The 576,716-nt window shown below is 41.6% G+C and overlaps 12 protein-coding genes and 2 non-coding genes across 19 annotated transcripts; 9 read left to right on the forward strand and 5 right to left on the reverse strand.

Annotated features, from left to right (window-relative positions):
- The first annotated feature begins 20,917 nt into the window (after window positions 1-20,917).
- Window positions 20,918-38,280, forward strand: CCT6A (chaperonin containing TCP1 subunit 6A). Its single transcript, XM_070735128.1, has 14 exons — window positions 20,918-21,245; window positions 25,026-25,089; window positions 25,867-26,001; window positions 26,745-26,918; window positions 27,051-27,154; window positions 28,751-28,861; window positions 29,526-29,685; window positions 29,994-30,076; window positions 30,568-30,664; window positions 31,012-31,159; window positions 32,303-32,436; window positions 32,754-32,856; window positions 37,575-37,647; window positions 37,965-38,280. Exons 1-14 carry the CDS (start codon window positions 21,112-21,114, stop codon window positions 38,035-38,037), a joined length of 1,593 nt encoding a protein of 530 aa, XP_070591229.1. The 5' UTR covers window positions 20,918-21,111; the 3' UTR covers window positions 38,038-38,280.
- Window positions 26,293-26,424, forward strand: LOC139158213 (small nucleolar RNA SNORA22). Its single transcript, XR_011557615.1, has one exon. It is a non-coding gene; the product is annotated as a small nucleolar RNA SNORA22 (small nucleolar RNA).
- On the forward strand, window positions 28,509-28,643 carry LOC139158210 (small nucleolar RNA SNORA15). Its single transcript, XR_011557612.1, has one exon. It is a non-coding gene; the product is annotated as a small nucleolar RNA SNORA15 (small nucleolar RNA).
- A 2,374-nt stretch (window positions 38,281-40,654) lies between the features above and the next one.
- SUMF2 (sulfatase modifying factor 2) lies at window positions 40,655-364,390 on the forward strand. 2 transcript variants are annotated; one of them, XR_011557583.1, is made up of 10 exons: window positions 40,655-40,814; window positions 44,382-44,535; window positions 48,452-48,566; window positions 49,257-49,301; window positions 50,475-50,625; window positions 52,373-52,428; window positions 53,376-53,460; window positions 55,712-55,877; window positions 58,051-59,296; window positions 364,365-364,390. XR_011557583.1 is itself a non-coding variant. In XM_070735137.1 (9 exons), the coding sequence occupies exons 1-9, from the start codon at window positions 40,727-40,729 to the stop codon at window positions 58,157-58,159; spliced, it is 969 nt and encodes a 322-aa protein (XP_070591238.1). In that variant the 5' UTR covers window positions 40,655-40,726; the 3' UTR covers window positions 58,160-60,135. The 2 variants fall into 2 exon arrangements, 1 of the variants encoding a protein (XP_070591238.1); XM_070735137.1 differs by lacking the exon at window positions 364,365-364,390 and having other exon boundaries at window positions 58,051-60,135.
- PHKG1 (phosphorylase kinase catalytic subunit gamma 1) lies at window positions 62,740-99,333 on the reverse strand. Its single transcript, XM_070735133.1, has 10 exons — window positions 99,177-99,333; window positions 91,275-91,411; window positions 89,965-90,140; window positions 87,871-87,925; window positions 77,471-77,536; window positions 73,924-74,087; window positions 72,038-72,128; window positions 68,364-68,517; window positions 65,681-65,806; window positions 62,740-63,102 (listed from the first exon to the last, which is right to left on the reverse strand). Exons 2-10 carry the CDS (start codon window positions 91,355-91,357, stop codon window positions 62,851-62,853), a joined length of 1,167 nt encoding a protein of 388 aa, XP_070591234.1. The 5' UTR covers window positions 91,358-91,411; window positions 99,177-99,333; the 3' UTR covers window positions 62,740-62,850.
- CHCHD2 (coiled-coil-helix-coiled-coil-helix domain containing 2) lies at window positions 103,857-111,500 on the reverse strand. The gene is made up of 4 exons (XM_070735061.1): window positions 110,355-111,500; window positions 105,539-105,776; window positions 104,913-105,066; window positions 103,857-104,137 (listed from the first exon to the last, which is right to left on the reverse strand). The coding sequence occupies exons 1-4, from the start codon at window positions 110,402-110,404 to the stop codon at window positions 104,127-104,129; spliced, it is 453 nt and encodes a 150-aa protein (XP_070591162.1). The 5' UTR covers window positions 110,405-111,500; the 3' UTR covers window positions 103,857-104,126.
- On the reverse strand, window positions 112,787-116,340 carry NUPR2 (nuclear protein 2, transcriptional regulator). The gene is made up of 2 exons (XM_070735062.1): window positions 115,812-116,340; window positions 112,787-112,961 (listed from the first exon to the last, which is right to left on the reverse strand). The coding sequence occupies exons 1-2, from the start codon at window positions 116,187-116,189 to the stop codon at window positions 112,938-112,940; spliced, it is 402 nt and encodes a 133-aa protein (XP_070591163.1). The 5' UTR covers window positions 116,190-116,340; the 3' UTR covers window positions 112,787-112,937.
- On the forward strand, window positions 126,991-148,659 carry VKORC1L1 (vitamin K epoxide reductase complex subunit 1 like 1). Its single transcript, XM_070735064.1, has 3 exons — window positions 126,991-127,268; window positions 144,651-144,760; window positions 148,353-148,659. Exons 1-3 carry the CDS (start codon window positions 127,075-127,077, stop codon window positions 148,577-148,579), a joined length of 531 nt encoding a protein of 176 aa, XP_070591165.1. The 5' UTR covers window positions 126,991-127,074; the 3' UTR covers window positions 148,580-148,659.
- On the reverse strand, window positions 162,791-195,566 carry GUSB (glucuronidase beta). The gene is made up of 12 exons (XM_070735065.1): window positions 195,256-195,566; window positions 192,265-192,453; window positions 189,926-190,107; window positions 189,048-189,190; window positions 188,312-188,499; window positions 186,022-186,174; window positions 180,749-180,927; window positions 177,027-177,173; window positions 174,222-174,306; window positions 171,899-172,075; window positions 169,362-169,497; window positions 162,791-163,278 (listed from the first exon to the last, which is right to left on the reverse strand). Exons 1-12 carry the CDS (start codon window positions 195,454-195,456, stop codon window positions 163,124-163,126), a joined length of 1,935 nt encoding a protein of 644 aa, XP_070591166.1. The 5' UTR covers window positions 195,457-195,566; the 3' UTR covers window positions 162,791-163,123.
- On the reverse strand, window positions 199,288-229,177 carry ASL (argininosuccinate lyase). Its single transcript, XM_070735066.1, has 17 exons — window positions 229,082-229,177; window positions 228,800-228,870; window positions 222,851-223,045; window positions 219,955-220,038; window positions 217,402-217,458; window positions 214,937-215,034; window positions 213,244-213,321; window positions 212,642-212,719; window positions 208,934-208,986; window positions 208,189-208,251; window positions 207,038-207,152; window positions 206,032-206,116; window positions 204,523-204,582; window positions 202,960-203,043; window positions 202,610-202,690; window positions 201,482-201,588; window positions 199,288-199,534 (listed from the first exon to the last, which is right to left on the reverse strand). Exons 2-17 carry the CDS (start codon window positions 228,809-228,811, stop codon window positions 199,390-199,392), a joined length of 1,395 nt encoding a protein of 464 aa, XP_070591167.1. The 5' UTR covers window positions 228,812-228,870; window positions 229,082-229,177; the 3' UTR covers window positions 199,288-199,389.
- CRCP (CGRP receptor component) lies at window positions 237,948-280,964 on the forward strand. Its single transcript, XM_070735139.1, has 6 exons — window positions 237,948-238,115; window positions 242,856-242,892; window positions 247,598-247,696; window positions 251,198-251,292; window positions 261,799-261,856; window positions 276,885-280,964. Exons 1-6 carry the CDS (start codon window positions 238,108-238,110, stop codon window positions 277,029-277,031), a joined length of 444 nt encoding a protein of 147 aa, XP_070591240.1. The 5' UTR covers window positions 237,948-238,107; the 3' UTR covers window positions 277,032-280,964.
- TPST1 (tyrosylprotein sulfotransferase 1) lies at window positions 297,090-336,367 on the forward strand. Of its 2 annotated transcripts, none has more exons than XM_070735134.1 (6): window positions 297,090-297,548; window positions 314,677-315,626; window positions 325,984-326,182; window positions 328,716-328,766; window positions 332,954-332,991; window positions 335,406-336,367. In XM_070735134.1, exons 2-5 carry the CDS (start codon window positions 314,782-314,784, stop codon window positions 332,969-332,971), a joined length of 1,113 nt encoding a protein of 370 aa, XP_070591235.1. In that variant the 5' UTR covers window positions 297,090-297,548; window positions 314,677-314,781; the 3' UTR covers window positions 332,972-332,991; window positions 335,406-336,367. The 2 variants fall into 2 exon arrangements, with proteins under 2 accessions (XP_070591235.1, XP_070591236.1); XM_070735135.1 differs by having other exon boundaries at window positions 297,311-298,446.
- Window positions 339,394-354,507, forward strand: KCTD7 (potassium channel tetramerization domain containing 7). The gene is made up of 5 exons (XM_070735138.1): window positions 339,394-339,715; window positions 344,973-345,165; window positions 348,325-348,494; window positions 349,634-349,812; window positions 353,521-354,507. The coding sequence occupies exons 2-5, from the start codon at window positions 345,022-345,024 to the stop codon at window positions 353,895-353,897; spliced, it is 870 nt and encodes a 289-aa protein (XP_070591239.1). The 5' UTR covers window positions 339,394-339,715; window positions 344,973-345,021; the 3' UTR covers window positions 353,898-354,507.
- A 2,414-nt stretch (window positions 364,391-366,804) lies between the features above and the next one.
- On the forward strand, window positions 366,805-417,220 carry RABGEF1 (RAB guanine nucleotide exchange factor 1). Of its 4 annotated transcripts, none has more exons than XM_070735132.1 (10): window positions 366,824-366,943; window positions 376,963-377,151; window positions 379,134-379,300; window positions 382,862-382,981; window positions 392,053-392,219; window positions 394,464-394,545; window positions 405,154-405,286; window positions 408,415-408,506; window positions 411,531-411,787; window positions 414,503-417,220. In XM_070735132.1, exons 2-10 carry the CDS (start codon window positions 376,973-376,975, stop codon window positions 414,899-414,901), a joined length of 1,596 nt encoding a protein of 531 aa, XP_070591233.1. In that variant the 5' UTR covers window positions 366,824-366,943; window positions 376,963-376,972; the 3' UTR covers window positions 414,902-417,220. The 4 variants fall into 4 exon arrangements, with proteins under 4 accessions (XP_070591231.1, XP_070591233.1, XP_070591230.1 ...); XM_070735129.1 differs by lacking the exon at window positions 382,862-382,981 and adding an exon at window positions 388,532-388,552 and having other exon boundaries at window positions 366,860-366,943; XM_070735130.1 differs by lacking the exon at window positions 382,862-382,981 and having other exon boundaries at window positions 366,805-366,943.
- Window positions 417,221-576,716: the final 159,496 nt, after the last annotated feature.

Here is a 576,716-nt window from a genome sequence, read left to right on the forward strand (position 1 = left end):
TAAGGAAGGATGTCACAAACTGTGCACATAGCAAAGCTTACATGAAGAAAAGATGGGGGATACCATTTATAAATCAGATCAGATAGAAACTAGATCACTTCATGGATGGGTTGGGGTAAAAGGCTGCATCATCAGAAGGGATCCTCAAAGAACAATTAAGTGAAGCATCTTCCATGCAGGTAGGAGATCAGGGGGAAGAGTTGAAAGTTAGCTTGTATCTAAAAATACTTTTATTTTATTTTTTTATTTATATATATTTGTCATACAAGTATAGAATTATAGTTTGTATTAACATAACAAACTATAAAGAGGTGATAAAAAGGATAATAGGACAGAAGGACAGGGATGGTAGGCACAATAGTGCACACATGCACGCCCCTTACAGACCTCTTAGAAAAGGGGAGAGGTCAACAGTAGATAATTTAAAGTTGAAGATCTTGGGGTTAGGAGAAAAAACAACAGAGTCAGGTAGTGAGTTCCAGGCATTGATCACTCTGTTGCTGAAGTCATATTTTCTGCAGTCAAGTTTGGAGCGATTTATTATTATTATTATTATTATTATTATTATTATTATTATTATTATTATTATTATTATTTATTGGATTTGTATGCCGCCCCTCTCCGTAGACTCGGGGTGGCTTTACATTTAGTTTGTATCTATTATGTGCTCTTGTGTTGTTGTTGAAGGTGAAGTAGTCACTAACAGGAAGAACATTATGGTATATGATCTTATGAACAACAGTTAAATCAGTTCGGAGGCGATGTAGTTGTAGATTGTCTAACCGTAGTATTTGAAGTCTGGCGGAATATGGTAGTTTGTTTCGAGAGGAGGAGTGAAGGACTCTTCTTGTGAAGTATTTCTGGACTCTCAATTATGTCAATGTCAGTTATGCAATGTGGGTTCCATACAGGCGAGCTGTATTCAAGTATTGGTCTGACGAATGTTTTGTAAGCTCTGGTTAGGAGATCAGTGTTTCTGGAGAAGAAGCTATGTAAGATTATAAACAGATGGTTCTAAGTTGCTTTTTGTTTTACCGCGGCCTAATTATATTTTACAATATAAGAACAGTTTTTATACTAGAAAAGATGATGGCTAAACATAAAGAAGCTTTACAAACTTCACTCTGACATTAGGAAGACACATATTGGTCCCAGTATATCCTGGCAGGATGTGACAATTGAGGCTGTTTGCTTTAAGCTTATGGTTTGGATGTGGTCAGAATCTGAGAAGAGGCCATTATGCTGAAAGCGAAGGGTCTGGGAAAGTGTTGAGAAAGTGGAACTTCACATTGGCTCACTGGCAGCCTTGACTTGCGCGGGTGGCTTCCAAATGTTCTGTTTGTTTTAAGCCAGAGAAGGCAGAAGAGAGAGCTTTGACTCCGGGGTGGGGTTGGAACACGGTGCAAGATGACGCATTGTTACACAATGCCATGCAAAAGGCACGTGCTCACAGCTTTGGAGGACATCCAGCTGTTTTTTTCTAGGCAATATGAAAGGATACACATCCAACCAGAACTCAGATCTCATGTCACCTGGCCAACTTTGACAGGGACATCATGCCAAGATGCGACAGGATACCTGCGTCACTCTTTCTCCAAATCATGCTGTAATATCTGCTGATCAAAGCTGGGTTTCAATAGGGACTTTTGGTGATAAAGAATAACATGCGCCCGCCATGCAATGATGTTTAATGGCCCACACTGCTATTTGGGGAGAAGTTGTATAAACATACACCTGACCATTCATGGAAATAGTGAGACACTTGGAGAACTAGGTCACTTTTTAAGACCTCAAGTGGATTTTTAAAACTGCTGAAATTTTGAGAAATTACTAGATTTGACATCATCACAAAATTCATGTAAGTACACGAAATCGCCCAGAATCTGGCAATTGTTTAAAATGGTACAGGCAACTGTCTTTAATTTTTAATATTACAAATTTTCTTTAGAGTTGGAGTTCTGCAGAAGCTGTGAGGGAGCTGTGAGTATCTTGGCACACACAAAGGTGTGCAAAAAACTGGCATAAACAGGTAAGGCTTCCCCACTGGCTTTTTGCTCCTTTTTTCTTTTTCAGAGTTTTTGTAAGGTACTGAATGCTGACCTAAAATATGAACATAGTTATTTCTCGGGCCCATTTTTTTCTAACCACAATTATGCAGAAATTTCAAAACAGCTTACTGCTGAAATACAGCCGTAGGTGGTTTTGCTGTGGAAAACCAGTATTACTACCAGTTTTAAGCAACCAAACAAGTTGGCACTTTACGGGCCGCACCAAAGCCTCATGGGTTTACCGTATGTCCTCTGGACTACCTAGTGATACCATAAACCAAAGATGAGAAACATGCTGATGTCTGATAGCTGGATTGCCCCCCTCCCTGCTCCAAAGAGCTATAAACAGCTTTGTACCAATCCATTCCATTTTAATTTAGCACAGTTCTGAAATGGTATGCCTTTGCTCCAATAATGCTTTCCAGACATGATAAATATCCTTCTTGGATGTTAGCAGATGTCCAAGCCAAAGCTTATCCACCAGATGGGTTCACTTTGCATATTAGAGGCTTTTCAGACCCTCTAGGAATGGGAACACTTTGGTTGCCTCCAAAAAAAGAAGATATGGCAGACAAATATGTCAGAACATTTAGTCTAACCGCACCTGAAGGTGGGGAGATTTAGTTTTCCAAGGGTACCCAAGAATGTGGGAATTTGAAACATGCCAGTCCTGGCTTGTTGTTCCTGTATAGGCAGTCCATGTGGGAAACTGGGAGCGCTTAATGCTATCTATAGAGGGATAGGATTTGGAATTAGTTTCCCCATAATTTATTCGGCTGGGAGGTTGTTAACCTTTTTATAGGTATGAACCTAGCAGATACATAACTCATCTATTTCCCTGCAGGAATCAGGGATTTATTTGGTGATTTGAGACTGATGTTCAGCAGCATAATCCTGATTGGCCTCTACAGTGTCCCAAAAAAGGATTTTCAATCATGCCTACCCCTGACACAAGCCATAGTTCATATACTGTAAATTGTCAGGGACATAATACAATTACACTGAGCGAGCAACTGTAGGAAAAATTGGACTACTTTCCTTTTGAATAGAATAGACTTTTTTATTAGCCAAGTGTGATTGGACACACAAGGAATTTCTATTTGGTGCATATGCTCTCAGTGTACATAAAAGAAAAGATACATTTGTCAAGAATCATGAGATACAACACTTAATGATAGTCTAGGTACAAATAAGCAATCAAATCATATTAGGAACTAGTCAATTTAAATCAGAAGGATACAAGCAACAAAATTAGTCATACAGTCATTCGTGGGAGGAGATGGATGATGGGAACGATGAGAGATTAACAGTGCAGATTTACTAAATAGTTTGACAGTGTTGAATTAATTATTAGTTTAGCAGAATGATGACATTTGGGAAACAATGTTCTTGTGTCTAGTTGCTCTGGTATGCAGTGCTCTAAAGCGTCATTTTGAGAGAAGGAGTTGAAACAGTTTATGTCAAGGATGTGAAGGGTCTTTAAATATTTTCCCCGCCCTCTTTTTGACTCGAGCAGTATGCAGGTCCTCAATAGAAGGCAGATTGGTAGCAATTGTTTTTTCTGCAGTTGTAATTATCCTCTGAAGTCTGTGTCTGTCCTTTTGGGTTGCAGAACCAAACCAGTTAGTTATAGAGGTGCAGATGACAGACCCAATAATTCCTCTGTAGAACTGTATCAGCAGCTTTTTGGGCAGTTTGAGTTCCCTGAGTTGACGCAGAAAGAACATTATTTGTTATGTTTTTTTATGACATTTTTGATGTTAGGTGTCCACTTTAGATCTTGTGATATGGTAAAACCTAGAAATTTGAAGGTCTCTACTGTTGATACTGTGCTGTCTAGTATTGTAAGACCTGGAAGTATGGGCAGATTTCTACTAAAGTCTACCACCATTTCTACAGTTTTGAGTGTCTTCAATTCCAGATTGTTCCGGTCGCACCTCAAAGTTAGTTGTTCAACCTCCCAGTCTGTATGCGGATTCATCATTGTCTTGAATGAGACTGGTCACTGTTGTATCATCTGCAAACTTCAGTAACTTAACAGTATGTCAATTCTTTCAAGATTGAGCTCATGGCAGCACATAGGGTGGCTTCTAAGCAGGTTTCCCTCCAGAGTTGGGTTAGGCCTCTTTGGATAGTCTCGCAGTCAGGGATAAGATCTTGCACCAGAGGCTGGGACTTTAAAAAACTCTAAAAGCGAAGTCCTCCTTATTTTAGAAAGGTACACTCCAGAGGTGGGTTTCAGTAGGTTCTAACCAGTTCTGGAGAACCGATAGCATACATTTTGAGTAGTTCAGAGAACCAGTAAATACCACCTCTGACTAGCCTCGCCCCCATCTATTCTCTGCCACCCGAGTCCCAGCTGATCAGGAGGAAATGAGATTTTGCACTATCCTTCCCTTGCCCCTCTCACCAAGCCATGCCCACCAAGCCACACCATGTCTACCAAGCCATGTCCACAGAACCGGCAGTAAAAGTTTTTGAATGTGGTATTGAATCCCACCAATAGTACACACCATTGCAAATCAATGCAGATGATGTTGTTTTCATATGAACTGATTTAGGAAAATGTATGCAAATACAGCCCTTTGTTCTAGGGTTTACTTGCCTACTGGAGATATGCAAATAGCTCTTTACATGTCTTATTTCTGATCTCTGGAAAAACTCCAGCTTCCCTCCTGAGATTTTGCCGTAATTTAAATCAATTGAATCAGATAAGATTGAACAGGAGAAAAAAGAGGTACTCCAAATGTAAATTCATATGGTTTATTATGCTTAAAAATATTTTCAAAATAAGTAAAATGAGCCAAATTCAGCTAAATCCCTGAGGAGCCTCAGACTGAATCACAACACTGTCTAATAGCAGAATTGTAATCTAATATACATAATTTACCTGAAGTTAGTAGCAGTGCACCCAATGAGGCCCATCTCTGTATTGGTGCTTATGGGATTGCAATGTAAGACCCATAAACAAGTTCACACTCCTTAAAAAAGAGAAAGGAACATTTCCAACAATTTGGCATATAGAATTCTACTGTCTCACCAAGTTTAGTGAGGGACTGAGATAGGGTCTCCTACTTGAACAGGGGCTTGGCCTATGCCAGGCGTCAGCAACCTTAAATACTCAAAGAGCTAAATGGATTTGTTCCCCACACCGGGACTAGGAAGCCACAACACCTGGATGAGCATGGCCAACTTGATTTCACAGCCTTCCCCACCCCATCTCCGAAGGCCCTCAACTTCCCAATTTCCCAACAGGCCATTTCTGGCCTCCAGAGGACCTTGGGGGGAGGGAGACCATTTTAGCCCTCCTTAGGCTCCTAGAAAGGCTTTGGAGCTTGAGGTGAGCAAAAAATGGGCCTTCCCCAACCCCTCCCGAAGCTGGAAACAGCCTGTTTCCCAACTCCCAGTGGGCCTGGAAAGCCTGAAAATTAGCTCGCCAGAGTGCACATGTGTGCTGAACCTGAGCTCACATGTCTGATATGGCTCCATGTGCCACTTGTGGCACACATGCCATAGGTTCGCCATCACTGCACTAACCCTAACTAAATGCTACTTCAGCCAACTCTCAAATGTTTATTTATTAGATTTTCATCCTTCCTTTATTATGTTATAAATAACTTAAGAAGCAAACATATCTAAATGTTCATTCCTCCACCTGTTTTTGCATAACAACCCTGTCAAGTCATCCAAAGTCATCCAGTCAGCTTTCATGCCTAAAGGAAGACTAGATCTCACAGCCTCTTCCTTTCCAACCTTGTGCCTTTAACACTTTTCAGGAATTTAGCAAATTTTAAATTTTGCTGCTCAATGGAACTGAAAAAGCAAACAACGTAGAACAACATTCTTAAACGGTAGGCATCATTTAGGGTTACCCAAGTGATGCTCAATTTCTTCTTTTTTCAGTTATGGCATTTTACATATACGTATTTGCAGGCAGTGAAGCGCTACCAAAAATTTTACTAACACACTGTGGGCATGGCTTATGCAGGATGCCCTGCATTTTCGTTCAACTTTCAGTGCAAATTGGGTGCTCTGGAGTGGAACTCCATTTTCGCTACCCCACTGCATCTCCCTTGTCTGGACAGCAGCCCACCCGTGTTTGCAGGCATTAAATCATTAAAGCAAAGCCACCATGGAGGAGGGTGAGCAGTTCTCTATTTTCTGGTATCTTCTGTTCTTTAATTTTTTGAACATTGAAGACATGGGCTATCAAATTATTAATAAATTTGTGTAAGTGGCACTTGACCTCTTTTTGGCTGTAGATAAATGAATAAATTATAGCATGGAGGGGATTATTGCCAAAGTAATAAAAACAGGCATGTGATTTAATAAGCATTTTTATCCATTTCTATTGTAAGTCAGCTCTAGGACTAGAAGAACCAACTTTGTGATTGTTGAAGAACCTATCCAGCAGGCTGGAGCTTTGAGGGTGTGACAAATAGCTGTTTTAGCATTGGGCAACAGAGAAAAGGTGGGGTGATTTGAATACTGATTAATCTCAACAGTAGGAAATGGAAAAGTACTTTTAGGTTTTTTTGCCAAGGTGCTATTTGTGAAGTTCAAGGGCAACCAAATGAAAAATTGGCATCATCGCAAGTGAAATGAATTTAAAGAATTAGTGATAATTTGATTCTGGTGCTTTAAGCATAAAGACGGCTTCACAGTATTCAGTTCATAAGCAGTGAAAATGCCATTCTTCTCTGAAAAATGGGCTTTGTTGACATCTCCCTCCCTCCCTCCCTCTCCTCATGAAAGGGAAGCCCCTCCCCTCTTTTCAGTTTTGGAACAGCAGTCAGTGAAGTGACTTCGCTGTATTACAGCTATTGCTGGGAATGAAAGAAAAGAACGCAATGAAAATTCAACAGACACGGAAACAAGATCAAGAATACAACACATCCATAAAAGAAAAATTGGAGAATGGAGGCAGCAACACCATCAGATTTCTGGCTTACTAAACCCTACTCACAACAAAGTAAGTCCCATTATGATCAATGGGGCTTAACATTTCAAAGGACAATTCAATAATAATACTCAAATGATGGGATTGTCTTGAAACATCAGTATTTTATTTATTAAAATATTATTATTATAATATTTAATATTATTATGTCTTTTAACTGCCTTTTGTTGCCACTTTTTTAATTTGGAGGACTTAATATTTTTATTTGAATATGTTTAATCTTGTTTGTGCCACGTTGATATAATGCAATAGAACAGGATATGAATCAATATGAATAAATTAGGATATATTATAGTATTTCATGTGTCCCTTTGCTCTAATCTCAATCTCCTTCCTGTGTTTTCTTCCAGCAATCAAAATGTTAATGGTGAGGTTATGTGAGGAAAGGCTAGTTTTTTTATATTAAGTTGTCTATATTAGCAACGTGAACTAATGAATGAATAAAGAATGTAATGGATGCCTTACAGGATCTGACAAAGATCCATTCAGTCCATATTATGCTTCCACTGTGACCAGATGTTTCTAAGAAACTTAGAAGAAAAGAAAGAAAGAAAATCCCTATCCTATTTTCCATCCCAACATAATATATCTGGAAATAAACAGCTTCCAAAGATGGACATTATGAGTTGCTATAACTGTAAGATATTGAACGATGATCTGTACTCCCACAATTGCATTTTCCATTTGACCTGGAACACACATGATTGGATTGCTTCTATTCATGCTTTCTTAATTTAAAAAGCTTTTTTCCTCTTGCTCAGTTTCTCAAGGGGAAGAGGAATTAATAGAGCTGCGGTGGTGCAGTGGGTTAGAATGCAGTACTACAGGCTAACTCATTGCTTGCTCCAGGGGTTCAATTCTGAGCCGCTCAAGGTTGACTCAACCTTCCATCCTTCCCAGGTTGGTAAAATGAGGGCCCAGATTAACATTGAAACATAGAAGAATGACAGCAGTAAAAGACCTCATAGTCCATCTAGTCTGCCCTTATACTAGATTGTTGGGGACAATATGCTGAAATTTGTCAATCGCTTAGAGAGGGCTATGCAGTATATAAATCTAAGTGCTATTGCTATTTGCTTTCCATCTTTGGAACTGGAAAAGATAAAAATAAAAAGCCTGCGGGCAGCAGGCAAGCAACAGAAGGCAATAGAGACTGCTGCATGATCCACCGATGCCTAATGTTAGAATTTGAAGTGGCTTCCTTGTCAAAGTATCTTATGATTCAACAATCAGAGTCACAGAATTTGGTATAAAGCTGGCTCTGGCTTGGTGAACAAACCATAGTAAAGCTAATAATCCTTTAGTGTGATATGTGAACAGTGGTGAAATCCATTTATATTTACTACCAATTCTGTGGATGTGGCTTGGTGGGCATGGCAGAGGAAGGGTACTGCAAAATCTCCATTCCCACTTCACTCTGGGGCCAGCCAGAGGTGGCATTGGTCAGTTCTCCGAACTACTCAAAATTTCAACTACCGGTTCTCCAGAACCTGTCAGAATCTGCTGGATTTCACCCTTGTATGTGAAGCTGCCAATATTTTCTATGGATCCTGTTGGTGCGCCATTTTCCTTGCTCGGTTCTTACTTTGAGCTTTGTCTCATTCATGTTTTGCCTACTTCAGCACACTGTGGGTTGACTCTTACTAACAGTTACTTTCTGGAGATGCAATTGGCAACATCCCATATCTGAACAGAAGGTAACTGGGCCATGCCAAGGGGAGACAAAGGCCTTGTTGCTGCATCACTGCTCAGGGATGTCAAGCCCCATAGCCTGAGAAAATGTGCAACCTACCACTTATATCCTTGCTCTTTGGCCACCTTGGCTGATAGAAGTCAAGTAACAGGTGACTTCAGAATATCTTTTCAAAAAAGAGAGAGTGCTAGCTTTGAGGGAAAATAACTGGGAAGCCTCTCTTAAACAGGTCAGTCCTAGGTTTCAAAGATTTAAAAAAATATTGACAATGATGAATCATCCTTTTTAAAGCAAAGAACTTGGACTGGCAGTTTCAAAAACTGTTTTGTTTTTGTTTTGTGCAAAGCAATTCACTCTGATCACCAAGGAGAAAAAGAAAGTTGTGTTTATATATTTAAAAACATTTTAAATCAGCAATTTTAAGCAGCATTTTTTGTCAAAATTATTGTTATTTATATCTGTGCCCATTTCTTGTCAGCTCTCTTGACAATTTTTAGAATTTTCTGCCCATAGGCAAAGCAGGAATAATGATTTAAAAAAAAAAAAAAAGATCAGCTATACTAATCTCATTAAACGTATTAATGATGATAGACTTCCCTCTGCACTGGAATTTGATTCTTCCTTTCTTCAACCTTTACAAAATAGAGACAATATGATTCCATCAGGGATTAGGAGCATTGTCTATAGAATCTGCTACCTGGAACAATAAACAGTTCAATATTTGTTTTAAAAACGAGTCCCAGTTTCTTGGCCTGGTGGAAGAAAGTCCCAACAACAGCAAGCAGACTCGCTAATAAAGATAGTGAATTACATGATCTTTTGGAAGATCACAGTAATCAGTATGAGTGAATTCTGTGCCGTTTGTGACTCCTAGACTCTGCTGAACCGTTCATTGGTTTAGAACATTGGCATCTATACCTGAAATGCTGTAGACAATTAATAATTGTGAGAAATTTGCTTGATACATATGCTGCAAGCAGTTTTCCACAAAATCCAAGTGATTTCCATGTATAAAACTGGCAGCAGAACTGTAACCCAAAGAAAACTGAAAGCTGTTTACAAAAAGGATTTGAAAAGTTCTGCTTTTTTTTGTTTTTTTAAAAGATTTCCTTTCATTAGCACATTGTTTCAATTTCTTCAGATAACTACACTGAATACTGTGTTTAATAAAAATGAAGATATGTTTTCTAACTCCACAGAATCCTGCATTATTTTCCTCTGGCAAAATAAAATATTTCTTCAACATCATGAGCTGAAATTGCTTTTAAAAATAAAGATTACTACTTTAAAAATAAAATGCCTTCAAAACAAGTGGTCAAATTTATTATAAATCTATCTACTAAGGTTAACTACTGATGAGGTAAAAAGGGAATCTCCATATTCAACAGCAAATCTGTCTAAGCATGTAAACAAGATTTCAGTTTCATAACTTGTGCCTTGAGTTCCTTGAAGGATTTGACCAATTATTGTAAAAAGCAAACTGCTGAATTAGATGATCTGTTTTACTTTTGAGTGTTATACAGCAGAGCTCTTCATAAGATTTCCCCTGAAATGATTGATTGTTGATTATTTGGATATATAGTTTGTCTTACATTTTTTTAAAAAAACTTTTTACCAGAGGGAAAGGAGCTTCAGAATGACACATATTATGCAATATACAAAAAGAACAACTTTCTGCTCCAGATTGAGATGCTGATGTTTTCCCTATTTGGGATTGCATCATTCATTCATTGCATATTACAAAAGGTCCCAGCACCTCTTCCCAGCACCACTGCAAAAACAGCATCAACCAGCAGAGGGTTTGGAAGCCAATTCTTTGTTTAGCTGTCACTTTGAAGAAGCCTCAAAATCCGAGCGGGAGAAAAAGAAGAAAAGAAAGGAAATGGAAATACGTTCCCTGAATTTAAACTCCCAGCAACTTACAGTATGGTGGTGTCCTTTGCAATTTTGGACGTCAGTGCCAGCTACCTCCTGACTGTGGAGCCGAGAGAAGGATCAGTTCACATAGATGCAAAAGCACCAAATGACCTGGAAGCCAGCCACATTTACTGAGCAGCCCTCTTAATTCTGCTGAGCAAGCAGTGGCTCTCCTTTTTGGAAAAAAAAAAGATTGCTGCTTACATGAAAGCAAAGGGCTCAGGTTGTTTACAGAAAGGCTTAGGAAAGAAACGTGTAATTTTGCACTTTTGGGGGGGAGGAGCCCCTCAAACCCAGCCCTGCAAGATTCCCGATTGGTCGAAGAGAAGCCGGCAGAGAGAAAGTGGGTGGAGAAGGAGGCGGAAAATTGCCTTGATTTGAACAAGTCACCTTGAACTTGCTAAGTCTGTAGGAGTCAGATTAAGCGATGGGGAGCTGAGCCAGAAGGCCTGGCATGGAAGGCAACCTGAAGAAGGAAAGTGAAGGGGAGGTGTATGGGGGGGAGCTACTGGCCGCAGGAGACAAGGGGGGCAAGCCTGACATCTGACAGAGCAACTAATGTGGTGCAGTTTTGAATCAGGCAAGCAAGTGTAACTGTTTCTCCCAAAAAATCCACCGATATAAAACCATGGCACAAATTTTGTTTGCAGCAATTCAGCTCTTTCAGTCTTTGTCTTTTTTCCCCAATTATCTCTGAATAATTTTGCCTGCTATGAAACTTCAGTGCCTTATTTATACATTTTGGATTATACTGTGAAGGTAAGTTGCTTAGTATTGAGCCCTGTTGGGCTCTCCAAGTCTGCTTTCATGAATATGAAAGTGAATATACACTTTCAAACTCCCCCACAGTCCTCTGCAAATCAAGAGTTGGTAAACAAACTGCCTTCTTGCAGAAGCTTGTCTTTCCTGTCCATGAAAATAATAATGGGTAAACTTTCAAGGTGTTCTCAAATCAATCAAAAATTATAGCCCCCCTCCCCCCCCCCGATTTCAATTTGAGGTAGAAACAGAAATTATATTAAGATATATACTGTCTCATATTATATTGTCATATAATATGAAGGGAAAGCTTAAAGCCAGGAGCTGAAAAAGACCAAAAATGCTCAGTTCAGCCCCTTGCTTAAAGACAGGGTATTACCCAACATCCACACCCATATTCACTATCTATCCATCTCTTGAGCCTTTTTTCATTTTTTAAATATAATATCTTTATTAAGTTTCAACGTCATGCATTAAAATACAAACTAACAAAAAAGGGAAAGGAAAAATAATAACGTGTCAAAAAAACTATGGTACAACAAATATATAAACAAAAGAGACTTCTGATTTATAAATAACCTTATACAGTACTACAATATTTCTCTAGTGAAGTCTCATCTCCAATACATTTTCCAAAGAAAATTTTACTACAGCAAAAGTCACACCTCCCAAGTCATTCTTGTACCTGACATTTTAGCAGGGGAGATTGGTTTTGTTTTATGTTAGCATGTGGTGTGAACCTTGCCAATTTAATATTTATGATTTAGTATTTTGTGCAATACCATAAAATGAGTTAATTTAATAACTAAATTGTGTCTTATAAATTACACAGTCCATATAGGTATTGGTCTACCTGCATTAATTTTTCAAATATATGGGAACATTTAAAAAACAACTTCTTTGTGTGAACATCAGTCTCTCAAAAAAAGTTCAAAAGTTGTTATGTAGCACCATTCAAAATCAGCAAGGTATGCTGTCAATTACCTATCCATTCATTTTGATTATAATAGGTTTTATAGTGGCATTCTTGAAGGGCTACATGAAAATAGCATTACACAAGCCTCTCACTTTTATAATGTATTGCGATGTTGTTTGTACGGTAATGAGCTTTTATCCAGCCATGGTCTGACCACTGCTCAGGCAGTGAAATTATGCTGTCATCATTTTGAAGAAAACATTAAGAACCTACTTCATGATAAAACATATATCTGAAATTACACTGCATACACACACACACACAATCTCACTAGAATTTTCCAGGCAAAGGAATAAACCCAGTAGTAAGATTAAACCAATCCTCTGTTGATTATATGATATTAAGGGGTGATTGCAATTATAAGCAATTTTAGTATATTCTTGTGCTGAAATGCTATTTCAAGCAATAAAATAATACTTAAGTTACAGGTAGTCTTTGACTTATATTTCATTTACTGTCCATTCAAAGTTACAACGGCACTGAAAAAAGTGACATGACCATTTTTGAGAATTACAAACTTTGAAGCATCGTGTGATCAAAATTCAGATGCTTGGCAACAGATTCATACCGTACTTAGGACCGCTGCTGTGTCCCAAAGTCACGTGATCACCTTTTGCAACCTTCTGAGAAACAAAGTCAATAGGGAATCCAGATTCGCTTAACAAGTAGGTCAATAATTTATCAACTGCAATGATTGACTTAACAACTGTGGTAAAAAAAAATCATAAAAGGCTGCTCACTTAACAAATGTCTCATTTAAAAACAGAAATTTTGGCCTCAATTATGGTCATAAGTTAAAAACTAGCTGTAGTTGCCTGTCAGGACTGTTAAACATCCATTACACACTTGTACATATATTTTAACAAATCCCATGTAGACAAACGCATATTAAGGTGACAACTATGGCATAGTAAAGAGATGGCTATTGTCCTTCCAGACCTTTTTCCAATACATGCCGTACGCATTTGTTTGGATTATTTGGAGCTTTGGTAATAAGATGAAGCTGACTGGCTACCAAATCATAATTCTTCCTGAATTAAAAATTCTGTTGAGTGTTGTGACATTGACCTAATGTCTTCATTGGACATTATGATGCTTTACATACAAGTATTTTTCTCAACATTGTTCAGAACTGGAATAGTGACTGAAATTGAGAAGATATAATAAGTTCTGAACAAAATATTTACTTTCTGGTTGGTGGCACTAAAATTAATTGGACAGACACTTGTCGGTTATAAAAATTCATAACAACAGAATATTCTATATAAAATCAGACTGCTGAAACTCAGGTGGTAGAAGAGGGAGAAGATGAGAGAGATCTAGTGTCCTATAGATCACCACTCAGGTATGAGCCAGCACTGTTCAGCAGCTACCAAAAAAGCTAATGCAATCTTTTTGTTGTTGCGAAGTCGCATCTGACCCATCATGACCCCATGGACAACGTTTGCCCTGCCTATTTAATTTATATGCAGAGTACTTCATGAGAAAGGTGGGGCTAGATGAATCGAAAGTTGGAATTAAGATTGCTGAGACAAATATTAACAACCTCAAATATGCAGATGATATCATTCTACTGACAGGAAGTGAAGAGGAACTAAAGAGTCTTTTGATGCGGGTGAAGGAGGAGAGTGCAAACGTTGGCTTGAAACGCAACATTAAGAAAACTAAGATCATGGCATCCGGCCCTCTTAATTCCTGGCAAATCGATGGGGGTGGGAGCAGAAATGGAGATAGTGACAGATTTTATTTTCCTGAGCTCCAAGATCACTGCAGATGAGGACAGCAGGCAAGAAATTAAAAGACACTGCTCTTGGGGAGGAAAGCTATGGCAAAACTAGACAGCATACTAAAAATGCAATCTTAGGTTGCATCAAAAAGAGGGATAATTTCAAGATCATATGAAGTAATAGTACTGCTTTATATTGCACTGATGAAACTACACTTGGGACACTGCATCCAGTTGGAGGTGCGAAGATACAAAAAAGAGGTTGAGATTCTAGAAAGAACAAAAGCAACAAACATAAGGGGTCTAGAGATTAAACCATATGATGAACAATTGAAACAACTAAGTTTATCTCGTCTAATGAAGAGAAGGACTGGAGCGATAAGATAGCATCTTCCAGTGCTTGAAGGGTTGCCACAGAGAAGACAGTTGAGGGCAGGACAAGTAGTAATGTATAAAAGATAATCAAAAGAAATCCAATTTAGAACCTAGGAGAAATTTATTGACAGTGAGAATAATTAATCAATGGAATAGCTTGCCTTTGGCAGTTATGGGTGCTCTCCATCACTAGAGAACTTCAAGAAGAAACTGGACAGCTATTTGTCCAGAATTGTGTAGTGCCTCTTGTTTGAGCAGGTGGTTGGACTAAACCTCCAAGTTCTCTTCCAACCCTACTATTCTATATTCTTTGTTCTTCTAATGGAAAACAACCTGCCCCCAAGCTCTGTAGAATTTGACATTATAAAAGGCAATTTTTTAACAAAAAACTGTCTCAATTGTCAGTTATTCTCACTATTAACCAGATCTGCTTTTGAACTTGTAGAAAAATATTTCAGTGGAAAGGTCTGAGGAGGAAGTTGCATAGGAATGTTGTGTGTATGCGTATGGCTTTGAGTCTTGAATCCTGGCAACAAGTCTCTGCAGTTTTCTTGGCAAAATTTCAGACGTAGTTTGCCCTTGCTGCTTTCTTCCTAGGGTTGACACAAGATCCAAGTTCAAAAAGTTAACTTTTTTCCAAGATTTAGCTATTCCCTGAATTTGGACATATGGAAAATAGATCTCCCAAAGCAGAACTCTTTTTTTTCTTTTGTAGCATTAAACAAAGAGATAGTTTTAAGTAGCACTGCAGGTTTAAACCAAGTTATGTCTAAAATGTATTCCCAACCAATACCATTCTCCCCACCTCATCTCTGAAATTGCTCTCAGCCATCTGGTAGAGGACAGACAATTGGTTTCAGAATCCAACAGCTGAGGACTGATTTATGAAAATTCACTTGAGATTAGTCTACATTTTCTACAAGCCAGAAAATGAAGCCAGGTTTTTGGATTTAGTATGAATGTACTGCCCTCTTCTGATTGATTCTATCTAGTTCATTGGAGATAAAAGGCTCCATGTATAAATAAATATGGTAACCAAGATACAGACAGAATTCACACTAGGAATTCAAAACCAGAAAAGAATGTATTATCTTCTTTTCCAGGGGTTTACAAGCATATTATTGTCCCTGCATCTTTTGGAAAAGGGCCATATTTCCTCTGAATGAGAGAAAAAGCAACTTCCCAGATTCTGCATTTTCTATCTGAATTTGATAGAATAGGGAAAAAGTATGTCCTGGAAAAGGTTCCTTTTGGTGCAGTTTAAATAATCCATTTATTATATTTACTCACAGTTAAATTCTGTTGTTGTCTAGTCATATTCATAGAAGAAACTGCATCACAAATTAACCAAAACTAGCCTGAAGTACAGTACATTCAAATTCGGCTGCTGGGGAACATGGTGAAATGCTCTAGATTTCAAGGTAAAAGGGTACTTTGGCGGATTTAGAGATGCAAACATAGCACCTGTTTACAATCATTAAATCCAGTGTCTGATTTAAGGAACTACAGGTCAGGCTCTTACTTTGTATCCCAATATATTCCAAAGCACCTTTTTGGAATCAAATAAATAGTGCTATTTTGCACTACTGTGATTAGGTATATTGTGTTACCCTGGAAAATTTGATTAGCGTATTTTTCAGAATATAAGACTCAACGGAGTATAAGATGTACCTTAGCTTTTGGGGAAGAAAATAGGGGAAAGAATCTGCTTATCAGGCTACTGTCCTTAGTCTGGTCAGCTGCAGCACATTATTTTATCCCCTGGTTAAGGGCTTAAAAAAAACTTTATTCTGAGTTACTAACAATGAAAGAGCTTGCAAGCCAGTAAGAGCTGGGAACATCATTAGCATCTGGAAAGCTGGCAATGGAAAAAAACCTACAAAGACTTAGGCTTGGAAAACATTATTGTTCACAGAGAGTAACAATGAAAGAGCTTGCAAGCAGGTAAGAGCTGGGAACATTGTTAGTACCTGGTTAGGACTGGAAAAAATATTCTGAGCAAGTAAAGCAATGAAAAAACCCTACAAAGACAAGGTTTGGAAAACATTCCTCGCAGAGGGTAACAATGAAAGATCTTGCAAGTGGCTAAGAGCTGGGAACATCATTAGCACCTGGTTAGGGCTGGAAAGAAACATTTGGAGCAAGTTAGACCAATAGGGGAAAAAAACCTTGCAAAGAGTTAGGGCTTGGAAAATATTCTTTGTAGAGAGTAACAATGAAAGAGTGGGAACATTAATAGCACCTGGTTAGGGCTGGAAAAACATTTGGAACAAGTAAAGCAATGAAAAAAAAACCCTACAAAGACAGGGTTTGGAAAACATTCTTCGCAGAGAGTAACAATGAAAGATCTTGCAAGCCGGCAAGAGCTGAGAACATTATTAGCACCTGGTTAGGGCTAGAAAGAAACTTATTTGGAGCAAGTTAGAGCAATGAAAAAAACCCTGCAAAGACTTAAGGCTTGGAAAACATTTTTTGCAGAGAGAAACAATGAAAGAGCCTGCAAGGTAAGAACTGGGAAGATCGTTAGCAGCTAATTAGGGCTGGAAAAAAGCCTACATTCAGAGTATAAGACGCACACAATTATCAGCCTCTTTTAGGGAGAAAAAAGGTGCATCTTATACACCAAAAATACAGTAATTTTGATGGATAAGAGATAGATGTTAATCCTATGTAAAATTGCATTCTAACACATCCATCATAGAAACATAGAAACATAGAAGTCTGATAGCAGAAAAAGACCTCCTGGTCCATCCAGTCTGCCCTTATACTATTTCCTGTATTTTATCTTAGGATGGATATGTGTTTATCCCAGGCATGTTTAAATTCAGTTACTGTGGATTTATCTACCACGTCTGCTGGAAGTTTGTTCCAAGGATCTACTACATTAGCACCTGGTTAGGGCTGGAAAGAAACATTTGGAGCAAGTTAGACCAATAGGGGAAAAAAACCTTGCAAAGAGTTAGGGCTTGGAAGGATCTACTACTCTTTCAGTAAAATAATATTTTCTCATGTTGCTTTTGATCTTTCCCCCAACTAACTTCAGATTGTGTCCCCTTGTTCTTGTGTTCACTTTCCTATTAAAAACACTTCCCTCCTGGACCTTATTTAACCCTTTAATATATTTAAATGTTTCGATCATGTCCCCCCTTTTCCTTCTGTCCTCCAGACTATACAGATTGAGTTCATTAAGTCTTTCTTCATACGTTTTATGCTTAAGACCTTCCACCATTCTTGTAGCCCGTCTTTGGACCCGTTCAATTTTGTCAATATCTTTTTGTAGGTGAGGTCTCCAGAACTGAATATAGTAAGACCCTTCCTTTCCCTTGACCCCCTGCCTGCCTCAACCAACATAGAGGCAGCACTTGGACATCTGTTTCAATAACCATCTATATGCTTGGCATCCATGAATCTGTCTAATCCTGCCTTGAAGCTATCAAGGCTGACAGCTGTCATGACCTCTTCTGGAAGTGAATTCCATAAACCAACGACCCTCTGGGTGAAGAAATATTTCCCTTGATTTGTCCTCACTTTCTTACCTATGAGCTTTAGGGAGTGCCCCCTTGTCCTAGTATTTTGTGATAGAGAAAAGAATTTTTCTCTATCCACCTTTTCTATCCCATGCATGATTTTATACGCTTCGATCAAGTCACCCATTAAACGCCGTCTTTCAAGGCTGAAGAGACCAAGGCGTTGTAACCTGGTATCATAAGGGAGGTGCTCCATTTCCTTTATCATTCTTGTTGCCCTTTTTTGCACCTTTTCTATTTCCAAAACATCCATATGGATGTTCCAGTTCCAAAACATCCATATGGATGTTCCAGTTTAGAGTGAAACTAACAATAGCTTATTCAGCAAATCATTACTGTATGAAAATTCCAGTTCAGCATGTGTGAACCCAGTTTAGACATACTACCCGTATGTTATACCATGTTTCCCTCAAAATAAGACTGGGTCTTATATTTTAGGGGGACTAAAAGATCTATCAGAACTTATTTTGGGGGGATGTCTTATTTTGTGACTACCCACCCGCTCCCTTCCATCATCTGCTTGGCCATGGCCGCCACAGATTAAAGGACTTCCCCGGGCAGATACACTTTTTACCTGGAGAAATGACAGAGACTGTAAGCTTTGTCTGCTTGCAAATGGGGTGCTTTGAAATGGAGCAATTAGCTCCATTTCAAAGCATCCAATTTGCAAACAGGTAAAGCTTACAGTCTCCCTGTGGGAAAAAAGTGTGCCGTGGACCCAAGTGGCGGCAGACAAATGATCCCCAACATTCTGCATATTCTGTCCCATAGTTTCTCAACTTGCCTATGGCTGCATGGGGCATTGGGATTGCTTACCTCTACCCTCCCTCCCCATGACTCTGCCTCTACCGGCTGTTAGTGCAACTGCACAAGCCTCCTACACCCACCACGAACCAGGCCGCTGCACAGCATGTCCAGCCTATTTCCCACCCATCCCCAAGGCCTTAATGCTCAGATTTATCTACACTGCTTCAAGGGGGCAGCTGGCTGTGGCTGAGTAAGACATCGTCAGCCTCTGGATGCTCACCATCTCTTGCGCTGGCCATGTCCATTCCCCTGGGCTTATTTTGAGGGTAGGGCTTATATTAGTCCCCCCAAAAATCAGGCTAGGGCTTATTTTGGGTGTGGATCTTGTTTCTGGGGAAACATGGCATGTGGACAAAAGAATAGTGGACAACCCTCAGGCTGTTTTTGCCTTTATCTGGTAAACCTAACTGAATGCTGGATTTTAAAAAAAATAATCAAAAATATTTATTCTAAGAGTCTGTTTAAAAAAAATCATTGTATGCAAAAACCAAACGATACAAAGTAGTAAATTTGGAAACTAAGCCAGAATGCAGGCTTCATTTACCTGTTTCCTTTTTTCTTAAAGCACATCACACTATGAAGTTCCAAACATCTGGAAAATGGAAAATATGGGTGATTCTCTCAAAATAGATTACAATATATGTTACTCACAATATGTAAGAAATTCTAAGAGTTTCATAAATCAGTAGCCCCCAACCTTTTGTCCACCTGTGGACCAGAGGTTACCTGGTTTGGCACGCTGCCTGTATCCTGTGGATGGAGAGTTGCTTATTTGTGCAGACCAGTTTCTGGCATGGCACAGACCAGTGCTGACCCAAGGATCCCACAGTAGTTTAATTAAGAGATGACAAGGGCATGAGTGACAGTCTTTGGTGCATCCTCTTCTAGCAACTTGCACACACGTCACATCTATGCAAAAATCTAACCAAAATCTCCCCCAGTTCTTCAGATTGGAAACCTAAGGCCAAAAGGACTGCCAGACTGCAGGACTGTCCTTTCCACAGGAGTTCAAGTCTATCAAGACTCAAAGACTGAGCAAGTCCAGAATCAATATGTTTCTGAATCAGGAATGTATGTATTTATTTATTTGATTTTTATGCCGCCTTTCTCCTTAGACTCAGGGCGGCTTACATGTCCGCAATAGCACTTTTTAACAGAGACAGCATATGGCCCTCACAATCCGGGTCCTCATTTTACCTACCTCGGAAGGATGGAAGTTTGAGTCAACCTTGCCTTGTTGAGAATTCCTCCATCTTGTTTGGGTTGAGTCTAATTTTTTACATCCAAATTGTGATAGCCTCCAGATATTAGGTCATGTCTTCTACTCAATCTCCCAATAGGCTCAGGTTAGAGTTGTGTAACAAATATACATATTGTACATAAGTGCAGAATATTGATGATGCAGTACAGTACTTCATCCCAAACTGATGGATAACTTTTTTCCAGTTTCCTAAAGTTACCCAATCCAAGACATGATACAGAACTTAACCACGAGACATTCCGTAAAGAACATATTCTATAATGAAAAATAGTCATAAATCACTTTTTTCAGTGTCCTTGTAACTTTGTGGAGGACTACCTGTAGTAACAGCCTAGGTTAGTGATGGCGAACCTATGGAATAGGTGCCACAAGTGGTACACAGAGCCATATCTGCTGGCACACGAGCTATTGCCCTAGCTCAACTCCAAAGTGCATGTGTCTGCTGGCCAGCTGATTTTTAGCTCACTAAGAGGCTTTCAGAAGGTATTTTTGACTTCCACAGAGCCTCCAGGGGGGTGGGGGAGAGCGTTTTTACCCTCCCTTAGCTAAATCTAAATTAGATATAGCTTTTCTTCTTTAGATAGAATGGATAATTGAGAGTTAGGATTTTTTATTATGTTAAATGAAAAGTTTCTATATTATTTATTGAAGATACATGTGTTGTTACATATGTATGGATTTATGGTGGAGAAAAAATAAAAAATATTTTTTTAAATTACTTGAATAAGATTATATAGTAATACAGTATTTTAAAGTTTTATGAATATCCCACACTTAGGCCCACCACCATTTTACATAGCAACCGTCTCCAACCGCCACCCCGGCCGTTATATGAGGCAGCCCTGAGCGACGCGGCTATTTGACCAATGGGAATGGAAGGCGGGCTTTCCTAGGCCCAATAGCACCCCAAGCGCTCAGACCTCCATATGGACTATTCTAGAATGAAAGCGGCTGTGACGTCCCTGGCCCCGCCCCTCGATTCGTCAGACCTGGGTCGACTCAGGCGGGAGCGTGCGTACGCTGGCTCCTTTTTTCTCTTCCTCCAGAATTTAGCCGGGAGCGATGGCGGTGAAGGCGCTCAACCCCAAAGCTGAGGTAGCGCGGGCTCAAGCAGCCCTGGCAGTCAATATCAGCGCGGCGCGGGGCCTGCAGGACGTGCTCAGGACCAATCTCGGGCCCAAAGGAACCATGAAAATGTAAGGCGTTGGGGGTGGGGGTGGGGAGAACGGAGGAAAAAAGAGGGAGGGGCTAATAGGAGCTGAGGGTTGGGGGTGGGGCCACATTCAGCTCCGCCCACCCACATGGCGCTGGAGGCCGGAAGCGGCGAGGGGAGCGCGTGCGCAAAATAGCCTCGAAAACCCCCGAACCCCACCTACCTTTGAACGTAGCCTTTCTACAGCATTGTCGATGGAGATTTCTTTTATAAAATTTGAAAGGATCAGGCAGTACCAGTCAGGAGTGGTAGCTATTTTAAAAACCCAAATGCACGCAGAGGGACAGCAAATATGTCTTTACAGAGCGGGTAATTAGTTAAAGTGCATTGGGCGGTATGATAAACTTCTAGATCGGTATAAAATACTTATGCATTGCTCAAAAAAATATAAAGGGAACACTTAAACAACACAATGTAGCTCCAAGGATAACACAATGTAACTTTTATCCTATATTCTCTCCTATTTTTTCTCTAAATTTATTTTCTCGAAGGTGACCTCTATTACCTTCATTGTGTATTTATTGTGTATTGGAATAAATAAATAAAAAGTAAATCAAACTTCTGAGAACTCAAACTGTCCATTTAGAAAGCAACACTGATTGACAATCAATTACACATGCTGTTGTGCACATCCAAATTTGTACAGAACAAAGTCTCCAGTGAGAATATTTCATCCGTTCAGATCTAGGATGTTTTCTTTGAGTGTTCCCTTTATTTTTTTGAGCAGTATATTTTCCACCTCGGTCAATTTAATTACCAATAAGCCTTGCTTCATTTTATCTCTACGCAATTGGTTAAGAATCTTTATTCAATGTACATCCTGCCTTTTGTACTTGAGTTTGAGATGCCAAGCATAGGCCTCTCTCCTCCAGTTTGTCCCCACAGTAGCCAACCCACGAGATAGAAAAGACCACAAGTGGCTCAAAATCACCCATGAGCTTCAGTGTCTGGAAGTGAACTGTATTTTATTAATCTCAACTCCTTAATCCCACTGGCTCTCTAAATTAGGCTTTGAGCGTAAAACTGTACCATCAGTAGGGTGGATTTGATTTAAATCAAGTTGATTTAAATAATTTTTTTTTAAAGAGCAGCTATCATCTCTGTCCCACCGAGAGTCTCAGTGTTGCAGAATATACAGCCCTTATGCTACATAACTAAGCTCCATTTAATAATTATTTTATTCAGCATGAAACGGAGCTTAGTTATGTAGCATGAGGCTGTATATTCTGCAATATTGGGACTGTCCGTGAGACAGAGATGACAATTGCTCTTTAAAATTATGATTTAATTCTACTTGATTTAAATCAAATCCACCCTGCTGATGGTACAATTTTATGCTCGAAGCCTAATTTAGAGATCCAGTGGGATTAAGGAGTTGGACTAATAAAATACCTAGCCACAGAAGCTCATGGGTGATTTTGAGCCACTTAATGATGTATCTTAAATAAAAAACTATATTTAGATAGATTTTTTACTCTAAAAGTATTTTATTAAAATAAATTTGATTCTTTAAAAAAAACCAGTTTAAATTAAAAAATCAATTTAAATTTAAAATATCCATTGTTTTTTTAAAAACATTGATTTTTATCCACCCTGCCCATCAGCCAATTCCTTTTGTACAAGTCAGAATTTGAAACATGCTAATTGAACGCAATTGTCTTGGTGGGGGCAGGGGTTTGCCGCTTCCTCCTGTCCACAATCACAAGGGGAGCACTGTTAGCATGTACAATGATAACTCTACCTAAGAACACCTCTACTGAAGAACATTTCTAGATAAGAACCGGATGTTCAAGATTTTTTTGCCTCTACTTAAGAACCCAAGCCCAGAAAAATTTTCCAGGAAATTTGAGAGCGGCACGAAGGCCCGGCCAGTTTCCTGCCATTCCCCCTTTAGTCCCAGCCATTTTGGGCTTTTCTGGACTGCCAGAGGAGCCTTTTGGTGGCCCTTAAGGAGGCTTTGGCAGTCCAGAGCGAACAAAGCATTTTCCTTTCTCTGGGCACTTGGAGAGGGAATAAACCTCTGTCAGCGCCCAAAGGAAAAAAACACTCCCTTTGCTCTGGGCAGCCCAGAGCGAACAGAGCATTTTCCTTTCTCTGGGCGCTTGGAGAGGGAATAAACCACTTCACTGTGGTGACTCCCTCACGCTGCCTCCCATACACTCAGTGCAAGGTTGCCTCCCGGAGCATCTGGGCACGGAAAGGCAAAAGGGCGCTTCACCCCGGCCAGATCAACTCAGCTTCAGCCAAACCGAGGAGTCACTACAGTGAAGGAAAGGTGCCGGCTACAAAGCGAGCAAGAGGAGAGGGGAGCCCTTCAACATGGGAAGGAAGAGGCAGCAGGTAGCAGCAGCAGCCTTTGGGTCAAAGGAGTGGGAGGTTCCCCCCTCTTGCCCACCTGGGTTTCTCTCTCTGGTGCAGTTTATGGGAGGCACATCCTCCTTGCTGCCTCAGAGTCCCTCTTTTTTTTTTAAGCCTTAAAGTTTTGGATTTTTTTTATTCACCTCACCTTCTTCCTTCAGCAGTGACTGTCCTCCTCTTCTTCCTTCTCCTCCTCCCACCTAAATTCCAAGCTTTTATTTCTTTCCTAATGGGTTTGCACGCATTATTTGCTTTTACATTGATTCCTATGGGAAAAATTGCTTCTACTTACAAACTTTTCTACTTAAGAACCTGGTCATGGAACGAATTAAGTTCTTAAGTAGAGGTACCACTGTACTTGGCTTAATTATCAATGCATGGTGTCAGCTGAATGAAAGCATGGTAGGTTTCATTGGCCAGATCTTAGTCTGAGGCAATGTCATAGTTTTATAATTGTACCTCTTCCAAAATTAGCTCTCTTGCACAATTCCAAAGTATTGAAGTTGTTTTGCCATTAATAGGATATTCAGTTCCAGAATTGAAAATAGAAAAGAGAGCTTTGGTGATGGTGGTATACACTTAAGATTTTTGTTACACAAGTTTTTCTTTCACACTGATTGTTTTATTTTATTGGCCTCAAATACTTTTGCTAAGTCCCCATCTCTTTTTCTCTAAAGAGAAAGTCAGGATTCTCCACATTGGGGTGGCAATATGGGTCCTTTATACAAGCAGTCCTCGGCTTATTGCCACAATTAACTGCAAAAATTATGTTGCTAAGTGAGACATTTTTGTGACTTTTCCTGCCACAATTTTTAAATGAATCACTGCAGTTGTTGAATTAGAAACCCATTTGTTAAATGAATCTGGCTTCCCCACTGACTTTGCTTGTCTGAAGGTCACATAACCTTGAAACACTGCAAACATAAATATGAGTCATTTGCCAAGCATTTGAATTTTGATCAATAATCGTTGGGATGCTACAACGGTCATGTGAACAACAGTCATAAATCACTTTTTAAGTACTGTTGTAACTTTGAATAGTCACAAAATGAACTTGCAAGTTTAGGATTACGTGTAATGATATTTATTTATTTATTTGATTTTTTAATGCCGCCCTTCTCCTTAGACTCAGGATGGCTTACAACATATCCTTCATTTCAAATTATAATGGTTGGATTAAGATACATATACATATTTATTAATAGGCTTTTCCTTAATGATATTTATGAGGAGCCCAGAAAGGAAACATAATTTGCTTTGAAATGTCACCTCTCTTTTTGCAAAATTATTACTATGACACAATAAGGATAGTAATATTGGTAAATTAAATTTGTCAGGTCCTTTTGCCCAAAAACTTGGAAAAAGAACTGGGATTGAGGGCTGATGGCTTTTCTGTTTTCCGTAGGCTTGTATCTGGTGCTGGTGATATCAAGCTTACCAAAGATGGCAATGTCCTGCTTCATGAGATGGTAAGTTTTTCCTTCTCTTCCAAGAACATAATTTTAAAATATCAAGTAATACAATATCTTCTAGAATTTTTTATTTACATGCAGAAAAGAAGCATGTTGTTAGATCTTACTAGGAGCAGACTATTGGTGATATAGGCCAAAAGTTTTACTAAAGTTATGTCAAAGTTAGTGATGATTTTATTTTAGCACAAAATGCTGTGTTTTGTTTGAATTGTATAACAATTGTCTCAAAGAATTTGTTGGTAACAGCATAAGCTTTTCTCTGCTTTTATGGTTCAGATTAGAATATATACATTGCTGGTATTACTGTGGATTATTTCTTCAATGATAAAATTGATAACAAAGCACAATAATAAAGGAGGAGGAATGTATTCATTTTTAATTTGATTTCTGTGGCCGCCCATCTCAACAATGACTCTGGATGGTATACATCATAACACATAAAAAGAAATACAGTCCCTTAGCCAGCTTGCTTTGAAGCCATGAAGGTTTTAAATATGATAATCAGAACCTTGAATTGCGCCCAGAAACACACTGGCAACAGTGCAACTCACATAGCAGTACTGTGGTATTTTCTATGGCCACTCATCTCAACAAGTCACCCTGTGTGGCATACATCATAAAGCATAAAAACAAATAAAAGCTTGGAGTTTTTGAATGCTCTTCCTAGGGAACCCCATGTAGATCATATTGCAGTAATCCAGACAAGGTCATGGGTGACTAAGCAAAGGAATGACATTTTGATAATATTATTTTTGTTCTCTTTGCATCTATCAGCAAATCCAACATCCAACAGCTTCCTTGATAGCCAAAGTAGCAACAGCACAAGATGACATCACTGGTGATGGGACTACTTCTAATGTCCTTATAATTGGTGAGCTGCTCAAGCAGGCAGATCTCTACATTTCAGAGGTATGTGACAGTGTTATGTATTTGTAATCTGCATGAGGACATCTTCAATTTGCTTTCAGATTTAAATAAAGCTGAAAGAAATTATTGGTTTTGCTATTAAAACAAGACTCTTAGTTGCACCATCCTTATTTAATTAAAGTGAATATACATAAACAATTAAAAATTTAATCTTTGTAACATGTTTAACAGATTAATTTTGTTTTGCCTGTGGCTCTGAACTTTTATTTACTCAGATTAGGGGCAGTATATAATTGAGTTTTGACCACAGTATGTGAGAAATTTCTGATTCTGTTGCACAGTGAACAACCAAATGAGCTCCATAGTTCCTTTGGCATAATTCTGTGCAAGAATAAACTGTACTTTACCCTCTGCATTGAAAGGACTGTTTTTCCTTTTATATGTATTCAAAAGGACAGTACAAAATATCTATGTGCAGCCTCCGATCATCTAGAAAAGTTAAAAAGTAAAATAGTTTTTGCTGAAATCACTTGATTGAATCTATTCTTGTGTAAAAAGATTTGCCATTGTTTTCTCTTAATCTTTACAATTAATAATAATATAATAATGTGTTAAATGTATATGCGATTAAACTCGCAGCAACTGGGGAGTTTGTTGGTTGTTTTTCAAAAGAATAATAAAAATAAATTACTTATGGAAACTGATCACTTGAATTTTGCCTATAACCAGAGTATGGAATTCCATATGTGTGCATGGTTTTTTAAAAATTCTTTGTTTGGCATTAGGGGTTACATCCTCGATTAATTACAGAAGGATTTGAAGCTGCAAAAGAAAAAGCTCTTCAGGTCCTGGAGCAGGTCAAAGTAGAAAAGGAAATGGACAGAGAAACACTCCTAGATGTTGCTAGAACTTCTCTCCGCACAAAGGTCCATGCTGAGCTTGCTGATGTCTTAACTGAGGTGAGTTTCATGGATTTGAGTGTTCTCCAAAAATAGATTCTCTGTAATTCCCATATTTAAAGTGAAGTGAATCTCTGAAGGAGGAATAGCTGAGTTGCTAAATTCTGGAGTCTTGTTCTCTTTTCTTTGAAGGCTGTCGTCGATTCAATTCTGACAATCAGAAAACCAAACGAGCCAATAGATCTTTATATGGTTGAAATAATGGAGATGAAGCACAAATCTGAAACAGACACAACGTAGGTATCAGATAAATGGGCTCGGTTCCCAAAGCCTTGAAATGTATCAGTCTTACATTCCCCTTTTGGTGGAACCATCACTGTTCCACATCATGCTCTCTTAGCCTTTATTAAATTGGTATTTTCCAGATATTGGATCTTGTGGAATTCTGTGCCAGCATGACAGAGAATTGTGGGAGTTACTGTTCAACACTGTGGGCCTTAGAGTGGAAGATATACTACAGTGATCCCTCGATTAGCACGGTCTCGATTAGTGCGAAACGCTGCAACGCGGTTTTTCACAAAATATTAATTAAAAAATACTCCACGGTTTTTTTGCTATACCACGGTTTTTCCCACCCGATGACGTCATACGTCATCACCAAGAGTCACTTCTCTGTCTCTTTCTCTTTCTTTCCTGTCACTATGCTTCAATCATTTTCTCATTTCTCTTTTTTCTCCCCTTTTTTCTATCATTTCTCTCTCTCTTTCTTCCTCTCTCACACTCTCTTCCTCCCTTCTCTCCCCCCCCCCTCCACTTGCCCACGAGAAGAAAAAAAGCAACCTCTGCCGGGCAGCTCCCCTTGTGCCCCCGCTTTGTGCCTGCCTCTTTTGGGGATTTTTTTTTCTTTTCTTTTTTGCGCTGGCGGCGGGAGCTGTTGGGGAGGGCTCTGCCGGGAAGGCCTCTCAGCTGCAGAGCCGAATGGGGGCGGAGGCAACAGCGGAGCCCAGCGCTGGGGCCATGCGAGGCTGTTCATCCAGGGGGGCGTGGACTGGCAAGTCGCCCTCCTTTCTCTCTCTTTCTCAAGATCGCTTGCCGCTTGCCTATTGCAGCGAAGGGAAGCAAGGCTCCAAGCTGCAAAGCGGCAAGCGGCAAGCGATCTTGGGGTTTCCCCTTTGCCTGGGCGGCGGGAAGACCAAGGGAAGGTTCCTTCAGCCGCCCAACACCTGATCCGCTCCGCAGCGCGGCAGCAGCGAGGAGCCGAAGATGGGGTTTCCCCTTTGCCTTTACCCCATCTTCGGCTCCTCGCTGCTTCCGCGCTGCGGAGCAGATCAGATGTTGGGCGGCTGAAGGAACCTTCCCTTGGTCTTCCCCGCCGCCCACACGCAAACTCCACCATCTGCGCATGTGCGGCCATGAAAAAAATGGCGCGCATGCGTAGATGGTGTTTTTACTTCCGCATCCAGTATAACGCGGAAATCGGTTAGCGCGGGAGGTCTTGGAACGTAACCCCCGCGCTAACCGAGGGATCACTGTACACTGTTTCAGATTTATAATATCTAATAAATAAAAATACATAGTTCTATTTTATTCTGAACTGTTAAAACGGATTAAAGCCCAAGTTTCATAAGTGTGATGTACTTGGAACCGAGAGCATGGATGAATTCTGCATTGGCTTTTGCAGTGGCTAATGGAGTCAGACACCATGCAAGAATAAGATTTGCCTCGGATTTATCTAGTGGCATGCTGTACTTAAGCAGTATGCTTGGATCTGAAAGGGATACACAACTAGGTTGTTCCTAGGAGTGCTATTTTTAGCATGAAATGCATGAGACTAGTAGGGATAAATAATTGAAACTAACTTCTTAAAAAGCTATTTAAAATATCTTTTACAGCCTAATAAAGGGACTTGTCCTGGACCATGGCGCTCGTCATCCTGACATGAAGAAGAGGATTGAAGATGCTTACATCCTTACTTGCAATGTGTCATTAGAATATGAAAAAACGTATGTATACATTAGAATTTACAGCTGTAATTGGAACTTGCAAACTGAGCTTCTTTAATCTTACATTTGTGGAATTCGGTATTTGGTTTATAGGATCTTCTTTGTTGAAATCCACTATTTCTAGTGTCAGTTGCTTCTGACTTTTATATATATATGCTTCCTGGGATTGAAAGCAAATCAGGCCAGTTCTTGTTAATACTTGAATGGGAGACACCACATAATATAATAGACTTGAGAGATGAAAAATCCTGGAAGGTGCCAATGGGAAACTATATAGTTGCCAAGAAAACTGCCTGGATTTTTTTCCACGTAATTAATGACAGTTAAATTTGACCTCCAAGGCTTAGGTTACTTTTTATGGTTTCCTGTTGAATAGAATTAGAATAGAATTTTTTATTAGCCAAGTGTGATTGGACACACAAGGAATTTGGTGCATATGCTCTCAATGTACATAAAAGAAAATATACATATATCAAGAATCGTGAGGTACAACACTTAATGATTGTCATAGGGTTCAAATAAGCAATATTAATATAAATTGTAAGGATACAAGCAACAAGTTAGTCATACAGTCATAAGTGGGAGGAGATGGGTGATATGAACAATGAGAAAAACAAATAGTAATAGTAATGCAGCCATACTGACAGCATATTTTTTTCCCCAGAGAGGTGACTTCTGGATTCTTTTATAAGAGTGCAGAAGAAAGAGAAAAGCTTGTTAAAGCAGAAAGAAAGTTCATCGAAGAAAGAGTGAATAAAATCATAGAGTTGAAAAATTCAGTTGTTGGGGATTCAAATAAAGGTTTTATTGTCATCAACCAAAAGGTAAGAGAAGGGTATTGAGATGGTTGCCTAAGAAATGGGTCTTTAACATAAAATGGGCCAGAGAGAATGAAACATTGTTTTACTTGCATCTTGTGTTAATAATCCGAGTCTCTGAGAGTCAGATGACATTTTATAATGCAAATAACATAAGCTAATAATAAATTCATTAATAGCCATGTGGCTATAATAGGAACCCCAGTGGTCCATTAAATTATGGTATAGTAGTTGCATCTTTATTTAATTTTTCAATATAAGCTTTATTTAAATTTGAGTAGATCTGCTTATTGCACAGTGTTCTGTTTTTTCAGGGGATTGATCCTTTCTCCCTGGATGCACTTGCAAAAGAAGGGATAGTGGCACTGCGCAGAGCAAAGCGAAGAAATATGGAGAGGTCAGTTTCTGCAAGAACCTGGGAACTGCCTTGGGCTGACACTGCTGGTTTTTTTCCTTTGAAAATGTTTAGCCGCATCTTACTGTAAACCAGAAAAGTGACATCCAAAACTTTTGAGAGGAGTGTTCTTACGTTATAATTCTAATCGTAGATGTTTGAAAAACATTTGGAAATTTATAAACAATATTATCTTTAAAATTTCTTCAAAATAAATTTAGAATACTGGTATAAATTAATCACTTTGAATTGTTAGTATTACATAAAGATATTCACACATTGATTCCTTTTTAGGATAAAAGGACTGCTTAACATTCTTGGTTCTATTTAAAAAGAGGAACAGCTATTGCCACCAGCCTAAGTCCTGGTTTACTGAATTAGTCACAGCTGTGGGTTCACAACTTGCTAAGCATGTTAGCAAATGAAGTATACCGCAATATGTGAATCCAGACTATAACAGAAATATCTAAGCATATTTATTATCTTATGTTCAGGTTATCTCTTGCCTGTGGAGGTGTTGCTATGAATTCTGTAGATGACCTCTCCACTGATTGCCTGGGACATGCAGGTCTTGTCTATGAATATACCTTGGTGAGTTTGATTTTTAAAGTCTTTAATTCTTTTCAGTTTGATTTCTGTGGCAAACATTATAATTAATATCTAATTTAATTGTGTTGTGTTATTCATGAGCCAAGTGGGTAGATGGATGGGTGGAAGAATGTTTCATAGAATTAAAGCTCCTCTTTGAGGGAGGTAAGTGGTTTAGAAGTATGATAAATTAATCTTGGAATTCTTAGATATTAATAGAACAAACTCAGAGCTTTTAAAAAAGCAGATAAGAATATAATAAATGTACTGTTCAAAATAGAAAATCAAATGTATATCACATACTTAGCGTTTATGATCCTTAAATAATGTCTGAATTGTTCCCTGCACAGGGTGAAGAGAAATACACTTTTATTGAGAAGTGTGAAAACCCTCGTTCTGTGACTTTGTTGATCAAGGGACCGAATAAGCACACACTGACACAGATCAAGGATGCTGTAAGAGATGGACTGCGTGCTGTCAAAAATGCCATTGAAGATGGTGAGTAGGTTAAAAGCACTTCATTATTTTCGTGGCCTCAGATTAGCCAATTGATTAAATGAAGCTTTCTTTTAATATTACTTCAATTAATACATTTGATTCAAAAATTCATTTTTATTGAAAAGAGGTCCAGGAGTTCAAAGTGGCATTCATACTCCCATCTCCGATTTTTCCAACAAAAGCAGTTTTTAGGGACAGATTGAACTGAATAGAGAGCTTCTTTGTCTGTGGAGTGAAATCTGCATCTCTCTGGTCTTTAATTTTAGCATCTTACAGTTGCCTACTTTGGTTCACTAATTTTACTTTGGAGTAAAAGTAAAATTACTCCAAAGTAAAGTTTGGGGTAATTTGAATAGTGGAGTGGACTCTAATACTTCATGAATGGGGCTGCTTAGGAAGGGTCTCAAAAAAGGAAAATTGTGTTTGTAAGAAAATGTGTTTTAAAATGCTATGTTCAGCATCCTTCATATTTCAAGGTTTTGTTGTGGAAGGAAGAACAATATATTGCTTCAGGATACTTTTGTGTTGCTAAATTTAGATAGGCCCAGAGCTACCTCTTGTTTGCTATTGGTATGTTTTGGCTATGTGAGTACCAATGTAATTGAGATTGTGGTGATGGCTAACAAAACAATATAACTGTCTCATAAAATAGAACTATCACACCAGCTCGGGCTGCTAATAGTGCCTGTGCTAGTGTAACTAAGCATAGGTGTTGCAACTTACAATACACCGCTACGGCAATTACAACCACCACCATGCCACTTCATTCCTAAACTGAAGCATAATAATGCACTAAAACCTCAGGTAAATGAGATTCAATATTTTAAAATAATTATAGTTTCTACTGTCCTTCCTTTCAACTTAAAAATATTTTAAATGTACATAGATGTATAGTGGGAGGAGGCAATAAAGGTAGAATAAGACTACCATGTAGATTATTGTACAAACATCAGAGGCATACAACATGTGTTGTGTTTGAAAAGATTTTCAGACTTAAAACTCTTTATTTAAGAAGACTTGAGAACACCAAAAAGTTTTATATTTAAGAAACATGGTTTTCCTTCTTTAAATACTATTTCCTTGGACATCTGTCCTGCATTTCGTTGCAGGACTGATGTTAACAAATTATTTTTGATTTTCCAGGCTGTGTAGTTCCCGGTGCTGGAGCCTTGGAGGTGACAATAGCTGATGCCCTTATGAAACATAAGCCCAATGTAAAAGGAAGAAGCCAACTGGGGGTTCAGGCATTTGCTGATGCATTGCTAATCATCCCTAAGGTAGGAAGCTTCTAGACAAAAACATCTAAAATATTCTTGTGCTCTATAGTTACTATCAGCAAGACTTTCCAGTTGTCAGCAGAGATACAGCTGAAATGAAAATGAAGGGGGGGGTCAGTCAGTTCTAAGTATATATTGGGCATTTATCTCCACTAAATACCAAATAACTCCTTTTTGACAGAGTGAACAATAGAAATTATTATTATTATTATTATTGTTATTGTTATTGTTATTATTGTTATTAATTGCATTTGTATGCCGCCCCTCTCCTCAGACCCCTTTATTTATTCTTATTCCCCCTTTATTTATTCTTACAGGTACTTGCTCAGAATGCTGGCTACGACCCTCAGGAAACACTAGTTAAAGTTCAAGCAGAATATGCTGATTCTGGACAACTAGTGGGGGTGGACCTAAATTCTGGTGAGTACAGAACAGTGGCTGGGAATGGCATGATTGGCGGGCTTACTTCACAATTCCAAACTGCTGGGTATGTTATGGTCATCAAAGTTTTTTCTTTTACAAACTAAGGTAGCAGATGGGTGATGATTTTTGAAAATGACCGTTATTATAAACTAGTTCAGTTGCAAGCTTTTATCCAGAAAATAGTAGCACTAAACCAACACAAAGTTCTCAGGTGGTCTATGGTGCTGTCTGAATTTGTTTTTCTTGCAGATGTTTCATTATGCAAACTAAATAACACCAGCACTGATGATGTTGCCTAGTTTGGGTAATGAATTATCTGCAAAACAACCAACCAACCTCAGACAGCACCAAGCACTCCACAGTTCAGCCCTGAGCTGCAAGCATTCTCCTTTATCGATGATGTTCTCATTTAGAATTTATTGAGGTGAACTTGTGATAACGGTTGTACTTTTATTTCTGACAATTTAGCAGTTAAATAAACTTGTAACTAAAAAGATTACAAATCTGAATATTATAAAGAAGGCTTGATCATGTTCCTAATAACTCCAGCGTGGACAGACTACAAACATTTGTTGTACATGCAATCCTCAACTGGAATCACAATTGGGACTGGAATTAAGGTTGCTAGGAGGTATAGTCATTAAGCCCCGAGTCTTCGGAGAGGGGCGGCATACAAATCTAAATAATAAATAATAAATAAATAATAAGCAAGTTGACTGGACTCAATTTTATGGTTCATTTTTACCACAGTCATTAAGCGAATCATGGGGATGTTAAGTGAATCACACTATTGGGAAGTAAATCAGATATCCCCCCGTCGATTTATTGGAAACTGGCTTCGAAAGTTGCAGATTGCTCCCAAAAGAAAAAGAAAATTCCTTTCCAGTTTGTAAACCATTTTAACTTCATAGAATATTTATGCAGGTCTTTAGTTTTCCAAACCACTTTGCACAGAGGGTCCTTTATAAAACAAAACAACTCTGGCAATCTAACAAAAGTCTATGGAATAGGAGTAGACCGGAAATGTGGTGAGACAGGCTAGAAATCTTTGAAGGAGAGGCGTCTAAGACGACCCAGAGGAGCAAGCAAGCACCTCAAGCACTTCAGATTGGTGGTGGCCCTTATTACGCCATTCAAATCTGACGCAACAAGGCCATGTTTAGGCGCAGCAGCAGTAAATGGACAAAGTGCTGCAACTAGGCGAGAAAAGAGCCCAACTCACAGGTAAAAGCAGTTTTTCAGTTTTGATTTCTAAAGACTTCTTAAGTTGAAATAGCAACTAATTGGCACCTGGGAACTATCTTTTTTTTTAAAATAAATTTTATTGATTTTTTAAAGTTTTAACAACAAAAAGAAAAATATACATAAATTCAAACATAAATGTGTGTGCCATCACCAGACAAACAAAATCATATATCCCTCCACCAGGGAAGATTCAATTCTATATCTTTCATTTACCTCAGCTCCGGGTTACATTGCTCATTCTTTATAGAGTGATTGAATTTTATTTTTTACATTTGCATCGCTTACTAATATTAATATATGGTTTTTAACCTTTTCCCACCGCCTCATTATTGCTACTAATTTCTCTTCATTATAATTATGTAATTAATTTCCATAATTTCATAGTGAATGTGATCCACCATGTACCTGCACCAATTTTTTTTTATCGTCCATTTATTAGCATCTTTCCACCCAAGCACTATAGTTGCTTGGGCACTTTCTATTGCTGCAGTTTTAATTTCTTCATATTCTTTTACCTCACTATTTTTTATCAATAATGCTGCTTCCTTGGTTAATTTCCAGTCACTATTCGTAATTTTATTCACTTCCGTTTGTATTTGCTTCCAAAATTTTGGACTTTACTGCATTCCCAAAACATATGCATAAATACTCCTTTTTCCTTACATCCATGCCAACAATTTTTCATCCTCGTTTGAAAGCGTGCTAATTGTACTGGTGTATAATACCATTTGTGTAAAATTTTTCTTCTCATCTCTCTTATCCTTGTATTTTTGATTCTTTTAATATTTTCAATATCTCTCTGAATCTTTTCCTTATTTTTTTCGCTTACTGAAACAATTGTATTATATCTCCAAATTCTTTGTCTACTAATGGAGTTTATTTTTATGACTGCTGTTATGGGTGCATGATCAGATATCCAATTACTCTTAATTTCTGCTTTTTTAATTTGGATATTTCCTGTTTTATTCATAAATATATAATCAATACAACTAAACTTATGTCTTACAGAATAATATGTTCCTCAATTTGAGTTATCAGCATGTAGATCTATCATATTTAATCTATTTAAATTTAATTGTTTCTTTTCTTTGTTATTAGCCATTATTTCTACATTGAAATCCCCATCAAATATCACCATCCCTTCTGAAAATAAATCCAATTTACGTTTTGCATTCATAATAAATTGTTTAGCATTTACATTTGGAGCATATATTACCGCTAGTATTATTATCATTTGATTTATTTTTCCTTTTACAAATAATAATCTTCCTTCTTTGTCCCCTTTTGTTTGTATCACCTGAAATGGATTCCTTTGATTTATTAATATGGCTACTCCCCTACTATTTGTTTTCCCTCTAGATTCAAAAATACCTTCCCATTCATTGCTGTCTATCAGTTTATCTGTTCTTTTCCGTCCCTTATGGGTTTCAATAAGAAATAAAAAATCCACATGATTTTCTTTCGCTAATTTCAATAGTCTGTGCCTTCTTGGAGGCGATGCAAGACCGTTTATATTTAATGCCATAATTGTTCGAACACTCATAATATTTCCATTTAACGTTTCTCCCTCCTGTAACCCAGAGTTCTGTTAAGTTCTTCATTTTTATAAAAGAATCTTCCCACCCAGGTGCCTCCCCCCGAATTTCACACTGAGAGAAAAGCGGGGGGGGGGGGATCCGCTGTTTTGGTCAGGCACCATTGAGGGCACGGTTCCACCGAAATTGTTGCTCCCCCCCAACACCCTTTCTTTTAAAAAAAAAGGAAATAAAACCCCACACTCCCCTCCCCAAATCTCCCTTAATTTGATTAAAGTTAAAACAGATATTAAATTGAATCAGGACCAAACCTTAGCCTTTTTCTTACTATATAAAACAAACAGAACAAAAACATTTTACAGACGTTTCATTTCTTTTTTTGCATCGTGACTCTCGTCTCCATTTTGGAAGAATCTGGTGGTTCTTTCTCCTTCTCCAAGAGGGCTTGCCATTTCAATTCAAATTCCTTGATGGGGAATGTTGATTGCAGGAGTTCAAAAAGATTTTTAACCCCCTCTCCTCCTGTTGCACCCCCCTCTTCAATCGCCTCTGTTGCTTTTTCTGCCTGTTGCTTTAAATCTGGATTCAAACCCAAGTTTTACCAGCATCTCCTTCCCTTCTTCCAACGTCTTTGCTCGGTACATTTTCCCCTCTTGAAAAACCATTATAATGGCCGGATATTGCCAGCTGAAACGAATATTTCCCTTGAACAAAGCTGCTGCAATCGGACGCATCTGGCTCCTTGCTTGTAAAGTTTGCACCGACAAATCTTTCAAAACCCGAATCGAGGCTCCTTTAAAACTGACGTTAGTAATTTTCCTTAGCTCTTTATAGACTGTTTCGGCTGTTCTCTCTGAGAGGAATTTGATTACGATGTCTCGTTGATTCTCGTCTCTTCGCGCTCCAAAAACCCAGTGTGCACGTTCTATTTGATGATCCTGAATTTCAATCTTATTCTCCTTAAACCATTGCTGAATATTTTGGATCATATTTTTGCCATCGGCAAAATCTGCTTTAAACCCTCTCAGACGCAAATTTGTTCTTCTTAATCTATCTTCCAGCATATTTCTGCGTTGGCGGTCCTGTTCTCTTCCATCTTTGAAACCCTAATATCCTGGGCTTGTTCTTTTTTCACTTCTTGCTCTTCTATTTTTACTTTTTGCAACTCGGTCTCAGTCTTAACCACCAACTCTTGCATTTCTTTCAATTGCTGACCGACCATGACAAAAGTTTTCATCAAAGCGTCCATTCTCTCTGTGAGCTCTACTCCGACTGCTTCCGCCATTTCCCTCCTCCTCTTAACTTATTGTTTACTCACAGTTCCGAATGTAGGCTGTTTTCACGTTGTTTCTGCTCTCCTTCGATAAGCCCAAGGTATTTTCAGGTTCCAAAGTTTTAACTTTTTTCCTTAGTCCAATTTATTTGAGACTCCAAGAGGTTCAATGGGGTTTAAAATCCAATGTTTATTTTCTCATTTGAGGAGCGTTCAAGCGGAGCGTCTACTCTCCTCGACGCATACGTAAAACCCCGCACCTGGGAACTATCAAAGGAAAAGAAAAAACAAAACAGACTAAAACTTTAAATCCTAAGAAGATCCCTTTCACTTTGGATACCATTTTAAATTAGAGAAATAAAAATAATAGAAAGCAATTAGTGAAAAAGAAAGCCCTTTGTTTTTGTGGATTTAAAATAATTATTGAATATTTTTTACAATCAGCTGGAAACCTTGTGTATTGGAGAGTGCCATCTACTGGTGAGAGGAAAATATTGCAACAACTTGTGGATTATAAAAGAGAAAGTACAGCTGTAAGACCTTGGACTATAAAAAGATAAGAGGAAAGCCTGAGAAATTTTAAGGAGTGTTCTGCTTTTCCCAGACTGTCTGACTTTGTTATTATTGTTGCCTTTTAATGAACTTTCTCCTATGTCTTTCAGGAGAGCCAATGGTGGCAGGAGCAGCTGGAATCTGGGATAATTACAATGTTAAAAAACAGTTGCTTCATTCCAGGTAACATTTTATAGCTATTTTAAAAAATGACCTCGACTGCATTGGGAATTGTATATAGAATGTACTTGACAATTAAGATGTGGTTGTGTATATTTTTGTATAAATAAATTGGTATGTTTTTCCAGACTATTAATGCTAGTAAATAGGTATAGGGTCTGATATTTCAGGATTTTTGCTTTTAATGCGGGAAGAAAAAGCAGAAATGAAATTGGCCGTATGAACCTTCTTAAAGAACACACAAAAAAAGGGCTGACTGTACTATTACTAAATGAATGATAAATTGAGGCCAATGAAATGTCTCTTCTTGTTTTCTCCAGCACTGTTATTGCTAGCAACATTCTCTTGGTTGATGAAATTATGCGAGCTGGAATGTCATCTCTCAAAGGCTGAATGGGAAGACCTCTTGAGTGGGAAATCTCTACCAACAGTTTCCTGAATCCATGTTAACAACATCCCTTTTCCAACATGTAATTCAAAAAATATAGGAGGAAGAAAAGTACCTTCAGGAGTTTGGCACTCACAAATTGAGATCTTTTACTTCTGTAGAAACGATTACTATTTATTTTTTACATGCACTGAACAAATGCATAAGAAGTTACTGTCTTTCTATCCATTAAATTTTTGCCCTCTTCAGGCCATGAGTGTTGTCTTTTTTCATAATATTCATGGTTTATATCATTCTCTATAGTTTCCACTGCATTAAAAAAACCTGCTCTTTTTATGACTCTAGTCCCTTTCTGGTAGACTTAGGGCAATTAGATTCAAGGTGGTGCATTACAAATGTAAAACAAATTGTTAGAACTGAAATCAAGGTGTTGAAATTAGTTTGAAATTAAAAGCCTGGTGAACGAGATGCATTTTTGCCATTTTTCTTGAAAGGCTCTAGTTTCATAGACAAATTGCTGCACTGGCAAATCACTGCCAAGATGCTGAAAAGACTAGCGCTTGGGAGGCAGGCAGGGGCTATACTGTGTGGGGGTAGTTGAACAGACAAAGGCAGGAGTGAAATGCTCCCGGTTTGCTCGTGCCTGTCGGTCGTTGGAAAGCTAGTTGCGAAGCACGAGGCTCTGCTTTAACACCACCATTTGGGTTCTTCTACCCTCTGCACATGCACAAAGTGTTCTGTGCATGCGCAGAGGGTAAAAGAACCCAAGTGGTTTCTGGGCAGGTGGGTGGAGCCTCATGCTACCTTCGCAACAGGCTGTCCGATGACTGACAGGCATGAGCAAACTGGGAGCATTTCACCCCTGGGTATTTACACTCCCCAATTTTCATAGCCCTTTAGTTTTGCTGATATTCTTCTGCTCAATTGTAGCAGGCATTGTTTTTCAGTGGCAAAGATTTAAGTGAGAATTTTGGAAGATTGCAAAGAAAAATCCGGTCTTCCATTTTGGGCATGTAAAAAGGACTGACTAGGCTTTGTTGACTGCACTGTAATGATTGATATAAGCCAGCGACTTCTCTAAAGGATTAATCTACCATCTTCAGTAGCTTTATAAAACGGGTATTTTCTGTTTATGGATTTACTACACTATGTAAATAAAAATGAGTTGCTCTAGTCACTAGATTTAAAAACAAGTTTCTAAAGTGGGATGGCAGAAAACATGAGTTCTATATTTGTTACTTCAAGCATTGGAAGGAAGCCGAGTACTATAGCTACAAAATAAAATACTGTAGCTTTGTTGCTAATCACTTAGTCATCCCAAGCTAAGCCTACTGTATAGTGCCACATTTCCTACACCCCCCAGAATACAAATGGTTAGAATGCAGCACTGCAGGCTAATTCAGCTAACTGCTAGCTGTAGTTCAGCACTTCAAATCTCACCACCGGCTCAAGATTGACTCAGCCTTCCATCCTTTGGAGGTGGGTAAAATGAGGACTCAGACTATTGGGCAATGTGCTGATTCTGTAAACTGCTTAGGACTAAAAGCACTATGAAGCAGAATAGTATAGAATTCTTTATTGGCCAAGTGTGATTGGACACCCAAGGAATTTGTCTTTGATGCCTACGCTCTCAGTGTACATAAAATAAAATATAGATTTGTTAAGAATCATGAGGTTCAACAATTAATGATTGTCGTAGGGGTCAAATAAGCAATGAGGAAACAATATTAAAAATCTTACGGAAACAAGCAACAATAAAACATAATAAAAAAAATAAATGCTATTGCTATCAGAATGGAGGCAACCACACAAGACTGAATCCTTCCTAACAAGATTACCAACAGTTCAATGCTGAAAAATTATATTAATGTAATTAAAGTTGCAAAAAACTGACTAAGGATTAAACCAGCTTTAACTGGAGGCTTTATTTCAGGCAAATGCAAGTACAGTATGTATGTATGTATGTATGTATGTATGTATGTATTTGGTTTCTATGCCGCCCCTCTGAAGACTGGGCGGCTTACAACATATAATAAAAACAATAAATGACAATGGCAAATGCAATTAATTAACTAAATAACTGACCTAAAATCCCTAATATTTAAAATAATCAAGGGGGCAGTGTGAATCTCTGGTCCCCAGATTATACTCTGCATTGCTCCATTTACACCTGAGTCAAGTGTGAGTTCTTAAAAACCGGTTAATAAAACGAGAATTTTTACAGGGGTCTCCAAACTCGGTTGCTTTCAGGCTTGTGGACTTCAACTCCCAGAATCCCCCAGCCAGTAAAGCTTCCAAGCAAACCTGGCTGGGGAATTCTGGGAGTTGAAGTCCACAAGTCTTAAAGCAGCCGAGCTCTATTTAAAATATAATAATGTTTATATCGTCAAATAAATGCCATTTCTGAGACAAAAGATCCCGATAGCCAAGATAAAAAGAGTTTGTCTCTTCCTCCGGGTTTTAAGACCAGCACTAATTCGAATAAAAAGAGGGAGAGGAGTCCTCCCCCCCTCCCACTCCAAAGAAAAAATCCGAGGAAAAACCAACCGTTTGCGAAATGAAGGAAGTTCGCAGCTGCCCATCAACGTGGGTGTCTCTTGTCGACCCCGGAAGCAATCGCCCTGCCCTGCTGCTTCGCTGCAAATTGCTGCCAAAGGGGTGGGGCGAAAGGATCGCCTCTCTTCTCCCGTGTCAATGTTCTTCTCTCTTGCTTTGCTCGCGAGTTGGTTGCCCGCCCTCTTGTCTCCCTGGGTGGTGACCGGGAGCCATTCGGAGCGCCCCGGTGAGTCCCCGCGGCGTCGGCGGCTTCTCCTTTTCCCTCCTGGGGTGGAAGCTTTGGATTAGATTCAGAGGTCTTCAAACTTGGGAACTTTAAGACCTGTGGACTTTAACTCCCAGAATTCTCCAGCCAGCTGGCTGGAGAATTCTGGGAGTTGAAGTCCACAGGTCTTAAAGTTCCCAAGTTTGGGTTAGAATCTCTCCTTGTGTGCAAGCAGGGTGCTAAACATGGAGAAGACCTTTCTTCTGGTTTTGCCAGAAAGAATTGAGGCGGGGGGGGGGGGGGGATCCGTAGATTTTTTTTCTTGGAGCACTCATATACAATGAGCCCACTGTAGTAACAACACCAAAAAAGCACTAAGAGTTGTTAATGTAGTCTTACCTGGCAATATTACACTGCTAATCGAAGCTTACAAACCATTTGTTAGACCAATTCTGGAATACAGCTCACCTGTCTGGAACCCGCATTGCATATTACAGTGTTTCCCAACCTTGGCAACTTGAAGATATCTGGACTTCAACTCCCAGAATTCCCCAGCCAGCGAATGCTGGCTGGGGGATTCTGGGAGTTGAGGTCCAGATATATTCAAGTTGTCAAGGTTGGGAAACACTGGCATATCAGACAATACAATTGAGAGTTTCCAAAAATATTTCACAAGAAGAGTCCTTCACTCCTCCACTCGCAACAAAATACCTTATTCCAAAAGACTTGATTAGACAATTTACAACTACGTCATCTCCGATCTGATCTAAATGTAGTTCATAAAATTATAAAATGTCCTTCTGGTTAATGACCACCTTCAACTGCAGCAATACATGAGCAGGTCATAGATTCTAACTAAATGTAAAGCGCTCCAAACTCGACTACAGAAAATACAACTTCAGCAATAGGTGATCAATACCTGGAATGCACTACCTGACTCTGGTTTCTACCCCAAAAACTTTAACCTTAAAATTGTTTATAGTCAACCTCTCTTTCTAAGATGTCTGTAAGGGGCGTGCATAAGCGCACCACTGTGCCTCCCGTCCCTGTCCTAGTGTCCTATTGTCCTCTTTTATTGTCACTTTTTACTTATTAGGTTTATACAAACTACTACTATTCTATACATGTTTGACAAACAAACAAACAAACAAACAAATAATGGAACTTGCTTCAGAGGTAAGCGTGCTTAAGGGCTGTGCCTGTTGAATTCTGATTAAAATTAAAATGAAACCCATCAGCAAAAAGTTTCAAATGCACAACATACCATTATCATTTCCAGATTTTATTTATTTTATTTTATTTATTTATTTTATTTATTTATTTATTGGATTTGTATGCCGCCCCTCTCTGGAGACTCGGGGCGGCTAACAGCGGTCCTTGGAAGAAGCCGATTATCTAGGTCCCCAGCAGTCGGGCTTCAGGCCCGGTTACAGCACGGAAACCGCTTTGGTCGCGTTGATGGATGATCTCTGGCGGGCCTGGGACAGGGGTTTATCCTCTGTCCTGGTGCTCCTCGATCTCTCAGCGGCTTTCGATACCATCGACCATGGTATCCTTCTGCACCGGTTGGAGGGGTTGGGGGTGGGAGGCACTGTGCTTCAGTGGTTCTCCTCCTACCTCTCTGGCCGGTCGCAGTCGGTGTTAGTGGGGGGTCAGAGGTCGACTCCGAGGTCTCTCCCTTGTGGGGTACCTCAGGGGTCGGTCCTCTCCCCCTTGCTATTTAACATCTACATGAAACCGCTGGGTGAGATCATCCAAGGACATGGGGTGAGGTATCATCAATATGCCGATGATACCCAGCTTTACATCTCCACCCCATGCCCAGTCAACGAAGCGGTGGAAGTGACGTGCCGGTGCCTGGAGGCTGTTGGGGCCTGGATGGGTGTCAACAGACTCAAGCTCAACCCGGATAAGACGGAGTGGCTGTGGGTTTTGCCTCCCAAGGACAATCCCATCTGTCCGTCCATTACCCTGGGGGGGGAATTACTGACCCCCTCAGAGAGGGTCCGCAACTTGGGCGTCCTCCTCGATCCACAGCTCACATTAGAGAACCATCTTTCAGCTGTGGCGAGGGGGGCGTTTGCCCAGGTTCGCCTGGTGCACCAGTTGCGGCCCTACCTGGACCGGGACTCATTGCTCACAGTCACTCATGCCCTCATCACCTCGAGGTTCGACTACTGTAATGCTCTCTACATGGGGCTACCTTTGAAAAGTGTTCGGAAACTTCAGATCGTGCAGAATGCAGCTGCGAGAGCAGTCATGGGCTTACCCAGGTATGCCCATGTTTCACCATCACTCCGCAGTCTGCATTGGCTGCCGATCAGTTTCCGGTCACAATTCAAAGTGTTGGTTATGACCTTTAAAGCCCTTCATGGCACTGGACCAGAATATCTCCGAGACCGCCTTCTGCCGCACGAATCCCAGCGACCGATTAGGTCCCACAGAGTGGGCCTCCTCCGGGTCCCGTCAACTAAACAATGTTGGTTGGCGGGCCCCAGGGGGAGAGCCTTCTCTGTGGCGGCACCGGCTCTCTGGAACCAACTCCCCCCGGAGATCAGAACTGCCCCTACTCTTCCTGCCTTCCGTAAACTCCTCAAAACCCACCTTTGCCGTCAGGCATGGGGAAACTAAACATCTTCCCCTGGGCACGTTGAATTTATATATGGTATGCTTGTGTGTGTGTATGTTAGTATAGGGGTTTTTCTTAAATTTATAATATTTTAATTAATTGGATTATGTATTGGATTGTCTTTTCACTTGTTGTGAGCCGCCCCGAGTTTTCGGAGAGGGGCGGCATACAAATCCAAATAATAAATAAATAAAATAAACAATAAAGCAGTGTACAATAGTAGTCTGATATTAGAAACAATTAAAAACCCATTAATATAAAAAAAACCAAACATACATACATACATACCATGCATAGAATTGTAAAGGCCTAGGGGGAAGAGGATCTCAATTCCCCCATGCCTGACGGCAGAGGTGGGTTTTAAGCAGCTTACGAAAGGCAAGGAGGGTGGGGGCAATTCTAATCTCTGGGGGGAGTTGGTTCCAGAGGGCCGGGGCCACCACAGAGAAGGCTCTTCCCCTGGGTCCCGCCAAGCGACATTCTTTAGTTGACAGGACCCAGAGAAGATCCACTCTGTGGGACCTAACTGGTCGCTGGGATTCGTGCAGCAGAAGGCGGTCCCTGAGATAATCTGGTCCGGTGCCATGAAGGGCTTTATAGGTCATAACCAACACTTTGAATTGTGATCGGAAACTGATCAGCAACCAATGCAGACTGCGGAGTGTTGGTGTAACATGGGCATATTTTGGACAGTAAAAATGCAGTTTGACTGCTGAATGAATGATATTGATAGCTTTTAATTAAAAATTTAAGATTGTTTTTTAAGGTATTGGATTGTTATAATTGTTTCCTGTTTTTTTCTGTACATGCTGTGAGCTGCCCTGAGTCCTCGGAGAGGGGTGGCATATAAATCCAATTAAATAAATAAATAAAAATAAATTATCCTGGGATGGGTATATTTGCCTTCATTTTTTGTTATTCCCTAACATTCTTGGTGCTAATTTTAATTCTTCTCTCAGCTTTCTCAGGGAAAGATGAAGGTACAGTACAGCTGCCTGGTGGGAAACTGGAAATTAGAGCCAACACTTTGGATGGTAAAAATGAAGACAGATCCCTCAGGACAATCAAACCATTCATTATGGACAAGTATCCAGTCACCAACAAAGACTTCAGGTAACGTTCACATCCCACCTTTGCTGTACACAGTTTTTGACTGGCAGTAATTTATTTATTATTTATTTATTTATTTATTAGATTTGTATGCCGCCCCTCTCCACAGACTCGGGGCGGCTAACAACAGTGAAAAAGACAATATAAACAAATCTAATATTAAAAGTAATTTAAAAAAACCCAATTTAAGAAAAACCAATCATACATACAGATATACCATGCATAAATTTTATAAGCCTAGGGGAAGGGAATATTTCAATTCCCCCATGCCTGACGACAGAGGTTGGTTTTTAGGAGCTTACGAAAGGCAAGGAGGGTGGGGGCAACTCTGATATATGGGGGGAGTTGGTCCCAGAGGGTCGGGGGCGTCTCAGAGAAGGCTCTTCCCCTGGGCCCCGCCAAACGACATTGTTTAGTTGACGGGACCTGGAGAAGGCCAACTCTGTGGGACCTAACTGGTCGCTGGAATTCGTGCGGCAGAAGAGGGTCCTGGAGATATTCTGGTCCGGTGCCATGAAGGGCTTTATAGGTCATAAGCAACACTTTGAATTGTGACTGGAAACCGATCGGCAACCAATGCAGACTGCGGAGTGTTGGTGTGACATGGGCATATTCTGCATGATCTGAAGTTTGCGAACACTTTTCAAAGGTAGCCCCATGTAGAGAGCGTTACAGTAGTCGAGCCTCGAGGTGATGAGGGCATGAGTGACTGTGAGCAGTGACTCCCGGTCCAAATAGGGCCGCAACTGGTGCACCAGGCAGACCTGGGCAAACGCCCCCCTCGCCACAGCTGAAAGATGTTTCTCTAATGTTAGCTGTGGATCGAGGAGGACGCCCAAGTTGTGGACCCTCTCTGAGGGGGTTAATGATTCTCCCCCCTCAGGGTGATGGATGGACAGATGGAATTGTCCTTGTGAGGCAGAACCCACAGCCATTCCGTCTTATCAGGGTTGAGTTTGAGTCTGTTGACACCCATCCAGACCCCAACAGCCTCTCATACTTAATAATTCAAACATTTTCACTACCATTTTGGATTACATTCACAACTTGCAGCTTTCTAACAATTCTAGGTCAGCCCTTCAACGTAGACCAGAGGAGGAAACAAATTTTACAGGAACTATACACTACTTCGTTAGGAAACCTCTCAAAATTTCAACAGCACAGTTCATGCTGCAGCAAACGATTGTGGCCGGATACTTTTGTGGACTAGAATAATCCACTTCTTCAAATGCGTGAAGGGTTGTCTTAGCAGGGTGGTGTAAATAGAGTGCAGATTTGGCGATGGAGTGTTAGGGAAGGTGAATTTCTGATACGGCTATTGTGTTTCGAACTCCAATTCGGGAGCAATGTATTTAGTAGCAAGAAAGAACAATAATATACTCAGTGTCAATCTTCTGTCTGTGCAAATTCCTTCACACCCTGGATTTCCTGATTGCTTTATTTTCAGAATATCATTAGGAAAAACAAGACATAAATAGTGTGAAACCAGTGTTGAATGAGAAAGGGCTTAGTGCATTGTGGATAGTTGTAGATCATCTGTTCCTGCAGTCTTCTTTGGGTCCCTCAAAATTATGTCCTGACCTAAGATATTTGCAAACACCCAAATGACAACAATGCACTTTCCCACGGATGTTTTATGGGAGTAGAAAGAACTAGACATATCATACACCAGGGGTCCCCAAACTTTTTACACAGGGGGCCAGTTCACTGTCCCTCGGACTGTTGGAGGGCCGGACTATAAAAAAAAACGATGAACAAATCCATATGCACACTGCACATACCTTATTTTAACGTAAAAAATCAAAATGGGAACGTACTATTTAGAAGGAGGGAAGAAGTCTGAAATTCATATATGTTTATGTTTTGTTTTTAATTTTCTTTTGTTAACATCTGATTGGTTATACAAGGTTTTCTTGGTTTATAGAAAAATATATAAAAATATTTATAGAAAAATATATAAAGAAAGAAGAAAGCACTTTGGCATAATGGTTAAGTTAGAAATATAATTGGTGTTGTACTTTTTGAAGGAACATTAAGGAGGGAATTTAATTAAAAGAAAAGTATGTACCTGGATCACAACATTAGAAAAAAAACTTTTGCAACTTTTTTGATGATTGATATTAGTTACTGACAAAATACTGCATTTTATTCAGGGAAAATTAGATGGTACATTGTATTGTTTGAATTTATGTTGAGAGAATTTTTTTTTTAAATTTACACCGCCCCGCCCCCCAAAAAAGTCCTTCCTTCCTCCACCCCTCAATTCATTTCATTCTTCCTTCCTTCCTTGTTCCCTCCATTTCTTCTTCTTTCCGTCCCTCCCTCCTTCCCTCCTTTCCACTTCTCTCTTCCCTCTCCCTTTTTTCCCTTCTTTCTCATTTGTTTTGTTTCCCTCTCCCTCGTTCTTTCCCTCCATCATTTTCTCATTTTTCTCTTTTTCTCTCTCACATTCCCTCCCCCTCTCACTTGTTTTCTCTCCCTCTCTCTCATGCTTTCCTTCTCTCTCTCTCCTTTTCTTCTCTCTTCCTTCCTCTCTTCTTTTTTTTTCTGCCCTGCAACGCGCCGCGAGCCAGTCGGCTGCAAGCAGAAGCTCCAAGACAGTGGCACCGACGTCGGGTTGCAGTACATTGCTGGCGCTGCGCTTGGGTACAGGGCTGGCACTGGCCCGCTGGCTGGGCCGGGACGGAGGTGCCAGCCCCATGCCCAGCGCAGCGCCAGCAATGTACGGCGTCCTGCAACACATCAAGCCGCCGCCACCGGTGCCTTGCAGCCAACCGCCCCACCGCCGCCTTACGGCTACTGCTCAGTGCCCTCCCGCTCGACCCACATTTGGCGGCGCCACCTTCGCGGCTTGCCCTGCTGCCCCGCGCCCGCCAGAGCTGCCCAGTGCAGCCGAAGCCCGGGGCGGAGTAGGCAGTGGTGGCTGCTTCAGGCCCGCCCCCAAGCTAAGCTTCCTTTGGCTTCCTTCGATGCAAAGCTGCAAAGCTCACCTGCCGCCTCGAAGGAAGCCAAAGGAAGCTCAGCTCAATGAGGACCGGGTGTTGGTCCCTTGAAGCTGCTGCCGCCGCCGCCCACCAAGGAGATCCCTTCGCCCGAACGGAGGAGGCGGCGGCGGGCTCAAGGGACCAAGAGCCGGTCTTGTTTACTGCCCCCTCCAGATGTTCTTGCAGGGCTTCCAGGCTCCCCACGGGCAGCGAAGAAGCAAAAAAGCAGCACTCTCCCGCTCTCTCTCTCCCTCTCTTTCTTGCGTTATTTCTCTCTCACACTACCTTTCTATGTCTTCCTCTTTCTCTCTCTCTCTCTCTCTCCCTCTCCGCAGCAGACCCCCCACACGCCAAAAGTGCCCAAGCGCGCGCAAACCTCACCGGTGCAAAAAAAAAAAAAAAGCGGCACTGGAGGGACAAAGACGATCTGCAGCTGAGTGTCTGGAGGAGGAGGAGGCGGAAAGCCAGGGGGCGGGGAGGAAAGCAATTGGCCAATTTCTTTCTCAGAGGAACTGTTGCTGCTCTGCCATAGGGTGCTTTCCTCCCCGCCCCCCCTGGCTTTCCTCTTCCTTGCCACCGCCAGACGCTCGGCAGCAGAGTGGAGATGAGATTCGGGAACTTAGTATATTATAGATGGTAAAATCTCGTATGCTGCCGCGGGCCGGGTAAATGACCTCAGCGGGCCGCATCCGGCCCGCGGGCCGTAGTTTGGGGACCGCTGTCATACACTATGTAAATGTATAAAAGTGACAAATGAAAAAACAGGGCACTGTCAAATCCAGTCCCCACTCCAGGTGATTTCAGCACATGGTTATCAAATCCCTTGCACCCTTCTCATGCCAGAATTTTAAAAGCGGAAGACCTCAGCAACAAAATTTTTGAGAGATTTCCAAAAATGGGTGGTTTGCAAATCAATTCTATCTTTTTGGGCACAGGGAATTTGTGAAGGACCAAAAATACAAAACGGAAGCCGAGAAATATGGCTGGAGTTTCGTCTTTGAGAATTTTGTCCCGGAAGAACTTAAAAAGAAAGTGACTCAAAAACTGGAGGTAAAGGGCCACTTTTCAGCATTTGGGAGAAAGGGATGGTGTTGATCAACCTGTCTTGCATTCCAAACTTCAGAACGTCTTACATTTCATATATTACTCAGCACCAATTTACATTAGTAAATGGGTCAGTCAAGTATTGGGAAATAGTTTGAGTGTCAAGAGGGAGAGAAATGACAAGTAATAAATTCTAGGAAACTATAATTGGAACCTGAACTGTCATGAAGTGAGTTGATCTATATCACTCAATGTAGCTTCTGCAGCTTGATAGAAAATGAGAACCTTTCAGTCATCCTGCCTAAAATTTTGTGATCTGAAATCTTCAGACTGCAAAGTATAACTTTGATTTCTTATTGTACATATCTTCTATTGCTTCTTAGTTTGGGAAGCCATGTCTGTATCTTTATTGAGCAACAATTTCAGCTTTAGTGATCTCAGCAGCCAATATTACCACACTTTCCAATGCATTTGAAATCATAAGGGCTAGCACCATCATTTTCTTTTAAAATGGACTTTTTCAGGAACTGAGATCTGTGGCGAAGTTTACACCATCCTTCCTTTGAAAAGGATTGTCTATCCAATGTTATTCTAAAAATGGGGAACAAATGTGTGTTATTTTGGTGAAGAAGGGAACAGATCGTAATTGGGATTTTTTAATTGTTGATTACATTCTACTTTTATTCTTCCCTTTAGTCTGCACCATGGTGGCTTCCAATTGAGAAAGCATTTTGGAGACAGGTGAGTCTTTACTAGAGGACAAAGCAATATAGTTGTTATCAGAGACATGATTTGTGTACCACAGTATTGATTTAGTGAACTGTACTGGATAGAGGATAGACTGAGCTGATATCCAAGATGCATAATAACATTAGTTGGGGACCTCTCTGTAACATGCCAGTAAAAAATGCACCAAATGTTTTTTCTAGCACTAGATAATCTACAGTGCCCTTAGATCGTATCTACGGGCTCCCCAGATGACATCTGAAATTTAGTCTTTTTAAAAAGGGGGAGAGGGGAATATCAGGAGTCTACCACATTTTGTGAAAAATTGGAAATTTTTTTAGATTTTAATGAGATTTCTAGTAAGAAATTATATGGTATTTGTGTTTCTAGCTGAGTGTGCCCAAGATCTTACTTAGAGCAGTGTTTCCCAACCTTGGCAACTTGAAGATATTTGAACTTCAACTCCCAGAATTCCCCAGCCAGCAAATGCTGGCTGGGGAATTTTGGGAGTTGAAGTCCAAATATCTTCAAGTTGCCAAGGTTGGGAAACACTGACTTAGAGGATGAGACTAATGATGTCTTAACGTAGTTTGAACCACTGAATTAATTAATTTGTCTTTGAATGTTTGGCACCTGAAAATGTTAGCAGACTCTGCCTTACAGTAGCTTTTTAGACATGGAAATTTAATGTCCGGATTTGAGAGAACCAGAAAATCCCCAAGGGAATGGATGACTCCAAGAAACTAGTTTGGTCTATGATGGAGAGGCGAGATCACAGTTGGGTTTCGATTCAGTTTGTGCAAAAAGCAGTTATAAACTCCTTGGCATATGCAGATGTTAGATTGGCTGAGCATATGAGGAAGATATGTGAGCCTTGGTGGCACAGTGGTTAGAGTGCAATACTGCAAGCTGCTTCTGCTGACTGCTGGCTGTAGTTCACCAGTTCAAATCTCACCCCCTGCTCAAGGTTGACTCAGTCTTCCATCCTTCTGAGGTGGGTAAAATGAGGACCCAGATTGTTGGGGTCAATAGGTTGATTCTGTAAACCGCTTAGAGAGGGCTGTAAAAGCATTATGAAGCAGTATATAAGTGCTATAATGCTATAAGATCAGAGATTTGCAAGACAATCGGAGAGCCTTTTCAAAGATAACAGTGCCTTAAATAACTAGAATCCTTTCCCATCTTCAGCCTTCAGGTCCTGGATCCAGCATCAAAGACAGGCTGGACTACCCAGTGTTGCACGTGAGCTGGAATGATGCTCAGGCTTTTTGCAAATGGAAAGGAAAGAGGCTGCCAACCGAAGAGGAGTGGGAGTTTGCTGCTAGGGGAGGCCTGGAGAGTACGTAAGCAAGGAACAAAAATGTTTTTTTAGATCCATCACAATATCATTTTGAGCAGTAGTTCTCAACCTTTCTAATGCCGCGACCCCAGTTCCTCATGTTGTGGTTCGCCTGGTGCACCAGTTAGGGCCCTATCTGGACCGGGACTCACTGCTCACAGTCACTCATGCCCTCATCACCTCGAGGTTCGACTACTGTAACGCTCTCTACATGGGGCTACCTTTGAAAAGTGTTCGGAAACTTCAGATCGTGCAGAATGCAGCTGCGAGAGCAATCATGGGCTTCCCAAGGTATGCCCATGTTACACCAACACTCCACAGTCTGCATTGGTTGCCGATCAATTTCCGGTCACAATTCAAAGTGTTGGTTATGACCTATAAAGCCCTTCATGTTATCGGACCAGAATATCTCCGGGACCGCCTTCTGCCGCACGAATCCCAGCGACCGGTTAGGTCCCACAGAGTTGGCCTTCTCCGGGTCCCGTCGACTAAACAATGTCGTTTGGCGGGACCCAGGAGACCCAGAGGGAAGAGCCTTCCCTGACCCTCTGGAACCAGCTCCCCCGGAAATCAGAACTGCCCCCACCCTCCTTGCCTTTCGTAAAGTTCTTAAGATCCACCTCTGCCGTCAGGCATGGGGGAACTGAGACATCTCCCCCGGGCCTATACAGTTTATACATGGTATGTTTGTGTGTATGCTTGCTTTTAATAATGGGTTTTTTTGTGTTTTTTAAATTATTAGATTTGTTCTTACATTGTCTTTGTTATTGTTGTGAGCCGCCCCGAGTCTACGGAGAGGAACGGCATACAAATCTAATAAATAATAATAATAATAATAATAATAATAATAATAATAATAATCATCATCATCATCATCATCATCATCATAAGTCTAGCACCAATTTTCCCAAGAGAGCTTTAAGCTGATTGGCAGGAAGGTCAAAGGGACACCCTGCTGTAAACACCTGATTGGTTGAATTGGTTGAATTGTAAAAATATGTTCCAAGGCGCCAGAATAGAAGCTTCGGTTCCTAACACCATGAGAAATTTGTCTTTTCCCATGGTCTTAGGCGACCCCTGTGAAACGGTCATTTGACCCCCAAAGGGGTCCCGGCCCCAGGTTGAGAACCACTGATCCAGAGCACTGTTTCCCAAACTTTTTCCTGCATTACCCAAAATCCATTATCAGAAAGTCCTTTTTATCTGGTGTGGGTAAAACAGTTTAAGTCACTTTAAATATCTCTGTCAAAATTCGGTAATGGATTTGTATGTTAGCCAAAGAAAGCCACTTTTATCCAATTTGGTGTAATTTACCAGATTTGGGAAGCACTGATGTAGATCAAGACTCTTGCCCTATTAATCCAGGCAGGCAGTCTACAGTAGTGTTTTTCTATGAACAGCTTTAGATGTGTGACTTCAACTCTCAGAATATCCCTGTCAGAATTGGGCTTTTCCTTCCCTTTGCAGAGTGGAGAGATTGGAGAGAAAAATATTACAAGAGAGTAAGCAAGCACACAATGGGCATATACATAGAATACAGTTGCACCAATAGCCCCTAAGCGTGCTATCCAAATAGTGTATTTAGGGATTTAGATTTTAATAATCCACATATTTTTTTAATGTTTGATATTAAAGATAAATAGTTCCAGGGTCAATGGTTGAAGGGAGGAAATTGGTATGTTTAGAATTGATGGTGTGGATTGACATTACTATTCTAATTTATTTTTTTTCTTTATTTTTTTGATAGACAGATTGTATCCTTGGGGAAACAAATTCTTAGCCAACCGCACAAACCTCTGGCAGGTAAGAGAATAAAACTGGAAACTTTTTAAATTTTTATTTTAGGAAATAAAAAGTTAGAGTATGATGAAAAGGACAAAAATGGTTAAAGAGAAAATCAAAGCAAGAAAAAAACCCATTTTTTTAAAAAAAAGGCAGCAATAACCAGGAGATAGATTGTATGTATATGTGAATGAATTCATTTGTAGTTTTGACAATCAATAGGGATTTGAAATACCCCTATTTAGTGTTGTATATACTCCTGGTCAGTTGGAGGATGGCAAAGAGTTTGATGACTCTGATACAGATAGTGTTTATGAATTAGTGGCAGGTCCTGGGTTACAGGTGTCAGAACAGGTGTGAAGCCAGTCACAGGACGTGGCTATGAGTCCAGACTCCAGTGAAGAAGAGACAGATAATCGATGGTTAAATCCACATTTCAGAAGGGTCCAAAGGCGCAGGGAACAAGTGTTAGGGAAGATATATTAAGGGAAGGAAGGGGTTAATTACTGAAGTGATTTATTCGTCCCGTCCGGGTGCCAGCGGGGAACAACGGCGGAGTTTTCAATGTTGTAAATCCATCATGGACATGTGCCGGTATGGCTACGAAGTAAGTTAGTTATTCTCTGCTATTTAACAGCTGTTCTTAGTGCTTTGAACTATGCTGCATAGACATAAATCTTAAGATAAGGGAGGAGGCCTGGAGGAATGCTTTGGTGTGCTATAATCGTTAAGAGAGGAAGGAATTTAGCTGCCTGTAATGCATTTTGAATACAAAGGAGAGGAGAAATAAAGATGGGAGTTTTTGTTTATGAAATCCTGCATTCAGTAAGCATTATTTCCAATTTAACTAAAGTTCTAACCAGAATGAACTATGAGACACACACACAAACACACACAAACATAGTTTGGAGTTGTTGTCTTTTATTTACCTTGGTTGTTCGCATATGTACCCCCTTTTCTCTGCACAGGGCAACTTCCCTAAAGTCGACACAGGTGAAGATGGCTTCCGAGGAGCATCCCCAGTGGCAGCATTCCCTCCTCAGAATAACTATGGTAAGATTACAGGTCCTAGTCGTTGGAACTGGTCAGTCCGTGGATGCCAGTGTGGAATAGGAAGCATTTTAAATAAAGGTTCTTGAAAGTTCAAGGTTTTAGTCCTCTCTCTAACAAGCTAAATTGTCTTCCTAATTCATACTGTAGTTGCATTTTTCAAAGTTCTGTGGATAATATAGGTGGATCTTGCTTAACGACTGTCCTGTTAAATGTCTGTTCAAAATTACAATGGCTCAAGAAAAAGTAGCTTTATGATTAGTCCTCACCGTTATGGTTGTTGCGGTATCTAGTGATGGTCTGCTACTGGAACGGTAAGATCAGGGGTGGGCTGCTACGCGGATGGGTGGGAACGCAGTGGGGTAGCAAAAATGAACCTCCACCCCAGAATATACAATTTGCATTAAAAGATGTTGAAAGAAAATGCAGGGCATCCTGCATAACATAAGCCACACCCACAATGGTAGTAAAAAATCTGGTAGCCCTTCACTGGGTAAGGTGCTATGTTCCGCTAACGATTTTGGACATACATGCACAGCTGCGCGCCCCAACATGCGCATGCACACCACTGTGAGAGATTTGGCTGCTGCGCATGTGCAGCAAGTGAACTCCTGTGTAAAGAGGTCTTAAGCATAAAACGTATTAGGAAAGACTTAATGAACTCCATCTGTATAGTCTGCAGGACAGAAGGAAAAGGGGGGGACATGATCGAAACATTTAAATATGTCAAAGGGTTAAATAAGGTTCAGGAGGGAAGTGTTTTTAATAGGAAAGTGAACACAAGAACAAGGGGACACAATCTGAAGTTAGTTGGGGGAAAGATCAGAAGCAACATGAGAAAATATTATTTTACTGAAAGAGTAGTAGATCCTTGGAACAAACTTCCAGGAGACATGGTTGGTAAATCCACAATAACTGAATTTAAACACGCCTGGGATAAACGTATATCCATCCTAGTATAAGGGCAGACTAGATGGACCATGAGGTCTTTTTCTGCCGTCTATGTTTCTAAGACACACACGTGAATGAGATTTTGCCAATTTTTGCCTATTTTTTGCTTCTGTGCATGTGCGGAAGCAAAAATAACCGTGAAAATCACCAAAATCTTGCGCACACGTCCTCACATGAATTTTTCCTTGCTGCGCATGCCAAATCCCATGCCAACAGGCGTGCATGTGCCTGCCGGACATGTGCTTTCCCACGATGGCCTTGGAGGGCGCACCGGTAGCGCCGAAGACAGCTGGCCTTCCCTGGCAGTATCCCGTAATCACACAACATGAGCGAGATTTTGGCAATTTTTTTCAATTTTATGCTTCTGCGCATGCGCGGAAGCAAAAATATCTGCAAAAATCAGTATCCCATGATCACGTGATCATTATTTTTATGCTTCAAAATTGATTTTTGACAAGCAGAATCAATGGAGAACTTGGCAGTAAAATTACAAATTGTGGTTTGCATGATGTCAAATAATTAACTTAATGGACGCGACATAAATCCAACATAGTTACATGGGTATTTTGCTTGTTGACAGAGCTGCTGGTCCATATTGTAGCTGCTATGCAAAGACTACCTGGATTGGGACCTTTGTTCCAGGCCAACAATTCATTCATTCATTCATTCATTCATTTATTAAATTTGTATGCCGCCCCTCTCTGCAGACTCGGGGCGGCTCACAACAGCAACAGAAAAACAGTGTAAAATGCAAATTCAATAATTAGAAAGCTAAAAACCCATAATTTAAAAAACATTCACACAGCATACCATACATAAACAGTATAGGGCTGGGGAAGATATTTCAGTTCTCCCATGGCTGACAACAGAGGTGGGTCTTAAGGAGTTTGTGAAAGGCAAGGAGGGTGGGGGCTGTTCTAATCTCAGGGGGGAGCTGGTTCCAGAGGGTCGGGGCCGCCACAGAGAAGGCTCTTCCCCTGGGACCCGCCAAATGACATTGTTTGGTCGACGGGACCTGGAGAAGACCAACTCTGTGGGACCTAATCGGTCGCTGGGATTCATGCGGCAGAAGGCGGTCCCGGAGATATTCTGGTCCGATGCCATGAAGGGCTTTGAGTTTGTGATAGGTATACAGGTTTAGTTCTAGAAAATATGCCAGCATCGGTTTTTCAGAAATGTTGTAGATACGTTTGTCAACCTCTTGACTCATTTCCTTTCTATTCTTCCAAGGCTCATATATTTCTCTACAGGCAGATTGGAGGCTTCCCCAAGTGAATGACTGTCTTTGCTTTGTCTGTCACAGGCTTATACGATTTGCTAGGAAATACTTGGGAATGGACGTCCTCAGAGTATCGTCCAGATGGCCCCGCATCCCGCCAGCCGGCTCAAAAGATGCGGGCCCTGCGAGGAGCATCCTGGATTGATACAGTGGATGGCTCTGCCAATCACAAAGCTCAGGTGACAACCAGGTATGCTGGCAGGGGACCATCTTATCAGCATCTTCTCCTTTGGAATTTAAAACTTATAGCAGCCATCCGTCAGACAAAACCAACAGTGCGCCATTGTGTAGCAAGTCCCGCCCCTTTTGCACATACGCAGAAGCAAAGACACGCTGGGTTGCGAGCGCATTCAAGCTAACCGAAGTTGCACATGCAGTGCAGCAATTGCTGCCAGTGCGCCATCCTCTAGCGCAGTGTTTCCCAACCTTGGCAACTTGAAGATATTTGGACTTCAACTCCCAGAATTCACCAGCCAGCAAATGCTGGCTGGGGAATTCTGGGAGTTGAAGTCCAGATGTCTTCAAGTTGACAAGGTTGGGAAACACTGCTCTAGAGAACCAGTAGCAACCCGCTATTGATCCCTGTTAAATAAACATTTAAATGTACATTGATGTTTACCGTGGCTTAATAATAACAATTTAATAATAATAATTTATTAGATTTGTATGCCGCCCTTCTCCGAAGACTCGGGGTGGCTCAAAACAACATAAACAGTGTACAAATCCAATTTTTAAAAATACAATTTAAAACCCTTATAATAAAATGATCACACAATTCAATCAAACCATACAGCAACCTTGACAATTGGGGGGGGGGGTCAATTTCCCCATGCCTGGCAGCAAAGATGAGTTTTTAATGACTTACGAAAGGTGAGAAGGGTGGGGGCAGTCCTAATCTCTGGGGAGAGTTGGTTCCAGAGGGCCGGGGCCGCCACAGAGAAGGCTCTTCCCCTGGGTCCCGCCAGACAACATTGTTTAGTCGACGGGACCCAGAGAAGGCCAACTCTGTGGGACTTAATCGGCCTCTGGGATTCATGCGCCAGTTGGCGGTCCCGGAGGTATTCTGGTCCAATGCTATGTCAGGCTTTATAGGTCCTAACCAACACTTTGAATTGTGACCGGAAATTGATCGGCAGCCAGTGCAGGCCGCAGAGTGTTGATGAGACATGGGCATATCTGGGGAGGCCCATGATTGCTCTCGCGGCCTCAATCTGCATGCTCTGAAGTTTCCGAACACTCTTCAAAGTAGCCCCATATAGAGAGCGTTGCAGTATTCAAGCTTCGAGGTGATGAGGGCATGAGTGACTGTAAGCAGTGACTCCCGGTCCAAATAGGGCCGCAACTGGTGCACCAGGCGAACCTGGGCAAACGCCCCCCTCGCCACAGCTGAAAGAGGGTGCTCTATTGTTAGCTGTGGATCGAGGAGGACGCCCAAGTTGCGGACCCTCTCTAAGGGGGTCAATAATTCCCCCCCCCCCCAAGTAATGGACAGACAGATGGAATTGTCCTTGGAAGGCAAAATCCACAGCCACTCCATCTTGTCAGGGTTGAGTTTGAGTCTGTTGACACCCATCCAGACCCCAACAGCCTCCAAGCACCGGCACATCACTTCCACTGCTTCACCGACTGGACATGGGGTGGAGATGTATTAGTTAATTGTATTATTTATTTATTAGATTTGTATACCGTCCCTCTCCGAAGACTCAGGGCGGCTAACAACAATTAAAAAAACAATGTAACAAATCTAATATTAAAAATAATCTAAAAACCTCAATTTAAGAGACCAATCATACAAACAAGCATACCATGTATCAATTCTATAAGCCTAGGGGGAAGGGGAAAAAAATTCCGTTCCCCCATGCCTGACAACAGAGGTAGGTTTTAAGGAGCTTGCGAAAGGCAAGGAGGGTGGTGGCAACTCTGATATCTGGGGGCAGCTGGTTCCAGAGGGTTGGGGCCGCCACAGAGAAGGCTCTTCTCCTGGGTCCCGCCAGACAACATTGTTTAGTCGATGGTACCCGGAGAAGGCCAACTCTGTGGGACCTAACCGGTCGCTGGGATTCGTGCGGCAGAAGGCGGTCCCGGAGATATTCTGGTCCGATGCCATGTTAATTGGGAATTCTTTTTTAAACTCACCAAGTGTAAAGCGACTAAATGAACTAAAGCCCATTTTCCCTACTTCGGCATTTTTCAGGTGTATTTAGATTGCAACCCCTGGAATTTCCCAGGCAGAATTCTGATTATAATCCTAAAACATGGGAAGAGAAAATATTTAGGAGGATTGAAGCAGCTTTAGATTTGGGCCAAAGGAGGCCCAAAGGAGACTTTCTGCTAAGACAAACTTTGTTCCTCTTAACCCATAGGATGGGGAACACTCCGGATTCTTCTTCAGACAACTTGAGCTTCCGATGTGCCACCAGCCTCGTCAGGCAGCCAGTGCAGAAAGATGTCAGCAAAAAGGCTGAACTCTGAAGCCAACATTAAACTCTTCTAAAAAGACCCAGATCTTTTCTCCTATGGAGATGGGTCAGCCTGCGTCTTCGCTGGCCAGACTTTGGGTATTTTTTCCAAGGGCAATATTAATGCTTGAAAGCTAAAAAATGAACAAAGCCTTTCTACTGGTTGTAACTGTAATACAGATAATGCATTGTTTGATATTTGCAGATTACTGGTTTCGTTCTGGAACAATGCTATGCAGGAAACCATTGTGCTACCTAAAGTGAGATTGGCTGGGCTCATTTATTTCTCTAAGCCAGGGATGTCAAACTTGATTTCATTGAGGACCAAATCACGGTTGGGTTTGACCTCTGGGCTGGAGTGGGTGTGACCAGGGTGGGCCTCCTGCAACCCTCTGCTAGTGAAAATGGAGCTCCTGGTACTCCGAAGGTCCGTTTTCACTTGCAGAAGCAAGCCACTCCGTTATTTCCAGGGAAGCCCTGGTGGCCAAATCTAAGCACCCTGCAGACAGATGGGGGTTCCACTTACCGACTGCTACCAATACGTCCTCTTGGATGCGCGTGCGCCCGTCAGCGCAAGATTTGGTTTTTGTACTTGTGCGGCAAGCAAACTCTTGCAGGATGCTTTTGCGCGTGAGATTTTGCCAATTTTGGCAGTTTCTTTATTTCTGCGCATGCAGAAAAATCACTGAAAATCAGTGAAATCTCACACGCGAGAACGCATGCGCACAAACCAAATCTTGTGCGTGCACACATGAGCACCCATCGGGGGCACGGAGATGCATGTGCATCTCAATTTCTGCCCCCGGAGCCCCGATCCCAGCCGTATCGGCTTCAGCCCATTACTGCCTGCGGACCTTGAGTTTGACACCCCTGCTCTAAGCCATGTACGGTGTTTACTTTTGGTATGGCATTTTGAATAAACCTATCTGATAAGATTTTCCAAGCTATAACTTCAGGCCAGCATGTTGTGTTCGTTGATTAATTTAAGAAACCATAGTTAACAGAGTCATGGTTTGGCAGAATGAGCAACCTTTTTGGCCCTCACTTTGGCTAGGGGCCGCAAGGGGCATGGTGAGGGTGCTGTGACCTCACTGGCACACCCCACACCCTTTTGGGGGGAAATATTGCTTAAACCAGTGTTTTTCAACCAGTGTGCCGTGGCACACTAGTGTGCTGTGAGACATGGTCCGGTGTGCCGTGGGGAAATTAAACATGGGTCCCCAAACTACGGCGTGCATGCCAGATACGGCCTGCGAAGGCCATTTATCCGGCCTGCCGCCAGCCACCTCCATCCGAACATAAACATTCCCCTCACAATCCCTCCAGCTATCAGCGACAGGAAGAGTGGAGGCACAGGGAACGCTCACTGACCAATCACCTTCTAGGATTCATCCCGACCACTAGCGATGAACCAATAGTAGGCCGCCTCTCATCCACACCCAGGAACGCCCCCGCTCGGGCTGCTGCGCACTTGTCATTGTGTGGCCGCGGCAAGTAATTGAAGCTGCTACTCCTCCCCGTGGTCCCGATTTCTAATCCTGGTCAGGACTGGAGGTAAATGTTATTTTGGTTGGTGTGCCCCAGGATTTTGTAAATGTAAAAAATGTGCCATGGCTCAAAAAAAGGTTGAAAATCACTGCCTTAAACCACTGTTGGCATTCTCCACACAACAGTGTAAACCAAAACCAAATCATATTATAGTTTAGTACTATGTCATAGTCCAGCCACTAAATTCTTTGGATTTTGAAATCCCTTCCAGGAAATGCGTATGACTCTCCCATCTCCTCCCCTCCCCTCCAGCACAAATATTCAGTAGTTTTTAAGGATCATGGACAATTTGGGATGAGGTTCTACCAACTTTGGAGGAAATTTGAGAGTCCACATATCTCAATTCAATTGATTTGAATAAATAAATTTATTGTTTGTTAAATATTTTTTTAAAATCACGTTTTTATGTGCAGGTGCAATAAATAATAATTCCGTAACACATCTATGTGGAATCTGAGTCATGACAACTGGATTTTTTTTTCTTTTTGTTGGTTTGAAACAATTTTGTTGCTTATCCAAGTAGAGGTCTTCTAGTCCACCTCCTGCTCAAGCAGGAAACCTATACCATTTCAGACAAATGGTTGTCCAATCTATTCTTTAAAACTTCCAGTGTCGGAGCACCTGCAACTTCTGGAGGCAAGTCGTTCCACTGATTAATTGTTCTAACTTTCAGGAAATTTCTCCTTAGTTCTAGGTTAAAGTTAAAGTTGTTTAGGGGGACTCCATACATGTCCTCCAGGACGGGTTGGAGGACGTATACCATATTTCTCGGAGTATAAGATGCACCTTTTTACTTCCTAAAAGATGGTGGACATGTTGGTGTGTCTTATACACCAAATAGAGCAATTGTTGGCCTCCCAAAGCCCTACCCCCATCCCCTTTTTGTGGAAAATGGGCCCGTTTTTGGTATAAAATGGGGCGGAGAGAGTGTCTGGGAAGCCTGCAGAAAGCTCCTGGGGATGAGGAAGGCAAAAATGCCCCCATTTTTGTAAAGGAGCGGGTGAAAAATGGCCCATCCTAAGATAAAATACAAAAAATAGTATAAGGGCAGACTAGATGAACCATGAGGTGTTTTCTGCCATCAGTCTTCTATGTTTCTATACTAGTGTAGCAGAAAACCTTTTACAACCGTGTACACTTCTGCAAACAAAATGTCTCCTACGTCTTACTTTCGGGGGATGCCTTACATTAGGCAATTCTACGACCTCTCCTATGTCTTACTTTTGGGGTGTTGTGGTTAGCTCTGGCCCAGCTCCTGCTCCAAGGACTGTGGATGTGGGGGAGACATCCACATGCCGCAGGCCTGTTTTGCTCCCGGTGGAATCTGCTGATGAAGGCTCCTCTGAAAATGAGGCCACCTGTGGTTGGGTGGGGCTGTGCTAATTAGTGAGGCTGCTATAAAGAGCAGCCTGTGGGTTTGGCCATTGTGGAGGATTATCTGCCTGCTTTGCTGACTTCGACCTTGGTGTGTTGCTTTTTCCCCCGCCTTGAAACTAAAGCAGAGCAAAGTGTGATTCACTTTGTGAAAGAAGGACTGTGAATTGCCTCACAGCTGCAAGCCAAATATCTCAGAACTGATAAGGGACTTTTGTACCAATTACCAGTTTGTTTGGAGACGAGTGCTCTTTGCTATACAAAAAGAGGGCTTAGTTTAAGTGAATTTTCGTTATAAAGAACATTGTTTTGAATTTTCAAACGTGTGTGTGTCTGAAATTTGTATCTGACTTTTTCGGGAGGATTCTGCCAGAGAGCTCGACAGAAATTGGGGTGACTTATTTTTGGGGAAACAGGGTAAGTGAATTGTGCCTGATTTTACTTTTTTTGCCATGGTTGTTAAGCAAATCACTACAGTTGTTAAAAGAACTGGGCTTCCTCCATTGACTTTGCTTTTCAAAAACTGTCTGGAATTGGTTATCACATTACCCGGCTATGCTGCAACCATCATAAATGTATTTATTACATTTTATTTATTCAATTTATATGGTGCTCACTTCACTATCCAAAATGGTTGACTGGAATTTTGGTTACCTGACGGTAGGCATATTGTGGTGGCTGTAAGTGCCAGGACCAAGTCACTTTTTTCAGTTCTGCTATAACTTCAAACAATTGCTTAAATGAATGGTTGTAAATCGAAGGTTACCTATAGCAAGTAAACAAAAATACCAGATCCAGTCTAGACCTCTGGCTGACTGCAACCAACAACAACAATAATAACAACAATGCACTTAATAAAAAGGCATCCTGGTTAATATTTTTTTGCCTCTTCTTACAAACTATTTTCACCTTACAAACCCACCGCCGCCACTGGGATGCCCCGCCTCCGGACTTCCATTGCCAGCGAAGCACGCGTTTTTGCACTGCTGGGATTCCCATGAGGCTCCCCTCCATGTGAAATCCCACCTCTGGACTTCCGTGTTTTTGTGATGCTGCAGGGGAATCCCAGCAGGGGAACCTCAGTGAAATCACAGCATCGCAAAAACACAGAGGTCCGGAGGTGGGGTTTCGAGGACTTCGGTGTTTTTGGGATGCTGCAATTCCACTGATGCTCCCTTCGCTGGGAAACCCCACCTCCGAACTGCCAGCGAAGCGCTGGTGATGCTGGGATTCCCCTGCTGGGATTCCCCTGCAGCGTTGCAAAAACAGAAGTCTGGAGGTGGGGTTTCCCATGGAGGGGAGCCTCAGGGAATCCCAGCAGTGCAAAAACGGGCGCTTCGGCTTGCAAAAGGGGTGAATTTTGGGCTTGCACGCATTAATCACTTTTCCATTGATTCCTATGGGAAACATTGTTTTGTCTTACAAACTTTTCACCTTAAGAACCTCGTCCTGGAATCAATTAAGTTTGTAATACAAGGTATCACTGTATTTGGCTTTACACTTTGTGATTTCATTTCCATCTTCATTGGCTAGGCACGAGGATAGGCAAAGTTGGCTCTTTATGACTTGTGGACTTCAACTCCCAGAATTCCTGAGCCAATCATGCTAGCTCAGGAATTGTGGGAGTTGAAGTCCACATGTCATAGAAGAGCCAGCTTTGCCTACCCCTGGGCTAGGGAATTGTGGGAGTTGAAGTCTGCACACGGGTTGGGGCCACGCTCAGCCCAATTTGGAAGATGCCAAAGGCTGTCTGTTCTGTTTTCTTCCTGGAGGTTTCGGGAATCAGAGAAGTTCCTCTTCGGCAGCCAAGCTGAACAGGATGGCTTTGGGAGTGTTTTCAAAGAGGGCAGCTCTGTTTTGAGCTTCTCCTTTCTTCACCCAATGGCCATAGATGCGGAAGGCACAAGCATCAATCAATTTCCGGACCGGCTTCAGCCCATAAGGGTCTCGCTGCAGGACATCCTGGGTGATCGGCTTGATGTTGCGGTAGGTGAGGTAGATCCGAACTGAGGCCAGGACCGTCAGGCAGATGACCTGGGAAGAGATGCTTGTTAGTCTGGCTTCTTCTTAAAAGTATACCTGATTAGTTTGTGATTCTTTGTCTTTTCTTGTCAAAGGATGCATTAATTCACCGGAATGGACCACTGCCAATAAACATACATACATACATACATACATACATACATACATACATACATACATACATACATAACATATTTTTGCTGATAACGAACAGGAAGGGAGTCTACTACAGATCTATTTTGGGCTTATTTGCCTTCATCAGGTAGCCACACCCTTACTGGGATTTGAACCTGGGCCCACTGCCTTGTAAGGCAGAGGCCTTAGCCTTTAGGCTATAGGCTCATTTCCTGTATCAGCTTGTATCAGAGAAGGGTTTTCTATCTATATATAAGAAATAAAGGGAGGGAGACTGGTATAGATATATTTCGAGATTTTTAGCTTTCATCAGCCAAGCCATTCCCTTCTAGGATTCGAGCCTGGGCTGCTTATGCCTTGCTTTGCAAGTTTGGAAAATATGGTTTGGTGTCTGGGTGGCCCTTGGAGTGGGGCTGAAAAGGCAAAAAGGAGCAGTGAGCTCCCTCCCATTTTTGGGTATGCCGAGTGACTCGACAGAAAAACAGAAAAAATATACATACACATACCTACCCACCTACATACATGCATACATACGTACATACATACTATACATACATATGTACATACATACATACATACATACATACATACATACATACATACATACATAGACAAAATGTTTTTGGTTCAATTCTTACACCTCAGTTTATGGGTCGGGTTCACATAGCACAGGGGTAGGCAAAGTTGGCTCTTCGATGACATGTGGACTTCAACTCCCAGAATTCCTGAGCCAATCATGCTAGCTCAGGAATTCTGGAAGTTGAAGTCCACATGTCATAGAAGAGCCAACTTTGCCTATCCCTGACATAGCACATTAAATTTCAGTTAACTATCAGTGTTGCTATATTCACGCAATATGCTATGCTCAAATAAATAAATGCCACTACTTTTGAATGCGATAAATGTAATCCTAAAACATGTAAGCAATGGTTTGAGTTTCATAAAACCCATGCCACCAATTACTCATCCCTAATTTGATCCTAGTTGTTCATGTGGCATCAAGAAGGGCTTTAAACCAAAATTGGAGGGAGAGGGGGACCAATCTTTAGAATCTCTCTAGAACACAAAACTAATCCTAAATCCCAAGAAAAATCAAACCATGAGATTGGGAGTGATGAAAAGAAAGAAAAACTCAAGCAGCAATTAGGAGATGGATTTTCATGGACAGGCATAAAGGGCTTAAATGCTTATATACAAGTGCTAAAAGTTTGGGGAGCAAGCAGGGTGAAGTAGAAGCAATAGTGCAGGAAGGCAGGTATGACATAATTGCCATTACAGTAACCTGGTGGGATGAAAGCCACGACTGGAATGATGGAGGGATACAACTTGTTCAAGTTGACAACCTGACAACCTGCCCCTACCCTGGTCTTTCAGGTTTTCCAGGACAAACTTTGTTTCGTAGATACCAACACAGTTTATATATGTTTATATTAATATATTACTATTTAGCAATTTGGGGCAAGATACTCAAGCCTAATTCATGTGCTGAATAAATCACAAACTTCCATAATGTCCTGAACCAAAACTAAGGAAAGTGCAATGGTTTAGCTTGCATGTTGTGTGAAGGAATCTTGTTTGGTGAGGATCCACAGCTCAGCAGCATGATGCACTCAGGTACCAAAACAATCCCTGACTTAGCCTCCCCCTTTTCCCACTTGAAAAGAGCCCTTGATCAGAGTCAGCGTCTGGCACATCCATGGGGCAGTTCAAAAAAGTTAAGATGTCGAGCAAGAATCTCACAATCTAGGCCCGTATCTACAGGGGGTGGACAAACAAATGGAAACACCTTGAAAATCCAGATTTGGAATCCAGATTTATGAAGCTCCCTTCAAACAGTTTTTGTGGAAACTGGGTTCTGTACGTGTCTATTGAGCTCTGCAGTGATTTTAGGTCTTGCGATCCGCTCTAACAATTCGCTTTAGAGTCCGACGGTCTCTCTCAGACAACTTCGACTTTCGACCAGACCTGTGCTTGGCTGAGGACGTTTTCCCTTCTCTTTCAAAAGCAGTCATTACTTTTGAGACATTATCTCTTGAAACGCCAAACAGTTGGGCACTTTCTGTTACACTAGCGCCTGCCATTCGAGCACCAACAATTTGGCCTCTTTGAAAGTCTGAGAGGTCTGCCATTTCTAGAAGGTTATAACCAATTTCCTTAAATTTCTGTTTAAAAAAAGGTAGTTTAACAAAACATATCAAATAACAGAATTTTTTAAAAAAACATTAAAATATGTCAAGTTTTGATTGATTTGAACATGTTCTAACATTATGATGCCAAAAAGTCAAGTGTTTCCATTTCTTTGTCCACCCCCTGTATTTTGTATGGATGGCACATAGAAAAAGGGCACAGCTTCAATTGTAATCATCTTGACTGCATGGTACACTTCCCCCCATCCTTGGCTATGGCTGAGGAAAACGGCCATCCCTTTCCCAGAATTCTCTGCAAATAAGGATACCCGGAATTTCCGGAAGGGGCTGAAGTGCCGGACTTCCTCCACCATGTACTGCTGGAAGAAGGGGTGGGTGAGGGCATCTTGCACAGTGTAACGATTCTTCGGCTTCACCACTAAACAGTGGACAATCTGCAGGCATAAGAAGAGAGTTTGTGTCTCAGAAACCGAGGCCCTGCTTTTCTGAATGCATGAATGGAAAAACACAATGGATCTACCGGTAGCACTGGTTAGTACTTACTTACTTACTTACTTACTTACTTACTTACTTACTTACTTACTTACTTACTTACTTATTTTTTGTTTGTTTGTTTGTTTGATTGATTGATTGATTTTTATGCCACCCTTCTCCTTAGACTCAGGGTGGCTTAAAACAGGTTAGCAATAGCACTTTATTTTTTTTAACAGAGCCAGCCTATTGCCCCCACAATCTGGGTCCTCATTTTACCCACCTCGGAAGGATGGAAGGCTGAGTCGACCTTGAGCCGGTGATGAGATTTGAACCTCTGACCTACAGATCTACACTCAGCTTCAGTGGCCTGTAGTACAGCACTCTACCTGCTGCGCCACCCTGGCTCATAATTATTCAGAAGCCCCCCCCCCCATGCAATCCCATTACACAAGAAAATGAACACCAAGAAACAAAGGGGAACGAACTACGCTGCTCAAAAAAAATAAAGGGAACACTTATACAACACAATATAACTCCAAGTAAATCAAACTTCTGTGAAATCAAATTCTCCACTTAGGAAGCAACACTGATTGGCAATCAATTTCACATGTTGCAAGCACATTCAATTTTGTCCACAACGAAGTATTCAGTGAGAATATTTCATTCATTCAGATCTAGGATGTGTTATTTTGCAGGACCCAGGGGAAGAGCCTTCTCTGTGGGAGCCCCAGCCCTCTGGAATCAATTGCCCCCAGAGATTCATGTTGCCCCCACCCTCCTCGCCTTCCATAAGAGTCTAAAAACTAGCGGTGGGCTATGAGCCGGAATGCTAAATTGTTCTCGCCACGATGGCTCATAGCTTCTTGCAGGACCAGCACGATTTTGCTGCTGCACCTGTGAAGGTAGCAAAATTGCACACCAAGCAGAAACACAGTAAACACTTCCACAGGTGCAGCAGCAAAATCACGCTGATACTGCAAGAACTTACGAGCCGCCGTGGTGAGCTCAATTTAGCGTTCTGGCTCATAGCCCATCGCTGCTAAAGACTCATTTATGCCGCCAAGCTTGGGGTCATTAGATTCTATCTCCTGGCCAATGAATGTATGGTGGGCTTGTTTGAATGGACATGTGTATACGCTAATAGGCTTTTTAGGTTTTTTAAATGTAATTCTTAATTTTAATTTTAATTAAGTGTATCTTGATGTACAGTATACTGTTTTTGTATGTTGTAAGCCGCCCCAAGTCTTCAGAGAGGAGCAGCATATAAATTAAAATTAAAATTAAAATTAAAATTAAAATTAAAATTAAAATTAAAATTAAAATTAAAATTAAAATTAAAATTAAAATTAAAATTAAAATTAAAATTAAAATTAAAATTAAAATTAAAATTAAAATTAAAATTAAAATTAAAATTAAAATTAAAATTAAAATTAAAATTAAAATTAAAATTAAAATTAAAATTAAAATTAAAATTAAAATTAAAATTAAAATTAAAATTAAAATTAAAATTAAAATTAAAATTAAAATTATTAAAATTAAAATTATTAAAATTAAAATTAAAATTAAAATTATTAAAATTAAAATTATTAAAATTAAAATTAAAATTAAAATTAAAATTAAAATTAAAATTAAAATTAAAATTAAAATTAAATTAAAATTAAAATTAAAATTAAAATTAAAATTAAAATTAAAATTAATTAAAATTAAAATTAAAATTAAAATTAAAATTAAAATTAAAATTAAAATTAAAATTAAAATTAAAATTAAAATTAAAATTAAAATTAAAATTAAAATTAAAATTAAAATTAAAATTAAAATTAAAATTAAAATTAAAATTAAAATTTAATAATAGTAATAATAATAGTAATAATAATAATAATAATAGTAATAATAATAATAGTAGTAGTAATAATAATAATAATAATAATAATAATAATAATAATAATTTGAGTGTTCCCTTTATTTTTTTGAGCAGTATATTTTCCAATTGGGCCCAAGTACTGTATTTTTGGTGGTTAGGGTCAATTTCTCAAACAAAGAGTGTCCCAATTACTTTTTATCTTTCCCTACTCTGCATTTTTCTCCTTTATTTTTCTCCAAGAAACTCTGGATCCATCTTTGCAGTGGCGGATTCCTATTACATCTGCTACTTGTGCGCTGCGCATGCAGCTTTACTAAGCTTGCGGGTGTGTGCGCATGCATGTCCCACCATATTTTAACTTCTGCGCATGCACAGGAAGCAAAATCTCATGAGGGACGTACAGGAGAGAAAGATTTTGGTGGGGGTTTTTTGCTTGCGCATGAACAGAAGCAAAAAATCGCCAAAATCTCTTGTACGCGTCCCCTTGCAAGATTTTCTTTCCTGTGCATTCATAGAATCAAAAACACAATGGGGACACATGTACGCGCATGCAAGCTAACCGAAGCTGTCTGCACAGCGCAGAGATTGCTACCGGTGCGCCGTCCTTTACCCTACTGGTAGCAACCCGCTACTGCATCCAGGTGAAAGTTACCCACCAAGTCTTTGACTGTATCTGATTGGTCGTCCCACTCTGGAGACCCGAATTTGTAGTCTCCATTCATGATCATTCTTAACATCAGCATCTGCTTCCGGTGCCAGAAAGGAGGAGATCCAGCTAGCAAGGTGTACATGATGACTCCTGCACTCCACCTGAAACAAGGAAACCGTCAGGAGGACAGAGATGGACATTTTTGAAGGAAAAAGGCTCGCTCACTCTTTCATCCACAGAATATTTTAAACACAGGGAAACCAAACATTCACTGACCGAATCAGAATGTGTTTCCTAAGCTACACCATACAATACCAGCCTTCTCCGCATCAGCTCAAAAGATTCCCTGCAGATGAACACGCAGTTTGATGGAGAACATCTTCGTTAGAACATAAGAATGTAAGAACATCAGAAGAGCCATGCTGAATCGGGCCAAAGCCCATCGAGTCCAGCATTCTGTGTCACACACAGTGGTCCACCAATTGTCCATGGGGAACTTGAGCAGAAAGAGAAGGCAAGACCCTCCCTTTCCCCTGACCCCCCAACAAATGGTACTCAAGGGAATCCTGCCTGCCTCAACCAACATAGAGGCAGCACATGGATATCCGTTTCAATAACCACTGATACACTTGGCATCCATGAATCTGTCTAATCCTGCCATGAACCTATCCAGGCTGACAGCTGTCACGACTTCTTCTGGAACTGAATTCCATAAATCAACGACCCTCTGGGTGACGAAATATTTTCCTTGATTTGTCCTCCTTGCAGCAGGACAGAGATTACTTTTCCATTGTTATTTACAAAGAATTTTATATGATGGTACTTAAAACAAATCATTATTCTTTGTACAAATTATGCTGCAAATACACCAATTGCTGGATGGATTGCTGCAAGGTGTAAGCCAACAAATCAAGGGGGCATAATTTTTGATAAGGCTGCTTTATGGGAAACTGGCATTTTAAAAAGGGAAAAATGAACAAAGATGAAAAATCATTTCCATAGAACATTGTTTCTCCACTTTGGCAAGTTTAAGAATAACAGAATAACAGAGATGGAAGGGACTTTGGAGGTCTTTTAATCCAGTGTTTTTCAACCAGTGTGCTGTGGCACACTAGTGTGCTGCGAGACATGGTCAGGTGTGCCGCGAAGAAGGAAGCTCAGGTTCCGGTCTCGCAACTTTTTGCTGAGAGAGTGAGAGTGAGAAAGAGAGAGAGAAAGAAAGCAAGAGAGAGAGAGAAAGAGAGAAAGAGTGTGAGAGAGAAAGAAAGCAAGAGAAAGAAAAGAGAGAAAGAGAGAGAACGCAAGAGTGAGAGAGAAAGAAGGCAAGAGGAGAGAGAGAGAAAGAAAGCAAGAGAGAGAGAAAAGGAGAGGAAGGGAGAGAGAGAAATGAGCAAAAAGGGGAGGAAAAAAGAGAAATGAGAAAATGATTGAGACAGAGAATGAGAGGAAAGAGAGGGAAACAAAAGAGAGAGAGAGAAGTGACTCTTGATTTAAAGCATATGATAAAAAGCACCCAAAGAATAAGAGAGAAAAAAACCATTTCCTGTTTTTGGAAATGGTTCAAGAGTGTGTATACACACACACACACACACACACACACACAAGGGTGGGGAGGAGACAGGGATGGAAAAAGAGAGGAGAGTGTCTTAGGGTGTCATTTTGTGTCATTTTGGTTGGTGGTGTGCCCCAGGATTTTGTAAATGTAAAAAATGTGCCGCGGCTCAAAAAAGGTTGAAAATCAGTGTTCTAATCCTTGCGCAAGCAGCAAACCCTATACCTAGGAGTGGGTTCCAACTTGCTTTGCTGCCAGTTCACTTCCTCCCATGCCATGTGGCTGAGCCTACTGGACACATGCATGCGCTGTACAAACTCCACAAATTAAAAAAAAAATGCTGAAAACAAAATGGCGACACATGCACAGTGCCAGAAACTTGGCTTCTGCACATTCGCAGAAGAAAAAATCTTTTTTAAAAATTGATTTTTTTTTTTAAGATGGTGCCCACAGACCAGCACCGACCAATCTGGTTTGGGGAGGTCATTGTGACATCACCAGCGGGTCACTATCGGTTTGGGCGAACTGGTCTGAACCAGGTGGAACCCACACATGCCTATACATTTCATAGAAACATAGAAGACTGACGGCAGAAAAAGACCTCATCATCCATCTTGTCTGCCCTTATACTATTTCCTGCATTTTATCTTAGGATGGATCTATGTTTATCCCAGGCATGTTTAAATTCAGTTACTGTGGATTTATCTACCATGTCTGCTGGAAGTTTGTTCCAAGGATCTACTACTCTTTCAGTAAAATAATATTTTCTCATGTTGCTTTTGATCTTTCCCCCAACTAACTTCAGATTGTGTCCCCTTGTTCTTGTGTTCACTTTCCTATTAAAAACACTTCCCTCCTGGACCTTATTTAACACTTTAACATATTTAAATGTTTCGATCATGCCCCCCTTTTCCTTCTGTCCTCCAGACTATACAGATTGAGTTCATTAAGTCTTTGCTGATACGTTTTATGCTTAAGACCTTCCATCATTCTTGTAGCCGTTCTTTGGACCCGTTCAATTTTGTCAATATCTTTTTGTGGGTGAGGTCTCCAGAACTGAACACAGTACAGTATTCCAAATGTGGTCTCACCAGCGCTCTATATAGCGGGATCATAATCTCCCTCTTCCTGCTTGTTATACCTCTAGCTATGCAGCCAAGCATCCTACTTGCTTTCCCTACTGCCTGACTGCACTGTTCACCCATTTTGAGACTGTCAGAAATCACTACCCCTTTCAGACAAATAGTTGTCCAAATTTCAGTCCAAATTCAGTCCAATCTCTTCTTAAAAACTTCCTATATTGGCGCACCCACAACGTCTAGAGAAAAATCATTCCACTGATGAATTATTCTATCAGAAAATTTCTCTTCTAGGTTGCTTCTCTCCTTGATTAGTTTCCATCCATTGCTTCTTGTCCTACCCTCAGGTGCTTTATAGAATTGTTTGACACCCCCCTCCCTCTCCCTTATGGCAGCCCGTCAAATATTGGAGCACTGCTATCATGTCTCCCCTGGTCTTTCTCTTCACTAGATTATCCATATCTAGTTCGTGCATCTGTTCTTCAAGTTTTAGCCTCCAGTCCTCTAATCATCTTTGTTGCTCTTCTCTGAACTCTTTCTAGAGTCAACGTCTTTTTTATATTATGGCGACCAAAATTGGATGCAATATTCCAAGCATGGTCTTACCAAGGCATTACAAACTATTATTAACATTTCATGTGATCTTGATTTTATCTCTCTGTTAATGCAGCCTAAGACTGTGATTTTGGCAACTTCAAATTCCAGAGTTCCTCAGCCAGCAAGATGCCTGGGGAATTCTGGGAGCTGAAATTCAGGCATCTTAAAGTGGCCAAAAAGTGCTATACAAGATTGGATGGGAAGTGAAGTTAATTCCTTTAAAAGCTATTTTTTAATTAGAGTAAATATAGCAGGATTCACATTTTAAGATGCATTGTCCCCAGCCATGATTTATAGATTTACTGATATAAAACTGATATATTAATGATGTTCACATCATTCATTGTGCTACATCCTCTGAATATTCAAAAATCACATACCATTTGCTTAAACCCAGATAACCCAAACAATGGCTTAGAATAAAGAGTGAATTTGCCACACAATCTTGCTTACATGTCAATTTCCTTCCCATAACCTGGATGATCTGAATCCATGGAACATTCTAGTATTTCTGGAGCCAAGTAGCCAGGAGTACCACAGATCTCTTCAAGAAAAGCAATAAAAAATTTTGAGTTAAACTTTGGTGACCTTGTTTCTGGAAAGGCAGGTCTTGCTGGATTCCTGGAATTAAAGAAAATAGGGGTAGTCTCAGTCAGATCAGATAAAAGACTCACAGCTGCATTCACACAATGTATAAAGCTTAGTTTTCCATGGTGGTTTGTCATGTCAGATGCTTGTAATCCAGTTGACTACCTTATAGTTAAGGAGAGTACTAGCAATAGCACTTATACACTGCTCCATAGTGCTTTACAGCCCCCTCTAAGCAGTTTGTGGAGTCAGCATATTGCCCCCAAGAATCTGGGTCCTTATTTTAATTACCTTGAAAAGATGGAAGGCTGAGTCAACCTTCAGCCCAAACCAATTAAACTTAGAATTTGGCATTATAGATATCCTATAATTTATGACCATTGCTTTCTGATTGTTCAGAGCTTCAAGGGACCCAAAAAGTGAAATTTACGATCCGGATCTGACTACAGCAAAATTCTGCTCTTTCTCAACTTGTTGTTCAGCACAGGGTTACTATTTTCTCAAGAGAAAATTCATTATGTTTTTAACACAGAGATCACACCTTCTCTGTGGTGGCTCCGACCCTCTGGAACCAGCTCCCCCCTGAGATTAGGATTGCCCCCACCCTCCTTGCCTTTGGTAAACTCCTTAAAACCCACCTCTGTCGTCAGGCATGGGGGAACTGAAACATCTCCCCCTTGCCCATGCTGTTTTGGTGTTTGATTGATTGTGTGCTTGTTTTTTATATATATTGGGGTTGTTTTATGAATTTCTTAACTTAAAATTGTAATTGGATTGGTGGGTATTGGATGTGTCACTATGTACTGTTTTTACCATTGTTGTGAGCCGCCCCGAGTCTGCGGAGAGGGGCGGCATATAAATCCAATAAATCTAATCTAATCTAATCTAATCTAATCTAGGGCTATAAGAGTGATAATTCCAGGAATATAAGAAGACTATTACATGTTTGCTTGCAGGAAAAAGCAATGGCTTGGCATTATGCAGGCAGATATTTCTGTGGCTAACCATGCCCAGGAGCAGCAGACAGGATGTGATTGCAGCAAGCTAAAATGACCACCAGAGCTAAAATCTTAGCCTCCAAACATATCATCACCATCAATGAAGCATGTAAGATCATACGCACAACAAAATCTGTGTAGGAAGAAAAAACATGACTAACATTGGAGCAGCTAAAGAGGACTTAAAGATGGTTCAGCAATCGAGCAAATTATATATAAAAGATCCCTAATTCAAGTTTTGGCTAAGACATAACCTTGTGCAGAATCCTAAAGAAGTGCCCTTAGTCCATGTAGAAAATTATTTCCACATTACATTAGCAATAGCACTTAGACTTATATACCATTTCATAGTGCTTTTACAGCCCTCTCTAAGCGGTTTACAGAGTCAGCATATGGCCCCCAACAATCTAGGTCCTCATTTTACCCACCTCGGAAGGATGGAAAGCTGAATCAACCTTGGGCCTGGTGAGATTTGAACTGGTGATCTACAGCCAGCAGTCAGCAGAAGCAGCTGCAGTACTGCACTCTAACCACTGTGCCACCAAGGCATTAAGCCCTAGATTTCCATAGCTTACTTAATGATTTGCAGTTACAAAGTTTTAATATCCAGGCTAGCAAATTTTAATAGCTGGATTCATATAACATGGTACAGGTGATTTGAGCAAGCTGATTTAATGTAGATCTCTCCTTGGGTAGCTATGTTCCTAAGTGCAGGCAGGCCACTAATTCACAGCCCTCTCCCATAAAATCTACCTTTGAGTTTTTCGTTTTCCTGCATCTGACATGAGAAGCCAAAGTCAGTGAGTTTGATGTTCATGTCGTCATCTAACAAGATGTTCTCTGGCTTGAGATCTCTGTGGACAATGTTCAAGGCATGGAGGAACTGAATCACTTCAAAAAGAGCACGCATGATTTTCCTACAGGGAGCAAATAATCTGGTTAGTTAAATAGAAATAGCATTTAGATTTATATACCACTTCACAGTGCTTTTAAAAGCCCTCTCTAAATGGTTTACAGAGTCAGCATATTGCCCCCAACAATCTGTGTCCTCATTTTACAGACCTTGGAAGGATGGTAGACTGAGTCAACCTTGAGCCTGGTGAGATTCGATCTGCCAAATCGCAGGCAGCCGGAAGTCAGCAGAAGTAGCCTGCAGTACTGCAATCTAACCACTGCGCCACCACGGCTCTTTTAAATGAGCAAATATACGGAAGAAAAGGCAGACATTTTTTTATACCTGTGCTTGGTTCCTGGCATTGCCCATTGATCATGTTTAACTAGTCTTCCCTAATTTTCAGATATCCTGGAAGATCTCCAATATATGAACGTCTCAATTTGAGTTGTTTTGATCTCACAATCATCAGATGTGAATGAAGGATACCATATTTGCATTTGGGGATTATGTCATCAGGGCTATCAAAATTGGGCTGCCTGCTCAATTCTAGACAACTACTAGAAGTCAGTAACGAGATGCAACAAATATATTATTGATAAAGTTGAACGGGTCCAAAGACGGGCTACAAAAATGGTGGAAGGTCTTAAGCCTAAAACCTATCAGGAAAGATTTAATGAACTCAATCTGTATAGTCTGGAGCAGTGTTTCCCAACCTTTTTTGAGCCGCGGCACATTATTCATATTTTCAAAATCCTGGGGAACATTGAACGGGGGGCGGGGGTGGGGGCGGCTAAAGAAAAGTTTGGACAAAAAAAATCTCTCTCTTCCCTTTCGCTCTATTTCTCCCTCCCTCTTTCTCTTCCTTCCCTTCTTTCTCTCTCTCCATCCCTCTTTCTTTCTTCCTCTCTTTTTTGCTCTCTTTCTCCCTCCCTCCTTCCCTCTCTCTATGTCTTTCTCTCTCCCTTGCTCTCTCTCTCTTTCTGTCTCTCTTGCTATCTCTCTCTTGCTTTTTTCTCTCTCTCACACTCTCTTCCTTCCTCACTCATCTTTCTTTCTCTCTCTCTTTCTATCTTGCTTTCTTCCTCTCTCTCACTCTCTTCCTTCCTCTCTCATCTCTTTCTTTTCTTTCTCTCTTTCTCTATCTCTCCCCCTCTTTCTCTATCTCTCCCCCTCTTGCTTGCTCTCTCTTTTTCTCACTTTCCCTCTCTTGTTTTCTTTCTCTCTCTCTTGCTTTCTCTCTCTCACTCTTTCTCTCTTGTTTTCTCTCTCTCTCTCTTGCTTTCTCTCTCTCTCACTCTTTCTCTCTTGTTTTCTTTCTCTCTCTTGTTCTCTCTCTCTTGCTATCTCTTTCTCTCCCCCCTTTATCTCTCTCACTCTTTCTCTTGTTTTCTCTCTCACACTCTTTCTCTCTCTCATTCTCTCTCTCTTGCTATCTCTTTCTCTCCCCCCTTTCTCTCTCGCACTCTTTCTCTTGTTTTCTCTCTCACACTCTCTCTCTCTCTCATTCTCTCTCTCTTGCTATCTCTTTCTCTACCCCCTCTTTGTCTCTCTCTCTCTCTCTTTCTCACTTTCTATCTTGCTCTGTTGCTCTCACTCTCTCGTTCTCCGGAGGCTGGCGAAAGTGATTGTCAATGTCAGGCGTGCGGGCCGGCACGCTCTCTCTCCCCATCCCCCTGCCAGCCCGCCCGGAACATTCAAAGTAAGAAAAACCTTCGCCTGCTTACTTTGAATGTGACAGGGGGAGGAGGAGAGCACGCGCAGGCCTGCGCGCCTGACATTGAAAATCACTTTCTCCAGCCTCCGGAGAACGAGAGAGATCGCCTTCACAGGCCCCCATGAGAACGCCTGCCCCACCTCTCCTGCAGCCCCCTCGCTGAGAGCCCAGGATAAAAGCGCTTTCGGCGAAGGCAGCAGCGAGTAGGCAGGGGCGTGAGGGGGCTAGAGGAGCGGGGGCGGCCGCGGCTTCAGGCGCGCCCTTGGAAAAGTGCGTGGGGGGCGTTTTGGGGTGCGCTGGCGCAGGCATGTGCGGCCCAGTACCCTCCCGCTCCCGCTTCCACCACCAGTGCCCTCCCTCCAGGCCCCAAAGGACATTGGTTGCCGCCAATGCCAGGGAAGCTCCAGCTGGGTGGGGCGCTGCCGGTGCCTCAGACCTGGAGCTCCCACTCAAAGCTGCCCCCCGGCTACTGCCCGATGCTGCTGTTGCCGGTGCTCTCCTGCTGGGCCCCAAAGAAGGAAGGCGGGAAAAAGGCACGAAGAATGAAGCTGTCCTTTTTTCTCGCCTTCCTTCTTTGGGGCCCAGCAGGAGAGCGCCGGCAACAGCGACATCGGGCAGTAGCTGGGGGGCAGCTGCGAGTGGGAGCTCCAGGTCGGAGGCCCTGGCACCAGCAGTGCCCCGCCCAGCTGGAGTTTCCCTAGGAGTTTCGCGGCACACCTGACCATATCTCGCGGCGGCACACTGGTTGGGAAACGCTGGTCTGGAGGACAGAAGGGAAAAAGGGGACATGATCAAAACATTTAAAGCGTTAAATAAGGTTCAGGAGGGAAGTGTTTTTAATAGGAAAGTGAACACAAGAACAAGGGGACACAATCTGAGGTTAGTTGGGGGGAAGATCAGAAGCAACATGAGAAAGTATTATTTTACTGAAAGAGTAGTAGATGCTTGGAACAAGCTTCCAGCAGACGTGGTTGGTAAATCCACAGTAACTGAATTTAAACATGCCTGGGATAAACATATATCCATCCTAAGATAAAATACAGGAAATAGTATAAGGGCAGACTACATGGACCATGAGGTCTTTTTCTATGTTTCTATCCTATGATGTGTTTTCATAGAATTATAGTATTAAATAGATTGTAAGTGCTAGAAGGAGAACATTTAGTTTAACCCCTGCCTAATGCAGAAATCCATTAGTATAGCATCTCAAACTGAATTTCACCCTGAGCACCTGTTGTAAACTTTTAAAATCCCTGTATTAAATGGAAAGGCAAATGAGTTCTTTATGGCTAACAATTAGGTCAGTGTTTCTCAATCTTGCTAACCGTAATATATGTGGACTTCCACTCCAAAAATATCTTATGTTGGCTGAGAAATTCTGGAGAATTTAAGTCCACATTTCTTAAAATTAGCAAGGTTGAGAAACCGTGAAGTTGAGAGAAAGAAATATTTTGTATATGTCTCAAAATACTTACAGTACTTCATATACACTAAGCTAGGGCTGAGCTGAATTGCAACACTGTACAATATTAAGGTTGCTAAACTTGGTTTGTTATTTAAACTAATGAGATTTTAGTCATAACTAAACACTACATATTTCATTAGCTTGCAGGAGACCCTTATATGAAAGTGGAGGGAAGTTCCATGTTTTGACATATGATGAGATTGACAGGTTGGTTGAGACAGCTTACCTAGTTTCCTTCTCACTTAAGGTCACTTTTTCTGTAAGATAATCAAATAGTTCCCCTTTCTTCATTCTGTTTAGGAAGAAAATTTAGACATGAAGAATATATTAAAAATTAAGAAACGATTTTTTGTGAAAACAAATCTTTATGTAACTAAATTAATTAATAAAAAAGGGTACGGAAGGCGGTTTAAAAATAATAATAATAATAATAATAATAATAATAATAATAATAATAATAATAATAGAGAAGACATTGATAACCAAAAAGAACAACAGTGAATGCCGATGAATTCTATTCACCAGAAAATAATTTGATATGCAACAAGACTGTAACTCTCCTTCTCTCAAGAGGAAATTGATGATATTTCTATGTTATTTGTAATTTTGTAATTGTCCAGGTGTTTTTTGTTGGTTTAGAAGTGTATGTATGTCTTTCTATTTTCTTTTTTGTGTATTGCAAATACTGTATTGCAAATATGTCAATGTATATATTTTCTTGATTATGCTTTTTAAAAAACAAATTAATAAAAATTACTTTAAAAAATAAAAATAAAAATTAAGAAAGATATAAAAATAAAACATGAACCCACAGTACAGCACTTCTGTTTCTCTCTTGTATGTGGCTGTCTATCCCAGTGTTTCTTGACCTTGGCAACTTTAAAATATGTGGACTTCAATTCCTCCAGTGGACTTCAACTTCACGATGCTGTCTGGGGAATTCTGGAAGTTGAAATCCACACAGGGCCCTTCCAACTCTGTTATTCTGTTAAAAGCCGCTCCGAGTCCTCGGTGAGGGGCGGCATACAAATCTAATTAATAATAATAATAATAATAATAATAATAATAATAATAGGGTTTTAGTTGAAATGGTGCCACCAAATGTCTTCTGTTCATCTGGAGGGCACTGAATCAGGAAGGCTGATTTAAATATTTCATTTATGCTGTGATAATAAAATAAACAAAATAAAGTGTGGTGCATGGGGGACAAAGGAAGCAGTACAAAGACATTATTATTATTATTATTATTATTATTATTATTATTATTATTATTATTATTATTATTTATTAAATTTGTATGCCACCCCTCTCCTTAGACTCGGGCCGGCTCAAAACAATAGTGGCAAAACAATATGTAATACAAATCTAATAATTTAAACTAAAAACCCATAATTTAAAAACATGCACACAACACACCATACATAAACAATATAGGCCTGGGGAAGTTATTTCAGTTTCCCCATGCCTGATGGCAGAGGTGGGTTTTAAGGAGTTTACGAAAGGCAAAGAGGGTGGGGGCAATTCTAATCTCGGGGGGAGCTGGTGACATGTGAGCCATTCTGAGTCTCAGGAGAAGGGAGGCATAGAAATAAAGGAAGGAAGGAAGGAATTAAGGAAGGAAGGAAGGAAGGAAGGAAGGAAGGAAGCCTCCTTCAAGTCCCTTGGTATCGACACCACATCCTTGGACACTGTGCCATAAGATCGACCAACATGGCGCATGATGATCCATCAAGGCTGCCAGACATCTGAGGCGAGAAGAACATTCATAACAGAAGAGAAGCGACCACTCCACAAAGCCAGAGCTGCACATGGTGTGACGATGGCGGCCACACGTATCTGCCCAACATGTGGCAGAACATTTTGTGCCCATATAGGCCTGGTCAGCCACCTGTGGACACATCACGTACAGCCCACAACCCATTAGATGTCCAGGTCTCTTTGAACACGATGGTTGTCTACCTTACAATTTGCTCCGAGTCTACAGAGAGGGGCGGCATACAAATGTAATAAATAAATAAGTAAGTAAGTAAGTAAGTAAGTAAGTAAGTAAGTAAGTAAGTAAGTAAGTAAATAAATAAATAAAATAATAAATAAAATAATAAACAAACAAACAAACAAACAAATAACTAGTTCACAAGCTTCTCTATACAATACATTATTTCATTTATGCTGTTATTGTCACCACTATAAGTTGCTTTAAAAAAAAATCAAAGTTATTATTATTATTATTTATTAGATTTGTATGCCGCCCCTCTCTAATATTATGGGTAGTTGTTACATCCCTTTCTAGCCCGTCAAGTTTTTCATTGGCAAGAGTCCTCAAACAATCTGTTTTAAACAACTTTTTCAGTTTGGGACTTTCTCTCCCCGTGGAAGCTGTAGTGCTGGCAGAGCGGTTTCAAGCAGACATCGGTGAAAGTATTACACAAGTCCAGGATGCCTAAAAATAGTGTGGAGCTGTGACTGCCATGACCTTAGCAAAGGTTATGTGGAAATCCGAGCAGGCTAATGATATGGGACCAGGAAGATGAGACAGCTGCAGGCAGCTTCGGTCCCTTATGAGTGGGCTGGTGGATGGTACAAGATGGCCCTGAGATCAGCAGAGACTTTCACAAACGGTTAAACAAGCTGGTACAGATATCAAATTATGATATATGGAGGGAGGGAAGAACACCAGAAGTCTTTTGCTGGAGTCACCATGCGCCATCCTGCTCCTTAACACTGTGGTCTTTATCAAGCAGTCCAAGAAACGTTGAGAAACTGACAAGCTTAACCAATTCTTCTTACTTTTCCAAGAGATAGACTGCTCTTTGACATTTGTTTAAACTCCTATCCTCAAAACGTCAGCTACAGAGCACTGCACACCAAGACAACTAGACACAAGGATGGTTTTTTCCCCAACGCCATCACTCTGCTAAACCAATAATTCCCTCAACACTGTCAAACTTTTTACTAAGTCTACACTTCTATTTCTACTAGTTTTTTCTCATCATTCCTATCATCCTTTTCCTCCCACTTCAAAGTGTATGACTGTAACTTGTTGCTTGTATCCTAAGATTTTTATTCATATTGATGTTTCTTCATTGCTTATTTGACCCCTATGACAATCATTAAGTGTTGTACCACATGATTCTTGACAAATGTATCTTTTTCTTTTATGTACACTTAGAGCATATGCACCCAAGACAAATTCCTTGTGTGTCCAATCACACTTGGCCAATAAAGAATTATATCCTATCTTATCTTATCTTATCTTATCTTATCTTATCTTATCCTATCCTATCCTATCCTATCCTATCCTATCTTATCTTATCTTATCTTATCTTATCTTATCCTATCCTATCCTATTCTATTCTTTATTTATTTGTCAAACAAGTATAGCATTATAGCATTATAGTTCTATCACTACTTTCTACATAAGTAGAAAGTAGTGATAGAAAGGATAAAAAGACATTAAGATGGGGACAGTAGGCACAGTAGTGTGCTTATGCACCCCCCCTTACAGATCTCTTAGAAAAGGGGAGAGGTCAACTGTAGATAATTTAAGGTTGAAGATTTTGGAGTTAGGGGAAGAAACGACAGAGTCACGTAGTGTTTTCTGCAGTCTGATTTGGAGCGATTTAAATTTAGTTTGTATCTATTACATGCTCTTGTGTTGTTGCTATCACTAACAGGGAGGACATTATGGTGTATGATTTTATGAACAACAGATAATCAGTTCGGAGGCGACGTAGTTGTAAATTGTCTAATCGTAGTATTTAAAGTCTGAAGGAGTAAGGTAATTTGTCTCGAGAAGAGGCGTGAAGGACTCTTCTTGTGAAGTATTCCTGGACTCTCTCAATTGTGTCAATGTCAGTTATGCAATGTGGGTACCAAACAAGTGAGCTGTATTCAAGAATTGGTCTGACAAATGTTTTGTATGCTCTGGTTAGCAGTTCAGTGATTCTAGAGAAGAAGCTACATAAGATTAGATTTACAACTCTTAATGCTTTTTAGGCACTGGCCCAATTTCTTCGAGTCTTTGGAGAGGGGCGGCATACAAATCTAATTATTATTATTATTATTATTATTATTAATAATAATAATAATAATAATAATAATATTATTGGCTGGATGCATTTATATGGATAGGTTCAATATATTGAATCAAATCCAAATAAGATGGGTTCTTAGCAAATTAAACCACAAACCAAACTAAACTAAGCTTCCCATTAATGAAGCTTTGAACATGTTCTGAATGCAGTTACTACGTCATGAACTGGCTGTGTGAAGGGAGCCAATGAATCAAACAGAATAATCGTGCTGCTGAACATTCATCTAGCATGCTAAGGAACAGCAGCAGCAGCAGCCACAACAACAACAAAAATAACTGAAGTCAAAATGAACCACCATTAGCATATTGTGCTCTGAACATTTAGCATGTTGTGCAAACAAATTTTACCCACTGAAAAATATGAGAGGGTAAGAAAGCGAACTACTGAACACTGCTAGGCATTTCACTTAGCTATGAGGCAGGGGTGGACTTCAGAAATTTTAGCAAGGGGTTCTCTGCCCAGTTGCTGGGCAGAGGGCCTGGCCTAGTCGACCTCCTGTACCATGGCGGGTGGTGATGCATTTGCTTGAGCTTGAGCCTCCAGGAGACTGAAAACAACCGAGGCCCTCTGGAGACTGGAAACGTGCCTGTTTCTGGCCTTTCCAAACTTGTGGTCACCCTGTTTTTTGCCCTCATGAACCCTGCACTTACTTGAATTCCAAAACAGGCTGTGTGGGGACTCCTGGGAGGGACAGGGTGGGGTGGGCAGCAGTCAGGGGTTCCACTTACCGGCCACTACCAGTACGCCCTTTGTGACCATTGTGGGGGAGGCGCGTGCCTGGTGGGCGCATGCACTCCCATCGGCATGAGATTCGGCTTCTGCGCATGGGTAGCAAGCAAAATCTCACACGGATATGCTCTCGTACATGAGATTTCACCTATTTTCAGCTATTTCTTAGCTTCTGCGCATGCACAGAAGAAAAAAATGCTGAACATCGGTGAAATCTTGCGCACGAAATCACTCATGTCTGAGATTTCACTTGCTGCACATGCACATATGCCAAATCTCACACGGCCATGCGCGTGCACACATTGGTGGTGTGGAGATGTGTGCGCATCTCCATTTCCGCTACTGGAGTTCCGATCCCAGGGTGAGCTACTACCCAGATTATGGGGAACACAATGGGGTAGCGAAAATGGAGCTCCACCCCAGAGCACCCATTTTGCACTGAAAGAGGTTGAAATAAAATGCAGGGCGTCCTGCATAAGTGTGGTAGTAAAAAATTTGGTAGCCCTTCACTGGCTGCAACCCATTACTGGTGGGCAGGGCCAGCCATGAATTGGATTTGGGGGTTTACCAAACTGCACAGAATCTTAACTAGAGGTTCTCGAGAACCCCTGCGGACCTCCTGCAGCCCACTCCTGCTCTGAAGCCTACTTGCTGTTTTTATATCTTCACATTTCCTATATTATTTATCTATCTATCTATCTATCTATCTATCTATCTATCTATCTATCTATCTATCTATCTATCTATCTATCTATCTACCTACCTACCTACCTACCTACCTACTTACTTACTTACGTACTTATTTATTTGTCAAACAATTATAGGGTGATAATTTGTACATATAAAACAGTAGATAAGTAATGATAAAAAGTAGACAATACGACAGGGACGGTAGGCACAATGATGCGCTTATGCACGCCCCTTACAGACCTCTTAGAAAGGAAGAGAGATCAATTGTAGATAGTCTAAGGTTAAAGATTTTGGGGTTAGGAGTAGAAACCACAGAATCAGGTAGTGCATTCCAGGCGTTGATTACTCTGTTGCTGAAGTCGTATTTTTTGCAGTCATGTTTGGAGCGGTTGAAGGTGAAGTAGTCATTTATCCATGAAATATGGATAAACTACATATCTGTGACGTACATGATTGTCCCCCATCTTAACCTGTGAAATACCCTAGGCCAGTTTCTCAACCAAGGAGAGATAAAAAAAACTCTTCTCCTCATCCTAGTCCTACACTGTTACCATTTTTTGTTTTTTATATGGGTGGTCCTCGACTTATAACAGTTCATTTAGTGACTTAACAAATGTGTCAAGACAAGTATTAAAATGGAGTAAAATGCCTTAACAAATGTCTCACTTAACAACACAAATATCAGTCTCCGTTGTGGTAATAAATGAAGGACTACTTGTATCTTAATATCATGTGTGAACCTTGTCAGTTATGACTTATTCACTAAGCAATGGTTAAAACAAACCACAATTAAGCATGGTGTATAAACACAGCGAGTAAGATTTACTCCTAAGTAGACACTGCACTGCACGGTAAATTGGCATTGTCTTATTTTGACTGGTGATAAAAAGGACAGCCATGATACTTTTAAATAAAAATAATAAAAGGGAATATCCACAAGAAGTACCATTCGCCTGAAAGCCAGAACTAGTGATGCCACAAAATAGATAAATTAATAGACTGGGGAAGCTAAAGGGCTGTTGGTCCTTACAGTTCAAACAGACAGGCACTTGCCACATAACACCCCAATAGGAAAGACAGAGAGTGGATAAGGAAGTACCCAGAGGCAGCAGAAGAGAAGAGAAAGAATGGAAAAAAATCACAAAATGCAAAGATCTCCAAAAGGAAGTAGAATGACTGTAGTAAAAGAAAGCAAAGATAGTATCAATGGTAATAGGTGCCTTGGGTACAAATCCCACTGACAATGTAATCTCTTACAGTAAGGTCGAGAAAAAGATTTTTTATTCAGAGGTTTAAGAAAACGTATCAGGAAAAACTTAATTAACTCAATCTGTATAGTCTGGAGGACAGAAGGAAAAGGAGGGACATGATCAAAACATTTAAATATGTTAAAGGGTTAAATAAGGTCCAGGAGGGAAGTGTTTTTAATAGGAAAGTGAACACAAGAACAAGGGGACACAATCTGAAATTAGTTGGGGGAAAGATCAAAGGCAACATGAGAAAATATTATTTTACTGAAAGAGTAGTAGATCCTTGGAACAAACTTCCAGCAGATGTGGTTGGTAAATTCACAGTAACTGAATTTAAACATGCCTGGGATAAACATATATCCATTGTAAGATAAAATACAGGAAATAGTATAAGGGCAGACTAGATGGACCATGAGCATAGTTCCCTCTAAGCTGAGCAGTGAGCAATCGCTCACTTAAAAATCATCATCAACTTTCCAAGTTTTCCAAACCTGCCCAGAAGCCGAGAGGGAAATTTTATTATTATTTCTGTGCCGCCCAGTCCCGAAGGGACTGTCGCTCAGACACTATACTTTTCCGCTCACCCCAAAAAAAATTTAGAGAGAACACTGACCATGAGGTCTTTTTCTGCCGTCAGTCTTCTATGTTTCTATGTACTGTAATCTCTTATAGTAAGGTCGAGAAAAATATTTTTTATTCAGAGGTTTAAGAATTGATAATGTTGTATAAATTTTGTAGAATTTTTTAAGATGAAGAAAGAGAGATAAAAGCCTCCATTCAACAAGAAAAGTAACAAGAAATGAGTAACAAGAAAAGTTTTATATATGTTTGATTATAAGTAGTATTGTTGTTGTAGTGTTTGTAAGTATGTATTGTTTTATTTTATGGTAGAGGGAAAAATATACTGGCAAAAAAACAATCTATTGCAAAAGGCATCTTTTATCTGGAACAGGTTTTGTCTTGCAATGATACCTTTAATACCATGAAACCCCAACCTCTGTCTATCCCAGATCCTTGGGAAGGACCTGATAGATGGATAAAAATGCCAAATCCAGTCTAAACTGCTGGCTGACTGTGCAACCGACCATAATAATAAAAATAAATGATTATGTTTAACCTCTTTCAAGGCACTCAAGTTAGCAGTCTGCATTTGATGATAGAAAAGTCCATTTATTTATTTATTTATTTATTTATTCATTCATTCATTCATTCAATTTTTATGCCGCCCTTCTCCTTAGACTCAGGGCAGCTTACAACACGTTAGCAATAACACTTTTTTAACAGAGCTAGGCTATTGCCCCCACAATCCGGGTCCTCATTTTACCCACCTCTGAAGGATGGAAGGTTGAGTCAACCTTGAGCCGGTGATGAGATTTGAACCCCTGACCTTCAGATCTACAGTCAGCTTCAGTGCCCTGCAGTACAGCACTCTACCTGCTGCGCCACCCCGGCTCATACTTGTAAATACGTGCTCTATTAAGGTGTCTCTTATCTCAGGGACCGCCTTCTGCTGCACGAATCCCAGCAACCGGTTAGGTCCCACAGAGTCGGCCTTCTCCGGGTCCTGTCAACTAAACAATGTCGTTTGGCGGGACCCAGGGGAAGAGCCTTCTCTGTGGCGGCCCTGGCTCTTTGGAACCAACTCCCCCCAGAGATTAGAATTGCCCCCACCCTCCTTGCCTTTCGTAAGCTTCTTAAAACCCACCTCTGCCGTCAGGCATAGGGGAACTGAGATATTCTTTCCTCCTAGGCCTTTACAATTTACGCATGGTATGTTTGTATGTATGTTTGGTTTTATAATAAGGGTTTTTTTAGTTGTTTAGTATTGGATTGTTATATGCTGTTTTTTATCACTGTTGTTAGCCGCCCCGAGTCTGCGGAGAGGGGCGGCATACAAATCCAATAAATAAATAAATAAGTAAGTAAGTAAGTAAGTAAGTAAGTAAGTAAGTAAGTAAGTAAGTAAGTAAGTAAGTAAGTAAATAAATAAATAAATAAATAAATAAATAAATAAATAAATAAATAAAATAAGCACTACATCAGAGATGTTCAAACTTGACAACTTTAAGCTGTGCTGGCTGGAGAATTCTGGGAGTTGAAGTCCACAAGTCTTAAAAGTTGCCAAGTTTGGGGACTCCTGGCAGTACACTGATCTTCCTCAAGGACAGTGAGGGGCTCCTACAAGTAGGGTCAGCAATGCAGAACCGGTAGAAAAACTTTTTCTTTTTTTCCTTTCTGGGCTCTGGATATGTTTTTCCTATCACAGTAAATAAAGTCGACTGTGTATAATTTTAAAAGAGCTGTGCATGTGTGTGTGTATATATACATACATACAGGGCCGCCGATAGGCCGGTACTACTGGGAGTGGCGTCAGGGGCCCGGCCAAATTGAAAAATGGGGGGGGGCCAGGCGCCCTCCAAAAACTCTCCAACCCCGATTGCAATGGGGAAAAGCACGCCAAGGCCCGCACCTTCTTCCCACCCCCGCGAGGAAAGAAGGCAGGGAGGCCGGCAGACAGGCAGGGAGCCCCGATGGCAGCCGCGGAAGAAAGAGTGGGGGTGGCTCTGCCTTCCGGAAGCCAAGCCGCGCTGCTGGGGAAGCCGGGAGAGGGCTGAGCCTGGCCAGCTTCTCCGCCGGCCTTGTGTCCCCCCGAGGATTGCGAGGGCAAGAGAGCTGCGCTTTTCGGTCTCCGGAGGTGCTGCACCGGGGATTCGGGGGTGTGTGGAGCCAATGGCTTCTTTTGGGCGGGCGCTGGCTTACTCGCTCGCCTTCCTGCTGCTGGCACTGGGAGCAAGTAAGTGTGCGCGGGCGGCCGGGTGGGAAGGGCGAGGCGCGAGGGGGAGGCACATGACCTTTAAGCCACCCTGTCACATGATCATCAAGTCTTTCCTATCTGGTCATATGGCTGGCAAGCCCCGCCCACAAAATAAGCCATACCCACTGTTCTGCCGGCGTGTTTCAACCGCCCGTAATTACAGGGTGATTATTCCAGGAAGACACATACCACACGATAAAAGGAAAACCCAAAAGTTTTTATAAACAGAAAAACAGAAACAGCTCCCTTTTTAAATGTCAAAGGGATTTTCTGGTACACACAACGCACAGGTTAAATGCAATCCAATTGCTCACCCAATAACTGGGAAATAGAGTCCAATTCTAAAGTCCAGAGAGTGCACACACAATCTTGAACAGCACAAAAACCACGATCTTGACGAAACAATGAATCAGATAAACTGCCACAAGGCTAAACCAGCACGCTGTTCTTTTTATCTGTAGCACTAATTATAGCAGCCCCACCCAACCACAGGTGGCCTCATTTTCTCTTGTAATAATCCTTCAATTGTTGTCTCCTATGCATCACTCTACGCATGCGTGGATGTGTCATTAATTCTTGTTCAGAATCCAAGGATGATACAGATGATTGATCACCTCCTGGGCTGTCTGCCAAACTCCTCTCTTCCCTGTCACTCATGCTTCTTTGGTCAGAGGAGGCTTTGTCGGCAGATTCCATCGGGAGCAAAACAGGCCTGCGGCATGTGGATGTTTCCCCCATATCCACCTGCACATTCCTTGGGGCAGGAGCTGGGCCAGAGCTAACCATAATTTTCACAGCGTGGTAGTAAAAACTTTTGCAGCCCTTCACTGCTTGAGGAGTATATTTCCAGACAGATGACCCATTCAAGTTGGCCAACATACGATGGTTGACATCACTTGCCTAGCTACAGTTCTGAAACTGCTTCCCAGGAAAGTAGAAAGCACAAGGCAATCTTCCAGCCTAAAAAAGTCACTTTTTTAAGGAGAACATATTTGACACTTCCACCTCCTCCCCACCCACACACACATAAAAGAACTTTGGTACTTACAGATCAAACACCAGGAAGAAAAAGGTGTGAGATTCAAAGCTGTCCTTCAGCTGGACTGGAAATGAAATGGGATATTTTAGGAATGTGAAATAACATTTTAAAAAAATTCTTAAAAATTAAGCAAGAATGGGGAGGTTCTGGAAGCAGAGCCCTCTGGCTTCACTGCACAATCCCACAGACTCAGGGGTGGAATAAAGTAGGGTCTGACAGAGTCTGGAGACCCAGTAGCAGAAATTTTGAGTAATTCGGAGAACCGGTAGCATCCATTTTGAGTAGTTTGACTAGTTCGGATTTACTGGTTCTCCAAACTACTCAAAATTTACACTATCGGTTCTCTAGAACCTGATGAATTTCATCCTTGCATCTATGTCTCTGTAGGAATGTTTGGGATTCATTCCAGTCCAGAACATGCTAATGATTTCTTACAAACCATAGCTTTGCATACTAGAAAGTAGAAATACAGTGTTCCCTCGATTTTCGCAGGTTCGAACTTCGCAGAAAGTCTATACCACGGTTTTTCAAAAATATTAATTAAAAAACACTTCACGGTTTTCCCCCTATACCACGGTTTTTCCCACCCGATGATGTCATATGTCATCGCCAAACTTTCGTCCGCCTTTAATAAATATTTTTTTAATAAACTTTAATAAATAAACATGGTGAGTAATAATCTAAATGGTTGCTAACGGAATGGGAAATTGTAATTTAGGGGTTTAAAGTGTTAAGGGAAGGCCTGTGATACTGTTCATAGCCAAAAATAGTGTATTTACTTCCGCATTGCTACTTCGCGGAAATTCGACTTTCGCAGGCAGTCTCGGAACGCCTCCCCCGTGAAAATTGAGGGAACACTGTACTGTATTTTTTTTTTCCAAAAGGCAATGGGACTTTTTTGGTTTTATTTCCTTAAAAACATTTGACTTCTCATCCAAGAAGTTTCTTCAGAACTGAAGCAGCTTCTTGGATGAGAAGTGAAACGTTTTCAAGGAAAAACCCAAAATAGTCCAGTTGCCTTTTGGAAAAGCATCTTTGGGACAACCATGCCCCGAATAACTGAGAATCTCCATTGACATTTAGCAATATTGTAGCTAGCCTTAACTGGACGCTCTTTTTCTAAACATACCCTTCCTCCTAAAATTGGGTGCATGTTCAGAAGGATTTTGGATTATCTTTTTAAAAAAATTTACAACAATAAAAAAAACCAATACAATAATACAATAAGAAAAAGAAGAGATGGGGTAGCCATTTGTCCACAAAGGTAAGGTCTCCTGCTCGAGCAGGGGGTTGGACTAGGTCTCTAGATCTCCAAGGTTCCTTCCAGCCAATGGAGCATATGCTCTATGTTCTAAATAGCATATAACCACCCTGTTTTCAAGATATATTAAGACGGGGATGCTTAGGTATGTCGTGCAAACCCAACCAACAGTAGTATTTATTATTTATTTATTTATTTTATTTATTTATATGCCACCCAATTGTCTGAGGACTCTAGGCAGCTCATAGCAGAGAGAACAACATCTAAACAACATAATTTAAAAAGATGATTTAAAACCCCTTGAAATCATGCATATCTCTTGTGGCTGGGTCTAGATGATACCTCATTTGATCAACAGCCCTAGGCCTGCCAGAAAAAAACAGGTCTTTGCAGCTTTTTGGGAGGCCAGAAGGGTGGGGGCATTACGGATCCCTTGGGTAGCTGGTTGCAGAGAGCTGGAGCCACCACAGAGAAGGTCCTCCTCTGTGACCCCACAGGGCAACACTGTTTAGCTTACGGGACCCAGAGAACGCCCTTATTGGTTGCTGGGAGCTGTTTGGTAGAAGGCGATCCTAAAGATAGCCTGGCTCTAATCTAAGCCATATAGGTGATAACCAATACCTTGAATTGAATACCTTATAGGTGATAACCAATACCTTGAATTGAATACCTTATAGGTGATAACCAATACCTTGAATTGTGTCTGGAGACTGATCGGGAGCCAGTGTAGTTCACAGAGAATTGGTGTGATGTGGGTGTACCTAGGTGTTTCAATTTGTTTGCCTTTCCTGTTTTATTCCTATGGTACCACTAAGATGATTTGGAAGCAAAATCTAACTTACTAATGTTAGGATGTCCAGACACTTTCTGGAGGATGTTGATTTCCTTCAGCGTGGCTTCTCTCAGCTCCTGAACTTCTTGTGGGGAGAGGTTTCCAGCTGTGATGTCTATAATTTTAACAGCGTATTCTCGTCGAGTGATTTTATGAATGCATCGACGGACAACACTGCTGACGCCTCTGAAAAGATAATCCACACAAAAGAGATCTTAGAGAGAGGCAGGGAGAACAAGAGAGAGGGAGAGAATCAAACTCGGCAAAAAGACACAATCTCTAAAAGGCTGCGTTACTTTGTTGTTCATTCTTGTTCCAAAGTAACAAGAGGAGAAACAAGGATAAATGGGTTTATTAAAATTGGTACTTATTGGAAATGCTACTGAATCACAAATATTTGTATAAGTATTGTCTTCATAAAATAGCAAAAGAACTTAACCGAAATATGAAAGCTATAGGATGAAATGCAGTTATTCCACCCCATGTATCCAGTATCAGGAATAGCCAGGAAGAAATTTATGTATAGTTACAGGCTGCTCAAAAGCTAATTATCGTATTATTTGGAGTATAAGACCCACCGGAGTATAAGATGCACCTTATTTTGGGGGGAAGTAAATAGGGGGGGAAATGATTTTATCTCCTACTTAGGGCTGGGAAAAATATTATTCAGAGCAAATAGCAATGAAAAAAAACCCTGCAAAGATTTAGGGCTGGGGAAAAACATTACTCGGAGAGAGTAACAATGAAAAAGACTTCAAGCAGGTAAGAGCTGGGAAGATCACTAGCACTTCCTTAGGGCTGGGGGAAAAAAGCAGCTTAAAAACAACTGCATTAAGAGTGCAAGATGCACCCAAATTTTCAGCCTCTTTTAGGGAAGTGCGTCTTATACTCCAAAAAAATATGGTACATCTAGATTGTAGGAATTAATCCACACTATTGTAGGTAGACAATTTTCAGACTTTCAATGGTAGCCCCGATTCTCTCAAAGTCTCTTCTGATGAAAAATATATCCAGCTCCATTTGTTACCATATTTATGAAAGATTTTAAATGCAGTACTTTTCTTCAATATTTACTTAAATGCTTTGACATAACTAGCCTCCTTTTTCAGGGAATCGCCATTCGTTATTTTCAGTTACGGTATCTGTTTTTGTAATTAAATTATTTGAAATATATTCAAATTAATTTGCTATGTTCTGAATTGATTGGGTTGAAATTGGAAATGTTGGTTAAAGGAACAAATGCATTTTTGTTGTTGTTGTTGTTTTGAGGGTCACATAGCAAATTACCTATTACGATAGCACCACCTTTCAGATATTTACCTTCCCAAGATTTCCTTAGGTTCGTATTTTTCATAAAACTCTTCAGAAGTGTGGCTATCTGGCAGTTCTTCAGTTTTCGTCATTTTGGCCTTCTTTTTTAGGAGCCTTCCAAAAGATTATTCTAAGATGACAAAATACTGCAGCAACAGAAACAGAAAAGAAAACTCCAAGTAATCTTTTAGCGTTTTTATAGTTACAGCAAGGTATTTCATATTGTGATGCTTATGATAAATATTCTGTAAGGGTTAGATTCCTTTGTGCAATTCTAGAGCAAAGTCCTTCACCTTGGTAAAAAAAAACCTAGACACATATGCAGCCTGGGAAAAACCCCACTTAGCAGTAGTGACTACGAAAGTGATCTTGGAGTCTTGGTGGATAATCAACTAAACATGAGCCAGCAATGTGCAGTAGTGGCCAAAAAAGCCAACACTATCCTAAACTGCATCAACAGGGGGATACACTCCAAGACCAGAGAGGTATTAATATCACTCTACTACGCCCTGGTCAGACCACATCTGGAGTATTGCATCCAGTTCTGGTCACCACACTTCAAAAGAGACATTGAAACTCTGGAGAAGGTGCAGAAAAGAGCAACCAAAATGATTAGGGGACTTGAAATCAAGACTTATGAAGAGAGATTGTTTGTTTGTTTGTTTGTTTGTTTGTTTGTTTATTGGATTTATATGCCGCCCCTCTCCGAAAACTCGGGGCGGCTAACAACAATCATGAAAATATACAATAAAATCCAATACTAAAAGCAAATTAAAACCCCTTAATATATAAAAACCAAACATAAATACAAACATACCAGTTGTAACGGCCTAGGGGGAGAAAAAAGTCTTAATTCCCCCATGCCTGGCGGCAGAGGTGGGTTTTAAGTAGCTTACGAAAGGCAAGATTTCGGGAACTGGGCACGGATAGCCTAGAGAAAAGGAGGGGCAGAGGAGACATGATAGCTGTATACAGGTATATGAGGGGTTGCCACAGAGAGGAGGGGGCCACTCTATTCTCCAGAGCACCAGAGGGCCGGACGAGGAACAATGGCTGGAAGCTGACCAAGGAGAGATTCAACCTAGAAGTAAGGAAGAACTTCCTGACGGTCAGAGCGATCAACCAGTGGAACAATCTGCCTGCGGAGGTTGTGAACTCCTCAACTCTGGACTCTTTCAAGAGGAGATTGGACTGCCATTTGGCTGGGGTGCTTTAGGATTCCTGCTCAGGCAGGGGGTTGGACTTGATGACCTGCACGGTCCCTTTCAACTCTAACAATAAATTAAAAAATAAAAAATAAATAAAGTGTGTCTCAACCTCAGGACCTTCAAATTGTATGGACTTCAACTCCAAGAATTCTCCAGCCATCATCCAATTCTAGGAATTGAACTCCACACATCTTAAAGCTGCTGAGGTTAAGAAATACTGTTATAGACTGATATGCAAAATTATAGAAATGTATGTCAGAATATTTTAGACCTAAAACCTATTTGGAATATATGATCCCATATATGAGGCATGAAGGTAATTCTTTAATTCCAAAATTCAGTCCCACATGAACTTGTTACGGGCAGAGTATGAGTAGATAAAGTGATTTATTGCAGACTAAAAAGAATCCTATTTATGCAGATCTGCTTATTGCAAGACACAGAAATCAAGTCAGCTTCTTTTCTCTTTTCTGGCTCCAGATTTTAAGTGGTTTCTCTTCTCCTTTTCAAATTTTTGAACACTGACTAATTCCTGCACTGCCAACTTCTTCATGCCATGTCAATCCATAAAATTGGGTTAACTAAATAAATCATGATTCACTTGATTTGGTCAAAATAATTACAGTCAAAAATATTTGATGAAATCAGCAATGGATGGATTCACACATTTCATTTAGCTAAAATGTAGTTTACCTTTTTTTTAGTAAATGTAATGGCAGAATCTAGGCATTGAGGCTTACCAGGATCTATATACTGTTGTGATTTGATTAATAAAATGTGACCCATACATTTCAGGGGTAGGTATCTGTATGTACACTGGTACTAAAATGACTAATTCAGGATTGATTAAAAATTGTTCATATTCAGTTATCCTGACCTTTTTGAGCCTACACACTCAAGCATCTAATTACACACTCTAGTACCTACCAACTTATCTTTATTTCTACTCCATCCTCATAATGTTGCCTTCCTCTAATCTCCAGAAAATACTTCTATGTTTGTCAGCCATTGTTCAATCTGCTTTTAACACAAGTTTAGCACCATTCTTTTTTTTTAATGCACTTGCTCAAAAACATTTCTGCAAAATTAAAATGCCCGTTTAAGCAGATTTTTAAGCAGATAATCAGATTATGTTGGATAATCATAAGAAGATTATGTTTTAAGCAGATAATCAGATTATGTTGGATAATCATCTGTTTGAAGTAGTGTAGGGTTTTCTGCCTAAGCAGGGGATTGGAGAAGAAGACCTCCAAGGTCCCTTCCAACTTTGTTGTTGTTGTTATTGTTGCTGTTGTTATTGTTATCATCTTGGCCATGGGAAAGAACCCTTTCTATTTTCCTGACTGGCTTTCATCATCCTCTCAACATTTATACTGCAAAACTACCCAAGAAATTTACCCTTCTTCTGTCATTAAAACACTGTAGGTCAGATGGTCATGTGTTTGCTCTTCAGAATTATTTATTTATTTATTCATTTGTCCAATACACAAATACATAGGAAGAAAAATAGACATGTAGTAATATATATAAGGGTAAAAGTGAACTTAGAGGAGAGGATATATGAAAGAAAGAGAATATATATTATAAGTGAGAGAAAGGAAAGACAATTGGACAGGGGACGAAAGGCACACCAGTGCACTTATGTACGCACCTTACTGGCCTCTTAGGAACCTGGAGAGGTCAATTGTGGAGAGTCTAAGGGAGAAGTGTTGGGGGTTAGGGGTTGACACAATTGAGTCCGGTAATGAGTTCCATGCTTCGATAACTCGATTGTTGAAATCATATTTTTTACAGTCAAGTTTGGAGCGGTTCGTATTAAGTTGGAATCTGTTGCGTGCTCTTGTGTTGTTGCGGTTGAAGCTGAAGTAGTCATTGACCGGTAGGATGTTGCAGCATATGATCTTGTGGGCAATACTCAAATCATGTTTTAGGCGCCGTAGTTCTAGGCTTTCTAGGCCCAGGATTGTTAGTCTATTTTCGTAGGATATTCTGTTTCGAGTGGAGGAGTGAAGGGCTCTTCTGGTGAAATATCTTTGGACATTTTCATGGGTGTTGATGTCTGAGATGTGGTATGGGTTCCAGACAGATGAGCAGTAGTCTAGGATGGGCCTGGCAAAAGTTTTGTAGGCTCTTGTGAGTAGTGTGAGATTGCCTGAGCAGAAGCTGGGTAGGATCAGGTTAACAACTCTAGAAGCATCTTGACTTGGCTTGAATCCATTCTACTGATTGATTATGAATATGGATATGATAATAATTTTTTTTCTCTTATGAAATTTTGTTATTTCTGTCCAATTGTGTTTCACACATGTATACAGATTGGAGTCATAAACTTACAATTTCCTTAAATAAATGTATTTACGTTGCTGCATAAATAAGCACTTTTTTAAAAAATGTGGCAAATCAACATTTATCTCAATTTGTTAGACACTGTCTAACATTATGGAGGAAGAGTAGGTCTGAATCTGATCGAACACTTGTAAGAGCTTTTATTAAGACCTACCAAGTGGCGCTCAAGGCGGCAAGATGCGCGTACCATGCCGCCTTGATTGCATCAGCGGAATCCCGCCTGGCCGCTCTGTTTAGGGTGACCCGCTCCCTTCTTAACCAGGGGGGAGTTGGGGAGCCCTTGCAGAGTAGTGCCGAGGACTTTAACACGTTTTTCGCTGATAAAGTCGCTTAGATCCGGGCCGACCTCGACTCCAATTGTAAAACAGAGTCGGCTGACAACGAGTCACTCGAGGTGACTCTGGCATGTACTTGTCCACCTGTCTGGGAAGAGTTTGATCTGGTGACACCTGATGAAGTGGACAAGGCCATTGGAGCTGTGAGTTCCGCCACCTGTTTACTGGATCCGTGTCCCTCCTGGTTGGTTTTGGCCAGCAGGGAGGTGACACGGAGCTGGGCCCAGGAGATTACCAACGCTTCCTTGGGGAGGGGAGTTTTTCCAACACTCTATAAAGAAGCGCTCGTGCGCCCCCTCCTCAAGAAGCCTTCCCTGGACCCAGCCGTACTTAATAACTATCGTCCAGTCTCCAACCTTCCCTTTATGGGGAAGGTTGTTGAGAAGGTGGTGGCACTCCAGCTCCAGCGGTCCTTGGAAGAAGCCGATTATCTAGGTCCCCAGCAGTTGGGTTTCAGGCCCGGTTACAGCACGGAAAGCAGTGGAAGTGATGTGCCGGTGCCTGGAGGCTGTTGGGGCCTGGATGGGTGTCAACAAACTCAGACTCAACCCAGACAAGACGGAGTGGCTGTGGGTTTTGCCTCCCAAGGACAATTCTATCTGTCCGTCCATTACCCTGGGGGGGGAATTATTGACCCCCTCAGAGAGGGTCCGCAACTTGGGCGTCCTCCTCGATCCACAGCTCTCATTAGAGAAACATCTTTCAGCTGTGGCGAGGGGGGCGTTTGCCCAGGTTCGCCTGGTGCGACAGTTGCGGCCCTATTTGGACCGGGAGTCACTGCTCACGGTCACTCATGCCCTCATCACCTCGAGGCTCGACTACTGTAACGCTCTCTACATGGGGCTACCTTTGAAAAGTGTTCGGAAACTTCAGATCGTGCAGAATGCAGCTGCGAGAGCAATTATGGGCGTCTCTAAGTATGCCCATATCACTCCAACACTCCGCAGTCTGCATTGGTTGCCGATCAGTTTCCGGTCACAATTCAAAGTGTTGGTTATGACCTATAAAGCCCTTCATGGCACCGGACCAGAATATCTTCGGGACCGCCTCCTGCCGCACGAATCCCAGCGACCGGTTAGGTCCCACAGAGTCGGCCTTCTCCGGGTCCCGTCGACCAAACAATGCTGTCTGGCAGGACCCAGGGGAAGAGCCTTCTCTGTGGGGGCCCCGACCCTCTGGAACCAGCTCCCCCCTGAGATTAGGATTGCCCCCACCCTCCCTGCCTTTCGTAAACTCCTTAAGACCCACCTCTGCCGTCAGGCATGGGGGAACTAAACATCTCCCCCTTGCCCATGTTGTTTTGCCATTGATTGATTGACTGTGTGTCTGTTTTTATATACATTGGGATTGTTTTATAAATTTATTAATTTTAAACTGTTATTAGATTGGTGGGCATTGGATTTGTTATTATGTACTGTTTTATTGTTGTTGTGAGCTGCCCCGAGTTTGCGGAGAGGGGCGGCATATAAATCCAATAAATCTAATCTAATCTAATCTTTGGTCATGTTGATGGATGATCTCTGGCGGGCCCGGGACAGGGGTTTATCCTCTGTCCTGGTGCTCCTCGACCTCTCAGCAGCTTTCGATACCATCGACCATGGTATCCTTCTGCACCGGCTGGGGGGGTTGGGAGTGGGAGGCACTGTTCTCCAGTGGTTCTCCTCCTACCTCTCTGGCCGGTCGCAGTCGGTGTTAGTGGGGGGTCAGAGGTCGGCTCCGAGGTCTCTCCCTTGTGGGGTGCCTCAGGGATCGGTCCTCTCCCCCCTGCTATTTAACATCTACATGAAACCGCTGGGTGAGATCATCCAAGGACATGGGGGGAGATATCATCAATATGCTGATGATACCCAGCTTTACATCTCCACCCCATGCCCAGTCAACGAAGCGGTGGAAGTGATGTGCCGGTGCCTGGAGGCTGTTGGGGCCTGGATGGGTGTCAACAGACTCAAACTAAACCCGGATAAGATGGAGTGGCTGTGGGTTTTGCCTCCAAAGGACAATCCCATCTGTCCGTCCATTACCCTGGGGGGGAATTATTGACCCCCTCAGAGAGGGTTCGCAACTTGGGCGTCCTCCTCGATCCACAGCTCACATTAGAAAACCATCTCTCAGCTGTGGCGAGGGGGGCATTTGCCCAGGTTCGCCTGGTGCACCAGTTGCGGCCCTATCTGGACCGGGACTCATTGCTCACAGTCACTCGAGTCTGCATTGGCTGCCGATCAATTTCCGGTCACAATTCAAAGTGTTGGTTATGACCTTTAAAGCCCTTCATGGCATTGGGCCAGAATATCTCCGAGACCGCCTCCTGCCACACGAATCCCAGCGACCGATTAGGTCCCACAGAGTGGGTCTCCTCTGGGTCCCGTCAACTAAACAATGTCGGTTGGCGGGCCCCAGGGGAAGAGCCTTCTCTGTGGCGGCACCGGCTCTCTGGAACCAACTCCCCCCGGAGATTAGAACTGCCCCTACTCTTCCTGCCTTCCATAAGCTCCTCAAAACCCACCTTTGCCGTCAGGCATGGGGGAATTGAATCATCTCCCCCTAGGCATGTTTAATTTATACATGGTATGCTTGTGTGTGTGTCTGTTAGTATATGGGTTTTTTTTAAAGCTTTAAATATTTTAACTGATTGGATTATTTATGATTTGTACTACTTGCTGTGAGCCGCCCCGAGTCTTCGGAGAGGGGCGGCATACAAATCCAAATAATAAATAAATAAATAAATAAATTGTCTAACAAATGTCTAAATTAAACATACCACAAATAATGTGGATTCAGCGTGGGAAATGTTGACCTGCCATAATCTAATTTCTCCATGGTCATAGAAGGAAAGCCAAGACAGAAGGGTTAAGTATAAGGCTGAATCTGGATGTTCTATTGAACTAAAAGCCATTTCCTCATATACTGTATGTAGTATATATATTTATAAATTCAGCCTGTGGGGAACTGCTTTTACACATGGATCCCCTTGAAATCATGACATACATCAGTTATTACTTAAGACAGGTTGTTTTAAATAAAGGACCAATGTAGTCTGAATTTGAAAAATCCTGTGATTCTGTTCAGATGTGGTATAGTATGTATTAATTAGTTTGCGACATACCCCAATTATTTTCCTCTCTCTGATTGCTAACTGTAAGGAAGTAATTCACTTTTAAAAGTAATGCAAATACTTATTTCACTCATTAAAGTGCAAATCAACTTATAATGTTTTTGAAATGCGTTTTTCTGGATGTTTTTGTTTTTATTTCTGTCTCTCACTGTTAAAATAAATCTACCATTAAAATCACAGGCTGATCGTTTATTTGTCAGTGGCAAAGGTACAAAATCAGCAGGGGATCAAATACTTTTTCCTCTCAGTGTAATTAGGGATTTTAAGAAATTTCAAAATGAAGTTTCCCTGGAAAGCAGATGGTAAAATAAAAATCTTTGTCTTGCATTCTAAAAGCCTTGAAGATACACTGCAATAGCCCAGAAATGGAAAATGCTACCTTTTTCTACAGTTTCTACTCTTTATCTTTTAATATAGTGCTAAACCCAAATTCAAAATCAGCCTTAGCCTTATTTCCCTGTACGTATCTCCAAATCAACAAATACCCTTACAGAGTTGCATAATTTAATTTGCTAAAGAAGACAATATCTAGACTAGATTGCAGAAAATACGATTTCAGCAATAGAGTGGTCAACGCCTGGAATTCACTACTGGACTCTGTTGTTTCTTCCCCCAATCCCAAAATCTTCAACCTTACATTATCTACAATAGATCTCTCCACTTTTCTAAGAGGTCTGTAAGGGCGTGCATAAGTGCACTTATGTGCCTAATGTCCATGTCCTACTGTCTTGTTATCCTTACGTTCTACTTATGTTATGTTAATATGTACTATAACACTATACTTGTTTGACAAATAAATAAATATTATGTTAAACATACTACAAAACAATACTGTACTATATTTGTATGACAAATAAAATAAATAAATAAAAATGAATAAATATCTTCATGAAAGACATGATTTACTTACCCTAAAGGACATTTGCACAATTGGTGTCTTCTAACGCAGAGTAACCCTGCAGATCCAAACCCCAAAGTCCACCTTGAGAAAGAATTTGTGTTATTCGATGGCCAGCAATTAAACCACATAGCAGCGTTCTCTTTTTAATTTGTTGTGGATCACTCACACTGTGGCGGCTGCATTGCCAAAAATAAAAATCGCAGTGCAACTCGAGAATTGTTCCAAGTCGTCGAGTTTGCATGCTCAGCTCCCTCCCTGCTTAGCTTGGAGAGTGACCCTCTTTGAGGTGAAGGAATTCTTTAACAACCAACAGCGCTCCCATGAATGAAAGGACAAACAGGTTCTGTTTCCCCCAAGGAAACAGAACCAGGAATGCATGCATAATGTAATTCCACCAGGCAGGACATGTGCAGTGCAACAGGATTTTTGGTTTTTTAAGGGGGAACTTTTGGGGTTGGCTGACAATGCAGTTAGTTTGTCCTAAATAGCATGTTTAAATTCTTAAAATTGTGACCAGAAGAGTCCTAATTAGTTTGCCTTTTGTTAAAGAGTATGAACAATGATAACCCACCCTGGATAAATTCTGTTCTGTTTCAGTTTGTCTCCCGATTCAAAACAATACCTTTGACGCAAGAGGTCACATGTTCCACCTATTTTTATGTAACGAAGCAACCACCTCTGTTGATTCACTTCTATAATGCCTTATATCTTAAGGGGCACATTTGGGGGCAGCTGAGAATGCAGTTGGCCCTAAATGGCATCTTTAAATTCTTAATCAAAAGCTATCATGAATATCTTTAAATTGTATCCAATTTGGTGGGCTCAAAAGGCACAAAAAATCCAACCTCACAGATCCCCAAACAACACAAATGGATTGGGACGTTTGGTGTATGAATGTAGTTATTATATTGTAGGGTTTTTATTATTATGAAATGTTTCTTAGTATTATGAAATTTAACTATTTATTATGAAACGTTTTTATTATTATGAAATGCTTTCATCCAATTATATTGTATAATAATAATAATAATAATAATAATAATAATAATAATAATAATAATAATTCAAGAATAGAATAGAATTTTATTGGCCAAGTGTGATTGTACACACAAGGAATTTGTCTTGGTGCAGATGCTCTCAGGGTACATAAAAGGAAAAGATACATTTGTCAAGAATCATGTGGTACAACACTTAACGATTGTCATAGGGGTCAAATAAGCAATGAAGAAACAATCAATATTAATAAAAATCTTAGGATACAAGCAACAAGTTACAGTCTTACAGTTCTAAGTGGGAGGAAAAGGATGATAGGAATGATGAGAAAAACTAGTAGAATAGAAGTGCAGATTTAGTAGAAAGTCTGACAGTGTTGAGGGAATTATTTGTTTAGTAGAGTGATGGCACTCGGGGGGAAAATGTTCTTGTGTCTAGTTGTCTTGGTGTACAGTGCGCTGTGGTGACATTTTGAGGGTAGGAGTTGAAACAGTTTATGTCCAGAATGTGAGGGGTCAGTAAATATTTTCCCCGCCCTCTTTTTGACAATTGTTTTTTCTGCAGCTCAATTAAACAAACAAACAAACATGTACAAGAACTAAAATATTCCCATACCATTACCCACTGTTCACTCTTCTCCACTGCTAACTCCTACTATTCCTACTCCCTGGGAGAGAGAGAAACCCCATACCTTTCTAGCTGCTTTCTGCTGCTTTATTTCCACATACCCAAGCATCTCCTTCCCTCATTTACATACCAAACTCTTTCATAGCAAAGGTCTTATAGGCAACTTTGTTGTCCTGACGCCTGAGAAGGTACAAACACCACAACTTTTTTTAATTTCAGTTTTTAATGCAAATTTAAGTGTGTGAAAATAACCCAACATTCTATCTCCAATATACCGTATATATTCTGTTTGATCCCTGCTTCATAAAAGTACATCCAAGTGTTGCAATGCAATAATTATGTACAAAAATTTAAATTTCTGAGCACTAAGGTTAGTAAACCTTACAGGGTCCACAGATGATTTGAGTATTTTAACTACATAGATGAAGCTGACTATTTATGAATCATAAGTCTCTAACAGATGTTATTTCTGTATGCTCTGCCTTACAAATTAGATCTATGTATTTATATAGAAAATTATGTAATATTTGGGGGAAAAGTGTTTCTCATTTTTCAAACTTGGCAACTTTAAAATACATGGATTTCAGCTCTCACAATTCTCCTAGCCATGTGGGAATTAGTCTACACATCTTAAAATTGCCAAGTTTGAAAAACACTGGTTTATCCAGTTCTAAAATTAAAACATAAGAATTATTAGTTGAGAAGGCATTATAGAAGTGAATTAATGAAGAGTTTGAAGAATTCATTACATAAGAATAGGTGGAATGTGTGGGCTTGTGTCAAAGGAGTTTTGAAGCACTGGCATTTAATGAGATACTGAAAGGCAACAGAATTTACCCACGATAGGTTATCCCTGTTCATTCTTTTAACAAGAGGCAAAGTAAAGAGGACTATTCTGGCCATCATTTTAGTCCCCAGAATGCTTCTTATTCCTAATTTATTCCCCCCCCCCCCCCGGATTAACCAGGCAGTTTATCAATAATGTATTGAGCTTCAGCAACCTAATTTTGTTCCCCCTAGGACAGGGTAGGCAGTTGGCTCTTCTATGACATGTGGGCTTCAACTTGCATGATTGGCTCAGGAATTCTGGGAATTGAAGTCCACAAATCATAGAAGAGCCAACATTGCCTTCCCCTGCCCTAGGATATCACTGGGATGTATGTGTAACCCAACTTGATGAACAGAAATACTCTAGATGTGTTTGTATTTTATTTAAGACTTCTGAGGTTCCATTACAGCTCTTCATTTTGGAATATTTCAGGATTGTGGCTACAGTTAACCTTTTTCTGACAATCAAGCATATTCAGTTTAAAAGGACTTTCTAGTTCAGTGATGGTGAACCTTTTTTGGGGGGTTTGGTTGCCAAAAGTGAGCACACGTGAACGACAGCACACACATGAAAGTATACCCACATGCCCACAGCCATAATGAAATGCTCTCGTCCCCACCGCATATGTGCATACAATCCCTGGCCTGGCGGGACCCAGGGGAAGAGCCTTCTCTGTGGCGGCCCCGGCCCTCTGGAACCAACTCCCCCCAGAGATTAGAACTTCCCCCACCCTCCTTGCCTTTCGTAAACAACTTAAAACCCACCTCTGCCGCCAGGCATGGGGGAATTGAGATCCTCTTTCCCCCTAGGCCTTTACAATTCTATGCATGGTATGTATGTATGTATGTTTGGTTTTTATATTAATCGATTTTTAATCATCAATACCAAATTACTATTGTACACTGTTTTATTGTCGCTGTTAGCCGCCCCGAGTCTCTGGAGAGGGGCGGCATACAAATCCAATAAATAAATAAATAAATAAATAAATAAATAAATAAATCCCATTCCAGAGGGTGGTGGAAGGCTGTTTTCGCCCTCTCCAGGCTTCAGGAAAATCTCTGGAGCCTGTGGAGAAAAATGGGCCCAATGGGCATACCGGAAGTTCAGAAATGAGCTTCTGGTTGGGCTGTTGAGCCATTTCCCACCCTCTCGAGGCTTTAGGAGACTCTTGAAGCCTGGGAAGGGTGAAAATAGAGTCTGTCTGCCCTCCGGAATGCCGAAAATCAGCTGGCTGGCATTTACATGTGCGCTGGAGCTGACATAGGGCAACGCCTAGCGTGCCCTCACATATGGCTCCGGGTGCCACCTGTGGCACATGTCATAGGTTCACCATCAAGGTCCTAGTTCAACTTGTTGCTGTTGTCTATTATTTTACATAAGATCAATTTTTGTATTAATCCCAAAGTCAATTTGTTGCCATTTTCCTTAAAACTTTTCAAGATATAGCCTAGAATACCCAGAATTTCCCAGCAATGAGTTTGGGAGGTTGAAAGGGTTAATGTGTCCCATGCAAGTGTAACTTTTATACAAATTCAGGTACGGTTATCAACTGCCACGACCGGGTCTCTGTATTCAATTCACGGACCGGGTCTCTGTATTCAATTCACGGAGAGATACTTGAAAAGTCACTTGAAACGCCCTTGTTGCTTTTTCCGAATAGCAACTATGTATGTATAGCTTCAACCATGGAACGTTCATGAAAAATTTTGCTTGCTTAAGGTAAGAAACATGGGAATCAGTGCTGAATTTTACGACACCTTGTTGCTATTTGTGGAAATGTCATAGAAATATTAAGAAATATTTTGTAGTGGAGTCCATTGGCATACGACGTGGAGGGAGATCATCTTGACATTTGACATTAAAGTTGGAATGATGCCTGGTTTGACTCCCCACCCCACACAAAAAATTTACTTTTTCCACTTTTGGATCCGGATAGCAGCACTTCCTCAGACAGACCTGATATTTTTTTTTGTCTTTGAAATTGCTTTAACCCTTGTTAGCTGTCCATTTGTAAACAGCCTCAGAAATGGACTAAATAAATAATCCTCTCTATTCGAGTTGCACAATGAGGATTGAGCCCAATTGTTCAGGAAAAATGTCAGTAGATATAGAATTTTATAATATTTTGCATTTTTAACAGTAAATTAAGAAAAATTCTTAACTGTTACAGATAAAGTAATGCATTCCATGCTTGCCATGTTTCATTATTTATCAAAGACTGACAGACAATTGAAAACCTCTTTTCCAGAACAATATATTTTATTCAGCGGATCATATACAATTACAATCTGGAATAACACAAGTGAAATAATTCTAAAATTGGATGATCATTCTACTTTCCCAATCACAAGAAGTTATTGCCACAATTCTTTTTGCTGCAAGCTTCATGCTTTCTTGATAGATGGAAAACTGATTACAAAGAAACGCCGGGGAGCTTTTAGACGCTAAAAGAAAATTTTACTGGCGATCTATCTCAGTGATGGAGCTAGGTTTGATCCTCCAGAATTTAATTAAGCTAAACCTGTGGATTTGAAGGGGAAAACATGTAAGTATCAATACATAAAAAGAATCACTGCGGGATCCAGAAAATTACATTTAAGTTCCCTGACCTTTCCCTACCATATTTAAATACTATCATAGACATTTTCCATTTTCTCTCTACTTTTTACACCAGCACAGTATTATTTTTAATTCTTTCATCAGAATTCTAAGAATGAGCAATTAGAAATGGGCTCCTGGATACTTAAATCTACGTGAAGATTTTTGGTGCAGACTTTCCCAAGTTGTATATTGATATGACTTATACTACCTTGATCAAACACAGATATGATTTTACTTTAATGCATTATACACTTGCATTTCATCAGGATACAATGAGGTCAACAGATAACCAATACTAGACCACTACCAAAAACTGGGTATCTCCAAAATGCCTCTTGTCATAAAGTTTAGATTATGCACTGTCGGGAATGTCTGACAAAGCCAGAATGAACAGCTTGCCAGAAGGCACACAAACAATGAAAATCTTAAGTTTTCAATATAAACTGGCATGCAAATATAGAAATCAGTTTTAAATTGTCATCCTGTACAGAATACTGGAGTTCAATTATCACTGTAAGTAAGCAGTGTTTAATGTTCTTTATGAATTAAATTAAATTTTCCTAACATTGTACCTATCACTCTCAAAAGCCCTCCAGCAATGACTCGAAACAGTGCCTAAACGAGTTGTCCTCTTTCTCATGCTTTGAAAAGAAGCCTGCTTCCAATTTCCAGAGGAAGCCACAGAAGCTACGTACCATTTGCAAATCGGCATTGTTTCAGCACTTCACTGAAGCCTTCACATAACTTCAGATCAGCCTGGTTCTGAGCACACTCCAAGAACTGCTTCATCTCATACTGGCAAGCCGTGTACTGGGACTGCTGCATAGCAGGCTGGGCAGCCTGAGGCTCCTAAAAGAGGGAATGCAAGCAATGAGGAAAAAAAAACTGGAAGAGGGGAAAGGAGAGAACAACAGATTCTGATAAGGAAGTCCAAACAGGACCTCTTCTTCTTACAAATGGCAAAAATGAGGGAAATTCATACACATAAATTGTGGAATTCCCTAATTTGTGGAATTCTTAACCTTGCTGACAATTTCATATAACTCCTTTCCTAATCAGCAGGCTTTATCCTCCAATTTCTTCAACTCAAGCTTTCCATGATATTTAATACAATTATGCTAATAACAGCAGCAGACTGAAAAAGGTAACAGACGGTTTGTCTTGTGGAATACTATGAAGAAATGTACTCTTCAAACAGGAGTAGCACTTCATGTTAAAATATCACTTTTTAAAAGCACCGCATGTCTTCTCCCTATTTATTAGCCAGTTCACAATCTTTCTTGACAAGTATACATTTCAGAAAAGAAATCATTTATTTTACCTGGTAAGTGATGTCAGGTCTTGCAGCTTCAGAGCTTCCACCCCCAAAGCCGCCAGTCATGGCATGTCCTAGAGTATGGCCCACAGCAGAACCTACAGCGACACCTGCAGCTGTGGTGGCCATCTGGGCCATCAGGCCAGGCTGCTTGGGGGCAGGAGCACCCACTGCTGAAGCAGGGGCAGGAGCTGGGACAGGAGCACGGGCAGCCATGGGTGGAGCTGATCGCATTGGCATACGGCTATGAAAATAAAGGGAGAAAACAATGTACTATATACTGTAATTTTCAGACCATAAGACACACTGGTGTATAAGATGCATCAAGATTTCAAAAGGGTAACTTAAAAAATGTTTTTGTCCTCCCCAGCCCCCAGAAACACTCTGCAGGCCTCCCAAACTCTCTGCCCACCCCATTTTTTTTGCAAAATCGGACTGGTCTTTCACCTGTTTTTGCAAAAAATGAGACACAAAGAAGGTTTGGGAAGCCCGCAGAGTGCTTGTAAGGGCTGGGAAAAGGCAAAAACATCCTGTTTTTCTGCAAAAAAAGGGGGTGTTTTTTTCTTCCTCCATCCCCCAGAAGCATTCTGCAGGCCTCCCAAACCACCTACGCACCCAATTTTTTGGACAAAATAGGATGTGGAGACGAGCGTTCAGGAGGCCAAAAATGGCTGTATTCGGTATATAAGACACACTGACATTTCCACTTCCTCTTTTGGGGAGGGGGAGAAGGTTCGTCTTATATTCAAAAAATAAGGTACTGTAATTCCAAATGCCAGTTTCTTTCACATTTGAAAATTACTGAAGATACCCCTTTGCATCATCTCTTGTATGTTTTCATGAACTGCTGCCACTTTTCAACCTATTTATTTTTTTGGCTTATATCCCACTTTTCATTCAGGAGCTCAAGAAGCATACAGGTAGTCCTTGTCTTACAACTATTCATTTAGTGACCGAAGTTACAATGGCACTGACCTATGACTGTTTTTAACCCTTACAACCATTACATCCATGTGGTCACGTGATCAAAATCCAGGCACTTGATAACTGACTGCATAATTCACTTAACAACTACAGTGATTCGTTTAACAACTGTAGCAAAAAAGGTCATGCTTTGTTTATCAAAAGAAATTTTGTGCTCAATTGTGGTTGTAATTTGAGGACTACCTCTTCACTATTTTTCCCTACAGCAACCACCCTGTGAGGTAAACTAAACTAAGGTCATGTTTCAGATCATAGTCTGAAAGGACAAGATGAAGCACATATGTGGTTTTCCAGAGAACATAGAGCCAGTATAGTAAATTTGGGGAAAGTGCAATGAAAGTCTGGTTGAAATTGGAAATTATTTTCTGAGTGCCAATCACATTCTCACAGACTTTAACAATAGTTAATAACTGAGGAAGCAGACAATACCTGCTGTGTCTTCTTGAGACGAGAAGCCAAAGCATGAACAAAACAGACATAAATATTGCAGGTGAGCAGATTAAAATTACATCTCAATATAACTTGTTACCATCACTCTTATATTCAGATGAATCCACTTATATCAGTCATACAATGTGCCTGTCACCTGGAGCACATGTTTTCAGACATGCTGCCTGAACCATTCTAAGGCACACTAATATACTAAAGGGGACAATTTTTTCATAGGTAAAATGAGGACCTCTTGTTCACAGAATAAAGTTAGAGTTGAGTTGTTGGAAAAATCTGGTTTTCTTCTTCTCAAAGAAAAGGAACATTGATTTTCCCTACTGTAAAGTTTAACAGAACTGTCAACATAACAAATGACAAAGCTGTGACTCTGCTAGATAAGTTAAATATTCACATACAGCTTATCTAATCTGCACTGTCCAGAAGAGTGGCTGATCTTTAGCAAAACTAGTTGACAATCACTTTGTCTGTCTTTTAAAGCTTGTTTAATGGGGGAAAAACATGATAGAAAATTAAGCTCACATTTAACAGGTACACACACAAATCACTCTGAATCATATAAAGTAAGAAGCAATTTAAAGCACGGTGTATATTACAATTAACAACTGCATTTTTATAATTTGCAATTATAATTGTGACTTTTAAAAACATGGAAGCCTACAACTGCTGCTTTTGAAGATGTAACTAAATTATGGCATTTGACACATCTAAACTGTGCTTCTCCAGGATAAACCTACAGTCAGTAAGATTTTAGATAACTAGAATGTTTAAGCATAAATTCTATCTGTACAGTTTTGGATATTGCATGTCCAAAAGGACATCAATGGATTAGAAGAGGTTTAGAGGAAAGTAGCAAAAATTAAATGGGGATTTGAGATCATGTTCTCTAAGGTCAGGCATATGTTCAATCTGGAGCAAAGATGACTGACAGGACATATCAATAAAAAGGCAGCTATAGTGAGGAAATCTTTTCTATTATGGCAGAGGACAAAAATATTGAATTTATATTGTAACTATCTTGATGCTGTTTAATCAGAAAAAAGCATTTTGATGGTAAGTTCTGTACAATGCTGGAACAGTCTACTCATTCAATTTATGGGCTGTCCACCTAGAAGTTTTTTTTAAAAGACAGGTTAGCCACCACTCAAAGGTAACTGGTTTTTCTGTGCACTGCAGCAGGCTGAATTAGGTTATCTTTCCGGTATCTTCCAATTCCATTTCCATGTTGCCATGATGTCACCTTTTTAAATACTTTTGGGCTGTATGATTTGAGCCTTCATTTGCATGTTGCTTTTCATTTTGGGGAGAAACACCCTCCTCCCCCCAGTCTGCAGAGCAAGATTTGATTCATTCCAACCATTCTCTGCATCCCCACATTTTCATTTTGACTGAAGACGTTACTTGGATGAGTAACAAAACATTATTTACTTTTAATAAACTTTGGTCCAGTTGTCATGATTTTAACCTTTTTAGATAATTTGGCCCGGATGACTAAGTCTTTATTTACATATTGCAAATCCATTCTATACACATCCATGGTATTATCTTGCAGCCCACCCCTTTTAAGTGTGCCTGGGGTTTCTGTTTTTCCATTCCTTTCACTCCTGTTGACCAATTATTCCCATTGCATCCCATGGTACCCAAGCAAATAAATTGAGCCCACTTTCAGTCCTCAAACCTCAAAATAAAGTAGGTGTGGATCATCACACACACACACACACATCAGATTCGTGGTATGGAAAGCACTGAAGTGAAGAGAGGCCGGTTTGTTGCCTTGAACTAAGCCAGTTTGGTGGTGACAAATATGCTTTCCTGAAAACCAGGAGGCTGCAAGTTCTAGGTCTTCCTTAGACCTAAAAGCCACCTGGGTAACTTTGGGCCAGTCAGCCCAGTCCCCCTCTCAGGTCCGTTGCGGGAAAAGATGAGGTGCCAATTCTCTGGAATCAGCTACCTCCTGAGATAGCAATAGCACTTTAGACTTATATACCACTTCATAATGTTTTACAATCCTCTCTAAGCAGTTTACAGAATCAGTATATTGCCCCCAACAACCTGGATACTCATTTTACTGACCTGAGAAGGATGGAAGGCTGAGCCAGTGGTTAGACAGCCACACTACCCCCACCTTATTGGCCTCCCAGAAAGCTGTAAAGACTTAGCTTTTCCAACAGGCTGGGACTATTGACCTGGGGTGGGGGGATGATTAGTGAGGTTGGTCCATGAATGTATGGATGACTGTAACTATTTTAAATTGAAACATTTTTTTAATTGATCTAAACCTGTTTTTTGTTGTGAGCTGCTCTGAGTCCTGAGAGAGTTGGGCAGCATAGAAATTTAATTAAACAAATAAATAAAATCAGCATTAAATATGAGCCGCGATTTGTATGCCACCCCTCTCCGCAGACTCGTTTTATACATGTTTTATAAATGAATATAATAAACGACGTTTGCTGCTTAAGTTATATATGCGGTATTTAGGAGCGTTGGTGGCACAGTGGTTAAGTGCAGTACAGTACCGCAAGCTGCTTCTGCTGTCTGATGGCTGTAGTTCAGCACTTCAAATCTCACCAGGCTCAAGGCTGACTTAGCCTTCCATCCTTCCAAGGTGGGTAAAATGAGGACCCAGATTGTTGGGGGCAGTATGCTGACTTTGTAAACCACATAGAGAGCTGTAAAAGCACTGTGAAGTGGTATGTAAGTCTAAGCGCTATTGCTAAGTGCTATATAAAAAGGTGGTCGGGTGTCCAGGGAGAAAGCATTTTGAAATTTCCTGATATTTCCCTGTAACTTGCGATCTAGTTAAGGCGCGGTCATAGATAACCTCATACCAAACGGCTAAGCGGTGGAGAAATATCGGTAGCTGAGGAAGCACGATGTGGCTAGTTATGCTAATTTTTGCTTGACTCTGCCAGGCAGCGCGATCCATTTTTTTGTTTTACATGATTTTCCCTGACTTTTAAACATTTTAATAGTTTGTTTTCCCCCCCTGATTTACTGTGTTTTTTTCATGATTTCCCTGATAATTCCCTGATTTCCGTTTTCCAGGTTTGTTGGACACCCTGGGTGGGATAACAATGTAAAACAGGGGTCTCCAACCTTGGCCCGCTTTAAGCCTGGTGGACTTCAACTCCCAGAATCCCCCAGCCAGCTCTACCTGACGAGTCGCCGCTCCGGGTCACGTGGCCCCCTCAGCCAATGAACAGCCTGCGCCCCAACTGCCCCCCCTCTCAAAGCTTCCCTCAACGGCCTTTCAATGCGCTCCCCCTCCCCTCACAAGGCTCGTTTTAAGATCCGCCAGATTCCCTCAGCTGCCCTCCCGGTCACGTCTGGATTTGGCAGCCCGGCTTCGGCCTCTCTGTCTGGACTCGGCTGCGTGCTAGACCTCCTTTACCTGGCGGGCGGCGCCATCCGGGACGTTCGGCTTCGGCTCCCCCTCGGCATGATTGATTCGCGGGTCGAACGTTCAAACCTTCCTTCCCCTGAAAGCGGCTTCTCCTCTCTGGGACGACGGCAGCTCCCTTTGTTTTCCCCTCACCGAGGCGTCCTCCGCGTTCTGCGATGTTCTTTTTCTCCCCACTTCCGTCCCAATGACTACTTCCTCCGGGCCCAAGGTCACCAAAACCGCTTCGACTCAAAGCGCATGCGCGATGATGCCGCCCGGCTCCCGTGTTTGTGGGACAGCGAGGAGGGAATCGGCGCTTGGATGACGTGACTCGAGCGACCCGCCCCCCCTGAGAATGACGTCCAGAAAATCTGAATACGAGGCCCAGGGCGCCTCTCTGTTTCTCTAAAAAGACTTGGCAACCTTAAGACTTATGGATTTCAACAGCATAGCTGGCTGGAGAATTCTGGGATTTGAAGTCCACAAGTTTTAAAATTGCCGAATTATTCTATTATACTGTCAAAAGAGCTTTAGAGCAGTCTAAGTCTAAAACAGATCTCTGGGAGTTGAAGTCCAAATATCTTCAGGTGGTCAAGCTTGGGAAACACTGCTCTAGACTTCTTGACTAGATTTCTTGCTGCAGTCTTTCTTTTCCACCTGCTTGCTTGCCCGGCATCATAGATAACACCATACTATATGTACAGGTAGTCCTTGATTTACAACTATTTGTTTAGTGGCTGTTTAAAGTTACAATGATAGTGAAAAATGTGACTTGGAGCCATTTTTCACTATTAACGACTTTAGCAGCATTCCCATGATCATGTGATCAAAATGTATGTCTAGTTTAATGAAAAGAAGGACATGGGGGGACATGATAGCAGTGTTCCAATATCTCAGGGATTGCTACAAAGAAGAGTCAGGTTATTCTCCAAAGCACCTGAGGGTAGAACAAGAAGCAATGGGTGGAAACTAATAAAGGAGAGAAGCAACTTAGGTCTAAGGAAAATTTCCTGACACAAGAATTAACCAGTGGGACAGCTTGTCTCCAGAAGTTGTGAAAACTACAACACTGGAAGTTTTAAGATGATGATGGATAACCATTTGTCTGAAGTATTGTAGGGTTTATTGCCTAAGCCGGAGGTTGGATTAGAAAACCTCCAAGATCCCTTCCAACTCTGTTGTAATTAAATTTAGATGCTTGACAACTGGTTCATAAATAGAAGAGAATAACACAGTTGAAAGGGACCTTGGAGGTCTTCTAGTCCAGCCCCCTGCTTAGACAAGAAATCCTACACCATTTCAGATAAATGGTTATCCAACCTCTTCCTTTATATTTATGACCATTGCTAATGGTTAATGTTAATGTGATCACTTTTGCAACCTGACAAGCAAAGTTAATGGAGAAGCCAGATTTCTCTTAACAACTGGGTTACTAACTAACTGAAGTGATTCAGTGGCAAGAAAGGTCATAAAATGGAGCAAAACTCACTTAACAATTGTGTTAGCAACAGAAATTTTGGGCTCAACTGTGGTCATAAGTAGAGGACTACTTGTAGTTTTGGGAGCACCAGACCTCTCCTTTCCTCTCTGCCTACCTGTGCTATCTGGAATTTTAGGCTTTATTATTAGCTTTTTACTAAATCTAAAGAAGACGTGCTGAAATACTGTAGAACCACCTTTTAAATAAAGATAATATTTATATTTTAGCATGGCATCCATTTATAAAGTGTCCTTTAGAAACTCAGGAATCCATGTTTTGCTTTTAGCCAAGACCATTTAAGGTACAAAAACTGCCCTTTTCAGCAAGGTTGAAAACAATAGGGAGTGTATTCTGGAGATTCTTGAATATACTTGCAAGTTTTAAGCAAATATGGTTGGGAAAGGGAGCGGTGTAATCTAACTCATAAATTTGCTATTTTCAGAATGTTATCAAAAATCAATGTTATCTATTGTTCAATTCTCACATGTACTCAATGTCTGATCTCTTTCTGTTCTATCACATATACTGAATATATTATTTCTGTATTCTACATAAAGACTTGATCCTTTTTAAGGGTGTCTGATTTTTGCCCCATATAATCAATATTTTTTATTAATTTGCTGCTTTCTGGTGTATCATTTGACACCACTGCCTTAATAAACTGTTCATTTTGCCTGAAGTACTTGGGGTTCATATTGGGAGGAAGGGGAAGTAAGTTTACCAAAATAAGAGAGAGAGAGTTTAGCATCTCTCTCCTAAATTCAGGGACCAGGTTCTTTTCAGTTCCAAAACAACTGGATACCTGAATTTTAAAAGCATCAAGGTCCTTTTTATTCAGTTCTTCACTCAGGTGTGTCCATGACAGCTATTATTTTTATAGACCAGTGATTTTCAAAGTGTGATCTAGACACACCTGAGCAATCTGGGGAAACATGTAATAATGCAAAGAGTGGAGCAGAAGTGCCCAGATTTGGTGTTATTGAGAAGAAATGGTAATAAGTAACACAACAGGGAACTGAAGCGAATGGAGACTCTGAATCACAGCAGCATAGCCTGAAGAGAGGTTTTTCAGCTACACAGCAGCTACAATCAGAGTTTGTGGGAAAAGATGCTCAGCAGGTGGCCATTTCTGGAGTCTGAAAAAGAACAGAAACAAAAGATGCCTTGAATCTGCAGCCCAACCTTGCCCAGTTTTGGCAGCAATAGACCTGTGGAAGCAAGGTCCACTCCCTAGGTCAGTGGTTCTCAACCTTTCTAATCCCGTGATCCCTTAATACAGTTCCTCATGTTGTGTTGACCCCCAACCATAAGTCTAGCGCCAATTCCACCAACAGCTTTAAGCTGATTGGCAGGAAGTTCAGAGGGACACTCCCACTGTAAACACCTGATTGGTCAGATTGTAAAAATATGCTCCAAGGAGTCAGAATAGAAGCTTTACTAGACTGCATCTATAGGACCAAAAGTATCAGGGATGAGAAAACCTACAACAGGGAAAGGCAACTTTTCATTTTGGCATACAGTCAAAGGGCATATCTGCAGAGGGCATTTTACTTCTATCCTTGAAAACATGAAAATTAGATGTACAGTATTCCTTATTCAGCAGGATCCCTATTTACTTGGGAAAACATTCTAGTCCTGAACAACCAAGAAAAGGAGCTGGTTTTGTGATTAGAAAAGATTTTACTGTATGAAACATTTCTGAAGGTCAATTGTACCCACAGTGTAATTCACAAGGGATGTTTTGGACTCCACCTTCTTTTAACTGGATGGTATCCCAAGGAGATGAGAAAGGAAATGGAAACATCTCCAAAACAGCATTACTAGTAGGAACAGCTATAAAGTACGAATGTATTTTGTAAAATACAGAAGAGCACATGCATTCATTAAGGAACAGCTTCCTAACTTCACTAGGAAACCATCCACTAGAGCAGTGGTACTCAACAGGTAGATAGACGGGTTGGGACCCCTTTGGGGGTCAAATGACCATTTCACAGGGGTCGCCTAAGATCATGGGAAAAGACAAATTTCCCATGGTGTTAGGAACTAAAGCTTCTATTCTGGTGCCTTGGAACCTATTTTTACAATCCGACCAATCAGGCATTTACAGTATGGATGGCCCTCTGACCTTCCTGCCAATCAGCTTAAAGCTCTGTTGGGAGAATTGGTGCTAGACTTGTGGTTGGGGGTCACCACAACATGAGGAACTGTATTAAGGAGACACGGCATTAGCAAAGTTGAGAAACACTCCACTAGAGAGTTAGGTCTAGTTGGAGTTTATAAGGAGAAGGAAAAAATGTGTTTCTCAACTTAGCGTCTTTGAGGTGTTCGGACTTTGGCACCCAGAATTCCCCAACCTGCTATGGGAAAGGCTGTGAAATGCTGCTCTAATGATAGGTCCCTTTTAGACCGAAGTAGAATGCATTGTCACTCAAAGGAAAGCGAAGGCTTAATTAGATACCCAAAGTATATTTTGGAGAGAGAGATCAGAAGTACTTGGGCAAGATGATAATCACAGGACTTTGGATAGCATATCTATTATTAAAAATATAGTTTAAGTTCCCTTATAGTCACGGCCAAACTGTGTATGAGTGGTATATATGTATGTTGAGTGGACTGTTGTCTTGTAGGTTTAATATTTATTTATTTATTTGATTTGTATGCCGCCCCTCTCCGTAGACTCCATTTTATTGTCTTAATTTAATATTTGCCTTCTTTTATATTGTATTGTATAGAGTGACAAAGATGATTAGGGGACTGGAGGCTAAAACATATGAAGAACAGTTGCAAGAACTGGGCATGGCTAGTTTAATGAAAAGGAGGACCAGGGGAGACATTATAGCAGTGTTCCAATACCTCAGGGGTTGCCACAAAGAAGGAGTCAGGCTATTCTCCAAAGCACCTGAGGGTAGAACCAACAAGCAATGGGTGGAAACTGAACAAGGAGAGAAGCAACTTAGAACTAAGGAGAAATTTCCTGACAGTTATAACAATTAATCAGTGGAACAGCTTGCCTCCAGAAGTTGTTGATGTTCCAACACTGGGAAGTTTTTAAGATGCTGAATAACCATGTCTGAAGTAGTGTAGGGTTTCCTGTCTAAGCAGGGGGTTGGACTAGAAGACTTCCAAGGTCCCTTCCAACTGTTGTGTTTTTTTTATATTGTTGAAAGACGCTCTGAGTCCCTTTGGGAGTGGGTGGCATAGTAGATAGATAGATGGGTACGTAGGTAGATAGACGGGTAGGTAGATAGACGGGAAGGTAGCTAGATCGGTAGGTAGATGGGTAGGTAGGTAGATGGGTGGGTTGATAGGTAGATGGGTGGGTGGGTGGGTTGATAGGTAGATGGGTAGGTAGATAGGCAGGTAGATAGCTAGATGGGTAGGTAGATAGGTAGGTAGATGGTAGGCAGGTAGATGGGTTGGTAGATAGATAGATAGATAGATAGATAGATAGATAGATAGATAGATAGATAGATAGACAGACAGACAGATAGACAGACAGACAGACAGACAGATCCATCCATCCATCCATATCATTGGTCCATTCCTGGAGGTTATTTTCAAAAATAGACCTGACAACTAGTTGTCTGGGATAATAGGAAGACCCAGATTGTTGGGGGCAATACTCTCTGTAAACCGCTTAGAGAGGGCTGTAGAGCACTAAGCGGTATATAAATTTAAATGCCATTGCTCCCGAGTCTGCGGAGAGGGGCGGCATACAAATCCAATAAATAATAATAATAATAATAATAATAATAATAATAATAAGCCTTGAGTGATTCTACAATTGCCTTCCAAATGGGAGGGGAGCGCAAATAATACAAAGCCGGCAGGTATGGGAGGACCGCAGCCTTATCCCCGTGACTACCAGCCGTGTAAGCCTGAGGAGGGCAGGCCCTGTTAGCTTATCCCATCTGAAAGGCCCCCAGATCGGGGAAAACTCTCGAGAACGGACCGATGCTTGTTGGATCCGCAACAAAGCCCCGCACCTTAGCGTCGGCTTGCGCGCGTTTTCTGGGTTGCAGCGGGGCAGATCGCGGTCCCCTCCCCGGGCGCTGCTGGAGGCGACGTTTCGCTAAGGTCGCGCGAATCTTAGCGGTGATCTTCCGTTCGTGGCCGGCCGGGACACGCCAATTGGTGCGCTGTTCCCTGGAGCGGCGGCTGCGGCCTTTCCCGCCGGAGCCGGGACCCCGCGGGCCATCGCGCCACGCCCGCTCCCGCAGCCGCGCCACGCGCTCCTCCTCCCACTCGGACTCCTCGGACCCAGAAGAGGGCGCCCTTGAGACGTTCCGCCCGCTCCGCATGGCGGCGCGCCGGCCTTCGCCTCCCGTCCCGCAATGTCGTCTCTCCCGCTTCTGGCTTGTCATTAGACGCGGCGGCCCAGGCGGGTCATTTCCCAACTGCGTCACAGAGCCGGGTCTTTAATGCTTGCGCCTTTCTCTCGCTCTCGGAGTTGCCGGGGTGACGCGGTTGTAAGGTTAGAAACCGGACAGCGTTTCTCCATTTGGCAACCTTGAAGATGTCTGGACTTCAACTCCCAGAATTTGCTGCTGGGGAATTCTGGGAGTTGAAGTCCAGATATTTTCAAGGTTGCCAAGATTGGGAAACACTGAGTAATTCTCGATTTAGGACCGCAAGGGCCCCCTCAAATTTCTGTTGCTAAGTGAGACGGTTGCTAAGTGATTTTTTTAGCCTCCTTGCGATCTTTCTGGCATAGTTATTAAGCGAATCATTGCAGTTGATATCTGACATGGCTGTTAAGCGAATCTGACATCTATGTTGACTTGTCAGAAGATAACACCTGACTTGTCAGAAGATAACACGTGATTACATTAGCCCCCGGGCAATGCAGCTGTAATAAATATGAGTCGGTTGTCAAATGACTCATATTTATTTGTCAATCAAGTATAGGATAGTATAAACTACTATCCTATACTTGATTGGCAAATAAATATAATAATAATAATAATAATAATAATAATAATAATAATAATAATAATAATAATAGTAATAATAATAATAAATTTATTGCATTTATGTGCTGCTCACTCCGAAACAGACTCTGAGCAGCTAACAACAGTTATAAATATAATACAAGTAAAAAACAGTAAAAACATCACTAAAATCACATATATAATAAAAAACCATACATACTAACAATCTTAATTCCAGGCCTGCCGGAAAAGCCAGGTTTTAATAGCTTTCCGAAAAACCCGTAAGAAAGATAATGCGAATCTCTGGGGGCAGTTCATCATCATCATCATCATCATAAGTTTGAATTTTCATCATGGGGACCATGGGGATACTGCAGTGATTGTAAATACAAAAATTAATAAATCACCTTTTTCAGTACTGTTGTAATTTTGAACAGTCACTGCTGTAAATTTTTAACAATCAAGTGCTGTAATTTGAGGACCACCTGTAATGTTTCTCAGCTTTGGCAACTTTTAAGAAGCGTTGATTTCAATTCCTGGAATTCTGGGAGTTGAAGTACACACATTTCAAACTTGCCAAAGTTCTGAAACACTCTATTCTACAGTACAGTATAAAGATGATGAAAATATTGAATATTTGCACTGTTAATTTCAGTCTATGTTTAAAGTATTAAAGTTCAAAAACTCATTCCTATATGGGAGTCATTAATTACAAGTGAGAAAAGTGCATTTTTAATTTTTTTTAAAAATGAAAACTTTTAGGTAAATACAGTATTGAAAAAAGTGTTGTTCTACAAACAAGACAAAAATAGCCCTTGGTGTTTCTTAAAAACTTTTTTAGAATTGTGAACATAAATGTACAGTACAAAGACAAGGGAAAACAATACAAGAAAGCACTTGGTGGATATTTTTTACAAGGTGCCCTGGAAATTATCAGAAGAACCATCTTTGTTTGGCACAAATAAGGCTCGGTTCAAGTTCTAGTCACATATTTTATCCCTATGTTTCCTCATTATTACTTGACAAGCTACCTCCTGCTTAAATCACATAGAACAATGGGACAGTTACAAATGAAGAATACTCAAACTGCAGTGCAACCCACTGGAACAGGGGTGTGAAGCTCACAATGTCATGGCAATATCACATGACGTATTGGGACTTCCCTCCTTCACTAAATGCATAAGTGTGGCCAACGCATGATGCATCTGGTGTGCGGGCCGGGAATTTGACAGCCCTTCACTAGAATCTCTTTGTTTCTTTGAGCAGAAGTGAAGTGAGACTTCATTTGAAAGAAAATCATAAGAGCAACCTTACTGGAAGCCATCAAAGCTTTTTTTAGAGACTTAGCACTTGGTTTCTCAAAGTACATTAAGCACATTTGAGACTACCACTGCTAGCTTGTATTCAAAGGTAGGCTAACTTTGACCCAGAGATAACAGAGTCTTAAGCCATTGAGAGACGTGTCCTCCATGGATTTACCTTTGAAACTGGTCATCACCCTGCATCATAAATAACTATGAATTCCACAGCATAGTTATGCGTTCTGTTAAATACTTTCATTTGTTCTCCATTTAGTTAGCTGCATTTTGTAATTCTTGGCTCTAGTGTTTGGAGAGAGGGAGCAAAACTCCCTGTCTACTTTCCTCATGGCATTCATGATTTTATATTTGCAGAACACAGGAGATAGGACCAGACTATCTCCGAGACCACCTTCTGCCACATGAATCCTAGCGACTGGTGAGGTCCCACAGAGTTGGTCTCCTTAGGGTCCCATCGACCAAACAATGTCAGCTGGTGGGACCTAGGGGAAGAGCCTTCTCTGTGGGGGCCCCGGCCCTCTGGAATCAGCTCCCCCCGGAGATTTGCACTGCCCCCACCTTACTTGCCTTCCAAAAGAGCTTAAAATCTCATCTTTGCCGCCAGGCCTGGGTTTCTAGATCTTCCCCTGGACCCATTATTATTATTATTATTTTAGTATGATTGTCAAATGAATGGTTAATGGAAGTTTTTTTAAATTAGAACTTTTAGGATTTTTTAATGTATTATTAATTGGATTGCTTATTATTGTTTCTTGTATATGCTGTGAGCCGCCCCGAATCCCTGGAGAGGGGCGGCATACGAATCCAATTAAATGAATGAATGAATGAATGAATGAATGAATAAATAAATAAACAGAGGGCAATCAACTGGCTTATATAGCTTCAGCAGTGAAGGGCTACCAAAAGTTTTACTACCACTCTGTGGGCGTGGCTTATGCAAGACGCTCTGCATTTTCTTTCAACATCTTTCAGTGCAAATTGGGTGTTCTGCGTAGAGCTTCACTTTTGCTACCCCACTGCGTTCCCTCCCGTCCGTGACGCAGCCCACCCCTGAGCTTCAGGCTAGAATGTGGTAAAGGTTCTTAATCTAGTTGTGCTGTCATGTATTTAAAAGTCTTTAGGTGAGTTCAAACCTTGATACTATCATATTCCGTGTCTGGGAATTTCTCTGGAGGTTTTTGTTACAATGCCTGACAGGTTCCACATTCAAAATGTGTCAAAAATGACTTGTGTAGCTCTATTACTGTTAGCAGAAAATGTGCCTGTGCCATGGATTCAACCACATCCCTTTCTTAATTATAGAATGTAAGGATTAGACTTTCAAAGAATCAAGGAACCTATGTTGCTCTCACTGCACGAATCTTCTACTACAGTACCCCTAACAGATGACCATCCAGCCTTTGTTTCAACACTTCCAGCACCCCCAAGGCATTCCGTAGCATTATTTTTTGGCTGACGACTCACCAAAATCTATTTTTTTGAACCCTTGTTTTTGGTCCTAACAGAACAAGTTGGTTCCGTCTTCTACATGGTACCTTCGCCTTTCATAGTTATCATGCTACTCAATAATTTATTTCTCAAGGCTAAATATATTCAACAACTCTGTTTCTCTTTTTTCTCTTTCTTTTTTTTTTAATCTTGGTTACCTCTCCTTTGGGAATGATATAATTAATCAATTACTTCCTAAAACTCAATGCCCTGAATTGAAATCAATATTGTAGGTTCAATCTAACCCATGCCGAATCGAAAGGCATAATGACTTCTCTTGAATATTTGTGGGTGCAGCCTAGGACTGTATTCACATCTTGGTAGTTGCATTGATGGCTCATATTTAATTTAAGAACCACAGGACATCCAGATCTTTTTTTTTGTGTAATATTATCGAACATAGTCCTCTCCTGCACCCATATCGTTCTCAAATAGTCTGGTATTATCCCCAAACTTGGTCAGCTGTCTGCTTACCCTTTGTAGTAAACAGAAAGGCAAACTTTTACCCCATATTCATTGATGTCTAGACATGTCTGAGTTTCAATTCATATTGACTCATCTCAGACATGGAACTGTACCCAGGTTACAAACAAGTTACAGTATTCAAATCTCTCCCTTCTGCAAGACAAGATAGATTATTTTTGAAAACAGCATAAGAGAATTTTGAGAGAAAATGAGCCAGCCACCTGTTATTTTTGTTCCTTCGGAGTGAATGGTATTTTATTTATATCCCATCTTTTATGTTTTATAAATAACTTTTATTTAATAACATCCTTGGTCCTTATATCCTACAACCACCCTGTGTGGCTTGGGCTGAGAGAAATAGTAACTCAGTGTCCCAACACTCTTTTCATACCAAAGGCAGGTTGAACAACTAGCCTCATGGTTCAACTGGAATAATCTAGAACTGAACATACTCAAAACTATAGAAATGGTGGTAGACTTCAGGAGAAACCCTCACATCATACCACCTTTTACAATTCTAGACAATACAGTATCAACAGTAGAAACCTTCAAATTTCTAGGTTCTATCATATCTCAAGACCTAAAATGGTCATCTAACATCAAAAACGTAATCAAAAAAGTATAACAAAGAATGTTCTTTCTGCGCCAACTGAGGAAACTCAAACTTCCCAAGGGGTCACTGATACAGTTCTACGGAGGAATCATTGAGTCTGTCATCTGCACCTCTATAACTGTCTGGTTTGGTTCTGTAACCCAAGAAGACCAACACAGACTTCAGAGGATAATCAGAACTGCAAAAAAACAACAATTGCTGCCAGCCTTCCATTGATGACCTGCACGAGTCAAAAAGAGGGCAGTGAAAATATTTACTTACCCCTTGCATCCTGGACATAAATGGTTTCAACTCCTACCCTCAAAACATTGCTATAGTGCAGTTTCCCAACCTTGGCAACTTGAAGATATTTTATTCATTCATTCATTTATTTTTTCCAATACACAATGAGGGTTTTAGTGTGTATATATCTATATACTCATAGTGAAGTAGACCCAGAGACAGGGTTTTGAGCAATCGGTACTTTTATTCAGCTCAGAGAACAAGTGACAGCTCAGCAAGGTAAAGTGACAATTCAGCGAGTACCGACTGACTCTGCCTGGAGAAAACCGCTCCTTTTATATATTTGCGGTTCCCGCCAAAGCTAGAGCCGGCCGCGTCTGAGCCAATCAGGAGCGACTTCCTGCTTGGGCTCAGACAGCGCTGAAAGAGGAACAAACTATTTACAGAGTTACAAGGTAGCCATTACAGGATACAACACCCCTCCCCTCATAGTTGGACACATCCATCAAGAAAGCCATGTGACAAAGTCGTCCAATCGGTGGGGTCTCTGAGTAGCTCGCGCTGACCTGCGCAGTTCAATTTCTCCTTCGCCACCGACTGTGGAGGATGGCTCGCCGCTGTTCTCCCGGTGTGGCGGACTTGGCCTGGCGGGCCCAACGAAGGCTTCGGAGGACGAGGATGGTTCGGCGTCGCTGGATGGTTCCCCCTGGCCCGATAAGTCTCTTTGCGTGTCTCTTATTTCGGGCACTGTACTAAAGTCTGTTGAAGGGGGAGAGTCCATGTCAGCGGTTTGTGGCAATTGATTTTCTGTTCGCTTCCGAATGTGGTCTATGTGTCGTTTCCACAAACGACCATCCTCTAGTTTAACAACATAGGTCTTAGGTGCATTTTGCTTAACAATGATTCCCTTCATCCAGTTTACATTTCCATCAAAACTTTTTACATATACATTTTGTCCCAAAAACATTTCTCTTTCAGGTTTGGTACACATTTGGTTATTATTAACACAGAACCTTGGGTTTAACCTGTCTAGTGGTGACCTCAACTTCCTTCCCATCAATAACTCTGCAGGGCTTACATGTGTGTGCGAGTTAGGGGTGATGTGTTGGGTGAGTAAGAATTGGTCCAAGTTCTGTTGCACATCCCCAGGGCCTGACCTGCGCAATGCCTCCTTTGCCACCCGTACGTAACGTTCTGCCAATCCGTTAGCCCAGGGCGAATAAGGCGAGATGAGGGCATGCCTGACCCCTAGGCCATCTAGGAACAATTCGAATTGCCTGGCTGTTAGCTGTGGCCCATTGTCAGACACTAAGAGATCTGGGCAACCATGGGATGCAAACAGTCTGCTCAATACCTTGATAGTGGCACTTGTGGTTATGTTGTTCATTGCTATTATTTCCAACCATTTGGAGAAGGCATCAACCACTATTAAAAAATACTGAGACCCCACTGGGCCAGCAAAATCAATGTGGATTCTAGACCAAGGACCAGCAGGCTGTTCCCACTCAGCCGGAGTTGTTTTGGGGGGACTGGGCCGTGACTCTTGGCACGGATCACACTTTGAAACCCAGCTTTCAATATCAGCATCCAGCCCTGGCCACCATAAATGCCCCCTTGCTAGGCTCTTCATCCTGACAATCCCAGGATGACCCACATGTAGCATTTTGAGTACCTTTCCCCTTAGGCTTTTGGGGATGATCACTCTATCCCCCCACAGCAAACAACCTTTTACATACGATAACTCAAGTCTCTTGTTTTTAAAATCACACAATTCAGGTTTCACAACATCATTTTGCCATCCCTTTAGAACACAGTTCACCACTTGTTTAAGGATTTGATCTTGCTGCGTGTGTGCAGCTACCTCTTTTGCTGTGGTTAGTGGGTTTTCCTCGAGTTCTATCATTAGCACATCTGTGGAAGGAACAGGGTCTTCCACTAAGTCTGTTATGGGGCATCTGCTGAGACCGTCTGCATGATTGATTTCCTTCCCCCCCTTGTGGGTGAGCTCATACTGATACCCTGAGAGGAAAAGAGCCCATCTGATTAGTCTTGGAGACATAAAAGGTGGAGTGGGCTTGTTGGGGGCTAGCAGGCCTAGTAGAGGTTTGTGGTCAGTGACTAGCTCAAAGCTTCTTCCAAAAATGTAATTGTGAAACTTCTTTACCCCTGCCACTAATGCTAGAGCCTCCTTGTCTAACTGGCTATAATTCCTTTCTGTGCTGGTCATGGTTCTTGAAAAAAATGCTATTGGGGCCTCTGTCTTATTAGGTAGAACGTGAGCTAGGACTCCTCCTATGCCGTACGGCGAAGCGTCGCACGTGAGCCTAATGGGTAGTGAAGCACTATATTGGACTACTACACTTTTAGAAGTTAATAAAGTTTTTATTTGAGAAAAAGCTTCACGTTCAGTTTTCCCCCATGTCCAGCGGGCTTCCTTCTGGAGTAAACGATGGAGAGGCTCTGCTACTGTTGCCTTCTGCTTTAAAAAAACGGAGTAAAAATTAAGGAGGCCCAAAAATGCCTGCAACTCATTCTTATCTCGTGGCTCTGGGGCTTCTCTAATTGCTCTCAACTTCTCTGTTGTGGGGTGGATTCCTTCCTTATCTATTTTATATCCTAGGAATTCTATGCTGTTGGTTCCCCAGACACATTTATCAGGCTTGATTCTTAAACCTTTGTCCTGTAACCTCTTAAGTACTTCCCTTATCCTTTTGTTTACTTGTTCCTGGTTCTCCCCTGCAATTAAGATGTCATCAAAGTATGGAATGGCCCCATTTACCCCTGACAATAGGCGTTCCATAATGCTCTGGAATATTCCTGGGGCTATGCTTACCCCAAACTGTAACCTCGTGCATTTGAAAGCCCCCCTGTGCGTTACAATTGTTTGAGCGTTTGCTGTTTGTTCATCGACCGGAAATTGCTGGTAAGCTTGCGCCAGGTCGATCTTTGCGAACCTTTTCCCCTCCCCCAGGGAATGTAACAGTTGTTGCACGACCGGGATGGGGTAGGGGTGGTGTTGGAGCGCCTTGTTTAGGGTCGATTTGTAATCAGCGCAAACTCTTAGGGAGCCATCTGGCTTCAGAGGGGTAACTATGGGAGTTTCCCATGGCCCTTGCTCCACAGGGACCAAAATACCTTGGCTAATGAGTTTGTCCAGCTGTATATCTAGTTTGGGGAGGAGTGGCAGGGGGACCCTGCGAGGTTTTAGTCTGATCGGTGGGACCTTGGGGTCAATAGAGAAAGATATAGGGGGCCCCTTATACAATCCCAGTGTGGGGCTGAACACCTCAGGGAACTCTTTCACAAAGTTAGGCATATCATAACAGTTTACATTACACACACCCGAAATCTCGATCCCCAGTGGTTCCATCCATGCTAAACCCAGAAGAGAGTGTTTGGCCCCTGTTACAATAAGCATGGGAAGGGTACATTTAACATTCTTGAATGCGATAGGTACATTTGCTGTTCCCAGGACCGAGATTACTCCCCCCTGAAAGTCTCTAATCACCAAAGAGGTTTGATTTAGGTCAGCCTTAGATACATTAGGCATATACAGTTTAAATTTTTCCCAGGGCATGATGGTATATCTAGAGCCCGTGTCCAGCTCCATTGAGCAAGGTTGGTTATTGAGTAACAGTGATATAACAATTTTAGCCCCTTTTTTGGTTGCCGTGTTATTCACGGAAAATTGAGAGTTACCTCTATAGTAGTCGCGGTTAGCGGTTGAGTAGTTCCTTTGACCCGCGTTGCGGAATGGTCTCCTTTCTCGCGCTTGGGGGGTCTGGTTTTGAGGTCGCTGGTATTGCGGTGTGGCAAATGTTTCCTCTGGCGCTGTTGCTCTGCATGCGATGGCGATGTGGCCTCTCCGGTTGCAACGGCGGCATGTAGCGTCTCGGAAGGGGCATCGATGGCGCTGGTGATTTCCCCGGCAGCCCGCGCAGGGGGCTGGGTGAGTAGCTCTCAGGTGTCTCGGCTGGTCTTGCACCAGGAGGCAGTTGTCTCCGCTGGGAATTTGTTGGCTGTTGTCTGTTTCCACGGCGCTGGGAGACGCGGAGTCGATTTTTGCAATGAGTTCTCGCCTTCCGTGCTCTTTCAATTCTCTCGCCGCTGCGTCGGCTGCTTCTGCGGTTTGCGCCAGTTTAATCACGGTTTGTAGGCTCGGCTCTTCTTCGGTGAGGAGTTTATTTCTCACCGTGCTGTTTTTCATGCCGAAAACCAAGGCGTCGGTGAGGCGAGCTTCCGGGTCTTTAAACTTGCATTGGGCAAGTACCGTTCGAAGCCGCGTTGTAAACTGGCTGATCGACTCGGTTTCCCTCTGAGCCATCATGTGGAATTGATGCCGAAAAACCATGGCTGGTTTGGTCGGCTTGAAATGGCTCGCCAGTTTTTGTTGTAGGACGTCCCACGCTGTGGCTCTTGCTTGTTCCGGTTCGGTGAGAGTTTGGGCAAGTCTACGGATTTCTGCGCCGCAGTAGTTAAGGAAAATAGCCCGTTTGCGATCGGCTTCGGCGTCCTGCATTCCCGCCGCCTCGAGGAAGATCTCGAAGGTGGCCATGTACTCGTCCCATGTCGATTTCTCGGGATCGAAGAGTTCCGGAGCCTGGCCGATCTGGATTTTGTCCATGTTGCACGCGAAGTTTCTTCCGTCCGTTCGTCGCCAGTGAAGTAGACCCAGAGACAGGGTTTTGAGCAATCGGTACTTTTATTCAGCTCAGAGAACAAGTGACAGCTCAGCAAGGTAAAGTGACAATTCAGCGAGTACCGACTGACTCTGCCTGGAGAAAACCGCTCCTTTTATATATTTGCGGTTCCCGCCAAAGCTAGAGCCGGCCGCGTCTGAGCCAATCAGGAGCGACTTCCTGCTTGGGCTCAGACAGCGCTGAAAGAGGAACAAACTATTTACAGAGTTACAAAGTAGCCATTACAGGATACAACACATAGTAAAATACATGATGAAGGTTATAGAGGAGATACTCATAGTAAAATACTGTATATCTAAGAAATAATAGAAAAGAAGATATAGTAATAGAACATATCAATGAAAGAATAGAAGAAGAGATATAGGAATAGAAGAAAGGTATAGGAGATATAGGAGAGCAATAGGACAGCTGGCTGGCTGGGGAATTCTGGGAGTTGAAGTCCAAATACTGTATCTTCATGTTGACAAGGTTGGGAAACACTGCTATAGACTAGAGCACCGCCCACCAAGACAACTAGACACAAGAACAGATTTTTCCTAAACGCCATCACTCTGCTAAAGAAATAATTCCCTCAACGCTGTCAAACTATTCACTAAGGCTACTTTACTACTAGTTTTTTCACATCATTCCTATTACTCATCTTCTCCCACTTATGACTATATGACTGTAACTTGTTGCTTGTACCCTTAAGATTTTTGTTTCCCGATTGCTTATTTGACCCCTATGACAATCATTAAGTGTTGTACCTCATGATTCTTAACAAATGTATATTTTTTATGTACACTGAGAGCATATGCACCAAAGAAAAATTCCTTGTGTGTCCAATCAGACTTGGCCAATAAAGAATTCTAGAACTCATAAATCTCGTAGTCTCTAGCCTGGTGTTTTAACCACAGGCTCTACACACTATAATATCGCACCCAAGTGCATCTCTGGGAAAGGGTGCTTGAAATCTTCAGTTTTCACCCACTGGAATGCATTGGATGGATGAATTCAGCTAGTCAGTTTATTCAATAAGTCATAGTTGAGCAGCCAAGCTATTGTGTCTTGCAAGCTATTCTAGTCACACGGTCACAAAATAATTGGAAAAAATGTTCACGCAATTAATCGCAGCTTCCGAGAGCCAAGAAACAAAACCAACTCAACACGGATACAAACACTTGCACTCCTCGTTTCAAATCTGCAAATCTCGCGATGCCGATCATTCTTAGGAGGCAGGTGGGCGGGGTTGCCTCCCGCGCTCGTCAGTGATTGGTCGTGTAGCTTCGCTTCTTGTTACGACGGAAAGCGCCACGTTCTTCTCAGAGCAGAGAGAAAAAAAGGAGGAGAAACACCCATGGCCCGGCAAGCGGTCGACGGCAGGAGAAAGTGGGCGTGGTTTTCCTTACGGCGGCAAGCCAATAAACGCGCGGTGCGCGCGCTCCGCGTTTCGGCGTGGTGTGGCGTGCCCTGCGTGCGCACAGGGGCGAGGAGTCTTCTGCCGGGTCCGCCTGAGCGAGGGCTGGGCTAAGATGGCGGCGCCCGTCCTGCTGCGAGTCTCGGTGCCGCGCTGGGAGCGGGTGGCCCGCTACATCGTGTGCCTGGCCGGGATTATTCTTTCCCTCTACGCCTGCCACCTGGAGCGTGAGAAGGGTCACGACCTCCAATACCAGGCGCTCTGTGACCTCAGCGAGCGTGTCCGGTGCTCCTCTGCCATCTCCTCCAGGTCAAGCAAGCGGGGGAATACGGGTGGGGGTGGAGGCGGAAGCCGCCAGGAACTGTTTGGGATTTGCTCCGTTGGCTAGCCGTGATTGTGCGAAAGTTAGGATACCTGCTGAGTGTTTGTAGAGTTGCTCATCCTTTCTCCAAAATGATTCTGATTCAAATTCACCAGTCCCTGTTAGGAGGGGAGTGAGAAAGATAACCATGAATATAGACTGATAATTTTATCAATATGATAAAGATGTTAAATAGAATAGAGATTGGCCAGAAAGAGATAATATACGTTATGGAAACGTTTGTATGGTATATGCAGTAAAATATGTGTGGATATGAAGTTAATAAAAATAAAAACACTTGGGAAATTCACATCCCTCACCTTTTTTGATGGAGTATTTCCTCAGCCCTGAGGCTTTGCTTAAAATCCCTCCATGACTGAAAACTTATTTACTAATACAAGAATCGCAGAACTAAGTCATTTTCAGTATTAATTTCTGTGTCTAACGTCTCCCTTGTTAATAATGTTGGCCTGTGTTACAGAGATGTTAATCACAGCTAAAGAGATGCAAGAGAGTATTGATTGCTTTTCTGGATCAGTTTTCTTCAGATCAGAATGATGAATGCTGTTTTTAATTAACAAAAGAAAGACGAGGGAGAAGGGAAACGTTTTAAAAGTAATGAGATGAAAAAGCCTATCATTGCAAATTGCAGGAAAACTAACATACCAACTAGGTTAGTTAAGCAGTGTTAATATTTACTAGCATTGCTACTTGTTCAAAAAGAGATTGGACTGCCATCTGATGGGGTGGTTTAGGGTCCTGCTTGAGCAGGGCGTTGAACTAGGTGACCTGCAAGGTCCCTTTCAACTCTAATAAATAAATAAATAGTTACTAATTTACCAAGACAAAAATTGTTTTAATGAAAAGTCATTATTTATTATACTCATTTGATAATGGCAAATCTGTGAAACCTATTGTAATTGCCAATCACTTCCTGTTTATATCTTGTGAGTGAATTTTAAAGGAGCGTCAAGACTTTACAACTGAATTAAATGGAAAAGCTCCAAGAAAACTTAGAACATTGAATTAAAACCTTTCCATTATTCTACCCTGTTAAATGCTGGCTCCAGGGTAGGTTGTTAATCTGTGTTGATAAATTGATTTTGTAAGTATGCTTAGTGCCTGGATGTGCTTGAAGGAGCATTGTGAGTGGACTGAAGCAGAGAATTGAAAGAATGGGGTGAGGCTGCATTCACTGATGTGGGTGTGAACCTGAACTATTTTTACTTTGGCTGTATACTGTGTAGGCTTCAAGAATCAAGAGCTTGTGGTAAATTTTTATCTGACGTCTGCCCACCCTTGCTGAATCAATTGAGTGGATGGTTTGTAGAAATTAGGGAAAGGAAACATTTAGAAGTCAGATGTATGTGGAGGAAGACTAAATTCAACAATGCCTGTAAGTGTCTCTAAAGTATGAGTATGCTATTGCTTACTAGCAGAATTTCAGTAGAGTTTTGGTATGGAAACATTTGGGGCCAAATGCTGAATAGAGGTTTCTTATGGAACTAAGCCTGTTGCAAATAGTAAAAAAAAAGTTCCTTCCATATGAAGTGCATATGTGCAGAACATATCAAAGCATGTATTTTATTATGGCTAGATAGATGTTCCTGCTTCAAAAATGTTTATCACTTAACAATAAGTACTTTTTATCTTGAACTTAAGTGCTGAAAAAGCTCAATTCTGTATTTGCTGACAATCCCTGACATTGCTCGATATTGCTTGGTAAAGCTTTTATATTTATTCTCAGCAATAAAAGAGGTTCTCAGTTTTGTCATGCAGGTATTTTCCAAAGTTCTGTATTAAAAATAGGGGTCAAAATATTCTTGCATGCTGCTGCATTAACTTGTTAGTGTCTATCATTGGTAATATATTTTTCCCAGAAGATTGACTAGCTGCTGTTCAGGTAGGATAATATTTTGCAAGTAGAGAGATTAGTTCTATTGTTTTGTGTGTACCATACTTCTGTGTACTTGCAATCATGTAATTTTTGCAGTAATTATGAATCCAGTAATGTTCACTTTTCAGTCTACTTTAGCTTAGTGGAGAACAGTTTTTGTAGATGGCAGATTTATAAAATTTGCAATATCTCAACATTATATAAAAGTTGATATTTTTAGTTTTTTTCAATTCAAAGTAAATGCCTCAACTTTACATCGTTTACATTTGTTCAGTTAAAATTGGAAAAAAATATTTTTGCCATTGCTTTAAATGCTGGATATTGGATTGGTGTTTTGGTTTTTTTAAAGTTCAGAACCAAATTGTATTCTTTTCAGGCTGAGTTGGTAATTATTGAAATCTGCCAGTGATTTTTTTTCTGTGTATATATACTTTGCAAAAGGTAGATTAAATCCAGTTTGGTAATATAATCCTTGCTGTTTGACACATCACACTATCCTCCCCCCCAACACTCATCTGACAATATGATATCTTTTCAGTTCGTATTATCTTTTCTGTTACGTTCAGAGCTACGGTAAATTGCCTAATAAGATACAGTGAGAGTCTTTGACCCCTATTCCCGGTTGGCCAATAAAGATTTCCCAATGAGACTGATCTATCTTTGCTTTTCTCTTAGAGAATTTGTGCCTTGTTCTGGTTTGAGGGATAAATATTGTTTGGATTTCATCTAATACAGGTCAGTTTTAATTAACAGACAGTGCTATTATAGTTAGCTTGGTTGTAGAGTAGGATGTTAAATCTAAAGGATCAATTCAAAATCAGAATAACCTCAGGCCAGGGACTAAGTCAGGAAAACAAAGGAATGTCAATCACATAAGGCAAGTACAAAAATTATGAGAATAGCACCAGTGAACCAATTTCCATTTTTCTACAGACCATGGATTAGTAATACATTTGGGGAATGTTTAAAGTGAGTAGAATCAAGAAGAGCTTTTTGCTGTGTTTCATCTTATTTTCTGCCACTTTTTTTGCTTTCTTTGCATTGAGAAAAGGGAGCAGGGAAAGAATTTGCTCAATCTCAGAGATCACTCGTCTGCATTGCAGGCCTGATCTGTTGATTTTTTTCTTTACTGAAAAGGAAGTTCCTTCTCAGGAAACAAATTAGCATGGGAGAGCATGTTTCACCCCCTGCATTGTTAGGCTTGTGGGAGATTAGATCTTAGACAAAGTTGGAAAGCAAGTCCTGATTTCTTTCTTTCTAGAAATTGAATAGCATTGATTATTTTCTGGTCCTGCATTCCTGCATCAGGCCAGAAATCTTGTAACGAATCTGTGGACAAATTTCAAGAGTTTCTAAGTGATGTGTATCATTATGTTTCAAAGGAGTAAAAATACTTGGTTCTGACATCGCTTGAACTCTGCAAAGATGCTGTACATTTTTAACAGAACTACAGACATCTCATAGGCATGTAGGACATTAGTCTTCAACTTATAACCACAATTGAGCCCAACATTTCTGTGGTTAAGTGAGAAATTTGTTAAGTGAGTTTTGCTCCATTTTATGACCTTTCTTGCCAAAGTTTTTAAGTGAATCACTGCAGCTGATAAGTTAGTACCTTGGTTGTTAAGTGAATCTGACTTCTCCATTGACTTTGCTTATTAGTAGGTTACAAAAGGGGGACCACCTGACCCAGACGCACTGCAACGGTCATAAAGCTCATGATAAGAAAAGAGTGGCCAAGCATCTGCATTTTGAGCACATGCTCATGGGGATGTTGCAAAGGTCACAACGCTGAAAAACGTTTTCAGTACTGTTGTAGCTTCAACAGACACTAAATGAACTGTTATAAGTCAATGACTACCTCTAAATTACTTTTCATATTTGCTATGTCTTGAAAGAAAATAATAATACTGTACCAGTCTTGTGAATCCAGAATAGTTAGAAGCACTGGCTTCATGTGTGTTTCAAGTTAACCATTTATAGCTAAAAATGTTTAAGTATTGTATACACCATCTTTTTGATTGCCTAGCTTCTTATAGGTGACAAAGGAACCGGACATTTTCAGCTCTACTAAATTTGAGGTTGACGGACTTCTGGCAACAGAGTATCTGTTCGGGGTTGAATCTCCTGCATGTTGTAGTTCTTGCTAGAGAGGACATCTTGTACAAGTTCAATATTTTCAAAAGTTGAGTAACATCTGAGCATTTTACAGTTATAGGACACTTGGATATTTGTGTGCGGGGGTGGGTGGGTTTCCAGTAGTTTTTCAGTTTAGAATTAGGAAATGTCTGTAAAATTGTAAAGTGATTGAAATAATGAGGCAGTAAAGGTGAGTCACTTGGAAAGTCACAAAGGAGACCTTGCTGAAATTGTGTCAATGGATTTGTTTTGTTTGATTTTCTTGCTATGGATATATAGCAAACAGATCAAACTGGATTTGGATTTTGAAAAGGTTTGAACTGAAACTAGTAGAGCCAGTATCAAATAACTTTAGCTAATTCGACTTAGGCAAGAAAATAAATTGTATCTTTTTGTATACAATAATCTAGAATAATGTAACAGAACCTTATGCACTGTTATTTATATCTATATTTCATTAGCTTGCACGTTCAATTAATGTTAGTTTCTAGTCTAATTATCTCTGAAAAGTAATTGGACATAGGGCTTTGGCTAGATTTGGGCGAAAAAGGGTTTGTCTATCTCTGTTTCAATAAACATGTAATATATATTTGAAAGAAAATCTTGTGGGCTACTGCGGTATACAGTGTTCCCTCGATTTCCGCGGGGGATGCGTTCCAAGACCGCCCGCGAAAGTCAAATTTCCGTGAAGTAGAGATGCGGAAGTAAATACACCATTTTTGGCTATGGACAGTATCACAAGCCATCCCGTAACACTTTAAACCCCTAAATTACCTTTTCCCATTCCCTTAACAACCATTTACTCACCATTATTACTGGTACTCACCATTGAATAAGACACTTAGTGATCCTGATATTTATAAACATAATTATTTATTAACAATAATTATTTTTTTTGTTATTTATTTGCAAAAATTATTAGTTTGGCGATGACATATGACGTCATCGGGTGGGAAAAACGTGGTATAGGGGGGAAAAACGTGAAGTATTTTTTAATTAATATTTTTTTAAAAACCGTGGTATAGGCTATTAGCGAAGTTCGAACCCGCGAAAATCGAGGGAACACTGTATAGGTGAATAAGGGTCGGAGAAAGGAAAGAACAACTCTTTCATTTGTCCTTGCATTATTGCCAGCCTTGTTGATTTTTAGTCCACTTGCATGTGGATCTGTGTTATTCTGATTTTTAGTCCACTTGCATGTGAATCTGTGTTGTTCTGGTGAGATATTACCAGTGGTCCCACAGTTCAATCAAAAAAAGCTTCCCAATATTTTGTACCATGATCAGAAATCCAAATGTTGTTGCCTGCAGCTTATGATAAGAAAGGAACAGTAAAGGAAAAAAGTAAGGGAATCTCTTGGTTACTAGTTCCATATGTAGTAATGAAATCATCGGGTCTAATTAAGTGGAAAGGCTGCTGCTGCTTCCTTTCATGATTTCATGGCTGCTGATGACAATTGGTAGGGATCTCTCAATTAAATGTGTGTTTGGGCATGATGAAGAATGCCCGAGTCTAATGACTTCGCCCTCTGACAGTATGAATAATGGTAATTTTGTTGGTGGTTATGCCATCGCTCCAGGAACCAGAAGTTTGTGGGTTCTAGTCCTGCCTTGGGCACAAAACCAGTTGGATAACCCTGGGCCAGTTACTTTCTCTTAACCACAGGAAGAAAACAATGGCAAGCCATTCCCAGCATTTTGACCAGGAAAATTGCAGGAATTTTCCAGACAGCCATCAGGAGTCAATGCTGATTCAAAGACAAGAATAAAAATTGGAAGAATCAGTGGATGAGCTAATTAGCTTCTGCAGAAAGATTGTACAGACTGACTATGAACAACAGTGTGACAAAGTAGCAACAATGCTTGTTGTTGCCAAAAAAAAAACAGCAGAAAGTAATAGAAAATGATGAAGCTAAACCTCTCTGGGAGTTTAGAATTCAAACGAACACCTGCCACATAACACTCGAGACTTAGCAATTATTGGTAAGAAAACCCAAAAAGTCTGGATTGTAGATATTGCAAAAGAAAACAAAGATAGTGCCAATAGTAAATGGATTCCTTGGGTGCAATCCCAAAATATCTGGAACACCATCGGTATTGATAAAATAACCATCAATCAATTGCAAAAGGGAGGTTTACTTGGAGCAGCTTACATCTTATGACAGTGCCTTTAATATTGTTAAACAACAATAGCTGCCTAGCTAGGTCATTGGAAATGATTCAGAAGGTGGTGGTGGATAAAAATGCCAAATTTAGTCTAAACATCTGGCTGACTGTGTGACCAAGCATACTAGTAATAACAACAGGTGCATATTCATGTGGTCCTCATCATATCTGTTTGCTATGTTATGATCAGGCTGATGCTTTTGTTATCTTCATAGCATTGACAAAACACCTCTACTTATGGACTTAATTCATTCTGTGACCAGGTTCTTAAGTAGAAAAGTTTGTAAGAAGAGGCATTTTTTCCCCATAGGAATCAATGTAAAAGCAAATAATGCGTGTGATTGGAGAAATCACAGGGGAGGGTGGAGGCCCTGTTTCCTCCCAGAAGATTCGTAGAGAGGCCCCACAGAGGCTTCTCCCTGCCTTTTCTGGTTACAGTTTTGGAGGCTCGGGTTTGTAAGTGGAAAATGGTTCTTGAGAAGAGGCAAAAAAATCTTGAACACCCGGTTCTTATATATAAAAGTTTGCAAGTAGAGGCGTTTGTAGGCAGAGGTACACTGTATTTGCATACCTATTACCAAGTTTCAAATATATGTTTTTCTAATGAATTGGGCCACAGTTTTGTTCAGCTACTTTGTGAATGTTCTAGTGGCACAGTTAGGAAATGTGAACACTGCAGTCCAAACACATCTGGTGGTTATAATGTTGAGGTAGGCTGTTCATGCAAATACAAAAAAACCAGAAAGCTCATTTGCTTGTTGCATCAAATAGTATTTTTCTAATTCTGTACTCTCCTTGTTCCACTGAATCTCTGCTCCCTTTCTCCCAATTTTGGAAATGTTTTTGCTCTCCATAAACCTATTGAGGAATCTAGAAATTCTCTTGTAATTCAACTTAGTTAAAAATAATATAAACATTTATTACAATACATTCAAATGGAGAAAAATAATATTTTAACAGTGGTTGTTATACCCACAATACGTTCATTATGTAATTCACATTCCTGAATTTAAGTGAAGTTATCTGGGCAGAAGTCTGGAAAGACATTATTAATTAGCAGTTGCCTGGAGTGTTGCATAAAAGAATTGGACTCAAATGATGACCAGAAGTTGATATTTCACTACAAGTCCTCACTTCAACTCCAATTTTTTTTACCACTGAAAACTGTTGAGACCATTGCTCGCTATTAATGCATATAACCTCTTTCACAATTCACAGAGGCCTACTCAGAAATCAAACCAGAAGACCTTAATTTTAATCTGCCTAAACGTTGGGAAAATTTCACTTGGATGTTAAATCAATCCATTATCTGTACCATAAAGTGTTTGTGTTAATATGCTTTAATCTGAAAACAGAAGCTTTTGTAAAAAATTTTTTTAAAAACCCTTACATGTCCTAAAAGCAAATTAGTTTGCTCTCTTGAATAGTATCCATGAATTTTCTTTGAGTAGGCCTGATGAACAATTTGGAGATAGTTGCATTACAGTGATCCCTCGAGTTTCGCGATCTCGATCTTCGCGAAACGCTATATCGCGATTTTAAAAAAAAAGTAATTAAAAGAAAAAACACTTCCGCGTTTGGCTTCGGGAGTCAGCTGGGAAGCAGCACAGCTGTTTTAAAAGGTCGCAGCCGGCCTGGGGGGCTTCCCAGCGCCCCCCCGAACCCCCAACCCGGGTCTTCCCGGCCGCGCCGCTTCCCAGCTGAGTCCTGAAGCCAAACGCCAAAGGCGAACTTCCGCATTTGGCTTCAGGACTCAGCTGGGAAGCGGCGCGGCTGTTTTAAAAGGTCGCAGCCGGCCTGGGGGGCTTCCCAGCACCCCCCCCGAACCCCCAACCTGGGTCTTCCTGGCCGCCCACGCAAAGGGGAAACCCCGGCTCCTCACTGATGCCCGCCGCTCGCCTGCCCGCCAGCAAGAGGGGGAAGACCCAGGGAAAGTTCCTTCGGCCGCCCAGCAGCTGATCTGCTCAGTAGCGCAGCAGCAGCGAGGAGCCGAATCGGGGTTTCCCCTTTGCGTGGGCGGTGGGGAACGCAAACTCCACCATCTACGCATGCGCGGCCATAGAAAAAAAGGGCGCGCAAGTGCAGATGGTGTTTTTACTTCCGCAACCCTACATCGCGAAAAATCGATTATCGCGAGGGGTCTTGGAACGGAACCCTCGCGATAATAGAGGGATCACTGTATATAAATTTGGCCACATGTAATTCCTTCTCTTTGGAGTGAAGTTCCCCCAAACATATAGGTGGCCTTAAACTGCTTATGTTTAAGGGGAAGCCCTTTTAAGGAATAGATTTTATTTATTTATTTTGTCCAATACACAATGAGGGTTTTAGTGGGTATATATCTATATACACATAGTAAAATCCATTATGAAGGTTATAGAGGAGATACTCATAGTAAAATATATCTAAGAAATAATAGAAAAGAAGGTATAGTAATAGAACATTTCAATGAAAGAATAGAAGAAGAGATATAGGAATAGAAGAAAAATATAGGAGATATAGGAGAGCAATAGGACAGGGGACGGAAGGCACACGTGCACTTGTACTCGCCCCTTACTGACATCTTAGGAATCTGGATAGGTCAACCGTAGATAGTCTAAGGGTAAAGTATTGAGGGTTTGGGGATGACACTAGGGAGTCCGGTAATGAGTTCCACGCTTCGACAACTCAGTTACTGAAGTCATATTTTTTACAGTCAAGTTTGAAGCGGTTAATATTAAGTTTAAATCTGTTGTGTGCTCTTGTATTGTTGTGGTTGAAGCTGAAGTAGTCGCCGACAGGCAGGACGTTGCAGCATATAATCTTGTGGCCAATACTTAGATCTTGTTTAAGGCGTCTTAGTTCTAAACTTTCTAGGCCCAGGATTGAAAGTCTAGTCTCATAGGGTATTCTATTTTGAGTGGAGGAGTGAAGGGCTCTTCTGGTGAAGTATCTTTGGACATTTTCAAGGGTGTTAATGTCTGAGATGCGATATGGGTTCCAAACAGATGAGCTGTATTGCTTTGATGTGCTTTGTTGCTTCATTTTTTGTTATCATTTTCCTTATTTTCCTTATTTTTTTTCTTTTTTTCTTTGTGAACTATGTAGTGTTTAATACCACAGAAAAATATGTAATACTGTATACGTCAAATAAATACACTATATAATTATAGAACTTGCCTTCATATATTTGGCAAATGGATCTCTCCACCCAGTATTCTCTGCCCAGTCTTTTGTAAATCTGCTGCCCTTCTGAAGTTTGAGTTGTGTGTTATTTAATCATGATTTATTGAATCAGCCCCAGATACCTAAGTTACGCCAATATGCGAAGCCATTACTAATGAATTTGTTACTGCAACCCATTCTGCACAGCTAAACAGTGTCCCTATTCAATGTACCATCTATTGCTCTCATCTGCAATTGTTCTTGGAGATGCCAGGATCAAAGCGTGCCTCTTATACATAAAACATGTGTTACTCCACCAGCATCTTTTTAATTCCTAAAACGGTATGGAAGAGAACAGAGAATAGATGGATGGCAGTTATTTTGCAGTTCACGTTTTTAGTCAGTTGAAAGCTGTTTACCAACGAGAAATCTGACTTATATTTTATGGTTGGCAGTTGCTTACTAATGGTGGTCCCTAATTGTTCTAAAAAGTTGCACTAATTTAAAAATATTAATATTCTGTTCTCAAGCAGAAGATAGTGTGGGCTCAGCAAGATATAGCATTTTGCATTGTTGTCTTGAGCAGTCAAACTCTTATGCCAACAGTCAAGGATAAGACAAAGGGTGACAAAGTTCAGAACTCTATTGTGCATGGATATATATATATTATATTGCATACCCGATTCAGGATTAATGCCAATTTGCCAGCATTTGTGCATTTCTTAAAAGGTTCATTGAATTGGATCGCAAGCCCCATGTTTCAGGGCTCAAGTGGCTTAGGCTCATTCACACAGTGTAGGCTATGAATTAACCAGTAACACAAACTTCTTGGCATAATATTTTAAAGTTGGCATGTGTAAACCAATTTACCTTTTCTTGTTCTCTCTTTTCATTCATTAAAAACACATGCAGAGTAAGGGTTAGTTTAAAAATTACCAGTCTAACTGGTTTTCCCCAAAACATCAGATGTCTACTACTTCTTAATCCAGAAGCGTGATGGCACATAGTTTTGGGAATATTTAACAGGTTTTTCAAGTCTCTGAACAGATAGCAGTTTTTGTATGCCGATTTTGAATGTATAGTATTCAATTTAGCCCCTAAATATCATTTCCACTGAGAATAGAATTGTCTCTCCAGGCTTTCTAGGGGAAATGTCTCCTTGCCTTGAAGCCTGGGCCTTTCATATGTGAAAGCAAGACTCTAAGGCTAGAATGACACCTTGCACTAAACCATAAATATGGTCTCTAGAGCCCTTTTCTATGCAGTTCCACAAATTATTGACAAACTTTATAAACAAAATCTCCAACTGTCTTAAAAGTGGGCAAATCTCTTCACAGAAGGATCCTCAGGCTCCTAAAATGCAGCATTTCTTAAGCCCCATTTCAATTGAAATGCTAAGACTCAGAGCCAATTCTTTCTTATAAAAGTATCTTAGAAGAAGGGATGCAATTCTTTGCATAATTTGATGTAATGTTATTGTATGATTAAATATATAATATTTAAGTTATTTATATCTTATATATTAATGCTTAGGATTCTTTATCTGTTAGTTAATCATTGGATTCTACACTTTTCTTTTAATTTGTCTATTTTTGTGTATTTCTGTTTTTAAAAAAATAATAATAATTGTGATAACATTTTTAAAACACCTGATGCCTTCTGCATGAATAAACAGGCACATCTACATTCAACCCATATCTTCCCCACCCAAATTTGCCTTTCAATTTCAGAGATGTAGAAATATGCTTAGCCTATCTGGAAGTTAGTCATACCTTCAACAGGGTTCAGGCTGATATAAGCAGATGATTCATTTATTTCTGTATTCAGTTCTGCAGATTATTGCTTTTCACCTGTATTCTGATTTAAGCTTCCTGGGCTTGTGGGTGGGGGAGGAGAATGCCTGCTGAGTCACATATAGAGTCCCATTATGAGTGTTTACTGCACATGGATATAAGAAATGCTGTAAACCATTATATAAATGCTTATATGCTGTAAGCCACCACAAGTCCTTGGAGAGGGGCAGCATACAAATCCAATGAATGAATGAATGAATGAATGAATGTTATGATGGAAAGAGAAAAGTACTCTACAGCCTGGCATTTTACATTTTATTTTAAGATTGTCGTTAGTGTAATGGTTAAGGCACTCCAGCTAGAAACTGGGAGAGTGTGAGTTCTAGTTCCACCTTAAAAACAAAGCTAATTGGGTCAATCACTCATGTCAGAAATAAGTTTATTTCTGGAGGTAATATTACAATGCAAGTAAATGCTTTGTATCCATGGGAAAGGCTAATGAAAGCCATAATCAGCATGTGATCATGGGTTTGCTAATTGTGCTGCAACCTGATTGGCTGTAACCTATATAAGGACTAACACCCTTGCATGGGTGTGATTTGTTACAGAGTGGTTTGTTATAGTGAGTGGTTTGTTACAGTGGTTTGTTACAGAGTGGTTTATTATAGTGAGTGGTTTGTAGTTAGTGGTTAGTGCTTAGTGGTTGCAGTGGTGGATGTAATAAGAGTTATATAATAGTATTGTGGATAGTTTATTGCAGTGGTTAAATGTAAAAGTGATAGTTTATTTAGAGAAACAGTTTGATAAGAAGAAAGTCTGCGGAGAGGGGTGGCATACAAATCCAATAAATAAATAAAGTAAAAAAAATATTTTTTACAAGAAAGCCTGCTGCAGTGGTTTTCATTGAAGACTTCAATTAGGCATAATGGTTAACTGGCTCTGTTAAAAAGTGCTATTGCTGATATGTTGTAAGCCGCCCTGAGTCAAAGGAGAAGGGCGGCATAAAAATTGAATGAATGAATGAATGAATGAATAAATAATTAAATAAATAAATTATGGCTACTTGGTGGGTTACTTTCTGCATGCACAGAAACTCTCTCAACAACTCACTCTGTCTCTCGGCCATAGGAAGAAGGCAACTACAGTAATACCCCGGTTATTGCGTCCCCGACCATTGCGAACAGGGTAATTTGCGATTTTTCAACCCGGAAGTCAAAACACCATCTGCGCATGTGTGCCCTTTTTTTCTATGGGCACGCATGCGTAGATGGCGCCCGGCAGATCAGTTGCTGGGCGGCTTCCCTGGGTCTTCCCCCTCTTGCTGGCGGGAGGGCGAGCAGCGGGCATCAGCAAGGAGTTTCCCCACCGCCCACGCAAACTCCTCGCTGCCGCCCGCCCTTCGCCCGCCCACGCCGTTCACTCTCGCCGCTTTCGAGCTGAGTCCTGAAGCGAATTCGCTCCAGGACTCAGCTGGAAAGCGGCGAGAGCCAGCGCGGAAAAGCCGTTCGCTGGCGCTGGCTGTCGGCGCTTTTGAGCTGAGTCCTGAAGCGAATTCGCTCCAGGACTCAGCTCGAAAGCGGCGAGAGCCAGCGCGGAGAAGCCGTTCGCTGGCGCTGGCTCTCGGCGCTTTTGAGCTGAGTCCTGAAGCGAATTCGCTCCAGGACTCAGCTCGAAAGCGGCGAGAGCCAGCGCGGAGAAGCCGTTCGCTGGCGCTGGCTGTCGGCGCTTTTGAGCTGAGTCCTGAAGCGAATTCGCTCCAGGACTCAGCTCGAAAGCGGCGACAGCCAGCACGGAGAAGCCGTTCGCTGGCGCTGGCTGTCGGCGCTTTTGAGCTGAGTCCTGAAGCGAATTCGCTCCAGGACTCAGCTCGAAAGCGGCGACAGCCAGCGCGGAGAAGCCGTTCGCTGGCGCTGGCTCTCGGCGCTTTTGAGCTGAGTCCTGAAGCGAATTCGCTCCAGGACTCAGCTCGAAAGCGGCGACAGCCAGCGCAGAGAAGCCGTTCGCTGGCGCTGGCTGTCGGCGCTTTTGAGCTGAGTCCTGAAGCGAATTCGCTCCAGGACTCAGCTCGAAAGCGGCGACAGCCAGCGCGGAGAAGCCGTTCGCTGGCGCTGGCTGTCGGCGCTTTTGAGCTGAGTCCTGAAGCGAATTCGCTCCAGGACTCAGCTCGAAAGCGGCGACAGCCAGCGCGGAGAAGCCGTTCGCTGGCGCTGGCTCTCGGCGCTTTTGAGCTGAGTCCTGAAGCGAATTCGCTCCAGGACTCAGCTCGAAAGCGGCGACAGCCAGCGCGGAGAAGCCGGCGCCCGGCAGATCAGTTGCTGGGCGGCTTCCCTGGGTCTTCCCCCTCTTGCTGGCGGGAGGGCGAGCAGCGGGCATCAGCAAGGAGTTTCCCCACCGCCCACGCAAACTCCTCGCTGCCGCCCGCCCTTCGCCCGCCCACGCCGTTCACTCTCGCCGCTTTCGAGCTGAGTCCTGAAGCGAATTCGCTCCAGGACTCAGCTGGAAAGCGGCGAGAGCCAGCGCGGAAAAGCCGTTCGCTGGCGCTGGCTGTCGGCGCTTTTGAGCTGAGTCCTGAAGCGAATTCGCTCCAGGACTCAGCTCGAAAGCGGCGAGAGCCAGCGCGGAGAAGCCGTTCGCTGGCGCTGGCTGTCGGCGCTTTTGAGCTGAGTCCTGAAGCGAATTCGCTCCAGGACTCAGCTCGAAAGCGGCGAGAGCCAGCGCGGAGAAGCCGTTCGCTGGCGCTGGCTGTCGGCGCTTTTGAGCTGAGTCCTGAAGCGAATTCGCTCCAGGACTCAGCTCGAAAGCGGCGACAGCCAGCGCGGAGAAGCCGTTCGCTGGCGCTGGCTGTCGGCGCTTTTGAGCTGAGTCCTGAAGCGAATTCGCTCCAGGACTCAGCTCGAAAGCGGCGACAGCCAGCGCGGAGAAGCCGTTCGCTGGCGCTGGCTCTCGGCGCTTTTGAGCTGAGTCCTGAAGCGAATTCGCTCCAGGACTCAGCTCGAAAGCGGCGACAGCCAGCGCGGAGAAGCCGTTCGCTGGCGCTGGCTCTCGGCGCTTTTGAGCTGAGTCCTGAAGCGAATTCGCTCCAGGACTCAGCTCGAAAGCGGCGACAGCCAGCGCGGAGAAGCCGTTCGCTGGTGCTGGCTCTCGGCGCTTTTGAGCTGAGTCCTGAAGCGAATTCGCTCCAGGACTCAGCTCGAAAGCGGCGACAGCCAGCGCGGAGAAGCCGTTCGCTGGCGCTGGCTCTCGGCGCTTTTGAGCTGAGTCCTGAAGCGAATTCGCTCCAGGACTCAGCTCGAAAGCGGCGACAGCCAGCGCGGAGAAGCCGTTCGCTGGAGCTGGCTGTCGGCGCTTTTGAGCTGAGTCCTGAAGCGAATTCGCTCCAGGACTCAGCTCGAAAGCGGCGACAGCCAGCGCCAGCGAACGGCTTGTCCGCCGCCTGCCTGCCCACTAGCGAGGAGCCGAAGATTGGGGGCGGCGCGGCTGTTTTAAAATGTCGCCGCCGGCATGGGGGGCTTGCCAGCACCCCCCGGACCCCCAACCCGGGTTTGGGGGGCTGCTAGGAAGCCCCCCATGCCGGCGGCGACGTTTTAAAACAGCCGCGCCGCCCCCAATCTTCGGCTCCTCGCTAGCGCTGCGGGAGTAAAAACACCATCTGCACATGCGCAGATGGTGTTTTTACTTCCGCAGCGCTACTTCGCGAAAACCCGCTCGTTGCGGGGGGTCCTGGAACGGAACCCTCGCAACGAGCGGGGGATCACTGTACTTCTGAGATCTTGCAAACAATAACAACAACAACCCATGCAGAGACTAGACCAGTGATGGCAAACCTATGGCACGGGTACCACAGGTGGCACAAGGAGCCATATCTGCTGGCATGCAAACTGTTGCCCTAGCTCAGCTCCAATGGGCCTATGTGTGCTGTCCAGCTGATTTTTGGCTCACGTAGAGGCTCTAGAAGGTGTTTTTTGTGCTTCCAGAGAGCCTCTGGGGGTGGGTGCGGGAGAGTGATTTAACCCTCTCCTGGTTCTAAGGAAGCCTTTGGAGCCCGGGGAGAGCGAAACACGAGCCTACTGGGCCCAACAGAAATTGGGAACAGGCTGTTTTCAGCCTCCAGAGGGCCTCTGGGAGGTGGGAAAAACTGTTTTCACCCTCCCCAGGCAATGCCTTATGGGTACTCGCACATGTGCAATAGCATGCACCCATGCTCTTTCGGCACCCGAGGGGAAAAAGGTTTGCCATCACTGGACTAGACCCTAAGTCAACTCTGACTTGAAGGCAAAATAATTAAATCAAAACAAAGCTGAACAAATCTAATGAATTGAATTGAATTAACAACAACACAAACCCCTTATCCTGAGTAACAGTGATAGTTACTATTTGAAATGAAATCTGCATAGATTTTTTTTTTTTTTTGCTTTGCATTGGTGGTGATGGATTCGTATTATTCAGAATGGTCATAGGCAGGATCTGCACTGCTAAAGATAGTGCTTAGTTGGGTAATGGGTAGCATCTTTTTTGTGATGGATTAGAGCTCACACATTGCACTAGCATATCTGTTTTAGATTAGCGAGTTTTAGTACCTTTAATAACCATTTATTAGAGGAGCTTTAATAAATGTAGTTTATTATTAAGTGGTATTATATATTGTGAATTGTTTGGTAAACCACAGCTTGTAATCAAGATTTAGCATACAGTGAACCCTCGATCATCGCGAGGGTTCCGTTCCAGGACCCCACGCGATGATCGATTTTTAGCGAAGTAGCGGTGCGGAAGTAAAAACACCATCTGCGCGTGCGCAGATGGTGTTTTTGCTTCCACTGCCGCCTGCCCTTCGCCCGCCCACCCCGTTGCTCGCGCCTGGGGTGCGCGCGCATTTGGGGACTCCCTAGATCCGCTCCCCAGCTGGGGAGCGGATCTAGGGAGTCCCCAAACGCGCGCGCTTTCCCCAGCAACGCGCGCGCTTTCCCCAGCAACGCGCGCGCGGTGGAGACTCCCTAGATCCGCTCCCCAGCTGGGGAGCGGATCTAGGGAGTCCCCACCGCGCGCGCGTTGCTGGGGAAAGCGCGCGCGTTTGGGGACTCCCTAGATCCGCTCCCCAGCTGGGGAACGGATCTAGGGAGTCCCCACCGCGCGCGCGTTGCTGGGGAAAGCGCGCGCGTTTGGGGACTCCCTAGATCCGCTCCCCAGCTGGGGAGCGGATCTAGGGAGTCCCCACCGCGCGCGCGTTGCTGGGGAAAGCGCGCGCGTTTGGGGACTCCCTAGATCCGCTCCCCAGCTGGGGAGCGGATCTAGGGAGTCCCCACCGCGCGCGCGTTGCTGGGGAAAGCGCGTGCGTTGCTGGGGAAAGCGCGCGCGTTTGGGGACTCCCTAGATCCGCTCCCCAGCTGGGGAGCGGATCTAGGGAGTCCCCACCGCGCGCGCGTTGCTGGGGAAAGCGCGCGCGTTGCTGGGGAAAGCGCGCGCGTTTGGGGACTCCCTAGATCCGCTCCCCAGCTGGGGAGCGGATCTAGGGAGTCCCCACCGCGCGCGCGTTGCTGGGGAAAGCGCGTGCGTTGCTGGGGAAAGCGCGCGCGTTTGGGGACTCCCTAGATCCGCTCCCCAGCTGGGGAGCGGATCTAGGGAGTCCCCACCGCGCGCGCGTTGCTGGGGAAAGCGCGCGCGTTGCTGGGGAAAGCGCGCGCGTTTGGGGACTCCCTATATCCGCTCCCCAGCTGGGGAGCGGATCTAGGGAGTCCCCAAACGCGCGCGCTTTCCCCAGCTGGGGAGCGGAGCTGGGATGTCCCCAAGCGCGTGCCGCCCGCCCGCCCACGCCGTTGCTCGCGCCGCCGCTGGGGTCTTACGGGGGCAAGAGGGGGAAGACCCAGGGAAGCCTCTGCCCGGCGGGGAAACTCCACCATCTATGCATGCGTGGAAGGGCACGCATGCGCAGATGGTGGAGTTTACTTCCTGGTTGAAAACTCGCGAAATAGCCCTTTCGCGATACTTGAACACGCGAAACTCGAGGGTTCACTGTAATCTGAATGGTGTTCAATAAATTAGCAGGGAGCACCATCCATCCATTTTATAATGCTACATATTTATTACCTGACTTGTTCATAGCGAATGGAGGAACATAAGTGCATTGTGTGTTCAGATTTGCATTTTTATTAAAGCAGGTGCTTACCACTTAAGACTTAATTGGCTGTTTTCTTTCAGATGGGGTCGAGGATTTGGCCTATTAGGCTCCATTTTTGGAAAAGACAGTGCAATAAATCAACCAAACAGCGTTTTCGGTCTTGTATTCTATATACTGCAAATGTTGCTTGGTAAGTAGCATACTACCATCCCTCACTTCCACCTACAATCTTCCTTATTTTTTGCTCCTCTAGGCAAAAAGGCAGGATATAATTTTTTTGTGGGTGATTATTTCAGTCTAGTAATCAAAATCTTGTACAATATTTATTGAGTCCTAACAATTGTAGCATGTGTTTCACTAATCTCCCATTTAATTCATGCCTGCCTGACAAATGTGACGTCTAAGTCACGTTTGCCGGCCTCTTAGCAGTGCTCACAGATCCTAAAGCAAAGCTGGAACAAGTTGTTAATTCCCAGGGATTTCAAAGCAAGGGGGGGGGGTTGTGTGTGGAATCAACATGGGCTGATAATCAGATTGCTCTTTACCTCCTTCCATTATCTGTGATAGCTAGAATTCCCTTCCCAATCTTCTCCATGGTGTGTCTATTCCTTCCCTTAGATCCAGGACAGATTTTTGCCATTCCTTTAGTTGCTCCTAGATGACGACAAAGTAAAATTCCTTCCAAACAACCAGATTGGAAAATTCTAATAAAAATAAACCCATCTCTCCCCACCCCCGAAACCTTAATAATTAGATTTTAAATGATTATGTACAGGTAATCACGATGCATTATACACAATGCTGTTTTTGTGAGTGTATTTGCTGGTGTGTGTAACAGTGTTTGCTCCTGTTCACCCCTATCTGCCCTTGCCTCTTTCATCCTCCCACTCCCTCTCTTCTACTCTCCCTGCTATCAAGACTTCAGGTTGTGGGGCCAGGATCCATTCTCTGTTTGCATGCCATAGAAAAATGCCATGCATGACATTGTTGCTGTGTAAAACAATATAGGGATGAGTTGTGCATCTACTACTTCACCTGAGACACGGGAGCTGTACCCGCAGTGAGTGTGCATGGATTTCCTGCAGGAGTCCCGGTATCCTGTGCACCAGTTTTCTACATCCGTTATGAAGTAACTTTTGGATCTTCAAAGAGGGGCAGATGTGTTTCGTAACTGGGCAGACGCTATGAAAATGCATATTGAATATAATGAAGAGAGTATTTCATAACTTGTGTGAAGACTAGATTTCATAGTTTATGCTAAGCCATTGTCTGTTGACCAGTTATCACAGATTGCTCACATATCATCTCACTGTAGTGTGTGTATGTATGTACGTACGTATGCATGTAGATACATACATACATGTATACATACATACGGTACATACATGTATACATACATATGTACATGCGTACATACATACATAAGGGTGTCTGGAAAACAGGGAAATCGGAATTATCAGGGAAATCAGCAGTTCGGGAAATATCAGGGAATTATCAGGGAATTAGTGAAAAAACAATAAATCAAGGGGGGGAAAAACAAACAGTATTAAAATGTTTAAAACTCAGGAAAAGCCATGTAAAAATGGATTGTGTTGCCTGGCAGAGTCAAGCAAAAATGAGCATAACTCTGGCAACAACTGGCTTCCTCAGCTACCGATATTTCTCCACGGCTTAGCCATTTGATACGATGTCATCTACGACCGCGCTTTAACTAGATCTCAAGTTACAGGGAAATGTCAGGGAAATATCAGAGAATTTCAAAATGCTTTTCCCCTGGACACCCCGATACATATACATACAGTGTTTCCCTGAAAATAAGAACCTGTCTTATATTTTATTGAACCCCGAAATAAGCGCTTGGCCTTATTGCCATGCACACACAAAAGCCAGATTGGGGTTATTATCAGGAGATGTCTTATTTTGGGGGAAACACATACACACACCACAGTGGTTACGTCCCCTTGCTATATTATAGTAAAACAACAATTTATTATATAATTTTATTCATTCAAATAAATTGTTATGCTGCCCACCTGCCCTATATGGTGACTCTGGCTTGCATATTTTATTTTACTTATTTTATTTTAATTTAATTTAATTTATGGCTTAATCACATTTTCCAAGCCTTGTCATAATGTTGCTTCCTTTCCTGGAGGCAGTTACGAGAGTGTGGAGGTCTTCGGGGTCTCATGCAGTCTTCTTCCACTCTTGTCTCCAGTTTTGTGCTGCTTCTCCACCCTGCAAATTCATCCCTTCTCTTTTTATCCCCCCCAAATAAACTTGGGAAATTTTAATGCTTCACAAAATTAACTGCAAAGTAAGGTTTTTCAAACTGAGATTTGAATTGCAGTTAATTGTGGATCGTGCTTAATGCCCACACAACATTGTATTAATGTTAGTTCCAGAAGAGCTAAGCAAGCTGCTGTATGTTTCTTCAGTTCTTAAAATCAGTGGGCTGAGAATCCTGGCACTTTTTCTTCTAGACTGTATTTAATGAGTCTGCTAACATTTAAACTATTGAGAACCTGAAGTTACAGTACAGTCTTGAAACGCCTGAATAATTGGGAATTTATCTGTTGAAAGAAGGAACGTGTACTGTGTATTTAAGGTGGCAGGAGAGATGGCTATCAGCTTGTTTGGCATTTCTGATACTAGCCATCAGTCATAAATGCTGAATCCACAGCATGTGATGCTTCTCAGTGAGTATAGTGGTACCTCTACTTACGAAATTAATTCGTTCCATGACCAGGTTCTTAAGTAGAAACATTTGTAAGAAGAAGCAATTTTTCCCATAGGAATCAATGTAAAAGCAAATAATGTGTGCGATTGGGGAAACCACAGGGAGGGTGGGGCCCCTGTTTCCTCCCACGAGATTCCTAGAGAGGCCCCACGGAGGCTTCTCTCCACCTTTTCTGGCCCTGTTTCCTCCCAGGAGATTCCTAGAAAGGCCCCACAGAGGCTTCTCCCTGCCTTTTCCAGTTACAGTTTCGGAGGCTCGGATTTGTAAGTGGAAAATGGTTCTTGAGAAGAGGCAAAAAAATCTTGAACACCCGGTTCTTATCTAGAAAAGATCGTAAGTAGAGGCATTCGTAGGTAGAGGTACCACTGTGCATTGTTTTCTATAGTGGTCAGTTAAATTGGGAAAGTCCATGATCAGGGCATGAGGACCCCATTCTCTTCCATTTTAGCAACAGAAAAGTAGAGTCGCTCTGCCTCTAAATTTGGAAATGCCATTTCATCAGAATTAATGAACGGCAATGGGTAAACCTCTTCTTGCCTGTGTATCTAAATTTCTCATAAATTCTGCTCCTCGGTGACTGAACTTTGCTGCATCTTAACAATTATCCATAAATTAGATGTTGTAGGTGTTTGCAGCATTTTAGAAATACTTTGCGAGTGGCATCAGCTACCCAGAGAACTGGTGGGCTCCGTTTCAGTGGATGTGCTCATGCGGAGACCGGACAGTCATTGGTTTGGAATGCCACCCATTGAATTCTGGCATGGGGCAAGGTCTCTGGCCCTTTCCAGTTTTATAATTCTGTTGAAAAAAAAGCATTGCTTGTTTCCTTCACATCAGCATGCAGGGAACAGTTTTTTTACTAATTTGTTCTTAAGCCTTCCAGTTGAGGAGAGATCCCTTGATCTAACAAGACTTTGAAATGGTACCAGGCAGGTTTTACCACATTTTGCACTTCTAGCCCTTTGACCTGAGTCCTTGTTGATAGACAACTGCTTGTAACAAAAGGAAGCCACCGCAGTAACTTCTTATCTTCTTCTTCTAGGTATGACAGCAAGTGCAGTAGCAGCGCTGGTCCTCATGATGTCCTCCATAGTGTCAGTAATAGGATCTTTGTACCTGTCTTACATTCTGTACTTTGTGCTGAAGGAATTCTGCGTTGTCTGTGTCATCACATACTTGTTGAACTTCGTTCTCTTGATCATCAACTACAAACGACTAGTATACTTGAATGAGGCCTGGAAACGGCAGCTCCCACCCAAACAGGATTAACTGCTTTGCAAACTTTTGACTGACAGTTTGAAGGCCCGGCTTCCGTTATGTTTATTTCACAGTAAAAATATTTTTTTTAATTATTACTCATATCACTTGCTTTCCCAGGAATCATAGCTAATTCAGTTAAGAGTGACTCAAAGGATAGGGCCCTGGGTAATTTCTCAGTCAGTATCTATGGAGGAACCGTTTGTGAAAGTCTTAACCTGATCAGAGACAAGCTTTAACTCTACTTTGAAGGAGTTCACCCACGGAGGCATATTCTTTACTCCTTCTTTACCTTTCCCCAAATATTCCAGGTAGATTACAGAAGTCTCCCATCTCAGTGTGAATTGAGGTGGGGGGAAGTCTTTAACAGGGAGATCATGATTATTCTAGACTTCATAGGTACCATAGGGAAACCATGCCCTGTTTATATTATGTGTATTGATAGCCAAGGGAATTTGACTACATAGGTGCAGCTTACCACAACTGCAGAGTGGTAGAAAAGACTGGCTATGTCCTGGCAAAGAAAGAAGTTCAGCACAGCTCAGCCAAGTGATGACTTGAAGCATAACTTTTGAAGAATGGTTCATTGTGTTATTGAGATGTGTGTTTTTTTTAACGGAAATTGAAATTAGTTTATTTCCTTGGAGAAATTTGCAACAAAAGATCTTTGGCAAGATGCCTTTCCCCCCAACAGGATATCTCTAAAGAAAAGGAATTCAATGGCATTTTAAAAAGAGCCCTGAACTACCGTTGGGTTTCCTTGCAACACACAAACTGTTTGCTGTGGGATGGAAACAATCTTTGTCTGGGGATGCTTAACGAGACGCCCCGACCCATCAGTAGGAAACCTGTACAAATGGAGTCTGAGGGGCAGAGTTGGCTGTGTACTTCAGAAGACGTGAGACAGCCTAATAGTGTTAACCAACTTGATTATAATATTTCTAGCTGCTGTATAGAATTACAACTTGACACTGGATCCCAGTAACCCACTGGATAAACGAATGCACTGAAAGGAATTAAGACGCAGCCCCTCCGTGAGCTCTTTCGTACATCATTTCCGCAGAAGTGAAGGGTGGTGGTGGTGTATAAAGAAATGTCAATGAAGGGTGCTTTGATGTTCCTGAGAATTTCCCCTTCACCTAGTGAACCTTGTATAGGAAACCCAGAATGATGAACATGGATAGATGTATAACTGTCGAGGCAGAGCAATTTCACATTCCTACATACAGATTTGGCTAAGGCTTAGGGAGATGTACATCGACCCTTAACTCCCCCAGTTGGAGTTAAGGAAACAAGGTGGTAACTAAAATTAGCCCAAGATTTAGTCGTGGTTGTACTTGAAAAGAGCAAGTTGAAATAATTTCCCATTCATATCGTCCTAAAATGCAGTGTTCTTTTTAAAAAGTGCCTTCTGTCTTACAAACCAAATATTGGGGGTGTCTGAAATTGCCAGGCAGAAGGGTTCCTGCATATATATATATGAATTTGATGAATCAGACCTTTGCAGTATGTAGAAGGTGATCCCTTGGGGTTCTCTTATACCAAGGCACTGTGGCATCATAAATAGCTCCTTGTATGACATACCTGGAGGTCAGGTGTATTTCTGCTGCTTTGATTGGGACAGCTCTGCAGTCTATGCTGACTTCTGATTTTCCTGCTGGAGTACTTTAGAAAGACACACTTTTTTCCTGAGAACATAAACATTTTTGTCTGCTATAATTAGATTTAGGGCTTAGTTTACCCAGAAGTCTCTCAGGATACCTCGGTATGACAAGGAAGCCTTGAAGGACCGTTGCAGATTCTTATATGACAGCTGGGACAGAGCTCTTCCAAGCAAACCAGAAGAGCTACTCCTTAGCAAGATTGCCGTGTTCCTTCCTGCGGTGGCAAAAATGCGGAACCTGTTGCAAGCGGCCTGTTTATCGTTGGAGGGCAAGAAGGTACCAGAGGCTTTCTGAAGAATGAACCAGTTACAGGATTGATAGGATCAAAGTGGAGTCCTCAGTGACAGAAGCAGCATTTGAAAGCGAATGGCTGCTGTGATCTGCCAGTAGCTTCTTGTGATGCGTATTCACCAGTTGGGCTCCCTGAGATCATTCAGACAATTCTGCTCACATGATGAACATAATTGGAAGACTTGAGAGCAGCTTTGGCGCAATAGCAGAGACAGCCGTGCACTTGGGTCATAACGGACTAACTAAAAAGATCCGGTCAGGCCAGAATATATCCAGAATACAACAAAGGGCGTTGTTGCCAAAAACACGAATCCTGTTTTCTTTACCATCAATGCTTGCTCCTGCTTATGCCCAAGAAGAGTCATCTTCCTTGAAAAGCTCCCTTTTAAAATTCCAGTCTGTGTCTAAACCAGTGTTTCTGAACCCTCGCTGTTTGAAGATGTGTGGACTTCAACTCCCAGAATTCCCCAGCCAGCAACGCTGGCTGGGGAATTCTGGGAGTTGAAGTCCACACATCTTCAAACGGCCAAGGTTGAAAAACACTGGTCTAAACCCTTTCCTCCTGCTGCATTTGAGGGGTCCAATTTTTTTTTAATTTAAAAAATAAAAATAAAAACCAGCATTAAGGTATAAATGCAATTCTCTTGACGTTTCGTAAAAGTGCAGGATTTTATTTTCCAATGGGAGCAACATCTGCTGAAGATGGGATGTCTGACAGTATTTAAATGCCTGCCAAATGAACAGTCCAGTTGGTTTTGTACAGAACTATGGTGGAATATACAGGGTGCATTCCATTTTAAAAATGTCAATTTATTGAACAGATTTGCACAAACACTTAAAATTCTTCAAAGTACTGTCCTTGGGACTCTACACGTTTTTTCCAGCGACTCTGCCATGACCGGTACGCGCCCTGGAAGGCTCTTCAGGGACCTCTCACGAGGTCTTCGTCACAGCTGATTGGATCTCTTCTATGGATGAAAAATGGGTTCCTTTCAGGGCTGGGAACAAAAAGAAGTCTGCTGGGGCGACATCAGGACTATTGGGGGGGGGGGGCCGGCAGTGTTGGCACCTGGTGTTTGGCCAGGAACTCACGGACTCATAGCGCATTGTGGCAAGGCGTGTTTTTCATCCATAGAAGAGAGGCAATCAGCCGTGATAACCTTGCGAAAGGTCGCCAAAGACGCCTTCTAGGGTGCGTACTGGTCATGGCAGAGTTGCTGGAAAAAATGTGTAGACGCCCAAGGACAGTACTTTGAAGAATTTTAAGTGTTTGTGCAAATCTATTCAATAAATTACTTTTTTTAAAAAAAATGCATTACTTTTGGAACACACCCTGTAAGTTTAATGGAGGAAGACAGATGTTTATGGTATATATATATATATATGTATATGTATATATGTATTAAAAAAACACTAAATTCTGCTTGTTGTCCTTGTCAAAGAGTTTCTCAGAAATGCATTTTGTATTAACCAGAGTACAGTTAAAGCTTGTCTTGAATTTTGAAATTAGAGCTGATGCGGGGGGAGTATAATTTACACACTTTGTTACATTTGGTATGTGGAGAATATTTTCAAGTTTATACCCTCACTGATAAAAATTTTTATTTTAAGACATTAATGTAACATAGCGTGAGGCTTTATTTTTTTAACATGTCTGCAGATGAGATGGAGCTTTTCTATCTTTCTAAGTAGAGATTTCCATTACCTATACCGGGGTGGGCAAATTTGGCAACATCCCGACATGTGGACTTCAATTCCCAGAATTCCTGAGTCAGGCTCAGAAGTCCACAGCTCATAAAGTTGCATTGTTGCCTATATACACCAGTGGTCCGTTATAGGGGATACCAGGAAGTTGTAGTAGTTTGCTTCCTAGGACTTCCCCCTCTCCCTCAATTCCTTGGGTGGGAGTGCAAGCAGACCCCATTTTTCCCTCTGCTGAAAAGTTCCCCGTTCTGCTCATTTCTAAGTCAACACCTTTTAAGTGTTGTTTTTTTCTTGTCCAAGAACAGAGGTGTGAAGGTATCGGTCACCTTGTGTACTTCTAAGCAAAATCCTGACTTCTGTACCCTTCTCTCCCCCATCTCCCAATTTCAGTAGTATTCCGTGGTGTTAAACGGTCTATGCAGCCATAGTTTGTGTTGGATGAATCGTTCTCAATCAGGTCCCCAACTCCCAGAATCCCTAGGCAACTGAAACACTTTGGGCTTAAAGGCCAAACTAGACAAGATTTTGAAGTAGGTCACCCTTTGTCTATCCCAATGGAAAATTGGTCCTCCTGAGTCCTGGGCTGTGAAAAGCCAGCCAATATTTTTTAACACAGCCAAGCCTACCCTGTTTGTGCGTTATAATATTTGCAAGCCCTCCAGCAAGCAGGCGCTAGGCAAATCCCCCTACAGGTGTGGACTCTCTGCTGCCTTCCCTCTTCTATAAATTATTGGCAATAACGCCAATTCGTGGCAATATTACTAGATTGCTTGGCCATATTCCCAAACCGATGTGGATGATAGAAGATGCAGCATTTCCTTGTTTTTCACAAGTGCAGCTTTCACTCTGCTTTGCTCCCAATTCCTTTCTTTTAATTTGGAAAGCTTTGGAGCCCCTGCTCTTTGGTTCTGCTCATCACTTGAATGGCTTCTAATTTCATGCCAGTGAGGAAGGAGGAAAACTTTTTCAGTGACAAGAAAAAGTAGGGTTTTAAAAAAAAAAAGTGTCCCAGGAAGTAGTTTTCTTGAACAATTTAATTCTCCCTGCCACCTGCCCCCCCAAATCTACTTGTCTCCCATGTGTTGGTGGATCAGAAGAAGAAAAAAGGGCCCTGACATCTTTCCCCCCAAAATCAAGGTTTTCATAGGTCAGACAAGCCCTTTTTCTAAGATTTATTAGAAATCTTCAGACCTGGGAGGTCAGTATGTTCCTTGGTGCTTGTAATGCAGTTTTGAATGGATGAGGGCTTCTTGAGATACCAGAAAATGTCTCCATGAAGCAGATGGCTCCATTGCATCTGGTATATTGCCATTCCCAGGAAAGATTTCTGTCACTTGATTTTCAGGAGGATTCAAGGGGAAGTAGCAAGAGAAATCTATACCCTTGGAAGAGGAATATTTCTACCTGGTCAACTCTAAGGAAAAGGTCCAAGTGGGCTCTGGTCCGGAATGAGATGAAAGTTTTAAGAAAATACAATTACTTTGGGGCTCAATTCAATTTTCTGATTCAAAACAAAGTCAAAAATGATTTTCGTTTTGCAGATTAATATCTCCTGATCTGAATGAACAAAAATTGGTCAAACCAAATTAAACATTTGCTTGGATTCTTTCAAAACCGATTAAACATGACCTAGTAAAACTAGTAAAAAAGATGAAGTATTCAGTTTCCATTTTTTTTAAAAAAATGTATTAAGCATGGCCTAAATATTCAATGTGTGTTCTGTCTTGTATGTTTGATCTGACAACTTTTTGATGTGCTTCGAACTCCAGAACATTTCCATCTCGATTGGAGTCATTCCATTCTTATTTTTTATTTTATTTTTGGTTCAACATAGGACTGTGACATTCTGAGATTGAAATTCAATTTTGCTAACAGGGGAATTAAAACCATGTAAATATTGTAAGAATGTTTATTTGTTGCACATAACTTTTTTGGTATAAAAATAAACGTAGAAATTATCTGTGGATGAGTTTGCAGAATATTTTGTAATCTCCTGTGCTGATGTGTCTCCAGCCCTCACTGAAATCATAAACTCTTTGATCTTCAGTTACCAAACATTAGCCATTTCTTGTACTTTTTAAATGGAGCGTTCATGTTAAAAAATGCCACTTTTAAACCAAAAAAATCCATAGGGTTGCAGTGGCTGAATTCAAACATTGTGTTAAGCCACACTTTCTTTAAGGACTGTTCCTTAAAGCAATTGGTTGAATTCATAAAAAGTTAAGGCATAAACCATTGGTCATTAATCACAGTGACTAGGTTTATGCATCATTTGATTTGCTTGTTTGTAACTTAGTATTTTGTGGCAAACATGCACAATTGTGTATTCATTAAATGATGGGAAACGATCACGAGACCCCAATTTAATATTGGGTTCATAGTGGGCTGTAAGCCATAGTTATGGGTGTTTTGGTTTGGTTTTGTGTGTAATGGCAACCCAAACATTGTGCATTGACAGACTATGGATAATATCTGTGAAGAGTGGTGCTTTTTTGAACCCCCTAAGCATGTACAGTATAATGTTCTGTCAGATGCATAAAATATTTTGACAAAAATCAAAATATTTTGATTTTTCACACAAACACACCCACACACACACCGAAATGCCTCTACTGCCACTGAAGGAAGACATGCAGGTGACATACATCCCACAGTACCTCCCAGGGAAGACAGAATGATCTCTAGAACTGAGTTAAGAGATTCACCATGATAAGGTGAGTGTTTTGTGATATGCCGTGTTTCTAAATTGAGATACATTTTCATGAGAGAGGATTCCTATTTTTGTTATATTGAACCTAGAGTGCAGGATATACACTCTTCCTCTACAGCAGTGTTTCCCAACCTTGGCAACTTGAAGATATCTGGACTTCAACTCCCAGAATTCCCCAGCCAGCATTTGCTGGCTGGAAAATTCTGGGAGTTGAAGTCCAAATATCTTCAAGTTGCCAAGGTTGGGAAACACTGCTCTACAGTACACTAATTCAACTCACTGTGGATCCAATAACCCATCGGCCTTCCGCAAATCTTTTTCTAGGCAACGTCAACATTCCAAATAATATCCGAGAAATGTATAGTATTCATTAAATGACGGGAAGGTCAGCCAGTTCCTTGCAAATAGTCATACTTCTATGGTTCTTGCATTTTTTTAATGGGTTCATTAGCCAATTGAATTGCCTTCTAGGAATGCTGTTCCAGTTATGCTACATTTACAATGAGTCAACCCTTAATTGTGGCATTACATTGATATTAATTCTATAGTATTAATAATATTTGCTTATCCATTTTATTTATTTATTTGATTGATTGATTTGATTTGATTTTTATGCCGCCCTTCTCCTTAGACTCAGGGTGGCTTACAACATGTTAGCAATAGCACTTTTTAACAGAGCCAGCCCACAATCCAGGTCCTCATTTTACCCACCTCGGAAGGATGGAAGGCTGAGTCAACCTTGAGCCGGTGATGAGAGTTGAACCGCTGACCTTCAGATCTACAGTCAGCTTCAGTGGCCTGCAGTACAGCACTCTACCTGCTGCGCCACCCCGGCTCCTTTTAACAAAATGTCCTTTATAACATTAGTCCTTTTCTTACATTTCCATGTTTCTACCGTCTGTTTTTATTAGCCAACCATTGATAAAACAGGTTCCATGTCAAAAAAAAAATTCCTTTTCCTTAATTATCAGTCTATCCATTGCTGCACATTAATATTTTTAAAAATTACGTTTTCATTGTAGGGATTTTTTTTTGTCTTATCAACCATTGTTAAGCCTACATTATGTGGCAGTTGCCTGTCAGTTTGAATTCTAAAGTTTCGGAGCACTTTAGCTTCTTCATTTCTTGTGACTTTATGATTCCATCAGTTCTTGCAGGCATATTATTATTATCATCATCAAATTTATTTGCTGCCCATGTCACAGTTCAAAGTAGCTTGAGTCCATCAGTCAGTTCTACCATCAAAAATATTTTGGCCAAGATTTCCTATGTTCATACCGTGTTTCCCCGAAAATAAGACATTGTCTTATATTAATTTTTGCTTCAAAAGTTGTGCTACATCTTATTTTCGGGGGGTGCCTTATATTTCTCAAATAAGACAAATTCACAGGCAGAAAAGCTGACACCCCCAAAGAAAGTGTACCATACGGTACACTGATTACGGTACAGTACCTGTCAGTATGGCACCCACACACACAAACGATGGCACTTATACGATACAACAGTATACTCCCGATATTGCAGCTTCCGGCCACCAGAGGAACTGCAGTCTACGCACTATAGTGGAGACTGTAATGGCGGTGAGACAGCAGCAGACTGTCTGCTATACTGGATGGTACAAAACGATGGAAGGGGCCAGCAGGGGACGCCACATTATTACGGTACCGCTATGAACAGCGTTGAATGGTACCGTATGTTTTTCCACCGTACCGTATGTAAACTTGACTACGCCTTATTTTTTGGGGGTGCCTTATATTAGCAAATTCTGCAAAACCTCTGACATGCCTTACTTTCGGGGTATGTCTTATTTTTGGGGAAACAGGGTAGTATTTTTCATGTACTTACACAATCCATGCTACTCCTGTTTGTGTTATTTGAGTTTCATGTGTGCCTGAGGCTTAAGTATCAGACAACTTTACTGTTTCTTTACCTAAACCGTAGCGAATGATGTTGAAAAAAGATTGTTTCTTCTAAAACTTGTCAAATAGTCATAGAATTGAGCATCTAAAATTTAGTAAATGATTGCCAGGTTTCTCAAGTAAGAACAAAGCTAAATATCCTTGTGTTAAGAAGAGGAAAGAGAAAGAGAGGATTGGGGCAGGAGGAAAGACCTTTCTGATATATTAAAGTCCTAAGATAATGTTAAAACCCATGGCATAGTTTATTTATGCTTTACTGATCTTTCAGAGACAGGCTGGGATAGAGAAGATGTTCACCAACAGGATGACCCAACCAGGAAAATGAAAAGCAGAACCACCTTCCCCATTCTGAAGCTATCTCCTCTTTTTCAAATTCATCAACCAGTATCACCTCAACCTCTTTTTTTAATCCCACTTCTCCACATATGATGACCTTGTCCTATTTTTCAAATTCCTCTTCCTGTGGAAATGTAGCTTGGTTTTTATCAATCTTGTGGTCTGTGATTAATGCATCATCTCTGTGTGTAGGGTCAAAACAGGCAAGATGGTGGACAGAGCAGCACCATTGATGCCCTGGTGCTTTTGCAGTATCAATGCGTGAAATTAAGGGCCGCGGTTTGGCCTATGCGCTGCCAACCTCACCCACTTGCCCATTTTTATTTCCTCTTACGGAAGCTAACTGGTTTGGTGTCTGTGTCAGCTTAGCCCCAAAATCTGAAATCTAATATTCCAAATTTACTTTACGACAGAGGGTTGTCCTCTGCTCAAAGAACAAGGAGTCCTTACCCGTACTTAGAGCAAAGTCATTGAACATCCAACATGAGACTATTGATTGATTTTAAAAGCTTTATTTTAGCAATATAAGTACACTTTCACTCTCTCAATCACATGTTCCAAGAAGTATTTCTTGCTGTTAGCCAAGTGGCAAAATGGACAATGACATTCAGGGAGAGTTCTTTGGGATGGATCTTCAGTGGAGTGAACATAAGAAGAGCCATGCTGAATCAGGCCAAAGCCCATCAAGTCCAGCATTCTGTGTCACCCAGTGGCCCACCAATTGTCCATGGGGATCGTGAGCAGAAAGAGAAGGCAAAACCCTCCCTTTCCCTTGACCCCCAACAAATGGTACCCAAGGGAATCCTGCCTGCCTCAACCAACATAGAGGCGGCACATGGACATCCGTTTCAGTAACCACCGATACACTTGGCATCCATGAATCTGTCTAATCCTGCCTTGAAGCTATCAAGGTTGACAGCTGTCATGACCTCTTCTGGAAGTGAATTCCATAAACCAATGATGCTCTGGGTGAAGAAATATTTCCCTTTATTTGCCCTCACTTTCTTACCTGTGAGCTTTAGGGAGTGCCCCATCATCTTAGTATTGTGTAATAGAGAAAATAATTTTCTCTATCCACCTTTTCTATCCCATGCATGATTTTATACACTTTGATCAAGTCGCCCTTTAAACACCGTCTTTCAAGGCTGAAGAGACCAAGGCGTTGCAACCTGGTTTCATAAGGGAGGTGGCTCCATTTCCTTGATAATTCTTGTTGCCCTTTTTTGCACCTTTTCCAGTTCCATTATATCCTTCTTGAGGATATATCATGCGTTTACAGTGGGGGTGTCCCTCTGACCTTCCTGCCAATCAGCTTAAAGCTCTGTTGGGAGAATTGGCGCTAGACCTATGGTTGGGGGTCACCACAACATGTTAAGGGGTCACCACATTAGAAAGGCTGAGAACCACTGCTCTAATAGGATGTAAATGACAAGCAGTCTGCAAGGAATATAAATCCTTCCATTCCCTACTATCCAGTCAGAGCTGAAGAAGCTTCTTGGATGAGAAGCAAAATATCTTCAAAGAAAAAACAAAAGTCCAGTTTGCCTCCATCAAAAGCACCTTTGGAACAATCCTTTCTGTGATTGAAGCAACAGCTCTGGATGCCAGATGTGCAGAGCTATCACAGCGCAGGGCCAGGGGGTTGCAGTACTGATTGTGGAGTTTGGCTCAAAAGTAGGGTAACTGGAATGACAGGCTCCAGCTATTTACGATAAAAATCTCAGGAATGAACAATGAGGTTTCTGTCTCTGCTAATCTCCCAAATCTTCTTCCCCCACGTAGGTGGAATTTTACATAAATGTAATTCCTATGTAGGTTTGCAAATACTACTAATTTGTGTCTTGATTACATGCTTTCAAAATCATTGAAACGTGTTATTTTGTAACTTCTGTTTCATGTGGCAAAGTATTCATTTTTGTGAGGGGGGGGGGAAATGCCATTATGGGAGGAAAACTCTTGGAAATGTTTGTGATCTGAAGGCAATCAACCCTCGCCAAACATTTATCTATCTATCTATCTATCTATCTATCTATCTATCTATCTATCTATCTATCTATCTATCTATCTATCTATCTATCTATCTATCTCTATCTATCTCTATCTATCATCTATCTATCTATATCTATCTATCTATCATCTATCTATATCTATCATCTATCTATCTATCTATATCTATCTATCATCTATCTATCTATCTATCTATCATCTATCTATATCTATATCTATCTATCTATCTATCATCTATCTATATCTATCATCTATCTATCTATCTATCTATCTATATCTATCTATATCTATCTATCTATCTATCTATCATCTATCTATATCTATCTATCATCTATCTATCTATCTATCATCTATCTATATCTATCATCTATCTATCTATCTATCTATCATCTATCTATATCTATCTATCTCTATCTCTATCTATCATCTATCTATATCTATCTATCTATCTATCTATCTATCTATCTATCATCTATCATCTATCATCTATCTATATCTATCTCTATCTCTATCTATCATCTATCTATCTATATCTATCTATCTATCTATCTATCTATCTATCATCTATCTATATCTATCTATCATCTATCTATCTATCTATCTATCATCTATCTATATCTATCATCTATCTATCTATCTATCTATCTATCTATCATCTATCTATATCTATCTATCTCTATCTATCATCTATCTATCTCTATCTATCTATCTATCTATCTATCATCTATCATCTATCTATATCTATATCTCTATCTATCATCTATCTATCTATATCTATCTATCTATCTATCTATCTATCATCTATCTATATCTATCTATCTATATCTATCTATCTATCTATCTATCATCTATCTATCATCTATCTATCTATATCTATCTATCTATCTATCATCTATCTATATCTATCTATCTATATCTATCTATCTATCTATCTATCATCTATCTATCTATCTATCTATCTATCTATCATCTATCTATATCTATCTATCTATCTATCTATCTATCTATCTATCTATCTATCTATCTATCTATCTAATCTATCTAATCTATCTATCTATCTACAGTATCTATCTATTGGATTTATATGCCACCCTCTCCGAGAACTCGGAGCGGCTTACAACATATGAAAAAGATAATTTAAAAGATCTTAAATCCAATTAGCTTAAAATTAACCAATTTAAGAAACCCAATTTATTTCAAATCACTCGCACTCATTCACACATTTCATTCAGCGACCAGTGGGCAAGTACTTAATAGCCCGAAGCCTAACAGCACAAATGAGTCTTCAGACTCTTGTGAAAGGCAAGAAAGGTGGGGGCAGTACGAATCTCCCATGGGAGCTGGTTCCAGAGGGCTGGAGCCCCCACGGAGAAGGCTCTTCGCCTAGGTCCCACCAAGTGACATTGTCTAGTTGACGGGACCTGGAGAAGCCAACTCTGTGGGACTTGACTGGTATTGGTCTATTTTGTAAAGCTGTAGGAACACTGAGATGTCTGAAACTACACACAACTTTTATTTGTGATTAAAACCAGAATATGAATATAAATATTTGGGGCCACGTTCTTGAGTGCTCGTTTTTCTCTATCATGCAATGGGCTCCCTGTGAGAGGAGGCCATTATATTTTAAAGTTATATAGAGCCACACGTTCCTTGAATAGGAATTCATTTAGAAGAGCATTCGTGATCACAATACAGTATAAAATAAATCCTTCATATCATGACTTAGGCCATATACGCCAGTGATGACGAACCTATGGTACACATGCCATATGTGGCACATGGAGCCATATCTGTGGGCATATGAGGCATTGCCATATGTCAGGTCCAGCGTGCATGCACATTTATTTATTTATATTAATATTATATTTATATTTATATTATTTATATTTATATTATTTTTATATTTATATTTATTTTTATTTATTTTTTTATTTTTTTTATTTTTATTTATTTTTATTTATTTTTATTTATTTTTATTTATTTTTATTTATTTTTATTTATTTTTATTTTTTTATTTATTTGTTTGTTTGTTTATTTATTTATTTATTTATTTATTGGATTTGTATGCCGCCCTTCTCGGTGGACTCGGGGAGGCTAACAACAATAATAAAAAAGCGTGTAAATCCAATACTAAAACAACTAAAAACCCCTTATTTTAAAACCAATCATACATACAAACAAACATACCATGCATCAATTGTAAAGGCCTAGGGGGAAAGAGTATCTCAGTTCCCCCATGCCTGACGGCAGAGGTGGGTTTTAAGGAGCTTACGAAAGACGAGAAGAGTGGGGGCAATTCTAATCTCCGGGGGGAGTTGGTTCCAGAGGGCCGGGGCCGCCATAGAGAAGGCCCTTCCCCTGGGCTCCGCCAAACAACATTGTTTAGTTGACAAGACCCGGAGAAGGCCCACTCTGTGGGACCTAACTGGTCGCTGGGATTCATGCAGCAGAAGGCAGTCCCTGAGATAATCTGGTCCGGTGCCATGAAGGGCTTTATAGGTCATAACCAACACTTTGAATTGTGACCGGAAACTGATCGGCAACCAATGCAGACTGCGGAGTGTTGGTGTAACATGGGCATACCTTGGGAAGCCCATGATTGCTCTCGCAGCTGCATTCTGCACTATCTGAAGTTTCCGAACACACTTCAAAGGTAGCCCCATGTAGAGAGCGTTATAGTAGTTGAACCTCAAGGTGACGAGGGCATGAGTGACTGTGAGCAGTGACTCCCGGGCCAAATAGGGCCGCAACTGGTGCACCAGGCGAACCTGGGCATGTTGCATGTTGGCCTGCTGATTTTCAGCCACCTTTTGGCTGTTTTCACTCCCCGGCAGTGTTCCCTCTAAATTTTTTGGGGGGTGGGCGGAAAAGTATAGTGTCTGAGCGGCAGTCCCTTCGGGACTGGGCGGCACAGAAATAATAAATAAATAAACAAACAAACAAATAAAAAACCCACCCTGTTTTGCCTCAGAGAATTTCAAAATAAAATACTGTACTGTGTGTCTATAACAGTGAGCTCATAACAGGGCAACTCTATCAATATCAAAATGCCACTTAAATAGTTGAGCTAGTTTCAAACTAGATTTTGATTTTCTTTCTCCCTTACTCCCATTCTTTTTCTTTCTCTTTTCCTTCCTCTCTTTTTTCTATGTTTCTCTCTCTCTCCTTCCCTCTCACTCTTTCCCTCTCAGCGTCTGGGCAGGTTTGAAAAACTCTGAGTTGATGATGATTTTTAAGTGAGCGATTGCTCACTGCTCAGCTTAGAGGGGACTATGCTCCCCAGAGTTCAGGAAAACCTCCCAAAGCTTGGGGACAGCGAAAAATGGGTCAACAGGTCAACCGGAAATTCACTTGTGTGCGTCACCCCCAGCTTCCTTTTCACTGTCAGAGGTCTTCAGGAACCTCCTCCACTTTGGACAATTGCAGTCATGCCTGTCACATCTCGGCCCATTTCTTCTGCAGCCGGCAAGGCTTTTCCTAAAGGCCTCTGCAGCTGATAACAGAGTTCTGGATCGATCTGTTATCAGCTAAAAAGGACTTTAGAAAAGTTCCCGATACAAAACAGAATTAACAAAACGTATTCAAGAAGGGATGAAAAGTTTGTAAAACACTTTAATAAGGTTAAGAAACGTTTTGACCCTTTAAAATGTGCAAATGTTTTTCAAAGTCAGAGAAAAGTGTCCACACCGTAACTTTTTGTCTGACTCCTTGTAAGGATAGAACAGAAAAAAACCCCATGATTTCCAAATTTTGTCACCCGTTCTATTAGCGGCTTCGTTGATTGGATTTCATTATTTCAGTACATTTCTTCTTTGACATTTAATCGCAGAAAAGTTACCTGTCTTTAAATGTTCTTTCCGTAGAACATCTGTAACACAAGCCTCTTGAAATACCTGAGAATTGAGCAAACTTGGAGAAGTCTGCTTTAGGGCAAGCAGGCACTGCACGGAGCTGATGGCATCTGAAATCTGGATTCATTGGCAAGCTTCCAGTATCTTTCTTTCAAAACGAAGGCAGAGGCTTTCGGTTGACGTTGGCGAGTGAAAATCCCTTTCTTGTTACCCATGACGCGTGACACCCCTGCAGACAGGAAAGGGCCCCACAAAACAAATGGGTATAATTGAAATAATAGACAAATCATGTTTAGCTACAAACAAACCAGAATCTTGGGGAACCAGCACTTGGGGAAAAAGAATCCTCAATCTGAGTATTGTATTGGCAGTTCTGTGTTAGCAAATACTTCAGAAGAAAAGGATTTAGGGGTAGTGATTTCTGACAGTCTCAAAATGGGTGAACAGTGCAGTCAGGCGGTAGGGAAAGCAAGTAGGATGCTTGGCTGCATAGCTAGAGGTATAACAAGCAGGAAGAGGGAGATTATTATCCCGCTATATAGAATGCTGGTGAGACCACATTTGGAATACTGTGTTCAGTTCTGGAGACCTCACCTACAAAAAGATATTGACAAAATTGAACGGGTCCAAAGACGGGCTACAAGAATGGTGGAAGGTCTTAAGCATAAAACGTATCAGGAAAGACTTCATGAACTCAATCTGTATAGTCTGGAGGACAGAAGGAAAAGGGAGGACATGATCGAAACATTTAAATATATTAAAGGGTTAAATAAGGTCCAGGAGGGAAGTGTTTTTAATAGGAAAGTGAACACAAGAACAAGGGGACACAATCTGAAATTAGTTGGGGGAAAGATCAAAAGCAACATGAGAAAATATTATTTTACTGAAAGAGTAGTAGATCCTTGGAACAAACTTCCAGCAGACGAGGTAGATAAATCCACAGTAACTGAATTTAAACATGCCTGGGATAAACATAGATCCATCCTAAGATAAAATACAGAAAATAGTATAAGGGCAGACTAGATGGACCAGGAGGTCTTTTTCTGCTGTCAGACGTCTATGTTTCTATGTTTCTATGAATCAACGTATCAGACTGGGCAGACACCATTGTTTCTTAGGTCAGCTCCTGGATTTGGTGAAATACACAACTACCCTGTTTCCCCGAAAATAAGACGTACCCCGAAAGTAAGGCATGTCAGAGGTTTTGCAGAATTTGCTAATATAAGGCACCCCCCAAAAATAAGGCGTAGTCAAGTTTACATACGGTACGGTGGAAAAACATATGGTACCATTCAAAGCTGTTCATAGCGGTACTGTAATAATGTGGCGTCCCCTGCTGGCCCCTTCCATCGCTTTGTACTGTCCAGTACAGCAGACAGTCTGCTGCTGTCTCACCGCCATTACAGTCTCCACTACAGTGTGTAGACTGTAGTTCCTCTGGTGGCCGGAATCTGCAATATCGGGAGTATATTGTACCATATAAGTGCCGTCGTTTGTGTGTGTGGGTGCCATACTGACAGGTACCGTACTGTAATCAGTGTACTGTAGGGTACACTTTCTTTGGGGGTGTCAGCTTTTCTGCCTGTGAATTTGTCTTATTTGAGAAATATAAGGCACCCCCTGAAAATAAGACGTAGCACAACTTTTGGAGCAAAAATTAATATAAGACAGTGTCTTATTTTCGGGGAAACACGGTAGAAATAAGCCTGAGACACTGGAAACTCTGCATCCCCATGTCCAACTTAACTCACAAACCCAGGCTTATAATTAATCATAATTAAAGGATTCACCCCATAAATATCCCTGAACTGACTCTGCAAACAAACTCGGCTGTATTTTTATCCTTCTGTTTCTTCTAGAAGCATGCATTCATAGATGTCTTGTTGCCTGCTCAAGCACCACTTTTGAGCTGTTGCTTTCAAGGCTTGATTTTTTTAAAAACCTGAAACGTGGTGGTGTCTGGATTATAATGCTCTCCATAGACCATTTTGAGAAGTGTAGGGAGAGGAAACGAAACAGAAATACAAGAGCTTGTTTTCATTTGCAGAAACGGGGCTTAATGATAAACTAGTTTTGGTTCCAGATAACAAACTATGCTTAACGAAAGCTAACTTGCAGGTCTTGATTTATTTATCATTCAGGCCTTTCTGCCATTTATTACTTAATTCGAATCCTAAGTTGGTGTGATATGGTATTATGGGTTACCATGTTGTGCAAACATGTAATATTGAGTTTGCATAACATAGCGGACTAAAATAAAATGGGGTTCAGTAGTTTGCAGTTGACTATGATATATGCTAAGACTTGTTTAACACACTGTCTTAAGGCCGGGGTGTCAAATTTAATTGAGGGCCACATCAGGGTTGTGTTTGATCTCGCGGGGGAAGGGGACATGATCAGGGTATGTGTGGTCAACTCAGGAGTGGGCTACTGCCCGGACGGGAGGGGGAACGTAGTGGGGTAGTAAAAATGGAGCTCCACTCCAGAGCACCCAATTTGCACTGAAAGATGTTGAAAGAAAATGCAGGGCCTCCTGCATAAGGCACGCCCATAGCGTGGTAATAAAAGCTTTGGTAGCCCTTCACTGGATATATGTTTATCCCAGGCATGCTTAAATTCAGTTATTGTGGATTTACCAACAACGTCAGCTGGAAGTTTGTTCCAAGCATCTACTACTCTTTCAGTAAAATAATATTTTCTCACATTGCTTCTGATCTTTCCCCCTTGTTTTTGTGTTCACTTTCCTATTAAAAACACTTCCCTCCTGAACCTTATTTAACCCTTTAACATATTTAAATGTTTCGATCATGTCCCCCCTTTCCCTTCTATCCTCCAGACTATACAGATTGAGTTCCTGATAAGTTTTATGCTTAAGACCCTCCACCATTTTTATAGCCCGTCTTTGGACCCGTTCGATTTTGTCAATATCTTTTTGTAGGCGAGGGCTCCAGAACTGAACACAGTATTCCAAATATGGTGTCACAAGCGCTCTATACAGCGGGATCACAATCTCCCTCTTCCTGCTTGTTATACCTCTAGCTATGCAGCCAAGCATCCTACTTGCTTTTCCTACCGCCCGACCACACTGCTCACCCATTTTTAGACTGTCAGAAATCACTGGACTGTCAACTTGACATCACTCATCTTGGGGACACCTGTAGTGAGCAAAAATGGGCCCATGATCTCCGTTTTCATCTGGGACATCCTCCTGCAACGCTCTGCCAGCAAAAACAGAGCTCGGGTGGGCTGTGCACAGCCCTCCTGAGCTCTGTTTTTGCAGGCAGAAGCACTGCAGCCGGCCCTTCACTGTTTCCACAATGGCCCTATAGGTCAGATCTAAGCATCCTGCGAGCTGGATCAGGCTTAAGACATCCCTGTCTTAGGCCATGTTTTTCAGTTAGTGTGATGATAGGGCGGTAAAGCACAGTTTCAAACCGTAGCTTGATATTGCAGTTTTGGCTTGGAGGCTGGGCTAACAAAATATGTTGTACTCACTTAAAAATAGTATGCCCCATGAAAAAACTAGTGTCAGGCCAGTTTTTTAAAAAATCTGATATACTGCTATAAAATGAACCAATAGATTTATATGGACCTTGTCTGCACATCACACTAAGTAAAAAACAAACTACAAAATGGCCCAGTGGTATGCATGTACTGACCAGCACCAAACAATGTTGTAGTGTGGCAAGGTAAGCTCCATTGCAAACAGTGATTGTACCTCACATTGATATGTTTAGGAAGTGGCACAAAATTCATGACTTTTGAGTAGTGACTGGGGGCTTCTGAGCCTCCGAGTTAGAAGCTTGCTATATCTAACAGAGTTGGTAAAGTCTTGTCAAATACACTATAAACAAGTTGTCAGGCCGATTTATCTATTATCTTGTCAATTTATCTATCTACCTACCTACCTACCTCTCTCCCTCTCTCTCTTTCCATCCATCCATCCATCCATCCATCCATCCATCCATCCATCCATCCATCCATCCATCCAAATAAGGTTCAGGAGGGAAGTGTTTTTAATAGGAAAGTGAACACAAGAACAAGGGGACACAATCCGAAGTTAGTTGGGGGAAGATCAAAAGCAACATGAGAAAATATTATTTTACTGAAAGAGTAGTAGATCCTTGGAACAAACTTCCAGCAGACGTGGTAGATAAATCCACAGTAACTGAATTTAAACATGCCTGGGATAAACATATATCCATCCTAAGATAAAATACAGAAAATAGCATAAGGGCAGACTAGATGGACCATGAGGTCTTTTTCTGCCATCAGTCTTCTATGTTTCTATGTTTCTATCCATCCATCTATATCAGCAATAAAACAACAATACTATAAAATACATTAAAAAAAACTAAAAAGCCAATCATTCCTAATTCCAGGCCTGCTGGAAGAGCCAGGTCTTAACGGAAGACCGGTAGGGTGGAGATAGTACGGATCTCCGGAGGCAATTGATTACAAAGTGTCGGAGCTGCCACAGAGAAGGCTCTTCCCTGAGGCCCTGCCAGCCAATATTGTTTGGCGGATGGGACCCGGAGAAGGCCGACCTTGTGGGCCCTTACTGGTCGCAACGAGGTATGAGGCAGAAGGTGGTCTTGTAAATAGCCTGGCCTTGAGCCATTTTGAGTTAGATATTTTGGCCTGACATAAGTAGAAAAGTGCCGTGGGAATGGTGGTTGCAGGAGAGGGAAGGGTAATAGCCACAACAAATTATTTACATAGATTCAAAGTCATTCTTTCTTCAGCACCAGCCAAAAGTACAGAGGAGGATCGTGGATGTTGATCATCACCTCGAGGTTCAACTACTGTAACGCTCTCTACATGGGGCTACCTTTGAAAAATGTTCGGAAACTTCAGATCGTGCAGAATGCAGCTGCGAGAGCAATCATGGGCTTCTCTAAGTATGCCCATGTTACTCCAACACTCTGCAGTCTGCACTGGTTGCCGATCAGTTTCCGGTCACAATTCAAAGTGTTGGTTATGACCTATAAAGCCCTACATGGCATCGGACCAGATTATCTCAGGGACCGCCTTCTGCCGCACAAATCCCAGCGACCGGTTAGGTCCCACAGAGAGGGCCTTCTCTGGGTCCCGTCGACTAAACAATGTCGTCTGGACCTAGGGGAAGAGCCTTCTCTGTGGTGGCTCTGACCCTCTGGAACCAGCTCCCCCCAGAGATTAGGATTGCCCCCACCCTCCTTGTCTTTCGGAAATTCCTTAAAACCCACCTCTGCTGTCAGGCATGGGGGAATTGAAACATCTCCCCCTTGCCCATGTAGTTTCTGTGTATGATTCGACTGTGTGCTTGTTTTTTATATATTGGGGTTTCTTTTGCATTTTTTAACCTAAAACTGTAATTTAGATTGCTAAATATTAGATTGTTACTATGTATTGTTTTTTACCATTGTTGTGAGCTGTCCCGAGTCTACGGAGAGGGGTGGCATATAAATCCAATAAATCTAATCTAATGTAATCTAATCTAATCTAATTTGTGGGTGTGGGGATGATGGATGAACCTTAACCTGGGTGGAAAACTGTAGGAAAAGTTAGTATCGGGTTGACTACAGTTCGTATCCCACATGGCCCTGTTAATAAATTGGAATTTGGAAGAAGGCCAAAGTTTGGACTCTGATTTATTTCTCTGATGTTATTTGGAACGCTGACACAAGTTGTCACACAAATATCTTTGCAAGTAGTTAAGTTTTATTAGTTTTTCCTGCCTCGTCACTGAAATATTTATGCAAATATATCTGTTCCAGCCCAAACATTCATTCTAATAAACCCAACCCTAAGCATTTGGCAGGACAATGTAGAAACATAGAAGTCTGACGGCAGAAGAAGATCTCATGGGCCATCTAGTCTGCCCTTATAATATTTTCTGTATTTTATCTTAGGATGGATCTATGTTTATCCCAGGCATGTTTAAATTCAGTTACTGTGGATTTACCAACCACGTCTGCTGGAAGTTTGTTCCAAGGATCTACTACCCTTTCAGTAAAATAATATTTTCTCACGTTGCTTTTGATCTTTCCCCCAACTAACCTCAGATTGTGTCCCCTTGTTCTTGTGTTCACTTTCCTATTAAAAACACTTCCCTCCTGGACCTTATTTAACCGTTTAACATATTTAAATGTTTCGATCATGTCCCCCCTTTTTCTTCTGTCCTCCAGACTATACAGATTGAGTTCATGAAGTCTTTCCTGATACGTTTTATGCTTAAGACCTTCCACCATTCTTGAGCATAAAACGTATCAGGAAAGACTTAATGAACTCAATCTGTATAGTGGCAGCTTTTATCTAATAAGCCCTTACCTTGTTCGGTCATAAAATCAGCAAAGTTCCAGATGAGTTCTCCAATCACGTACTCCTGCCTCTTTTCGTCTAATACAGCATGATACTCCTTGAGCACAGCTTCCTGGTATTCCTCAGAGAACATGAGAGGGGGGTCCTGCAGGCACCAGAAAAGCAGGGAAGGGTGAGCACAAATCTAACAAAATAACATTTATCCTCAAGATGCCCTATTGGCAACAGTAAATGGCTACAGAGCACCATCCAGCTCCTAGAGTAATCTTCTATGAGGATTCAGAAAAATCACTTAATTACTACAACACGTTTAACCTGATACCTGCATTTTCCCATTTGAACAATAACAATAACGCCGGAGTGGCGCAGCAGGTAGAGTGCTGTACTGCAGGCCACTGAAGCTGACTGTAGACCTGTAGATCAGCGGTTCAAATCTCATCACCGGCTCAAGGTTGACTCAGCCTTCCATCCTTCCGAGGTGGGTAAAATGAGGACCCGGATTGTGGGGGGCAATATTGGCTTGTCTCGGTCTAGCTATGAAACCTTCGACAACACCGAGCAGAGAATTTTAACAGAGTGTGGATGTGTGATAAAGCCAAGACACAGACTTAGTTAAATAAGTATTATTTACATATAAACAAAATACAAACAATCCAGAATAAGCACAAAGCAAATACAGAATAATACACACTGAGCAATTACAAGATTAGCACAAAGCAAAATACAATATAGATAATAAGCATGAAGCTAAAATACAATATAGATAATAAGAGCACAAAGCTTATACAAGCACGAAGCTTAAACACGACTCCCCCATCTCTCAGGCAAAAGTAAAGGAAGTGACCGAGCAAAATAATGAGCTTTTATAGCTTCCATGAGGAAGTGATGAAACAGCCTTGAATAACTCTTTGAGTGCACATTAACTCTTTAAGTACAAGTTTGGTACAAGTGTACAATATGCAGTTTACAATGGCAATCCCTAACAACCATGTACCTTGTAGTAACAGGCAATATGCTGGCTCTGTTAAAAAGTGCTATTGCTAACATGTTGTAAGCCGCCCTGAGTCTAAGGAGAAAGGGCGGCATAAAAATCTAATAAATAAATAAATAAAATAAATATATCACTTCACGGTGCTTTACAGATCTCTCTAAACGGTTTACAGAGTTCAGCATATTGCCCCTAGTAATCTGGGTCCTCATTTTATGCACCTCAGAAAGATGGAAGGCTGAATCAACCTTGAGCCTGGTGAGATTTGAACTGCCGAATTGCAGGTATCTGGTAGTCAGCAGAAGTAGCCTGAAATATTGCATTCTAACCATACGATGGACTCTAAATTAATTCAAGGACTGGATGTGTACAACACTCTAAATCACAAAAAAAAACAATTACCACCCTTAGAATGTTGTTGCAAATCACAGTTGCTGTGCCTCTAGTTACAACCTTGTGAAAGTAGTGTATGAACTTATCCAGGGAGAACATTTAACTCTGTCCCTTGCTTAGTGCAAGATCTGTGATGCAAAATACAGATAAAATATCCTTGACAATGATGCTCCAGTCTTTGCTAAAATACCCCCAGTAACAGAAAGCACCTCCATATAAATTTGTTTCACACAAAACTTTTTATTAGTATTACATTTCTCCTATGATTAATCCAAACAAAACATGTGTATTTTGTGTAAGAATACGATATTTATGGTACAGTAATACCTTGTCTTATGAACTTAATTGGTTCCGGAAGTAGGTTCATAAGGCGAAAAGTTCGTAAGACGAAACATTGTTTCCCACAGGAAACAATGTAAAAGCTATCAATGTGTGCAAAAAGAAAAAAAAATTGCAAAATGACGCTTTGCTGGGCGCCGCCGCCTGGCTGTCACCTTTTAAAACAGCCGGGGAGCTTGTTGGTGTTCTCCCTAACCCGAACTTCTGGGTGCGGCGTTCGGGAGAACACCGAGAAGCCCCCCGGCTGTTTCAGAAGGTGACAGCCGGGCGGCGGCGCTTCTCGGCGGCCTCCTGAACCCGAAAAGTTCGGGTTTGGGAGAACGCTGAGAAGCCCCCTGGCTGTTTTAAAAGGTGACAGCCAGGCGGCGCCCAGCGGAGCGCCATTTTGCGATCTGCGGTGGGTTCGTAAGCCAAAAAAAGTTCATAAGAAGAGGCAAAAAGTTTCCGAACCCCAGGTTCGTATCACAAGGGGTGAGGGTTCGTATCACGAGGTACCACTGTATATGGATATAACAATAGCACTTAATTTATATACCACTTCATAGTGCTTTACAGCCCTCTCTAAGCAATTTATAGTCAGCATATTGATCTCAACAATCTAGCTCCTCACTTTACCCACTTTGGAAGGATGGAGGGCTGAGTTGGCAGTCAACAGAATTAGCCTACAATACTACATCCTAACCAGTGCGCCACCCTGGCTCTTTTAAACCCAGTTCCATTTGGAAAAGCCTTGGTAGAGACAGGAATTAATGCCCTTAGCATAGAAAAAAGTCCCTGAAAACTGCTTTCTACTGCTGCAATTGCCTCTCAGAATTGTAAGACTCACAGCATGGAAGCCACTGATGGTGTCAGCTCCATATTCACTCTGAATGATGGGCTTTTGGTGGGTAGTATACCAGTTCTCAAACTGTGTCTTCAGCTGCAGCCGGATCACTTCCAGATGTCCTGCATCGTGGTACCAGGAGAAGTAGCTATTCACACAGATGACATCCACATAAGGTGCCTAGAGGAATCTGAGGTTAGTTCAGAGGATGAAGGAGATCCAGGAAAATCTAAAACTCCTCCTTGTATGAAGCTGCTGGGTCTGTTCTCTTTGACTATTTACTTGGAGAGTACTGGCGCCCTCTTATGGCGAGCCAGCCAAAACTCTTAAAGTGATATTACTACTTAAATACAAGAATGAAAATTGGTACCCTGTGATGGCCAAAATGCTCAAATGTTCTGATTCACATTCTACTCTGAATCACAAAACTGTGTAAATGGAAGGCACCACAAGGGCCAAATAGTCTTACTTTCTGAGACATGAAGGATTTTAAGCCATCCTTGAGAGGTGGCTCTCTAGCCTCATGTTAAAACCTCCAGAAACGGAAAACCCACAACAATGTGCTAAATACACTTTAAAATTACTTGGAGGAAGTACAGTATACTACTCTAGATACGATCTGCTCCACATGCGAGTATTCCAAGTTACGAGCCGCGATGCGAGCGAAATTTCTGTTGGACACCCGAGCTCAAATTCGGGATACGAGCCGAGCTTCCACTAGGTGGCGCAATAATCTCCTTGCTTCCAGTTATCTCAGCGCGAAAAACAAAGTCTAAAGGCATTCGTTTGAGATGCGAGTTGATCGACTTATGAGCTTGGGTCTGGAACGAATTAAACTTGTATGTCGAGGTACCACTGTATTTCGGTTTGGGTATGAGCACATTTCTCTGATATCCACTGAAATAGAATAGGATAAAACAGTTGGAAGGGACCTTTGAGGTCATCTAGTCCAGCCTCCTCACAAGGCAGGAAAGTCTATACCTCTATAAATTGCATATAACAAGCACTAAGCAATACACACTCCCCCCTCAAGGTAAAGACAAACGTAAATGAGCAATTCAGCATCATTGTAGGAGAGAGTACTGGCGCCCTCTTATGGCGAACCAGCCAAAACTCTTAAAGTGATATTACTACTTAAATACAAGAAACTACAATAGGCAGTTTAACATGGCAATCCCAAATAACCATGTACCATGAACTAACACCAGTGATGGTGAACCTTTTTTTCCTCGGGTGCTGAAAGAGTGTGGGCACACACTATCATGCATGCGTGAGTGCTCACACCTATAATCCAATGCCTGGGGAGGGTGAAAACAGCTTTCCCCACCCCCCAGAGGCCCTCTGGAGGCCAGAAATGGTCTGTTTCCCAACTTCTGGTAGGCCCAGGAGGCTCGTGTTTTGCCCTCCCCAGGCTCCAAAGGCTTCCCTGGAGCCGGGGGAGGGTAAAAATGCCCATCCCCAAGGCTCTCTGGAAGCCAAAAATGCCCTCCCAGAGCCTCTGTGTGAGACAAAAACCAGCTGGCTGGCACACACATGAATGTTGGAGCTGAGCTAGGGCAACAGTTTGTGTGCCAGCAGATATGGCTCCACCTGCCACCTGTGGCACTGGTGCCATAGGTTCACCATCACTGCTGTATATCATTTAAGACAGATGGTTGTCCAACCTCTTCTTAAAAACTTCCAGTGTTGGAGCATCCACAACTTCTGGAGGCAAGCTGTTCCACTGATTCTAACTTCCATAACAGGGGTGTCGAGCACAATTTCATTGAGGGCAGCATCAGGGTTGTGTTTGACCTTGAGGGCTGGGGTAGGTGTGGCCAGCTCAATGTCACTTATGTTGGGGGTGCTTGTGGTGGCCCGAGCGCTCTGCCAGCGAAAACGGACTGCTGAGCTCCATTTTGGCTGGCACAAGAACCATGGGCCAATCCTTTGCTGTTTCAAAGGTGGCCCCGTGGCCCAGATCTAAGCACCCTGAGGGCCAGATCTGGCCCGAGGGCCTTGAATTTGTCATCCCTGTTGTAAAGCAATCCAACCTAAGTCTGAAAAACAGGATCCGCTGCTTCAGAAATCTCTTTACAGCAGATTCCTTAAAGCAGCCACATCAGCGCCTGACTTTTTACACCCTTCTGTTTGTAGGGATAAAGAATGCTTCTAAGCCCTACAAGCATCTAATGTGGAATTCTTTTTCGATTATTCAACTGGTCTTTCAACACACAGGATCACAACTGCTGCTTTTCCTCTTCGCACTGAGTGCTGAACAAACTTGTAGGAAGGGCAGTCAGGAACCCGCCCTGTTAAAACTCAATCTAAGCCACGCAACACTTACCCCCTGATCTCGGAGGTAATTAGCATTTGAGACATATGTCACAGGCCGGGTGGGGTCCAATGCTTTGGTGTGGGCTATCACTGTCCTGCAGGGTGAAGATAAAATTCAAAAGATCAGGGTTATTTCTTTATACTTTACATCAAGTAGAGTTCAGTGCAACATTCTTTCCTCTAATAGGAAGAGAGGATCCTTCCAAAGATAGCAATAGCACTTAGACTTATATACTTTGAAGAGTGTTCGGAAACTTCAGATCGTGCAGAATGCAGCTGCGAGAGCAATCATGGGCTTTCCCAAATATGCCCATGTTACTCCAGCACTCTGCAGTCTGCATTGGTTGCCGATCAGTTTCCGGTCACAATTCAAAGTGTTGGTCATCACCTATAAAGCCCTTCAGGGCACCGGACCAGGGTATCTACGAGACCACCTTCTGCCGCACAAATCCCAGCGACCGGTTAGGTCCCACAGAGTTGGTCTCCTCCGGGTCCCATCAACTAAACAATGTTGTTTGGCGGGACCCAGGGGAAGAGCCTTCTCTATGGCGGCTCCGACCCTCTGGAATCAGCTCCTTCCAGAGATCGGAACTGCCCCCACCCTCCTTGCCTTCCGTAAACTCCTTAAAACCCACCTCTGTCGTCAAGCGTGGGGGAACTGAAACATATCCCCCTGCCTATGTAGTTTTTTGTGTATGATATGATTGTATGTATGTTTTCATATATTGGGGTTTCTTGTTTTTTTAAGAATTTTTAAATGTATTATTGTTATTTTAGATTCTAATTATTAGATTTGTCATTATATATTGTTTTTATCATTGCTGTAAGCCGCCCCGAGTCTACGGACAGGGGCGGCATACAAATCTAATAAATAATAATAATAAATAATAATATTTTTAGAGCCCTCTCTAAGCAATTTACAGAATCAGCCTATTTCCCTCAACAATCTGGATCCTCATTTTACCAACCTTGGAAGGATGGAAGGCTGAGTCAACCCTGAGCTGGTGAAAACCGAACTGCTGGCAGTTGGCAGAATTAGCCTGCAATACTGCATTCTAACCACTGCGCCACCACAGCTCTTTATATATGTTGTCGGTAACCTGTTGAAAACTTCCACTAGGCTTTACATTCAGGATTACTATACAGGGAGGCAGTTGAGGTCCCCCTGTCATGGAGCCTACCCATTATGGTTATAAATTGTGATGGTCGTAAAGTGAGTCACCCATGAGACCTGTCTGATTTTATGACGTTGTTTGCAATGGGCATGACAGTCTGGTTTATTCCAAAACCCAGAGGTAAATGTCAGTAAAACATTGGAAAATGCAGTTATGTTACTGCGGGATGCTACAATTATCTTGGCACAATACCCTACTTTACTGTTAAGCCACAAAAGAGTCCTCTATGTAGGTGACAGCCAAAAGTAGGATTACTGCCATCGTCCCCTATTCCTATGATTGCAAACTCTACTTTTTGTGTCAGCTCCAGTATCGGGTTGCTACCCGGTACGGGCAGTGAAGGGCTGCAGTTTTTTTTACTACCACACTGTGGGTGTGGCTTATTTTGTGGGTGTGGCTTGCCAGCCATGTGACCAGGTGGGAGCAGCTTGACGACCATGTGACTGGGGGGGTGGCTTAAAGGTCATGTGACTGGCTTAAAGGTGGCCAACTTGACATCACTCATGTCAAGGGTTAGGGTGCCTGGCCTCTCCTCGCCTCAAAGAGATACAATTTCCCTATTTACTATTACTGAACATCCAAAATATACTATTTAATTCTATGTATATATTCCATATATGTACATACATATTACACACAGATACACAAATATATATATTATCTACTATATAAACTGTATGTGTATGTACACACATACACGCACGCACAGCTCTTCTAAAATTATACACATCCAAACCTCATTTACTGAGATAGGAAAAACATACCCAGAGCCCAGAAGGGACAAAAAGAAAAAAATTCAATTTTTTTCTACCGGTTCTGTGTACCTCCTACCCGTAGGAGCCCATCACTGGGTACGGCCACACTGCGCACCGGTAGAGAAAATGGAGCTGTGTGCGCAGCTCTGTGTCTCCAGTATGCACACCTGCATGTTCCAGCGAGACTTTGCTTCTGCGCATACGCAGGAAGCAAAATTTCATGAGAGGCTGCGTGAGTGTGTGAGATTTTGGCAATTTCTTTCTTTTGTGTGTGCATAGAAGCAACAAAAATAGCCGAAATCTTTCTCTCGCGCGCATCCAAGTCCTTGGAGAGGGGCGGCATACAAATCTAATTAATAATAATAATAATAATAACAACAACAACAACAACAATAATAAAAATATTAATTATAATATAATTAATAATAATTAATAATTATATTATTATTATTATTATTATTATTATTATTATTAAATAGGCTCAATTCATAAAACAAACTGGGTTTATTAATATTTTAGTAAAAGCAATACACAATAACAGGCAAACAATCCATGTACTGTACAAGGAACGCCCAGCTAATTCAAAACCCCTCCTTTATATACACCTTCAACAGCCCCAACCAATCAGGCCACAGGAAATCTCCCCGCCTCCCAAAGCAACCAATCCTGGTGCTTTGGGTCCCACTAAGGATGTAACAATTATTATTATTATCCTCTCACAATATTTTGTTTCCTGCACATGCACAGAAGCAAAATCTCGCTGGGACATGCGTGCATGCACGCCAGCAACCCAAAACTGCACGGACATCATGCTGGAAGCGCCGGTCAGTAGGAACCCCCAGTTCACAGACCTGACGGTGCATTCTCAGCTGAGCAGATACTCACTTGAAGTAGTAAGCAGCCACAGGCAACTCTGAGGATGGCTCATTGGCCACTGACCACATCACAACGGAGGGTCGGTTTTTGTCCCGCCGGATCAGCTCTTCCATCACAACAAGGTGGTGCTGCAGAGACTGGTTTCCAAAGTTCAGGCTAGACCATGAAGCAAAGAGAGGCCAAAGGAAAATAAGTTACTCAAGACCCACCTATATCACCAGGCATGGGGGAATTAAGACATCTCCCCTAGGCTTTCTTATATTTTATGTTTGGTATGTATGTGTTGTATGGTTTTTAAATTGTTGGAGTTTTTAAATATAATTTTATTATTAGATTTGTTCCATGGTTATACTGTTTTTATTATTGTTGTGAGCTGCCCCGAGTCTTCGGAGAGGGGCGGCATACAAATCTAATAAATTGAATCGAATTGAATTGAAAATCCATTCAGGGGATGGGGAGGTGGACCACCTGGGAAAGGCTTGGAGTTGCTGTCAAGAGGAACGCTCCCTCTGAAAGCGAACTTGGCTCTAACAGCACTTCCACTCTTTTAACAGGAATTGTAATAAGGGGATGGACAAGCCGTGAAATTGTAAATCTGGTTTTTCCGAGCATTTTCCAAATTTCCCATTCACTAATTAAGCCGACCTGAGTCCACAAGGAGAAGGGCAGCCTATAAGTCTAATAAATAAATAAATTCCTAAAATCCTTATCAAGTCAGACTTATCAGGACTAGGAGAAAGTTTGTTTGTTTGTTTGTTTGTTTGTTTGTTTGTTTGTTTGTTTGTTCGTTCGTTCGTTCGTTCGTTCGTTCGTTCGTTCGTTCGTTCATTCATTCATTCATTCATTCATTGGATTTCTATGCTGCCCTTCTCGAGGCGACTTCAGGGTGGCGTACAACATTGAATACAACAATATACAGTAGTCCCTCACCTATCGCTGGTGTTACGTTCCAGACCTGGCCGCGATAGGTGAAATCCGCAATGGGGAATTTATCGACTGATAGTACTTATTTAAGTATTTATATTGTAATTGTTTGGTAAGTTTTCATTGTTTTAAGTGTTTATAAACCTTTCCCACACAGTATTTATTTTAGATACAGTATTTAAATACAGTATTTACAATTTTAGATATACAGTGGTCCCTCGATTTGCGCGTTCTCGATTAGCGCGAAACGCTGCAACGCAGTTTTTCAAAAGATATTAATTTAAAAAATAAAATATTAAAAAATAAAAAATAAGTCCACGCTAGTTCTCTCTCTCTTTCTCTCCCTGTTGCCGGCGTGGTATATGAGAGAGAAAGAGAGAGGCAGAGGTCGGGCGCATTACCGGGAGGTGGAGGCGGCGTGGGGACGCTGGGTGCCGGGGACTCCGAGGAGGGGGTGGACGTCTGTTCCCTGAATGGAGACCGCCGGCCGCTCAATCGGGCCGGCAGGGAACAGAATGGAGCCTTCCGCGGCGGGGCTGGTAAGGGGGGGAGCCGAGGGGGGAGCCGAGCCCAGCCCCGTGGCATTCGCTTTCCTCCCACCGGCAACGGAGTCCGGCGCTGGGGCCATGCGGGGCCGCTCATCCAGGGGGGCGTGTGTGGACTGGCAAGCGGCAAGCGGCAAGTGATCTGGCGGGAAGACCAAGGGAAGGTTCCTTCAGCCGCCCAACACCTGATCCGCTCCGCAGCGCGGCAGCAGCGAGGAGCCGAAGATGGGGTTTCCCCTTTGCCTTTACCCCATCTTCGGCTCCTCGCTGCTTCCGCGCTGCGGAGCAGATCAGCTGTTGGGCGGCTGAAGGAATCTTCCCTTGGTCTTCCCCGCCGCCCACACGCAAACTCCACCATCTGCGCATGTGCGGCCATGAAAAAAATGGCGCACATGCGCAGATGGTGGTTTTACTTCTGCATCCAATATAACGCGGAAATCGGTTAGCGCGGGAGGTCTTGGAACGTAACCCCCGCGCTAACCGAGAGATCACTGTATATATATTTTTAAAAACCCTGCCGATCGAGTTCGGCGGGCTGTTTAAATCTGCCGATCGACTTCCTCAGAAACCCGCAATGAAGTGAAGCCGCAGTAGGTGAAGCGCGGTATAGCGAGGGACTACTGTATAAGAAATCTAAACAATAATAAAAGATTATGGATATTTACTAAAAACATTTTTAAAAGACCCCATATAGGATCACACTCATTCATCCAGTCTAATCAAATCTAATATCGGCCGGAGACAGTCTCATCACTCATGGCCCCCATGCCCGCCGGCAGAGGTAGATTTTTAAAGCTTTACAAAAGACCAGTTGCAATGTTTCAGTTTTTATTGAAACACTTCGCATTCTGAATATCTCTCTACTTTCTTCGGCAGTCCACATTCACTTCTTCATTCTTTCTTGAAATAAATACAAAAGGCAAAACATTTTAAGAGAGGTCACAGTTGTAATAGAAGAGAATAATTGTAGCTCAGGATTGAACTGTGGAGTCCTTGGTGCTCTCTGAGCTTGGTGATCTTCTTGCAAATGTTTCATTAACAAACTAGCACTGATGATGTTACCTAGTTTGGTAATGAAACGTCTGCAAGAAATCCACCAAGATCACAAGAGTACCAAGGACCTCAAAGACCACAGTCCCACCAGCTGAAACCCCATGCCTAAAACTGACACCTGCAATTCTCCAATTCTCATCATTCTTGATCACTATCCATACTGGATCACAAATTCTCCACACCTGGCAACATCTGTAGACTATTCACTTCTTAGGTTTCTACCTCCTATCCTTGGGAACTCTGTTACATGGTTGTCCCTAACCCACAGGTATTTTCCCATTAGATTATCCAACCTGCTGTGGGCTGTTCATTTTATATTTTAAAAAAAGCTATGTTCAACCAGCTACAAAAAGAATTGCCCATTTCTGCCTTAGTATATGTTCTGCCTGACCGGGCTCAGGCGATAATTAACGGTCCAGGAAAGAAGGTCAAACACACACGTGCATTGCTAATCAGCAAACTTGTATTAAACATAAAAGAAAAGGCTAAAGAAAACTGTCCTTATTTTCAGGAGTAAAACACAGTTCGAGGCGAAAATTCAGCTAGAGACAAAGTTCATGAAAAAGCAGTCAAATGCAAAATTCACGTAGCAGAAATGTTCCAGGAGTTCTCTGAATTCTCGAGGCACGAGAGCAGCAGCTAGTCCCAGAGTTTTCAACTCCCACTTGCCTGACAATGCTGAGTTGAAATCCAAAGGCACAGAGCAGAGGCTTCAAAGCAGGAACCACAAAGCCACACAAACCACACAGATAAACATCCACAGTTTGCCTCTGCCTCTGTTCCCTTTTGTAACTGTAGCCCTCATTAGGGGAACCATACCCAGCCCTCATTCGGTGGACCACAACCAAACACAGGTGACACCATAATCACCATTGATAATCCCTTAATTGAGCCCTATGTTGCATTGCTCTACGGCTACGCATATTGATTATCTGTTCAGCATCCGAATCCAAAGAAGACAGGCTATCTGACAGGCTGCCTGCTAAATCCCCTGGGCTGTCTGCCAGTTCCTGTGGGCTGTCTGCCAACTCCTCTGAACCATCTGCTTCATCTTCTGGGCTGTCTGCCACGTTTTCCTGGCTGTCAGCCAGGCTTTCACAATCACTCTGGGACGCATCTCTCACATATGTGGGGGCAACAGCTGGCCCAGGCCCGAACACAACAGTATATTATGTGACAGAAGACATGGGCAGAGCAACTGTACCTCACCTGTCATGCATGCCCACTCCTGGGCTCTCGTCAATCACGACAATGCCATAAGCATCACAAAGCTCCATGATCTCTTCAGCATACGGATAATGGCTAGTGCGAAAGGAATTGGCTCCTAGCCAGCGCAGAAGGTTGAAATCCTTCATGATCAGAGGCCAGTCTAAACCTTTGCCACGGATCTGTAGCAGAACAAACTCCATGTTAGCAGTGGCTTTGGTGTCCTCGTGGGTTACAGCTTAACATGGAAGAAATGAAATATATACAAAATATTGTCTAAAAATGAGAAGAAGAGCAACGTATTTACATATAGTCTAGATCAGGGGTCCCCCACCTTTTGGACCTCAGGGACCACCAAGGTCATAATTTAAAATCCCATGGACACTAATCCATAATTTTAAGATCACCCGCAGGCCACTAATATGAATTTTTTTTAAAGGTAAATACATTTGTTAAAATAATGATCAGAGAACTTCCATTTTATTAATATGAAATGCACCTATTTAACACAACAAAATCATAAATGCTTATTTAATCATAACAAAATCGTAAATGCTTATTTAATCATAACAAAATCGTAAATGCTTATTTAATCATAATAAAATCTATTAAGGTTGTTTAACTGTAACAAAAATTATTAACGGTAGTGTAATTGTTACAAAATAATTGAAGCTTATTTGATGGTGGCTCGCTGATGTTGTTGGGAAAGTCAGTCCCATATTCCAAGTCCCTTCCCCTCCCCTCCCTTCCCTTTTCTTTCTTCTTCCTGGACTGGATTAATTGCACTCAACCATATCTGTCCCAGGGGCCAAGATTTATCCATGGACCACCAAAATTTTCTCGCAGAACGCCAGTGGTCCATGGACCACAAGTTGGTGATCTGTGGTCTAGATGCAATAAGCAGTTTAATGACTGAATTCATACTATATTGATTTTTTTCTTTTGCCTAATTTCTTTTTTCTCTCCTTCAGTTCACTTTAAGTTTTGTAATGTGTGATTTTATTATACAATCACTATTTATAGTTTTTGTTATTTCACTTAATGTATGTTTTAAAATGAAACAGCGGTACATACAAATAGGGCCACTTGCTGTTTCAAAGACTTATTGCCATTTTGGCATGAACCTTAGGTAAGTCCCAGATAATGAACTGAGTGAAGACTTAATATGGTTTATTAACTCCTCTTCTTTGGGGATGGCAAATGTTATACAAGCTAACATTTTGTTTTTCAATTAACATTTCAATTTTTTAAGATATATAATAATAATAATAACAACAACAGAGTTGGAAGGGAACTTGGAGGTCTTCTAGTCCAACCCCCTGCTTAAGCAGGAAACCCTACACTATTTAGACAGATGGTTATCCAACATCTGCTTAAAAACTTCCAGTGTTGGAACATTCATGACTTCTGGAGGCAAGCTGTTCCACTGATTAATTGTTCTAACTGTCGGAAAATTTCTCCTTAGTTCTAAGTTGCTTCTCTCCTTGTTTAGTTTTCACCCATTGCTTCTTGTCCTAAGCTCAGGTGCTTTAGAGAAAAGGTTGACTCCCTCTTCTTTGTGGCAACTCTTGAGATATTGGAACACTGCTATCATTTCTCCCTGGTCCTTCTTTTCATTAAACTAGATATACCCAGTTCCTGCAACCATTCTTCATATGTTTTAGCCTCCTGTCCTCTAATCATCTTTGTTGCTCTTCTCTGCACTCTTTCTAGAGTCTCAATATTCTTTTTGCATCATGGCGACCAAAACTGAATGCACAAAACAGCCCTTAGGGTTTTGTTTGAGGTCAGAGCCCTAGTGGGTGCAGAGCACAGGGCAGAGGTTAAATGCTCCCAGTTTGCTCTTTCCTGTTGGTTGTCAGAAAATTGGTTGTGAAGGGAGCATGAGTCTCTGCCCACCCTCCCGAACGCTGCCATTTGGGTTCTTTATCCTCTGCACATGCACAGAATGCTTTGCACATGTGCAGAGGGTAAAAGAACCCAAATGGCAGTGTTTGGGCAGGTGGGTGGTGCCTTGTGACTGGTTCTCTAATGACTGACAGGCATGAGCGAACCAGGAGTATTTCAACCCTGGCACAGGGGCATCTGCAGAATAAGTGGGGAAGAGAGAGAAATAAACTAAGATAGCAATTGCAATCATGGAATCAAAGTTCCATTCCTGTTTATGTGCATCATATGCCAATGCATATAAAACACACCTGTGGCTTTAACTACACAGTCGCAGCTGCTGTTGTTTTCACCTGCGCATACCCTTGGGCTCCAACACAATTGTTTTGAAAACAAAGCCCTACAAGGCACAAAACTAGATGAGCAAAGATTCCACTGCAGGCGTGGGTCCATTTCACAGACGCTTTGGTATCTGTGCTGTTGTTCTAGAGCAGTGTTTCCCAACCGTGGCCACTTGAAGATATCTGGACTTCAACTCCCAGAATTCCCCAGCCAGCATTTGCTGACTGGGGAATTCTGGGAGTTGAAGTTCAAATATCTTCAAGTGGCCAAGGTTGGGAAACACTGTTCTAGAGGACCATGACCGCTTAACACAATAGGAAGCCATTGCCACAGATTCAGGAAACACAATGTAATGTTCTTAAATTATATTTGTCGACTGTAAATCATGGTTGAAAATCGGGGATAGAGTTTTTTCTTACCTATAATCTGAAATTTGGATTTAAACAATGCAAGTAGGTCTTAAGCATAAAACTTATCAGGAAAGACTTCATGAACTCAATCTGTATGGTATGGAGGACAGAAGGGAAAGGGAGGACATGACTGAAACATTTAAATATGTTAAAGGGTTAAATAAAGTTCAGGAGGGAAGTGTTTTTAATAGGAAAGTGAACACAAGAACAAGGGGACACAATCTGAAGTTAGTTGGGGGAAAGATCAGAAGCAACATAAGAAAATACTATTTTACTGAAAGAGTAGTAGATGCTTGGAACAAACTTCCAGCAGATGTGGTTGGTAAATCCACAGTAACTGAATTTATTCCTTCCCGAGATAAACATATATCCATCCTAAAATAAAATACAGGAAATAGTATAAGGGCAGACTAGATGGACTATGAGGTCTTTTTCTGCCGTCAATCTTCTATGTTTCTATGTTTCTATGTCCTTGACTTATGACACAATTGGGACCAGAATTTCCATTTGCTAAGCAAAGCAGTTAAGTGAGTCATGCTCAATTTTATGACAAGGAAGCTACCATTGAAGAACGTTTAGAGACGTTAACTAGGTATTCCCACATTCCAGCCTGAGCTGCACTAGCTGCCAATTGGTCTCCAAACACAATTCCAGGTGTTGGTTTTACCTATAAAGCCCTACATCGCATTGGACCATATCCCAGCGACCAGTTATGTCGCACAAAGTTGGCCTCCTCCGGGTCCTGTTGGCCAAACAATGCCGACTGGCGGGTCCACAGGGCAGAGCCTTCCCTGTTGTGGCTCCGGCCCTCTGGAACCAACTCCCCCCGGAGATCTGCACTGCCCACACTCTCCTTGCTTTTCAAAAGGCATTAAAAATATATCTATTAAATACATCTCTGCCTGGAGACCGTGAGTGACAGCTTCGCTCCAGCCTTTAGTATGGATGAGGGATAATAGTTTGTTTTATAGTGGATATTATTTTTTTTCTTATGTTTTAATTGTATTTATTGTTAGCTGTGCCTATTTTTACCCTTCTAAGCTGCCCTGAATTCGAGAGGAGAAGAGCGGCCTATACATCTAATAAAATTAACAAACAAATAAAATAAATAAATAAATAACAATTTTTTTTTGCCATAGTTGTTAAGCATTGCTAGGTGATTCCCCCAGTCATTTAGTAATCTGATTTCCTCCATTGACTTTGCTTGTCAGAAATCGGTTGGGAGGATCACAAGTGGCAATCACAGGACTTCATGTTTATCCAGCAGACGTGGTTGGTAAATCCACAGTAACTGAATTTAAACGTGCCTGGGATAAACATATATCCATCCTAAGATAAAAATACAGGAAATAGTATAAGGGCGGACTAGATGGACCATTAGGTCTTTTTCTGCCGTCAGTCTTCTATGTTTCTATGTTTCAGGATGCTGCAATCTTTGAAAATATATATTAGTTGTCAAGGTCCTGGGTTCATGTGACCATGGGGATGTCGCAATGCCGGTTGTAAATGTGAGTACCTGTCGTAAGTCACTTTTTTCACTGCCACTGTAATTCTGAACAGTCGCTAAAAATACTTGTACGTTGGAAACTACCTGTACATTAAAACTAACAATGACATCATTGTACTCTATGTCCATTTAGAAACATCCGCCCTGTATTTCCTGTATTTTTATCTTAGGATGGATATATGTTTATCTCAGGCATGTTTAAATTCAGTTACTGTGGATTTACCAACCACGTCTGCTGGAAGTTTGTTCCAAGGATCTACTACTCTTTCAGTAAAATAATATTTTCTCATGTTGCTTTTGATCTTTCCCCAACTAACTTCAGATTGTGTCCCCTTGTTCTTGTGTTCACTTTCCTATTAAAAACACTTCCCTCCTGGACCTTATTTAACCCTTTAATATATTTAAATGTTTCGATCGTGTCCCCCCTTTTCCTTCTGTCCTCCAGACTATACAGATTGAGTTCATTAAGTCTTTCCTGATACGTTTTATGCTTAAGACCTTCCACCATTCTTGTAGCCCATCTTTGGACCCGTTCAATTTTGTCAATATATTTTTGTAGATGAGGTCTCCAGAACTGAACACAGTATTCCAAATGTGGTCTCACATACAGCGGAATCACAATCTCCCTCTTCCAGATTGTTATACCTCTAGCTATGCACCCAAGCATCCTACTTGCTTTTCCTACTGCCCGACCACACTGCTCACCCATTTTGAGACTGTCAGAAATTTGTGGCTTAATTTGAGAAACAAACTGTGTATGGATCTAGCAAAATTGTGACTACAGAAAAGACTGGATTATGCATTTGAAATTTAGCGTATCTAGAAGGAACCAGCCGTGATTAGAACATTGTGTGATTCTTTACAACATAAATTGGGAACTTCTTTGTACACTGAGTGCTCTCCCAACTTTTTTTAATCACTTGAAATCTTGCAAGATCTCATGTGAGAATACCAAAACGTTCTGAGGCTTGGCAATCTTGTTCAACTGAGCATTAAAAATATCTAATTGTATGGATCATAGCAGGTAATCATAGCAGGTAATCATCAGGTCCCTGCTTTCATTTTATCAGTAGACTGATCCTCATTCACGTTTATTATCTGCTTTGCCATTCAATCCAGGTTATACTCACATCAGCATCTTCATGTTTGTTGACCCCGTGAAAATAGAACGGTTTCCCATTAATAAGAAACTGGTTGCGAGCAACAAAGATGGTTCGGATACCAACTGGCTGCACATAGGTGTCTTCAGAGATGGAGCCATCCACAACAGCAGTGAGTGTGATCTGTGTTTTGAAAAAAGTCATTCTTGGTTAGTTTTCTGAGGTTCAAGTTGATCTGCTCAGTACTGACACCCTCCATGTAAATCACTAGCCCCAGTTAAAATAATCCAAGTTCACCCATACCGTTTCCCCGAAAATAAGACGTACCCCAAAAGTAAGGCATGTCAGAGGTTTTGCACAATTTGCTAATATAAGGCACCCCCCGAAAATAAGGCGTAATCAAGTTTTCATATGGTACGGTGGAAAAACATACGGTACCATTTAAAGCTGTTCATAGCGGTACCGTAATAATGTGGCGTCCCCTACTGGCCCCTTCCACCGCTTTGTACCGTCCAGTACAGTAGACACAGTCTGCTGCTGTCTCACCGCCATTACAGTCTCCACTACAGTGCGTAGACTATAGTTCCTCTGGTGGCCGGAAGCTGCAATAGCGGGAGTATACTGTTGTACCATATAAGTGTCGTCGTTTGTGTGTGTGGGTGCCATACTGACAGGTACCGTACCGTAATCAGTGTACCGTATGGTACACTTTCTTTGGGGGTGTCAGCTTTTCTGCCTGTGAATTTGTCTTATTTGAGAAATATAAGGCACCCCCCCCCCGAAAATAAGACGTAGCACAACTTTTGGAGCAAAAATTAATATAAGACAGTGTCTTACTTTTGGGGAAACACGGTAATTATGCACCCAGTTTGAATGAGATGAATAATTATTCACCCTGTTTGAGACTGGACAAGGGGAAAGAAATTACTCTTACTTTTCACTTTTCAAAGTCTTGTTCAACTACACCAGAGGGGTCCAACTTTAATACTTGTGTACTTCAATACCCATAATTTTCCCTGCAAGTATGGCAAGTTCCAATAGACCTTTAGGGTATAATGCTTGTTTATAATCAGGGCAGTGGTGAAATCTACTTAACTTTCCTACGGGTTCAGAAGTGCATGCTCACATGGTGCTTTTTCAACCTCAGCGCATGCGCCGGTTAAAAAAAGAAAATGGCGGTGCCCGGGCGGGTAGGCAGAGTTGTGCACTGCCACTGCTACCAGTTCTCTGAAGCACTGGCAGCCGTTGTTACTGGTACGTTTGAACCGAGTTGAACTGGTAACATTTCAACCCTGAAGCAGTGGTACGCGCAGCCCCTAGTCAAAAAATCAAAATGGTGGCCACAATGGTGCGATCAAAGCTCTGCTTTTCTATTGTGTTGCACCTGAAAAGTGCATGGAACTTTGATTGCATAGTTGCCATCTTGATGTACTGATACGCTCTGCAGGCATTCTTGTTCATAAGCCTTGTGTTGAATCTATTTGTTGTGGTTAGCTCTGGCCCAGCTCCTGTCCCAAGGACTGTGGATGTGGGGGAGACATCCACATGCCGCAGGCCTGTTTTGCTCCCAGTGGAATCTGCTGATGAAGGCTCCTCTGACCAAGAAGACAGGAGTGACAGGGAGGAGGAGAGTGTGGCAGACAGCTCAGAAGGAGATCAATTATCAAGCTTCTCCTTGGATTTGGAACAAGAGTTAATGATACAGCCACGCATGCGGAGAGCGATGCATAGGCAGCAACAACTGAGAGATTATTATCAAAGAAAATGAGGCCACCTGTGGTTAGGTGGGGATGTGGTAATTAGTGAGGCAGCTATAAAGAGCAGCCTGTAGGTTTGGCCATTGTGGAGGTTTATCTGATCATTGTATTTCGTGCCTGCATTGCTGACTTCGACCTTTGCGGGCTGATATTTCCCTGCTTTGAAACTGAATCAGAGCCAAGTGTGTTTTCCTTTGTGAAAGAAGAAGGACTGTGAATTGCCTCACAGCTGCAAGCTAAGTATCACAGAACTGATAAGGGACTTATACAAATTATCAGTTTGTTTGGAGACGAGTGCTCTTTGCTATACAAAAAGAGTGCTTAGTTTATTTGCATTTTCGGTATAAAGAACATTGTTTTGAATTTTCAAACGTGTGTGTGTCTGAAATTTGTATCTGAATTTTCGGGAGGATTCTGCCAGAGAGCTCGACAGAACACTATGTAGGGAACTATAACTCTGTCAGCCAATCTGTTTGGATTCTTTTATTTACAGGAGCTGGAATTCCAATCACACTCAGAAAGCATACAGACTTGAGAATCCTGGGAGCAGACATGCAAAGTACCTTCAAGGAGTAAAGGTATCCAGGACGTTCGCTCATCAAGTAGGGCCACCACAGAAGAGGCTCCATCACTTTTAGTTCACCAGCTGACCCATTTCCTGTTGCTACGGCAACACCGTCACTGTCATACAGAGTCAGGGATAAAAAGTAGTTTGTGCTTCCTCGTACAGACACCAAATAATGAACCAGGCCTGTGGTGACAGAAGGAGAGATAAAAGCTTGCATTTGAAAGAAAAAGTAGGGAATGGATGTAGCTCCATAAAGTAGAGATCTCCCTCAAGAGGCCCCAACCCAGTCCACACTACTTACGGGACCGCCTACTACCTCACACTTCCCTACAGCCAATAAGGGCCGAAAGAGTTGGCCTTCTCCAGGTCCTGTCTGCCGAACAATGTCAATTGGGGGGGCTGCGGGGGAGAGCCTTCTCAGTGGCAGCTCCAACCCTTTAGAACCAACTTCCCCCGGAGATTCGCACTATCCTTGCCCTACCAGCCTTCTGGAAAGCCATTAAGACCTGGCTTTTCCAGCAGGCCTGGGACCATGAATGATTGAATGACTGAATGTTTGAAGGTTTTTAATAGGGTTATTGGTTGTTTTTATATTTCATTTTGATACTGTAATTTTTATAATTTTGTTTAATATGTTGTTAGCCACCACAAAGTCCGCTGGATTTGGGTGGCATATAAATGTTGTTAAACTACTAAACCTTGTTAAACAATTTGCTCCCTCAGCTTCTTACCAACATTTCCCTTAAAGGCCGTGGTCACTGTGATATCGTCAATGTAGGCCAAGGGTGTGGTGTAGAGCAAGACGGGGCGGTGAATTCCAGCATAGTTGAAAAAATCAAATCTTGTGTTTTGAACAAAGTAGCCCTTCGGATACCTAGGTTGAAGGAGAGAGAAAGTAAAATAAGATGTCTTGGAAGGGCGGATTTCTATGTTTGAATAAGAGATGGAAAGGTGCTTTAGGAGTTAAGAATTACCCAGGAAAAATGAGAATCCTATTCTGTCCCAGCACCAAACCCCCAGAAATCAGATGCGCACCACCGGATTAACTAATAAAGGATTTTACTATGTATAAGAAATATTTGTAGTTAAAAGTCTTTTCAAAAGGAAAGTACAGACTAGCAACATCTTCACCATACTGATTATAAAGTCTTATCATCTGGCTAGCGTCTCAGAAAGAGATAAACATGACAATAATTACCAAGTTGAAACAAGATTCAGAAGCAGAGACATTCAGAAGTTGGCTGAAAGCCCGGAGCTCCTCAGGAAGCCAAGAATGTGTTTCTTTAATCACAAGCAGAAAAAGAAGAGCTAGAAACTAGATACTAGAATGAACTATGTTGCTCTGTGCACTGAAGCATGGCGTGATTCACTCTTAAATAGCCTGAGGGCGTGTCCCAGTAGTCAGCAGTGCTACTTATGAATAAACCTCCTCCTGAGTAACCACTCATGCCTCCTAGAGGCCCTGCGAATCCTAGCATCAAAGAGGCTCCTCGTCTTTTCCCGAATCACTCATTTCAGTGGGTCAATTGGGGGAGTTATAGTGCACACATCTTTAAATTGCTAAAGCTGAGAAACACTACAGTGAATTGTAGGGAGACGTTCAACTCACATGGACTCATCATCCATATACTGAATTGTTCCTGGAGGCAGTGTGTGCGGTGTCAGAGTGTTATTGATTGCAATGGTGATGCGGCAGGGCTCTTTGGGACTCCTGTGCAAGATTTCACTGATCTCCACTTCAAAAGGGAGATGTCCTCCTTCGTGCTCAGTGACTTCCACTCCGTTCACCCACTGCAAAAGAGAGAGAGAAAAAAGAGCTCTGGGAAGGACTTAAAAGGAACCCAGAGTCCCCTGAGCAGGCCTTGTGACATGTTGCCTGTAACACCTCTAAATCAGGGGTGTCAAACTTAAGGCTTGTGGGTTGGATGTGACCCACGGGGTGCTTAGATCCGGATCGCGGGGCTGCCCTGGAAACAGTGAAGGATCGGCCCATGGTCTCCACCAGCTAAAATGAACTTGGGAGGGCTGTTTGTGGCCTTCATGAGCTCTGTTTCTGCTGGTAGAGGGTTGCAGGAGGCCGTCACAGCCGAAAACGGAAATCGGGAGCTCATTTTTGCAAGCAGAGCACTCAGGCTGCCATAGGTGCCCCCTGACACGAGTGATGTCAAGCTAGCCATGCCCACACTGACCACCACCACCCCTGAGGTCAAACACAACCCTCACTGAAATCAAGGTTGATGCCACTGCTGTAAATAATCTTAGAAACATAGAAACATAGAAGACTGACGGCAGAAAAAGACCTCATGATCCATCTAGTCTGCCCTTATACTATTTTCTGTATTTTATCTTAGGATGGATATATGTTTATCCCAGGCATGTTTAAATTCAGTTACTGTGGATTTACCAACCACATCTGCTGGAAGTTTGTTCCAAGGATCTACGACTCTTTCAGTAAAATAATATTTTCTCACGTTGCTTTTGATCTTTCCTCCAACTAACTTCAGATTGTTAGTTCATCTTAGGCCAAACATATTTTTAATAGCCTCATATGTCATAGGATTCCCAAAATCTTAACCAGGTTTAACTCTCCCCATAGAGTCTTTTCAAAGTTTTCAAAGGAAATATGAGATTTCGAGCATACTAACATTTCATGAGATTTGACAATGTTTACAGGATTTTAGCCATTTCAATGGCTGTTGTTTTGGTCACCATTCCCTGTTGCCCATCAGCTGATGCAAAAGCCTGGCCGCCTCTATTAAGACTTACACTGTTTTCCAGCAGCAATGTATTTTCTGCATCCAGGATAGACAACTAGATCCTCTCCAGATTGATTTAGTTTATATGCCGCCCAATTCCAATGGACTCTGGGTGGCTCACAATAATAACAGATGTGTTTCTGGCCAAGGTTAATGGAAGTTGTCTAACACATCTGGAGTGTATCCGGTTGTTTTATCCATTCAGTGTGCAAATGGGTAGATAACCATGCAAAAGACTCCTTGATAAATGTTCTCAGGCCTACAGATGCACCATAGAAGTTCACTGCCAGGAAATATTGGAACCCAACAGGCATTTTAAAAGAATTGACAAAAAGACCATAAGAGCATTACTGAATCAGTCTAAAAGAGCAGAACTCATAAGGGCTTCAGAATGCTTAATTAAATGGTTATATCCACGCCACAGACTTACCCAAGTCTTGTACAGCAGACTTAGCATTTAGCTATAAGTCCATGTATTATGCTTTTGCATATAGCATAACCTCAGCTTGCTTGGCTACCCTGCAATTTAATGCTGCATATGAACCAAGAAAGTGAACTCTGGGCTTACTTTGAATTTTTTTTCCTGCCATGCATGAAGGATAGTTTTAGCTGGATTATAGTATTCCTATACTGTACTCAGACTGGACCAAGAAAAAGAACAAAAAGTAATTTTCTTTGGCAGCCCCCAGGTGGCGGTAGAGATTCACCTCCCAGTCAGTTTAGATATTATCAAGCAATACTGTATACTGTAGTACAGTATACAGTACTGTATTAGGAAAATCTCCATAGCTGGTGATGAAGATGTAAAATACAGCTTTTCTATAGCTGGTGATGAAGATGTAAAATACAGCTTTTCTACAGTTCAATCACTTCTTGTTATTTTATTACATATTTCTATTTGTGCTGAAAAAAGTTTTCCGTCTTCCCATTTCTTTTCTTTATTTATATCCCACTTTTATTATTTTTATTTTATTCCCTTTTCTGGTTTTGTTACTTTATTTTTCATCCTCTTTGGAAACTTAATAAAGTTAGTCATTGATTCCTTGGGACAGGCCTCATTTCACCAGGATTTTCCATCAGAAATTGGTTTGTTTTTCAGTTCTTATAAGTTCCTACCCTGATCCCTAGTGATAGCATCACAGAATTTTGAACACCAAATTGGTAACAACAAGAAGATGCCCTCAATACTCACCACAACAGAGTAATAGTGCGCGCTGCCAATTCGGAGCACAATACGAGTGCCAGTATCTCTCAAGAGCCAGTGAGCCGGTGGAAGCACCTCCTTCTCGTACCACACCCAGCCAATAAATTTCCGCAACTTTGGGTCTTGAGTTATGTCATTGAAGCTGGCAGGGACTGGCATGTCTATCACAGGCCCTGTCTGAAAAGATTGAGATCCATTTATGGTGGGACTGTTTTCCAGCTTTGGTGAGCTCAGCCAATGTTTATTAGACAAGAATAAAATTAAAATATAAGAATAAAATATAAGCCAATTAATATTTTTTAAATTTATTTATTCTCAGGGTGACTCAGGGTGGCGTACAACATTATAAATTACTAAATTACTTTAAAAGAATTATACAAAATTACTAAAAAGCGTTTAAAAAACCCATATACAGTCATACACATTCATCCAATTCAATCATTCATAATATCACCAGAGAACAACATTGTAAATGCAACAATATATATAAATAAATCTAAATTACTTTAAAAGAATTATACAAAATTACTAAAAAGTGTTTAAAAAACCCATGTACAGTTGTACACTTTCATCCAATTCAACCATTCATAATATTGCCAGAGAAAATCTCATCACTCATGCCCCGATGCCTGCCGGCAGAGATGGATCTTCAGAGCTTTATGAAAGACCAGGTGGGAGGTGGTGGTACGTATCTCTGGAGGGAGTTCGTTCCAGAGGGCCGGGGCCTCCACAGAGAAGGCTCTTCCCTAGGCCTCGCCAGCCGACATTGTCTGGCCAACGGGGACTGGAGAATTTAAGTAAGAATTTAAGTAAGAAAAGGATCAAGTTGCTTTAATATTGAAAAGAGCTTTATTTTTAATTCACTTTAAATTGATATTCTCCTTCCCCTCGTTCCTTCTGGATATTCTGATCATTATTATTTTAAGTAATTATTTCATTTATAATAGTTAACCAGTATGTAGCTTTCCTTGTAAGTCTGATTTAGTTTTTCCCAGACGCCACATATGTTCCTCTCTCACTCCTTTTTTACACTTCCTGTTAAGGGATATTCATAAAATGTCATAATCAGCAGTTTTAGTGCCACGTTGAAAACTAAAAAAAAAATGTATTACAGCATATGCTTCCTCAAAACAGCCCTTGTTTCATCAGATGCTAGAAGGGTTATACACACACATTCGCGCAAGGAGAGAAGCAACTTAGAACTAAGGAGAAATTTCCTGACAGTAAGAACAATTGATCCGTGGAACTGCTTGCCTTCAGAAGTTGTGAATGCTCCAACACTGGAAGTTTTTAAGAAGATGCTGGATAACCATCTGTCTGAAGTGGTGTAGGGTTTCCTGCCTAAGTAGAGGGTTAGACTAGAAGACCTCCAAGGTCCCTTCCAACTCTGTTGTTGTTATAAATGCATCAACAGGGATGTCAGATCAGAAAGAGCTTAAATGCAAAAAACCCCAATAACAACCCACAACCCTTTCTGATAATTACCAGTGTGCAAAAGCATGATTGGCAAAGTACTGTTGCGAGCATTAAATTCAGTTTGTTTGTTTGTTTTTTTGTTTGTTTGTTTGTCAAGTACATATTGGTAGTATACATAGATATAACATAGTTTATATACATAAGATGGGTACTGATAAGAGGGAACATTAGGACAAAGACGGTAGGCACGCTGGTGCACTTATGCACGCTCCTTACTGACTTCTTAGATTAGATTAGATTAGATTTATTGGATTTATATGCCGCCCCTCTCCGCAGACTCGGGGCGGCTCACAACATAGCAAAAAACAGTACATACAGACAAATCCAATGCCCACCAATCCAATTACAATTTTAAGTTAAGAAATTCATAAAACAATCCCAATATATATAAAAAACAAGCACAATCAATCAAACAGCAAAACAACATGGGCAAGGGGGAGATGTTTTAGTTCCCCCATGCCTGACGGCAGAGGTGGGTTTTAAGGAGTTTACGAAAGGCAAGGAGGGTGGGGGCAATCCTAATCTCAGGGGGGAGCTGGTTCCAGAGGGTCGGAGCCACCATAGAGAAGGCTCTTCCCCTGGGTCTCGCCAGACGACATTGTTTAGTCGACGGGACCCGAAGAAGGCCGACACTGTGGGACCTGACCGGTCGCTGGGATATATAGTTTATATAAGTTTATGCCATTAGACTATTAGACCCCAAAACTATTATTCCCCAAAAACTTTACCCTTAGATTATCCACTGTTGACCTCACCCGATTCCTAAGAGGTCAGTAAGGAGTGTGCATAAGTGCACCAGCGTGCCTACCGTCCTAGGTTTCTCTCTTATTAGTACCAATATCATGTATGTAAAGATTATTATTTCTTTGTACATTACCAATACGTACTTTACATACATACATACATACATACATACATACATACATACATAATACCTGTATTAGTTTTGCAAAAAGACTACATTTATTGTCCGAACTTTTCAGCCCCATTCAGGGATCTGCCTGTGTAGTTCTATACTGATGCTCCATCCTTGCACTTTCCTGGCAGATAATCAAACCCACCCCGTGCTTTTATTTATTTGTTTGTCAATCAAGTATAGGGTAGTAGTTTATATAAACATAATATAGAAAGGAATGATAAAAGAAGACAGTAGGACAGGGACGGTAGGCACAATGGTGCACTTATGCACGCCCCTTACAGACCTCTTAGAAAAGGAGAGAGGTCAATTATAGACAATCTAAGGTTAAAGATTTTGGGGTTGGGGGAAGAAACCACAGAGTCAGGTAGTGCATTCAAGACGTTGATCACTCTATTGCTGAAGTCTCTTGCAGTCTAGTTCGGAGCGGTTTAAATTTGGTTTGAATCTTATTAGGTGCTCGTGTGTTGTTGCGGTTGAAGGTGAAGTAGTCATCAACAGGAAGGACATTTTGGTATGTGAATTTGTGAACTATGGTTTCGATCAGCTCGGAGGCGACGTAGCTGTAAATGGTCTAATTTCAGTACCTGCCGAAGTGGCCGTCTGTACCACTGCTCCACGAACCCCGCATCCCTTTGCTCCGACCAGTCTGCCCTGAAGCTCCAGAGGCCGCCGAGATCCTTCCGCTCCCTGGAGGGGGACTCCCGTGGGTAGAGCATCCCGCCGTCCAGGGCGCCAGCCGGACACCATCCCAGCAGGACGCAGCAAGCGCAAAGCAGCAACTTCATGCCGCCGCCGCCGCCGCCGCCGCCGCCGCTGCACACCTCCCGCGCTCTGGCGAGACAGGAAAGGGAGTCAGCTGATGCTCGGATCAGCTGATGATCGGCTGCCGGTCCCTGTTCTCGGCAGGAAGAGGAGACGTCACTCTGTGAGAGAACAGCCGCAGCCATCTTTGTTGAGGGCAGCCCGGGCTTTCCTGCTTCTGTAGTTGCAGCGTTGAAAAGCCTGCAACTTCAACCCCGAAAGAAGTCAAGTCGGGTGTTGTTACAAATAACGCAGAAAGAAATATCTCCGCGTGTAACTTTGTTGCTCGTATCCTTACAATTTCTATTGACTGGTTCCTAATAGGATTGGATTTCTTATTTGTGCCTGGACTATCATTAAGTGTTGCATCTCATGATTCTTGACAAATGTATCTTTTCTTTTATGTACGCTGACAGTTTATGCACCAAAACAAATTCCTTGTGTGTCCAATCACACACGGCCAATAAAATTCTATTCTATTCCATTCCATTCTTCTGTTCTGTTCCGTTCTGTTCTCTTCCCTTCCATTCCCTTCCCTTCCATTCCTCTATTCTGTTCTGTTCCCTTCCCTTCCATTCTTCTGTTCTGTTTTATTCCATTCCAATTCATTGTTCTGTTCTGTTCTATTCCATTCCATTCCATTCTTCTGTTCCATTCTATTCCAATTCATTCTTCTGTTCTATTCTGTTCTGCTCTGCTCTGCTTTGCTCTGCTCCGTTCCATTCCATTCCATTCTTCTGTTCTGTTCTGTTCCGTTCCGTTCCATTCCATTCAAATCCATTGTTCTGTTTTGTTCTGTTCTAGTCTAGTCTAGTCTAGTCTTATTCTTTATGGTCCCTATAGGTATGCTGGGAGAGTAGCTCCAACAGCTTACGGGAACAGCATCAGAGCTCTCGGTCCACGAAGCTCTAGGAAGAGCTAAGTTCCCATGCAGAACCAGCAATCTCCAGAGCAGCAGTCTCCAACTTTGGCAAATTTAAGACCTTGTGGATTTCAACTCTCAGAATTCTCTAGCCAGCCAACCTCTACAGCACTTCTGATAAAAGAACATCTAGCAAAAGAGAGTGGGAGTTGTGGGAGTTGAAGTCCACAAGTCTTAAAATGGCTGAGTTTGAAGACCCCTGGTGTAATTAATTGTCCTAGCAATAATATGGCAGTCCTTGGCTACTTGGGAAGAGGTGGGGTTTTTTTTAATTCTTTCACAGCTCCTGGTAATTTCCCATTCAGATACTATTGAGGTTTAATTCTTCTTAGCTTTTTTGCTAAGTGACCAAACTTGTCTGGATGCTGCCTTTTGTTGTGATGAGTTTGATTTGAATGCCATTTGATTAGGATTAATGCATTGTATTTAATAACATATTAACATTATAATTTGACATCAACTTTTAGAGAGGCTGCCTGCATAAGCCACAGTGCACAATACGAACCAATTCTGCAAAATGTGGACTCCTTCAGCTGTAGCTTATGCAAGCTATGGTGAAACAACCAAGTGTAAATGCGGATGGTACAGTCTTTCAAGTCTATTTTTTCTCTCATGAGCTCTCTCCTCATAAACATCTCTGCCTATTTAGCATGATGAGAAAAATCCAGTATAAGAAATGTTTAAAGTGTCTGCGGTGCTACTTAGAAACATAGAAACATAGAAGACTGACGGCAGAAAAAGACCTCATGGTCCATCTAGTCTGCCCTTATACTATTTCCTGTATTTTATCTTAGGATGGATATATGTTTATCCCAGGCATGTTTAAATTCAGTTACTGTGGATTTACCAACCACGTCTGCTGGAAGTTTGTTCCAAGGATCTACTACTCTTTCAGTAAAATAATATTTTCTCATGTTGCCTTTGATCTTTCCCCCAACTAACTTCAGATTGTGTCCCCTTGTTCTTGTGTTCACTTTCCTAGAGTAATGCATTGCTGGTTTTTGGAATCAGAGTTGACTTGCTTTGAACTATGAAAGCTTTCTTGGAAACCTTGAACCTGAAGACGCTGACCCCTTTGACCTTTGACTGCTGGTAATAAATGCTTTGTTTACTGTGAACAGAATTGCTTTGCCCAACAAGATATTGCTGCTTCTGGTTCTAAGTATCAAACTCCCATGTTTGTTTTTCTGAATTTTGATTAGCCAAGAATGGATTCTTATTGTATCTTCACCATTCATTTTAGCATATTGTGCCAACCCATCCCATTGTTTGGTTTATAGCCATGATCTCCCTTCCCACAACAACAACAACAACAACAACAACAACAATAATAATAATAATAATAATAATAATGCTGTGGCACAGATGATCCACTGGAACTTGTGCCGGAACTACCATTTACCAGTGACAAAGAACTGGTGGGATCATAAGCCCGAAAAAGTGGTCGAAAATGAGCAAGCAAAACTACTGTGGGACTTCCGACTTCACACTGACCGAATTCTGAAGCATAACACACCAGACATTGTGATCGTGGAGAAAAAGAAAGTATGGATCATCGACATCGCAATCCCAGGTGACAGCAGAATCGAGGAGAAGCAGCTAGAGAAATTAGTGAAATACGAAGATCTAAAAATCGAGCTGCAACGACTCTGGCATAAGCCAGTGAAAGTGGTCCCCGTGGTACTTGGCATGCTGGGCGCAGTACCAAAGGATCTCAGCGGACATTTGAAAACCATCGGAATTGACAAAATCTCCATCTGTCAATTGCAAAAGGCCGCTTTACTGGGATCGGCAAACATAATTCACCCCTACATCATGCAGTCCTAGGTGCTTGGGAAGCGCCCGACTGGTGATGAAATACGAAATCCAGCATAGTGATCTCGTTTGCTGTGTTGTATTGATAATAATAATAATAACAATAATAATAATAATAGTTGTTGTTGTTGTTGTTGTTGTTATTGGACATCACACAGTCAGCCATATATTCAAATTAGATTTGGCATTTTGGGCAGATATGGATGTTTGATGGTATTGCAGATATTGGCGCATGATGTCAGCTGTTTCAAGTAAAGCTGGCTTTTCAATTGATTGATGGTGAATTTGTCAATGCTGACATGGTGTTCAAGTATGCTCCAACGATTTGAGGATTGTACCCAAGGAGCTATTACTATTGGTACTATTTGCCATCTATCTCATCATGGGGCTATTTTTTATTTGTAATTTTAAAAAAGATAAAAATATTGTTCTTGGTTACTGCTGAATGTACTGTATATTTGTTATGGATTTGTTTTCTATTTTAATGAATCCCAGCGACCGGTGAGATCCCACAAAGTTGGTCTCCTTAGGGTCCCGTCGACCAAACAATGTCGGCTGGCGGGACCTGAAGAAGAGCCTTCTCTGTGTGGGCTCTGGCCCTCTGAAATCAGCTCCCCCGGAGATTTGTACTGCTCCCACCCTCCTCACCTTCCAAAAGAGTTTAAAAACTCATCTTTGCCGCCAGGCCTGGGGTTCCTTAGATCTTCCCCCCTGACCAATGAATCTTTTAGTTTCATTGTTGAATGAATGGTATTGATAGTTTTTTAATTAGAATTTTAAAAATTGTTTTTAATGTATTATTAATTGGATTGTTATTACTGTTTCCTGTTTTTTCTGTACATGCTGTGAGCCGCCCCGAATCCTGAGAGAGGGGCGCCATACAAATCCAATTAAATCTTAAATCTTAATTTTATGTTAGCTGCCCAGAGTCACTGTTGAGATGGACAGCTATATCGGTAGATAAAAATAAATGGCTAAATAAATCTTTCCCAGTGGAAACACCTTTGAAATAACAACTAAACTTTTCCTGCTTGAAATGTATGACTCAAAGTAAAACAAGAAGAAGAAGCATACACAGTTTTTCCTGAAATCCAATATGCCACTGTTTTTATTATCTTGTGATTAAACATGCTAAGCAGAAACCTGCAGCAACGGGACAGTATTTCCCCACACTCAAAACTTATTCCTTCTGCCTCTTCAGCATCTCCTTCAGATATTCAATCTGGGCACTCACGCAGCTCCGGGCGGTGCCCCCAGGGGAGGTGTACTGCTCCACGCTATGCTGATGGTTGAAGATTTGTGAGATATCACTTCCCATCATGGGGCTGGAAGGAGCGACAAGAAATAGCTTCAGTCAGATATTACAGAAAGAAGTCGTTTAAACCTAAAGCTTCTCTTTTCACACATTTTAAGCGGCGGAGAAACAGAACACAGGAGCTCTGCAAATAGGAACAGCTTTTACCTCCGATGGTTCCTACTAGACCAGGGATGGAAAAGGATGGCCCCTTTACCACCTGTGGACTTCAACTCCCAGAATTCTTGAGCCGGCCATGGGATCCTGGGAGTTGAAGTCCACAAGTCATAAAGTGGCCATTGTTCCCCACCCGTGTAATAGAATCTTAGGGAATGAACAGATCTCGTTGTTAGCAAAGCAAGTGGACTACAGAGCTTTGCACACCTAGGCTAGATGTATGCAACTTCACATTCTAGAACAAAATTTTTGCCATGCTGGCTGGGGAATTCTGGGAGTTGAAGTCTACACATCTGAAAGTTGCCAATTTTTTTAAAAAAACCACTGTCTGGTGCTGCCTCTCAGGGCTTGGAGTACAGTCTCCTCAGCTCATACCATAGTGGTCACTAATTCATACTTTTTAAGTGCAATTCTTAGCTTTACTCAAGTTTCAGGTTTGGCGGGCCCCAGGGGAAGAGCCTTCTCTGTGGCGGCCCCAGCCCTCTGGAACCAACTCCCCCTGGAGATTACAACTGCCCCCACCCTCCCTGTCTTTCGTAAATACTCAAGACTCACTTATTCCGCCAGGCTTGGGGGAGTTGAGATATTCCTTCCCCCTAGGCCATTACAAGTTATGCATGGTATGTTTGTGTGTATGTTTGGTTTTATAATAAGGGTTTTTAGTTGTTTTATTATTGGATTGTTACATGCTGTTTTTTATCATTGTTGTTAGCCACCCCGAGTCTACAGAGAGGGGCAGCATACAAATCCAATTAATAATAATAATAATAATAATAATAATAATAATAATAAATGAAACCAAAGTCAGATTTCTGGCCTGGTTCTGCTATTGTTTTAGACTGCAACCCTTAGCATGCAACCAAAAAGCCAAATGTGGCCCTCAGCCTGGAACACAATCCATGACTCCTAAGTACAGCCCTGTGAGGTAGATTAGGTTGATGGACAATGGGCCTTTCTGTGAACTTTCTGGTTAAGCAGGGATTTGAACATGAATCCAGTACTCAATCTTAACACACTACTTCTTTAGAGCTGGGGTGCCCCAGTGGTTAGAGTGCAGCACTTCAGGCTACTTCAACTAACTGCTAGCTGTATTTCAGCAGTTCAAATCTCACCACCGACTCAAGGTTGACTCAGCATTCCATCCTTCCAAGGTCGGTAAAATGAGGACCTAGATTGTTGGGGGCAGTGTGCTGATTTTGTAAACTGCTTAGAGAGGGTTTTAAAAGCACTATGAAGCGGTATATAGGTTTAAATTCTATTGCCATAGCATTGACTACAAAAGATTGCTTACTTTATCCCCTTGTATGGTTATACTTATGAAATAGTTTTCATCATTACATAATTAGGTTTTATTATTATTCAGGAGATGATTTCCATCCCTGCAAAAAGAGATGGAATTGCTGGATCCCAGAGAGTCACTAAATAGCTAGTAGTAATAGCATAAGTCTTTAGCATTCCATAAATGTGATTTATCTGCATAGCCAACTACTACTAGAGGTGGTAATATGACTTCCTTGTTTTCAAGAGTTAGCAAATGCAATAGCAGTTATCAACCTCTTCATAGACTTTACAGCCTTCTTTTAGGGCTTTATAGATTCAGCATATTGCCCCCAACAATCTGGGTCCTCATTTTACTGACCTCATAAGGATGGATAAGTCAACCTTGAGCCGTTCAGGATCAAACTGGCAGTGGGCAGAATTAGCCTGCAATACTGCCTTCTAACCACTGTGCCACTATGACTCTTAAAAGCAGTACCTTCTATAGGAAAACCTTTAAAAGCTCCCATAACCCAATACATACTGAATTCCCTTCAGGTCATCCATCGATAAATGATTAAGAGTCACTCCTTTGCTCTCGGCTAAACGGACTGCCTTCCCCACAATAGTGTGGGCTTGTCTGAACGGCACCTGAGAACACAAAGAAAACAAAATCAGGAGGCTTAAATATTTTGCTGTCTAATGTTTATCCCCCCCAAAATCCCCAATGTTCTGAAGCTGACATTTCAGCACTGACATCTCCAATTGTCTGGAACCCATATCTCGGACATCAACACCCTTGAAAACGTCCAAGGATATTTCACCAGAAGAGCCCTTCACTCCTCCACTCGAAACAGAATACCCTATGAAAATAGACTAACAATCCTGGGTCTAGAAAGCTTAGAACTACGGCGCCCAAAACACGATTTAAGTATTGCCCACAAGATCATATGCTGCAACATCCTACCGGTCAATGACTACTTCAGCTTCAATCGCAACAACACAAGAGCACGCAACAGATTCAAACTTAATATTAACCGCTCCAAACTTGAGTGTAAAAAATATGACTTTAACAATTGAGTTGTCGAAGCATGGAACTCATTACTGGACTCAATTGTGTCAACCCCTAACCCTCAACATTTCTCCCTTAGACTATCCATGATAGACCTGATATCCATTTGTCTATCCTTTATCTCATATATCATATATATTTTCTTCCTTTCATATATTTTCTCCTCTATTTTTACATATTATCTTTATATATATATTACTTCATGTCTATTCTCTTCCATATGTACAGTATTGTGTATTGGACAAATGAATAAATAAAAATAAATAAATACATAAACTATTTCTGGACTATAGAATGTGGTACAGACATGAAATGCAAAGCCCAATGGCAGCATCATTTATGAAGGCTCTTGGATCCCTGCTAGGATATTCTTTGAGTTGGGCAACCTTATAAATCCATTAAATAACGGATACTGGAGGAAGGTACAGACTTGTCAGTATAGCCAGCAATTCCTCAAGCTCAAAAGTTCTCTCCAATATTTATTCAGGGTGGTAAGAACGGATGCCCAACCCATTTCTTGTACAGCTACATCCTGGAGTCATGGTCTTGGGCACATCATGGATATAAGCGATTCTGTTCCCTACAAGCTTAGATACTCACTCCTTTGCGCACCAAATAGTAAGCAAGATCTGTAGACAACATTTCAGGGGTCAGGGATCTTTCCATGTTATCCCTGTTGATCTAAACAAATGAATGAAAAAATGGTGAGAAGGAATCATAATTATCACATGCTAGCTAATCAAAGTGAATGAATGTATTTTTAAACATTTTTTTAAAAAACTGAACACGGCAATTACATTCAACTTGGCAAAACCATAATGGGATTTCTGGTCCTTGAGCATCAAAAGTAGTTGTAGACTGGAATAAAGGGGCAAGGTTCTTGGAGATGCAGAGAAAAATCTTTAAGCTGCTCTAGACGATAGGATAACCCATCCTTTTGAAATTCTCACCTGGAGAGTGGAGATAACTCCGGTAGTAACTTTAAGCACAGTGCTCAGGGTATCCATCACATCAATCACAGCTTCCTTATCTTCCTATTTGTAAAAAAAAGTTGAAAGAAGGTTACCTAAAAAAATAATGGCTGGTAGGACAAGAACATCCTCTGGCCCCCAACATCTGGTATTTCAGTGCATGTAGAAGCTGATATACTATGGGGAGAAACTTCCACCTTATACAAGGGCTGTCTCCAAGGGTAAGACTCAAAGTTACCTTAGCCTAGTAGCCAATTTCTAGTAGTGACAAGCTCCATTACTAAAATATAAACCACTTCCAAACATGGCAATTCTGATAATAATCAAAACAGATCTTCCCCAATAGTAATCATGAGGGCCATTTCAAGCAATATTCAGTGGTTGCATTCACATAATAAGTTGAATAGGGATATTAAATTAAGCTGTTTTCTAGATTTGCACCTTAGATTGCATGACAAACTAACCCGTTAGCCCTAACATACGTGCACAAAACGTTAATCAACCTTAGCATGTTATGCATGTATATCTCCTAGGACAGGGGTGTCAACGTGGCAAGTTGCAATCTGAATGTGTCACACATAGGCCACGCCCACCCAAGCTCCGCAAAACGGGGGGAATTACAAAACGTCACATGATGGCAATGTGACACTGCAAGCTTGACACCCCTCCCTTAGGCTCTTTAATCTGATTAAATATGTTGTGTGAACACAGCCTAATTATATCATCTTAGACTAGCCTCAGAAGGATCTGACTGGAACAAAAGGCAGCCTATCCAAGCCAGGATTCTCTCAAAGTGGTAAATTTCCAAAAAAGAAAATGATTTCACAACAAATTACACTTTTTACAATGGCAGCTGTCTTTGTAAACAGTAAGAGAAATGGAGGTGAAAAATGAATTATGCAAAACAAAACAATTTTGGATTTGCAAATAAGCCAGGGAAATGGTTGGCAGGAATATTATCAAATTAGTAAAATCGATTTATACCTCAGAAAAAGCACAGATAATTGCGAATGGCTGAATAATTCTGGGAATTGAAGTCCACACATGTTAAATTTGCTGAGGTTAAGAAGCACTAGCCTAAGCTAGCCTAGGTGCCATAAGCTCACCAGCTGCTTTTTGGATCTTATCAGCCCAAAGTCTACCTTTAGCTCATCCCAAAGAATTATCCCCAAACCACTCAAATCCTGGCATTGTTTTCCTCTGGCAGCAGGAAGTTACAGAATCACAACTACATAGCCTAAAATCAGCTGAATATGCAGAGAATATGCAGAGAATAAGGGGCGTGCATAAGTGCACCAGCGTGCCTTCCGTCCCCTGTCCAATTGTCTCTCCTTGTCTCATTTATCTTTTCTTCCTTTCAAATATGTTCACCTATACTTTTATATCTTTTTTTCTATTCTTTTCTTTACATATATTATTACATATCTTTCTCTTCAATGTGTATTGGACAAAATAAATAAATAAAAAATAAATAAATAAATAAATAGAAGCAGCAACTAGAGCAAGCCTTGATGACCAGATGGAAAGAATCCCATCATTTACCTGCAGATCCTTGTTATAGGTACTGGGAAGTCCTTTCAGAATCACAAGGAGTCCAGTAGCCTGCAAGAGGTCCAAAAAGCTTTGTTAAAATCCCCAGTTCTTGGCCATGTAATCATCAAGGGCAGTAAATCTCCCCACCTCACTTTCAAGGCTACAATATCTTGTGCATGGATCAATATTCTAGCCCTCATCCCCACCCCACAGCTTCATGAATGCTCATTTTCTTAGAAAGCCTGCATTAGCTTTCTTTCCAGACTCTTCCTCCTCCTCCCATCCTCAGTTTACATTGAATATTTAACTTTTAAAAACAGAAGCTATAATCGTGTAACATCCTAATCTTCCTTCCTTCTGTGGGTCGTCCCAAAGATGTGTTTCCCCCCCCAAAAGGCAACTGGACTTTGTTTTTTCCTTGAAGAAGTTTAGCTTCTCATTCAAGAAACTTCTTTAGCACTTTCAATCCAATAGAAAGTGTTATGGATTGAAAGCCTTATAACCAGAGTAGGGTATGATGAATGTATGGAGTATATAGTTTTGTTTTTATTCTTCCTTTTTCTCATCTTCTTTCTTATTTTTCCCCCCTGCTATCTTCTAATCTTCTTTAATCTCTATTTTTATTTTGTATTTTTATTCATGAAAGGAAATTATTTTTAATTACGTTCTTTTTAAATTTGTTTTATTAATCTGGCGATATTTGGGATATACTATTTGGTGGGTTCTCCTTTTTTGTCTCCTTTAAATATATTTTAACTATTTTTTTTAGCAATGGTTGGTTTTAATTTAAATACTGGGTTGGAGGTAATTGCAAATTTTTGCTCCTTTTATTTTTCCTTAATGTCCTTTTTTTCTCTTTTATTCTAAAGGGCATTTATTATGGAAGAGGGTTTAAAGCATACATGAAAATTGATATGGAGAGGTTTTGAGAAAATTGAAACATTACGATCTAATTAATTTGATGTGATTAAGAATAGTAACAGCCTAAAATATATACTGTATTGGCTAACAGTTCTTTTAAAAATTTCTTATCATATAAGGAATTGGAATAATTATTTTTTGGTTCAGATGTCAAATGGTAAGGAGGTGGCATTGGTTAATCTATGTATACCGAAATTGCAAAAATGACATATTGTAATGTAATTTAAAATTAATGGGTTTATTTTTCTGTACACATGATTGGAGAAGAAAAAAAAATTACCCCCCAAAAATAAAGAAACTTCTTTAGCTTTGACTGAAGGGTGGCGAGGGGCGGCATACAAATCTAATCAATTATTATTATTATTATTATTTATTATTATTATTATTATTATTATTATTATTATTATTATTATTATTATATGTCAGGTTCTGGAGGGGGGGCGTTATATATCAGGGCTAACAACTTCCCTTGCAAACATATCCCTAGCTTACTAAAGCATTTCCACCTACTCAGTGTTTTAAATTGTGGTGCCTGTGACATGAATAAACAAACAAACAGACAAATTCATGGTGTGTTAGTGAAACCTGAGCACTTACTCTTCCAATCACTCGGCCAGCCTTGCTGCGGATCAGTTCAAGGCTATCGGGATTTCTCTTCTGGGGCATCAGGCTGCTCCCAGTGCTTGAGCCAAAAACAAAAAAAATTATCATGATGTGCCTGCAAATATCTCAAGCCTCAAATGCACAAGCGATGTCTAATTCTGCACTACCAGCAGGAGTTCACAATTTTTTTATTCAAAGGGAAGGTGGGATTGTTTACTTGTTGGCTTTCCAACTGAGGAAATGCCTGTTGTGAACTCCATTGCTAGGTACTGTGGTCAGTAATTGAAACGTCATGTGACTATGTTGGAATTATGAATTCACTTCTGTTTCCCATGACCTCACAAAGTTCCTAAGAGGTCAGTAAGGGCCGTGCATAAGTGCACCAGAGTGCCTACTGTCCCCTGTCCTATAGTCTCTCCCATATCTCATATATCTTCTCTTCTATCCCTATATCTTTTTCTGCTATTCTCTAATAGTTATATTTTACTCCTTTATTTTCTCCTCTATTCTCCCTTTAATACATTCTACCTGATTATATTCTCTATAACCCTCATTGTGTATTATTGTGTATTGGACAAAACAAATAAATAAAAATAAATAAAATAAAAATTATTAAGTGAATCAGTTGCAGTCAATAAACAAGACATCACATGACCACAACTTACAATGTCACTGCTGCATTGGCTGCTAAATGAGGCAGTTGGTACGCAAATACATTGTCACTATATCTTTTCAACTTGGCTTTTCAAATTGATTCTGTTTCCTGGATGGTTTCATAACTAAAGTTTTACGATCGCAATGCTCATTTGATTCATTTTACTTAATGTTCCACAGCAACCTGGTTACTCAGTGGAAAAACAGTAGAATAATATTTTGCACACAAAAAAAGATTATAATTGGAGGCGCTCCGGATAAGAGTCTCCATCCATGCAATATCAAAGTTACTGGACTCTAGAATGAGATTTCTGGAACAAGGACTTGAGAGATGCCCCCAAATTACCAATATGCATCCGAAAGATTGATGAATCCAAACTCCTTTGTGGCATAGAGAATCAGATCTTCAGATAACCTGCTCAGGTGAACCATGATCATGGAAGCAATGTAAAGAAACTCCACTAATAAAAGGAAGAAGGGAGAGAAAGGGGAGGAGGAGTCTAAAGTTTATTTCTGAATTAAAAGTAAATTAATTTAAATTAAATCAAATCAAATCTGCTCCAAATTTGATTGCAGAAAATACGACTAAGTGGTCAATGCCTGGAATGTGCTACCTGACTCTGTTGTTACTTCATCAAAGCCCCATAGCTTCAGCCTTAAACTTTCTACTGTGGACCTCACCCCATTCCTAAGAGGTCTGTAAAGGGCATGCATAAGCATACCATTGTGCCTACCATCCTGTCCTACAATTATTGGTACCCATTTCTTGTACTCATAATCATGTTTATACTTATATCTGTTATATCTTGTACATGTTTGACAAACTACATTGCTCAAAAAAAATAAAGGGAACACTTAAACAACAGAATATAACTCCAAGTATTCAATGAGAATATTTTATTCATTCAGATCTAGGATGTGTTATTTGAGTGTTCCCTTTATTTTTTTGAGCAGTATATTTATTTAGTTTGTCAAACATGTACAAGATATAACAGGTATAAACATAAACATGATTATGATGTTTGTTTATTTAGATTTGTATGCCGCCCCTCTCCGCAGACTCGGGGCGGCTATGATATGCTGCTCTGGCCAGAAACAATAATTGCATAATCTAGGGACATAAGATTAAGAAGTATCCCTAAAAGCATTCCTATGTTGAGACCTAGAACCTCTACTGTGATTTAGCTTAGTCTTTGTTTTGGGAAGATTGGATGGGTTTTGAGAGATGACACGAAAACCTTCAATCCCTGCAAGACTTAATGCATTCATTTCATCCTTTAACCCACCCATCGAAATCAGGACCACATTCTGGCTGACATATTTGGAGTTCGCAGCTTTTGACCTACTATCCATGGACCAGCACAGCTCTTGAGAAAATCACACAAACATACAACTCCTCTCTATCTCTCTCTCTTTCTCTCTTTTTGGTAATCATATTATTTTGTAACTTTCCCCACAACGGACTGCCAAAAAGAAACACAAAAACAGTGTGCTTACCCACAAAGTCTCGATCGCTCACCGCATCCATGCTATTGATGCTGATGGTGGCAAAATCCAGTTCTGTAATTAAAGAAGGGGGAAAAAGCAAGGATAGAGTTAATTCTGGAGACTCTTTTACTTACTTACTTACTTACTTACTTACTTACTTACTTACTTACTTACTTAATTACTTAATTACTTATTTATTTATTTATTAGATTGGGAAGGGACCTTGTAGGTCATCTAGTCCAACCTCCTGCTCGAGCAGGAGATAGGGCTCTGGGAATAGGATTCCAACATTCCTGGAGAGTCCCATTTTAGAGAAGGAAAGCCATGGTGTCCCCCCCCCCCAAAAGATTCTTCTGGTCGCATGCAGATCTCTACATGCCGGCTTGTTTTCCCAGGGCTAATACCTCTGTTTGTCTCCATTCTTCATTCCCAGAAATTCTCTTGTTAAAAATGTTTACCCCGCTCCCATCAAACTGTTTTAAGAACAAAGTCCCAAATGGTTTCGGAAGCATTTAAAGCAAGGTTAGAGAATGAGTGGCCCTGAGGTGATACCCATCTAATCTACCTGACCGATGATCATGAAAGACCAAGGACTCGGTTTGAAAACCACCACTGTGGAAACATCAAGAATTATGTTTATCTCTCTGTGTGGGAACTTCAACATACTTGTGCCTAACCCTTGATCTCATTTCAGTCTCCCTTTGCCTTCTGGACACATTTCAGCTGCTTATTCAAGCAGAGACATAAAGCTCACCTCGGCGGAGCAGTTCACGGTCCAGGCCAAATGGGTTGCCAGCCAAAGCCCCACTGCAACAGAGAGAAAGATTAGAAGGAATCCTTAGAAACAGAGAAGACTGACGGCAGAAAAAGACCTCATGATCCATCTAGTCTGCCCTTATACTTTTTCCTGTATTTTTATCTTAGGATGGATCTATGTTTATCCCAGGGATGTTTAAATTCAGTAATTGTGGATTTATCTACCCCGTCTGCTGGACGTTTGTTCCAAGGATCTACTACTCTTTCAGTAAAATAATATTTTCTCATGTTGCTTTTGATCTTTCCCCCAACTAACTTCAGATTGTGCCTCCTTGTTCTTGTGTTCACTTTCCTATTAAAAACCCTTCCCTCCTGGACCTTCTTTAACCCTTTAACATATTTAAATGTTTCGATCATGTCCCCCCTTTTCCTTCTGTCCTCCAGACTATACAGATTGAGTTCATTAAGTCTTTCCTGATATGTTTTATGCTTAAGACCTTCCACCATTCTTGTAGCCCGTATTTGGACCTGTTCAATTTTGTCAATATTTTTTTGAAAGTGAGGTCTCCAGAACTGAACACAGTATTCCAAATGTGGTCTCACCAGCACTCTATATAGCGGGGTCATAATCTCCCTCTTCCTGCTTGTTATACCTCTAGCTATGCAGCCAAGCATCCTACTTGCTTTCCCTGCTGCCTGACTGCACTGTTCACCCATCTTGAGACTGTCAGAAATCACTACCATTAAATCCTTTTCTTCTGAAGTTTTTGCTAACACAGAACTGTCAATACAATACTCAGATTGAGGATTCCTTTTCCCCAAGTGCATTAAAATATCTACAAAGGGAAAAGATGTCTCAGAGAGGAGAGTTGGCCCAAACTGCCTACCCCAGATCCCCTGCAATGCTCCACAGTGATTGCATGTTGGAATTTCACTCAGTAGCATCCTATGGAACAAAGTCAGAGGGTCTTTGCTTTGCTAGCCCCAATAATGTCAATAATGTCAGTCTAGGTTTGGACATCCAAGCCAGGAATCTTAAATTGCACCTGCATTTGCCCCCACTTTCATTCCATTTCCTCCATATGAATGACCAAGTGTTGTGGCCTGCCAGGCGTCTGTGCAGCTGATAGCGGATCCCATTTGAGAGGACACTGACTTGGTGATGCGCCAGCATCCTTTGCAGCTGGCATCCAAGTCAGACAGTGAGGAGGCTGGCGAGGACTCGGTGCCAGAGGCAGAGGTTCAGCCAGGGCCTTCGGAACCTCCAGCACCTCTTGGCAGTGATGAGGAAGAAGCAGCTTCTTCTCTTCTTAATGCAAGAACACACAAAGCTTCCAAAAGGCAGGAGTGATTACTCTAGAGGAGGTCTCCTCAAGAGTAAGACCTGGGACTAATTGGCCACTCCCCTAGGCTACTTAAGGACAGCAGAGGCAGCTGAGAGGCTGCAGGAAACAATGTTTTAGAATTGTGTATCGGTCATGAGTACCTCATGTCTAAGAAAATCTCTACTCTATTTTTCTGCTTTGGCTTGCTAATCGAGATGCATTTTCCAAAGCATTTGAAACTTTGCGAGATAACAAGAAATAATTGCATTGCTATGATTTAAGACTTTGCTGAACTTATGCCAGCTGATAATGACGATTCATTAGCAGCTGAGTTTTTGCAAGAAAAGATTGCTTTTAGATTTGTGTGTGTGTGTGTGTTTCCACTACTAAGCCAGTTATTAGTAGGGGTTGATTGATTAAATTAAGTTCATCCAAACTGTGTGCTTGTTATGTTCGTAACTGGGGTAGAACACAAAGTGGTGAAGCATCTGGATAGTATTTTATGATCAATTATAATGTATCTAGGACAAGTGTGTCAAAGTCGCCATGTCACATTGATGTCACGTGACATATCATGACAATTTTATTATTTATTATTTATTTATTATTTGGATTTGTATGCCGCCCCTCTCCGAAAACTCACGGAGCTGGAATGGGCCTGACACCCCTGATTTAGGCCTTCTCTGGTGATTTCCCTTATTTCTTTATTTTTAATTTATCTATCTATCTATCTATCTATCTATCTATCTATCTATCTATCTATCTATCTATCTATGTCAATCTCCCTGTTACAGATATTCCTCAACTTACAACAATTTATTTAGTGACCATTCAAAGTTACAACAGCACTGAAGAAAAATTTATTTATGGCCATTGTTCACACTTATGACCATTGTAGCATCTCCATGAGCAAGGGATCAAAATTCAGCCACTTGGCAATTGACTCAGATTTATGACCTTTGCAGTGTCCCGAGGTCACGTGGTCACCTTTTGTGGCCTTCTGACAAGCCAAGTCAATGGGGGAAGCTAGATTCACTTAACAATTATGCTATTTAATTTAACAACTACAGTAATTCAACAGTTGTGACAAAAAGGTTGTAAAATGAGGCAAAACTAACTTTAAAAATGCCTCATTTAGCAACAGAAATTTTGGGGGCCATTGTGGTCATAAGTCAAGGCTTACTATCTAGTAAACCAAAGTCCTCCATCGTTCAGTTCAGTTCTGGAGACCTCACCTACAAAAAGATATTGACAAAATTGAACAGATCCAAAGACGGGCTACAAGAATGGTGGAAGATCTTAAGCATAAAACGTATCAGGAAAGACTTAATGAACTCAATCTGTATAGTCTGGAGGACAGAAGGAAAAGGGGGGGACATGATTGAAACATTTAAATATATTAAAGGGTTAAATAAGGTCCAGGAGGGAAGTGTTTTTAATAGGAAAGTGAACACAAGAACAAGGGGACACAATCTGAGGTTAGTTGGGGGAAAGATCAAAAGCAACATGAGAAAATATTATTTTACTGAAAGAGTAGTAGATCCTTGGAACAAACTTCCAGCAGACGTGGTAGATAAATCCACAGTAACTGAATTTAAACATGCCTGGGATAAACATATATCCATCCTAAGATAAAATACAGAAAATAGTATAAGGGCAGACTAGATGGAGCAGGAGGTCTTTTTCTGCCATCAGACTTCTATGTTTCTATGTTTCTATCCTTGCTACCATGATTATCTCAAGACTAACAGGTCAAGGAAAACATGTTTCAGGGCATCTTTTCCATGGTTGCCTCAAGTTGATTCACCTACCCATAAAATAATATGGTTTGAGGAGAAGTATAATGAAAAATCTCTCTGCAACCAATGTCATTTTGCTACTATTAGGGAAAATAACGATGCAACTTTAGCAGATATTCATCCCTATTACATCATAGTTTGCAAGTAGTTTATACAATTACTCCCCACATGGGAAATGAATGTTTCTCATATAATAATATTTTAAAGGTTAGAAGTGACTTTTTTCAATTAAATTTAGCAAAGGATTGTACACTCAGAAGCCAGAGGAATGTCAAAAAATGATGTCTGTCCTCCATTCTTCTTTGTCCTTCCGCTTTCGGGCAAAGCAGCCAAATTATGATTCTCTTGTCAAGTTGTGTGATGTAAGTTTTTTTGTGATTGCACGGACCTATTTCTGGAAACCAAATTGAATACAATAACAGACTGGCTAAACTGAGTGTTTCAAATATAATTGGGAGAGAGAGGAATTGTTCTATTTTCCTTACCCACATTAAAATTTCTTGATTTAGATAATGTTCACAGCAAATTAGTTTGACCTCTACTGGCCCACAAACATTTTCTGGGGGGTGGGGTTGCTTTTACCTTCCCAAAGGCAGAACGTTGATCCTCTTTTTAGCCTCAAACAGGCGCTCGTTGTCTCTGGTCAGGGCGACAGCAAAGCTGTGAGAATAAAGGGGGGGAAAGGAAGGAAGGGAGGGAGGGAGGGAAGGAAGGAAGGAAGGAAGGAAGGAAGGAAGGAAGGAAGAAGGAAGGAAGGAAGGAAGGAAGAAGAGGGGAGATAGGTTCGTTAGAGAATTTTAAAAGGTGCAAATAATAGGAAATCCTTGAAGCAGCAGAATTATTCTTGGGCACATGGATGTATGGGCTGCAGAATTTTATGCAAAAGTATTAATAGTGTAAGCCTTTCTCACGATAAGACATAGAATGCTAAGGAAGAAATAGCATGCTAAGCATTCACTATAAACAAGAAAAATAAACACATATTTTTTAAAAAAGCAAAATTTTCAAAGCAAAATTTTATGGGATCTGAGTTTTGAATCGGAAAGTTCAATTCCAAACTAAAAGCAATTCCATTGTCAGATGCACCTTTTCTTTTCCATTTTCATGGGACACCAGCTTTTATAATTCATTTGATATAATCACTGACAAAAATTAACTCCAGAAAGTGCTAAGGGATTGGTTACCTGAGTAAAAAGTGGCTCCATCTGATTGGCTGAGCCCTTTGCAGGTGGGTATAACCAGGAAATATCACCTCCATTTCACTACAACAGAATAAGCAGACCACAAAGTTACAGATTTACCCTTCATTTTAACAATGAGGAGACAACTGAAGGGGGGGGGAGAACTACAACAATTATTTATGAAGCTAATTATCCTGTCACACATTAATAAGGAAAAACATGGTTTTGTAATGGATGAAGGAATTCCCAGATGAAAAATACATCCATGTAATGCCAATTGTCAGATTCTATTACCATGAACCAAAACAATGACCAAATTACTGGGAGAAAGCAATTAGGTTTGTGTACCTATTAATTGTTTCTTATGATCAATGGCAAGACAAGATCTTAGTAAGCCAGATCAGAAAGTACCTACCCAACCCTATTGGACTGAACAGCATCCTTTTACAGTCTCTGCTTTGGAGGGAACGGAACCTATAGGGCAAACCCTCTGTCCTTTACTTGGCAACTACACAAAGTTCAACCCTTGACAACTACACAAAGCTCACTGTGGTTCCTCCAGCTGAAAAGGCTTTGCACATAATATTAGATATGATGAGTCTAATTCATGGAGAATAAGGATGCTTTGAATTTTTTTTTTGTCATTTTGGTTCATCAGATGGAACCTCCATGTCACGCTATATTTCTCAACCTTGGCAACTTTAAAATGTGTGGACTGCCATTCCCAGAATGCCTCAACCCCAGGAAAAATATATATCAGAAACTTGGGAAAAGGTAGGACGTAGGTCATAGGACGTTTGTTTTGGGGACTTCCTTGGAACCATTGGCCTGCGTGATTCCAAGACAAGAAATCTCACAGGATTGGTAGTCCTCATAACTAAATGAAGCCTTCATTGCATATCTGAGCACCTAGTTTTAAGGACTTGGTGCTTTGCTTACAGCAGTGGTTCTCAACCTGGGGGTCGAATGACCATTTCACAGGGGTCTCCTAAGACCCTGGGAAAAGACAAATTTCCCATGGTGTTAGGAACTAAAGCTTCCATTCTGGTGCCTTGGAACATATTTTTACAATCTGACCAACCTGGGACTTAGAGTGGGGGTGTCCCTCTGACCTTCCTGCTAATCAGCTTAAAGCTCTGTTGGGAGAATTGGCGCTAGGCTTATGATTGGGGGCCACCACAACATGAAGAACTGTATTAAGGGGTTATGGCATTAGAAAGGTTGAGAACCACTGTCTTACAGGTTACCAGAAGCCTCTGGTCAGCCAATGGGGGAATAAGATGGCTGGATGAGACTTCTCACACATTTCCTGATGTTTTTAAGCAGGGATAATTAATTCATTAAGAGCTGGGGTGGCGTAGTGGTTAAACTGCAGCACTGCTTCAGATAACTGCTAGCTATAGTTCAGCGGTTCAAATCTTACCACCGGCTCAAGGTAAAATGAGGACCCAGATTGTTGGGGGGCAATATGCTGATTCTGTAAACTGCTTAGAGAGGGTTGTAAAAAGCACTATGAAGTGGTATCTAAGTCTAAATTCTATTGCTATTGCTATACTAAGAGTGAACTGGGTGTGATTTCAATAGGAATTTTATGGAGGGATGATGGAAGGGTGCGAGAGACAACTGGGCTAAGGCAGATGCTCTCATCCACAACCTGTATATATCCACTAGACTTAAAAGAAAGAGCCAGGCTTACGTAGAAGCACGTTCCATCAGGGTCCGAATGAGCTGTTGAAGGTGAACGGACAGCATTGTCATGGAGCTCTTCATGAACAACCTCAGATCAGTCACTACCTGTTAAGAAAGGCACACATTTGGATTTTCACAAAAGAGACTCAAACCATCCAATGTGTTGTGGTTAGCTCTGGCCCAGCTCCTGCCCCAAGGACTGTGGATGTGGGGGAGACATCCACATGCTGCAGGCCTGTTTTGCTCCCGGTGGAATCTGATGATGAAGGCTCCTCTGACCAAGAAGACATGAGTGACAGGGAGGAGGAGAGTGTGGCAGACAGCTCAGAAGGAGATCAATTATCTAGCTCCTCCTTGGATTCAGAACAAGAGTTAATGATACAGCCACACATGCGGAGAGCGATGCATAGGCAACAACAACTGAGAGATTATTATCAAAGAAAATGAGGCCACCTGTGGTTGGGTGGGGCTGTGGCAATTAGTGAGGCTGCTATAAATAGCAGCCTGTGGGTTTGGCCATTGTGGAGGATTATCTGATCGTTGTGTTTCGTGACTGCTTTACTGACTTTGACCTTTTGTGTGCTGATTTTTCCCCACTTTGAAACTAAACCAGAGCAAAGTGTGTTTCACTTTGTGAAAGAAGAAGGACTGTGAATTGCCTCACAGCTGCAAGCTAAGTATCACAGAACTGATAAGGGACTTGTACAAATTACCAGTTTGTTTGGAGACCAGTGCTCTTTGCTATACCAAAAGAGGGCTTAGGTTAAGTGAATTTTCATTATAAAGAAAATTGTTTTGAATTTTCAAATGTGTGTGTGTCTGAAATTTGTACCTGTGAATTTTTGGGAGGATTCTACCAGACAGCCCGACAGAACACAATGGAGGTATGATTTTCCCAAAGGATGCTCAGAGGATTACAAGTGGTCCTCAACTTACAACAGTTCACTAAGTAACCGTTCCAATTGTACAACGGCACTAAAAAAAGTGACTTAGGACCATCTTCACATTTATGACCGGTGCAGTATCTCCAAGGTCACGTGATTTACATTCGGATGATTGACAACTGACTCACATTCATGACCATTGCAGCAGCCTGGGATCAGGTCATCATTTTTTGCAACCTTCTCTCGAATATTCAATTCAACATTCAGATTCACTTAACAACCGTGTTACTAATTTAACAGCTGCAGTAATTCACTTAAATATGGCAAGGAAAGTGGTAAAATAGGGCAAAACTCACTTAACAAATTTCTCACTTAGCAACATACATTTTTGGTAGTAAGTTGAGAACTACCTGTATTTATGTTTTTTGAAGAATAAAATTCAGATGGCAGGTAATGTCTGAAGATGCCATTTCAACATCCCTTCAAAATGGCTAGAGATAGTGGCTAAACTTAATTATTTTAGAACGGGGTCTGCAACCCGTGGTTCTAAAGCTGCATGTGGCTCCTTCATTCTTCTCCTGTGGCTCCCTGTCACTCAAAATATGCGTCAAAACTGCCAATGTGTGACACCCGCCAGCAGCGATTTATTGAACTTTTCAACCCATCTTTTTTTTTCAGAGTTCAAAATGTTTTTGCTGCATGCAGAAATAAAAAAAAATGTTTTCTCTGTAGCAGTTCATTGATTTCACAAATGCAACACACTATAGTTTTTTTTTAAAAAAAGACATAGCATAAAGGTAAAAAAACCTGGTATGTGCACTGTTATCTTCATTTTAGATGTGAAAGGGGTTTTGTGGCTCCTGGTGTTTTCTTTTCTGTGGGAAGCGGGTCGAAATGGTTCTTTGAGTGTTTAAGGTTGCAGACCCCTGTTCTAGAAGGTATCCATTCTCAGTGTAATGGAGCCTCATTTGAATAGATTCCTGTGTTTCTTATTCTGGAATGTATGGTAATGAAGAGATTAAGACATCTTGGGCATTTATATAATTTGTGTGAAGATATTATCATACAAATGACAACATCACCACCCAAAGGTCATCTGTTGCCCGTCAAGTCCAGTGCAGTGAAGCTTCTATCGTTACAAATACAAAGTGGATGTCATTAATTATTGAGGAGTACAAGAACTGAAATAATTTTGCATCCTGCAAGCCACCATTGCTTAGATGCAAGAAAAGATGAAGAGAGAATTTATTTGAAACTGGTTAAAAGCATTATTAAAGTCAGATTTTTCTGCCAGATGAATATTTAACCAAAATAGAACTACAAATAGATGCAACTACAGATGCAACTGTATATCATGTGCAATTTTATTTCATTTCCAAAATATGTTCTTAAAAGATTAATTTGTTGTTTCAAATAAAATAAATCTAATTTGATGTTCTTTAACAGTTTGTAATAATTTAGATTTTTAAGATATTCCAAGGATTGTCTATTTCATTTGCAGGAGAAACATGAGACAGAAAGAGGGTGGAGAAACACTAGAATATCAATATAGTTAAAATTATTTTGGAACCATTCAGATTATTCCTACCTGATCATTCCTGCTTCGTCCAGTGTGGAGCTTTCCAGCCACATCACCGATCAGTTCCTGAAAATAAAAAGAAAGGCTTTATTCTCCAATATTTCGAAGACATCTGATCCTACAAGGAGTTGCAAAGTTTGACTATTTCCAAAATTAACCCCCTAAAACCATGCATATTTCTCAGAGTTTTCAATTTATTCATTTATTTATAAAGAAATAAATTCATTATTTTATTTTATTGGCCGCTCATCATAGGGTAAGTCTGGGTGGCTTGAAGTCACACAAACAATTAAAATATAAAAGGTTTAAATCAGACATTAAAACCAAGGACGCATGGGGAGAGTGGGGAGAAGTGGGATTTGTTATTACTCAAAAACCCACCCCATTGCACTATTCACTCACTGGGGGCCCAAGCCAACTGTTAGATCCACATCTTTAGACCAGTGAACGGGTACCAACATTTTTACTACCACACTGTGGGCATGGCTTAAGCAGGACGCCCTGCATTTTCTTTCAACATCTTTCAGTGCAAATTGGGTGCTCTGGGGTGGAGCTCCATTTTCGCTACCCCACTGCGTTCCTCTCCATCCGGGCAGTAGCCCATCCCTGCTTTAGACCTTTATGAAAAGATAGGAGGGTTGGAGCCAACCTTACATTGGAGATTGTCTATTTCATTTTCTTTTTCTTTTTCATTTGCTTGTTGCCTTTTCTAGATTCAGGGGGATCATTTATTCATTTACAGATGCATATCCTGCCTTTGCTTTGTACAACACAATGATCCTTCTTCCTATTTCTGATCCCACGACAACAGTCCAGTGAAATGGATCGGATGAGAGAAAGTGACTGGCCTACAGTCACACAGCTGATTTTCATGCAGACAGGAGAACTAGAACTGAGGTTCTCCTACGTTCTAGTCCAGGGCTCTCCAACCTTGGCCATTTTAAGACTTGTGGACTTCAATTTCCAGAGTTCCTCAGCCAGCTGGAAGTTGAAGTCCACAAGTCTTAAAGTTGCCATGGTTGGAGACCCCTGTTCTAGTCCACACCTTCACTACTATACTAAATTTGGCTCACCGAATTTATCTCAGACCCCCATCATACTTTTTTTCCTTGTTGGAAGGGCTCCATGCCTTGTTTGTTTATTTAGAAACATAGAAACATAGAAGACTGACGGCAGAAAAAGACCTCATGGTCCATCTAGTCTGCCCTTATACTATTTCCTGTATTTCATCTTACAATGGATATATGTTTATCCCAGGCATGTTTAAATTCAGTTACTGTGGATTTACCAACCACGTCTGCTGGAAGTTTGTTCCAAGGATCTACCACTCTTTCAGTGAAATAATATTTTCTCACGTTGCTTTTGATCTTTCCCCCAACTATAATTTTAATAATTTTAAACTATAATAATTTGTTGATTATTTAAATTTCTAGGCTGCCCTTCGCTGGAGACTCAGGGCAGCTTACAACATAAAGAATAAATACATAAACCTAGCACTGTAGAAATCGAAGTTAAAACCAAATCAATTTAAAAACTAAAATCCAAAATCAAATTAATTGTACTCAGTATTTGGTCGTGTTCTGTTAGTAATTTGTAATTTCGTTTAGAACAGTGGAAGAGGGGAAAATTTATTGTTTTTTGGCAATAATTGATAGATATTTTTTTGCTGCAATCCATTGGTACCATTTCTCCCATATCTTGAAGAAATCTGATTCTTTTTTATTTTGAATTTCCACAGTTATTTTAGTCATTTCCACACATTCCATAATTTTAGAGATCGTTGTTAAAATAGAAGGGTTTTTTTCCTGCTTCCATGTCTGGGCGGCATATGTAATTCTAGCTGCCGTTAAAATTTGCAAAGTAAGATATCTTTCCTCTGGTATAAATTTCTGTCTGAATATGCCTAAAAGAAACAATTCTGGTTTGACTATTACGTTATTCGTTATGACTTGGTCTAAGAGGTTTTTGATTTGTAGCAATAATCTATGAAAATTTCTCTGCCGCATTTTGGTCGCTGTGTGATGTATTCCGAATGGCCATATAAAACCTGTAATGCCTCAGCTATGATTTTCTATTAGCAACAGAAGAAAACACCAGTGACTGTAACCCCGTTAAGAGGCATCTGGGCAGTGTGGGTGAGTCTTCTGCTTGATCAGGGGGTTGGAACAGAGGACCTCCAAGGTCCCTTCCAGCTCTATTACTCTATTAAAAATTTCCAGGGATGGAGCACCCATGATCTCTGGACGGAAACTATCCCCAAAGAATCAACCCTGTCTTGAAAGAGACTTAACATTGCAGCACCAGTTTCACAGTGTGCAGCACCAGTGTGGGATTAAATTTGGGGAGGGGAGGAGCCTCCAGCAGCACCAGCACCTGACACGCTTCAGTCCAGTTGCTTCTCTGCTTCCAGGCCGTGGAGGAAACCAAACAGCCTGACTTGCTCCCTGACTCTCCTCCCACCTGCCCTCCACTCACCTTTCAGCAGCAGCTTCGATCCTCAGAACCGCAATAGTTTGAATGTTTATGAATCAAATTTCAGTCAAGCGGATAAACCGAACAAACCTTGAGTCTACGTTCAACGGTAGTGTGGATGTCCTCATCGGTTCGGCTGATTATCAAGCTGCCCTTGGAACACTCATCTGAAATCTACAATCGCAGCAGTCAAAGAAAAAGTTGTTTAGTCATTCACAAAAGGTCCCTCTTCTCTGGGCAAAAAAAAGGAGGCTTAATGGATCATTCATGGGCTTAATAGCAAGGCCTGTCCTTAGAAGTCCTAGCTCTAGTCTTCTAGGCAGAGATCTAGCAGGAGTGACTATGTCCACGATATCATTAGCAGAGAGCAGCACTCAGCAACTTCCTAGGTGTGCTGGTACTGCAATTCCCATAATTCCCAGCCTAAACTGAAACTCTGTGCTCTGTAAATATCATTCACAGACCTTGGACCAGATTAAAACTCTTTCCAATTCTAATTAATAGGCCTGAAAGATGGAAAGCGTATTTCCACGCAGAGTCAATGAAGCCAAGCAGTTTTGGATTTGTGCCTAGTGACCATCGGACTGAACCCAGTAAAGAGCTTCAGTTCAATTGACATTTTTTTGTTTCTTCCCATCCCTTTGAACTCTTTAAATAAAACTCATAAAGTGTATTTTTTATACCTTTCAGAACAAAACTTCACGTAAATCCCCCCCCCCCCCAAATGCTACTGGAGGTTATAATGTGTGGCTTTAGAGTTCTTTGATTTTCAAGATTTTCTAGATTTCTCCAAAGACTTCACATTTTGCTTATCTTTACTGTGTCATGTTATTTCCTTAACAGGAATCTGCTATTTAATTTGCCCGTCTCTCTGTTGCCTCCTTTATGTTGTGTATTAGGACATTAGGACATTAGCCCAGAAGATCATATGCTGCAATGTTCTACCTGTCAATGACTACTTCAGCTTCAACCGCAACAACACAAGAGCACGCAACAGATTCAAACTTAATATTAACCGCTCCAAACTTGACTGTAAAAAATATGACTTCAGCAGCCGTGTTGTCGAAGCGTGGAACTCATTCCCTGACTCAGTAGTGTCAACCCCTAACCCCCAACATTTTCCCCTTAGACTATCCACGATTGACCTCTCCAGGTTCCTTAGAGGTCAGTAAAGGGCGTGCATAAGTGCACCAGTGTGCCTTCCGTCCCCTGTCCAATTGTCTCTCCTTATCTCATTTATCTTTTCTTCCTTTCAAATATGTTCACCTATACTTTTATATCTTTTCTTCTATTCTTTTCTTTACTTATATTATTACATATCTTTCTCTTCAATGTGTATTATGTATTGGACAAAATAAATAAATAAATAAAATAAATAAGGATTGACTAAACAAAATACAGCTCATTAGATTTTTCTTGTGAATCTTTCTGGGCTTTTTTAGTCTTAGCATAGCAATAATAGAAAGAAAACAGCTAATTGTGGAATTCAGCTAATGAATATAAACAGAACTGCAGCTTTGTTCTCTGTTGCTTAGAATTTAATAAATTACTCTACATTTTGACCTAGCTACACTATGGTTCAGAAATTAACCAAGATGACAGCGTGCCTATTCTAAAATGCAACGGTTACTAAATACTCAAGGATTTCAGCTGATGCTAGCCGGCAGCCTTCCACAGTTAGCAAAATGTAGGGCTTTCTTTCTGGTGTCTCTGGGTTGTTTTCTTCCTCTGAATATCTCCCTAGGTAGAGAGATCCCATGCTATGGCTAACTTTTTGCAGAATTAGCACATCCTGATAGGAGTTCAAACCTGATCGGCTCAGTCTTTTATCCTTCTGAGGTTGGTAAAAGAAGGACCTAGATTATTGGGGGCAATATGCTGACTCTGTAAACCGCTTAGAGCAGTGTTTCCCAACCTTGGCCACTTAAAGGTACCTGGACTTCAACTCCCAGATTTCCCCAGCCAGCATTCGCTGGCTGGGGAATTCTGGGAGTTGAAGTCCAAATATCTTCAAGTGGCCAAGGTTGGGAAACACTGGCTTAGAGAGTGATGTAAAGCATTATGAAGCAGTGTACAAGTCTAAGTGGTATTGCTATTTCTGTTCATCTTTTTTTTGCAGCCCATCACCGCTTCTAAGTCATTTTTCCTTTTTCCTAACTTCTTCTCATTTCAGCTCAGTTTCTCCTTAACCTCTCATTTCAATCTCTCCCTTCTTATAACAGACTTTCTTTGTGAAACTATTAGCTGTTCTTCTCTTACCTATTTCTCAGGCTCAGGTTAGGTCAACCCCAGGTCCTGTTGGTGTTGGTGTATCTGGACAGACTGACAATAAGCTAAGAGATGACCTTTATCTTGTGCTTGGCTAAAATCAAGGTCTATTTTTGGGATGCGTGTTTTTCAAAGTGTGGGGAAAATACTTTAATGATCAGTTGTCATTTTTATTAGGTTTATAAAATACCGACATGAATTTGGCACGAATCCCAGCGACCAGTTAGGTCTCACAGAGTTGGTCTCCTCCGGGTCCCGTCAACTAAACAATGTCGTTTGATGGGACCCAGGGGAATAGCCTTCTCTGTGGCGGCTCCGACCCTCTGGAATCAGCTCCCTCCAGAGATTAGAACTGCCCCCACCCTCCTTGCCTTTCGTAAACTCCTTAAAACCCACCTCTGCCATCAAGCGTGGGGGAACTGAAACATCTCCCCCTGCCTATGTAGTTTTTTTGTGTATGATGACTGTATGTATGTTTTTATATATTGGGGTTTCTTGTTTTTTAGACTTTTAAAAATGTATTATTGTTATTTTAGATTCCAACTATTAGATTTGTTATTATATATTGTTTTTATCATTGCTGTAAGCCGCCCCGAGTCTACGGAGAGGGGCGGCATACAAATCTAATAAATAATAATAAAATAATAATAATAATAAAATACTTAAAGCTCAAGGCTACCTTTACTTGGAATTATTTCTACCTCTATCGCAGTCTTACCTTTTCTAATCCACTGATGATCTTCTCCATTTCAACTTTAGATAGAATTCCAGCCTTTTCCAAAGCTTTTGCATAAGCCATACTTCCGCAGATATCAAATTCCGACAAGCGCTTGTCAACCTCAATTGAAGCGTTAAACTGTTCCATGATGGGGTCAATACTTCCCACTATCCTTCCTCCATAAAGTTTGTCACTCTAGGATGGGGAAAATGGGAAAATGATGTATCATAAAAGTTAATACGTAACTTCTTCCAATGCCATGCTTGTATACTAGTCCACAATGACTTGGAAAACATTGAGCTTACAAGATCTGATCATTCCTTCATGACCATAAAATACTATCTCATTAATTAAACATCTTTTTACCCTGAAAATTAACAAGTCCCCACCTTACTAAATATAGACATTAATGTCAAGATCTTGGGAATTTACTTAATCTGAATTTAATAGGAACGCTGTCCTATTAGCAGGAAAATCCTAGCTGATTGGCTGAATAAATCTAGTTACTGAATGAACTAATTTTCTGAACTGCATTATGCCTGCAGCCATAAATTAACCATATAAGGCCATTAAACCACAGAAAATCTAACCAAGGTTAAATTAATCAGACTGACATTGTGTAGTGCAATCATAAGGAGCTCAATCAATGGGTTTATGTGTATCTACACAAAGGATAAAATAATGATTATACCTATTAAATTCAGAATTCTGAACACCAGTTTTTCTTCCATAGCACAACTTTTTTCACACACACACACACACACACACACACACACACACACATATATATTCAACTCTATCAGTAGAGTCCAACTATTTGACACCCACAGACGAAACACCCTTCAAGATTACTTTTCTATGTAGGACTCTGGCAGGATATTAATCGACTATTCTCCATATAGCTTGTTCATTTAGCTACCTGGCAGCATATACCAGTTCATTTTGAATGATATGCTCAGTACACTGCAGCAATTCCAAAAGGCCTGCTGTCAGCATGATTCAGGTGCAGCTACTGCCCTGTTTTCTCAAAGCAAACATGAAGACAGCATGTGATGCTTAAGGGCTGGTCAAAGTTCACTGGTCAGAACAGAAGATACAGTTTCTGGGCCAAAGGAAGGGTAAATCGACATCCGGCAGTTTTAAGGGGTAGGGTAAGGATATTTCTTCAAATAAGGCAATTTCAACATGATATTTACCACTTCTAAAATGCTCTCTGCTCAGGACAAGAAGTTAACCAAAGATGATTTAATACCGATTGCCAATTTTAGCTAAGTAAAGAAATATTGCGAAATTGCAGGCTTGGCAAATCCACCCCAAAAATCATTTGTCTCTTATTCTGTTACACTTTGCCAGGGAATAAGGGTTTTAATTTTTGTAGTGATGTTAGTCCATCGTGTTCGAAGAGGACCTTGACATCTAATGGGTTGTGGGCTGTGGGTGATGTGTCCGCAGGTGGCTGGTAAGGCCTGTACGGGCACAAAATGTTCTGCCACATGTTGGGCATCATTGTGGCAGCATTTGCAGCTCTGGTTTTGCGGAGTGCTCGCTTCTCTTCTGCTATGAATGTTCTCCTGGCCTCAGGTGTCTGGCAGCCTTGGTGGATTGGCATGTGCCATGTTGGTCGATCTTGTGCCAGGATTTCCCAGGAGGTGGTGTCGATATCAAGGCACTTGAAGGAGGTTTTCAATGTGTCTTTGGATCGTTTCCTTGGTCCCCCATGCGATCGCTTTCCTTTAGACACCTCACCATAGAGGAGCTGTTTAGGATGAGATGGTCTGGCATCCTAGCAATGGTTCTACACATTGGTTGTATTAGACTGCCAAATGCAGGGCTTGCTTTGGTGATTCTGCAGTTGACTTCAATGTCAATTGTTACTGCATGGGACAGGGTGTTGCCTTGGTCCACTACTTGTAGCATTTATCCCTTTCTATCTACACTGCTCAAATAAATATAGGGAACACTTAAACAACACAATATAACTCCAAGTAAATCAAACTTTTGTGAAATCAAACTGAACTTAGGAAGCAACACTGATTGACAATCAATTTCACATGCTGTTGTGCCCATTCAACTTTGTACAGAACAAAGTATTCAATGAGAATATTTCATTCATTGAGATCTAGGATGTGTTATTTGAGTGTTCCCTTTATTTTTTTGAGCAGTATATAATAGGAAACATCCATACTACACTATTACATTTTACTAAGAAAGATGCTATGCATCACCTTCTGAAATCTAAGTACATTACATCCAGAGTATTCCTTTGATCTATTAATCTACGGCAGTGTTTCCCAACCTTGGCAACTTGAAGATATCTGGACTTCAACTCCCAGAATTCCCCAGCCAGCATTTGCTGGCTGGGGAATTCTGGGAGTTGAAGTCCAAATATCTTCAAGTTGCCAAGGTTGGGAAACAATGATCTACGGTAATTGCTTTCTAAATAACAACAATGTTTGTTTAACACAGTGGTTCCCAACCTTTCTAATGCCGTGATTCCTTAATACGGTTCCTCATGTTGTGGTGACCCCCAACCATAAGTCTAGCACCAATTCTCCCAACAGAGCTTTAAGCTGATTGGCAGGACGGTCAGAGGGACACCCCCACTGTAAACGCCTGATTGGTCAGATTGTAAAAATATGTTCTAAGGTGCCAGAAGTTCCTAACACCATGGTAAGTTTGTCTTTTCCCATGGTCTTAAGTGACCCCTGTGAAATGGTTGTTCGACCTCCAAAGGAGTCCCGACCCCCAAGTTGAGAACCAGTGGTCTAGCATGACCTATTTTTTTAACAGTGTCATGCTAGCTTCTAGTGATCTTGATCCTCTGTAAATGCTTGCAAACCTACTTCTTGATTATCTTTTCTAGGATTTCCCAGGTGTTAATATCAAACTGACCAGTTTCCTGGGTATAGTTCCCTTCTCTTTTTTTAAAAAAAAAGATGGGAACAAAATTAGTGCAGCTTCTCTGTCCAATGGCCATTCTTTAATATTATAGTTAGTGATTCTGAAATCACATCTGTCATTTCCTTTAGTTAGAAATAGTGTATCCAAGAGAGATGGACTTCAATTCTGAGCAAGGTATTTGAGGAAGCCTGGGAACCGAGAAACACTGATCTGGGGTATTATTCATCCAAAGACTTAGGGTTAATTCATTCATAGAAACATAGAAACATAGAAGTCTGACGGCAGAAAAAGACCTCATGGTCCATCTAGTCTGCCCTTATACTATTTCCTGTATTTTATCTTACAATGGATATATGTTTATCCCAGGCATGTTTAAATTCGGTTACTGTGGATTTACCAACCACGTCTGCTGGAAGTTTGTTCTAAGGATCTACTACTCTTTCAGTAAAATAATATTTTCTCATGTTGCCTTTGATCTTTCCCCCAAATAACCTCAGATTGTGTCCCCTTGTTCTTGTGTTCACTTTCCTATTAAAAACACTTCCCTCCTGGACCTTATTTAACCCTTTAACATATTTAAATGTTTCGATCATGTCCCCCCTTTTCCTTCTGTCCTCCAGAAGTAGTTCAAAGTAGTTTGGGGTGCTCTCATCAATTCCTTACCTATTTTGGCCGAGGCTTCTCTCTCATTCTATGGCTTTTGATAAATTGGACCATTTTGTCCTTTTATGAAAATACTGTAGGATTAAGCAATTCAGATTTCTCCCTTTGGCTTTCATAATCTTGCTATCTATTCCATTCAGAATAACTGTTTCCTTAACTTCCCACTTCCGGATCACTTTGGCCATTTGATTTGTGATCTTCAATCCCCAAACTATTGGGTGCTAGTAGAACCCAAAGCCCTAATTCATGTCCCTCTTGACTTTTACAACTCTGGAAATATGTTATACGGAACTGCTGAAGTTTAAAGGTTCACTGTGTAAGCTATATTTGCACCATAGGCAACTTGGCTAATATTTCTGCAGTTGGCTTTTGGTGCCATGTTTGTTATGCAAACCATTTTTTTTTACTATTATATGCTTGAATGTATGTGTGAATGCCGAATAAGAATTTAATGAGTAAGTTAAATTGTATAAATACAGCCCCACAGAATAAGACTGCTGGTACGCTCCAGCCCAGCAATTCTTTAACTAGTTGTGCTAAGCAATCTTTTAAAATGGAAAGAAGAAATATTGGAAACTTTCTGGTGGCAGAGATTATTCTTGGCCTCTGAACTACTGACCCTCCAATATAATGTTTGAACTGATGCTTTATACCAGATTTTACAGTATTAACTTCGTAACTCTCTAGATGTGCTGGACTACAGCTCCCAGACTTCCTAACAACATGCTTCCATGGTTATGAAAAATGTGTTTTAACTAATCATCAGACAACTGATGCCCTAACTGCCACATATTCCTCTTTGAACTTCAGTCATTCATTCCACCATTCTCTCTTAAACAGCCTTCTGCTGTTGTTGTTTTGCTACTTTTTATGCCTCAAATATGATTTGTGGAACTCATATGGAAAGCATCTGTTTCCTTCAACAATGTTCTCAACACTCCAGATTTTTCAATATGAATTAGTGAAATCACCTCCCCAGGTATTTCTTCATTACTTACAATAAACTCCCAAATATACAGTCTTCTTTTATATTTAATTTCAAATTAGCTGTAATCATTCTAATCCTTAGAATGAAAGCTCCTTGGGGGCAAGAGATTTTAAGGTATTTCTGCTGTATGATAATCTCTGCTGCATAGTAAAGCACCATTCTTCACTGTTGAAGCATTTTTAGAAATGGGCTTGTCAAAATGCTTATGATTCAGGCTTTAGACTTTTTGTTTAAAGTGCATTTCACAAACTAGCAATTAAACTAATTAAGTTTTTCCTTACTATTGGATGCCCTTCAGTTGTTAATAAATCAGTTAGGAAGGGGGAGATGGTGTAACTCAAGCCCCATATGGCAAGTTAGAGAAAAAATATTTATATATAAGCTCAAAAAACCCAGGATCTTCTCTTTTCCTACAACTCTGAGCAACTAGTTGGACTGGGTCAAATCCATCTAGTTCTCGCCTCTGAGTAGATCTCTCTAGCAGGGTATAGTTACAGCAAGTAAGAATGGCTGCATCATATTTGCTTACTGAGCGCACTTTTCCTTAGCTAATATAACTATTACTAATAATAGCAACAGAGTTGGAAGGGACCTTGGAGGTCTTCTAGTCCAACCCCCTGCTTAGGCAGTAAACCCTACACTACTTCAGACAGATGGTTATCCAACATCTGCATAAAAACTTCCAATGTTGGAGCATTCACAACTTCTGGAGGCAAGCTGTTCCACTGATTAATTGTTCTGACTGTCGGGAAATTTCTCCTTAGTTCTATGTTGCTTCTCTCCTTGTTTAGTTTCCACCCATTGCTTCTTGTTCTATCCTCAGGTGCTTTGGAGAATAGTTTGACTCCCTCTTCTTTGTGGCAACCCCTGAGATATTGGAACACTTCTATTAAGTCTTCCTTGGTCCTTCTTTTCATTAAACTAGTGATGCCCAGTTCCTGCAACTGTTCTTCATATATTTTAGCTTCTAGTATGGAAGTCTAGTATCAGGATACTATTAGTATCCTGAGATATTGGAACATTGCTATCATGTCTCCCCTGGTCCTTCTTTTCATTAAACCAACTGTATGTAATATAGCTCCAAAATGGAACAGGGGCATAACCAGATATGTAATTTAATTTAATTTAATTTAATTTAATTGACTTCTATGCTGCCCTATCGGGTGGGACTCAGGAGGGATACATGTTCCGTGGCCCTTAACAAACCTTGCAAAGTGGTCCACAATCAATCAACTCCACGCAGTCCCATCAGAACTTGCCCAACCTTGTTCTTTACACCCGCTGTATCCCACCCCACCCCACCCAGATCTCTTTGGGGTAAGAAAGGAGGTAAACCCAGGTGGTTTCCACGTCCAAAGGGGACGTGTGAGGGAGAAGACTTTCAGATGCCCACTCACCTCAGCTGCCATGACGGACGAGTGTGGATTTTTTTCTTTCTGGGTTTTTTTTGGCGAAGAACGTGGAGAACCTATGCAGAGAGAAGGAAGCGATCATTGCAAAACAAGCGGACAGTTAGCCTGACGCACGGAGAGAGAGAGAGACAGGCAGACAGACACACGGACACAATCGCTCGCAAAAAAAAGGTCCCTGCCAGTGCACTCGTGCAAGACCCGTAGAGACGCCCGGGCTCACCACACTGCGACCCGATCGGCCGCTTGCAGACTTTAAAACCAACTCACCTCCCGGGTGCGCAACCACCAACTATCCGAACTCCTGTAAATCAGCCTGTTGAAGGGTCTCCTTTTCAAGGGATCGCTGCCAACAGGCCACGCCCCCCGGGGCGGGGTTTGCTTCCAGCTGGGATGTCCTGCTCCTCTGCCCTTCTTTTTGCCCCCACCTCCCTTTTTACCCCTTCAGCGGGACTCTACTATCCCGTAACAATGACCTAAAAAGGATCCACCCACCCCAATGGCTTCTTTTTTCATATCTTCCCCATCCTAAGAAATTACTTCAGGAGTTCCAGATTCAGAGGATGCTGAGTTTTTGTAGAATAACAACAGCAGCAACAACAAGTTCTGTGTATGTGGGTATTTTGCACATGCAGAAATCGTAAAAAAAAGGTAACATATTTTGGATAGGTTTTTGCAGATTTCTGCAAGGCAGGACACAAGAGGGCAACAGACGGTAACATTCCAGCTTATCGTTTTTCATTCGGCTGCTATGTTTTCTTTAAAGAAACTGAAGATTTGCTTGTTTGAGTTGACCGTACCCCACAGAGTGCCTTTTAAATACAATTCCTGATAAATTAAGTATTTATCACTGTTTTGCTTATTTCATGAGATAATTTTTAAAGATGCTAATGCATACTCCCCTTGCAGGATCCAATCTTTTGCATTTTTATTTTTGCACACCATTCTGGGCTCCATTTTTAACATCATCAAAGCAATTAAGATTGTTGACAGGTGGTTGCAATGAAACATTAGAGGGGGAACCCTGGATATTTCACATGTGTCCTAGGAATAAATTTGGGCACAAAAAAAAATTGGACACTTTCTGCATCTATTTCGAAACCTTGGCTACCCTATTGTCCCAGTGAAACGATGAAAGGGAGAAGGTTTTTATTTTTATTTATTTTATTTATTTGTCAAGCATGCATAGGATTGTAGTAGTTTATATAAATATAGCATAAGTAAAAAAGTAACACCAGAGTGCCTTCCGTCCCCTTTCCTAATGTTTCTCTTTTACTAGTATCAGGTATACAAAATATTATTATATCTTTGTATACCACCAATATGTACTTGACAAAACAAATAAATAAAAGATAAAAAGAAAAGAAAAGAGGACAAAAGAACAGAAGGATAGGGCCGGTAGGCACAGTGGTGTGCTTATGCACGCCTGAACACAGCTCCTGAAAGCGAAAGAATATACCTGTACAAGCAAAACTTTTGGAGGCAGCATTTAGATAAGTTTTAAAATAATGGAATCTGTGCATTGATCGAAGATTGTTTGAAAGCTGCAATTAGTACAGAATGCTGCAGCTTGCGTGTTGAAGAATTGAATCATTTACAGCCAACAAAACCAATCTTGTGGGGGCTACAGTGGCTTCCAAGAAGTTTTTGAGTACAAAGCAGACACTGGGGGCGGGGGCATAGTTCCCTCTAAGCTGAGCAGTGAGCAATCGCTCACTTAAAAATCATCATCAACTCAGAGTTTTCCAAACCTGCCCAGAAGCCGAGAGGGAAAGAGTGAGAGGGAAGGAGAGAGAGAGGAAGAGAGAGAAACAGATAGAAAAAAGAGAGGAAGGAAAAGAGAAAGAAAAAGAATGGGAATAAGGAAGAGAGAAAGAAAATCAAAATCTAGTTTGAAACTAGCTCAACTATTTAAGTGGCATTTTGATATTGATAGAGTTGCCCTATTATGAGCTCACTGTTATAGACACACAGTACAGTATTTTGTTTTGAAATTCTCTGAGGCAAAACAGGGTGGGTTTTTTATTTGTTTGTTTGTTTGTTTATTTATTTTTTTATTATTTCTGTGCCGCCCAGTCCCGAAGGGACTGCCGCTCAGACACTATACTTTTCCGCCCCCCTCCCCCAAAAAAAAATTAGAGGGAACACTGGGCAGGGGTATGTTGATATCTCTAGGGTTTTTTTATAGTCTTACTAGGGTAGTTGTATTCATTTTATTTGGTTATATTTTACTGATGAGTCTTTAAATGTTTGGCACAACATAAATATCACGAATAAATAAATCATGAGAGAAAATTTGAGCACATTCGGACTTACAAGATTGACACCAGTCCTTCTAGGTAGACCAAATATGGGGTAGCAAAATCTTACAGCTTTCAATGCTCTCCTCCCTCCCTTTATCGTCATCAGAACTAGGGAAAGTCATGTTTGAGACACAGTCTCAAATTATATTTATACCCCAGACTCAGATTTCTTTTATCTGACTCTCTTCTTCCTATTCGTCAATGTTATTCCTTGGTCCCATTACAATTTCTCAAGTCTTCCAATGGTGCAATTATCTGTGTTATAACTGAATTCATCCATCTTGCTGCTGGTCATCCTCAGCTTTTTCCTTCCCCAATATGATGATGATGATGACGATGATGAAGAGGAGGAGAATGTTATCCATTCAGTTGAGTCCAACTTTGGCAATTCTATGGGCCAAATCTCTCCACATCTTCCAATCTTGTCCTAATTCTTTGAGTTTTTCTATGCCCTGATAGTGTCCAGCCACTGTGATAATTGATGGTCTGGTCTCCTTTTACCACCAATTCTTCCAAATATAATTGCTTTCTCTGGTGAATTCCCCCACACCACATGGCCATAGTAGAGACTTCTCCCAAGAACTAGGTCTTCATACTAGGTGTCATTTGTTGAGTGATTTGTTGTCAAGTTGATTTGTTTGATGATCAATTTTATTGGCTATCCATAATACAGGTGGTCCTCAACTTACAACCAGCTGTTTAATGCCTGTTCAAAGTCACAGTGACATTGAAAAAAGTGATTTATGACTGGTCCTGCACTTACAACAATCACAGCATCCCCACGGCAGGGGTGTGTTCCAGATTCTCCTGCTGGCAGTTCGCTCAGGGGCTTGCCGAGCGGGTGGTGCATGCATGTGAAGTACTTTAAAAAATGCTTCTGTGTGTGCGCAGAAACAAAAACCAAGATGGCACCATCTATGCCACTGCCGGGAGAATTGGCTAAGGGGTGTAGCAGGCCTGCGTCTCTGCTGGTTCTAGTGACCCAGGCCTCCAAGTTACTAGAGTTTCTATATCCAAACCGGGAGGATTCTACCTCTGCCCCATGGACTCATAATCAAAATTTAGGCAATTGGCAAACTGGCATGTATTTATGAGAGTTGCAGTGTCCCAGGGTTATGTGATTGTCATTTGTGACCTTCCCAGCGGCTTCTGACAAGCAAAGTCGATGAGGGAAGCCAGATTTGATAAACGACCACATGATTTACTTAACAATTGCAGTGATTTGTTTAACAACCAGGGCAAAAATGATTGGAAAATTGGGAACAACTCATTTAACAACCACTTTGCTTAGCAATGGAAATTCTGGTTCTAATTGTGAACATAAGTCAAGGACTATCTCAGAGGTCTTCAAACTTTGCAACTTTAAGACTTGTGGACTTCCACTCCCAGAATTCCCAGCTATGTTGGCTGGAGAATTCTGGAAGTTGAAGTCCACAAGTCTTAAAGTTGCAAAGTTTGAGGAGGACCCCTCTCAACAGTTGTCTCTGGCACCAAAGTTCAGAAGTGCAAATATTTATCCTATCTTATCTCCAAAGTCCAATTGTTGCTTCCATAGAGTTGCAGGGGAAAACATTCCCGGCATGATTCTGATCTTTATGGATATAGACACATCCCAGCATCTAAAATATCCCCCCCCCCCACAATTTTTTCTGCGCTATTCCACCAACAGATAGGAAATGGAGTTTTTCTTGCTTGCTCCTTTATTGCTGATAGTTGATCCTAAAAGGAAGAAGTTATTCACCCTTTAGTATTTTCATTGTCAATTCCAAGGCTGGTTGTTCTACCATTTTGATTAATTTGGCCTCCTTTGTATTTAATTTTAGTGCCTACTTTTTCACTGTGTTCCTCGACTTTTATTAGCCAAGCTTATCGATGATTTACATTGTCAAGAGTACAGTATTGCCATCAGCATATTATACAGTATTAAAAAAACCATCATTCTCTTTCAACTCAGCTTCCCTCAATGTACAGGATATATTGCACATAGATTGAATGAGTAAGGAAAAGTATAAAATAACATTAAAAGTTTAAAAGAAATAAAGAAATGGAAAAGCTTTCTGAAACTGTTACATAGGTGCACTACTAGCTATAGTATTGAGGCAGTATTATAGAGATGTTGCAATTTTTAAAGGTGTGAACACTATTTCACAAAAGGGGCAGTTTTTAAGGATTTCTTTTTGCCCCACCTTTATTATGTTTGCAAATAACTCAAGGAGGAAAACATATCCAACACATCTTCCTCCTATTTTCCCCATAACAACAACCTTGTGAGAGAAAGCAACTGACCCAAGGTCACTCATCTGATTTTCATGCCTAAGGCAGGACTTGAACTCATGAGTCTCCCACTTTCTAGCATTAGCCACTCGACCAGTGGTTCTCAACCGGGGGCTGGGACACCCTTGGGGGTCGAATGACCATTTCCCACAGACTGTGGGAAAAGACAAATTTCCCATGGTGTTAGGAACTAAATTCTGGCATCTCGGAACATATTTTTACAATCTGACCAATCAGGCGTTTACAGTGGGGGTGTCCCTCTGACCTTCCTGCCCATCAGCGTAAAGCTCTGTTGGGAGAATTGGGGCTAGACTTATGGTTGGGGGTCACCACAACATGAGGAACTGTATTAAGGGGTCGCAGCATTAGAAGGTTGAGAACCACTAGTGACTAGACCAAACTGACTCTCCATAATAACTGGATGATTAAAAAGGAGAATTCTTCCAGCACCGGCTTTCTCTCCATTCTATTGAATTGAGATAGAAAAAGCAGAATCGGGGACCCTGCTTTTTCTTTAATTCAGATTAAATAATCCTCCTTTTTTAAAAGACTGCAGAGTGCAGACTGAAGAGAGAATAATACAAACCACTGGAAAAGAAGAAATAGATTATTTTCGCCGCCAGTGATGTCTGTTGATACAACTTGATTCTCAGATTTTTTTTTCACTTCAAGCAGAGGGCAATCCCCCTCCCCCTTATTAAGTCTTGCCAGCATAAAAACATACCAGCAGCAGGCTGCATATACAGTAATCGGCTCTTGGACAGTACATGGCAGTATGGCAGTTACTGGCAAAATACAAGCCCTCTAGGGCATTTGGCCTTTTTTTTTGTCCACATGCAAGAGATAAGATATGATTTTGTGTCATTTGAGCATATGCAAGAATGTCACCACTCAAGCTCCATGTTGTAATCATTATATCACAGGCAAAGGAAGATTAAAAAAAGGTTTGTGAAGTGACATTACTGCAGATAAAGTTTATTTATTTATTTATTTGTTTGTTTGTTTGTTTATTTATTCATTCATTCATTTGTCCAGTACACAAATACATAGGAAGAAAAATAGACATGTAGTAATATATATAAGGGTAAAAGTGAACTTAGAGGAGAGGATATATGAAAGAAAGAGAATATATATGATAAGTGAGAGAAAGGAACTTTGTCACAACTTTCCTTCACTGCAGATATCCATCTTTTACCAGGAAGAGAGGGAGGAAGGAAGGAAAGAAGGATTATGACCTGAATCTGTTAAAGAAGTTTGAATTGGTTTGGAAAATTATAGAAATGTTTATGTATTTTAAAACATCCTTGTTAATGAATGGAGAGTGTCTATGAGTTTTTCTTTTTTTAAAAAAAAGACACTTTGAAGTAATCAGCAAAACGTTAAGCATAGTAAATACCTCCCCTGACAAAGAATCCAAGCACACAGCAATTCTCTTCACAATGGCACTGCCTAGGCCCCTCTGCTTTCAATAGTCAATACCAACATGCACACAGCAACCCTGGCCCCTTTGCATTTTCAGTCAAAATGTTACTATGCTGAGCATACTGTTTTTTTTGCTGGAGGGGGGAAGAATGAACAGTGGGTTTTTGTTCTTGTGGCTGTATTGAGAACTGGCAAGAAAATGCATTTTCTACCAATTAGGATTGCCCAAATGCAGCTTTACGCCAATCTTCTCTCATCTATTGCTGTGGTGCAAATACAGAAGCTACACTTCCAGCATTGGCAAAATTGCAGGGTATGTCCAAGATGGCACGGGCTCCAATGTTGCATAGTAAAATGCCCCTGTTCTCCTGCCAAGGATCACTGGCCCGGCTCCACCTTTTTTGTCATGAATGCAGGGCAGAAATTGCTTCCTCATTTGCTGTAGTTTAGAGTGGACAGCCTTCAACTTCAGCAAACTTGTTTGTTTTATTACGAGAGGCAAAACAGTTGCTGGAGGCATGAAAAGAAAAATACAGAATTAAAAACGGAGCAGCATTCCTTATTTTTTAGGGATGCAGCATTCTCATAGCTTAGTTCTATAAACCAAGGTTTTCATCTCTTCCCACACAAATAGGCTAACTCCCTCGTCTTTGTGGCAATCCCTGAGATATTGGAACACTGCTATCATGTCTCCCCTAGTCCTTCTTTTCATCAAACGAGACATACCCAGTTCCTGCAACTGTTCTTCATGTTTTAGCTTCCAGTACTCTAATCATCTTTGTTGCTCTTCTCTGCACTCTTTCTAGAGTCTCCACATCTTTTTTACATCGTGGTGACCAAAACTGGATGCAGTATTCCAAGTGTGGTCTTATCAAGGCATTATAAAGTGGTATTAACTCTTCACCTGATCTTGATTCTATTAATGCTGCATTAATTCACGTAACAGATGTTTTACTTTTGAGCTCAATTGTGGTAATCAATGGAGGTCTACCTGTAAGTATTCTTTTCATCCCCGTAATTTTTTTAATATTTTAGTTTTTAAGGTTCTCATTTTAAATAACTATTGTATTATCTATTTTTATGATTGTACCTATATAATTATTGTGGTTGTTGTGTGCCACTCACAGACCCTTTACGAGATGGGCAGCTGTAGCAATTTGATGAATGATGTGCAGTCAGGCGGTAGGGAAAGCAAGTAGGATGCTTGGCTGCATAGCTAGAGGTATAACAAGCAGGAAGAGGGAGATTGTGATCCCGCTGTATAGAGCGCTGGTGAGACCACATTTGGAATACTGTGTTCAGTTCTGGAGACCTCACCTACAAAAAGATATTGACAAAATTGAACGGGTCCAAAGACGGGCTACAAGAATGGTGGAAGGTCTTAAGCATAAAACGTATCAGGAAAGACTTCATGAACTCAATCTGTATAGTCTGGAGGACAGAAGGAAAAGGGGGGACATGATCGAAACATTTAAATATATTAAAGGGTTAAATAAGGTCCAGGAGGGAAGTGTTTTTAATAGGAAAGTGAACACAAGAACAAGGGGACACAATCTGAAGTTAGTTGGGGGAAAGATCAAAAGCAACATGAGAAAATATTATTTTACTGAAAGAGTAGTAGATCCTTGGAACAAACTTCCAGCAGACGTGGTAGATAAATCCACAGTAACTGAATTTAAACATGCCTGGGATAAACATATATCCATCCTAAGATAAAATATAGAAAATAGTATAAGGGCAGACTAGATGGAGCAGGAGGTCTTTTTCTGCCATCAGACTTCTATGTTTCTATGTTTGTAGCATACCATTATTATATTACATGACTTTACATTATATAATTTATTATATAAATAAAATAATTATATAACATAATAAATTATTACAGTACAGTATTATATTATCATTATTACATTATTTTATTTTGTTGTTATTATTATTATTATTATTATTATTATTATATCAACAATACAACACAGTAAACAACATCACTATGCTGGATTTCGTATTTCATCATCAGTCAGGCGCTTCCCAAGCACCTAGAACTGCGTGATGTAGCGGCGAATTATGTAGCGGCCTTTTGCAATTGACAGATGGAGATTTTGTCAATTCTGATGGTTTTCAAAGATCTTTGGGCACTGAGCCCAGCGTGCCAAGGACCCTGGGACCACTTTCACTGGCTTATGCAAGAGTCGTTGCAGCTCAATTTTCAGATCTTCATATTCTGCTATTATTATTGTTGTTGTTTTTGTTGTTGTTATTATTATTAATTTTACTTTGTATTAGAGGTGACGCAGTGGGTAGAGTGCAGTACTGCAGACCACTAAAGCTGACTGCTAGATCTGCAGGTCAGCGGTTCAATTCTCATTATTATTATTATTATTATTATTTATTCGATTTGTATGCCGCCCCTCTCCGAAGACTCGGGGCGGCTCACAACATGTAACAACAAATCACCCGCTCAAGGTTGACTCAGCCTTCCATCCTTCCAAGGTGGGTAAAATGAGGATGTGGATTGTGGGGGCAATATGATGGCTGTTGAAAAGTGCTATTGCTAGCGTGTTATAAGCCGCCCTGAGTCTAAGAAGGGTGGCATTACAATTTTTGAATAAATAAATAAATAAATTATAGACACCCCTCAAAGTCATTATTAAAAAAATGAATTGCATAAACTTAAGCCAAGGAAAAGGATCTATGATGCACCAGTTCTTAGGAAGCAGCACTTTCCATTTAAAATGTTCAGATAAGAAATATTTTTATTGATTGATTGATTTTGTCTGTTGCACAATGAGAGTTATATTGGGTATACATATAGTAAATATATAATCAAAGTTATAGAGGATATACTCATAGTAAAATATATCTAAGAAAGAATAGAAGAAATAGGAACAAAATATATCAGTGAAAGAATAGAATAAATATAAGAAAGAATGGTATAGGAGATATAATAGAGCAAGAGGACAGGGGACGGAAGGCACTCTAGTGCACTTATGCACACCCCTTAATATACATACATTTACATATACGTATTTTTAAAGTTTCAATTCTTGCTAGAAAGTGGTCTCTCTCTCTCTCTCTGACACACACACACAAATGAGGTGACATTAACATCTGGAAGGCCCCAGGTCCCAAACGGAGTCTTGCCGCGGGGGGAGGAGCCGCCGTGCCTGAGAAGGGGCGGCGCCGGCGGATCCGGGCAGCGGCAAAGAGAAAGCGCGCGGCCTCCTTGGGGCGCAAGAAGTGCGCAGTGGCGGCGGCGACGGCAGCGGTACGGACTTGCCCCTGGACGGCAAGGGCAACATGGAAGTGTAAGATGGCGAGCGAACTGGGCTTCTTTAGACCAGCAAGACACTCTCCCCTCGGGGGTCAAAACGAGAGAGGCGGGATTACACTCAAAGGCAGGGAGGAAGGAGAAGCACCGGGTGCAGGTCTGAACTGCCATTGCTTTCCGGCCATGCACGCACACGCGTTTCCCTGGCTCCTTTAAAGCAGGGCTCGCCAATCTTAAGACTTGTGGACTTCAACTCCCAGAATTCCTCAGTCAGCTTTGCTGGAGGAAAGAATGATTTGCTGGATGAGGGATTCTGGGAGTTGAAGTCCGCAAGTCTTAAAGTTGCCAAGGTTGGAGAGCCCTGCTTTTAAACCCTCGCGGTTGCTTCGACCTCCTGCACGCGTTGCTCCTCCTCATCCTCCTCTTCCCTGGCTGGGTTCCCCCCCACCCCTTTTAAAAAGCTGTTCAGCGGGTTGTGTGAATGTGACTAGTTAGTTCACTCTTCATCTTCCTCGTGCAAGCCCTGGAAATGAGACCAGATTAGGGAACCACATTATGTATATCGATGAGTCGAGCTGTTGTTGGCAAATCCTTCAATATCGAGAGAGGGTGGAGTAAATTAAAGGCTTTAGTCGAGCTTTAATGATGATGACTTTCATAGCCCCAGAGAGGGTTTGGCAACAGCAGGGTAAACTCATGTCTTTCTAACTGTTTTATTATTACTTCTTGGTGTTATCTACAACCCTAACATTTTCTATCGTCTCCAATCCAAATCCAGGTTTGGCCCTACATTCATTCATTCATTCATTTATAATTTAATTTAATTTATATGCCACCCAACTCCCGAAGGACTCTGGGCGACTTATGACATCTAAAAAGGAATAGTTTAAAAAACAGTTAAAAACCCCTTAATAAAATCATGCATCTCATTTATGGCTGGATCTAAATGATATATCATTTGATCATTTCCTACCAATTAGGATTTTAATTCTACCAATTAGATCTTTACGGTCCTCCAGAAGGCCAGTAGGTTATTATTATTATTAATTATTATTTATTAAATTTGTATGCCGCCCCTCTCCGTAGACTTGGGGCGGCTCACAGCAGTAATAGAAACAATATACAATATAAATGTAATATTTTAAAACTAAAAACCCATAATTTAAAAACATGCACACAACATACCATACATAAACAATATAGGCCTAGGGAAGCTATCTCAGTTCCCCCATGCCTGACGTGTTGCCCACAAAAACTTATTGATTGATTGATTGATTGATTGATTGATTGGATTTGTATGCCGCCCCTCTCCGTAGACTTGGGGCGGCTAACAACAGTAACAAAAAACCAGCATGTAAATCCAATACTAAAACAACTAAAAAACCCTTATTGTAAAACCAAACATCCATACGTACAAACATACCATACATGAATTGTAAAGGCCGAGGGGGAAAGAATATCTCAGTTCCCCCATGCCTGATGGCAGAGGTGGGTTTTAAGGAGTTTACAAAAGGCAAGGAGGGTGGGGGCAATCCTAATCTCCGGGGGGAGCTGTTTCCAGAGGATGGGACCTAACTGGTCTCTGGGATTCGTGCGGCAGAAGGCGGTCCCGGAGATATTCTGGTCCAATGCCATGAAGGGCTTTATAGGTCATAACCAACACTTTGAATTGTGACCGGAAACTGATTGGCTGCCACAGAGAAGGTCCTCCCCCACGGATCCTCCAACTGATACTGCTTAGCCGATGGGATCTGGAGAAGGCCAGCCCTTTGGGTCCTTATCGGTCGCTGGAAGCTGTGCGGTAGAAGGCGGTCCTGAAGATACGTGAAGATATTATTTGGCATTAACCAAATTCAGTTGCTTGCTTCAGTCTGCTGTGATGGAGAATCTCTTGCTGGGAATACACAAAATAGTTACATTTTTTTCTGCATTGCTTTTTTAATGCCATCTCTGAATCTAGACTTATGATCTGTTTTGTCACTTCAGAAGTTTGAGAAGCTGTATAGGAGGAAATTGATTTTCTGTATGCGCAATCATATTTATATATTTAAATAGGTACACATTATTCTTCTATTCATTAATGAAAATACACATAAATAAATAAAGTTTAAGTTTAAGTTTAACTTTAATCAGATTTGTATGCCGCCCCTCTCCGCAGACTCGGGGCGGCTCACAGCAATAACAATACAATGTAAAACAAATCTAATATTTAAGTTAATTTAAAAAACACCACAAAAAAAAATTGCAGTATGCAGTTAACGCATTAAAAAGTAATTACTATACCTCCAAAAGTAAATCCCAGTTAATTTATTGGTGGTTGCTTGCTCCCTTGCAGCATTGTATTGATAGACAGGCTTCTGGGAGAATAATTCAATTTAAAAAAATAAATATTCATAGGATTTCAGTGCAGCTTGATAAGAATTTTCTGATCGATAGTTACCCATAAGCAATTTATAGACATAATTGGTGATCATGCAAACAGAAAGTTATATATGTGCTGCTGTTGTTTTACTTGATTATTTCAAACTAATTAAACAGGAGTAAAAAAAAAAAGATGGATGTGGTTTGGGCGATTGTTCCTAGAATAGGGCATCAGTGTAAGGATACATTACCCAGACTTGGTAGCATCAGTATGTTGGGGATTGCAATATATTGTGGGGTTCAGAATGGCAAAACTTTTATTTCTATGCTCTTACTGTCTGCCTAGCTCTCCTGGCAACCCTGTTTAAAGGCACCGGACCAGGGTATCTACCAGACCGCCTTCTGCTGCACGAATCCCAGCGACCGGTTAGGTCCCACAGAGTGGGCCTTCTCCGGGTCCCGTCAACAAAACAATGTCGTTTGGCAGGCCCCAGGGGAAGAGCCTTCTCTGTGGTGGCCCCGGCCCTCTGGAACCAACTCCCCCCGGAGATTAGAATTGCCCCCACCCTCCTCGCCTTTTGTAAGCTCCTTAAAACCCACCTCTGCCGTCAGGCATGGGGGAACTGAGATATTCTTTCCCCCTAGGCCTTTACAATTTATGCATGGTATGTTTGTTTGTATGTATGTTTGGTTTTACAAATAAGGGTTTTTAACTGTTTTAGTATTGGATTTACATGCTGTTTTGTTGTTGTTAGCCGCCCCGAGTCTGTGGAGAGGGGCGGCATACAAATCCAATAAATAATAATAATAATAATAATAATAATAATAATAATAATAATAATTGTTTCCCGCTGGGGAAGGCTAAGTGGCTGGACCATCTACAGGGCCTCTGTGAAGAACATTCTAGCTTTAATTGAGGGATAAAGTCACTGGTTTTGCTGGGAGTTGGATTACAGTATTATTTTTGAGGTGCCTGAGGCATTGTCTTGTGGGTTTAGATAAGAGGAGCTTGTGACTCCAAGGAAGTTGACATGGCCTCATAGATGACTCCCACCCATCCCGGCTTGTGAGGGCTACTTAAGAAGTGACCTTTTCTTAGGTCTATGTCAGTGATGGAGAATCTTTTTTGGTTCACATGGTAAAAGGGGTGTGTGTAGGTATGTATGCATGTGCCAACACCCCTTCCCTTCCCTCACACGCATGCACCCCATCTCCTGTGCTGCCCTCCACGCATGGGTGCAGGCCTTACTGAAGCCTGGTACATGAAAAATAACACCCAAACGGGCAAACCGGAAGTTCAGGAAAATGCACTTTTGATTTGCTGTTGTGCTGTTTTTTGCACTCCGGAGGGTTCAGGGAAGCTTCCTGAAGACAAGGACACGGACCAAATTACCTCCCCAAATCCATGCAACATTTGTATTAAACTTGTACAGTTTGCTCATCTCCCATGCTTTGCATCCATGGAGAATAATTCTCTGTGGATCTGTCGCCCTTTTTGATTATTTTTTCTTACAATAGTTGCTGTGCACGGGGACTCAGATTTCTCCAGATGCATATGGAATGCAAAGAGCTTCAAAAGAATTAAATAACTCCACCAACAAAAGAGAATATACGTCCGTCAACAACAACAAAAAACACTTTTCGTGAAATGATTGTGTTCGTGTGTGTATGAACATAGTTGCTGTAGCTTTTCTTGTATCCGCACAATGCAATGAGAACTCGAACTCAGCATATTTTCAGAAGGGGCTCCCTTTTCTCGTCCACTCAACCAGTACATTGTAAAGACAACATTAGAGCCTATGGAAGTTTGTGGAAAAGTTGTTGAACTTGTTTAAAAGTGATGAGTGTGGTGGTTCTATTCAAACAGTCGGCTGTGCTTGACAATGCATTGTATTTTTTAAGTATGTTGCAACAGGGGACCTGAATACAGTGTCATTGTTGTAAATGCTAGTCTTCCGTTGTAAATGCTAATGATATTTTCTGCTATCCAGCTGTACTCATTGTCCGAGGATGTATAGCTAATTTGTGATAAGTGAATGTCAATTTTTAAAAAAGTAAAAGAATCTTGATTTTTTTAAAAACTCATTTTCTGAAAATAATATGAGTTTATTTGCTCTTAATTGCAATGCAGTTCAATAGAAAACAAGAGCAGGTCTCTGGCAAACTCTTGTAAACAGATTTGGTTTCAATGATCTTTGCAAATTAGGGTACACGTATTCTTACTACCAGGTTAAGTGCAGTTTTAAAACCGATTTATAAGTAAAAATCCTTCCTCAAATTAAGCTTAATTCTGTGCCCCCATATTCCTTTCAACTTTTAGAAAAAAAAGTGATGGATTTTGAAAGCGGCTTCTCCATACTTATCCTGTTAAAATATCATTGTACTTACCATCTCTTTGGATTTTGTTTCCCCATAGGAAAGATGGAAACGCAGCCCTTCTCAGCAATTATGAGGTAATGTGATTTGTAGTGTTCTGAAATGTCATATAAGGTGAATTTTGTTTTTATGACAGTATTGTAATTCAGTAGATCAGGATGGCATTCAATTTAGGGAAGATTTTTTTTCTAGAAGTGAACTTGTTCTATGCCCCCCCCCCACCATTATCTGAGGCTGAGGGCAGGAGGACACCACCTCCTTCACGATGTAATCTAGGTTAGCCTTGTAAGCAGTGTTCCCTCTAATTTTTTTGGGGGGTGGGCGGAAAAGTATAGTGTCTGAGCGGCAGTCCTTTCGGGACTGGGCGGCACAGAAATAATAAATAAATAAATAAACAAACAAACAAACAAACAAATAAATAAAAAACCCACCCTGTTTTGCCTCAGAATTTCAAAATAAAATACTGTACTGTGTGTCTATAACAGTGAGCTCATAATAGGGCAACTCTATCAATATCAAAATGCCACTTAAATAGTTGAGCTAGTTTCAAACTAGATTTTGATTTTCTTTCTCTCTTCCTTACTCCCATTCTTTTTCTTTCTCTTTTCCTTCCTCTCTTTTTTCTATCTGTTTCTCTCTCTTCCTTTCTTCCTCTCTCTCTCTTTCCCCCCTCACTCTTTCCCTGTCGGCTTCTGGGCAGGTTTGGAAAACTCTGAGTTGATGATGATTTTTAAGTGAGCGATTGCTCACTGCTCAGCTTAGAGGGAACTATGCTTGTAAGTGTTCTAGACTGGACAATCCTTTCTGTTTGTTCATTTATTTCCTTAATTGGTATCTCCTCATTTATTTCCTTCTTAAAAGACTGGCATCGCTCTCTGCCTTGTGTTTAATAATTACACCAGATGTACATCTCCACCCCATGTCCAGTCAACGAAGCAGTGGAGGTGATGTGCTGGTGCCTGGAGGCTGTTAGGGCCTGGATGGGTGTCAACAGACTCAAACTCAACCCTGATAAGACGGAGTGGCTGTGGGTTTTGCCTCCCAGGGACAATTCCATCTCTCCATCCATAACCCTGGGGGGGGGATTATTGACCCCCTCAGAGAGAGTGCACAACTTGGGCGTCCTCCTCGATCCACAGCTCACATTAGAGAACCATCTTTCAGATGCGGCGAGGGGGGCGTTTGCCCAGGTTTGCCTGGTGCACCAGTTGCAGCCCTATCTGTATCGGGACTCACTGCTCACAGTCACTCATGCCCTCATCACCTCAAGATTCGATTACTGTAACGCTCTCTACATGGGGCTACCTTTGAAAAGTGTTCGGAAACTTCAGATCGTGCAAAATGCAGCTGCGAGAGCAATCATGGGCTTCCCAAGGTATGCCCATGTTACACCAACAATCCGCAGTCTGCATTGGTTGCCGATCAATTTCCGGTCACAATTCAAAGTGTTGGTTATGACCTATAAAGCCCTTCATGGCATTGGACCAGAATATCTCCAGGACCGCCTTCTGCCGCACAAATCCCAGTGACCAATTAGGTCCCACAGAGTTGGCCTTTTCTGGGTTCCATCGACTAAACAATGTCGTTTGACGGGTCCCAGGGGGAGAGCCTTCTCTGTAGCAGCCCCGACCCTCTGGAACCAGCTCCCCCCTGAGATTAGAACTGCCCCCACCCTCCTTGCCTTTTGTAAACTCCTTAAAACCCACCTCTGCCGTCAGGCGTGGGGGAACTGAGATAACTTCCCCAGGCCTATATTGTTTATGTATGGTATGTTGTGTGCATATTTTTTAAATTATGGGTTTTTAGTTTTAATTATTAGATTTGTATTGTACATTGTTTTTCTATTACTGTTGTGAGCCGCCCCAAGTCTACGGAGAGGGGCGGCATACAAATTTAATGAATGAATGAAGGAATGAATGAATAAATAAATAAATAAATAAGGAAATTATAGAGTTACTGTTACATAATGGGAATTATAAGGCACCTTGGGAACCCTACTGTTGAATGAAAGTAGATTCTGCAAATAAAATGTTGTATTTATGTCCTAAAATATCCGTTCTAGTAATAAATAATTGATTTAAAAGGGTAGCCATAAAAGAGAGTGGCCATAATTTAAAATGTAGCCATAATGGAGGGTTGCTAGATTGTGCCAGATGAATTACAGGTCTGCAAAAGGTTGCTAATTTCCTTTGTTTAATAGTGATAACAAAAAAACTCCTTCAAATTAGCTGAAATCAAGAATGCTTAAGAATATTAGCCACAGAGTGCAGTAATGTGCAAGCTCCAGTTATACTACTGAAAGAAAATCTTGAGCTTAATACATTCTTGGAGGCTTCTTTTTTTTTGTAGTTTTTCTGCCCATTTTCTTGAGGATGCATTTAACTGATTTATAGTGACTGTACTTAAAACAGGATTTCACTGGGGTAATTTGAGTTTAAATATTTGGAAACTAACTGGCTTATTGGAAAGGATTTTCCAGTGTCTCCTAATACTTTTTTTCCAGGTATTTAATTTATACGAAAAAAACTTATATCGCTGTCCAACTTATATACAATGACACCATGTAATAGTATGTAGGAATGATTTTGAGGGACAGGAGGAAGAGTCCCAAGCTAGATAACTGTCAAATAAGAGGCAGCAGGAGCAATGAGGACATGCCATATGCTACGAAATTGTTCTGTCGGGCTCTCTGGTAGACTCCTCCCAAAAATACACAGGTACAAATTTCAGACACACACACGTTTGAAAATTCAAAACAATGTTCTTTATAATGAAAATTCACTTAAACTAAGCCCTCTTTTGGTATAGCAAAGAGCACTTGTCTCCAAGCAAACTGGTAATTTGTACAAGTCCCTTATCAGTTCTGTGATACTTAGCTTGCAGCTGTGAGGCAATGCACAGTCTTTCTTCTTTCATAAAGTGAAACACACTTTGCTCTGGTTTAGTTTCAAAGCGGGGAAAAATCAGCACACAAAAGTCAAAGTCAGTAAAGCAGTCACGAAACACAACAATCAGATAATCCTCCACAATGGCCAAACCCACAGGCTGCTATTTATAGCAGCCTCACTAATTACCACAGCCCCACCCAACCACAGGTGGCCTCATTTTATTTGATAATAATCTCTCAGTTGTTGTTGCCTATGCATCGCTCTCTGCATGGGTGGCTGTATCATTAACTCTTGTTCTGAATCCAAGAAAGAGATGGAGAATTGATCTCCTTCTGAGCTGTCTGCCACACTCTCCTCCTCCCTGTCACTTATGTCAGAGGAGCCTTCATCAGCAGATTCCACCGGGGGCAAAACAGGCCTGCAGCATGTGGATGTCTCCCCCACATCCACAGTCCTTGGGGCAGGAGCTGGGCCAGAGCTAACCACAACACGAAATATATCTCATATATATCTCATACATCTCATAAACGACCCTATTGGATTTCTTGGATTATTAAAGATGAGGGGGAAGATATATTCTTTCAGACTTGCAAGATTCTGTTAATGTAATTTTGCCATAAAGTTATAACTTGAACTTCTGGACTTGCATCTTGCCTTGAGTACCTGGCAAGGCTGATACCTTGGGTAAGTGAGTGACTCACAGGGACATAATAAAACATAAAATAACCACAAAACCTGCATAAAAATAACTCCAGGCCCCAGAAAAACAAATCTGTGCATCCACATATACAGTAGAACCTCTGCTCACAAACGCTTCTGACCACAAACAAATTGGGTTCCGACCAAAAAATTCACAATTCCTTCCCCCCCAAGCCAATTTCCCCTTCTGTGCCATTTTCTGTAAGGTTCGGGTCACAGCCAAATCAGGTTGTGATCAAAGTTATTATTATTATTATTATTATTATTATTATTATTATTATTATTATTATTTATTAGATTTGTATGCCGCCCCTCTCCGAAGACTCGGGGCGGCTCACAACAGTAATAAAAACAATATAGTAGTGGAACAAATCTAATATTAAAAAACATATAAAACCCTATCATTATTTAAAAAAACAAACAGCACATTCATACCAAACATAAAACAAAGTATAAAAAAGCCTGGGGGAAAGGTGTCTCAACTCCCCCATGCCTGGCGGTATAAGTGAGTCTTGAGTAGTTTACGAAAGACAAGGAGGGTGGGGGCAGTTCTAATCTCCGGGGGGAGTTGGTTCCAGAGGGCCGGGGCCGCCACAGAGAAGGCTCTTCCCCTGGGGCCCGCCAAACAACATTGTTTAGTTGACGGGACCCGGAGAAGGCCAACTCTATGGGACCTTATCGGTCGCTGGGATTTATGTGGTAGCAGGCGGTTCCGGAGGTACTCTGGTCAAATGCCATGTAGGGCTTTAAAGGTCATGACCAACACTTTGAATTGTGACCGGAAACCGATCGGCAGCCAATGCAAGTGTTGAAGAAATGTGGGCGAATCTTGGAAGCCCCACGATGGCTCTCGCGGCTGTGTTCTGCACGATCTGAAGTGGAATGAATTATGATTGTTTTCAGAGGTTCTACTCTATTGGGTTGCAAGTTCAGTTTAGCCCAATATTTGGGGAAAGAGCCACTTACTTAAGGCCTTTTTAGAATGCGAGATCGGTAGGAGTATGCAACATCGAGCATTTTTAATGCAAGCCTCTCAGGTGAGAGGGGTAGTGTACAAATTTAATATATGAATAAAAAATATTTCAGGCATGAGTCCTCAAGATGGCCTTTTACCACATTGCTACTTTAAAGTGGTCTTCTGCTGCACGTTACTGCAACATTCTGGAGATGTTTAAAGCTGTTCCCTCCTTCCCAGGTCTACAAATTGTTGACCGATCTGAAGCAGCAGTGTAAAGAGCCTGGGAAAAGCAAGCAGAGTGTTGGCCAGCAGAATCTGAACACAATCACATATGAAGTAAGTACGTCAGAGGTAGGATTCAGCCGGTTCTGACCAGTTCTGGAGAACCGGTAGTGGAAATTTGGAGTAGTTCGGAGAACCAGTAAATACCACCTCTGACTGGCCCCGCCTCCATTTTCTCTGCCTCCCGAGCCCCAGCTGATCAGGAGGAAATGGGGATTTTGCAGTATCCTTCTCCTGCAATGGGGAGGGATTGAAGATTTTATTTGTTTGTTTGTTTGATTGATTGTTTGGATTTCTATGAAATTCGTATTTCTACAAATCCCAGCGACCGATTAGGTCCCACAGAGTCGGCCTTCTCCGGGTCCTGTCGACGAAACAATGTTGTCTGGCAGGACCCAGGGGAAGAGCCTTCTCTGTGGAGGCCCCAACCCTCTGGAATCAACTCCCCCCAGAGATCAGGACTGCGCCCACCTTCCTTGCCTTTCGCAAACTCCTTAAAACTTGATTCCCCCGGGCCATTCCATTTTATGTTTGGTTTGTCTGGGATGTATGACTGTTTTTTATATTAAGGGTTTTAACTGTTTTTTTTTAAAAAAATCATTGGATTTGTACTGTGTTTTGCTGTTGTGAGCTGCTCTGAGTCTCCGGAGAGTGGCGGCATACAAATCTAATAAATCTAATCCAATCTAATCTAAGCCGCCCTTCTTCGTAGACTCAGGGCAGCTTACAAAAACAGGGATAAAATACAAAATACAGCAGAGTGAAACCCAAACATAAAACAAATACTAAGACCCCAGATTATTTAAAAACATGCATTCATATTCATTCTAACCACAATCTTACATTCATATCATCGACCAGAGCAAGATGCTAGTGCTCAATGGCCCCAGGCCTGCCAGCAAAGGTGAGTTTTTAGGGCTTTGGGAAAGGCCAGGAGGATGGGGGAGAGCTGATTCCAGAGGGCCGGGGCTCCCACAGAGAAGGCTCTTCCCCTAGGACCCACCAGCTGGCATTGTTGGCTGATGGGACCTGGAGAAGGCTGACTCTGTGAGACCTGACCGGCCGCTGGGATGTATGTATATTACAGTATCCTTCCCCTGCCACCAAGCCACGCCCACTGAACAACACGCACAGAACTGGTAATTAAAAAAAAGAATCCTACCACTGAAGTAGGTAAAGACATGAGGAAAAATCTCTTGTTTTATTGCATTTTCCTTCTCCATCCCACTTCCCTACTTCCATGAACAGGAATATTTTGTAATCCTGCTATCTACTAAAAGAAAAATTCAAAGAAGTAGCACAATTCATGTTTTCCTGTTCTTATACAACATGAAAGCCAGGTGGATTATTTTGGCCCATTAACACTCTCCGCATAACTTACCTCACAGGGTTTTTATTCTGAGGAAAATAGGAGGTGGAAGACATGGTGGATACGTTCACTGCCTTGCATTATTTTTTTTTATTAAATAAAAGGGATATATAAATAAAATATTTCCCAGAAAACAGTGATATATTGGTGAAATAATTTTCATATTTTTAAAAGTAAAATATCTCTATAATAGTACTGGAATAGCTAGCATAATAATAATAATAATAATAATAATAATAATAATAATAATAATAATGATAATATGCAGTCCTAGATGCTTGGAAAGCACCCGACTGGTGATGAAATACAAAATCGAACTTAGTGATCTCGTTTGCTGTGTTGTATTGACATAATAATAATAATAATAATAATAATAATAATAATAATGGAAGAAGAGAAGCATGCATTAGCTGACTATGTGAAGGAGAGCAAAGAGTCAGCATTGATAGAGGTCAACAATAGGAAGCTTCTCAAGGTGAAGCAAACCAATGATTAGTACAGGAAAACTGTAACACAATGTCGGATGGACAGTTGGCGGAACAAAGCATTGCATGGCCAGTTCTTGGAGAAGATTGAAGGCCAGGAGACAGCAGAATTGAGGAGAAGCAGCTAGAGAAATTTGCAAAATACGAAGATCTGAAAATCGAGCTGCAACGACTCTGGCATAAGCCAGTGAAAGTGGTCCCAGTGGTCCTTGGCACGCTGGGTGCAGTGCCAAAGGATCTCAGTAGAGATTTGAAAACCATCAGAATTGACAAAATCTCTACCTGTCAATTGCAAAAGGCCGCTTTACTGGGATCGGCAAACATAATTCGCCGCTACATTTTGCAGTCCTAAGTGCTTAAGAAGCACCCGACTGGTGATGAAATATGAAATCCAGCATAGTGATCTCATTTGCTGTGTTGTATTGTTGAAATAATAATAATAATAATAATAATAATAATAATAATAATAATAATAATAATAAGTCTAAGGAGAAGGGTAGCATAGAAAAAATTGAATAAAATAAATAAATAATAACAACAACAATAATAATAATAATACAGGTAATCCTCGACTTATGACCACAATTGAGCCCAACATTTCTGTTGTTAACTGAGAACTTTCCTTTTAAGACCTTCCCTGCCACAGTTGTTCAGTAACTCACTGCAGTTGTTAAATGAATCTGGCTTCCCCTTCGCTTCTCAGAAGGTTGCAAATGGTTTCGACATGACCCCGGGACATTGGAACTATCATAAATACAGTTGTCAAGCATCCACATTTTAATTACATGACCGTTGGGATGCTGTAGTCACTTTTTTCAGAGCCTTTGTAACTTTGAACGGTGATTCAATGAATGGTTATAAGACAAGGGCTACCTGTAATGACATAATAAGTGGATAAAAATATCAAATCCAGTCTAAATATTGACTGATTCTGTGATGGATAATCTTCTATTACATCCGTCCATCACAATATTTCATTTCCTAAGCCTTAGTATCATATTCTGTGATAATTTTGCTTGTCCTTTTTATACACTGCTCAAAAAAATAAAGGGAACACTTAAAAAACAGAATATAACTTCAAGTAAATCAAACTTCTGTGAAATCAAACTGTCCACTTCGAAAGCAACACTGACTGATGATCAATTTCACATGCTGTTGTGCAAATGGAATAGTTGTGCAAATGAAATATTCAATGAGAATATTTCATTCATTCAGATTTAGGATGTGTTATTTGAGTGTTCCCTTTATTTTTTTGAGCAGTATATTTCATCCAGCTTCAGTGATATGCATTATCAGATGAGGGATTATTTTGCCATCCTAAAACTGGATTGCCTGTGTTCCAAATGTGGTTAAAAACTTTTCTATGGAATTTCACCCAATTATTATTAGGACTTTTTTTTAAAAAGCAGGAGACAATGGAGCCTCCTTCCACCTTCCCACCCCCAATCAAATCACACTATTAAAATCTGTTTGCAAAACGTTTAAAATATAGCAACATGATTATAAAGAAATAAATAGCAGCTTTGGCAAGCTCGTTGCTCTTGCTGCAAAACGAACCACAAAGCAAAACATTTTGACTTTACCTTCCACAGTAATAATGTTATTTGCAGTATTTGAAACTAGGAAAAAAAGAAATCTCTCTCCCCCCCTGCTCCATTGCAGTGGGAATAATATGGAAAATTTCTTTTTCTGCCCTTCCAGACACTGAAATACATCTCAAAGACACCATGTAAGTTCCAGAGTCCTGAGATTGTAAGAGATTTCCTCTTAGCAGTGAAAAATCACAAGCTAACAAAGTAAGTTTAAAATTACACCGTGCAACAATGGATTAGAAATGTTTGCTTTGGATTACATATATCACAACTATTCATAATAATATTGTTGAATTATTAGTTTTCATAAAAATACTTTCAGCTCAGATCAGGAGATCCTCTGGTGTTAGGGACCAAGAAAGTCAGCTGTAATATGTGTGATATTCCTCCACTTGTGATTTTGCTTTTATCCATGTTTGCTGTTTTCGTTAGCTATGTAGTATATTTAATAGTAGATGTTATTGTATGCTGCCCACATAAAATCACTGTGTGAAATAGGCAGCCATATAAATGTGATAAGTTACTTATTTGTGAGAAATCCCAAGTAATACTTTACTGTATTTGAAGTAAAACAGTATTTAATCATACAAAAGTGAGTTTAAGATTAAATTCAAGGAGCCTCAGTAAATACTCAATACTTTGAAATATGAGACAGTATAAGTCCTTATTTGTTAACTGTGGCCAAAGTAATAATTGATGTATCTAAAAGGACTTGTTATGAAGGAACCTAAAATCAATTTGTCAAGATTGTGTTAATGATAGGATTGTCATCTCTAAGTGAAGCAGTCACACTTTATGACTTCATCACTTAGCAATGGAAATATTTATTAAATTACAGGTACTCCTTGATGTATGACCACAATTGAGCCCAAAATTTCTGTTGTTAAGTGAGACATTTGTTAAGTTAGTTTTCTCCCATTTTACAACTTTTCTTGTGTTCTGTCGGCTCTCTGGTAGAATCCTCCCAAAAATTCACAGGTACAAATTTCAGACAGATACACATTTGAAAATTCAAAACAATGTTCTTTATAATGAAAATTCACTTAAACCAAGCCCTCTTTTGGTATAGCAAAGAGCACTCGTCTCCAAACAAACTGGTAATTTGTACAAGTCCCTTATCAGTTCTGTGATACTTAGCTTGCAGCTGTCAGGCAATTCACAGTCCTTCTTCTTTCACAAAGTGAAACACACTTTGCTCTGGTTTAGTTTCAAAGCAGGGAAAAATCAGCACACAAAAAGTCAAAGTCAGTAAAGCAGTCACGAAACACAAGGATCAGACAAACAGATCAAACACAACAATGGCCAAACCCACAGGCTGCTATTTATAGCAGCCTCACTAATTACCACAGCCCCACCCAACCACAGGTGGCCTCATTTTCTTTGATAATAATCTCTCAGTTGTTGTTGCCTTTGCATCGCTCTCCGCATGCGTGGCTGTATCATTAACTCTTGTTCTGAATCCAAGGAGGAGCTAGATAATTGATCTCCTTCTGAGCTGTCTGCCACACTCTCTTCCTCCCTGGTCACTCATGTCTTCTTGGTCAGAGGGGCCTTCATCAGCAGATTCCACCGGGAGCAAAACAGGCCTGCAGCATGTGGATGTCTCCCCCACATCCACAGTCCTTGGGGCAAGAGCAGGGCCAGAGCTAACCACAACATCTTGCCACAGTGAATTTAAGTGATTCATTGCAGTTGTAACTTGGTTGTTAAGTGAATCTGTCTTCCCCTTTGGTTTTGCTTGTCAGAAGGTCATAAAAACTGATTACACGATCTTGGATATAGCAAAGATCATAAATATAAACCACTTGCCAAGCATCTGAATTTTGATCACATGATCATGGGGATGCTGCAGAGATCATAACTATCAAAAATGGTCACCAGGTCACATTTTTCAGTGCTGTTGTAACTTTGAACGGTCATTAAACGAATTGTAAGTCGAGGACTAAGTACTTAACAAGAGAGCTGAGGTTTTAAGTCTACTATGTAATGTTTATTAAATATTTCACTTATTAAACTTTTATCCAATGTCAAGTTTAATTTATGTTTGCAACTTGCTTTTGGGCCTTCTGGCTGTAAACAAAATTGATTGGTTTAAATTAATATTACGGATTAGCAATAGAGAGAAGGACTGGGGTTATCTATCTTTGCGTGTATAACAAAGAACATTTCTCCTTTAAGAGAATGTGCATTGGGAAATGTTGGCAATCTTCACATTATCAGGAATATCTATCTTCTGGTGACTAGCAAGAGCACTACATGCCCAACAGCCTTTCTTTAATTAAATGAATAAACATTCAGAAATTTATAATGTAAAAGCCGAGGAATATGTTATCGCACTACTTAGACAAGTAGTGGAAATACCAGGTAAACATTTAGACTAGGGGCATAGTTCCCTCTAAGCTGAGCAGTGAGCAATCGCTCTCTTAAAAATCATCATCAACTCAGAGTTTTCCAAACCTGCCCAGAAGCCGAGAGGGAAAGAGTGAGAGGGAAGGAGAGAGAGAGGAAGAGAGGAAGAGAGAGAAACAGATAGAAAAAAGAGAGGAAGGAAAAGAGAAAGAAAAAGAATGGGAGTAAGGAAGAGAGAAAGAAAATCAAAATCTAGTTTGAAACTAGCTCAACTATTTAAGTGGCATTTTGATATTGATAGAGTTGCCCTATTATGAGCTCACTGTTATAGAAACACAGTACAGTATTTTATTTTGAAATTCTCTGAGGCAAAACAGGGTGGGTTTTTTGTTTGTTTGTTTGTTAGTTAGTTAGTTAGTTAGTTAGTTAGTTAGTTCGTTCGTTCGTTCATTCATTCATTCATTCATTCATTCATTCATTCATTCATTCATTTATTTATTTATTGTTTATTTCTGTGCTGCCCAGTCCCAAAGGGACTGCCGCTCAGACACTATACTTTTCCGCCCACCCCCCCCAAAAAATTAGAGGGAACACTGACCAGGGGTGTCAAACTCGATTTCGTTGAGGGACACATTGGGGTTATGTTTGACCTTGGGAGAGGCAGGGAGCATGGCCAGCTTCATTTCACTTGATGGCCTGCTCCAGTTACCTGCCAACGCAAACAGAGCTCGGGAGGCCCCTACGGGCCAGATCTAAGCACCCCGTGGGCCTAATGCGGTTCATGGGCCTTGAGTTTGACACCCCTGGTTTAGACTGTATGTCTGGAAACTTTTCCTTGGCACTTCTCTCTGCAAAACTCCCTTCAATATATATAATAATCCTCTCACAGATTTGTTTAGAAACATAGAAACGTAGAAGTCTGACGGCAGAAAAAGACCTCATGGTCCATCTAGTCTGCCCTTATACTATTTTCTGTATTTTATCTTAGGATGGATATATGTTTATCCCAGGCATGTTTAAATTCAGTTACTGTGGATTTATCTACCACGTCTGCTGGAAGTTTGATCCAAGGATCTACTGCTCTTTCAGTAAAATAATATTTTCTCATGTTGCTTTTGATCTTTCCCCCCAACTAACTTCAGATTGTGTCCCCTTGTTCTTGTGTTCACTTTCCTATTAAAAACACTTCCCTCCTGGACCTTATTTAACCCTTTAATATATTTAAATGTTTCGATCATGTCCCCCCCTTTTCCTTCTGTCCTCCAGACTATACAGATTGAGTTTTCTATTCCTAAATCCTTTAAAGTAGTCTATTTTTAAAAATATATATGTTTATTGGATATATACATTAAAAACAGGGTACAGAAAAGTAAAGGGAATATATATAATGTACATTCTAGCAATTATATTTTACTTATATAGCATACGTGAGTGGGGAAGGAGAAAGGAAGAAAGGGAAAGGGATTTAGAAAGAAGGGAAAGAAATACAAGAGGAGGAAGGATAGAAAAATAGAGCAAGAAAAAAGGAGTAAGAAGAGTGTGGAGGGCCAGCGTTAGAGCTGGGGCTTCCATGTTTTGCGGCCTGTGGTTTAAGCCTATAGGTGGTGTTGATTTTCCTGAAGTTTTATCCATATGTATTTGACGTAGTTGCTAGTGCCAACATTTATCAGTGGTTTCTGTCATAAATCCTTCAAAAAATAGGTAGCCCTTGATTTATTACCATAATTGAACCTGCATTAATTGAACCTGGTCATTAACAAGTCATCATGTGACCAGCCAGATTTTGCCACATGTTTGCAGTGGTCATTAAGTGATAGGGCTTCCTGGCTATGATTAAGACACAATCCTTAAACAAACTATTGTTTGAAATAGGCATTTTCTGATGGAAAATAGAAGTCTCAGGGTGGGGGAGGGAGTTATAAAATGCAGTCACAGGATGCAAGGACATTGCAAATAGCTGTCAATGTAGGAGGGTTGCTGAGTGTCCATAATGTTATTATGGACATTGGAACTTCACATCTGGGTTGTTAAGTACCTTTCGGGGAGTTTATCATAACTTTTGAGCAGTTGCCTAGCAAATGGTTAATTTGGAGAGGGATAGTCGTAGTCAATTTAGTTTGATTTTAATTGTTTGGGCCTAAAAATAATACAACACAGTGGTTCTCAATCTGGGGGGCCGGGACCCCTTTGGGGGTCGAAAGACCATTTCACAGGGGTCACCTAATAATACCATGGGAAAAGACAAATTTCCCATGGTGTTAGGAACTAAAGCTTCTATTCTGGCACCTTGGAACATATTTTTACAATCCAACCAATCAGATGTTTACACCGGGGGGGAGGGTGGTGTCCCTCTGACCTTCCTGCCAATAAACTTAATGCTTATTGTTTCATGCTATGTTGAGAGAATTGGCACTAGACTTATGAGGAAGGGGTTGCGGCATTAGAAAGGTTGAGAACCACTGTAATAAAAAGCTGTGAAGAGAACTAAGAATTGTTATAGTACTTTTCCAATTGTAAACAATACTGTCTTTCTGAGCATTCACTTGATCTGTGTAATTGTTCTTGATCATCCTAATTATCATTTTCTCCCGATGATGTCGGGAGGCAACTATGATGTTACCAAAGTGGCAACATTAATATAAAATAATATATAATTCAATAGAATTACGTTAAGTACCTGCCCCAGACATATTGATGCTTGTGAGCCGGAGAGGGGCAGCATACAAATCTAATAAATTATTATTATTATTATTATTATTATTATTATTATTATTATTAGTAGTAGTAGTAGTAGTAGTAGTAGTAGTAGTAATTGTAATATTTGTGTGATTATATCATCACACATATTGCCATTTGTTATCCTTCTGACCTCTCCAGCAAAATGAGGAGCCTGCATAAAGGCATCCAAAGAAAGTATGAAAGTTGGGAACTCTCGATTTGCATTTTGTTCTATCTATCTATCTATCTATCTATCTATCTATCTATCTATCTATCTATCTATCTATCTATCTATCTATCTATCTATCTATCTATCTATCTATTTATTGGATTTGTATACCTGCCTCTCCCCAGCAAAACTGGGATGTTTTGACCCTCTGCCACCCCAGAGATAAGTGTCCCCCCCACCTCCTGCCCTTCCAGCGTCAGGTGTGCCTGAAATTTCATTTATATCATATTCATTCATTTCATACATATTATAATCCCACCCACCCACCCTATTCCATCTATCACCCCCCTCCCATTCATTTCCATTCACACCATTCCATTCATTCCAATGATTATGGAAGAACATTTCATGTTATACCTTCATGTTTACCGATAGATATCTATGGTTCTACTTGTGTTGCTAAAACAAAAATTCCCAGAAGCCTCAGCTTGCTTTTTGAATGCTGAGTAATAGTAAGATCTACGGAGAGAATCACATCTGGAGGCTGCAAATTCTCCATCTGTGTTTACAGTGCTCAGTTATACATGTTGGGCTGTCATCCAGGTTCTGTAAGAGAGATAAATTAGTAGTTGGTACTCTAGATGGCGCCCATTGACAATATAATTATTGTAGGAAGGCCAGCTCTCACAAGATCTTTTAAAAATATCATTTTTTTTCCTTTTAAAAAAAATGAATACTTTTACATAATTTTTATTTGCTAGCTGGCAATGTGGGGCATTGCAATCCACATGTCTGAAGGATATCAGTTTGGGGAAGGTTAGAAACACAGAAACATAAAAGACTGACGGCAGAAAAAGACCTCATGGTCCATCTAGTCTGCCCTTATACTATTTCCTGTATTTTATCTTAGGATGAATATATGTTTATCCCAGGCATGTTTAAATTCAGTTACTGTGGATTTACCAACCAGGTCTGCTGGAAGTTTGTTCCAAGGATCTACTACTCTTTCAGTAAAATAATATTTTCTCATGTTGCTTTTGATCTTTCCCCCAACTAACTTCAGATTGTGTCCCCTTGTTCTTTTGTTAACTTTCCTATTAAAAACACTTCCTTCCTGAACCTTATTTAACCCTTTAACATATTTAAATGTTTCGATTATGTCTCCTCTTTTCCTTCTGTCCTCCAGAGGACAGATGCATATAGTGCTTTATATTATTTAGCAACTCTTTTATGGTAGGCAAGTAATTTTTTGTGGGGTCCGTGATGCTTTCTGATTATTTTCTTGCAGATGTTCCACAGTTCAAGCCTGAGCTGCAAACATTGGCTTCTGTCAATAATTCCCCCCCTCCCCCAGATAGCTGATATAGCAAAAAAGGGAGGGGGAGAGAGAGAGAGAGAGAGAGAGAGGAAGGAAGGAAAGAAAGAAAGAAAGAAAGAAAGAAAGAAAGAAAGAAAGAAAGAAAGAAAGAAAGAAAGACCATTGTTCCTTCAATTGTTATGTCATGTTTACAGGTCCTTGAAGCATTTCAGAGATAATCTAGATGTCTAGGTTCATATGGATAAAAACAGGTTTTGATACCTTCATCTAATAGCGACTTAAAAATCAGAAAACAGATCTAAGGAGGAGGAGTCTCCTGCACAGACTCAATTTTTGTTATATAGTGATGGCTGAAATGGAGCAGCTAAAATGAAGCAGCACTCACAATAGTGAGGACGAAATCACAATGTGTGGCAGCTGCTAAAAAAGCAAAAGCTACAGTATTTTTGATTGCAATAATAGGAGCACATGGTCCAAAAGAGAGGATATGACTCTTCCATTCTATGTTGTCTCAGTCAGACCCCATGTGCTTGGCAGTGTCTTGGCATTGTATAGAATAGAAACAGATTGAGTTCAGAAGATGACTAGGTAATGAGAGGTTTGGAAACACAACTCCCCAGTTAAAGGACTTGGGCGTCCTCCTCGATCCACAGCTCACATTGGAGAAACATCTTTCAGCTGTGGCAATGGGGGCGTTTGCCCAGGTTCGCCTGGTGCACCAGTTGCAGCCCTATCTGGACCGGGACTCACTGCTCACAGTCACTCATGCCCTCATCATCTCAAGGCTTGACTACTGTAACGCTCTCTACATGGGGCTACCTTTAAAAAGTGTTCGGAAACTTCAGATCGTGCAGAATGCAGCTGCAAGAGCAATCATGGGCTTTCCCAAATATGCCCATGTTACACCAACACTCCGCAGTTTGCATTGGTTGCTGATCAGTTTCCAGTCACAATTCAAAGTGTTGGTTATGACCTTTAAAGCCCTTCATGGCATCGGACCAGAATATCTCCAGGACCGCCTTCTGCCACACGAATCCCAGCGACTGGTTAGGTCCCACAGAGTCGGCCTTCTCCGGGTCCCGTCAACTAAACAATGTCGTCTGGCGGGTCCCAGGGGAAGAGCCTTCTCTGTGGTGGCTGCGACCCTCTGGAACCAGCTCTCCCCCCTGAGATTAGAACTGCCCCCACCCTCCTTGCCTTTCGTAAATTCCTTAAAACCCACCTCTGCCGTCAGGCATGGGGGAATTGAGACATCTCCCCCGGGCCTATACAATTCATGTATGGCATGTTTGTGTGTATGTTTGGTTTTAAATAAGGGCTTTTAATTATTTTAAACATTAGATTTGTTATATGCTGTTTACTACTGTTGTTAGCCGCCCCGAGTCTATGGAGAGGGGCGGCATACAAATCAAATCAAATCAATTAATTAATTAAAAAAAATAGTCTGCGTGGGTGTTGCCAAGCAGTTGGTTGTTCCCAGTTCAGACCAGTTCTTAGAACCAGTGGTGGCGGGATGCTCTGCTCACCTATCTGGGACACTTCCACATGTGTAGAAATGTTGTACGCAACCACACATGCGAACCAGTGGCAAAATTATTTACAATCTACCACTGGTGTGGCCAGTGAAGTAAGTGAAGAAAAATATTTTAAGTAACATTTTTAAAATATACAGAAAAAAAACAATAATGAATTTACTCTGTATTGCCCCAGCGAGCATGGCCAGAACCATTAAAATGAAATTACAAAAATGTAGATTCAGACTAAACTTCAGCTGCTACCCTGTTTCCCCGAAAATAAGACGTACCCCGAAAGTAAGGCATGTCAGAGGTTTTGCAGAATTTGCTAATATAAGGCACCCCCCTGAAAATAAGGCATAGTTAAGTTTACATACGGTACGGTGGAAAAACTTACGGTACCATTCAAAGCTGTTCATAGCGGTACCGTGATAATGTGGTGTCCCTTGCTGGCCCCTTCCATCGCTTTGTACTGTCCAGTACAGCAGACAGTCTGCTGCTGTCTCACCGCCATTACAGTCTCCACTACAGTGCGTAGACTGCAGTTCCTCTGGTGGCCGGAAGCTGCAATAGCGGGAGTATACTGTTGTACCATATAAGTGCCGTCGTTCGTGTTTGTGTGTGCCATACTGACAGGTACCGTACCGTAATCAGTGTACTGTACGGTACACTTTCTTTGGGGGTGTCAGCTTTTCTGCCTGTGAATTTCTCTTATTTGAGAAATATAAGGCACCCCCCGAAAAAAAGACGTAGCACAACTTTTTGAGCAAAAATTAATACAAGACAGTGTCTTCTTTTCGGGAAACACGGTATGTGAGAAGATTACTTCTCCTTTGCTAGAAGTCTTCAGATACAGGCTAGATCAGCGATGGCGAACCTATGGCATGGGTATCAAAGCTGGCACGCGGAGCCGTATCTGCTGGCACGCGAGCCGTTGCCCTAACTCAGCTCCAACGTGCATGTGTGTGCCGGCCAGCTGATTTTTGGCTCGCACAGAGGCTCTGGGAGGGCATTTATAGGCTATACTTAACTCAGTAGGACCTGCATATTTGGAATTCATCTCAGGGTGGATTTGAATGATTTCCTGTAAAAGACTCCTTGAATAATCTTCAGAGCAACCTATCAGAAGATCTTCTGATCCATCTCCCCCTAAGAGGGATTGAACCATCTTGTAGTGGGCTCCTAGAAAGCAATCCATGAACACAATAAAATGGGGAAAATAATTACATGTTGCCCCTTTTTATTGTATATACCTACCGTAATAAAGACTTTTTCCCCATATTTGATTAGGCTCTTCATTTCCAGCAGTGCTGTAGGCATCCTTCTGCTATTTCATCTCTATATTCTGGGTTGTTACAACATCATTTGAATTCCTGAACTCCCTTTCTAACCTTTAAAAAAGCCCAAACATATACAAGTATAGTAGTAATTATAAATTCATCCTATGCTTTCACTTAGCTTAAATGTTGCCCACAAAAACTTAATAATTTATTGATTGATTGATTGATTGATTGATTGGATTTGTATGCTGCCCCTCTCCGTAGACTCGGGGCGGCTAACAACAGTAACAAAAAAACAGCATGTATATCCAATACTAAAACAACTAAAAAACCCTTATTGTAAAACCAAACATCCATACGTACAAACATACCATACATGAATTGTAAAGGCCTAGGGGGAAAGAATCTCTCAGTTCCCCCATGCCTGATGGCAGAGGTGGGTTTTAAGGAGCTTATGAAAGGCAAGGAGGGTGGGGGCAATTCTAATCTCTGGGGGGAGTTGGTTCCAGAGGGCCGGGGCCGCCACAGAGAAGGCTTTTCCCCTGGGCCCCGCCAAACGACATTGTTTTGTTGATGGGCCGCGGAGGAGGCCCACTCTGTGGTACCTAACCGGTCGCTGGGATTCGTGCGGCAGAAGGCGGTTTCGTAGATACCCTGGTCCGGTGACATAAAGGGCTTTATTAGGTGATGACCAACACTTTGAATTGTGACCGGAAACTGATCGGCAACCAATGCAGACTGCGGAGTGTTGGTGTAACATGGGCATTTTTGGGAAAGCCCATGATTGCTCTCGCAGCTGCATTCTGCATGATCTGAAGTTTCCGAACACTTTTCAAAGGTAGCCCCATGTAGAGAGCGTTACAGTAGTCGAGCCTCGAGGTGATGAGGGCATGAATAAACTGGTTTAAATAATTGTGTTACATAAAAGTGATCAAATTTCACCCAGCTGTTTATACCAAATTAATTGGGCATCTTCTCCCTATCTTGGTAACCATGAATGTGAAACTGATCATTAATGGTTTTATTGTGCCACACAAGATTTTGAAATCAGCCCTTTGGGACCATTTAAGCCTAAGAAAACAAGCTTTTGAAATCTGGTTTCAGAAAGTGGATATTCCTGAACAAAGGGTCATTGAGAGCTTTAAAACCTACAAACCAGCAAATTCCAATGAATTACAGATGTGGGAATGGCAATTTTCAAACGCCTGAATTATTTCATTACTGTAGTTCTAAGGCCAGGCTGTAAGTAAGACACTAAAGTAAGTTGGATGTTCTGTTGACATGGTTTTGCTATGATGTGGACTCATTCCTGTGACCAGAATCCCTAAATTATATAAATTTGTGTCTTTTGCTTGGGTACAGGGCAGAAAAACTGCAACTACTCAACCACAGGCCTGCAACTGCTGTTGAAATCCAGCTGGTAAGTTACAAAGCTATGTCCTGCAACATTGCTTTGAACCTAGAGAATTGGTCAAGGAGATTTCTCAATTTTCCAATAGTAGTGGGATTGATATGATTCCTCTCTTTTTTTCCTTGCCTTTGTTGTTATCCTGAAGTGGTTGCAGTAGCAACTGCAGAAAGATATATTTGATGGAATAAAATCATGGACAGTAGGATCCAGGTCATGTGAGCTTCACCTGTACAGATAAGAACATAAGAGCCATGCTGAATCGGGCCAAAGCCCATGGAGTCCAGCATTCTGTGTCACACAGTGGCCCACCAATTGTACATGGGGATCTTGAGCAGAAAGAGAAGGCAGAACCCTCCCTCTCCCTTGACCCCCAACAAATGGTACCCAAGGGAATCCTGCCTGTTTCAACCAACGTAGAGGCAGCACCTGGATACCCGTTTCAATAACCACCGATACACTTGGCATCCATGAATCTGTCTAATCCTGCCTTGAAGCTATCCAGGCTGACAGCTGTCAAGACCTCTTCTGGAAGTGAATTCCATAAAACAACGACCCTCTGGGTGAAGAAATATTTCCCTTTATTTGTCCTTACTTTCTTACCTATGAGCTTTAGGGAGTGCCCCCTCGTCCTAGTATCATGCGATTGAGAAAAGAATTTTCCTCTATCCACCTTTTCTATCCAATGCATGATTTTATACACTTCGATCAAGCCACCTCTTAAATGCCATCTTTCAAGGCTGAAGAGACCAAGAGGTTGAAATCAGTTGCAACCTAGTTTCATAAGGGAGGTGCTCTATTTCCTTGATCATTCTTGTTGCCCTTGTCTGGTAATTTTGATTTTCTGCTACCTGGTCTGTAATTTCTTAAATTCTCCTTTGTTCTTCTTTTTTTTTTGGAAGATGGGAATCTTATCCTCTTGGTATTCCCCCGGTTCTCCTGGTTTTCTCAAGATAATTCATAAACATTTGGCCAGGCCATCAGAAAGTTCTTTCATGCTCTGCATTTCGTCTAATCCCCGGCGCTTTAAACTCATGCAAACTAAATATAAATATGGTCCCATTCAAACCTTGGCCTTTTACATTGTACTGAACAGTTGTCTAGTTCTTTTGTCATTGAATAGCTGTGAGAAAAAATATGACTTTAGCTCTGCTTGTTCCTGTGTTATCTGTTATTCCATCTTCACTTAGGCTAAACTTGACCTTCATCTATTCTTCCTAAACTTTAGCCTCCAAGCCCCTCATCATTTTTATTGCTCTTTGTTACACTGAACTTGCATCTACCATCTTGGAGGAGGAAAAATAGACACTTCATGCGTTTCTGGCAATCTCCATTTTCAAATAGAAACATAGAAACATAGAAGTCTGACGGCAGAAAAAGACCTCATGGTCCATCTAGTCTGCCCTTATACTATTTTCTGTATTTTATCTTAGGATGGATATATGTTTATCCCAGGCATGTTTAAATTCAGTTACTGTGGATTTACCAACCACGTCTGCTGGAAGTTTGTTCCAAGGATCTACTACTCTTTCAGTAAAATAATATTTTCTCATGTCGCTTTTGATCTTTCCCCCAACTAACTTCAGATTGTATCCCCTTGTTCTTGTGTTCACTTTCCTATTAAAAACACTTCCCTCCTGGACCTTATTTAACCCTTTAACATATTTAAATGTTTCGATCATGTCCCCCCCTTTTCCTTCTGTCCTCCAGACTATACAGATTGAGTTCATTAAGTCTTTCCTGATACATTTTATGCTTAAGACCTTCCACCATTCTTGTAGCCCGTCTTTGGACCCGTTCAATTTTGTCAATATCTTTTTGTAGGTGAGGTCTCCAGAACTGAACACAGTATTCCAAATGTGGTCTCACCAGCAGTCTATATAGCGGGATCATAATCTCCCTTTTCCTGCTTGTTATACCTCTAGCTATGCAGCCAAGCATTCTACTTGCTTTCCCTACCACCTGACTGCACTGTTTATTTTGAGACTGTCTGAAATCACTACCCCTAAATCCTTTTCTTTTTTAAAACTTCATAACTTCATACAAATGCTTTCTTTTTTAGAACTTCATACCCTTCCTTTCCCCCTGATCACAGGTTCCTGCTTACCATTATTCTGAATTATTAAAAGGTTGAAAGTTTGACGTAGCCAGTCAACTAGATAAATTTCCTTTTCCTTAATCAAGATCTCCAACGCTACGTGGTCAATTTTCTCTCAATATTCTCTGTTTATTTTCTATCTCTCCCACCCTCTTCCACTTCCTCTCCAGGCTGCATCATTCCCTGCTAACAAACCTCTGAGAGCTGCATAATAAATGGATATTGACTGATACGATAGAGAGAGAGAGATGCAGATTCCCTGAGCAAATAAAATGTTCATTTTAGAAGAAAATGAATAGCTGAAGCAAATGTTCTGAGGTGGCGCCTGCTCTTGTGGAAGACGTGGGAGTTCTTAGGTCATTGATTTAGCAAAAAGGGAAGCTCTCCATCTGCTCTTTTCCACATTTAAGGAAGTCTATTAGCTTACAGCAGATAGAAAATAAAACAAGAGATCACGCTCAGCTTAATCCCCTTCATAAAAATATTTTGATTCCAAAATACCGTATTTTTCAGAGTACAAGACTCAACTTAGTTTTGGGGGAGGAAAATAGGGAAAAGAATCTGCTTACCAGGTATTCATCTGGCTAGCGTCCTTAGTCTTGTCAGTTTCAGCACATTATCTTATCCCCTGGTTAGGGCTTTTAAAAAAAACCTTATTCGGAAAGAGTAACAATGAAAGAGCTTGCAAGCCAGTAAGAACTGGGAACATTATTAGCACCTGGAAAGAAACATTCGGAACAAGTTGAGCAATGGAAAAAACCCTGCAAAGATTTAGAGCTTACAAAACATTCTTTGCAGAGAGAAACAATGAAAGAGCCTGCAGGGTAAGAGCTGGGAAGATAGTTAGAAATAATAGAAGATTATTTGCAGAAAGAGACCTCATGGTCCATCTAGTCTGCCCTTATACAATTTCCTGTATTTTATCTTAGGATGGATATATGTTTATCCCAGGCACGTTTAAGTTCAGTTACTGTGGATTTGCCAGCCACGTCTGCTGGAAGTTTGTTCCAAGCATCTACTGCTCTTTCAGTAAAATAATATTTTTCAGCCCTAACTAGTAAGCAGCTAGTTAGGACTTGGGGGGGGGGGGGAAGCTACATTCAGAGTATAAGACGCACCCAAATTATCAGCCTCTTTTAGGGAGGAAAAAGGTGTGTCTTTTAGTCCCCAAAATATGGTACTTCCTAGTCACATGGTCAAGGCTGTTGGCTTTAACTGAAATAGATGAAAAATAATTCAATGTTAGCATTTCACCTGAAATAAATGAAAATAATTCAATGTCAGGTGTTCCACCTGCGTAACTTCAGTTTTTTAAAAATTATTGTTTCTGTTTTGCTCTCTTTCAAGTATTTCAAAGTTAAGTAGGTAAAAACAATCATTTCTATCTGCTTAGCTCAAAAAATTCTGGTTTTCCTCTGTTTTTTGTAAATGTGGTGTTTTTTGCCTTTCCTCAGCCCCCAGGAGCACTCTGCAGGCCTCCCCAACCCTCTGCGCACCCCATTTTTGCAAAAACGAGGCCCGTTTTTTTGAAAAATGGGATCCGGGGCAGGGTTTTGGTAGGGCAAAAATGGCTGTATTCAGTGTATAAGAAGGTGCATCTTATACTCCGAAAAATACGCTAAACCTCTACTGAAGCCAAAGATGTAAAACAGAGGTCTTCAAACTTGGCAACTAGGCTGGCTGGGGAATTCAAGTCCACAAGTCTTAAAATTGCCAAGTTTGGGGGCTCATGATGTAAAATGTCCTCTTCTGAGATCCACTATCTAAATTATTTTGATAGCTTAGATACAAAAAAATCTAAAGATCACAAAAAACCGTAGCCTGCATTTGAGAAAGTTTTTCTCTGAAATAAGAGCAGTAGCTCCATAAAGAGCATTAACTGTGATGAAAGTTGTTTGTTTAAAGAGGAAGGGATTTTATCTGGTTTTATGACGTGAGCTAAGAATTTCCATCTGCTGTTCTTAGGCAGATCTGATAGGTGAGTGTTTGCATCAGAAATTTCTTACCGTTTTCAGAAGAACGATAGGCATAGTTGGGGGGAAAAAAACCTCCTAGAACAATGATACGTTGCTCAGTCATTCAGTTGCTTTTTACTCTTTGTGATGGATTGTCTGTCAAATATCCTTTAATTCTGTATGTTTCGTAAATACCTCTTGTCTTATTTAATTATTCTCAGATTTTTTTATTTCTGCTGCCACTTCTTTTCTTTTCTTTTTTATTTAAATTTTTTAATTTACAAATATAAATACATAAGACAATACCAAGACAATAATCATACTCACAAAAGCAAAGAAAAACAAAAAAACCCTCAACAAAACAATACGTCAATAGAAATACACAAAATAAAATATGGGCGAGTGCACAGCTAGTCTGTATAACGATCTGAACTATGTACAGTCATACCTCGTCTTACGAACCTAATTGGTTCCAGGGGGAGGTTCGTAAGACGAAAGGTTCGTAAGACGAAACATTGTTTCCCATAGGAAACAATGTAAAGTCAATTAATCCGTGCAACCAAAAAAAAACCCAACCGCAAAAAACCGCTGCCGCCCGGCTGTCACCTTTTAAAACAGCCTGGGGGCTTCTCAGCGACCTCCCGAACGCCGAACACCAAACCCGAACTTCTGGGTTTGGCATTCGGGAGGCCGCCGAGAAGCCCCCAGGCTGTTTTAAAAGGTGACAGCCGGGCGGTGGGGCTTCCCAGCAGCCTCCCGAACCCCGAACCCAGAGGTTCGGCAAAAGTTCGGGGTTTGGGAGGCTGCTGGGAAGCCCCCCAGCCCGGCTGTCACCTTTTAAAACAGCCGGGCGGCTTCCCAGCAGCCTCCCGAAGCCGAACGCCAAATCCGAACTTCCGGGTTCGGCGTTCGGAGGCTGCTGGGAAGCCCCGCCGCCCGTCTGTCACCTTTTAAAACAGCCGGGGGGCTTCCCAGCAGCCTCCCGAATGCCGAACCCGGAAGTTCGGGTTTGGTGTTCGTAACACGAAAAAAGTTCGTAAGAAGAGGCAAATTTTTTCTGAACCCCGGGTTCGTAGCTCGAGTTGTTCGTAAGACGAAGGGTTCGTATCTTGAGGCACCACTGTATATTCTCTTTTGCCAGGTTATAGCTAACTTTAAAAAATTCTATATAGCTTATAAAATTTACAGAAAATGAGAGAAAAAAATATATATATGTAGCATGAGAAACAAATGTTAGTCTTAATTAATAATTCATAACTTATATCTTATATATTCTAATAAGCTTTCACCAGGTGTGATTATTTACATAGTCAATTACGACATACTTACCCGTGTTTCCCCGAAAGTAAGGCAGTGTCTTACTTTCTTTTTATCCCCAAAAGCCCCACTGTGTCTTACTTTGGGGGTATGTCTTATATTGTCCCGGGCACCGGGGCCGGCTCGTCTTCGGGCTTCGGCCCGGGCGAGGTCTCTTCGGGCGCCGGAGGCGGCGGTGACTTCCTGACGTGCTACCGGCTGGTGTTGGAGGCGTCGTAGCAGTTCGCGGCACTGGCGAGGGAGCTTCGCGCCCAGGAGAGTCTCCCAAACCCGGCGCGGATAAGAAGGACTCCTCAGCCGGCGGAGGAAGCGCGGCGGCGGCGGGCAGGCTCCGGAGGGAGCTCGGGGCGGTGGCGAGAAGACGGGATTCCGGGTGCCGAGCACCACCTGCCCGCCGTTCACGCCAAGGACAGGCAGCCCCAGTTCCAGCGCCTCGGCCTGCTCGCCCGGGCCTCTTGCCCGGCGGGGAGAGCAAAGGCGGCGGCGGGAGTAGCGGAGGCGAGGCGGAGAAGAAAGAAGCGGCGGATAGCTGCGGCAAGGGCTCGTTAGCCGGAGCGTACGCCGGCTACCCCCCACAGTTCCTGCCGCCGTCGTGGCGCTCGACCCCAGCAAAGCCGGCGGCGGGGAGCGGCGGCAAAGCGGCGGGGGTCCAGCCCTCTAGCCGGCGCCTCGCCAGCTATCTGCCGCTTCTTCTCCGCCTCGCCTCCGCTACTCCCGCCGCCGCCTTTGCTCTCCCCGTCGGGCAAGAGGCCGGGCGAGCAGGCCGAGGCGCTGGAACTGGGGCTGCCTGTCCTTGGCGTGAACGGCGGGCAGGTGGCGCTCGGCACCCGGAATCCCGTCTTCTCGCCACCGCCCGAGCTCCCTCCGGAGCCTGCCGCCGCCGCCGCACTTCCTCCGCCGGCCGAGGAGTCCTTCTTATCCGCGCCGGGTTTGGGAGACTCTCCTGGGCGCGAAGCTCCCTCGCCAGCGCCGTGAACTGCTCCGACGCCTCCCTCGCTTTTAGTACCGTGTTTCCCCGAAAGTAAGACATATGTCTTACTTTCGGGGTATGGCTTATATTAGCCGACCCCCCTGAAAACCCCCCATATGTCTTACAATCGGGGGGGTCTTACTATCGGGGAAACACGGTAGCAAATTTTATTCCTATTTTCAAGCCAATAATAGAATAGGTTCCAGCAATCATAACATTGTGTTTCCTCGTTACCTTTTATTTGCTGTCACTTATTTTCATGGCATAAGAGACAAATGTGTTTGCATTTCTGGCCTTGGGTTTTTCTTGCTTCATCGTTAACAATTCCCTGGATATTTTTTCAGGCACTCTGGTTACCAAACGTAATCCATTAAATTTGGTCTTTACCTTCATCAGGACATCAAAATGAATACATTGACATACCAGTCAGATGTTTTATTTATTTTCTTTGGTTTAAGATGCAACTGTGCAACAAGAAGTGTGTGATCTGAGCCATAGTGAGCACCACAACGTGTTTTTGCTGACAGCATAGAATTTCTTTATTGTTGCCTTTAGATTATATTGTCAGTTTGATTTCAGACTTGTCCATCTGATGTCAGCCATCTGTGGAGTTAGGTTTTTAGTTCTTGGAATAAGGCATGTGCTGTAAACATTTAATTTTCTTAGCAGAACTATCTGTCTCTTTCATTCATACATGACTAATTTTTCCCGTCAATCCAGATACTGTTTGCAGCTTTAATATCTCAGATTTGTACACTGCAATTAAAATTATACCTTTTTTGATATGGTGTTGCAAATTGCCACAGAACTTTTCAATTTCCATTTCTATTGCATCTTGGTTTAGAGCAGTACTACTCAATTATTTTCTTTTATGCCCCACCGAGGAAGAAGTAAACAACTCTCCGCTGGGACAATTGTTTGCAATATTCTGCACATTTTCGCTGAAAAACTCAAGCAGCTTATCATCATGATTGGGGTGTAACGTGTTTAAGTGATGCCTTAATTTATTTGGCTTCATGCTGTCCACTGCCAACATTTTTAGACACAGTAAACATACCGGTCTTTCCTTGTCTCCAACCATAGTCACAGTGAAGCCAAGCGCTACATATGGTTCATCATATTTCCTCGTCTTAGCTTTCGGGCGACTTATGTTTGCCTCATTATCTCCGTCTCTCTCCTCCTTTCTTTTCATCCCTGTTAAATATTTTTCTATGGTGTCTCTTAAGGGTTTGTTATCTGCAGTTCATATCTCCTGTTCTGTGCTGTTCGGTGCAAAAAACCCCTACTCCCTGCGGCAAACCCCCCCCCCCCCCCACGTTCCTCAGGATCACACATACCCCTGGCATTGCTCCTTGCCCCCCTAGGGGAGCCTGCATCACTATTTGAGAAGCACTGATTTGGAGTATACTGGATTTATCATTTGATCTTTGGATTATCTTTGATTCAGATTCAGTTCATCTCTCATTTGGGGCAGGGTTGTATTCAAAAACTGACTGACACCATTTTGATGATGATGATGATGATGATGATGATGATGATAGCTAGCCATAGTTCTTCAGTGAGATTTTAACCCACAGTTGAAGATCTGTTGCTTTTCTGATGTGAAGGGACCCATTTCAGTCCAGTTTAATTTGCTGATTTCCAGAATGTGAATACTTATTCTTGACATTTCTGTTCTGACATCAACTTTACCTTAGTTCATGGTCTTGCACTGCATGGACCAATGGTAGACGCATTTTTGCAGCTTCAACCTTTCCTTTTGCTTCTGGGCAGTCAGCAGATGGACTTCCCTTTGCCTTTAATTCAATATATTATAAGCACCAGTGCCCTTGCTCTTAGCCTGTGATGGCGAACCTATGGCACACGTGCCACAGGTGGCACGTGGAGCCATATCTGCTGGCACGCAAGCCGTTGCCCTAGCTCAACTCCAGCGCGCATGTATGTGCTGGCCAACTGATTTTTGGCTCACACAGAGGCTCTGGGAGGGCGTTTTCAGATTCTGGAGGGCCTCCGGTGGGTGGGGGAGGATGTTTTTGCCCTCCCCAGGCTCCAGGGAAGCCTACCAGGCACACCAGAAGTTGGGAAATGGGCTGTTTCCAGTCTCCAGAGGGTCTCCAGGGAGGGCGGGGGGGCATTTTCACCCTCCCCAGGCATTAAATTACAGTGGTAAGAATGAACTTTTCTAGATAAGAACCAGGTGTTCAAGATTTTTTTGCCTCTTCTCAAGAACCATTTTCCACTTACAAACCTGAGCTTCCGAAACTGTAACCGGAAAAGGCAGGGAGAAGCTACCGTAGGCACTCTCTAGGAATCTCCTGGGAGGAAATAGGGTAGGAAAAGGCGGGGAGAAGCCTCTGTGGGGCCTCTCTAGGAATCTCCTGGGAGGAAACAGGGCCGGAAAAGGGGGGGGGAGAAGCCTCTGTGGGGCCTCTCTAGGAATCTCCTGGGAGGAAACAGGGCCGGAAAAGGCGGGGAGAAGCTTCTGTGGGGCCTCTCTAGGAATCTCCTGGGAGGAAACGGACGGAAAAGGCAAGGAGAAGCCTCTGTGGGGCCTCTCTAGAAATCTCCTGGGAGGAAACAGGGCCGGAAAAGGTGGGGAGAAACCTCTGTGGGGCCTCTCTAGGAATGTCCTGGGAGGAAAGAGGGCCGGAAAAGGCGGGGAGAAGCCTCTGTGGGGCCTCTCTAGGAATGTCCTGGGAGGAAACAGGGTCAGAAAAGGCGGGGAGAAGCCTCTGTGGGGCCTCTCTAGGAATCTCCTGGAAAGAAACAGGGCCTCCACCCTCCCTGTGGTTTCCACTATCAGACATATCTTTTAAATTGATTCCTATGGGAAAAATTGCTTCTTCTTACAAACTTTTCTACTTAAGAAACTGGTCACAGAACAAATTAAGTTCGTGAGTAGAGGTACCACTGTGTAGGTGTGGGCATTTGTTGTGGTGTGCACGATAGTGTGCGTGCACGTGTTTTCGACATCGTTCACCATCACTGTCCTTAGCTCTTGCCCAGTAGCTTCTTTCATGCCTTCCAAATGTGTTGATGCTGTCTTTGCTGTGGACATCCATTTTATTTCCTTGACAGAACACTGGAGTAGATTGCTCTTTCTTTCTCCAGTGGACGGTATTTAATCAGAGCCCTCATCTGTGCCATGCCTGTCATGGATGACGTTTCTGGGAATATACTATGCTTTATAACCCCCTTAGGAAATGTCAGCTGTTTCATCACTACAAGGTCAAGCTCCATGAAAGAAATAATGCATCACTGTAAATTCAAGCTGCATCCCAAGTAGAGCGAGGCTCAACCTGAAAAGTCCAATGGCCAAAGAGATTCAATTCAATTCAATTCAATTTATTAGATTTGTATGCCACCCCTCTCCGAAGACTCGGGGCGGCTCACAACAGTAATAAAAACAGTGGAACAAATCTAATAATAAAATATATAAAAACCTCAGCAATTAAAAACCGTACAGCACATACACATCAAACATGAAATATAATAAGCCTGGGGGAGATGTCTTAGTTCCCCCATGCCTGGCGACATAGATGAGTTTTTAGAGTCTTGCGGAAGGCAAGGATGGTGGGGGCCATTCAAATCTCCGGGGGAAGTTGATTCCAGAGGGCGGGGGCCGCCACAGAGAAGGCTCTTCCCCTGGGGCCCGCCAAACGACATTGTTTGGTCGACGGAACCCGAGAAGGCCAACTCTGTGGGACCTTATCGGCCGCTGGGATTCATGTAGGGCTTTAAAGGTCATTACCAACACTTTGAATTGTGACCGGAAACTGATCGGCAGCCAGTGCAGGCCATGGAGTGTTGTAGAAACATGGACGAATCTAGGAAGCCTCACGATAGCTCTCGCGGCCGCATTCTGCACAATCTGAAGTTTCTGAACACTTTTCAAAGGTAGCCCCATGTAGAGAGTGTTGCAGTAATCGAACCTCAAGGTGATAAGGGCATGAGCGACTGTGAGCAATGACCCCCTGTCCAAATAGGGCCTGAATTCTCTAAAACTCTCCATTGGAGAGGATATTAAAAAGTAGGAAATGGTATCCGGCAAACTTTTTCAAATAGATTGGGAAGGTATTACATTGTTGATTATGTTTACTTTTTATTTTCTCTTCCTTCCTTTTCTTAATATAAATCATGCATTTAAGTCTTTTTTTAAAATTTATTTATATATGAACATAGAGTTATGTTAGAAGAGCAAGAAAAATATCGATATGAAAAACTGCATATGTAAAATTGTATGCAAAGTAAAATAAACAAGGGAAGAGAGATTACGATATCTCTCGACTTTTTCTATGTACCTCTGTTTGTTTTTATGAATTTTCAATAAAAGATTTTTTTTTAATTTAAAAAATAAATAAAAAGCTGGCAATGGGGAAAAAGCAAGGGAGTTCCAAAATCAGATACCTTTCTTATGATCCTTCATCAGGTTTTACAGTAAAAAAGAGAAATACAACAATTCATTATTGTGGGAGGGGGAACAATGAGGGCAATGAAATGATACTTCAAATTAAAGGCTTTACATGGTTGCAAGACTTGGTGAGGGTATGTGACATGTGAGTGTGGATCTAGCATCCTTTAAAAAATTATAAACATAAAATTTGTCAGGGTTGCCTTCAAATTTGGAGATGACTGAGGAAGTCATAGCACATCTTTGGGGCATCATAAAAAGGACACCATATTGTTAGAATATTCATGACTGGGAGAGTTACACTAACAAGGTTAGCCAATGAATAGACATAGCAACTAAGTTAGCCAATGGGAGCTAACCACTTCTGAGTCTGTGCAGAGAATTGAAACTTAAGGCTGGTGTGTCTCCAGTCTACATTGCACTCTCCGTTCTGTACTCTCTCACTCTGAACTCTGCTGAAATGAAACTAACTCTCCTGCTCCTGTTTACCTGTAACTGATTGAAGAAGAATTTTACTTGTGGTATTGTAAATATATACACTGCTAAAAAAATAAAGGGAACACTTAAACAACACAATATAACTCCAAGTAAAGCAAACTTCTGTGAAAGCAAACTGTTCACTTAGGAAGCAACACTGATTGACAATCAATTTCACATGCTGTTGTACACATTCAGTTTTGTACAGAACAAAGTATTCAATGAGAATATTTCATTCATTCAGATTTAGGATGTGTTATTTGAGTGTTCCCTTTACTTTTTTGAGCAGTGTGTGTATGTGTATATACATATGTATTAATGTCGGATCACCCTGGTATATTGAAGGAACGTCACAGCTCCTTTTTGCCTCTCGGCCCAACCCAGGGCCATTTCCAAGGCAGTTAATTTTATTGATAGCCAACAATTCTATCTGTATGTGTCACATGTTTTTTTTTGCTGAATTTGAAAATTAAGGGAGACTAGGATAGATCTATTTCGGCCTTATTTTGGCCTCATCAGCTAGCCATACCCACTGGGACTTGAACCTGCAACCTTTGCCTTGTAAGGCAGAGAATTATCCTCTAGGCTACAGTATCCAATCCCTTCAGCTTATAAACATAATTATTATGTTTATAAAGATGTTATTGAATCCAGCTGAATCAGTCATCTGTGTGTGCTTCCGGTAATAGGATAGGATAGGATAGAATTCTTTATTGGCCAAGTGTGATTGGACACACAAGGAATTTGTCTTGGTGCATATGCTCTCAGTGTACATAAAAGAAAAAGATACATTTGTCAAGAATCAGTTAATGATTGTCATAGGGGTCAAATAAGCAATGAAGAAACAAACAATATTAATAAAAATCTTAGGATACAAGCAACAAGTTACAATCATAAAGTCCTAAGTGGGAGGAAATGGGTGATAGGAATGATGAGAAAAAACTAGTAGAAATAGAAGTGCAGACTTAGTAAAAGGTTTGACAGTATTGAGGGAATTATTTGTTTAGTAGAGTGATGGCGTTCGGGAAAAAACTGTTCTTGTGTTTTTTGATTTTGCAACAAACTTAATACGTATGAGGACATGAGCGAGAGTTTCTGCTTCCCTGGATCCAAGAGGGCAAATAGGTTCAGTGCAGACTTTCTGCCAGTAGATCTGGTGGGAGGTCCAGAAATTAGGATAAACGATTCAATGATAAGATTTGAGTCCAGGGTGTATCCAGATATTGACAGTACCTAACTTTGACTAATGCATTCAATCAGCGCCTAGGTGGGGAAAGCTGTTAACAATGCCAATAGTCTTATCTGGAGAAATGCCCTCCCTTACCAGGGAAGGAAAGGCCTCTGTGCCAGTTCTTTAGAAGACCTGATTAGTTATTTTCTGATTCGTAGCGATTGGTTGCATTTTATCCTACTATTACTGAGCCTCGCTAAATGTTAAAAGTTGGCTGTTTTTTTTGTTCATTTCCTGCATAATGTCAGCTTTATTGTTTTAGGACAGTTCTTCTCAATTATTTTCTGTTACGCCCCCCTCCAAAGTAGAAGTAAACATTTCGCGTCCCTCCCCAACTTTCTGCTAGGACGATTATTTGCAATATTTGGCACGTTTTTGCTGAAAAAAACTCAAGCGGTTATCAGAGTGATTGGGGTGTAATATGTTCAAGTGATGCCTTAATTTATTTGGCTTAATGCTGTGCACTGCCAACATTTTTACACACAGTAAACATACCGGTCTTTCCTTGTCTCCCACCGTAGTCACAGTGAAGCCAAGTGCTACACACACTTTCTCCTATTTCCTCATCTTAACTTTTGGGAGACTTACGTTTGTCTCATTATCTTCATCTTGCTTCCCCTTTCTTTTCATCCGTGTTAAATATTTTCCCATGGTGTCTCTTTTTTTTTATTATTATTAGAGTTGAAAGGGATCTTACAGCTCATCAAGTTCAACCCCCTGCCTGAGCAGGAAATACTACAGCACCCCAGCCAAATGGCAGTCCAATCTCCTCTTGAAAGTGTCCAAAGTTGGGGAGTCCACAACCTCCGCTGGCAGGCCGTTCCACTGGTTGATCGCTCTCACTGTCAGGAAATTCTTTCTTATCTCCTGGTTGAATCTTTCCTTGGTCAGTTTCCAACCATTGTTCCTCGTCCGGCCCTCTGGTGCCCTGGAAAACAGTGTGTCCCCCTCCTCTCCGTGGCAACCCCTTAAGTACCTGTATACAGCTATCATGTCCCCCCTAGCCCTTCTTTTTACTAGACTATCCATGCCCAGTTCCAGCAACCTTTCCTCGTATGACCTGGTCTCTAGTCCCCTTACCTTATTAAACCCTTATCTCTTAAGGGTTTGTTATCTGCCTTTCATATCTACTGCTCTGTGCTGTGTGCTATTGTTTGGTGCAAAAAACCCCTACTCCCTGTGGCAAAAAAACCAACAACACACGTTTTCCGGGGTCACACATCTCCCCTGGCATTGCTCCGTGCCCCTCCAGAGAGGCCTGCCCCACTATTTTAGAAGCACTTGCAGTACCAGCTGATAATTGTGTGAATTAGGTCCGTCCTAAGGAGTTTGGAAGTTTGCATGTAAAAGGGTGATCAGGATGTCCAGATATATGTAGAGATATGCAGGAGGACTAGATAAGATACCAGAATATAATGTGGCAATTAAGGAATCAGATAAATGACGAAGACATGTTTGTAGAAAAAAATGGTTTACTCTTCGGTGCAAAATATCTTCTGCCTTCCGTCTTCTATATACAGGAACTTTATTATTCAGCTTACTTACAAGTAGATACTCAACCAATCCAAGTTACAAGTAGTGCCTTCCGTCCCCTGTCCTATTGCTCTCCTATATCTCCTATACCTTTCTTCTATTCCTATATCTCTTCTTCTATTATTTCATTGATATGTTCTATTACTATATCTTCTTTTCTATTCTTTCATAGATATATTTTACCATGAGTATCTCCTCTATAACCTTCATCATGTATTTTACTATGTGTATATATATATATGTCACATTTTCTTTTGCTGAATTTGAAAATTAAGGGAGACTAGGATAGATCTATTTCGGCCTTATTTTGGCCTCATCAGCTAGCCATACCCACTGGAACTTGAACCTGCAACCTTTGCCTTGTAAGGCAGAGAATTATCCTCTAGGCTACAGTATCCAATCCCTTCAGCTCTGCACCAGGGAAGGGTTACATATTTTTGTGTCGAATCACCCTGGTGTATGTATATACACCCACTAAAACTCTTACTGTGTATTGGACAAAATAAATAAATAAATAAAAATAAATAAAATAAAATGGATACAAAACCAATGCAGATTTCTAGTAGATACAAAACCATCCAGGTTTCTTCGTATCACTGCTAGTACTTTACTCAATATTTAACTCACACTCAAACTGCTCCTGCGAGCCAGCAAATAACCACCACCATCAACAGCAAGCAATAGCAGACAGCAGGGATTTATTTGTTTGTTTGTTTATTTATTTATTTATTTATTAGATTTGTATGCCGCCCCTCTCCGAGGACTCAATATTAAATGAGATAATAATAAATGGGATAATCATGGTACAGTTGATTTGCATCTTACAATGCTCTGGCCCAATCACATTGCAGTTCATACTCCGAGTCCTCGGAGAGGGGCAGCGTACAAATCTAATAAATAAAAAAAAATAAAATAGTTCACACCCTATGACTCAGCATTAATATGCTTACATTCTATGTTTTACCTTATATAATGAAATATCACCCAGGATTGCTGCTACTCCTGACACAGGATACACCTGTACATACTAAATCGTTGTCCTTTGCAGATTGTGGAAGAAAGTGAAGAGAGGCTTACAGAAGAGCAAATCGAATCCCTTCTCCAGACAGTCACCAGCATGCTTCCTGGAGACCCGGAACAAGAGCAGGAGCAGCAGCAGCCCATGATTGTGGAAGAGGAGGGGAACCAGACATAGGGGAAGTACAAAAGACCTAAACTGCAGGAAGCCACCTTCCCCATTTTGGAATCTGGAAGAGTTGACCATGCACTTCATTTGCTATCAGAATCTGCAGATTTCCCACAGTCTCCACGACAACTATGCATGTTTTTCAGTTGTATTTGTATTTGTATTTATTAGATTTGTAAGCCGCCCCTCTCCGAAGACTCAGGGCGGCTAACAACAATATAAAAAGACAATGAAAAGAAATATAATATTAAAACAATCTAAAAAAGCCCAATTTAAAGAACCATTCATACAAGCATACCATGTATACATTCTATAAGCCTAGGGGGAAGGGAAATTTCAATTCCCCCATGCCTGACGACAGAGGTGGGTTTTAAGGAGCTTGCGAAAGACAAGGAGGGTGGGGGCAACTCTGATATCTGGGGGGAGCTGGTTCCAGAGGGCCAGGGCCGCCACAGAGAAGGCGGGTCCCGCCTGGGTTCCGCCAAACGACATTGCTTCGTCGACGGGACCCGGAGAAGGCCACAGGAGTATAAACTTTTAAAGGGGTGGTCTTGTTTTTATGTTTTGTGTATTGTAAATGCGAAATGAATCGAGGTTCATCCCAGGGCAAATGGTACTGTTGATTTCATGTTTATCCACCTGGAAGATTTTACACATTAATTGCACAGATGTTGGCATTAAGGACTTGTTCATTTATTAGGGAAATGCATTCCAATTTCCCTGTTATCACTAAAGGGTATCGTATATAAAGTAGCAAATCATTAATAGGTTAACAATGGCCTATCTCAGTGATGGCAAACCTTTTCAGCACTGAGCATCGAAAAGAGAGCACTTGGCGCATGCAATGTTCACCCGGATTACGACAAGGAAGAGGAGCTGCCTGTTCTGCCCCAGCTAGGAACCTCGCAAAACACAGTTTGTTCGCAATGAGTTTAATCACCAACTACTAATAAATGTCTTAGTAGAAGTCACTACACTCACGCATACACGCGGACTTAAAAGCAGTGTATTCTTGCTAAAGCCCAGCTGTTAATTAAGCATGTATTTATTTATGTTAATTAAACATTAACAGCTGGCATACGTTCAGACAGTGTTAGATAACAGAAGAGCAATTAGTCTTTGATAGCTCACGAAGTTTGGCAAAATGCCTTGAGAACCGAACCGAAGCAAAGAAACAGAGCAGATATTTTTCCTAGAGTCAACACCACACAATGACCAACCAGGTTTCCAAATGTTGTTTCCTGCAGCCTTTCAGCTGCCTCTGCTGTCCTTAAGTAGACTAGAGGAGTGGCCAATTAGCCCCAAGTCTTACTCCTAAGGAAATCTCCCCTGTAATAACACACACAGAGAGAGACAGACAGACAGTCAGAGAGAGAGAGAGAGAGAGAGAGAGAGAGAGAGAGAGAGAGAGAGAGAGAGAGAGAGAGAGAGAGAGAGAGAGAGAGAGAGAGAGAACTCTTCTAAAGCTACATATTCAACCCAACTTACTGCATTTGGAAAAACATCCAGAGTCCACTTTCTGCCATATATTTAACCATAGCTTCTGTGGATTAGAATACCCTCCTGGACCTTATTTAACCCTTAGGATTCCTTTTCCCCAATAATCCACTTGGGGAAAAGGAATCCTCAATCTGTGTATTGTATTGGCAGCTCTGTGTTAGCAAGTAGGATGCTTCTTCTTCTTCCCTAGCTTGTACATCACTGTTAGAGCCAGGAAATGTCATGGATTGAGCAAAATGTGTGAAACGTATTTAACGATGCTCTTGCTTAGCACCAGATGTTTGGGCTCAATTGTGGTCATAAATCAAGGACTATCCCTGCCTTCCTCTGCATGGCAGCCTTGTCCTAATAAACTCCTTCTCCTTTCTGGCAAATTTCCTCTCTGTTAGAGGCACCAAAATAATCCAGACAATTTACGGTTTCTTGCCGCAGCATGGGGTGACCTCTGAGATATCTTCCAGCCCTAAATTGCTGTGATGCTTCAAAGTGTCTTCTGAAGCCACGTCTAGTGGCAGGGTTTGTAGTGCTTCCTTCCTCTTCTTCCTTTCTCCCTTCCTCTTCCTGTTCCTTTCTCTTCCCCGCAATTCCTCGACTCGTCTGGGCTGCAGCTGAGCCTGCTGCCATGAGCCGGCACATGGAGGCACCCCTTCCCAACCAGATCTTCCCAGATGAGACTTGGAGGAAAGCACCGCTCATGGCTGCTACATTTAAGGGGTGGCGGCTGCAACGCTGCCATCATCGGGGGTTTATTTATTTTATTTCTGTATTTATTTTATTAGACGTATAGGTTTATAGGCCACCCTTCTCGCCAACTCGCAAGGGTAAAATAGACACAGTAATAAGTCTACGGAGAGGGGCGGCATACAAATGTAACAACAACAACAACAACAACAATAATAATAATAATAATAATAAAATAAAAATAAAAACAAAAACATTAGGAATATAAATAAAACTCACTATAAAAAGTAATCAATCATCCCTCTTTCATACCAATGGCTGGAGTGAAACTTATCGCTCACGGTTCCCAGGCCTGCTGGCAGAGATGTGTCTTTAACCGCCTTTTGAAAGGCAAGGAGAGTAGAGCTGGTGCAGATTTCCGGGGAGAGTTGGTTCCAGAGGGCTGGGGCCGCAACAGAGAAGACCCTCCCCTGTGGACCCGCCAGCCGACATTGTTTGGCCAACGGAACCCGGGGGAGGCCAACTGTGTGACCTAACCGGTCGCTAGGCAAAAGACATCTGCACCGTTTCCACGCAACTCGGTGCTGAAAGGGTTCACCATCACTGTTATATTGGCTCTCTTTTAAAGCTATACTCATTTAACATTGTGAACCAACTCACATGTTTTTAAGATTCTGGTATGAAAGCCTTATATTTCAAACAGAAACATTTTCCCTGCATAAAAAGCCCACCTCTAGAAATTCATTCTCATGATTAATGACTTTAGCACTGATATAAGTCTTGAGTTCAGATTGGCAACATTTCTTTACATCTTTAGGGATGGCATTTATGTTCCCTCCCTATAAACATCTGAAAAATCATTTGTTAGCAATAATCTCTGTTAGATGATTAATCTCCTATTAGATGATTAATCTCCTATTTGGTTTCTTTTATTTCTCTTTGTTCATACTTTATTCTTCATACACCAAAAACAAGCTTTTTGGATGTGCTTTTAAATGTTAATATACCGTTTAATTGTGCCACATCCTTGTCAATTAAACCTAATTATTATATTTTGTATATGTATTGTATTTTGGATACCAAATGTTAAGCTTAAGAACTTGGAAGTGATTAACTGCTAAGCCTCGTGAATGTTTACTTAGAAATTTGTCATTGTATTCAAAGAAATTTCTGCCAAGTCAATATTTTACTGCACCATTTGATATTTATTTGGAGCAAAACAATTTATTCAAAGCTTTCAGAGCATAGCGCAGCACATGATAGAGTAATCTAAACAGTATGGGAAAAAATAGCATACCATATATACTCATGGATAAGCCCATCCATAGATAAGCCAATCCTCAAATTTTTAATGAAAATGCCATGAAAAAATGTGCCATCTGCAGATAAGCCAGTTATGAAGATTAAAATGTGTAAAAATGTTGAGGGTCATCTTATTTACGAATAAACTTATCCGGGAGAATATACAGATACTTTAAAAAAATATGATTATATTCACAGAAACCTCACAATTGATCTACGTAGAAATCATTTTTGGAATTTTTATTCAATAAAGGGAAAAATGAAATTTTGATATTAGAATTTGACATCTTTTGATTATTGAAGATACGTATTTGTGTAATCTGAAAGCAGAGAATGTTCAATTATAGATTTTTTTTATTACAGAAATGTCTAGCAGTATGTACCATAACTATATTGAACAAGTTGGAAGTTTAACATCTTTCTTGTTATTCTTTGTTTTCTTGTGTCACTTTTTAAACATTCCCTCTTGTTCTTCTTTTCCACATTTCTTCTCTTATTCTAATTTTCTATTTTAGCCTTTTATTTCTTGAAATTTAATAAACTTTTTAAACAAAAAAAATCTCATAGCTGAAATTAAAAATGTGAACTAGTAGCAAAATCAATTACTAAAAGCTTGCAAAAGTTCTTAAAATGACTCCTACGAAATTCCTAGGAATTCCAAAGATAAGATTTCCATTGTTAAAAAGTAACATTTGAAAATTACTTTTAAATTATTGCCTTATATTATCATAACTACACAGTGTTTCTCTGCAAAGTGGAATCAGCCAAATGTGAGTGGGGAAAAAAACTTGAATTGAGCTCAGTTGTGGCTATGCCCATATAAAAGGTATTTTCTTGGGAATATTTATGTATTAAATTTATTGGCCTCCCTTCTTACCGCAAGGTAATGCTTTATTTCTCATTATTTTTTCCTGGACATTTCCCAAAATCTTTGAGTGGTTTATATAGTCTTGGGACTTCAGAATGGCTGAAGTGGAAGGTACCTCACAAATGCGCAACAACAAAAACAATCTATAGGCAACATATATAAATGTTGAACATGTTGAAAATATATCAACTGTTAAACCACGAGGCTGCAAAGGCCAACAGTGGCACTAATATTTATAATCTGAGATATTAAATGTAACGAATTGAACAGCAAATCCACTAAACATAAGTTCCCGACTGAACTCGCCCCCTTCTGGCGGCAATACATAACATCAACAACAATTAATAATAATAATAATAATAATAATAATAATAATAATAATAATAATAATTTATTGGATTTGTATGCCGCCCCTTTCCGTTCATTTTTATTATTGGTTTAATATCAACATTTACTAAAATTGGAATGTTATGATTTTATGATCATTCTGACTAAGCCTGAAGTCGTTTACCCTAGAACAGTGGTTCTCAACCTTTCTAATGTTGCGCCCCCTTAATGCAGTTCCGCATGTTGTGGTGACCCCCAACCATAAGTCTAGTGCCAATTCCCCAACAGAGCTTTAAGCTGATTGGCAGGAAGGTCAGAGGGACACCCGCACTGTAAACGCCTGATTGGTCAGATTGTAAAAATATGTTCTAAGGTGCCAGAATACAAGCTTTAGTTCCTAACACCATGGGAAATTTGTCTTGGGTGACCCCTGTGAAACGATTGTTGGACCCCCCCAAAGGGATTCCGGCCCCCAGGTTGAGAACTACTGCCTTAGAAGTGAACTGGAATGAGCTAGAGAACAATCCAATATAATTTTGCATAAGAAGTAAAGTGAATTCAGTGATTCCTAGAAATGAATCACAGGACTGCAAAAGGTTCTATAGGTACCCTATTTTTCGGAGTGTAAAACTCACCTTTTTCCTCCCTAAAAGAGGCTGAGAATTAGGGTGCGTCTTATACTTTGAATGTAGCGCTTCCTCCCCCCCCCAGCCCCTAACTAGCTGCTGACGATCTTCCTGGCTCTTAAATTGCAGGCTCTTTCATTGTTTCTCTCTGTGAAGAATGTTTCCCAAGCCCTAATTCTTTCCAGGGTTTTTTTCATTGCTCTAACTTGCTCCGAATAAGTTTCTTTGCAGCCTTAACCAGGTGCTAACAATGTTCCCATCTCTTCCCAGCTTGCAAGCTCTTTCATTATTACTCTCTGCGAAGAATGTTTTCCAAGCCTTAAGTCTTTGCAGGGTTTTTTCCATTGCTCTACTTGCTCCGAATGTTTCTTTCCAGGTGCTAATGATGTTCCCAGCTCTTACTGGCTTGCAAGCTCTTTCATTGTTACTCACTCCGAATAAAGTTTTTTTAAAGCCCTAACCAGGGGATAAAATAATGTGTTGGCTAAGGGCGCTAGCCAGATGAATACCTGGTAAGCAGAATCCCCCCCCCCATTTTGCTCCCAAAAAACTAAGGTGTGTCTTATTCTCCAAAAAATACAGTCATCCTCAACTTACAACCATTTGTTTAATGACCATTGTAGGATCCCCATGGTCACACAATCAAAATTCAGGCTCTTAGCAACTGGCATGTATTTATGACAGTTGCACTGTTCCATGTTCTTGTGATCATCCCTTGTGATCATCCCTCAAGCGACAGGAGGAGCCAGATTGGCTTAACAACCACATAATTCACTTAACAACTGCAGTGATTCACTTAACAACTATGGCGAAAAGGTTCTAAAATGGGGTACATCTCACTTAACTATGTTGCTGAGCAACAAAAATGTTGGGCTCAGCTGCCGTTATAAATCAAGGATTACTTACGGCAGTGTTTCCCAACCTTGGCAACTTGCTGGCTGGGGAATTTTGGGAGTTGAAGTCCAAATATCTTCAAGTTGCCAAGGTTGGGAAACACTGACTTATGGTATGTCTCTACTTACTTACTTACTTTCTTTCTTTCTTTCTTTCTTTCTTTCTTTCTTTCTTTCTTTCTTTCTTTCTTTCTTTCTTCCTTCCTTCCTTCCTTCCTTCCTTCCTTCCTTCCTTTCTCCCTCTCTCTCTCTTTTGGGGTTTTGATGCCCCTGTAATCAGCGGTGGGTTGCTCCCAGTTTGGACCAGTTCTTACAACCAGTAGCACTAGTGGCGGGAGGCTCCACCCAACTATCTGGGACACTTCAGCGCATGCGCAAAAGCATCACAAACACACATAGGCTTCCCCAAATATGCCCATGTTACATCAACACTCCGCAGACTACATTGGTTGCCGATCAGTTTCCGGTCACAATTCAAAGTGTTGGTAATAACCTTTAAAGCCCTTCATGGCACCGGACCAGATTATCTCCGGGACCGCCTTCTGCTGCACGAATCCCAGCGACCAGTTAGGTCTCACAGAGTTGGCCTTCTCCGGGTCCCATCAACTAAACAATGTCGTTTGGCGGGACCCAGGGGAAGAGCCTTCTCTGTGGCGGCCCCGGCCCTCTGGAACCAACTCCGCCCAGAGATTAGAATTGCCCCCACCCTCCTCGCCTTTCGTAAGCTTGTTAAAACCCACCTTTGCCGTCAGGCATGGGCGAACTGAGATACTCTTTCCCCCTAGGCCTTTACAATTTATGCATGGTATGTTTGTATGTATGTTTGGTTTGATAATAAGGGTTTTTTTTTAGTTGTTTTAATATTGGATTGTTACATGCTGTTTTTTATCACTGTTGTTAGCCGCCGCGAGTCTACGGAGAGGGGCGGCATACAAGTCCAATAAATAATGGTATGTTTGTGTGTATGTTTGCTTTTAATAATGGGGTTTTTAGTGGGTTTTTTTAAATTATTAGATTTGTTTTTACATTGTCTTTGTTATTGTTGTGAGTCCTGAGTCTACGGAGAGGGGCGGCATGCAAATCTAATAGATAGATAGATAGATAGATAGATAGATAGATAGATAGATAGATAGATAGATAGATAGATAGATAGATAGATAGATACAGTAGGTAGATAGATAGATAGATAGATAGATAGATAGATAGATAGATATAATAATAATAATAACAACAACAACAACAACAACATAGGAACCGGTAGGAAAGTTATTTACAACCCACCACTGCCCGTTGTCCCTTGCATCAGGGATACACAGCTATTATTTAACTGCTGCTAAGTAGGATAAAACTCACAGTGGAACCAGCTACCCCAGTATTTTGAAGCAACGGAGATGGACTCACTGAGACGAGGCGAAAATGGGATGCTTGTGCCTTAGGCATCTCTTTTCCAAAGAACGTTTGGCTCCCCACTTGCCTTTCTTTGCCTAGAGGATGTGAACTACTTGTTCTGGGGATTAAGAGAAATCTCAGCAAATACGCTCAGCAGCCTCTGACTCATTGCCCAGATTCAATCTGCACTGCCAATTTTGACGTTGTTAAGCCACGTAAAACTCTTACAATCAGCATTATTTTCAGGGTAACAGGCACTTTGTATTGTGTTTTTCTTCTTATAGTTACCATTTCGGCCTCTTGAGGATTCTTCTCCCTCATTTTAGGGGTGGGCTGATTACTGATGAGCTTAGAATAGAATAGAGCTGGAAGGGACTTTGGAGGTCTTGTAGTCCAGCCCGTTCTCAAGTAGGAGACCCTAAGATTTCAGACAAGTGGCTGTCCATGCTTTTTATTTCTCTCTATGCTTTTTATTTCTAATTTATTCCCTACCATCTTGTCAGCAACTTAAGAGGTGAAAAAATAAATGTATAGAAAGAAACATACAATGAATTTAAAAATTGTCAAAGTGGTTTGCAGACACAGAATACCCATGTTAATAGACCACAGTTGTGAATTTTTAAATTAATTTTATTCATTAACAAGTTTTATTTTACTATTTATATGTAATATGTCACATCTTGACCATGACTTTTCCTTGCTATCTTAGACTTAGTTTTCTTTTTGTTACTGAGTTGATCTATGATTGTAATAAAATATGCTAGTATCTGTAATTTAATATGATGGTCCGGTTCAGACAACTTGCTAAGACAATACAGGTAGTCCTCGACTTACAATAGTTCGCTTAGTGACTATTCAAAGTTACAGTGGGAAAAAGTGTCTTATGATGGTTTTTCTCACTTATGACCACTGCAACATCCCCATGGTCATGTGATCAAAATTCAGATGCATGACAACTGGTTCATGTTGACAGTTGCAGTGTCCTGGGGTCATGTGATCATCTTTTGCTACCTTCTGACAAGCCAAGTCAAAGGGGTAGCCAGATTCACTTAACAACGGTGCTACTAACTTAGCAACTGCAATGATTCACTTATCTGTGGCAAGAAATGCCATAAAATGGAGCAAAACACACCTAACAAATAGAATAGAATAGAAAGAGTAGAGTAGAGTAGTAGAATAGAATAGAGTAGTAGAATAGAATAGAATAGAGTAGAGTACAGTAGAGTAATAGAATAGAATAGAGTAGAGTAGAATAGAGTAGAGTAGTAGAATAGAATAGAATAGAGTAGTAGAATAGAGTAGTAGAATAGAATAGAGTAGAGTACAGTAGAGTAGTAGAATAGAATAGAGTAGAGTAGAGTAGAGTAGTAGAATAGAATAGAGTATAGTAGAATAGAGTAGTAGAATAGAATACAATACAATAGAATAGAGTAGAGGAGTAGAGTAGAGTAGTAGAATAGAATAGAGTAGAGTAGAGTAGTAGAATAGAGTAGAGTAGAGTAGTAGAATAGAATAGAATAGAATAGAATTCTTTATTGGCCATGTGTGATTGGACACACAAGGAATTTGTCTTTGGTGCTCTCAGTGTACATAAAATATATCTTTGTCAAGAATCATGAGGTATAATACTTAATGATGGTTATAGGGTACAAATAAGCAACCAGGAAACAATCAATATTAATATAAATCATAAGGATACAAGCAACAAGTTACAGCCATACAGTCATAAGTGAAAGGAGATGGATGATAGGAACAATGAGAATAGTAATAGTAATACAGTCTTAGTGCATAGTTTGACAGTGGTGAGGGAATTAGTTGTTTAGCAGAGTGATAGTGTTCGTGAAAAAAATGTTCTTGTGTCTAGTTGTCTTGGTGTACAGTGCTCTATAGCAGTGTTTCCCAACCTTGGCAACTTGAAGATATCTGGACTTCAACTCCCAGAATTCCCAGCCAGCATTCTCTGGCTGGAGAATTTTGGGAGTTGAAGTCCAAATATCTTCAAATTGCCAAGGTTGGGAAACACTGCTCTATAGCATCATTTTAAGGGTAAGAGTTGAAATAATTTATGTCCAGGATGCCAGGGGCCAGTAAATATTTTCACGGCCCTCTTTTTGACTATTGTTTGTTTGTTTGTTTGTTTGTTTGTTTGTTCATTCATTCATTCATTCATTTATTTATTTATTGGATTTGTATGCTGCCCCTCTCCGCAGACTCGGGGCAGCTAACAACAATGGTAAAAACAACATGTAACAATCCAATTTAGTAAAACAACTAAAAACCCTAATTATAAAAACCAAACATACACACAAACATACCATGCATAACTTGTAATGGCCTAGGGGAAGAAATATCTTAACTCCCCCATGCCTGGCGACAAAGGTGGGTCTACAGGTCCACAGTGGAAGGCAGGTTGGCAGTAATTGTTTTTCTGCAGTTCTGATTATCCTCTGACGTTTGCGACTGTCTTGTTGGGTTACACTTAACAGGTCTCACTTAACAGAAATTTTGGTTCAATTATAGATGAAAATCAAGGATTACACGTAGGATTCCTACAGTAGGCTGAATCACACACACACAACTAGTTTTAGCTTAGTATGCAAAGCCAGCAAACGGGCCAGAAGGGATGCATATTTAAGAGCATCTGTACATGCTGGCTCTGTTTTTTGGCATACTGATTAGCTATGCACAGAATTTCATTTTATGCTCTGCATCAGAAAAAAAAAAAGGTGCTGTAGTCCTTATTTAGCAAATCTCATACAATGACCATTTGCAATTATGACAGTAATGTAAAAGTAATTTTGCTTCCAGTCCATATATTTACACTCTTCACAGATTTGGAAAGCCAAGGTACACTGAAGTAAAAACATAAGTGCAGTTGTTTCACTTAGTGACCACTTTGCTCAACAACCAAGTTCTTCATTGTAATTGTGGTGACTAAACAAGGAATGCCACCGCTAAATACCATTTGGTTTGGAATATTCCTGCCACTCAACATAAGGAGCTGATAGATAAATTAGTGAAGATTGGACTTAATCCATGGATAGTTCAGTGGATTTGCAGCTGGCTGAAGCGTAGATATCAGAGGGTTGTTGTTAATGGTGAATATTCTGAGCAAAGATTGGCTATAAGCGGTGTGCCACAAGGGTCTGTTCTGGGTCCTATTCTTTTTAATATGTTTGTGAGTGACATAGGGGAAAGTTTGGTAGAGAAGGTTTGCCTATTTGCCGATGACTCTAAAGTGTGCAATAGGGCTGATATTCCTGGAGGCGTCTGTAATATGGCAAATGATTTAGATTTACTAGATAAGTGGTCAAAGCAATGGAAACTGCAGTTTAATGTTTCCAAATGTAAAATAATGCACTTGGGGAAAAGGAATCATCAGTCTGAGTATTGTATTGGCAGTTCTGTGTTAGCAAAAACTTCAGAAGAGAAGAATTTAGAGGCAGTGATTTCTGACAGTCTCAAAATGGGTGAACAGTGCAGTCAGGCGGTAGGGAAAGCAAGTAGAATGCTTGGCTGCATAGCTATAGGTATAACAAGCAGGAAGAGAGAGAGCCTTCTGCGCATGTGCATAGAGTGAAAAAGTGTGTGCGACGGGAACACACATGCACAAAATGCACACTTCCGAACCAGTAGAGAAGGTAAGTAGATTTCACTGCTGGTATACAGTCATCATCTGTGCAATTTATTGCATGGACAAATACTTTAAAGTCCAACGCATTATCCAAAAGGCTGTTTTCACTTCAGCAAGGATGACTTAAAAGAAAAAACACCTAGTATGGTGCCAAGAGTAGAATTTTGTGCGGAACAGGCTATGAACTCAGTTGTGTTCTCATCTGAAAACTAATTCCTCAGTAGTACGTCACTTCTAAGCACATTTTTCCACATGGCTAGATGATGATGATGATGATAATAATAATAATAATAATAATGATAATAATTATTATTATTATTATAATTTATTGGATTTGTATGCCACCCCTCTCCGTAGACTCGGGGCGGCTAACAACAATAATAAAAGCAACATGTACAATCCAATAATAAAAAACAACTAAAATCCCTATTATAAAACCAAACATACACACAAACATACCATGTATAACTTGTAATGGCCTAGGGGGAAGGGCTATCTCAACTCCCCCATGCCTGGCGGTATAAATGAGTCTTGAGTAGTTTACGAAAGACAGGGAGGTTGGGGGCAGTTCTAATCTCCGGGGGGAGTTGGTTCCAGAGGGCTGGGGCCGCCACAGAGAAGGCTCTTCCCCTGGGGCCCGCCAAACGACATTGTTTAGTCGACGGGACCCGGAGAAGGCCAACTCTGTGGGACCTTATCGGTCGCTGGGATTCGTGCGGTAGCAGGCGGTTCCAGAGGTAATCTGGTCCATTGCCATGTAGGGCTTTAAAGGTCATGACCAACACTTTGAATTGTGACCGGAAACTGATCGGCAGCCAATGCAAGCCACGGAGTATTGAAGAAACGTGGGCGAATCTTCAGGTATCAACAAAGATTAGCCTAACTCTGGCCTAAATTTCATTTGGGTTCCTTAAGAAGTTGAGAACACCTGGGCTTGTTTTCTTCAAAGTGCACCTGATGATCCACTGTATAATAATAAGATTTCATGTTAAAAGTAGATGGAATGTGGAAGCAAGAATCAGTTAATCATATACTGTATAAAATTACATTCTAATTATAGTGCCTTAATGGTGTCATCATTGTACATATTTTCAGCTTTTTCAGAGAGATGTTTCCTTTCAATAGAGAATCTGGAAAACAGGGAGAGTTATAAGTATAGAGACATTAAAACATTAGCAGTACAAGGTTCTTACTATGAATTTATGCTACAAGACGGCCTAGGCCGCAAACATGTTCAGCCATGACTTGAGAGAGACAAAAAAAAAGGTACTACTTTTTCCCTTTGCCTCTTTATGATAATACCATATCATAAAATTTTAATGGCGATCCAGTTCAATTTTATATTAGGAATGCCAAGGAGGACTTCAAAAGAGAATCTATGTTCATGTATTGGACAATTTGCTTTTCTATCTTGGTTAGGTAAATATAATGGCTGCGACGAGGATGAGGGAAAGGAGCACAGCATACACCAGAGATTAGGCAGTATGAGAGACAATCACCATCTGAAATGCATATAATAACAACAGAGTTGGAAGGGACCTTGGAGGTCTTCTAGTCCAACCCCCTGCTTGGGCAGGAAATTCTACACTACTTCAGACAGATGGTTACCCAATATCTTCTTTAAAACTTATAGTGTTAGAGCATTCACAACTCCTGGAGGCAAGCTGTTCCACTGATTAATTGTTTTAACTGTCAGGAAATTTCTTCTTAGTTCTAAGTTACTTCTCTCCTTGATTAGTTTCTACCCATTGCTTCTTGTTCTACCCTCAGGTGCTTTGGAGAATAGTTTGACTCAATCTTCTTTGTGGCAGCCCCTGAGATATTGGAACACCGCTACCATGTCTCCCCTGGTCCTTCTTTTCATTAAACTAGCCATGTCCAGTTCCTGCAACCATTCTTCATATAGTTTTAGCCTCTAGCATGGAAGCCTAAATGTTAGATTGGGTGAATGGATGAGGCAGACTCAAGTTCATTGACAACAGCAGTTCTTTATTCAAGCAACTATGTACAATTCAGCAGCTCTCTGTCTGCCAGCTCGTCCTTTGAGAGAAAAATGTAAAGAATGATGGTTTATTTTTGTAAAGAAAGGAAAAAGAGAGCAGCCATATTTTGTTACATAACCAAAATATATATTTTATACTCAAATGGCCTCATGGGGAACTGTCGGACTGCTCAGCCAATCGGCTTTGAGTATTTTCCCGCCGGAATGGAGGACCTGATTGGAGCCTTATTGCTCCAGTCTCAGTAAAGTAAACCTAATGTTGCTTGCCAAGATAAGAAGGGTAAAAACGGATGGATAGAGATTTCCTCAGCCAGTTCTTTTCAGGAAGTAGGTAAGGCACAAGAAGTCACAGAAGCAGCTGGAGTCTGGATCAAAGTTATTTCTGATAAAACACATGAGTTGGAGTAGTCTATCCGAAAGGTGTACATACAGCTGTGATGGCACAGTGGTTAGAATGAAGTATTATATTGGTTAATTCTCACAGGTTCAAGGTTGACTCATCCTTCCATCTATCCGAGGTTGGTAAAATGAGGACACAGGTTTATTGGGGGCAATATGTAGACCCTGTAAACTGCTTAGAAAGGGCTGCCAAAAACTGAGAAGCAGTATTAATTTAATTTAATTTAATTTAATTTAATTTTTAATTTAATTTAATTTAATTTTTAATTTAATTTAATTTAATTTAATTTAATTTAATTTAATTTAATTTAATTTAATTTAATTGCTGCCCCACTCTCCAAGGACTCTTGTAGTCTACAATATCTAAAAAAGACAATTTAAAAACAATCATACAATCATACAATCTTCTAGTGGCCGGATCTGGAGGTCTATCATATGATCACTGGCCCCCAGGCCTGCCGGCAGAGCCAGGTCTTAAGGCTTTCTGGGAGGCCAGTAGGGTGTGGGCAGTACGGCTCTCAAGAGGTAGTTGGTTCCAGAGAGCCGGTGCTACCACAGTGAAGGCCCTCCCCTAGGGACCTGCCAACCGACACTGCTTAGCCAATGGGACCCAGAGAAGGCCATCTCTAAAGGCTCTAATCGGTTGCTGGGAGCTATGCAACAGAAGACTGTCCAAAAGATAGTGTGACCCCAAGTATATAAGTCCAAGTGCTATTGCTGTTACTACCCTGTTTCCCCAAAAATAAGACGTACCCCGAAAGTAAGGCATGTCAGAGGTTTTGCAGAATTTGCTAATATAAGACACCCCCCGAAAATAAGGCGTAGTCAAGTTTACATACGGTATGGTGGAAAAACATACGGTACCATTCAAAACTGTTCATAGCGGTACCGTAATAATGTGGGGCCCCCTGCTGGCCCCTTCCATCGCTTTGTACCGTCCAGTACAGCAGACACAGTCTGCTGTTGTCTCACCGCCATTACAGTCTCCACTACAGTGCGTAAACTGTAGTTCCTCTGGTGGCCGGAAGCTGCAATAGCGGGAGTATACTGCTGTACCATATAAGGGCCGTCGTTTGTGTGTGTGGGTGCCATACTGACAGGTACCGTAATCAGTGTACTGTATGGTACACTTTCTTTGGGGGTGTCAGCTTTTCTGCCTGTGAATTTGTCTTATTTGAGAAATATAAGGCACCCCCCGAAAATAAGACGTAGCACAACTTTTGGAGCAAAAATTAATATAAGACAGTGTCTTATTTTGGGGAAAACACGGTATATGCCTCTTTGCAATCAATGTCACCGAAAACATCACAGCAGATGTTATTCTCTCTATAAAAATACAGAAACTCCCCCCCCTCCAAGTATTTATTATTATTATTATTTATTATTTATTGGATTTGTATGCCGCCCCTCTCCGCAGACTCGGGGCGGCTAACAACAATGATAAAAAACAACATGTAACAATCCAATTTAATAAAACAACTAAAAACCTTTATTATAAAAACCATACACACAAACATACCATACATAAGTTGTAATGTCCTAGGGGAAGGAATATCTTAACTCCCCCATGCCTGGCGACAGAGGTGGGTCTTGAGTAATTTGCGAAAGACAAGGAGGATGGGGGCCATTCTAATCTCTGGGGGGAGTTGATTCCAGAGGGCCGGGCCCCCCACAGAGAAGGCTCTTCCCCTGGGGCCCGCCAAATGACATTGTTTGGTCGATGGGACCCGGAGAAGGCCAACTCTGTGGGACCTTATCGGCCGCTGGGATTCGTACGGTAGAAGGCGGTTCCGGATGTATTCTGGCCCAATGCCATGTAGGGCTTTAAAGGTCATGACCAACACTTTTGTCATCTGATGTTTCCTAATATGGTAACCTTTGTCTTCTCAGATCCACTCCTAGTTTAGGTCTCAACTCTTTTTTCTTCCTGGCAATATTAGAATGATGCTCAATCATCCTGACAGAGGATCTTGCTGTTGTGTACAATCAGCTCTACCAGACAGGTAGCATTTGTCTTATGACAAGGGAAAAAAATGGAAGGATGGTAGCAAATATCATACCCTTATAAAAGGCATGACTGCAATATTATCAGGCTGACGATGGGAGGTAACGTTAGGCTGTATATCAGTTACATGTTTGCTGAAGTAAGTAGGGTAAATATGGTATTCATTTCCAGATACAGGCAGTTCTCGACTTACAATTGGGATCAGAATTTCCTTCACCAAGCAAGGCAGTTTTTAAGTGAGTCTACCCAATTTTACAATCATTTTTTGTCAGAGTTGCTAAATGCATCACTGTAATTATTAAATGAATCCTAGAGTCTTTAAATAAATCTGGCATTCCCCCTTGACTTCGCTTGTCAGAAGTTGACTGGGAAGAGGGCAGAATATGGTGACTATGTGACTCTCGGATGCTGCAAACTTCTTAAATACAGGAACAATTGCCAAACACTCCAATTTTGATCATGGGAAGGCTGTAAGTCGTAAGTGCGAGGAACAGATACTGTATGAGATAAGCTTTTTTTCCAGTGCTGTTGTAACCTTGAATTGTCACTAAATGAATGGTTGTAAGTTGAAAATTTTCTGTAGTCAAGACTTGCGAGACCTTGCTTTTCCTTGCCTTCTGAAACACAAACTTCTTCTGCATTTTCTAGAAAGGCCCATTTATTTGTTCTCTTTGTTCCCTTGCTTACTTTTCTTAACCTTTCATATTATCTATCGGACCTGTTTATTTTGGCAACTTGTAGGTGCCCTTTGGTCTCTAGGCTTATTAGATGACAAGCAACTTCCTTGAAACTTCTTTCTTTCTCTGAGTTATGTAGATTTTATCTCCCCTTTATGTTCCTGCTAGTTGAATATAAGAGCTACGACATTGTATCCGATCAGAACAGAGCAGGTCAACAAGTGCATACATCAGAAACTCAGGCAGAGAATTGCATTTCCGTGGCAGAAAGTAAAACAAAATTTATTTTATTTTATTATTTATTTGTTTGTTTATTTGTTTGTTTGTTTGGATTTCTATGCTGCCCTTCTCTGCAGACTCAGGGTGGCTTACAAAAATGGGAATAAAATACCATACAAAATGTAGCAACAGAAACTTAAACATAAAACTAATATTAAAACCCCAAATATATAAAAACCAGGCATTCCCATTCATTCTAACTACAATCATGCAATCATATCATAGACTGGAGATGTTAAAGCTCAATGGCCCCAGGCCTGCCGGCAAACGTATGTTTTTAAGACCTTGAGAAAGGCCAGGAGGGTGGGGGTAATGCGGATCTCTGGAAGGAGTTGGTTCCAGAGGGCCGGGGCAGCCACAGAGAAGGCTCTTCCCCTAGGGCCCGCCAACTGGCATTGCTTAGCTGACGGGACCTGGAGAAGGCCAACTCTGGGATCTAACCGGCTGCTGAGATACGTGAGGCAGAAGACGGTCCTGTAAGTAATCTGGTCCTAAACCATGCAGGGCTTTATAGGCCATGACCAACACTTTAAATTGCATCCAGAGACCAATAGGCAATCGATGCAGCTTGTGGAGTGATGGTGAGATGTGCATATGCCTGGGAAGGCCCATAATTGCTCACGCGGCTGCATTTTGCACTAGTGTCCAAATGTTCAGAGTAACCAATCCTCGAGGTGATGAGAGCATGAGTGACTGTGAGAAGAGACTCCCTGTCAAAATAGGGCAGCAACTGATGCACCAGGTGAACCTGTGCAACGCCCCCCTTGCCACAGCTGAAAAGTGATGTTCTAAAGTCAGCTGTGGATCAAGGAGGACTCCCAAGTTGCGGACCCTCTCTGAGGGGGTCAAAAGTCTCCCCATGATCTTGTGGGCAATACTTAGATCATGTTTAAGGCTTCGTAGTTCTAGGCTTTCTAGACCCAGGATTGTAAGTCTAGTTTTGTAGGATATTCTGTTTCAAGTGGAGGAGTGAAGGGCTCTTCTGTTGCAGTATCGTTGGACATTTTCGAGGGTGTTAATGTCCGAGATGTGATATGGGTTCCAGACAGATGAGCTGTATTGTTGGTCATCACTTCTATTTTTCTTCAATTGCCCAGCATTAGAGACCTTTTCAAAAAGGCAGTTCTGCTCATAATACGATGAGCCCCCAGTATGAGTTGATGCCTGCCAACGATCCATAGCTCTGTATTCTTGGCCCTCTAAGACAGTGTTTCCCAACCTTGGGAATGTCCTTGGAAGGCAAAACCCACAGTCACTCCATCTTGTTGGGGTTAAGTCTGAGCCTGTCAATACCCATCCAAACCTAAACAGCTTCCAGACACCGGCACATCACCTCCATTGCTTCACTGAATTGACACGGGGTGGAAATGTACAGCTGGGTGTCATCTCTGTACTGGTGGTAACTCTCCCTGTGTGGTCGGGTGATCTTACCCAGCAGTTTCATGTAGATATTAAACAGCAGAGGGAAAGGACCAGCACACATCAGGATGGTTTTGTCTACTTCTTTCGAAATGACCAATTCTGAAAATTCAACCCAGAGAAGCTAGAAGTGGTAGAAACTGGAAAATGGGCTGTTCAACTGAGGTGGCTAGGCTATCAGGATGTCAGTCTCAATCAAGCTGGAGCCTGATATTTTTTATATATCTCTGAATTTGTCACTCATTTTTTCTAGTAAAATCTCCAGAAGGCTAGAACTTTTTAATTTACTTAATTTAATGGATGTCCAAGGGCTGCTTCTGTGTTGGTTGAGGTACCCTTGGGTACCATTTTTGGGGGGTCAAGGGAAAGGGAGGGTTTTGCCTTCTCTTTCTGCTCAAGATCCTCATGGACAATTGGTGGGCCACTGTGTGACACAAAATGCTGGACTCGATGGGCTTTGGCCCTATTCAGCATGGCTCTTTTTATGTTCTTATTCTTTGGTTGTGAGCTGCCCAGAGTCCCTTGGGAGCTGGGTGGCATACAAATCCAAATCAATCAATCAATACATTTTGATGATGTGCCTTATAAGTTAATGTTGACTTTTAGCCACTATTCAGATAGGCTTTCTTCAGAATGATAGCCCCCATCCTGTCCTTCAGGTCTTCCAAAAGCGCCCCCATTGCAAGTGCAACTAAAACCATCCACCTTGTTTATTTTATTTATTTATTTATTTTGTCCAATACAAATTGAAAGTTAAAGAGAATAAAAACATGTAGTAGTAAATATCAGGGAAAGGATAGAAGAAAAGATATGAGAATGGAATATGTCAATGAGGAATAGAGGAAAAGATATATGAATGGAAGAAAAGATATATAGATATAGATATAGGAGGGGCAATTGGACAGGGGACAGAAGGCACACTAGTACACTTATGCTCGCCCCTTACTGACCTCTAAGGAACCTGGTGAGGTCAATTGTGGATAGTCTAAGGGAAAAATGTTGGGGGTTGGGGGTTGACACCACGGAGTCCGGTAATGAGTTCCACGCTTCGACAACTCGATTGCTAAAGTCATATTTTTTACAGTCAAGTTTGGAGCGGTTGATATTAAGTTTGAACCTTTTGCGTGCTCTTGTGTTATTGTGGTTGAAGCTGAAGTAGTCGTTGGCAGGCAGGACGTTGCAGCATATGATCTTGTAGGCAATACTTAGATCATGTTTAAGATGTTGTAGTTCTAGGCTTTCTAGACCCAGGATTGTAAGTCTAGTCTCATAGGGTATTCTGTTTCAAGTGGAGGAGTAAAGGGCTCTTCTGGTGAAGTATCGTTGGACATTTTCGTGGGTGTTGATGTTCGAGATGTGCTATGGGTTCCAGACAGATGAGCTGTATTGTTGGTCATCACTTCTATTTTCCTTCAATTGCCCAGCATTAGAGACCTTTTCAAAAGGCAGTTCTGCTCATAATGCGATAAGATTTATTTATTTTTATTGATTGATTGATTTTGTCCAATGCACAATTAGGGTTTTAGTGGGTATACACATAGTAAAATACATGATGAAAGTTATAGAGGATATACTCATAGTAAAATATATCTAAGAAAAAATAGAAGTTATAGGAATAGAACATATCAAAGAAAGAATAGAAGAAGAGATATAGGAATAGAAGAAAGGTATAGGAGATATAGGAGAGCAATAGGACAGGGGACGGAAGGCACTCTAGTGCACTTGTACTCGCCCCTTACTGACCTCTTAGGAATCTGGATAGGTCAACCATGGATAATCCAAGGGTGAAGTGTTGGGGGTTGGGGATGACTCTATGGAGTCAGGTAATGAGTTCCACGACACCTCGGTTACTGAAGTCATATGAGATGAGCCTCCAGTATGAGTTGATGCCTGTCAACGATCCATAGCTCTGTATTCTTGGCCCTCTAAGAGTCTTCGGCTCAGGACTTCCCAGGATCAAAGTTTAGAGACCTCAATCCTTTTTCTCACCTACTTCTTCAAAGTCCAACTGGGCGCTGCTTCGTTTGTTGTTGGGTATAAATTGGGGAGATACCCAGACGCTGGCTGACCCATACGGACCAAACATCTAAGCAGCGCTTCCTTTCCCCATCGTCGGAAACGCTGCGAGACCAAGCCAGGGACTCACTCAGCCCCTCCTCCCTCCCTGGAGGGGACTTCCACGTGTGTGTGTGAGGGGGACACACACAAACACCTCCCCTCCGCTCCCCCTTGAAAGGAACCGGGGGAAAGACCTAGGCAGGAGGACCCCGCCTCCTCCTGCTGTCCGTCTCTCGGAGGCAGCCAATAGGGCGCGGCGACACGTCGGCCTATCCGGGAATGCTTGTGATTTCCATGGCAGCGCCTCTGCGGGACCGAGCGGACTAGCTCCTTGGCGAGGCTTGGGGGGAAGAAGAGAAAAGGAGGCGAAGCGAAGCGGAGGGAGCGGCGGCTGGTCGGTCGGGGGAGATGGGGCCCCTGCGAAGCTCGCTGGCAGGAGAGGAAGCGATCCCTGGGCTTCGCAGCAGGTAGGGTTTACCGAGCAGGAGAGCTCTCCCCGGGGCTAAGCAGCGGCTGTTAGTTTCCTCTTTTTCTCTCTTTTCTAATTGCCGATGGAAAAGGAACTGCGTTGTCTTTAATTCCTCCGCTTTTACTATCGCCTGTGCGTCGGGGGAGGAAAAGCAACACCAGGAGGAGAGCTCCGATTTCAGGATTGAGAGGAACTGCGCGCCGCACGTGCTCCGGTTTAGCAAAAAAACCAGCCTTTTGCTGTCAGGACAATAACGAGAGTTGGAAGGGACCTTGGAGGTCTTCTAGTCCGACCCCGACCCCCGTGCTCAGGCAGGAAACCCCGTACCATTTCAGACAAGCGGTTGTCCGATACTCTTTGTAAAAAACTTTGGAGCATTTATAACAGGAGGCAAGCAGTTCCGCTGATCAATTGTTCTAAGATTGAAGAGTCTTTGCTTATCTATGCTCGGAAACATTCCCTCCCTCCCCGCAGCCTCTTTTAAAAAGTCATTATTAGTGACTAAACCAGTTAGGTTTTAGCTAAAGTCCAGAAGATGAAGGATGGAAAGGCAGAAAAATAAATGTCTTCTTTCGCTTGATGTTTTCCTTTCTGTTGGCTAGCTTTAGCTGTGAAGAGGGAAAAATTGGTATTGAGTTGGCATGCATAAAATTCCTCCATTAAAAAAAAAGCAAACTAAAACTCTTCTGAAAGTTCCACTTTTACCCTCTCTTTATATCAATTTTCACTAGAAAATCATATAGATAGAAATTGTAGTCTGTGTGTGCTCGGTGGGATGGTATGTTTATTTTTTTTATTAAAAAAAGGCTTTACTTAATACATTAGTTCCAGACATTCTACTCAAATTTATCTTCAAATCTAGCTGGAAGATTGCTGAGCTAAAAAAACAAGATCTGGTATGTACTTAATTTTTAATTGGCTATTTTCTATAATATGGAGTTGCAGATTTGCAACAGGACAAAGTATGTTTTAAAGACTAAACTGTAACTGGGGGCTAAACAGCTTAGAATTTCTGTTTTCATATTGCAATTTCATGGGTTTCTCAGAAGGCAGACACATTAAATTCAATTCTACAGATATATGAAGTATTTTATGAATTTCACATCAAGATGTACTGTGTTCTTATTTTTTAAAAAATAATGTGCCTTGCTGGGTGGTGAATTGCTGCAGATTTTTGACAAAGGCTAACTGTTCATATGTTCAATTACAAATCAAACATACATTTTTTGTTTGTTTTTTGTTTACAAAAGGGTGAATGTAAACCTTGGTTTGTTTTTTTACAACTTAGCATATTGCATGAATGCTGGCTAGTTTAGTCTGTGGCTAGGCTCTGGCTAGTTTGCCTGTGTGAACCTAGAAAGTGAGTTAATTTAAGAACTAGCTTAAGGGTGTTGTAGTTAAGGAATCAACCCATTTTCAGGGATAAAAGTAACAAAGTTTAGCTGGCCAGTTTAGGGGTCACTTTCAGTGAATTTTAATTTAGGAGGGATCTTGGAAATTATACAGTCCAACCACTTGTTCAATGCTCTAATACACTATTATAGCGAAAACCATTTGAGACCAGACTAATCTTTTTAGTTCACTGCCCTGTTTGCTTATTATATTCATAATCAATCTTTTCTCCATGATTCAAGGCTGAGTACAGGTAGCCCTTGACCTACAATTTAAATTGAGCGCTCATAAGTTACTTTTTCAAAGCCTTTGTAACTTTGGTCACTACCTACATTTGAATGGACTGGCTACATAGCTTTTCCTTCTATAAGGAATCGTACATTTGTGGTACACAGTTAGGCCAGTTTTATAATCATAATAATCATCATTGAGTAGTTCTGGGAAGAGGTGTTTTTTTTGGAGAAGATGTTAAAATGCTGTTAATGGTTTGAACTTAGATTCTTTTGTGGAGAATGGTGAATTCCTTTAAAGTTATAATACAGATATGCTTACCTTATATAAGGCTGGGGAAGGAGAGGAATTGTAAAGACATATCTTGACAGGCTCTGGATGAAAAGTCAAATTTCTTGATATTTGATGCAATATAAATCCTCCCCCTTTTGGAGAGTGAGATTGGTAATTGGTAAATGGTTTGAATTGGCAGGGTTTGCTATAAAAATTATTGCATGAATTCATATGTATATGGATTTTAGGTCAACATGCTTATTTTAAAAGAGAAACTTGACTGTTGAAACTGTTGTTATCCAAGATAGAAAAAGAAACAAAAGCTGGAAAAAAAACATTTGTGGGACCTAAACTTGATATGCTTTTAACTACCTTGTACCTTTTAATTCCTCAGATATATTAAATGCAGTTCCCAGTTAAGAAAAAAAAATGTCTGAACAGTTTTAAAATACATTCAAACTGACTGACTGACTGACTGACACAAAGTTGTCAGGTAATAATAATCCAGATAGAAAGCATTTTCCTCTGATACAAAGGAGAGAGTTTTAGTTTACTCCCTCCTCTTCCTACATAGAGGTCACCTCCGCCTTCAACCACAGATAAGAACATAAGAAGAGCCATGCTGAATTGGGCCAAAGCCCATCAAGTCCAGCATTGTGTGACACACAGTGGCCCACAAATTGTACATGGGGATCCTGAGCAAATTATTAATTCCTTCTTTTTAAATTATTATTATTAGAGTCAAAAGGGACCTTGCAGGTCATCTAGTCCAACCCCCTGCTCGAGAAGGAGACCTTACACCACTCTAGACAGATGGCATTCTAATCTCTTTTTGAAAGTATCAAGCGATGCAGTGTTCACAACCTCTACTGGCAAGCCGTTCAAATGGTTGATTGCTCTCACTGTCAGAAAGTTCTTCCTTATTTCCAGGTTAAATTTCTCCTTGGTCAGATCCCATCCATTGCTCCTGGTCTGTCCCTCTGGTGCCCTGGAAAATAGTGTGACTCCCCTTCTCTCTGTGACAACCCCTCAAGTATCTGAAAACTGCTTTCATGTCCCCAGTGGACCTCCTCTTCACTAGACTATCAGTGCCCAGTTTCTGCAAACTTTCCTCTTATGTCTTGGTTTCCAGTCCCTTTATCATTCTGCTTGCTCTCTTCTGTACTTTCTCTAGAGCAGTGATTTTCAACCTTTTTTGAGCCGCGGCACATTTTTTACATTTACAAAACTATGGGGCACATTGAGTGGGGAGGGGGGGCGGCTAAAAAAAGTTTGGACAAAAAAATTTATCTCTCTCTTTTCCTCCCTTTCGCTCTATTTCTCTCTCCTTCCCTCTTTCTCTCCCTTCCTCTTTTTTCTCTCTCACTATCCCTTTCTTTCTCTTTCTTCCTTCCTCTTTTTTGCTCTCTCTCTCCCTCCCTACCTCCCTCTGTCTTTCTCTCTCCCACCTTCCCTCCCTCCCTCTCTTTCTCTCTCTCTCTCTTTCTCTCTCTTTCTCTCTCTCTTGCTTGCTTTCTCTCTCTTGTTCTCTTTCTCTCTCTCTCTTGCTTTCTTTCTCTCTCTCTCATTCTCTTTCTTTTTCTCTCCCTTTCTTTCTTTCTCTCTCTTGCTTTCTTTCTCTCTCTCTCTTGTTTTCTTTCTCTCTCTCTTGTTTTCTTTCTCTCTCTTGCTTGCTTTCTCTCTCCTGCTTGCTTGCTTTCTCTCTCTTGCTTGCTTGCTTTCTCTCTCTTTCTCTCTCTTTCTTTCTCTCTCTTTCTTTCTTTCTCTCTCTCTTGCTTTCTTTCTCTTTCTCTCTCTTTCTTTCTCTCTCTCTTGCTTTCTTTCTCTCTTTCTTGTTTTTTTTTCTCTCTCTGAGCTTTGCGGCACACCTGACCATGTCTCACGGCACACTAGTGTGCCAGGGCACACTGGTTGAAAAACACTGCTCTAGAGTTTCAATTTCTTTTATAGTGTGGTGACCAAAATGGAATGCGGTACTCTAGGTGGGGTCTAACTAGGGCATTATTATAGTATTCCTTTCTTCTATTCCTATATCTCTTCTTCTATTCTTTCATTGATATGTTCTATTACTATATCTTCTTTTCTATTCTTTCATAGATATATTTTACTATGAGTATCTCCTCTATAACCTTCATCGTGTATTTTACTATGTGTATATATATACCCACTAAAACTCTCATTGTGTATTGGACAAAATAAATAAATAAATAAAAATTATAAAGTGGTATTAGAGTGGTAGTTAAGCCAAGCTGAGAGATACAGATGGAAACTTCTTTTTAATTTTCAAAATTAGTTTCTTGGTTCATTGCTTCCTGGTGGTCTCAGTGTTTGGCTTTGGATATCTGAATTTATGAACTCCGAATTTAGTGGTGGGACATGGGATGTTAAAAAGAACGATCCAGATTAGGTTAACAAAGCTGGGTCTGTTACAGAATTTTAAAATATTTTCCTGCAGAAAAAGAGTTTTAGCAGGAGCACTACCCTAGATTAGCTGCTTAAAGCTTAAGTAAAATTTTGAGGAATTTTTTCAACATGTATCCTGAAATGTAGAGATAAAGGTTTCCAGACTTTATGCCAGAATAAGCCTTGGCTGAATTTTGACATTGTATATACCAGTGATTGCAAACCTTTTTTGGTTTGTGTGCTAAAAAAAAGGTGTGTGTAGTATGCTAGCATGTGTGCACGTGCCCATACCTGTTCCCTACCCCCCCATGCATGCGCAACCCCCGTGTTGCCCCCCCTGTACATGCGCACAGGCCTTACTAAAGCCTGGTGCTTGAAGAAAAATGCCCAAGTGGGCAAACCGGAAGTGCATTTTCCAAACTTCCGGTTTGCCCATTGTGCTGTTTTTTGCACTCCAGGAAGCTTCCCTGAATCCTTTGGAGTACAAAAAACAGCACAACGGCAAAATGGAAATTCGTTTTTCCAAACTTCTGGTTTGTCCATTAGCCATTTTTTTTTGCCTCTGGAGCTTCAGGGAAGCTTCCTAAGGCCGAAAATCAGCTGGCCAGCGCACACATGCATGCTGGAGCTGACACAAAGTCTCGCGTGTCCTCTGATATGGCTCCGCATGCCATAGGCTCACCACCACAGGCATATACTGTTAAATTCTGCATAAATCTAATAAATAAATAAATAGTTTGCTTTTGGTGTATCTTAGTACAGTAGTACCTCTACTTAAGAACTTAATTCATTCTGTGACCAGGTTCTTAAGTAGAAAAGTTCTTAACTAGAAGCAATTTTTCCCATAGGACTCAATGTAAAAGCAAATAATGCGTGCAAACCCATTAGGAAAGAAATAAAAGCTCGGAATTTGGGTGGGAGGAGGAGGAAGAAGAAGAGGAGGAGGACAGCCGCTGCCAAAGGAAGAAGGTGAGGTGAGGGGGAATCAAAACCCCCCAAAACTTTAAGACTTAAAAAAAAAGAGGAACTCTGAGGCGGCAAGGAGGAGCACGCGCTTCCCATACACCCGGCACGAGGCTGCCTCCTATACACTGCGCCAGAGAGAGAAACCCAGGGGGAATGGCAGGAAACTGGCCCGGCCTTTGTGCCCCTCTCAAATTTCCTGGGGAATTTTTCCGGGCTTGGGTTCTTAAGTAGAAAATGGTTCTTAAGAAGAGGCAAAAAAAGTTCTTAAGTAGAGGCATTCTTAAGTAGAGGTACCACTGTATATGGTAAAATAGATTCTGCTCTGAATAGCCATAAAATCAAGCATTTAAATACATTTGCCCCTTTAGCTGACTCCACTAAGAATCTATTGTGGTACACATGGATTTTCCCAACTTTTGGTTAGGTCACGCAGTGTTCCCTCTAATTTTTTGGGGGGGTGGGAGGAAAAGTATAGTGTCTGAGCGGCAGTCCCTTCGGGACTGGGCGGCACAAAAATAATAAACAAACAAACAAACAAACAAAAAACCCACCCTGTTTTGCCTCAGAGAATTTCAAAATAAAATACTGTACTGTGTCTATAACAGTTAGCTCATAATAGGGCAACTCTATCAATATCAAAATGCCACTTAAATAGTTGAGCTAGTTTCAAACTAGATTTTGATTTTCTTTCTCTCTTCCTTACTCCCATTCTTTTTCTTTCTCTTTTCCTTCCTCTCTTTTTTCTATCTGTTTCCCTCTCTTCCTCTCTTCCTCTCTCTCTCCTTCCCTCTCACTCTTTCCTTCTCGGCTTCTGGGCAGGTTTGGAAAACTCTGAGTTGATGATGATTTTTAAGTGAGCGATTGCTCACTGCTCAGCTTAGAGGGAACTATGGTTAGGTGTGCCCACTTTCAGGTTTGTCTTTTTATCCATAAAGATAGTAGGGTATGCTTTTAACGAAGAAAGCAAAAGGATTTGTGCCTATGTCCAATGTTTTTTTGTATTAGAACACATTGCATTTTTATGCTGCTCTGCAGTAGAATTATGGAATACTAAATACCTTAAGGTAAATGTACAAAGAAAGGTTGATGTCCTTATGCCCTCCTTTGATGCATTGCCTAATAATTGTACTAGTTACTTCAAAAACATAGAAAGAAGTTGGCGTAAAACTGTATTTCTTAAATCTTTTTGCTCATGGCATGCTTCCAATCTTTTCTTTTTCCTCCTGAGGGCTCTGTGCAGATCTCATTACCATTGAAAAAAAGTGCCAGTTGCATGCATGGCTTATAAATAGAATATTTATTTTTATTTATAATAAAAGCAATATTTGCAGTATACAGGTAGTCCTTCATTTACAGCCCCAGTTGGGACCGGAGCTTCCATTGCTAAAGGATGTTAGCTGCTAAGTGAGTCATATCTGATTTTACTCTCTTTTTGCCATGGTCATTAAACAAATATGTAAATGTAAATCTTGATACTTTATTAAAGAATGGGAAAAGGTGAAACAGTGATGCTATGTATAGGATAGATATGGTTTTCAGAAGAACGTGTGGAAAATTAAGCTGGATTCTTCTAGACCTTTCTGTTACCTCAGAATCTTACAAAATGGAGTCTGGCTTCTCAGCATGCCTTCCCCCCCCCCCCCCCCCCCCAGAATCTATGGAGTCTACGGAGAGGGGCGGCATACAAATCTAATAAATAAATAAAATAAATAAATAAAGAATGAGGGATAATGGGAATATGGGTGCTCTATAACAGTGTTTCCCAACCTTGGCAACTTGAAGGTATTTGGACTTCAACTCCCAGAATTCCCCAGCCAGCAAATGCTGGCTGGGGAATTCTGGGAGTTGAAGTCCAGATATCTTCAAGTTGCCAAGGTTGGGAAACACTGCTCTATAGGGTCAAACGTAATCAAACTAATTTCCAAACAGTGAAAGATTGTGTTTGGTTACCAGATAGAGCTCAATACACATTAAAGAACAACAGCAATAAAAATATGCAACTATATGCTGGAGGAATGGCAGGGAGGCTGGTTATAAGTTAGTTTTTTCAGTGCCATAGTAATTTTGAATGATGTTAAATATAAGTCCAGGACTCACTGTAATACAGCTTGCTTTTCTATTGCCCCACCTTGGCACAACAACCACAACAACACCACAAGAGCACACAACAGATTTAAACTTAATATCAACCGCTCCAAACGTGACTGTAAAAAATATGACTTCAGTAACCGAGTTGTCGAAGCGTGGAACTCATTACCGGACTCCATAGTGTCATCCCCAAACCCCCAACACTTTACCCTTAGATTATCCACGGTTGACCTCTCCAGATTCCTAAGAGGTCAGTAAGGGGCGAGTACAAGTGCACTAGAGTGCTTTCCGTCCCCTGTCCTATTGCTCTCTTATATCTCCTATACCTTTCTTCTATTCCTATATCTCTTCTTCTATTCTTTCATTGATATGTTCTACTGTATTACCATATCTTCTTTTTTATTCTTTCTTAGATATATAACCTTCATCATGTATTTTACTATGTGTATATAGATATATACCCACTGAAACCCTCATTGTGTATTGGACAAAATAAATAAGTAAGTAAACAAACAAACAAATAAATAAATAAAAAATATGATCCGGGCTTACATTATGTGTTTTTCGCCTATGGCTCCCTTGAAATATCTTAAGGTCCCCAGATATAGGCAAGGTTATGTCATCTTCATGTTTTTTTAGAAGCATCTCAGAAACTATTGACTGGCAACAATGAGGACACCAAAAAATCATAGAGTGACCCAAACTGAAGTAGGATAATCTCTGGTTTCATGTTTCCCCCTGGCCTTTATTTGTGGCTCTTGAACTATGCCCGTTCGCAAGATAACACTATCACACCCAAACCAAAAACAGGATGAGTTGGGATGAACCATGTTAACCTGTCCTGCTGTGGAAAGCCCCCTGATGTTCTCCAAGGTTTGCTAAGCTTGATCTGTAAATTGAAGGGTGCTCTTCAGCTGAGAAAGGTTGCTTGTCAGATCTTTCCCACCTTCGCTGGATTGAGCCTGTGCCCTTCTGCCCCTGACCTATAGCTGTCTTTTAAAAAATGGATGGTGTGGCTAAATAAGCCCCTGTTCCTATCTTGTATCTAGGGGTGGCTATTAGACTCATTCCCTTCCATTGATCAAAAGCATAAAGAAATCTGAGGCAGTATATTTAAATACAGTGTTACCTCTACTTAAGAATGCATCTACTTAAGAACTTTTCTAGATAAGAACCGGGTGTTCAAGATATTTTTGCCTCTTCTTAAGAACCATTTTCTACTTAAGAACTCGAACCTGGAAAAATTTCCCAGAAAATTTGAGAGCTGCACGAAGGCCCGGCTAGTTTCCTGCCATTCCCCCTTTAATCCCGGCCATCTCCAGCTTTTCTGGGCTGTTAGAGGAGCCTTTCTGTGGCGCTTAAGGAGGCTTTGGCAGTCCAGAGCGGACGAAGCATTTTCCTTTCTCTGGGCGCTTGGAGAGGGAATACACTTCTGCCAGTGGCCAGAGAAAAGAAATGCTCCCTTCGCTCTTCCTCCTCCTCCTCCCACCCAAATTCCGAGCTTTTATTTCTTTCTTAATGTGTTTGCACGCATTATTTGCTTTTACATTGATTCCTATGGGAAAAATTGCTTCTACTTACAAACTTTTCTACTTAAAAACCTGGTCACGGAACAAATTAAGTTCTTAAGTAGAGGTACCACTGTACTAGGTTCTGAAGATGGAGAATAAAGCAAGGCTACTATCCTAATGCTGTACTCTGGGCCTCCTGGACCAGGACCTGGAATGGACCTGGAGCACTCCCAACCGGGTTCTCTTAAAAGCACAATATTTGCTTGCTATTTCTTAGTCTGATTAGGCAAAGTAGCAAGGTTGATATTTGCTTTCAAATCACACTGAATTCTTTTTGCAGAAAGAGTTAAAAGTACAGTAGCTGAGGTTCTCTTATCCAAGGCATCCATTCCCCAAGGTAATTGAGGAAGGCTTTCTGCTGCCTCTGCTTTGCTAGAGTGGCTGGTTCAAGCCTGCTTTCCCTTTTCCATCTGCTGTTTCTGTACAAATGACTCTTCCAAGTTTTAATGTCAAACTTCTGACTTAGCTCTGGGGAGCAATTTTGTGCCCTGGGGCTTGAATGGCTCCTATGACCAGGATGGCATTTACTCTCTGATAGTACAGGAAGTTTAGAGCATTCTGTGCCAGGGAAATTTAATTTGATTGATTATCTATCTGTTTTGATATCATGCCTGTTTCTACTTTGGGAAAGGAGTGGGTGATAAGGTACTACCAGTGCCTACTGACATCTCAAAAGAGGTGGATAACTCAAAAACAATTTACCTGCCCTCTGCCCTCCCACCCTTGGTTAATAGAAGCAATAAATATTTTCTCGAATTGGCTTTAAAATCACCTTCTCCCAGGCTGTATTTTTATAATAACTGGTATTGAATGCGGATTGTGCCTGAATGTATATTTCTTGACTACTGCAGCTAATCAGGACATTGGGCTGTTCTGGTTTCAGGAATAGCCAACCAGATGCAGAATGAGGACAACAGCCTCGAGCCTTTAATATGCTGCTCATGTGCAGGGATGCTTTCTTTAAAAAGCTATAGTTGCCAATTAAATATATATCAGCAACTCTCAAGTGCAAAGCACATTCTTCAATGAGATTAAGATAGATCCAACCGCCCCCTACACCTTTCGGTGTTCTTCCTGTTCAGTGTGTCTCTACCTTATCAGATCTTAGATGTTTTGACTTCAACTCCTAGAATTCTCCAGCCAGTAGGAGGAATTGAAGTCCCACACATCTAAAAGCTACTAAAATAGAAAAATACTGTCTACCTCATTCCAAAAGGCTACATCATTCCACCTTTATCTTGTGACAGTTGTTGACTAGATAACATTTAGTTCTCAGCTAAGGATAAATGTCTCCATCCTTGTGATTTTCTCCAGGGCTTTTTACAACAGCCATCTATAAGATAGTAATTCAGTACCCTTATCTTCCTCAGGTGAATATTCTGTAAATGATCAGACCCCTGTTCCATTTGTGTGTAGTGTCCTGTTTGGTTTATTTGATTGGCACATTTCTGATAACTCTATTGAAATTGCTGGTCTACATTCCATTAAATGTAATTCCATTAAATGTAATTTCAAAGGTGGAAATGTAATTTCAAAGTGAGGAATTTCAAAGTGAGGAATGAAAACATGCTAGTGGGGTGATCCAATAAATGAGACCGTTCATCTCTGTTTGGTACCTTTAATGCTTTAGCCCTTCATCTTCTAACAGTGCAGATCTGTGCTTGAAATGCTTGATGTTGGAATTTGGGATTCTTCCTTTTTCAGATGCAGGATGGAATTGAGGATCGGATGTCCCTCTGGTAGCATTCCCCCTTCCCCTTTGCAACATTAAGAGGGCATTAATTTTGACAGCCAGTGATGAATACTTCTTTGAATTAAATTACAGCCCTGGTGACTTCAAGGATGTGTTCAGCTCTAGAAGAAATATTTTAGGGATTGATAGCATGCTGGTGAAGGAGATGACCAGGCTGAGTTTGAGGGAAGGGGGTCAAATGCATCCTCAGTCATGAGTCCCTTCGTGCCCAAAAGAGGTCTAAATCCATCTCACCTTGGATTACTTCTACTCTTATCTCCCGCTAATTTCAGATTCTTGTAGAGAGCTCAAGCTTACAATAAAATCTTTATACCCATTTGAACTGTCTGTCCTGATTTTCCTGTGCTTGACAGCTAGGTCCTGTCCTGGTAGTTAGTGATAGTTTGATTGATTATGTACCATTAAATTATTTTTGACTCCTAGTGTCCACATAGATAGATTTTTCTCCATCATGATCTAGATCTGTCTTGTTCTTTTATGTCTCCTAATGTTCTTTTAGGTCACCACTGGAACAGAGTCTATCCTCTTCCCATTCTTTCCACCTTTTCTAGCATCAGACTTTTTCCAGAGAGGTCTGGAATATGTCTGAAATAGAATAATAATAGTTTATTATGCCCTAAGTGAGAACTTGGGATTGATTTGTTCAATGATCTATTGCTTTGTTTTCCTGCCTGTATTTCAGCAGTCTTTTCCAATACCAAAGTTAAAAAAAAATAGGTATTACAGTTTTTTTTCTTGGTATGTGAAATAGGAAGGATTTTTTATGGTTATTTAGATTTTGTTTTTATTTCTTTTTTTGTAATATTTGGGAACTGTTTAGAACCTTGTTTGGGATTGAGCAGCATATACATTGCATAAATAAAATAAAAATAACAGATATATGCATCTTTGCTGGCTTAGGGGGCAAACAAACAAAGCCACATCCTTTCCTGGAATACTCCTAAACTCAGTTTTTGCCACACCCTCTGTTTTGGCCTTCCTGATGGAGTTACTGAACCTCCCATGGAGGCAGCTCAAAATTCTGTTACTCGCCTTTCCCTTGGGAGGCTGGAGCCCCAACTCTGCTCTTCAGAGGGGGAATATGACTGAATTTATGGTTTCCTGGACACCATCCCAGAACATTGGATTGTAACCTATGTGTAACTGGAGAAGGTTGCTTCTAAATGGAAGATAAAAAGACTAGTTTTTATTTTGCTTTTGGGATAAATGACACAGCTGTTGGTTTAGAACCAGTTATTCATCTTGTGTTATATCTGGGCTGCTCAGAGACTTGTAAACTGCATCAAAGGCAAAGTGCATCCTTTAAGTCAGAGGTGTCAAACTCGCGGCATCACTCGCAACATTTTTCCCATTCGTGGAGCTGGGTGGGTATGGTCTGTACATGACACATTCAATTATGTCTAAGGAGAATGATCCAATGCAATTTGGGGACACATTTCAGTCTAGTAAGGTGGCAAAGCACAAGGAATAAACATTTGTTCATACCTCTTTCAGCTGTACCTTTCCAGAGTTAGCAACATTGTACATAGAAACATAGAAGACTGACGGCAGAAAAAGACCTCATGATCCATCTAGTCTGCCCTTGTACTATTTTTTGTATTTTATCTTAGGATGGATCTATGTTTATCCCAGGCATGTTTAAATTCAGTTACTGTGGATTTATCTACCACATCTGCTGGAAGTTTGTTCCAAGGATCTACACTACTCTTTCAGTAAAATAATATTTTCTCATGTTGCTTTTGATCTTTCCCCCAACTAACTTCAGATTGTGTCCCCTTGTTCTTGTGTTCACTTTCCTATTAAAAACACTTCCCTCCTGGACCTTATTTAACCCTTTAATATATTTAAATGTTTCGATCATGTCCCCCCTTTTCCTTCTGTCCTCCAGACTATACAGATTGAGTTCATTAAGTCTTTCCTAATACGCTTTCAAATCACACTGAATTCTTTTTGCAGAAAGAGTTAAAAGTACAGTAGCTGAGGTTCTCTTATCCAAGGCATCCATTCCCCAAGGTAATTGAGGAAGGCTTTCTGCTGCCTCTGCTTTGCTAGAGTGGCTGGTTCAAGCCTGCTTTCCCTTTTCCATCTGCTGTTTCTGTACAAATGACTCTTCCAAGTTTTAATGTCAAACTTCTGACTTAGCTCTGGGGAGCAATTTTGTGCCCTGGGGCTTGAATGGCTCCTATGACCAGGATGGCATTTACTCTCTGATAGTACAGGAAGTTTAGAGCATTCTGTGCCAGGGAAATTTAATTTGATTGATTATCTATCTGTTTTGATATCATGCCTGTTTCTACTTTGGGAAAGGAGTGGGTGATAAGGTACTACCAGTGCCTACTGACATCTCAAAAGAGGTGGATAACTCAAAAACAATTTACCTGCCCTCTGCCCTCCCACCCTTGGTTAATAGTTAATAGAAGCAATAAATATTTTCTCGAATTGGCTTTAAAATCACCTTCTCCCAGGCTGTATTTTTATAATAACTGGTATTGAATGCGGATTGTGCCTGAATGTATATTTCTTGACTACTGCAGCTAATCAGGACATTGGGCTGTTCTGGTTTCAGGAATAGCCAACCAGATGCAGAATGAGGACAACAGCCTCGAGCCTTTAATATGCTGCTCATGTGCAGGGATGCTTTCTTTAAAAATATCTTTTTGTAGGTGAGGTCTCCAGAACTGAACACAGTATTCCAAATGTGGTCTCAGTCTCACCAGCGCTCTCTATATAGCGGGATCACAATCTCCCTCTTCCTGCTTGTTACACCTCTAGCTATGCAGCCAAGCATCCTACACACTTTCCCTACTAGCTAGAGGTATAACAAGCAGGAAGAGGGAGATTATGATCCCACTATATAGAGTGCTGGTGAGACCACATTTGGAATACTGTGTTCAGTTCTGGAGACTTTGCCTACAAAAAGATATTGACAAAATTGAACGGGTCCAAAGACGGGCTACAAGAATGGTGGAAGGTCTTAAGCATAAAACGTATCAGGAAAGACTTAATGAACTCAATCTGTATAGTCTGGAGGACAGAAGGAAAAGGGGGGACATGATCGAAACATTTAAATATGTTAAAGGGTTAATTAAGGTCCAGGAGGGAAATGTTTTTAATAGGAAAGTGAACACAAGAACAAGGGGACACAATCTGAAGTTAGTTGGGGGAAAGATCAGAAGCAACATGAGAAAATATTATTTTACTGAAAGAGTAAAATGGAACAAACTTCCAGCAGACGTGGTTGGTAAATCCATAGTAACTGAATTTAAACATGCCTGGGATAAACATATATCCATCCTAAGATAAAATACAGAAAATAGTATAAGGGCAGACTAGATGGACCATGAGGTCTTTTTCTGCCGTCAGTCTTCTATGTTTCTATGTTTCTTATAAATATGAACCAGTTGCCAAGCGTCTGAATTTTGATCACCTGATAAGGGGTATGCTGCAATGGTCATAACTGTGAAGAACAGTCATAAGCAGTGGTGAAATCCATTTTTTTTTACTACCAGTTTTGTGGGCATGGCTTGATGGGCGTAGTATGGCTTGGTGAGTGTGGCAGGGGAAGGATATTGCAAAATCCCCATTCCCATCCTGCTCTGGGGCCAGCCAGACGTATTTACCAGTTCTCTGAGCTATTCAAAATTTCTGCCCCAGAACCCATCAGAACCTGCTGGATTTCACCCCTTCCATAAGTCACTTTTTTTTTCCAGAGCTGTTGTAATTTTGAATGGACACTAAATGAAGTGTTGCAAGTGAAGGACTACCTGTACATCCACAGCTCCAATCAACACATATCTCATTCCTCCCAATATCTTTTTCTATATTTATCCATAAATATGTTAAACCCTAAAGAACACTTCACACATTCTTAACTGTCTCCCTTCTCTGCATTGAATAATTTGCTAAGCATTCCGTTCATTCTTATGCATGTTGAACTTCCAGTATGTAAATGGTCTTATCACATTCAGCAACTGACCTTTGGTTCAAAAACATTCTATAATTCAAGCACATGCTGTTTATTATACAGCTTTATAGATAGTAAAATTAAAAGTAGTAAAAAAATAAAATTGTGTTTATACATTTCTTAAAGCAGAAAAATCTGTATTTCTTCAACTTTGTACACTATCATCTTTGTAACCATTTCTCAGAAATTGCCTGACGGTTTCTCACACTTAACAAATGAATATAACTGAAGTTTTTGCATTTATACTTATGGCAGTTTCCTTTGACAGAGAAACAATAATATCTGTCTTCTAAACCAAAACCAGAGATGAAGTATTTACAAACGCATTAAATAAGTTATACAGCCAATTTGTTAGCAAACCACATTCATATTCTAATATTTTCTTGTTAGTTCACTTACATCTGCAACTTCAGCAGTTTTAATATTTCAGACAATTTATCAATTTTTAAATTTGTACATTAACATTAACAACATATGTTTCACTGCCCCTCTTTGATAACCATGCCACATTGCTCTTGAAAATATTCCTTGCAGTAATATTCCCCCTTCAGGTTTGTCCCAAATAATTCCATTTTAATTGTTATCCCTTCTTGAAGTTTCTTGTTTAGCCTGTCTCACCCTCTTTTAACATACATTTTGTTTTCATCCAAATTGCTCTGCATTATTTCGGTTGTTTCCATACATTTGTTTGCAATTAGATCAGCTTTTAAAAAACTTGGCAATCATAAAGATACGTGGACATCAGTTCTCAGAATTTCTCAGCCAGTTAAAGTCTACACATCTCAAAGTTACTAAATTTGAAAACACTGTACAGTATTAGCTTAGGATACATATACGTACTTCCACTTCTTAGTGTGTCTTTGATCAGTTAAAAACCTGCACATAATGCTTTTCAGTGAAACAGAAAAGGTATAGAAAACTTTCCAGCCTTAATTGCACATTGCCATATACAGCATCCTCTGCTAATAGCAAAAGTAGTACGTGTCAGTTTCAGCTGGTGGACTACAAGTGCAACTAAATCTCAGTTTTATTCCAAGCATGTTCATGTTATCCTCTTTGAGCAGATAAGAGTGCTAATCTAGAGAATATCTTGCAAATCAGCATATTGTTGCCTGTATCCTATCAACTCAGAGATATATTAGTGTCCTGAAACATACACAGGTTAGGTAGATGCACTAAGCCATCTCCCTAGATTTAACTGCGGAAAATTTTAGCGTGATATTCAATAACATGCTTGTTGGTGTTAAGCTTGATTATATTTGTTGTGGTTCATTCTACTGTGTGTACCCATATTTAGTTAAATTATGGTTCTCCATATATTGAATTGGATCATGTATTGATCTAAACCAGCATTCTCCACTCTTGCAGTTCTTGCTACAAGAATGTAGAAACTTGTGAAATTCTTGTCTTGAGAAGAATAGATGAGATTCTTCTTTCTAGAATCTGTAGCCAGCATGGCCTAATTGTGGTGATGAGGATTATGGCTCTGTGAAATTGGTTGTGGTATAAAATCCTTAATCTAATTTTAAACCATATGCTGTGTCCTTACCTGTGATGACCATCTCTTATTGTCCAGGACTTCCTAAAAATTATTCTCATTAATTGGTCCTTCTCATTAATTGGTTCCGGGAGGCACGATGAATACTAAAAACAATAAGTGCCAAATTGACCACGTGACTTATTACATGACCCTTTGTTTTGGCCAGGAAGAACTTCCTGTCTATCTGTTTCCCTATGTTAGTGACCTTCCCAGCATGGCTGACTTCCTATTAACCCTTTGCAGCCACCTTCCCTACATGGCCAATTTCCTGTCTGTGCTCCGTGGCTGTCCCCTCTTTCCTGCCACAGTGCATCAAGACCAAGCAAACAATGAGTACTGGGAAACATTTTAACGTCAAAATGTGTCGTATCAAATTTGACAATATTTGAAGCAGTCCAGTACCAAGATACCGCTGTATTTATTTAGTTCTTATCTTTATATTCTGACTTTCCATGATAATATGTAATAGGTCATTTTTTGTTCTCACAACGACTTCATGAGTGGCATGGGTCTTTTCATGGCTTTGTGGGGTGATGGTGGTGGTGAACGTGGGTCTTCCCAATTCCAAAGGTGCTTTTCCAAAAGGCAAACTGAACTTTCTTTGTTTTTCCTTGAAGACTTTTTGCTTCTCATCCAATAACTGAAGAGACTTCTTGGATGAGAAGCGAAGTCTCTTCAAGGAAAAACAAAGAAAGTCCAGTTCCAGTTGAAAGTCTAGGAAAAGCACCTTTGGGACAACTCTGGCTTGGATGACTGGGAATCTCCATAGACATTCAGAATTTCAATATTATGTTGTAACTACTGGATCCCATTAATTCTCGATCATGGATGATTGCGAGTGTTATCATTTTAATAGCTGGGATGTTGCTTGGGAGGAGATTTTAATCACAGTACTCTGATTTATTTTGTTTCCTTTTGTTTCCTTTATTTATTCCTCTGTTCCAGCAAGTCTTGATCTCTTGGGACCGCATTCTCCATGGCATGAAACACGGGCAGTGACTTGGGCCAGACAGCCACCTCTAACTGCATGAAGTGGCTGCTCTACAAAAGATGGTAGGGAAATTCAAGCAGAACCTCTTGCTGGTCTGTCTGGCGATTAGTTCAGTGACTGTCTTCTACTTGGGGCAACATGCTATGGAATGCCACCACCAAATAGAAGAGCGAAGCCAACTGACCCGACTGGAGCCAGCCAAACCAACCACAAGGACCAGCCAGAACACGAAGGAAAATGCCACGCTGGCTTATAACAAAGACATGCCTTTAATATTTATTGGGGGAGTGCCCCGGAGCGGCACCACCTTGATGCGGGCGATGTTAGACGCTCACCCGGACATCCGCTGTGGAGAAGAAACACGGGTCATCCCTCGGATTTTGGCTGTCAAGCAGATGTGGGCCCGGTCGAGCAAAGAGAGAATACGGCTCAATGAGGCGGGGGTCACAGATGAGGTGCTGGATTCGGCCATGCAGGCCTTCCTCTTGGAAATTATCGTGAAGCAACGGGAGCCAGCGCCTTACCTGTGCAACAAGGACCCCTTTGCCCTCAAGTCTTTGACTTACCTTGCCAGGATTTTCCCCAATGCCAAGTTTATTTTAATGGTCAGAGACGGCCGAGCCTCCGTTCATTCCATGATCTCCAGGAAGGTCACCATTGCCGGCTTTGATCTGACTAGCTACAGGGATTGCCTGACCAAATGGAACCGTGCCATTGAGATCATGTACAACCAGTGCTTGGAGGCTGGCCTTGACCGTTGCATGATGATGTATTATGAGCAGCTGGTCTTGCACCCTGACCAGTGGCTCAGGACGCTCCTCAAGTTCCTCCACATCCCGTGGAATCCTGCAGTTTTGCATCACGAAGAAATGATTGGGAAAGCTGGGGGAGTGTCCCTATCAAAGTGAGTCTCCTTCCTGAATAGGGGTTTTTAGAAAGTCCTGAGTTGGACATAGTTTGTCTAGTTGTTTTGTTTCCTCTGAAATACTCAAAAAGGGCTGGATTTTTTTTTTTTGTGGTCAGGGTTACAGATAACAATACCAAAAATGCATCGTGAAAAATTCAGAGAAATTGAAATATTTCTCTGCGTCAGCCATTCTTCCCCCCACCCATCAAAATTATGGTCATTTCCATACATTTCTGAAATTAGGAAAAATTCTCATGTTCAAATGCCAGGAATTAGCCTTCACTGCCGAAAGCCTCAAGGGTAGGCATGTGGGAAGGAACATTTTTCTGTTGTTACATTTTCCATTGCGGAAAAATTTCCTGTTTCTAAAATGGCATTATTTTAAAATTATTAGGCAAATTAGGTAAAAGCAGGGGTGGGCTGCTGGGGATTCTCAGGGGTTTGGGACAATCTCTAGCTAAAATTCTGTGCAGTTTGAAGAACCCCCAAATCCCACTCCTGGCTGGCTCGGCCCACCCTGCCCCACGTTTCCCAGGGGTCTTCACACAGCCCATTTTGGATGCAGGTAAGTGCAGGGCATGCATGGGGGCTCAGAGAGGGTGAAAAACGGGCCTATTGGAAGTTTGCAAAAGGTGGAAACAGGCCCGGACTGCAGAGGACCTCCGTAGCTCGGGGAGGGTGTTTTCGCCCTTGCGGAGGCTCAAGGAAGATCTGTGAAGCCCAGGTAGGGCAAAAATACCCCCTCCAACAGTGGTGCAGGAGGCCAACTAGGCCACACCCCTATGGCCACACCCACCCAGTAACTGGGCAAGATCCCCTTACTAAAATTTTTGAAGCCTACCTCTGGGTAAAAAGGATGCTCATTAGTCCAACCTTCTTCACAGGGTTGGTGTGTAGGGGTGTGTGTGTGTGGAAGAATGGAGGAAAGACTGCCTTGAGCTCTTGAAGAAAAAGAATGGTGGTTGTTAAGGAATTCCTTAAGACTTGGCTTAGCCACTTGAAAATTACCTATTGTCCTCCTGCCCTATTGAGTGGAAGCTAAATAGAAGAATAAAACAAGGGCAGTAATTCATGCAGAGATGTAGCAGATGCTCCTGGGCTTTTCATCATTTCAGTGCATGCATTTCTTATGATCAACAACAACCACCCTGTAGCGTGCAGATTGGGAGTGACCGGCTTCAAGACTATAAATATTTATTATTCATAAGATAAACCAGCAGGATCATTTTTTCACCAGTCGGATCAAGATTGAAGGACAAGCTAGCCTCCTTTTACTTTCTGATTTTCATCTGCAGTCTTAAAACAGAATATGAAATGCTGGTGCTGTGCGGAGAGAGAGAACACTTTGATTTTTTTGTAGCTGTTTGTCTTAGGCAGTGCAAATATGCAGCAGGCTAGAGCAAAAGAAAACAGGAGAGACATCTCGATAGTTAAGATGTAGATCTCAGACTTGTTTCTCTTCTTCACAATGCTGCTTTTTAAATGGAGATAGGGAGTAATTTTAAACATGCACATCAACCGTTCTACTTATTTTTTTTTTACAATAGAATAGAATTTTTTATTGGCCAAGTGTGATTGGACACACAAGGAATTTGTTTTGGTGCATATGGTCTCAGTATACATAAAAGAAAAATATACATTTGTCAAGAATCATGTGGTACAACACTTAATGATTGCCATAGGGGTCAAATGAGCAATGAAGAAACAGTCAATATTAATAAAAAATCTTAGAATACAAGCAACAAGTTACAGTCATAGATTCCTAAGTGGGAGGAAAAGGATGATAGGAATGATGAGAAAAAACTAGTAGAACTAGAAGTGCAGACTTAGAAAAACATTAGCAGCTATGTCAATCACAAATGGGGGTGGAACTAAAATAGGTTTGAAGCATGAAAAGGTGTAGGAAGTTTGTGAAATTTTAATTAGCCTAACAGGAAAATTGCTCTCTGTTTTTTCTACCTAATGAGTACTTGGCAGCTCAAACAAAAGAAAACAAAACAGTTAAAATCCTTTAAGAAAAATCCTTAAAATCATTACAGTTTAATGCATAATTCTGGACCAAACAGGAGTATCTTGATGGCTTTCTTAGAGAGGTGGAAAAACCAGTGGTGGTTTACTCCTGGTTTAGATGCTATCTGTAAATACTGTTTATGGCATTGAAGCCATTGATCAGTCCCAACTTACATGCCACAGTGTGGTACTGGTGAGAAGAAAATAACAGCTGGTCATAAGGAATGTATATACTCGACCAAAATGGCAACCACCAATGCCTGCTGCATCTCTGTATGAGTCACTACAGTAATTTTATGTGTATCTGTTTTGCACAACAGCAGGAAGTTAGGCCACCTGGTGCAACTGGTCAGGGTTTCAGGGAGCCCTAAGGGCTACGGAAAGACTGTCCAGGGGCTGCCTGCCTGCAGTTCTAGGGCTACAGATTTCTTAATTGAGTCTAATTGGATCATTCAATCAGACATGCAGGAAAATTTTAATTGGTTACTGTATTGATCAAATTCTTCTTGGCAGGGGTAATTCTTCAATGTCCTCAGCTCTGTTTGGATAATTCAATTATTCATGATCTGAAAGGCACCAGAGCTCCCTGCAGCATTGTATCATGGGTGACTGTTCTAAGCCATTCTCCCTTTAGCTAGAATTCTTATTGATTGCATATATGCTTCTATGCACACATAATCCTCTCCTTTCTCCTCCCCCTTTTCCCTAAAACTAAGCCTCTATGGATATGTTTCCCCCTATTTTTAGGTGAAAGGAGAAAATTTGATAAACTCCCAATTAAGCTACTGATTTAAAACTTGCTGTTTAGACCGGTGTTTCCCAACCTTGGCAACTTGAAGAGATCTGGACTTCAATTCCCAGAATTCCCCAGCCAGCATTTGCTGGCTGGGGAATTCTGGGAGTTGAAGTCCAGATCTCTTCAAGATGTCAAGGTTGGGAAGCACTGGTTTAGACCATTAGAAAGAATGCTTAACAAATGAAAATTGTTTGCACCCAAGTTGTGCTGTGATGGAAATAGTTTGCATCCTGGTTGTGCTGTGAGTGTGTACACGCACGTAAGTAAGGAGTAATGTTTCATAAGTTTAAAAGTCCAGTTTGTTTGTACTCTCATTTCATTGGCCTTCATTGCTCCCCTAACACTCTTATGCAGCAATATTTACTTAGAACATTACCCAGAGATTGTCCAAGCCTTACTCAAAGGAGTTTTGAACCTCCACAGTGGACCTCTGCTGCCCAGCTCCTGTTTGTTATGGTTTGGGTGATGAAGCCAGTTCTGTCCAATTTCATTTCAACCCTCTGCCCCCAGAAAACCAACAACAGCACAAAGCAAATCTGGACTGACATTGATGTGAAAAGAAGCTGCCTGAACTGGCAGTAACTCAAGGCAGCACGAGATGCGCTGTGGCTGAAACGCATTGCCAACGTGGCTCTTGGCTGAAAGTCTGGATGTGTGGAGTCTTGCCATTACTAGCACTGTAACTCTGGCATTTGCCCTCTTCTTAATAAAAAACAGCTGGTGGGGAGAATGTCTTTTTTTTTTTTTAAAGGAAGCAGCGGACAGTGAATTCCCCTCCCCATTTATTATTGTCAGCAGAGCCATAAAGCAGAGAAATAAACATAGAAACATAGAAACATAGAAACATAGAAGTCTGACGGCAGAAAAAGACCTCATGGTCCATCTAGTCTGCCCTTATACTATTTTCTGTATTTTATCTTAGGATGGATATATGTTTATCCCAGGCATGTTTAAATTCAGTTACTGTGGATTTATCTACCACATCTGCTGGAAGTTTGTTCCAAGGATCTACTACTCTTTCAGTAAAATAATATTTTCTCATGTTGCTTTTGATCTTTCCCCCAACTAACTTCAGATTGTGTCCCCTTGTTCTTGTGTTCACTTTCCTATTAAAAACACTTCCCTCCTGGACCTTATTTAACCCTTTAATATATTTAAATGTTTCGATCATGTCCCCCCTTTTCCTTCTGTCCTCCAGACTATACAGATTGAGTTCATGAAGTCTTTCCTGATACGTTTTATGCTTAAGACCTTCCACCATTCTTGTAGCCCGTCTTTGGACCCGTTCAATTTTGTCAATATCTTTTTGTAGGTGAGGTCTCCAGAACTGAACACAGTATTCCAAATGTGGTCTCACCAGCATTCTATATAGCGGGATCATAATCTCCCTCTTCCTGCTTGTTATACCTCTAGCTATGCAGCCAAGCATCCTACTTGCTTTCCCTACCGCCTGACTGCACTGTTCACCCATTTTGAGACTGTCAGAAATCACTACCCCTAAATCCTTTTCTTTTGAAGTATTTGCCAACACTGAACTGCCAATACAATACTCAGATTGAGGATTCCTTTTCCCCAAGTGCATTATTTTACATTTGGAAACATTAAACTGCAGTTTCCATTGCTTAGACCATTTATCTAGTAAAGCTAAATCATTTACCATATTACAGACGCCTCCAGGAATATCAACCCTATTGCACACTTTAGAGTCATCGGCAAATAGGCAAACCTTCCCTACCAAACCTTCCCCTATGTCACTCACAAATATATTAAAAAGAATAGGACCCAGAACAGATCCTTGTGGCACACCGCTTGTAACCTGACTCTGCTCAGAATACTCGCCATTAACAATAACTCTCTGATGTCTACGCTTCAGCCAGCTGCAAATCCATTGAACTATCCAGGGATTAAGTCCAATCTTCACTAATTTATCTATCAGCTTTTTATGTGGAACCGTATCAAAGGCTTTGCTGAAGTCCAGGTAGGCAATATCCACGGCACCACCTTCATCCAACACCTTTGTGACATAGTCAAAGAAATCAATGAGATTAGTCTGACATGATTTGCCTTCAGTAAAGCCATGCTGATTTGGGTCTAATAAGTTATTGTTTTTTAGGTGCTGATTTATCCTCTTTTTGAGTAGAGTCTCCATCATTTTAACTACAACTGATAAAGCAGTTGGGGTTTTTTTTTTGTGTGAGGTGGGAGGGAATATTATTTGCTGCCCTGTGTTTGAAGCCGAGAAGAGTGAAGGCATCTTGGAGAAAGAGGAAGAAGCTCAATAGGGTTCAGGCTACTTCAGTTAACTGCGAGCTGTAGTTCAGCAGTTCAAATCTCACTACTGGCTCAAGGTTGACTCAGCCTTCCATCCTTCCCAGGTGGGTAAAATGAAGACCCAGATTGCTGGAGGCAATATGCTGATTCTGTGAACAGCTTAGAGAGGGCTGTAAAAGCACTATGAAGTGATATATAAGTCTAAATGCTATTATTTATTTATTTTGTCCAATACACAATAATACACAATGAAGGTTATAGAGGATATAGTAGAGAAGAAATACGAGATATAGGAGAAACTATAGGACAGGGGACGGAAGGCACTCTAGTGCGCTTATGTACGCCCCTTATTACTAATACCAAGTCATGTTTTTGGTCTGTCTGGCTCAAAAACAGGGATTGGCAGTAGACTTCCAGGATTTCAGAGAGGATTGCTTCCAGCCTTACCTGATGAAGCTTGATTGCTCTTTTCCTCCCTATTGGCAGCAGAGAATCCAAAATTCGGCTAAATCATGTGTGGGACTGAAGCTGGAAAAATGCTTTGCTGCGCTTGTTGGATCCTCCTTCATGATTTTAAAGACTTTTCTAGAGTTTCTATGGTGTTTTTTTTTAATGAGCTGCTAAATCTGAAGCATCTTTCTTATTTACTGCAGTGAGCTATGAGCCGGAATGGTAAATTGCACTTGCCACCGCGGCTTGTATGTTCTTGCGGGACCAGCGCGATTTTGCTGCTGCACCTGAGCAGGTAGCAAAATTGCGCATGGAGCCACAGGTAAAACCTTGCTGAAACATGGGTGCAATTTTGCTACCACCACAGGTGCAGCAGCAAAATTGCGCTGGTCCCGCAAGAACTTATGAGCTGCGGCGGCAAGCGCAATTTACCGTTCTGGCTCGTAGCCCATCGCTGCTTATTTACTAGACCCACCTCTGCTTCTATAGTCAGCAAACCACATGCCGTGGGAGCTGAATTCAGAAATAAAGCTGCCTCTAAACATGAAAGTTTAATTAGTCCATCATGGTGGCTATTGGCCACAGATAGATATTTTTCTTTCTTTTATTCTGTACATGCCTAATTGTCCATTAAAATTGTCGAGGTTGGTGGTCCAATAAAAATTATGGTGGTAAGTCCCAGAGTGTAATGAAACACTGAGATGAAGAGTTTTTTCTTCCATCTATCCAAAACATATCACAATTTGTTTCATTAGGTAATCCTGAATTCTTGGTTTATTAATGCAGATTCAAACAGGCTGTTAGCAATGGCTTTGCCTGTCCTTTCTCAATGACAGGCCAGGGTATGTTTACATAACTTGTGTTGTTACCAGGTCAATTAAAGACTTCATTGTGTTCATTGTGTAACAAACTGCATTTGACTGAAATTAACTGAAATTAATATGGACCAATGTTTGCAGTTAAAATAATGAGCCCTGTTCATCCTTTACTATAGAAACTCATTAAATAACCCTGCTTGCTTTATTTCATTTCAACCCATCTCAAGAGTTGCTGCTTAAGGGATAAAAAGGACAGCCGACTTCAACTTCTGAAAAAAAAGGGCTTGATATAAAGCTAACAAAATAAAATAATTTAATTTAAAATGTAGTTAAAAATTTGTTGGCCAATCAAATTAACAGGATTGTTCTTTAAGGACAATTATTTTCCTGTTGGTTCAAAAATTACAATTAATGATGATTTTAGGATGAGGGAAGAGCCATGCGACCTGCTGAAGCCTCAGGTTACACTCCTGCTAGAGCAGTGGTTCTCAACCTTGGGGTCGGGACCCCTTTTGGGGTTGAACGACCATTTCACAGGGGTCACCTAAGACCAGGGGAAAAGACAAATTTCCCATGGTGTTAGGAACTAAAGCTGGTGCCTTGGAATTTATTTTTACAATCCAACGAATCAGGTGTTTACAGTGGGGGTGTCCCTCTGGCATTCCTGCCAATCAGCCTAAAGCTCTGTTGGGAGAATTGGTGCTAGACTTATGGTTGGGGGTCACCACAACATGAGAAACTGTATTAAGGGGTCGTGGCATTAGAAAGGTTGAGAACCACTGTGCTAGAGAGAGATGAGACCACTTAGAGGTGATGCAATAGAGCCGTGATGGCAAACCTATGGCATGCATGTCATGGTGGCACGCTCAGCCCTCTCTGAAGGCACATGAGCCGTCACCCCAACTCAGCTCCAATGTACATGTGCATGGCCTGGCCAGATGATTTTTGGTTCTCTGCTGTGCATGCGCAGGGGGTGGAGCAAATACGGGAGATGGGTGCTCATGCATGGGGGTTGTGCGCGCATGCACAGGGGGCAGGGGAAGTGTAGAGGGGTGCGGTGCGCATCCCCCATAGCCTGTTTTTGGCCCCAGGAGGTTACAGGGAGCCCTGCTAGGCCCAAAACGGGGTGTGGAGGGGGTTGTGCACACATGCGGGGGATGTGGCACAAGGGGTCATGCGCACACGGCATTATGGATGCATGCACGTGCATGCACATGTGTGTGTGCATGTGTGCACTTTCAGCACATGATGACAAAAAGGTTAGCCATCACTGCAACAGAGGTATAAAATTTCTGGATTTGTTGCTGTAAAAAAAGACAATTTTTCTCATTTTTTTCTGGAAGAAATATTGAAACATATGCAATAATTGTACTCATTTTATCCTTCACATATCTGCTTTAGGAACATAAAATGTATATCTTGCTTTACTCATTAGAAACTATCATTTTTGCATGTTTATTAAATGCAAAATTCAAATTTTAATTACACCATTTATTAAGTTTTAATTTTTAAAAATCTTTTTGTTACAAATGAATGAATGAATTACTGAACCTCTAGAAAAGCTGAGAAGTTAATTTTTTCTGTTTGATTTGGTCACATGAATAAGACTGAGAAGAGAAAACAAAAACAACATGACATTTAAATAGGATTATATATTCTCTTAAATTTTTTATGGGTTTACATTTTTAGAAAAACAGCTAAGGAAACCAGGAAAAAACAGATTCTTCATAAAAATACAGTATTGCTTTTACACACTGCCTAGTTTCTGAACTATTATTACTGTACTACCAGTTTCTGCATTTCCTGAAATTTTATTTTTACCCTTCCGAGGGATTTCTAAAATAAGAGGTTTGCTCAATGAGGCAATCTTCATACTCTCTTACTTGATACAGGTGGTCCTCAACTTACAACTATTCAGAAAAGTGAATTATGACTGTCTTTCACACTTTACAACCCCAGTGGTGGGTTCTAGGCGCTAGGCGACTCTGTTCCAGTAGCAGTCGCCAGATTGCACAATTTGTATGCGACCGCTCTGGTGCCGATCCCTTGGGTGGCGCCATCTTTTTGCCCCTGAATTTGGGGGCTTTTTTTTTGCTTTCTGCGCATGCACAGAAGCAAAATCTCACGCAAGATTTCGATGTAATTTGTTTTATTTTATATTTTATTTATTTTACAGTATTTATTTTATTTTATTTCATTTTATTTATTTTAATTTATTTAATTTATTTAATTTATTTTATTTATTTTATTTTATTATTTTATTTTGTTTTATTTATTTTATTTATTTTATTTTATTTTATTTATTTTATTTATTTTATTTATTTTATTTATTTTATTTATTTTATTATTTTAATTTATTTTATTTTATTTATTTTTTCAATTTTTTGAGTCAGGGTGTCTTACAACATGTTAGCAATAGCACTTTTTTTAACAGAGCTAGGCTATTGCCCCCACAATCTGGGTCCTCATTTTACCCACCTCGGAAGGATGGAAGGCTGAGTCAACCTTGAGCCGGTGATGAGATTTGAACCATTGACCTTCAGATCTACAAGTCAGCTTCAGTGGCCTGCAGTACAGCACTCTACCTGCTGTGCCACCCCAGTTCCTGTACATGCATGCTCAAATCAAGAGGATGTGTGTGCAGCGCACCGGTATCCAGGTATGCAGGAAAGTGCAACCCGCTGCTGAACCATCCCCATGGTCACATGATCAAAATTCGGACACTTGGCAGGAGGCATGAATTTGCGACTGTGATCACTGTTAAGTGATCAGCATTTGTAACCTTCCCAGCTGACGTCCAACAAGCAAAGTCAATGGGGAAGCCAGATTCATTTAACATCCGCATGATTGACTTAATCAGTGCAGTGATTGCTTAACAACTGTGGCACTAAAGGTTGTAAGATGAGGCACAACTCACTTAACTGTCTTGCTTAGCAACTGAAATTTTGGGCTTAAAAAAAAAAATTTAAAAAAAATTCCACAATCTGCATATTCACATCTATGCATGTACCCTAAATCATATTATAACATGCATAATTATGCATTTCTATCCAATATGTCATAAATCAATATCCTAGTTTTGCACCTATTTATACTGCTATTTATTGGGGGGGGTTTCCTCATTTCATAGCTCTCCCCTTATCTCCCTCTCCTCCTTCAATCTTCTTTCTTCTCTCCTCCTTCCCTCCTCTCCTTCATTGTGGGCTTCATTGTGTTAGTAAGTCAAGGATTGTCTGTAGTCATTTATACATCAACATTATAATAGTTTGGTTATTTTCTTATTATTAGAGTTGAAAGGGACCTTGCAGGTCATCAACTCCAACCCCCTGCTCAAACAGGAAACCCTACACCACCCCAACCAGATGGCAGTCCAGTTTCCTTTTGAATGTGTCAAGTGATGGGGCGTTCACAACCTCTGCTAGCGGGCTGTTCCACTGGTTGATCACTCTCAACTGTCAGAAAGTTCTTCCTTATTTCCAGGTTAAATCTCTCCTTGGTCAGGTTCTGTAGGTAAATTACACGTATTATATTTGGAGCAAAATAAAAAGTACAGATAGTCCTTGATTTACAACAGTTCATTTAGTGACCATTCACCAGCAACATTTTTCCTCTGTTGTGACCCAAAGACATTGCTTTCTTCTCATCTCCAGTCCCTGGCTGCAATGGCTTCAGGTCATCATAGGATTTTCTCCTCCGCCCCTCCCACTTCTGATGTTATCCGAAGGCCCCTCAAACTGCACAGAATTTATAGGGCTATGCTTTACTGGGGATTGTCAATGACTGAGGGGGGGGGCAATATAATAAGAAATAACAATGAGGATAGTACAGATTCCTAGCATGGTGGTTCTGTTTTCTCCAATTCAAAGATGCATGAACATATCATACCATCTCTGCAATGGCCAAGATTAACAAAAAGCAGGTAGAGCTTGCATCCCATTGTTTTGTGAGGATAACTTTCGTGCAACTATCTCAATTAATATATGTGTGCATCTACTGTATTTTGGAGCAGAGTTGAAAGATCTACGGACCAAGTTATTAAGCCAGTTAATGTGGAAGCCTTGTCAAAATGGGTTGGGAAAATCCCCACCGACGTCCTACAGGATATGCCAGTGATCGCACCGATGTTGGGGAAGCTTGGCTACGACCCCTATGCCAACCCACCCAATTATGGGAAACCGGATCAGAAAGTCCTTGAAAACACAAGAAGGGTAAATTGCCAAGTTATATTTGTTTATGTATGTCTGTGTGTCTTATTTTCATTGAAATAATGAGGTTGGTGCTATTGCAAAGTTCAGGTCCTTTTGTAGAATGCGTTGGGCAAAAAAAAAAGAAGGACAACTGATTTTGGAAGTACACAAATGGGATTGGGGGGATCGAAATCAATGTGCAAGTCACTGCTGTGTCCTTCAAAGAAGAATTGCATTTGATAAAGGTCTCTGCCATTCAAGTGGGTCTGGCATAGCACAATTTGGGATGTTATTTTATTCCATCCATCCATCCATCCATCCATCCATCCATCCATCCATCCATCTATCTACCTACCTACCTACCTTCTAATCTAATCTAATCTATCTATTTTCTATGCTGCTCCTCTCCAAAGACTCTCCTTGGCTTTCGCTGCCGAACTGTTCTGGGATTTAAAATCCAATTCATTTACATTTTGGATATCTCCTTTGTCTGTTCCTCTATGGCAGAGGTGTCAAACTCATAGCCTACGGCCGGATGCGTCATACACTGGTCACCCCATCCCAGTTTAGTGAAGGGGGAAAAACGTTGTGATATGTCACGTGACGTGTTGTCATGAGTTTGACACTCCTGCTCTGTGGTCTTGCATCTAAAAGAATGATGATAAATGCAGCATTTTAAACAATACTAGAGGTAACGATAATATACAATAGCAAATTGTAAAAATTACATCCAATGCACAAAATGGCTTATCCAACAGTTGGGCGTTAGAAAGCGAATGGATGAAAGGTGCAAGTAAAGGTACTCAGCATAGTTTTGTAACAGCAGTTCTCTTGTAATTAAGAAAAATGAGTTGACTTGGTGAGTTGAGCTTAGTTCTTAGTGACTTTATAAATATATCCATCTCAAGTATTATTTTGGTAACAACAAGGCAGTGGTCTGCTTTAGATTTTTAGGAAGTCTTTTGGACTCTCCATCTTGTTCTGGTTTCTGGTAGAACTTTAACTGTTACAAATAACTCTTACTAAATGCAGTATTTCATAAACAAAGAAACTCCATCTTTATTTCTCTTCCCTTCCGTATTCAAAATACAGTTTATACTAGCACATCCCTCTTCCTCCCGTTATCTTTCTTAATTGCATTCCTCATACATTCCTCCCAGCCTTCTCAGTTTAACAAGATTTATGTACTCACAGCATGATTCAAAAACAGCAGAAATGACTATAAAATAACACAGAATGCATTTGCTTCCTTGGGAGCTAAACGGAAACACCTTCATTTTAGCTCTACAACATTGAAACTCCATCCTTCTTCCCCACTGACCCCCTGACGTACCAAATACATCACTCCAGTATTTAACCCATTCCTCCCCTTAATATCTTCTTCCAAACACCTGTTCCTTACGTTTTTGGACCCTTCTGAATTTAGGATTGACCCAGTGAACGTCTGATTCTTCCTCGCTAGATTCTGGACTCATAGCCACATACTGTGCCTGGCCTCCCACCTGTTTTACTACCTGTAACCCCAGGCCCACTACTAATTCATAAACACTATCTGTATCAGAGTCCTCAATTTCTTCATCATCTTCCAACTGATCAGGAGTATGTACAACACATCTTAGTTTTTGAGATCACTCAGAGACCATGATGTGTTGCTCCCACTCTACAGAAATTGCTTGACTGATTTACTCACGGCAGCTTTCCTTCTTGCCCTTCCTTGAATCTCTATATCTATTGACTCCCCACCTCCACCAAGCTTCTTACCTGGGGAATCAAAGATTGCTGGTCCTGCTACAAATCCAGTTTTAATGATACTTTATCTTGCCTAACAAGTACTCTTTATAGGACTTTCTTCCTTATAAAAGCATCCTGAACATCAAAAGATCAACAGAAAATGCGAGGGGTGGATTGGGACATATATGTAGGCTGTTCCTTTTCCCAGAGCCCTTCTCTATCAGCTTAATTTAATTTAATTTAATTTAATTTAATTTAATTGACTTCTATGCCGGCCAATCCCGTAGGACTCGGGGCGGCTTACAACAATAAAAACAGTATAATAGTACAATAATAAAAAAGAAGTCGAACAACAACAGTAAATAAAACCCCATGACCCTAACAACCCATTATGAACCCGAAAACCAATCTAACAAACATACATACCCAACAAACATAATTAGGGCATGTCTGATGTTAAACTTCACAGCCCCCAGGCCTGTCAACAAAGCCAGGTTTTAACAGCCAATAGAGTGGGAGCAGTGCAAACATCGGGGGAGGGGGGAATTGGTTCCATAGAGCCGGGGCGGCAACAGAAAAGGCCCTCCCCCGTGGTCCCGCCAACCTACATTGTTTAGTCGGCGGGACCTGGAGGAGGCTGATTCTGTGCAATCTAATAGGCCTCTGGGAGGTATGTGGCAGGAGACGGTCCCGTAAATAATACTTGGTGTAATAATGATACTCTGATTTCTATCAAATGTTTAGGACCACAAACAGGTATTGAGTGTAATGGGCCCTGGAAAAGTATTAATATTGTTTCAAAGTTTGTTTTCTTTTCTCCCAGGTTTATAAAGGTGAATTTCAACTTCCTGACTTCCTAAAAGAAATGCCACAGGTAAGGATTCTTGGAGACTTCATCTCATGAAGGATCTAGGGAAATATTAGTAACATAAGTGACCTTCTGATTCAAGGGCCATGCAGATGAATACAATCAGAACTGTAAATTGAATTCACCTGGTGAAGTGATGTTGAGTTATAAACAGCAATGATCTCTAGCAGGTTCTGTCTTAACCTGAGTTGTTTTCACACCCAGGTTTGTTTTTAAAAATGTACAAAAATATTTCATAAGCAATTATTTTGTACATTTCTCAGTTACCATTTATTTCAGCTTCCCCCCAGGCTGCTACCCACCAGATTTATTGGACCATTTTAGTGTATTGAGATATATGTCATAGTCCACAGTTGTCAATAATGTCCATCTGGCAAGGCTAAAGAGGAGTTGAAGCTTTTTAGTATGGCCATTTTTAAAAAATTAAATTGGCTTTCATTGGCAACTTTGGGAGAGAACATGAGGACCGCCTGTTGTTTTGAAAACTCAGAGTATGCACCCACATTTTGTGCAATAGCACATTAATTTCATGGGTGGGTGGGGAATTGCCTCCAAAACAATAAACGAGAGAACAATTTTATCCCCATTGAACTTTGACCTTCTTCTCATTGCAGCTAAGGAAGACAGTAGAAAGGAAATCCCATATCAACCTAAAATGAAGGAGTTGATAAAGTAGAGTAGTATGTGCTATTTGTCTTCTTTTTTTAGATCACAGCCCGCTTTCTTGGCTGCAGGCACCAGAATTTGTACTGATAAGCAGCTGTTGCGTGTGGGCCTGCATATGTTTTGTCTCATTTGCAAAAGAGCTATTTCCCTTAGCTCTTCGTGGTTTTAAAAAAAAAATCAATTTATGCCTTGGCTTGGCTGGCCAGTGCTTGACTAATTTGTAGCCATAAAGGATTTATCCCTGTTTGGGTTTGTGTGGTGTACCTTCTCTCCAATGCTTAATTCTGAATTTTTTGTCTCCTTTTATCTCATACCCCTGAAATGTTCTACAAAACTTGCATTTTAAGTTGCCAACCATTATTTATTTATTTATTTATTGATTGATTGATTGATTGATTGGATTTGTATGCCACCCTTCTCCATAGACTCGGGGCGGCTAACAACAGTGGTAAAAACAACATGCGACAATCCAATACTAAAACAGCTAAAAAACCTTATTTTAAAACCAATCATACATACAAACATACCATACATAAATTGTAGAAGCCTAGGGGGAAAGAATATCTCAGTTCCCCCATGCCTGACGACAGAGGTGGGTTTTAAGAAGCTTACGAAAGGCAAGAAGGGTGGGGGCTAATCTAATCTCTGGGGGGAGTTGGTTCCAGAGGCCGGGGCTGCCACAGAGAAGGCTCTTCCCCTGGGTCCCGCCAAACGACATTGTTTAGTTGACGGGACCCGGAGAAGGCCCACTCTGTGGGACCTAATTGGTTGCTGGGATTCGTGCGGCAGAAGGTGGTCCCGGAGATAACCTGGCCCGGTGTCATGAAGAGCTTTATAGGTCATAACCAACACTTTGAATTGTGACCGGAAACTGATCGGCAACCAATGCAGATTCATTGTATTTCATTGAAAAAGTTGTAAGACTACTCATAACTTTTGGGAAACAGTGATTGGAAAAAAATCCATGTGGAGCAACAATAAAATAAAAAATCAGATGCTGAGCAATCTAGTGAAAACTGAATATGCTCAGCCTCTGTAAAATGCTGATTGTGGAGTAAGGTAAAAAAAATGTGAAGTGGTAGAATATTTGGAAGAAGGTATCGTTGCGTGACTGGCACTCCAAAGAGACTTTCGCCTTACAACTTTTGGCCACAAGCCCTACATGTTCCATTAATTGAAGGAACCAGAAAGCATTAGCAAAAGAGCGTCTAGTGTCAAAAGGATGAGACCTACCAGAGAAGGCTCATCTTCAGGTTGCTGACATTCCTAGAAATATACCTGACCGCTGTTGAAAATAGAATGCCAAATTCCATGGATTTTCCCTCCAATCCTCACGTTTAGTTTTTAATCCCCCACAAATGAAACATTCAGATATAAACAGCATTGCACCACAAATCAGTCTAATACAGTGTTTCTTAATTATTTTCTTTTATGTCCCCCCAGAAAGAAATAAACATTTTGTGTCCCCCATTCTCCACCAAAGCGTGTCTCGCGGTCCGCTCTGCCTGACCTGCTACCCCTAAATTGTGCCCCACTGCGAGATGTGTGTCCTACCTGATACTTATACCGGTACCTCTGTTGCATTCCTCAGCGTTGTGTCCAGGGCAGCCCATTCTAAAAGAAAACATCTCGAGAGTTCGAGAAGTTTGATTGAACTTGCAAACTTGTGAGATGTTTTCTTTTAGAACAGGCTGGTACTGATACAATTGTCAGGCAGGATGCACGTCCTACTCCCTTTGGCAGTGTTTCCCAACCTTGGCAACTTGAAGATATTTGGACTTCAACTCCCAGAATTCCCCAGCTGGCTGGGGAATTCTGGGAGTTGAAGTCCAATTATCTTCAAGTTGCCAAGGTTGGGAAACACTGCCCTATGGCAAAAATAAAAGCACGTTCCCCAGGGTTCACATGCCCTCCCTGACATTGCTCCATGCCCCTCCCAGCGAGTGGCACCCCACTATTTGAGAAGCTCTGGTCTAATACCATATACAGTGATCCCTCGAGTTTCGCGATCTCGATCTTCGCGAAACGCTATATCGCGATTTTTCCACCGATTACGTCACTCTCTTCCTTCCTTTCTCATCTTTCTTTCTCTCTCTCTCTCTCTTGCTTCTTCCTCTCTCACACTCTCTTCCTCCCTCTCTCATCTCTTTCTTTCCTTCTCTCTATTTCTCTATCTCTCCCCCTCTTGCTGGCGGGCGGTGGGCGGCGGGCGGGCGAGCGGGGGCATCAGCGAGGAGCCGGGGTTTCCCCTTTGCGTGGGCGGCTGGGAAACCCTGATCTTCGTCTGCTCGCTGCTGCTGCGCCGAGCAGATCAGCTGCTGGGCGGCCGAAGGAACCTTCCCTGGGTCTTCCCGGCCGCCCACGCAAAGGGGAAACCCCGGCTCCTCGCTGATGCCCGCCGCTCGCCCGCCCGCCAGCAAGAGGGGGAAGACCCAGGGAAGGTTCCTTCGGCCGCCCAGCAGCTGATCTGCTCGGTAGCGCAGCAGCAGCGAGGAGCCGAATCGGGTTTCCCCTTTGCGTGGGCGGCGGGGAACGCAAACTCCACCATCTACGCATGCGCGGCCATAGAAAAAAAGGGCGCGCATGCACAGATGGTGTTTTTACTTCCGCAACCCTACATCGTGAAAAATCGATTATCGCGAGGGGTCTTGGAACGGAACCCTCGCGATAATAGAGGGATCACTGTATTGATATTTACATATGATACACTACGAGTCCTTTGTAGTTTATTGCCATCAGCCAGGTCTTTATTACTAGAGTTATCTCAACCCAAGTTGGCATTTTGGCAAACTTGGTTTTTTGCCTTGTAATGAATTTCCTTTCAAAGATTTTAAACTGTTTTAACTAAGCATTAGTTAACCAAGCAGATTACATATATGTGCAGCCATTGTAGTAACAGTGATATGCAATAAGGCACAACAACAGAATTGCATACATAATTATGATAAAAAATATAACTACCGGTAATATTTTCCTGGTAGTGGCAACTCTAAAGTGCTAAAGTTCCCAAAACTGTCCATAATAACTAAGTTTGGATAAGTTGCCAATTGGCCAGGGTATTACCCTTGCCTTGTGTGGGCAGGGCTATGGGGATGGGTTCCATAAATGTTCTTGTATGATTGAAGTCTGATTCTAGCCAAAGCTAAGTTAGATTGCTCTGCTTTAACATGAAGCAGGTTTCTTTGGTATCAGTGACCTGAAATTCCAAGATAGTCTGCTTTTATACAGATGGGAATGGAAATAGAAATATAATTCTGTCTAGGTGTCTGAACAAGTAGACATAGATAGATTTATGTTCCATGGATTTGTCTTACCCTTTAAAAAAAATCAGTAGTGTACATTAGCCTGATGTGGGGAGAAGGTTGGTTTGCATTATAGAAAGAAGTCTACTTTATCCTAAGTTTACTGTACTACTACTAATTTCCACAATGTGATGTAGAAGTTGATAAAAAATGTTTTGAATTCAAGTATAGTTTCAATATACATTTGAAAAATAACACTTTATCTCCCCCCCCTTTTTTTCACAGACTGATGCAGTGAACTAGAAGAGTGGATGTGACTTAATGTACGTAATTGTTTTTTTAAAAAGTTTGTTTTTTTCTTCATCCTCTTTACTTGCATTTAGCAACAGTTTCACAGTGTATATATTATTTATTTATTTATTTATTAAATTAAATTATTAAATTCATATGCCACCCATAATGACTAGAGTAACTTACTTTGAGCACAACCTTATTCTTGCTCTTTGAGCACAATATATTTAGAAATGATCTGCCACAAGGCTTTTTGAAATGGGTGCACAAATACATGTGAATTCTAGCATAACTGCTAGAGAAGAGAACCTTGAATGTTGATATACTGTATTTGGAAGCTGAATATGGTCGCCTTCCTTAGATGGAAATCCTTTTCAGTGAAATTTTCTGGCTCATGCAATGAAAATGGAAATTTCTCAAATATTGCAGAAGAGCAGTTATATATTATTAATATTATTATCATTATTATACCACTATTCTGGTATCGAATAAGTAGTTAGAATCCTTAAATTTGACTATTTAAATGAGTTAGTTAGAAGAAAGATTAAGCATTATAGACATTCTATTGAGCCGTGGTGGCGCAGTGGTTAGAGTGAGGTACTGCAAGCTGCTTCTGCTGACTGCTGGCTGTAGTTCACCAGTTCAAATCTCACCAGGCTCAGGGTTGACTCAGCCTTCCATCAATCCTTCTGAAGAGGGTAAAATGTGGACCCAGATTCCCAGGCAATATGATGATTCTGTAAGTCGCTTAGAGAGGACTGTAAAGCACTGTGAAGCAGTATATAAGTCTAAGTGCTATTGCTATTACTATTCATGCTGATGAATGAGTACCAAAGTGTGCAAAACTAATTTTCAAGTTTCTGCAACCTAATCCTTTGCTCATTGAGTTTGTGAGAATCCCTCTTTCTAAATTGTGAGTTGGTTAAAGATTTTGACACCCTTTGAAGAGAACCTGTCTTATTTGGGTTTTTACTTGGAGGATCACTACCAGGCAAGGAAGATAAATAAAGTAATTTGGTTAAAATACCAGTTTGTATTGGTATTAATGGCAACTCAATCTGATTTATAGACAGCAATCAGGCTCTTTGGGGGAAATAGCATTTCTTCTTTCCCAGAAACAAAATATTGCTGACTTTGGAAAATATGTGAGTTGGTTGACAGACTTGGTTTTTCTTTGGAGAAGTAAAAATATCCACTCTGTAGGATACATGGAGGTATCGTCTATGGATGCTTCTGCTTTGTATCATCCTCTAGACTAGCCATATAAATTGGATAATTACAGGACCAGTCCTAGAAGTAGCTATAAAGGTAAAATGGCCCCTGAGAAGAGCTTCACTCTAGTGGCTAGATGGAGATTAATACTCTGAAAAGAAATAAAAAGCCAACAGTCACAGCCACATCAAACTTTCAGAAATTAGCAAAAGAAATTAATCAGTTCCAAATCAGAGCAATAATATTTAATAAAAATTCAGATATTGTTAGTGTAAATCTTAATAAAAATTCAGATATTGTTAGTGTAAATCTGCCCTGAGGACAGTGAAACAGATAAGATTAACTATTAATTTAATCATCACCTCGAGATTCGACTACTGTAATGCTCTCTACATGGGGCTACCTTTGAAAAGTGTTCAGAAACTTCAGATCATGCAGAATGCAGCTGCGAGAGCAATCATGGGCTTCCCAAGGTATGCCCATGTTACACCAACACTCTGCAGTCTGCCTTGGTTGCCGATCAATTTCCGGTCACAATTCAAAGTGTTGGTCTTGACCTATAAAGCCCTTCATGGCATCGGACCAGAATATCTCTGGGACCGCCTTCTGCCGCACAAATCCCAGCGACCGATTAGGTCCCACAGAGTTGGCCTTCTCCGAGTCCCGTCGACTAAACAATGTCGGTTGGCGGGTCCCAGGGGAAGAGCCTTCTCTGTGGCGGCCCCGACCCTCTGGAACCAGCTCCCCCCTGAGATTAGAACTGTCCCCACCCTCCTTGCCTTCCGCAAACTCCTTAAAACCCACCTCTGCCATCAGGCATGGGGGAACTGAAATATCTTCCCCAGGCCTATACTGTTTATGTATGGTATGCTGTGTGCATGTTTTTTAAATTATAGGTTTTTAGCTTTCTAATTATTGAATTTGTATTATATATTGTTTTCTGTTGCTGTTGTGAGCCGCCCCGAGTCTGCGGAGAGGGGCGGCATACAAATTAAATAAACAAACAAACAAACAAATAAATAATTTGCAGATTCTTAGACTTGGCACACATGGAAATTTTCTTTAGATTCTTTACCTTGGACACAGTCTTGGGCCTGATTCATAATATGTAAGTTCCATATGACTATGTATTATACTAAGATTGGGAGAGTATATAAAATAATGTACATGTACAATGGACATTGCCCTATCCTGAAGAGATGTTCTGAAATTTTATGTTTTCTATTTTGACTAGGAATTTTGAAGTCATTTTAAAAGAAAGCTGGATGGCAAAATCTACGAAGATCTGTTTTCTCAGAATATATCCCCATTTCATAATGACATGTAAACATCTACCTTTCGTCTGTGAGCAGCTGTACTGAAATGCTGGAAGTGTTTATAGGGAATGGTTCTGGGAGCAAGGTGTTAAAGTGGGAAGATTCCAGATGGGAATGTCTCTTGTATAAAATATTTTGGAGTTGTGAGAGTCATACAGTTGTGTTATGCCTCCTATTAGTCTCTCTTGCACTAATACACAGAAGATACATTGCCAGATTGATACTCAAGCATTAGAAATTGCATTGATTCCCATTTACACAATTGTTTTAAAAACCTCAGAAGAAACTGAATGGTATATCTTCAGTATTGATTTAGGATATGACATATGTTAATTTTTGAGATGCTTTCCATAAGACTGCTAACGTAACACATTAGTCCTCATGCTTGAATTACAGGGTGTGTCTATTTTGATGCATGCTGGTTCCTTTGTGTGCATATCTTCCAAAGGGATGATTGGCAGTCATGGCTTCACAAGGATGAAAAAATGAGGAATGTCCTGTTTAACCCTTGCATTCCTTCACAAAATACAGGAAATGAACCACTGCACAGAATGTCTATGTTAATTCTTAAATATACCTTTGTTTCTCCTTTGAATTGTTTTCTCCACACGTAGTTCACATCCTTCATTAGATCACCATACAGCAGACAGCTTCTCTCTCTGTGTATTGTTTTTCCTTCTTTAGGCAATCATTTTTTAATTCGTGTAAAATGGTGCTTGTTTCTGTTGTCACCACACCCTTTTACCAATTTAGTTGATTTATGAAATTGTGTTTTAATTATTTAAAAATGGTTTCTGAGATGCAAGAAAGAACTTGAAGGTTTACAATCCAACAGCCTTTTGTATTTTATTTTTCAAAATAAAAGCTTTAAATGTGGCAATTTTTTGAGTCTGGATTTCTGAATTAAAATAATTTACAGGTTGGAGAAAGGGGATAAAAACCAATTTGAGGTTATATAAAAATATATATATTTTTAAAAATGTTATCCTGCCAAATCAACTCATGAAAATAATATTTAAAATATGGCTATTAGCATTAAAATAGTAACAGCAACAAAGTATTAATATTTAAATTTATACAAACTTCAGAATAAAGCTTTCCAAATTAAAACTCAAGAATAATATATATATATTTTTTTTCAAAAATCGTGTGCTCTTAAATCTGTCTGGAACATAAAAGGCTTTCCTGTGAGAACAAATTGTTTACCTGTATTTGAATGCCCTTTTAAGGTGACCTTTCCAGTACTAAATTCATTATAGTCTGAAAAGTATCTGGCCCTGACTTTCAGGTGTAAGGTAAAACCCTGGCCTTTTTTCCCCTACTGACAGCTTGATCCATGTTAATTTAGTTTCAATACATGACCTTCAGCACTAACTCTGTTGTTAATCCCCAGTCCTTGCAGGCAGTTGAGAGACCTACTGTTGTCATTAGCATTAAATAAGGCTGAAGGATTTAGAAGGACCAGAAAAGGTACAGGACTTCTATCCAGGTTTCAAAAAAGGTCATCTATCCACAAGAGTGACCAATATGATCTCAATCCTCGGCACATTTCTATTTTCAGGTTCTTTCCTAGTGATAGGAGAGAAATTGCTTAGTTTTTCTCTCCTTTTACAGAAATGCAATTTGGGTTGATATTTTCATTGAACTACATAAAATGCTACTGGCGGCTTTATTTGGCTGTCATATTTATTCCTGATCAGTTACCATCCCTTCCCATTAATGTAGAAATTGATTCTTTGTGCCAAGGTAGTCCTTGACCTATGACCACAATTGAACAGAAAACATGAGATGGCTGTTAAATGAGTGTTGCCCCATTTCAGGATCTATCTTGTCACGGTTGTTAAGTAAATCACTGCAGTTGTTAAGTTAGTAACATGGTTAAATGAATCTGGCTTCCCCATTGACTGCTATTCAGAAGGTCACAAAAGATGATCACATCATCCTGGGACATCGCAACCATCATAAACACGAGACAGTTGCCAAGCATCTGAATTTTGATCATGTGACCAGGAGGTAGTCACAATGCTGATAAGCATGAAAAACAGTAATAAGTTGTTCTTTTCAATGCTATTGTAATTTTGAATGGTCTTTAAATCAACAGTTGTAGATCAAGGATTACCTGTATTATTTATATTGAATTGCATTTATCATTTTGAAGCCTATTTACCCAGTTTGAAAAGATTCTTTTGCGGTATTTCTAACGCTATCCCCTGAACAATTTAAGTGATAAATTTGAGTGATACACTGCTCAAAACATTATACTATCCCTATTCACAGAGGAAATCCTACAATGTGTATCTCTCAAATTTGAAAAAAAATCCACTTAATTCCACTTTCTCTCTTTTAATCTGTTGCTAATCCGCAAGAGCAACTGCAATTTATTCCAGGGAGGTGAGTTGTAATGAAAATTGCCTTTGCAAAATCCATGGTGGTTCCATTTCAGGAATTTTTTTTATTCTAGATGTTTATTTTCTTTTTAACAATATAGTATTTCCAACAATATTCCTGAAATAGAAGTTAAATTAATTGCTATCAAATATTTTTTATTCTTTCATTCTATTGGAAAATCCAGGTATTGTTCATGTCTGCATGATGTTCAGAGAAAATGCAGAAAAAGACCAAGTGATATACTGTGACTGCCCTTGACTTTTAATTTTTTTATATTTTTGTTGGATGATGGACCTGTGTTTATTTCAACCATATTTAAATTAAATTACTGATGATTAGCCCACTGTCTTCACTGGAAATTGGTTCTAGGCCTCCACTACTCTTTCTAAGAAGCAATATTTTCTAACATTAATTTTGAATTTCCCTCCTGTCACTTAGAGGTTATGCCCCATATTCTTGATTTTTGCTTAATATTAAAAAAAACCTTCTAATTATAAAGCCACATAGGAAGATATTATCTATATCAAGTACTTTGGTTCTTTTTAGTTTGTCAATTTGGCTTGTAATTTCATCTCATAGAAGTAGAGTACTGTACCTCTATATCCTAGTTTGTCCATTCTTTGCCTTTTAATTCTGATAAGATCTTGGCAGATGCATTTATACAGCAATATTAAACATAGTACTTTTAACTTCACTATTTGTGCGGTTTAATATGTTATGCAAGCCCAAATTATTAGGAAAATGTATGGTTTCAAGCCAAGGCATTTTTAAAACACAGACTCTGCACCAAATTATTTTGAGGAGTCCCACTGGGCAGCATACAAATTTTGTGGCAAAGAATTTTTCATTTTTTCACTCCAATCACATATGCAAAATAACATACCATCAATCCTGAAATACATTACAATAATTAATTTTTCAAATTCGGTATTCATAATCCGCGGAGAGGGGCGGCATATAAATCCAATAAATCTAATCTAATCTAATCCAATGCCGCCTCCTTTACATTTGACGTCTGGAGAAGAATAGTTACTCAAATTTCTTATATGTATTTAAAAAGCTATTGGCTAATACTGTACAGTTTTTAGACTGCTTCTTTTCTAATCACATCTAATCATTTAGGTCGTAGTGCTTCAATCTTCTCCATATAGCCTTAATATCAATTTCATGTATATTTCTTACCATTACTTTTATGATAGTTGCCCTTTAACAAAGAAAAGAAAAATTCCAGCATACAAATTTAATAAATAAACAAACCCAGAAAATGGGTCGATCATTTAAGTGCATTGTGTTGAACAACCCCCCATCAATTGGAACATTTATCTTCCCGCCCACAGGAGAATTGCTCTTCTTCATTTCAAGGGGGAGATGTGATAATATGAGGTCGCAAACGACAGAAAGCCTATTCATTATTGGTGGAGCAAGTTGAATTCTCCATCCATCACTCGGGCTGCTCGTCGTGAGCCTCCGTCTCCCTGACAACCAGAAGAAGCGCGAGAGGTCGGAGCGGAGACCTTCCATTGCTGCATCTCGTCGCCATGGGAGACGGAGAAAGGCCGGAGCCAGTTGGAGGATGTAGCAGAGAAGGGGGCGGAGCGTCTTCGGCCTCACTCCGTCCACCGGTCAGCCTATAATTTGTCTCGTCCGCCTCAATCTCAAAGTACCCGGATGGCGGAGGCCTGCAGGGCGAGGAAAGGCGGGTGGGGAAGCCGGGCTTTGATTTGAGGAGCGCCGAAATACCACTCCGAGTTCACCCGGGAGGCAACGAGGAGGAGGAGAAGGAGCAGCTTCGGTGGCGGCTGATATCGCCGCCATTTTCCATCGGCGAATAGACCAACAGGTGAGCGCCTGGGAGGAGGCCAGTCTCAGAACAGAAGCTCCTACGGCAACTTGGCTCCGCCCCGAGCACGAAGTGGTTCCGAGGCCCCGCCCCTTTTCGGAGCGTGGGCAATTTTTTTTAAAGAAAAAAGATGAGGCGAAGAAGCCCAGTTCATTTTTGGGCCCTTTTGGGAGCGTGGAAGTGACAGACCTTCATCTTTTGGGGTGTGGTCCTTAGCAAGGGCCAAACTTTGCCCATTCTTTTTTTCCTTTCTTTTTGACTGGCTTTCTGCCAAGCAAAGCTTGTTTTATTTACTGGGGGGGGGGGGGATGGAGCAGAAGGTAAGGGTGGCAAAAGAAGCCCCTTCTCTTTTTGGGTGGGATCTTTTTATTTTTATTTTATTTATTTGTCAAACATGTATAGGATAGTAGTAGCTTGTATGAACATAACCTAAGTTATGTTAATAAGTTAAGGGGCATGGATAAGGGCACCAGTGTGCCTTCCGTCCCCTGTCCTAATGTTCCTCTCTTACTAGTACTATGTATATAAATATTATTATATCTTTGTATACCACCAATACGTACTTGACAAATTAAATAAAGTAAAAAGTAACGATAAAAGAGGACAATGGAACAGGGATGGTAGGCACAGTGGTGCGCTTATTTGTAACCTTAACTTCCAGATATTTCAGATGACAATGCTCAGCAACTATAAGCAGCCTGACCTTTGGTTTTGCTGGCTGGGAATGTTGGCTGTTGTAGAGAGAGCCCCATATCTGGTGGGTCCCAGGCAGGGGAGGCTTGGAGCCAGACCAGCTGGTGGCTGTTTCTGTTGTTATTAGGACTTTTAAATTTATTTTTATTTATTTATTTTGTCAAGTACGTATCGGCCGTGTACAAAGATATAACAATATTTATATACATGATACTAGTAAGAGAGAAACATTAGGACAGGAAATGGAAGGCACACTGGTGCACTTATGCACACCCCTTCAGTATAGCATAGACTTCAGTCTAGGGGACAAGGAGTAGTAAAATTGAGGCCTCTCTATGTAGATGGGGGAAGGAAAGGATATTATCTTTATTTGGCTGCATTGCTTTTAATTTTTGTTCAGCTTTTGTATGATTAGAATATAATAGAATAGAATTCTTTATTGGCCAAGTGTGATTGGATACACAAGGAATTTGTCTTTGGTGCATATGCCCTCAGTGTACATAGAAGAAAACACACATTTGTCAAGAATCACGAGGAACAACGCTTAATGATTGTCATAGGGTTCAAATAAGCCAGTGTTTCCCAACCTTACCAACTTGAAGATATTTAGACAACGAATGCTGGCTGGGGAATTCTGGGAGTTGAAGTCCAGATATCTTCAAGTTGCCAAGGTTGGGAAACACTGAAATAAGCAATCAGGAAACTTAATATAAATCGTAAGGATACAAGCAAAAAGTTACAGTCATACAGTCATAAGTGGCAGTAGATAGATGATAGGAACAATGAGAAAAACTAATAGTAATAATAATGGAGCCCTAGTGAATAGTTTGACAGTGGTGAGGAAATTATTTCATTAGTAGAGTGATGGCGTTTGGAAAAAAAACTGTTGTGTCTAGTTTTGAGGTACAGTGCTCTATAACATTGTTTTGAGGGTAGGAGTTGAAACAATTAATGTCCAGGACTCAAGGGGTCCATAAATATTTTCAATAAAGAAGTCAAGTAAGACTCAAGTTCAAATGAAATTTAAACTTGAGTCTAAAGCAGGCATCTTCAACCTTTTGGTTTGCCTGGGTTGCAATGAGTGAGGAGGTATTACCTTGGACTGCATAGAATAATGTATATGAATGCACATAAATATTAAAAAGTTAACGATCTTGTGAGGTTGCATTGCTAGCTATCCAGGGCTGCATGTGGCTTATTGGACATACCTGATCTAAAGGCAAGGTGGCAGCTCAGATACTTTTTTTTTTTTACATTGTTAGCTTGGTTGCCATTCTACCAGGAAATTTGTACCTTACAGTAATTGTAATTTGTACCTCATGCAGCATCAGCTAAGAAATAACATTAGGCTTCTTCTCATCAACAAGATAAAAAGGCCCACCTGTGCTCAAGTCCCTAAGGATAAAGCAGCAGGGGTGTTATGATCTGCATTCGCCTTTCTTTAAGCAGCAAAGGAGGATGAAGATCTACCAGATGGGAAAAGACGGTACAAATTCAGTCTTTGTATTTTAGTTCTCAATAATCCCTTAATACTTTTGGGTTAATTCAATAAGATTAAGAATCGGAGTGGGCTTATTGTAGGATGGATTTATGAAGATCTTTCTGTGAATTAGAAAAGAGATCTGTAGGTGGTTCTGTCTAATTGAATAAGATTGAGTAAGAGCAAAAAGGAAAAGAAGATCTTGGCTGAGCCCATTAAAGCTTCTGTCATAGTAAATATAAAACAGTTTGAAATGCCAAAAGACTCTGCTGTTCCTCCTACTAACATGACTATCCACTCTGCAAATTATGTAAACAGATTTATTACTTTACACACATTATGAAGCACCAGTCAAAAATTATATGACAAAGTGAATAGGTATGTAGCTTGCAAATTGGAAGAACATTTTTTCATGTCATGAAATTCATTAAATAAGATAATTTTAAAATCAGCTAAGAACAAATATTTTGTCATAATTAGAGGATGTATCAGACCAATGCATGTCACAATTTACATACAATAAAATATAAAGTGGAATTTTAAAAAAATTAGATGGAGATGGAAAATGATAAATAGAAATATTTTGTGACAAATATCAATTGGAGAATACAGTATCAAAATTCTGCTGATAAAGTGTTTTGCACTTATGGGTCTATAAAATTTAGACCAAAATCTGAAAGTGTGTACAGAAATAATGTATTTTTCCTATTATATTTATTTTTACATTTATTTAATCAAATTTAGGTACTATCCATCATGCTTCTAGGGCAGCGTTTCCCAACCGGTGTGCCGCGGCACACTGGTGTGCCGCGAGACATGGCCAGGTGTGCCGCCAAGCTTCAGCTGGGTGGGGCGCTGCCGGTACTTCCGTCCTGGGGCTCCCGCTCGCAGCTGTCTCCTGCTCGATGCCACGGTTTTCGGCGCTCTCCTGCTGGGCCCCAAAGAAGGAAGGCAGGAAGAAGGAGAGCTCCATTCTTCGCACCTTTTTCCCGCCTTCTTTCTTTGGGGCCCAGCAGGAGAGCGCCGAAAACCGCTGCATCGAGCAGGAGGCGGGGGACAGCTGCGAGCGGGAGCCCCAGGACGGAAGTACCGGCAGCGCCCCGCCCAGCTGGAGCTCCTCTTTCGTCGACGGCAAGTGTCCGATGGGAGCGGGGGGGGGGGTGGCCGCAGCGGCCGCAGGCAGTCGGGGGAGATGGCGGCGGCGAGAGGGATCGCTCTCTCTCTCTCTCTCAGCTGACTGCAAGTGGGAGCCCTGACGGTGGCGGTTGGACGTTCTGCTGGACGTCGTACATGCTGGCGCTGCGTGCCTGGCATATACGGTGTCCAGCACCACGTCCAGCTGCCGCCGTCAGGGCTCCCGCTTGCAGTCAGCTGAGAGAGAGAGAAAGAGAGACATATAAGAGGCAGAGAGAGAGAGAAAGAGAGACATAGCAAGAGAGGCAGAGAAAGAGAGACAGAGCAAGAAAGAGAGACAGCAAGAGAGGCAGAGAAAGAGAGATAGAGAAAGAGAGAGAGAAAGAGAGACATAGCAAGAGAGGCAGAGAGAGAGAAAAAGAAAGAGAGACATAGCAAGAGAAAAAGAGAGACTTAGCAAGAGAGGCACAGAGAGAGAGAGAAAGAGAAAGAGAGACATAGCAAGAGAGACAGAGAGAGAAAGAGAGATAGCAAGAGAGGCAAAGAGAAAGAAAGAGACATATAGCAAGACAGTGAAAGAGAGAGAGAGAGCAAGAGAGAAAAAAGCAAGAAAGAGATAGCAAGAGAGACAGCGAGAGAGAGCAAGGGAGAGAGAAAGACATAGAGGAAGGGAAGGAGGGAGAGAGAAAGAGAGCAAAAAAGAGAGGAAGAAAGAAAGCGGGATGGAGAGAGAGAATGAAGGGAAGGAAGGAAAAGAGAGAAAGAGGGAGAAATAGAGCGAAAGGGAGGAAGAGAGAGGGTTTTTTTGTCCAAACTTTTCTTTAGCCCGCCCCCCCCTTCAGTGTTCCCCAGGATTTTGAAAATACGAATAATGTGCCGCGGCTCAAAAAAGGTTGGGAAACACTGTTCTAGGGTAAGAATAAAGTTGGATTAGGTTTTCTTTTATGTTGCTATTCAGGATAAGTATATAATTCCTAGATGCTATATAATAGGAGCAAAAATAGTTTCTATAGGCCTCAGATTCAAAAATTTGTTCTGTAGCATTGATTGTTCCTACTCCAAGAAATACATCTTCAAAGTAAAGCTAATTCATTTTTTATTTCAAATATATGAATAAACTCCTTCCCTCCAGGGCTGTTTACTTGCAGTCCAGATGTTATGCTCCATTGTGTGTCCAAGGAAATAAAATGCTAATTAAAAGCAGTATGTCCAATCCCTGAATGCAGGGATAAAAATTCAAGTTACCTCCCCCCCCCTTAATTTCCCGTTTCCATTTCATGATTAATACTGGTGAAATCGGCTACTTAAATGTGGCAGCCCACATTTTTAATTTTAACACACACACTTTCCTGGGTAACCATTTCTGTCAAATGATGTATGATGGTCACATTCTATTTAATGATAGTAGATTTCTGTGAATTGCTGATTATTGCAAGAACTGGCTGAGGAATATTTCCTTTTGTGTATTATGATTTTGGAACCACTTTGAGCAGCAGAGTACCCCCAAAAACAGGCTGCCCAGTCTGAGAGCAACTGTAGTTGACAGCTTTGGGAATTACCAAATGGCTAGTCAGCACCAGGTATTCCCAACTGTTAGAGTTGAATTTGGAAAAGCAAATAACAGTCCCGCAACGAAAAGCAACTTGAACAACCAGTTGGTGAAGCATATTTCCACTGGGGATTTGGTTGGCTATGAAATCCGACAGAAGGTTTTTCTGGTGCCTTTGTGCAAATGGGGGACCTCCCACGGCATGTCCCTCAGAGCTTGTAGATAATTGCAGATGCAACAACTGTGCTGATTGTGATTCACTTCCCGAGAATAGCAGTGATACCTGTAAACAGCCAATGTCGAACATCACTGAGTGCCTGCTGCCCCACAGTGGTCCATTCTTATTAGACTTCCTTAAAAGATGGGCTCTTGAATGAACATGGCTCTCAACTTCCCATTAGCCTTGCCACGGCTGCCTGCCAAGCTGACCCAGTTACACGAGCCAGAGGGATGGTTGTAGTCACGGGGCAGACCAAATCTTGTGGACAGCTGGGCGATGCCATGTCGAGCTCGGATGCAGAGGATGATTTTCAAGACCCTGCCACTCCAACCGCAACCCAGGCAGAGCACTCCCTGCCCCTGCTTCCTCAGCAGGTGAGTGGTTTAATAACATGCTGTATTCTTGCAAATTATTTTGTTTATGCTAGCATAGCAATACTCTCTCTGTGGGAGTTGGCAGTGCAGTTTCAAACTAATTTTTCTTCTTTGTGCTTAAATACCCAGAGAACCTTAGGGGATAGGGGATAAATAATTATTGTTAAGAAATCAGAAGTGTGTTGTACTGTATTGATGGGCTATTATTACAATTCATTCTGATCAAAAATGGAATAACTAACTCCACTAAAGCAATATTTTAAAACCAATCCTTAGAATATGTTTGTCCTGGCTTTTACTATGTTTCAAATGTATTTATTTTATCCCTGCCTTTTGATCAGTAGCTCCAGGCAGATTTCATAGCACTCCATTTTTCTCCCAATAACAATCTATTGAGGCAGAGGTCTTCAAACTTGGCAACTTTAAGACTTGTGGATATCAACTCCCAGAATTCTCCAGCTAGCTATGGCTGGAGAATTCTGGGAGTTGGCGTCCATAAGTCTTAAATTTGCCAAGTTTGAAGACCTCTAACTGAGGTGATAGAAAATAAGTGGTTCAAAATCACCAAATGAGTTTCTATGATTGAGAGTGAACTCCTTATTTCCAGTCCAGCAGTGTAAAAGCATTTAAACTTAGATGTTAGACATATATACCACTTTTTAGTGCTTTCCAGCCCTCTCTAAGCAGTTTATAGAAACAGCATATTGCCCTCAACAATCTGGGTCCTCATTTTACCCATTTCGGAAGGATGAAAGGCTGAATCAACCTTGAGCCGGTGATGAGATGTGAACTGCTGAACTACAGCTAGCATTTAGATGAAGCAGCCTGCAGTGCTGCACTCTAACCACTGCACCACCCCGGCTCTAGATCACTTTGTTACACTGCCTCTTTGCATGGAAGAATAAGTCTTCTAAATGTGTGTTTCCTAGTTAAGCAGAGTTTTCAAGGAAGTTGATTTTAGCTGAGTGGCTGGCTTACCACATGTTGAACAATACGGTATTCTTGGTTTTGGAATCCAAGGAGAATCACAGACGAAGGAGGCCTGTACAAACTTTAGTACACTAGTATTCAAATCTAGTCAGTTTTCTTGGTAGTTTGAAATATGTGGATAACAAATTTGGGGTTTTTTTGTATTCGGAATGGGTAAAAATTTCCTAAAATTCATAGATAAGTTTGCTATTGCAGATAGATTGATTTGAGTACACTGATCGTTCTTAGTGAAGGTCTTTGAATCTTCTGTATGTTCCCTTTCTCTGTCTCTTGCGTATACACCCAGATGCTGTATTCTCCGCAGAGATTTATGTGAGTTAATTTTCAGCATTCATTGGTGACATGAATGTTGCAGCTATCTGAATTACATTAATTTAGTCCAGCATTCTCCCTTCTCCCTTTGTCACCAAATAGTCCAAGAAACAGAACTCTTCTATAGAACTCCAGCAATTGGTATTAAGTGGCATACTTAATCTTGATGTTTCATATAGATTTAGGAATACACCTGGATGCTCAGTTAGCAGCTGTGCCCAATTACAGTATGTTTTTACCCTGCTTAGGTTATTATTATTATTATTTATTAGATTTGTATGCTGCCCCTCTCCGCAGACTCGGGGTGGCTCACAACAGAAGGTTGTTCTTGGGAATGTCAGGCCTGCCCTTGGTGAAACATATGTTAAAACACATGTAACATGGGTGCTTTTACTGCAGAATGCTGTTTACAGGACCTATTTTGAGGACTATCTAGGACAGGGGTGTCAAATTGGCAGCCCACAGGCCGGATGTGTCATGCACAGGTCAAGCCCACCCCAGCTCCGTGAATGGGAAAAAAGTTGTGAAATGTCATGTGACAGCAATATGATGTGGTGAGTTTGACACCCGTGATCTAGAAACATGATTTATTCAGATTGCAGCAGTGTGGACAGTAATAGACATTCACATGATTGATTTTGCACTAACTGTACCGCAGCTGCACTAATTACCAGTTTGGTTTCAGCACAATTCAAAATTGTGATGATTTTATTAAATGGTTTGGGCACAAGTTGCCCTAGACAACTATCTTTTCTCAGATACTTGCTTCTTTCTAAGAGTGATAGAAATAGGATTTATTAGCAACTCCCTATCTTTTGTTTCCAACATTGTGATTAAAAGACATTCCACAAATAATCTCAAATGAAATGTAGCTGTTTGGCTTGTAATTATTGATAACCCCTGGAAATTGTCTATAATTCTTTTGAAATCAACTAAGAAGGACCTTCTTATTGCAGTTTGGCCTCTGTTGTCAATTGTTGTTATTAGTAATTTCTATAACACCCTTCCTTCAAAGGTAGTCCAGTCATGAGGTCTGTAATCTTCAAATACAAAGTTTAAATCAACATTTCTTTTCAAAGGAGAAAGAAAAAAAGCTAATTTACAAGAAATAAAAAGTCTGCTGACTGAAAAGACTGATGTCCTACAAAGGCATAAGCAGGCATATCCACAATTGCTGCCTAAGTGAAAATGTTGGAATCAGATATACTTTTTGTTGGAGGGTTTTATTCAGGTACTCCTCGACTTATCACGATAATTGAGTGCAATATTTCTGTTGCTAAGTGAGACATTTGTTAAGTAAATTTCACCTCATTTTCCTTGGGGCCACATTTGTGAAGTGAATCATTGCAGTTAAGTTAATAACATGGTTTGTAAAATGAATCTGGTTTCCCCATTGACTTTGCTTGTCAGAAGGGTGCAAAAAGTGATCACACAACTCTGGGAAACTGCAAGTCATAAATATCGGTCAGTTGCCAAATGTCTGAATTTTGACCATGTGACTTTAGGGATGCCACAACGGTCGTGGGGAAAATGGTCATAAGTCATTTTTTCCCCAGTGCCCGTTGTAACTTTGGTCATTAAACAAACTTTAATAAGTTGAGGACTACCTGTAGTTCATTAAGTCAGTGTTTCCCAACCTTGGCAACTTGAAGATATTTGGACTTCAACTCCCAGAATTCCCCAGCCAGCATTCGCTGGCTGGGGAATTCTGGGAGTTGAAGTCCAGATATCTTCAAGTTGCCACGGTTGGGAAACACTGCATTAAGTGATCCAAATTCTGGTATTATGTGAGAACTAAAACACTTTTCTATTCTTTCCATGCACTGTCTAATTTTCAATACCATTTATTATTTCCAGTTCCCTGACGTAGTTCCTCTAAATGTTGGAGGCATGCATTTCATGACCAGGCTGTCAACACTGAGACATCATGAAGACACCATGTTGTCAGCCATGTTCAGTGGCCGGCATTACATCCCAACAGATGCTGAGGGCAGATATTTTATTGACAGAGATGGAACATATTTTGGGTACATAATATTTGATGATGTGTTCTTTCCCTCCACAAAATACTTGGATCAGTAGGTTAATTTTGTATCCTGTCCTTATAGCTCTTCTTCCTTTGCAGTCATATCTTGTTCAGAGTGAGGCCCCCAAGACATATGTAGACTGCTAAAGATTGCTACTTCCTTAAGTAACATCCAGGTTGCAACAGCTACTCTGTTTTAGAAAACAATGCTTTAGATGCATGGTTAAGTAACATCCATGTTGCAACAGGTACTGTGTTTTAGAAAGTAGTGTTTCAGATCCATTTTCATTTATCCATTTTTTTCAGTTCAGCTTATTTGTTCAATATGTTAAGTTGTAACTTTCAATGCGATTTATTCTCAGGAAATTCTTTATAGTTCTTAGTGTATTGCATTTTTGTTTTTAAATGGTTTATACATAGTTGACCCCAAGCTTCATTATAAATGCTTTTTCATGTGTACAAGTAAAGAGGGAATGGCTCTTAAAATGATACTTGCAATCTATGTTTTTAAGCACTGTATTTTTGGAGTATAAGATGCACCTTAGTTTTGGGAGAGGAAAATAGGGGGGGAAATCTACCTACCAGGTATTCATCTGGCTAGTGTCCTTATTCTGGTCAGCTTCAGCACATTATTTTATCCCCTGGTTACAGCTGAAAACCCCCTTTTCAGAGGGAGTAGGAATGAAAACAAGCCTGCAAATATTTAGGGCTGGAAAAAACTATTTCGGAAGCCAGGAAGACTGTCAGTACCTTGTTAGGGCTGAAAAAAACTTTTTCAGAGATAATAAGAATGAAAACAAGCCTGCAAAGACTTAGGGTTGGGGAAACTTCTTCGGAGGGAATAGGAAGCCAGGAAGACCCTTAGCACCTAGTGAGGGCTACGAAAAAAAGCTTCAAAAAATCTACATTCAGAGTGTAAGACACACCCAAAATTTCAACCTCTTTTAGGGAGAAAAAAGGTGTGTCTTATACTTTGAAAAAGACAGTACTTTAAATGAAAATGTGCTACTTGATGAGCTTTTAATTACTTTTAAAATATTTAAAAATAATTTAAAAAATCACTACATTCAATTACATCTCTCACAAGAGAAGAGGTAGCCACTATTTCAGCAGTTCTGTTTGTTTCCTTTTTGTTTTTAGTGATGTACTTAATTTTCTACGATCTGGTGACTTACCTCCAAGAGAACGAGTGAGGTCTGTTTACAAGGAGGCTCAGTATTATTCCATAGGACCCTTGCTGGACAGTCTAGAAGAGCTCCAGCCTCTGAAAGGAGAGAAAGTCCGACAGGCTTTCCTGGGTTTAATGCCTTATTACAAAGGTAAATTAAGAATGTAGCAATTGTGGTGGTTTATTGCCTTCTGCCAAGTCACCATTTCAGACTTTCAGAAATGAGAAATGAAAAAATAATAAATGTTGGGCTAGTTTCTTTCCTTTGATTTCTGCAGTGTCATGATAAAGCAGAATCACATTTCATTTGATCCCAAATCCATGCCTAAAACAGCTTAAAGCTCTTCTGGTCTTAAAAGCAGTATATTCCCATTATAACAGGCAACAAGCTGTTCTGCCGGGCTCTCTGATAGGAGCCTCCCGAAAATTCAAGGATACAAATTTCAGACACACACACATTTGAAAATTCAAAACAATGTTCTTTATCACAAAATGCAAAATAAACAAAGCACTCTTTTTGTATGGCAAAGAGCACTGGTCCTAAAACAACCGGGTAGTCTGTACAATTACCCTTAAGCAGTCATTAAGTACTTAGCTAGCAGCTGTGAAGAAACTTCACACCCCTTCTTCTTCCAAGGAAGTGAGACACACACACACACACACACACACACACACACGTTGCTCTGCTTTGTTTTCCAAGGCGTGAAAAAGCAACAAAGTCCAGAAGACACAGGATTCCTGACGAACTCCGATCAGATATTCTTCCACAATGGCTGTTTATAGCAGCAGCCCTAATTACAGCAGCCCCACCCAAACACAGGTGGCCTCCCTTATATCCTGTAATATGTTCTTACTTGGTCTCTTCTACACATAATTCTGCGCTTGCGTGGGTCCAAAACGTCATTATCTGAATCAATGGAAGATAAGGAAGATTGACTGCCTGGGCTGTGTGCCAAGCCCTCCTCTGCCGAGTCACTCCCACCTTCTTCTTCGTCCAAGGAAACTGAACTCTGATCTGATTCTGTCGGCAATAACACAGGCCTGTGTCATGTTGAATTTTCCCCTGCATCCACCTCCCCATTCCCTGGGGCAGGAACTGGGCCAGAGCCAACCACAATACAAGCTATAGTACCCTTATTGTCCAAACTGATATGTTTAAGTAATTGTTCTGTCAAATGAGTGTAGGGTGTAGAATCAACCTAGCAACTATTGGCCTTTTTAGATTGGAGTCTTCCTATTCCGGGGCAATGTCCCCCAAGGACCATTCTGCTTTTGGCAGTATAATAGTATAAGAATGATCTCAAGTGATGAGGGGAAGAGATGCTACCTAGGAAATTTCACAGGAGAGGGAGAAGCCCCCAGTGGCTTAATGGACGAGAGGAAGAAACGTGAGAAGGACCCGGCCTAATTGATCAGACAGGTGAGCTTTGTACCTTCAGATGTGCAAGATTCTATTAATGTAACTTACGATAAAGTAAAATTAGCCCATCTGTTCATGTTTCCTGTCTGATTTATCTGGGTGGACTGATAGCAGTAAGAGTTCATTTCTTTCAAATTAGCCTTCCCCCTTTAGGTTCTGAGCCGATCTTGGGTCCTAACACCTGGATTGATTGAATGACAGCTGGCTGCTGCTGGTAGTGACTCTGCATAAAATAGAGATACAAGCTGGCTTTCACGCTGCCACTTCATAGCCTATCATGTGCAGTTTAATCAAGCTTTAGATGTTAGGTGCCATAAAAGATATTTTTTAAAATCAATATTAAAAAAAATCAACCTTTAGAGCAGTTGACAGTTGTTATGGAGGGATGTTGTATGACACAGTTATAGTTTTCCATTCACCACACTGCCCGCTTGTGTGTACCTCCGAATAGTTGACGTTGTGCACAATGTTGCATGCTATGTTATAACACCTACCTCATCAGGCAGCCCTCCTGCAGCCTTGTTAACTGTTAGCAGAGGCTATTTTAAAACACAGGTTTAAGAAGAAAGCTCAATCCATGTTTAAAAATATGGCAACAAATAGATATAGAAGAAGGAGCTGTGTGATACATTGGCAACATTCCTTCCTGCTTTGCTTTGCAGCCTTCCCAACACTAAAATATCTTAGTCCAGGAGCAGAAGGAATCTCAAAAGTTGTCTAATCCAAATCCCTCTCAAGGCAAGACACTGAGATTGTCCCAGTCAAATGGCTGGCCAGTCTATTTTCGAAAACCTCCAATAATGAAGTTGTTTTGTGTGTACTTTGAATTAGATTTTTAATTTTTTTTTTTACTGTTCATGTTTATGTTTTGTATTGTATTTTTTATTATTTCAAAATGTTTTAAAGATTTTAATAACATATTTTGAATTATGAGCCACCCAAAGTCATTTGCTGAGACCGATGGCTATAGCAAATAAACAAATGCTATTCCATTGATCATTGTCCATGCACACACTCTCAGACACAAATAAGATAAAAACAAACATTAAACTCCAATTACAGGTGAGGTGGGAGATGAGATGCATTGTTGCTCATCATCCATCAAGGTTCACCACCTTTCCTATTCCAGCCCATTTTAAAGAGGTAGTTGACTTTTGGGTAGAGGGAAGGGAAACAACTGAGTCCCTTGCCTTAATCTGGGCTGTATACAGTCAATAAGGATATCTCTATTTGGTAGTAACACACTTGCAGCAGTGAAGGGATTGGCGTTGGTACCAAGGCTTATGCCAGGGATGTCAAACTCAAGGCCCGCAGACCGGATCTGGCCCATGGGGCTCCCCTGGAAAATAGCAAAGGACCCACCCATGGTGCCTCTGCTAGTGAAAACGAGGCACAGAGTGTTCTGGTTTCTGGTAGAAGTTTAGTAATTACAAATAACTCTCATTAAATGCATCATTTCATGACTAAAGCAACTCCGTTTATTTCTCTGCTCTCTTGTACTTCAACACATTCCAGACATCAATCGGTCCCTTATCTCTCTTCTAGCCACATTCCTCACATTCCTTTTCCTGCTTCACTTAGACAAGATTATTTCCTAACTACATAGCTATAAAAAACAGCAACACTGACTAAATACAATACAAAATACTTTGGCTTACTTTAGCGTGGCGAAACCCCCCCTCCATATTTCTTTTCAGCAACGTTGAAACTCCACCCTTTCTTCTCCACTAGCCCCCTGACGTGCCAAATACCTCACTACAATATTTAACCCATTCCTCTCCTTAATATCTTCTTCCAGACCGTTGCTCTCTACGTTTCTGAATCCTTCTGAATTTAGGGTTAACCCAGCGCGCATCTGATTCTCCCTCGCTAGATCCTGAACTCATAGCCCCATCCTGTGGCCGGCCTCCCACCTGTTCTACTACCTGTAACCCCAGGCCCCCCACTACTTCATAAACACTATCTGAATCTGAGTCCTTAATATCTTCATCATCCTCCAACTGATCAAGAGTATGTACAACACAGAGGTACCTCATTTTGGCCAGCAGGGTGCTGCAGGAGGCATCTGTCCAGTCTGCCCCATCTCCCCCCTGGTTGGGCCCCGGACAACTACAATGCTAGATCTGGCCCTCGAAGAAATCCAGTTTCACACTCCTGCCTTATGCCAACCCATCTGGGCTCACAGCTAGGTAGATAGCACTTTAAATGAGACACAAGGAAGACATGAGTTACTAAATACAACAAACCCCATTGTAAGTTATACAGTATGTATGTTGGTAGACCAGGTGCTAAGTATTTAGATGTGTTAATTTAAAAATTAAGACAGTGGTGTAACTGTGTAATTATCTTGTTTTTCACCACTACTGGTTGCAAGAGGATTTTGTTAGCAAAGTCGTTCTCACCACCCCTTTCAGTCATTGTTTCTCTTTTGCTTTTTAGAGCATCTAGAGCGAATCATTGAAATAGCTAAGCTGCGGGCAATGCAAAGGAAAGCTCGGTTTGCTAAGCTAAAGATCTGCGTCTTCAAAGAAGAGATGCCCATCACGCCCTACGAGTGCCCACTTTTCAACTCCCTCCGTTTTGACAGGAGTGAAGGGGAGGCCAAGCTCTTTGAGCACCATTGTGAGGTGGACGTGTCCTTTGGGCCCTGGGAAGCAGTGGCAGATGTGTACGATCTCCTCCATTGCATTGTGACAGACCTTTCCGACAGGGGCATCACAGTGGACCAGCAATGTATTGGGGTGTGTGACAAACACTTGATTAACCATTACTACTGCAAGCGCCCAATCTATGAATTCAAGATCACATGGTGGTAGGTCCTTAGCACAAGGAGCACGGAAGAGAGCAGGCTGGTGTGTAGCCTTCTTTGCGTATTACCAGTCTGGGTTCTGTGAACTGTGGTATTGCTGATATGTCTGGGAATGTGTCTACCCTGCAGGAGAATTTGTCCTCCAAAGATAGCTGTGGAGCTCCCTGGAATTTGCCCTATGCTTCTTGCTTCAAAGAAGAAAACATCCTCCTAAAAGAAAGCATGTTAATGTGGATACTACAGAATAGTTACAGCCATAGATAAGAATGGAAGATCATGTTGCTTACACAGCTTGCAGAGATGTTTAAAGGGCTCTTACACACAGCTGACCTCCACTGTCCAACTGCCTCACTTGCTTTGCACTGCTCTGCAAAAATGGATCTTGCTGGGGTGAAAAGTTACAAAGGATTCTTCCTGCAGAGACTCAGTTGCCTGTTGTAGCCACCTGGTGGTAGAAGTATATAGCAGCACTTTATTTTGTACAACTTCCATTTCTGCTGCTCACATTTTCATTGTTACAACCTTTAGAACAAAAGAATGAAGTACAGTACAGTGGTACCTCTACTTAAGAACTTAATTTGTTCAGTGACCAGGTTTTTAAGTAGAAATGTTCTTAAGCAGAAGCAATTTTTCCCATAGGAATCAATGTAAAAGCAAATAATGCATGCAAACCCATTAGGAAAGAAATAAAAGCTCGGAATTTGGGTGGGAGGAGGAGGAAGAAGAAGAGGAGGAGAGTCGCTGCCGAAGGAAGAAGGTGAGGTGAGGGGAATCAAAACAATCCAAAACTTTAAGGCTTTAAAAAAAGGGGGGGGGGGGACTGAGGCGGCGAGGAGGAGCATGCGCCTCCCATACACTGCCTCCCATACACTGGCTACTGCTGCTGCTACCTGCTGCCTCTTCCTTCCCATGCTGAAGGGCTCCCCTCTCCTCTTGCTCACTCGCTTTGAGGCCAGCACCTTTCCTTCACTGTGGTGACACCTCGGCTGCCCAGAGCAAAGGGAGCGTTTCTTTTCTCTGGGCACTGGCAGAGGTTTATTCCCTCTCCATGCACCCAGAGAAAGGAAAATGCTTTGTTCGCTCTGGACTACCAAAGCCTCCAAAGCCGCTATCGAAAAGCTGCTCTGGCAGCCCAGAAAAAACCCGAGATGGTCGGGATTAAAGGGGGAATGGCAGGAAACTGGCTGGGCCTTCATTCCGCTATCAAATTTCCTGGGAAATTTTTCTGGGCTCGGGTTCTTAAATAGAAAATGGTTCTTAAGAAGAGGCAAAAAAATCTTGAACACCCGGATCTTATCTAGAAAAGTTCTTAAATAGAGGTGTTTTTAGGTAGAGGTACCACTGTATCTCTGAGTACTAAAGTGATTTTTTAAAAAGAAGACAATGGCTGAAAAATTCCTTGAGTCTTGTGTTTAAAGTTATTGTTTTAACTATAAATCTGTGTTGGGGTATGTATAGACTTGTTGAAAATTAATTTATTTCCATCTTCCTGCTAAGGAATGATAATTTCATTTGTTGGATGTGTCACGGTTTCTTCAAGCTATCTAGACTGCATTCTTCATTAAAAAATGAAAAGAAATTATTACAAAAATGAATTGTGCCTGCTCTTTACACCAATAGCTTAACCTGTTTTTAAATACATGTTTCCTTGCAGAGATGGGTATGCAGTTTATTTTCTGAAACAGACAATCACAGTAGTTTATGTCCCGATATAAAGTTTAGGTGAAGAGGAATACAGTGATACCTTGTCTAACGAACTTAATTGGTTCCAGGATGAAGTTTGTAAGGTGAAAAATTTGTAAGACGAAACAATATTTCCCATAGCAATCAATGGAAAAGCGATTAATGCGTGCAAGCCCAAAATTCACCCTTTTGCCAGCCGAAGTGCCCGTTTTCACACTGGTGGTATTCCCCTGCAGCATTGCAAAATCCGGAGGTGGGGTTTTTCATGGAGGGGAGCCTCAAGGGAATCCCACCAGTGCAAAAAACGGGCGCTTCGGCTGGCAACGGAAGTCCGGAGGCGGGGCATCCCAGCGGCAGAGGCGGGTTTGTATGCTGAAAATAGTTCGGAAGAAGAGGCAAAAAAATCTTAAACCCCGGGTTCGTATCTCGAAAAGTTTATATGATGAGGGGTTTGCAAGATGACATATCACTGTAGTTCAGATCCCCTGGTCCAATAATGCTTCAACTACTGAACTACACTGTGATCTGTTGAAGTTGGCCGATTATGTGGATTCAGTTACTGTGGTTTGTAAACTACTAATTTGGATCAGTGGGTTGCACTAATTTAATCAATCACAGCTTATGCAAAGTCTGGCTTAGCAGAACATATAATTTCAGTAAAGGTAAGATATATTAGGTTGATCCAAATTAAGATGAATGACCTAGCAACATATGCTCACTTTCTTTTTGATTGAGAAACAAAGAAAATCTCATGTTGTTCTTATGGTATTCAATTGGACCAATAGTTGCCATCCCTTTGGAGGTCTATTAGACAACCTATTAACTGTTGGGTCATCTTTTGAGAGAAAGATAGTGCAGTTTAATGTAACCAGAATGAACAGTAAATTTCCCTATCTGATTTGTGTTCTCTTCCTTTGCTGTTTCCTGATATTTGGCATCATCTCTTGACCATAATATCCCCCTCTTTCTGCATGGCATAATTGGGCTAGCCATATTTATTTTATCCTCATGATAGAGGTTCCCACCACCACCATCATCTCAAGAGTACATGATATGACTGCATGGATGCTACAACAGCCAGAAATTTGGAACTAGTACTGGTAATGTGTGGAGCCATTGGTGGAATTGGAGGGCCCCCCTCTAAGGGGAGTGAGGAGACATTTCAGCTTAGAATCTGGAGAAGGAAATGTCTGAGGTCAAACCCTCTGGCCTGTAGTTGCCATTTCCCAAGGGAATGAGGACAGTTTGGCAAGATTCTTGTAATATATGTGATCAACAATAAACTACTTAGGCCCTATTCACAAGTTATTTCAATTGCTTTCACCTGACAGGTATAAACAATGGGTACATTTCAATTCAACAGGAGTAATGGGTCCCATATATTTTATACATTCCTTAATTTAGCAGTTTTGAGATACCCTTATTCATAAATTATTCTGATAAAATGTACCATTTGGTCTAACTCAGTGGTTCCCAACCTTTTTTTGGCCATAACCCACCTAAGCATCTCTAAAATCCTGACCCCACCCCTATAATTCTTACTATTCAAAAAGTGAACTCCTAGTCACACAGAGCCTCAAAGGCCATTAACTTGGGTTTAAACAAGGTTCCAAAGAACATGGCATCCATGAAAGAGAAAAATAAAATGAAAAACAGTATTGAGGAACTTAAAAAATATGAAGGGATATGAAAAAACCTGCAAATAAAGTTTCAAAAACATATAATAGAGCAGTGATTTTCAACCTTTTTTGAGCCACGGCACATTTTTTACATTTACAAAACCCTGGGGCACATTGAGTGGGGGGAGGCTCAAAAAAGTTTGGACAATTTTTTTTCCTCTCTCTTCCTCCCTTTAGCTCTATTTCTCTTTCCCTCCCTCTTTCTCTCCCTTCTTCTTTTTTCTCTCTCTCCATCCCTCTTCCTTTCTCTCTTCCTTCCTTCCTCTCTTTTTTGCTGTCTTTCTCCCTCCCTCCCTCTGTCTTTCTCTCTCCCACCTTCCCTCCCTCCCTCTCTCTCTCTCTCTCTTTCTCTCTTTCTTTCTCTCTCTCTTTCTCTCTCTCTCTTTCTTTCTCTCTCTCTCTTTCTTTCTCTCTCTCTCTTTCTTTTTTCTTTCTCTCTCTCTTGTTTTCTTTCTCTCTCTGAGCTTCGTGGCACACCTGACCATGTCTCACGGCACACTAGTGTGCCACGGCACACTGGTTGAAAAACACTGTAATAGAGAACTGAAATGCATAAATATAAATTTAATGGAAGCTTTTTCTGTAATACTTTGATCATATTAATTACTATACATATTAAAATAAAGATACCTAACAAATTCAAAATACAATATGAGCTCACATCAAGATCATATTTCCAAGGCAATCCTTACTCAGAAGTAAGTACCGTTATCTTCAGTGGGGCTTACTCCCGGAAAAATGATGCAGGATTGCAACTTTAGTCTACTTAAGTTAGTGAGATCCTTGTGCTTCATGCATGTTGCAGAGATATTAAGCTCCAATTTATTCAGCTTCATTCTCAAGTCTCCTAGTTTAGTGATAGTCAGTCAATTTCTTAGCAAATCATTTACAGCACGAAAGTCACATTCAGCTAAATATGAAGAGCAGTTTTCTTGTAAAGTAGGTTGAATTTGGGTATTTAGTTTCTGTCTCATCACAAAGCCATGCCAATGCTTATTTTATTTTGAATAAAGTTTTAAAGTGACTCGTCATTTTGCATTGCTGAGAGTTCTTGGTACTGCACTGAAACATCAGATAGATCCACCAGCACTGGCTGCACTACCCATGTTGGAAAAATCAATTTGTTTTAAAACAGAAAGTCTTTAAAATCAGGGGTCAATATTTTCAGATGATCCACAACGACAAGTACAGCAGCATCAGTCACCTCACATTTTTTAGCCAGTGAAACATGACAAAATTGTTGTCAAAACTATGTTTTTGACATAAATATAAACGGAATGAAGCCAAATATATTCACCTTTGCATCATCATGAGTTTTATTTGTTCCTTGAAATTGTTATTCAATATATTCAGTTTTTCAAAGATATCTGCTAAATAACTCACAAATGCTTTACCATCAATGGTTAGCAGGTGCTTCATTTCATGCTTGTCACTTAAAAAGTCACTAAGACCATCAAATAATTCCATAAATCTTTTGAAATAATTTTGCTTTGAGAGCCACCTTACCTCAGTAGGAAGTACAAGTCTCACATGGTCTGCATTTTTATCTTCACAAAATTGCCTGAAAAGACGCTCACATTTGGCATTAGCTTTGATAGCTAATGAACATTAGCTTTTGATTTAGAACAGGATAAATATTTTGGGACACAAAGTTCTCTATGAATAACTCGGTGCACAAGAAACATTTCTGGATTCTCATCTTTCATCAATTTTAAGCAGTCATTTTTCTTGTCCATCATAACAGGAATACTACCTGTATCACAAGATGTTAAGTTTTCCATTGATATATTATTGACATCAAAGTAATTTTTTAGCTTATTATATATATCAGTAGAGGTTGTGTGGTCTCTAATGATTTGCAGAATAACATTTCCCGAGTAAATTCACCTTTACCAATATATCTTGGATAGGCTAGCAATATAGCCTCACTGTCTCTCAAGAGTTGATTCATCCATTTGTACTGAGAATTTTTTTGATTTCAGCTTTTCAACAACTTCTGTTTCAATATCTTCACTCATTTAATCTATTCTTCTGCTAACAGTATTGTTACTGCTTCCATATCCACATCTTTGTCATCTTTTTCTAGAACCATTTTAAGAAAGGCTGATATTCATGGTTTAATTAAATCCTCCCCTATACTATGATTTCCCCCCCCAGATTTAGTAATGAGTAAAGAAATTTCATAACCAGCCTCAAGAGTACGACTAACAGTGACAGCTTGTGCAGTGAACAGAGATTTTATTGTTGATCTTTTTTTCAAACTTCTCTTTTAAAAACTTGAAGTAATTTAAATCTGAATTTAAGTACATTTATTAATACATAGAAGACAGATGATGGAAGAGTCAGAGAACCATTGTGGAGGAAAATATAGTGGCTGAAGAAATTCCAGAAAAAGGAATAATTAAGCCTTAGAAAAATGTGCTTTTCTGTTTCTTGAATCCTGATGTTCATCAAATATTTGATGAGTCCCCATCAAATATAAGTAGTCCCATTAAGTTTTTCTTTCCTGTCATTTTTATTGTTTGTTACTTTGGGTAACTGGTCTCCTATGCAATGCATAAGACCATAAGAAGAGCCATGCTGAATCAGGCCAAAGCCCATCGAGTCCAGCATTCTGTGTTACACAGTGGCCCATCAATTGTCCTTGGGGATCTTGAGCAGAAAGAGAAGGCAAGACCCTCCCTTTCCCTTGACCCCCAACAAATGGTACTCAAGGGAATTCTGCCTGCCTCAACCAACATAGACATGGACATCCGTTTCAATAACCACTGATACCCTTGGCATCCATGATTCTGTCTAATCCTGCCTTGAAGCTATCCAGGCTGACAGCAGTCACGAGTCGCCTCTTCTGGAAGTGGATTCCATAAACCAGAAGAAATATTTCCCTTGATTTGTCCTCACTTTCTTACCTGTGAGCTTTAGGGAGTGCCCCCTTGTCCTAGTATTGTGTGATAGAGAAAAGAATTTTTCTCTATCCACCTTTTCTATCCCATGCATGATTTTATACACTTCATAGTTGTTTCACAGAGATTGAATAGGGTACCAGTAACAGCAGAAGTAGCAAATACATGAGACTTGTGTGGCTTATGGTTAGGAGTTAACATGATAGCTCTCTATCCTTTCCTTAAAGTCAATTTGCTGGGAGATTAATCATCTTTTGATGTATTAGGCCACCTACCGGTAGGTAGCTGGTACAACAACCCTAGGTAGCCACTGGGCAATGTAGAAATCTAAAATTCGTCAAGAAGAATTTTAGCATTAAAATTACTGTTATCATAATCAGTGCAATGTTTAGAGATGGAATGCTGCACATTGCTACAATTACAGTTTCTGGTCACAATTCAAAGTGTTGGTTATGACCTATAAAGCCCTTCATGGCATCGGACCAGAATATCTCCGAGACCGCCTTCTGCCGCACGAATCCCAGTGACCAATTAGGTCCCACAGAGTTGGCCTTCTCCGGGTCCTGTCGATGAAACATTTGTCGTCTGGTGGGACCCAGGGGAAGAGCCTTCTCTGTGGTGACCCCAACCGTCTGGAATCAACTGCCCCCGGAGATCAGGACTGCCCCCACCCTCCTTGCCTTTCGCAAACTCCTGAAAACCCACCTCTGCTGTCAGGCATGGGGAAATTGATTCCCCCAGGCCGTTCTGTATTATGCATGGTTTGTCTGGGATATATGATTGCTTTTATATTAAAGGTTTTAAACTGTTTCTAATCATTGGATTTGTACTGTGTTTTATTGTTGTGAGCCGCTCCCAGTCTCCGGAGAGGGGCGGCATACAAATCTAACAAATAATAATAATAATAATAGGATCAAAATCACATGAAGTATTAGTACCACATTATAAATCCTCAGTAACATCACACCTGGAATACTGCGTAGTTTTGGTTACCACATTACAAAAAAGATGTTGAGAGTTTGGGAAAAGTGCAAAGAAGAGCCACTAAGATGATTAAAGGCCTGAAGACTAAAACATAGCAAGAACAGTTGCAGGATTTGGCTTTGGCGAGTCTAGAGGAAAGGAATAGAGTGGATATCAGAGCAGTGTTGCAGTTATTTGAGAGGCTGCCACAAAGAGGAAGGAGTCAATTTATTTTCCAAAGCACCAAGAGGGCAAGTCAAGAAACAATGGATGGAAACTAATCAAGGAGAGAAGCAACCTGGAATTAAGGAGAAACTTCCTAAGCATGGGAACAATCAGTGGAACAGCTGGCCTTCAGAAATTGTGTGTGCTTCATCCCTGGAGGTTTTTAAGAAAAGCATACTGGACAGCCTCCTGGACAGTCTGAAAGGGTATAGGGCAGTGATGGCGAACCTTTTTTTCCTTGGGTGCTGAAAAAGCATGCGTGCGTGAGTGCCCACACCCATGATTCAATACATGGGGAGGGTGAAAACAACTCCCCTCACCTCCCCAGAGGCCCTATGGCGGCTGGGAGCAGCCTATTTTCAAAATCCTGGTGAGCTGAGTAGGCTTGTGTTTCACCTCCCCAGGCTCCAAAGGCTTCCCTGAAGCCGGGGGAGAGTAAAAATGTATCCCCCATCCCCCCCCCGGGACTCTGGAAGCCAAAAACACCCTCCCAGAGCCTCTGTGCAAGCCAAAAACCAGCTGGATGACACACACAAACATGTTGGAGCTGAGCTAGGGCAACAACTCGTGTGCCAGATATGGCTCCGCGTGTCACCTGTGGCACCCGTGTCATAGGTTCACCATCAATGGTATAAGGCTTGAGCAGAGGGTTGGACTAGAAGACCTCCAAGGTCCCTTTCGGTCCTGTTACCTTCCTGAAGAGCTAAAAAACAAACTGCTGAGCTAAACCATCTTTGTATGATTTAGCAAAGATACTTTAGTAACTTCACAACTCCAAAAATACCTGGTTTCATGAAACAATGTAACTAGATTTTGGGACTGAATTTTTGAATGAATTGACAGGAGCATTGGCTGGCAACTTGCTGGGGGTGTGTAAAGGAGAATATTTGGAGCCCAGGGTTAAAATGAGAGGTCTTTGCTGCTGTCTGAGTTGACTTGTTTTCTTACAGATGTTTTATTAACCAAGCTACGTAACATCATCAGTGCTAGTATACAGTGTGGCTTGCTGTCAATTTATATCTAGTGGCTTAGAGATTCTTTGGTTTACTGTTGGCTTCTTTGGCAGTTTCTTGATTGGGGCATTGTTTACTTGATTAATAGTCTAATATGTCTCAAAATGGGTGAACAGTGCAGTCAGGCGGTAGAATGCTTGGCTGCATAGCTAGAAGTATAACAAGCAGGAAGAAGGAGATTATGATCCCGCTATATACAGTGCTGGTGAGACCACACTTGGAATACTGTGTTCAGTTCTGGAGACCTCACCTACAAAAAGATATTGACAAAATTGAACGGGTCCAAAGACGGGCTACAAGAATGGTGGAAGGTCTTAAGCATAAAACGTATCAGGAAAGACTTAATGAACTCAATCTGTATAGTCTGGAGGACAGAAGGAAAAGGGGGGACATGATCGAAACATTTAAATATGTTAAAGGGTTAGATAAGGTCCAGGAGGGAAGTGTTTTTAATAGGAAAGTGAACACAAGAACAAGGGGAGACAATCTGAAGTTAGTTGGGGGAAAGATCAAAAGCAACATGAGAAAATATTATTTTACTGAAAGAGTAGTAGATCCTTGGAACAAACTTCCAGCAGATGTGGTAGATAAATCCACAGTAATTGAATTTAAACATGCCTGGGATAAACATATATCCATCCTAAGATAAAATACAGAAAATAGTATAAGGGCAGACTAGATGGACCATGAGGTCTTTTTCTGCCGTCAGACTTCTATGTTTCTATATTAATTCCGGAATGAATCTATGCTGATCAGGGTGCTAATTGCTAATGGTTGGGTACTTGGGGGGGTTTTGTGTTCCCTTTTTGACTGGTTGATTGTTTCTTTTGCATAGTCTATAGATGTTGTTAATATCTATGTGTCTATTGATGGCTAATTTGTGTGCCAAGGTTCTAGAAATTCCTTGACATTTTTGAACTTGGCTTGTTCTAGGATGGTTGCATTTTCCCTATTGAAATTATACTTAAGTCTGTCTATATGTTGTGAAATCAATGACTGAAAATCTCTATAGACATTTAACAGTCAGTAGATTTGATAAAAACATATCTGTTAAATGTCTATGGAGAATCTCAGTCATCCAGGTCATGGTTGTCCCAAAGGTGCTTTTTAAAGACGCAACTGAACTTTGCGGTTGTTTTTTTTAAAGATGTTTCACTTCTTGGATGAGAAGTGAAACATCTTGAAAGAAAAAGCAGAAAGTCCAGTTTCCTCTTCGAGACATCTGACTGTTAGTTGGTGTTCATGGATGTGTTCTGGAATGGCCCAAACAAAGAATCTCTAAGACCACCCACGCTAACACTGACAGAGCAAACCACTAGAATATAAATTGACATCACACCCCTGCACTGTTCTCATAATAATGTCTTTTCCTAATGAAATTCCCATTTGCAATAAATTTGCTCCTGTAATCTTCATGAGCTGGAATGAGAATAGGGAGAGAGTCTAATCAGCATATGTGAGATATAAAACCTTGGCAGTTAGTTTAGACTAGTGTTGTGATGTCGAACCTGTGGCATGAATGCCACAAGTATATAGAGCGCTGGTGAGACCACATCTGGAATACTGTGTTCAGTTCTGGAGACCTCACCTACAAAAAAGATAATGATAAAATTGAACGGGTCCAAAGATGGGCTACAAAAATGGTGGAAGGTCTTAAGCATAAAACTTACCAGGAAGGACTTGCCTTTTATCGCCTATGCTGTTCAATAAACCCTTCATGAAACCTTGAGATAGCATTGCTGAACAATGGGCATTCTTTTTATTATGCATTGAACAATCCTATCTCTACTTTTTGATTACCACTTTGATGACTTGTAAATGTTATCTCTAAAGTACTTAGTGTGGTATAAAGTAGAGATATAAGTATAAAGTAGAGATAGAAAAGATAAAAAGACATTAGGACATGGACGGTAGGCACAAAGGTGCACTTATGCACCTTCAATAAGTTAGATCAGTGTTTTTCAACCAGTGTGCCGCGGCACACCAGTATTCCGTGAGACATGGTCAGGTGTGCCGTGGGGAAATTAAACATGGGTCCCCAAACTATGGCCTGCGTGCTGGATATGGCCCGCGGAAGCCATTTATCTGGCTCACCGCCAGCCGCCTCCATCCGAACATAAACATTCCCCTTACAATCCCTCCAGCTATCAGCGACAGGAAGAGTGGAGGCACAGGGAACGCTCACTGACCAATCACCTTCTAGGATTCATCCCAACCACTAGCGATGAACCAATAGCAGGCCGCCTCTCATCCACACCCAGGAAGGTCCCCGCTTGGGCGGCGGTGCACTTGTCATTGTGTGGCCACAGCAAGTAGTTGAAGCTGCTATTCCTCCCCATGGTCCTGATTTCTAATCCTGGTCAGGACATACAAGAATGATCAAGGGAATGGAGCACCTCCCTTATGATACCAGGTTGCAACGCCTTGGTCTCTTCAGCCTTGAAAGACGGCGTTTAAGGGGTGACTTGATCGAAGTGTATAAAATCATGCATGGGGTAGAAAGGGTGGATAGAGAATTTTTTTTTTCTCTATCACACAATACTAGGACAAGGGGGCCCTCCCTAAAGCTCATAGGTAAGAAAGTGAGGACAAATCAAGGGAAATATTTCTTTACCCAGAGGGTCATTGGTTTATAGAATTCATTTTCAGAAGAGGTCGTGACAGCTGTCAGCTTTGATAGCTTCAAGGCAGGATTAGACAGATTCATGGATGCCAAGTGTATTGGTGGTCATTGAAACAGATGTCCATGTGCCGCCTCTCTGTTGGTTGAGGCAGGCAGGATTCCCTTGGGTACCATTTGTTGGGGGTCAAGAGAAAGGGAAGGTCTTGCCTTCTCTTTCTGTTCAAGATCCCCAAGGACAATTGATGGGCCACTGTGTGACACAGAATGCTGGACTCGATGGGCTTTGGCCTGATTCAGCATGGCTCGTCTTATGTTCTTATGGAGGTAAATGTTGCCACCGGTAGATGAAGCCTCAGCCTCAGCTGGTTATGTCTATCATGGTGTATACAGTGATCCCTCGATTTTTGCGGGTTCAAACTTCGCGAAACGGCTATACCACGGTTTTTCAAAAAATATTAATTAAAAAATACTCCGCAGTTTTTTTTCTATACCACGGTTTTTCCCACCTGATTACATCATATGTCATCACCAAGAGTCACTTCTCTCTCTTTCTCTCTTTCCTGTCATTCTCTGCTTCAATCATTTTCTCATTTCTCTTTTTTTCTCCCTTTTTCTCTCATTTCTCTCTCTCTTTACCTACCACTCTCCCCCATCTTGCTCTCTCTCTTTCTTTCTCTCTTTCTCCCTCTCTCCTTTCTATCTCACTCTCTGTTGCTCTCTCTCTGTGAGAACGCCTGCCCCGCCTCTCCTGCAGCCACCTCACTGACAGCTGGGACGAAAGTGCTCTCAGCTAAGGGACTGTGAGAGGGGCGGGGCGGGGATTCTCAAAGCGCTCAGAGCGGCTAGCGGCCGAATGAGGAGGACGAGAAGCCGTAGACGCTAGCGCTGCTGCAGGAGGACCCGTGCCTCAAGAAAGCCGGTGAGAGGGGTGGATCGGGCAGGCGGGGGCGGCCGACAATCAAAACAATCTTTGCTGGCCTCCGCACTTTCGTCACTCCCCACCCCCAACTTCAAGCCCGGCTCCTTGCGCGGCCTTGGAAAAGGGTGTGCGGGGGTAGTTTTTGGCTGTTCATAGCTAAAAATGGTGTTTTTACTTCCGCATCTCTACTTTGCGGAAATTCGACTTTCACGGGCAGTCTGGGAATGCAATCCCCACGAAAATCGAGGGATCACTGTATAGATATTTGATCTTTTTCTTTTTATAAGAGGCCCCAGCAGAGGGTGATATGCAATGCATCACAATGCTATAGGTATAATATGTACTGTGTTAGAGTGTCATTTTGGTTGGCGGGGTGCCCCAGGATTTTGTAAATGTAAAAAATGTGCGGCGGCTCAAAGAAGGTTAAAAATCACTGAGTTAGATCAATGTTTCCCAACCTTGGCAACTTGAAGATATTTGGACTTCAACTCCCAGAAGTCCCCAGCCAGCTGCCTGGGGAATTCTGGGAGTTGAAGTCCAAATATCTTCAAGTTGCCAAGGTTGGGAAACACTGAGTTAGATAATAGATTCACGTAATAGATTCAATAGGTTGAATCTATTACGTGCTCGTGTATTGCCGTGGCAGTAGGTGAAGAATTTCTGATGATATGAATAATTTTTTTAAAAAAATGAAACTTAAGCGCCTTCCTTACTTTATCCATTCTGCCTGGCTGCTTAACAACGGACCCACAAATCAAAAAGGCCGCTCGCACCGACGCAGCTAGAAACCTCCCCTTCGAATACTCTCCAAACCGGCCTAAGGCGCACATGCGCACAAACGCTTCATTAATTTGCCCCCTGTTTACGCTTCGGGCACGAATGCGCTCAGTAATGCCAGTTTCCTTTGGCGGAAGTGACGTAACGCCGTCAAGGGACGGGAAGAAGCTGAGAGAAGGCGGCGGCGGCGGGTGAGGCGGAGGGAGGCCGGAGAAGGGAGACTGTCCCTCGGCTGGATTTGGTCCAGGACCCGAGTGGCGAAGAAGAGGTGAGGATGGACAGGGTTTGGGGAGCGACAGAGGCCGCCCCTTTCCGAAATTCAAAGTTAATAAATGATTATAGACACGAATTGAAGCTTATTATTATTAGGTTTAGTATGGTGGTCCTAATACTGCCGTTGACATTAACGTTATATGTCAGTTTAATATTCAGGGAGCCTGGCGGGACTGTTGATGAAAGAGAAACAGGAGCCTACTTAACGTCACCAGGCGAAGGAAGGCAAAGGAGAGAAGCGCAGTAAATTATTCTTGGCAACATCCGTGTTTATAGTTTGCAGGAGAACTCCTTCCTTAAGAGAAACTTGCAGTCCAAGTGCAGTTTAAACAGGAGGAGGACAGGCAGAAAAATGTTAATTTCTTTTCATTTCTAACATTATTTTAAATTCTACCTTTACTTCTTTAGGACATCTGGGAACAAGCCTGTTGTTTCTGTTTTCTTTCCACTTATGGGGTTTTTGCTTGTTTATAGTTGTCCCCAAAACTAATTCTTCTCAAAAGTATTGGCTTAGAGAAATCTGATTTTCCTCATCTTTTTTTAAATTAGTAGAATAGAATAGAATAGAATAGAATTCTTTATTGGCCAAGTGTGATTGGACACACAAAGAATTTGTCTTTGGTGCATATGCTCTCAGTGTACATAAAAGAAAAAGATACATTTGTCAAGAATCATGTGGTACAACACTTAATGATTGTCATGGGGTCAAATAAGCAATGAGGAAACAATCAGTATTTTTAAAAATCTTAAGGATACAGCAACAAGTTACAATCATACAGTCATAAGTGTGAGGAAATGGGTGATAGGAATGATGAGAAAAAACTAGTAATAATAGTGCAGACTTAGTAAATAGTTTGACAGTGTTGAGGGAATTATTTGTTTAGCAGAGTGATGGCGTTCGGGGGAAATTAGTTTAGTTAGTTTCTTTTTTTTTTTGCAGTTAAAAAATAGGAAAGAGCTATGTGGGAGCAAGTATGTATGTATATATGTAATATTTGTTTGTTTATTTATTCAATTTGTATGCCGCCCAACTCCCTGGGGACTGAGAATACTGAATATGGAAAAACTGAATTTCTGAACTATAGATGCCACTAGAGTCCTTGTTATTAATTACTTAAATTAACAAATGTTATTTTAATAAAATCAGTGGTGCTCTTTAGAAGTATAATAATTTAATGTTTGATATGGCTTGATAACAACGAATATAAAGCCAGCTTATATTGTAATTCATAACATTCAGCGAGATGGGGAAATGTTTGCAGAAACTATGGTGGAACATCGGCAAAAGTAAAAAAAAGTTTTACTTCTATGATAAGTTCTGAATTTTGGAGGAATGCTATTGAAAAAAATCACTAGAATGGTGCCAACTTCTCACCTATAAGACAGTACATACATAATGCTCTCATTAGATGACGTCTAGAATCTTTCAGGTGTGTGGGAAGGAAAATTGGTATATTTATAGTTTCACAACTGCTGTGTGAGGTAGATACATTATAATGAATCCTTTTATAAATTGCCTTTAAAACTGAGCAGGAATCTGCTTATGAGGTTATTTAATTTCAAAGATTAACTAAGGGAGGTGGTGTGGTTCTAAAAGAAGGTTTTCTGGAATTTGCATGGGATGTCTTTTTAAAACAAAATAGCAGTTAAAGTGGTAAACTTTGATCACATACTATATGCTAATATAAACATTTGTGCATATGTATAAAACAGTAGAAACAGCCACTGGATAGAAAAGTAGAATAGAATAGAATAGAATTTTTATTGGCCAAGTGTGATTGGACACACAAGGAATTTGTCTTTGTGCATATGCTCTCAACGTACATAAAATAAAATATACATTTGTCAAGAATCATGTGGTATAACACTTAATGATTGTCATAGGGGTCAAATAAGCAATGAAGAAGCAATATTAATAAAAATCTTAGGATATACGCAACAAGTTACAGTCATACAGTCAACATGGGAGGAAATGGATGATAGGAATGATGAGAAAAACTAGTAGAATAGAAGTGCAGATTTAGTAGAAAGTCTTACAGTGTTGTGGAAATTATTTGTTTAGTAGAGTGATGGCATTCGGGAAAAAACTGTTCTTGTGTCTAGTTGTCTTGGTGTGCAGTGCTCTGTAGCGACGTTTTGAGGGTAGGAGTTGAAACAATTTGTGTCCAGGATGTGAGGGGTCAGTAAATATTTTACCCGCCCTCTTTTTGACTTGTGCAGTATCCAGGTCCTCAATTGAAGGCAGATTGGCAGCAATTGTTTTTTTTGCAATTCTGATTATCCTCTGAAGTCTCAAATCTGACGTAATTTTTTGTACCCCAGTGCTTAATTTGTAGCATGTTTGATTAAGAAATAATCCTCTTAGCCCTTCGGAGAAAGATCTATGGCTGTTTGGGGAAATTCATCCTGTGTATAAACTTTGAAAAGTGCCACCAGTCAGTTTGGATGCTACAGAAATATTTCATCTAATTGCCTGGAATTGTTGGAATATTGTAATTGGGATAGATACCATTCTGGAAAGTTTCTGTAATGACTTCTATACTAAGTCAGCATTAGTTTCAGCACTTGACAGTTCTAAACATTAACCAGTTTAAAGATTTAATTCAACTTTCTCCATAGAAATTGCCCATACTGGCTGGGAGTTCTTGATATCATATTTCAATACATTTGGAGGGCACCAGGCTAGGAAAATCCGCTTTACCATAGATGAATTACGATAGATGAAAACAGACATACTACCTAAGGCCTCAGGGCTATGTCCAGCTCCAAAAGCTATGCGAGTGGTCTCACGGCCAGTGAGATGAATAACCAGTTTTTTGAAACTATTTTTATATTGGGATGTTAGTATATAAAAATGGTGCTTCTAAATATTGGTTTACTATACAGTATTTCACACACACACACCAGCGTGATAAATCTCACACTGTATCTGATTTTATCATCAGAGGAACCTATAAGCTAAACAAAGCTAGTGCTTTCTTCAAAGACACACAAAGCCATGCAAAATCAAGCAAAATGTAATTTAAATTAGTTATAGAACTTTTTCTATAATAGTATACTGAGCTTCTTGGAGCCAGTCATTCAGGTGGGAGCAGAAATACTGCAGAACTTAAGGACAAAATAAATTGCAGTTAATCAGACTTAATAGCTCAGTGAGGGGTACTTGAGGGCTCCCTGAGCATGCTTCTTGTCTTGCAGATGTTTCATTACCCAAATTAGGGAACATCATCAGTACTGCCCTTTAGTAAGGACTATTTGCTGTCAGTTTATATTCTAATCACTTGGCCTAATTCTAATCACTTGGCCTATCAGTATTGATGGGAGTGGTCTTAGAGATTCTATGGTTGTGCTGTTGGCTTCTTTGACAGTTTCTTGATTGGGGTTTTGTTTACTTGATTATTGATTTAATGTTAATCCTGGAGTTAATCTATGCTGATCAGAGTGCTGATTGCTGGTGGAGAGGTGCTTGGTACTTTGTTTCCTTTTTTGGCTGGTTGATTGTTTCTTTTGCATAATCTATACATGTTGTTAATGTCTTTGTGTTTACTCAGGGCTAATTTGTCAGAGTGCCAGGTTTCTAGAAATTCCCTGGCGTTTCTGGACTAGTCTTGGTCTAGAATGGTCACATTTTCCCAATTGAAACTATGGTTAAATCTGACTATATATTGTGAAATTAAAGAGTTTTCATCCTGTCGGTGTTCCTGTCGGTCTGCCAGTCTTCTGCCTGTTTATCCTACATAGTACTTGTAGTCATTACAATATAAGTTGTAGATGACTCCTGTTTTTTTCTTCTGGGATTGATGGATCTTGGTTTGCCTAGGTCTTAGGCCTAGGATATTTGGAAGGGCTTTGGTTTTTTTGTTGCTAAACTTATTCCATGTGGTTGCAGTAGTCTGTTGATGGATTTTGAGATTTCTTGATGTATGGCAGTGTCATTCTTTTTAGCATTTGTGTTGGTTGTGCTAAATTATGTTGAATGGTTTAGTATTTCAGTACATAAAAGAGAGACTGAATTTATTTCCGTAAGATTAATGACAACTCTGCTGAAATGTCCATATCCTATTCTATGAAGATAACCTGGTCTTACTAATTTAAAATTGCTGTTTCTTGGGAAGAGATAAGATCAAATTCAATGTTTTGCACATTACGCTTTCCCCCTCTCCATTTTTTGAATAAAAGGAGAGAATTTGGTTTGTGTTTTTGGCAATAGGAATATAGATGGGTGTGTACTTTACTGCTGTTTTTCATTATTTTTTCTTTATCTCTCCTTGCCCTTCAACTAGCCTATAAAACATGATATATTTGTGAGTTGATGTCATAAAGGTTTACAGTACATGGTATACATAGAGGTTTTTAAGTTATACTCAGTATTTATATCAGTAAAACACTGAAGGACTCTTGTAATTTTTCACCATGAGTCAGGAACGTAGCTGTTCCTCAGCATAGAGGATTTCCTGATGAACCTTTGGGCACCCCCAGGTAATCTTTGGGTACTAACTACAAAAATTAAGTCACTCAGGTAAAATCATTTTGGTTCTCCCAACCTGTTAGCACTATCAGCCATCATCATATTCCTAACTTGGTCTTTTAGGTCTTCCAGTGTTGCAGTCACTGGTTTGTAGGGACTGTAACTGAACCCATTTACGTTGTATCTGGTCATCGTCTTGCCTCTTTCCTAGTATTAGAGCTTCTTCCAAAGAAACTTTGGAACAAAGTGCCTGAAATCAGTTTTCTAAAACTCCCCAACTTCAGTTCCCCCCCATCAATAGTTCCTGGTGTTGGGTCCGATTGCTGAGGAGCAGTCTATCTGACTGTATTTTTTTTGAAGATAAAGAAGCAAATTTGACTGTGGATGGAAAATCTATCAAGTCTGGTTCCTTCCTAGATATTTAAAAAAGATTTGTAGAAAATGTCATGGATAGAGTTATTCTAGTTGCCCTCCCTTAAAGGGAACAAGTACTTTTTACATACCAGAGACATTCTTGCATTGCTCTGTTTATGGAAACAAATGACTCAAGATGAGCAAACATTCCCACAGTTCTGGGAGACTCCCTTTCTACAAAGGTTTTTTCCCCCTTCTTCAAGTACGGTATTAAGTAGTTTCAGATTTAAGTAGCATAAGGAATTTTTCTCCAGCTTTGCTAATATAAGGATCAGTGAGCTTGTCTTCTTTTGTTCTGTCTTATACTGGGAGAGATATAAGTATACCGACACACATTCATTGTTTTCACTTCTGCATGCCAGGCCTGTGTTTGGGAAGAATCTTTGAAACTGTTGTAATTCAGTGGGAATTTAAACTTAAAAACACAGGACCTTCTCCTTGCTGACTTGTTTAACTTGATAACTTGTGCCTTGCAGTCCTTGGGTGTGATTTGATTATCCAGGCTCTGCCTTATCCCTTTACAATGTGTATTTAAGATGAGTTGCACGCAAGGTCCTTCATTGTATTTTGAATCTTAACAGCATCAGTTTCTTCTCTTTGATTCAAGGGATTAAATCACTGTCATATTATTTCATGTGGGATTTTAAAAAAAAAATCCTTATACTGTTTGGAGCGTGCGTCACAAAGGTACACTAGTCAGCCTAAGAGTTTGATTATTTGGAAGTTGAATTGGCCTTGAGTCACTTTGTCCTAATGTGATAATGATACCACAGCTGTGGTATGTTGGGAGTTGAAGTCCATAAATATTAGAAGTTGAGAAATAATGGGCTATATGGCATCCTATGGTTTTGAGTTTCTGCTGCTGAATTGACACATTTGATTGTTTATGACACTCTATGGACACTGATAGCTCTGATATTCTACAGTTGGACTTCGACTATAGCAAAATTTTGATTGCCACTAAACAGTGCTGCATGGTCACTTTCTTTAGTTTTTCAGGGGAAGTGCCATTTGGATTCCTGAACATTGCCCTTGAAACTATCAACAATGAAAGCCATGTTGGAAATACCGGAGACTTACCTTAACTAACAGCATGACCTAAATGTTTCTCAGTTTTAGTTTTGGGACTGTCTCATGACAATAATGCTGTATGCCTAAAGACAATTTCCTTTGTGTCAGAGAACTGAGAGGTTTCCTTAATTGATGAGCAAATGATGGGTGAGAGAGAGAGAGTTATACGGTGAGGGAAAATAATTTGTCCAATGGGAGAAATATAACTGTTAATGACGACAAAACTGTGTGTTGGTGATGAGAATCTATTTCATGAAAATACGCTAGTTGAAGCCAAATAGTAGGCAATCTTTTTTTGAGTTCATATACTGTATGTATATGCATTTTGTGTACAATGGTCTGTTCTGGGTCCTATTCCTTTTAATATGTTTGTGAGTGACATAGGGGAAGGTTTGGTAGGGAAGGTTTGCCTATTTGCTGATTACTCTAAAGTGTGTAATAGGGTTGATATTCCTGGAGGCGTCTGTAATATGGTAAATGATTCAGCCTTAGTAGATAAATGGTCAAAGCAATGGAAACTGCAGTTTAATGTTTCCAAATGTAAAATAATGCACTTGGGGGAAAGGAATCCTCAATCTGAGTATTGTACAGTGGTCCCTCGATCATCGCGAGAGTTCCATTCCAGGACCCCTCGCGATGATCGATTTTTCGCGAAGTAGCGGTGCGGAAGTAAAAACACCATCTGCGCATGCGCAGATGGTGTTTTTACTTCCACCGCCGCCCGCCCTTCGCCCGCCCACCCCGTTGCTCGCGCCTGGGGTTTCCCCGCGCGCGTGCCGCCCGCCCGCCCACGCCGTTGCTGGGGCCGCTTCCCAGCTGGGAAGCGGAGCTGGGATGTCCCCAAGCGCGCGCGCGTTGCTGGGGCGGCTTCCCAGCTGGGAAGCGGAGCTGGGGTTTCCCCAAGCGCGCGCGCACCGCCCGCCCGCCCACCCCGTTGCTGGGGCCGCTTCCCAGCTGGGAAGCGGAGCTGGGATGTCCCCAAGCGTGCGCGCGTTGCTGGGGCGGCTTCCCAGCTGGGAAGCAAAGCTGGGGTTTCCCCAAGCACGCGCGCCCCGTCCGCCCGCCCGCCCACCCCGTTGCTGGGGCCGCTTCCCAGCTGGGAAGCGGAGCTGGGATGTCCCCAAGCGCGCGCTCGTTGCTGGGGCAGCTTCCCAGCTGGGAAGCGGAGCTGGGGTTTCCCCAAGCGCGCGCGCACCGGCCGCCCACCCCGTTGCTGGGGCCGCTTCCCAGCTGGGAAGCGGAGCTGGGATGTCCCCAAGCGCGCGTGCGTTGCTGGGGCGGCTTCCCAGCTGGGAAGCGGAGCTGGGGTTTCCCCAAGCGCGCGCGCACTGCCCGCCCGCCCACCCCGTTGCTGGGGCCCCTTCCCAGCTGGGAAGCGGAGCTGGGATGTCCCCAAGCGCGCGCGCGTTGCTGGGGCGGCTTCCCAGCTGGGAAGCAGAGCTGGGGTTTCCCCGCGCGCGCACCGCCCGCCCGCCCACGCCGTTGCTCGCGCCGCTGCTCGGGTCTTACCGGGGCAAGAGGGGGAAGACCCAGGGAAGCCGCCCAGCAGCTTATCTGCCCGGCGGGAAACTCCACCATCTACGCATGCGTGGTCATAGAAAAAAGGCACGCATGCGCAGATGGTGTTGTTTACTTCCGGGTTGAAAACTCGCGATATAGCGTTTCGCAATACTCGAGATCGCAAAACTCGAGGGATCACTGTATTGGCAGTTCTGTGTTAGCAAAAACTTCAGAAGAGAAGGATTTAGGGGTAGTGATTTCTGACAGTCTCAAAATGGGTGAGCAGTGTGGTCGGGTGGTAGGAAAAGCAAGTAGGATGCTTGGCTGCATAGCTAGAGATATAACAAGCAGGAAGAGGGAGATTGTGATCCCGCTATATAGAACGCTGGTGAGACCACATTTGGAATACTGTGTTCAGTTCTGGAGACCTCACCTACAAAAAGATATTGACAAAATTGAACGGGCTACAAGAATGGTGGAAGGTCTTAAGCATAAAACGTAATGAACTCAATCTGTATAGTCTGGAGGACAGAAGGGAAAGGGGGGACATGATCGAAACATTTAAATATGTCAAAGGGTTAAATAAGGTTCAGGAGGGAAGTGTTTTTAATAGGAAAGTGAACACAAGAACAAGGGGACACAATCTGAAGTTAGTTGGGGGAAAGATCAAGAGCAACATGAGAAAATATTATTTTACTGAAAGAGTAGTAGATCCTTGGAACAAACTTCCAGCAGATGTGGTTGGTAAATCCACAGTAACTGAATTTAAACATTCCTGGGATAAACATAGATCCATCCTAAGATAAAATACAAAAAATAGTATAAGGGCAGACTAGATGGACCATGAGGTCTTTTTCTGCCGTCAGTCTTCTATGTTTCTATATGTGCATGAGAATGATTTTTTCATTGACTTACAAAGAAAACTTTGTAATAATTAATCAGGAATGATTCTATATTATATTGATAATTCTTTAACGTTTGCAATGTAATGTATGCTATACAAATTATCCTACTTGATAGAGGAAAACTTCCACAACTCATTCTGTTTTCTACATTGAAAAAAGTTAGACGTATAAATATAACAGATTCTTTTTTTTTTTAGTGCTTAACATTTACTTCTGGTTAACAACTCTTAGATGAGGCAGGGGAGTTATAATTTTTGGATATTTAGATGAATGAATAAAATTCTGGCACTGAACCTTGTGTCAGAAAGTTTTCTTCAGTTGTTGATAAGCTAACCAACCCTGGAAATTTACAACAGCATTGAAAAAAGTGACATGACCATTTTTTACACTTACCGACTGTTGCAGCAATTCGGAAGCTTGGCACCTGGCATGCACTTATGATGGTTGCAGTGTCCTGGAATTGTATGATCACCTGTTGCGACCTTCTGACAAGCAAAGGCAGTGGAGAAGCCAAATTCACTTAACAACCACATTACTAACTTAACAGCCACATGATTCACTTAACAACTATGACAAAAAGGCTGTAAAGGGGGGCAAACTCAACTGCCTTCCTTAGCAGCGGAAATTTGGGATTCAATTGTGATAAATTGAGGACTACTTATAGCCGTGTATGGATTCGTACTCTAGGACTGCATAGCCCATTTAGTTTTCTTTATTTGTTACTTAAGCTTATCAAAGGTTTGGCAAATGGAAGAATATTACATCTTGATAGAATGAGAGCCCCTATCAAGCTGGTGCAGAAGTTAACGGCTTGCCACACGATCTATACAAGGCCTGATGTTTATCAGAACCTGGGAGGGGTGATTTTCATGAGGGGACAGATGCAACCACAAAGCATTCTCTCGAGTGATTCAAGGCCATCCTATGCTCACCCACCTGGGCGGAAGCGGAAGGAGGACTTGCCACAATGGCACAATCTGAGTGGGCAACATGACAAGTTTGTGGGCGGGGGACAAGGGATGTGAACTTTAAACTGGGTGGGTTTAGTGTAGGTGTGTAGGTGCCAGGATGGTTCCGGCAATAAATTGGAACTTTGAGGAGTACTTTGACTTGGACTCTGATTTAGCTTGGATGCTATCTGGAACCTTAACAGCCTCTCAGAGTTGCTCTTTGGTGAGATGAGCAGTAATAGAAATTTAATAAATGCAGGTAGTCCTTGACTTACGACCACAATTGAGCCCAACATTTATGTTGCCAAATGAGACACTTGAGTGAATTTTACAACCTTTCTTGCCACAGTTGTTAAGTGAATCACTGCAGTTGTTAGGTTAGTAACATGGTTAAGTGAATCTGACTTCCTCATTGAGTTTGCTTGTCAGAAGGTCACAAAAGAGGGATTACATGAGCCCAGGACATAGCAGCTATCATAAACATGAGTCAGTTGCCACATGTCTAAATTTTGATCTTGTAACCATGAGGATGCAGTGGTTGTAAGTTGTAAGTGATAAACGGTCATAAGTTACTGTTGTAATTTTGAACAGTCACTAAACAAACTGTTATAAGTCGAAGATTACCTGTAAAACAAAATACAGTATCCTGCTTTTTTCTGTGAGTTGTGCAAGAATACTTAAATTTCTCTCTTTTCCCTCTTTGCAGCAGGAGCAAAATGAGTGTGAAGTCAGAACGCCGAGGGATCCATGTTGATCAGTCAGAGCTGCTTTGCAAGAAAGGATGTGGTTACTATGGCAACGTAGCTTGGCAGGGCTACTGCTCCAAATGCTGGAGAGAAGAGTACCAAAAAGCCAGGCAGAAGCAAATCCAGGAAGATTGGGAGCTTGCTGAGAGGTAAGATTATGCCGAGGAAGTGATGAGGTCTAGGTTGTTTTTTTTTTCTGTGCACAACATTACACGCTCCACCCTCAGCTAAACTACACACAATATTGTTTGGGTTTTAGAATGCAACTTTTAGTCTCAGCAGAGTGCATATTCATTGGCTGTATCAAGTGACTAAAGCTTCAGATTGCTTTCATGAAGCTGCAGTACGAAACATGTTTAGCTGATTACTGACAAGCTTTCATCTTTTGAAACAGATATTTTAAAATTAGATTTCAGGTCCATTTCAGCTACATATACATATACATATACGTATACATGGGAAACACCACCTCTGGACTTCCGTGTTTTTGCGATGCTCCAGGGGAATCCCAGCAGCGCAAAAACGGGCGCTTCGCTGGCAACGGAAGTCCGGAGGTGGGGTTTCCCAGCAAGGGAAGCCTCTGTGAAATCGCAGCATCACAAAAGCAGGGAAGTCCGGAGATGGGGTTTCGAGGACTTCCGTGTTTTTGCGATGCTGCAATTTTGCTGAGGCTCCCTTCGCTGGGAAACCCCACCTCCTGACTTCTGTTGCCAGCAAAGCGCCCATTTTTGCGCTGCTGGGATTCCCCTGCTGGGATTCCCCTGCAGCATTACAAAAACACAGAAGTCTGGAGGTGGGGTTTCCCATGGAGGGGAGCCTCAGGGGAATCCCAGCAGTGCAAAAATGGGCGCTTCGGCTGGCAAAAGGGGTGAGTTTTGGGCTTGCACGCATTAATTGCTTTTCCATTGATTCCTATGGGAAACATTGTTTTGTCTTACAAACTTTTCACCTTACAAACCTTGTCCCAGAACCAATTAAGTTCGTAAGACGAGTATCACTGTATATATGTATATGTATGAAATGGACCTGAAATCTAATTTTAAAATATCTGTTTCAAAAGATGAAAGCTTTTGTCAGTATATGGCCGCATAAGTGGCTGGCCAGTGTGCATGCATGTGCGTGCACACACAACTCCCTCATTCATGTTAGCGTCACCGTGAGCATTGCATGGATGTGAGCATTGCAAGGGGACCAGCACCGTGTGCATATTCACAGCCCCATTTATGGCATGCACACGCTCATGGCCCCTATTCACGCATGTGTTCATAAAGGTGCCTGCCTCCCCCTCCGAAGCAGAGGTGGGCTGCTAAGGTGGAATGGTGACGTGTGCTCGCCCCCGTGGCTTTGAATGATAGCAGAGTCCAGCGCAATTTGCTACTGCATCTGTGCAGGTACCAAAATTGTGCACGGAGATGCAGGGGGGCCTGTGTCATGCGTGCGTGGAAACAAAACTCCGCACTGAAACACAGCCCCCCTTGCGTCTCTGCACGCGATTATAGGTAGCACTGACATAGTACTGTATATTGGTTGGTGCTTTGTGTTTCCAGTCTTTTTAAATCTATGTGTTTAAGCCACTTAGCACAAGTATAAATTTAGCAGCACAGAGTAGTAAATATGCACACTGGTAAATAATAGTGCAAACAAGAATGTTAACCTATCAAGTGGACTGTGATGATAATTCTCATGGAGTCATCACTCTCCTGAAGAGCATCAGCAAAAGAATACTGACACACAGACTATCGTGGTTCAGTAGCTTCTATTCAGGCACTACATTTGATCTGCACAATGTAAATAATGCTCTGGAGTGGCTTATTTATGGCTATTTTTCATGTGAACCACCTCTAGCCAGTAGCTTTGTGTAATCTGAACTAATTCAGTGATTCTTAAAATGTTTCAAGCTTGGGACAAATATTTTTGAGACTGTAATACACTGTTTTAGACTAACTTTCAGAATTATTGAAATAGCTTGTTTCATGAATGTGAAATAATTGCTTTGATCATGAAATCGGGCATTTTGAAGTTAACTAATTTGAATACCTCAAGAAGCCTGGGTCTACCAGCATAATATATGGATATTGCTAGGTGTTTGGCAATACTTTTTAAGAGAACTTCTTTTTCTTCCCAATGATAGACTCCAGCGTGAGGAAGAAGAGGCCTATGCTAATACTCAGCAAACTCATGGGGCTCAGTCACTTGCTTTCACAAAATTTGAGGAAAAAAAAACAAGCGAGAAGCTACGGAAAGTAGCAACAGTGAAGAAATTCTTTGGAGCATCTTCGCGTCCTGGAAATAAGAAAGGTAAGGTAAACAGAAGAAATGAAAGAGAAATGTTTGCTTCTTAAAGACATTATTATGGAAGAGGTTGCTGGGGTGGTACTGATCTGATTCATTGATTTCTATTTCTTGTGAGCATCTAATTTGGGCATTCTGCCATCTGAGACATTTCCTTTGGAATTTTCTACTACACTGCTCAAAAAAAATAAAGGGAACACTTAAACAACACAATATAACTCCAAGTAAATCAAACTTATGTGAAATCAAACTGTCCACTTAGGAAGCAACACTGATTGACAATGAATTTCCCATGCTGTTGTGCACATTCAACTCTGTACAGAACAAAGTATTCAATGAGAATATTTCATTCATTCAGATCTAGGGTGTATTCTTTGAGTGTTCCCTTTATTTTTTTGAGCAATATGTTACCTGGAAAGCAGTCATTTTATAGTAGTAAAAGGTCCTAGAGTATCTTACTTTAACATTGAAAGCTTTTCACCTAAACTGCTTTGATTGTTAAAATAATTGTACAGCTGGTTAAAATATGCTGTGAAGGAAACTGCATTCTAAACTCAAGAGCAGGGCTCTCCAATCTTGGCAATTTTAAGGCTTGTGGACTTCAACTCCCAGAATTTCTCATCCAGCATAGCTTGCTGAGGAATTCTGGGAGTTAAAGTCCACCAGCCTTAAAGTTGCCAAGATTGGAGACCCCTACTCTAGAAAGCCATAAACTCTCAGGTTCAGCAATAGTGGGTCTCCTGAAAATATACCACTACTGAACCTGAAAGGCTTCTGGGGATGCTTACAGGCAGTTCTTGACTTACAACCACCATACTTGGGGCCGGAACTTCTGTTGATCAGGGATGTGGTTGCTAAATGAATTATGCCTGGTTTTTGTGAACTTCTTTGTTGTACTCGTTAAGAATCTGACTTCTCCCATTGCCTTTGCTTGTCTGAAACCTCTTTGGAAGTTTGTAAATGGTGATCACATTACCCCGGGATGCTACAACACTCGTAAATGTGAGGACTGGTCAAAAGTCAATGCTGTCATAACTTTAAAGAATTGTTCAACAAATGGTTGTAAGTCGAGGACTACCTGTACAATGGAGGATGGTATGAATGAACTCCAATCTCTTAGGTTTTGGTAATATTGATGAATATCAGAAGTCAGTATGGTGGTTAAAGGTGTCCCTTATAGTTATTTGATTGTGAAATCACTGGTTTAGATGCCTTGAAATTCCCATAATCTCATGTCCTGCATTTGGATAAACATTGTTAATGGTTTTTCTGAGGGATTTTTCATTCCAAGGGTCATGAGGATAACCAGTCATAGTTCTGAGACTTTCAGATAGGGAGCTACTTTCAAAGTGATGAATCACTGATAAACACATTGAACAATATGTTTTTGCAAGCAAGCAAGATTCTGGGCTCAGATCTTAAGCCATAATTCAGTGTATGTTTTGTCCTCTGAACAAGACACAAAATGAATGCTTAAAGTTCAGGACTCTAATTTAAGTAAGAGGATTCTTATCAAATCGTTCGGTAGAAACTCAGTGTCAATCCAAGAAGGGAAAAAGTTAAGGAAAAAAGGAAGATTTAAGAGACCGATTTTATCATATTTGTTTGTTGTCCTTACAAAACTGCTTGAGTATGGGCTGATATGAAGAAACTCAAAGATTTAAACAAAGCAAACATTAGCACACACAAATATTAAGGTAGTTCTGAAACAGAAAAACAACAGCTGTGCTGCAATTTTAAGGGACCTGTGTGAATGAAAATTTCTTGCGATCTGATGAAAGCAGGTAATTTTATCACTTTTCTTACTAAAAAATCAGCACAAATGAGTAGCAGATGAAAGCCTCATATTAAGTTGGTTTTTGTAGGACTGCATAAATATTTGTCAAATTTGATTTGTGTTTAAGTACTTTTTACTTAATTTTATAACCTTCTTGTCATATTTTTCCTTTTACAAAAATTAACAATTTACAGAATAACAAAATGGCGAAATGCAACTATCAATTAAATTCAGGAGCAGTTAAAATTTAATTTTACAACAACAACCAAACAACACCTGCTGGAATATATTTGTGCTGATCGAAATTAGCAGTGGTGGACTTAAACTTGCATTTTGAAAAACTATTTCAAATTCTGTCTACTACAACTGGAAAACATCTCTGGAGATTTTCAGTCATTCAGGTCATGGTTGTGCCAAAGGTGCTTTTTCCAAAAGGAAATTGGTCTTTCTTGTTTTTTTTAATGTTTCACTTCTCATCCAAGAACTAAAGAAACTTCTTGGATGAGAAATGAATCATTTTCAAGAAAAACAACAACAACAACAATAATAATTCATAATAATTTATTAGATTTTTTTTTATGCCGTCCCTTTCCGAGGACTCGGGGCTGCTCACAACAATAAAAGCAATACAGTACTATACAAATCAAATATTAAAAACTAAATTAAGACCCATCATTACTAAAAACAATCAGTACTACACAATCAACTCCTGTTGCCTTTTTTGGGAGTGGAGGGACCTTTGTAACTACAACTGGAAAGACAAAAGTGTTGGTAATGACCTTTAAAGTCCTACATGGCAGTGAAGCAGAATACCTCCGGAACCGCCTTCTACTGCACAAATCCCAGCGGCCGATAAGGTCCCACAGAGTTGCCCTCCTCCGGGTCCCATCGACCAAACAATGTTGCTTGGCGGGCCCCAGGGGAAGAGCTTTCTCTGGTGGCTCTGGCCCTCTGGAATCAACTCCCCCCGGAGATTAGAACGGCCCCCACCCTCCTTGTCTTTCGCAAATTACTCAAGACCCACCTTTATCGCCAGGCATGGGGGAACTAAGACACCTTCCCCAGGCTTTTTTATTTTATGTATGGTATGTATGTGTTGTATGGTTTTAATTGTTGGGGTTTTATATATTTTTTCTTTTAATATTAGATTTGTTCCACTGTTTTATTGCTTTTATTATTGTTGTGAGCCGCCCCGAGTCTTTGGAGAGGGGCGGCATACAAATGTAATAAATAATAATAATAATAATAATAATAATAATAATTATTATTATTATTATTATTACTGTATTATTAAAGTGTCAGCTTACTATAAATCCAACAACAGAAGTGGGCCCAAAAAGGAGTGTTCAGATAGGCATACAAGGGGGAAAAACAGAAAATTGTGCTTAGATATTGGCCTATCTGCTCAATGGCCATGATTAAAATCTTGATGTTCCACTGTCAGTACTTTAACACCTCCTTTCTGCTTTTTGTGTTACTCTTGGCTTCTAACATCTTTCATGTGCATATGCATTTTGGAATATTAAATCAACCTCAGAGCTGGTTGCATGTTTCCCTAAAACTGCTTGTTTTCCTGTGTCACCCATTCTGCGCTTATTACATGTTTTGAAATATGTTTTCGCTTCTTCAGTCATCATCTTCAAAGTGCTTGACCCCCAGATGTCCAAACTATTAAATATACTGCCATCTCTTTCTGTAGTTCAGACCAGGAACCATAGATCCGTTGCCTCCCTTCTTTATTTCCCCTGTTGCCTGTGGCTGCCCTGCTTGCTGTTTTGCATTTGCCCTAGCCATTCAGGAATCCAGTTTAAAGTCTGAACAGCTTGAGGAAGAAGTCAGTGCTGATAATCTTCTAAGGCATTTGAAGGAGATGTTTACTCCGTCTTGGGAGCTTGCTTCTCCTGCTGAAGGTAATATAAAGCACAGAGGGTCAAACCATGCATGTGCTTGTTTTAGTGGCTTTGTAGATTCCAAGCTAGAATTACGCCAGGAGTAATTACTGTATCTTCTAAACCTAAACAGGTATGCTAGAGAGAAGTACAGACAATAGAAGGGTTTTTTTAAAAAAAATTATGGAACTTAAACTTAGTTTTTTTCCACTTTAACCGGAAATATTGTAAAGTCTACTTAAATATTTGCTTGGTTAAGTTATAAAGGAATCTTTGCATCTATTCATCTTCAAGCTAAACATTGATGAAGTCTAGAATCTAAAAAAAATTAATTTTGACTACATAAATTTAATTAATAAAATAATTTTTTGAAAATACAAATTGTGTGGCACTTTCTTGATCCGTTAGATCAACATTTTGCTCAGGCCGGAACAGTGGAAAAACAGAAATTACTTGTGTATTTTGAGAAATAAATGAGTTTGACTGCTGGTGGGAGTGGGGTTGTTTTCTTTGATGCTGTGAAAGAGAATCTTTGTGAAGACGTGAATAAGTTTGAGTGTTTGCTCATTTTTGCAGGTAGCTCATAAGTGCCCTATTTTTGTTTTGATCGATCATTTAGGTGACATCAAACAACTGCCTAGCAATCAGATAGAAACAAATATATTTTTTCTAACTTTTGGAAGATTCTACCTTCTCTGGTTACAAGAAATTTAACTGATTGCTCCTCTTGCTTCTAAGATTTCAATAGAGATTATCCGCACAATTCCAGCATATTTTTCCATCCAAAACTAGCTGTGTACTCTTAAAAATAGAGAGGCTTTATGTATACTATAAAATCTTATGCTTATGTTTTGTTCGGTTTTTTTTTTAAAACCACTCCTGTTGGAATTATTGTTACTCTATTGACTTTCAGTGAGAACCAGTTTTAACAGAAATAGTTTTCTAAGGGCTTTCAGATGCCTGTCGTGGTGCTTTTCATTATTTTAATTCATTTAGGCAGATTATTTATGGCTTCCTTCAGTTCTCTTATCAAGTGTTTTAAAGACTGTTCAGATGGTTGCTGTATATTTTATTTATTTATTTATTTATTAGATTTGTATGCCGCCCCTCTCCGAAGACTCGGGGCTGCTAACAACAGTAGAGAAAACAATGTAACAAATCTAATATTAAAAAATTATCTAAAAAACCTCAATTTAAGAGATTAATCATACAAACAAGCATACCATGTATAAATTCTATAAGCCTAGGGGGAAGGGAAAAAAATTCAATTCCACCATGCCTGACGACAGAGGTGGGTTTTAAGGAGCTTGCGAAAGGCAAGGAGGGTGGGGGCAACTCTGATATCTGGGGGGAGCTGGTTCCAGAGGGTCGGGGCCGCCACAGAGAAGGCTCTTCTCCTGGGTCCCGCCAAATGACATTGTTTAGTCGACGGGACCCGGAGAAGGCCAACTCTGTGGGACCTAACCGGTCGCTGGGATTCGTGCGGCAGAAGGAGGTCCCGGAGATATTCTGGTCCGATGCCAGAAGATCCTGGAGATACCAACCTTTACATCTCTCACATCTAATACTACAATATAAAAAAGTAAACCCAACCAAAGGTTTTTAATGTTTACTTTTTCACTCAGCCTTTTTCAACCATAACTTCCAGAGCTCTCAAGTACTTTGCCCAATTACCTGTTAGCATCAGGAGCACAGCATAATATGGAAGTTCATTTTCTAGAACAGTGTGAATTTAAATTCCAAGTGGGTAATAACATTTTAAATATGCTGATTTGTCACATTTTTAAAAAATGAAGTTAGAATAGACAGTGAAGACTGCAAAGAGCATTTTGAATCTTAAAAAAAAATTGACTACCACTACCCTGAAGTGCAATATTCTCGGAGTTGGGTGTCCTTGGAGAAGGGCGGCATAGAAATCCAATTGATAAATAAATTAATAAATATTCAGTTACGAGCATTTGGCTGATCCTGTCTAGGTTCAGAGGCTATTGAAGGCCATCTTAATCTCTTAGCCAAATATTGACTATTGGGAAATACCAGAACTATGGGAAGTCAAAAGGTGGCTTGCAACCCACTTCCATAATGCTGCTGAGAGAACTGTTTGGGTGTGTCCATGGATTCAGGAGAAGAAGAAGGATTGATTTGGCTGCATAGCTAGAGGTATAACAAGCAGGAAGAGGGAGATTATGATCCCGCTATATAGAATGCTGGTGAGACCACATTTGGAATACAGTGATCCCTCTATTATCGCGAGGGTTCCGTTCCAAGACCCCTCGCGATAATCGATTTTTCGTGATGTAGGGTTGCGGAAGTAAAAACACCATTTGCGCATGCGCGCCCTTTTTTCTATGGCCGCGCATGCGTAGATGGTGGAGTTTGCGTTCCCCGCCGCCCACGCAAAGGGGAAACCACGATTCGGCTCCTCGCTGCTGCTGCGCTACCGAGCAGATCAGCTGCTGGGCGGCCGAAGGAACCTTCCCTGGGTCTTCCCCCTCTTGCTGGCAGGCGGGCGAGCGGCGGGCATCAGCGAGGAGCCGGGGTTTCCCCTTTGCGTGGGCGGCCGGGAAGACCCAGGTTGGGGGTTCGGGGGGGTGTTGGGAAGCCCCCCAGGCCGGCTGCGACCTTTTAAAACAGCCGCGCCGCTTCCCAGCTGAGTCCTGAAGCCAAACGCCAAAGGCGAACTTCCGTGTTTGGCTTCAGGACTCAGCTGGGAAGCGGCGCGGCTGTTTTAAAAGGTCGCAGCCGGCCCGGGGGTTCGGGGGGGGGGTGCTGGGAAGCCCCCCAGGCCGGCTGCGACCTTTTAAAACAGCCGTGCCGCTTCCCAGCTGAGTCCTGAAGCCAAACACGGAAGTTCGCCTTTGCCGTTTGGCTTCAGGACTCAGCTGGGAAGCGGCGCGGCTGTTTTAAAAGGTCGCAGCCGGCCTGGGGGGCTTCCCAGCACCCCCCCGAACCCGGGTTGGGGGTTAGGGGGGGTGCTGGGAAGCCCCCCAGGCCGGCTGCGACCTTTTAAAACAGCCGCGCCGCTTCCCAGCTGACGCCCGAAGCCAAACCCGGAAGTGGTTTTTTTTTTAATTAATATTTTTTTAAAAATCGCGATATAGCGTTTCGCGAAGATCGAGATCGCGAAACTCGAGGGATCACTGTACTGTGTTCAGTTCTGGAGACCTCACCTACAAAAAGATATTGACAAAATTGAACGGGTCCAAAGATGGGCTACAAGAATGGTGGAAGGTCTTAAGCATAAAACATATCAGGAAAGACTTAATGAACTCAATCTGTATAGTCTGGAGGACAGAAGGAAAAGGGGGGACATGATCGAAACATTTAAATATATTAAAGGGTTAAATAAGGTCCAGGAGGGAAGTGTTTTTAATAGGAAAGTGAACACAAGAACAAGGGGACACAATCTGAAGTTAGTTGGGGGAAAGATCAAAAGCAACAGGAGAAAATATTATTTTACTGAAAGAGTAGTATATCCTTGGAACAAACTTCCAGCAGACGTGGTTGGTAAATCCACAGTAACTGAATTTAAACATGCCTGGGATAAACATATATCCATCCTAAGATAAAATAGAGAAAATAGTATAAGGGCAGACTAGATGGACCAGGAGGTCTTTTTCTGCCGTCAGACTTCTATGTTTCTATGTTTCTATGATTTGTCTTCTAGGCAATTTGTAGCCAGGATATATTAAAGGGAGGTGATTGTGAAAAGGAAACATACTCTACCATTGTTAGAAATTATTGAATTAAGCAAAAATGTCCCAAGAGTTTTGAGAAAATAGCACTGAAGAAGAATATCTAAATATTGGATAGTCCTGGAAAAACTGACTTTTTCTGGAATGTCCTGATCACTTGTCTGAAAAGAAGATAACATAATGATAATGCAGAAATGTGGATGGCTCAGAAACTGACATGAAAGATGTGACTACTTTAATCTTCTATATTTGCCTTGTAAAGGCAATTCATTTTGTCAGCATTCATGTTCAGTTTCTAGGATGAAAATGCTTCCGCAGATGTGGTGCTTAAAATGTTAGGGTAGGACCTGGGAGATCCATAGAAGCTGATTGCTTCTCCTAAGTGAAGTATCTCACAGGAATTGTTTGGGTAGAGACAACTTGGAGGAGGGAGTCCTATATATTTGACTCACGTAAGAATTTAATAATTATATAAAATATGAATATAGATTTAATAAATAGAAACAGTTAAGTGATAGCCAATAACAAGCAGGTTAACATACCTGCTTAGAGCCTATTGTTGTCATGTTGCAGTCACTTAAAAGGATGACACATATCTTGTTAGCCCCCAAAGATAAAAAAGCAGAGGGCAGACTATATAAGTAATGTATTAAGTTTTGTAAGCACTTTGAATTAGCCTTAGAAAACAACCAAAAAGCTGATGGATCAGGCTTAATCACTTAGTTTTAAACATATATTATTGCTTACATTACATTTAGCTGGATTTGCATGGCATAGGTCAAACTATATCTCATGTAATGGCCTGTTGTCCAAAACAACCAGCTATATTGCATGGCTGAATAGAATCAGTAGGGCATGAAAGCTATATATCTCCCTTGTGTGTCCTCAGTATCTTCTGATGAGTAATATGTAGCCTCTGAGTAAGGACTTACCATTCCAAGTAATGCAATGGATGATTAATGTGTACAATTACTTTATTATGTCCCATTTATAATATTTTCCTTGTTGGAAAATAGTTGATCATTAATATAACTTTAACTTTTTTGTTGTTGGATCTGCTTTCCTTTTTTCATCAGAACAGAAGTCCTAGCTTTCAAACACGCTTATAAAAAGACAATCATCGTACTGTCTTGCGCTCTGGCATTTAGAGACATCCTACCTGTGCATCCAGGCATGGGGGAACTGAGATACTCTTTCCCCCTAGGCCGTTACAATTTTATGCATGGTATGTCTGTATGTATGTTTGGTTTTTATTATAATGGGTTTTTAATTGTTTTTAGTATTGGATTATTATTACATGCTGCCTTATTATTGCTGTTAGCCGCCCCGAGTCTTCGGAGAAGGGGGGCATACAAATCCAATAAATAAATAAATAAAATAAATAAATTATAGTTTTCATCTTTTGCACTAGCACATAGGGGCAACCCTGCTGTCCTTATGACCATGTGAATGATTGCATTTATTTCTTGAAATTTTAAAAACAATTTAAACTTCTGCATGGGCATGTAACAAATCATTTGTGAACACAGCTGGCGAAAACCAAGTATTCTTTGTTTCTTCAATTTGTATGCTGCTGAATCATGGCAGCTTACAACAGTATCAGTCTTCTCTTCGTTCAGACACTTGTCAGCAAACCTATAAATTCCCACCTGCTAAAAAAATGTGAAGTAAGCTGCCATGTTTTCATAACAAATGCCTCCAGCGTTCTTCATTCCTTGTCTTCACATTAATCATTGGTTCTCTGTGTGAGATGCATTAGTATTTGGCTTGCATTTGTGAGGTGCTGATTAAAATTCTTTGTGTTTTATTTCTTTGTCTCCTGCTTCTTTCCCTTCATCCTGCTACATTTGCATCTTCTGTGCTTCATTCTGAATAGCGCTGGTTAGCAAACTGAAAGGTGGGTGAATTGATGCTGCTGTTTAAACAAAACAATCCTTTTTAGTCTTGCATTTGGTTTCTTTTTGGATGGGCTCCAAATATTATGCATTTTAACTCCATTAACCTAGCAGAGGGATGTATTCAAACATATCAGTGTGCTGAATATGAATTAGATCCAGAGAACCTGCTAGGTATTTTACAGTCAACCAAATTTACATTCTTGCATTTCACTGCCCCTTTTATTGCCTGTCATGTCAAGGACTTCTCTTCAGTATTTCCATGGATGCATCATTCATTGAATAATAGCTTGACTAATGTACACTCATTTCTGCTTGTCTCATGATATTCCTTTGGCATATACTAAACTGGGGAATGGGCAATACTGTGCCAGTTTAAGACCTTCTCTCAGGCTTCCTTGTGCCACTGGGTTTATTCTTATTTTAAATTAATTTTAAAAATTAAATTGAACGGGTCCAAAGACGGGTCCAAAGACGGGCTACAAGAATGGTGGAAGGTCTTAAGCATAAAACGTATCAGGAAAGACTTAATGAACTCAATCCGTATAGTCTGGAGGACAGAAGGAAAAGGGGGGACATGATCAAAACATTTAAATATATTAAAGGGTTAAATAAGGTCCAGGAGGGAAGTGTTTTTAATAGGAAAGTGAACACAAGAACAAGGGGACACAATCTGAAGTTAGTTGGGGAAAAGATCAAAAGCAACATGAGAAAATATTATTTTACTGAAAGAGTCGTAGATCCTTGGAACAAACATCCAGCAGACGTGGTAGATAAATCCACAGTAACTGAATGTAAACATGCCTGGGATAAACATATATCCATCCAAAGATAAAATACAGAAAATAGTATAAGGGCAGATTAGATGGACCATGAGGTCTTTTTCTGCCGTCAGACTTCTATGTTTCTATGTAAATGCTATATTCTATCCTTCCAGGTAATTCTTGCTGGGTCTTTAATCTACTATATTGTTGTGATCTTCAGTATGAATACTGGCTGGGTTTCTTTGGACCACCACAATCCCTCTGACAGGGTTGTTGTTATGGGGAGAATGGGAGGAGGAAGGCGTAAGTTCGTCACCTTGAGTACAATAAAAGTGGGATTAAAAAAATCCACATATACATATCTCAGGATAATGTTTCAGGATCTAATCTGGGTTGGATTAGTTAGTATTCTGGGCTTTCGGACGCATGCTGGAGCCCATTCGAAAGATACAAAGACTCAACTTCTGGTCCCAGTGACCCGCTTAGATTGGATCCTGTAAGTCCAAATAAATAAAAACTGGGTGGACTCTGACTGTGTATGTAATTACACTTTTCTTACTGTAATTATCTCCCTTATAAAAGAGCTTTTAAGGGAGCAGCTAACAATGAAATTGTTGGATTTAACTATTGTTCAATTATTTGCTTTTTTCTTCGAAGTCGAGTATAACATTGAAAAAAGCCATGAATGAGCTGTGCATGAAAGGATTTGTTATATAATAAAGGGTTTTTGTCTTAAGCTGATTATTTAATATTAAAAACTCCATTGTATTGTTATTTAATATGTGTGTCTATGTCATGTTAATGAAAGTGAAAATAGATGTACAGAGCAAATTTAAGAAGAATTAAATAGAGAGAATTAAAACAAGAAAAAGTAGAAAAAGACAAAACAGAAAATAATAAAAGAAACCTATTAGATTTCTGACTTCTTCCTTTTGATATACCTGTTATTTTTAACTACAGGTAGATCTCCATTAGCGCAATTAACGAATCACAGGAAATAATCGTATTATTTGAATTTGTACTATATGAAATGCTATATCTGGTGAAAAATATGATAATTGATTCCAGCTCGACAGAAATAGGCAGTGAAAATATTGCAGTAAAGGATAAAAGAAATAATATATTATAAATTTATGGTGAACTACTGCATGTCACAGAGTATTATAGAAAGCAAAATAAAAATTTAAAAATTACTACAGAGTTAGACAATCCAATATCACTGAAACAATTCTTCTGTTTCATGACATTTCCAACACTTATTATAATATGATCTATCTATCTTAGATATTACTGATGGAGTTGTATACCATTTGTAAAATATTATATACCAATCTTCCTTTGGATTATAATTTAGTATGGGTTTTATAGGTCCATGATTCTTCCCATTGCTGTGTTCTAATTATTTCTTTACATTTTTGCATCCATGTTTGTTCCTTATGCTACTTGTTGTTATTTCTTTAAAGATTTGCATCTATTTTTTTGCTTGTTATGTCCCACTATCATATTTCATTAAAGTTTACAAAATATAAAATGCCCTCATAGGTGGTGTCAGGTTCGTTTTAACATTTCAAATTCTGTTTTCCTTTCTTCTTGAGATCTAATTGTATCACCTGACTATTTGTAAATACAGTGTTCCCTCGATTTTCGCGGGTTCGAACTTCGCGGAAAGTCTATACCACGGTTTTTCAAAAATATTAATTAAAAAATACTTTGCGGGGTTTTTCCCTATACCACGGTTTTTCCCACCCAATGACCTCATATGTCATCGCCAAACTTTCGTCTGCCTTTAATAAATATTTTTTTAATAAACTTTAATAAATAAACGTGGTGAGTAATAATCTGAATGGTTGATAAGGGAATGGAAAATCACAGTTTAGGGGTTTAAAGTGTTAAGGGAAGGCTTGGGATACTGTTCATAGCCAAAAATAGTGTATTTACTTCCGCATCTCTACTTCGCGGAAATTCAATTTTCGTGGGTGGTCTCGGAACGCATCCCCCGCGAAAAGCGAGGGAACACTGTATATCAACAATGGTGGATTCCAGTCTTTGCTAAGTAGTACTTGCTGTGTTTTAGTCCATTCGTAGAATCTGAGTAAACCATATCTATATATGTAATACCTTCCTTTCTGTAATTAATTTTTCCAACATGAAAAATATTTCAAGGAGAAGCCAGAGTGCTAAAACAGATCCGATAGCTGTAGCTTTTATAGTTAATGGCAGCTTAAGCAAAGATAGAAGCGGTGTTTCCAAAAATGCTACAAGTGTTAGTAGATTAATGGACTCTCTTATGTTATTTCTGTAAACACTTTACAAGGTTTGTCACAGTGATACACGGAAGACTGCAGCTTACACATATTGCCTCTTAGATTGGGTTTGATAAGTAGTATGTGTTAGTTAATTGCTTTAACCATCCGCTTTTCTAAAAAGTAGGACACAGGCACAAGTCTGATTAAACATTTGATACCTGGGGAAAATTGACTCTTGATAAATTGTGTCTGTCGTGCAGCAGACATCAGAGGTTGTGATTTCCATCTGAGAAAGTCTTTATTGGCTGCAATTCTAGTTAAGTTTACAAGTAGCAGAAAATAAGCCTTCAAGGTTTTGTGTGTAGAGTGTTTTTCCTCCCCGACAATAAATAGCTGCTGCTTTTCCTCTGTTTCTCATAATATACTTCTGACCAAGAAAGTTGTATAATTTTTATTTGCAACACTGGTCCATTCCCTCTTTTTTTTTTGTAGAAGTCCCAGAAGCCAAGGCGCCTAGTCCTTCTATCAGTAGGCAGGTCAGCATCGAAACCGATAGAGTGTCCAAGGACTTCATTGAATTTCTTAAGACCTACAATAAGGCTGGCCAGGAGATCTACAAGCAATGCAAACTGTTCCTGGACACGATGCATCGCAAGCGGGTGAGCCATTCTTACAGAGTGAGGGGTTTGCCAGCCTTGGGGACTCGTTTGGGGTTTTCTCTGCAGGGGTGAAATTCTGGAAGTAGAGTACAAGTAGAGGCTCAAGAACCTTTCATGGTGAAGGTAGCAAAAGCTGATCTTCAGGTATGTCTTCCTTGTTCGGAAGCAATCTATAAACATGATATTTAAAGAAGGAGAAAAGTATCTATTGTTTATATGTGAAAGGTGAGTAAGGGAAGGTTTTTGCCCAAATTAGATAGCTCTTGCTTAATGATCAACTGTTTAGAAACTGTTTAAAGTTACAACGAATGCCCCATCCCACCCCACCCCGGAATTACTTATGATCCAGTTCTGGAGATTCAATGTTGGCAAAAATTCACATTCCTGCGGTCACAGAACTGGTTTATTTTTAGGGCTGCAGGCATGTGATCAGGATTTACAATTATTTTTGCTGGTTTCTAGTCTTTGAGACAAAGCCTTGGTGGTGCAGTAGTTAGAACAGAGTATTTCAGGCTAACTTTGCCAGCAGTTAAATCCTGAACTGGCTCAAGGTTGACTCAGCCTTCCATCCTTCTAAGGTTGCGAAAATGAAAACCCAGATTGTTGGAGGCAACATACTGACTCTGTAAACTGTTTAAAGAGGGTTGCGAAACACCATGAAGCAATATATAAATCTAAGCATTATTTCTAGCAAAAATTAGCACTATTTCTAGCAAAAATTACTGAATGAGTCCTATGGGTAATTTTTGCTAGAAATAGTGCTTAGCTGTGCTTCGGACAAAGAGTAATTATTAAGACAAAGGTGGGTGGGAAAAAAATTGCTGAAAATCAGTGGGTTCATATCAGTCTGGACCACATTGGGAGAAACCCACCACTGCCTACAGGCTTCAGAAAGAGCTGTGCGCATGTGCGAGAGGCAGCGCAGGTGTGTGTGTGTGTATGCACATGTAGGGGGAGGGAAGGTGTGTGTGCATGTGCACGCATGTTAGCACACCCACACAAACCTTTTGAAATGCGAACCAAAAAAAGTTTGCTATCACTGGTATAAAGCCATCTTTTCTTCTGAGAAATATGATAGCGTGCTTACTATACTTATGAAATGAGTAAACCTCTGTAAAATTCTTCTTAGGATCAATAGCTTAGAAATTGCTGGCATGGAGCTGCAGACCATGGTATTTTAAAATTTGGTAGGGTGGAAAGGGGGAGATATTTGCTATTTCCTTTAAATAAATTTCACAATTCAAAGTTGTAAGCTGCCAGATATGCTCAATAATGAGAATGGCAGCATATAAATCGGAAAGAGAGAGGAGTTGCTGGAAGTTAGATTTCCTTATGTGCTATTTTAATGGAGAAGTGCTTTTATGACCAAATCTTTTCTGACATTTCCCAGCACCGATTGCCCTTGACATAACCTCCCCTTCTTCCTGGATATGAATGTTTTTCATCCTCTCTGCAAAACTTTGCATCTTCTCTGAGAGTCTTACTAAAGTTACTGGTTGACCTGAAAATAAATGATCTGCTCTGGAAAAAAGATATGTAGCCTCTAGTGTCTGCCTTATGCTGTCTGGTTCTGTGATGAGTTCAGTGTATTATTTATAAAATCGGGATCTCCACTGAACTATAGGACAGCTATTTTAGTACTATCTACATAACTGGTTGGGTTTGGCAATATATAAAACAAACCAACAATGTATGCTTACATGTATTGGAACACTATTGCTTTAAGAGTTAGTGTTGCAAATTGCCACAAGAGGGAGCCAGAAGCGTCATTATCTCTCTGTGTCTCTCTCTGCTATTTTCTGTTATTGCTGTAGAAAGAACTGTGTGTTCAAATTATGGTTTATGTATTTGTAAGCTGAACTAGTAAGGCTTACAGTGTTGTTAATGTACAGAGAGTTATTGACTGATTTAACGGTGTATGACTAGGACTGTTCTTGACTAAAATATTTGCCAAAATAAATAATATTTATATATTTATTTAATAATATTTAATGTTTAATGTATCTGGATTGTATTACTGAACCATTGTATCGCTGGTCTATCAGCTGGATATCTGCCAAACCTTCACGTTTCCTCTGTGTATGTGTATCTTTGATAACTCAGAGATTATTCTGCACGCCTTGGACTTAATCTGGCCTTTATATGGACAATTAACAGACTAATAAGTACAGTACTTGGATTTTATGGAAACTCAAATTTGGGGCATTGCCCATTCTAACACACATGACTGATTTCTCTTTGTAGGAGTTGAGTGTTGAGGAACAGTCTGAATATGCTCAGAGCCTCTACCAGAATGTGGCAGATAAGCTGCAGACTCGCTGGAAAGGTATTGTTCTTAAATATTTTCCCATTTTATGCAGGGAACTTGAAAGAGAGAAGGGTAATAAACTCTATGGATACAATTTTAGATGTGCTTCTTCATGGCTGTGCTTGGAATGGACTTGGGGTGTGTAGGTTTGGCTGCTTTTGCCTCGATGATGATGCTGAGGGGTGGGGGGGAGACACATTTCGGTCCCTATCGTACAAAGAAGAAATCCTTCACCAAAGCGATATAGGTGAGCCAGCATTGTGCAGCAGCTGCCAAAAATGTCTAGGTTGCATTAACAGCGGGATAGAATCAAGATCACCTGAAGTGTTAATACCGCTTCATAAGGCCTTGGTAAGGCCACACTTGGAAAACTGCATTCAATTTTGGTCGCCATGATGCAAAAAGGATGTTGAGACTCTTGAAAAAGTGCAGAGAAGAGCAACAAAGATGATTAGGCATGGCTAGTTTGATGAAAAGAAGGACCAGGGGAGACATGATAGCAGTGTTCCAATATATCAAGGGCTGCCACAAAGAAGGAGGAGTCAACCTATTCTCCAAAGCACCTGAGGGTAGGACAAGAAGCAATGGGTGGAAACTAAACAAGAAGAGAAGTAACTTAGAACTAATGAGAAATTTCCTGACAGTCAGAACGGTTGATCAGTGGAACAACTTGCCTCCTGAAGTTGTGAATGCCCCCAATACTGGAAGTTTTTAAGCAGATGTTGGATAATCATCTGTCTGAAGTAGTGTAGGGTTTCCTGCCTAAGCAGGGGGTTGGACTAGAAGACCTCTGTTGTTTTTGTTGTTGTTGTCGTCGTCGTCATCATCATCATCATTATTATTAGACTAGCTCAGAGGGATTAAAAGTCGGTGGGTAGTCTTTGCAGAATCCCCCAAGTTCAGAATTTAAATTGCATTTTTATAAAAAGGGGGTTGAACAGGTAAAGACAGTCCCCGGCTTATGACCACAATTGAGCCCATTTGCTAAGCAAGTCAATTGCCAAGTGGGTGTTATCCCATTTACCACCTTTCTTGCCACAGTTGTGAAATGAATCACTGCAGTTAAGTTAGTAACACGGCGGCTAAGTTAAATCTGGCTTCTCCATTGACTTTGCTAGTCAGAAGTTCACAAGAGGTGATCATGTGACACCTGGGACACTGCAACTTCATAAATACGTGTCAGTTGCCAAGCGACCAAATTTTGGTCACGAGACAATGGGGAAGCTACGATGGTTGCATGAAAAGTGATCATCAGTTACTTTTTTCTGTGCTATTGTAACCCCAAAAGGTCTCTAAACCAGTGTTTCCCAACCTTTTTTGAGCCGCGGCACATTATTCATATTTTCAAAATCCTGGGGAACATTGAAAGGGGGCGGAGGGGGGGGGGCGGGCTAAAGAAAAGTTTGGACAAAAAACCCCTCTCTCTTCCTCCCTTTCGCTCTATTTCTCCCTCTTTCTCTCTTTTCCTTCCTTCCCTTCTTTCTCTCTCTCCATCCGTCTTTCTTTCTTCCTCTCTTTTTTGCTCTCTTTCTCTCTCCCTCCTTCCCTTCCTCTGTCTTTCTCCGTACTGAAGGAGCGGGTCCAGCAGTCACATGGGTTGCTCATGTCCAATCCGGTGGAACTGAGCCTAGTGTTAAAAAAGCTTGCCGGATCCGCCCCTTCCCCAGAATTCGCTCAGTTCGCATATCCTGCGGTTGTATTGTGATAGCTCGTTCAACATTCTAACACCTTCCCTTCGATCTTTTCCTTCAAGAGTAGTAAGAATTGTTTTATCTTTATTATTTACTTGCACTAATAGCGCCAGCCGTTTGTGGCTCGGCTTTTTTCCTTGGAGAAGTTGCGGTTTCGTTTTCCCCCGGCGGTTTTGCCGGTTACGATTCCTGCTGCCGCTTGTGGATTCTTTTAATCCTTTGGCCTGGAGGTTTTGGTGCAAGTATTGATTTATTGATTCCTTATTGTATTACTATTAAAGGGCTTAAAATAATACCTCCTGCGGAGTGAGACGCTTTCTAGTCTCCTGGACTTAGTCGATCGCTTCCCCTTTAAGAATTCTATTACGGAGCGATTTTTTTCGGCGCGAAGGCCTTCGCGCCCTTTTTAAATTTAGGCCTCTCGTGTTGGCCTCCTGCCAGCCGCGTAGGCCTCAGTCCACCGCGTGGATCCCGGAGTGGGCTTTGGGACGCTCAGGCTTAATTCTCCACCGGCTAAGCCTCCAACCAGAGTGCCTTGGTTTACTTTAATTTAAAAGTTTAGGGAGGCTGGCCCCGCTGGATTTGGGGACACGAACTCTGGGTTTGCCCAGATTGACCTCAAGTCTCAGCAGCTCCGAGGCCTCGGAGCAGGATCCATTCCTCTTGGGAAGTCCTTGAAATTCTTCTCCCTAATTATTCAGTTATTGGCTCAGCCTTGTCTTCTGTTAATTGTCAGACTATGGCTACTTTTCCCAAGAGAGGCACAACTAAAGGTCCCAGAGAGGCCAGGCCTACAGGCGATGAGATTACTAGTATTCCCCAGGCCTCCTCCTCCTCTTCTCCAGGGGCCCGCCCCTCGACCAAGGTCACCAGGGCTGAGAAGAGAAGGGACCTAGCCCTACAAAGAATCCATGACAAATCAGCAAAACGTTTGAAAGTACAGGCCCAAGTACTCAGTAGTCAAGACCCCCCAGAGGCTTCTAGTCTGCCTCCTTCTGGGGTCCCTGTGTTATCTCTGGATGAGCCAAACCTAGACAGACCCCAGCCTAACCTATGGGGAATAGGTCCAGAGGAACCAGATATTATTGAAGATTCCCCCCAGCCAGGATCCTCCCAGGCCTTCAGGGATTCTTCTGCCATTCCTGCTGATATTTCTAGTTTACCTCCTGAATTCCAATCTATTTTTTCTGTGTTGTCCAAGGCCATTGATGCCAAACTCTCTACCATCAATGAGCTTTCCCTACCTCCTCCTCCTCCTCGTCCCTCCCGCCCCTTGGGTTCTTCCCCAGCGGTTAGAGCTCCTATTCAGGATGATTCAGATTCCTCTCAGGACGAATATGAGGATATGGAGGAGGATGAGGATCCCTTTCAAGGCCTCTCAGATGATGAGGAATCCCAAATAAAGGTTCCTTCTCCAATTACTATTTTTCCTTCTCAATTGTTCAAATCTCTCCTCCTCAAAGCTAGAATTTCTACGGGATTAGCGGCCCAGGAGAAACAGGCCTCCACATCCACTGATCCCCCGGAGGAAAATTTACCTTACTTCACAGAGGAACAGGAGGATAATGAGGTAATTCCTATGCCTAAATTGTTTAAAGATGCTTTACTTAAACAGTGGGATTTCCCAGCCTCTGGCCTTAATCCCTCTACCAAGGATAGAAAATTGTACAAACTTTCCTCTTCCTATGAGGAGCTCCTATCTTTTCTTAAACCGGATGAACCTGTCAAGATCCTTCACTCGGCGGCGGCTGTGCCAGGCGAAGCAGAGGAAGTCCTTCGCCCAGAGGACAAGCGGATTGAACAAATGCTCAAAAGAGGATTCACCGCAGATTCCTGGGCCATTAAAAGTTCTGCAGCGGCTTCCTTTTTCTCCAGAGCCATGCTTCTGTGGCTTCGCCAACTTCAACAGCATATTCCTCCCGATGACTTGAGAGGTCAACAAGACTTCAACAAGGTCTTTGCAGCTGCCCAGTACGTGGCCGATGCCACCTTGCAATCTACTAGATTTTCTGCTAAGTCTATTGCAGCTTCTACAATGGCAAGAAGACTCCTATGGATTCGCCCTTGGCAAGCGGGAGTACGCCAGAAGTGGCAGTTATCCCAGGGACCCTTAAAGCGCGACCTTCTTTTCGGTGATCTTCTGGATCCACTCCTCACGGAAACCACGGACAAGAAGAAAGTTTTGGGTCCAACCACCAAAAAGGCTACCAAAACGCAGTCCTTTCGTCGCCCAGGGCGCCAGCAAGACCAAGCGGCTTCCTATCAGAGATCTCCAGGTCAGTATTCCCCCCGCTTTCGTTCCCAAAGTAGGAACCCCAGGGGCAGAGGTTTTCGCTTCCAAAGGGGAGCGTCCTCTAACAGGGCTTCAAAGAAACCTAGATGGTAATTTTTCTTCTATTCCCATAGGGGGTCGCCTAGCCCATTTCGCCTCTAATTGGCGTCTCACTTCCAAGGACCCTTGGGTCATTGACACGGTTCAAACTGGCCTTCTTTTAGAGTTTATTTCTCCCCCCCCCAAAACGTTTTATTTCTTGCCCTTCTCCCAGGTCCTCCTCAGATTGTAACCGTATGGAGGAGGCCATTTCTCACTTATTGTCCATCAGAACCATTCAACCGGTTCCTGCCGGTCAGAAGGGCCTAGGTTTTTATTCCATTCTATTTATGGTTCCAAAGTCCTCCGGAGGTTGGAGAGCTATTTTGGATTTAAAGAAGCTGAACCTATTCATCAAATATAGAAAGTTTAAGATGCACTCCTTATCTTCTATTTTGGCCGCCATCCATACGGGAGATTTCATGGCCTCTTTAGACCTTACTGAGGCCTACCTTCACATTCCTATAGCCAAATGCCACAGAAAATTTTTACGTTTTTCCTTTCAAGGCAGGCATTTCCAGTATAGGGCGATGCCATTTGGCCTTTCCTCGGCCCCTCGGGTCTTTACAAAGCTCTTGGGATCCCTGGCGGCCTATATCCGGGCGTCTCCCATCCACATTTTATGTTATCTTGATGATATTTTGATTCATGGGAACTCCCTAGAGAAAGTGAAAACAGACCTTTCTATCACCATGTCAGTCCTTCAGGACCATGGATTTTCCATCAACTTTGATAAAAGTCATCTCCAACCTTCCACATCCATTTTACACCTGGGATCCATTATTAATTCAGAATCCTCCCAGGTTTTTCTCTCTCCCGAGAGAAAATTCAGTATAGGGGAGTTAATTTCTGGCATTTTATCTAAACCTTCAGTATCCATAGTAACCTTGTCTTCCATTTTGGGGAAGATGGTGTCATGCATAGGCATCATTCCCTGGGCTCGCCTTCATGCTAGGGAACTTCAGTGGCTCCTATTACCCTTTCAGAGATCGGGGCACAGCAACTCAAATCGTCGCATTGTCATCCCACCAATGGTTCGCAGATCCTTCAAGTGGTGGAAGTCTCCGGCCATGGACAAAGGATCCCCGTTCAGGTGCCCGGATCAATTTGTCATCACCACAGATGCCAGTCTATCGGGATGGGGAGCCCACGCCCAGGGGATGATAGCCCAGGGCACGTGGTCCCCGGAGGAAGCTTCCAAGCCAATCAATTGGCTAGAGTTAAGAGCCGTTTCTCTGGCTCTGAAGCAATTTTCTCCTCGCATTCCCAACCGGCACGTTCTCATTCTCACCGACAACATTGCCACGAAAAGCCATATCTGCAGACAGGGGGGCACGAGATCCAAGGCTCTCATGAGGGAGGCCCTCAAGTTAGGCCTTTGGGCGGAAAAACATCTTCGGTCGCTCCTAGCCGACCACATCTCGGGGAGCCTCAACGTCCAGGCGGATTGGCTATCTCGAGCAACGATAGACCCAGGAGAGTGGAACCTCCATCAAGACCTGTTCCATCAAATCAGCCTCAGATTCGGTCTACCAATCCTGGATCTCTTCGCGACCAACGCGAACGCCCAACTCCCTCGCTTCTTTTCCAGATTTCCATCCCCGGGAGCGGAAGCAATCAATGCCCTCCGGAGCCCCTGGCCTCCAGGCCTACTTTACGCATTCCCTCCAATTCCAATTCTCCCGGACGTGATTCACAAGGTCCTCACCGAGAGGGCCCGGGTAATCTTAATCGCCCCTCATTGGCCCCGCCGGCCCTGGTTCGCGGATCTCCAACAGTTGTCCGTCCAGGACCCTTGGCGACTCCCCGTTTCGGCGGATATGCTGCGGCAGGGGGCCTCATTCCATCCAGACCCGGAGTGGTTCCACCTCACCGCCTGGCTGTTATCAGGAGAGACCTAGAACTGCGTGGTCACGACCCCGATACAGTGGAGGTCATTTTGAAGGCCAGGAGGGCCTCGACCAATCGAATCTACGACCACACGTGGTCCAAGTTTCACCAGTGGTGTCTACAGGAAGGCCTCTCTCCCCTGTGCATTCCCATACACAGAATCATTTCCTTCCTTATGCAAGGTTTCCATAAAGGACTTTCCACCAGCACCCTCCGGCGTCATCTGGCAGCCATTTCATCTGTCCTAGGGGGCCCCCGCAGACAGCCTCTCCGATCCTTCCCAGCAGTTCAGGAATTCCTCAAGGGCATAGCCAACCTCAGACCTTCCAAGGTCCACAGGTATCCATCCTGGGATTTGCCACGGGTTCTCCATTCCCTCACGCAGGCACCATACGAACCCTTAAAATCGGCGTCCCTCAGGTACCTATCCTTTAAAGTAGCATTCCTGGTGGCTATTACCTCTGCCCGACGCATTTCGGAGCTGGCTGCCCTCTCAATCAGGCAGGACCTTTGTCAATTCCATCAAGACAAGGTAGTCTTGCGACTGGACCCCACCTTCTTACCCAAGGTCAGTTCCATGTTCCACAGAACTCAGGATATTGTTCTACCTTCTTTCTCCCTCCAACGAGACCATCCTTTGGCAATTAGATGGCACACCCTGGATCTCATTAGAGCGCTGAGAATCTATATCCAACGCACAGGACCCTTTCGGAGGTCAGAAGCACTTTTTATAGCCTACCACCCCAGAGTCATGGGTGCCAAAGTGTCTTCAACAGTAATAGGCCGTTGGATCAGAGGGACTATATCTAAGGCCTATGAGTCGGCCTCCCTCTCAGTTCCAAGGAACATCACAGCGCATTCCACCAGGAGCGCAGCCACCTCGGCCGCTTGGGCGACTCAAGCCCCGTTGGAGGAGGTCTGCAAAGCAGCCACTTGGGCCTCGCCAAACTCCTTCATCAGGCACTACAAGATTGATTCTTACGCTTCAGCGGACGCTGCCTTCGGCAGAAGGGTTCTCCAATCCGTTATCTCACACGATAGCAATCTAATCCCACCCTAGGGACCATCTATTGGGTATGTCCCATGTGACTGCTGGACCCGCTCCTTCAGTACGGAGAATAGGCGTTGATTGCTTACCTGAACGCCTCTTCTCGTACGGTGAGCGGGTACAGCAGTCACTTCCCGCCCTTGTATGTGTCTTCTGTACCTTCCTATAGCCTTTCTTCCTTTAACTATAAGAGTTGAACACTACAGAGCTTCACAGCTGAGCCTAGTCTATGGATTCGCGAATTCTGGGGAAGGGGCGGATCCGGCAAGCTTTTTTAACACTAGGCTCAGTTCCACCGGATTGGACATGAGCAACCCATGTGACTGCTGTACCCGCTCACCGTACGAGAAGAGGCGTTCAGGTAAGCAATCAACGCCTATTCTCTCTCCCTTGCTCTCTCTCTCTGTCTCTCTTGCTATCTCTTTCTTGCTTTTTTCTCTCTCTCTTTCACTGTCTTGCTATATGTCTCTTTCTTTCTCTTTGCCTCTCTTGCTATCTCTCTTTCCTTCTCTTTCTCTCTCTCTCTGCCTCTCTTGCTAAGTCTCTCTTTTTCTCTTGCTATGTCTCTCTTTCTTTTTCTCTCTCTCTGCCTCTCTTGCTATGTCTCTCTTTCTCTCTCTCTTTCTCTGCCTCTCTTGCTGTCTCTCTTTCTTGCTGTCTCTCTGCCTCTCCTGCTATGTCTCTCTTTCTCTCTCTCTCTGCCTCTCTTATATGTCTCTCTTTCTTTCTCTTTCTCTCTCTCTCTGCCTCTCTTGCTAAGTCTCTCTTTTTCTCTTGCTATGTCTCTCTTTCTTTTTCTCTCTCTCTGCCTCTCTTGCTATGTCTCTTTCTCTGCCTCTCTTGCTGTCTCTCTTTCTTGCTCTGTCTCTCTTTCTCTGCCTCTCTTGCTATGTCTCTCTTTCTCTCTCTCTCTGCCTCTCTTATATGTCTCTCTTTCTTTCTCTTTCTCTCTCTCTCTGCCTCTCTTGCTATGTCCCTCTTTCTCTCTCTCTCTCTTGCTATGTCTCTCTTTCTCTCTCTCTGTCTCTCTTGCTATGTCTCTCTTTCTCTTTCTCTCTCTGCCTCTCTTGCTAAGTCTCTCTTTTTCTCTTGCTATGTCTCTCTTTCTTTTTCTCTCTCTCTGCCTCTCTTGCTATGTCTCTCTTTTTCTCTCTCTCTGCCTCTCTTGCTAGGTCTCTCTTTCTCTCTCTCTTTCTCTGCCTCTCTTGCTGTCTCTCTTTCTTGCTATGTCTCTCTTTCTCTCTCTCTCTGCCTCTCTTATATGTCTCTCTTTCTTTCTTTCTTTCTTTCTTTCTTTCTTTCTTTCTTTCTTTCTTTCTTTCTTTCTTTCTTTCTTTCTTTCTTTCTTTCTTTCTTTCTCTCTCTCAATTGACCGCCACGTCAGGGCTCCCGCTTGCAGTCAGCTGAGAGAGAGAGAGAGCGCTCCCTCTCGCCGCCGCCTGGAGCTCCCTCTCGCCGCAGCCATCTCCCTGCGACTGCCTGCGGCCGCTGCAGCCCCCCCCCTCCCACCGGGCCACAAAGGACATTTGCCGCCGACGCCAGTGAAGCTTCAGCTGGGCGGGGCGCTGCCGGTACTTCCCTCCTGGGGCTCCCGCTCGCAGCTGTCCCCCGGCTTCTGCTCGATGCTGCGGTTTTCGGCGCTGTCCTGCTGTGCTCCAAAGAAGGAAGGCGGGAAAAAGGCGAGAAGAATGGAGCTCTCCTCCTTCCTGCCTTCCGTCTTTGGGGCCCAGCAGGACAGCGCCGAAAACCGTGGCATCGAGCAGGAGCCAGGGGACAGCTGCGAGCGGGAGCTCAGTGCAAGGAGCCGCTGACTGCGGGCCCCAATTTGCCCGGGGCCCGGTAGCGCGCTCCCTGTAGTACCCGTCTATCGGCGGCCCTGGCTTTGCTCCATGAAGAGAAAACGGCAGCAGGGAAAAGTCGGCCGTTTTCTCTTCATGGCGCAAAGCCACACAGTCCCGGACTCTCGGATTCCTCGCCCCAAGGCAGGAGGCGGTGGCGGAGAAGAGTGGGCGGATCGGGCAGGCAATGGGGCAGGACGGAGAAGCCAGGGGCGCGTTTGGCCGGAGGCACCGTGGGGAGCAGGGGCAGGGTGGTGCGGCAGTAGGAGTAAAGGGTGCCGCGGCTGCCCCTGCCTCCCCACGGTGCCTCCGGCCAAACGCGCCCCTGGCTTCTCCGCCCTGCCCCATTGCCCGCCCGATCCGCCCACTCTACTCCGCCGCCTCTCGCCGCGGCACACCTGACAGTGTCTCGCGGCACACCACTGTGCCGCGGCACACCGGTTGGGAAACGCTGCTCTAAACAAGTGGTTGTAAGCCAAAGACTACCTGTACAGTATATGGAAATCATAGAAATAAACCTTCAGGTATAGAGGTGTCCTTGACTTTCAGCCATTCATTTAATGACCAGTTGAAGTTACAGTGACACTGAAAAAAAGTGACTTTTGACCAGTTCTCACCCTTATGACCGTTACAGCATCTCCAGAGTTACATCCGGGGTGGTGCAGTGGTTAGAGTGCAGCACTGCAGGTTACTTCAGGTAACTGCTAGCTATAGTTCAGCAGTTCAAATCTCACCACCAGCTCAAGGTTGACTCAGCCTTCCATCCTTCCGAGATGGGTAAAATGAGGACCCAGATTGTTGGGGGCAGTAGGCTGATTCTGTAAACTGCTTAGAGAGGGCTGTAAAAGCACTATGAAGTGGTATATAAGTCTAAATGCTATTGCTATCATCAGACTTCAGGTGTTTGACAACTGGCAATAGTTACAGCCTCCAAGGGCCTTGGGATTATCAAAATCAATGGAGGAAGCCAGGTTCAGTTAAAAACTACATGATTCACTTAACAATTAGAGTGATTCGTTTAACAACCACGGCAAAAAAAAATCATAAAACGGGGCGCAACTCACTTAACTTATTTCTTTAGCAATGGAAGTTTTGGATTCATTTTTTTTCTGGGTAAAGCAAAACTTTGAGGGGGGGGGAAGCTGCTCTACTTTCACTGGAGATATTGCTAGGGAGCTTTTGGCTATGGGTTGAAGAATGTTCTGTTAGGTTCTTCTTGGCATTTATTCCACCTAGTTGCAAGGTTCCATTCAGCTGCTGGTTTATTTTGCACTGGGCTCGCCTAGTATTTATAGCAAAGCTTATTGATGAATGATTCAAAGAGGGCCTTGATTTTCATTTATCCTTGGACTCTGAGGGGTGATTGGCCCAGGTCATCTTCCATGCCTAGAGATGCATTGCAACCTGGGTTACCCTACTGCTAGTCCAGCACTTTAGCTGCTACATCATACCCACTCTCAGATAATATGTTACTGTAGATGATGTTTTAATAAAAGCAGGGTAAAAATGGCAGATTCTATCTAACTTCAAACACTTGCTCTGATGATATGTGGAAGAAGTTGGATGTGTTAGGACTCTCTTGTTAAGCATTTATTTCTCCATATTAGAGTACTCTGAAATTTGATGTGGTTTTCTTATACAAAACTTTAATGCTCCCGCACTCTCCTGCTAATGTTCCTAGCTCTTCTTTTAGACTTATGTGTGTGTATGTGTGTGTGTGTGTATAGTCAGTTACGGTCATTGAGTCTGTGTTGATTTAAAAAATTTGTTCATCTCTGTCTTTTTCAGTGCCTCCAGAAAAAGTGGAAAAAGTGACGGATCAAGTGGAGAAATACATAATGACCCGCTTGTATAAATATGTTTTCTGCCCGGAAACCACAGAGGATGAGAAGAAAGATCTGGCTGTCCAGAGAAGAATCAGGTTTGACTTTAGGACTAATATCTCTCTCTTAAACTCATAGAAACATAGAAGTCTGACGGCAGAAAAAGACCTCCTGGTCCATCTAGTCTGCCCTTATACTATTTTCTGTATTTTATCTTAGGATGGATATATGTTTATCCCAGGCATATTTAAATTCAGTTACTGTGGATTTATCTACCACGTCTGCTGGAAGTTTGTTCCAAGGATCTACTACTCTTTCAGTAAAATAATATTTTTTCATGTTGCTTTTGATCTTTCCCCCAACTAACTTCAGATTGTGTCCCCTTGTTCTTGTGTTCACTTTCCTATTAAAAACACTTCCCTCCTGGACCTTATTTAACCCTTTAATATATTTAAATGTTTCGATCATGTCCCCCCTTTTCCTTCTGTCCTCCAGACTATACAGATTGAGTTCATTAAGTCTTTCCTGATACGTTTTATGCTTAAGACCTTCCACCATTCTTGTAGCCCGTCTTTGGACCCGGTCAATTTTGTCAATATCTTTTTGTAGGTGAGGTCTCCAGAACTGAACACAGTATTCCAAATGTGGTCTCACCAGCATTCTATATAGCGGGATCATAATCTCCCTCTTCCTGCTTGTTATACCTCTAGCTATGCAGCCAAGCATCCTACTTGCTTTCCCTACTGCCTGACTGCACTGTTCACCCATTTTGAGACTGTCATGATCCGTTACTATTTTTTACTTACTCGTGCCTGGATGATTTAGGCTGTAGCAGCTTTTCTCTTACCTTTCTCAGGTTTCTCTTTGCGGGAGTTGAACTTTTAAAAGCACCACTATTGCCAACAGGGAATTATTACTCTTACTGTTTATAGGCCATCTTATCTATGTTGGGTAATGTTTCACTTCATTGTCTTCCTCAGGGAAAGGCCATGCCAATCCTTAATTATTTTATTGGAATAACTGAATTTATGTTCAAAATAAAGAAAAGAACTTTTACAGTAGTAATAGCAGTTTGAGCGTTTGTGCAATAAAGTTAAATACATACATCATACAAACAACAGCGAAAAACACCAATTGTTTGTATCCTTGTGAAGGATTTAAAGGTCCAATATAATTTAGATTTCCCAAAGGGAGCCTGGAGACCAATTGAACTTTATACTGATTTCTTTTCTCTAAAAGAGCAATATGTGAAGAGCCTTGGGGGCTTACTCAGCTTGAAATATATTGTCTTGAAAGCTCTTCTTACAATGTTTCGTATTGCTTTCTTTCTTTGCATTCTTGAAAAATATGTAAAGAATCTGTGTTTCATGACTACCTACCTAGACAAATATCAACTAATTTATTTTCCTGTGAATATTGAAGAGTCAAATCATCCAGATGTTTTTCTTCAGTAATTTCAAAAACATTGCAGAGGTTGGGGGATTAATTTCTAGAGAGAAAAATAGATGCATTACAGTCTAAAATGCCACCTTTCAGAATATATATATATATATATATAGATCATATATTCAGTATTCTGATTTATCAAATGTCCTCTTTTTCAGTTTCTGACCGGCATACCCAATAGATTGGTCCCAAACCAACCAAGTGCTTAGGACATATAGAAAGCTCTTCACTAACAGATAGTTCCTCATTAAGGATGGAATACTTTTGGACTTTTTATATATGCATATACTATAAAAATTGAAAATAGGGTTGGTGGTCAGTGGCCAATATATTCTTTGACTCAAATGAAAAAAAAGTTGCATGTTATAAGGCCAACTGCGGTCATTCAATCTGCAGGGTACAGAGCAAGAACAAGATCTTACAAGGAGCTAATTTTATGCATTGTTACACATTAAGAAAAATAATGTCTGTGATTAGTAATTAGGTTTTCTATTCATAAAACTTTTTTGCCTGTAAGAACATATCACTGGAGATTGCAAGAGAGCTCCTTAATATAGAGTGAATAGATGAATGGGAGCACATTGAGGAAAGGTTTACATAAATGTTAACGTTTATGTTGTAGTCTTCATAAAGGCCAATATAGTTGGCACTGAAGTGATTTCTCCCCTCTAAGTCCGTGGTTTATGTCCACAACTATGACCAGAATTTCTATTACTAAATAGAGGGGCTGTTAATTGAATTGTGCCCAGTTTTATATCTTTCTTTGCTGTGGTTGTTAAGTGAATCATGTAGGTTGATAAACTAATCCGATAATCAGATAAGCTCCCTCCATTGACCAGTTGTAAGTCACTTTTTTCACTGCAGTTGTAATTTTGAACAGTTGCTAAATAGTTGTAAACTGAGGACTACCTCTCTTTTCTGAATCAGATGGATGAATCAGTTGCAGACTTTCCAGTTTGGTCAGTCAAAAATATATAAAACCAGATAGAAACATAGAAACATGGAAGACTGACGGCAGAAAAATACCTCATGGTCCATCTAGTCTGCCCTTATACTATTTCCTGTATTTTTATCTTAGGATGGATATATGTTTATCCCAGGCATGTTTAAATTCAGGTACTGTGGATTTACCAACCACGTCTGCTGGAAGTTTGTTCCAAGGATCTACTACTCTTTCAGTGAAATAATATTTTCTCACATTGCTTTTGATCTTTCCCCCAACTAACTTCAGATTGTGTCCCCTTGTTCTTGTGTTCACTTTCCTATTAAAAACACTTCCCTCCTGAACCTTATTTAACCCTTTAACATATTTAAATGTTTCGATCATTTCCCCCCTTTTCCTTCTGTCCTCCAGACTATCAAGATTGAGTTCATTAAGTCTTTCCTGATAAAGATAGTTTCTTTATTTTCCAGTTTTAATCTATAGATGACTTAAAGCAAATCTGCTATTATCTTTCAAAATGACTGGTTTTAGATGCATCCAAAAATATTTAAAATCATGCCTGGGAGTGGATTTCCCATGACGTTGATATTAGTCTCTAAAAACCCTGTATGACTTGAGTCGGTGGTTTAGAACGTATGCAATAGGAAATTAATTAAAGAAATAAAAACAGATAATTTAAGTATTTGCTGAGTATTTGTTCTCTGCTTTTGTTTCCAAGAATGCAATTTTTAGGGCACAGTTTTGTTATTTTCGTCTTAACATGTTAAACTATTTGAAAGATCTTAATAATGTTGTCTCCTCCCCCCCTCCCCCCTTTGCTTTCAAATCAACCGGCAGAGCTTTGCACTGGGTTACTCCACAAATGCTTTGTGTTCCTGTCAATGAAGAAATCCCTGAAGTCTCAGATGTAGTTGTGAAAGCTATCACAGGTATGTAAAGGGCTGCTGTGTTGAAGAGGGAGTATTTATTGATCTCAAATGTTTTCGCAACAGTAGAAATCATCAGCTCAATCCCAGGAGCAAACTTGTCTTCTATCAGAAGGGTAAGAAAGAAGAATGTGAGTTTAGCCCATGGCTGCCTACAATCCTTTTTGTGTGTGAAAACCTTGTTCAGGAGTGATTTCTCAGATAGGTAGGTAGGTAGAGAGAGGGAGAAAGAGAGAGAGAAAGGAAGGAAGGAAAGAAGGAAAGAAAGAAAGAAAGAAAGAGATATACTGTATTATGGGATAATATATTTCTCATGTGGCTGGTTCATATATAAAAAACTAACCTATATTATGGTTTGCTAGCTTTTCTGCTTAGCATTATACATGCTAGTATGAAAACATGTAAGAATAATATTTCAAGGGTAATGTTTGCTACATCCAACAGCTGTAGAACCAGAATGACTTGAAAGTGCTACCTGCTTCATTCTCTCTCCATACTCTCCATCCAAGAAATACTTTTTAAAGGGAATTTAATAGGAATGAAGTGGAAATTATTCGCATTGCCTACTTCAGTGATTTTCAACCTTTTTTGAGCCGCGGCACATTTTTCACATTTACAAAATCCTGGGGAACACCACCAACCAAAAGGACACAAAAGGACACTCTAAGACACTCTCCTCTCTTTTTCCATCCCTGTCTCCTCCCCCTCTTGTGTGTGTGTGTGTGTATACATATTCTTGAACCATTTCCAAAAACAGGTGAGGGCTGGGGGGTTTTCTCTCTTATTTTTTGGGTGCTTTTTATCATATGCTTTAAATCAAGAGTCACTTCTCTCTCTCTCTCTCGTTTCTCTTTCCTCTCATTCTCTGTCTCAATCATTTTCTCATTTCTCTTTTTTCCTCCCCTTTTTGCTCATTTCTCTCTCCCTTCCTCTCCTTTTCTATCTCTCTCACTCTTGCTTTCTTTCTCTCTCTTTCTCTTTTCTCTCTCTCTTGCTTTCTCTTTCTCTCTCTCTCTCTCTTTCTTTCTTTCTTTCTCTCACTCTTTCTCTCTCTCTATCTCTCACTCTCTTTCTCTCTCTCTCTCAGCAAAAAGTTGTGAGACCAGAACCTGAGCTTCCTTCTTCGCGGCACACTTATTTATTTATTTTATTTTATTTATTGGATTTGTATGCCGCCCCTCTCCAGCGACTTGACCATGTCTCGCGGCCATGGCACACTGGTTGAAAAACACTGGCCTACTTAACTGTTTAGAATAATACTTTGACCCACTAAGTTTGTATAGACTTAGTTAGTTGTCCCTAATTTCTAAGGAATTATTCCTGCCCTTTCCTCTTCCTTGCTTATCTATCTTTCATTTCATCCACTGGAATAACTGCCTGGAATTCTTTAGAATTCATTGTAGATTAAGTGCCCTTTTGATGGTGTGCCTACTCTCTGCCATTACATGTTTTTATAGCAATTGATTTCCCCAAGGTTAAAAATCTGGGTCATTGAGCCTTCTGTCCCTTCCAGTTCTGGCTTTGAGACCTGAAAATGTCATCTTCTAGAATTGGGATTATGAGTTGATGGCCGTTCAGATGTGTCTTATCTATGTCTCACAGCAATTCTCAATCTTGTCCCATTAACTGGAAAATTGTCATTCAGCAGCTCTCTGAAGTTAGATGTTTAGTTGTGCTACTCTGATGCCATAAAAATCATTATTAATATTTTATACAGTACTGAATACAGTAACTGAGGGTTCATCACTCAAAACTGTCATAAATAAATAACCTGGTTGATTGTAACTGTACCTTTTAGCTGTCAATCATTTGAACCCCCTGCAGAGTCTTATATATATTATAAAACAGTTTTGGGACAGACATGATAACATTGCAGCCAGCAACATTTTCCTCTTAACTCAGAAGAAAAAAGCCTCTTCAAAGAATAGCTAAGGATTTAAAATTTCCTAAATCATTTTGGGGTAATTTGGCTTATCAGTGGTTTGGTTAATATTAAAACTTGCTTTCTTCTTCTTGTACAGCAGGGCTGCTAACTGATAAGGCTCCCCCCCCCCCCCTTTCTTAGCATTTTCGCACAAGTGCAGGAACCATTTTTGTTTTCAGATCAGCTGCACGTTGATCCATTGGCTGCAACAATGTTTTTAGTAGAAATTTAGATTTGTTGTAAATTGTTTTTTCACTTTGTTGTGAGCCGCCCTGAGTCTGCGGAGAGGGGCGGCATTCAAATCTAAATAAATAAATAAATAAATAAATAAATAAACAAGACTTGAACAATTAGCTTGTCACCCAAACGTAATGATGATGAAGTTCGTCCATCGTTTTTGAAGAGGACTTCGACATCTTGGGGAAGATGTCAAGGCTTGTGCGTGAATTGGATTATTACCCCAACATAATAATGTGGGCTGAAGGAGAGTGACTAATCCAAAGCAGCAGTGAAATCTACTCACCTTCCCTATTGGTTTGGAAGTGCACGCTTCCCCTGCACGCCTTTTCACCCTCGCTCCCCTCGCGCATGTGCTTTTTCATCCTCTGTGCATGCGCAGAGGGTTTAATGCAAGAAAATGTCACCATCTTGGGTAGGCAGAGCTTCGTGCTGCCGCCACTACAGGTTCTCCAAACCACCGGCGGACGTCACTACCGGTTCTCCGGATCATCAGTATGCCCGAACCGGGTAGCATTGCACCTTTGAACCAAAGTCACCTAGCCAGTTTTTGATGCCTAGGGCAGTGTTTCCCAACCTTGGCAACTTGAAGATATCTGGACTTCAACTCCCAGAAGTCCCCAGCCAGCAAATGCTGGCTGGGGACTTCTGGGAGTTGAAGTCCAGATATCTCCAAGTTGCTAAGCTTGGGAAACACTGCCCTAAGGGAAGCTAGAATTCACAGTCTCCTGATTTCTAACCTTTAAAAAAAAAGATAACACACAAGTTTTAATAAACACTTTAAAGTATGGAGGGTGAGACAACTCAATCGGAAAGATGAATGAATGCAGCCCTCCTTGATTCTTGGGATTGTTTTCCTCTTGCAGACATCATCGAAATGGACTCGAAGCGTGTCCCCCGGGACAAGTTGGCCTGCATCACTAGCTCCAGCAAGCACATCTTTAACGCCATCAGGACCACAAAGGCTGAGCCAGCTTCGGCTGATGACTTTTTGCCCACTCTCATCTACATTGTCCTGAAGGGCAACCCGCCCCGCCTGCAGTCCAACATTCAGTACATTACTCGGTTCTGCAATCCCAGCAGGCTGATGACTGGGGAGGATGGCTATTACTTTACAAACCTGGTAAGTATATCTGTGATCGCGACTCTCTTTTTTAGGGGAATTTGAAGAACTATATATGGCCAGATACCGAACCTGTTTTTCTTGTTTTCTCTTAATGGAAGAGAAGCTGAACTTATCAAGATCACGATTTATTTAAATTTATTGTCCGCCTAAGAATTTTTGGCTCATCTGGTTCAGTGTTCTTATTCATGGCCTTACATTGTTACATCAGCAAGCATGTGCTTGGCATGTTTTTTGGATGTTGAACATTCAGTCATGAGGCACTATGGAGAGGTTACATGATGCACATACATCAAGGAACTCTAACTTCCTGTGTTCATGCTAATTAGTTAGCGTTATTTATTTATTTATTTATTATTTAGATTTTTATGCCGCCCCTCTCCGCGAAACTCGGGGCGGCTCACAACAAGGCATAAACAAATCGTACAAATCCAAATAGATTCAAATAAATTTAAATATTTAAAAAAGTTTTTAAAAAGAACCCCAATATACTAACAAGCACACACACAAACATACCAAACATAAATTGTACATGCCCGGGGGAGATGTTTCAGTTCCCCCATGCCTGACGGCAAAGGTGGGTTTTAAGAACTTTACGGAAGGCAGGGAGAGTAGGGGCAGTTCTAATATCCGGGGGGGAGTTGGTATTAAATATATTGAAAAATGCCAACCTTTTAGCTCTTGCTGTTCACATATCAGAAACAAAATCTACACATAATTAAAAAAAAAGGTATGCAATAATAACTTCTCCAATATTCTTGCCATGTTTGCCAAATAAGAATGGGAAGCCAAGTATGACTAAATTGTTGCAGTGAACTAAATTTAAAACTAGGAAAACTTTGATTGGGTTTGTACAGTGAGCTGCGGTGGAGTTCTGTACTTAGCTATTCAATGTGTGATGGGAATCCAGCCAAGACATTAACATGTTTTTAATCAGGTCATTATATTAACCCAAATATAGTTTCTTTGTGCAAGTTTTCTGTTTTGATTAATCCAGACCTTGCTATAGCATGAGGTTTGGTATATGACAGTGATGGCGAAGCTATGGCATGGGTGCCACAAGTGATACGCGGAGGCATATCTGCTGGCACGCGAGTCATTGCCCTAGTTCAGCTCCACTGTGCATGTGTGTGCTGGCCAGCTGATTTTTGGCTAGCATAGAGGCTCTGAGAGGGCGTTTTTGGCTTCCAGAGGCTTCTGGGGCATGGAGAAGGCATTTTTACCCTTCTCCAGCTCCAGGGAAACCTTTGGAGCTTGGAGAGGGCGAAACACGAGGCTACTGGGCCCACCAGAAGTTGGGAAGCAGGCAATTTCTGGCTCCAGAGGGGCTGTGGGGGGGGGGAAGCTGTTTTCACCCTCTCCAGGCATTGAATTATGGGTGTGGGCACCTGCGCATGCATGATAGCACGCACCCATGCTCTTTTGGCACCCGAGGAAAAAAAGGTTCGCCATCACTGTATATGAGGTGGTGAACGCATGGAAGCATTTTCTATATTTATTTGTGTGATTTACTTACTACTTCAATTGGACTCTGGGTAGTTGACGATATTGCTCCATAGCTGATGATGTTCTAAGCAGGGCATACTCATTACTTACTCTTCCTTCCACCGTATCACACACACAACAGTTGCAAGATGAATAAAAGTTTGCATGTGTCAGAACATACAAACTGTAATATGTACTGTAACATATACTTCACAAATGGAATGCATAGGCAAATTTCTAATTAAGATTGTAGGCTTCCTGATCAAACAAATTGAGCAATTTTTGATCATCTTATTGGTATTTACTTACTTACTTATTTAGTTACTTACTTACCGGTACTTACTTATTTGACTTATATGCCACCCATTCCTGAAAGTCTCAGGGTGGTTCACATAATAAAACTATAAAACAGTATCAAATCAATTAATAACATAAATTTTAATTTAAAACCATTAAATTATTATTTTATTATTATTATTATTATTTATTAGATTTATATGCCGCCCCTCTCCAAGGACTCGGGGCGGCATACAACATATAAAAAGATACGGTACTTTACATTAAAATAAAGTTAAACTAAAATCTAGTCCATGCACTTATACTATCTCACACGTACCAATTGGGACATTCTTTGTCAAGTGGACCAGGTGAAATTGAAGCCTTATTTGAAAAGAAACCATCACAAAAAATAACTTATATGACAGAAAAAACATGCTCTTTCTAATGAAATAAAAATGATGATTGAAGGTGAGAAAACAGTGCGATAGGAAAAAACGTGCTCTTTCAAATGAAGATGATTGAAGGTGATGAAACAGAGCTCTCTGTTTTCTCACCTTCAATCATCTTCATTTTTATTTCATTAGAAAGAGCATGTTTTTTTCTGTCATATAAGTTATTTTTGTGATGGTTTCTTTTCAAATAAGGCTGCAAAAATCAGTCAAGTGGGCACTTGACAAAGAATGACCCAATTACAACTTGCTTTGGCCGGGATTAAAAGGTGTCAATTCTCACTGCACCCAGGCCTGCCAGCAAAGCAAGGTTTTTAAGACTTTCCAGAAAGCCAGTAGGTTGGGGGCAATACAGACCTGGGGGGGGGGGGGGTAGTTGGTTATTGTTCTTAAGCAGTAATTTAAACTATTTTCCGAAAAAAGATTCAATGGTTTGTATATGAATGGAGTTAATGTGTTAATTGTATGCAGCCTAAAAGAACCAATGCTCTTGGTTTTGCAGTGTTGTGCTGTTGCCTTCATAGAGAAGTTGGATGCTCAGTCCTTAAACCTGAGCCAGGAAGACTTTGATCGCTATATGTCTGGCCAGACCTCTCCAAAGAAGCCAGAACCCGAGAACTGGCCAGCTGATGTCTGCGTGGGGATGCGCCAAATGTACAGGAACCTGGGCCTCCTCTCACAACTGAACGAGAGGCAGGAGAGGATTGTCAGTGAGGCCAAAAAGCTCGAGAGGGACCTTATTGACTGGACTGATGGGATCACCAAGGAAGTCCAGGAGATTGTGGAGAAGTACCCTTTGGAGATTAAAGCCCCAAACCCAGCCTTAGCGGCCATTGACTCTGAAAATGTTGAAAATGACAAGCTGCCTCCTCCGTTGCAACCTCAGGTTTACGCTGGATGAGAATGGCTTCAGGACTCCTTCCTTCTGTTTTTCCCCCCTGCTTGGCAGATGGGCTAATGGGAGGGGGGCAAATGAAACCAATTTGAAATCAGCACATTTTAAAGGTACTTTTTGTTGGTAGATGTGTTCCATGATATTTATTTTAGTCAGAGTTGGTTACTATGAGGGCTAAATTTTTACGTGTTCCTGAAATGAATTTACCTTTCCTTTTTACAGAAATTCAGTGTGATTTTTAAAGGAAGGCTTTGGGGATTGTTTTCTTCGAAGCATGCACAAGTTTTAAAATCAGCCGGTGGTTGGCTGTGCTATCTTCACTCCCTAAGCAGAGTTGCTTATCACATTTTGCCAAGAATGCTGTGTTTGAGAAAGAAGTGTAAAAGGTTTCTTTATCTTTGTTTTCAGAAACAGATGTGTTGTAAAGTAAATATTTAAGATTGTAAATAGGTTTGAATGTTGAGCAATGTCTTAATAGCATGACATTTAGTGAAGAATGGAAATTTTCTTAATTCCTTCAATCTTGTTTTTGGTTCATAGTTTTGATCTAGAATAGGATACACCAAGGAAACACTACATTGTAGTAAATAACATATTTGGACCCAGTTCTAACGTGACTAAAGTCATTTCCTAATATTTATAATTTCTTATATGAATTTTCAGCCAGTAATAGCGTCTTTTTTGCAGTGCTGGTCTCTAGCAATTGCAGAATTAGACCTTTAGGAAGATCAGAGCCAAATTGGATGGTTTCTGTGGGTGTATGTGCAAAGGTCTGGAGCCAGTTTGAATTACTGTAAAGATCACATGATACGAGAAGATTCTGGCTCTAAAAGTACTTTAGTGTTTTTTTAAACAATCATTTGCTTCATAGTACTTGTGCATAACCTTCCAGGAAATGATTAGTACGGCACGGGACTGTCTTGTGCGGGGGGTGGGAGGTGGGGGCTAGGGGTGGGGAATCAAATAATGAGATGTACAAAAGAAAATTTATGATTGCTTTCCTGAATCACATTTTTAAATGGGTTCATCCATGGAATTATAAATGGCCAGAAAACAGAAATATGGACAATCCTAAAGGCAGTAAGATGGCTTATGCAATTTTGTGGATTAAATACACTTTTATATGAATTTGAACAAAGTAGGAACCTATATTGTTACGTTGCTGAACTACAGCTTCCAGGATTGTCTTGATTTGCTATTATGGCTGGAATAGCTGTCTCCTTCAAGACGGACCCATTGCTTTCCCAATGATTTCAGTGCTGTCCTGAAGATGAAGGCCGTGGGTGATATCTCCAGAGTCCCACTCTCCCTTCTGTAACTCATCAACATATCACACTGAATGGCTGCCTTCTCTTCCCCTCCAACTTTTTCAGTATTCTTAGTAGTCATAAAGTTGCCAAGGTTGGAGACCTTTGGTACAGGAGATATTTTTTTTGGGGGGGGGGGGGGTGGCACCAGGTTAGGGAATGCTGAATTTGTTTATGGGTGATGCTTTCTTAGCTTTTAACTTTACAAATGTAAGTTAAAGCTCCACTTTGATTGGCAGAGCTCGGATTCTTTCAAAGGCCAGGCTGAGTTGTGTGAAACTCTGTTAAGCATGTTCCTGAAGGATATAGTTTAAATGCAGTCCTGTTCCCCTTCTCTCCCCCACCCCCCATTGCTAAGGTCATCCTAAATGTTTAGGACTCGTGTGTGCATTCAACATCTTGGATATCCTGATTATCACTAAGCCTCAAACAAACGTTCATAATTCAAGGGAAAGAAGAAATAAAAACACCCTCTCTGCAATCTTACCCATTTTTAATATTAGAACACTTCTAAAATAACTCTTTTTTTCTTAAGCTCTTGTCAATGCTTCAAGCCTTATTTATAAAGTGTTCCATTCCCAAACTGCGTTTTTGGGCAACATGAAAAATCCATCTTTGTCATATTTTAGCTGCACAGGTATTTTATCAGTTTTTTGCAATAAGGTCAGACCAAAACTGTGACCTGTTTTGTGTATACCTGCTTTAAAAAGCATATCAGCTTTCAGTTTGTAACACAGCGAATGTCTGAGTTTCTTAAAAGGTTAAATATTTATGTTCTTTTCACTTCCCTCAATTACATTTGTGGAAATGAAGCAAACCAGCCATTCCTTTGACTGCAGAAAGTCCACGTTGATCAGATTTCTCAATTTTCGGAGCTTTGTTGCTTGGCCTTGTTGTTTTGACACTCTAGGTGCTAATTCAGATTTTCCAGGTATATATTTCACTCCAAAAAGGCATCATTATAGCTACCACTGTTAAATTGCTGTCAACAGAAATAAACTATGTACAATACGACTCATTATTAGTCAACAGAAATCTTGATTTACGATTTTTTATGTATCATTGATGTTCACGTTTAGTCACAAATCTTTTAAAGCTTGAAAAGCTTGTAACGGCTAATAGTATCAAATTATCTTTAATTCTACCTTATTACTCTTAGGGGCAAAAAAAGGGACTTCACTTTCAATTACAAAATCGAGCGTTACTTTTTCCCTGTAATCTAATAGGAAAGAACCAAGGTCACTGCTACCCTTCCTGAATGGTGTCAGTTTGACTTTTCTACACCATTCATTTCATTATATGTTTAAAGGTGATAAATTATCTTACAGAATGTGAGTTGTCATACAAGGCCCATGTGTAGTTTTAGGTTCAGGGTTAGGTTCAGGGAAAATCAGCCTCCTTTGGGGGATTTTCTTTGAGGCCTATAGCTGGGAGACTCAAAAAAAATGACCATTGGTATGGATTGTCCTCAGTTTAGAACCATTTATTTAATGACTGTTCAAACGCATTGGGGAAAAAAAAGTTTTGACCAGTCCTCACATTTATATAACTTCCATAGTCATGTGGTCAGAATTTGGACACTTGGCAACTGACACGTGTTTATGACAATTGCAGTGTTCCAGGGTCAAGCGATCAACATTTGTGACTTCCTATTTCTACACGCAAAGTCAATGGGAGAAGCTAGATTTGCTTAGCGACTATGTTTCATTAACCATTGTGCCAAAATTGGTGGTAAAATCAGCCACCTTGCTTATTGGAAATTCTGATCCCAACTCTGATGATGGGACGTTGAGGCTACAACACATTCTAGAACAGTGTTTTTAAAGCAGTGCTGGCTGGGAATTCCGAGAGTTGAAGTTCACACATCTTAAAAGTGGCCAAGATTAAAAAAATACCGTTCTAGACTTCTGGGGGGAACTGTACAAAGGGTCCTCCTATTTCATACCTGCCCAAATAATTGCACTTGGTGGACAAAATGCTGGCAGACTGATATGAAAGTAGTATTAACAAGGTTTTAAAAAGTGGAGTTGCAACCTGCAAAAGTGACAAACGGCTCTTCAGTTCCTTTGGGGCATTCTGGTTGCCTCCAAAAGCCAGTTAACTTATTAGCAATACAGTATATATAATTGTCACCATCTCCAAGGGCGCTGAGGAACAAAATGATATTTGTGTAAGTGCCCACAATTGGGCATTGTTAAATATCAGGGGTTATAAGTGTATTAAATTACTTCAATTATTAAAGTTTAAGTAGACAAATATGTGTTTTATCCTCTGCTTTGAAGTTGTTCCTGCCACTCAAAGCCACACACAACCTCTCCATAAGGATTGTGTGCCACCTGCTTTCGGAGTTACAAAAAGTGGTTTAAATAGGGCTTAGAAATATGCCTACAACCAGCACCCCATAGTACAGTGCTTCTCAATTATTTTCTGTTACGCCACCCCTCCCAGGTCTACGGTCTAGGCCCCAATGGAATTTTAATGTTAATATTTATTATTTTACTACTTATAAGCTGCAAGCAAACTATTGGCTGGGGAAGGCTGCTCTACCCACTTACCTGGGAGTAAGTCACACTGAACTCAGTGATACCTGTTTTCGATTAGGCAGGCATAGGCTACCGTGGTTAGGGCCCTTTTTTGACACAGGGCCAGGCCAGATGTTTTGGGGTCACCGGCCTGGCCCTAAGCACTGTCTCTGCCAGGTATTCACAGGGAATGGTGGAAGGAGGCTTTAGGGTGCCACTTGAAGCTTCCGCCCAGCTGCAGAGGATGCTCCTCTTTGTCCAGCAGCAGGTTCGCCAAGCCGTTCATAGCTATTGTGATGCCTGCCGAGAAGAATCCAAACAACCGCTACGCCACACCTGGCCGCCTTCTCTTCTGGGCTCAGAGCAGCATGTAACTGGAAAAACACTCCCCGTCTGGGGGAATCGATTGAGAGGTACCACGTATTGTTCCCCAAGGTCACACCCGCCCCCCCGGCATCACTCTGTGCCCCCTCAGGGGTAAGTGCCCCACTATTTTAGAAACACTGCCATAGTACTTCACAAGTAGACTAATCTGCAATTACATTTCTGGGGAGAGGGGTAGTAAATAGAAACATAGAAGATTGACGGCAGAAAAAGACCTCATGGTCCATCTAGTCTGCCCTTATATTATTTCCTGTATTTTATCTTAGGATGGATATAGGTTTATCCCTTAAATTCAGTTGTTATGGATTTACCAACCACGTCTGCTGGAAGTGTGTTCCAAGCATCTACAGTACTACTCTTTCAGTAAAAGAGTAAAATGCAGCTGGATGTTAAAAAAACAGGTAATTAACAAGGAACCCCTTTGTGATATTTGCAAGAAATATCTCTTCCCATTAGTGGAAAGTTAGCTTTTCACACCTCCATCTAATGTTATTTGTCCTAAATTGACTTTCCGTGGACTGCTTACCCCTCCCTTGTTTCTAGTCCTTGAGACAGAGAACATACTAGCTGACTGTTCTGTCGGGCTCTCTGGTAAACTCCTCCCAAAAATTCACAGGTACAAATTTCAGAGACACACACGTTTGAAAATTCAAAACAATGTTCTTTATAATGAAAATTCACTTAAACCGAGCCCTCTTTTGGTATAGCAAAGAGCACTCGTCTCCAAACAAACTGGTAATTTGTACAAGTCCCTTATCAGTTCTGTGATGCTTAGCTTGCAGCTGTGAGGCAATTCACAGTTCTTCTTTCATGAAGTGAAACACACTTTGCTCTGGTTTAGTTTCAAAGTGGGGAAAAATCAGCACACAAAAGGTCAAAGTCAGTAAAGCAGTCACGAAACACAAGGATCAGATAATCCTCCACAATGGCCAAACCCACAGGCTGCTATTTATAGCAGCCTCACGAATTACCACAGCCCCACCCAACCACAGGTGGCCTCATTTTCTTTGATAATAATCTCTCAGTTGTTGTTGCCTATGCATCGCTCTCCACATACGTGGCTGTATCATTAACTCTTGTTCTGAATCCAAGGAGGAGCCAGATAATTGATCTCCTTCTGAGCTGTCTGCCACACTCTCCTCCTCCCTGTCACTCATGTCTTCTTGGTCAGAGGAGCCTTCATCATCAGATTCCACCGGGGGGGGGGCAAAAGAGGCCTGCAGCATGTGGATGTCTCCCCCACATCCACAGTCCTTGGGGCAGGAGCTGGGCCAGAGTTAACCACAACACTGACAAGCAACCAGCACACTAAGAATCCAGCATTTCCACCCTAGGGAACCCAATAAGGAGGCAAAACCCAGTATCTGAACTGTGTGTGTATATGTGAGTGTGAAACACCTTCCTTCACAGATAATAATAACAGAGTTGGAAGGGACCTTGGAGGTCTTCTAGTCCAAGCCCCTGGTTACGCAGGAAACCCTACAGCACTTCAGACAAATGATTATCCAACATCTGCTTAAAAACTTCCAGTGGTGGGGCATTCACAACTTCTGGAGGCAAGCTGTTCCACTGATCAACTGTATTGTATTTGAGGTAGCAGTCACAACCAGCTTAGTTTGGCTTGCGAGGTTTCTTTTTTTCTTGCAAGAAAATGGACTGGTTACACATTTGTGTTTAAAGTTCCTTTCTTGCTTTTCATTCATTCATTCATTCATTCATTCATTCATTCATTCATTCATTCATTCATTCGATTTTTATGCCGCCCTTCTCCTTAGACTCAGGGCGGCTTACAATATGTTAGCAATAGCACTTTTTAACAGAGCCAGCCTATTGCCCCCACAATCCGGGTCCTCATTTTACCCACCTCGGAAGGATGGAAGGCTGAGTCAACCTTGAGCCGGTGATGAGATTTGAACCGCTGACCTTCAAATCTACAGTCAGCTTCAGTGGCCTGCAGTACAGCACTCTACCTGCTGCGCCACCCCGGCTCAATTCCTGGCATTGCTGTCAGCCGTGGGTGGCTTACACCAGTGGTTTTCAACCTTTTTTGAGCCGCGGCACATTTTTTACATTCACAAAACCATGGGGCACATTGAGTGGGGAGGGGGCTAAAAAAAGTTTGGACAAAAAAATTCTCTCTTCCTCCCTTTCGCTCTATTTCTCTCTCCCTCTTTCTCCCTCTTTTTTCTCTCTCTCTCCATCCCTCTTTCTTTCTCTCTTCTTTCCTCTTTATTGCTCTCTTTCTCTCTCCCTCCCTACTTCCCTCTATGTCTTTCTCTCTCCCACCTTCCCTCCCTCTCTTTCTCTCTCTCTCTTGCTTTCTTTCTCTCTTGCTTTCTTTCTCTCTTGTTCTCTTTCTCTCTTGCTTTCTTTCTTTCTCTCTCTCGCTTTCTTTCTCTCTTGCTTGCTTTCTCTCTTGTTTTCTTTCTCTCTCGCTCTTTCTTTCTCTCTCGCTCTTTCTTTCTCTCTTTCTCTTTCTCTTGTTTTCTTTCCCTGAGCTTCACGGCACACCTGATCATGTCTCGCGGCACACTAGTGTGCCACGGCACACTGGTTGAAAAACACTGGCTTACACTATCCTTGCTTTCCACCTAATCCCAGGAAGCAGGTATGTAAGGCTGAGTCTTTGTGGCACATAGCCGGGACAGGGAGCGGGTGGTGGTAAAATATGATTTATTAGTAGGTAGCCTCACAAACATTTAATGGAGATACATACAAGAGTTCAGGGACAACTAGACACAAGACCATTTCCCCCCCTAAAGTCATCACTCTGCTAAACAAATAATTCCCTCAAGACTGTCGAACTATTTACTAAGTCTGCACTACTATTGCTACTAGTTTTTTCTCATCATTCCTATCACCCATCTCCTCCCACTTATGACTGTATGACTGTAACTTGTTGCTTGTATCCTTAAGATTTTTATTAATATCAATTGTTTCCTGACTGCTTATTTGAATCCTATGACACTCATTACGTGTTGTAGCTCATAATTCTTGACAAATGTGTCTTTTCTTTTATGTACACTGAGAACATAAGCATATCCAATCACACTTGGACAATAAAGAATTCTATTCTATTCTACTCTATTCTATTCTACACGCAGTTTAAAAAATGTTCACACACGCATTTGGGGAAAAGGAATCCTCAATCTGTGTATTGTATTGGCAGTTCTGTGTTAGCAAAAACTTCAGAAGAGAAGGATTTAGGGGTAGTGATTTCAGACAGTCTCAAAATGGGTGAACAGTGCAGTCAGGCGGTAGGGAAAGCAAGTAGGATGCTTGGCTGCATAGCTAGAGGTATAACAAGCAGGAAGAGGGAGATTATGATCCCGCTATATAGAGCGCTGGTGAGACCACATTTGGAATACTGTGTTCAGTTCTGGAGACCTCACCTACAAAAAGATATTGACAAAATTGAACGGGTCCAAAGACGGGCTACAAGAATGGTGGAAGGTCTTAAGCATAAAACGTATCAGGAAAGACTTAATGAACTCAATCTGTATAGTCTGGAGGACAGAAGGGAAAGGGGGGACATCATTGAAACATTTAAATATGTTAAAGGGTTAAATAAGGTCCAGGAGGGAAGTGTTTTTAATAGGAAAGTGAACACAAGAACAAGGGGACACAATCTGAAGTTAGTTGGGGGAAAGATCAAAAGCAACATGAGAAAATATTATTTTACTGAAAGAGTAGTAGATCCTTGGAACAAACTTCCAGCAGACGTGGTTGGTAAATCCACAGGAACTGAATTAAAACATGCCTGGGATAAACATATATCCATCCTAAGATAAAATACAGAAAATAGTATAAGGGCGGACTAGATGGACCATGAGGTCTTTTTCTGTTGTCAGTCTTCTATGTTTCTATGTTTCTATGTTTCTTGTGCAGAATCTCTGGTAACCTACACAAACTTAATTACTGTTGGTTAAATATTACACATACACCCACTTATACTCACTGTTGTATGATGGCTGTACAGGGACTAGAGAAGATCAGAGTGCTTTGTAGATAATTGCATTCATTCCTTGGGAGTCTTCATAAAAGTTTGCTTTATTCTTTGCCCGCAACTGTTGTCACCATTTCCACATCAACCTTTTGCTCACCTGTCATATTAGACAGTCTAACTTTATCCACTGCGTGGGAAATTAACTCTTAACTTTCTTTTCTCTGGTTGCTGTTCTTTGGTCTTGGTTTGAACTTGATGGATTGTTTCCTTATGACCTATTTTTCTCTGGTAGCTATTGTCCAGACCTGGTGTGATAGCTTCCTTATTTTTTCATCCTTTTCTGCAGATCTGCATTTTATGTCGGGTTCAAATCCTGTTCATCTGTCCCTCGCAATATTTTATTTCTTATAATAGCCACAGAGATACCAATACATCAACCATTGTGCATAGGGGAATGTGCATCCTTAGCATCCTTAGTGATACGTGAAGCTGCCTTGTTTTGGTTAGTTTGGAGTCACTGTACATGTGATCCCCATTTAGCAACTATAATTGGGACCAGAGGCTTGGTCATTAGGTGAAATGTTTGCTAAGTAAAGCACAATTTTATAATAATCAGCTTTCCTTTGCTTTACAAAACTACAGAGAGTTACTTTTTCATCGCTATTGTTAACTGCAAATGGTTGTTGTACAAGGCAGTCACTAAACAAGGACTACCTGTTTGGTGCAAAACCATAAAAACAGGTTACTACTTGGTTGTGCATTTTCTGTGAATGCAACCAAGATGTAGGTTGTTTCTCAGTTCTTTTAAACTGACTGGATGACTTTGGATTATATCAAAGCTGCACTTTCGGAAGCTAGCCAGCCCAAGCAGTAAACCATCCCAACCAGCTAATCAACCCAACCAGCCAGCCACAGACCAGTAGATATGGAGTTGAAGTCTTCAATGAAACACAGCAGCAGTAGGAAGTCTTGGAAAAATATATTTACTTCTTATTTACACAACTACTGTATATTACTTTACTATACATACATTACAGTAGTATCTCACTAGTATCTCAATACAACTATCTTAGTTACAATAACTCACAGGAACCAACAGATCAATACAACAACTTCAGAGCACAGTTCACACAGAGCAGGATCAAAGATCAGAGAGAACGAATGAACAGCAGCGAGCAGAGAGCTCTTGCATATTTAAATACTTTTCACCTGATGAGGTTGCTGCCTGCTTAATTGCCCCAGAATGACTCAGCATTCTCTATGTAGGCCTTCCTTCTCCATTGAGATATTACTTCAGGATATGCTTAATCCTGACAGGTCAGTCGCTCTTCAGCTTATTCACTTCACGAGGGGTTGTTGTTATGAGGAAAATAGAAGGAAGATTAAGTATGTTCAATTTCTTGAGTTATTTGTAGAAATAATAAAGCTAGATCAAAAAAAAATCTACCATGGCCTTCCGAGGTCAAACACAACCCTAAAACGGCTCTCAATGAAATCAAGTTTGACACTCCTATACTAGGTGATGAGAGGGGCTTTTGATAACAAAGGTTTTGGTCTATAGCAGTGATGGCGAACCTATGGCACGGTGCCACAGGTGGCACGTGGAGCCATATCTGCTGGCACACAAGCCATTACCCTCGTTCAGCTCCAATGTGCATGTACATGCCAGCCAGTTGATTTTTGCCTCTCCCAGAGGGCATTTTTGCCTTCTGGAGAGTCTATGAGGGGACGGGGGAAGGCATTTTTGCCCTCCCCAGGTTCTAGAGAAGCCTCTGGAGCCTGGGGAGGATGAAAAATGGGCCTACCGAACCCAGTAGAGGTTGGAAAATAGGCTGTTTCAGGCCTCCAGGGGAGCGGGGGAGGCCATTTTTGCTGTCCTCAGGCATTGAATTATGGGTGTGGGAACTCGCACATGCGTGACAGCACATGCTCACATGCTTTCAGCACCCAAGGCCAATAACAACAGCATTTAGACTCATATACTGCTTCACAGTGCTTTACAGCCCTCTCTAAACAGTTTACAGAGTCAGAATATATTGCCCCCAACAATCTGGGTCTTCATTTTACCCACCTCGGAAGGATGGAAGGCTGAGTCAACCTTGAGCCGATGGTGAGATTTGAACTGCCAAACTGCTGGCACCTGGTGATCAGCGGAAGTAGCCTGCAGTACTGCACTTTAACCATTGCATCACCATAAACCAGCCAGGTTTACTGTACTATTATTGTTTAGATTAAAGTCCAATATGGTTTCTATTATGATATTGCAGTTTTAGGTCAGTGTAAAGGAGAATTAATTACTTATAATATTTGTTGCTTTATTGCAGAAGTGAACCAGCTCTCTGAGGAGTGGTTGGGTGAGGAACTACAAGAAAATCATGGAGCTGGATTGGGAAATGAAAAATAATCTGGAAAGATAGTACAGGTAGTCCTCAATTAGCAACTATTTCCTACAGCGACCATTCGTAGTTACACAAAAAGTAACTTTGCGACGAATCTTCCCATTTGTGACCTTCACGGACTGTAAAGCAAATGAAAGCTGAAACAAGAATGTAAGCCAAATTGTTTCAATTTGTGGCTGCTAGAGCTTTGCTTAATGTCCACACTTTGTCACTAAACAAGCACTCCCTGTAATAAGAAACCGAATAAGAGGAATAGCTGATGGATTTGTGTCCTAAGCCATCAGTCTTGGACTATATGCAAATTATATTCAAACTATATTCCAATACAGTAGCACATCTACCTAACAACGCCTCTACTTGCAAACTTTTCTAGATAAGAACTGGGTGTTCAAGATTTTTTTGCCTATTCTCAAGAACCATTTTCTACTTACAAACCCGACCCTCCGAAACTGTAACCAGAAAAGCCTTCATGGGGCCTCTCTTGGAATCTCCTGGGAGGAAACAGGGCCGGAAAAAGTGGGGAGAAGTCTCCGTGGGGCCTCTCTAGGAATCTCCTGGGAAGAAACAGAGCCTCCACCTTCCCTGTAGTTTCCCCAATCACACACATTATTTACTTTTTCACTGATTCCTATGGGAAAAATTGCTTCTTCTTACAAACATTTCTACTTAAGAACCTGGTCATGGAACGAATTAAGTTCGTAAGTAGAGGTACCACTGTATCTTATTAACTTGGTTTTTAACATTTTTTTAATATTATAAAAGCACTCAAACTTTCCTTGTTTCAATATGAAATATAAGGTGAGGGGTGGTTGGTGCTCTCCGAGCTTGGTTATTTTTTTTTTTGCAGATGTTTCATTACCCAAACTAGGTAATATCACAAGTGCCCTTGGTAACAAAACTTCTGTAAAAAAGCAGCCAAGCTTAGATGGCCCCCAGGATCCCTCATTTCAACCCTGAGCTTCCTTTATTGAAAAACAAGGTGCCCATTGCTGATGATTTGAGTATCTGAGATCTGCAAACTGCTGGGAATGCAGATGTAATACATTTAAAAATAAATTGGCACTTGGGTTAAGCAGCAACATGGCCAGGTTTGCTACTTAAAACTAAATTATTACAGTTGGGGAAAACTCAAGCAGTCTGAGAAGCTCCAAAATGACATCTGTCTTCAAACTAGGTCAGTGGGCAGCCAAATTTAGCAATGAAGTTCAGTATATGAGTGTAAAGCAATGGCCACTGGGGGAAAAAAAACCCGTTAACTATTACCAAACCATCTACCCGATCTTCAAGCAGCAGTGAAAAATAGTATGTGTGTGGGAAGGTATTTGGAGAAGAGCAGGCAATAAATATTTCACACCAAAGAAAGATGCCTTCTGAATTTAGGAAGTCACCACCTCAAAAAAGAGATTATTTTATTTATTTATTTATTTATTTATTTAATTTGACTTCTAGGCCCGCCTAATCCCGAAGAAGTCAAATATATAATCTAAATGTAAAACCCGAATTAAAACTCATAATAACTAAATAATCAGCATGCATATGTACCATTCATACAATTTGGCCATGATACTTGCTAATTTATGGCCCCCAGGCCTGCTGGCAAAACCAGGTCTTCATGGCCTTACGGAAAGCCATTAGGGTGGGAGCAGTACGGACCTCGGGGGGGGGAGTTGATTCTATAGAGCAGTGTTTTTCAACCAGTGTGCCGCGAGACATGATCAGGTGTGCCGTGAAGCTCAGGGAAAGAAAACAAGAGAAAGAGAAAGAAAGAGCGAGAGAGAAAGAAAACAAGAGAGAAAGCAAGCAAGAGAGAAAGAAAGCGAGAGAGAGAAAGAAAGAAAGCAAGAGAGAAAGAGAACAAGAGAGAAAGAAAGCAAGAGAGAGAGAGAAAGAGAGGGAGGGAAGGTGGGAGAGAGAAAGACATAGAGGGAAGTAGGGAGGGAGAGAGAAAGAGAGCAATAAAGAGGAAAGAAGAGAGAAAGAAAGAGGGATGGAGAGAGAGAGAAAAAAAGAGGGAGAAAGAGGGAGAGAGAAATAGAGCGAAAGGGAGGAAGAGAGAATTTTTTTGTCCAAACTTTTTTTAGCCCCCTCCCCACTCAATGTGCCCCATGGTTTTGTAAATGTAAAAAATGTGCCGCGGCTCAAAAAAGGTTGAAAACCACTGCTATAGAGCCAGGGCGGCAACAGAGAAGGCCCTCCCCTGTGGCCCTGCCAATCTGCATTGCTTAGTCGACAGGACCTGGGCAAGAGATGGTCCCATAAATAGTCTGGCCCTTAGATAGTACAGGAAGTTAACACTCACCTGTTGTGGCCCATTCATGTCCTGCGCAACTAGCAATGGATCCTGAGGACCCAGAGGCAGTGGTGGCGTGGTCTGGGCCACCGATAGACCAGTACTACTGGGAGTCCCGTGACGGGCCCGGCAAAATTGAACAATTAGGGGGGCCCGCAGTCAGCAGCTCCTTGCACATGCGCAGACTGTCACCTCAGCAAAGAAAAAGGCCGGGCCTTTTACTTTGCTGAGGTGAGGCAGCAGGCAGCCGGCAAAAGAGGGAGGGTACAGTCTGCGCATGGCCGGGCCCCCTAATTGTTCAAAAAGTTGTGAGAACGGAAGCTCAGCTTCCTTCTTAGCGCCTTCCAAGTTTTCCGGCAACTGCAGCACCCCGCCCAGCTGGAGCTTCCCTGGCGGCTGCAGCAGGTGAGCTTTGGGGCTGGTGGGAGGGTAGCGGCAGCGGAAGGGTGGCGCGCAGCAGGAGGGTGATGGCGGCGGCAGCGACAGCCGCAGTGGGTAGTAGCCCCCCTCTCCCCCCTTTCTCCCTCTCTCTTTCTCTCAGCAGTCGCAGCGGGTAGTAGCCGTGGGGCAGCGGCAGAGTGGTCAGCTGTGAGGCGGAACTCTGGAACAGAGGCACTGACCGCGGCAGCTGGACAGCATTTACGGCGTCTAGCAACACGTCTAGCCGCCGCCGTCAGTGCTCCGTTCCGGAGCTCCGCCTCACAGCTGACGACCTTGCCACCGCCGAGAGAAAGAGAGAGGGAGAGAGGGGGGAGAGAAATAGATAGCAAGAGAGGGAGAGAGAGAGGGAGAGAGGGGGGAGAGAGAGAGAAAGAGAGGGAGAGGGAGAAAGAGAGAGGGGGGAGAAAGAGAGAGAAAGAGATAGCAGGAGAGGGAGAGAGAGAAAGAGAGGGAGAGAGGGGGGAGAGAAAGAGATAGCAAGAGAGGGAGAGAGAGAAAGAGAGAGGGAGAGAGGGGGGAGAGAGGGAGAGGGAGAGGGAGAAAGAGAGAGGGAGAGAGGGGGAGAGAGAGAGAAAGAGAGGGAGAGGGAGAAAGAGAGAGGGAGAGAGGGGGGAGAAAGAGAGAGAGATAACAAGAGAGGGAGAGAGAGAAAGAGAGAGGGAGAGAGGGGGGAGAGAAAGAGATAGCAAGAGAGGGAGAGAGAAAGAGAGAGGGAGAGAGGGGGAGAGAGGGGGGAGAGAGAGAGAAAGAGAGGGAGAGGGAGAAAGAGAGAGGGGGGAGAGAAAGATAGCAAGAGAGGGAGAGAGAGAAAGAGAGAGGGAGAGAGGGGGGAGAGAGGGGGAGAGAGAGAGAAAGAGAGGGAGAGGGAGAAAGAGAGAGGGAGAGAGGGGGGAGAAAGAGAGAGAAAGAGATAGCAAGAGAGGGAGAGAGAGAAAGAGAGAGGGAGAGAGGGGGGAGAGATAGCAAGAGAGGGAGAGAGAGAAAGAGAGAGGGAAAGAGGGGGGAGAGAGGGGGGAGAGAAAGAGAGAGAAAGAGAGGAGATAAAGGAAGAGGAGAGATAGAAAGGAAGAGAGAGAAAGAAAGAGGGATAGAAAGAGAGAGAGAGTGAGAGATGCTCAGTGAGCCTTTCTTTGAAGTTGCCTTTCTTTCTTTCTTTCTTTCTCTCTTTCTTTCTCTTTCTCTCTTGCTCTCTTGCTCTTTCATTCTTTTTTCTTTCTCTTGCTTTCTTTCTTTCTCTTGCTTTCTCTCCTTCCTTCCCTCCTTCCATTTCTTTCATTCCCCCTTTCTATTTGTATTTCTCTTTCATTCTCTTTCTTTCTTTCTTTCTCTCTATCTTGCTTTCTTTCTTGCTCTTTTTCTTTCTCTCTTTTACCTTCCCTTCCTCTATTTCTTCTTTTCTTTCTCCTTCCTACCTTCTTCCCTCCCTCCCTTCCTTCAGTCCTTCCTCTCTTACTCTCCTCTTTCATAAGTTTCCTTGCTTCCTTCCTCTGTTCCTGTCCCTTCCCCCTTTCTTTCTTTCTTTCTTTCTTTCTTTCTTTCCTTCCTTCCTTCCTTTCCTCCCTCCATTTCTTGCTTTCCTTTTCCTTCCTCCCTTCTTTCCTCCCTCATTCCCTTCTTTCACTCCTTCCTCTCTTACTCTCCCCTTTCACACCTTTCCTTGCTTGCTTTGCACCCTTCCTCTGTTCCTGTCCCTTCCCTCTTTCCTTGCTTCCTTCCCACCCTCCGTCCATTCATTCACCCATTCCTCTCTTGATCGCCCCTTTTAACCATTCCTTCCTTCCTCCCTAACTCCCTCCCTCCCTCCTTCCTTCATAGCTCGCCCTCGCCTTTCTTCCCTTCCTTCCAGATGGGAGTGCCCCCTCAAGACACCCGCCTGACTGCTGGTACCCTGCTCTTTCTCTCCCCTCGTCCTTTCCAGCTCCTCGCGTTTGCTGGCTGGGGAATTCTGGGAGTTGAAGTCCAGATATCTTCAAGTTGCCAAGGTTGGGAAACACTGGCCTATGGGACCGCCTCGCTTGGCGTGAAGCAGGAAATGATCCCCGGGGGATGGAGTGGCTTGGCGACTTAAAATAGTTTTAAAATGGCGGGGGGGGGGGGGCAGACACTTAGGCTGTATGGGGCCCCAAAATTCCTGATGGTGGCCCTGGGCGTGGTACAAGTGGCCTGTGTTCCTGGTACCCAAGCCTGAGAGGAAAGAGGACGTGGTATCAGAGTCTGAAGAGCAACCAGGGCCTTCTGCACCTGCTGAGATGAGTGACTCAGGAGAAGAGGAGGAGCCTCTTCTTGATGCTAGGACTCGCAGGGCCTATAAGAGGCAAGAGTGGTTACTCAGGAGGAGACTTGTGAGTAGCACTACTGGCTACTGGGCCACGCCCTCAGGCTATTTAAGGTGGAGTCGTGCCATGCTTCAGTGCAGAAGACAACGCTGTTTCGTTCCAGACTCTTGCTGCATCTATTGTCTTTGGCTTGTGATTTTAAAAGAACCACATTCTTGTCTACATTAATAATAATTAAATAATAATAATAATAATAATAGTTATTATTGTTATTATTATTTATTAGATTTGTACGCCGCCCCTCTACGAGGACTCGGGTGGCTCATTACAGCCAACCTCTGTAAGTCTATGATAAGGAACTGTGCTACAATCTAGTAATTACTGTTGTGTTTACCTATTCTTGGGACTCTGGCCAGCTGCTAAGCCATCATTAGCATCGTGGTATAGACTAATAATTTTACTTTCTTTCAGAAGAGACTCAAAACAGCTAAGGCTTTTATTAGTAGTAAACTTTTAATACTAAATCCGGTGGTGTTCATCTTATTTTGGGGGGGCTCGGTGTTGGGACAGAACACCCACCCCTCTCCTAGGAAAATGTGATGTTTTAAGAAATATTAAAAGGGCAGAATATTTCCCCTAAGAGGGAGGCAGGAAATTCAGCCCACCCCCTTTGTCAATAGGCCATTAAGTCTATTCTACTTAACAAAGATCTACCTCCTTCAGGCAGAGCCATAGTAGGAATTGTCCGAAGTCTTTTTATTGCATCATCATCCAGCAAGGCTCAACCAAGCCTGGGACTCAGGATCTGAGTCCCAGGCTTGGTTGAGACTTGCTGGGTGATTGCCCCTGTATGGGCCCATGGGAGTCTGACAACCAATCAGAATACAACTCAAATTAAAAACCCAAGAGAGGGCATAAAACCCAGGCACTCCCAGCATCTTGTCCCTCCCTTTTTTTGCCCAAGAGCCATGTGATCCTGTAAACCATCAATAAACCATCTTTCCAAACAGTCTCCATGTTTCCAATGTTTTCTCCCTACCTGGAACTGAAACCAGATGGACATTTTTTCCAGGAATAGATAATAAACTTTTTCATAAACTTTGCAACTTAGGTATCTGGCTAATTGGAGAAAATGTGAAGAAATGTGCTCAAAAAGACATTTCTGGCAAGAATTGATCAATCTGACTGCACTTCTAAATCGATGTCCCATTGTTTGAGATCAGCTAGGACACATTCATAGGCCATCAGGGTGAGGGCTGCCCAGGTAACACCATCAAGACTGCAATTTAATAAGAGTTGCCTAGCATCAGGAAGGCGAAAAGCTGTCAATCATAATTAAAGGAGCTAAGCCAATTGGGAGGAAAAAAGAGCTTAAGCCAACAGAAGAAAATGTAAATTCAAGCAGAGGTTTCAATTTTAAAAAGGCCAACTTCTCAACAAAACACCGTATTCAGAATGCAGTGAGGCGTTTGAAGAATAAATCTCTGAAATTTGGATTTAAGACGATAATATGTAGAAGGAGACTAATTGTCCTTAGAGAGAAATATTCCATTGACTGTATGTAGGTCTGTGTATCTGTTGGCTGTGTTTGTCATATTGGTGTTAGTTTCCAATCCCATTGCAAAAAAAGGATCCTGTAGAGAAACTTTAAAATTATGGTGTGTATGTGTGTGTGTGTGTGTGTAAGTTCTTTCGTAAGAGGCCATTGTTTATTGCAGAAAAAAGAAATAAATTGGCATGATGTTTTGCTTGCCATGGCGAAATTGGATAGAGATTGTTTTTATTCTCCCTCTCTTACTGAACAAGAGTAGCCTTAATTGCCAGGATATGCTACAGCGAGACAGACAAAAGTAATTACACTCAGGGACAGTCATTGAAATTCCTTTGCCCCCAAATGTGATAGTCAGGGGCTAAGGAGGTTTTGAAAAGAGGTCCATCCAACGTATGGTTCAATATTTGAATTTATCAAGTGGCGTGTTTGTTTTCATGCAAGGCAATAAAGAAAACCAATTAAAACGTCGTTCCAAGACTGCAGACTCTTGGCATATTAGGCCCTGACTTCTAGGGACAAGTACAGCCGTGAAAGCAATTATATTGACACAGGCTTACTTCTCATTATACCCAAAATTAAACACTTTATTTTGCCTTTCTCGGAGTTCTAAAAAGGACCTAAGATAGACTCAGAAGTGTTATCCCATGATATCTTTCCCTGTGCTCTCTTAATAGATTTTATTCATTTATTTATTTTGTCAAGTACGGACTGGTGGTATACAAAGATATAACAATGTTTATATACATGATACTAGTAAGACAGAAACATTGGGACAGGGGACAGTAGGCACACTGGTGCACTTATGCACGCCCCTTACTCTTCTGCCGATGTGTTTCAACCGGGTAATTAGTCCAGGAAGACACACACTACAAGATAAAAGGAAAACCCAAAAGTTTTTATAAACAGAAAAACAGAAACAGCTCCCTTTTTAAATGTCAAAGGGATTTTCTGGTACACACAAGGCACAGGTTAAATGCAATCCAATTGCTCACCCAATAACTGGGAAATTGAGTCCAATTCTAAAGACCAGAGAGTCCACACACAATCTTGAACAGCACAAAAACCACGATCTTGACAAAACAATGAATCAGATAAACTGCCATGAGGCTAAAACACCAAGTGTTCTGTCTGGGTTTTCCCAGACCTCAACACCAACTGAAAAAACAGCCAGACACTCTGGTAAAAGCCAAAAGTATTTTATAGCTGGAAAAAATAAGCACAAAGGAAAACCTGTCTTCACAACAGACAGGCTATAATACGTTACAGCAGGGTCCTGATGTCCAGTCAATACCATAAGCTTCTTGCTGGCACCCCCCCCCAAGGTTTCAATAGTCCAAGGCACAAACCAGGATTGTAAGCCACCAAAGTTCACAGACAGGTCTCACGAATCTCCAAGATAAAACTCCACAAGCCAGGAAGGGTGGGTCCGCCTTTTATCCTTTCCCAAGAGCACCACACCCAAACCCAGCTGTGACCCCTAATGCTGGAAATACCTAGCCAATTGAGTCCGTCTCTGATTAGCTCTCCTTTGTCGCATATCTATGATGTCTTGAGCATTTTCCCCTAAGGAATCCAGGCTGCTTGCTGGGGAGAGCTCCCCCTGGTGGGACTCTGGCTGTCCTTCTTCTCCAGCCTGGGATTCCTCTTCCTCGTCAGTCTGCACCTCCTGTTCCTCAGCCTCTCCCTCTGAGCTGGAAACTGACAGAAGGTCAGCCATTCCCGGAGGGGTCCCAGACTGAACCACAACACCAAGCTGCACTTTTATCTGTAGCACTAATTACGACAGCCCCACCCAACCACAGGTGGCCTCATTTTCTCTTGTAATGATCCTTCAGTTGTTGTCTCCTATGCATCACTCTATGCATGCGTGGATGTGTCATTAATTCTTGTTCAGAATCCAGGGATTATACAGATGATTGATCTCCTCCTGGGCTGTCTGCCAAACTCCCCTCTTCCCTGTCACTCACACTTCCTTGGTCAGAGGAGGCTTCGTCGGCAGATTCCATCGGGAGCAAAACAGGCCTGCGGCATATAGATGTTTCCCCCCCATCCACCTGCACATTCTTTGGGGCAGGAGCTGGGCCAGAGCTAACCACAACACTTACTGACTTCTTAGGAATTGGGAGAGGTCAACAGTGGATAGTGGGGTTAGGTGATGATACTACAGAGTCAGGTAGTGAGTTCCACGCATCAACTGCACAGTTACTAAAGACGTATTTCCTGCAGTCGAGTTTGGAGCGGTTTACTTTAAGTTTGCATCTGTTGCGTGCTCGTATATTATGGTTGAGGCTGAAGTAGTTGTTGAGAGGAAGGATGTTGTAGCACAGTGATTTTCAACCTTTTTTGAGCTGCGGCACATTTTTTACATTTACAAAATCCTGGGACACACCACCAACCAAAATGACACAAAATTACACTCTAACGCAGTACACATTATACATATAGTTAATAATATAGTTTCTAAATGTATTCATACTCACTTAGTGTGAAACCTGGGCCTGTTTCAATGAACACAAAAGGATATCCTAGCAGGGATGCTAGTTTGGGGACCCATGTTTAATTTCCCCATGGCACACCTGACCATGTCTCACGGCACACTAGTGTGCCGCGGCACACTGGTTGAAAAACACTGTTGTAGCAGATGATTTTATGGGCTATGCTTAGGTTGTGTTTAAGGCAACGTAGTTCTAAGCTTTCTAAACCTAGAAATCTAGTTGTGTAGGGTATTCTGTTGTGAGTGGAGGAATGGAGGGCTCTTCTAGTAAAGTATTTCTGGACATTTTCTAAAGTGTTTATGTCTGAAATGTGGTGTGGGTTCCAGACAGATGAGTTGAATTCAAGGATTGGTCCGGAGACTTTTTGTATGCTCTGGTTAGTAGTGTCAGTGTGGCAGTAGTGTCAGTGGTTAGTAGCAGCATTAGTGGCAGTTAGTGGTCAGCAAACTGCGGTAAGATGCAGCCTGCTGTTTCAGTGGAACAGGGAGGCAGTTCAAATTCGGTGCAATTTGTTTCTAAGAATTTATCTGTTCCTTTTGGAGGCTGGGGAAAATGCCTGTAGTTCTGTGATCAGAGAATGGCTTGCAGAAACAGCCTCGGACTTTGGTCAAAGAGAAAGGAGGTTTTCTGCAGCTCAGCCAGAGGTCTCAGCAGTAGGTTAAATTTCCCTGCCTCCAGGTGATGGAAGTGAGCTGCAACACTGCGATAGTTGAGAACAGCTGTTAATTGGAATTCGAGAGCTGCAAGTGTCTGGGAAAATGATACCAAATAGATAAAAAGTAGAGCAACTATAAACAAAGGATGATTCCTGGGTTTGGAAGCAAAAGAGAGCAGCTACATGGGTAGTGGAACACAGAAAATTTCAGTACTATAGTGTTGTGGTTAGCTCTGGCCCAGCTCCTGCCCCAAGGACTGTGGATGTAGGGGAGACATCCACATGCTGCAGGCCTGTTTTGCCCCCGGTGGAATCTGTTGATGAAGGCTCCTCTGACCAAGAAGACATGAGTGACAGGGAGGAGGAGAGTGTGGCAGACAGCTCAGAAGGAGATCAATTATCTGGCTCCTCCTTGGATTTAGAACAAGAGTTAATGATACAGCCACGCATGCGGAGAGCGATGCATAGGCAGCAACAACTGAGAGATTATTATCAAAGAAAATGAGGCCACCTGTGATTGGGTGGGGCTGTGGTAATTAGTGAGGCTGCTATAAATAGCAGCCTGTGGGTTTGGCCATTGTGGAGGATTATCTGATCCTTGTGTTTCGTGACTACTTTACTGACTTTGACCTTTTGTGTGCTGATTTTTCCCCGCTTTGAAACTAAACCAGAGCAAAGTGTGTTTCACTTTGTGAAAGAAGAAGGACTGTGAATTGCCTCACAGCTGCAAGCTAAGTATCTCAGAACTGATAAGGGACTTGTACAAATTACCAGTTTGTTTGGAGACAAAGTGCTCTTTGCTATACCAAAAGAGGGCTTAGTTTAAGTGAATTTTTGTACCTGTGAATTTTTGGGAGGAGTCTACAGAGAGCCCGACAGACTATATAGGCTACATGGTGTTGTGGTTGGCTCTGGGCCAACTCCTGCACTGGGGAATTTTGATGTTGATTTATGGGAATCCTCGATTTATCGGAGACCTGTTATATTGCCAGCAGAATTGGACAGTGAAGTTGGGCTCACAGTCAGGGACAGACAGTGGGGGAGAGGAAACAGATAGGGAGATGGGTGCAGCCAGCCCACCAGTCAGTGCTCCAATTAGTGAGTCATCAGAATCGGAGGAGGACCCATTTTTGGATGCCCGTGTGTGCAGGATTGTGGCACAAAGGGAACAGTTGCGCAGGTGTCTCAGAAGACAAGTGAGCACACCTGTTCAAGGGGTAATTATGTTAATGAGTTGGTGATAAAAACAGGCACTGGGAAGCGTGGGCTGTGGGCGTTTATCCATTTGTGAAAGAAAGACTTTTGGAAGATTATTGCTACTGCGTATTCAAGGACTTTTCATGAATTTTGGACATTCCAGGGTTAAAGAACTTTTGAGGACTTTTCGCTTGTGTGGCTGCGTGGATTTACAATTGTCTTATCTACTCTTTTGTTTTGGCATGCGTCTGCATCCAAGGACTTTCGGGTGACAGTAATTTAACTCCTCTTGAAGCTTGTATATAAATTTGCTTTATTCCTTTTTTGATTGTGTGTGTTTGAAACTTATTCCGAACTAACTGGGGGCTAATTGCCAATAGCCCGGCATAACACATGGAGATGGAGTGTGCATGTGTATGTGTGTGAGAGAGATGCATGGAAACCACATTGCATATCAGACATTAATACAATGGAGAGTGTCCAGAAATATTTCACAAGAAGAGTCCTTCACTCCTCCTCCCGCAACAAAATACCTTATTTCACCAGGCTTGAAATTCTGAAATTAGACAATTTACAACTACGTCGCCTCCGAACTGATCTAACCATAGTTCACGAAATCATATACCAAAATGTCCTTCCTGTTAATGACTACTTCACCTTCAACCGCAACAACACACGAGCACATAACAGATTCAAACTAAATTTAAACCGCTCCAAACTAGACAGTAGAAAATACAACTTCAGCAATAGGGTGATCAACGCCTGGAATTCACTACCTGACTCTGTTGTTTCTTCCCCCAACCCCAAAATCTTCAACCTTAAATTATCCCCAGTTGACCTCTCCCTGTTTTTAAGAGGTCTGTAAGGGGCGTGCATAAGTCGACCATTGTGCCTACTATCCCTGTCCTATTGTCTTTCTTTATCATTACTTTCTGTTTATATAAACTGCTATCCTATATTTGATTGACAAAAATAAATAAATAAAATAAACATTCTAAAGGAGGTAGTGATAAATGACATTTTTACCATGGCAAAGAATAGAATAGAATAGAATTTTATTGGCCAAGTGTGATTGGGCACACAAGGAATTTGTCTTGGTGCATATGCTCTCAGCGTACATAAAATAAAATATACATTTGTCAAGAATCATGTGGTACAACACTTAATGATTGTCATAGGGGTCAAATAAGCAATGAAGAAGCAATATTAATAAAAATCTTAGGATATAAGCAACAAGTTACAGTCATACAGTCAACATGGGAGGAAATGGGTGATAGGAATGATGAGAAAAACTAGTAGAATAGAAGTGCAGATTTAGTAGAAAGTCTGACAGTGTTGAGGGAATTATTTGTTTAGTAGAGTGATGGCGTTCAGAAAAAAACTGTTCTTGTGTCTAGTTGTCTTGGTGTGCAGTGCTCTGTAGCGACGTTTTGAGGGTAGGAGTTGAAACAATTTGTGTCCAGGACGTGAGGGGTCAGTAAATATTTTCCCAGCCCTCGTGCAGTATACAGGTCCTCAATGGAAGGCAGGTTGGCAGCAATTGTTTTTTCTGCAGTTCTGATTATCCCCTGAAGTCTGTGTTGGTCTTGTTGGGTTGCAGCACCAAACCAGACAGTTATAGAGGTGCAGATGGCAGACTCAATGATTCCTCTGTAGAACTGTATCAGCAGCTCCTTGGGCAGTTTGAGCTTCCTGAGCTGGCGCAGAAAGAACATTCTTTGTTGTGCTTTTTTGATGATGTTTTTGATGTTAGGTGACCATTTTAGGTCTTGAGGAAACAACAACTTCACAAAGTTCCCAAGATCTGAGCTCAATGCAAAGGAAAATTAACTTTGGGAATATCTGTATGCAAGTATGTGAGTTTCCTTTTAAATGGATTCATCAGGGAAGCCACAACAGAAGTATTATGTGCTCTGCATATAAAAAATATCAGGGAACTATGCAACTAACCTGCAGCAATAATTATAATAATAATAATAATCGCAAGCAAGAACTGATGGGATCACAAAATAGGCTAAGTAATAGAAAATGAAGACACTAACATGCTCCGGGACTTTTGAATTCAAGCACATAAATGCCTGCCACATAACACCCCAGACTTAACAAGGGTTGATAAGAAAAGCAAGTCTCAAAAGGGGATGTAGAACTTGGAGGCAGCAGAATTGAATACCGTGTTTCCCCGAAAGTAAGACAGTGTCTTACTTTCTTTTTACCCCCAAAAGCCCGACTACGTCTTACTTTCAGGGTATGTCTTACATTGGAAAAAAATTGAAAGGGTCGCGTTCCCGAAGGCATCTCCCCAGAGTCCAGAAGGGCAGCCGTGGGACAGGAGCCTCGTGAGCCCTTTTCCAAGTTCAACCTCAGGGCTCCAAGCGGCGTGCACGCGTGGAGCCGCAGACGCATGTCGGGGAAGCGTGTGTCTGGAGGGGAGGAGCCGCTCTGCGCAGTTGGGCAGCCCCACCTGCCTGCCGGAAAGGAGGCGGGCGAAGGAGGGCGCAGCTCCGGCCGCTCGCCTCGGAGCTGGTCGGCCTTGCTGGCCGCTTGCAGCCGAGCCTCGGCAGGACTCGGTTGCTGGGACGAGCGCCTTCGCTGCAAGCCGCCGCCCGCTCGGCTCGCTTCGGACCAGCGCCATCCTTCGCTTTGCCAAGCCGGGGAAGAGGCGGTGGCGCCGCGGCGAAGCAAACGCGAGGGGCGCGCGGGGAGCTTGGAAGCGACGTCATCTGGCTCCCCCCCCCGGCAATACCCCCGTGTTTCCCCGAAAGTAAGACATATGTCTTACTTTCGGGGTACTGCTTATATTAGCCGACCCCCCTGAAACCCCCGATACGTCTTACAATCGGGGGTGTCTTACTATCGGGGAAACAGGGTAGATAGAACTGTAGAAAATGACAAAAACACCAGCCAGTGCTAAAAGTAGAATGACTGTGGCAAAAGAAATCAAAGATAATACCAATAGAAATAGGTGCCTTGGATGCAATCCCAAACCATCTGGAACACTACTTGAACCTCATCAGCATTGATAAAATCACCATCAGTAAGGTGACCAATCCTCCTTTAGGGAGGAGACTCCTTCTTTTGTAGGTTCTGTCCTTCCTCTAAAAGTGTCCTCTTACCTGTCCTTTTTAAAAAAAAAATTTTTTTTTAAATTAAATTTTATTACAACAACAACAACAAAAATACTTAAAAGAAAACGTGCCCAACACCAATAAAACCCCACCACCATTTAGGGGGTAAAATTATTTGCAATAAGTTTCAATTTCTTCCTTAGCTCCGGTTTACATTTCTTTACATACAAAAAGTGATTGGAATTTATTTTTCATATTGTCGTCATAAATTCTACTTGGTGTTGTGGTTCCGTCTGAGGCCCCTCAGGGAATGGCTGATCTTCTGTTGGTTTCCAGCTCAGAGGGAGAGGATGAGGAACAGGAGGTGCAGGCAGACGAGGAGGAGGAATCCCAGGCTGAAGAAGAGGGAGGACAGACAGAGTCCCCCCAGAGGGAGCTCTCCCCAGCAAGCAGCCTGGATTCCTTAGAGGAAAATGCACAGGCCATAATTGATCTGCGACAGAGAAGAGCTACTCAGAGAAGGGATCAATTGGCTAAGTACTTTCAGCATTAAAGAGGCAACAGCTGGGTTTGGGTGTGGTGCTCTTTGGAAAGGCTGAAAGGCAGACCCACCCTTCCTGGCTTGTGGAGTTTTATCTTTGAGAGTTTTGGGACCTGGCTGTGAACTTTGGCGTCTTGGAATCCTAGTTTGTGCCTTTGACTACTGTAACCTTGGGGTGGGTGTGCCAGCAAGAAGCTTGCTGTATTGTCTGGACATCAGGACTCTGCTGTAAAGTATTATAGCCTGTCTGTTGGGAAGAACAGGTTTTCCTCTGTGTTTATTTTTTCCAGCTATAAAGTACTTTTGGCTTTTACCAGAGTGTCTGGCTGTTTTTTCCAGTTGGTGTTGAGGTCTGGGGGAACCCAGACAGAACACTTAAGATATAATTTTTCACCTTATTCCATCGTGCCATCAGCTTCTCCAATTTATTTTCATCAAAGTTATTTAATCTTATTTCCATAATTTCGAAGTGGATGTGGTCCACCATGTACCAGTACCAATTCTGGATTGTCCATTTATTGCTATCCTTCCACCCTAATACTACTACTCCTTTTTCTCTGTAGGTTCTGTCCTTCCTCTAAAAGTGTCCTCTTACCTGTCCTTCTTTTTGATATTTTAAAACTAATCTCTTAATCTCTGTATTCAGAGATGCTGAACTGTTATGCGTCATGTGACGGTACTGTTTGGAAAGACGCGATTATGAAATGCATGGGCAGGGCACAGAAGAACTTCACGTGTCTCGCACTGGTCTCCCCCCATTGCCTCTATATTATACCCTGTGTTTACTTCTAACAGAAATACGAAATTATTTCTTTTTCAGTGAATATTATACTCAGTCAGGTAAGTATAATTCACGTTTTATTAATTCAATTTTATACAACCCTGTAAAATGATTTAAATATAGATTTAGTAGTTTTCCATCACTTTTGTTATTAAAGTTTTAGTTTTAATTATTAATTTTATTGATTCATAATGACATAAATGTTTCATTTATTTACATTGTACTTTTTTCTTAATTTTTTTCATCCTCCTTTTATTTATTTATTTATTTATATTTATTTATTTATTTTGTCCAATACACAATGAGGGTTTTAGTGGGTATATATCTATATACACATAGTAAAATACATGATGAAGGTTATAGAGGAGATACTCATAGTAAAATATATCTAAGAAATAATAGAAAAGAAGGTATAGTAATAGAACATATCAATGAAAGAATAGAAGAGATATAGGAATAGAAGAAAGGTATAGGAGATATAGGAGAGCAATAGGACAGGGGGCGGAAGGCACTCTAGTGCACTTGTACTTGCCCCTTACTGACCTCTTAGGAATCTAGATAGGTCAACCGTAGATAATCTAAGGGTAAAGTGTTGGGAGTTTGGGGATGACACTATGGAGTTCGGTAATGAGTTGCACGCTTCAACAACTCGGTTACTGAAGTCATATTTTTTACAGTCAAGTTTGGAGTGGTTAGTATTAAGTTTAAATCTGTTGTGTTGTTGTGGTTGAAGCTGAGGTAGTCGCCGACAGGCAGGACTATTTTTCATTGTAAAAAAATTGGTTACCTTACCATCAGTCAATTGCAAAGTGCAGCTTTACCTAGAACAACTTACATCCTGTGATATCTTTAACCCTATCAAACAATATCTGCCTATTGCAGTGGATAAAAAGTCACGTCTAGGGTAAACATCTGGCTAACTGTGCAACCAACCATAACAATAATTCACCACCAGGAACAGTTTACATCTTGAAATGATATCTTCAATACTATCAAACAACATCTGCCTGTTCCAAGATTACAAAAAAGACTCAATAGGTGTCATTTGGGAGTTGGGCGGCATATAAATTAAAATAAATAAATACGGTGGATTAAAAAAAAAAGCAGAGTCTAATTTAAACATCTGGCTTTGAATCAACCACAATAATCTCCAAATATTATTTTTGTCCCCAATATTTTGGCATTAGAGCTATAGGGATTCTGGGAGTAACAATAGGAACAGAAGGAGAGATTATAAATCACCTATAGCCCCAGGACTACAAGTTTCTAACAGCTAATACAATATAAGGTAAAATGCCACTGCATTCCTTACATGTAAACTGTAAAATGCCACAGCATTCCTTACTTGTAGACAATCTGTCTAGGTAGTGGCACATTTGTGGGAAGCCAGTTTTTCCTTAAAAAACAAAACAAAACAAAAATAAACCCCCAACAACAACTCCGTACAGTCAAAATGCTGTTTGAAAGCATCACCAGTCTAAGGGACTATTTTTCAAACTTTGCAACTTTAAAATGGATTGACTTCAATTCCCAGAGCTCCCCAGACAGCATGAAGGGTTGAATAACAACAACAACAACAACAACATCTCCGGGACCGCCTTCTGCCGCACAAATCCCAGCGACCAGTTAGGTCCCACAGAGTTGGCCTTCTCCGGGTCCCGTCGACCAAACAATGTCATCTGGCGGGACCCAGGGGAAGAGCCTTCTCTGTGGCGGCCCCGACTCTCTCCCCAGATACCAGAGTTGCCCCCACACTCCTTGCCTTTCGCAAGCTCCTTAAAACCCACCTCTGTCGTCAGTCATGGGGGAATTGAAATTTTCCCTTCCCCCCTAGGCTTATAGAATTTATACATGGTATGCTTGTATGTATGAGTGGTTCTTTAAATTGGGTTTTTAAAGATTATTTTTAATATTAGATTTGTCTTTTTTATTGTTGTTAGCCGCCCCGAGTCGGGGCGGCATACAAATTTAATAAGTAAGTAAGTAAGTAAGTAAGTAAGCAAGCAAGCAAGCAAGCAAGCAAGCAAGCAAGCAAGCAAGCAAGCAAGCAAGCAAGCAAGCAAGCAAGCAAGCAAGCAAGCAAGCAAGCAAGCAAGCAAGCAAGCAAGCAAGCAAGCAAGCAAGCAAGCAAGCAAACAAACAAACAAACAAACAAACAAACAACAACAGAGTTGGAAGGGACCTTGGAGGTCTTCTAGTCCAACCCTCTGCTTAGACAAGAAACCCTACACTACTTCAGACAAATGGTTATCCAACATCTTCTTAAAAACCTCCAGTGTTGGAGCATTCACAACTTCTGGAGGCAAGCTGTTCCACTCATTAATTGTTCTAACTGTCAGGAAATTTCTCCTTAGTTCTAAGTTGCTTCTCTCCTTTTTCACCCATTGCTTCTTGGACCTTCTTCAACCTCTTGGAGCAGAGGTGGGTTCTAACCTGCCTCGCTGCTGGTTTGTTTCTTCCTGCACCGTGTTGGTATGCCACGTGGACATGAGGTTTCTTTCTGCAGGTGCGCACACTTGCACAGTGCTGAAAATCCAACCTATAGTGCCACTGAGAGAGTTGGTTCAGGGGCGTGTCCAGCCGGCCACGACTGCTGGTTCAGTGAGCTGGGGTGGGGGTGGAGTCCCGCTACCAGTTCTAAAGAATTGGTTAGAACCAGGGGGGACCCACCTCTGTCTTGGAGGGCAGAAGCTGTTGAATGACAAGTCCTGCTATTTCCAGTTCTTTACCTTCCTTGGTAAGGTTGGGCCTGTATACTGGTGCTCTTTGGCAATATCTTGCATATTGTCAAAATATTACTTAGCTACTGTTATGGTTAGCTCTGGCCCAGCTCCTGCCCCAAGGACTGTGGATGTGGGGGAGACATCCACATGCCGCAGGCCTGTTTTGCTCCCGATGGAATCTGCTGATGAAGGCTCTTCTGACCAAGAAGACATGAGTGACAGGGAGGAGGAGAGTGTAGATCAATTAGCTAGCACCTCCTTGGATTCGGAAGAAGATTTAATGATACAGCCACGCATACGGAGAGCAATGCATAGGCAGAGATTATTATCAAAGAAAATGAGGCCACCTGTGGTTGGGTGGGGCTGTGGTTGGGTTTGGAGACCAGTGCTCTTTGCTATACAAAAAGAGTGCTTAGTTTATTTGAATTTTCGGTATAAAGAACATTGTTTTGAATTTTCAAACGTGTGTGTGTCTGAAATTTGTATCTGTGAATTTTCGGGAGGATTCTACCAGAGAGCTCGACAGAACAGCTACTCTACCTCCCCGTGTTAATAAAAATATAGTCATCTTCTAAGTTAAGGATTGAGGATGCAAAGAAGGTTTTAACTAAATGAGTCCTGGTCTAATTATGATGACTCATTTATTGGATGCATCTCAATACAATCTGTCATACTTGGCACGTTTAGAGGGAAATTGCATGGTGGCCAAAAGCATCCAAAATGCATTTGAAATCGAGCATGTTTGGGTCAGTACGCACTTATGAAAATATGAATTTTGAACAGGTTGTCGTGGTCAGATTCTGTCATCTTTTAAAATTTCCTCAAAGAACAAGATTATTTCAGAATTTCTGTCATGCTGGGAGAAAATTGGTAAGATCTGAAGGCTTCCATAGTGAAGTACATTTTATATTGTTGTTTTCATAGTCTTTAATCTAAGCCAGTGGTTCCCAACATGGAGCCCACGCCCCACAGGGGGGCAATTTGCTTTTTAATGGGGGCAATTGGAGCCTTGTTGAAACCAGGTTAATGGCCTTTTAGGCTTCCTCTGTTTGTGTAGAGTTCACTTTTTAAATAGTAAGAATTATATGTCATGTGGGGGGATCAGGATTTTAGAGATACTTGGGTGGGGCATAGCCAAACAAAGGTTGGGAACCACTTATCTAGGCCATGTGTAGTTTAATACTATTCTTTCCACATTGCCTCCTTTGAAATATAAGCTATTAAAGGAAGGGCTCTGTCAATTTTGTCTGTTTAATTCCACAATTAGAGTAAAAGTTCCATGTAGTTTGCATAGTAGTGATTTAGAGAATTCCCAGATTCGCCCACGTTTCTACAACACTCCGTGGTCTGCATTGATGCCGATCAGTTTCCGGTCACAATTCAAAGTGTTGGTTATGACCTTTAAAGCCCTACATGGCATTAGACCAGAGTACCTCTGGAACCACCTGCTATCGCACAAATCCCAGCGACCGATAAGGTCCCACAGAGTTGGCCTTCTCCGGATCCCATCGACTAAACAATGTCGTTTGGCAGGCCCTAGGGGAAGAGCCTTCTCCGTGGTGGCCCCGGCCCTCTGGAATCAATTCCCCCCGGAGATTAGAACTGCCCCCACCAGTGTTCCCTCTAATTTTTTTTTGGGGTGGGCGGAAAACAATAGTGTCTGAGTGGCAGTCCCTTCGGGACTGGGCGGCACATAAATAAATAGATAGATAGATAGATAGATAGATAGATAGATAGATAGATAGACAGACAGACAGACAGACAGACAAACAAACAAATAAAAAACCCACCCTGTTTTGCCTCAAAATAAAATACTGTACTGTGTGTCTATAACAGTGAGCTCATAATAAGGCAACTCTATCAATATCAAAATGCCACTTAAATAGTTGAGCTAGTTTCAAACTAGATTTTGATTTTCTTTCTCTCTTCCTTACTCCCATTCTTTTTCTTTCTCTTTTCCTTCCTCCCTTTTTTCTATCTGTTTCTCTCTCTTCCTCTCTTCCTCTCTCTCTCCTTCCCTCTCACTCTTTCCCTCTCGGCTTCTGGGCAGGTTTGGAAAACTCTGAGTTGATGATGATTTTTAAGTGAGCGATTGCTCACTGCTCAGCTTAGAGGGAACTATGGCCCCCACCCTCCTTATCTTTCGCAAACTACTCAAGACCCACCTATATCGCCAGGCATGGGGGAGTTGAGACACCTTCCCCCAGGCTTTTTATATTTTATGTTTGGTATATATGTGTTGTTTGGTTTTAAATAGGATAGGGTTTTATATGCTTCTTTTTAATATTAGATTTGTTTCGCTATAACATTGTTTTTTATTATTGCTGTGAGCCGCCCCGAGTCTTCGGAGAGGGGCGGCATACAAATCTAATAAATTATTATTAATAATAATTATTATAAAGTACCTTGGTGGAAATTAGTTTAAATGCCCAAATCAGTGTTTCTGGGAATTCTTTGAGATGAAATCCACACAACTTCAAGCTGCCAAAGTTGAAAACTGACTGACCTAAGTTAAATCAGTTTAGGAAAAGTTTGTCCAAGTCTGATAGCCTGCATGAAGTTCATTATTCAAAAACAATCCATCTGGTTAATCGTTTTCCCAGGTACCCCTTTTAGATTTCATATTAGAATTAAATTCACTATTATGAGCTATTTATTTGTTCATATTCTTTATATGAATTATTATGTACGAATATAATATAATCCCAGTAAAAAGGGTGTGGCTACCTGATGAAGGCAACTAAGCCTGAAATAAATCTATAATAGTCTCCCTTCCTTTTCATTATCAGCAAAATATGTTGTATATATATGTTCTGTCGGGCTCTCTGGTAGAATCCTCCCGAAAATGCACAGATACAATTTCAGACACACACATGTTTGAAAATTCAAAACAATGTTCTTTATACCGAAAATGCAAATAAACTAAGCACTCTTTTTGTATAGCAAAGAGCACTGGTCTCCAAACAACCTGGTAATTTGTACAAGTCCCTTATCAGTTCTGAGATACTTAGCTTGCAGCTGTGAGGCAATTCACAGTCCTTCTTCTTTCACAAAGTGAAACACACTTTGCTCTGGTTTAGTTTCAAAGCGGGGGAAAATCAGCACACAAAGGTCAAAGTCAGCAAAGCAGTCATGAAACACAACGATCAGATAATCCTCCACAATGGCTAAACCCACAGGCTGCTATTTATAGCAGCCTCACTAATTACCACAGCCCCACCCAATCACAGGTGGCCTCATTTTCTTTGATAATAATCTCTCAGTTGTTGCTGCCTATGCATCGCTCTCCGCATGCGTGGCTGTATCATTAACTCTTGTTCTGAATCCAAGGAGGAGCTAGATAATTGATTTCCTTCTGAGCTGTCTGCCACACTCTCCTCCTCCCTGTCACTCATGTCTTCTTGGTCCGGGGAGCTTTCATCATCAGATTCCACCGAGGGGGGGGGGCAAAACAGGCCTGCAGCATGTGGATGTCTCCCCCACATCCACAGTCCTTGGGGCAGGAGCTGGGCCAGAACTAACCACAATAATATATATGCCAAAAAGCTCTGTATCTGATCATGTGTGTTCCTAGCTGGATTTTGAGGGAATCCCCAGCAAAAGGTGCCAACGTTTGCTTTCCTTGTGGCTTTTCAGAGCAAGCCAACTTAATTTTGGCTCATTGCTTTTGAAATACGGTGGGTTTTAAATGGTGCCAAGTTGATTTTGCAGCACGGGAACCCTGCTGAGCTGCCAGAGAATGCACAGATGCTCCAACGACCTGGCAAATTTGGAAGGGGTGTGGGATGCTCCTCCCTGCTATAACTTGACATCCGCAAAAGTAGTCACGTTTTGATTACAGAGGAGAGACTTTGTGCATCTTGCAAAGTGGCAGTTTGAGGGTTGTAATTTGTAAGCTTTCAACTACTGTGCATCAGAGCAAAATGGCAAGTTTTCTACCGACGGTATATTCTCTTTTCTTGCCATATGCGACTGGGGTTTGTATGTTGCTTTGTTATGATGGAAAGTAATGAGAAATCATTTAGGAAGGCATAGCTGTTAGTTGTGGAGGGGAATTCACATTTTCATCTTTACGTTTCCATTTTTCTGTCCAAAAAGTGTCTTTGAAGCCACAAGATACAAAAACGAATATAAAAGTAAAAACTCACTTTTTTTTTATCATCCTGTAATTTCTTTGCTTGGGGTAGAATTGTGGTGACTGGATAGAACTGAGCATTTACTGGCCAGATGCTCTTCCTAACACCTTAAGTAGAGTTTGTGAAGGTTGTAGAAGATTTTTTTTTCTTTTTGCCCTGAAAGAGAAGCATTTGCTACTACCTAGTGTTGTACATACTCCTGATCAGTTGGAGGATGATGAAGATATTGAGGACTCGGATTCAGATAGTGTTTATGAAGTAGTGGGGGGCCCAGGGTTACAGGTAGTAGAACAGGTGGGAGGCCGGCCACAGGATGGGGCTATAAGTTCAGGATCTAGTGAGGGAGAATCAGACGCTCGCTGGGTTAATCCTAAATTCAGAAGGATTCAGAAACTTAGAGAGCAAAGGTCTGGAAGAAGATATTAAGGAGAGGAGTGGGTTAAATATTGTAGTGAGGTATTTGGCACGTCAGGGGGCTAGTGAAGAAGAAGGGTGGAATTTCAACGTTGCTGAAAAGAAATATGGATGTGTTTTTGCCACGCTAAAGTAAGCCAAAGTATTTTGTATTGTATTTAGTCAGTTCTGCTGTTTTTAAAGCTATGTAGTTAGGAAATAAATTCTGTCTAAGTGAAGCAGCAAAAGGAATGTGAGAAATGCGGCTAAGAGAGAGATAATGGACCGAGTGATGTCTGGAATGTGTTGAAGTACAGGAGAGCAGAGAAATAAACGGAGTTGCTTTATTCATGAAATGATGCATTTAATGACAGGTATTTGTAATTACTAAACTTCTACCAGTAACCAGAACACCTAGGATTGAACTCTCCACCTTCCGAGTGGGAGGTGAGTGTCTTTACTATTAGGCCACCATGCCACTCAATGAAAATAAAAAATAAAACAAGGAAATCAAAACAAGGAAAAATATTAAAAACGGATGTCTTTATTAAAACAAAACTGGACAATGTAAAAATGCACTAGCAATAATGATTTGCATTGGCATCCTTTGGTCTTGAAAGACCATGGTAACATGCTCTGGACCTCCCAGAGGATGAAGCCTGGCCAGACTGAACCACAACAGGTTAGTAGGGAGGATAGGCTGTTACCCAAGCAGCAGATCCCCCCTCTCCAAACCTCTGAAATATTCCAATTTTGTTGGAGTCTTATTGGAGCCATCGAGTCTTCAGAGAGCGGTGGCATACAAATCTAATAAATTATTATTATTATTATTATTATTATTATTATTATTATTTATTATTATTATGGCAATTTTTATGGCAGTCATTAAGTGAATCATAGGGATTAAATGAGTCCACCTTCCCCAATGGGCATCTTTTGCTAGAAATTAGCAAAAAAATAGTGCAAGTTGGAATCACATGTCTGTTGGATGCTGCAACCAGTCCTAAATGTGAACTGGTTGCCAAGGACCAAATTGAAACTATAGAGATGGTGTAACAGTCATAAGTGTGAATTCAGGTTTTAAGTACAGCAGAGTGAAGGCACAAGAGAAAAAAACCTCTGCCCCTCTATCATCATCATCAACAACAACAACAACAACAACATAATAATAATAATAATAATAATAATAATAATAATAATAATAATAATAATAATTTATTAAATTTGTATGCCGCCCCTCTCCAAAGACTCGGAGTGGCTCACAACAATGTACAGTGTTCCCTCGATTTTCATGGGTTCGAACTTCGCAAAAAGTCTATAGCATGTTTTTTCAAAAATATTAATTAAAAAATACTTCACGGGTTTTTTCCCTATACCACGGTTTTTCCCGCCCAATGACGTCATATGTCATCGCCAAACTTTCATCCGCCTTTAATAAATATTTTTTTAATAAACTTTAATAAATAAACATGGTGAGTAATAATCTAAATGGTTGCTAAGGGAATGGGAAATTGTAATTTAGGGTTTTAAAGTGTTAAGGGAAGGCTTGAGATACTGTTCATAGCCAAAAATAGTGTATTTACTTCCGCATCTCTACTTCACGGAAATTCGACTTTCGTGGGAGGACTCGGAACGCATCCCCCGTGAAAATCGAGGGAACACTGTACAGTGTACAAATTCAATGTTTAAAAAACAGTTTTAAAAAACTCTTATAATAAAAAGCAATCATACAATCCAAAAAAACCATACATAAACCATAATAGCTGAGGAGTACATCAATTTCCCAATGCCTGGCGACATAGGTGGGTTTTCAGGAGCTTAAGAAAGGCAAGGCAAGGAGGGTGGGGGCAGTCCTAATCTCCGGGGGGAGTTGATTCCAGAGGGCCAGGGCCACCACAGAGAAGGCTCTTCTTCTGGGTCCCACCAGACGGCATTGCTTACTTGACGGGACCTGGATTCTGGTCTGATGGCATGTAGGGCTTTATAGGTCATAAACAACACTTTGAATTGTGATCGGAAACTGATCGGCAGCCAGTGCAGGCCATGGAGTGTTGGTGTGACATGGGCATATCTAGGAAAGCCCATGATTGCTCTCGCGGCCGCATTCTGCACGATCTGAAGTTTCCGAACACTTTTCAAAGGTAGCCCAATGTAGAAAGCGTTGCAGCAGTCGAACCTTGAGGTGATGAGGGCATGAGTGACTGTGAGCAGTGACTCCCTGTCCAAACAGGGCCAAAAATCATGGCCAACTAGGCTGACTTATCTACAAATCTTTTACAGAGTTATCCGTAATTATGGTTGAGACCCTGTGAAAAGTTTTACTTGCACTGATATGTGTTACTTCTTCACACATTCCAGACTGCATGCATCTGAGATACTCCCAGCAAGAAACTATCAAATATACATAAGAAATTAGATCTCCCATCTGTACAAGTAATCCTCAACTTAGAACATCAAAATTTCTGCTGCTAAGCGAGACATTTATGAAGGGAGCTTTACCCCATTTTACAACTTTTCCAGTAGTGGTGTTAAGTGAATCACTGCAGTTAGTAAGTTAGTAATATGAAATTAGTTAACCGAATCAACCTGATTTCCCCACTGACTTGTCAGAAAATTGCAAAAGGTGATCACATAACTCCAGAGGATTGCAGCCATCATAAATGAGCCAAACTTTCGATCTTGTGACCATGGGAATTATGCAAAAGTTGTAAGCACCGTTCCCTGTAAGCTGTGTGCGTGCGCACACACCAAGATACCCCCCGCACACCCTTTTCCATGGGCGCGCACTCCCCATCCCCCTGCCAGCCCACGGGGGGGGGGGGGGGAGGTGCGGCAGTAGGAGGAAAGGGAGCTGCAGCCGCCCCTAGCTCCCCATGGTGCCTCCGGCCAAACGCGCCCCTGGCTTCTCGGCCCTGCCCCTCGCCTGCCTGATCCGCCCCCTCTCCTCCTCCGCCGCCTCCTGCCTTGGGGCGCAACTTCGCCCGCGACGGTGGCAGCTACGGGACGAAAGCGCTGCCAGCCAGGGGACTGTGACAGAGGGCTTTCTCCGCGGGCTTCGGGAATGCCTGCCCTGCCCCTCTCGCAGCCCCTTCGCTGGGAGTGCTTTCGTCCCAGACTTCCAGCAAGGGGGATGCAGTAGAGGCAGGGCAGGCATTCCCGAAGTGCTCGTAGAAAGCGCTCTCGCAGCCCCCTCACCGTTGGTGCCTCCGTTCCAGAGCTCCACCTCACAGCTGATCACCCTGCCACCGCCCCACGGCTACTGCCCAATGCTGCTGCTGAGAGAAAGAGAGAAAGGGGGGGGGAGAGAGATAGCAAGAGAGAAAAGAGAAAGAAAGTAATAGAGAGAGAGAAAGAAAACAAGAGAGAAAGAGAGAGAGATGAAAGGGGGGAGAGAGATAGCAAGAGAGAGAAGAGAAAGAAAGCAAGAGAGAGAAAGAGTGAGAGAGAAAGAAAGTGAGAGAGAGAGAGAGAGAAAGAGAGAGAGAGAGCAAGAGGGGGAGAAAGAAAGAGAGAGAAATGACTCTTGATTTAAAGCATATGGTAAAAAGCACCCAAATAATAACAGAGAAAAAACCCCCCCAGCTGTTTGTGTGTGTGTGTGTGAACTTTTGAACCATTTATTTATTTATTTATTTATTTATTTATTTATTTATTTATTTATTTATTTATTTATTATTTAGATTTGTATGCCGCCCCTCTCCGAGGACTCGGGGCGGCTCACAGCAGAGAAAACAAATCATAAATAATCCGAGCAAGTTTAAAACATTTAAGATTTAAAAGAAAACCCCATATACTAACAGACACACTCACAAGTATACCATACACAATTTAAACATGCCCAGGGTGAGATGTCTTAATTCCCCCATGCCTGACGGCAAAGGTGGGTTTTAAGGAGTTTAAGGAAGGCAGGAAGAGTAGGGGCAGTTCTAATCTCCGGGGGAGTTGGTTCCAGAGAGCCGGTGCCACCACAGAGAAGGCTCTTCCCCTGGGGCCCGCCAACTGACACTGTTTAGTTGACGGGACCCGGAGAAGGCCCACTCGGTGGGACCTAATCGGTCGCTGGGATTCGTGCGGCAGGAGGCGGTCTCGGAGGTATTCTGGTCCGATGTCATGAAGGGCATTAAAGGTTATAACCAACACTTTGAATTGTGACCGGAAATTGATCGGCAGCCAATGCAGACTGCAGAGTGATGGTGAAACATGGGCATACCTAGGTAAGCCCATGACTGCTCTCGCAGCTGCATTCTGCACGATCTGAAGTTTCCGAACACTTTTCAGAGGTAGCCCCATGTAGAGAGCATTACAGTAGTCGAACCTCGAGGTGATGAGGGCATGAGTGATTGTGAGCAATGAGTCCCGGTCCAGATAGGGCCGCAACTGGTGCACCAGGCGAACCTGGGCAAACGCCCCCCTCGCCACAGCTGAAAGATGGTTTTCTAATGTGAGCTGTGGATCGAGGAGGACGCCCAAGTTGCGGACCCTCTCTGAGGGGGGCAATGATTCCCCCCCCAGGGTGATGGACGGACAGATGGGATTGTCCTTGGGAGGCATAACCCACAGCCACTCCGTCTTATCCGGGTTGAGCTTGAGTCTGTTGACACCCATCCAGGCCCCAACAGCCTCCAGGCACTGGCACATCACTTCCACCGTTTCGTTGACTAGGCATGGGGTGGAGATGTAAAGCTGGGTATCATCGGCGTATTGATGATACCTCACCCCATGTCCTTGGATGATCTCACCCAGCGGTTTCATGTAGATGTTGAATAGCAGGGGGGAGAGGACCGACCCCTGAGGCACCCCACAAGGGAGAGACCTCGGAGCCGACCTCTGACCCCCCACTAACACCGACTGCGACCGGCCAGAGAGGTAGGAGGAGAACCACTGAAGAACAGTGCCTCCCACTCCCAACCCCTCCAGCCGGTGCAGAAGGATACCATGGTCGATGGTATCGAAAGCCGCTGAGAGGTCAAGAAGCACCAGGACAGAGGATAAACCCCTGTCCCGGGCCCGCCAGAAATCATCCATCAACGCGACCAAAGCGGTTTCCGTGCTGTAACCGGGCCTGAAGCCCGACTGCTGGGGACCTAGATAATCGGCTTCTTCCAAGGACCGCTGGAGCTGGAGTGCCACCACCTTCTCAACAACCTTCCCCATAAAGGGAAGGTTGGAGACTGGACGATAGTTATTAAGTATGGCTGGGTCCAGGGAGGGCTTCTTGAGGAGGGGGTGCAGGAGCGCTTCTTTATAGAGTGATGGAAAAACTCCCCTCCCCAAGGAAGCGTTGGTAATCTCCTGGGCCCAGCTCCGTGTCACCTCCCTGCTGGCCGAAACCAACCAGGAGGGACACGGATCCAGTAAACAGGTGGCGGATCTCACAGCTCCAATGGCCTTGTCCACTTCATCAGGTGTCACCAGATCAAACTCTTCCCAGACAGGTGGACAAGTACGTGCCCCAGTCACCTCGACTGACTCGTTGTCAGTCGACTCTGTTTTACAATTGGAGTCAATTTCCAATAGCTCACCTCTAATTGGAAATGGTTCAAGAGTTCACACACACACACACACACACACAAAAGGGGGGAGGAGACAGGGATGGAAAAAGAGAAGATAATAATAGTAATAGATTTTGGTTTTGTTTTATTATTAATTTCTTTTTATAAAAAAAAGAAGGGAATTTTTTTCTTATTATTTATTTATTTATTTATTTATTTTTCTATGCCACGCAGTCCCAAAGGGACTGTCGCTCAGACACTATACTTTTCCGCCCACACGGAAAAAAAATTAGAGGGAACATTGGTTGTAAGTATGAAAAATAAGTCAATTTTTCAGTGCTGTTGTAACTTTGAGCAGTCACTAAACAAACTATTGTAAGTCGAGGACTGTCTGTATGTAGAAAATTAGCAGGCCAAGAAAAAGTAGGTTAAATTGTTCTCCGTATGCTTCAAAACATCTTTTAAAAGTAATCTGATTTCCAGCTCAGCTCTTAGAATCGATTAGATGATTTCATTTCAACTCCACACTGTGAGGCCCCTTAATTAAAAAAAAAAAAGTATGAGAGAAAGCTATCAGGGATAACCTGCAACATATTGGCAGTGTGCCCACCAGCTTCCTGTCCCATCTAATTATTTAATACATACAAAGCTGGTTCACTGCAAACTAAAGTACGGCCTCTAGCAGCATACTGTATTTTTCGGAATAAAAGATGCACCAGAGTATAAGACACACCTTGGGTTTTGGGGAGGAAAATAGGGGGGAAAATCTACCTACCAGGTATTCATCTAGCTAGCATCCTTAGTCTGTTGGGCTTCAGTACATTATTATATCCCCTGATTACCGCTGAAAAAACCTTTTTCAGGGGGAGTAGGAATGAAAACAAACCTGCAAAGACTTAGGGCTTTAAAAACTACTTCAGAGGGAGTAGGAAGCCGGGAAGATCGTTAGCACCATGTTAGGGGTGAGAAAAAAAGCTTCAAAAAAAAGCTACAATCGAAGTATAAGATGCACCCAAATTTTCAGCCTCTTTTAGGGAGGAAAAAGGTGTACCCTATACTCCAAAAAATACGTGTTAAATATGCAGAGAGAGTTGCTAAGGCTCAGTATTTGACTGTTGTCTCCTGATTGGCTGTTCGTTCTGGCGGGAGACTTGTTACCATGTCAAATAAGGGTTGTTACTCTGTGAAGCCTATAAATAAGTTAAAGACGCGCCACTTTCTCTGAGAGAGAATTGTTGCCTATACCCTAACCCAGTGTTTACCAACCTTGACAACTTGAAGACATTTGGACTTCAACTCCCAGAATTCCCCAGCCAGAAAATGCTGGCTGGGGAATTCTGGGAGTTGAAGTCCAGATATCTCCAAGTTGCCAAGGTTGGGAAACACTGCCTTAACCGATCTGTTTAACCCGACTGTTCTGACTTAGAGAAAAATAAAACAAACTGCTAATTCACCAGTTGACTTCGTCTGAGTATTTTTCAATACGGTAATTATTTATAGAAACCCTTTGAATTTTATAGAAGCCCCCACTTCCTGCTATGGTACCAGGCACTGAGGGGCTAGTTTGGTTTTTGGTAAATGGGCTTTTATTTGCCTGGCCATATTCCACACCATGAGTATTCTGTGATATGGCAAATTCCCCATGTCAATCCTTTTGTGGATTCAATCACATGCTTCAAATTTCCAAATATTGCTGAGTTCTGGGGGCAAAACATGCCTATTTTCACGCTGCTTAATTTATTTTTATTATTTATTTATTTATTTATTTATTTATTTATTTATTTATTTATTTATTTATTATTTAGATTTGTATGCCGCCCCTCTCCGCAGACTCGGGGCGGCTCACAACAAAATAAAACAATTCATAAATCTAAATTGTAGTTTAAAATATTTAAAAAACCCATTTACTAAACAAACATACATACAAACATACCATTCATAAATTGTATATGCCCGGGGGAGATGTCTCAGTTCCCCCATGCCTGACGACAAAGGTGGGTTTTAAGGAGCTTACGAAAGGCAAGGAGAGTAGGGGCAGTTCTAATCTCTGGGGGGAGTTGGTTCCAGAGGGCCGGGGCCGCCACAGAGAAGGCTCTTCCCCTGGGGCCTGCCAACCAACATTGTTTAGTTGATGGGACCCGGAGAAGGCCCACTCTGTGGGACCTAATCGGTGGCTGGGATTCGTGCGGCAGAAGGCGGTCTCGGAGATATTCTGGTCAAATGCCATGAAGGGCTTTAAAGGTCATAACCAACACTTTGAATTGTGACCGGAAATTGATCGGCAACCAATGCAGACTGCGGAGTGTTGGTGAAACATGGGCATACCTAGGTAAGCCCATGACTGCTCTCGCAGCTGCATTCTGCACAATCTGGAGTTTCCGAACACTTTTCAAAGGTAGCCCCATGTAGAGACCATTACATATTTGCAGCTGCAAAAATACAAGTTGTCTTCTTCAATCACAGCCGAAGATGCCATTTAAAAGTGGGCGGCTGCCTTGGGCTCTCCCTGCCCGTGGCAATCCCGTTTCTGCTCTGGTTTTGTTTCCCTTTGCAGACAGTGTTGTGCACTGAGGCTCCAACCTCTGCAGAGGGCAGCAAAGGCCACGTTTTTAGCTGGGCTCCGGGAAGAGGCGGATCCGCAGGTTTTTTCATTCCTCTATTCCCAAAGATAGTATATTTCTTGTTAAACTGCTGAGCCTCCGGAGGGCCCTTTGTCACCCTCTCAGCAAGGCCTAACAGCCTGTAATCCAATTAACAGAATGGCTGCTGTAAACCTCTTTGCAGCTTTGCTGGGGGAAGCCGTACACTCAGTAGTAAACACCAGATGATCTGATGGCTCTTTGATTTCTGAAGCCGAGGGCTGAGGCGCCCCCCACAAGTTCGGCAGCTTTACTCTGACTTCTCACGCACACGAAGAGGCTTCCTCCTTTTCTCCTGTGGACATATGGTGTCATCTGGAGTTAAATCGCAGGTCCATCTTGCTCAATATTGTTTATTTATTTATTACAAATGCCGACTCTCCATTAGCGCCAGTGTGGGAGTGTTATGTCGCAGCTCTTTCGTTGTGGTTTTTAACTGCAGATATCAGGAGAAAAGCAATCCACCACTCTGTGGAAGCAGTTCTTTCCATCTGGTACTCAGCCCCACTCCAAAATAATGTAGCAATCACTCCCACCACAAAATAATGTAGCAGCTGAGTAGTCCTTAACGAAGTTCAAATGAACTTTGAACGTCCATTTCAACCTTGTTCTCTGAACCCGGGGACTACGAAAGCATCCTGTGGAATTTAAAAGCTTATCTGCATCGATTTAAAAACTGGTCAAGCTCACTTGCTCAGCAAATCATAAAAATTGCTGATTCCGTTTTGCGCAGAAGAGCTAAAGTGCTCCGTATAGGACAGGATTAGCCATATTGAAAGACCTACTGGTTACTGCATTGATCTATAGGGCATAGGGAATGGCCTTGAAGGGCAGGAGGAAGAGTCACTACTGGAGAAAGTAACCACCACCCCTCCTAGAAGAATGAAATATTCTATGAAATATTAAAAAGGCAGAATATTATATATCCCTGGATGAGAAAAGGAGAAACATGTTTTTAAAGACAAAGCAGCTCCCTGCCCCCAGCAGATATTTGGTGCCCATTGAGGACTGTTTAGTCTCCAAAGGAGAAGACTGAGAGGAGACTTGATCCCTGTCTACAAATATCTGAAGGGCTGTCACAGAGCAGAGGGATCAGCATTGTTCTCATTAGCACATGGAAGGACTAGAAACAATGGAATGAAACTGCAAGGGGAGTAGATTTAGATTAGATATCAGAAAATACTTTCAAACAGTAAGGGTGATTAACCAGTGGAACAGTTTGCCACAGGAGGTGGTGGGCTCACCTTCACTGGAGATCTTCAAACAGAGACTGGACAGTCCTCTTTCTGGGATGGTTTAATGGATCCTGCATTGAGCAGGGGGTTGGACCCAATGACCTTCGAGGTCCCTTCCAACTCTATGATGTGATGATTCTATGATTTTATGACTGGGCCAGTCTATCTAGAACAGTGATTTTCAACCTTTTTTGAGCCGCGGCACACTTTTTACATTTACGAAACCCTGGGGCACATTGAGCGGGGGTAGGGTGAGGGCTAAAAAAAGTTTGGACAAAAAATCCTCTCTCTCTCTTCCTCCCTTTCGCTCTATTTCTCCCTCCCTCCCTCTTTCTCTCCCTTCCTTCTTTCTCTCTCCATCCCTCTTTCTTTCTCTTCCTTCCTCTCTTTTTTGCTCTCTTTCTCCCTCCCTCCCTCTATGTCTTTCTCTCTCTCCTTCCCTCCCTCTCTTTCTCTCTCTCTATTGCTTTCTTTCTCTCTCTTTCTCTCTCTATTGCTTTCTTTCTCTTGTTCTCTTTCTCTCTTGCTTTCTCTCTCTCTCTTGTTCTCTTTCTCTCTCTCTTTCTCTCTCTCTTGCTTTCTTTCTCTTGTTCTCTTTCTCTCTTGCTTTCTCTCTCTCTCTTGTTCTCTTTCTCTCTCTCTCTTGCTTTCTTTCTTTCTCTGAGCTTCGCGGCACACCTGACCATGTCTCACGGCACACTAGTGTGCCACGGCACACTGGTTGAAAAACACTGATCTAGAAAACAATAGACCTCAGCTCTAGGCTAATGGGATTAAGACATGATCCTCAGGATCTAGCAGGATTGGCCCTCTACAAGTGAAGGGCTACCAAAATATTTACTACTACACTGTGGGTGTGTCTTATGCAGGATGCTCTGCATTTTCTTTCAACATGGAACAAACTTCCAGCAGACGTGGTTGGTAAATCCACAGTAACTGAATTTAAACATGCCTGGGATAAACATATATCCGTTGTAAGATAAAATACAGGAAATAGTATAAGGGCAGACTAGATGGACCATGAGGTCTTTTTCTGCCGTCAGTCTTTTATGTTTCTATGTTTCTAACATCTTTCAGTGCAAATTGGGTGCTCTGGGGTGGAGCTCCATTTTTGCTACCCCACTACGTTTCCCCCCATCCGTCCAGCAGCCCACCCCTGCCCTCTACCCATCTAGCAACAGAACTCACCACATGGCACCTGGGGATATTACATCAGCCCAAGGTTCAACCAACCTTAATTCAGATAAACATGACTTCATATGGGAATCTGCAACTAATAGAATACATGCCCTTGCCACAGGAACAGGAAGCTCAAGGTCAAAGCCAAGAGAAGGTGTAAATAACACTCACTCTCCACTCCATGTGCCCAGCTGCCCAGGACCTAAAACCCATGTGGTCCTGTTCACCGTTAAACCATCCTTCCAAGCAGCTTCCATGTTTCCACTGTCTTTCTCCCTACTTGGAACTGAACCCAGATGGACATTTCTTCTAACACTACCAACTCAATGATCAGACAAGCACAGCTTGTGTCCTTTCCAAGAAACTAATTTGAGAAAATGGCTCAAACAAGCTGATCAAGAGAAAGGGAGGTGGGTTGGCGGGAGGGAAGCATATTCCGACTTTAAAGCTTCTGTTACTAGAGATGCTACAATAAAAATAGTCCTGATCTACATGCCATTGGTTGCTGAATCTACCTCATAGGTCTGAAATAATAATAATAATAATAATAATAATAATAATAATAATAATAATAATAATTATTATTATTATTATTATTATTATTATATAATTATAATTATAATTATAATTATAATTATAATTATATAATTATAATTATATAATTATAATTATATAATTATAATTATAATTATTATTATTATGTCAATACAACACAGCAAACGAGATCATTATGCTGGATTTCATATTTCATCACCAGTTGGGCGCTTCCCAAGCGCCTAGGACTGCATGATGTAGCAGCGAATTATGTTTGCCGATCCCAGTAAAGCGGCCTTTTGCAATTGTCAATTCTGATGGTTTTTAAATGTCCATTGTGATCCTTTGGTACTGCGCCCAGCGTGCCAAGTACCACTGGGACCACTTTCACTGGCTTATGCCAGAGTCGTTGCAGCTCGATTTTTAGATCTTCATATTTCACTAATTTCTCTAGCTGCTTCTCCTCAATTCTGCTGACCCCTGGGATTGCGATGTCGATGATCCATACTTTCTTTTTCTCCACAATCAGGATGTCTGGTGTGTTATGCTTCAGAGTTCGGTCAGTCAGAAGTCAGAAGTCCCACAGTAGTTTTGCTTGCTCACCATTATTATTTATTAGATTTGTATGCCACCCCTCTCTGGAGACTCGGAGCAATAAAACACAACAATAAAACACAGTACAGATCCAATGATTAAAAACAGTTTAAAACCCTTAATATAAAAACAATCATACGTCCCAGACAAACCATGCATAAAACGGAACAGCCCGGGGAAATCAATTTCCCCATGCCTGACGGCAGAGGTGGGTTTTAAGGAGTTTGCAAAAGGCAAGGAGGGTGGGGGCAGCCCTGATCTCCGGGGGGAGTTGATTCCAGAGGGTCGGGGCTGCCACAGAGAAGGCTCTTCCCCTGGGTCCTGACAGACAACATTGTTTCATCAACGGGACCTGGAGAAGGCCAACTCTGTGGGACCTAATCGGTTGCTGGGATTCGTGAGGCAGAAGGCGGTCCCGGAGATATTCTGGTCCGATGCACACTACAGTACCCTTATTGTACTTTATTTACTCACTAGGATATAAGAATAGAATAGAATTTTATTGGCCATATTGTCTTGGTGCATATGCTCTCAAAGTACATAAAAGAAAAAGATACATTTGTATATTTATATAAATTGATTAGATACACTCAGCCTGTTAAATCACAAATCAACACATCATGGGTTAGTGCCTACGGGTTAGTGCCTATGTATGTGTGCTTACCACCTCATAGCACAGAGAACTGCTTATCACTCTCTAAAAATTGTAGTTGGAAGGTTTGGCTTGCAGCCCAGCTCTTACAAATTGCCCACCGTAGCTGTGAGTAGTCATTCCTAACCTTGAAATTTTAAGTCACTTTCTGCTCTGATATATGATTCAAACATACAAGCTCAGCAATTCAGGCTATTCCCATTTACAACCTATGTGAGCGTGCAAAGATCAGGTGCAGAGAAACATAAGGGAACCCAAAAGCTTAGAATAAAAGGTAATTGTCATGGTCCAGGACCCAAAAAACATTATTATTAAAGTTTGAGATGCATTTTTAAAATCATCTAAAATGGCCCAATGTTAAGATGGAGATAGCAACCCAACATATTTATTTATTTATTTATTTATTTATTCATTCATTCATTCATTCATTCATTCATTCATTCATTCATTCGATTTGATTTGATTTGATTTCTATGCCGTCCCTCTCCGTAGACTCGGGGCCGCTAACAACAGTGGTAAAAACAACATGCAACAATCCAATACTAAAACAGCTAAAGACCCTTATTTTAAAAACCAATCGTACATACAAACATACCATACATAAATTGTAGAAGCCTAGGGGGAAAGAATATCTCAGTTCCCCCATGCCTGATGACAGAGGTGGGTTTTAAGGAGCTTACAAAAGGCAAGAAGGGTGGGGGCTATTCTAATCTCTGGGGGGAGTTGGTTCCAGAGGGCCGGGGCCGCTACAGAGAAGGCTCTTCCCCTGGGTCCCGCCAAATGACATTGTTTAGTTGACGGGACCCAGAGAAGGCTGACTCTGTGCGACCTAACTGGTCGCTGGGATTCATGCGGCAGAAGGCGGTCCCGGAGATAATCTGGTCCGGTGCCATGAAGGGCTTTATAGGTCATAACCAACACTTTGAATTGTGACCGGAAACTGATCGGCAACCAATGCAGATGGTATGTAGGTTCATTTCACTTTGGTCAGATGTTTCAGATGTCCAATGTCTGCATCTCATACGATCCATCTGTTAAACTACTGAAGTTTGCAGATGATACAACAGTGATCGGACTCATTCGAGACAACGATGAATCCGCATACAGATGGGAAGTTGAACAACTGTCCTTGTGGTGTGACCAGAACAATCTAGAACTGAACACACTCAAAACCGTAGAAATGGTGGTAGACTTTAAGAGAAACCCTTCCACCCTTCCACCTCTCACAATACTAGACAACACAGTATCAACAGTAGAGACCTTCAAATTTCTAGGTTCTATCATATCTCAAGACCTAAAATGGTCACCTAACATCAAAAACATCATCAAAAAAGCACAACAAAGAATGTTCTTTCTGCGCCAGCTCAGGAAGCTCAAACTGCCCAAGGAGCTTCTGATTCAGTTCTACAGAGGAATCATTGAGTCTGTCATCTGCACCTCTATAACTGTCTGGTTTGGTGCTGCAACCCAACAGGACTGACACAGACTTCAGAGGAGAATCAGAACTGCAGAAAAAACAATTGCTGCCAACCTGCCTTCCATTGAGGACCTGTATACTGCACGAGTCAAAAAGAGGGCGGGTAAAATATTTACTGACTCCTCACATCCTGGACACAAATTGTTTCAACTCCTACCCTCAAAACATCGCTACAGAGCACTGCACATCAAGACAACTAGACACAAGAACAGTTTTTTCCCGAACGCCATCACTCTACTAAACAAATAATTCCCTCAACACTGTCAGACTTTCTACTAAATCTGCACTTCTATTTTACTAGTTTTTCTCATCATTCCTATCACCCATTTCCTCCCATGTTGACTGTATGACTGTAACTTGTTGCTTATATCCTAAGATTTTTATTAATATTGCTTCTTCATTGCTTATTTGACCCCTATGACAATCATTAATTGTTGTACCACATGATTCTTGACAAATGTATATTTTATGTACATTTCGAGCATATGCACCAAGACAAATTCCTTGTGTGTCCAATCACACTTGGCCAATAAAAATTCTATTCTATTCTAAAGGAACTGAAGAGAAACAGCTTTTCCATGATTCAAGATTTATTAATAACTGCTGTACAGTGATCCCTCGGTTAGCGCGGGGGTTACGTTCCAAGACCTCCCGCGCTAACCGATTTCCGCGTTATACTGGATGCGGAAGTAAAAAACCTTCTGCGCATGCGCGCCCTGGCCGCACATGCGCAGAAGGTGGAGCGACGCAAATTCGGAGGCTGGCAATGCAATGGTGATTTTTCCGGGCTCCTTGCCGCTACCCCCCGCCCGCCCGATTCACCCCGCTCACCGTCATTCTTAAAAGCTCTGAAGGACGAAAGGAATGGAGAATTGCCAGAGCGCCATGAGAACAACAAACTGGAGGATGTGGATGGTGAACCGCGGGCCGCCTCGCCTACGCTCTCCGGACTGGCGGCGGCTGAAAGAGAGTCCAACCCGAGGGGCGCCGGGCCGAGAAGCGGCGACGCGGGCTGGCCGGCCCGAGGCGCCTCGACCCCGCGTCCTCCCCTCTGCTTTCCGCGGCGTTTGGTCTCGCCCGCGCCTCCGCTCCCTGCCATGTTCCTTGCCGCCACCCCCCTCCCCTTTCTCCCGCTCTGTATTTACAATGGGGCGAGGTTCCGCAATCCCCTCTTCGGGCTTTTTAAAGAGAGAAGGGCGGAGTCTTTTCCGGACCTATTCGAAGCGGTGGGAGGGAAAGGAGAGAAAGACGCGTACCCGCCGATTCCCTCCAGCGGAGGGATACGGACTTTGGACCTTCGCCTTCCGCCCGCTCTCCCGACAGGCACTAAACTTGCACGGCCGGCGCCGGGGAGAAGTTGCAAGTTTAGTGCCTGTCGGGAGAGCGGGCGGAAGGCGCGAGGATTTCCCGGCTGGCTCGCGCGGGAGCCCCCTTCAGGAGTTGCTGCCGCCGCTCCGCAACCCGCTCGCGGCACCCCCTCAGGTAAAGCGCGGGGGAGGCAGGCTGCTGCACCGCCACCCTCCAGGAGACGCGGGGCCCGACCCCCCCAACCGCCCCCAGGCGAGCTTAAGAGAGGCAGCGGCGGAAACAACAGCCAGCAGCAACAGCAGCAGCCCCCGCCGCCGCGGAGGGTCTCCAACGTGGGCTCCCTGCTGCTCCCCCCTCGGCTCCCCCCCTTACCAGCCCCGCCGCGGAAGGCTCCATTCTGTTCCCTGCCGGCCCGATTGAGCGGCCGGCGGTCTCCATTCAGGGAACAGAATAAAAAAAAAATTTTTTTTAAAAAAAAATTTTTTTTTAAAATAATATTTTAATATTTTATTTTTTAAATAATATTTTTTGAAAAACCGCGTTGCAGCGTTTCGCGCTAATCGAGAACGCGCAAGTCGAGGGACCACTGTATTCCACAAAACACTCTTAATCAGCTCAGTTAAACATCTGAGGGTGCATTTGCTTTACAAACATTATTAAGCTTAAAGCTAAGTTTAACATGTTGAACAAAGGAACCTTTAAGTGTTTAACTGAACTGATTTTGGTTAGATTTTTAAACTCAGTCTGCTGTAGTAAACTTTGATAATCTGGGTATCTAGGGAATGTGGGAAATGGGTTAATTAGATAACTTGGTTAGACATACTATGTAAATATAGTGATTTATAGACAGAGGATGAGATAAGGCCTCACAGCATGTAATATTTCAAGAGATTTTAAGGGAATTCAGCTAAGCCATTGCTTTTCTTTCTGAAGAGCAAAGTGAGTTCTCAGTTTCCTTGCTCCATTCCAGCTCAGAATTTTTTTTTTAAAAAAAATTCAGCATTTAACCACCCCATCACCAATTGTGCCATGTTCTAGCATTGCTACACTATAGACCTCTAATGATTTGATGATTAGGTGCCTTCAAGTTGCTGTCTAGGAAGATTCTCAATCATCCAGGACCTGGTTATCTCAAAGGTGCTTTTCAAAAAGCAACTAGACTTTCTTAGTTTTCCTTTGAAACATTTTTCTTCTCATCCAAGAAGCTTGTGAAGAAGTTAAAAAAGCTTCTTGGATAAAAAGCAAAACGATTCAAGAAAAAACCCCCCAAAGAAAGTCCAGTTGCCTTTTGAAAAGCACCTTTGAGGCTTCAAGTTGTTGTCGTCCCTTAGCATAGATTTTCTCCACAATAATCTGTCTCTAACCTGTTCCTTCAAATCTTCCAACCAGGTAGGCATCACTATTGTTAACTGAGGCCATCCAGTCTGTTCTGGGTGAACAGTGCAGTCAGGCGGTAGGGAAAGCAAGTAGGATGCTTGGCTGCATAGCTAGAGGTATAACAAGCAGGTAGAGGGAGATTATGATCCCGCTATATAGAGTGCTGGTGAGACCACATTTGGAATACTGTGTTCAGTTCTGGAGACCTCACCTACAAAAAGATATTGACAAAATTGAACGGGTCCAAAGACGGGCTACAAGAATGGTGGAAGGTCTTAAGCATAAAACGTATCAGGAAAGACTTAATGAACTCAATCTGTAGAGTCTGGAGGACAGAAGGAAAAGGGGGGACATGATCGAAACATTTAAATATATTAAAGGGTTAAATAAGGTCTAGGAGGGAAGTGTTTTTAATAGGAAAGTGAACACAAGAACAAGGGGACACAATCTGAAGTTAGTTGGGGGAAAGATCAACAGCAACATGAGAAAATATTATTTTACTGAAAGAGTAGTAGATCCTTGGAACAAACGTCCAGCAGACGTGGTAGATAAATCCACAGTAACTGAATTTAAACATGCCTGGGATAAACATATATCCATCCTAAGATAAAATACAGAAAATAGTATAAGGGTAGACTAGATGGACCATGAGGTCTTTTTCTGCCGTCAGACTTCTATGTTTCTATGTTTCTATGTTTCTTTCCTTCCACCTTTTCCAACACCAGAGCTTTCTCCAGGGAACTACCAATAGGTCTTTGCATTATGTGTCCAAAGTAGGATTTAATAATAATAACAATAACAATAACAATAACAATAACAATAATAATAATAATAATAATAATAATTTATTAGATTTGTATGCCGCCCCTCTACGAGAACTCGGGGCGGCTCAGAACAACATAAACAGTGTACAAATCCAATTTTAAAATACAATTTAAAACCCTTATAATATAACAAAATAATCACACAACCAATCAAACCATACACCAGCCTTGACAATTGGTGTGTGTGTGTTAGTTTCCCCATGCCTGGCGGCAAAGATGAGTTTTTAATAACTCATGAAAGACGAGGAGGGTGGGGGCAGTCCTAATCTCCGGGGGGAGTGGGTTCCAGAGGGCCGGGGCCGCCACAGAGAAGGCTCTCCCCATGGGTATTGCTAGACGACATTGTTTAGTCGACGGGACCCGGAGAAGGCCAACTCTGTGGGACCTAATTGGCCGCTGGGATTCGTGGGGCAGAAGGCGGTCTCGGAGCTATTCTGGTCATAACCAATTTTGTAGGTCATAACCAACACTTTGTATCTTGAGTAAGAATTCCAATTTGTTCAATGGTACATTTGCTGCCCAGAGTATTCTCAGGAGTGATTTGATGGACATATTCCTTATAATCAATACAGTGGTACCTCTACCTAAGAATGCCTCTACTTACGAACCTTTCTAGATAAGAACCGGGTGTTCAAGATTTTTTTGCCTCTTCTCAGGAGCCATTTTCCACTTACAAACCCGAGCCTCCGAAATGTAACTGGAAAAGGCAGGGAGAAGCCTCTGTGCGGCTAGGAATCTCCTGGGAGGAAACAGGTCCGGAAAAGGTGGGTAGAAGCCTCCGTGGGGCCTCTCTAGGAATCTCCTGGAAGGAAACAGGGCCTCCACCCTCCCTGTGGTTTCCCCAATCGCACGCATTATTTGCTTTTACATTGATTCCTATGGGAAAAATTGCTTCTTCTTACAAACTTTTCTACTTAAGAACCTGGTCACAGAACGAATCAAGTTCATAAGTAGAGGTATCACTGTATTTCTGTAACCTTCTAAGATTTTTTTTTGTCTTTTTGGTTTAGTATTCCTTTTATAATATCCTGTTGGTCTCCCATCCAAATGCTAACCTAGTTCTGTCTTTTTATACTTAGCCACCAACAGCTGGGTGCTACTACCATCTGCTGTCTCTTTATCATCTAACTCAGTGGTTCTCAACCTTTTTTTGGCCATGCCCCACTTAAGCATCTCTAAAATCCTGATTCCCCCACCCCATATAATTTTTACTATTCAAAAACTGAACTCCTGCTCATGAGCAGGAAGCCTAAAGGGTCATTAACTTGGTTTAAACAAGGTTCCAATTGCCCCCATTAAAAAACAAATTGCCCCCCTGTGGGCATGGCCTCCATGTTAGGAACCACTGATCTAACTCAAAAGATCTATCAGCTTCATCTGACTGCCCTTCATTCTATCTACCTCCACAAGGCCAGACTATTTACGGTACCACCTCCTCCCTCATAACTTCTCCCTCATACCTCGTTGTGGCCAGTAAGGGCCCACAGAGTTGGCCTTCTCCATGTCCCATCTGCCAAACAATGTCAGCTGGTGGGACCTCGAGGAAGAGCCTTCTCTGTGGTGGCTCGGGACCCTTTGGAACCAACTGCCTCCAGAGATCCACATTATCTCCACCCTACCAGTCTTCCGGAAAGCAGTTAAGACCTGGCTTTTCTCGCAGGCCTGGAATTAGGCTAATTGTAAGTATGTATGTTTTTTATATTACTGTTATTATTGATTTTTATTATTAGATTTTAACTGTTTTATTGCTGTTGTGTTTATTCCGATTGTTAGCCGCTCAGTGTCCTATTGGAATGAGCAGCATATAAATACAATAAACAAACAAACAAACAAACAAACAAACAAACAGTTTTATGGTGTAGATTAGGCTGAGTGTACAATAATCAATTCAGAACTGAATGTCAGATACCACTATTAATCACCCAAAGCAAGGCACTCTTTGTACACCACAATCGCTGATTTGTAAAAAGGTTTAACCAAATTAATCTTAGCATAACTGCAAAAAATGCAAATCTTGTTAGTTTTCCACTTGGTTTAGGGAAGGTGAGCGGTGTGGCTTGTTTTGTAGAAAACAGGATAAATTCAGTAAGCTGCACACACAGCCTGCCAGCAATTTAAATCCTTTCCTATGTCTGTTCAGAAGGGGACACAGTCTGAAGTTAGTTGGGGGAAAGATCAAAAGCAACATGAGAAAATATTATTTTACTGAAAGAGTAGTAGATCCTTGGAACAAACTTCCAGCAGACGTGGTTGGTAAATCCACAGTAACTGAATTTAAACGTGCCTGGGATAAACATAGATCCATCCTAAGATAAAATACAAAAAATAGTATAAGGGCAGACTAGATGGACCTTGAGGTCTTTTTCTGCCGTCAGTCTTCTATGTTTCTGTTAAGAAAGTAGAATAACTGGAAGGGGAATCCGTGGATTGGGTGGAAAAGTCAAGCTGATGGGCCATGATGGTACAAAGTTCCACCCTGTTGTGATACATAAGCAGGGAGGAGATCCAAGTGCACCATCTAGAAACCTGGAGATGGTGAGATCTAGCCCTACCTTGTGCATAAAAGCCAGCTGGGTGACCTTGGGCCGATTGCTTTCTCTAAACCCCCAGGAAGAATCAATGGCAAATCACTTCTAAAAAATTCTGCCAAGAAATTTGCAGGGATTATTTGTCCAGGCACTCTCCAAGAATAGGACACGGTTGAACCCAAGGGGGAAGAAACCAACCTGTTAAAAAAGGGCTACCGCATGCAGTGTTCCCTCTAATTTTTTGGGGGGTGGGTGGGTGGAAAAGTATAGTGTCTGAGCAGCAGTCCCTTCGGGACTGGGCGGCACATAAATAATAAATAAATAAATAATCAAACAAACAAACAAACCACCCTGTTTTGCCTCAGAGAATTTCAAAATAAAATACTGTACTGTGTGTCTATCACAGTGAGCTCATAATAGGGCAACTCTATCAATATCAAAATGCCACTTAAATAGTTGAGTTAGTTTCAAATTAGATTTTGATTTTCTTTCTCTCTTCCTTTCTCTCTTTTTTCTATCGGTTTCTCTCTCTTCCTCTCTTCCTCTCTCTCTCCTTCCCTCTCACTCTTTTTCTCTCGGCTTCTGGGCAGGTTTAGAAAACTCTGAGTTGATGATGCTTTTTAAGTGAGCGATTGCTCACTGCTCAGCTTAGAGGGAACTATGACCGCATGGGCAGATGCCTGTGAATAGGGTGAAAAAGTCAAGATGGCAGTCACGATGGTGCACTCCAAGTTCTTTCCCTCATGGCACCATTCCTAGAAGGCGGTGGGCGGTTTGCGGCTGGCTTCAGCCAAAGAAGCTTGGACCGGTCATTGAATTTCTTTGGCCTAACCTCCTTCCCACGGCTGTTGCATGAATGGGGTGGGGGAAGAGTAGTAGTAGTAGTAGTAGTGGTGGTGGTGGTGGTGGTGGAGGGACTCCATTGCCTCCAGGTCCTCAAGGAAGTTTGGCATGCCCAGGGAAGGGGAATCGCTCCCTCCTCTTCTTTGGAAGAGTGAGCGAGCCGTTGACTTGGTAAAAAGGCCATTAAAGGACGTTTGACGCGCCGGGCGATGAATGGCGGGAAGACAATAGCCGCCTTTTCCCTCACGTTTATCCCAACAAACTCCGCCCCGCAAGGACCGGGAACAGCAAGAAGGCCGCACGCCGCTGGGCTGAGGCATTTAACATGGAAAGAGTCCACATGCGGCGGCCGGAGGATAGGAGAGGAAGGGGTTTGACGCTGTCACACGCTACGGTGGCGACGACGTGGCGAGGTCCCTGTCCCTGCTTCTCTTCTCCGGGACGCCAAAGTAGCTTATGTCAGATTGCCCCGCTCGCTCCCTTCCAGTTCCAGAACCAGTTTTTATACACCAGGGCTTCTTGCGTATTCCCCTCGTGAGAAGCAGGCTCGGCACCCCCCGAAGATATTCGGCGGTGCTGGGCTTGCGTTCCTTTCCTAAATTAGATGGGTACCTCCTTTGCCCCCCCTCCCGAAAATGTGGATGCTGTAGAAAATAATCTTCCTTTGCGATGCAATTGCCTCAATATACCGCTGCAACATAGAATAGAATCATTTATTTATTTATTTATTTATTTATTCTATTTATTTATTTGTTTTGTCAAGTACATATTGGTGGTATACAAAGATATAATAATATTTATATACATGATGCTACTAAAAGAGAAACATTAGGATGGGGGGGGGAACGGAAGCCACTCTGGTGTACTTATGCACGCCCCTTATGCACAGTGGATAGTCTAAGGGTAAAGTTTTGGGGGTTAGGTGATGATACTACAGTCTGGTAGTGAGTTCCATGCATCAACTACTCAGTTACTACTCAGTAACTACTACTCAGTTACTAAACTACTACTCAGTTACTACTGCTCAGTTACTAAACTTTTATTGGCCTTGTGTGATTGGACACACAAGGAATTTGTCTTTGGTTCATATTTATTTATTCATTCAATTTTTATGCCGCCCTTCTCCTTAGACTCGGCGGCTTACAACATGTTAGTAACAGCACTTTTTAACAGAGCCAGCATATTGTCCCCACAATCTGGGTCCTCATTTTACCCACCTCGGAAGGATGGAAGATTGAGTCAACCTTGAGATATGCTCTCAGTGTACATAAAAGAAAAGATGCATTTGTCAAGAATCATGAGGTACAACACTTAATGATTGTCATAGGGTCAAATAAGCAAGCAGTAAACAATATTAATAGAAATCTTAAGGATACAAGCAACAAGTTACAGCCATACAGTCATAAGTGTGAGGAAATGGGTGATAGGAATGATGAGGAAAAAACTAGTAGTAATAGACTAGTGCAGACTTATACAGTATACAGTATACAGTATGTCCATCCAGCAGCTTGTAGTCTATGACCGTTTCGAGGTGGTCAGAAAAATCAAGATGGCCACAATGGTGCATGGTGCAATCAAATCTGTTTTTTATGTATGCTTTGTCTGTCTCACACATTAAAACACTTTTTTTAAAATGTTGTAGCCATCACCTTGGCTTTTTTTTAACCGTACTGTACTGTGCAGACACATTTAATTTCTGTTGCTCAGTAATTGCTGTTTATATCCCTTCAGCCATTTCCTTTGGGGGGGGGGGCGCTTCCATTCTTGCAGAGATAACCAAGTGGGGGAATCCTATGTGGATAGAGAGATCAGGACCTAGTCAAGGTAGGATCAGAGTATGCACCAGGAAAATTCAAGATAAGGGGATTAAAAAAGTCCATGCAGGTTTGCGTTGCTTCCGGATGCTCAAAATGATCCCTTGACTAAAAACCATCGCAAAATTGCAATTAATGTGTGCAGGTGTTAACCGGTCTCATTCCCCAGAGAGAAATACGTAAGAACTATTTTTATATGAGAAGCAATCTCTCTGTCAGCACTTCCTCTTCCACAAGGGGAGTGATGGGTGGTGAGAGAGGAGAGATGTCTTGGAATGGGATGTCTTGGAACGGGCGTGGCTGGCCCAGAATAATCTTGAGTATCTTACTGTATTTTCTGCAGATTTCCTCTGTGGTTATATAGCATATTGCTGGAAGGTGGTTTTGCCTGCTGTTTGTTTGCTCCAGAGTAGCCCCTCCTTTTGAAATAATCTATCTTACTGGGTAGGCAGTTACATATGATGGAGGGAAGGAAGCTGCGATCTGGCTCTTTTGTGTTCATTGGGCTGCATTTATGGGAATGCACCTCACAGTGGGTCAGCCAAAGCATTTCTGCCCCACTCCCTCAAGAAACATAGAAACACAGAAGACTGGCGGCAGAAAAAGACCTCATGGTCCATCTAGTCTGCCCTTATACTATTTTCTGTAATTTATCTCAGGATGGATATATGTTTATCCCAGGCATGTTTAAATTCAGTTACTGTGGATTTATCAACCACGTCTGCTGGGAGTTTGTTCCAAGGATCTACTACTCTTTCAGTGAAATAATATTTCCTCACATTGCTTTTGATCTCTCCCCCAACTAACTTCAGATTGTGTCCCCTTGTTCTTGTGTTCACTTTCCTATTAAAAACACTTCCTTCCTGGACCTTATTTAACCCTTTAACATATTTAAATGTTTCGATCATGTCCCCCCTTTTCCTTCTGTCCTCCAGACTATACAGATTGAGTTCATTAAGTCTTTCCTGATACATTTTATGCTTAAGACCTTCTACCATTCTTGTAGCCTGTCTTTGGACCCTTTCAATTTTGTCAATATCTTTTTGTAGATGAGGTCTCCAGAACTGAACACAGTATTCCAAATGTGGTCTCACCAGTACTCTATATAGCGGGATCATAATCTCCCTCTTCCTGCTTGTTATACCTCTAGCTATGCAGCCAAGCATCCTACTTGTTTTCCCTACCGCCTGACTGCACTGTTCACCCATTTTGAGACTGTCAGAAATCACTACCCCTAAATCCTTCTTTTCTGAAGTTTTTGCTAACGCAGAACTGCCAATACAGTACTCAGATTGAGGATTCCTTTTCCCCAAGTGCATTATTTTACATTTGAAACATTAAACTGCAGTTTCCATTGCTTTGACCATTTATCTAGTAAAGCTAAATCATTTACCATATTACAGACGCCTCCAGGAATATCAACCCTATTGCATATGGTTTTTAGAGGCCTGAGAGCAGGGAAGAGCTGAAATAATAATAATAATAATAATAATAATAATAATATCATACGAGTCTACGGAGAGGGGCGGCATACAAATCAATCAATCAAATAAATAAATAAATAAATAAAGAAAGAAAGAAAGAAAGAAAGAATGAATGAATGGAACACTCAAATAATACAGCCTAGATCTGAATGAATGAAATATTCTCATTGAAGAGTTGGAGTTATATTCTGTTGTTTAACTGTTCCCTTTATTTTTTTCTCAGCAGTGTATGTTGGAGAGAATAGCAAGTGTGGGACAGTAACAGTTGATAGAGGAGAATGTTTAAAACAGGCTAGAAATAGAAATGATTTGTTGTTATTATATAAAAAGAAGCAGCTTAATGGAAGGGATTCTGAAACATGATTCTGTCTAAATTGTGTACACTCTCATCTCCCCTCCCAACTTTATAAGGACTATGCAAAATTGTTAGGGAGTTCTCATTTTTAATGGAATAGGGAAAACGTTAGATACTTGAGGTATAATTTATAGCAACTGTTTTTATGTATTGTATTTTGATTGAAATGTAAATTCAATCAAATTGCTTTTGTTCATACTTCATTTCTTTTTGTGACTAAGTCCGCTGATTGGCAGAGTGTGGCCCTTGGTGGTGATGTAGATCCCTGTTCTAAGAGATAAGGCTATTTCAAGGAATAATTCAGTAGCCTTGATCTTATAAAAGTAGTAACTTGTAGCAGCTAAACAGCTGGATTCATCCAAAACATTAAACTCAGATTAATAAAACAAAATTTCTGTATTTACACAGCAAAATGCCATGCCCACATAAATCATATTTTATGATTCATTTGCACCAAGATAGTCTACTTGGGGCTGCCTTTGAAGTTTACTTGATATAAAATGTGATAGCCCTCTTATTGATAGATGTTACACCATTAAATATTATTTGCTGAGAAGCTGTGGGTGTAATTTAGGGTACCGTATTTCATTTATAAAGTCTTTTATGACTTGATACTTAGGTACCCAAAGGATTTTCTTGTTCAACCAGAGTTGACTTGTCTACTAAATTCAACTTGGGAAAAACTATTCGTTTGCTATTTCCCATTTCTCTAAGTACAGGGAAGGTTAAGTCCAAAGGTCTTGCTTTATGATTACCGTGTGGGTTTTATAAAAAGGCTTCCCCTCAGAAGCTGGGTTTGCATTCTGGGAGACAGTTGAAAGGGAGCTTTTTCAATGAAGCATTTGGTAGTTAACTGGGCACTGCCATTGATTATTGTTTAACATGAATGCTGTAGTCATGGGTATAATTAATTGGTTTGGATTATGCTGGTTCTACCAGATTGAAGAGGAGGAGGAAGAGGGTTATGCCTCAGTACAATAATTTATTTTAATGTATTGTTGTCAACATTGACTTGTTGATATATTACCATGGAAGTTTTAATGGCTTTGATGAAGTAGAGTTCTGGAGGCTCTTGGCAGAGTTTGTAGTATACAAATTAAACTAATATATGCATATTATGGCTTAGCATGATGCTCTAGCTCCTTTTAAGACAATGGCTGCCATCCAGAATATGCTGAATTCTAAATTAATATGATCTAGCATGGCCTGTTGTGCAGATACAAATGTTTTATGTAGCGAGTTAAGCAGAGATAAGCTGAAAATTAATTTCTGTATTAGGCTGGAGCATATACTTACCAGTTTGGGGAGGGTGGGGGCAAAAATCATATGATCAAAGCCCTGCTCCTTTTATCCATGAGACAGGTAAAGGAGGCATGCCTTTGATTGCATGGCTATAGCTGCCATTCTGCCTCCTCTTGAATTGTGTATCTAAATCCTCATCAATTTGCAGCCTCCTCTTGGTTTCTTTTTAGTTATTTTTTCCTCATCTCCACAACTCCCCCCCCCAATAGCCATTAAAGCGTGCTTTGAACTTTCTTTCCTGCTGTGTTAAGAAGTATTCTAAGAACCATTGGAGTAATTGATAACAGCTTGTGCTTCATATCATACCAAGCATCTTCTTGCTGTTGGATGGGGGACAGTAAGAGAAGTTTATTTTATTTTTTATTTATTTATTTTGTCCAATACATAATGTAGGTTTCAGGGGATATAAATAGAGTAAAATATATAAATGGAAGATTAGAAGAAAGATATAGGAATAATATGGAAGAAATACTAGAGTTCATAAACATATACATGTAGTTAGTAGAAATGTAAGAGAAGTATTAGGACAGGGGACGGAAGGCACACTGGTGGGCTTATGCATGCCCCTTACTGACCTCTTAGGAATCCCCTGTGTGGTTCCCCTTTCCACCAACGTGCCTCCCGTCTCCTGTCCTACTGTCTCTTTATGTCTTACTATCACCCTGTATATGAATACAGTGTTCCCTCGACTTTCGCGGGGGATGTGTTCCGAGACCGCCCGCGAAAGTCGAATTTCCGCGAAGTAGAGATGCGGAAGTAAATACACTATTTTTGGCTATGGACAGTATCACAAGCCTTCCCTTAACACTTTAAACTCCTAAATTACAATTTCCCATTCCCTTAGCAACCATTTAGATTATTACTCACCATGTTTATTTATTAAAGTTTATTAAAAAATATTTATTAAAGGCGGACGAAGGTTTAGCGATAACATATGATGTCATCGGGCGGGAAAAACCGTGGCATAGGGGAAAAAACAGCGAAGTATTTTTTTAATTAATGTTTTTGAAAAACCGTGGTATAAACTTTTCGTGAAGTTCGAACCCGCAAAAATCGAGGGAACACTGTATTACTATTTCTAATGTTCTTCTAATCTTTTATTCATGTATATTAATATTATTATTTCTTCACATCCCTGCATTATATACTTGACAAAACAAAACAAACAAGCAAACAAATAAATAAATAAAATGATGAGAAAATATTTTTTTTGCTATGCCTTGGTGTAAAAAGATGGAACCAGATTTGCTGCTGCCTGTAGAGGCAAGACTAGTTCCTTTATCAAAAGCAGCCTTATTGTAAGAGGCTGATGGGCCAAATAGAAGATCTTTTTGGGCTAGATTTAAATGGGGGATGATAGTGGTAGTTGTGTTCTGGAATCTGCTATATAGATCAAGATACCGACGAGGGGTTGGGCTGAAAAATGATTTTTTTCACCAGTCATAAATGATACTGTTTAGCTGCCAGATTTAGGCTGAAGGCTGTGATTGCTGGCTGTGCCCCCGCTGCGGTGACAGCGACATCAACTCAGTGTTGGAAAAGCAATTGACTGTGTGCAGATTGTCCAGCAGTTGGGGGGCTAAATTGAATAGTCTCAGGCTGGATTTAACCTACTTGAAGCCAGCAGCTAGTCAAATCCTACGTTAGAGAACATTGAACATAATGTATTTTTTAAAAAGGGAAAGAACTGAAAATACAGCTTTTGAGTTTCCAAAAGGTAGCTGCAGTAGAATTAGATATTCTAATCAGTTTCATAAATTGGGTCTGAAGAAAAGTTAATAAATTAGGGTGTCTCCATCTACTCTCTTCTCTTTTCTGTCTCATAGCTTTTTTAAATGCAATGAGCATTGCTGAATTAATCCATTTTTTCCCTGAATTCTCACACCATGTTGAATCTTTAATCACATGGACTAAGTTCGCAGATCACACCATGCAAAAAATAAGCAAGAAAACACTAATGAAGCTTAGCATAGTGTGCAAAAAAAAAATCACAGGTAATCCTACTGTATATTAACTGACATGATTAGTGCAATGTCTCCCCCCTCCCTCCTCCCTCTCAGCTTACATCATTTGCTTTCATGAAGATGAAGGTACTTGATTCTCTCGCTTTTCAAAATTCTAGATCCTGATATCACTTAGTTTACACCAGCAAAAGTTTTTAGCTAGTGTTTTCTTTTTGGATTTTGTAAAGGTTGGGGAGGAATTATTTAAACTGAGTTAAGCCTATTTTAGGATGTATGCTATACTTTTAATCAATCAATCAGAATAAAACTGGAAGGGACTTTGGAGGTCTTCTAGGCCAGTGTTTCCCAACCTTTTTTGAGCCGCGGCACATTATTCATATTTTCAAAATCCTGGGGAACACTGAAGGGGGGGGGGGGGGGGCTAAAGAAAAGTTTGGACAAAAAAACCCCTCTCTCTTCCTCCCTTTCACTCTATTTCTCCCTCTTTCTCTCTTTTCCTTCCTTCCCTTCTTTCTCTCTCTCCATCCCTCTTTCTTTCTTCCTTCCTCTCTTTTTTGCTCTCTTTCTCTCTCCCTCCTTCCCTTCCTCTATGTCTTTCTCTCTCCCTTGCTCTCTCTCTCTCTGTCTCTCTTGCTATCTCTTTCTTGCTTTTTTCTCTCTCTCTTGCTCTCTCTCTCTCTTTCACTGTCTTTCTATATGTCTCTTTCTTTCTCTTTGCCTCTCTTGCTATCTCTCTTTCTTTCTCTCTCTCTCTTTCTCTCTCTCTTGCTATGTCTCTCTTTCTTTCTCTTTCTCTCTCTCTCTGTGCCTCTCTTGCTAAGTCTCTCTTTTTCTCTTGCTATGTCTCTCTTTCTTTCTCTCTCTCTCTGCCTCTCTTGCTATGTCTCTCTTTCTCTCTCTCTTTCTCTATCTCTCTTTCTCTGCCTCTCTTGCTGTCTCTCTTTCTTGCTCTGTCTCTCTTTCTCTGCCTCTCTTGCTATGTCTCTTTCTCTCTCTCTCTGCCTCTCTTATATGTCTCTCTTTCTTTCTCTCTCTCTCTCAGCTGACTGCAAGCGGGAGCCCTGACGGCGGCAGCTGGACGTGGTGCTGGACACTGTATATGCCAGGCACGCAGCGCCAGCATGTACGACATCCAGCAGCACGTCCAACCGCCACCGTCAGGGCTCTCGCTTGCAGTCAGCTGAGAGAGAGAGCGAGAGCGATCCCTCTCGCCGCCGCCATCTCCCCGCGACTGCCTGCGGCCGCTGCGGCCACCCCCCTCCCATCGGACACTTGCCGTCGACGCCAGAGAAGCTCCAGCTGGGCGGGGCACTGCCGGTACTTCCGTCCTGGGGCTCCTGCTCGCAGCTGTCCCCCGCCTCCTGCTCGATGCCGCGGTTTTCGGCGCTCATGTCTCGCGGCACACCAGTGTGCCGTGGCACACCAGTTGGGAAACGCTGTTCTAGGTGTACCCCTTGCTCAAGCAAGAGACCCTACCATTTCAGATAGGTCTTTGTCTGGTCTTTTCTTAAAAATCTTCAGTGGATACTAAGGGATAAGTGTAAGAATATAAAAGCACAAACAGGTAACATATATAGAGAATTATTACAAGCGGAAGAACAAGTAGTAAAAGGACTGACGAGATATTGGCAGGACGAATTAGAAATTGATGAATGGGATATGGAAGGCATAATTGAAAATATTAAAAAAATTAAAAACACAAGAATAAGAGAGATGAGAAGAAAAATACTACATAAATGGTATTATACACCAGTACAATTAGCACGTTTTCAAACAACGAAGAAAGGAAATTGTTGGCATGGGTGCAAGGAAAAAGGAGTATTTATGCATATGTTTTGGGAATGTAATAAAGTTCAAAAATTCTGGAAACAAATACAAATGGAAGTGAATAAAATTACGAATGGTAATTGGAAAATAACTAAGGAAGCAGCATTATTGATAAAAAATAGTGAGGTAAAAGAAGATGAAGAAATCAAAATTGCAGCGATAGAAAGTGCCCAGGCAACTCATAGTGCTTGGGTGGAAAGATGACAATAAATGGACGATAAAAAATTGGTGCGAATACATGGCGGATCACATTCACTATGAAATTATGGAAATTAGACTACATAATTATAATGAAGGAAAATTAGCAGCAACAATGAGGCGGTGGGAGAAGGTTAAAAATTATATATTAACAACATCAGTAAGCGATGCAAATGTAAGAAATAAAATTCAATCACTCTATAAAGAATGAACAATGTAACCCAGAGACAAAGCAAATGAAGGATACAAAATGGATTCTTCCCTGGTGGAGGGATTTTTTTTTTCTGTATGGTGATGGTACACTTTATGCTTTCTGTTTTGTTTTTTGTAAAATTCTAAAAAAATCTATAAAAATATATTTTTAAAAAATCTTCAGTGAAGAAGCAGCTACAAACTCTGAAGGGAAGCTGTTCCACTGGTTAATTTCCTTCACTGTTCCATTAAGGAGAAACTTGATTAGTTTCCATCCATTGTTTCTTGTCAGGCCTTCTTGATGCTTTGGAAAATAAGTTAAGCCCCTCTTTTTTTGTGGCAGCCTCTCAAATACTGGAATACTGCTATCATGTCACCCCAGACCTCCTTTTCTCAAGACTGGACATACCCAATTCCTGCAATCTTCATATGTTTTTTTGTCTCCAGGCCCTTAATCATCTTAATTGCTTTTCTTTGTACTTTTTCCAAAGCCTCAACTTTTTTGTAATGTGGTGACCAAACCTAGATGCAGTATTCCAGGTGTGGCCTTACTAAGACTTTATAAAGCAGGGCCCATTGTTCAAGTCTGTCAAGATCTGTTTGGATCCTGAGCTTGTCTTCTGGGGTGTTGGCTATTCCTGCCAATTCCTGCCAGTTTAGTGCCAACTAAAAATTATGAGTTCCCCTCCTATTCCCTTATCTAAGTCATACATGAAGATATTGAAAAGTACTGGGCCTAAGATGGAACTTTGTGGTAGCCTACTGGTTACTTCTCTTCATGTAGATGTAGTACCATTAAGGACTACTTGTTCTTTTAATAAGAAAATGCTGGTTTTCAGTCCTAATTGTCAGAGATGGCTTTAAGAGTGTACAAGAACAATTCAGAGTTCTTCCTGAGATGATTGCCCTATTGCACTTGTTGTGGTTAGCTCTGGCCCAGCTCCTGCCGTAAGGATTGTGGATGTGGGGGAGACATCCACATGCTGCAGGCCTGTTTTGCCCCCCCCCCCTGGAATCTGCTGATGAAGGCTCCTCTGACCAAGAAGACATGAGTGACAGGGAGGAGGAGAGTGTGGCAGACAGCTCAGAAGGAGATCAATTATCTAGCTCCTCCTTGGATTCGGAACAAGAGTTAATGATACAGCCACGCATGAGGAGAGCAATGCATAGGCAGCAACAACGGAGAGATTACTATCAAAGAAAATGAGGCCATCTGTGGTTGGGTGGGGCTGTGGTAATTAGTGGGTTTGGCCACTGTGGGTTTGGCCATTGTGGAGGATTATCTGATCATTGTGTTTCCTGCCTGCTTTGCTGACTTTGACCTTTGTGTGCTGATTTTTCCCCGCCTTGAAACTAAACCAGAGCAAAGTGTGTTTCACTTTGTGAAAGAAGTAGGACTGTGAATTGCCTCACAGCTGCAAGCTAAGTATCTCAGAACTGATAAGGGACTTGTACAAATTACCAGGTTGTTTGGAGACGAGTGCTCTTTGCTCTACAAAAAGAGGGCTTCGTTTATTTGCATTTTCGGTATAAAGAACATTGTTTTGAATTTTCAAACGTGTGTGTGTCTGAAATTGTATCTGTGCATTTTCGGAAGGATTCTAGCAGAGAGCTCGACAGAACAGCACTATTGCAGGGTATACAAAACTGCAACTTGGTTATTGAATCAAACCATTTTCTAGGTGCAAAAAACACATTAGACATTGTTAAAAAACAGCTTTAATTAAAATCAAATTGTGGCCCATGTGTAATTGCCAAATCTTTACCTGACCTAGTTAAGTTGTAGGAGTATATAGCCAGCCAGCTTGTTACAGCAGTTCATAAGCCCAGCTGTTTGATGGTTTTGAAATTTCAAAAGTTTGAAGGGTGTGGATTCAAAACCTTACCTGGATAACAAGCAGCAACCAAAATACACAGATATCCAGATAATCTAAATTGTGAGCCTGCTTGTACATAAATGTTCGGAGTAAAACTTCTTCTGTCAAGTGAGGCATGCCTCCTTGCTGTGTTTTCTAAATGTGCCTTTTTGTGTTAATGCTTCCTTTGTTACTTTTGGAACAAATAAAAAATCCTTAATTCAACATTCAAACAGTGAACAATTGAATGGATGGGGAAAGAATTGAGGAACACCCTGGTTGAGGGTTTTTAAAGCAAAAACATGCTGAATATTGAAAACAATTGCCCTGGTGGAGAGTTGGGGGTGCGTGAAATGTTTAATTCTTTCTGGGGGGTGGAGCGCGCAACAGAAAATAATTGAGAAACACTGATGTAAGGGCAGAATAAGATATGGATTTCTGAACAATTGATTAAAATGTGTAACTATGTATGTTATTTTTAATATTTTAAAGTATATACATTTTAACCTGCATGTGATATAGAGGAGAAAAATATAAAAAGATTTGGGGGGAAAAAGGTGACAGCAATGAGCAACACAGTGGTAATTGAGTACCAGACTTGTGTTTCAACCTGGGATAGATATTTCATTATAAATGTATATCCCACTTTCTTCCCTCGCAGTTACATGGATAGCAGTTCCTCAATAAGTTATCCTCAATAAGTCTGGATAAGGGCTTCCTTGGTTTTTCCCATCCCAGGCGAATGTTTCAACCATTATATCGCAGAGCTTCTGTCTATTTATGCAAAGCCAATTCCCAAAATGGGATAATGAACTTGGATACCTGTAGTGACTAAGGCATTCACTGCCTTGACTTGAGACCAATTCTAAACTGGAAAAGTTTATGGATTCCATACCTAGTTTTCTGTGTTTTCCCAATTCTCTGCTTTTTTATAGCACTTATTTGGCAAAGAATTCTGATGAACTAAGCATCTTGCGTAGGAAGATAGATTTTAGACATAGTAACACAGGTTTTACCTACTCTACTAAAATAGAGGTAGTTCTCATTTAACAAGTGCCTTGAATAGTGACCGTTTGCAATGGTAGCAAATAGTAAAAAATGATATTCCTCCCAATGTGCTAAAAATCCAAGTTTCTGCATTTATTTATTTAACTGGATTTATATGCCGCCCCTCTCCGAAGACTCGGGGCGGCTTACAACACATAAAAAGAAGAACAATACAACATAATAGTCTAAATCCAATTAATTTAAAATTAAGTATACTAATCTATAAAACACAGTATTTTTAAAAAACCAATCATACCCACTCAAACAACAATCATATATATCATTTATTGGCCAGGGGGCTGGAATCTAATCACCCCAAGCCTGGTGGCATACATGAATCTTAAGACTCTTGAGGAAGGCGAGGAGTGTGGCGGCAGTACAAATCTCCGGGGGGTAGTTTATTCCAGAGGGTGGGGGCCCCCACAGAGAAGGCTCTTCCCCTAGGTCCTGCCAAGTGACATTGTCTAGTTGATGGAACCTGGAGAAGGCCGACTCTGTGGGACCTCACCAGTCGCTGGGATTCATGCAGCAGAAGACAGTGTAGGCTGGAGTGAGAGTAATTATTATTATTATTATTATTATTTATTAGATTTGTATGCTGCCCTTCTCCGAAGACTCAGAGATTGCTGCACAATAGACCTTTAAATAAACGAGGCAGCAGCAACCAGCAATTTTTGCAGTTTAGCAACCATTTTATCAGAACCAATTCTTGTTGCTAAATGTGGACTATCCATAATGGCATGTTGGTAATAAAAAAGACCTTTGAATTGAGCTTAATTCTTGATGATTATGGACACATTTTTTGTAGTAACATGTAAAGTTTCGCCACGGCTTTTGGGGATGTTCTTTTGGCTTCTCAAACTAGTCCATAGCCCTGAGATTTCTTATAGTCCCCCCTTTTGATTCTAACCAGGTTAGCTTTTCTAAGATCAGACAAGGTGGTTGGATGCACTTGCCAACTATTTTCTATATTGACGGTGAAGCATTTTGTAAATTTTGGATCAGTGATAAAATCTATGTGAGAAAATGTAGCTTGGTACAGCTGTGGTTCAAACCAAGCACATTTCTTCCTGCAACTTTTTGGCCAGAATGTATAACTACCTTATCTAATGAAGAACTCTTGTAAATTCAAAAATTTGCAATTATTTAGTCAGTCGAATAATGGCATTTGGGATTTTTTTTTAATAGTACTCATTACTAAACAATGTCATCTGGCAGGACCCAGGGGAAGAGCCTTCTCTGTGGCGGCTCCGACCCTCTGGAATCAGCTCCCTCCAGAGATTAGAACTGCCCCTACCCTCCTTGCCTTTCGTAAACTCCTCAAAACCCACCTCTGTTGTCAAGCGTGGGGGAACTGAGACATCTCCCCCTGCCTATGTAGTTTTAGTGCATGGTATGACTGTATGTATGTTTTTATATTGGGGTTCCTTGTTTTTAGATTTTTTAAATGTACAATTGCTATTTTAGATTTTAAATTATTAGATTTGTCAATATATATTGTTTTTTATCACTGTTGTGAGCCGCCCCAAGTCTGCGGAGAGGGGTGGCATATAAATCTAATAAATAATAATAATAATAATAATAATAATAATAATAATAATAAGACTACAATTGTTTTCTGCTGTGTTGCCTATTGTGCATATAAGATGGCTTATATATGCAGATACAAGTTTGCACTTCTATGTCCCCATCTTCCCAAAGATAATCAACAAATGTTCATATCTTACAAATAAAAAATACCAAGAATGGGTGAGGAACAATTGGCAGAGCAGAACATAGATATCCTTATTCTGGGGGAACCAGAAATCCATTGCTATATAATGGAAGAGTATCGCTTTAAATTAACTCTCTGGGGATGTAGTCATTTGATTTGGGACTTTCCTAGTCTAGCCTCACTTGCTGGTGGGCGGTGTCACATGAGGGCTGCTTTGCTATTTATATTTACTTGCATTATTACATGCAAATAATTCAAATCAATTCTTCTTTCACAGAAAGGCAAAAGGGAACTATATGGGGTGGGGTGGGAATAAATGAATCAATCAACAAATGTTTTGCTCTGGAGCTTTTGGGAGAAGAAGGGACAACCCAGTGACCTAAAATATATATATGCAGAGAAAGTATGGAGGGGGGAGAAAAAGGAAGGGAAAACCTGAAGTGGGATGGGAAGACGGGAAGTATTTAGATGGAGGAGTCTTGTCCCTTACAAATGTCAAGTTGGTGGTTATGGTCTGTTCTGCCGGGCTCTCTGATAGGAGCCTACTGAAAATTCAAGGGTACAAATTTCAGACACACACACATTTGAAAATTCAAAACAATGTTTTTTATCACAAAAGTCAAAATAAACTAAGCACTCTTTTTGTATTGCAAAGAGCACTCTTCCCAAAACAACCGGGTTGTCTGTACAATTTCCCTTAAGCAGTCATTAAGTACTTAGCCAGCAGCTGTGGAGAAACTTCACACCCCTTCTTCTTCCAACTAAGGGAGACACACACACACGTTGCTCTGCTTTGGTTCCAAAGGCGTGAAAAAGCAACGAAGTCCAGCACATATTCTTCCACAATGGCCAAATCCACATGCTGCTATTTATAGCAGCAGCCCTAATTACTGGAGCCCCACCCAAACACAGGGGGCTTCTCTTATTTTCTGTAATATGTTCTTACTTGGTCTCTTCTACGCATAATTCTGCGCTTGCGTGGGTCCAAAATATCATCATCTGAAGCAATAGAAGATAAGGAAGATTGACTGCCTTGGCTGTGTGCCAAGGCCTCCTCTGCCGAGTCACTCCCACCTTCTTCTTCGTCCGAGGAAACTAAGCTCTGAACTGATTCTAACGGCAATAACACAGGCCTGTGACATGTTGAATTTTCCCCTGCATCCACCTCCCCATTTCCTGGGGCAGGAGTTGGGCCAGAGCCAACCACAACATGGTCCCAATGCTCCTTAGCTGATAAAACGATAAAAGACCTAAATATGTTCCTGATATTGGGTTCTGGTACTATACGTAATAGTATTAATTTAAGAAAGAATGACAAAAGCCCTGATTGACACAAAACATCTGAGAAGAGGAATTTTTGCACTTTCCCAAGTGGGTGGAATCCTCTGCTAGCATCACAAAGTGTTTCTGCTGCTATTTCTTGCTATACTGTGTTGTCAAATAGACATTTAGTGGAATTGACTGAATCCAAATTGTTTATATTTTGGCAACCACACTATAATTTGCCACTGCCGTTTGCATTCCTTAATATTTGCGTGAATGGATTTTCAAAGTCTCCTAAAAGCAATTTTTGAAAATAGAAAATAGGTGAAACCCAGTTCTTTTCAATAATTGTAATAGAGATACTAACACCCTTGTGGGTGCTGGATGTTTTACCCCCATAACTGAATATGGGTATTGTTATTTTTAAATTTACACCTGTAGTCATGAAAGCCACTTTCTCAAGTACAATATTTATCAGCCTTGGCAGTTTGAAGATGTGTGGACTTCACCTCCCAGAATTCCCTAGCTAGCTATACTATTTTTTTTAATTTATTTATTTATTTATTTATTTATTTATTTATTTATTTATTTATTTATCTATTTATTTATTTATTTATTTATTTATTTATTTATTTATTTATTTATTTATTTATTTATTTATTTAATTTGTATGCCGCCCCTCTCCGCAGACGGGGTGGCTCACAACAATGATAAAAACAATATATAATGACAAATCTAATAATTTGAATCTAAACTAACAATTGTACATTTAAAAATCTAAAAGCAAGGAACCCCAATATAAAAAAACATACATACAATCATATCATGCACAAAAACTACATAGGCAGGGGGAGATGTCTCAGTTCCCCCACGCTTGATGACAGAGGTGGGTTTTAAGGAGCTTACAAAAGGCAAGGAGGGTGTGGGCAGTTCTAATTTCTGGTGGGAGCTGATTCCAGAGGGTCGGAGCCACCATAGAGAAGGCTCTTCCCCTGGGTCCCGCCAGACGACATTGTTTAGTCGACGGTACTTGGAGAAGACCAACTCTGTGGGACCTAACCAGTCGCTGGGATTCGTGCAGCAGAAGGCGGTCTCGTAGTTCTAGTCTTGTCTTTAGCTTGGAAGTCGTGTCTTTTAGCCCTAGGAAGCCCTAGGAAGTCTAGCCTTGTCTTTAGCTTTGAACCATTTCTTAGCCCTAGGAAGAAGGCAATGACAATCTTTTCCAAAGGTGGACCCAAGAAAAGTGCAAGTAGTTTTGCTTATAGTGACCAGGAGACAAGTATTAAGACTGATTTGAAGGCTGCATCTTGGGTATATAAAAGTTGCTCAGATATGAAGTTTGGCTAATGTCTTATTGACAACGACCTTAATACACTAATGTTATTTAATGAATTCTGATTGATTTACTTTTAAGTAGACATATCTAGGATTAGATGTATCTGTCATCCTCAACCTTCTGCCCCTCAGGTATGTTGGAATATGACTCCCTTCAGTTCCAATTTGCATCTTTAGTAAGGAAGACTGGATTAATTAATGTTTTAAAAATTCACACAATTAAGTGGCTAAGATTTATTCAACTGAGTATCAGCCTTGAAAAAAGACATGAATATTTCATTGTGCAAAAGCCCAAAGGGAGATTGCTAGATAAACTTCCTTCATGAAGGAGTTTTACAGCAGCAGAGAAGGACTGGCAACTCCAAACTTGGGAAAAATTGACTATCCCACCAGACAGCGTGAGATGATTGCCCTGGAGAAATGCAGAGTGTGTATACAATGCGTGTTCCTCCTTCCCACAATAGCCTGTTGCCCTTGGGTGTCATAGTGAAGGATATCATCCTAGAAGAAGTAAGATTCAACTTTGAGTTCAACTGGTTCTGCCTGTGGGATGAGGGCCAAGTTGAGCTCTTTGTTTTTGTTTATACAATGCATTAACCAGGTCAACTAAAGCCTGAGTAGTTGGCATTTGTAGTGCTGCACTCTAACCACTGCGGGGTGGCACAGTGGTTAAAGTGCAGCGCTGCAGTCTACTTCAGCTAACTGCTAGCTATAGTTCAGCAGTTCAAATCTCACCACTGGCTCAAGGTTGATTCAGTCTTCCATCCTTCCACTCTACTCTATTCATTCTCTACATCAACAACCTCTGCGATCATATTACAAGCAACTGTGTTCTTTTCGCCAATGACGTAAAACTTTTCAACACCACGGACAAAACATCTACTCTCCAAAAAGACCTTGACTTTGTCTCAGATTGGTCTAACACCTGGCAACTTCAAATATCAACCAGCAAATGTTCTACCCTCCACATCGGCAAAAAGAATCTGAACCTCATACATAAACTGAATAAACAAAATCTCACAGCCAACCCCCACTCAGTAAAAGAGCTTGGAATACTAATATCAAATGATCTAAGTGCTAAAGCCCATTGCAACAATATTCTAGTGTTGTTAACCTGATCCTACGTAGCTTCTGCTCCTGCAATCTCACACTACTTATGCACGCCCCTTACTGGCCTCTTAGAAACCTGGAGAGGTCAACTGTGGATAGTCTAAGGGTAAAATGTTGGGGGTTAGGGGATGACACTAAGGAGTCAGGTAATGAGTTCCATGCTTCGACAACTCGATTAATAAAGTCGTATTTTTTACAGTCAAGTTTGGAGTGGTTAATATTAAGCTTAAATCTGTTGTGTGCTCTTGTGTTGTTGTGGTTGAAGCTGAAGTAGTCGTTGACAGGGAGCATGTTGCAACATATCATTTCTGTCCCAGAATAAGGATCAGCAATAAGGGAAACATGAAAACTTTTCTATATTTTCAGAACTAATACTTTAACTCAACCTTGTGTGAAAGATTGTGGGGAGTCTGAGAAAGGATGGAAGGGGGGGGGGACGACTCAAAACAGTCACGAATAGAAGGTCGGCTGCTTTTTGCACAAATAGCAACTCAGCCAGGTGGTTAAGAAACCTGGAAAGGAGCATTTTAAATCATTCAACTCCAACTTAATGAACTCTCCATAACAGAAGCTGGGAAATCCCTCTTGTAGTTTTGAAGGTTCTGCATATACCTCCAGGCTACCATTAAGAAGACCTTGCTGAAATCTTTGCATTTTTTGCTCCATTGATCTTGCCCGGCTTTTGTGAGCCCTGACAAGACTATTTCTGCTTCTTGCCGGGATGTATGTATGAGTGGCTGAAAACTGCTGGGCTCCACCACAAGACCTGCTGCAGCCCTGTGCAGATTTATTTGAGATGAAATTCCTCTTGAATGCAGAGAGGACTTTCTCTTGAGTAGATCTACCTGTCTCCCTGTGCATCAGATGTTATTGCTTTTGTGACACCAGCAGGCATTTGTCATGTGTTCCGTTCTGCTTTCTGATGTATCAACAGCCAAATCGGGCAATCTCAGCAAACAGAGTGGCAGAGGGGGAGAGATGGAAAGAAAAAAAATCAGGTCTCCATTATGATCCCTCTTTTTCACATTTGATTGCAGGCCAAGATTTCCTGACAATGAATTATTTAATCTCCTTAATGTGCAGTGAGAGCTCAATGCGCCTGCCAGGGTATTGGTCAGTGGCTCATGTTCTATCTTGGCATGGTAGTTGCTTGCTGGCAACCGATCTTGCCCAAGGTGTATCCTCCAAAGGCTTTTCAGAGCCCAGTAAGTTCATTGCTGTCTCTGTGCCCTTCGCTAGGACTAGTGTCTGGTGTCTTGGGTTCCAGAATGGCTTCGCTAAGGAAAAGAAAGAAACCTCAACCAATTTCTTTTAGAGACGCTGCAATCAGATCATTTTCAAAGAGCTTTGACTATAATATGATCGCTGTTATGACAATCCTATGAAGCAGTTCATCTTTCTGTCTGGATACTGCAGAACCTGAGGATGTCTTCACTAATTGCTGGAAGCCAGATTGAATCCCGGGGTTGGCGGCTTTTCAGTTCAGTACATGGGGAACAGGAGAGAGAAAAAGAAGTGGCGGTAAAATTTGAAGTCGTGTCCAAATCTACTCTAAGAATCTCAGAACTTAAAAACAAAGAAGAATCTATACTTTGTAATTGTTGGGATTTATTCTATCGCTGGCTAGAGAGAAGGTCAAACCGTCACAGCATACCAAATTAATAAAATACCTTGTAAAAATGTATAATGGAAATTTTGAAAATTTAGACATTTATGCTAATTAAGATTATTACTCTTTCTTTCTTTTCAATTATTAATTATTACTTAAAATAGGCAAAAGAATATGTACATAGTTAGTACTGTTATACAGACTTGCCTCACACTCGTCCACTTTTTATTTTTTGTTACTTTTAAATGTTTATGTTTGTATTGTTTGTTGTATATAATTTTCAAATTCAGCAAAAAAACATTTGACACACACACACACACACACACACATATATATATTTGATGGTCTTGGTATATTTGGGTTTCTTCCCGTGTAGGATTTAGAAATTTCTGGCGACGTTTCGATGAGGTCCCACTCATCATCTTCAGGCTGGTGCTTCTGTCCTTGTTCTAGGGCAAACACAGCGAGACCTGAGCTGCCTTCCTTCTATAAACACTGGTGGCTGGGTGTGGTTTGATGGCTCAGCAATTGTTACCCCACTGACTCACCAGGAAGTTTCTACACAGCAGGCAATTGCTGAGCCATCAAACCACACCCAGCCACCAGTATTTATAGAGGGAAGGCAGCTCAGGTCTCACTGTGTTCGCCCTAGAACAAGGACAGAAGCACCAGCCTGAAGATGACGAGTGGGATCTCGTCGAAACGTCACCAGAAATTTCTAAATCCTACACAGGAAGAAACCCGAATACAGTGATCCCTCGGTTAGCGCGGGGGTTACGTTCCAAGACCTCCCGCGCTAACCGATTTCCGCGTTATATTGGATGCGGAAGTAAAACCACCATCTGCGCATGTGCGCCATTTTTTTCATGGCCGCACATGCGCAGATGGTGGAGTTTGCGTGTGGGCGGCGGGGAAGACCAAGGGAAGATTCCTTCAGCCGCCCAACAGCTGATCTGCTCCGCAGCGCGGAAGCAGCGAGGAGCCGAAGATGGGGTAAAGGCAAAGGGGAAACCCCATCTTCGGCTCCTCGCTGCTGCCGCGCTGCGGAGCGGATCAGGTGTTGGGCGGCTGAAGGAACCTTCCCTTGGTCTTCTCGCTTGCCGCTTGCCAGTCCACACACGCCCCCCTGGATGAGCCGGCCACAGGGGCGAGGGGTGGGGATGAAGGGGCAGGACTTACCGGGCGGAAGGCATGCTCGGCTCTGCCGCTCCAGCCCGTTTCGGCCGAGCCTCCCCGGCCAAGCAGCCAGGGAAGTCGAGCCAGGCGTGGCGGCGGCAGCGCTGCTTCTCCGGTCGCCCGGTCCTCTCCTGCCTCCTGCGCCGATGTTCCCCGCTGCGACGGAAGGCAGTCGCTTGGCTAGGGAGGCTCGGCCGAAAGCGGCTGGAGCGGCAGAGCCGAGCACGCCTTCCGCCCGGGAAGTCCTGCCCCTTCATCCCCACCCCTCGCCCCTGTAGCGCTGGCTGTCAACTTTTCTTTTTAGCACTGGGGAGGCAAGTCAGCTCCTGCCCAGTTTTAAAAAGAAAAGTTGACAGCCAGCGATTGTTCCGCTGCCGCCAGCATGGCCTGGCTGGCAGCGGAAGATGTAACGGAGCCCACGGGGGATTCGCCTTCCTCCCACCCGCAGCCGAGACTGATTGTGGGCTCCTTCGCAACCTCGGAGAGCTTCCGGGGCATGAAAGCTCACGAAAACCAGGAAGCTCTCCGAGGTTGCGAAGGAGCCCACGATCAGTCGGCTGCCGGCAGGAGGAAAGCGAATGCCACGGGGCTGGGCTCGGCTCCCCCCTCGGCTCCCCCCCTTACCAGCCTCGCCGCGGAAGGCTCCATTCTGTTCCCTGCCGGCCCGATTGAGCGGCCGGCGGTCTCCATTCAGGGAACAGAATAAAAAAAAAATTATTTTTTAATATTTTATTTTTTTAAATAATATTTTTTGAAAACCGCGTTGCAGCGTTTCGCGCTAATCGAGAACGCGCAAGTCGAGGGACCACTGTATACCAAGACCATCATACCTGTACCCATGAAAATCTACGAAAACACACACATATATATAAATAAATAAACCTCCAAGTGTGATGAACGTAAAAATGCGTATGTCTTTGGTCACATGATTGTGATTGCCATCTTGCCTTTTTTTTAAAATCCACCTTGTCAACACACCCTGGAGAATATATTGGACAAACTAACAGGAGAGTAAATGCACGTGTTGCAGAACATAAGAATGCATTAAAGAAAAAAGAAAAAACCTCCTCCCTTTTCCAACACTTCAAAACTACAGGACATAAAATTGATTTTGACAGTACTAAATTAATTTCCAAAACAGAACACTACAGCAAAAGAATAATCATGGAAGCCATTGAGATAGAAAAACATCCCCAAAATATGAACAAGCGGGATAATACCTCCTGCCTACCAGACATCTGGAAACCAGCTCTCATTAACAAACGTATCCCAGCCATAGAAACTGAAACCAGACTCAGAACACACATTGCAAAACAATCAAGTAGCCTGCAAGCTCCAACTACTCAGGATATCACGCCTAATCCACAATCATTAACTAATCAGCATACCTCAATTACATCAACGACCCCAGGTGTTACCCCACTGACTCACCAGGAAGTTTCTACACAGCAGGCAATTGCTGAGCCATCAAACCACACCCAGCCACCAGTATTTATAGAAGGAAGGCAGCTCAGGTCTCGCTGTGTTCGCCCTAGAACAAGGACAGAAGCACCAGCCTGAAGATGACAAGTGGGACCTCGTCGAAACGTCGCCAGAAATTTCTAAATCCTACACGGGAAGAAACCCGAATATACCAAGACCATCATATATACATACATACATACATACATACATACATACATACATACATGTGTGTGTGTGTGTAAATAAAATTTATATTAAAAAAAGAATTTCCGTTTTAGAGAAATATTTGATGATGACACTTCTCCAGGGTGTGTTGACAAGGTGGATTTAAAAAAAAAAGGCAAGATGGCGATCACAACCATGTGACCAAAGACACACGCATTTTTACGTTCATCACACTCGGAGGTTTATTTATTTAATTTGACTTCTATGCCGCCCAATCCCAAAGGACTCAGCAGTGTAAATTACAAGTAACAATAGCAATAAAATGAAGTCAAGAAAAAACAATGAACTAATTTCTAAAACCTTAATTAAAACTTAAAAAACAGTTCAGTAACACACATACCAGTCATTCATACCGATTCATACACATGGACAAGCTAGTGGTTGACTTAGGGCCCCTAGGCATGCCGGCATAGCCAGGTCTTCATGGCCTTATGAAAAGTCAGCAGGATGGGGGCCGTACGGACCTCAGGGGGGAGTTGATTCCATAAAGTCGGGGCAGCAACCGAAAAGGCTCTCCCCCCTGCGGTCCCAACAAACTGCATTGTTTAGCTGATGGGACCTGGAGGAGGCCAACTCTGTGTGCTCTAATTGGTCTATGGGAGGTATGTGGCAGGAGATGGTCCGGACAGTTCTGACCAGTTCTGGAGAACTGGTAGTGGAAATTTGGAGTGTTCTGATTTCTGTTAGAACTTTAGCAATTACAAGTAACTCTTACTAAATGCAGTATTTCATAAACAAAGAAACTCCATTTTTATTTCTCTTCTCTTCTGGATTCAAATACAGTCCATTCTAGCACATTGCTCTCAGCCCGTTATCTTTCTTAATTGCATTCCTCGCATTCTTTCTACCCCTCTCCAGTTAACAAGATTAATGTACTCACAGCATGATTCTAAAAGAGCAGAACTGACCGTAAATCAACACAGAATGCTTTTGCTTGCTTGGAAGTGGAATGGAAACCTTCCATCACTCACTCTGCAACGTTGAAACTCCACCCTTCTTCCCCACTGACCCCCTGACGTACCAAATACATCACTACAGTATTTAACCCTTTCCTCTCCTTAATATCTTCTTCCAAACACCTGTTCCTTATGTTTTTGGACCCTTCTGAATTTAGGATTTACCCAGCGAACGTCTGATTCTTCCTCGCTAGATTCTGGACTCATAGCCCCATCCTGTTGCTGGCCTTCCACCTGTTCTACTACCTGTAACCCCGAGCCCACCACTAATTCATAAACACTATCTGTATCAGAGTCCTCAATTTCTTCATCATCCTCCAACTGACCATGAGTATGTACAACATGGAGTAGGTCGGAAAACCGGTAAATACCACCTCTGGCTCCTCCCCCATCTATTCTCTGCCTCCCGAGTTTCAGCTGAGTGGGAGGAAATGGGGATTTTGCAGTAACTTTCCCCTGCCACACTCACCATGCCACACCATGCTTGCAGAACCAGTAGTAATTTTTGTTATGTGCTTGGTTTAAATGGAAGAATTATTTTGATTGGCTCCCGCGCAGCAATCCGAAAACTTGCCGCCAAAATTAAACGGCTGTCTGTTAGCATGTCGCCTTTTCTGAGAGTATAAATAAGGCAATGGACTAGCCGTTGCCTTTGTTGGGATTTAGTGTAGTTGGTGTATGTTCTTGTTTCAGTTCCCTGCTGCTAATAAAGTATTGAAGAACTTCAACAGTCTTGTGTGTCCTGACTTAACAATTTTTTTTTAAAAAAACCCCACCACTGATCACACTGCACATAAAAAGGGTGGGATTTAATCACGTGGTTGTGACTGTCAGCTTGACTTCTTTGGCAACCCGTCCCATCAGACAAGCTGGTCAATTCCCCGATTAGGTTACTTGATCTGGAGGAAGGATGTGTTGAGATCGATTGATATTCCCTTCTCTCGTAAATGGTCAATGGACCCAGTACTCTGTCTCTACTAGCTCCATTCACCCGTAGCAAAGCATTCCTTCTGCCGCACGAATCCCAGCGACCGGTTAGGTCCCACAGAGTTGGTCTCCTCCGGGTCCCGTCAATTAAACAATGTCGTTTGGCGGGACCCAGGGGAAGAGCCTTCTCTGTGGCGGCTCCGACCCTCTGGAATCATCTCCCTCCAGAGATTAGAACTGCCCCCACCCTCCTTGCCTTTCGTAAACTCCTTAAAACCCACCTCTGCCGTCAAGCGTGGGGGAACTGAAACATCTCCCCCTGCCTATATAGTTTTTTGTGTATGATGACTGTATGTATGTTTTTATATATTGGGGTTTCTTGTTTTTTAGACTTTTTAAATGTATTATTGTTATTTTAGATTCCAACTATTAGATTTGTTATTATATATTGTTTTTATCAATGCTGTAACCCGCCCCGAGTCTACGGAGAGGGGCGGCATACAAATCTAATAAATAATAATAATAATAAATAATAATAATAATAATAATAATAATAATAATAATAATAATAGTTCCACTGGAACTTGTGCCGGAACTACCATTTACCAGTGGCAAAGAACTGGTGGGATCATAAGCCTGAAAAAGTGGTCGAAAATGAGCAAGCAAAACTACTGTGGTACTTCCGACTTCAGACTGACCGAATTCTGAAGCATAACACACCAGACATTGTGATCGTGGTGATAAAGAAAGTATGGATCATCGACATCGCAATCCCAGGAGACAGCAGAATTGAGGACAAGCAGCTAGAGAAATTAGTGAAATACAAAGATCTAAAAATCGAGCTGCAACAACTCTGGTATAAGCCAGTGAAAGTGGTCCCAGTGGTACTTGGCACGCTGGGTGCAGTACCAAAGGATCTCAGCGGACATTTGAAAACCATCGGAATTGACAAAATCTCCATCTGTCAATTGCAAAAGGCCGCTTTACTGGGATCGGCAAACATAATTCGCCGCTACATCACGCAGTCCTAGGTGCTTGGGAAGCGCCCGACTGGTGATGAAATAAGAAATCCAGCATAGTGATCTCGTTTGCTGTGTTGTACTGACATAATAATAATAATAATAATAATAATAATAATAATAATAATAATAATAATAATAAGTCCTGCTTTCTCTACAAATTGCCTCTCAAATTGAATACAGAAAAATAGAAGCTCCCCTCTCTGTCTCTCTCTTGTAACTCTTTGCTTGCAAAGGGCTACCCAAAATTAGTACAAGGGCTAGTTTATTGCCTGCTCTGGGCTAGTATAATTGCCTACCATCCACGTGGTCAGGAGACACTTTAGAGAAATTTATGCCCCTTTTACATAGTTTTCTCTCATTTCCATAAGAGCCGTATTAACATATGTGCCAATCAGAAAGACTAACCTCAAGCTTGTAAAAAAAGAAAGAAAAAAACCCCCTTAAACCATTTCCATTTTTCTCGACTGAGTGTATTTATTTAAGAAGCAAATACAGCAAGTTTCAGAACTGCCTGATTGCTTTTTAAAATAAAATGAGATACAGGATTAGCTAATAAAACCTTATTTTCCAGGAATCAAAATCCTTAAAGCAGCTCATCAAAATGGCATGCAGATTGCGAAGGACGAGTCCTAGAACATAGCCACACAAAAGAGAGACTCTTAACCCCCAGTTTGAAGTGAAAGTCTGATTTTGCAAAAGCAGTTCTAAGGAAAGCGAGACAGTAGGGAAGAACAGCATTGAATCCAAAGTCCAAAGCACAGCCTGAAAGTAACTGCCTATTTTCCTGGGCTCACACATTGGCCAGCAAACTGGGCTTCCACAGTAGCTTTAGGACTCAATTTCAGGAATATATATACAGTGATACCTTGTCTTACAAACTTAATTGGTTCCGAGAATAGGTTCTTAAGGTGAAAAGTTTGTAAGACGAAACAATGTTTCCCATAGGAATCAATGGAAAAGTGATTAATGCGTGCAAGTCCAAAATTCACCTCTTTTGCCAGCCAAAGCGCCCATTTTTGCACTGCTGGGATTCTCCTGAGGCTCGCCTCCATGGGAAACCCTACCTCTGGACTTCTGTGTTTTTGCGATGCTGCAAGGGAATCCCAGCCGCGGAATCCCAGCATCGCAAAAACGAGCGCTTCGCTGGTAACGGATGTCTGGAGGTGGGGTTTCCCAGCAAAGGGAGCATCAGCGAAATTGCAGCATTGCAAAAACACCGAAGTCCTCAAATCCCCACCTCCGGACCTCTGTGTTTTTGCGATGCTGCAATTTCACTGAGGCTCCCCTCACTGGGAAACCCCACCTCCGGACTTCCATTGCCAGTGAAGCGCCCATTTTTGCGCTGCTGGATTCCCCTGCTGGGATTCCCCTGTAGCATCACAAAAACATGGAAGTCTGGAGGTGGGGTTTCCCATGGAGGGGAGCCTCAGGGGAATCCCAGCAGGGCAAAAACGGGCGCTTCGCTGGCTACAGAAATCTGGAGGCGGGGCATCCCAGCGGCGGCGGTGGGTTTGTAAGGTGAAAATAGTTTGTAAGAAGAGGCAAAAAAATCTTAAACCCCGGGTTTGTATCTCGAAAAGTTTGTATGACGAGGCATTTGTAAGACGAGGTATCACTGTATATGGGTTGAGGCACCAACAGGTGTGGGTGAACATGCTCGCTCACACCCATATTCAAAGTACTTTTTCACCTTTGGATTTGAGGGTACTGCATATTTCTATTAAGCAAGATTCAGTCAGGTTCTTCTATGAAATCCTAATTTTAATTTTTTTAAACTAAAACTTTATTAATTTTTCATAAAAAATCACACACAAACATACAAACACTTAACACGTAGTAGGGGTTACAGTTACCCCGCTCATCTTAGAAGTTAATTTTTAATCCAGAAAAAGAATATATTCTTGATTCATTAAGTCAACATGTTAATCTAAGTGAAAAGAAGAATTTTGTTCAAACATTGTAATAACATGAAATTAAGTTTAAAAAAAAAGAAAAAATATAAAGTCATTCTAATATATTCATACATTTCTCATAACATTTAATTTTAATTTTAATTTTTATCTATCCACTTATAAACTTGGTTCCAAATAGTATAAAATTCAGATTCTTCTTGGTTATTCAACCTTCTTGTCATCATATCCATCTCTGCAGTCTAAAATTTTCTTTATTACATCTTCTTTTTTGGGGATATTTTCCCCCTTCCAATTTTGTGCATAAACTATCCTGGCCACTGTTAAAATATGGACAACTAAGTAAAAATATATATATTTTATATTTCTGCTTAGTTATACCTAATAAATAAAATTCTGGGTTTTTTTCTATTTCTTGTGATCCAATCTCTTTTAGCATTTTTTCTATCATTTCCCAATATATCTTAACTTTATTACAAGTCCACCATTGATGGTAATAAGAACCTATTTCCTTTTTACATTTCCAACATTTGGGGGATATATTTGGGGACATTTTGGCAATTCTGTTTGGTGGGAGATGCCACCTATAAAACATCTTAATTTGGTTTTCTTTCAAGGAAACTTATTTCGTCATTTTCCAATTTGTAATCCAAACTTTCTCCCACGTTTCTATGTCAATTTCTCTGCCTATATTCTTACACCAATTTATCATATTATCTTTAAGAGTCAAATCTTAATTTTAAAACAGGCATTTCTGAGGGAAACAATAAAAATTATTTTAGGATCTTTTTCAATTTGCATCTGAGTTCAGGCAATCTGGACTTGGTCCAGGAGTGAGACAGCCTTAAAGTCATTCTTAGCTGTGCCAATATGCAATCGGTATCTTATCCCTTGTCCCCCTACTATTCTAGAGCAGCCTTTTAAATGTGTAAAACCTGTTAAGCTTAATCACTCATTATTTTATATATAGAGAGAATCACGGGATTGCAGTACTTGAAACTAAAGCAATATCACAATAAAACAATGTCATTTGGCGGGACCCAGGAGAAGAGCCTTCTCTGTGGCGGCCCCGACCCTCTGGAACCAGCTCCCCCCAGATATCAGAGTTGCCTCCACCCTCCTTGCCTTTCGCAAGCTCCTTAAAACCCACCTCTGTCGTCAGGCATGGGGGAATTGAAATTTTTCCCTTCCCCCTAGGCTTATATTATTTATACATGGTATGCTTGTTTGTATGATTGGTCTCTTAAATTGGGGTTTTTTAGATGGTTTTTAATATTAGATTTGTTACATTGTCTTTTTTATTGTTGTTAGCCGCCCCGAGTCTTCGGAGAGGGGCGGCATACAAATCTAATAAATAAATAAAACAATAATAATAAATAAATATCAATCGACAATGCAAATCATACATTTTGCTTTGGTAGAATTTTCTGCTGACTTAAGGACGGATGGAAAATGTTTTAACACCCCCATTTGGAAAGGTCCTTAGAAACACACAAAAGGGTCAAAGACGTTTCTCATAGCAGAAGTGCGATTGTAATGGGATCACCCTCTGAAAAGACCCTCCGAGGCATTATACTGACAATCCAGTGAGCGGAGGACAATAGGAGAGGCTTGACAAGCTAGCATTAGTGCAAATGGCTCTTCGTAGAACGTAGGGATTAAAGATCACGGCATTATACAGATTGTGGGGATTAAAGACCGCACACTTTCTGCTGGGTTTGGTAATGCAGTAGCAACCGTGTGGCCATTTGACATCTAATAGTGGCCTACTGCCTCTGCGCTTGAGTTTCCTATTAGCCATAGCGGCTAATAGCTATTGATGTATCTGTTGTAAGGTTTTGCAACCTTTCCTGAAGCCTGTAGCCATCCCCATTTCTTATAGAAATAGAAATATAGAAATTGCAGTGCTACGAGGTGTTTTTGTCCTGAAATCAACTATCCATCTCTAACTCTGAATCCTGATGAAAGGAGAAAGTTTGTTCTCAATCTACTCTGTTCAGCTGTGGCTTGGATGAGTTAAAGCCTAGCCTTCAGGTTAATAATTCTTTTATATTTTAAAAAAACCGTCATGACAACCTTAGCATTTGCCAAAGTACTTTCATCATTTGAGGTGCTATCATAAAGCACGTTAGTTTCTAGCCAAAGAAAAAAAAATCCCAAACTTCAAACCGAGACTTGAACAAGGGCTGAAATACAATTTTACACCATAGGCAAAGCCGCTGCTTTCCTTCCTATACTGCTCCTCTCCCCTTCACCCTAACTCATCTCTCTCTCTTCTGCCAACTTTGCTTTCAGCCTTTCTCATAATATTGAGACTGGAAAGTGCCTCTCTTCCCAGACCTCTCCTAGCCCGAGGCAACTTCCATTACACTTGCTAGCGCTTTCTCATTTAATAAGCACTTAATATCTTAATAAACTTTTATTGAATGCATTAAAAAGAGAGGCTGCGGAACACTCAGTGTTCAGCTGGCTCATTGGCTAAAGCTTCTTAGGTGAGTGCTCTTTAACTGGCCGAAGTCATAATTTATTCACATTGAGAAATGTTCACGCCAAGGAAAATATGACCCAGGTGGTCTGTAAGCCTTTATTGGGTCTTGACGGAGAACATGATTCCTCACCCTGTCTCTGAGATAAGCTATTAATAGTCCTCATTTTGCTACCACCTTTCATCAAAACTTTGTGGGGTAAAAACGGATCTACCATGTACAGAAGAAGAATTGAGGCGCCAATGATCTGCCCCCCAAGAACTATTTCTTATTATAAACCCTTAACTCTCCAAGGAGAGTTCTTTGGGGTCTGAGGGGATCATTATAGAAACATAGAAATATAGAAGACTGACGGCAGAAAAAGACCTCATGATCCATCTAGTCTGCCCTTATACTATTTTCTGTATTTTAGGATGGATATATGTTTATCCCAGGCATGTTTAAATTCAGTTACTGTGGATTTACCAACCACGTCTGCTGGAAGTTTGTTCCAAGGATCTACTACTCTTTCAGTAAAATAATATTTTCTCATGTTGCTTTTGATCTTTCCCCCAACTAACTTCAGATTGTGTCCCCTTGTTCTTGTGTTCACTTTCCTATTAAAAACACTTCCCTCCCGGACCTTATTTAACCCTTTAACATATTTAAATGTTTCAATCATGTCCCCCTTTTCCTTCTGTCCTCCAGACTATACAGATTGAGTTTATTAAGTCTTTCCTGATACATTTTATGCTTAAGACCTTCCACCATTCTTGTAGCCCGTCTTTGGACCCGTTCAATTTTATCAATATCTTTTTGTAGGTGAGGTCTCCAGAACTGAACACAGTATTATTCCAAATGTGGTCTCACCAGCGCTCTATATAAGGGGATCATAATCTCCCTCTCCCTGCTTGTTATACATCTAGCTATGCAGCCAAGCATCCTACTTGCATTCCCTACCGCCTGACTGCACATCTTTATTTTGCATAACTCAAGGTATCTTTCTTTCCTATTTTATTCACAGCAATATTCTGGTGAGATGGGTTGGGTTGAGAGTCATTGGCCCCAAATCTCCCACCTGACTTCTATACCTAAGGTAGGACTGGAACTGCAGGGTGTCCAGGAAACCTGGAAATCAGTGAAATCAGGGAATTATCAGGGAAATTGACAGTTCAGGAATTATCAGGGAATTCGTGAAAAAAACAGAATAAATCAGGAAAAAAACCAAACTGTATTAAAATGTTTAAAAGTCAGGGGAAAATCATGTAAAAAAGCCCGGATTGCACTGCCTGGCAGAGTCAAACAAAAATGAGCATAACTGTGGCAACAAATTGCTTCCTCAGCTATTGATATTTCTCCATGGCTTAGCCATTTGATATAACCCTAATTTTTTTAATTAGGGTTTTAAAAATTATTTTAAATATTAGATTTGTTATATGTTGTTTCACTATTGTTGTTAGCTGCCCTGAGTCTGCGGAGAGGGGCGGCATACAAATCTAATAAATTAAATAAATAAATAAATAGATAATAACATCTACGACCGTGCCTTAACTAGATCGCAAGATAGAGGGAAATGTCAGGGAAATATCAGGGAAGTTCAAAATGCTTTTCCCCTGGACACCCTGTAACTAGTGCACCATCTTTGCCCCCAGACCAGGGGCTGATTGAATTACGATGGGCACCCTGTATTCTCAGCCTGCTCGTCTCTATTGCATTCAGGAAAGTCTGTCCTTAGAAATGCCCAAAGGGGACCTGCTAAAGGATGTCGGAGTGGGAAGGTCTCAGGACCCAAAAGACATCTGCACTCTGTGCGAAAGGAATTGAGTTTGGCTGGGCTACATCTTTCCAATGGCAGAATGCTTGGCCAAATGAAAAGGAACATCTGTCTGAGTTGAGAAAAAGAGCATTGTGGTGGCCATGTCTGAATTATAGAATTCCCTGACTAGCATCTCTCTGGAGCTCCTTAGCTGAGCAATAGGTGTCTATGTTTTCACCTTAGGAATGTTTTTATGCTTCAGGCAATGATCTAACATAAACAGATAGATGCAAGGGTTAACATATTAATTGTTTGTAACCATTTACTCTTGCTTATTTATGATTGTTTTTGTTTTGTTTTAGCTTTCAATATGGTGAGCCTCATTGTTGTGGAGCACATTAGGCATTAGAAAATATAGATATATTCAAAGACTTTTGTTAAGCAACTCTCTTCTATCCACCTGGGAAATAATAAAAAGGAACCACTATACGAAAATCCCCAATTGGCTATCAACCATGGAAGCAATGATCTTGTTCTGTCCCAGCGATGAGCCCGCCAGGAAATACACTGATTTTACAAGATTTAAGCCTTTACTATAACATTTTTATGAGCAGTGATTTTATGAGCAGTGGTTTTAAAAGTTCAGAAAATCAGGAAATAAGTCTATTAAGTGCCAGCTGCTAATTAGCATTCCCACAATGGGCAGGACTCCAAACAGAAAACAAAACACACAGATCATTTGTTTGATCTCACAGATCTCATTCATGGGCTTACTCTGAGTTGGCAGGAAGCCCGGATATAATTAGTCCAAATTGCCAGTTTGTAATTCATCACTGAAACAATAATATCCAAGAGAGAAGTCCCAGCAAACAGCTGGAACAACACAAAAGTTCACTTCCGCACTGAATCATGACGTGAGTAAGCCTTAAATAATCTAAGGGTGTGGCCAATTGCTCTACAGATTTATTCATGCAGAGACCTTCTCTTGCTTAACCATTCCTGCCTTCTAGCAGCTCTGTGTGCCCTAGCATCAAGAGTTTCCTCATCTTCTCCTGAGTCACTCAAATGCACTTCAACGAGGTGCAGAAGGCCCTAATGGGCTTTCAACCTCTGACACCACATCCTCTCCAACCTCCTTGCTATCAGGTGCCAGATGCATTTGCCTATGATACTGCACCACAACCGTCTTTCGATCCTCACGATCCATGTGCAGCTGCATGGAATGCTGACGGGCCACAACTGTTCTAACCAAACACAACAGATTTAAATAAAATGGTGAGTTATGCAGTGCTACTGGATGAAAAAGGTGAATTAAAATCGGTACAAGATCTAAAGTGTTCTGTCGAGCTCTCTGGCAGAATCCTCCCGAAAATTCACAGATACAAATTTCAGACACACACATGTTTGAAAATTCAAAACAATGTTCTTTATACCGAAAATGCAAATAAACTAAGCACTCTTTTGGTATAGCAAAGAGCACTTGTCTCCAAACAAACTGGTAATTTGTACAAGTCCCTTATCAGTTCTAAGATACTTAGCTTGCAGCTGTGAGGCAATTCACAGTCCTTCTTCTTTCACAAAGTGAAACACACTTTGCTCTGGTTTAGTTTCAAAGCGGGGGAAAATCAGCACACAAAGGTCAAAGTCAGCAAGGCAGGCACGAAACACAACGATCAGATAAACCTCCACAATGGCCAAACCCACAGGCTGCTCTTTATAGCAGCCTCACTAATTACCACAGCCCCACCCAACCACAGGTGGCCTCATTTTCTTTGATAATAATCTCTCAGTTGTTGCTGCCTATGCATCGCTCTCCGCATTTGTGGCTGTATCTTTAACTCTTGTTCCGAATCCAAGGAGGAGCTAGATAATTGATCTCCTTCTGAGCTGTCTGCCACACTCTCCTCCTCCCTGTCACTCCTGTCTTCTTGGTCAGAGGAGCCTTCATCAGCAGATTCCACCGGGTGCAAAACAGGTCTGCGGCATGTAGATGTCTCCCCCACATCCACAGTCCTTGGGGCAGGAGCTGGGCCAGAGCTAAACACAACATAAAGAAACAAGAATTGTAATTGAGTGGTGTCTATACCTACAAATTAAAACAAGACATAAGAAAGACAAGGAGAAACTCGGCATTTATGAAAAGTAATTGGAATTAGATAAAATACCAAAAGGATCAGATACAAAAATGATTACAAAAATATACAATTTCTTTTAAGATTTAAAGTAGAAGAAACAGTTAAGGAAACAATGATTATTTGGGTGAGAAATTTTGGATATAATATTGGAGCGATGGGAATTATGGGAAATTAATTATGAACTTACCATGGCACGGACCCATAAGGAAAGTTTATATAAAATGTTTTACAGATGGTATCTGTCACTAGCGAGATTGGCCAAAATGTTTCCAAACTTGTCCCCGGAATGTTGGAAAAGCAGTCACAAATCTGGAACATTTTACCACAGGTGGTGGACATGCAAGACAATTCTGGCTAAAAGTTAGGGTATAGTTGGAAGAAATGATGGAATATAAAATTCAAATGAAACCAGAGCTGTATTTATTGGGAATATTGGATCCGAAAATTGAAAAAGAAAAACAGCATTTAACTCTTTGCATATTAACTGCAACCAGAATTAGCTTTGTACAATACTAGGACCAAAAAAAAAAGTCCCCCTGTGTGAAATGGTGATTAGTAAGATTTTAGAATGTGCTGAAATGGATAGGATGACAATGGCATTAAAAAGAGGAATTGGACTATTATAGAATTTGGAATAGATTTTACAATGGGCTAGAAATTAGGAATCAAAGTTATAAACAAAAAAAATAAAATAAAATCGAATGATAAAATATTCATGTATAAATGAAACTATAGGTTGAATTACTAATGGCAAAAACCGTACCATCTTAAATGGTGAAATAGGAAAATAGTATATATATTTTGACACAAAATACTGTAAAATATATTGCATAGTGTTCTTAATGTTTATATTTGTATGTATTCTATATTTGTTCAATTTATCTTATTTTTTACTTTTATTTTTCTTTGTTTTGTTTTTGTATTTGTATTTTGTATTTGTGTTTTTTAAAGTTGGAAAATTAATAAAGACTATTTAAAAATATAGATATAATTTGATGATTGATAGCCAGATAGACAGGAAGCTGCTTTATATAGGTAGTCCTTGACTTATTGCAGTTTATTTTCTGACCATTCAAAGTTACAATGTCACTGAAAAAAGTGACTTATGATGATTTTTCTCACAGCCATTGCAGCTTCCTCATGGTCATGTGATCAACATTCAGACAGTTGTCAACTGATTCATATTAATGACGGTTACAATGTTCCAGGGTGATGTGATCACCTTTTGTGTCCTTTTGACAAGCAATCAATGGGGAAATGGGATTCACTTAACAACCGTGTTACTAATTTAACAACTGTTTCACTTAACAAATGTGGCAAAAAGGTTGTAAAATGAATCAAAATTCACTTAATGTCTCAATTAGCAACATAAAAGTTTGGCTCAAGTATAGTCATAAATTGAGAATTACCCATATTCTGCCAGTCCCTTGATTCATCTAACCCAATAGGCCACACCTTGACTAGAGTCAAGGAAAACATGCTAAGCAGGGTTATTTTTAATCGTGATTAGTTTTTCTGTTGGTTTAGGATTGGGTAAGAGCCAGAGGTGGATTCTAACTTACCTCTCTGCTGGTTTGCTTCCTCCAGCCGCGCATGGATGTGCAGCCGTGCCGCATGGCCACACATGCATCATGCTGAAAACTCAGCTTTTGCACAGAAGCCAAGTGTATCGGTGGTTAATGAAGCGAATGTCCAAGTGCTGCCTCTATGTTGGTTGAGGCAGGCAGGATTCCCTTGAGTGCCATTTGTTGGGGGGTCAAGGGAAAGGGAGTGTTTTGCCTTCTCTTTCTGCTCAAGATCACCATGGACAATTGGTGGTCCACTGTGTGACACAGAATGCTGGACTCGATGGGCTTTGGCCTGATTCAGCATGGCTCTTCTGATGTTCTAAGCACAAAGCAAGATGGTGATACCTATAGCACCACCATTAGAACCAGTTCAGGGGCATGGCCAGCCGGCGAACAGTCCCGGTTCAGCGAGCGGGGCAAAATTCCCACTACCGGTTCTATAGAACTGGTCCGAACCGGGAACAACCCACCTCTGGTAAGAACAGATCATGTGGGTAGGTTTCAGTATATTGCATAAATATTGGTACCCAGAGTGGCTTCAAAAGGAACAAATGACTTGATTGATTTGATTTGATTTGTATGCCGCCCCTCTCCGAGGACTTGGAGCGGCTCCCAACAAACAATACAGTTTACAAATCCAATGTTAAAAAGCAGAACAATTAAGAAGCCCTTATTAAGAACAATCACACAACTCAACATACTATACATAAAGCGGGGCAGCCGGGGAATCAATTATTATTATTATTATTATTATTATTATTATTATTATTACTATTATTACTATTATTACTATTATTACTATTATTACTATTATTACTATTATTACTATTATTATTATTATTATTATTATTATTATTATTATTTAGATTTGTATGCCGCCCCTCTCCGTAGACTCGGGGCGGCTCACAACAACAATAAAACAATATACAACAAATCTAATAATTTAAAAGTCACTAAACCCCCCTTATTAAAAAGCAAAAACATTCACACAAACATACCATGCATAAACTGTATAATTTCCCCGTGCCTGGCGACATAAGTGGGTTTTCAGTAGTTTACGGAAGGCAAGGAGGGTGGGGGCGGTCCTAATCCCTGTGGGGAGTTGGTTCCAGAGGGCCGGGGCCGCCACAGAGAAGGCTCTTCCCCTGGGTCCAGCCAAATGACATTGTTTTGTCAACGGAACCCGGAGAAGGCCGACTCTGTGGGACCTAATCGGTCGCTGGGATTTGTGCGGCAGAAGGTGGACTCGAAGGTATTCTGGTCTGATGCCATGTAGGGCCGATGACATGTAGGGCTTTATAGGCCATAACCTTTATTGTGACATCTTCTCCCAAATTATGTGACTGTGTTAAATATAATGCAAGAGTTTAGTTGTGTCATAGGCATGATGGTGTCATAACAGATCAGCCATCATTTTTACATCATGGCTTATAATAGATGCCATCATGCACAAACCCAGATATTGGAAAAAATAAATAGATTGAAGTTTTGTATGAAAACAAGAGAGGTTCACCAAATATCAGATGTCTTGATTCTGAAGTTTTCAGTTAAAGATGTTTCTTTTATAGCAAATACTGGAGTCAATTAATTACTATAGCTGCCAACTTAACCATTCATAAATACTATTTTTCCAGACTGCAGTCATTTTTTATGCTGCATATTGCAAACAGATTTTACAGCACCCCTTTTACAGATTGTATTATCAATGTTCTTACTTTTTTTCCTCATATTTTTTAATATAGCGTCTTTAAAAAATAACTCCTCTCTTTGCTTTACTATTTATGGGAGTTTATTGGCTTGTATATCCTTGCAGTTGTCAGGTTTACATCTGTTTGGTCTGCAGTTTTTTTTAGCTTGTTTTGTAGTCCAGAGTTGATATATATTAAATACGGAGCAGACACAGTTCCTAGGTTATTGCTTAATTCATCCCCTCTTCCTCCCCCCTCCGCCGTGCCTTGCAAACAGGACTGGCAGAAGTGGATGGCTATTAAAATTATTGTGAGTCTTGATTTGCTATTTCCTTTTGGCATTTATCCTAATTCTTTTGTTGTTTTTCACCCCGGTCAGGAGAACATGCTGTTTAATTCGAAGAATTACCTCTCTTCTTTCTCGTCGCACTTAGATCCATGCAAGTAATGGATTCTTTGAAAAAGCTTCTGGAATATATCGATTGTTTTGCAGCATTCAGTCAGTCCATTCGGATTCCTTGATTAAAAGGAATTGGACCAGAGTACCTCTGGAACTGCCTGCTACCGCACGAATACCAGCGACCGATAAGGTCCCACAGAGTTGGCCTTCTCCGGGTCTTGTCGACCAAACAATGTCGTTTGGCGGGCCCCAGGGGAAGAGCCTTCTCTGTGGCAGCCCCGGCCCTCTGGAATCAACTCCCCCCGGAGATTAGTACTGCCACCACACTCCTTGTCTTTCGTAAATTACTCAAGACCCAGCTATACCACCAGGCATGGGGGATTTGAGACACCTTTCCCCCCAAGCTTTTTTTTTATATTTATGTTTGGGTTTGTATATGTTGTTTGCTTTTTAAAATATGATAGGGTTTTATGTGCTTTTTAATATTAGATTTGTTTTCGCTGGAATATTGATTTTATTATTGTTGTGAGCCACCCCGAGTCTTTGGAGAGGGGCGGCATACAAATCTAATAAATAATAATAATAATAATAATAATAATAATAATAATAATAATAAAATTACTAAGATTCTGAGGACAGAAGATCTTTTAAAAATGCCAGCATCTGGATTTTCCAATTCCCGACAAAGCAGTTGGAAACTGATGCACCTTTATCTTTGATATTTTCAATTCTCAGTCAACATGAATAAGTCTCGTGTATTTTCCTGGATGTTTCTGTGTTTATCTCTCATAGACCCAGTCACCTTTGCCCAACCTCTGTCTGGTTGCTGGGTGGGTGTGGCCATGGCCTACTTTGCCTCCTGCACCATGGCAGGGATGGGTGTTTTGGTCCTTCCCAGGCTCCGTAGCTTCCTCAAGCCTCCAGGAGGGTGAAAATAGCCTCCCCAGGCTGCAGAGGCTCTCTGGATTTCTATGGACTGTCTACTGCTGCATACCTCCCAGAGAACAATTAGATCACACAGGGTTGGCCTTCTCCAGGTCCCATCAATTGGACTGCCATTTGTCTGAAATGGTATCGGGACTCCTGCTTAAGTGGGGGTTGGACTAGATGACTTGCAAGGTCCCTGTGAGTGACATAGGGGAAGGTTTGGTAGGAAAGGTTTACCTATTTGCCGATGACTCTAAAGTGTGCAATAGGGTTGATATTCCTGGAGGCGTCTGTAATATGGTAAATGATTTAGCTTTACTAGATAAATGGCCAAAGCAATGGAAACTGCAGTTTAATGTTTTCAAATGTAAAATAATGCACTTGGGGAAAAGGAATCCTCAATCTGAGTATTGTATTGGCAGTTCTGTGTTAGCAAAAACTTCAGAAGAGAAGGGAAACAAACAGGATGAACTGGAATTATTAATACACGAGGGCCAATACGATCTAATTGGAATCACAGAAACCTGGTGGGACGAAACACACGCCTGGAACACACAGATAATGGGTTACAACCTCTTCAAGAAGAACAGGTCAAACAAGAAAGGAGGAGGTGTTGCACTATACATCAAAGACCACTACACTGCCACAGAACTACATCCAACCAAAGATGATAACCCCCTAGAAATCATATGGGTCAACATAAAAGAAAAAAAGAGCAACACCACAATTGGAGTATACTACAGACCACCCAATCAAACAGACACAATGGACGACCTCTTCAGATGCCAACTAACAGACATATGCAACAAACACAGCATGACAATAATGGGGGACTTCAACTACCCAGACATCAACTGGAAAACTAACTCAGCACCAAGCGGAAAGTCTGCCAAATTTCTTTCCAGTCTAGCTGACAACTTTCTAACCCAAAAAGTTGAAACAGGAACCAGAGGGAATGCTATATTAGACCTAATACTAACAAACAGGGAAGAAACAATAGAGGGAACAGAAGAAGAAGGGAAACTGGGAGAGAGTGACCACGTCATCCTCAAATTCAACATAGTGCAATCACTAGCTACTATACCCAACACCACTACAGTCCCAGACTTCAGAAAAGCGGACTTTAACAAGCTCAGAGAGAACCTTGAACAATGCCCCTGGAACGAACTCTTAGAAGGAAAAACCACTCAGGAAGCCTGGGTGATCCTAAAAAACAGCATCATAGACGCCCAAAACAATGCAATCCCCATGAAAAGGAAAAACAGGAAAACCAAAACTAAACCTGCATGGCTAAACAAAGCCCTCGCAGATGACATAAAAGGAAAAAAAGCTAAGTACAAACAATGGAAAGAAGGACTCATAACCAAAGCGGAATAACAGCAAACAGCCAGTTCCTGCAAACAAAAAATAAAAACAGCAAAGGCACAATATGAACAACACCTTGCAGCGGAAGTCAAAGACAACAAAAAAAGATTCTTCCAACACATCAACAATAAGAAGAAAATCAAAGAAACAATTGCCACACTAAAAAACGAAGAGGGTAGAGAAATCACAGACAGCAATGACCAAGCACAGCTACTCATCGCCTACTTTGCATCAGTCTTCACACAAAAGGGAACCTCCCTCCAACCAATCTGCAATTTAACTGCAACAAACTGCCCCAGAACCGAACTCAACATAGACAAAAGCACAGTGAGGGACTACCTGAGGGAACTCAACGAATACAAATCACCAGGGCCAGACGGACTTCACCCCAAAGTCCTAAAAGAATTGGCAGACACCATAGCGGAACCACTCCTCCTCATCTACCAAATATCCTGGATCACTGGAGACCTACCGGAAGACTGGAAGCGAGCTGACGTAGTCCCCATCCACAAAAAAGGCAAAAAGACCGACCCAGGTAACTACAGACCAATCAGTCTGACCTCTATACCTGGAAAAATACTGGAGAAAATAATCAAAAAACAACTTACCCACTTCCTAGAAACAAACAAGATCATATCCAATAGCCAGCATGGATTCATCAGAAACAAATCATGCCAAACCAATCTCATATCATTTTTCAACACCATAACCAAGTCAGTTGACCAACGCAACTCAGTGGACCTCATATACTTGGACTTCAGTAAGGCTTTCGATAAAGTCGACCACAATCTCCTAATCCACAAACTAGAAAAAAATGGAGTAGATTACTACACATGTAGATGGATAAACAGTTGGCTGACCAACCGCACCCAACGAGTTGTCCTCAACGGCACCAAATCCACATGGAAAAAAGTAGACAGTGGAGTACCACAGGGCTCTGTCCTGGGTCCTGTACTCTTTAACATCTTCATCAACGACCTGGATGAGGGAATAAAAGAGGAACTAATAAAATTTGCAGATGACACCAAGCTGGCGGGGGTAGCCAACACCCTTGAGGACAGGCTCAGAGTACAAGAAGACCTAGACAAACTATCACAGTGGGCCCATACCAACAAAATGAGGTTCAACACCGACAAATGCAGAGTCCTCCACCTCGGCAAAAAGAACCCTAGACATACATACAGCCTGGGAGATACCCCACTCAGCAGTAGTGACTGCGAAAGAGATTTTGGAGTCTTGGTGGACAATCAACTAAACATGAGTCAGCAATGTGCAGCAGCAGCCAAAAAAGCCAACTCAATCCTAAGCTGCATCAACAGAGGAATACGCTCCAAGACCAGGGAAGTACTAATACCACTCTACTATGCCCTGGTCAGACCCCACCTGGAGTACTGCATCCAATTTTGGTCACCTCACTACAAAAAAGACATCGAAACTCTGGAGAAGGTGCAAAAAAGAGCAACCAAAATGATTAGGGGACTCGAAACCAAGACTTACGAAGAGAGATTGAGAGAACTGGGCATGGACAGCCTAGAAAAAAGAAGGTCTAGAGGGGACATGATAGCAGTTTACAGATACTTGAGGGGTTGCCACAGTGAGGAGGGGGTCTCTTTATTCCCCAGGGCACCAGAGGGCCGGACGAGGAACAATGGTTGGAAGCTGACCAAGGAGAGATTCAACCTGGAAATAAGGAAGAACTTCCTGACGGTCAGAGCGATCAACCAATGGAACTGCCTGCCAGGGGAGGTGGTGAACTCCCCAACTCTGGACACCTTCAAGAGGAGATTGGACTTCCATTTGGCTGGGGTGCTGTAGGGTTTCCTGCTCAGGCAGGGGGTTGGACTCGATGACCTAACGGTCCCTTTCAACTCTATTAATAAAATAAAATAAAATTTAGGGGTAGTGATTTCTGACAGTCTCAAAATGGGTGAGCAGTGTGGTCAGGCGGTAGGGAAAGCAAGTAGGATGCTTGGCTGCATAGCTAGAGGTATAACAAGCAGGAAGAGGGAGATTGTGATCCGGCTATATAGAGCGCTGGTGAGACCACATTTGGAATAATACTGTGTTCAGTTCTGGAGACCTCACCTACAAAAAGATATTGACAAAATTGAATGGGTCCAAAGGCGGGCTACAAAAATGGTGGAAGGTCTTAAGCATAAAACGTATCAGGAAAGACTTAATGAACTCAATCTGTATAGTCTGGAGGACAGAAAGAAAAGGGGGGACATGATTGAAACATTTAAATATGTCAAAGGGTTAAATAAGGTTCAGGAGGGAAGTGTTGTTAATAGGAAAGTGAACAAAATAACAAGGGGACACAATCTGAAGTTAGTTGGGGGAAAGATCAAAAGCAACATGAGAAAATATTATTTTACTGAAAGAGTAGTAGATCCTTGGAACAAACTTCCAGCAGACGTGGTTGGTAAATCCACAGTAACTGAATTTAAACATGGCTGGGATAAACATAGATCAATCCTAAGATAAAATACAAAAAATAGTATAAGGGCAGCCTTTTTTTAAAAGATGGATCATGAGGTCTTTTTCTGCCGTAAGGTCTTCTATGTTTCTATGTTTCTATGTTTCTTTCCAACTATAATAAATAAAAAAAATATTAATATTTGTGAGGTTGCTATGAGGAGAAAAATAAAAATGTCAACAAGTGAATTGAAATCTTACCCCAAGCTGCTTGGTTCTCATGCTTCTATTATTTTATTTATTAAGCAGATTTATATAGATACCCAAGCACACATACAGTGACTTTGGGTAACATATAATATTTTACATCCACAGGAAAATCAATAATTTAAATCCCTTCCCAAATATCACCCCTCCCTCAAGCAGCAACAATGACACAGTCTGAGAAGCTAGCTGGTTGGCTCAGAATGCTTCTGTTCTTCAGTTGCATTAAAAAAACCCTTGGGAGGTTAGAAATAACAGCCTAACCACCTGAGCTTTTCAACATGAGAAAGGATTCACTCATAAAATGATGGCTTTCCTTCTTTGGGGATTTAGAGCAGGTATTGGATTATTGTCTACCAAGCATGCTAGAGGATGGATTTTGAGAAAGAGGTTGGATTAGAAGGCGTTAGAGGAATCCTTTCATCTTAGGCCTGTGAAAAAATACTTGATATGTACAGTATGTATGTATGTATGTATGTATGTATGTATGTATGTATGTATGTATGTATGTATGTTTTCTTTCTTTCTTTCTTTCTTTCTTTCTTCCTTTCTTGTTTATTGATATTTTATTTTTCAAACATGTACAAGATTGTAGGTATTGGTATAAATATAAACATTAGCAAAGTAGGTACAGGTAAATTAGACAATGGAACAGTATTTTCCTAAAATTGTACTTAGGTGTCACGTTATTCAGGTGAGTGTTAGGATGGTGTAGATTGAGGTTGAAGTTAATCATACTGTGATCGCTGTTGGAGAAGGGTTCTTTTATATGCAGTCCATAGATAGCACTTTAGGAGGTCAAGACAGCTGTTGAGTCTGCTATTGTTTGATACTAATTGTTCAAGTCCCAAGCTGGTGACGGCGTTATAAAGGGCAGTATGTATAGGTTCTGTGGAGCATTCGTTTAGGGTCCAGTTGATGTGTGGTAGGTTGAAGTTATCAAGGAAGATAGTGGGATAGGGGCAGGAGGTTGCCCACGTTAGTAGGGAGGCTAATTTTGTTAGAGTAATGTCGTAATTTGGAGCTCTTTAGCAAAGTAGGAAGCGGCATGTAGTATTGTAGTATATGGAGAAAGTGGTCTGATCAAGCAGATAACCAATGCTTTCTATGAAAATATTTCATGGAAATAATTATGGCTTAGAACAGTTTACTTAATGACTTATCAAAATTGCAGATGATCCACTGGAACTTGTGCCGGAACTACCATTTACCAGCGGCAAAGAACTGGTGGGATCATAAGCCCGAAAAAGTGGTCAAAAATGAGCAAGCAAAACTACTGTGGGACTTCCGACTTCAGACTGACCGAATTCTGAAGCATAACACACCAGACATCCTGATTGTGGAGAAAAAGAAAGTATGGATCATTGACATCGCAATCCCAGGAGACAGCAGAATTGAGGAGAAGCAGCTAGAGAAATTAGTGAAATACAAAGATCTATAAATCGAGCTGCAACAACTCTGGCATAAGCCTGTGAAAGTGGTCCCAGTGGTATTGGCACACTGGGTGCAGTACCAAAGGATCTCAGCGGACATTTGAAAACCATTGGAATTGACAAAATCTCCATCTGTCAATTGCAAAAGGCTGCTTTACTGGGATCGGCAAGCATAATTCGCCGCTACATCACACAGTCCTAGGTGCTTGGGAAGCGCCGGACTGGTGATGAAATATGAAATCCAGCATAGTGATCTCGTTTGCTGTGTTGTATTGACATAATAATACTAATACTAATAATTTATTAGATTTCTTTGCCGCCCCTCTCCCTTCCCCAAACCTCCACAACTTTAACCTCAGACTGTCTATCGTTGACCTCACCCCATTCCTAAGGGGTCTGCCTGTTAGGGGTGTGCATAAACATATCAATGTGCCTACCAGCCCTGTCCTGATGTCCCCATGTATTTGTAACCATCTCATGTTTTCACAATTGTGTATACATTTTATGTATTCACAATCATGTTTATACTTTTTCTGTAACCTTATATAAGCTTGACAAAATAAATTAAATTAAAAAAAAAAGAGTTGGAAAGCCAGATTTGCTTAACAATTCTATTATTTATTTAACAACTTCAGTGATTCATTTAATGACTGTGGCAAGAAAGGTCCTAGAAAGGGAGAAAATTCCCTTAACCGTCTCACTTAGCAGCAAAAATGTTGGACTCAGTTATGATCGTAAATCAAGGAATTACCTGTACAGCTTTTAAAAAAACACAAAGGCAATTTTAGCAAAGCAAGAGAGAAGCCAATATAGAAGATTTGACACTTTTATGTTTCCTCTCAAAATGAAAAAATACATCCACTTAATTTTGAGAAAATTGTGCTTTTTTCATTGGTAAACATATGCAAATATGAAGTGTTAATTAATCAACTGAATTAATTAAGTCTTCTTTGAACAGGCAACAATCATGTAAATTACAGTCTGCTTCTATATGTTTAGTCAAACATAAGCTTTAATGAAACTTTTTGGTGAAGTGAATGAAAATATGCTTTTAACCTTGGTTAAAAATTCTCCCAAACCAGGGATTAAATGATAAGGTGTCCGTGGGGGAAAGGAGAAATAGACTTTATAAATGTGGCTGAGGTAAAAATCTACCTGCAAAAATTGGCGTCGAGCAGTTTACGAATACAAAGCCATATGTTATACCATTATTATTACTACTCCAAATTGAAAAAGAGGGGAATCACTTCAAAGGAAGCTAGAATCTTGGGGGGAAACAATAACACAGGGAATTTATTTTACTTTTTAAAATTTACAGCTACTCAGAACACAAGTAGTGGCAAAGAGCAAGAACTGATGAGACAACAAATCCAGATTTTCTGCATCCAATTCTCTTGATATATTCATATAACATGTTTAGCCACATCAATGAAAAAAAATGTGTAGCTGCATAAATATTATTTTTTTATGACTTAGTGCAATATTTCTCAAACTGCAACTTTAAGGTGTATGGATTTCAACTCCCAGACTTCCCAAAAAATGGCTAATTGGAGATTTCTGGGAGTTGAAAGTTCACACATCTTAAAGTCGCCAAGCCCTGCATGGCATTGGACCAGAGTACCTCCGGAACCGCCTGCTACTGCATGAATCCCAGCGACCGATAAGGTCCCACAGAGTTGGCCTTCTCCGGGTCCCGTCGACCAAACAATGTCGTTTTGCGGACCCCAGGGGAAGAGCCTTCTCTGTGGCAGCCCCAACCCTCTGGAACTAGCTCCCCCCTGAGATTAGAACGGCCCCCACACTCCTTGTCTTTCGTAAATTACTCAAGACCCATCTATACCGCCAGGCATGGGGGAGTTGAGACACCTTTCCCCCAGGCTTTTATATATATATATATATATGTGTGTGTGTGTGTGTGTGTGTGTGTGTGTTTGGGTATGTATATGTTGTTTGCTTTTTTAAATATGATAGGTTTTTATGTGCTTTTTAATATTAGATTTGTTCTCGCTGGAATATTGTTTTTATTATTGTTGTGAGCCGCCCCGAGTTTTCGGAGAGGGGCGGCATCCAAATCTAATAAATTGAACTGAATTGAACTGAATTGAGAAACTCTAGCTTCATGTTTTGTGTGAATCCAGTCCGTTTTCTTTCTTTTATTATGAAAATTATGAAAGTGGATTAATTCAGCAGCCAGGTCAAATGTGCTATGTGAATAGAAGCAGAGAAATTTCCAGCTGTCTCCAAATTCTTGACTCTCGTTATCAACGAACTAATCATTCCCTAAGACAGCGTCAGCCAGAAACATGACAAGTTGATAGATGTAGGTTTTCCAAATGTGGTTGAACTGCAGTCCCCAGTAGCCCTAGCTGACTTGATCAATAGTGGAAAATTATTTTATTAAATTTTTTAGCTGCCCAACTCAACCAAGTGACATCGGGCAGCCTACAATTGCTGGAAGCAGTAATTCAACCCCACCAGGAGGGCCCCCTATCCCCAGCCTTGTTATAATTACAAAAGTTTTGCGATTGTTGGCCACCTGTAGCTTTTCAGCATCCAATTTCCTTCTCAACAGTTTGTAACAACTCCATGAAACCCGAGGCAGTGTTCAAACGCTATTCTCCCCAAACCTACATTTTAAAACAGTTCAGTATCTCTTCTTGACTCCTCGATTGCTTTGTTCATTATGTCTTCAGAAGTAGCTGGGCAGAGCTGGTTTCCACCATCCTTGTTACGCTGCACAATCTTGGATCAGATCCATCCATCAGAGTCACCTTGGGATCAAAAATGGCCCCGATGCATTAAAGCTTTTGCCAACGGCAGAAAGTAAACAGTGAGAGGTAGAAAAATACTTAGTGGCCTTGACAGAGATAGGCTGAGGGTTGACCACAAATTCAGCAACAAGGATCTGGTTTTGTTTAATGTGGGGTGGCAGAGAAGTGCTTCTGCATAATGGCTGTGGTCTTTCTGGGAAGACATGAACGTTGAATTAGCATGTAACCCTTGAAAATGAACCAGTCCTTCCCTCCCTTCCTCTCCCCTTCCCAAGGTCTTTCAGTACTGTATCCATTCTATTTTGTGTTCATTTTTCATCAGTTTCTTTCCCAAGAGGTTCTATTTTGTCACTATTCTTTACATTCCTCTTTGCTAGGAAGTTTGGCTGTCTTCTTTTCTAAACCACTTGTCTCTCCCCTCCCCACTTCTCTTCTCAGCCTTGCCTTTTCTGAAATCTCACTATCATAACCAACAGCTCTTATTTACCTGTGGGTTGACACCAGAGCATCTCAGTCTATCATGGCTTCCGTCCTTAATCCACATATTTTTATTTTATTTATTTATTTGTCCACTACACAATACATATTGAAGAGAATAGACAAGTAGTAATATATATAAAGAAAAGGATAGAAGAAAATATATAAAAATAGAGGAGAAGATATATGAAGGGAAGAAAAGATATATGAGATAAAGGAGAGACAATTGGACAGGAGACGAAGGGCACTCTAGTGCGCGTATGCACGCCCCTTACTGACCTCTTAGGAACCTGGAGAGGTCAATCGTGGATAGTCTAAGGGAAAAATGTTGGGAGTTAGGGGTTGACACTACTGAGTCCGGTAATGAGTTCCACGCTTCGACAACTCGATTGCTAAAGTCATATTTTTTACAGTCAAGTTAGGAGCGGTTAATATTAAGTTTGAATCTGTTGCGTGCTCTTGTGTTGTTGTGGTTGAAGTTGAAGTAGTCATTGACAGGCAGGACGTTACAGCATATGATCTTGTGGGCAATACTTAGATCATGTTTTAGGCGTCGTAGTTCTAAGCTTTCTAGACCCAGTATTGTTAGTCTATTTTCGTAGGGTATTCTGTTTCATTCAGTAATATACATTTCTCCCCCACACTTGTAGCGTGTGTTTTAAAGCTATGTCTCATGTCAATTGACTTCATCTTGCCCTAGATCAGGGGTAGGCAAAGTTGGCTCGTCTATGACTTGTGGACTTCAACTGCCAGAATTCATGAGCTAATCATACTAGCTCAGGAATTCTGGGAGTTGAGGTCCACATGCCACAGAAGAGCCAACTTTGCCTACCCCTGCCCTAGATGAAGGAGACAGGTTTAAATTGTCCCTAAATTTAACAGTACTGTGTTAATCTACCCTCATTCCAAATGGCACTAACCCCATTGAAGGACAGTCTCAAGATTTGGGGAATGTCTTTAGCTTGGTCATTCATTTTCTTGGAAAGTCAGGTATTTATTTATTTATTTATTATTACTACTTATTTATTTATTAGAGTTGGAAGGGACCTTGTAGGTCATTTAGTCTGACCCCCCTTCAAGCAGGAGACCCTTTACCACCCCAGACAAATGGCAGTCCAATCTCCCCTTGAAAATCTCAAGTGTTGGGATGTTTACAACTTCTGCAGGCAAACTGTTCAACTGGTTGATCGCTATCACCATCAGAAAGTTCCTCCTTATTTCCAGGTTGAAATCTCTCTTTGGTCAGCTTCCATCCGTTATTCCTTGTCTGGCCTTCTGGTACTTTGGAAAACAGCCTGACCCCCTTCTCTCTGTGGCAGCCCCTCAAGTATTGGAAGACTGCTATGTCTCCCCTGGTCCTTCTCCTTGCTAGACGTGCCAGGCCCAGTTCCTGCAACTTCTCTTCGTACGTTTTAGTTTCCAGTCTCGTTATCATCCTGGTTGCTCTCTTGTGCACTTTCTCTAGAGTTTCAATGTCTTTTTTGTAGTGTGGTGACCAGAACTGAATGCATTACTCTAGGTGTGGTCTAACTAAGGCTTTATAGAGTGGTATTAGTACCTCCCTAGTCCTATTGCAACTTAGGGTTGTATTGGCCTTTTTGGCCACCGCTTCACATTGCTGCCTCATATTTAGTTGGTTGTCCACCAAGACTCCAAGATTCTCTCGCAGTCACTGCTATTGAATGGTATTTAACACATCTATGGAGATTCTCAGTTATTCAGATTTACAGTTGGAAGGGACTTTTCAGATCATCTAGTCCAGGGGTAGGCAAAGTTGACTCTTCTATGACATGTGGACTTCAACTCCCAGAATTCCTGAGCTAGCATGGTTGGCTGAGGAATTCTGGGAGTTGAAGTCCACAAGTCATAGAAGAGCCAGCTTTGCCTACCCCTGATCTAGTCCAACCCCATTCCCAAGTAGGAAACCCTAATATCTGCCTCTACCTAGGATTGAACCTCTCGATTGCGAGGCAAGAGCTCCACCTAAGGTCATGGCTATCCCAAAGCTGCTTTTTCAAAGGGCAACTGGACTTCCTTTGTTTTTCCTTGAAGCCACCCCGAGTCTTTGGAGAAGGGCGGCATACATGCCCTGGTTGCTGATTAGCTTCCGGAAACAATTCAAAGTGTTGGTAATGACCTATAAAGCCCTACATAGCATCAGACCAGAATATCTATGAGACCACCTTCTGCCACACGAATCCCAGTGGCTGATTAAGTCCCACAGAGTTGGCCTTCTCCAGGTCCTGTCGACTAAACAATGTCATCTGGCGGGACCCAGGGGAAGAGCCTTCTCTGTGATCGCCCCGGCCCTCCCGAGATTCAAACTGTCCCCACCCTCCTCGCCTTCCGCAAGGTTCTGAAGACCTACCTATGTCACCAGGCATGGGGTAATTGATGTATTCTCTTGTTGACTAGTAAGATTTATGGGTGGTATGATTGGGTAGTATTGACCGTTTTTAAATGATAGTGGGTTTTTAGCTTTAGTTTTAAATTATTGGATTTGTACTAGATTGTTTATTGTTGTTGTGAGCCACCCCGAGTCTTCAGAGAGGGTGGCATACAAATCTAATAAATTATTAAATTATTATTATTATTATACAAGTCTAATTAAATGATGATGATGATGATGATGATGATGATGATGATGATAATAATAATATTTCATTCACACCAGGAACTGAAGAAGCTTCTTGAATGAGAAGTGAAATGTCTTTGTGGGAAACCAGAGTCCAATTGCCTTTTGGAAAATCACCTTTGGGTCAGGTATTCCACAGTGATTTGGAGGCGGGGTCAGGATCAGCAATGGGGACTGTTATTTTGCCTGACTTCAAGAGGGAGAGTGGAGAGCACTTGAGATCAGCCATGCAGAGAGGCCCATAGATAACTCTATTGATTTCTCTCTTCCCTTCCTGTTCTCTGTACCTTTTAATTTTAAACGCATTCAATCTGGTTTTCTTTTTAATTCATATCTTCAGCTTTATTTGATTCTGTATGAGATGCGACAACTTTAAAGTGAAGAAGCTTCAAACGTAAATTTAAGATGGGTGGGAAGAAAGTAGTGGGTTGTGTGTGTGTGTGTGTGTTTTTAGTGGCCCTTCAAATAATGAATAACCGACAGCAACTGATAGCATGGATTTTTTTTTTGCAGGTGTGTTGATCTCTTCCCTCCATGAAAGATGAAAGCAGCTGAGCTTTCTCAATATATTTAGGATCTTATCGCAAGGTTGCTAGGGGAGAGACAGAAAGATTTGTGAAAGCCTCTCTCTGTTTGGGAAATGTAGTAGGAGAAGAAACCACAACACCCTCCACAGAGAGAGATAGAGAGCACATCGGTTTTTCACTGCTGGTGCATTGGATCTGGATGGGTTACAGCTTGACTCAGTGTGGAGAAACAAACAGAGCCTGTCATGTTTGATGTCAGAAATGTGTCACATCACTGCAAAGACATCCCTGAAACAAGAAATCAGAACAGTGGGTGGTTAATGTTCAGTTTGGGTATCTTCGTAGAATGGCAGATGATTTCTGTCTGACATCGAATGGGAATAATTCATTGCCAGTGGGAGAGAAAGGCAGGTATTCAGAGAGGCTGAATTAGAGGAGCAATACTATGTGCATCTGCTTAGAAGCCTAGTCTACCGAATTTATATGGATTTACAGCTCTTAAAAAAAAACCATATCTGTATTTTGTCACAGGAGATGTGCAAATTTGTGATGCCTCCATACTTTGGGGTTGAATTCAATGTCCTGCCCCAAGGCTTTCCTCTTTTTAAAAATTCTCTTATAAATTATGCAAAGCACATGCTTGTATCAATACTTCATGAGCTAGACATATCTGAAATAATCTTGTACTTCCAACAGCTTATTTTAATATACTGCAGTAGGATTTCATAGCTGGGTGGTGCTGGGCCTCAGAGTTTAATGACCATAGTCTAGAACTGTAGTGGCGAACCTATGGGTCAGGTGCCACAGGTGGCACGTGGAGACATATCTGCTGGCACGCAAGCCATTGCCCTAGCTCAGCTCCCACATGTTTGTGTGTGATGGTCAGCTGATTTTTGGCTCACACAGAGGCACAGGGAGGGCATTTTTGGCTTCCAGAGAGCCTGCAGAGGGATGGAGGAGGGCATTTGGGCCCTCTCCCACTCCAGGGAAGCCTTTGGAGCCTGGGGAGGGAGAAACTGCTCGTGCGCCCCCTCCTCAAGAAGCCTTCCCTGGACCCAGCCGTACTTAATAACTACCGGCCAGTCTCCAACCTTCCCTTTATGGGGAAGGTTGTCGAGAAGGTGGTGGCACTCCAGCTCCAGCGATCCTTGGAAGAAGCCGATTATCTAGGTCCCCAGCAGTCGGGTTTCAGGCCCGGTTACAGCACGGAAACTGCTTTGGTCGCGTTGATGGATGATCTCTGGCGGGCCCGGGACAGGGGTTTATCCTCTGTCCTAGTGCTTCTTGACCTCTCAGCGGCTTTCGATACCATCGACCATGGTATCCTTCTGCACTGGCTGGAGGGGTTGGGGGTGGGGGGCACTGTTCTCCAGTGGTTCTCCTCCTACCTCTCCGGTCGGTCGCAGTCAGTGTTAGTGGGGGGTCAGAGGTCGACTCCGAGGTCTCTCCCTTGTGGGGTGCCTCAGGGGTCGGTCCTCTCCCCCCTGCTATTTAATATCTACATGAAACCGCTGGGTGAGATCATCCAAGGGCATGGGGTGAGGTATCATCAGCACGCTGATGATACCCAGCTTTACATCTCCACCCCATGTCCAGTCAACGAAGCAGTGGAAGTGATGTGCCGGTGTCTGGAGGCTGTTGGGGCCTGGATGGGTGTCAACAGACTCAAACTCAACCTGGATAAGATGGAGTGGCTGTGGGTTTTGCCTCCCAAGGACAATTCCATCTGTCCTTCCATCACCCTGGGGGGGGAATTATTGACCCCCTCGGAGAGGGTCCGCAACTTGGGCATCTTCCTCGATCCACAGTTCACATTAGAGAACCATCTTTCAGCTGTGGCGAGGGGGGCGTTTGCCCAGGTTCGCCTGGTGCACCAGTTGCGACCCTATCTGGACCGGGACTCACTGCTCACAGTCACTCATGCCCTCATCACCTCGAGGTTCGACTACTGTAATGCTCTCTACATGGGGCTACCTTTGAAAAGTGTTCGGAAACTTCAGATCGTGCAAAATGCAGCTGCGAGAGCAGTCATGGGCCTACCTAGGTATGCCCATGTTTCACCAACACTCCGCAGTCTGCATTGGTTGCCGATCAATTTCTGGTCACAATTCAAAGTGTTGGTTATGACCTTTAAAGCCCTTCATGGCACTGGACCAGAATATCTCCGAGACCGCCTGCTGCCGCACGAATCCCAGCGACCGATTAGGTCCCACAGAGTGGGCCTTCTCCGGGTCCCGTCAACTAAACAATGTCGGTTGGCGGGCCCCAGGGGAAGAGCCTTCTCTGTGGTGGCCCCGACCCTCTGGAACCAACTCCCCCCGGAGATTAGAACTGCCGCTAATCTACTTGCCTTTCGTAAGCTCCTTAAGACCCACCTGTGTCGTCAGGCATGGGGGAACTGAGACATCTCCCCCGGGCATATACAATTTATGAATGGTATGTGTGTATGTACGTGTGTTTAGAAAATGGGGTTTTTAAATGTTTTTAGTAGAAATTTAGATTTGTTGTAAATTGTTTTTTTCACTTTGTTGTGAGCCGCCCCGAGTCTGCGGAGAGGGGCGGCATACAAATCTAAATAAATACAAATACAAAAATACAAACTGAGCCTACTGAGTCCATCAGAAGTTGGGAAACAGGCCGTTTCCAGCATCCAGAAGGCCTCTGGGAGGTAGGGAAGCTGTTTTTTACCATCCCCAGGCATTGAATTATGGGTAGGGGCACTCGTGCATGTGTGATACCACAGGCACATGCTCTTTTGGCACCCGAGGGAAAAAAGGTTCGCCATCACTGGTCTAAAGAGCCCGTTTGGTCTAACAGTTAAACACTGGAGTAGAAACTGGGAGACCATGAGTTCTAGCTCTGCCTCGGGCATGAAAGCCAATTGAAAGACTTAACTGTTGTGTCCAGAGGACAGTTAGGCCTTGTACCCGCCCCATATTCCTTGGGCGGGAAAATACTACAAGGTGATTGGTTGGCTGAGCCTGGCAGCGAGGGGTATATATAGCTGCCAGGCACGGCCATGTTGTTGTCTTGTTTTGTTCCTTAACCGTTACCTTCTGCTCTGTTAATAAAAGAACCGTTACTTACACCAAGTCTGCAGTCCTTCATTCCTGCAAGGATTTAACACTAACCTAAAGACCTAACCTAAGGTCGCTCGACAACGATAGTTGACGATTTATGTTTGTTTTTGTTTTTGTTTTTATTCACTACTGAAATTTAATATTATATACATTAACATACTGCGTTGTCCCTTTTCAGCCCCCTTCCCCTATGTATGTTTCGCTTGTTTTGATTGTCTTTTTCTATGTGTAGAAAATCAATAAAGATTATTTTTTTAAAAAAAAGATACTTTGAGTCAGTCATACTCTTTATTGTAAAAACAATAAAGGCAATATATTAAATAAAGAGTCTAGGCAACAGATTTTCTGATGTTTCAGCAGCAGTTGTGAACTATGCCTGGAATCGTCAGAGACAAAATAATCCACCACAAAGACCAAAGAGAACTGAGCAAGGACTGACTAGGCATCTGTTTTTATAGCCAGATGCCCAGACTTCTGATTGGTCTGTAGCTGACTTGGTTTCTGATTGGTTCAGGCTAGTCTTTGTTTCTTTGTGCCTAATCCTGATTGGTCATTTTGGCAATGTTGGTTCCTGATTGACCCCTTTGTTCACGCTGGCTTAGATTGGTCATTTTTGGAGTTCTGACTCCTAATTGATTTTGTTTTGGTGGTTGGTCTTTGTTCAAAGTTTCTGATTTGTCCATTTTCAGGAGCTGAATTTCTGTTTGATCCTGCTTTCGGACAGGATCTTGTTATAGTATAGGGCAGGAAACCAGATTTTGTTAACCTTCAGATTTTTTTTTCTTATGAAAGCTGTTGAGATGTTTGTGAATCTCAATAAGCTCTCTGGGCAAGTGTATGTAATTTTATTTTCTGTGACACACCGAAATGCTGCCTAGTGTATGTAATTGTTTCACGCTGATGATACCCAGCTTTACATCTCCACCCCATGTCCAGTCAACGAAGCAGTGGAAGTGATGTGCTGGTGTCTGGAGGCTGTTGGGGCCTGGATGGGTGTCAACAGACTCAAACTCAACCCTGATAAGACGGAGTGGCTGTGGGTTTTGCCTCCCAAGGACAATTCCATCTGTCCGGCCATCACCCTGGGGGGAGGAATTACTGACCCCCTCAGAGAGGGTCCGCAACTTGGGTATCCTCCTCGATCCACATCTCACATTAGAGAAACATCTTTCGGCTGTGGCGAGGGGGGTGTTTGCCAGGTTCGCCTGGTGCACCAGTTGCGGCCCTATTTGGACCGGGAGTCACTGCTCACAGTCACTCATGCCCTCATCACCTCGAGGCTCGACTACTGTAATGCTCTCTACATGGGGCTACTTTTCAAAAGTGTTCGGAAACTTCAGATCGTCCAGAATGCAGCTGCGAGAGCAATCATGGGCTATCCCAAAAATGCCCATGTAACACCAACACTCCGCAGTCTGCATTGGTTGCCGATCAATTTCCGGTCACAATTCAAAGTGGTGGTCATCACCTATAAAGCCCTTCATGGCACCGGACCAGGGTATCTACGAGACCGCCTTCTGCCGCACGAATCCCAGCGACCGGTTAGGTCCCACAGAGTGGGCCTTCTCCGGGTCCCATCAACAAAACAATGCCGTTTGGCGGGGCCCAGGGGAAGGGCCTTCTCTTTGGCGGCCCCGACCCTCTGGAACCAACTCCCCCCGGAGATTAGAATTGCCCTCCTCGCCTTTCGTAAGCTCCTAAAAACCCACCTCTGCTGTCAGGCATGGGGGAACTGAGATATTCTTTCCCCCTTGGCCTTTACAATTTATGCATGGTATGTTTGTTTGTATGTTTTGTTTTAGTAATAAGGGTTTTTTAGCTGTTTTAGTATTGGATTTATATGCTGTTTTGTTACTGTTGTTAGCCGCCCCGAGTCTGCAGAGAGGGTCGGCATACAAATCCAATAAATAATAATAATTATTATTATTGATAGCACATGTGTTCTTGCATTGAATACTATCATCATTATGATGAACTCCATGTTTTAATAGCTTTGGGGATTATTGTAGTCAACGATGCCTCTTATGTTTCATCAGGTGGGGGTGGAAACAGCATTTTGTGGTTCTAATGCAGTGTTTCTCAACCTTGGCCATTTGAAGATGTGTGGACTTCAACTCCCAGAATTCCCCAGCCAGCCATGCTGGCTGAGGAATTCTGGGAATTGAAGTCCACACATCTTCAAACGGCCAAGGTTGAGAAGCACTGTTCTAATGTAAACCTGTCCAGAGCTACAGGAGATGTGATAAATCCTTGATGCTTTTAATGTAAAGATCAGAACTGTCCTGGGTAATATTCCATTTATGGTAAAAAGGCTGTGAGTATGCAAAGCAGTCATACTGCTAAGTCACAATGACTAAGCTGCAAACTGATTGGGCTAGAAAAGTATAAACAACAATACAGCGGTACCTCTACTTAAGAACTTAATTCGTTCCGTGACCAGGTTCTTAAATAGAAAAGTTTGTAAGTAGAAGCAATTTTTTCCCATAGGAATCAATGTAAAAGCAAATAATGCGTGCAAACCCATTAGGAAAGAAATAAAAGCTAGGGATTTGGGTGGGAGGAGGAGGAGGAAGAAGAGGAGGAGGACAGTCACTGCTGAAGGAAGAAGGTGAGGTGAGGGGAATTAAAAAAAATCCAAAACTTTAAGGCTTAAAAAAAAAGAGGGACTCTGAGGCGGCGAGGAGGAGCATGCGCCTCCCATACACCCAGTGTGAGTCTGCCTCTCATACACTGTGCCAGAGAAAGAAACCTAGGGGGAATGGCAGGAAACTGGCCGGGACTTTGTGCCGGTCTCAAATTTCCTGGGAAATTTTTCCGGGCTCGGGTTCTTAAGTAGATAATGGTTCTTAATAAGAGGCAAAAAAATCTTGAACACCCGGTTCTTATCTAGAAAAGTTCTTAAGTAGAGGTGTTCTTAGGTAGAGGTACCAATGTACACCTTTTCAGTGGGAATGGTTGTTGTGGTTCGTTGTAGTTGATTGGTTGGGAAGTTTATAGTGGTTAATAATCAGCAGTTAATGATGTATCTAGTCATGTTCCTGAGTATCTAGTCATGTATCTCAGTGCCTAGCCAGTAGTTTTTGAATGCAACTTGGACATTCATTCATTCATTCATTCATTCATTCATTCATTCATTCATTCATTCATTCATTCATTCATTTATTTATTGTTAGAGTTGAAAGGGACCATGAAGGCCATCGAGTTCAACCCCCTGCCCAAGCAGGAACCCTATAGCACACCAGCCAAGTGGCAGTTCAATCTTCTCTTAAAAATGTCCAGAGTGTTGGAGTTCACAACGTCCGCTGGTAGGTTGTTCCATTGGTTGATCACTCTGATCGTCAGAAAGTTCCTCCTTATCTCCCTGTTGAATCTCTCCTTGGTCAGCTTCCAGCCGTTGTTCCTTGTCCGGCCCTCTGGTGCCCTGAAGAATAAAGTGATCCCCTCCTCTCTGTGACATCCCCTCGTATACTTGTAGACTGCTATCATGTCCGCATTTAGTTAGTCTCTTTTGTCCTGATCAAATGATTCTCTGGATTTTCTTAATCAACCTGTACACAATTCATACAAAATTTAGCTTTTTCAATCACATGTACTAGAAACTTGTTTGTTTGTTTTTTAAATCGTAAGAGATGAAATCGTTTCTACTAGAGGCACATCTTTCTGCCAGTGAAGCCATTGGGAATGGTCAGTTTCGGTCTGCACAGTTGGGAAAGAACAGGAAAAAAAATTCCTTCTCTAAAGACTAGCCACAGTTTTTGCCTAACTCTAAATAGAGCAGCTTCTGTTCAGATTCAAAGCACCTGTCAATTCTTGCTTCCTCTCCACTACCTCCTCTTGGCTGGAGGCAGGTTATGAATTCCAGGCTATAAATAGTATTGCTAATAGGATATCAGAACCAGCAGTTATTGAGGCTACTGATAGACATGCTGGGGTTGTTAGCCGAGGCGACAATGTTAGAATGAGCAGGTTGGGGCACCCAAGCTTATACGTAATCTCTGGCCCAGTTGAGGGGGTTTTCTATGGCACTACCTGGGCTTTTGTGGTGAATGAAATTGTATTCATTTTATTCTTCTTTCTTTAAAAACATGATGTGAGATACTGCTTGCAAAATTGGCTACAAGTGTATGAAAAAGATAAGTTTTGGCAACACCTATCATGATGAACAACATAAGTGCAAAATGTCTCTACTGTGAGGCTGTAACTTAAGATTTCGCGAGACATTGCTTGACAGGAAAATGCCATTTGTTTGCCTAAAACAGATCTAAATGTTACACCTCCTCCTTCTACCCCTTTATTTTGATGATCCAGGCCAACCATGCCAGCCTTTTGAATATTAGCAGTTTTTCATTTTTCCTGGAACATATTCTGGATATGTTCAATGAACATTTTTGTCCTACATTAGTTAATGGGGGGTGTTGGGTGTTTGTTTTTTCTGCGATGCTTGCCATGTGTTTTTATCCAGATGAAGAAGTTAGTGATGCTATCCTGTTAAGGAGTGTGCAAAACCCTTGAGTTATCAAGGGCACACACAGAAGAAACGGGGGATTCCAGCAAATATCCAGGAGATAGGAGTAATTATTCAGTCATACAAAAAGAAACATTAACGTGTATAAAATAGTATTTACTTTTAGAAATAGCACAGTCACATTAAACAGTCTGGTCATACACATTCAAATCAGTCAATATCTCTCAATACAGTAATAATACTACAAGCCTGTCTTTGTCCTACATATCAGACATACATTACAACTTACAAATACATCAACTAACACAGAGTTTACTACATCAGTCCCAGTGAATCAGCAGAAAGAACGGAGAGAGCAGAGAGAGAGAATCATGCTTTCTGGCTCCCCCTCATGGCAATTTGCAATACTACCTCTTAAAGCTATAATACTTCATAAAAACATAGAGACATAGAAGATTGACGGCAGAAAAAGACCTCATGGTCATCCATCTAGTCTGCCCTTATACTATTTCCTGTATTTTATCTTAGGATGGATATATGTTTATGCCAGGCATGTTTAAATTCAGTTACTGTGGATTTACCAACCACGTCTGCTGGAAGTTTGTTCCAAGCATCTACTTCTCTTTCGGTAAAATAATATTTTCTCACATTGCATCTGATCTTTCCCCCAACTAACCTTAGATTGTGCCCCCTTGTTCTTGTGTTTGCTTTCCTATTAAACATTGTTAGCCTGTTTATGTATTGCAAACCTAACTGTTTTGTACGTAGTACTAACATTTCCACATCTTCATATCTGAGGGTAATAGTACCGCTATTGCTGTTTGCATGTGTGCCATCACCCACAGTGACTGAATTCATGCAATATATTCAATCGTGTCAGTTAAAAGATTTAGGGGCTTCATTTGCATAAAAGTTAAACTGAATTAATTTAACCTTTGTGGGTAGTGTCTTGTGAAAAACTGAAGCCTATTGGCTAGTTTAGAGTCTCAGGTATTCTTTGATTTCAGAACTGATTACTTAGCCAGTTAAGTGTTTTACACAACCCAGCTGTTATCCTGGTCCTGCAGAGCCTCCAATAATTTTGATACAGTCCTGATCGCCCCCCCCCCCTTGGTGTGATGAGAGAAAAGGCATTTGCAAGAGAACTGGCTAAATCTTTGCAGTGACATTTCAAGGCCACTGCATTCCTTTTCAGGGAAGAAGCTTCAGTTATCTATCTGTCCTGATCATGCAAGGGATTCTTCGTTGCCTTTTTTTTCTTGGCTAAAACTGCCTTCAACCATCTCTGCTAAAATAAGCCCTTCTCTCCATCCATAGAGAGTACCCCGAAATCTAGGTATTATATAGAAGTGGCTGTCCTTAAATTTAATATACCAATATTTTTGATGCCCTACATGGCATCGGACCAGAAATACCTTCGAGACCGCCTTCTACCACACAAATCCCAGTGACCGATTAGGTCCCACAGAGTCAGCCTTCTCCGGGTTCTGTTGACAAAACAATGTCATTTGGCGGGACCAAGGGGAAGAACCTTCTCTGTGGCGGCCCCAGCCCCCTGGAATAAGCTCCCCCCAGAGATTAGGACTGCCCCACCCTCCTTGCCTTCCGCAAACTCTTAAAAAAAACCCTATGTCGCCAGGCATGGGGAAATTGATTCCCCCGGCTGTCCCGTTTTATGCATGGTTTGTTGAGTTGTGTGATTGTTTTGAATAAGGGTTTCTTAATGTGTTTTGTTTTTGAATATTGGATTTGTAAACTGTATTGCTTGTTGGAAGCTGCTTTGAGTCCTCAGAGAGGGGCAGCATACAAATCTAATAAATAAATGAATGAATGAATGAATGAATGAATGAATAAATAAATAAATATTTGATTTCTGGGGGAAAACATGCATTTCTCGGACAATGAAATTAATGAAAAAGCATCCCTGTCTTTATCTTTATGGTTTAGTGCTTTGAGTGAACCCAACATTTCTATCTGAGCCTAGTTGGGGACTTTGGGGAGTTGAGCGGAAGGCAATTTTCTTCCAGAGAAGGAAAGAAAGAATGGGACCTTGTGTTGGCTGAGCAAGGCATTATCAGGACCTTGGACAGCTCATTGATAGCGTCTTTTTTTTTTTTAAAGAAAAAGATGGCCAATACTGTTGCTGATTGTGTTGACCTTAAATGGGACTTTTAGCTTGTTAGGGATGCCTTGAGCTATTGTGTAATTGAGAAGCTCCAGCAGCCTCATTCTCTAACAGACAATGAGATATTCTGATTTCTAATGTCACATTTTTTGAACTGCTGTCCTTAGGAGATAACTAAGGGTAACTGTTAACCTATGAATTAAAGCCAGTGTTTTTCAAACTTGCCGACTTTAGGATGTATGGACATCCAGAATTCCTCAGCTAGCATTTTGCCTGGACTATTATAGAAGTTGAAGTCCACAAATCTTAAAAGTTGTCAAGTTTGAAAAACACTGAATTATACAACTTCCATCTCTATCGAGCAATCACCTTCATTCTAGGCCCATAGTAGAAAGTTTCTGTAAGATCCAACTCCTAGATCCAAATGTGAGAAAATGGCTTTCTCACAGCTTTCTTAATGCCACACAACACATTTAAGGAAACCTCTTAAAAATTGGCTGCATTCCTGCAACAAACTAAGTTGCACTGAGAAGGGGATTAGATTAGATGAGGCCCCTTCCAATTCTTATCATTCTATGATTCTAAGCTTGGTTAGTTTCAACATTTGGGTTTTTAAAAAATGGTTTGGTGCATTATGCAAATCCAGGTCATATAATTTATGGACCAGTCTTATATGAACCATGTAGTAACAGCCAGAGTCCTGGACAGTGAATTCAGCATAAGCTGTATAGAGCTGTATAGAACTGTATGGTGAGACCACATTAGGAATACTGTGTTCAGTTCTGGAGACCTCACCTACAAAAAGATATGTATAAAATTGAAAGGGTCCAAAGACAGGCTACAAAAATGGTGGAAGGTCTTAAGCATAAAACTTACCAGGAAAGACTTAATGAACTCAATCTGTATAGTCTGGAGGACTGAAGGGAAAGGGGGGGGGCATGATCAAAACATTTAAATATGTTAAAAGGTTAAATAAGGTTCAGGAGGGACGTGTTTTTAATAGGAAAGTGAACACAAGAACAAGGGGGCACAATGAGGTTAGTTGGAGGAAAGATCAGAAGCAATGTTAGAAAATATTATTTTACCAAAAAAGTAGATGTTTGGAACAAACTTCCATCAGACGTGGTTGGTAAATCCACAGTAACTGAATTTAAACATGCCTGGGATAAACATATATCCATCCTAAGATAACATACAGGAAATAATATAAAGGCAAACTAGATGGACCATGAGATCTTTTTCTGCCGTCAATCTTCTATGTTTCTAAGCTACACATATACAGCACAGCTAGATAAAAACCTTATATACAGATGCGAATGAAGCTACTTTAAACAATGGTTGTCCTCTGTCAACATGTGTGTCTGATCCCTTTTATACAGTTTAAATCCAGCTCTTTTTGCCTACCTTTCTCAATAGCCTAACAGATTGCTTTGTGCTTCTCCATTATGGTGCTTGGTGGCAACTGATTGACCTCACAACTTCAGCTTAAACATGTTTCCAAAATGCATTCATTTAGAATCAGAAAAAAAGAAAGTCAGATTGGGAAAGGAAGATGGGCTAGCGAATTATTGTACAAACAGGACCATCAACAATATAGAAATGCAAAATATAATTCCAGGGTGGCACTGCACTTCATAACTTTCTCACTTCCTCAAATATCCATGGCTGGCTCTTAAGCTTGACAATTTTACACTCAGAATTTGGCCACTTGACTCATTGGTGCTGCTAGTTCGATAAGTTCTATTCAACTAGATTCAAGTGAGTTTGCAATCATTAATTTAGGACAGTGATGGCGAACTTATGGCAGGGGTGGCACGTGGAGTCATATCTGCTGGCACACAAGCCATTGCCCTAGATCAGCTCCAACATGCATATATGTGCCAGCCAGCTGATTTTTGGCTTGCACAGAGGCTCTGGGAGGGCATTTTTGGCTTCCAGGGAGGCTCCGGGGAATTGGAGAGGACATTTTTATCTTCCCCCAGCTCCAGGGAAGACTTTGGAGCCTGGGGAGGGCAAAACAAGAGCCTACTGGGCCCACTAGAAGTTGGGAAACAGGCCGTTTCTGGCCTCTAGAGGGCCTCCTGGGGAGGGGACTGTTTTTGCCTTTCCCTGGCAGTGAATTATAGGTGTGTGCACCCACGCTCTTTTGGCACCTGTTGTGGTTCAGTCTGGGACCCCTCCGGGAATGGCTGACCTTCTGTCGGTTTCCAGCTCAGAGGGAGAGGCTGAGGAACAGGAGGTGCAGACTGACGAGGAAGAGGAATCCCAGGCTGAAGAAGCAGGACAGCCAGAGTCCCACCAGGGGGAGCTCTCCCCAGCAAGCAGCCTGGATTCCTTAGGGGAAAATGCTCAAGACATCATAGATATGCGACAAAGGAGAGCTAATCAGAGACGGACTCAATTGGCTAAGTATTTCCAGCATTAGAGGTCACAGCTGGGTTTGGGTGTGGTGCTCTTGGGAAAGGATAAAAGGCGGACCCACCCTTCCTGGCTTGTGGAGTTTTATCTTGGAGATTCGTGAGACCTGTCTGTGAACTTTGGTGGCTTACAATCCTGGTTTGTGCCTTGGACTATTGCAACCTTGGGGGGGGGGGGGTGCCAGCAAGAAGCTTGGGGTATTGACTGGACATCAGGACCCTGCTGTAACGTATTATAGTCTGTCTGTTGTGAAGACAGGTTTTCCTTTGTGCTTATTTTTTCCAGCTATAAAATACTTTTGGCTTTTACCAGAGTGTCTGGCTGTTTTTTCAGTTGGTGTTGAGGTCTGGGAAAACCCAGACAGAACAGTATAAAACTCCACCAACCACCAGACACCTGGTGCTCATTTTGGAGGGGTGGTTTGGTTGCTTTTTTCCTTGCTCTTTGCTGCTGGTTCCTTGTTGGACATCTTTTGTTTTTCGGCTTCCTGTTTTTGCCTGTCACCATGGATGTTTCTGCAGCTGACATGCAGGCTGTCTTTGCAGAGTTGCGAGGGGACATTGCTCACTTGACCCAGACAGTCTTGTTATTACAACGTCAAGTGGAGGTTTTGTCCCAGGCGGCCCCACCCCAGGCGGCACCTGTGGTACCACCTCCAGCACCTTTGCCCAGAAGGAAATGTTTTGTGGCGATGCCGGAAAAGTTCTGGGGGGACCGGCGGCTGTTTTCTGCGTTCCAGAGCCAGGTGCAGCTTTTTATCAACGCCCAGATGATGCACTTCCCAGGGGATGACCACAAGGTGGCGTTTCTGTGTAGTTTATTGGCTGGCCCTGCAGCGTCGTGGGTGGCACCTTACCTGACCCGGGATGATCCGCTACTCCAGGACTACAATGCTTTCTGTGACTTGCTGCGTCACCAATTTGCGGACCCGGTGCAGGAACAAACGGCCACGTGGGCGCTGAAGCAATTACGCCAGGGTTCGCGCCCCCTGGTGGACTATATGGCTGACTTTAGGTCTCTGGCCGGGCAAGTCCAGTGGAATGAGGCTGCCCTGATCGAGGCCTTTCAGGATGGACTATCAGACACGATGTTGGACGCATTGGTGCATGAGGTGATGCCCGGCACGTTGGACGGTTTGGAGCGGCATTGCTTGGCAATAGAGGCCAGGCTGTTGGCCAGGGAAGTCCGTCGAGCGGGACGGTCCAACCCCCGTGCGTCAGGCGTCCCGCCGACACCTGTTTCGCGGCGGGGGTTGTCAACCGTAAGCACCCCGGCTCCGGTCCCTGCGCCCCGACGTTTTTCACCAGCGCTGCCTCCACGCTTGATGGATCGTGTTGCTGCCGGGGAGCCGATGGACGTGAGTTACGCCCGACCCCGACAGACCCCGGAGGAACGAGGGCGTCGGCGGGCAGCTGGGTTGTGCTTCTATTGTGGGGCCCCGGGACATTTTGCTGTCATTTGTCCCCACAAGAGGCGGAGCACAGTGGCTGCCGTCGTTCCCGTACCCTACAGTTCTCCCGTGCTTCCCATGGCGTCCCCTGTGCAGTTACAGGAGACAACCCCTGGTGTCCCCGTCCCTGCCCTGACCTCTCCGATGGCGGGGCCTTCGTCTGGATGTCCTCCGTCACCGGAACGATCGGGAAACGAGGGGGGCCCGGCTTGGTGGCAACACTAGGTCGGGCGGGGATCCCACTTTCTTCTGACTCCACGACTCCCGAATTCGGACCGTTTCGACACCTGACGCTTGCGGTGACTCTGCATATCGCGCAACGGACTCGGACTTACCCTGCGTTGGCCCTCGTGGATTCGGGGGCGACGACGAACTTCTTAGACGAAGCCTTTGCCCAACGTCATTCCTTGCCCCTTTGTCCTGTTACCCCGCCATTAACTGTGGAGACTATCGATGGGCGGGTTTTGCTGGCTGGTCCCATCCGTTTCCAGACCCTGCCGGTGCGGATGTGCATCGGAACTCATGAGGAGGCCCTACAGTTTTATGTTACCAAGGGGCTTCATTTTCCCCTTGTGTTGGGGTTGTCATGGCTGCGTGCACATGACCCGCAGGTGGTGTGGTCTCAGAACCTGGTCACATTCTCCAGTTTGCAGTGCGTGGACCATCACCGACATGTGTGCGCAGCCCACGGCCCAGTAGTTCCCGCGATTCAATTACCCCGTTGCCTCGAGGAGTTCGCCGATGTGTTCAACGAAAAGGAGGTGGATCGGCTACCACTGCATCGGACGTATGACTGTGCAATTGACCTGCTCCCTGACGCCAAGCTCCCGGCTGGTCGTTTGTACTCCATGTCCGAGCCGGAGCTTGTGGCTCTCAAGGAGTTTGTGGAAAAGAATTTGGCCAAGGGATTTATTCGGCCATCCAAGTCCCCTTTGTCTGCCCCTGTTTTGTTCGTGAAAAAGAAAACAGGCGATCTTCGCCTCTGCTGTGACTATCGCCGCCTTAACGCCATCACGGTGCGGAATAGGTACCCCTTGCCCTTGATCCCTGAACTCATGGACCGGTTGCGGACGGCAACGGTATTCACCAAAATCGATTTGCGCAGTGCGTACAATTTGGTCCGGATGCGGGCCGGGGATGAGTGGAAGACAGCGTTTGGCACGCGTTACGGCCACTTTGAATATACAGTGATGCCATTTGGCCTCACCAACGCCCCGGCCGTGTTTCAACATCTGATGAACGACGTGTTCCGGGACATGTTGGACCATTTTGTGGTGATTTACCTTGATGACATTTTAGTGTATTCCCCGAACCATGCCTTGCATTTGAACCATCTGCGCCGGGTCCTGCTCCGGTTGCGGGAGCAGCAGTTGTATGCCAAGCTGGAGAAGTGCCAATTCTTCCAGACTACCGTCGAATTCCTTGGGCACATTTTGTCTCCAGGTGGCATTTCCATGGACCCGAGCAAAGTGGCCGCACTTCAGTCTTGGCAACCTCCACGACGGGTGAAAGACGTACAACGTCTTTTGGGGTTTGCGAACTACTATCGGGCTTTTGTTCCGGGGTATGCCACGTTAACCACGCCCTTGACTCGGTTGTTACAAAAACAAGTCCCATTTGGTTGGGGGGAGGCGGAACAGCGGGCTTTTGATGCCCTGAAAGCGGCGTTCATGGCGGAACCGCTTCTGCGCCATCCTGATCCCGCTCGGCCGTTTGTGTTAGAAACAGACGCTTCAGATGTAGCGGTTGGCGCAGTGCTCCTCCAAGCCCATCGTCCCGGTGACATGTTGTTTCCGTGTGCCTACTTCTCCCGGAAGTTGTCTCCCTCGGAAAGGAATTATACTATTTGGGAGAAGGAACTTTTAGCGGTGAAGGCCGCCTTTGAGCATTGGCGGCATTACCTGGAGGGGGCCCGTCATCAAATCGAGGTACGGACGGATCACCGAAACCTCGAGTATTTGCAGACAGCTCGGAAATTAAACCAGAGACAGATCCGCTGGTCTTTCTTTTTCGCGCGGTTCAATTTCCGCATCAGGTACACTCCCAGTGCCCAGAACCCTCGAGCAGATGCCTTGTCGCGCAAGCCGGAATACACGCACCCGAAGGAGCCGGCTCCTCTGCAGACAGTTTTACCCCCTGCAGCTTTGGCTGCCACTCAGGACCCAGTGGACTTGCATCGCCGTTTACGGGAGGCGCAGCGGGAGGATGGGTTTGTAGCGCAGAGAGTGCGGGAGTTAACACCCAATTCCCCATGGACGTTTCAAGACGGTCTGCTTCGGTACCGGGGGCAGCTGTATGTTCCTGCCGGCCCAGTGAGAGGGTTGATTATGACCCAGTGTCATGACTGTCCAGTGGCGGGGCATTTTGGCCTGTTCAAAACATTGGAGCTAGTCTCTCGGACATTCTGGTGGCCACGCCTCCAAGATGATGTGCGTTCCTATGTGGCCACCTGTGTCCAGTGTCGTACGGCCAAGGGGGTGACTGGAGCCCCACCGGGATTACTGCAACCTTTGCCCACGCCTGAGAGACCCTGGGGTGCCGTGTCCATTGACTTTGTAACTCATTTGCCTTCCTCTGCTCGCTTCACGGTAGTCATGGTGGTGATGGACATGCTCACCAAGATGGTTCATTTTGTACCTTGCACTAGGGTGCCCACTGCCCAACTCACGGCTCAAATGTTTATCAGTCACGTGTTTCGGTTACATGGGCTTCCGGATCGAGTGGTCTCTGATAGGGGAACACAATTCACAGCCCGGTTTTGGCGGGAATTGATGTCGGCCCTGAATGTGTCCGTGTGCCTCGCATCGACGCAGCACCCCCAGACCGATGGAGGTACCGAAAAAGTGATAGGGATACTGGAGCAATACCTGCGGTGTGTAGTGGCGGATCGCCAGACTGATTGGTCCCGGTTTATCCCTGTAGCGGAGTTCGCTTTTAACAATTCCCGTCACTCATCGACCCGGCTCACGCCCTTTTTCGCAAATTATGGATTTCACCCTCGCTTCTTTCCCTTGACCCTCCTAGATTCCCCGGTGCCTGCTGCTGAGGACTTTCTCTCAGAGCTGCAGGCGGTCCATGAGATGGTGAAGAGGTACCTGAATAAAGCCAAGGAGGACTACAAGAGGGTGGCTGATCGCTCCAGACGGGATGTGCCCCCCTTGGTGGTGGGGGATCAGGTGTGGTTGTCCACGAAATATGTAGCCTCTGAATTACCCCGGCACAAATTAGATCCCCGGTTCCTGGGTCCTTTTCCCGTTGAGCGGGTGATCAATCCGGTGGCTTACCGGCTCACCCTGCCGGCCAACTTGTGGGTTCACCCTGTGTTTCACCGTTCGCTGTTAGTCCCTGTCCCTCCCGATTGTCCGCTCCGTCCCAATGTTCCCGTGTTTCCTGCCCCGTGTGTTCGTGACCACCTCCCTGAAGCTATGGTACATGACATTGTGGATTCCCGTTGGGTGGACGGTTGTTTCCAGTACAAGGTGCAATGGGTAGAGGGGGACCCTGATGATTGCTCCTGGGTGGAAGCGGCGTTGTTGGACGCTCCCGACCTTATTCGGGATTTTCACGCCCAGTTCCCTCAGAAACCGCGTCCTCTCCGCTGGCAGGTGGGGAGGGGCCTTCCGCGGGGGGATGGTGTTGTGGTTCAGTCTGGGACCCCTCCGGGAATGGCTGACCTTCTGTCGGTTTCCAGCTCAGAGGGAGAGGCTGAGGAACAGGAGGTGCAGACTGACGAGGAAGAGGAATCCCAGGCTGAAGAAGCAGGACAGCCAGAGTCCCACCAGGGGGAGCTCTCCCCAGCAAGCAGCCTGGATTCCTTAGGGGAAAATGCTCAAGACATCATAGATATGCGACAAAGGAGAGCTAATCAGAGACGGACTCAATTGGCTAAGTATTTCCAGCATTAGAGGTCACAGCTGGGTTTGGGTGTGGTGCTCTTGGGAAAGGATAAAAGGCGGACCCACCCTTCCTGGCTTGTGGAGTTTTATCTTGGAGATTCGTGAGACCTGTCTGTGAACTTTGGTGGCTTACAATCCTGGTTTGTGCCTTGGACTATTGCAACCTTGGGGGGGGGGTGCCAGCAAGAAACTTGGGGTATTGACTGGACATCAGGACCCTGCTGTAACGTATTATAGCCTGTCTGTTGTGAAGACAGGTTTTCCTTTGTGCTTATTTTTTCCAGCTATAAAATACTTTTGGCTTTTACCAGAGTGTCTGGCTGTTTTTTCAGTTGGTGTTGAGGTCTGGGAAAACCCAGACAGAACAGCACCCAAGGAAAAAAGGTTTGCTATCACTGTCCTAAGCAATCCAGGTGGCTTTGGATGCTCACATGTGGTTTCTTCATTGCTTGTGAAGAGAATATAGACCAGTGATGGTGAACCTTTTTTTTGGTTCGCGTGTCAAAAGGGTGTGTGCATGCGCTAGCGCACCAGCACATAGCCACACCCATTCCCTCCTCCCACACATGTGCATTACCTCCTGTGCTGCCCCTTCACATGCACACCGCCCAATTCCTGCACAAGCGCACCTGCCTCCCTGAAGTCTGGGATGGTGAAAAAAAAATGGCCAAATGGGCAAACCGGAAGTTCAGAAAAATTGACTTCCGGTTTGCCTGTTGTTCTGTTTTTCGCACTCCGGAGCCTTCCTGAAGCTTCCAAGTGCAAAAAAACCAGCACAATGGGAAAACCGGAAGTCCACTTTTTTTGAACTTCCGTTTTGCCCATTGGCTGTTTTTCGTACTCCGGGGGGCTTCAGGAAGCTTCCTTGAAGCCTCTGAAGGGTGAAATGGACTTCCCCAAGGCCAAAAATCAGCTGGCCAGCACACACATATGCGCTGGAGCTGATATAGGGCAGCACCTTGCGTGCCCTTCGATGTGGCTCCATGTGCCACAGGTTTGCCATGATTGATATAGATCAGGAGTAGGCAAAGTTGGCCCTTCTATGACTTGTGGACTTCAACTCCCAGAATTCCTGAGCCAATCATGCTAGCTCAGGAATTCTGGGAGTTGAAGTCCAGATGTCATAGAAGAGCCAACTTTGCCTACCCCTGATATAGACTGACGTCCAGCTGCGCCATTCTCAGCGGTCAAAAGAACAGAATAAGAAAAAGTGTGCAATCAGTGGTAAATATATGCTACAGATATACCAGTAGTCCTCGACTTATATGCATTTGTTTAACAACAGTTCACGTTGATGAGAAAAGTGACTTACAACCTCATAGTTCTCACACTTACAACCTTAGCAGCTCTAAGCTGTCTTTTTTCCCCCCCTGGCAGTGTCATTTTCCCCCAGATCTATTAGCTACTTCTGAACATGGGGGTCCCATTAAAGTTGGCAGCTGCTTTCTCTGTTCTCCATGATTTGTCTGACATCCGTAAATGAGCTCTACTTAGTGTATAGAATTATATCATTCCTTCCCCAAACCAGCTGCCAATCAATTTCTGCAGACCAGAAAAAAAATTATTCATTTATTTCCCAAACTCTTCCTCTTCTTTTAAAAGACAATTGACTCACAAAGCAGTTCAAAAAAAGAGAGAGAATGAGTGCCTGTCAGGATCCGTCATTGCCCTTCCCAACTAAAAAGGAAAAGAAATAGGAAGGAAAAGAAGAAAGCAGAAATTGGTTCTTGATAATAAAATAGTATTACTTTACCATGGCATCTTGAAGTCCACCCATTTTCAAGTTGAGAATACACCCATGCACACAATAATTAACATCCAATGTGGCTGGTTTGTGTTACCTACAACAGTGGATGGATCTAGTTCCTTTAGGGCAGTGGTTCTCAACCTTTCTAATGCTGCGATTCCTTTAATACAGTTCCTCATGTTGTGGTGACTCCCAACCATAAGTCTAGCACCAATTCTCCCAGCAGAGCTTTAAGCTGATTGGCAGGAAGGTTAGAGGGACACACCCACTGTAAATGCCTGATTGGTCGGATTGTAAATGTTCTGTCTGGGTCACTCCAGAAGCCAATACCAACCCAAAAAGAGAAGCCAGACACACTGGTAAAAGGCAAAGGCAGTTTTATAAAATCCAAGAAAAACACAGGTAACAGAAAATGTCCTTACAAACAGGAAAATGCTGTATCTTCAGATATATTCACGAAGGCCAAAAGTCCATGCAGCAATACAGAATTCTTGCTGCCAAACCAAAGCTGTAGATAGCAGACCTATACCTCCCACGGATCTTCCAAAGCTGCTGGGCCACAAGCCAGGAACAGAGACGCCGAGAAACAAGACGTGATAACGCCACGCCAAGCTGATAACACTCCACATGGCTTAAAGGGCTTGCCTGCCTTTTAAACCCTGCTGATGAGTACCACACCCAAACCCAGCTGTTTCTACTTCAATGGTGAAAATATTTCTTTAACTGCTCCTTTCATTGCTCTGAACGTCGCTGTCTCATGTCAATGACAGCTTGTGCGTCATCACCTAATGACTCCAAGCTACTGGCTGGGGAGAGCCCCCCCCTGGGGGCTCTAATGCTGTTCTCCTTCATCCCATTCCTGATTTTCCTCTCCCCCGTCCGACTGTTCAGCCCCCTCCTCTGCGCTGTCATCCTCCTCCGGGCATGGAGCCAGCAGAGACACAGCTGGTCCCTGAACAGCCTCAGGCTGAATCACAACAGTAAAGATATGTTCCAAGGCGCCAGAATAGAAGCTTTAATTCCTAACACCATGGGAAATTTGTCTTTTCCCTTGGTCTTAGGCGATCCTTGTGAAATGGTCATATGACCCCCAGGCTGAGAACCGCTGCTTTAGGAGGAAAGGAATCCAGAGAGAATTCCCACCTGTGCTTTGGGAGTCCCAGGGCAGCAGGTGGTTACTAGAGCAAAAGGCTTTCTGATGGACAGGAATGGGGAGGAGGGTGGCAGAGCTAAGGCCGTTGCAGCTGATCCTTCTTAGCTGATGGATGAAGCCAGGTTGACCTCCCCTTGTCCTGATGCTATTCTTGGGATACTGATGATATACATTCCCCCAATAGCTCTTAATCTTGTGCCCGAGGGCAGAAGGCAGAAACATGTGCTCCTTCCTGCTCTTCTGCTGAAAAATAAAATAAGTGAAATAAGCTAGACCCCAGCGTTTCTCAATCTCAGAGTGTTTAAGATGTGTGGATTACAGCTCCAAGAATTCCCAGCACCATTCCCACGCCAGGAATAAGTAGGGATCAATTAGATAACTCCTTGAAAGCTTAGGAAAGAATAGAGCGAAAAGAAAAAAACTCCCCCCCCCCCAAAAGAGAAAGATTTAAGAAGAAGAAGAAGGAGAAGGGGAAAAAAACTTTTTTTTTAAAAGGAAGTTTTGTTGAAGGGTGTTCAAATAATATAGCGGAAAGAGATAAAGGATGATTCAGAAGGGAATGAAAATATCAAAAAGAGCTACAAGACAAGAGAGAGAGAGAGAGAGAGAGAGAGAGAGAAGGTTGACTTAAAAAGTCAATAAATGATGGGATTTTAAAAAGGTTAAAATATGATGGGTAATAAGAAAATATAAGAAATATAAACATAAGAAAATATGTTAATAAAATGGAAAATTACTAACAGGGAAAATAGTACTATGTATGTGTATACACACACACACACACACATATATAGTTAAAATTAGTAGATGGAAATTTAGGATTAGGAACTTTAGTTGTATTATTAATATTTACAGTGTGTTAAAATATATTGTGAATTTTATATATTAAAGATTGGAAATTGTGGGGACTTTGAGATGCACTCCTGGGATTGATTAAACATTGTTAATGTTTGGCATTATTAAAAATCCTACACATTTGGAATATGGATGTTATGGTGATATATAATGAGCAATTTTTAAAATATTAAATAATAGCGTTTAGTAGGGGAACAAATACATGGGATAAAGAAATGTATGTTTAAATGAATTGGAAAATGATAAAGGATTATGAAAAGAGAATAGTAGTGTTAGCAGATTAGGACTACATATACTCCTTTGTACTATTATTGCTGACATTGTTTTAAAAAAGATTTGACCCAGTATATGTCTAAAAATCGAGCTGCAACGACTCTGGCATAAGCCAGTGAAAGTGGTCCCAGTGGTAGTGATTTCTGACAGTCTCAAAATGGGTGAACAGTGCAGTCAGGCGGTAGGGAAAGCAAGTAGGATGCTTGGCTGCATAGCTAGAGGTATAACAAGCAGGAAGAGGGAGATTATGATCCCGCTATATAGAATGCTGGTGAGACCACATTTGGAATACTGTGTTCAGTTCTGGAGACCTCACCTACAAAAAGATATTGACAAAATTGAACAGGTCCAAAGACGGGCTACAGGAATGGTGGAAGGTCTTAAGTATAAAACGTATCAGGAAAGACTTAATGAACTCAATCTGTATAGTCTGGAGGACAGAAGGAAAAGGGGGGGGGACATGATCGAAACATTTAAATATATTAAAGGGTTAAATAAGGTCCAGGAGGGAAGTGTTTTTAATAGGAAAGTGAACACAAGGACAAGATGACACAATCTGAAGTTAGTTGGGGGAAAGATCAAAAGCAACATGAGAAAATATTATTTTACTGAAAGAGTAGTAGATGCTTGGAACAAACTTCCAGCAGACATGGTAGATAAATCCACAGTAACTGAATTTAAACATGCCTGGGATAAACATATATCCATCCTAAGATAAAATACAGAAAATAGTATAAGGGCAGACTAGATGGACCATGAGGTCTTTTTCTGCCGTCAGTCTTCTATGTTTCTATGTTTCTACTTGGCACGCTGGGCGCAGTGCCAAAGAATCTCAGCGGACATTTGAAAACCATCGGAATTGACAAAATCTCCATCTGTCAATTGCAAAAGGCCGCTTTAGTGGGATCGGCAAACATAATTCGCCGCTATATCACGCAGTCCTAGGTGCTTGGGAAGCGCCCGACTGGTGATGAAATATGAAATCCAGCATAGTGATCTCGTTTGCTGTGTTGCATTGACATAACAATAACAGTAACAGTAACAGTAACAATAACAATAACAACAACAATAACAAACAACAAACAACAATAACAGTGATGGTGAACCGGTGGCATGGGTGCCATAGGTGGCATGTGGAACCATATCTGCTGGCACACGAACCGTTGCCCTAGCTCAGCTCCAACATACATGTGTGTACCAATACCAACCAGCATTTTTACCTTCCCCCAACTCCACTAAGCCTTTGGAGCCTGGGGAGGGCGAAAGACAAGCCCACTGAGCCCACCAGAAGTTGGGAAACAGGCTGTTGCTAGCCTTCAGAGGGCCTCTGAGGGGTGGAGGAAGCTGTTTTCGTCCTCCCCAGGTATTGAATTATGGGTATGGTCACTCGCGCATACACGATAGTGGGCGTGCACGCTCTTTCAGCACCACGGAAAAAAGGGTTCACCATCACTGATCTAGAATGTGCTCAAGAATTAGTTTTCTAAAACCTTTCGCTGAATTTGCATAATGTTTGATTATCTCGGTTCATCGAATTAACCCAATTTTCTGGATTCAGAGAATGCATTGAGCCTTGTGTTGGGTTTGCATAGCCCTCTAGGCTACAGATTCACAAAGTGGGCCAAAGTTAAACGTATCCTAATTTAACACACTCTGCAAATGTTTAGCTTAAACGATATTTGATCTGGCCCTGAGGCTGAGGTGTAGAACCTAGGCTGGCAAATTCCCTCATTCATTAACAACCTTGAAGATTTGCATAAGTTAAGTCTCCCAGGCCTGAAAAAAGTGCCCTTTTGGATTTGCAGAGATTTCAATTTCAAACCAACTTTTGGCATTGATTTAAATCCTGGCTTCCAGGACTTCAAAAGAGGGGTTGTTTGCGTTTTGTACAAGTGCTAAGTGGTGTCTAGAACTGGTTATCAAACTGTGCTCATCTGGTGAAGCTGATGGAATAAAATATGGCACTGCACACCAAGACAACTAGACACAAGAACAGTTTTTCCCCCGAACGCCATCACTCTACTAAACAAATAATTCCCTCAACACTGTCAGACTTTCTACTAAATCTGCACTTCTATTCTACTAGTTTTTCTCATCATTCCTATCACCCATTTCCTCCCATGTTTGTTTGTTTGTTTGTTTATTTATTTGTTTATTTATTTATTTATTCAATTTTTATGCCGCCCTTCTCCTTAGACTCAGGGTGGCTTACAACAAGTTAGCAATAGCACTTTTTAAACAGAGCTAGGCTATTGCCCTCACAATCCAGGTCCTCATTTTACCTACCTCGGAAGGATGGAAGGCTGAGTCAACCTTGAGCCGGTGATGAGATTTGAACCGCTGACCTTCAGATCTATAAGTCAGCTTCAGTGGCTTGCAGTACAGCACTCTACCTTCTGCGCCACCCCGGCTCATGTGTGTATAGTATCATTACGGTGTCATTACAAATATACATATATTATCAAAAGGAAAATGAAAAAAAAGAAAAACGTAAACACAACAAGAGAGATATCCTTATTTCTTCTTCACTACAGAATAGTTTTTCTCATCATTCCTATCACCCATTTCCTCCCATGTTGACTGTATGACTGTAACTTGTTGCTTATATCCTAAGATTTTTATTAATATTGCTTCTTCATTGCTTATTTGACCCCTATGACAATCATTAAGTGTTGTACCACACGATTCTTGACAAATGTATATTTTATTTTATGTACACTGAAAGCATATGCACCAAGACAAATTCCTTGTGTGTCCAATCACACTTGGCCAATAAAATTCTATTCTATTCTATTGTATCCTCTCATTAATTATTTGGCAATGCAAAGAAAAGTACAACATGATGATTCAAAAGGTTACAGGAGCAGCTGCGTAAGGAAGAACTATAACCTTTTGCCATTTTTTTTTAAAAAAAGAAATATTTAGACAAAGTTTTATTCTTTTTCATATAACATTAAGACTTGGACTCATCCATCACAGCACGTAAGTGATTCAGAATTGATTGAAATTAATATTTTTTCCAATAACATGATATATTGAATTCCTGACCATCCAATGTGATTAGCTACTAATTTAATTGGTTTTAACGGGAAATACAATAAACTCAGGGCAGAATGGAGAATTCTGGGAATTGAAGTCCACCCATCTTCAAGCTACTAATATCATATGCTGATCATATGCTGCAACGTCCTGCCTCTCAAAGACTATTTCAGCTTCTTCAACCACAACAACACAAGAGCCCACAACAGATACAAGCTTAATATTAACAGTTCCAAACCTTACTGTAAAAAATACGACTTTAGTAATCGAGTTGTCGAAGCATGGAATTAACTACCGGACTCTGTAGTATCGTCCCCTAACCCCCAACACTTTGCCCTTAGACTATCCACGGTTGACCTCACCAAGTTCCTAAAAGGCCAGTAAGGGGCGTACATAAGTGCACCAGAGTGCCTACCATCCCCTGTCCTATTGTCTCTCCTATATCTCCTATATCTTCTCTTCTATCCCTATATCTTTTCCTGCTATTCTCTCATAGTTATATTTTACTCCTTTATTTTCTCCTCCATCCCCCCCTTTAATACATTCTACCTGATTATATCCTCTATAACCCTCATTGTGTATTATTGTGTGTTGGACAAAACAAACAAACAAACAAAGAAATAAATAAATTATTTGGCAATGCAAAAAAAAAGTACAACATGATGATTAGAAGGTTACAGGAGCTGCTTTGTAAGGAAGAACTATAACCTTTTGTCATTTTTTTTTTAAAAAAGGATTATTTAGACAAAGTTTTATTCTTTTTCATGTAACATTAAGACTTGGACTCATCCATCACAGCACATAAGTGATTCAGAATTGATTGAAGTTAATATTTTTTCCAATAACATGAAATATTTAATTCCTGACCATCCAATGTGATTAGCTACTAATTTAATTGGTTTTAAAGGGAAATACAATAAACTCAGGGCAGAATGGAGAATTCTGGGAATTGAAGTCCACCCATCTTCAAGCTACTAAGATTTTTAGGGACTGCTGACCTTAATGCAAAGATTGGACTTTGACTAAATGGGAGCCTTGACTTATCCTGGGAATAAGAGTCTATTTTTAATAAACAGTTCATTTTTCACAGCACTGGAAGAAAATAAGCACAAATCAAGCAGAAGAATTAAGGAAGCCAGTGAAAGGTGTCATGGCAAGAACTTTGGTCTCTGAATCAGATGCTCCAGATCAAACGCCAGCAGCTCATTAACAACAATGAGGCAAGAAATGTTGTCAACTAGGATTACTCCAGAAATCTTAAATAGCCTTCATCTTAAATGTAAACTGGAGAAGCAAATGGGGAGGAAATCAAGAATGCAAACAAGGCCTGGGGAAGTTATTCAGCTGGGATATTTAAGGGTATTTATATGCTGACTTTACATGAAGCTAAATTGTGGCTTGTCTGTGGTTGTATGAATCTAGCTGTTATGATCTTTCAATCATGGTTTGCTTTTACTGGTCATTAATTGATTTTATCCTGTTTTCCTGTAACATATCTTGATACAGAGAAGAGTAGTACAGTGGTACCTCTACTTAAGAACTTAATTTGTTCTGTGATCAGGTTCTTAAGTAGAAAAGTTTGTAAGTAGAAGCAATTTTTCCCATAGGAATCAATGTAAAAGCAAATAATGCCTGCAAACCCATTAGGAAAGAAATAAAAGCTCGGAATTTGGGTGGGGGGAGGAGGAGGAAGAAGAGGAGGAGGACAGTTGCTGCCGAAGGAAGAAGGTGAGGTGAGGGGAATCAAAAAAATCCAAAACTTTAAGGCTTAAAAAAAAAGAGGCGACGAGGAGGAGCATGTGCCTCTCCTACACCCGGCGCAAAGCTGCCTCCCAAATCTGGGCAATGGTGACTGGACCTTCGTGCCATTCTCAAATTTCCTGGGAAATTTTTCCGGGCTCGGGTTCTTAAGTAGAAAATGGTTCTTAAGAAGAGGCAAAAACCCTTGAATACCCGGTTCTTATCTAGAAAAGTTCTTAACTAGAGGCGTTCTTAGGTAGAGGTATACCACTGTATATATAATGTTCAACCAAGGTTAAAAGAATATAGCTCATTGAAAAACAAACCTATAGCATTAGGATAAAAAAGGGTCCCTTCAGACATTTGCATAAGAAATGTTTTAATATAATGTGTCAACTCTGCCCCTTTGTAGATTATTTATCAAGCAGTGATTAAAGAAACTAAAGGGGTACAATGTGAAAACCAGTTTTTTGAATACTAAGAGCTGACTACTACCATACTAACAAGTAGTGTGAACCTCCCTAGTCCTGTTGGTATGTCTCGGTATAGCTAGGCTATGAGACCTTTGACATACAGAGAGCAGAGAATTTTAACAGAGTGTGGATGTGTGGTAAAGCCAAAGAAAAAGACACAGACTTAGTGATGCTTAATAAGTATATACAAAATAGAAACAATCCATAGCAAGCACTAAGCCATCCAATATAATAAGCACTAAGCAAATACACTCCCCCCTCAAGGCAAAGCAAAAGTGAATGAGCGTTAAAGCATCATTGAGAGAAGGAGTACTGGCGCCCTCTTATGGCGAACTAGCCCAAATTATTTAAAGTGATAGTACAAGAGACTACAATAGGTAGTTTACAATGGCAAACCCTAACAACCATGTACCTTGTACTAACAAGTCCCATCGCAGAAAACCGAAAGTAGGGGAAATACCCCAAAAGTAGGGGGGGGGACTTTAAGAGTAGAGAAAAGCAATGGAAAAATTCAGGTGATCCAGAGGGAAGAGTTCCTGAGCGAAAAGCCATCCGTAAGGGATTGTAAAGAGGCAAAGAACCAAGGAGGGCTCGTCCACTGAAAGCTTCACTCCTCTTTTCACAACATAACACCTTACTGTGCCAAACTTGAAATTCTTCGATAAGACAATTTACAACTCCGTTGTCTCCGTTCTGACTTAACTATAGTTTATAAAATCATATACCAAAATGTCCTATCTGTTAGCGACTACTTCACCTTCAACAGCAACAACACACGAGCATGAAATAGATTTAAACTAAATGTCAACCACTCCAAACTAGACTGCAAAAAGTACAGTTTCAACAACAGAGTAATCAATGCCTGGAATGCACTACCTGACTCTGTGGTTTCTACTCCTAACCCCCAAACCTTTAACCTTAGACTATCTACAATTGACCTCTCCTCTTTTCTAAGAGGTCTGTAAGGGGTGTGCAGAAGTGCACCATTGTGTCTACCATCCCTGTCCTACTGCTCTATATATTCTATCTTAACTTTTTATCATTACTTATCTAATGTTTTATTTATTATTATTATTATTATTATTATTATTATTATTATTTTATTTTATTTTATTTTATTTTATTTTATTTGTACAAATTATCAACCTATAATTCTTTGACAAATACATAAATAAAATAAAATAAATAGCCAGGAATGTTTGACTTGTTTAGTAACAAACTACAGTTTCGTGTTTGATATATCTATCCTAAGATAAAATACAGCAAATAGTATAAGGGCAGACTAGATGGACGATGGACGATGAGGTCTTTTTCTGCCATCAATCTTCTATGTTTCTAGGTAAATAGATGGCTCTGTATGCCACAAAGCAATCAACAATCAAATCACCCATTCTTCAACTACCCATTCTAATTTCTTTCCAGATATACCTCCTTTCATACTTTCTGCCCCTTTAACCCTCCCTGCCCCAGCCTTGCAATCTTTTCAAAACAGCCTTCATTCTGGCAGGGGAATTCTGTGAATTGAATTCAAGTTGCTAAATCTTAAAGTTGCCAAGTTTTGAGAAGCACCAATCTAACCACCAGGTTTCTTTAAAAAAAAAAAACACAGGAGGCTAAGCGTTTCCCCTAAAGGAAAAGCTTCCTCTGAAACATTAATGAGCTGGTTTAAAAATGCAAAGGGGCGGATTTGTCTTCCCTGTTGGGGTTTCTAACCCTGGGCTGATTTTCCATTAAGCCTGCAAAGCAGCTGGGGCGATGGGAGCCTGTTTATTTCTCAATGGGCTTCTCCAATGCATTGGAGTGACCCGGTTCAGAAATGGTCGAGTCATTCCAGCCCTGTGAGCAGTCAGATTAGCTAGTTCGAGGGGAATAAGTCCATCGTATTTGATTGAGACCATGAACAATCACAGTCACTCATGCCCTCATCACCTCGAGGCTCGACTACTGTAACACTCTCTACATGGGGCTACCTTTGAAAAGTGTTCGGAAACTTCAGATCGTGCAGAACGCAGCCGCGAGAGCAATCATGGGCTTCCCCAAATATGCCCATGTTACTCCAACACTCCGCAGTCTGCATTGGTTGCCGGTCACAATTCAAAGTGTTGGTTATGACCTATAAAGCCCTTCATGGCACCGGACCAGGGTATTTACGAGACTGCCTTCTGCCGCATGAATCCCAGCGACTGGTTAGGTCCCACAGAGTTGGTCTTCTCCGGGTCCCGTCGACTAAACAATGCCATCTGGCGGGACCCAGGGGAAGAGCCTTTTCTGTGGCGGCCCCGACCCTCTGGAATCAACTCCCCCTGGAGATTAGGACTGCCCCCACCCTCCTTGCCTTTTGTAAACTCCTCAAAACCTCTGTCGTCAAGCTTGGGGGAATTGAGACACTTTCCCCTTGCCTATGTAGTTTCTGTGCACAATATGACTGTATGTATGCTTTTATTTACTGGAGTTTCTCTTTTAGATTTTTTTATATGCATAATTGCTATTTTAGATTCTAATTATTAGATTTGTCATTATGTATTGTTTTTATCACTGTTGTGAGCTGCCCCGAGTCTACGGAGAGGGGTGGCATACAAATCTAATAAATACAATACAAATACAAACAATGACCTGGACTTGAGATATGGACTCTTCTCGGCACAGTAGTAATTGTAGAAGGTTTTGTAGGGGTCTTTCCTTTCTTTTTTTGACACAGTTGCTTTTGGGCTCTTCCCTGCCCTTGACCATACACAGAGTTGCCCTTTGCTGGTCTGAGGACTTGTGAATTTATTTATTTAGTTATTTGACTTCTATACCACCCAATCCTGTGAGATTCAGGGCGGCTTGCAACAATATATATTTACTTATTTATTTATTTTGTCAAGTACATATTGGAGGTATATGAAGATATAATAATATTCATATACATGATACTAGCAAAAGAGAATAAAAAGAAACATTAGGACAGGGGACAGAAGGCACGCTAGTGTACTTATGCACGCCCCTTACTGACCACTTAGGAATCGGGAGAGGTCAACCGTGGATAGTCTAAGGGTAAAGTTTTGGGGGTCAGGAGATGATACTACAGAGTCTGGTAGTGAGTTCCATGCATCAGCTACTCGGTTACTAAAGTTGTATTTCCTGCAGTCGAGTTTGGAGCGGTTTACATTAAGTTTGTATCTTATAAAGACACAATCTAATGCAATAATGGAAAAGTCAATATTAATACTAAACAGATTGAAATAATAAAACAATAAAATCCCATAAAAACCTACAGCAATCCAATCAACCAAACATGCATACCACCTGTCCAATCAATGCAATTTGGCCGTGATAGATGGTAGTATTCATGGCCCCTAGGCCAGTAAGGTGGGAGCACTATGGACATTGGGGGGGAGTTGGTTCCATAGAGCCAGGGCAGCCACAGAGAAGGCCCTGCCCCACAAGCCCTCCAACCTGCAGTGCTTAGTTAACAGGATCTGGAGAAGGCCAACCCTGTGAGATCTTATTGGTTTCTGGTAGGTATATGCATGTGGAATACTGTTTCCGTCTGATGGGGAGCAACCTTTTCAATAGAACAGTAAGCCTCAAGAGTAGTGATGGGCGAACCGAACCCACACAATTCGAGTCTGTACCGAATTTGGCAGTGTTCGGTATGCCGAACATGAACCCGAAATTTTTTCAAACTTTGGGCAAAGTTCAGGGTCGTGTTCGGCGTTCGGAGCTTTGACGTCACCGGCAGGTTGCTAAGGACGCCAAGGTGATCACTTCCTGGATTCATTGTTATTTTTACGAAAAAGGACACTGCAGTGGCACTGCAAGCAAAGGGCGGTCCTTTCACGTAAAAATAAACAATGTTTATTTTTACGTGATGACCTCCCTTGGAAGGAGCTGGGGAATCCCTCCTACAAAGAGATTCCGGGGGTGGAGCTTTGATGTCACAGGCAGGTTGCTAAGGGTGCCAAGGTGATCACTTCCTGGATTCCATGGAATCCAGGAAGTGATCACCTTGGCGTCCTTAGCAACCTGCCGGTGACGTCAAAGCTCCACCCCTGGAATCTCTTCGTGGGAGGGATTCCCAGTTCGGGTTCGAGTTCGGGTTCGGTTCGGGCTCGGCCGAATTTTGCATAAAATTCGTCTGAGCATGCCAAATCCGAACACCGTTGGGTTCGCCCATCACTACTCAAGAGCGAGTTCCTTTGGATACATGCAAGGTTGAAATCCAGCAGGTTCTGACAGGTTCTGGAGAACTGGTAGCGGAAATTTTGAGTTCTTCAGAGAACTGCCAAATACCACCTCTGGCTGGCCCCAGAACGGGGTGGGAATGAGGGTTTTGCAATATCCTCCCCCCAGGAGTGAGGTGGGAATGGAGATTTTGTTGTATCCTTCCTCTGGCACACCCACCAAGCCACGCCCACAGAAGCGGTCGGAATATTTTTTTTTAATTTCACTGCTAGATACATACGAAGGATATTCAAACCTGCCTTTACATATATATATTTTTTGGTTCTTTATGAAAGAAATTAAGGAAATCACAAAACATGTGGAAAACCTCTGAACTCCCTCTGCTTTGTTGGGGAAATTCTACATATGCTGCAGATTCTCTTTCAAGCGCTACTGAAATTCCTTTCTTGTTTTCCTTCATCAAAACATTAAAGGATCCACCTGCTTTTCTAATTTAATTTTAGTGAGAATCATGAGGGAGAAAAAAGAAAAACCATCCGAGACTCATTGGACTTCATTTTTTTCCCTCTGCTGAGAAGATGTAATTGTTAAGTAAGGCAGAAATATTCTGCACTATACTTGGAAGATGAGTGAGTTGAATTAAACTTTTAAATAGCATGAGGCATTTTGTATGGATAGTCAAACCACCTAGGAATAAAGAGGGTTTTTTTTATCCCTAAGATCAAGGGCACCAGCAGGAGAGACCAAAACATAGTTAAGAAGGCATTTATGACGATGTGATTTAAACCTTATTCTTTTTCTATGTCTATCTGCATGTCTGACCAGCTTCTTGTCTATTGTGCAGTTGAAGCGAGAATTTCCAATTATCATGATCATATTCAAGTCTCTACCACAAGCAGTGGAGCTAAGTAGAAAATTTTGGATGATCTTGGAAAAGATAAAATGGATTTGACCTAATTAATACTTGAATGGAGACCACCAGAAAATCCCAGGAAAGTAAAGAATGAAAAAGGAAGGAAGGAGGAAGGAAAGAAAGAAAGAAAGAAAAAAGGAAAGAAAGAAAAAGGAAAAAAGGAAAAAGGAAAGAGAAAAGAAAGGAAACAAAGAGGAAAGAAAGAAAGAAAAAAGAAAAAAGAAAGAGAATAGGAAAGAAAAGAAAGAAAGAAAGAGAGGAAAGAAAGAAAAAAGGAAGGAAAAGAAAGAAAGAAAAGAAAGAAAAAGGGAAAGAGAAAAGAAAGAAAGAAAAGGTGAAAGAAAGAAAAAAAGAAAGGAAAAAGGAACAAAAGAAAAAATGAAAGAGAATAGAAAAGAAAAGAAAGAAAGAGAGGAAAGAAAGAAAAAAGGAAAGGAAAGAAAAAAGGAAAGGAAGAAAAAATGAAAGAAAGAAAAAATGAAAGAGAAAAGAAAGACCATTTCCATTCAATAGAGGAAAGTAAAGAAACTTATACGGATGCATCCTGAAAATAGCTAAGACTCAAGACCTGGTTCATTTGCTTTAGTCAAAGGGTAAATTTGAATACTGTTTCCAGACTGAGCACTATCCCCAGAGATGTTCTAAGCACTATTTTTTTCTAAGCTGGTTTCTGCTGAATTACCCTCTCCATTATCCTCAACCATCATGGCCAATATCTGGGGGGTGATGGGGTTGAACATCTCCCTCTGAGTAGTGAGATCAGTCTTTTGGCAAGGCCTGCAGGAGTAAAGAGGGAAGCCCTGAGCATTTGCACACACTGTAGCTACTGATGTATATTTTCCGTTTTCTGTTTACTTAGCAGATCCATCCAAAATGCAGATGACCTTGATGCTATTATGATCTTGCCATCTACCAAGAAAGAACCATTAATTCTCAACGACTCCAACATGGCCCCTGCAATTCAAAACTAAATTTTATTTTGTGAAAGGAGAATTAATCTTCCTTTCCTATGAATGCTGTTCTACAGGAGGAGAACAAATGAGCACAGAGTCGAAATAGGCATAAATAGACTTATGATTGTCAAATTGAAGACAGCATCCCAGAATGGCCATCGATGTGGTGCCAGAGGGAGAAAATGTGTGTTGCTCTTTCCAGATCATAAGTGTCCTTCAATCAAAATGGTCACCAGAGGCAAGCAGACGGAGCTGGTCCCTTCCTTTGCTCCCAACAAGAAGATTGTCTTTCTTCTCTCAGGTATCTGGAGCCAGATTGCTTTCTTCCTGGTCTTTGGGCTAGAGAACCAACACGGTGGTACAGTGGTACCTCTACCTAAGAACGCCTCTACTTCCAAACTTTTCTAGATAAAAACCGGGTGTTCAAGATTTTTTTTTGCCTCTTGTCAGGAACCATTTTTCACTTACAAACCCGAGCCTCTGAAACTGTAACCGGAAAAGGCAGGGAGAAGCCTCCACGGGGCTTCTCTAGGAATTTCCTGGGAGAAAACAGGGCCAGAAAAGGTGGGGAGAAGCCTCTGTGGGGCCTCTCTAGGAATCTCCTGGAAGGAAATAGGGCTGGAAAAGGCATGGAGAAGCCTCTGTGGGGCCTCTCTAGGAATCTCCTGGGAGGAAATAGGTCTGGAAAAGGTGGGGAGAAGCCTCTGTGGGGCCTCTCTAGGAATCTCCTGGGAGGAAACAGGGCCTCCACGCTCCCTATGGTTTCCCCAATTGCATGCATTATTTGCTTTTACATTGATTCCTTTGGGAAAAATTGCTTCTTCTTACAAACTTTTCTACTTAGGAACCTGGTCACAGAACAAACTAAGTTCGTAAGTAGAGATACCACTGTATAGAACGCAGGGGTGGGCCGCTGGGGGTTCGCAGAGGTTCTGGCTAAGATTCTGTGCAGTTTGGACAACCCCCAAATCCCACTCCTGGCTGGCCCCTCCACCCCTCCCAGGAGTCTCTACACTGCTTGTTTTTGATGCATTAAGTGCAGGTTGCCTACGAAGGCTCTGGGAGGGTGAAAAACAGGCCTACCAGAAGTTTGGGAAGTCTAGAAATGGGCCCGTTTCTTGCGTCCAGAGGGCTTCTGTAACCTGGGATGGCTGTTTTCGCCCTCCTGGAGACTCAAGGAAAGCCTGTAGAGCCTGGGGAGGAACCCGGAGGGCCCCCTCCCCCCACCATGGTGCAAGAAGTTGACTAGGCCATGCTCACCATGGCTACATCGACCCAGTGACCAGGCAGAGAACCCCTTGCTAAACTTTTTGAAGCCCACTCCTTCCTAGGAGCGGCTGGTGGGAAAATGGATTTGATAGCAATAGCACTTAGCATTTAGACTTACTTACTTATTTTTTGATTTGATTTGATTTGATTTGATTTGATTTGATTTGGTTTGGTTTGGTTTGGTTTGATTTGATTTGATTTGATTTGATTTGAATGCCACCCCTCTCCGTGGACTCGGGGCAGCTAACAACAGTAATAAAAACAATATGTAGCAATCCAATAATAAAACAACTAAAATCCCTTATTATAAAAACCAGACATACATACTGACATACCGTGCATAAACTGTAGAGGCCCAGGGGGAAAGAATATCTCAGTTCCCCCATGCCTGATGGCAGAGGTGGTTTTAAGGAGCTTACGAAAGGCGAGGAGGGTGGGAGCAATTCTGATCTCTGGAGGGAGTTGGTTCCAGAGGGCCGGGGCCACCACAGAGAAGGCTCTTCCCCTGGGTCCTGCCAAACGACATTGTTTAGTTGACAGGACCTGGAGAAGGCCCACTCTGCTTCACAGTGCTTTACAGTCAAGTGTGGGCTGCTGCCTGGACCGAGGTGGGGGGGGGGTCAGTGGGGTAGTGAAAATGGAGCTCCACCACAGAGCACCCAATTTGCACTGGAAGATGTTGAAAGAAAATGCAGGTTGTCTTCTTTGGGCAGCCTCTGTGTTCTTCCGTTTTAAACCCCCAAAGCCGGTGATTCTGTTACAAACAAAAGCATCTAGGAAAAGTATAAGGAGATAAGATCTGGAATTAATTCTATGTGATCTGGGTTTCTTCCTCCTTTCCGAATGGCTATAGCAGTGTTTCCCAATCTTGGCAACTTGAAGATATCTGGACTCCGCTGGCTGGGGAATTCTGGGAGTTGAAGTCCAGATATCTTCAAGTTGACAAGGTTGGGAAACACTGGGCTATAGTATTCTCTAGAAAGAGGTCTGCATAGCCGGCTGGAGAATTCTGGGAATTGAAAGTCTTAAAATTGCCAAGTTTGGGGACCCCTGCTCTAGAAAATAAAGTGAATAATGCTTGAAACCTAATGTTTTGCCAGAAACCTTGAGTTTGTTTGGCAGTCTGCAGGAATGAGGATTAAGACTGCTATGTGGAATGGAGATAGCAGTGTAATATTGCCAGAGAAGAAGATGTTGTTTGAAGAAAGCCCCATTGTGCTCAATTTGGTATTGGCTTAACCTAATATATGAAGTTTAGCCACTGCTAAACTTTTATGGCTTAGTGTTACAGATGAAACAAGCCACTATAGGGGTGATGGGGTTAAACATCCTTTGGCTGGCTGGATCCCCAACTTTCTGCCTCCAGATGTGCCAAGCTACAGTGGAGATTGATGGCAGCTGTAGTGTTAACATCTGAAGGGTTGGGGGAGGCAGAGGGGGGTCCATATCAGAATGGTGTCATCTGAGGGCAGTCAGAAAAGGCACATGCTTCTCAGGGCAGAAAGATTAGCTACATGTCAAGGGAAGGAGAAAACCCACTCAATCAGTCACAATAACTGGGATAAGGAAAATATTTTAGGTCCAAGCAACATTGCATCCCTATACATCCATGGCTAATGAATGGATTGAAAACCAATATCGAACATACTGGTTTCGAAAAGAACACTTTTGAAGAATATTTGGTTTTATTTTGCCTCTGATTCCGTAAATGAAAAATCAAATTGCAGGTTCTAAAGACAGGAGGTTAACTTTAATACAGCACAGTAATGACTCCACTGATCTTGTAGCACGGAGTTCCATAGGTTAAACTGAATCCATGCATTGGGGTTCCAAATTTAACTACCAGCTTTGAGCTGCAGTAATGCAAGGGCTATAGAGGGCAGCCAAGAGATACATAAATTTATCTTTCCTGCCACCTAGTGGTTGACCATAGTGTCCACTTTCTACACACACTGTAGGTATGAATTTGGGGGAAATACCCAAGGACATATTTTTCTAGGACAAATGGTAGGAGAATGAGCTGGAAAAAGAGCAAAGAGTCGAGTTCTTTCATTTACCTCCAGACTCTGTCCTTGCCCTTTTCCTTCCAGGAGACGTGTCTGCTAATAGGATGCTAATACAGGGAAATCATGCAGGCTACTCAAGTGACATTCTCCGAGGAAACGGGAAGCCCAAAGCATCAGTTTTTTGTTAGCTCAGCTGTCGAAACGTCACTTCTGATTAGAGACAACAAGAAGCTTCAGGGACAGGGAAGTCACAGCGATGCTAAGTCTACGCTCCAAGTTGGAGAGGGAGCTGTATTACAAGACCCATGTTTCACTTCCTTTCATAGTTTCCAGTTACTTTGATTTGCTATTATTATTAGTATTATTATTAGTATTATTATTATTATTATTGTTGTTGTTGTTATTATTATTATTAATAATAATATTAATATTATTATTAAGATTAAGATTTATTAGATTTGTATGCCGCCCCTCTCTGAAGACTATTACTACTACTACTACTACTACTACTACTACTACTACTACTACTGTTGTTGTTGTTCTTGCTGTCGTTATTATTATTATTAATAATAATATTAATATTATTATTAAGATTAAGATTTATTAGATTTGTATGCCGCCCCTCTCCGAAGACGACGACTACTACTACTACTACTACTACTACTACTACTACTATTATTATATGCCACCCAACTCCTGAAGGATTCAGGATTCTAAAACAGTAAAAACAGATTCTAAAACAATAAAAACATTCATTAATAACCCCAATGAAAACACACATACTCAAACTAACATTTGAGTGGGCATGGCTAGGGTGGGTGTGGCCAGCTTGATGTCACTCATGTTGGGGGCGCCTGAGGGCTCTGCCAGTGGAGATGGGCTCCTGAGCTCCGTTTTCAGCTGTGACGGTCTTCAACCAGTAGCGGGTTGCTACCGTTACAGTTGAAGATGGTGCACTGATAGTGAAAGTTGCTCTGTGCATGCAGATTCTATGCTCCTGCATGTACGTGTGTGCATCCCAGCATGTTTTTGCTTCTGTGCATGCAGAAAGCAAAATCTTGTGAGGGGACGCTGCACATGCGCGGAAGCAAAAATCACTGAAATCTCATGCATGCGTGCATCCCTTCACAAGACTTTGCTTCTTGCGCATGCACAGAAGCAAAAATACACTGGGACGCATGCATGTGCATGCAGAAGTGAAGCTATGCATGCAGTGCACTGATATTATTATTATTATTATTATTATTATTATTATTATTATTATTATTATTAATTCGACTTCTATGCTGCTCAATCCTGAAGGACTCAGAGCGGCTTACAACAATGATATAATAATAATAATAATAATAATAATAATAATAATAATAATAATTTATTAGATTTGTATGCTGCCCCTCTCCGAAGACTCGGGGAGGCTTAAAATACAATAAAATAGATACAAAAGATAAAAGAAGTTGAACATTTCTAAACAAAAACATTATAAAACAAAAAACAGTAGCAGCATTAATAAATAATAATAATAATAATAATAATAATAATAATAATAATAATAATAATAATAATTTATTAGACTTGTATGCCGCCCTTCTCCGAAGACTCGGAGTGGCTCACAACAAATAATACAGAAATACAAATCTAATATTAAAAACAATTATATTTAAAAAAAAACTCATTATAAAACAGTCATACGATCCAAACAAACCATACATGAAATGGAACAGCTAGGGTATGTCAATTTCCCCATTGGGAATTAATTAATGGGAATCCGCCACATCTCCAACCCCCTGCCAGCGAAAACAGAACATGGGACGGCCACATGCGACCCTAGCAAGCTCCATTTTCACTGGCAGAGGCACCGTGGGCCAGTCCTTCGCTGTTTTCAGGGTGGCCCTATGAGCCAGATCCAAGCACCCAGAGGACTGAATCCAGCTCGGGGCCTTGAGTTTGGCACCCCTGCTTTAGAGAGTGGGACAGGTATGATGCTAATAAATAAAATAAATAATAGATGAAATAAAATACTGTATAACCCGCCTGAAAGGGTTAATTCAGTAACTAGACTAAGTGGCTTGTGTGAATGCAGCCAGGGAGTGTGAGAGGAACTGGATAGTGCTATAATGAGATAGTCATTTGAACGAGATGATTTGCTGCAGCGGTATCAGAAGTGACAGGCTCTTTCACTTGTCTGATCTCCTTCCTGAATGATAAAATCTCAGATTTTGTTCTCCAACGGTGCCAGGAACAAGGAGTAATTGTAATGTAGACCGAATCGCGAAATGGGGAATTCAATATCATTTAATGTATTTGAAAGATTTCAATTCCCCCCCCCCCAACAAGGATATATATATATGAACTGAAGGGATTGGATACTGTAGCCTAGAGGATAATTCTCTGCCTTACAAGGCAAAGGTTGCAGGTTCAAGTCCCAGTGGGTATGGCTAGCTGATGAGGCCAAAATAAGGCCGAAATAGATCTATCCTAGTCTCCCTTAATTTTCAAATTCAGCTTAAACATGTGACATATATATATATATATATACCGTATTAACTTATGATATATTAGCCATCTGAGACTCACTGGGAAAAAAAAGATATAAATATTTCAGATGAACTGCACTTCGTTTTCTGCTTAGCATAGAATAGCTCAGATATGGTTTCAAGGTTGGATTGCAACTTGTTGTCTATTGCAGTGTTTCCCAACCTTGGCAACTTGAAGAGATCGGGACTTCAACTCCCAGAATTCCCCAGCCAGCATTCGCTGGCTGGGGAATTCTGGGAGTTGAAGTCCCGATCTCTTCAAGTTGCCAAGGTTGGGAAACACTGGTCTATTGCATCTGTTCCCCAGTTCGGTCCTTGCAGCCAAATACAGGAGGGGGAAATAACATTTATCCTCTGGATTTTGACAATGTAAATGGAAAAGAATTGAAGAGATGTGATTCTGGCCAGTGACAAGGTAGCCCACAGAAGCCATCCTCTATTTTACAGGTTTCCCTGTTCCCACTGCCTTATGGATCACTTCAGATGTACAGTGGTACATCTACCTACAAATGCCTCTGCTTACGAAGTTTTCTAGATAGGAACCGGGTGTTCAAGATTTTTTTTGCCTCTTCTCAAGAACCATTTTCTACTTACAAAACTGAGCCTCCAAAACTGTAACCAGAAAAGGCAGCGAGAAGCCTCTGTGGGGCCTCCCTAGGAATCTCCTGGTTGGAAACAGGGCTGGAAAAGTGGGGAGAAGCCTCTGTGGGGCCTCTCTACGAATCTTAAATTCACCAAAGTAGCAGGTTTTGCAAAAGCAGCTGATGAGGCTTTAACCAGTGTGGAAATATGTTGTGTGAATCTGGTACTTTTATCCCTAACTATGCAGTGCTGATGTTGATCTCAGAATTCAACTGTACTTCTAAATTGGGTAAATGGGAAAGGTTTTGCTTTCCTTAAGTGGATTTACAATCCATCTGAGTTCTGAATTAACCTACATTTGATTGTGCACAAATAATGGAAGCATAAACTAACCAAGCATGATGGATTCTTGCAAGCTAGCAACCAAAGGTTAAAACAAACCAAAGCCTATTATGGAGCACCTGTAGTTCCTGGACCTTTAACTGACATGGTTCAGTGTTAATGCAATATCCAAGTATCTGAAGAGTGAATCATAGAAGAAAGCCGCCATCTGTTTGCCATTCTTCCAGAACATGGAATAATAGTTTAAAATTGCAGGAAGGCAAAATCTGGTTAAATATTAGGAAATGCTACTTCACAGTACAAGCAGTTTGAATTGAAACCATTTACCCAGAGAGGAGCCAAGCTCTGTTTTGAGTCTATTTTAAGCGGAAGACAAATAGAAGTCAGGATGGATGCTTTGATCTGGATTCCTAAGGGTTGGACCATACATTTTATTTTTTTAATTTATTTTTATTTTATTCATTTGTCCAATACACAAATACATAGGAAGAAAAATAGACATGTGGTAATATATATAAGGGTAAAAGTGAATGTAGAGGAGAGGATATATGAAAGGAAGAGAATATATATGATAGGTGAAAGAAAGGAAAGACAATTGAACAGGGGACAAAAGGCACACCCCCAGTGCACTTATGTACGCCCCTTACTGGCCTCTTAGGAACCTGGAGAGGTCAATCGTGGAGAGTCTAAGGGAAAAATGTTGGGGATTAGGGGAGTCCGGTAATGAGTTCCACGCTTCGATAACTCGATTGTTGAAATCATATTTTTTACAGTCAAGTTTGGAGCGGTTCGTAGTCATTGACCGGTAGGACGTTGCAACATATGATCTTGTGGGCAATACTCAAATCGTGTTTTTGGCGCTGTAGTTCTAGGCTTTCTAGGCCCAGGATTGTTAGTCTATTTTCGTAGGATATTCTGTTTCGAGTGGAGGAGTGAAGGGCTCTTCTGGTGAAATATCTTTGGACATTTTCAAGGGTGTTGATGTCTGAGATGTGGTATGGGTTCCAGACAGATGAGCAGTAGTCTAGGATGGGTCTGGCAAAAGTTTTGTAGGCTCTTGTGAGTAGTGTGAGATTGCCTGAGCAGAAGCTGCGTAGGATCAGGTTAACAACTCTAGAAGCTTTTTTGGCGATATTGTTGCAGTGGGCTTTACATGGCTTCCTGCAAATAGTATCGGTGGTTATGTGGTCCAAGGGCACGTCATCATCAGTTTCCATTCTTTTAATGAGTTTGAAGGTGACCTCCATTCACATAATGTGAGGGTCGCCTTGAAAGTAATGCACCATTTTTCTTCAACAATTATTTATTGAACACAATGAAATTTACACACGAGAAAGAATGATGTTTCTTCTACACTCCCTATTTTTCCACGTAATCTCCGTCCCATTTTATGGTCTTCCTCCATCGAGACATAAGGGCGTGTATGCCCTGTCGGTACCACTCCTTGTTCTGGTCACAAAGCCATTCCTGCACTGTGCAAATCACCTCTAATGGCCTCACCCTCTGTGCCCAGTGACTAACCGTGCTTCTCTGAACTGCAGATTCTCCATAAACTGTACACAAACTTTTGTGAATGTTCCCAACAGTTCCTTTCTCCTCAGTGAGAAATTCAATGACGACACACTGCTTGTAACATACATCACTTAAGATGCCATTTCGAAACACTGCTGCAGCTACGCTATCTGTCTGAAGAAACGCAAAATTTACACACGCACTCCTGACAATTCAAACGATGTAGATCTAAAATTTTGCATACTATTTGATAACACACATATTAACATCAGCAAGGTTGGTGTTTGCACAAATTTGGAAAAAGGAAAATATACCAAATGAAGAAATGGTGATTAGGAAAATGCTAGATTGTGCTAAATTAAGCAAATTAGCATCTACATTACAGAATAAACAAAATAAAGACTACTACACAGTTTGGGGAAAATTATATAGTTGGATAGAAAAGAAAAAAGAATTGAACTAACGTTTAAGAAAAAGAATGAATCAATGGAAACAGAATTGTAAAGTATTAAGCTAATTCATTTTTTGTTTTTTTTAATACATATCTGAAAGCTTGCCTGTATGTCTTGTTTTGTTTGTTCATTATTTTAAAAAAATAAAAATTATATATATATATAAATAAAATTTTGTATTCGTACCATTACTGTAGGCTGAGAAAAAAAATATGGTGGATCACTTTCTGGGCAACCCTCGTATTTGTGGCATCTTGAGATCCTAATCTCGGAAGCCAATCAGTGGTCAGTTCCACTTGGACAATGAGAGATTGCAAAAAAGACATCCAGTCCATCTCCTGTCTTTAAAGCAGTGTTTCCCAACCTTGGCAACTTGAAGATATCTGGACTTCAACTCCCAGAATTCCCCAGCCAGCCGGCCGAAATGGGGACTCCAGGAAGGACGTCTTCGGGACGTCAAAGCTCCACCCATGGAATTCCCTATTGAGATTCCCCACCTCCGTTTGAGCCTCCCGACCGGCCAACAGCTCTTTTGCAAAGCTGACAGCCGGGTGGCGGGACTTCTTGGTGTCCTCCCGAACCCGAACGCTGAACCTGAACTTTTGCCGAACTTCTGGGTTCGGCGTTCGAGCGGGTTCATAAGGTGAAAAAAGTTCGTAAGAAGAGGCAAAATTTTTCTGAACCCCAGGTTCGTATCTCAGAAAGTTCGTATAATGAGGGGTTTGTATCACGATGTACTACTGTATTATATATATACAATAACAATTAATATAAATAACTAATCTAAAACCATTCTAAAAAATCATTCATTCAGATTCAAACCACAAACATACCACACACTTGTTGGCTAGTGGCTAGGGTCTAGTGACCCCAAGCCTGGCGGCATAAATAGGTTTTCAGATTCTTGCGGAAGGCGAGGAGGGAGGGGGCAGTACGAATCTCTGGCAGGAGTTGATTCCAGAGGGCTGGGCCCCCCACACAGAAGGCTCTTCCTCTAGGCCCCGCCAAGCAACATTGTCCAGTTGCTGGGATCTGGAGAAGGCCAACTCTGTGGGACCTGACTGGATGCTGGGATTCCTGCGGTAGAAGGCAGTCCCATAAGTAATCTGGTCCAATGCCATGTAGGGCTTTATAAGTCATAACCAACCATGTTACACCAACACTCCGCAGTCTGCATTGGTTGCCGATCAATTTCCGGTCACAATTCAAAGTGTTGGTTATGACCTATAAAGCCCTTCTTGGCATCGGACCAGAATATCTCCGAGACTGCCTTCTGCTGCACGAATCCCAGTGACCGATTAGGTCCCACAGAGTTGGCGTTCTCCGGATCCCGTCAACTAAACAATGTCGGTTGGTGGACCCCAGGGGAAGAGCCTTCTCTGTGGCGGCCGCGACTCTCTGGAACCAGCTCCCCCCAGAGATTAGAACTGCCCCTACCCTCCTTGCCTTTCGTAAACTCCTCAAAACCCACCTTTGTCGTCAGCCATGGGGGAATTGAGATATCTCCCCCGGGCCTATATAATTTATGTATGACATGTTTGTAGGTATGTCTGCTTAAAAATGGGGTTTTCTTAACTACTTTAAATTTTAAATTGTAAATTATTAGATTTGTTATGAATTGTTTTATTATGTTGTGAGCCGCCCCGAGTCTACGGAAAGGGGCGGCATACAAATCAAATAAATAAATAAATAAATAAATAAATAGATAGATAGATAGATAGATAGATAGACAGACAGACAGACAGACAGACAGACAGACAGACAGACAGACAGGCAAACAAATAAATAAATAAATAAAATAAATAACCAATTGTGTCAAGAAACCAATCAGCAGCCAATGCAGTCCATGGAGTGCTGAAGAAACATGAGCATACCTAGGGAGGCCCATGACTGCTCGCACGGCTGCATTCTGCACAATTTGTAGTTTCTGAACGCTCTTCAGAGGTAGCCCCATGTAGAGAACATTGCAGTAGTGAGGTGATAAGGGCATGAATGACTGCAAATAGAGGCTCCCTGCCCAGATAGAGCTGCAACTGGTGCACCAGGCGAACCTGGGCAAACACCCATCTCGCCACAGCTGAAAGATGATGGTCCAATATCAGCTGTGGATCGAGGGGGTCAAAAGTTCCCCTCCCCAGGGTAATGGACAGACAGATGGAATTGTCCTTAGGAGGCAGAACCCACAGCCACTCTGTCTTGTCGGGGTTGAGTTTGATCCTGTTAGCACCCATCCGGACCCTAACAGCCTCCAGACACCGGCACATCACTTCCACTCCTTCACTCAGTGGACATGGTGGAGATGTATAGCTGAGTATCATCAGCATACTGATGACAACTCAATCCGTGCCCTTGGATGATATATGTTTTCCCTTTACAGGAATGAATTGGGTGGACCACACAGGCAAAACTTGGCTTAACATTTGTTTAACAACCATTGGGAGTTGCACTGAAAGTGACTTACAACTGGTCTTTACATTTATCATTGTGCCAACAGTTGTGCAATCAAAATTCAAGCACTATACAACCAGTGTGTATTTACAGCAGGTCATTTCATTTTTATGGTGTTCAAGGGCTTGGAAGGTCCAAAGATGGGCTACGAAAATGGTGGAAGGTCTTAAGCATAAAACGTATCAGGAAAGACTTCATGAACTCAATCTGCATAGTCTGGAGGACAGAAGGGAAAGGGGGGACATGATTGAAACGTTTAAATATGTTAAAGGGTTAAAAAAGGTTCAGGAGGGAAGTGTTTTTAATTAGAAAGTGACCACAAGAACAAGGGGGCACAATCTGAGGTTAGTTGGGGGAAAGATCAGAAGCAACATGAGAAAATATTATTTTACTGAAAGAATAGTAGAAGCTTGGAACAAACTTCCAGCAGACGTGGTTGATAAATCCACAGTAACTGATTTTAAACATGCCTGGGATAAACATAGATCCATCCTAAGATAAAATACAGGAAATAGTATAAGGGCAGACTATTTATTTATTTATTTTTAAATTTATTTTGTCCAATACATAATACACATTGAAGAGAAAGATATGTAATAATATAAGTAAAGAAAAGAATCGAAGAAAAGATATAAAAGTATAGGTGAACATATGTGAAAGGAAGAAAAGATTAAGGAGAGACAATTGGACAGGGGACGGAAGGCACACTGGTGCATTTATGCACGCCCCTTACCGACCTCTAAGGCAGTGTTTCCCAACCTTTTTTGAGCCGCGGCACATTATTCATATTTTCAAAATCCTGGGGAACATTGAAAGGGGGGGGGGGCGGGCTAAAGAAAAGTTTGGACGAAAAAACCCTCTCTCTTCCTCCCTTTCGCTCTATTTCTCCCTCTTTCTCTCTTTTCCTTCCTTCCCTTCTTTCTCTCTCTCCATCCATCTTTCTTTCTTCCTCTCTCTTTTGCTCTCTTTCTCTCTCCCTCCTTCCCTTCCTCTGTCTTTCTCTCTCCCTTGCTCTCTCTCTCTGTCTCTCTTGCTATCTCTTTCTTGCTTTTTTCTCTCTCTTTCACTGTCTTGCTATATGTCTCTTTCTTTCTCTTTGCCTCTCTTGCTATCTCTCTTTCCTTCTCTTTCTCTCTCTCTCTGCCTCTCTTGCTAAGTCTCTCTTTTTCTCTTGCTATGTCTCTCTTTCTTTTTCTCTCTCTCTGCCTCTCTTGCTATGTCTCTCTTTCTCTCTCTCTTTCTCTGCCTCCCTTGCTGTCTCTCTTTCTTGCTCTGTCTCTCTGCCTCTCCTGCTATGTCTCTCTTTCTCTCTCTCTCTGCCTCTCTTATATGTCTCTCTTTCTTTCTCTTTCTCTCTCTCTGCCTCTCTTGCTAAGTCTCTCTTTTTCTCTTGCTATGTCTCTCTTTCTTTTTCTCTCTCTCTGCCTCTCTTGCTATGTCTCTTTCTCTCTCTTTCTCTGCCTCTCTTGCTGTCTCTCTTTCTTGCTCTGTCTCTCTTTCTCTGCCTCTCTTGCTATGTCTCTCTTTCTCTCTCTCTCTGCCTCTCTTATATGTCTCTCTTTCTTTCTCTTTGTCTCTCTCTCTGCCTCTCTTGCTAAGTCTCTCTTTTTCTCTTGCTATGTCTCTCTTTATTTTTCTCTCTCTCTGCCTCTCTTGCTATGTCTCTCTTTCTCTGCCTCTCTTGCTGTCTCTCTTTCTCTGCCTCTCTTGCTATGTCCCTCTTTCTCTCTGTCTCTCTTGCTATGTCTCTCTTTCTCTCTCTCTCTGTCTCTCTTGCTATGTCTCTCTTTCTTTCTCTTTCTCTTTCTCTCTCTGCCTCTCTTGCTAAGTCTCTCTTTTTCTCTTGCTATGTCTCTCTTTCTTTTTCTCTCTCTCTGCCTCTCTTGCTATGTCTCTCTTTTTCTCTCTCTCTGCCTCTCTTGCTATGTCTCTCTTTCTCTCTCTCTTTCTCTGCCTCTCTTGCTGTCTCTCTTTCTTGCTATGTCTCTCTTTCTCTCTCTCTCTGCCTCTCTTATATGTCTCTCTTTCTTTCTTTCTTTCTCTCTCTCTCTCAATTGACCGCCACGTCAGGGCTCCCGCTTGCAGTCAGCTGAGAGAGAGAGAGAGCGCTCCCTCTCGCCGCCGCCTGGAGCTCCCTCTCGCCGCAGCCATCTCCCTGCGACTGCCTGCGGCCGCTGCAGCCCCCCCCCCCACCGGGCCACAAAGGACATTTGCCGCCGACGCCAGTGAAGCTTCAGCTGGGCGGGGCGCTGCCGGTACTTCCCTCCTGGGGCTCCCGCTCGCAGCTGTCCCCCGGCTTCTGCTCGATGCCGCGGTTTTCGGCGCTGTCCTGCTGTGCCCCAAAGAAGGAAGGCGGGAAAAAGGCGAGAAGAATGGAGCTCTCCTCCTTCCTGCCTTCCGTCTTTGGGGCCCAGCAGGACAGCGCCGAAAACCGTGGCATCGAGCAGGAGCCAGGGGACAGCTGCGAACGGGAGCTCAGTGCAAGGAGCCGCTGACTGCGGGCCCCAATTTGCCCGGGGCCCGGTAGCGCGCTCCCTGTAGTACCCGTCTATCGGCGGCCCTGGCTTTGCGCCATGAAGAGAAAACGGCAGCAGGGAAAAGTCGGCCGTTTTCTCTTCATGGCGCAAAGCCACACAGTCCCGGACTCTCGGATTCCTCGCCCCAAGGCAGGAGGCGGTGGCGGAGAAGAGTGGGCGGATCGGGCAGGCAATGGGGCAGGACGGAGAAGCCAGGGGCGCGTTTGGCCGGAGGCACCGTGGGGAGCAGGGGCAGGGTGGTGCGGCAGTAGGAGTAAAGGGAGCCGCGGCTGCCCCTGCCTCCCCACGGTGCCTCCGGCCAAACGCGCCCCTGGCTTCTCCGCCCTGCCCCATTGCCCGCCCGATCCGCCCACTCTCCTCCGCCGCCTCTCGCCGCGGCACACCTGACAGTGTCTCGCGGCACACCACTGTGCCGCGGCACACCGGTTGGGAAACGCTGCTCTAAGGAACCTGGAGAGGTCAATCGTGGATAGTCTAAGGGAAAAATGTTTGGGGTTAGCGGTTGACACTACTGCGTCAGGTAATGAGTTCCACGCTTCGACAACTCGGTTGCTGAAATCATATTTTTTACAGTCAAGTTTGGAGCGGTTAATATTAAGTTTGAATCTGTTGCGTGCTCTTGTGTTGTTGCGATTGAAGCTGAAATAGTCATTGACAGGTAGAATGTTGCAGCATATAATCTTGTGGGCAATACTTAGATCGTGTTTTAGGACTAGATGGACCATGAGGTCTTTTTCTGCCGTCAATCTTCTATGTTTCTATGTAGAAATGGCTCTGGATAACTGCATTTAAAGAAAAAAGGTATGACTTGGGCTCACATGCTTCTTGAACCAGATTCTCTTTGAGCAGCTTAGAAACTCCACGGAAAAGGGAGGATATTTGCCATTGATTGGCCTGTCCCATCTGGCCTTCATGGCAGTTGCAGCCAGTGAAGGGCTACCAAAATTTTTACTACCACACTGTGGGCGTGGCTTATGCAGGACGCCCTGCATTTTGTTTCAACATCTTTCAGTGCAAATTGGGTACTCTGAGGTGGAGCTCCATTTTTGCTACCCCACTGCGTTCCTCCCCACCCGGTCTGGGCAGTAGCCCAGCCCTGGCTGCAGCACAAACTGTCTCATTGCCCACCGAGAATAAATCCCACTTCTCATCCCCATTCCCAGCCTTCTTTCCAGTTGCTGAAGAAGCTACAATCTTCAAATGCAACCCATGTTGCATCTCAGTGAATTGGCTGCGTGCCAGGATTACGGTGGGGGGGGGGTTGTCTGTGGATTTGATGCTGCAGAAAAGGCAACCAGATCAGCTTCTGTTTCTGCTGGGGGAGGAGCGTGTCTCCTGCATAATTGACAAACAGTTCTGGATTCCACCCGGGAGGGGAGGGGAATCTCCCCAGGGGAAGGGGAGGGGGCTATTAAGAGGCACTCAAGGCTCAGTGGCTGATCAATTATTCAGTCCCAGCATCTGCTGACAGAGGAAGAAGGGCCTGGCCAAAAAATCCCTGGGGCTGATGTCACAGCCAGCCAATTGTGGAGAGGAGGCCTTCCTCTGAGTGCAGGGTGGGGCTAAGGACCAGGAGCAAAGCCTGGAGCAAGGGTGGGAGGGCTTGTCTGAGACTAAGAAACATAGAAACATAGAAGACTGACGGCAGAAAAAGACCTCATGGTCCATCTAGTCTGCCCTTATACTATTTCCTGTATTTTATCTTAGGATGGATCTATGTTTATCCCAGGCATGTTTAAATTCAGTTACTGTGGATTTACCAACCACGTCTGCTGGAAGTTTGTTCCAAGCATCTACTACTCTTTCAGTAAAATAATATTTTCTCATGTTGCTTTTGATCTTTCCCCCAAGTAACTTCATATTGTGTCCCCTTGTTCTTGTGTTCACTTTCCTATTAAAAACACTTCCCTCCTGGACCTTATTTAACCCTTTATTATTTAACCCTTTAACATATTTAAATGTTTCGATCATGTCCCCCCTTTTCCTTCTGTCCTCCAGACTATACAGGTTGAGTTCATTAAGTCTTTCCTGATAACGTTTAATGCTTAAGACCTTCCACCATTCTTGTAGCCCGTCTTTGGACCCATTCAATTTTGTCAATATCTTGCAAGCAAGAGATTTATTTGGCTTATGGTGGCAATGCATTCCTCACTGGCAAACGGTACTAGCTTGCTCTGTGTAGTGAGATGCAACAGTGGACTCTTTCCTCACATGCAATTCAATCTCTTCCCAGATTCCTTCTTGCTCCAATAGCAGGAAAGAGTCAAGACAGTTGGAGATGGTCTGGGCCCAGTGGTTGACCAGGGCATCTTTCATGTCTTGCTGTGCTCTTAGTGTACCACTTCGTTTGCAGAGATTGCCTTCACGACCATTGTCCTAATCTATAGATTTCATCCACTTGGTTCACCGGAATCTGTCTTCACAGATTCCAAAGGTCAATGACCCAATGGCTACTCTGTTATTACCATGTACATAACAGTCGGGTTTGGCAATATATAAACAAGCTAACAATGAATGCTTGTATGTATTGAAACACTATGGCTTTAAGAGTTAGCCATAATTCTTAATTGCCTTAAGAGGGAGTCAGAAGCATGATTCTTTCTCTCTGTGTTTTTCTCATTTGTGCAGATTCATTGTGACTGATGTAGTAAGAACTGTGTGTTCAATGATAGTTTATGTATTTGTAAGCCGTACAAATAAGGCTTGTAGTATTGTTAACGTACTGAGGCATATTGACTGATTTGACTGTGTATGACTGGACTGTTTAACTTGACTATGATATTTGCTAAAGTAAATACTATTGTATACACTTTAATGTTTCTGGTTTGTATGACTGTACCATTATTCATATCTACTATCTGCTAGGTATCTGCTAGAATTCCATGTTTCCTTTGCGTATGTGTATCCTTGATAACTCAGGGGTCACTCTGCATAGTCCTTAACAGACTCTCAATCTGGTTTGGCCAGCCTGTTGGAGCTGTTGCCCAGGGTGTGGCCGCTGCTCATGCTACAGCTACTGGGAGCCACAGGTGAGAGCTGAGTGATAGGTGGTGCCCAAAGGTGAGTGAGCTGCCCTAAAAGATGCCCTAAAATGGGCTGCCATAAAAGGACACGACATGCCCCTACACCAGATGTGCTACCCTTCCCTGAACACCCCATACAACCCAGATAGAACAGGAATGAAAGTCCAGATAACATCAAAGGTGGGTTGCTGCCAGTTCTGACCAATTCCATAGAACCGGTAGTGGGAATCTCCCCCTGCTCACTGAACCAGCTCTCTTGGTAAGCGCCATAGGTTGCACCATCTGGTTTTTTTTGCACCTTTCACTGTGGTTCAGCCTGATGTAATAGAGATGTCCTTATAGAAGCAGATGGACAAATCTTAAGACTGGTCTAACAATGATCATTAACCAGAGTAGGTAAAGTACAGTTTCAGGCCTGAAGGCAGTTTACCTTGGAGAAGCAGGAATTGTAGACTGAAATTGACTTCTCCCCCCACACTCAGTTTGCCAATCCATCACTCTTGCATCTATTCCCATATGTCCTGTAATCAAAGTGAAGCAATCAGTGTGAAATGAATTAGCAATAAAACAGTTGTTAGCAAGGAACCAGGATGAACGAAGCGCAGGGATTTTTTTTGGGTAGGGAAAGGAGGGGGGGGAGAAAGCAAACGATAAATAAATAAATCATGCACATGCATCTTTGCACAAGATTTGGCTTCTGTGCATGCACAGGAGCTGAATCATGCGCCGGGCACGGGCACAGGGGCGTGGTCTCAGTGCGTTCCGGTAGGGCTGAAATTGGTAGCCCGCCCCTGCTCGTAACCACCATCCCATTACTGGATGCTGTGCACTGAAGCCCTCTTTCTCAGCTCTGCTGATCATATTAACCTGATCCTACATAGCTTCTGCTCCGGCAATCTCACACTACTCGCAAGAGCCTACAAAACTTTTGCCAGACCCATCCTTGAATACAGCTCATCTTTCTGGAACCCATACCACATCTCAGACATCAACACCCTTGAAAACGTCCAAAGATATTTCAACAGAAGAGCCCTTCACTTCTCCACTCGAAACAGAATATCCTTCGAAAATAGACTAACAATCCTTAGCTTAGAACTACGGCGCCTAAAACACAATTTGAGTATTGCCCACAAGATCATATGCTGCAACGTCCTACCGGTCAATGACTACTTCAGCTTCAACCGCAACAACACAAGAGCACGCAACAGTTCAAACTTAATATTAACCGCTCCAAACTTGACTGTAAAAAATATGACTTTAACAATCGAGTTGTCGAAGCGTGGAACTCATTACCGGACTCAATAGCGTCAACCCCTAACCCCCAACATTTCTCCCTTAGACTCTCCACGATTGACCTCTCCAAGTTCCTAAGAGGTCAGTAAGGGGCGTACATAAGTGCACTGGTGTGCCTTTCGTCCCCTGTCCAATTGCCTTTCCTTTATCTCATATATCATATATATTTTCTTCCTTTCATATATCTTCTCCTCTATTTTTACATATTATCTTTATATACATTACTTCATGTCTATTCTCTTCCATATGTATTGTGTATTGGACAAATGAATAAATAAAATAAATAAATAATAAAAATATTTGCAGGCTCGCAAGTCCTTCCTGAACACAGCTGCTGAAGGAGGAGAAAGGGGTCTTCTCTGCTTTCCCACCAAGCCATTATCCCAAGTGAACCCCAACTTCTGGAGCTGAGCCAGCAGAGCTGAGGCAAATGCTAAAAAGCCATTAAGGAGATAATCCAATTGCACTTGCCTTTTAGTCTTTCTATAGGGAATCGGCTCCCTCCACTTCTATCCCTTGCATTGGATGGAACAGATCCAAAAGTGGAGGAAGCAACTGGGAGGGCCTCTGCTAAGTATAGCTCTCTTCCACAACTCTACAACTCCAGCTAAGTGCTGGATAGCTCTGAAAGGTTGCTTGGCTTTGTTTTTAAAAATCGGATTCTCATGGGCTGGAAGGATAAAACTAGTGTCATGATATGCATTAACAGAGGGATGCAATCAAGATCAAGTGAGCTACTAAACGAAGTGTTAATACCACTTTATAAGGCCTTGGTAAGGCCACACTTGGAATACTGCATCCAGTTTTGGTCGCCACTTTGTAAAAAGGATTTGGAGACTCTAGAGAGTGCAGAGAAGAGCAAAAAGATGATTAGGGGACTGGAGACTAAAATATAAGATTTTATTTTATTTTATTTTATTTTATTTTATATTTACTTACTTACTTACTTACTTACTTACTTACTTACTTACTTACTTACTTACTTACTTATTTATTTATCTATCTATTTATTTATTTATTAGATTTGTATGCCGCCCCTCTCCGCAGACTCGGGGCTGCTCACAACAGTGATAAAAACAATATATAATGACAAATCTAATAATTAGAATCTAAAATAACAATTGTACATTTAAAAATCTAAAAGTAAGGAACCCCAATATAAAAAACATACATACAGTCATATCATGCACAAAAACTACATAGGCAGGGGGAGATGTCTCAGTTCCCCTACTCTTGACGACAGAGGTGGGTTTTAAGGAGTTTACGAAAGGCCAGGAGGGTAGGGGCAGTTCTAATCTCTGGAGGGAGCTGATTCCAGAGGGTCGGAGCCACCACAGAGAAGGCTCTTCCCCTGGGTCCCGCCAGACGACATTGTTTAGTCGACGGGACCCGGAGAAGACCAACTCTGTGGGACCTAACCGGCCGCTGGGATTCATGCGGCAGAAGGTGGTCTCGCAGATATCCTGGTCCGGTGCCATGAAGGGCTTTATAGGTAATAACCAACACTTTGAATTGTGACCGGAAACTGATTGGTAACCAATTCAGACTGCGGAGTGTTGGAGTAAAATGGGCATATTTGGGAAAGCCCATGATTGGTCTTGCAGGGCTAGATTAGTGAATAGAAGGACCAAGGGGAGACATGATAGCAGCATTCCACAGAGAGGAGGGGGTCAAGCTATTTTCCAAAGCATCTTTCAGGGATAACCTGCAACGCATTGGCAGTGTGCCCACCAGCTTCCTGTCCCATCTAATTATTTAATACATACAAAGCTGATTTGCTGCAAATTGAAGTATGGCCTCTAGCAACATACTGATTTTTTTAAATTATAAGACGCACCAGAGTATAAGACACACCTTAGTTTGGGGGGAGGAAAATAGGAGAAAAAAATCTACCTACTAGGTATTCATCTGGTTAGCATCCTTAGTGTGTTCAGTTTCAGCACATTATTTTATCCCCTGGTTGGGGCTGAAAAAAATGTTTTTCAGAGGGAGAAGGAATGAAAACAAGCCTGCAAAGACTTAGGGCTGGAAAAAAAACCTTCTTTAGAGGGAGTAGGAAGCTGGGAAGATCATTAGCACATCATTAGGCTGGGGGGAAAAGCTTCAAAAATGTTACATTTGGAGCAGTGTTCCCTCTAATTTATTTTTGGGGTGGGTGGAAAAGTATAGTGTCTGAGAGGCTGTCCCTTCGGGACTGGGTGGCACAGAAATAATAAATAAACAAACAAACAAACAAACAAACAAACAAACAAATAAAAAACCCACCCTGTTTTGCCTCAGAGAATTTCAAAATAAAATACTGTACTGTGTGTCTATAACAGTGAGCTCATAATAGGGCAACTCTATCAATATCAAAATGCCACTTAAATAGTTGAGCTAGTTTCAAACTAGATTTTGATTTTCTTTCTCTCTTCCTTACTCCCATTCTTTTTCTTTCTCTTTTCCTTCCTCTCTTTTTTCTATCTGTTTCTCTCTCTTCCTCTCTCTCTCCTTCTCTCTCACTCTTTCCCTCTCGGCTTCTGGGCAGGTTTGAAAAACTCTGAGTTGATGATGATTTTTAAGTGAGCGATTGCTCACTGCTCAGCTTAGAGGGAACTATGATTTGGAGTATAAGACACATCCAAATTTTCAGCCTTTTTTAGGGAGGAAAAAGGTGCATCTTATACTTTGAAAAATACAGTAAACAAATCTGACTCAATTATGTCTGAAACAGAGTTCTAAATCCATAGGAAGAGCTTAGCTTAATCAAAACATCTGGGCCAGAATACTTTCCTTGGTAGCCATCCAGTCTTCCTATCTCTCTGGGGGACCCTCAGTTATGGATTAGATCTGATCCACCATTTGGCAGCCCATCTGCATTATTTTAGATCAGAGTTAAATGCTACTTTTTGCCCTAGATTTAACTTTTTTTAGTGGTGTTGCAAGAGCTCTCACAAGGTTTTTAGCCTTTGCACGATTCTAGCGATTTTTAACAAATATGTTTATTTTTGCAGTAGATCAAAGAAGCCTCTTGGAGGACATGTTGGCATCTGAGAGTACTTTTATGCCAATTCCCAGCTTAGTCTTTAGATGTAATTATTCTACCAAGAGGACAGTTCTTTTGATCAAGGTTGAAGAATCCAGGAGTCTCCTCAATTAGCCACCTATACGAAGCCTCCCCTCTCAACCTCCCCTCCCTTGCCCTTCCCCATTCAGACAATGCATCACTTTTTATTTCTCCATACATGGAGAAATAAACTAACATCAAAACATTTAAATATATTAAAGCAATGGTTCTCAACCTTTCTAAGGCCGCGGCCCCTTAATGCAGTTCCTCGTGCTGTAGTGACCCCCAACCACAAGTCTAGCACCAATTCTCCCAACAGAGCTTTGAGCTGATTGGCAGGAAGGTCAGAGAGATGCTCCCACTGTAAACGCATGATTGGTCGGATTGTAAAAATATCTCTCTTCGGAGAGGGGCGGCATACAAATCTAAGTAATAAATAAATAAATAAATAAATGTTCCAAGATGCCAGAATAGAAGCTTTAGTTCCTAATACCAGGAGAAATTTGTCTTTTCCCAGGGAATCAGGCGACCCCCGTGAAATGGTCATTTGACCCCAAAAGGGGTCCCGACCCCCAGGTTGAGAACCACTGTATTAAAGGGTTAAAAAAGGTTCAGGAGGGAAGTGTTTTTAATAGGAAAGTGAACACAAGAACAAGGGGGCACAATCTTAGGTTAGTTGTGGGACCGGCTGGATCTCTGCCGGATCCATGCCCAGAGGAGGAGGACAGTGTACAGGAGGGGGAGGACCAGGCAGACGGGGGAGAGGAACGTCAGGAAGAGGAGGAGGGAGAGCAGCCTGAGATCCCGGGGGGGGGGGGGCTCTCCCCAGCTAGTAGCCTGGATTCATTGGATGAAGACGCACAGGCTATAATAGACATGAGGCAGCGACGAGCAGCTCAAAGACGGGGCCAATTAGAAAGGTATTTCCATCCCTGAATTGGCAACAGCCTGGTTTGGGTGTGGTTCTCCTCAGCAGGGTTGAAAAGGCAGGCCCGCCCTTACAGTCTTGTGGAGAGTTATCAATTGGGAGTCCTGTGACCTTGCTTCGATTCTGGGCGTCTCTGATCTTGGCTTGTGGCCTAGAAGTCTGGAAGACTTGGGGGAGGCGTGGGTTTTATTATCTCCAGCGTTGTTTTTGCCAGCAAGAATCCTGTTTTATTGCCTGGCCTTCGTGAAACCTCTGTGAAGCTTCATAGTGTTCCTGTCTGTAAGAACAGTTTTTGTTACCTGTGTTTGCTTTGAATTATATAAACTGCCTTTGCTTTTTACCAGTGTGTCTGGCTACTCTTTTTGGTTGGTGTTGGCGTCTGGGGGGACCCAGACAGAACACATCCTAAGATAAAATACAGGAAATAGTATTAGGGCAGACTAGATGGACTATGAGGTCTTTTTCTGCCATCAATCTTCTATGTTTCTATGTAACATGTCAAGCACGGGGAAAGAGTGTTTTCCAAGTGATATCATGCAACCTGGAAGTAAGGAGAAACCTGGAAATAAGGAGCAATCAACCAATGGAACGGCTTGCCTACAGAGATTATGAGACCTTCAACACTTGAGACCTTCAAGAGGAAATTGGACTGCCAGCTGTCTGAAGTGGTGTAGGGACTCCTGCTTGAGCAGGGGGTTGGACTAGATGACCTACAAGTTCCCTCCCAACTCTTTTAATCTGCAAACCTCATTTGAGGTAGAGGTTCCCTACCCCTGCTTTCTACAACCACATTCATTCAGTCTGATGTTGTTGCAAAACAGCTTCACTTAGGAACTTTTCAGAGTTATAATGCTGGAAGATCACAAGGTCCTTCCTTCAGCCCTAAATGTTTCGGAACGAAGTCCTAGGCATCTCCTCTGATGTCACCATTTATGCTGGCTGAACCCAACAGAGTTCTTCCATTAGCTTTGCATGCCAGGATATTGATTACTAGAAGTCAGGGTCACCAGAGACTTGAGTAGGCAGAAGATAGAGGGGAAAAAAATCATTTTGCAGCTCATGTTACTTCTGCTGGTAACAAATGTGCAGTAAAAAGAATTCACAGAACATTGCAGGCCATTGGGTTCAACTTAACAAAGCTCCTTGTCCCTTTCCCTGATTCATTGTTGACTCCTGGCATTCAGGGGTGGGCTGCGGGGGGTTCGCAGGAGTGTGGGAGAATCTCAAGGCTAAGATTCTGTGCAGTTCGGAGAACCCCCAAATCCCACTCCTGGCTGGCCCCGCCCATCTTGCCCCACCCAGGAATCCTCACGGGGGCCATTTTGGATGCAGGGCACATGCGGAGGCTTGGGAGTCGCAGTGGTGGGCTATACCCAGTACGAGGCTACATGATAGTGTGGTAGTAAAAATTAGGATGCACACGCAGCTGCACATCCCTTACGCATGCACATGCACCCCTGCATGAGATTCTGTTTCTAAGCATGCACCGCAAGTAAAATCTCATGCAAGGAGACTCATGCACATGAGATTTAGTTATTTAGTTATTTAGTTATTTAGTTATTTAGTTATTTAGTTATTTAGTTATTTAGTTATTTAGTTATTTAGTTATTTAGTTATTTAGCTATTTAGCTATTTAGCTATTTAGCTATTTAGCTATTTAGCTATTTAGTTATTTAGTTATTTAGTTATTTATTTGACTTCTATGCCGCACAATCCCAAAGGACTCAGGGTGGCTTACAACAGCTGTACAAATATAAGAATAAACACAAAACAGTAAAAGAAGTTGAATAGTTACCTGAGAGTAAAACATAACAAAAACCTATTTTTGGTGGGTCTTTGCTTCTGCGCATGTGCAGGAGCAAAGAAATTGTCGAAAATAGGCAAAATCTCACATGCACGAGCGTCCTCATGCAAGATTTCGCTTGTGACACGTGCAAAAGCTGAATCTTGCGCCTGACACGTGCACCCCTGCGCCTGTCTCAGAGAATACACCGGTAGCCCCAAAGATAAGGAGACCTTCAGTGTTAGGGAGGGTGAAAAATGGGCCTACTGGAAGTTCAGAAAGACCAGAAACGGACCCATTTTTGGCCTCTGGAGCCTGGGGAGGCCGTTTTGCCCTCCCAAAGAAAGCCTCCACAGCCTGGGGAGGGCAAAAACATTGTTCACCCATTTTGAGACTGTCAGAAATCACTACCCGTAAGTCCTTCTCTTCTGAAGTTTTTGCTAGCATAGAAACTTCAGAAGATAAGGATTTAGGGGTAGTGATTTCTGACAGTCTCAAAATTCAGAGGACAGCCCATGATGTTTTGCGCTGTGCTCACCACCCTCTGTAATGTCTTTAGCTATTCTTTATCAGTGGTTCTCAACCTTTCCAATGCTGTGACCCCTTAATGCAGTTCCCCATGTTGCAGTGACCCCCAACCATAAGTCTAGCACCAATTCTCCCAACAGAGCTTTAAGCTGATTGGCAGGAAGGTCAGAGGGACACTCCCACTGTAAACGCTTGATTGGTCAGATTGTAAAAATATGTTCCAAGGCACCAGAATAGAAGCTTTAGTTCCTAACGCCCTGGGAAATTTGTCTTTTTTCATGGCCTTAGGTGGCCCCTGTGAAATGGTCGTTTGACCCCCCCAAAGGGGTCCCGACCCGCAGGTTGAGAACCACTGCTTTAGCTGAAATCTTAAGTTATGACATTTGCGTCATAGTGTGATAGTGATTTTGGAGGTGGCAAATAGCCATTAAAATTGGTAGATTTTACTAACTCATTACTCCCTGAATTTCTCTACTCTGTCGTAAAAAGCCTTTACAGTACTGGCTCCTCACTCTACCTAGTGGCAATTTAGTTCAACAATTTAGCTATGCGCTATGCATAATGTTCTTTCTTTGCCATTTCCTCTTTCTTTGCAAATGTTCAAATTTTCCTGTTTTTGATCTTAAACTTATTTCTCTGTACTGGACACAGGGTGGTGCATCTAACATGCCGGAATAAACTCTGGCTCCCAGGACAGATTCAGTGTTTCAGGAGTACAACTGATGCCACCCACCTTAGATGGCACATCCATGGCACAGTCCTGGGTAAACTGATTTGAGTCATCACTCAGTACAGTTCAGAAAATTGATCTGATCCAATCCAGACATTCTAATAAAATGGTTGAATTGGGTAAGATTGGATTCAGATTTCCAAACTGATTTGGAAAAGCAATTTCCTGCTACATACAGAACTATTTGAATTATCTGAAAACAACTTGGGAGGTATCAGATTTGATGCTTCAAATCTACTTTTCAGTCTGACTGAGAAAGTCAATTTGGTTTGGAGGTTTAATCTCACCGCCTTAGAATTAAATCTCCAAATAGAATATGTTTGCACACTTCGAGTGGATTAATTCACAGAAGAGGATTTAAATTTCTTCAAGGCCTTTAGCTACCATGACCTAAGAAACTTAAGTGCTCATGAGTAGTTTGTTTCCAAAAAATATATATATTTTGGAAGAACATATTGTGTGCTTCCCAGAGACTTCAGAGAGCCAATGCTGGAAAAAGAAGGCAGGATAATTGTTTGGGCGCCATATATCTATGTCATCCTTCTTTTTTCCTCCCTCAGCTTTTTCATATTTCATATTTTCTTAAAATCACCACTAGCTTCTAATTTAGAGATACAGTGATACCTCATCTTACAAACCCCTCGTCATACAAACTTTTTGAGATGCAAACCTGGGGTTTAAGATTTTTTTGCCTCTTCCA

The sequence above is a fragment of the Erythrolamprus reginae genome, chromosome 1 (genome assembly GCF_031021105.1).
Source record: "Erythrolamprus reginae isolate rEryReg1 chromosome 1, rEryReg1.hap1, whole genome shotgun sequence".
In the NCBI taxonomy this organism is placed as follows: domain Eukaryota; kingdom Metazoa; phylum Chordata; class Lepidosauria; order Squamata; family Dipsadidae; genus Erythrolamprus; species Erythrolamprus reginae.

What these genes read in the sequence shown, in the direction of transcription:
- CRCP (XM_070735139.1), top strand. An exon ending in CCCTTCTCAGCAATTATGAG is followed by an intron (nt 242,893 to 247,597) that starts GTAATGTGATTT and finishes CCTCCTTCCCAG; the next exon opens with GTCTACAAATTGTTGACCGA. An exon ending in AAAAATCACAAGCTAACAAA is followed by an intron (nt 251,293 to 261,798) that starts GTAAGTTTAAAA and finishes GCTTGGGTACAG; the next exon opens with GGCAGAAAAACTGCAACTAC.
- CHCHD2 (XM_070735061.1), bottom strand. Translation starts at nt 110,404, where the DNA reads ATGCCGAGGGGGAGCCGAAGCCGAACGTCCCGGATGGCGCCGCCCGCC. An exon ending in CGGATGGCGCCGCCCGCCAG is followed by an intron (nt 105,777 to 110,354) that starts GTAAAGGAGGTC and finishes TTATTTTCATAG; the next exon opens with CCGTATGCCAATGCGATCAG. An exon ending in GACCTGACATCACTTACCAG is followed by an intron (nt 105,067 to 105,538) that starts GTAAAATAAATG and finishes TCCCTCTTTTAG; the next exon opens with GAGCCTCAGGCTGCCCAGCC.
- NUPR2 (XM_070735062.1), bottom strand. Translation starts at nt 116,189, where the DNA reads ATGACAAGCCAGAAGCGGGAGAGACGACATTGCGGGACGGGAGGCGAA. An exon ending in GCGCGCAAGCCGACGCTAAG is followed by an intron (nt 112,962 to 115,811) that starts GTGCGGGGCTTT and finishes GTTCTTTTTCAG; the next exon opens with ACTCCAGAAATGGCCACCTG.
- PHKG1 (XM_070735133.1), bottom strand. Translation starts at nt 91,357, where the DNA reads ATGACGAAAACTGAAGAACTGCCAGATAGCCACACTTCTGAAGAGTTT. An exon ending in GTCTGGACATCCTAACATTA is followed by an intron (nt 87,926 to 89,964) that starts GTAAGTTAGATT and finishes TTTCATTTCCAG; the next exon opens with TCCAGCTGAAGGACAGCTTT. An exon ending in GCCCCTTCCGGAAATTCCGG is followed by an intron (nt 63,103 to 65,680) that starts GTATCCTTATTT and finishes ATCTCTTCCCAG; the next exon opens with GTCATCTGCCTGACGGTCCT.
- CCT6A (XM_070735128.1), top strand. Translation starts at nt 21,112, where the DNA reads ATGGCGGTGAAGGCGCTCAACCCCAAAGCTGAGGTAGCGCGGGCTCAA. An exon ending in AAATCTGAAACAGACACAAC is followed by an intron (nt 27,155 to 28,750) that starts GTAGGTATCAGA and finishes TATCTTTTACAG; the next exon opens with CCTAATAAAGGGACTTGTCC. An exon ending in TCATTAGAATATGAAAAAAC is followed by an intron (nt 28,862 to 29,525) that starts GTATGTATACAT and finishes TTTTTTCCCCAG; the next exon opens with AGAGGTGACTTCTGGATTCT.
- SUMF2 (XM_070735137.1), top strand. Translation starts at nt 40,727, where the DNA reads ATGTTCTTCTCTCTTGCTTTGCTCGCGAGTTGGTTGCCCGCCCTCTTG. An exon ending in GTCACCAACAAAGACTTCAG is followed by an intron (nt 44,536 to 48,451) that starts GTAACGTTCACA and finishes TTTTGGGCACAG; the next exon opens with GGAATTTGTGAAGGACCAAA. An exon ending in AGAAAGCATTTTGGAGACAG is followed by an intron (nt 49,302 to 50,474) that starts GTGAGTCTTTAC and finishes TCCCATCTTCAG; the next exon opens with CCTTCAGGTCCTGGATCCAG.
- KCTD7 (XM_070735138.1), top strand. Translation starts at nt 345,022, where the DNA reads ATGGTTGTAGTCACGGGGCAGACCAAATCTTGTGGACAGCTGGGCGAT. An exon ending in AGAGATGGAACATATTTTGG is followed by an intron (nt 348,495 to 349,633) that starts GTACATAATATT and finishes TTTTGTTTTTAG; the next exon opens with TGATGTACTTAATTTTCTAC. An exon ending in TTTAATGCCTTATTACAAAG is followed by an intron (nt 349,813 to 353,520) that starts GTAAATTAAGAA and finishes TTTGCTTTTTAG; the next exon opens with AGCATCTAGAGCGAATCATT.
- VKORC1L1 (XM_070735064.1), top strand. Translation starts at nt 127,075, where the DNA reads ATGGCGGCGCCCGTCCTGCTGCGAGTCTCGGTGCCGCGCTGGGAGCGG. An exon ending in TCCTCTGCCATCTCCTCCAG is followed by an intron (nt 127,269 to 144,650) that starts GTCAAGCAAGCG and finishes GTTTTCTTTCAG; the next exon opens with ATGGGGTCGAGGATTTGGCC. An exon ending in TATACTGCAAATGTTGCTTG is followed by an intron (nt 144,761 to 148,352) that starts GTAAGTAGCATA and finishes TTCTTCTTCTAG; the next exon opens with GTATGACAGCAAGTGCAGTA.
- TPST1 (XM_070735134.1), top strand. Translation starts at nt 314,782, where the DNA reads ATGGTAGGGAAATTCAAGCAGAACCTCTTGCTGGTCTGTCTGGCGATT. An exon ending in GGGGGAGTGTCCCTATCAAA is followed by an intron (nt 315,627 to 325,983) that starts GTGAGTCTCCTT and finishes ATTTTGGAGCAG; the next exon opens with AGTTGAAAGATCTACGGACC. An exon ending in TCCTTGAAAACACAAGAAGG is followed by an intron (nt 326,183 to 328,715) that starts GTAAATTGCCAA and finishes CTTTTCTCCCAG; the next exon opens with GTTTATAAAGGTGAATTTCA.
- ASL (XM_070735066.1), bottom strand. An exon ending in TGGAGCCACTTTTTACTCAG is followed by an intron (nt 212,720 to 213,243) that starts GTAACCAATCCC and finishes TTATTCTCACAG; the next exon opens with CTTTGCTGTCGCCCTGACCA. An exon ending in CCTATAACAAGGATCTGCAG is followed by an intron (nt 203,044 to 204,522) that starts GTAAATGATGGG and finishes TTTTACAAATAG; the next exon opens with GAAGATAAGGAAGCTGTGAT.
- RABGEF1 (XM_070735132.1), top strand. Translation starts at nt 376,973, where the DNA reads ATGAGTGTGAAGTCAGAACGCCGAGGGATCCATGTTGATCAGTCAGAG. An exon ending in GATTGGGAGCTTGCTGAGAG is followed by an intron (nt 377,152 to 379,133) that starts GTAAGATTATGC and finishes TCCCAATGATAG; the next exon opens with ACTCCAGCGTGAGGAAGAAG. An exon ending in GCTATTACTTTACAAACCTG is followed by an intron (nt 411,788 to 414,502) that starts GTAAGTATATCT and finishes TTGGTTTTGCAG; the next exon opens with TGTTGTGCTGTTGCCTTCAT.
- GUSB (XM_070735065.1), bottom strand. Translation starts at nt 195,456, where the DNA reads ATGAAGTTGCTGCTTTGCGCTTGCTGCGTCCTGCTGGGATGGTGTCCG. An exon ending in TATATGGATGATGAGTCCAT is followed by an intron (nt 189,191 to 189,925) that starts GTGAGTTGAACG and finishes CCTTCAACCTAG; the next exon opens with GTATCCGAAGGGCTACTTTG. An exon ending in GTGGCTGCTTACTACTTCAA is followed by an intron (nt 174,307 to 177,026) that starts GTGAGTATCTGC and finishes TTCACCCTGCAG; the next exon opens with GACAGTGATAGCCCACACCA.